The sequence below is a fragment of the Mauremys reevesii genome, linkage group 8 (assembly GCF_016161935.1).
Source record: "Mauremys reevesii isolate NIE-2019 linkage group 8, ASM1616193v1, whole genome shotgun sequence".
In the NCBI taxonomy this organism is placed as follows: Eukaryota; Metazoa; Chordata; order Testudines; family Geoemydidae; genus Mauremys; species Mauremys reevesii.
In genome coordinates, this window is record NC_052630.1 from 84988155 (window position 1) to 85564870 (window position 576716).

A 576716-nucleotide genomic window follows, 5' to 3' on the forward strand; every position below is an offset into this window, starting at 1 on the left:
CTCTCAGCAAGGTGGGATATAATTCTTGGGGTTCCGCTGCGAAGTGTGCATTCTTGGCAAAATTTGTTAAACCTATACGCCAAGTATAAAAAGCAAACGGGCAAAAACCTAGGAGCAGCTTTGAAATTAATATGAACTGTAGCGGCCATGTGGTATCAAACATTGTTGAAACAGGGAAAAAAAGTTAAAAAAAAAAAAAAAGGCAATGTGTACCTGACAGCTAGTAAAAATTAAGCAACTAAAAGTGAAAATTACAAACCAGGTGGCAACCCAAGCCTACGCCCAGGACAAGTTGCTGGCCTTAAGACAGGACTTCCAGGCGCAAAAAGCAAAACGCACCTGCCTGGAAGCACTGGCTAAGTAAGTACCGGTCCTTCAGGGACTCGTCAAAGATTTAACCATTTGTGCCCACATTCTCCACCAAAAATGTGACAGATTGGTAACATAAATCTGCCTGAGGCATCAGGTGATCAGGCTGAGGCCACAGGATTGTTAGGGTAGGAGATGAAGGAGCATACCCAGTGACTAAATTTTAAAGGTTTATTAATAAAATAACAGCGGTGAGTGATGGGTCCGTCCCCATGTCACTCAGAGGAAGGAAGAAAGCATTAGTGCCTGTGCCCTAACCCACTTTTATACTCTCACATGCACAACCCGAGGCTGGCCAAACCTGGGTGTAACATAAGAAGAAGAGGGGGAAGGGTGGACGAGAGTTCTGTCCTGTGCACAGGCCGTCCAGGGTCCGCTATTTATCTCTTCAGCTTTTAGGATGGTTTTAAGTCCTGGGGGCATTTCGTTCAGGGACCTCTGTCCCCCGTGCTCTATGTACCACTCCAAACCAGCTTTTTGTGGCTTCTCCAGCTTTCCCAAAACACACTGGCTTCAGGGACGTGAAACAGTTATTTTCCCCCTCGCTGGCCTTCACCGTCTAACTGGTTTTTGCAATCCCCTGCAGTCTGGTTCAGCTTGCTTCTCTTTTCTTTTTTTACAGCTGGTCAGGGTTGAGATACGAGCTTCCGGCTTTTTGACATCAAAGAGTCTGTTTGTGTGCATTGGCCTTGAGTGGCTGGAGTCGGCTCCTTATCTTCGGACCTAGCTGGAGCGTCAAATTAACTCGTTCCCTTCTCCCTTCCTCCCCCTTTGGCCTCTTGAAACCTGCAAAAGAATCTTTCACTCCATACTCACTCCTTTAACCCTTCCTGAAATACCTTGCAATGCCTATAACAGCATTAGTAACATACAATGCTGATCTGCCTCCCCAAGGGACCCCCTGAGGGAGGGGACCATTGGGGTGTGACACCTGCATGCAATATATATGCTACTTAGGCATCATCTAGAGGCTAGCTGAAGAAAACTGTTGTAGGTTATACTTCTCTTTGCTGAGGTCCTAGAAAGGAGGAGTCAACATGCTTGTCACATCACGGACTGTGTGAAGGTGTTTGTATATCAAATCTAATTCCCTGCCTAAAACCAAAATAGTGCCAGATCCCAAATTAAAGCTCTTCTCTCTAAAGTGAACTCATTTCTAAATGAATCTGGGGACCAGCTGACATGACTGGCAGGTCTTATAGCTTCTGTAAAATATTGCATATTACATCGCACAAGTCACCTGAGCAAAATGTTCCTTAGGAATCATAGATGGTACATAAGTGGATGTTAAAAAGTGATATTTTCTGTTTATCCATGCAATCTATTTCCTCCCAGTTGTTAGAAACAAGCTAAATTTAATTTTCTGACAATTACTATCTAGAGATTTCCTGCTCAAGACTTTGAACTGCATAGGGGGAAAGGTAGAAAACTAAATTTGGACACTGAAATGTAGAAATAAGGTGATATGATTGACTGTGATAATGTTTGTATACGACTAGACTCATTTAAATGATGGGAAAGGTGGTTGGTTGGTAAACTATGAATGGAGGCATTGCTTATGTACAGCATAGTGGGAAAAGGCATTTGATTCTTGCAAGTCATTACTATTTTAGCTGAAAATAGCTGCAGTCATAAAAAGAAAAATTACCAAAACAATTTTTATATCCTTTTCTCCAAAAGAAAATGCAAATTCCTTCATATTGTAATTCCGATTGTGCAATGTTTGCTTTCCCCAGAAATCAACACTTTTTGAGGTGACTAATTTTATTCTGTCTCTTCTATGTACCTTTTTGTAGTGTACATTCTAAAACAAGATGTCCTGGTTGCCATGGTGACACTGACATTTTTCCCACAGCTTTCATTAAAATAGTGAATTTAAAAGAAGAGAGATGTAGCACTGACTGATACTCTATATTCATGTTTCCTTCCACCTAGGGGTAAACCTTCTCCTCAGGACCAACTGTAAGACTTTTTAATTAGATAATCAGTTTTCTTAGCAAAACAAACACTTCCATAGTTGCCCAAATGTAACTGGTTGGTTGCAATTAATTCAGTGGCTTAATTATTAAAAGTTAAACATGTCTAATTAAATTTCTTGTCTAATGCTGTTTATAATTAGACTGATTCTATGATTTAAATACACAAACAATAAATATCAAGACATTTTTTCAGCTGTGATTTCTTCAGAATCTAAAAATCCCTGTACAAATTTAGTAGAGGGCCACATTGTCCCTCACTTTTTTTTCTTTTTGTTTGTAATCTAATTAGTTCACTTCCCTGCCCAAGAACCAAGAAATATAGAATTAAACATAATGTTTATAAGTGACTAACAAACTAATTACCACCAGGTCAAATAAATGCCAAAACAAAGACAAGAGAGGGAACAGATCTGAATCAAATTTATTGTGAGTATAATATGTCACTGTAAATAAATAGTAGTAGTACTGACATCCACGCTGTCACCAGAATCTGAAGATAATTTAGTCCCCTGCAAAAACATAGGCCTTTGTATAGTCACATGCATGAGTGCTTACAGGATTGGAGTCTTAATTTAGTAATAGTTAATGGTTCATCTGTTTACAGTGTTCTGGTTAGAAATAGAAAATGCTTTGGTGCCACAACTACCATATTTCTGGGACTTTTGATGAAGTATCAGGAACCCTAGCTAAGATAAATAATAGATCAGTGCAATTTTTCAGAGTGAATAACTATTAAAGCTTGTTTTTGAAAACAAGGATGTATTAGACCAGGGGTGGGCAAACTTTTTGGCCGGAGGGCCACACTGGGGTGGAGAAATTGCATGCAGGGCCATGAATGTAGGGCTGGGGTAGGGGGTTGGGGTGCGGAGGGAGTGTGGGGTGTGGGAGGCAGTGCAGTGTGCAGGAAGGGGCTCAGAGCAAGGTGTTGGGGCAGAGGAGGAGAGCAGGATGTACGAGGGGGCTCAGGGAAGGGGGTTGGGATGCAGGAGGGGGTGCACTGTGGAAGGGGGCTCAGGGCAGGGAGTTGGGGTGCAGGAGGGTTGCAAGGTGTGGCAGGGGGCTCAGGGCAGGGGGTTGGGGTGCAGGAACGGTGTGGTTGTGGCAGGGGGCTCAGGGCAGGGCGTTGGGGTGCAGGAAGGGTGCCCAGTGCAGCAGGGGGCTCAGGACAGGGGGTTGGGGAGAAGGAGAGGTGTGGCGCGCAGGAGGGGGTTGAGATGCAAGCAGGGGGCTCAGGGCAGGTTCCCCGTTCCCGGCAGTTTCCCGGCAGTTTCCCGGCCAATGGGAGCTTTGGGGGAGGTACCCATAGGCAAGAGCAGTGCACGGAGCCCTCTGTCCCCCCCTCCCCAGAGGCTGCAGGGACATGGTGCCGGCCACTTCCCGGAGCAGAGTGGGGCCTACAGTGCCACAGGGGTGGCAATCCTGTGGGATGAATCCAAAGCACTGAGGGGCTGGATCCAGCCCATGGGCCATAGTTTGCCCACCCCTGTATTAGACTGTCAGATTTCACTGAGATTTGTGAATGGGATTTTTTTTTTCACCAGCTTGCACTGATTGATCATCTTTCCTGAACTAGAAATAATACATTGCATTTCAAATTGTATCACACCCACTACTTATTGAGAAACTGCATGTGAAATGCTCAATTGTAAATGACTGATTTCACTAGGACTCCTACCACATATGTCCTTCAAACAAAGTTGTATTTGGTCCCAGAAAATGTTTCACATCACAACACGGCCATTACTGTGTCAGAGTGAAAAGTATACAGAATTGCAAAATTAAAAACTTCTCTAGGAGCAAAATGAAAACCTTCCCACAAATACAACTGTGACCATAAATAACATGCCTTTTTAGTGTTCCCACAGTCTTGGATGGCAGGCTTCTTTGCAGGAACAGTAAGATTTTTAGACTGGAGCCAGAGCGGGAAAGGGACAGCACCGGAGGAAACCCTGGTAGGAGAGGGTAGGTAGGAACATATCCCAGATCAGGCCCTACAGCTGGCTCATGGCCCTCTTGGCCCTGTTTTCTGAGGATCTGTTCAGGGATGGGCCCAGGGAACAGCCTGGGGAGGGAGTGGCACAGGATCTGGAACAGATCAGCATCTGGGTAAGCAGCAGCCAACATATTTATTATAATTATGGGGAAAATTACAGCATTAAATGGGAGGGATTTCTGGGTTATGGCCAATAAAATAGTTATGGAGGGTTATTGGAATGGGATGGCTTCAGACTTCATTGAAGGTGGAAGTCATGCCATTTCCCTGGCCCTCTTCCTTCCGTTGGACCACCATGTAGCCAAGAGGGCTTCCAAGTGGGCGGAAAAAATTAAACATGCAACTAAGTTTCCACTTAAAAAAGAAAATCGAGATTACAGGTTTAGCAAGCACCAGTGCACATTTCTGCATATATTGCTCTGTTTGTAGCTATGTCACACTGGTAGACTGATACAGTTACACCGTTACTAGCATTAGAGCAGTGTTTTTGATCTGGATACATGGCTACCAGGAGCTTCTGAAGATGCCTGTGTGTAAAAATGGAATAAAAGTATCAAATTATGGTATGACAGATGGGAGATTTTTTTTCTCTATGAACCAAAAATAATTTTAAAAGTTGAAGGCCCTGTTGGATCAAGGCAATCATCCAGGTCTCCTGAGGAGAGGACCCTCAACCAGCATGGAAAAAGGAAAAGGCTCAGATGACCTGTTGCTTGAGATATGGCACAGGTCAGAACAACAAACACCTGGAGGAGCAGGAGGTGGAAAGAGAGAAGGCAGTGAGGGAGACTAGTGATGCAGTTCTTGATCATGTCCACAGGATGAGGGAGCAGTGTGAGTGGCTGCCCATCCTGACGGCTAGCAGCCTCCAGCTCGTGCACCATCATTAATGCCTACAGACTCTCCTTCACTTTACCATACCCTGCACCCATTGAACAATCCAAAGATGGGGTTGGCTATGACCCATTCTATGAACTGGAATGGGCAGATGTTCCCCATTTACTCTACCTGCAGATTTACACATTGTACAGGGATAATGAGAATGGATACACATATAACATCCAGTTAGCAATGAGACTTTAGGTAATGGCACAATTCTGCAAGTTTGCACTTTTACTTACTTGTGTATAGGGAACTAGGATGCTTGCAATGGTTTTCAGAATACTTTTGGTTATGTTAATAAATTGGTTTGCTTGAAAAAAGATAGTCATGAAGTTTTCGAAAGCTTTTAATAAAATATCAAACTCTTACCACATAAAAGCAACAACAAATAAACTCATATGTCTTTTACAGCTCTACAGGGCACATTTCCTCAAGTGTCACTGAAAGGAAATGGGAACACAAGGAATCACTTGTATTTCCTTTGCTTGCCCGGACTAGTCTCAGTAATGACAAAGCACTTTCTGGTTGTCTGTACTAGATCTGCAAACCAATGGTGTCAGGCCTACTCCGTGTGAAAATTCTCGCCCTTATCCTCAGATATGTTGTGGAGAGTAACAATAATACAGATATCAGAGGGGTAGCCGTGTTAGTCTGGATCTGTAAAAGCAGCAAAGAGTCCTGTGGCACCTTATAGACTAAGACGTATTGGATGCATCCGACAAAGTGGGTATTCACCCACGAAAGCTCATGCTCTAATACGTCTGTTAGTCTATAAGGTGCCACAGGACTCTTTGCTGCTTTTAATAATACAGATGGCATTGGTCATAGTGGCATCCAAACAGTTTTGTAGGAAGTTCCATCTTGCTTTCAAATGTACACACTGCCCCATCCTGTAGCTGCTAAGCTGCTTCTGTCAGGTCAGCTCTGTAGCCGGACTATAGTTTCATGAGCTATGGCTGTAAAGGGTAAGCATAGGCACAGACCCTAACCCCCACTGATAACCATGTTATTTGGAGGAACCACCAGATCTCAGCACGCTACTATCATGCAACTTGCTGGTACATGCCTGCATTAGCGTTTATGACTCTGCCTTTTTGATTAACTAAGGCAGGGGCGGGCAAACTTTTTGGCCTGAGGGCCGCATCGGGTTTCAGAAATTGTATGGAGGGACGGTTGGGGAGGCTGTGCCTCCTCAAACAGCCAGGTGTGGCCCAACCCCACCCCTATCTCGCCCCTGACGCCCCCCCGGGACTCCTGCCCCATCCAACCTCCCTCCCGTTCCCTTACGGCCCCTGTGTCTGAACAGCACATAGAACAATGAGTCCCAGTGGATAGGGCACTGGATTGGAAGTGACAAGTCAAGGGCTCTAATTCCTGTCTCTGCTATGGACCAGCTAGGTAACCTTGGATGTATCATTTCAGGGTAAGTGAAACAAACAGGGATAGGGAGGACAAGGTAACAGTAATACAAGCACGTGCTCATGTACATCAGCTGTGCACACAATGTAACTTACTGCCAGTGGAACCATTTTTATGTGAGTGTTCTGTAGGTACAACAGAGCAGAGACTCTTCCAGAGGCACTTGAAGGAGACAAGGTAGTGAGTGGATTTATTATTTTTTGGTAGGAGTTACCATACATAAGGGTCAGTACAGGGGAGAACTCCAGAAGTGAATGAATTGGCAATGAGGGCAAGGAATGTTGTAGGAGCAAAAATCCAACAACAGCGCAATAGGTAATTAGTAATGTAAGTCTCAATCCTGCAATAGATCTGAGTAGTTGAATCCATGTGCCCCCATACCACTTCATTGCAGAATTGGGTATTTATTCAGTTTCCCCTGTGTCTTACTCAGCAACAGGAAGAGGAAAACCATTGTTAAAAATAGTAAAGTATGATTGCAAACCACAAAAGCTGGCAGGTTGACTCAGGAGGCTGAGATGACTTTTAACTGGTTTGGTTTTTTGGGGGGTGGGGTGGAGCCTAGATTAAGTTGACAATGTCCCTCTCAGGAAATGCTTCATTTAACTTTTCAACTCAGATTTCTTCTAGTGCCAAGGCCTACGAATAACTGTAATAACAGATTATGATGTAAATGGTATCAACTGCTATAAGTAAAATTACATAATGGTTTCCATTCCAATCTTACTCAGAACCTTCCTCAATTGTCACTCATCAGTCTGAAATTTTCCAGACCCCAATGGGTGTGTTTCTTTTTTGGAAGTTTAAACCAAAGTTCAAGAATGAGGAAAGTGAAACTCAAAAATAGGTAAAAGTAAATGACAATTATAATACAGTAGTTTCAAATATTTTAAACTGATATTTTAGTTTTATAATGTACAATCCAAGCTCCAACTATAATCTTAAATGACAATGAGTATACTATGGTAAGCTAAACAGAATGTCAGACTGCCTCCTTCTTTGAGTACTGCTTTTGTGGTTTATGAGTCACCAAAAGATCTAGATTAAATCATTTCCTTGTAATTCACTGCATTACAGCCATTATTGTCTAGTCACCTGATTCTGAAACCTTTACTCTTGCAATTTGTGTAATTGATTTAAATGGGAATAGTCTCATGAGTAAGAATTTCAGGCTTGTGACCCTATGCATTTATGAAATGGAGCAAAGTTGTTCTGTGCTGAATTATAACAGACTTATTCTAAATGTTTGTGAAAAAATACATTCAGTCCTTTCTCTTAGTAATAAAAATGTTTTGCTTGTTTCTAAGACTATCTTTTAGATTGCTAACATACATTAAACTTACAGGAGTAAATATGGAATGAAAATGATGACTTACTGCATGTATTTTAGTATAGCAACTTATTTTTGCATAAAACCACTTTGTAGTGGAGACCCACATTAAAGATTTATGTTAAGCAGACAAAGGACCCACTAACTGGATTTATGTAATTTATTTTTAAATTAAAAAGCTATCCCTATAAAACAAAACATCTGGATAGAGAATTACAGATGAGTAAATATCCTTTATCAGACTCATTCCTCCCATTCATGGCACAAAAGGGAGATTCCAGGGATAGCTGGCAGTCATAGTAGCTCCTGGAAGCACAAGTAAGGAAAATGTTCATGCAGTTCAGGGGCAACAGCAAGCATAGCTAGGCAGCAAAGCAGAGGACTTGAAACTAAGATAACATGGAAGGTGAGAATTTGGCTTTTAATAGCACAGGCATTTGTTAAGCATCTTAGAGACCATGAAAGCTTATGCTCAAATAAATTTGTTAGTCTCTAACGTGCCACAAGTACTCCTGTTCTTTCTTCTCAGTGTCTGTTTTCCATGGTTTTAGCTGTTCTAAAGCACACAGTTCTTGCACTTATTTAAGTCTAACAGCTTTTTTAAAATCTTTACACCTTCCCTTACAATAATAAAAGTGATGTCTGCAAAGGATTGTATCTATCATAAAAATTACTGAGTCTTACCTAATCTATAAACATCATCTATAGTGCCTCAGTGACCTCATATGCAAGGGTGTTCTATTGTTGAATTGCTGTTACAATAAGGACATGTTTCTCTCTCATCTCAACTAAACTCTCCCTTCTTTAGTCTGAAGTCATTCTTTCCTGTTTTTCTTCCCAATAATGTCAACCTGTTACATAATTGTTTCATTACACTGTAAAATACATACAAAAGCAAATATTCTTCCCAGAGGGATTTTTTCCCTCCAAAAAATAAACTGCTTAAATTTCAATATTAAGTAGGCAGATGTTCCCTAAAGTTGGCTGATGTGTGGTATTTTGAAAAATCAACTTTTTGGCATTTGATTTTACATTTTGGCACTAATTTTGAAAGTAAGCCACTGAGTTATTAAATTGAGCTGTTGCCCTGCCAATACATTGCATAACATTTTGTTACTAATTATTGTGAAAGGGCAGGCCTCTAAACCACCAAAGGATTCTATAAAGTGATATCTGAATTCTCATGGCAACTTTCTAGCTGCTTCCTGGATACCGTTAGGTCTAAATATAAGAGTTGGAAGGAAAGAGGAAGATTGTTGAGATTTTGCCTTGACCAGAGAAAGGGCTGAAGATCTGCTTTCTGCTCAACAAACCCCAGTGAGGGTAACTGGAGATTGCTGATGCCAAACTCAGACCCCCTATTGAAGTAAATTTAGTACGAAGGGCTATTGGCTGCATAAATACTGCGACCTCAAGTTAATGGAGATACAAACTGTAAGTGTGGTTTAGAAGGATGGTTTGTCTTCAGAGTACATCTAATTAGCATCAGTATTAAATCTGCAGTTGGGGAGGAACTTTGAACTGAAAATTTGGCACGACCTCCATAAAACGTTGAAAAAGGAAGGTTCCGTAGCTGTTGGGAATAATAGTTGGGGATTGGCAGTTAGCTCTTGCTGGCTAAGAGCTTCCCTTAGGAAAAGGGGAGTCTCTTTAGGAAGAACCAGAGTTAGCTAGATGGTTACAAAATCATGAGAAATAGCTTGTTCCCAGTAAAAACGAGGAATCCTGTGGCACTTTAGAGATTAACAAATTTAGAGATGCATCTGATGAAGTGGGTTCTAGCCCACGAAAGCTTATGCCCAAATAAATCTGTTAGTCTTTAAGGTGGCACAAGGACTCCTCGTTGTTTTTGCTGATACAGACTAACACAGCTACCACTCTGAAACCTTGTTCTCAGTGTTCTACATGCCAGAGATTGTATTTTGTGTCTTGTCTTTTCTTTCAATATATGTAACTTTAACAGGAAGGGACCAAAGAACAAGGCAGCTTCAAAATGGTTTCTTTCTGAAAGGAATGAAAGAATATTGATCAGTAACTGAACATTTATAGTAATGAGCATTAGAAGAAAGGCTGGTGATTGTGGACTAGATGGGTTGCCACAATCCTTCCATTCTTCAGGCACCTCCAGAGCATCTATTAAGTAGCAGCCTAGATTACAACTATCTTGATATTGTGCATCTGTGAAAGGGATCATGCACCACCAATAAGGAAAAGACATTTAGGACCCAAATCTGCACTGCTGAAGTCAAATGGAAGTTTTGCAATGGGAATGACAATGGTTCAGCAGCCTCCTCTGATCAGGCACTGGACAGATTTCAACCTAAATACTAGGGAAAGATGTATTCATCACTGTATAATAGCTACTTGTTCACTGTGGAGGTGTTTAGTTTACACCTCTACCCCGATATAACGCTGTCCTCGGGAGCCAAAAAATCTTACCGCGTTATAGGTGAAAATGCATTATATTGAACTTGCTTTGATTCGCTGGAGTGAGCAGCCCAGCCCCCCCAGAGCACTGTTTTACCGCATTATATCCGAATTCATGGTATATCAGGTCGCATTATATTGGGGTAGAGGTGTATTTGGAAATGACTGGTTTAATAGTCAGATATTGTTTTAAATTTTACAGTAAGTGTGGCTTGCAATTGATTCCTTTCGAGATCTGCAAGTTAGAAAAACTGTTAGCTATTTTAAACTTGTCTCATTCTGGCCTCTCCCATTCCTAAATGGGAGACAAGATTACTGTACATTAGTACCAACAGCTGACCAGGAGTGCTCACCATTATGTTTTTGCTACTTTATAATTTTCTGTAGTTTGTTTGTGACATCTAAATTATTTGCTGTGGAAATCCATGTCTAAAACTAGTCTAGATAAAGTGCTAAGAAACCTATTGCAGGAAATGATCCTATAATGCTGGAAGGAAAAGTCTACATCAGTGGTTCTCAACCTTGTCAGACTACTGTACCCCTTTCAGGAGTCTGATTTGTCTTGCGTACTCTAAGTTTCACCTCACTTAAAAACTACTATCTTACAAAATCAGATATAAAAATTAGGGCTGTCAATTAATCGCAGTTAACTCACGTGATTAACTCAAAAAAATTAATCGTGATTAATCGCAGTTAAACAATAGAATACTAATTGAAATTTATTAAATATTTGTGGATGTTTTTCTACATTTTCAAATATATTGATTTCAATTACAACACAGAATACAAAGTATACAGTGCTCACTTTATATTATTTTTAATTTTTTAATCACGTGATTAATCACAATTTTTTTAATTGCTTAACACTCCTAATAAAAATATAACAGTGTCACAGCACACTATTACTGAAAAAATGCTTACTTCCCATTTTTTAGAATATAATTATCAAATAAATCAATTAGAATATAAATAATATACTAACATTTCAGTGTATAGTATATAGCGCAGTATAAACAAGTCATTGTACGAAACTTTAGTTTGTACTGACCGCTAGTACTTTTTATATAACCTGTTGTAAAACTAGGCAAATATCTAGATGAGTCGATGTATCCTCTCGAAGACCTCTGCGTTCTCCCAGGGGTACATGTACCCCCGGTTGAGAACCACTGGTCTAGATGAGCTAAAAGGACCTAAAAGCCACAGTAATGGCCCAGTATGTTATTGGAGACAATGAAGTGAGGTATTTCTTGGCAATACTTGCAAAAGCCCCTACTTGTAACCTCTGTGAATTCTGCCATCAGTGCTGTGGAGGCAACAGAGTTAGGGACGACTCCATCACCCTACTTCAAATCCACATAGAAATACCATGATTATTAATGATGCTCGTCAGAAATCTGCCCCATGCGTCACCCTTCCTCATACAAGCCCCTCTTTGAGAGACTTTATTTTGGATCCAACTACCAGATTGAAAGCTTTGACTTCCTTTCATCCCCCACATTGCTTCCCTCCACTCTGGCTCTCCTGCCCACTTTTCTCTCTACTACCTCAGTATGCCAAGTAATCCACAGCTTCAACTACCTGCCTATCCCTCAATCAGCTCTTCCCCTGTGACACAGCTCCAAACCCTCTACTATCCCCACCCTTACATCCCTGAACCCCCAACTCCTCTCCTTCAGCTGAGTAGCCCCTCTTGCCCCCCCAGGACTCACCGTTGGTGTCATCTGGAGGGTCCAAGGACAAATCCACTCTATCCTCTCCTGTAGTCTTCAGCAGTTGGCTGATGGCTTGCTTATTCCATCTCCTTCTTTGAGGCACCACTGCCTCCCGCATCACATGAAATGCATCTTCAGAGGCCCACTAATCTAAGAAAACACATTTTCAGGGATAGGACCACTGCCCTTCCTCCTGCTTTCTGTAGGAACCCAGCTCATGTTGAGCCCCATCTTCTATTGTTTGGGCATACAGACCAGGGATTTCTTACACTGGAGCATACTCCCATATATGGACTTAAATCTTCCCCAAAGGGAATCCCTGCCACTAGTGGATGGGGCTTCCTCCTAAACCCAGTCTACAGAAAGCCTGACCAGAGCCCAGCACCCTCACTGTAGGCCATGTGGACAGGCCAATGGCCCTGCCCTTGAAGATGCAGCATCTTGGAATTGAAAGGATCATGTCCCCTTTAAGCAAACACTGTGAAGATGCTTTCCTTGACAATGGAGAGACAGGGACGTAACCAGCTGGCAGCAGCAAGTGGTGTAGGGCAGCAAGTGGTGCGGGGCTAGGAATTACTCTCTTTAGGGCCAGAGCTGATAGCTGCTGGGCTCTCTTACCTGCCTAATGACACAGCTTTACTCTCCTTTAAACCTGTCTTTTTTACGTGACCTCTGTACAAAAACATAAGACACTTTCAATTTTAAAAACAGGTATTTTGTTTGGAGAGGTGGTTTGGGCAGTATGTATCACAGGAACCCCTGGAGTGCCTGATCTCTAATTTGCACCATAAACTCTATGCCAGGCCCTGAACTGACATACTAATTTTCAAGATGCTATAATTTCTTATCTGGATTTTGCATTCAACCTGGGATTAACCATGAAGGCCGACTAGAAGCTTCTGGTAGTGCAAAGGACAGCTTTCACAGAGAGGTAGTCTGATATTAGTAATGTTCTACACTTATCTGTATTCTTTACAGGCTAAATTTAAGGTTCTGCTAATCCTTTATAAATCCCTAAATATCTGAAAAGTAATTAATTGCAACTATGGAGGAGAAAGAGACCAATAAAAGATATATCAGATCTGCCTAAAGCCAGACAGCATCCTAGAGTGAAAACAAACAGAACAGTTACTACAGCTTCTGTGGGGAGCTCCCTCACTGACTTCAGTCAGACAGCTGATTGAAAAGGTCTTGGAAAAAAGGTAGGCAGTATCAGTTTTGATAAAACATAAGGGAAGGCGCTGGTGCCTGTGACAGGTCAGGATGCATAGACCCTTGTTCCTGGTGAGCAGTTATAGAGTTAACCTTCTTGCCCTAGAAAAGGCCACAGATAAAGACAATATTGTGGTGCTGGAAAGATGTTTAATGGTTGCCATCAAGTGGATCTTTCATCTACAATCACAAATCTGGTTAAAGCTAAGCACCTGTCTTTCAGGCTCCATGGAAGGCACAATTAAGCTCTTTTATGTTGTGACAAAGTTGAAAATAAAAGCTGCAACTGCCCAAAGCAATGGGCCATATGGCAATGCTTGAGCAGAAGCTAGCCTCTATGGCAGTGGTCCCCAACCTTTTAGTCTGGCAGGTGCCAGATGAAGGACCATGGCGGCGGTCAAGCATTTGCCGAAATGCCGACGAATTTCTGCGGCATTTCGGCGGCGACGCCTCTCGATGACGTCGCTTGTCAGTGGCAAGTGGCATCATCGAGAGGCGTCACCGCCGAAATGCTGCAGAAATTCGGCGGCATTTCAGCGGATGCTCAACCGCTGGCCAAGACGCAGGCGCTTGTAGGGGACCCCTGCTCTGTGGGATGATGTGTTCCCTGATTGCAAATGCAAAAGCTATGGGAGCACAAGCTAAGTGTGTGTAGAGAAGAAAGCCAGCAGACAGTGACAGAAGCATCTGTGGCATGACCGTGGTCCTGAGAAGAAGCAGAAACACAAAATTCCTTGAGAACTGACTGGCTTGGGGATTGGCTCAGCAAGGAAACTGCCTTACACATTACAACATCCAGGGAAACTAGGGTGACCAGAGAGCATGTTTGAAAAATTGGAACAGGGGGTTGGGGGGTAATAGGAGCCTATGTAAGAAAAAGACCCCAAAATCAGGACTGTCCCTATAAAATCAGGACATTGGGTCACCCTAATGGAAACAGGACTCTCTGCACATCCTTTGTAAATCAACAGGATTGTGCCAAAAAATACACCTGACTCACCTCATCAATTTCTCTTCCTAATGGACACAAATGTGAAAGACCCCCAAAGTTGCTTATGTGGGTAAGCCAAACGGGGGTGGGCAACAGTCTAAAACAGGGGTTCTCAAACTGGAGGTTGGGACCCTCCAGGGGGTCATGAGGTTATTGCATGGGGCGGGGGTCATGAGCTGTCAGCCTCCACCCCAAATCCCACTTTGCCTCCAGCGTTTATAACGGTGTTAAATATATAATAAAGTGTTTTTAATTTATAAGAGGGGGTCGCACTCAGAGGTTTGCTATGTGAAAGGGGCCACCAGTACAAAAGTTTGAGAACCACTGGTCTAAATGCCCAGCGCTGCCTGCCTGGTGAGCAGCTGGAACCACTTCCTATGGCTGGGCCTTGCCACCCCAGTGCCGGCATGCTCTGAAGAGGGGGGGTTTTAGGTGGGGGCAGGGAACGCACCAGCTCTGCCCCATCCCTCGCACCTCTTGCTTCCACCAGCCGCATCGCGCAGTGGCCAAGTCGGGCCCAGCCCGGCTCTTGACTCACACGCCCTCTGGCCAGACGCCCGCCGCGTCCCTGTGGGCAGAGCCGGCTCGCACCCAGCTAGGGACCGCCCCCCTGCGACTCGGGGAGAACAGGCACTCGGCGCGTCCAGCGCCGACCCTCACCCCGCGAGCGCAGGCGGCGGCTGGCCGCCTCCCGCAGCTACCAGCAGGCGGAGCTGCAGGGAGCGGGTCCCCGCTGCAGCGGGGGGAGGGGAAGGAAGCGGAAGGAGCCGCCGCGCTGAGGGGGGAGCAGGCGCTGTGTGGAGCCGCCGCCGCCGCCGCCTGGTGCGCGGCACGGAGAGAACGAGCAGGGGAAACGGCTCCTCTGCCGGCGGGCTCCGTGCGCGCGAGAAAGCGGGAGCCAGGTGAGGCCTCGACACAAGGGAAAGGGGGGACCCGGATGATGCCGAATTCGGCGCCTGCGAGGGGGGGCAGACGGAGGGGAAAATTCCCACGTGACCAGCGCGTGGGGGGGAGGAGGCTCGCGCGCCCCGTTCGAATCCCAACTGTCTGGGGCCGGAGCGGCAAGGCAACTCTTGCGCGTGCGCATCGGCTCCGCCCCCCCTCCCGTCGCGTGCGTGTACATGTGCATGTGCGCGCGCCGGGTGCCAGTACGAGGCGTTTGCTGCGGGATCGGGACACGTGCGCGGCGCTACCGCCATGTTGATTCCTAGCGCAGCTGTGTGGGAGGGGACAGTATGAGACAAGGAGGAGGGAAAGAGAGTGAGTTCTCGCGAGGCTGCGTGGTTCCCGTGGGAGCTGGCCGGCAGCAGGATGGCGGCGCGGCGCTGGGCTTGCTGGGTAATGGTACCTGGGGTCTAGGGGGCGGGGACCGTGGGAACAGCCTCCTCGCACCCTCCCTGCCTCAGGGCACACGGGGGGCGGGGTTGAGCACCCTAGGGAATCGGCCCGTGCGGTACCCGTTGCTGCTCCACAGTAGGCGCTGACCTGATCTCCTTTGCTGACCCCCTGTGGCCCACTGGCAGTTTGTGTCCCCCCTGCAGTGCTGTCTGCCCTCAAGTGCCCCCCGCTACCTGTCCCTGCTGTCTGCCTGCCTGCCTGCCCCATAGCCCTGCCCTAGGGTGCCCTTATTTTCTCATACAGCCCTGCCTCTTCCCAGCACCTCCCATTGTCCTCAGGCAAACCAGGCTTCCTGCAGTCTGACCATGCCCTAGCCTGTAGCACCTTGGGCCATCCTCTGGGCAGTGTGCTTAAACACCCCAAGCACATCTCTTATATCTACAATGTGCCTAGCACGCTGTGGTCACTACTGCATATCAGAACAAATAATAATGCTGTTCCCCTGTGTAGACCTGGCTCCCAGCACTGCTTTGTCTGCTCCTTGCATGTTTCTGCTGTGATGCGTCTGAGGGTGCCCTGTAGCACCCTCACCACTTCTGTTTTACAGGCATGCCAATATCATGGTTGTGATGGGTGAGGTAGACAGGTCTAAATAGAATGGACAGCAATGCAAGGTGCTGCAGACATAATCTCCTGTGACTGTACTGTGGTGTGCTGCAACACCCGAAACACACTTTCTCTTATATTTGAAAAGTGCCTTGCACACTGTGGCCACTATTGGAAATTAAAGAAAATAATAATAAACTGTAGCACCCAAGCATTCCAACTCTGCAGGACTCCCTGCATTTCTAATCTTGGTCCCTAACAGGTTTTGCATATGGTCCTACTGCCCTGTAGCATCCCTGTTACATTTCACTTCTGGTTACTCAAGGCACCCTGACAGTTCTCCTATGCTAAAATTGCAACATCCCTTGTTGTTACAGTTCTAGACTGCTACCTAGCTCTGAAATTTCTACACAGTCTACAACATGTGACACTCAATTCTTTAAGCCTGGACTTCTGGAGCATATTATCAGCTATTGAGAAATGTGGTCTATTAATTTTATGATGGGACTACCCATGCACTGGGATCTGTATTGCTATTACCAAGTCCGCTGTACCTTGTAACTTAGTGCATGTAAATGGACTCAAGTTTCCAGAGGTGGAACTCTGGCGTATGATCTATCCCCAATTAAATACTAAGTTGGCAAACCTTTGAGAATACACTTTTTGTTTGTGTTTTTCTAGTTGTAATGTTAGATTAATCTTATTAACTATTATTCATTTTTTGAAGTTTTTGCTTGTGATGTGTTTTAAGACTTGATTATACAAGAACTGATGCTCCAAAATTAGTTTGTAGATTTGTAGCTTTATGATTTAAAAGTTTTTCTTGTAAGTAAATATGTTTCCCAGAAAGTAAGTTGAAGACAATAAAATTGATATTGTTCTGTTTTACATAAAAATAACGTTAAAGTACTTTAAAAATGCTCAGATAATAGAAGCAATAGCTATTATTAAAAAAACTGTTCATGTAGCTCTAGGAGTGAAAAAATAGACAGGAATTTTGCAGATTTTATGAAGTAGAAGAGTATGTGCTAAGATGCTCACTATTTTCGTGAGACAGAGCCTGGAGATTGGGGTCTTCCTGGCTCTGCTGCAGATGTCTGGTGAAATCTGGACCCTGTTGAAGAGAATGGCAAAACTCCAGCTGATTTCAGTGAAGTCAGGATTCTACCCTGTCAGTATGACTTTGAGCCAGTTACTTATAGTCTGATCCAACTGCAGTTGAAGCCTTTTCATTCATTTTGTTGCTCTCAAGACTGAATAAAATAAGTTGTTTTAAGAGGAAATGTCTTAGAGCCCAAGATTGGGCCCAAACTTGCAACTCTTGCACAGTAAATTATCTCTTTTCATTCTATTGAATGGTATAACTATGTGTGGATAAGTAGTAGCAGACTGGACCTTAAATAGAAATATCTTTTTTTAATATGATCCTCCAGGTGTATAGCTATTTTAAGTCGATGTAGTACTAATTTAGTACAATACTGTAATTCTCACCATTCTGAGTTCTCTATGTGATTAAAAACTAAAGTGATTATTTCTTTGTCTCTTTAATTATAAAATGTTTATTTAAGTAATTAACTATTTCAAATAGCATAATTATTAAGGAAAAAAATAAGCTTAATCATATTTTCTGTGTGAAGATATTTAACATTTGCAGAATCTGAAAAATTTACCACTTAGAACATCAAAGATACTACAGAGTTAAGTATGAAAGAAGAGTTGGGTCTATGGCTTTGGCTACACTTGCACTTCAAAGCGCTGCCGCGGCAGTGCTTTGAAGCGCTAAGTGTAGTCAAAGCGCCAGCGCTGGGAGAAAGCTCTCCCAGCACTGTCCGTACTCCACCTCCCTGTGGGGAATAACGTACAGCGCTGGGAGCCGCGCTCCCAGCGCTGGGGCTTTGACCACACTGGCGCTTTGCAGCGCCGCAATTTGCAGCGCTGGAGAGGGTGTGTTTTCACACCCTGCTGCAGCGCTGCAAATTTGCAAGTGTAGCCAAGGCCTCTGTCAGCAAGGCCCAGGGACAAGGCTCTAGTCCATTCCACTTTCTCTGCCACCTCACCAGCTGAGCAATGGGAAGGTGCTTTGATTTCTGCCAGGGTTTCTTCCTACTCTGCTCAGGGATTCTGTTTTGTATTAGCTTCTGGTTAGTAATAGTCTAATAAATTTGAAGCTTTATCATCCTGTTTCATCCTGAAAGGATGAAGGCGCTTTCTCTCTTATTCCTCTCCCAGAACCTTCTGGCTACTGAGTTGGGGGATTCTTCATTATTCTAGCCATTCCCTAGAGCTTTCTGGTGTCTGCAAGGATGGAAAGACTCTGTTACTCTATCCTTCCACCAGCATTCTGGCTAAAATAGATGGAAGAGAGCATCTTTTCCTTCTATACTCCGCACAGTACTCAGGCGGCTGGTTGGAGGTCTCTGCTTCTTCCACAGCCTCCATTTTTGTGGCATTTAATTGGTTTACTTTTTGTTCAAATTTGGCAGGTTATCTTTACAATTATAAGGGCTATAATTTGTTTTAAAGACTTGTATTGTGTAGAAATTAATGCGGTAACTCCCCGCATTTGGTAAGGAAAGTTCACTCATCTGGGATGAGTAGTTTTTTCAAGTTGGCAGCATTTGCTTTAGCACCAATCTTGCATTCTGCTTATGAGAACTTGCTTATAAATCAAGTTTTACAGGTAGTTTTATATAACTATAGCCTTAAGGGCACTATAGACATGGCTTCTCTTTTCAAATGTCACTTTCACAGTAGAGTAGACTTCATAAAAGAGAACTTTTAAGATCAGATTAACTAAAAATATCTCTAGACTTCTGTAATATCCAGGCCCCGATAGCCCAGGTATGCTAACTTCCTTGCACTGCTATATTTTTATTTGCATAAATAATTTGTGTTCTGTTTGAAAAACTTTTTTAAAATTAATTTTGAAATATCTTTATTAGAAGTAGGATTAAACTTGAAGTAACAGTGTTTTTTCTATTGTATAATATACTTTCTAGACTAAAATGATTTTAAACAAATCAGTACAGTACTCTACAGTTAAGAACTCAGTAATTCTTGCTTCTACACCATATCTCTCCAAAATCACTCTTGTCTGTGTTTTGTTGACCCTTGTTCAAGCTGTTCTGGTACTGAAGTCAAACATGTTTTTTAAGGGTACCACCAAGTTTTTAATGGAGAGTGGAGGACAGCCTATCATGTTTGTATGTCCTTCTAGATTGGGAAGAGGTTTGAAGTACAGCAAAATATAACTTATGTTGCATATTTTGGCATCTGTAATCAAAGTAAAGGTGAGGGCAAAACATGGCATATTGACAAAAGTATGCTTCACTCTATTACTGTCTAATCATAATTAGTCTGTTAGGATTGTTTGCATTTGAGCAGTGTCGGTAGTTACCCTATTTTTATATTCTTGCTTGCTTTGACTTAATACTGTGTCATAATTTTGTTTGTTGTAACTGGTAGCAAATTAGTCTTTAATCAGTAAAGCAACAAAATAAAAGAAAAATACTTGATTTTTTACATTGATTCAAATGCTGAGAATGTAAATCCTGTAGTGCTTTTGTATTTGTTTCCTTTCTGTTGATAAGAGGTTTTCTTTTTATATCTGCAACCAAGCCAGGGGCTATCACTGAAAGGAATTTTATGTGTTTCTTAAATTAGAACTTCATTGCATAAATAAAAACATGAATTTGATCTTAAAACTGATAGGAAATAGTGAAGGAAGCCTTTCCCCTTACATTAAAGCAGAATTTGAATGATGTGGAAGAATTCATCATTTCCTTTGTTCATTTTGTTCATTTTAAGAATGTTCCAATTTTGTCCAACTTTTATGTTTTGGGCCATACTTTAATGCAGATATTGCCTTCTCCTGTTCACTGTCTCATAAGCCACCTTCCTTCCTATTTTTAGTATTTTATAATATTCCCAAGGCAGCTATAATGATTGCTTATACTGGAAAATAATATTTAGAAAAGTGTTTGTCCTTTTAGTTGTCTTTAATAAGGTAAAATGACATGCTTCTATCATATGATTAGTGGGTTCTCCCTTATTCACAGCAAGTGTTTTATAGACTATGTATAGTCCACTAGAATATCTGTAGTAGAACAATATTAAGAAAATATTTTGAATGGTAAAGAGATGATCCAACTTTGATGTATTAAGACAGAATCAAAATATTAATTTGAAGTGAGCGGGAATACTTTTTTGTAATAAAAATATATATTCTCATGAAAACTAACGAGAGTTAGTCTACAGTATTTATGAATATAACAGGAAAATTAAAATTCAGACTAAATGAGAAGCAGCTTGCAGGTGGGGAGAAGAGGGAATTGTTTTTCAGATGACTACATTTGGCATGCATATTTCAGAATGAATCTGGACTTATTTTAACTCTGCATTTGTAGGACTCATTATTTTTACAGATACTGAAAATCAGTTTCCTGCAGAATTTTACTGTTTTGTTTGGCTTGCAGTACTTATGGCTGTTTGTTTTTGGTTTTGTTTTATTTTATTTATGTTTACAGTTTTTCATTGTACCTATCTCTGAGAGCCAGAGTAAAACAGCAGTCAGTTTAACTGACCAGAATTTTGGTATTTGATCATGTTGACAGCCATCAGTATTCTATCTAAATTGGCACAATTAAAAAAAATTTTTTTTTCTGAACTCTACTTTGCACCAGTGAAGATCTGTGGATAGCTCCTCTCTCTGTAGATTTCAGGCAGGAAAGAAGCCAATCAGAAGCTCTCATTGTTCATCCCTCTTTGGTCTGCAACTTTCCCCCTTTTTATCTGGTCTTCTTATCTTTTCTGCTTCTCCTCTGTAAAGTATCTTCTGTCATTTGGCAAGTGTATTTTTTTATGGTTTTATATTTTTCAGTATACTCATGGTTTACTGTTTTGGTTTTCTGAAAACACTTTTCTTTTGCGGAGCAAAAGAAAAGTAAAGGCTTCAGGCTCATTGCTTGTAGTGGCTCTGCTCAGGCCACAATAGCGGGATCATTCATCCCTACTTGTGGATGTGAAATTGAGAGGACTGTGGACTGCCAGGATTCAGAAGTTCATTATTACTTTGCAGCCCCCACAGCACCATCCTGCCTTAATTAGAAACATAGGAGCAGCACCAACATAAACAGAAAATTACCCACAGATTAACTTTCCTGTTAAAATGCATTGTTTCCTCATTCACTTCTTTATTTAACATAGAAAATGCTATCCTGGGAGAGTGGTGAAGTATCAGTTATTTTTATCTCATACATTAGTCAGAGTTGGTTTGTCTTTATACTTTAATATATAGTAGGGCTTGATGAATGTAAGACCAACTCCAGTAATTCTTCATGATACCTCACAAGCCAGCCTTCTAAAAGTATGTTGGTTCTACTGCATCTGTATCCAAATACTTGATTTTTTTGGGCTCCTGCCACTATTTATTGGGCACTCATTCATTGATTATTTGCTGTACGTTCCAGATTGGTCTGATGCATGATATTGTTGTTGAGCGAAGTCACGTGCTCAGTACCGTACAAAATATAAAACAGTGTCTTTGCATCAGGGAGATTGCAGTCTTTGGAGCAGTGCACAGCATGCTGTTAGCATATAACACAGTAATTATATGCAATGCAAGAATGGACTAGGAGATCCAGAGAGTAGTGCTAATTTTAGGGAGGGAAATGGTTTTGTTCTAAGAAGTATGTTGACAGAATTTGTTGACGTGGATTCGATATTTGTCAACCTTCTGGAAGAAGGAGATTTTCAGGAAGGATTTGAATGAATAAAGAGTAGGTGACTGGCACGTTAAGATGCAAATTTCATTCCATACATTGAAGGAGGTATGAAGATGAAGTCGTTCTTATTACCCTCTCTTTTCCTATTCATTAGTGATGTGAAAGGAGTGAGGGAGATGAGTTAAGAAGTCAGAAAATGATGTAGGCAGGGGCCAAATTGTTTAGTCTCGAGCATGAAATATGCGTAGGACTGATCCCTCTGAAGCCCATCACTGCCACATCTATCTGGAGGTTGTGGTGGAAGACTGTGAAGCACTTAGCTTCTGTTCTAAACTTTTTGTCATCATTAGGTAAATATGTTGCTATTTGAGGTACTAATTTTTGCTAACCCTGATCCTTGAGATGCTACCGGACAAAGATTCTACAGTGATTGCAAACTCCTATTAATGGTCTTCCAGAATTCTGCTTAATTTAAAAAGAAAACTGTTGGAACTCTAAATGTCAGAATATGCAACAGGAATACAGGAGTGGCATAAACTATTGGTATCCTTGAATTTTGCATTTTAGATTCACCAAACTCAACCATTGATTCTATAGATTTATTTCTTCAGTGGCTATTAAATCTAAATACTGTGCAAAAACAATAGTGAAAATGGTTATATTGTGTGACACAGATACAATAAGTAGATTTTTAGGGTACTTGTTGCCCACCTATCAAAACTGTTTTTCAAAAAGATGCTCAGTAGAAAGAGAAACATAATACACATGTAATCCAAGGTAGACACATACAGACCTCCAAAGGGAAGGTACTCTTAGGCGCACAGGATTTAAGAGTTGTTTTCTCAGTCAGGGATATAAAATTAACCTGTTGCTGAGTGTGTTACAAACACATCAGGTACGCCCCTCGGACAAAGTCCATATACTTCCAAGCAGTCTAAAAGGTTTTAAATTGATGATGATCTTAATTTAAAAAATGTTGTTGAGTGGGAGACTCATTCTGGTCTTAATAAAGTTTAAAGTTGACTGGTTGCATGATGATCAGATGTTTAAATGTGTGCTGAACTTTTTCATTTTATTTTCTCTGTCTTTGGCCCATATAAAGTGTACATCTGTCTGCCCCTGAAAACATTGCAATGGTACTGCTAAGAGTTTATTGTATTAAACAGTCAGCAGTCTTTGCACATCTTGGGATAATTATGTTGTGACTACTGTAGGGTTAGGAACAGCATAGGATATGGATGCAGTAATGTTTCTGTGATGCGAACATACTTTACTAGCTGAGGCTTGTCAGGTGGATTAACTAATTTCATTATTATGTTTTGCAAAAAATTTGATGTAGAGATTTACATTTTGAGAAGTTTGGTGATAGCATGTATGGTTTTCAGGGAAGGTGTGTATGGGGGGAGCTATGGTTTGCTTTGGATAACAATGTGGCTGAGGGTCTGAGGCCCCTGAAAACAAAAGGAGTATTCCTTGCTAGTTTCATTTGTTTCTTTGCTCTTTGGAGTTGCTCTGAAAGGCTATTTTTCATATCATTTGAAAAAAGAGGGGCTGTGTACTCAACATACTAAGTTTTGTAAAATAGAGCAAAGCAAAGAAACAGTAAAAAACATAACAATGAAGCGAATACAATTCATTCATATTAAAAAATCACCGAAAAGCATTGGGAGCATGCATAATGCATATAGTTTTTTATGATGATTCCCAAATACATGTATAAGAAGTATATCCATCCAAGAATACTTCAGTGTTCAGTATGGTAATAAACTAATGAAGTACATGTATTCAGACTTGTTTCATGAGTTAGACTCCATAATAACCAAAGTATGTGTGTTCAGTGGACAGGAGATATTTTGTGACATGCATTCATGGATGTTAAAAATAGTGGCTTTTCTGACTGGTATAATGTAAGTGGATATTTTAAATCAACAACATTTCCAAAGTTTAAGGCTATAATTACATAATATAATTCATGGTTATTTGTATTTGATATATATGAAAACGTTAGAAAAGTTGCTGAATTATCGACTTGCATTTAATGTTTGAAGAGTTTGTCTCTTTGGTTGACAGAAATAAATTTATTCTGTGAATGGCAAAGTGACTAGGCATCTACAGATGTAATCTGTAAATTTTAGATTTGAGAAAAAAGTGACAGATGTTGCTGTTGCCTCATTGTAAAAGCATAGGAGTACCCAGAATCATTTCTCTCAGAGGAGTCAAATGCAGACTACTACTTTGTCTTGCCTCAGTTGAAATATGTTTATATGCTGGGGGCACCTTTCCTCTAGGCTCACAACACAATAATATAATGTGTGTTCAGATAGCCCATTTGAAAAAAAAGGATCTTGAGTTGCTTCCCCCCACCCCTTTTCCAGTGGAATGGGAGAAATACATTTAAGTACAAAATAGTGTTGTCAGATTGTGGGCAGAATTATTTTCTGTGTAATTCCAAGTATTTATTTCAAAGTAATGAATAGAGTTATTTTAATAAAATATTTTAGTGTGCTTAGAGAAGAACTCCACTCTCATATGACCAGCTGTTAATGTTCTTTTCTGCTATTAAGGCTGATTGATTCAATTTCTCTGCCTTAAATAATGTTTTTAACAAAACAACTAAGCACTGTGGTTTGCTTCCTGTTTTTCTAATATTATTGAATGTTGAGCATCTTTTTTTATTTCAAGCTTGTGCTTATTGGCTCTCCTCAGTAGCTGACAAAGAATCTTTGCCATGCTCTTGGGCAGAGGTTTTCTGTACTTTACATTCCTATTCATTGTGCACTTTAAATTTTCTTTATACTATGAATTTTCTATAAAAGTAACAAGCCACTAGTGGAAAATCTCCAGTATTTTTCCATCAAGAAGTATATGGGTGGATAAATAGACTCAAAATATTTTTAAGTAACAAATTAAGAAATATACCTCAAAGTTTCCAAGATTTATTCTTTATTTTTTGAAAACTTAAATATTAAAAAAAATTAAATTAAGGCTGAGAGTCCATGTCAGTGATTGAGGTTAAAAAAAAAAAAGTTACAGGGATAGTGTAATTATCCCAATAACAAATATTACAAATCCAAGAAGTTCAAGGTTAAACTTAAGGATCCAAACGTGTTAAGGTATGAAAGGAAGGATGTTCTACTGCCTAGGATACTAACTGGGGCCATGGAAGACCCTGGTTCAGTTCTCTAATGTGCTACAGACTTCTCGTATGTCCATAGGTAAATCACTTACTCTCTCAGTGCCTCAGTCCCCCATCTGTCAAATGGGGAATATAATACTTCCTTATTTCACAGGTGTGTTGAAAGCATAACTACATTAAATATTGTGATATGCTCAGATACTACCATGATGGGAGCTATATAAGTATCTAATAGTATGTCTACCCTAGAGTCCGAGATGTGATTGCCTCTTAGCCTAGCATGGATATGTCTACCCAGCTTTAATCTAGCTAGTGTGGCTAAAAACAGTGAAGGTACAGCATCATGGGCTTCAGCACAGGCTGTACAAGTGCTCCTGGGATCCTGGGTTTGTACTTGCCTTCCTACCCTGTGCTGAAGCTGACTCCAATGTGTCTTCAGTGCTGTTTTTGGCAATTTAGTTATATTAAAGCTAGAGTAGGTGTGCCTACACATGTTGAAAATCACACCTCCAATTGTAACAGACTTAGGCTTAGCCAAATAGATATCCAAATATCTTAACTGTATATTTCCACAGCTTTAACTCTGCCCTGTAGTAATACTCAACAATAAGCATACATTTATGATTAATGTATTTTAGTGTTTGTGATCCCAGATTAGGTGAAAATGATTTATGAAGACTCATTTGATTTCTCTCCTTCCCCCCCCCCCTCTCCCCCCACATTTGTCTGCATGGTGTCACTACAAGGCAGAGTTAAGGTTGAGTCCATTTCCTTACCTTAACTCTTTGGATTTCTACTCTGGCTATGCACTCCTGGAATAAAACATCTAGCCCAGATATTAATAACTAAGCAACTTCATGTTTTGGAGCTGAACAGATATTTTTTTTTTCCTGGAAGGATCGTAGATGTACTTTCCCAAACTACTCAAATCTCTTCCAACTTCTAAATTTTCACATTTTTTAAAAGGACAGATAGTACAAAAATATAGTTTGTAATGTAATTGATCCATACATTACAAAAATTAATGTTTGAGCGTGAATAAAGCATTGTAAACATATAGAACATTATCAAGTGGTTGTATAATTAGGAACAACTACATAAAATTCTGGCTTTTGGTACCTATATAGCAGTGGTGGGCAACCTGCGGCCAATCAGGGTAATCTGCTGGCAGGCCGCCAGACAGTTTGTTTACATTTGCACGGCTGCCCGCAGCTCCCAGTGGCTGTGGTTTGCTGTTCCCGGCCAATGGGAGCTGTGGAAAATGGCAGCTAGCACGTGCCTGCACCGCTTCCTACAGTTCCCGTTGGCCGGGAACGGCGAACCATGGCCACTGGGAGCTGTGGGCGGCCGTGCACTGATCTACAGTCATGAGCCTTACAATACTGAAGTGTAAGCTCAAAGCTGAGGAGTGGTATGTAAATGAAATCTGTCAGGCTAAGGCTTGCTTGCCTTAATACATGATGCCAGCTCTTCGGAGGAATTAAGAAAGGAAAACCTGAGTTTGGCATAGAAATTTCCAAATATTGTAAGAGAAGTTTAAAAGGACTTGCACTTTAAAATGGTTAAACAAAGCTTCCCCAGATGCTTTTTCTTTTTTATGCCTTGGGCTCAGTTGTAAGTGAACCAGCAAAGAAACATTAGGAACACTGGGCTCTCTAAGCTTTTTACTTGACAGTTTTACTCCATGAATGTTTGACTATAATTTTAGATGTGCATCTAAAATAACATTGTGTTCTTCCTCAATAGAATATGTTATACCAGCCATAGACTAATAAAAGCAAATTAATCCAAAAGAGGTTACAGTGACTTTTTAATTTCTTTAGGAGTTATTCCCAAGTTTATAATGTAAAGGTTTTCAGTAGTAGTTGCTATGCAAACCTCATGAAATTGCTGAAACAAATAATGTCCAGACTAGAAAAAGTAAGCATCTTCCATAATTAATCCTGTACAAATAAAGGATTCAAAAGAGAAAAGTTTTCACAGAATTTGTTCTTCACAATATAATAATAAATGTATTCATCTGTAAGAACTAAGTAAAAAGGGGGCAAACATCAGGGTTTTTTTTTTTTTTTTTGCAGCTTTACAAAATACAACTTGGACCAAAATTTGGCTGACTTCTTTACATTATGAATTTTAAAGAGATATTGCCAAATTAGAAATCTTGAGCCTCTCAGGGGCTGAGTACAGAGCTCATGGGGAGTGAGGGCTATAGTGGCTTTAAGTCTGAATTCCAGGCTGTTATAGCAGACAGAGTAGCCCCTCGGGTAGTTTAGACATCCCAAAGGACCTGTCTGAATTATGGCAGTCTGTCCCCATCTGCCTACAGGCACCTGTGCTGCCCAGAGTGCTTTGACTCTGCCTCTGGCATCCCCCCTGTGCCAGCATTTGTGAGGAGATGCTCAGAAGACATCCTGCAGTTGGAACCCTGCACCCACATGGAGCTCTGCAGGCACAGAGATTTGCATATGTATTGTAAACTGCAGGATCAGAGTTTTAGGGGGACTACACTGTAGCACAATATAATTCATATAGTTAAAATTAAATCTTTAAACACACTGATCAGGAAATCTATGCTTCTGTTCCATCCTTAGTTTGGGCAGGACTTTATGCAGACAGTTCACTTATCTAGACAGTGAAACGAGACTGGTGTCCTTCTAGTCTGTTTTCTCATTCTGGTTCTTGCGCACTAGCGTAATGGTACAGTATATTGTTTCCAAAAACTTGAAGGGAATGTTGAATTATTTATTTCAACAGATTTTTTTTTTACTCCTGAAAATAAATGAATATGTTTTATAAAACTGTCTTTAGGCCCAGAATACTGGTTTTGTTTAAAGCTACTTGGTACGTATTTTATACTCTCTCCTTATGGTGCCTCCAACCCTTCTTGCCTGAGATCAGTTAGGGTGCTGGACTAGCATACTCTGCGTGGCACTTCATTTTGCTGTGAAATATAGCTGGGCTGGCCAATAGTTTTTTCTTTTTTCTTTTTAAACAAATATTTATAAAATACAAACGTACCTGATTCTCTCAGGGCTGCCCAGAGGATTCAGGGGGCCTGGGGCAAAGCGGGGGAGCTGCAGCGCTTGTACTCACCCGGCAGCGGTGCAGGTCTTCGGCAGCATTTAGGCGGCGCGGGGCCCTTCAGTCGCTCCGCATCTTTGGCTGCACTGAAAGGCCCCCTGCTGCCGAAATGCTGCTGAAGACCCAGACTGCCACCAGGCCAGGCCTCGCAGGGCCCTGGAGCAAAGTGCCGCACTTGCCCCCCCTCTGGGCAGCCCTGTATTCCCCTTCTTCCATTTTGTTAAAATTATCATTTAGTGTATCCTTAGAGTAGCCAAGAGCAGAACAAACAAGATAAGTCTTGAAAAATAAAAAAAAAGTGGAAGTGCCTCTTGACGTATGAAAATCTATGTTGCGTACGATTTAGGAACATCTGTGACTTGTAATCCTGGCTGTGAAGTCTGAGTTTTCCAACTTCATTATGTAAAATGTACATGAAAAATGTAAGTGCTTTAATCAGTGATTTGTTAAAACGTGACCATGGTTGGCACTTGGTTATTTTATCAAGGCCAATGAAATTACAAAAAAATTATACCATAGCCAGTGAGTGCTATAATAAGAGATTTATTATTATATATTTATTATTTTAAAGATTAAAACTGGCAGAATTGAGTTGGGCTTCTAAAAGACTGGAGAAAGGAGAAGGTGAGTTGTCATTTAACTCATGAGTTCTGGTGCATTCTTGCAGTTTTGATAGGAGTGCTAAAGTAGAACAGGCTCTGGCTCAGGGGTGGGCAAACTTTTTGGCCCGAGGGCCACAACTGGGTGAGGAAATTGCATGCAGGGCCATGAATATAGGGCTGGGGCAGAGGGTTGGGGTGTTTGAGGGGTGCAGTGTGCAGGAAGGGGCTCAGGACAAGGTTTTGGGGCAGAGGAGTGGTGCGGGCTGTATGAGGGGACTCGGAAGGGGGTTGGGGAGCAGGAGGGGGTGCGGAGTGCGGGGGGGGGCTCAGGGCAGGGGCTTGGGGTGCAGGGTACAGCAGGGAGTTGGGTGTGCAGGAGGGGTGTGGCAGGGAGCTCAGGGCAGGGGGTTGGGGTGCAGCAGGGGTGCGGGGGGCAGGGAGTTGGGGTGGGGGGGCAGGAGGGCTTCAGGGTACGAGCTCCGGCCTGGCGCTGCTTACATGGAGTGGCTCTGGGGTGGCAGTGGCACACACCGGGGCCAGGGCAGGCTCCCTGCCTGTCTGCCCTGGCCCTGCACTGCTCCCGGAAGCGGCCAGCACCATGTCCCTGCAGCCCCTGGGGGAGGCGGAGGGGTAGTGTATACCTCCCTTGAAGCTCCCATTGGCCACAGATCCCTGTTCCCGGCCCATGGGAGCTGCTGGGGGGGAGGTGCCTGTAGGTGTAGCGCATGGAGCTATCTGCCCCCGCCCCCCAGTGGCCACAGGGATGTGGTGCTGGCCGCTTCTGGGAGCAGCATGGGGCCTGTGTTGCCACGGGGGTGGCAATCCCGTGGGCCAGATCTGGCCTGCGGGCTGTAGTTTGCCCACCCCTGTTCTAGTTGCTGGTGTTTTGACAACTGTACCAACTAAAGCTGTCATTGACATGGTAGCTAAAACCCTAGTACCTTGTGTATACTTCAGCTTCCACCGTTGCCAACACTGTGGAAATTTGTTCAGGAAAAAACCTAGCCTAGGTGAGGCTATAGAAAGTAAGGCAGAAGATGGAGATGTTCTGAAACAAAAAAAGAAGAAAAACATTAATATTCCACAGTGTGAGTATATAGAAATGCCAAGTAGTAAGGAAAACAAAATACAAGTTATTAAGAAACTGTCTATGCTGAAAGTCTTCCCTTGCTGTCTCTTAGTTGTCTGGCACGGTTATGGGCCTTGGTGTTCTAACTTATCTTTTGTTTGTTTTGTCACTGTGACAATACAAGTAGATACGGCTTTTGGAAATATGTCAGAGTAAACTGAACAAATAGAGCAAAATTATTAGGCCATTCATAAATGAGGAGACGGGTATGAAATGAATAACTCAAAGTAGTTGAGATAATTAACTTTTTTTCAAAATCTGTATGACAAAAATAAATAAATTTGGATAATTGGGAAACGAAGAGTTTTTGCAAAAATAGTTAATTACGACTAATTTAAGAACAGGTAAGGGAACACATGGAGAATCTGAGTATATGTACAAATCAACAAATACAGCTAATATCTAGTGTGCTAAGTGGACGGAGGGTAGGCGGGCAGTGTTGCAACAGATATCTTCTCAGTAAGGGTCATTGTAATATGATAGAATGCTTACATATAGCATAATGTCTAGGAACTTAGAGAATTTTGTTTAGAAAGTGCTTGATGAGAGAGGATAGTGTATATACGGAGGAAGGAAATGAATGATGACTGTGTCAGTGTCTTGGTGCTCCTTCTTTCTATGCTTGAGCAAACAGTGTTTGATAGTGGTTAGAGAGAGAGAGAGAAAGAGAACCCCACTATTAAAAGATCATGCAGAGAGTAGGGTTTAGTGAGGATGAGGTCCAGTGAGTGGAAGAGTTCATCTAAACTAAAAGTTTAAATAAGGTGAGGGGGAGGAGGCTGATGGTTAAAGGGTCAACATAGAAGATGAAATTGGTGGCGGTAAGGGTGAGAGAATGTACTGAAAAAGAGAGAGAGCCAGGAATCAAAATCAGGCAGGAGGATGAGGAAGTGTTAGGTTGGTGCTAGATGACAGCTATATAGAGAGAGTCTGGGAGTGTAGTTTGAAGGAGTGGTAAGAGAGAGTTAATTTTGGAAGATTTAAACACTGGGCACAAAACAGTAGTAAGGGGCAAATGAAGTCCAATGTCATTTTATGAATGTCCAAGAAATACTCTCATGATAAAGTGATTGCAATAAAAATGCTCAGTAGTGGTCAGATTTGTAAGTTTACTATGACGGGTATTGTTTAAAATTAAAAAAAAATTAAAAAAAATTTTTTTTGTCCTATTGATGGTTTTAATTTTATGTTCTGAGATGAGGGAATGAACTTGCATAATGACTCCGTTACTGAATCTGTCCTGATGTGGATGAGGAGTTCTAAAAATTATTTGTTACCTGTGCAATACTACTTTGTTTTAAGCCCCATGAGTATTGACAGCTTATATACTTCATATTGGCATGCTGAATGTCTTTGTTAATATTTGTCAAAGTTGCTACTTTGAGACTTTTTTAAAGCGATCATTTTTAAAATGCAATTTGCAAAAATAGTAAATTATATATACATCAGTTTTTCCACAAGCAAGCATATTTTTCCTACTAGCAAAAAGATTGTTCACATTCGAAACAAAACAGAAAACAATCATTTCCATTTTGTTTTCTATAAAAGTATCTTTGAAAAAGACCTATCTGTGAAACCGCATTAGAAGCAATCCTGTCACTCCCACTTCGATGTGATTCTTTATGGTCCTTTGAGTGCTGTTGGACTTAAAAGTTATTGGCAGAATTGTCTTGATGGCTGTCATCAGTGTGTAAATTCTGCTGTTTTGTGTGACAGCATAGTAATAAATTTGTCAGGATATTAAATAATTCCATTTAGGGAATGTGAGTGGAGGCCTACCTTATGTCATCATTCATGATTTGAAAATAAATAGTCTTGTTTGAAAATTTTAAATTAAAGCGTTGCTCAGAAGCTACAACAACTCTGTAGAATGCTAATGAAATGCCATCCTACAGGACGTATTGATTATTAGTGCTATCTAGCACCTACACAGTATTGGTTATGTATTTAGAGTTTTACTGCAGGCTTTCTTACTTCTAACTCCTTACTTGACTATGTATGGACTAGGAGCTGTATACCACAGTTCAGACTTCCTAACCTTAGCCAGTATTTTTTGGGGAAAGAGGAACAGTTGAGTTCTTGTTACTCTAAAGTGCCAAGATTTACATGTGACCTAAATGTATTTGAAGGATTGAAAAGCTTAATATGATGACTTTAACTACTGGAAATGATACAAAAATATTGTCAAAGGAAAACAATGGAGCAACAAAATCTGCTAAAACATTAGTAATTAATAGAGATGGAGAAATTTTGATTTTTCAGCAAAAAAATAGAAAACTGAAATACTTCAATTCTGAAATGCCATCATGATGATTATTGGAGTAGTAATTTGCCCATTCTCCTCTATAGGCTCCCTTGTTGGACTGCATCTCTGATGATGCACTACACTCTCATCTCCTGAGGAGAGTGCATAATGGCAGTCACATGTCTGAGGTGTGAATCATGGGAGATTAAATCCTTCTGGGGAGATTCAGTAGAATTAAAGGTGCCCTTTCTGAAGAATATGGGTTTTGTAAACTATTGGGAAAAAGAGTGCCTTGACTCTGAGACAACATCAGCTATACCGCCGAGCTATCTTCTACTCATTGGAGACAGTCCATTTGTTGAAGGAGTATATCACCAAGACCATCTCACAAGCTAAGAAAATAAGTTTCCTCATTGCCCTAGTGTGCAAGAAATTGTATAACTCCTGGACATTCTGTTCTCCTGATAGATCAGGTTGCCTAGGCATGCTGTCACTCCTGACCCCTTTCACTAGGCAACATAAGGGCCAGAGAACAATATCCTAAAAGTCAAGATTGACCTGGAAGAGAGAGTGCAATCACACTTGCTCTGGTAGGAGCCTCATCAGGCAGAGAATGCACTATGTTGTAATCATCATAAATGCCATCAGAAAGGGTGGGGCAAGGGTGACTTTTCACTGAATTCAAGGGACGAGCTGGACAGTCATTTTTGAATCGGTAAGCTCAAGCTAGTGGCACAATAATCTGCCATGTATATAATTAAAATATCAAGTTATTTGCTTAGGGGAAATTTCAGCTGGAACGTTGGCAGGCAGACAATTTCAAGGGAGTGGGGAGTGCAAAAATCCATCCAATGGGAGGATACATTTGCCTGTATGAAGGGGGGACAAAAGAATAACTTATCACTGGGAATTTGGTTGGTGGTGGAATTTAAGTTCTAATTTAAGAAAAATAAGGGCTTGTCTACACTGGCAATATTAAAGTGCTGCCGCGGCATGCTTTAACATTGTAATTATAAAACACCTAGACATATTTTCTTCATAATGCAAAATTAGCCTGTGGAAGTTATTTCCAAAAGGTATTATCGAGGCATGAGCTTTGTAGGATTAAAAAATATTGGACACTTGTATGAGTAATATTTACAGTTACACTTGCTAGGCACAAGGGTTGATTTTACGAATTTCCAGGAATTAGAAAGAAACTTCTATAGGTATGCTATTGCATATTTGTCTAAATGAGTGTGTGGGGTTATTATTGCTTTTCATTATTGTTATAAACACTTTTCTTTTAAATAAATTTATTGGTCACTTTTTGACACATCATCTTGAAAATGATGGACCATTCATCTAATTTGGTTGGATAATTCCTGTATCACAACAGATATTAACAAATTAGAATATTGTTTGTAATAGTATAAGCATGGCACTAAATACAGTTTTGCAAAGAGTAAAGACATACATTTACTTCACTTTTCTAGTATCAGAGGGGTAGCCGTGTTAGTCTGGATCTGTAAAAGCAACAAAGAATCCTGTGGCACCTTATAGACTAACAGACGTTCTGCAGCATGAGCTTTCGTGGGTGAATACCCACTTCTTCAGATGCACTTCTTGCATCTGAAGAAGTGGGTATTCACCCACGAAAGCTCATGCTGCAGAACGTCTGTTAGTCTATAAGGTGCCACAGGATTCTTTGTTGCTTTCACTTTTCTAGTACAAGATGCTCTTCTCGAGGGTCAGGGAATTGAAATGTAGGTTTGGTGTATGAAAAGCCAGTGTGTTAATTCTAGTCGGTCCAATTCAAATACATGGTCCTGAACATTAAAAGAATTAGGGCTTAAAGATATGCAATAGTGCAGGGGCAGGCAAACTTTTTGGCGTGAGGGCCGCATCGGGTTTAGTAAATTGTATGGAGGGATGGTTAGGGGAGGGCGTTTTGGCCTGGCCCCCACCTCCTATCTTCCCCCCCGCCCCAGACTCCTGCCCCATCCAGCCACCCCTTCTCCCTGTCCCCTGACCGCCCCCGGATCCCCGCCACCCCATCCAACCCCCTCTCCTTCCTGACTGCCCCCCTGAAACCCCTGCCTCCATTCAGCCCCCTGTTACCGCCCGACCCCTGTCCACACCCCCCGCCCCCTGACCACCACCTTGAACTCCCCTGCCCTCTAGCCAACCCACCCTGCTCCGTGCCCCCTTACCGCGCTGTCTGGAGCACTGGTGGCTGGCGGTGTTACAGCCGTGCTGCCCGCTGGAGCCGGGCCATGCTGCCGCCACCACCACACAGCACAGAGCACTGGGTCAGGCTGGGCTCTGCAGCTGCACTGCCCCAGGAGCTCACAGCCCCGCCGCCTAGAGCATTGTTCTGGCAGTGAGCTGCAGAGAAGGGGGAACAGCGGGAGAGGGGCTGGGGGCTAGCCTTCTGGGCCAGGAGCTCGGGGGCTGGGCAGGACGGTCCTGCGGGCTGTAGTTTGCCCACCCCTGCATTAGTGCATATAGGTTTTCTGGCCTTCAGCCACTATTCTGAAGATAAATCACTGCTGTCAGCCTGGTAACTGATTATGAAGTAGCTATCAGTGTGTCTTTCTAACAGTGATTCCCATGCTGCCACCTTCTTCCACAATCACGTATTCTCTCTCTCTCTGCACACACACACATATATATATAAAACTGGCTTATCCCAGGGCATTTGAGAGTGAAGGAAGGCACCATCACCTTACTTTTCAGCCACTAATTAATATCAGGGTTGATAAGTACTTGATAACTTTTGACCATTCCAATCCACTCAATGTAACCAAGGAATTAATAAATCTGATAATATTTCTTAAATGACTTTTGAAGTTTGATATCTTCCTTATACTATAATGATAAAATTATTAGGAAATAACAATGTTTCTTGGTGGTTTTACTGATTTAAAATAATATTCTAGCTATGTTTAAGAGTTTATTTTTCATCCTCTATTTTTTGTTAATGAATACATATTGACTTATGGTTGCTGTAATGAAGTTACTGTAATTTTTTAAATTAAGCTTTAATAACTGTATAATTTAAATATTTGAAACACATTATTTCTATAATTGTGCACGAGTGATGCTGGGTAAGAGCAATGCTGTTTAGCAGATGGGTTAGCTGTTTAGCAGATGGGTTATGTTTCACACTGACAATATGTCGTAGTTTAGAGGGCAGACATAAAGCTGTGATGATATGATAAAATGGGTGGGGAGGAGGAGGAGAATATATAGTATGATAGTAAATAGGAGTAAAGGTCTGATTTGTGAGGCAGGACATGAAAACCACTGGAATAAACAAATGATTTTCAAACTTTTTTTCTGGGGACCCAGCTGAAGAAAATTGTTGATGCCTGCGACCCAACAGAGCTGGGGATGGGGGGTTTGGGAGGGGCTCAGGGCTGGGGCAGAGGGTTGGGGTGCAGGGGTGAGGGCTGCAGGTTGGGGCCAGGAATGAGGGGTTCAGGGTGTGGGAGGGGCTCAGGGCACTGGGCTGAGGGTGCAGGCTCTGGGATGGAGCCGGGGATGAGGGGTTTGGGGAGGTCAGGGAATTGGGGCATGGACTTACCTCCAACAGCTCCCAGTCAGCGGCGCAGTCAGGGTGCAAAGGCAGGCTTCCTGCCTGTCCTGGCACTGTGGGCCACGCTGTGACCCAGAAGCGGCCAGCAGCAGGTCCAGCTCCTAGGCGGAGATGCACAAGTGGATCTATGTGGCTCTCTTCCGCAGGCAACGTTGTCGCCCCCACCCCCCCTCCCCCGCTCCCGGCCAATGGGGGTGCAGAGTCAGTGCTTGGGGTGGGGACAGAGTGCGGAGCCCTGTGGCTCCCCTGTGTAGAAGCTGGACCCGCTGCTGGCTGCTTCCAGGGCGCAGTGCGGTGTCGGAACAGGTAGGCATTAGCCTGCCTTAGCTGGGCAACACTGCCGACGGGACATTTAACGTCCCGGTCGGCGGTGCTGACCAGAGCCGCTAGGGTAACGGGGTGCTGAGCCAGGCGACCCATTGCCTTACATGACCCGAACTTTGAAAAACACTGGTTTAGTATGCATCTGGTTATCTTGACAGATTATTATGTATTAATGTATCAAACAACTCTTATTTTTATGTGCATAAAAAGTTAGTTTTAACTGAAATAAATGTTTTAGGTTAAAGTGACCTTTTTAATCTTCCTGCTGAATTCACTGTATTGGGAGTCTTTTTATTGACTTCAATGGATATTGGATACGGTCCTGTGAGCCTTATCCTGAGTGTTGCAACTGACTTTAATTGGAGAAGGGTGGTCCTAATATTCAGATGTGACTTTCTTTGTGCCACCATCAACATAGGGACTAAATATCTAAAACTGAGAACTAGTCCTCTGAATTTCTTCATTTCCTAAAGCTTAATATATCACTTACTGAATTTAAAATTTTCCTGATGTTGGAAGTTACCAAGATCCATAATTGCTAAAGAACATGTGGGTTTCTATGTCAAAGGTCATGTATTAATGATGTATTGAGATTTAGAGCAGCATTAGAATTTATTATGGAATTATAGGCTTTACCAATATTCAGCTGTAGAAAAAATATTATGAATGCAAAGAAAAGAGAACAAAATTTATTTCAAATCTTTAGTCTTCCAGGCAGATATTTAGAAGTTTTTAGAAGTTTTATAAATATTTGAATCAGAATGGAAAGTGTTGGACAACCTTAATATTGGTGTTTCTAGTATTCTATTTAGAATCTAATTCAGTAGGGTTGGGAGAGAGAAAATTATATTTGCGGACTTTTAGTACAAGAGAAAATAGAAAGATTTGTTTGGCGCTTATCTGAAAATGTCCTTTCTATGAGCAAAAAAGTTCCACAGAACTGGCCCATCCTTGACAGATTGTTTTCTATTAAAAGCAGGGACCCATTCTGACTTTTGATTCCATTAACAAATGTTGATGTTTCTGTTAAGTTGTGCAGTACATAATTGTAATATCTGTCTTTCTTGAAAGGAGTTCTGTATTGGTTCATTGACCAGGCATTTAACTTTGACAATGAAGGGATTATCTTAAACTGGGTAGGTCTTCAGGGACTGAGCCACAACCTTTCTTGCTAGTGACTGGGAGGTCTGGTTCTGCTTCCAGAACTTCAAATGGGCTGAAGATCCCCTGTAATTTAGAAATAATTTTAAAAATTGAAAAAATACTATGTGATCATGTAACTGAAGACAATGCGTATTCACAAGGGGCTTAATTAAGGATGCACAGGCAACCTGAATACTGGTGCTTCCTAACTTTTGAGTGTCTTAGTTTACAACCTTGATGTTCTTTTAACATGTTTTTGGGGGGAGTAGGGGAGGTGTGTGTGTGTAGTGTAACTTGGCTCTGTCCCAGTCCTGTCTTTTCTCTACCCCATGGCTCCTCATCCCAGCCCCAATCACCTGACCCAGCCAGCATCAGCTTCACCCATTGCCCCAACTTCTTGTCCACCCAGTCCCAGTTCTCCCTTTCTTCCCTCATCCAGTATGTCTCTCCCTTGCCCCCTGGACTCCAGTCTTTTCCCCAACCCCCATGGGCACCTAGTGCCAGTTTCCTCCATTGCTGTTTCCTTGTCCCAGTCTCTCTGGACAGCCACTCTCAGTTCTCCCTCTTGTTGTCAGATCTGGGTCTCCACTCCCTCCAACGCTTGTCCTTCCCACTGGCTCCCAATCTCCTTGTAAACACAGTCCCAGTCTTCTCTGCTTCTGTAGCTCTTCATTGAGGTTTAGTGGTCTGTCCCTCCTATCCTAATTCCCCCTCCTGCCCCCACCACTGGTTCCCAGTCTCCTTGCCCAATCTTTCCCCTGCCTGAGCCCCTAGTCCCCTTCCCAATAAATCCCAGTTCTCCCTCCCTCAATTGCCAGTCACAGTTTTCCCCCTCCAGTCAGTCTCACCAGGTTCCTTGCCCCAATCTCCTCCTTCTCACCCCCATTCCAGCTCCTGTCTCTATAGCATTCAAGTCAAGGAGCTTCCTCCTTGTTGCTTGTGTGCTGGCAGGAGGATCGTTGAGGACACAGGAGAGACAGGATCCCTGCTCTCAGTTCTGGTGAAACTTTCCAAAAATTTTCTACCTGAGGCAGATACCTGGCAGGGAAAGTTTCAGCCCAAATGGGTAAAGTTTGGCAAAATTATAAGCAATATAAAACAAAGTCTTAGGGCTTGTCTACATGGGGAAATTTACTGGAATAGGTATACCTGTATAATTATACTGGCATAGCTATGTCTGTATAACTCATTATGTGGACACTTCTGCTATAACGGTGCATTTTTCTGTTTAGCTTATCCTGCTTTGAACATGGTATAAGATCAATCAGAAAATGGCACTCCTATTCCTGAATAAAAGTACCACTCATGGAGTTGTACTGGCATAGCTATGCCAGATAATTACACTGGTATAGCTCTGCCAGTAAATTTCCCCATGTAGAAATCCATAATTGAATGTGTCAGGCAACCTGAATAATAGATGGTGCAACCAACTTCACTGATGACCTGCTACTGATTGAAAATACGGAGGGGTTGGAGTCTGGAAGAGGGTATATAAGAGAGGTCTGAAGTAGACCTAAAAGGAGGAGAGAGTCTTGGGAGTTATGGAATGGGATTCAGGGAAGGGAGTGGAGAGGCAGTGTCATTTACAGATGTTAAACATAAATGCTTAATATTTTAAAATAAACTTGGTAAAGTCTGCAAGAGGTAAACCTAATATTGTATCTAATCCTTGTATCTAGCAGTGTAGGACTTCCTTCATCCAGACTTTATATACCAACCAAATTTACACTTTTGGTGTTTGTTTATAAATAATTCAAGTTGGGTAACTCAAAAACAAAACAAAGCTTTCTTCAGAGTTATGCGTTAAATGTGTTTTCATGAATACAAATAATAAATTATTAGACTGTAATAAAATTCTGTTCCCTCACACCATACACCACTCAATCTCAAGTTTGCACTTCCACTCCTTGGCGTTCGTAGCCTACCCCTGCTCCCGCAAGCATTAGGGCTGTTAGACTGGGCAAAGATCTCCATGTATTCTCATCATTCCAGAAACCCCTTCCCCAGAACTCTCCCACCTACTTGTGCAGCAGTCTTCAGGGTAGCTGTAGGGCTGCTGCACCACTGCTATGTCAGCCTGGTGCATTATCTCTGCAGGCGTGCTGGTCTTGGGGTCCAATCTCTGTTTCCTTTGGCTGGAACAGAATCTCTCTCCCCTCCTGCCTCACTTCAGGTGCCTGGGGTGCTCTCAGTTCCATTAGCATACTATATATTTCTCCCCTATTTGACTCTCTGTACTGGGGACTGTTTCTGTTCATTCACAGGGCCACATATTTCTCAGGATAATCACCTACTTCCCCAAGGTCCCAGTTTTCAAAAGGGCACACCTTTATTACGTGTCCCACAATTTCAGGGGCCAGCCATGTGCCCACATTCTCCACCACATGTAGGGATGTGGGCCTGTTTCTATTAATGCCAGGCCCAATGTTTGTTCAAACGATAAAACAGTTCAACATAAGTTGCATATATAAAACCCAGTCTCTGCCCCAATTTAGGGTTTTCTGCAGGGGCCCCTGTATCTCTCCTCACTGCTCCACTGCCTGCCACAGGAGCCCTTCCTGCCTCCCACAGCTGCATTTGAACTCTCAGCTCTTTATAGATAACACCTGGCCCTTTCCCAGCTGGATCTAATCATTGAACAAGACTGACTGGGGATGGGGCTTAAAGGAACTGACAGTCCTGTTACAGTGCTGTCTAATAAGTAATAATGTGGCATTGTACTAGAAACCTGAGTTAATCTTACTTACAAAATTCTTACTATGTTAAAAAATGACTGGTCTGTTGAGCTACTAAGAAATATGTCAATATTTGAGGGGCCTTGTACTTTAACAGAGAAATTTGTCACACAGCTCCAAAATATTTTACCCATATCATTATAAAACAAATTCACTTAACATTGAAAAAATAATTATGAATGTGTAGTCATAAGTGGTTTGTATTCTAATAAAAAAAGTTCTTTATTTTAGCCCATCTTTTGTTTCATGATATTTCAGTCTGATCCACATCACATTCTTGGTAATAGACTGAAAATCAAATGGAAAAACTAGGTATGTTTAAGGGAAAATATACTTTGTTTTAATAAGTATATTTAAAAATTATGAGTGTTATAAATAAATTGCTACAGAAATAAATATTTGTACATTTTGCTTTATTGAATTTGCTGTTTAGTGAAAAAAAATCCTTTTTCATAAGCCCTAGTACAAAAATAGATTTTCAATCCTGAGCCAATTTAATGAATATAAAAAAGATGGTTTCCCTTCCCTAAGAGCATTTTTCCATTAATTTCAACTTTCTTCCTTCCCCTGTTGCATACTTTATTTTCATAACTTTCATTTTTTCTCTTTGGTGGGTTTTATTGCAAAGCGTGCTTTGCTCTCAGAGCTGTTAAATCAAGTGTGAAACAAAACTATTGTGAACAAATGTTGGACGCGATAATATCAAGATACAGCTGTTGAGTTGCAAATAATAATGTGTGATTGTGTTTTATCCATAAAATAACTGCTTGTAAGAAACTCTCTCAGAAATCTTTTGACTTTCTGATTTAGTTTTATGAAAGAGTTTTGCAAAGTTCTTAGTGCTTCTGTTACCAAACTGAAGTAGTGAGAATTGTAGTAATTGCCTCCTGATACGTTGTTGTTCTATACCTGTAAGGGACTAGGACACCAACAGTCTGGTCTAGGGTCACAGCTGGGCTGGGGTCACCAAGACAAGGACAGTCATGAGGTGGTAGTCAGCATGCTGGGATCAATCAAAGTAATTGCTAGAGTCGGGATCAATAGACAAGAGCCAAGGTCGGAGTTAGGTAAGGATCAGAAACCAGAGATCAGAGGTACTTACCAGCCTATAGTCAGGAGGCAAGAGCCAGAGTCAGGCTGGAGTTGGAGGCCAGAAATCAGAGAGAGTTACCAGGCTGGAAGCAGGCTGGGGTCAAAGACTTGAGATCAATAAGCAGGATGAGGTCTAGAGTCACAGCAAACCAGCAGTCTGCATATTTGCTCAGACAACTTCCTGGGCAACCCACCAGGGTTAAATAGTGAGCATGCGCCAACTGGAAAGCCACAGGATGCTGTCACTCCAGACCCTTTGGGCGGTACTTTCTAGGCACCTAATCGCCACAGTTCTCCTTGTTTGTGGTTCTGTGTGCCTCCCTATGACATTGTGGGAAGGCAGTTGTCCCAGGCTCCACAGATCCAGATTTTAGTCCTGTGGATCCTTACAAAACCTTCTTTTATGTATCAGAAATTAGCAAAATATGTTTGGGGCTTTTGCTGAGCAGATATTCTGCATATTGATTTGGAAATAATTGAAAACCAGTTAACTTGAACTAGGTACAAGATACACTACTCTAATAAGTAATCCTGTACCTGTGTAAAATGCGAGTAAAGGCACAGCAGATTATCGTACTATATATTTTTCGTGTTTCAACATTTGGTGTAATGTTGACAAATCTGCCTGATAGCCTTTAATAATCCACAGTAACGGTTTAATACTATTGTTAAGGATTGCTGTACTGTTACCTGCTTGTCATGCCTATGAAACAACCATTATTTTTCTAAGCAATGCATTTAAATAACTCTATATCCTATTAACAGTAGTTTACTAAAGACAAAAACAAAGAAACATCAACAAAACACAGAAACAACAGAAAAAAAATACCTTGTTTTGAGATTGGACCTTCATCTGGTTATCTCACTGGTATATTTTGCCCTGGGCCCTGTGTACAGAGCACTTTAACAGAATGGCTGCATGATGTTTGTTTGTTCCAAGATGCCATATAAATCTCTCTCTGTGCCTCATATATCCACCTAGATTGTCTTTTCCTTTCAGCCTATAGTTAACCCACCAGACATTTAAGGCATTTTGCAGGAAAGAGGATTGTAGAGGATTAGGGGAGTGAGTAATGTGAGAGTTAGAAAGGGCCTCAGAGAGCAAAGAGAAAGATGTAGAAGAAGTCACTTCCGTGTAGGGTACCAGGCATCAGGTTTTTGTCCGGAATGCTCGGTCGAAAAGGGACCCCAGTGGCTCCAGTCAGCACTGCTGACTGGGCTGCTAAAAGTCGAGTTGGCAGCATAGCGAGGCTAAGGCAGGCTTCCTGCCTGCCCTGGTTCTGTTCAGATCCTGGAAGCATGTCCGACTCCTAGGCGCAGGGGTGCCCACGGGGGCTCTCTGTGCTGCTCTGACCTTGAGTGCCAGCTTGGCAGCTCCCATTGGCCGGGAACCATGGCCAGTGGGAGCTACGGGGGTGGCATCTGCGGGCGCAAGCAGCATGCAGAGCTGCCTGGCTGCGCCTCCACCTAGGAGTCAGAATCACATGCCAGCTGCTTCCCGGAGCTGCCTGAGGTATGTGCTGCCTGGAGCCCGCACCCCAAACCCCTTCCTGCACGTCAACCCTCTGCCCCCAGTCAGAACTCCCTCTCGCACCCTAGCTCTCTCCCAGAGCCCACACCCACACCCCCTTCCTCACCCTGAACCCCTCATTTCTGGCTTATTCTGGAGGCTGAACCCCCAGCCGGAGCCCTCATCCCCTCCTGCACCCCTACCCCAGCTTGGAGAAAGTGAGTGAGGGTGGGGGAGAGCAAGTGATGGAGGAAGGGCGGATGGAGTGAGTGGGGGCAGGGCTTCGGAAAAGAGCGGGGCCTCGGGGCAGTGGGTGGGGCAAGGGTGTTCGGTTTTGTGCAATTAGAAAGTTGGCAACCCTACTCCCATCCTGGTGCTTCTTCGAAATTAGGATCTCTGCATGGCATCCACCTTCTACTATTGTGGCTTGCGCTGGCATTTTGCTCTAATCTTATGTGGCTTATGTTCTGAATGGAAACTCCTCCTGTTCCCCTAAAAACATCGCTTTAGCCCTTTTTGTCACCTGCCACCTACTTTCCCCAGTTTAGGATCTGCACAGTTATCATGCGGCTTTGTTATCAATTAACATTTCTACACAATTCTGTGATTCTTAGATGGTTATATTAAGGAACCTTACTGAATGATTTATATCTAATTTGGCTAATCCATATACAGACTTTTTTTTAATCTTGTGAAATAACTATGATATTTTATGTAACATCACTACGCTTTTTTTCTTTTCCTTCACTAATGCATTTTCACTAGAGAAAGATGTGGTAAGTCTGATTCTGCTCTCATTTATGCTAACTTTATACTGGTGCAACTATTGTCTTCAGGAGAGTTATTCCTGACTCTCACCACAGTTTGAGATCACAATCAGGCTCAGAATAAACAAGATGATTTCCAAAATACCCATGACATTTTGTTTTTGCATATAACCCAAATAATGCTTCTGGGGTAAAAATTTGGAAAAACCTGCCAAATTTCAGGCTTGCATAGCAAATTGAGTTGAATTTGGCACATCTGAAAGCATTTCCATGCCCCTCAGTTTTTTCCTGAACTTCAGAAAAGAGCACAGAGATTAATAACCCCTACTCTTTAGTAAGTGACTGCAGTCTTACTGGAAATATGCATTCTGAAATGTAGTGGGATTCTTTGGATTCTCCTTTTTATGTCATTATCTGGTATGCTTTTCCAAATAATAGTTATTGGATTGTAGTGTTGGTGCCTGAACTCTCAGGGCAAATGAAAACGTGTTGCATTTGAATGAGTAGATTTATTTCTGTCTTTGTGCACAAAAATAATTCCTTTTCCCTGAAAACAAGTTAGCATGTGGTGTTTTGATTTTGGGGAAAAAAACAGGTTGGGGACCCACTTGTGGACTCTTGTACCCTTCCCACACACACACACTCTCTGACAAGGAGTAGGGAAGCCAAGGGAATTTGAGCCTCAGGGATATTGAAGTCTTGAGCTCTTCTTATCCGCCTAAAGAGAGGTATGGCACAGGACTGGGTGCCTGAATTAGGGGTTATTGTGGGCTTTGCTCTGATGAAAAGCACAACCTAACTCAAATGTTACGTTAGTTAATGTTTGTAAAGTACTTTGAAGAGTAAAAGTGCTGTAGGTAATACTAAATGCATTTAATTTATTTTCTTTAATAATTCAAGGGTGAGAAGGTAAAAGTGAAAGAGAACAAGTGTACTACAATGTATATATTTGCACTTGTCCTCTCCTATGTTGAATCTTACTTTGGTTTCTCCTCTTCTGTATCCAATACTATTTTGTGAGGAAAAACTGGTACTGTTATAGGTGCTGTATGTCTACTTATGAGCTACTTCCTGGCCATGGTATTGGGAATAGTTTAATCCTGATTTTGCAGTCCTGCGGCTGGATTTGTTTCCAAGCACTATTTATTACTGTTTATGCTCTCTCCACTCTGTATTGTATGAGCTTTGTAAGTAATGCATCCTTATTCAAATATTTTAGTGACATCATTGCCCTTTTTCTTGGTAGTATCATAGAATATAAGGGTTGGAAGGGACCTCAGGAGGTCATCTAGTCAAAGCAGGACCAATCCGCAGACAGATTTTTACCCCAGTTCCCTAAATGGCCCCCTGAAGGATTGAACTCACAACTGGGGGTTTAGCAGGCCAGTGCTCAAACCACTGAGCTATCAAATGTGACAACATAAGCTATTCAAATAAGGGGTCGGAATGGACCATGGACATCCGCAGTGATGACTGGTAGGAGCAGAGCACAGCATGGAAATCTGATAGACCATGAACCAGAAGTTTACATTTTCTCCACTTTTGCAGTAGTTGGAAAGTGTTAAATTTTGTCCCTCCTCCGCCCTCAGAAAAAGACTTCCAGCATTGCTGTTTAAGATTTTATTCTTGTTTATTTCTTTAAAAAGTCATACAGTGATAAATAAGTGATGCTTTTTGTGAGGCAGATACTAAAAATGAGGGATATCTGTTGAATCTAGCAAGAAATATTTGGAAGGGTATATGCAAAACTGGAAATTGGTTTATTTGATTTTTGCTTGCCAACTTGAAATGCCACTTTCTGGTCCTTATGAATAATATGCTAAGTAAAACAACCAAAATAAAATTGACTGTCTAAATGACCTTATTCTAGGAAGACTTCAAGCACCGTCATCAATATTTATTTCCCATTTCAGTTGTTGCTATTTCTTCAACCTACTTCCCAGTAACTGTTACAGTTCAAATTTGTGAAAATTTATCCCAAAATGTAATCGTATTATGGGGGCAGCTGGTAGTGACCCCTATATTTAGCTTACCTGATATTTCCCATTATAAAGGATTATTGCAACTTTTTCTTTGAGAATCTCTGACGCCTCCATTGTTTGCAGCAAGGAGAACTCCCTCAGGCTAGTGAAGTGCTGTTTTTTTTGTTACATGAAATTCTGTTAAGCTTTTGCTGAGATATAAAGTACTAAAAATTGCCATTACTATCACTTGCAGTCTTCAAGAAAATGTGGGCAGCCTGCCAAAATAACAACTAAGCACTGTGCTTGCACTTTTTGAGGCTGGCTGATTCTGTCACCAATGCAGCAGCATCATACTCTGTATGGGGAGTTGCTAGAGCAGCTGTGGGGCGATGAGTTGTGGTTTTTGTTTTTGTTTTTTTTTGCACAGGACAGCCAATCCTGGCACATGGCGCCTAGTGGTTCATGCCCCCTTGGGTGCACTGCATGGGACAAGAACAACCTTCCCACTTCTGGTCACCTCCTAGTGAGCCTGGCATCTAGCCCCAGTGTTCCCTCTTTCTCTCCCTCCTCACATCTTCTCTCTTCCATTCTGGGGATCTGGAACTGCTCCATTTAGAAAAGGGAGGGGAGGGAAGAACTAGGCCAGGCTCCTCTCACTCAGTCTGTTTCTTAGGCACCAGAGGTGAAAGTAATATTAATTTCTTACTAGTTCGAGGGTCGGGCCTCGGGCAGAAGGGGCAAGGTTTGGGTTTAGCCTTCCCCAGCCAGCCCATCCACACTAGCTGGGCCCTGCTACCTGGGGCTCCGGTGGCAATTTAAAAGGGCCCGGGGCTCTGGCCGCTGCCACAGTGCTTTAACATTGCTGCCCCTTTGCCTCTCCCATCTGCAGCCCTGCCAGTAGGGTCCCTTGCAGTCAGGGCTGCAAACAGTAGGGTCCCTACTGGCAGGGCTGCAAACAGGACAGCGACGTTAAAGCGCAGCCGCGGCAGCACTTTAACATGGGCTGTGTACGGGCCAGTACCGGCTGCTTACCAGTATGCTGTATCGGCCCGTACTAGCCCACTTTCACCCCTGTTGGGCATCCTCTTCCCCTCATCACCCAAACCAGCCCTCCAGACCCAGCATGTGGCCCCAGTGGCTCAGTTACACACGCTCACTCACTCTGTTTCTCTGTCTCTTTTGGGGCTATAGGAGCTCAGTGCTCTGTTCCCCTCTGGAATACCAGCCGCTGCCAGCTAATTTAGTTAGTCCTGTATCTTAAAGTGATAGTCTACTCTACTCTATGCTGTGCTGAATTCCAACCCTTCAGGCTTCCAACCCTGATGATAGAACTTACTGGATGGTGTTGTAGTTGCACATAATTCAATTTGTTTTTACCTTTTTTCTTTAAAAAAACCCGAATCCTTAAAAATTATACAAAACCCCCAGTTGAAAGAATATTTGGGTTGCAAAGTCAAGCATATGAAAGTTAGAAAGTGGCATAATTACAGTTGTCAGTGTGCAGTTTTAGTTCTGCCCATTTCTGTTGCTCTTCCATTTGTGCATTAATTAATATAAATTAATTTTTTTGGCAAATAGTTTATGTACCAAAAAATTCAGTTTTGGCTTGACCAAAACTTAATGAATTTGGGTGAATTTGTCAAACTTTTGGCCAAAAAAAAAAAAAAAAGCTGGGGGTGGGGGGAATAGTCTGAAAAAATCTAAATAAAATGTTTTAAAATTTAGCCGGTTTTCAAAATATATATATAAAACCTGCCAAAACAAATGCCAAATTAAATATTTTATTTGACCAAAAACAGAGCATTTTTGTTTTGTTTTTTGGTGAGGGGGGGAAAAAAAGTCACTTTGAGTCCATCAAAAACAAAGGATTTTTTTCCCCCAGATTTTTCAGCCCAGCCACTGAACTGAAAAATCAGTTATTTGCCAGCTCTAATTATGTATATGCTGAGAAAAACTGGGTCTATAAAGGATGGAATGTGTTTAATGAAAGTATTTGCAGATATCATAATAAATCACTAATGTTAGTGAAATAAAGATTTAGGTCAGCATTTTCAGAACTCGATGCCTAAAATTTGACTTTACATTCGTATTTAAAGACCTACATAATTGGGCAGACCTCCCACAGTTCCTACCAAAGTCAATTTGGGTTCCTAAATGTGGATTTAGAGGCCTATCTTTCGGCACCTAATTTTGAAAATTTTGGCCTTCCTAAATAAAATATAAGTTTATATCATAAAAATAAGAAAATCTTTCCAGGTGGTTTTAGGGAAACATGACACTGTTTCAGTATCTCTTTTTGATTTGGGACTGCCACTTTAGTGATGCTTTCTGGCATGCATTTTTCAAAAGAGTATTTGAAGTCAGAAAGTGTCAAAAGTAGCATGGTAAATTGTAGAAAGCTCCTTTTTTCTTTAATAAATTTCAGCCATTTAGTTCTATTGCCAAAGACAACAGAGTCTTAATGTTAGACTTGGAAAGAATGAGCATCTCCTGCACCTGTGTGTTACACTATGTGAGAACTGCAGCTCAGGTTACAAGCATATGTGACATACATAATTTACCTTTTTGCACATGTCTGCATAAGTCTGTTTCTGTGCCACATGCATCTACAGAAATGGCCACTTCTTCTTTAGATATTGCCTGTGTGGATCTCAGCTCTGACTGATGTATATGTCCTCAGAACGTTCAAAATAGTTACATAGTGCACAAACCCCTCAGGTTATAAAGGATGCACAGCCCAACTGCCACTTGGTTCATACTGCACTCCTGAGGAAATTGTGCACCAAAAAATTAAAAATTCTTCAATAAAAATTAAAAATTCTGCGCACAATATTTTCCAATTCTGCATATTTTGTCAAAAAACACAATATAATCACACCAGTTTCAATTATTTTTGGTCATTTATTTCAAAATACCTGTCAGCAAGTATGTCTGTAACAACAGTACAGACAACAAAAAAGATTCAGGAAATATTTTTTGACAAATAGATTCCTTACTAGGCATATTAATACAGAACTCTGAGTAATAATTCATGTAAACTACAATACAGAACAGTATTTCCCATCACCCTCAGAAGCAGTTCAAAGGCTTAGGGGAGTCAGTGGTAACAGAGGAGCTGAGGGAGAGGGAAGTTATTGCTGGGAAGGAGCCTGGGTGTAAACTTGAAGGGTTGCTGGGTATGGGTGGAAGTATGGAACAGGTTTTTTTGAGATGCGGGGAGGGATTGTTGTGGAGCTTCCCACATGCAGACCCTGGCTGACCTCTAGCCTCTCCCATTCAGCCAGGCACATCTGCCCCTGTCCCCATGTGTCCTTCAACCCCTGTCCACATGTGTTCCTCCACCCTCACTCAAACACCCACTCCCCCCATTCCCATGTGGCCCTGCACTCCCTCCCCCTGTTCCCAGGTGTCTCTGTGCCCCCACTCAGCCACCCCCTGTCCCCATGTGGCCCTGCACCCTCTCTCCTGTCCCCATGTGGCCCTGCATCTCCCTCCCCCTGTGGCTCTGTCTCCACTCCCATTCATCCACTGCCCCTGTCCTCCCCCAGTAGCCCTGTCTGATCCCCCGCCCCCAGCAGCCCCATGCTGTCTGTCTCCCCATAGCCCCTGTCTCTTGACCTGGCCCGAGAGGCACTGAGAAGAAGGCAGGCATTTTTTTCTTCCTAGCCGGCCTGGAGCTGCTGCTCTGTTCTAGCACCTGGTGGGCAAAAGATGGAACTGCAGCAACTTTCTGTCAGAAGCTTTTTCTGTGCAAAAAAAAATTAAAACTATGCATGGCTCATTAATTATGCATGTGCACAGTAGCACAGAATTCCCCCAGAAGTAATACTGACAACTGTAGGCAGCAAGTAGAAACTCAGGTCTGGTCTACACAGTGCACAGCAAGCCAGGGTATGAACCTACAGCACATTAGCTTCGCACACGGTACATCAGAGTGCACTGTGGAACCTTTTGTGTGCAGTAGGAAGATCCACACAGCAAGTTAGTGTGCCGCAATCTAGTGCACTGTAGAGTCAGACCAGGGCTTGCTGTACACTAACTCGCTACGTAGACAAGCCCTCAGAATGTCTGTCATCATCATCCTGGCTGTCTCTCTAAGAAAACCACTCTGTTTCTTGTTCTTATGAGTATAAAATTATAATAGTTACAGTAGGGGATAACTTTACAACATGTGCCAAAAAGCTTTGCTCCTGTTTGGCTCTTTCTTTTCTTTAGGTTCCATTCAGCATCTTCCACTTCATGGTAGATTACCTTCCTTGATGTGCTTTGGATGATTGTGGCCAAATCTGCCAACTTCAAGTGTTGTCCTTCTTGCATTGGTACTATGTTTGTGACTGATGAGCACACTCTGCAGCCCAGTCTACTCACAGAAGTTTGACCAGTTTAACTAAATCAGTTTCTAAATGAATTAGTTAAATTGGTGCAGTTTTCAATGTGGGCATTCTTAAATTGGTTTGAGTAGCTAATATCAATTTAGCTTACTTCAGTTTATTACCAAATTAAACTAAATCAATGATAGTTACTCTTTTAACTGATTTAAATTGATGCAGTTTCTGTGTGCAGAAAAAGCCTATGCCTTTTCTGCTTCAGGGACGGACATAATCTTGAAATCTGTTTCATATGCTAACCTTCTCGAGGTGCATGCATCCAGTCTGACTCAAGCACCATCTCTGGGAGGCAGACATATAGGCCTCATCATCTGCTACTGAGCATTCAGGCACACTGGAGGTCCTGGTCTGAATCTAGGACAAGCAGCCTCACATTCAAAAAAAGCTTGATGCCTCGGGACTCAGCAGCTGCTCCGGGCCAATGGGAGCTGCTGGCCAGTGGGAGACGTGATCGGCCGGACCTGCGGACGGGGCAGGTAAACACACCAGCCCGGCCCGCCAGGGGCTTTCCCTACACAAGTGGCGACCCCTGTTTGAGAAACTCTGTGCTAAAGGTTATTCCAAACAACAGTGCAGGAGCTCTCTACAATCTCCAACATCAGATCTAGGAGAGTGGGATAAAGGATGTTGAGAGAGGTTACTTTATGCAGTCACACTCCATGACAGCCCACCCATCCACTTTGCAGTGCCCCACAGGAACTTCAGGCAAAACTGCTATGCATTATCTTTCCTCCAAATGAGAGCCATAGAGGAGGCCCCTCAGCAACAGAATGGGAAGGGAGCCCTGCAGGAAATTTATGTTAAAGAACCACAGTTACTATAACTGTTCTTTTCCTGCCATCTACCAGCTCCTTAGCTTTTTTGCTACCATTTTGCCTTTTTTCTCCATGTCTGTGGTCTTTCTGTGTGTTCCGCATAAGAGGGAATTCAGTGGATTTCTTGCATCTTCACTACTGCCTACCAGAACAGAATGGGAGGCAGTGAGGTAAAAGTTATTTTACCCAGTTCATCAAGGTGGAAAGCAAACTGCTCTTCCATACACTGACATAAAGAGGCAGAAAGATGGATCAGTGGAAAGACTGCAGGACGAGACAGCTAACTGCCATAAAGGGTGCCAAAGCTGCTCAGGAATAGAGCTCAATTTTGGGGAGATCTAGAAGTTCCACATGTTAACTATTTTTCTCTATTGTGCTGCATGAAATCCCTTCACAGTTTAGACACAGTGCAGTAGGCAAAGACAGTTGCTCAGCAGGGCTCCTAAACTCTGTAAGAATGGAGTTTTATGCCAGCACAGTTAAAGATCCCCAGAGGGCATCTCTTTGCCTGCTCCCATTCAGCACCTTCTGCCCCTCATGCTAATGCATGCCTTCAGCTAGTCATCAGTCGAGAGTCTTCCTTCTGCAATTATCTTCATTTAGTAGTTCATTTTTAGAATGATTTCAGTCAAACTGAAAATTGCCAATGATTTTAAATTGTAAGCTCTTTGGGGCATATACTGTGTCTCATTTCTGTGTAAATCACTATGCTGACTTCTGGTGCTGTATATATTGTAAAAAAATTGGCAATTTGTTAACGTTGCTACATAATATCCATTTTGCCACAGAATTTATTCAGCTGAGTAATTTAGGTTTCATGCGCCACATGATACCACCTTGTCCAAAATTCACTAAAATGCACTAAAACTCTACTGCAACCTGTACAGTAACCCAATTTGAAAACATTTTTCTTCCGTTTCCTCTTTTGGCTTAGTACTCCCCCTGTTTCTCTCCTTTACCCCCATAGCTATTCTTCTCTCCTTTCCCTCTCATTACTGATTTCTCTTTCTTTTCACCTAAGTGGAGCTCAGGATTATGCTCAGTGCCAACTGCCTCTTAGTTTCAGATGGAACATTTTGCTGAGCATAGCTGAGAAGTGACTACGGGATGCAGTGCTGAGAGCTGGCCACTTGCACTTAAGTGTATGTCTACGTTGCAATTAAAATCCTATAGCTGCCCATGCCAACTGATTGAGGCTCATGGGGCTTGGGCTAAGGGGCTGTTTAACTGCAGTGTAGAGACTTGGGCTGGAGCCTGGGCTTGAGGAACCTGTGAGGTGGGAGGTTCCCAGAGCTTGGGCTGCAGCCCCTGCTGGAACATCTACACTGCAGTTAACAGCCCCACAGCCCAAGCCACATGAGCCTGAGTCAGCTGGCATGGGCCAGCCACAAATGTCTAATTACAGTGTAGATATACCATTAAGAGACAACCAAGGGTAAGGAGTGATTAAATTTTTGGGAGAGGTGCCTCTATTTTCTAAGTACAGCATCATTACTATATTCTGCTGCTTGCTACCATTGCCAATGCTTGGGTCAGATATTCTAACTCTTATATAGTACCAGCCACATTGGGATCATGGGCAACAAACTGTGTTTCTTTAAATATTTGTAGAAGAGCAAAGATCCTTGAGAATTGATGACAGAATCAGTTCTACTTTCAGTGGTTATTACTATGTTTTTTTCTCTTAATGGGCATAAACCATGTCTAACTGCTTGTGTGTATTCATATTTAAGGCTGCAATGGGGTCAAATCATTTTATCTTGTATTTAGGATCCCTCCAGGTGACAAAATATAGAAACCTGTGTTTTCATCACCTGTTTTTACTTAAGACTTTGTCAGAAAAAGTTAAAATAATGAGATAAATTGGGATGACATCCCATGTGACTTATATGTTGTTGATTTGGTTCTAACCCAGAGGTGGGCAAACCATGGCCCGCGGTACCATCCTGCCCGGTCCTTGAGCTCCTGGCCAGGGAGGCTAGCCCCTGGTCCTGCCCCTGCTGTCCTCCCTCCCCTGCAACTACGCTGCCACGCGGGCAGCGCTCTGTGCAGCGGGGTTGTGTGCTCCTGCAGGGCAGCGCAGCAGCATGTCTGGTTCTGGCCGGGCGGCACGGCAGCCAGACATGCTGCTCTGAGCGGCATGGTAAGGGGGCCGGGGCTGGGAGGTTGGATAAGGGGCAGAGGGTCCTGGGGGACAGGGAGCAGGGGGCGGTTGGATGGGGTGGAGGTTCGGGGGGGGCAGTTAGGGGATGGGGACCAGGGGGAGGGGGTTGGATAAGCGTGGGAGTCCCAGGGTGCCTGTCAGAGGGCAGGGGTATGGATAGGGGTCAGGGGACAGGGATCAGAGGTGGTTGTATAGGGGGTGGGGTCCCAGGGGATAGTTAGGCGCGGAGAGGTCCCTGGAGGAGGCGGTTAGGGGACAAGGAGCAGGGGGGTTGGATGGGTTGGAGGTTCTGAAGGGGGCAGTCAGGGGGTGAGAAGTGGGAGGGGTCGGATAGGGGGCAGGGGCCAGGCTGTTTGAGGAGGCACAGCCTTCCCTACCCGGCCCTCCATACAGTTTTGCAACCCCAATGTGGTCCTTGGGCCAAAAAGTTTGCCCACCCCTGTTCTAACCTATTGCATTAGTGTTTGAATTTGGTTTCTTTCAGTATAGCCAGGGCATCATGTAATATAATATGTGCTTATGCAGCCATGTAAATACCTTATAATTTACCTTTTTCCTAAGATGTCACTTAAATCTGTTTATTATGCAGATCAGCACAAATGAATTTTTTCTGTAATTTTCTGTTCCTCAGCTTATCTGCTTGCCATTTTAGGATCTCCAGGAGAGAGAAACTGTGTAGCCCGACAGAGAAATGGGAAATACAGCAACATGAGGTTCAGAAGGTGCTAGTGCACTATCTTTTGGGAAGCATGGAGAAAGATACAGAAGCATATGGCTGCCATCCTATGGCTTTAAGGAACAGAACTATTTCACCTACAGTGCATCAAGAGTGGAGCGCTGCTTAGGAGTTATGAATGCAGCTGCTGCCTCCTGCAAGCCTGCCCTGCTCCCCACAAGGCTTTGCTTCAGGCCCTTTAGCCACCATCTGTCACCCACTCTCCCAATTTAAAAGTTGTAGTGTTTATCAAATGTCTTTGCAATCAGTCAGTGTTGCTTCATCTGTCTGTACTGCTGTGGTTCATAAAACAGGGACCCTCACTTTAGGATGAATGTACAAGAAAAGGAGGGACCTTGATTTGGCTTAGTTAATACAGTAGAATAGTCTCCTATTTTGAGAAATTAATTTGTCAGGACTCTGAACTTATTTTCTACATAATCTTTAACCTATTTAAATGTATAGCATTGTTTTTCATTTAAATACTCTCAACAATTGTCTTGTTAATTCACTGTCATTATACTGTAAAGATAAGTTTACTTACTCATCTACGAGTGTATGAGAATATCTAGGATGCATTAACCTGCATCTAATAATAGCAAACAATTACTTTAGACTCTGTGCTTTTTATTAACCTTAATAAATAGTAACACTTTTTTCATTGTTTGGTTTTTTTTGTTTATATAAGAATGTAAATCATTCCTAGTTTCATTCTCGTAATATATACCAAGTAATACTGTGCTATTATGCTATCTAGTACTTAATGTAACTAGGAATTTTTAAGTGTATTTGAAATAGCAGTTTTAACATAAGCCCATGTAAACAGGCAGTTTCATTAGTTTCTGTCATTGTCAGTCAGAATCAAACTGTTCTAGAAGAATATTGTCATGCCCTGATTGATACAAATACCAAACCCCCAATTTTTTCTGCTAAAAGACTTTACCCTACTTATACATATGTATATATAACTTTCTGAGAGGTGACACTGTCATTCTTCTTTCTTCTTGCTGAAAATGGGGGGGAAAAAAAACTCTTGAAGTAGTTCCCTTCCATTTGTCAATTCATGCCTTTATCAAAAACATGTGGGTGGCCTGATTTTTATTCATTTATTTATCTATTTTTAAAATAGCTTTTAAGCCATGTGCATCATATATGTCAGTTGGATGGGTTGCTGAAATCTGGAATTCTGACAGGTGGAAAAGAAAAAATATGCAGTAACATTTATGCAAACAAAAAAAGTCTATTAATCATCTTTGATGTAATAACGCTCCAATACTAATGTCCAATATTGCAATAATATGAAGAATGCGAGAAGATAAGGCTGGGATTTAAGATTTCATTGATTGGACCAAACATAGAGAGTCCCACTGTTTCACACTAACATCTCAGATCCATACACAGGGGTTTGAAATCTAGATCTGAACCCAGATTTTCCCAAAATTAGAGATAAAAATGATTCAGTCCATCATTATAGGAATAGGTTCAAACTGCAAGTTTTAATTATGATGTTTTGTTTTGAACCCATTTCTACTGTTAGTGGTTTGACAGGAGTAACATCTTTTGATCATCTGTCAAATTAGAAGTGCAATTGAAAATACTGTTATCAATTTCTTTGATTTATAAAGGCAACAGATTCAGTTAGCAAGATATTGTATTAATATGTTTTCTGTTTCATCTTGTTGTGATTATAATTAATGTATATTGCTATTGATGAATATGGAATTTTAAGGATGAGGTTTGATATTTCTTGTTGTGTGAGTGCAGACATTTAATAATCATGCCTGTACAAAATGATTTTTTGTACAGTATAGTAAAAATAGTGCATTTTAGTAATACTGAAGTGCTCCAGTTATATTTGATATTTAGACTTTAATGATACTCTAATACCTGTCAGAGTATAAAGAGAGAATAAATAGAAATAGTAAGTAAACTATTCTATTTCTTGGGGCCAATATACGTCTCTGTAAAAGTCCTTATTTGTTGAAACAGAGGGAAGAAACATTGTTTCATAAACATATGTAATTTTCACATTAGTGCCTTTGTCACAATGTAGAATATATCCTTCAGAACATTAACATAATTTTTATGATTGCAGATGTTTTTGAATGTTACTTTTTTCTCATTGTTTTGTTTACATTTTTTTGAAGGTTTCCCAATGAGTGGATCATGATGAACATACTTTAGGGACTTGCCATAGTATGGCTGCTTCTCGATCTACTCGTGTTACAAGATCAACAGTGGGGTTAAATGGTTTGGATGAAAACTTTTGTGGTCGAACCTTAAGAAACCGTAGTATCGCTCATCCAGAAGAACTATCTCCTCATTCTCAAGTACGATCAAGATCACCAAAGAAGAGACCAGAGTCTGTGCAAACTCAAAAGGGAAGTAATAGTGGAAGAACTACTGACTTGAAACAGCAAAATGCTCGGGAATCATGGGTGAGCCCTAGAAAGAGAGGACTGTCTACTTCTGAAAAAGATAATGTTGAGAAACAAATTGTGGAAAATTGTGAGAAAAGACAAGCAGAATCTGTATCACCAGTTTTAAAACGAATTAAACGTTGCCTACGTTCAGAAGTAGCAAACAGTTCAGAAGAAGAGTTGCCTACTAAAGCAGAAAAGGAATCATTGGAGTGTAAGAGTTCCATATCAGACAATGATGCAGTCTCTGCAGGGACTAAACGAGCTTGTCGATGTCTTATACTGGATGATTGTGACAAAAGGGAAGTTAAAAAGGTGAATGTCTGTGTGGAAGGGTTTAATAATTCTGCAATAGTTGAAGAGCTCACGGGCTATCAGGCTGTCAATGGGGTTGATGAGAGAGAGTCAGATGCCCTAAACTGTGATGACTGTCAGTCTGATGGGAACACTAAACAGAACAGTGCTGGTTCCTGTATGCCCAAGGAGAAAACTGTAGCAGAAAATGGGAATTCATTTGCCCATTCTTCATTGTTGCTTAATAGCAGCAAGGAGGACAGTGTTATAGACCATTATGTGCCTTGCACAAATTCACCTGAACAGGTAAAGTTAGAGGACCACAAAATAAGTGACTGCTTGCCTGCGGACCCTGTTGATCAGGCAAATGAGCCAGCTACTGGGTCCTTTTCTGAAATCCAGTCATCTTTCTTAAGGGATTCTGAGGAGGAGGTGGATGTGGTGGGAGATAGCAGTGCCTCAAAGGAACAGTGTGCTGAAAACACCAACAGCAACCTGAACGCTGATCATGATAGTACATCAATCTCAGGTGAACCTGAACCACCATCTTCTGTGCTGGAATGTGTTTCAGCTCAAATTACATCAATGTCAGAACTTCAAGAACACAGATATACATTGAGAACTTCACCACGAAGGGCTGCCCCTGCCAAAGGTAGTCCCACTAAAAATAACTCGCCTTGTAGAGAAAATGGGCAGGTTGAGGAAAATAATCTTAGTCTCACTGAAAAGAATATAGCTGCAAGTACTAATAATATCTGTGGCTCTCCCATAAACGCTAAAGAAATTATGCAGAGTGAAAAAGTGAGAGGTTGTGACTCTGGAGATTATGTGAGTGATGGACTAAGTAAGCCACCCTCTGAGGCTCGGCTCATTGCTGGATATATATCATCTGCCAAAGAGAGTGCCAACCTGCACACTGCAGAAGATGATGAGGAAGAGCCTGATGTGTATTACTTTGAATCAGATCATGTGGCATTGAAACACAACAAAGAGTATGTGTAACTATGGTAACCATGAATTCTGCTTTTGTTCCTTAGCCAAAAATCTAATTATCAAAAATTATCCATATATCTTTAAATAATTCCACAATAATTTAAGTATTTTGATTTCTTAATTGTTTAGCTATTATTAGTTTAACCTCAACCCTCATTTCCCATATCCTCTCAAAAAGTAACCTTTCATCTATGTAATATGCAGTGTGGTACAGCAATGTGGTTTATACAGTACTAATAATTTAAGATTCTAGCAAGAAATTGTTTTTGAAACACACTTCTGTTGTTTTCCCCCCCAGGGAACTTACAGAAACCAAACCAAAATATTACAGCCTTTAATTTAACTAGAAACATTTTGATTATTTATCAGCCTGTTTAACATTTACAGTACATTCAGGTTTATTAAATGGTGATACTACTATACATAGCAGAGTATATAAACAAGTTGCTATGGCATCCATTTTCCAAGCATTGTGGAAGAGATTTAGCTATATTTTTTCATGTTAATTAACTTGTCATGTTGCTAAATTCCAATGTAACAATTTGAAAACTTACACCAGTGTTGTCATTGCATCATGTTTTCATTTATGGTGACATTATTTTAGCACAAAAAGTATAGATTGATATTCTAATTACCCTTAGCAAGTATAAGCATCATTTGTTTATTATCTGAATAGCTTTAGTAAAATGGAGTTAGTCACAAATATGTAATGTAATGAAAGTCCTTGTAAAGAAAAGGCACTGATTTTTATATAAATATAGTTTATATGGAAAGTATTTGCCCGAAAATGACAGATCCGACCACAACTTTATACCAAGCAACAATTTCAAGACCTTTTTAAAATTTGTTTGGTTTTATGTTTTCTTGCTATTTAGTATATTGTCTAGATTTTCTTCTGAGTATTGAAATACCAAAAATATTAAGTGCAGATGAGCTTTAGTTTTCTTTCCTCATATGAACAGACAAACAAAGTTATTGCTAGCTATAAGACTTGACAGAAGCTGTGGTTTCCAGAGATAATGGCACCCCTGGGGCATTATGAGGCACAAGACACAGATGATTGTCTCTAATCCTGCAGAAGTTTGACTGTGTTATTATGGCTTTTGGAGTTACATTATTTTTATAATGAAATTTCCTCAGTGTTGGATATAAGTAAATTGCTTTGATTAGAGAGAGCTGCCAATTATAAAGTATACAGTAGTTCAGCTGTGAGGTTTGCATAAATTATCATTAAAAATGATAATGTACATACATTACAGCACTTTCTCAATCCAAGTATTTTTTTGCTGCTTTCCCGTTGACAGACATTGCATATTGTATAAAATTAAATGTATGATAAAAGTCAGATGAAATGGAAATTCGATCACTTTCCCTCTTTTAGTTTTTGTTGTTTTTATTTTAAACAAGATGATCTATTTTAATTTATGTCAGTGCGAGGACAGTTTTTCTCTCAGCTCTGTAATTGCTGATTATTAAGAATAGAATGTGACAGTGGGGCAGATTTTCTGATGTGACCTTGGATTTTGCTCTTCCAAAATTAAGCATACAGAAAATCCACATTATTGTAGGCGAAATCCACATGTGGATGTAAACATTAGATAATAGTGCATTTAATTTCCCTATAGTATGTGCAAATGCGTGTAAACATGTATTCCTATACAGTTTAGAGATTAGTTTGAGGCCACCTGAAAACCTGGATCAATATGTTAACATCTGTATGTGTACAATTGCTCTTTAAATTTAACTAGTTATCGTTGAGCTTGGCAGGCTGCTTGTGACAGCTGCTTGGAATGGTTTTGAAATTACATATATTTATAGGAACAACAAGGAGTCCGATGGCACCTTGTTGTTTTGGTAGATACAGACAAACATGGCTACCTCCTGATACTTGACATATATTTATAGGCTGATAGTCACTGGTGATTGTTAAGAGGTAATGATCTAGATGCAGAATTTTAAGCAAATATTACAGTTTCTGAAATGTGTAACATTCCAGTAGTTATAGCAAGAAAGGGAGACATCTAGTCTTTTATAAATCATGGTATAAATCAGGAAAGGACTGTGCCCACTTTCGAGGTGGAAAGCACAGTTCCACTGAAATACTATTATTTAATCTGCATTCTTCCTTCTGAAAAAGAATGGGCAAGTCTACACTGACCTGCAGTTTGGACTAAGGGGGTATGAATAGCAGTGTGCACCAAAGTGCTGTGCTGTAACTCCCCTGTGTGGAACACGTGAACTTAAAAGTCCCTAGTTCACACTAATGTAGTCCTGTTTAAAGAGTTTCCATTATAGCAGGCAAATGCTGTTAGTTCTGTATCATTTTGGCATTGCAGAGTGTGGTGGTCTTAGGTTTAGTAGCTCTGCAAAGAGCATAAGATCTCTCTATCTTACAGCAATTCATGATTAGCCATGTCTTTTCATTGTGGGTGAGTTTTGCTCTTTGTTCGCCTTTTAATTCTTTCTTACAAGTCAATCCACGCAGCCACTCAAAAGATGACACTTAAATCACTCCACAGATTATCAAAGAGAAATCAGTGTTTTTTGATACCCACCTGTACCCTAGGCCAGCTCCCACGGGGTGGGGAGGGAGCACTCCCAGCTCTGCTTGGCAACCGCCCCCCATCAGGCACGGCCTGGCTCCCGGTGTGGCCCCTAGCTTTGGCTCTGCACCCAGCTCTGGTCCTAGCTCCCGCCCTGCCCCCTGCTGAGGCCCCAGCCTCAGCCCTCTTATACCTGTCTACGTCCTATCCCTCCTGAGACGCAGCCCCAGTCCCAGCCCTCGTGGGCATACAGAAAATCCACGTTATTGTAGGTGAGTAAGGGGCGGGTGACCCTTAAAAGTTTGGGGGCCACTGCCTTAAAACAATGTATCATCTGTAAAACTTGCCCTGTCTGTGTCCCTAGTGTTCTCATAAACCTTAACTGTACAGTTCATAAATCTAAGTTTCACCATGTTTGAGAATGGCTTTGTTTTATGCAATATTATCATGAATTGTCATTTACTGATGAACATTAAACTTGTATTGATTTCCTTGCTAATATAAGGCATTTCCTACAGTTACAAAACTCACAGTAATTACAATAACTTCATTTGTAAAATTCAACAATTACAGTCCTAAATAGAAATATGAAACTGTTAGACTATGCTAAAAAGGCCAATAAAACCCCTTAAGACTTGTTTCCCAGAAAAACAAGGTAATAACACATGTATTGTAGCCTTTTTATGTGAAGTTATGATGTTTTAATTTGACAGTGTCCATAAAACATTTTTATGTGAACACTTCTAAGGAAATATGAAAATACTGTAGGAAAATAAACACCACAAAAGTGGGAGGATAGTGGCATATTATTGTTTAATATTTATATTGGGTAAAACTGTCTCATCCAGATCATGGTAAGTGCTATACAATCTTATAGTAAATGACAGTCCTTCCTTCAAAGAGTGATTCAGAAAACTATAAACAGTAGTTGTACAGCCATACAAATAAACAATAACAGACTGATCTAGGAGTTTATATAACTGTAAAATGTTGGGTTTTTTTTTTGTTTGTTTCATGTATACATTGTTAATTCAATTTTTTATTTTGATTTTCTTTTGTACAATTTCTGCTCTTACAAGTGCCTCGCTGAAAAAATCCATTTTATATGTAATTTAAAGTGTTTATATTTTCCCAGTACAGAATTTTTACATTTTAACACTCTGTTTTCAAAAGTCTTATTTAGTCATCTTCTTATGTCTTAATACTTGCTAACATACCCCCTTGCTGTCTCCTTGTTAACTTTCATCATTCCCATTAATTTACTTGGCCTAAATTCTCTGTCTTCTCAATTCAGGCTTATTGTTTTCAGTATGTGTCTCCCTTTGTCCTGCTTTTCATTTTTCCTTCATTCTCAGTCCTTTTTTTTTTTTTTTGCCTACTTCTCTCCACTTACATTACCTTCCTATGTTTATGTTTTGAAATTCTTTGCATTACAGGGACTATGGGGAGGGGAGCTGGAAGTGTCTGCTCAGAACTTTCTTTTGAGAGATTGGATAGTCCCTGGGCCAAATTTGAGTGAGTTCATAATACCTTTATGTATTGCTATACAGCTGTGGCCTGAATCCTGAAATCAGTTTTTCAGGGGGACACTTACACTTGCATAGAATCCCATTGAAGTCCGTGGGGTTCTGCATGGGCGCACGGACCTGTATATGGCAACTAGATTACAGGATACAGGGACCTATATTTTTCCAATAGACAAGTGCTTCCTTACATCTTTCTGCATACATTTTATTATATTTCATAGTTTAAAAATGACATGAATATGAGTTTAAAACAAAAGAAAAGAGAGTGTAAAACATTTAATTATATTTCTAAAATCCCTATTTATTGTCTGTAATAGATTGGTTTGTCAATGTGGAACCGTAATTGAAGCCAGTGAGCTTTGCACAGATACAAGAGTCCACCTGTGGACAAAGAATTGCAGGGTCAGGCCTAGATATTTTAACTTCTAGCATGTTGTGAGCTCTTATGAACCATGCGTGCGCAAACACGTATTTTGCCTTACCGGTTATTTCAAGACCCTCTTACAGAGAAGCCATTTGAATTATAAATCTATAATGATTTCATGACAAACTTTTAATTTTTTCATTTGAAAAATGTAATTAGTTTTCATTAATCTGTTCACAGATAAAAACCAGAGAATTCAGAGTTAAGATTAAACTTAAAATAAATCCAAACATGTTAAGATAAGGCATCGAAATACCTTTAATTCCACCTTGAAGCGACACCGTGCAGTTATGAGTTGTGCCTAATAGTGCGTCATTCCAGTTTAGATTATACTGATTTTTATAGACACGTTAATTTTTTTCATTATTCCTTTCTTCATGGGGCACACCATCTTTCCTGAGGGAAACTTAACATTACTCTTACTTGGAAAATGGGCGCTGGTGGTCATTTTGAAAGACACCTTTTTTTTTGCTAATAGCAGTCTCGTACCCTCACTGACATTGAGAACAATAGGAGGTGGCAAATACTTTGACACAGGTCAGTTCTTCTTGATAGTCTCTGTAGAAGAATATTATTTGACAGTCGCCGCTGAAGAAGTTGTTTTCACTTTTGAAGAATAATGGGAATAAATTACCATTAATCCTTAATAAGAATATCCAAATGTAGTTTATGCATGTGATTGGAGTGAGTTTTAACTTGAGAAGGGTCTGTGTTGTTCTGTTAATATCACTTGAAACAGAATGGTCTGACAAAGGGTGATACATTTCTTAAATTACCCATTTTTAGTTTATTTTAACTCATAAGACACTTAATGGGTTTACTTGTCAATTCAGGAAATTCATTCTGTGCTCAAGCATGTGTTGTAATTTTGGTGAGGTCTGGCTGTATTTTTTTCATACATAACAAAGTGGCTTAATCCCTGCTTCAAATGAAAATCTGAACTTTAACTGTGGAACCACTATTGGTGCTTCCATAAAGTGGAAGCATAAAGGAGCTGTATAAGAAATCCTTTGTATGAGTTTGAGATGAACTACAGTTTAGTAATACAAATAATTTTTTGTTACTAAACAACATTATACTAATAAAATGTGATTAGTTAAATGTTAGTGAAGTTCTGTTTTTTATAACTGACCCCAAATTTACACAATTTCAAAATTTTAGTATAATTTCTCAGCAGCTTCCATTAGTGTCACATTTATAAGAGATACAACCTTAGAAAGCAATAGGTATCAGTAAATAGAATATTACATTAAATATTAAATTAATAAATAATAAACTAACCCTCCACAGGACTTGAAAAATGGCTTTGGTGAATAACACATAGCTAGTAAAAAGCTTCTCGGGGTGAGTGCTGGCAACTTCTTCTACAGAGTTGAAGCTTTCCTTTAAAAAGAGAGAAAAAAATTGCAAAAATAACCTTCAAATGTGAGTGAAGTCTAAACCAATGCAGATGGACTACAGCACCACTTCCTTTCCAGCTATTCATAGCTTTGCCAAACTGCAGCAGAGTAAAACCAAACAGTTTCATTGCTGTCCCCAGGACTCTGACAATAATAATGACAATTTCGCTCTGTTGCTAGTTGGGAAATCTCTGAGTAGGAACAGGGTTAGGCGCTGCAGTTATTTATTAGGGAAGAAGATTTAATAATTTGCATCTGAAGGGAGGGGTACAGTAATGGAAACATCTCCCTCGCAATAGCCAGAATGCTGTGATAAAGGTGAACTAACAAAAACAAACACACTGTAATCACAGCAGCCATGAGACAGCTAATGGTAGAGAAGTGGAGACCGCTGATTATTTTGATAGGAGCCCTGAAATGACAGAGGAGCAACAGTGTGAAACAGAATATGCATGCTCATTTTTCTTGCAGCAGGCATGGTGGGTTTGCGGAGATGGGGAAGGGAACACTTCAAAATTATTAGACACTTACTAGCCAGAGGCTGATTTTAAAGCTGAATCCACCAAGGATCTAGGGATGACGTCCTTGTATTACTCCCTCCCCTTCCCTTTGGCACCTGGACAGTGGGAGTCCCCTCATCACATCTGTTGGCTTTGTCTAATAGCTTTAATTATCTGTTTCTTAGGCATATGTTAAAGTACTTATGTGATGGGTTGACTTTAGGGAATCTGTGAAGAGTGTTCATGTGTGGGAGCCTGGGCATAGAAGAGAAGGAGGGATTGATACAAGATAGGAAAGATAAGTGTGATGTTGAGGGAGAGGAAGAGAGAAGGAGATTTTGGTGAAAGAAAGAAAATTAAATTTAAGAGAAGATAGCAATCACAAAGAGAGATCAAAGTGTGAAGGAAGCAACGCAGGGTTGTTAAAGTGGAGGGGAAAAGAAAGGAAAAGTCTAGTGAAGCTAGGAATAAGGACAAACTAAAGCAAGAGACGTTAGTAAGTTTGCATTTATTCCTTTAAAATTTCTGGAGTTATTGCCTTGGGGCATGGCTGCATCTGTATTTTTCACCCTGGCTAATCTGCTTTGTCTGTCTTGGGACAATTCTACATTACAAAATTAAGTTGACCTAAGTTATGTCAATGTACAGCCATCCCAGTAATTAAATTGCATTTGCCTGTCCAAACTATGCTCCTTGTGTTGGCGGTGCGTGTTCTCACTACTAGCGCTTGCATCTATGCAGAGAGCAGTGTTCCTTGGGTATCCCATTGTGTAACTTGTCACATCTAGTGCAGAGTGTTTTGGGAGGGGTTTGAAATTCCTCATGGGGACAAATGAGTCACATAGGAGTTAGTGGGAACATGGTTTCAATGTCCCATGATGCATTTTTCTCTTTCCCATAATGTTTCGTGCCTCTTTTTTCAAAAGCATGGGTCCTGCACATCTATGGACTGTAATGAGTGTTGCAAGCATAGTGCGTGCCGTATTTGCAGAGCCGCCAGAGGCGCCACGGGGAACATGAGGATTCATTGGAGGTTAGCTTACTGTAGCATATAGAAACAATTCAAAATTGTTGTTGGCATTCACGGAGCAGCTGCAGATGGTGGAGTGCGGATTCTGGGCCCGAAAAACAAGCATTGACTGACGTGATCAAATTGTTACGCAGGTATTGGATGACGAGAAGTGACTGAAGACCTTTTGAATGCACAAGCCACATTCCTTGAAGTATGTGCAGAGCTCGCCAGCCCTCCGGCAGAGCAACACCAAAAGGAGAGCTGCACTGACAGTGGAGAAGCGAGTGGCGATCACTGTGTGGAAGCTTGTCATGCCAGATTGCTACCATTCTGTCTGGAATCAATTTGGAGTTGGGAAATCCATCATGGGAGCTGCTGTGATGCAAGTGTACAGGGCCTTTAATCACATCCTGCTACAAAGGACTGCGACTCTGGGCAATTTGCAGGACATAGTAGATCACAGGAGCTGACTTTCTAAAGTGCCGGGGAGTGCTTGCCCCCTGGCTCTGCCCCAGGCCCTGCCCCCACTCCACTCCATCTCCAAGGCTCCACCTTGCCCCACCTCTTCTCATCCCCACTCCACCCCTGTCCCGCCTCTTCCTGCCTAGTTCTGCCCTTCCCACAAGCGTGCTGTGTCCTTGCTCTTCCCCCCCCCCCACCTCCCTCCCAGCCTCCTGCTTGCATGCAGTGAAAGAGCTGATTATGGCAGGTGGGAGGCATGGGGAGAGAGGGGGAGGTGCTGATCCACAGGGCTCACCAGCAGGCGGGAGGCACTAAGGGGAGTGGTGTGAGCTGATAGGGGGCTGCCGGTAGGTGCTCAGAACCCACCATTTCTTCCCCGTGGGTGTTCCAACCCCGGAGCACCCATAGAGTCAGCACCAATGTAGTAGATGGTTTTGCAGCAGTGGAGGTCCTGAATTGTGGTAAACAATAGATGGCATGCATATCCCTATTTTGGCACAGGATTACTTTGCCATAGAGTGCAGCAACAGAAATGGCTACTCTTCTACGGTATTGGAAGTGCTGGTGGATCACCGGGGACGTTTTACTGACATTAACGCGGGAAGATCAGGGAAGGTGCATGACATATGCATCTTTAAGAACACTGGCCTATTCAGAAAGCTGCAAGCAGGGACTTTCTTTTCAGGCCAGAGGATTGCCATTAGGGATGTTGAAATGCCAGTTGTGATCCTGGGAGACCCAGTCTACCCCTTACTCCCATGGCTCATGAAGCCTTATACCGGCAACCTCAGTAGTAGCAAGGAGTGCTTCAACTACAGGATCAGCAGGTGCAGAATGACAGTTGAATGTGCCTTTGACTGTTTGAAAGGCCGCCAGTGCTGTCTAGTCACAAGATTAGACCTCAGTGGAAAAAAATATCCCAATGATTATAGCTGCTTGCTGTGTGGTTCATAGTATCTGTGAAGCAAACAAGGAAAAGTTTCCACCGGGGTGGAGGGTAGAGGTGGAATGGCTGTCTGCTGATGTTGAGCAGCCAGATACCAGGGCTATAAGAAGAGCTCAACAGGGAGCTATGTGGCTCAGGGAGACATTGAAAGAAACCTTTTAATAGTGAGCCACAGTAATGTGTGTTGCTATAGTGTGCTCTGCGTGATATTGGTTTTTTGCACCCTGGTATGAACCTTGTAATGGATGCTTTGTGTGTAGTAAATGCAAATGCACCTGTTGTTGTTATCCATGAATGATGTCCGCCCCAACCAGCATATGTTGTGAACTAATAAAGATGAATTAAGTTTTCACAGACTTTTATTTTAAACCTGTGTAAACAAACATATTTGTAACTGAATGAAACTTTATAAATAGAGGGGAAAGAACAGTCATTTTCATTTCACAAACATACGCCAACCGTGACTTTCACAGATCAGTGTATGTGCGGCTCTGATTGTACTCTTCCCCGAGGGTGGAGTGGTAGTGGTAGTGCAGTGGCCCTGGATGCCACATGCAATGTGCAGTAGATCTGTAGGGAGTTCCCAGAATGCAGTTCTGTCTGGGCTGTAGAGGGAGGCGAGTGAGGGTCTGTTGAGCCTGAAGGTCAACAACAATCTCCAGTATGTCTGTTTGCTGCTTGAGAAATGCTAGCATCTCCTGCTCCACGTCTCTCTCCTTTTCTTGTGCTTTTCTCCTCTCTGCTCTATCCCTGTCCGTTCTGTCTGCGAGGGTGATCCTCCAAGCCCTGTGCTCAGTATCCAAAAGCACTAGAGGGTTGCAGGATCTCTTGGAACATGTCACCCTGCATCCTCTTCCTTCTCATCTGGCTGAGTTACTGTGCTGGTGTGGATGGAGAGACCCTCAACCACATTTCAAGTTGCAAAAAAAATGCACAGAAGTACTATTGTGAGTGTACTCCCAAGATAAATGAAAACTTGGTATACTGAACTTATTCCCTTGGACCCACACAAGTTACAACACTGCAGTCTCACTTCCCCCTGGAGATTCATAGAGCACGGCAGCAGTCCCAGCCATGGTGAATATGGCCCGAGGAGGGGGAAGAGGGCTAGTTGGGACAATAAGGCCGGGGGTATCTCCTGGGCATGAGTATATGCTGATAAGGCAATTGAATTGAATACTGGCACCGTTTTCCACAGGTGGTGGTGATTTTAGCCGATTTCTCACTCCTGAGGGTAATGGATGCTGAAAGGGAACAGCTCCTGCATGCATCCAGCTGCAGACCTTATACTGCTAGCCTGTGTGCTGCATTGATGCCGGCTAAAGTAATTGCTGAGTGGCATGGACCAGTGTCTTACCGCAGCAGAAGAAATAAGGCAGCCCTCCCCAGAAACCTTCAGCGGAAGATTGCAGACTACCTCCAGGAAAGTTTCCTCGAGATCGCTATGGAGGATTCATGGAACGTCCCGGTGCACATAAACTTTGCCCCCTCTGCCTAAGTGTACATGGGAAATGAGAAGCAGATAGCAACTCTACCTCTATTGGTTATTTCTTGCCTCTTGTAGTATGATTAAAAAAGAGTAAATTAACAGATATATCCCTGCAATATCAAAGCAAACTGCATACTTACCAGAGGTTTCTTCCCCTGCATCAGACTCACCTGTGCTGAATTGTAGGGTCTGACTCGACTGCTCGGGAATCAAAAACAGGTCCTGGCTCACTGGATCTCTTATTGCCTGTCCATCCTCTTCTTCCTCATCCAACACCACCTCCTCAATGTTCGTTCCAGGGACCTGTGACTCCAGCTCCCCTGAAGTATCCACTGGGCCTTTGGCGGAGGAGTCTCTGCTGAGAATGGCATGCAGCTCTTTGTAAAATTGGCATGTCTGTGCCTCTGCACTAGAGCAACTATTAGCTTCCCTGGCCTTCTGTTACGCCTGCCACAGCTCCTTTGCTTTGCTTTCATGCAGTATTGTTGCAGGTCCCTCTGGTAGCCCTTCTCCCCCATGCCCCTAGTGATCTGTTTGTAGATATCAGCGTTTCTGCAGCTAGATTGGAGCTCTGCCTGCACACCAGCCTCTTCTCTCCACAGAGTCTGGAGATCCAACACCTAGTGTACGCCAGGCAGCGTGGAGACAGCATGGTCAGCTGGTAGTTGCTAGATGAGCTCTTCACTCCGAGCAGACAGGAAATAGGATTTCAAAAATTCATGGAGCTTTAAAAGGGGAGGGCTATGTACCTGGCCACCAGGCTGCGGAGTTCAAAACAGTGACCAGAATAGTCACGATGGGGCATTGTGGGACACCTCCTGGAGGCCGATAAAGTCAACATAAATAACATAGTGTCTACATTGACATTGTGTTGCCGTAACTACGTCAATCTAATTGCTACACCTCTCACAGAGGTGGAGTTAAGTCAGCGTAGCGGGCGAGTTACATTGGCGGGAGTGACACTTTAGTGTAGATGCTTACAGAGTTAGGTCAATGTAAGCTGCCTTGCGTCAACCTAACTGTATATGAGGCCTCAGCTAATAAATATTAAAGTAATTTTTTTCAAGTCCTTAGTTTCATCACCTTCCTAAAAATATAAGTGCATACATATTTACTACAGTGCAGCCTAATTAATAGTCTAAAACAAATTTATTTTAAAGAAATTTTTAAAAAGAAAACAGAGATAACATTTGGCACCTACTGATTTGGAAATGCTTAACCAGTTTTAAAGTACATTAATTATTGTAGAATATCTAAATTAGAAAGTGACAAAAGATTAGACCTATACGCTCTTTTTGGAGGTGTCAGAAATATCAGATTAAAAGAAATGCAACTGCTACAGAACTGCAGTGTTGTTCTTGTAAAGTTATAATTAAAGTAGAACAGGGGCATCTGTAGTTAAGAAAAAACATGAACAGAATATTCTGATACTCTACTAAACAAATATGAGACCTTTCCATGAAATATTCCTTTGGTTTTTGAAATGGCCTAATTTGGTATGTTGTGTCTGACAGTGGTAGCTATTAAATGCTTCAGAGAAGGTGCAAGAAAACACACAATGTACAGTTTTGCAATAATGTGTCTGGAAAGTTTCTTCTTCACCCCAAGTATTTAGGATTTGTCTACACGCAAGTTGTGCCGTATTAACTATACTGGGATCATAGAATCATAGACTTTAAGGTCAGAAGGGACCATTATGATCATCTAGTCTGACCTCCTGCACAACGCAGGCTACAGAATCTCACCCACCCACTTCTGTATCAAACCTGTGTCTGAGCCATTGAAGTCCTCAAATCATGATTTAAAGACTTCAAGGTGCAGAGAATAGTTAAAGTGATACAAACTCCCTAGTGTGGATATACAGTTATGTCAGTATAAAGTGTCTTATGGCAGTACAGTTGTTCCCATATGAGAAGGGGAATCAGCTGTGCTGGTAAAAGGCACCTTTGTACTGGTAAAAAAGTGTCCATATTAGGGGTTGTACCAGTATAACTATTTTGATTTTTTTTTTTTAATCATACCCTAATGACAATAATTATACTGGTACAAAATCTGTGTGTAGTTATTGGTTTATGCCCTGAAACAAGAGGGTTGATACTTCATACATTTTAATCCCAGGCAATGTAAATATAAATTTCTAATCTGCTTTTGAATTCTGTTCTCTTATTATACCATGCCCATCAAGAGCCACTGAGCTTTTTGCTGCATTAATCCCTCTTGGAAGTGATTTCCATCGATCAGTGGTTCCCAAACGGGGGTTCGTGAACCGTTACAGGGAGTTCTTGGGAAAAAATTCCCAGGCAGCACGGGGACAGCAGTCTGGAGCCCCTAGACTTCCAAGAGCTAAGCAGATCAAAGCAAACATATCTATCACACTGAGGAGATTTAAACTTCAAGACTCCTTATAAGAAATGGAAAGGGAGGTGGATATTTTTTGCTGTTTTTAAAATTAAGTAGGCAGCTAGTATTGTTTTTAAAATTATTATGAACAAGTTTAAGCTTTGTTGTAACATGCATTGTTTGCCTAGACTGCTCAAGACCTGAATGCTTGTGTAAGAGGAACTCTTTGAGTTGGCTTCTTAAATACCTTCATGCTGTTTCACATCTGATACTCCTTGATGAAACCTTGTCTTATAAGAGGCTTATTCAAAATGAGACAAGCTATGAAAGTGAGATCTTGGAAGAGTGTTGCTGTTTTCATAATGTAATAAAAATACTGTAATAATTAATAATAAATAGTGTGTAATAAGCATGTCACAAAAACAAATTTTATATTTCCAAGATCAATGCTTTTATAATTTATACTCAGGTAAAGGAGGAAATACTCATTTTTGAGAAGGGGGGTTCGCAAGACTTGACATTTTAGTGAAAGGGGTTCACAGATTGTTAAAGTTTAGGAACCACTGCCATAGGTGATGGTGGTGGTGGTTGATGGTGGTGGTGGTTTGTATTACAATAGTGCCACTAGGCCCCAAACCTGATTGGAGCCTATATTTGCTAGGTGTTAATCATGTGGTGTTTAGATGTGATTTAAAGGAAATAAATACCTTATTAGTTTGTTTCCTTTAAGTTTGTTCTTACTAGGAATAGGATACAGACATAGAATCATGAATGAAGTGTTAAAGTTCAGTTGACTATTATGTCTTCTCCCAGGCCATGTCTCCATTACCACTTATGTCGGCAAAACAGTTGTGTCTCAGAGATGTGAAAAAAACACACACACACCCCCGAGCGACATAAGTTTCACTGGTTTCAGAGTAGCAGCCGTGTTAGTCTGTATCTGCAAAAAAAACAGGAGTACTTGTGGCACCTTAAAGACTAACAAATTTATTTAAGCATGAGCTTTCGTGAGCTACAGCTCACTTCTTCGGATGCATAGAATGGAACACACAGACGGGATATTTATACATACAGAGAACATGAAAAGGTGGAAGTATGCATACCAACAGGCAGAGTCTAATCAATTGAGATGAGCTATCGTTAGCAGGAGGAAAAAAACTTTTTGAAGTGATAATTAAGATGGCCCATAGAAGGAGTGAGGAGAACTTAACATAGGGAAATAGATTCAATTGGTGTAATGACCCAACCATTCCCAGTCTTTGTTTAACCCACAGTTAATAGTATCTAGTTTGCATATTAATTCAAGTTCAGCAGTTTCTCTTTGGAGTCTGTTTTTGAAGTTTTTTTGTTGCAAAATTGCCACCTTCAAGTCTGTCACTGAGTGGTTAGAGAGGTTGAAGTGTTCTCCCACTGGTTTTTGAATGTTATGATTCCTGATGTCAGATTTGTGTCCATTTATTCTTTTGCGTAGAGTCTGTCCGGTTTGGCCAATGTACATGGCAGAGGGGCATTGCTGGCACATGATGGCATATATCACGTTGGTAGATGTGCAGGTGTATGAGCCCCTGATGGCGTGTCTGATGTGATTAGGTCCTATGATGGTGTCACTTGAATGGATATGTGGACAGAGCTGGCATCGGGCTTTGTTGCAAGGATAGGTTCCTGGGTTAGTGTTTATGTTGTATGGTGTGCGGTTGCTGGTGAGTATTTGCTTCAGGTTGGGAGGCTGTCTATAAGCGAGGACTGGCTTGTCTCCCAAGATCTGTGAGAGTGAGGGATCATCTCTAAGGATAGGTTGTAAATCTTTGATGATGCGCTGGAGAGGTTTTAGTTGGGGGCTGTAGGTGATGGCTAGTGGTGTTCTGTTATTTTCTTTTTTAGGCCTGTCCTGTAGTAGGTGGCTTCTGGGTACTCTTCTGGCTCTGTCAATTTGTTTTTTCACTTCAGCAGGTGGGTATTGTAGGTTTAAGAATGCTTGATAGAGATCTTGTAAGTGTTTATCTCTGTCTGAGGGATTGGAGCAAATACGGTTGTATCTTAGAGCTTGGCTGTAGACAATGGATCGTGTGGTGTGTCCGGGATGGAAGCTGGAGGCATGTAAGTAAGTATAGCGGTCAGTGGGTTTCCGGTATAGGGTGGTATTTATGTGACCATCGTTTATTAGCACAGTAGTGTCTAGGAAATGGACCGCTTGTGTGGATTGGTCTAGGCTGAAGTTGATGGTGGGATGGAAATTGTTAAAATCTCGGTGGAATTCCTCGAGGGCTTCTTTTCCATGTAATTGTTTGTGTGCACAGTGCTATGTCGGCAGAAGTTCTCCTGTTGGCATTGAGCAGCTACACGAACAATCAGACAGGAGCGCAGCTGCAAGTTCGCTAATGTGGACATGGCCTCACTCTTTTGTTCTGCAAACACAGTGTTCAAGGTGAGGACATAATACTGATTTATATAATGATTCAGCTGTGCTAAATTGTTGTACGCATTTCCCAGCCTGAGGACAAAATCTGCTTACCTGCCTTTTACCGGTATGATTGATGGTAATAAAAAGAGAAATGTTATCCCCTCCACACCAAAGCACAGCAAAACAGAAAAAGCAAAACAAAACTTCAGTGAATATGTGGAATTTTTCAAGGCCGACTAGTAGTGGTGGTATATTTTCAGTATTATTTTCCATTACTTTCTTAATACAATGTAACATATTTTGCTTTTTTTAAATTATTGGTATACATTTTGGCATCTTTTTATTGAAGACATCAACTGGATCCTATGATAGTTTTGAAAAATGCCAATGCATATTTCAGTCTTTTATTCAGAGATTTTAGAGCCAGAAAAGGACCATTATGATTATCTAGTCTGAGCAGCATAACACAGGCCATAGAATTTCACCCAGCAATTCCCTCATCAAATTCAATAGCTGTGTTTTTTAATACAGCATTTCTTGTTAGAAAGACATCCTGTTTTGATTTAAAGACTGTGATGAAAAATCTACCACATGCCTTAGTAGGCTGTACCAGTGGTTATTTATCCTCGTTTAAAATGTTTACGTTATTTCCAGTTTGAATTTGTTTAGCTTCGTCTTTCTGCCATAGCATCTTACTATGCCTTCTGATTATTGAAGATGTAGTCTAAAGGTTATCCTTAGAGATGATCCCTTGCATCAGGACTCATTAAACTATTCATGACTGCAAGTCATGTCCGGTATAAATAGATTGTAGGTCTATAACATTAACATAATGCAATACCTAAGGGATTAAGCTGTAATTACTCTTAGAACAAGAGTATGTCCTTAAGTACTTTATTCTGCCCCCCTTGCTTTTTTGCTTAGTGAAAATCTATTTAAATGACCTAGGAGAAACCCCTAATTTAACAACAGCATTACCAACTCTTGCAGGCTTTTTTTAGAGCTGTGGTATTTCAGCTGGGTCTGGTGAATTTGAGCCTTGTTTAGGGAAACCCCCCTTTGACTGGCTGCCTTTCTATCCCTCCCCGCACCCTAGGGAGCAGCACCCAATCAGGATTGCTGCAGGAATCAGTCAGAGGTCAGAACCAACACCGTTCTCACAGGAGGGGAGGGAACAGAGACCCCAGCAGCTCAAAGTGGCCTCCTCCACCCTCCCCTTCTTTGAGCTCAGGGTAGCCCTCATTCCCCTTCCCTGCCTCCTTCTCTGCAACACCAGCCCTGGGAAGGGAGAGAGGGGAACCGCTGTAGCTGGTCACCCCGGCCTGGGCAAGGGTGTGTGTATGGGTATGTGTGAAGATAGCCTAGAGCTGCAGGAGGAACAGACATTAAGTGGGGTGGGAGGCGAGGATGGTGCAGACTTAGGCTAAGAATTGATGAGGATGGAAGGCAGAACTAATTTGGAGTAGAACTGATGAGGGGCTGTGGGACAAGATTGATTTGGGGGATGGGAGGGCAACATTAATTGCTGAGCAGGGAGATGAGCAGATGTAGGGGTGAGATCTGCACTGGGACCAAAATCACCTTCCCCAATAAATTTGGGAGAGTTGGCAACGCTAATTGACTCACTCCATGGGGATGGAGCGGGGAGAGTTCAACAATCAAAAGACAGACTGAAATACACACTATAATTTAAAAAAAAATCATTTTTGGGAAGATCTTGTGATATTTTTGAAGGGGTCTGACTCAGGATTTTTGAACTTTTGGTGTTGGAAGTGCTGAAGTAAGTTATACTTTGTGTCATTATTGATGCATATGGAAAACTGGAAAAATAATTGGATACTAAATGCTGTGCAGAAACAGTAAATGAAATTATCAATATGTCTTGGCAGCTTTAAAATATTAAAAATGGTTAGAAATGTGGAACATGTTCCCCCGCCCTAGAATTAAGCATGAAGAAATGTGCCTGAATAACCCTCCTATTTCAGTGCACCTGGTCTCCCACTTTCTTAATTTAAATCCCTCACAGCAACCCACTACTTTTGTGAGGCCTACAGATCCTAACTCATGTCATTATGCACATTATTATTCCCATCTATTTTTTTTTTTTAAGGAGTAAGTTATCCTCTAGGTTTCTTACAGTGTCTTCTGTCTGTCCTTATAGGGTGCCTCTACACAGTGCAGGGGAGGGGAAGGAGGGGGATAAAAAATCTGCAGCAGTGAGACTCAAAGCCCAGGTCAACTGACTGAGGCTCACACTGCAGCACTAAAAACAGCAGTGTTAGACGTTTGGGCTGGAGCCCAGGTTCTGAAACCCAGTCAGAGGGTCTCGGAGCCGGAACTTCTACTCTGCTATTTTTAGCTCTGCAGTGTGAGCCTTGCAAGCCCAAGTCAGTTGAATACTTGCTTCCATGTGGGTGGGTGGGTTGGCTGGTTGGTTTGTTTACTGTGTAGATGTACACTTAGGCCGTACATTCCTTGAGGAACAGAGCATGCCTTTGGCTTACCCACAAATTGGTTACATCAGGGGTAGACAACCTATGGCTCGCGTGCTGAACACGGCACGTGAGCTGATTTTCAGTGGCAATGACACTGCTGGGGTCCTGACCACCGGTCCAGAGGGCTCTGCATTTTAATTTAATTTTAAATGAAGCTCCTTAAACCATTTTAAAAACCTTATTAATTTTACATACAACAATAGTTTTCGTTATATATTATAGACTTATAGAAAGAGACCTTCTAAAACGTTAAAATGTATTATCGGCAGCGAAACCTTAAATTAGAGTGAATAAATGAAGACTCGGCCCACCACTTCTGAAAGGTTGCCGACCCCTGGGTTACATACTCTGGCTTCAGGACTCACTTTAGATGTTTGTAATTTTAGGAATATTATTTAAATACAGTATAACATTTTATATTTCAGTACTATGTTCAGAAGGACTAAGCAGGCAGAATAGAAGGCTGACATAAAATGCCCACAATGACCACAGATATATAATAGATCACAGCTAAGCAATACAGCTATTAAGATAACATTTCAATAATGTTGCTTCCCTGCTTTTGAAGGTTAGATACATTTTTAGCATTTTCGGCATATTTTAAAAAGTAAATTTACGGTAGGTTAGTATTTCTACATTGTGCAACCTCAGTCCAAACAGTTGGGTGTCTCTTTTACCTTAGGATAATTAATTTTGAATCACTGTCAATTTTTATAATGTCCTGGTAAATAATTAATCATTCATTTACTGAAGATTTTATGTCTCATTATTTCTGTATATACACACACACACACACACACACACACATTTCACCTTTTTTCCTAAACTCTGTTTTAATTACATATAACATAACTGACATTTAATTTTAAAAATAGTGATACTTCCATGATGGCTGATGCCAGGGATTGAACTAGAGATCTCCAGAGCTTAAAAGCATGATGCTCTACAGAGTGAACTGAAGAACTAGGCTCTGTAGCTGAGGATTGTAACAAACACTGACCATTGGGATACATGTACTCTTTGAAAAGTATAGTAGTAACAAATTACTATAACCGTTACTAGGGAAGGGCTTGATTCTGCTCTCATGTACATCAAATTAAATAAAAAATAAATCAGTTGAAGGCAGTGAAATTACACCAGTATAAAATTAGTATGTCTGAACCAGCAGAGTTGTGCTCTATGAGAACAGGTGTTGTAAAAACAATTTAAGTAGTAGATGTATTTTTGATGACCTTATAAATTAGAGTATCATGTGATTCAGGCCCAGTCTACACTACATGGTTAGGGCGACATTCACTTAAATTTGTCTCCTACCAACATATGTGCCTCTCTCACTGCATGGGAATCTCTAGTGTTCATGGAATGCCATAACATTAATCAACTGACATGTTTTATCTGAACAATGCCTTTTTAAATCAACCCTGCCTGACTGGAGTGAACCATGTCACTCATTTTTTCAAGCCTCTTGGCCAATACATTTGAAAGTATTTTTATATCAATATTGATTAAAGAGAGAGGTGTATATGTAATACACTTTTATGTACCCTTGCCCGGTTTAAGTAGTACAGTAATTAGGGCTTTCCTCATAGTAGGAGGTAACTTACCTTTCTTTAAGGCATCTTCATAAATGTATAACTGCTTAGAGGCCAGAATTTATTTGAAACTTTGATATCCATCAGGGCTTGTCTTGCCTGAATTCACTTCCTCCCTGGCTTTATTTCCCCTGATTGCAAGGGAGAAGCATCCTGGGTTGTTGCTCCTCTGATATTTGTGGGAAGGTAAAAGCTTTATTAGAATTATTCAATTGTATGGGAACTTTAAATGATCAGTTAGATTATCAGGATTTAGTCCTATTCCTTATTGCACACAGAAGCAGGAGGAAAAATGTTGGAGAAACGGTACTTCTCCGTGTGAGAGATTTTAGCCGCAGAAGAGCTAACACTTAGTCATGGGAATTATATAAAGAACTTGGTTGCCTTGAGTGGAAGTTTTGGTGTTGAGGAACAGAAGATGATGCAGATGCCATCTTATGTGAAGAACAGCAGTCTGAGGCATTTGGGAGGAGTAAAGCCTGTTGGGGAGTTAGACCAGATGCTGTTTGTAAACAGGAGAGACTAGAGAATAATTGGAACATTCAGAAGAGCTGTAAGAAGGATGAAGAGGAATTGGAAGTAGTCAACAACAGGCAGAGGCCATGTCTACCTCTGGTAACATGGAGTGGAGGCCGTATGTGATGCTTGAGGGACATTAGGCCAGCAGCAGAGGAGCAGCAGGTGACAATCTACAAAGGAAGCAAAGCAAAGGCTGCTGTGAGCTTTGTGGTGAACAGGCAGCCTAGAGATGTTGGTAAAAGGGGAGATGTGTAGATATGGAAGATTACATAGTTTTAAATGGGAAGTACTTGCGGGGAGGGATTTATTATGCTTTCACTGGTGTTATGTTGTTAAATTTCCTATTGATGAATATGATGGACAGCTCTCTTTAAGAGGGAGGCGGCAAGAAAATAAACTCTTAAATCTAGTAACTTAGTAAATATTATGGTTCTGGGTCAAGATAGAAATTTAAGACCATTTTTTGAGAGAATCGACAAGCTGACAAATGGGGGGGCGGGAGGGAGCTCTGACATTATTTACAAAGCAGGATTTACCTACCTCATAGGTTTTTGGGAAGATTAACATATGTGCAGCACCCTGAAGATGGAAAGCACTCCATAAGTGTTAAATGTTTCTTTTTTCATTGTCGTATTCAATGTAGTTGTAGCCGTGTCAGTCCCAGGATATTAGAGAGACAAGGTGGGTGAGGTAATATCTTTTATTAGACCAACTTCTGTTGGTGAGAGAGAGAAGCTGTCGCCACACAGTCTGTCTCTGTGTGTGTGTCTCTCTCTCTCTCTCTCCAACATAAGTTGTTCTAGTGAAAGATATTACCTCATCCACCTGGTCTCTCTTTTCATTATATATTGGAAATTAGCAGCAACAGTGAATTATAAGGACTTTCAGAGGACAATAGAGTGCATTCTGTATCACATGAAGTGGATAGTTATAGAACTACTGAACAGTGAGTTTCACAAACAACCAACAGTAGATTTTTAATGTCCCTGGTTGTGGGATTCAAGCATTCTTACCCACCAGATGTCACTTTTTTCAAACCCAGATGTAGGCTTGGCAAGCCAGTCAGTTGACCACCTATTATTTGATTATGGTCAAATATTGTCACATATTTCAGCCTGAATGGCCTGATGTAGGCAGCAACCTACATAGTTCCTTTCTGTCTTTCAGGATTTCATTTAATTGTTCCACATTTTTCTGAGTTAAAATAACTCATCTAAGTAACTTGTTTTTTGTAATTAGGCATAAGTATCTATCCAAGTCTAAGCCTATTAGAAATAATAAAGTCTTACTCTTTTTTGTTACGGTTGTTATTATTCAAATAAATTAGTACTTTAAAGTATTTAACCATTTTTTATATTATTTGACAATATTTGACAAGTCAGTTGACCAATTAGTTTTGGACTGGTCAAGTGTCCAATACTAGGTGCAATAATTTTTAAATCTAAAGGCTTGTCTACATAGGGACACTCAGGAAAGTTAATTCAAATTAACTAAAAGTGTGAATTTAAAGCAGATTAGTTAAACCACATTAAATCCCTATGTGAATGCGCTTTTGCAGAATTAGTGTCCTTAACTCTGTTTAGTTTAAATCACATGAGGTTTGTCATCAGTGCAGTGCCATGTAGACTAAGGGCGTGTGAATTGCAGAGTGCATCAAAGTGTTGTCCTCTAACTGCCCCCTAAGGACACTGCTGACACAAACTAAAAGGTACCCAGTGTGTGTTAATATTATTCCTGTTTGGTGCACTCTCCAGTTGCACCCCACATTGCAACACAGTGTAAACGTAGCCTTGCGAAGTGAATTAAGCTAAACTGAGTTAAGGACACTTTAATTATGAGTGAAGAGCATGCACACAAGGGTGTAATGTAATGCTGTAAATTCACATCTTTAGTTAATCCAGATTAAGTTTTCTGAGTGTCCCTGTGTAGACTAGCCCTAACTCTAGTTGTTGTAAAATTAATAAGCTTTTTTGTTTTGTTTTGTTTTTGTTTCTTTTTAAATGGAGACCAAGAACAAGTCACCCTTTTCATCTTCTCCTTCCCCATTTATATTATCCATCAGTCCCTGACTTGGATCTACATCTATCTCTGACTCCCAGTTTTCTCCCTCCAATATATTATTTGTTTTTAGTCTCAGATGTGCTCAGAATACTTTGTGCCCACTGCCATGGTGTCACATTTGCTGTATCATGACAGTCAATGAAAAAAGATTTCAAGCCTGAAATCTAGCAGTGCAAATTGCATGCATCTGAGCTGAAAAAAATACAGCTGCTCAGGAGAGAAAATATTTGATTAATAGATTTCTGCGGAAAGCCAATCTCATATTATTTGCTGTGGGTTAAATTTTAAATGCATTAAATATTTCTTTTTTTCTACAGTAATTTACAATCTACTAATATAAAGTATGTAGTATACTAATCCTTACTTAGCCCAGCATCTAATGAGATTTCTTGTGAATCACTGTTCTAGCAGGTGCGGGAAAATCCCCCTGACTTTTCTTGAGTTGTTTGAATGCCAGTAGATGGCAGTAAAACAAAGGTTTAGTCTAATGCTTAACAAACTGATACTGCTCTTTCGCTTAACATAATTTATCTAAGTGCACAATAGCAAGAAATGGCATAATTGGTATTTCAAGTCTTGTAAAACTGAAAACTATAATGTTTTTGTTTAGCACCATAGATCCCAGAAATCGATCTATCACCATAATTGCTCTTATATACAAAATACCACTGAAATGCAGTCACTTTTTGTGATGGAAAGTGACAACCAGCAGTGCTCAACATTAGATAGGGAAGAGAAGAAATATTCTTGTTACCAAGGTCAGAAGACAAAAACCTCTGTCTTATGAAAGGTGCCATGGGATGTTCTAAATCAGTGGTGGGCAACCTGTGGCTAGCAGACTGCACGCGGCCCATCAGGGTAATCCGCTGGTGGGCTGCCAGACAGTTTGTTCACATTTGCATGGCTGCACACAGCGCCCAGTGGCTGCGGTTTGCTGATCCAGGCCAATGGGAGCTGCAGGAAGTGCGGGCCGCAGGTTACCCCGTTCTAGATCCACAGACAGCTGACAAGACTGCTCTTATTCTGAAAAGCGCACAAACAATAAATTGCAGCGAATTCAGTACAAAAATTTTTATTAAATAAATATAAAATTCCAGAGCAATGAAAGCATTCTGTAGCAATACCTTCACAACAGCAGTCAGTTTTATTCTTTACTATCCGTATAAATAGGCTAAGAAGGAGTATATTTATTGATAAATGCTGGTAAATGTCAATTTTACTGGACAGACACAAACCAAAGAGAAATATTTCCATAAATAATAATCAACATATATAGATAAGCAAAGTAAGAAAACGCTGCTTGAGAACTTATTAGAATTTGAATTAAGGATATTTACTTTGTATATATTTGGCACAATTTATGTTTTAAAGTTTATAAAGCTTTAACTTTTGGAATCTCAGCATCTGCTGTCATTACATAATTATTGGCTGATCCCCTGTTTTCTGATCCCTTCCATAATTTTCCACCACTGTGAAAATTTAAATTGATATAAATTGAAAAAATACTTTAAAATAAACATCAAAATTATCCATCAAAATTATAAAAAATAAAAACTAATTTCTGCCAAGCCTGCATATAAAGAAAAAGAATTTTATAAACTATCTGCTTATTTCAAAAATTATTGCCTAGAATTAGCCTGAGGAGAAAATTGCATTTGAATAAGGGTTCTGAGACCCGGAGATAATTTCTTCTCTTACCATTTAAATGTGGAGTTATTACCGTCATGGTAATGCAAATGTTTGCAATACATATGCAATTTATGCCAAAGCCAAATAAGTATCATTTGCTTATACATGTGTCTGCTGGATAAATCTTTAAAGACAGAGTTGGCAATATAGTGTGAAATTGTAAGAGTCCAAAGCTCTAGCAACTTCCATTGAGTGATTAAATAAGCAAATACAAGAAGGTTGACTATATTGTGACATTGTAAGCAATTGTGTTGTCACATTGTGTTGACAAAACTCAGTTCATTATCTCCTGTTGGTATCACAAGCCTAATTTGTTTTACTTGAGAGAAGAGCAGAATTGATACTGTTCCCTCTAGATCTCCAACCTAAAACAAGAAATGAAGGTGACATTGGCCTCTCCATTTTATCAGATCCGGGAAAACTGCCAAATTATGGGTTCATAATTGTTTGGGATTTTTTTCCTTACATTTTGTGTGTGTATTTAGTGTACCTGACTGACAACTCTGGTGATGGAAGTTCTCTATCTATTTACGATGGCGACAAGAGCAGTGCAAGTACTTTTCCACAGTCCAGCCACCGTACATAAGCCCAAACCTTGTTGGGGGGATTAATTTTTAAAGAGAAGAGGGTATGGCATCCTTCATTTACATCCAGTGAATTTGACACCTCTGCTAATATTATGAACAAGTAACAAGTCTGCTACTTTTGATGGTTTTTGTGGCATGGACACCTGTCAGAACAAAATTGAAGCACAAACTCATTTAAGAAATTACTGATTAGCTACAGTGGGTGTTTTTTCATCTCCTGCTTTAGAATGGATTTGGACTGGTAACCTATCAGTGAAAAACTTGATGTCCTATCACCAATTCCTTGAAACATTCAGTTACATGGAACTATTAAGTTTTGAAAGCAAAATTTGAGGCCTTGAGAAGCTAGAGGTAAAGTTGTTGTCACTAACTGTGACCCAAGAAATCTAGTGGTAGCACCATATAAGACTGGTGATGAAGAAGAAATCCATTCCTTTAAAGACTCTGAGTGTCATCACGTTATCTGTGAAGAAGGCTGTATGTGGGTATTTTTATTTTTATTTTTGTTTTGTTTTTTAAAAAGAAAAATAAATGCAAGAAACGTGTTCTGTTCCTGAAGCAACTGAAAGTCAGTTTGTCAGAGACCACAGTCCCTGTGATAAGCTGTTGTCATTTCCCAACTCAATTAAGATAAAATATGTGATCCATTACTGGATACCTAAGAACAGAAATATAATTAGCACAGGACCAGTTAAAAAAAAATAATTAACCACTGGAAAAAAATAAATAAATGGATCTTGCATCTCAGAAATAACTAGATGCACTACTTTGAGGATTGGTTGTGCACAAAAAAAGAGAACATGATTTCCCAAAGAAATTTTTCAAAAATTTGTCCAAAAAAAAAGGTAATATCACTAAGCAACCCTGCTCCCCCGCCCCTGTATATGGCAGGATCTCTAGAAATCTAGAGCACAGTGTAATGCTTACATTGTGTGGCAATCTAAAACATTATAGCAGAACACTTGAGTAGGGGATTCTTGCCAATTTATATCTATCTTTTAAAATCTATTTTATTTTTTAAGGTACAGTCTCAGGAAAGCCTTTTATCTCATCTTAAAGATCACAGAGAACCCTACCTATTTAAGTTACTACATTATCTGATAATCACCTTATTTGGAAAGCTTTCTTCAAACATCTATGCATGTTGTCTGTCATTAGTGTTCCAACACTGCATTTGTAGGTTAAAACAAATCTTAGTTTCACAGACTGAAGGAGTTCCTGTGGGAAGCACTGTGCATTAATTTTTTTCAGAAATGCTAATAATGGAGCAATTTTTAGAGATTTGTTGTTTAGATTAAGTTTGTAACTGAAGCTAAGTCAATGTGTAGTATCTAATTGTGTCTGAGTGTGAGTTTAATAAAAGTCCACTTGTTTAATTGTGCAAGATGGTTTTGTTGTTTGGTAAGGGATCATTTTTCCTGGTGGTTCCTCAAAGTCCTAATAAAATGAAATTAAGACTTCAATTGTTAGGAGCTCACTTTAAGAAGTTTTAAGTGTTGTTCTGGTGGGTCATCAAAGTATAAATTTAATTGGAAGTTTTGAAGTGGTTTTTAAAGGCTCTAGGCTCTAACTACATAATTCTCATTTTAGATTAAGCACAATCTTATGCCTTGTCTTCTCTGGGATTTTGCCTCATGTTAGTTAAATTGAGTTAAGAACATACCTTCTTTTCCCAGAGAAGACAAGGCTTTTGTCTTCTGGTGAATTACCACAGGTGCAGAGGCTGACTTGAGTTATAATTCATATTGTTATATTCACAGAGAACCTAGCAGATGTGTAGTAAAAGTCTATGAACCCAATTATTTTGAAAATAGCCACTTAAACTCAGGGGCGGCTCTAGACATTTTGCCGCCCCAAGCACGGAGGGCACGCCTGCGGGAGGTCCACTGAAGCCACGGGACCAGTGGACCCTCCGCAGGCAAGCCGCCGAAGGCACCCTGCCTGTCACCCTCGCGGCAACCGGCAGAGTGCCCCCCGCGGCTTGCCGTCCCAGGCACGCGCTTGGAGCGCTGGTGCCTGGAGCCGCCCCTGCTTAAACTATGCACACACTTTGCTTGTGCCCCTGCAGAAAAGCATCTAATTCTAAACATAGGAGTTGCATGCACATTTTAAGATCCCTGGTTAAAAAATGAAACTTGTCACTTACTGCATTTCTTGAAATATAATCAAAATGTTATGTCACTACTTATAGATAGAGAAGAAGAAGAAAGGTTAGAGGATGTGAAATTTTTATATTCAGCCTGTAATTTCCTTGGATAAATCTCTCTTTCAAAAGGATAGTTGGTTCTCATAGTAAAATAAATGGGAGTCATGCAGCTAAAAATCTGTACGCATCTTTGAAAATTGGAATGGTTAAAAACCTAATAGCCTGGTGGCCAGATGAGTAATTGGATGTATAATTAAGAAGCAGGGTTGAAATAAAAAGGAAGAAAGTATGATGGCTATTAGAGAACCTGGTAGTGAAAGAAACCTGACTGAATTGCTTAAGTGTAACATACAGAAAACATGTGTCTTCTATATAATAAGGAACTTTTTTACAATATTTGCTTACGATACCAGTTAAAGGGATTTTACCTAAAAGGATGAAAACCTATGCCATCTTCTGAAGTCTATGAGTATATACAGTGACACTCCTGAACCACTGGTACAAACACAGGCTGTAAGGGGGGGGGAAAAAGAAAAAGCCGCAATCATTTGTATTGTTCCATTGAATAGAAAATATGCAAATATTTAAGATGGCTGCTTTGCATTCTTTCCAGACTGAATTTATTTAGGGTCACTCAGTGTGTGTTGCATGAACTGATTCTAACCTTCCTGTTTGCTCAAAGGACCCCAGAAGCAGGGCCGGCTCCAGATTTTTTGCTGCCCCAAGCAGCAAAATAAATAAATAAATAAATATCCCACAATTGGCGGCACTTCGGCGGCAGCTCAGCCACACCGCTTAATTCTTCGGCTGCAATTCAACGGCGGGTCCTTCGCTTCGAGAGGGACTGAGGGACCCACTGCCGAATTGCTGCCGAAAACCCCGGACATGCCGCCCCTTTCCATTGGCCGCCCCAAGCACCTGCTTCCTTTGCTGGTGCCTGGAGTTGGCCTTGCCCAGAAGTTCCCCTTTATGATATACTATTGCACAGTCAAGTCTGTAGGTCTGACATGTGCAGGTAACGTTATGCTTTGTGGCAAGATATTGATGTGAATCTGTAGCACCGATATCGTTTTTGCTCGAGAGAGGTTAGATTGCTTTCAGGACAGTTGTCTCATTCACACATGGTGTCACACCCCAGTAGGCTATCTGTTGTGAATGGAGACCAAAGTAGCCAAGAGTTTGATAATTTGAGGTTTACAGTGTAATGTGTTACACCTAGGTGCTTTGCTATTGAAGCAGGATTTTAAGCAGTAGATCGATCAGGAATGCAACACTCTCTTAACTCTTTCTCTTCTTTAACTTGTAGTCAAGGAACTTGAAATACATTCTCTTCTATGAAGACTGTATAGCATCCCCAAGGAACTTTAGAAGGGAAGGAGATGGCAGGGGTGGGGAGGGTGGCGTGTAATTTGGAGCTAGACAGAAGTAATAGAAACAAGATAAGGGGAGACAAAGGCAAGGAAAGACAATGAAAGCCCAGCAGGAAGGTCAGCCCTTGAGAACTGTTTCATATTTCATGCTTTGCGCTCACTCTCTCTGAAGAGTTCCACATAATGGTACGTAAATGTGTCTCAGCATGGTATATACTGTACTGAATAAGCAAGAATCACACATTCTGCATTTCCCCAAAAAGCTGTGGGGGGAATCTAATCCCAGTTTAGTTCTTTTCTAGGAAAAAAGACAATTTCCACTTCTTAATTTTAATTTTATTTATTTAGCATAGGAGATGGGAGGACATTAATTATATGAAATAAAGCACTATCAGAACAAGGATTACATTTTTTTTACTAGAATGCTATTTTTAAAGTACAATTTAATTAATTTCAGGCCTAAAGGACTTGACAATGTTATTTTATATTTAATTTTGAGATCCATAATTAACCTAATAATGCTCATTCTAGATTTAGTCATTTAATCTGTACTGGGCCAAGAATAAAGTGCTTAGTTAATCACTTTTTAATTATAGGAAAATAATACAGTTGATTTAGATTAGGTTCACTTGGCAAGGATGTTAATATTTTGAGAAATTTTTTACTACGTTATTAGAGTATTTGTACTGATCTTCCATTGTGAGTTTCATGCAGTTTTAAATATTAATTTATATCCTGTCTATATTGCTTTAAACAGCTGTAGGGGCTTAAATTTCAGTACACCTGCTATCAATAGGTGTATTGTCAGGTTAAAAAAGTTTTTTTTTTTTTTAAGAGAGACCTGTAGCACTAACACTTGTATTGCTAGCCACAAAAATTAAAAAACATGAGCCAGGCTCCCAAAAACATGATTTAAAAAAAAGAAATATTTTTTTTGTCTCCTACTTTTTGAACTTTTAGTGTTCACATTTTCAAGCTTCCCATTTTTCAACCATGAGACTTATAAACTTATTTATTTTTTTAAATCACAGGTCTGATTTTCATGTATTAACGTGGCCGTAAGAAAAATTCGTATGAAAAGCTGGTTTCTGTATTTTCAAAAATGTAATGAGATACTTGTTTTGTGAATCTTTTCATTTAATTACACAAAACTTAAATTTGGAGGCTAAATTATATGACAGTATCCCTTGATTAATTTTGTAATCTCCAAATAGAAATAAATATCTTTAGCAGAAACTAAAAACATTACTGGTAAATCTATTTATCTGAATAGTTTGCTCAGCAAGCTGATTTTGTCCTGAGGATATAGCTACAATAATTGCAGATAAACATCACATGTAATACTTCTGAATACTTATGTTTCTGATTTTTATCAAGAGCAAAGGGAGATAATTTGTGAACCAATGAACTTGCAATTCCTATAGTGTCTTACTCAGCTGATCAGACCACAAGATGGGGAGAAATAGTTACATAGATCTGAATTTTCTTGTTTTTTCAGGAACATAATTTTCTCTAGGCCTACCCACAACTGTGTATATTAAGGCCATAATAAGCTGATGACCCTTCTGTTTTATATGTGCATGCCCTGTCTTGTAGACTGATATTAGAACAACATTAATCCATGTGAAAAATGATGCACTATTTAAAATCATTTAAATAACTGTTTTTCCTAAAACATTAAACAGTGCCATTGAACTCAGTGATTGTCTTGTCTTGGCTTCTTTTTGAAAAGCAATTGTTTAAACGCAGTCTGGGGAAAAGAGTTTAAGATACCCCAGGTTTTTATTAAGAAATAAGAAGGCAGAAGTTTATTTTAACTCTTACGTAAATAAAACTGTATATTTTTAACCTTGGTTCTGCAAACTTTTGTTGTGTGTATTTGTTATGAAAGCAAAGGATTACTTGTACTGGTTAAAAGAACAGGAATACTTGTGGTACCTTAGAGACTAACAAATTTATTTGAGTGTAAGCTTTCGTGGGCTACCGCCCGCGTAATCAGATGCAAAGAATGGAACATATAGTGAGGAGATATATATACATACAGAGAACATGAAAAGGTGGGAGTTGCCCAACCAACTCTAAGAGGCTAATTAATTAAGATGATGTCAGTAGGACAGAAAAACCTTTTGTAGTGATAATCAGGATAGCCCATTTAAGACAGTTTGACAAGATACTTAACATGGGGGAAATTAAACCTAAATTGATAGTATCTAGTTTGCATATCAATTCAAGTTCAGCAGTTTCTCCTTGGAGTCTTTTTTTGAAGCTTTTCTGGTTTTTTTGGGGTTTTTTTTTTTTTTTTTGGTTTCCCACGTTTATTGGAAAAGTGACAGCGCAGCAATGGTTTCAGATAGCTCCTCTTGGTGTGCGTGACCTGCAGTTTGGACAGACTGCCAAAGTCCAGCAGCTTCAGCATTTCCTTAGTATCTGGGTCAACTTCAATGATCTCCTGGTCAAGGGCAGAGACCTCAGGGACATAGTTATCTCCTCTTCCTTCAGTTTGATGGAGATACCTCTGACAGGCCCCCTCTGAATACGCTTCATCAGATGGGAGACATACCCAGCTATCTTGTTGCGTAGTTTCTTGCTAGGGATGATGGCAATCTCTTCACACACCCATTTGTTTGCAAAATTGCCACCTTTAAATATGTTACTGAATGGCCAGAGAGGTTGAAGTGTTCTCCTACTGGTTTTTGAATGTTATGATTCCTGATGTCAGATTTGTGTCCATTTATTCTTTTGCGTAGAGACTGTCCAGTTTGACCAGTGTGCATGGCAGAGGGGCATTGCTGGCACATGACGGCATATATCACACTGGTAGATGTGCAGGTGAATGAGCCCCTGATGGTGTGGCTGATCTGATTAGGTCCTATGATGGTGTCCCTTGAATAGATTTGTGAACAGAGTTGGCATTGGGCTTTGTCGCAAGGATGTGATATATGCCTATTAATTGCTTGTTTAATTAGTATTTTGGTTTTCAGGATGCATATCACCAGGTGTATACAGACAAATGTCAACACTTTCCCTCCTTCCCCACCCCCCAGTAGAAGACATGTGCCTTATTTTCAGCAAGCCCTGTTTTTTCTTGCAGAGGCTGCACACCTGAACTTATGTTTCTTGTCTTCTTTATTTGTTTTCAGTTACTGCATTTTTTGTTCTTTTTTTAAATAAATAAAAAAAAAATTTACCTTCTGGTATGAGGACCATTTAACATTGGAAAACTCATAACTTTCAAATTAGCAAACACAAGGATCTGGAGGCATGAGGTTCCTGTTTTGTACCTGGCACATGAAGGTCCTGCTTTGATCTATACCTTTAAGGTCTGATCCAATTCCCATTCTAGCCAATGGAGAGACTAAGGCCTTGTTTACACTGCCACTTTACAGCGCTTCAACTTTCTCGCTCAGGGATGTGAAAAAACACCCCCCTGAGCGCAGCAAGTTTCAGTGCTGTAAAGTGGCAGTATAGACCGTCCACCAGCACTGGGCCCTCATGGGGATAGTTTTTAACAGCGCTGGGAGAGAGCTCTACACAGTGGCAGCACTTTAATGTTGCTAGTGAAGACATACCCTCACATTCACTTTAGTTGGAGTTGGATCTGATTGTTCACACTTGTGCTTGATGCTTTATTGTGTTAAACTTGTTTTAAGTAAAAGATCAACAGAAAAAAGGAATTTGTTGAAATAGATGATGATTTTTTGTTTTAAGGTTTTCCGTGTGTTCAATACAAGTCAGGTCACATTGTTGGGCCTAAACCAGCAGTTCCCAAATGGGTTTGTGCCATCTGCAGATGGGGGCGTGGCAATCCCTAGTGCATGCAGATGCCATTTTGCTCTACGCAGCGTGACATCACATATGTGGTACATGCGAGGTCATGATGCATGGAGGATGACATTTTGCTTTACAAAGTGGCATCCTCCATGCTGTCTGGGGTCCCAGCAGGACCTTTTCTTCATTAAAATTGGGTTGTGCCTGCAAAAGGTTTAGGAACCCCTGGCTTAAACGACTATCAAATTATAATATTACAGCCTGGTTTACACTCAAAAATTAGATCAGCGTAGCTCCGTTGCTCATGGTTGCACAGGTTCTGTGCCATAGCTGTGCAGCAGTAATAGCTGTAGTGTAGACGTTGTAGGAGCAGCAGTGATCTGTATGCTATGTATAACCTGTATGCTCAAAAGGTCTGACACACACACCCACCCACCTCTCTTTGTCTCCTCTCCCTCTTTGAAAACCTGTGAAGTGGCTTTCCCCTATTCCTCCCTCCTGGAATGCTTGTGGGATGAATGGGCTGCTTAAACAGCTGGAAGATCAGAAGAGCTCCCAGGTAGACAAGGTGTCTGGGACTCTAATTAGGCAGCACTCACACACGCAATGCATGGTCACTGGCCAAGGTGAAGTGTGACCAGCCAAACGCGGCCAAGTCATCTCTTGTCCCAGGCCATGAGGAGCAGGTCCTTTAAAAGGGGAAGGGGCCATGTGCTCAGCAGTGCACTCACAAGCTTGTACCTCCCATGAAGGCCCTTCGCCCTGTGGTTCGCTGCATTGCATTCCGTTGTGCCTCATTGCACCATCCATCGCTGTGCTGTGGGACACTTACCTTGAAGGATCTTGACATTGCCAGTTCCATGCCTGACCTGGGAGCGTGAGTATGCAAGTGTGAGTGTGACACATACACCCCCTTTTGAGCTTAGCTATCAATATAATAAACGTGCTGCTTTCTGCCAAACTCTAGTGGGTCATTAGTCCTCCCTAAGCTTACTAGCTGGCCCAATTTTGGGTAACAGACATGACTTACATGTATACATATCAGAAATATTTATATGCAAAAGTTACTCAAACTTGTCTGCAGGACTGGAGTCATATATATGTATGTACATCCACCATTACACAACTCAGAAACCTAAATGAAATAAAACAGGCAAGGTTTTTACAGGAACAACAGAAAACAATGTTGTGAGTCCCTCCCTACTGGATTTGTTTTGTTAGTTATTTAACACATTCTTAAAGCATTGTTTACAATATTTGTATTCTGTTTCAGAAATGGTAAATGCGATGCCTGTTAATTTTATCTTTCCTAGAAAAGCTGGAACTAACCTGGTGAATGTGTAAAGGACAAAGTCAGTAGAGAGAAATTTTATTAGCCAGCTCCTATTAGGATATTCTAAACAATGGCAATGTTAATAAAAAGCTACTAAAAAGTAATTTTCTGAATTTTTTAAAGGTTCATGTAACACATAATTTCATCACTAGGTTGTCTTATGGAAGGCAGCTTGTGGGGAAATATGTTAATAGATTCTCTCAAGTAATTTTACATTCTAGAAAAGCAGTATGATTTTGAGTGCAGCTTGACCGATGTTGTGGAGGGGTCTAATTTTTGGTTTGGACTTGTTTATTCTTACATGAGGTGTTTTCTTGCATATGTTCATTTTGAGTCTGTTTAGTTCTCTCTTGGTTGTTCTTTGTAAATAATTGCACTGTAGTGAGGTCAAAACATTATCTTCTATCTGTTCTTTTAATCTAAAGCTGCTATGAAATTCTCTGTTTCTGTAGATGAGTATATCTCAATCATTCTTCTCTGCTTGTGGTAGAGTAACAAGTTAGCACTTACTAATGGAACCCATTTGTCATGGAGTGGGGTGAGGTGGGGGGAAGTTTATTTTGAAGTAGGAAATAAAGAGTCATGACTTTTGTCTTTGTTTTTACTCTTGTGAGCAATTCTGGTTGTCACATGTAGCTATTGGGAAGCTCAGGAGCTTGCCGTATGTCACCATGATTTGTTGCCATTTTTATTGGCAAACGGCTAGAATAAGGATTTAATATTAAAGGAATGCCTGAATTTTCTGTTTTATTGGTGTGCTTTGTATTTAACGACTTAAATATCAGTCAAGACCATTTTTGTTTCAGTAAAATGCTTTGCTAAACTGTTACAGATAAGTGTGCAAGACCTCCTGACTTTTTATTAGTAGATAATCATGGCTGGCATTTAGATTTTTTGTTGTTGTTTTTGCTAGAAAACTTTAGTGAGATGTTTCCCTTTGTCTCTGTAGTTATCAGAGACTGTTACAGACGATTGCTGTACTCGAGGCTCAACGTACTCAAGCAGTTCAAGACCTTGAAAGTTTAGGCAGACACCAGAGAGAAGCACTGAAAAATCCCATTGGATTTGTGGAAAGACTCCAAAAGAAGGTATACAATAGGCATTTCTTAAGTTTTACGAAAAATTATTTATAACAATTAACTCATCACCTATTAAAAACTAGTGTATTATATATACCTGTGTAAATATTAAAAGGTTTAAATTCTTTCTGTAGTGAAAGAAAACTGCCCTCTGTTCAGGTTTGATGATTGGTTAAATGTTGGTTAAACCTATAAAATACAGGTAATTTTGAAAAATTTGTTAAGGACACATTTTTATAGGAGTATAAAACTCATCTTGTCTTCAAGCTTTCAGTGCATATGGGCTTTCTATGATTAGAAAGAAAGCATTTTGCGGTAGGGAATGATATCAAGAAATCATAGCCTTTGTCACCAAAGAGACTTAAATGCTTTCAGTTCAATTTCAGGTTAGGGTACTTTTAAATGGAGATTGTGAGCAGGAAATGTAGTTCGTAAACTGAAAGCAAAATGAGCTTTGAAGGCATACCTCAAACCAGGAGAGTGCCAGTGATTATATCAAGCTAGTGTACATGTGTGGAGGAGGGTGAATTTCAGTAAAGAAACAGATTTCATTTTCAAAAGTTTAAAAGGAAGTTATAACAACAGTAACAGGGAAAACAATTTTTTAAAAGTCTTTTTTAAATGAAAGCAATGACTGACTTATGCTATGATAGCAGCATATCTCTCAATGAAGGAGAGATGTTGGTTCTGGGAGATTCCCTTTCCATAAACTTGGGGCCTGATCCAGAGGCCATTGAAGTCAATGGTCATCTTTCCATTGATTTCTGTGAGTGTTGAATTGATTTCTAAGCAGGTTATAGTTGTGATTCATCTGGCATCCAAGCACTGTGCTCTGGCAACCATATCAGACAGTCCTTGGAAAACATTAATGCCTTTTGCAGAGCATTTCATGTATTTTCCCATCTTGGCCAAAGAAATTATGCCAAATGGGGGTGGGTGGGTGGGTGGGTGTGTGTGTGTGTGTAGCATTGCCAGCAATTGTATTGTGGGCAGAAGGCAACGAAATCAATTTAACAGTAAAAACACTGGATAAGGTGCAGTCATGTCTATCATAGTAAACATTTAAGTTTACATGTGGATGTGATTAATCAGTTCTGATAACTGTATTCCTTTTAGTTCTTGTTAGTCTGCTATGTTTGCTTGCAGGAGTACAGGTCTGGGTATACAGTATGGGTTTTTTTTTAATAGTTAACAAATCAATGAAGATAGTAACAGGATATGAAAATCAGAAATACTTGGCTGCAACTATTCAATGTAATTTTTAAACTCTAAGTCCAATAAACCATCATTGACCGTGCCGCTGCATATTTTATATGCCCTGCTGCGTATCGCTCTTTGAAAATGCTTTCCCCGTATAAAGAATATGTGCTGCATGGCACTTAAATATACAGACTTTGAGTCCTGCTGTTAGCTAAAAACAGATCCAGGATTTCTGTGGTTCCATATCCTTTCATTTGGATGCTCAGTGACTGCATTAAGTATTGCTTCTCATTTTGATTCTTTCAGGTTGATTTAGGGCTTCCATATCCGCAAAGAGTTGTCCAGTTGCCTGAGATTGCCTGGGACCAATATACCACCAGCCTTGGAAACTTTGAGAGAGAATTCAAAAACCGGAAACGTAACAGTAGGAGAGCGAAGCTGATTTTTGATAAAGGTAAGTGGAAAACTAAGTGTATATTGCAGGAAAAAAATAACCTGCTGTGTTGGTTTAATAACACTTTCTTTATGTTGCTTGTAGTAGGTTTGCCTGCAAGACCAAAAAGCCCTTTGGATCCCAAGAAGGATGGAGAGTCCATTTCATACTCGGTGTTGCCTTTAAGTGATGGCCCAGAAGGTTCTACCAACAGCCGCCCACAGGTAAATGTTATAAAAAAGAAAGTAGGTAAAATTTTACAAAATATTAACTTTCAGATGGATTACTTATTAATACTAGATTATGCGGGTAGTGTTAAAATTGTGATAATAAATTTAATGCCTCGGTTTCCAAATGTTCAAAAATCAGTCATCAAAACACTTGGTGGTGTCATCTTTTCTTTTGACCAAGTCAGATAACTTTTTTCTGTCCTCTACCAAAATAATGTTTTCATGTATGTTTTTCTTTTACTTGGGTGGAAAAAGGGTTAAAGTCAAGTTATCCTAACTTTTTTTCTAAAGTCCTATTCCATGTTATATACTGTATTTAAGCAGATGATAAGAGGGCGACTTTGCGATGAGACCAAACCCGAAACTTTTAACCAGCTGTGGACTGTAGAAGAACAGGTAATGGGAAACCCTAGCTAGCTCGTAGACCATTTTGTAACCATACAGTGGTGTTCACAAAAATAAACTCAAATTGTGTAGTAACGTTTAAAGCGCATAACGCTTTGGAGTCAAAGATAACACGTATGTATTTATTCATGTTTTGCACCAGTTAGATTTTTATTTTTATTTTTTAATGACAAGCCATGCCCCTTCTAGATAAGGTGTATTAATGTTTGTGATCTTGTCTTGTGCTTGGTTTAGAAAAAACTTGAACAATTACTCCTGAAGTACCCACCAGAGGAAGTAGAATCACGACGGTGGCAGAAGATAGCTGATGAACTGGGAAATCGAACTGCAAAACAAGTAATGGGGAATTCTCTTGCATAAGTAACCATCTCTCCTTTTGCTCTCTAGACATTCCAGGAATACTAGAGGGGGCAGGTGTCAGGTGGTCTTTTGCATAGTTTCTTCAGTAATGGAATTTTTATGCAAAAGTCATGTCAATTCATAAAGAGACAAGGATTTTTTTAAAACTGTAAAATGTATTTTGGTTGGGAAAGAATTGATTGCTTCTGGGGGAAGAAACCTCACCAAAATATTCTTTGCTTGCGTTAGTGCAGGGTTCCTCAAACAGAGGTCGCCGCTTCTGTAGGGAAAGCCCCTGGCGGGCCAGGCCGGTGTGTTTACCTGCCCTCCCTGCGACCTCTGTTTGAGAAACCCTATGTTAGTGGCTATGCCCTGGGACTACTGACATCAATTACTGCATCCTGAGGATGTTGAAATAGATACAAAGTGGAGTTGCCCACATTCCATTTGGAGATTTTAAAAAACTCATACTAGATTAAAAAAAATCAGAAAAGTTGCCAAGTCCTGAGAGCCAACCTGTTAATCTTAATATTTTGATGAAAAATTTAATCAATCATCCAAAGAAAGGTCTGGAGCACTACTAACATCTCTACTAGGGGATCTGACCATAACAAACCTAGGGCTCTTTGTTAGGACTCTTAAATTTGAAATTGTATTAATTTTTAATAAATGCCTACAAACCATGATTAAGCTGTCAGGTCTAATGGTTGTCCATTAGTCTTTGACAGCGGCCCTGTGCAGGACTGGATTAACTCTCCTGTCAGCCCGGGGCTATTAGGTTTTTGGGGCCCCTGTATACAAGTCTTTTTCCTGGGAGGGAGTTTGGTGCAGGAGGGGGCTCTGGACTGGTGCAGAGTGTTGGGGTGCAGGAGAGGGTGAGGGGTGTGGGCCCTGGGAGGGAGTTTGGTGCAGCAGGGGGCTCTGGGCTGAGGAAGGGAATTGGGGCACAGGAGGGGGTATGAGGTGCAGGCTCCAGCTGGGAGGCACTTATCACAGGCAGCTCCCAGCCAGTGGTGCAACAGGGTTCAGGCAGGCTGCCTGCCTGCCATAGCCCCACGCCACTGCCGGAAGCGGCCAGCTGCTGGCAAGTCTCTGCGCGCCCCTGGAGGGAGAGGGACATCGTGTCTCTGTGCGCTGCCTGCGCCCGCAAACACCACCCCTGCAGCTCCCATTGGCCAAGGGAACTGCAGGGATGGTGCTGGGGGCGGGGGCAGCGCGCAGAGCTGCTTCATTCATACATACACACCCCACACCCTCCCGCCAGGGGCCAGCCGCTTCCGGGAGCGGCGTGGGGCCAGGCCAGGAAGGCAGCCTGAGCGCCCCTTTTAGCGGCCTGGAGGTCGCTGTCTGTGATTTATTTTTGTGGGGCATCCCCTGAGCCCCCAGCTGCAGCCCCTAAAGCCCCTGTCTTAATCCGGCCCTGGCCCTGTGACATTGTTTTCAAAATACAGCAACACCCGTTGCTGACAGATTCATTTACTTTTAACTCCTATTGTGAGTTACTGTGAATGCATAATACTACTGTTGTCTTTCCAGCAGAAAGAGACAGTGTGAGGGACAGGTTCTTCTTCAACACTGTAGAATGCGAAAATATGTCTATGTTCTGAGACACTGTGTCTGATCACATAAATTATCTTTGATGCAATTTCAGAATAAAAAATTTAACTGCTATGCTCAACCCCCAATTTTTTCTTTTACTCTTTGCAGAAGAAGAACCTAGACATTTGCCTCTTATAAATATTACATAAAGTTTAGAATGTCATTTTTCTCTGAAGTTTGTATTTTTCTTTAAGCACTTCAGGCAAACATTAGCTTTTTAGTGGGTATTTGAATTCCTTATTTAAAAGTCACACCGTATTTATTTATTCATCTAACACTTAATTAACTTACCTTGTTTCTTTTAGGTTGCCAGCAGGGTGCAAAAGTATTTCATAAAACTAACTAAAGCTGGGATTCCGGTACCAGGCAGAACTCCAAACTTATATTTATACTCCAAAAAGGTAAGACTACATTCTAGCAGAAGACTTCATATTTGCATGTGCATTTACATGCAAATTAGTTTTGAAAATACTAAGGATCCTACTTTAAAGTGTGGAATGGAACCTTTTTATTAAATAGACTGCTCATCCCAAGTTATATGTATCTATTATTTCACTGACAGAGGTACTTTTTACTGCTGTTAGCACCAGAGAGCAAGCTGGATTCTATTCTGGTTTGCACGTCAACAGTTGTTTTAAGTAAGTAAGTTCCTGTTGTAGCATCTTTATTGGCGATGAAGTGCCAGCCAGAAGCACACATTTGAGTTTGCAGGGCTGGCAGGTTTGTTTACTCCCCCCCCCCCCCCCAAGCACATGCACACATATACTGAACATATTTGAATCATCGAAGACAAAAAATATAGAATCCCAGCAATGGCATTTTCACAGTCACCTTTCAGAGAAGAACAAAACTTTAAATCCATAAAAATTAGAAAACATGGAAGATGAGTTTTCACAAAAATGAGTATATTTAAACTACTACAGCCATAGAGTTAACACTGAAACTGAATGCTTTTCTCAGGCCTGCAACTTCTCTAAGATGTAAGATCATCCACAATTATTGTATATCACATATCATTTTACTTTGTAAGATCTTTGTGAACAAATCTCCACGCCCAGCCCTCCTAATCCCGTCCCCTTGAATGCAGTGTTGATCTTGGAATGGTAGAGAAAAGAATAAGAATAGAAGGATAAATTCAGTGATGTTTCTGAGAATTCTTCCTAGTATTGGGAAGAGAAGAGAAACTCAAATATATATTTAAAATAGTTATATGGATTGATGTATGTATTCAAGCTTACACAGAGCTCATCTTCAGGTCTGGGAAATGGGACATCTCTCACCAACAGAAGTTGGTCCAATAAAAGATAGTATCTCACCCACCTTGTCTCTCTAATATGGATTGATATAATTTTATGTAGCACTCAGATGCTATTATGATGGTTATAGTATATTAACAAAAACAAAAAGGAGTCCGGTGGCACCTTAAAGACTAACAGATTTATTTGGGCATAAGCTGTCGTGGGTAAAAAACCCGCTTCTTCAGATGCATGTAGTGAAAATTACAAATGCAGGCATTATATACTGACACACAAAGAGAAAGGAGTTACCTCACAAGTGGAGAACCAGTGTTGACAGCCCCAATATGATCAGGGTGGATGTAGTCCACTCCCATTAATTGATGAGGAGGTGTCAATTCCAGGAGAGACAAAGCTGCTTTTGTAGTGAGCCAGCCTCTCCCAGTCCCTATTCAAACCCAAATTAATGGTGTTAAATTTGCAAATTAATTTTATTTCTGCAGTTTCTCTTTGAAGTCTGTTTCTGAAGTTTTTTTGTTCAAGTATGGCTACTTTTAAATCTGTTATAGAATGTCCAGGAAGACTTCAGGGTCTTCCAAATTTTCAAAGGTAGGTGCAGTAATGTCCACAAAATATATTCACACCAGATAACTTTTCTAAAACATGTATTTGCAATTGTAGGCCGGAATCCTGTAAAGATTTATGCACATGGTATCAATGTGTAAAGATAAGCACATATATGTCTTAGCAGCATCAGATCCGTAATTAAGAACGTTATTTGTGCAAACAACCTTTCAGAGGAAGCTAACGTTGCTGCCACTTTGAAAACTTAAAAATCAGCATTCTTTTGTCCATTCATATCTAATTACTGTGCTTGAGGACAAGGAGGTGGATTTTTTTTCCCTTCAGTTTAAGTTTTAATAGAAAACAATGGTATTGCTGAATGTGAGCACAAAACAGTACTGCTAAATGTGAGCAGACTGTGGCCCATTGCATCCGCAGTGTAACCATAATATTAATTTCTTCATGGGTAGTTTTGTAATTCTTTTTAAAATATTTATTTAAATTTTTTCCCAAATTTACAGAGATTGTCTAAGTTCCTTAGCATTGTACTACTCTTTAAATATCAAGTATTATACCAGGGCTGAAAACGGAACTGATGTTGAATTTTATATTAACTTATAAAATTGTGATATTTATAATGGAAACCCTACCATGCTGCTTTTCTAAAATACATGAAACATATATTTATGTCTGTTTTCACGGTAGTATTCAGATCCTAGCTCTGAACGCTAGATTCATGCTGGTACAGTGCATTGTTCCTAGGTTCACTCCAACCTGATGTCCTGCAGGGGTGTGGGCTCTCTACGCTCTTAACACTTGTAACCAATAAAAAATGTAATCATTGGAGGGGGAAAAATTAAGTTTTACTGCAGATGGGGGAATTGAACTCTATCTGCTAATAGAGTTGTCTGCTTAGAGCAGTGTTTCTCAAATGTGGCCCCGGTGGCCGCATGTGGCCACCAGGGACACTTCTTGCGGCCACCACCTCCTGGCCAGTGACTGGGGGGGAATCAGCAGTGGTTGGGCCCTGCCCACCTCTGGAGACACAAGAGCTGGAGGAGCAGGCAGTCAGTGAGTTCCCCACCTTCCCAGGGCTGTGGGGTCAGGCTTCAGCCTTGGGTGGAGGGTGGAAGGCTCCAGTCACGGGGCTTCAGGCTCTGTTCCCTAGCCAGACAGTGGCAAGCTCTGGCCCCGTCACTCCCCCCTCTAGTGCACATCTTTTAAAAAAAAAAAAAAGGGGGGTGGGGGTAGGAGGCAACCAAAAAAGCAAAAGACATAAGAAAAAAGACAAGAATGTTCAAAGCATCTTATTTGTGCTTCTATTCTGTTTGGGCCCAGTAAAGAATAGACACAACTGTACATTATTTTTATTACTGAGTCTGGAAAAATAATCCTACATAAATTACAATGACGTGGACATGTATATGTGCATATTTATTTGTTTTTCCTAAAGTTAATTATCATAAGTATTTTAGGAAAACTTGTCAGTGGCCCACCAGCAAGAGATGGTGGCTGCATTCTGAGGCCACCAAAAAATGTTTTGTGAAAACCCCTGATCTAGACAGACTTTTATGTTCAGTGCTGGGTAGGAGCTGGTGGTCATGATACATGTAGGTACTAATGACATAGGGAAGGGTAGGAGACAGGTCCTGAAGGCCAAATTTATGCTGCTAGGAAAGAGGTTAAAGTCCAGGACCTTCACAGTAAGATTATCTGAAACACTTCCTGTTCCATATGTAGGACCAGAAAGACAGGCAGAACTGCAGGGTCTCAATGTGTGGATGAGACAATGGTGTGGGGAAGAGGGTTTTAGATTTATTAGGCACTAGGGAACCTTTTAGGAAAGAGGAACCTATACAGTAAGGATGGGCTCCACCAATACCAAAATAGAACCAGACTGCTGGCATATAAAATTAAAAAGATTGTAGAGGATTTTTTAAACTAAGGGCTAGGGGAAAGCCAACAGAGCCAGGAATAGAACACAGGTCTCTTGACCCCAAGGCCTGTGCGCTTGCCAGTAGGCCAGAACTGCCTCTTTTCAATTTTTGACTCTGCCACAGTGTTTCTGTGTGACCTTGTCACTTCATCTCTTTGTGCTACAGAGCCTAATCTGTAAAATGGGGATAATTCTGCTTCCTCTCTTTTTCTTTTGTCTATCTTATTTATTTAAATTGTAAGCTCTTTAGGGCAGGGACTGTTTATTACTAGGGGTTTATCTAAAATAGGAGTGTGTCACAGTGTTTTCTATTATCTGTTCCATACATAAATAATCTCCAAGGCATAATGTATTAATCTCTCAAATGAATGCTCCCAGAACACTTGTACTAGACTCAGAAGTAGATGCTGTGTGAAAATTTGTGGGAAACGGGCGGCTCCAGGCACCAGCACGCCAAGCGTGTGCCTGGGGCGGCAAGCCATGGGGGGGTGCTCTTCCGGTCACCGCGAGGGCAGCAGGCAGGCTGCCTTCGGCGGCATGCCTGCGGAGGGTCCGCTGGTCCTGCGGCTTCGGCGGACCTCCCGCAGGCGTGCCGCCGAAGGCAGCCTGCCTGCCGTGCTTGGGGTGGCAAAATACCTAGAGCCTCCCCTGGTGGGAAAGATAAGAGATCACATATAAAAATTATAAACATTTTGTCTACAGGTTCTATTGGTAGGAATTTCTTACTACAAAAAGTAGTTTCTGAGGAATCTGATCTGAACATTATATGTCATTTTTCTACTACAGTCATCAAACAGGCGACAGCACCCCCTAAATAAACATCTCTTCAAACCTTCAACTTTCATGACATCCCATGAACCTCCAGTTTATATGGATGAGGATGATGACAGATCCAGTTTTCAGAGCCATATGGATGCTGCAGCAGAGGAGGAAGTATCGGTATGTCATTTAAACACAAAATTGCAAAATGTCTCACGGTGTTTCTTGACTGTTTAAGTAATGATATTTGGAAGGAAAAAGGAAGTAAGGAAAAAGTGTCCTTACTTAAACATTGTCACGTATATATTAAACTGTTGTGAATTCAGTTGCATAAACCAGGAGCAGGAGATTGAATTCTGGCACCTCTTTGATGTGAAGAGTCAAGTACAGAAAATTCAGGGAAAGTCCAAACCATTTTTTTGATACCATGGAAGAATTAGACACTTCCGAAAACTTGTAATTGCACGTTCACATCTTCAAAAACGGTTCAGTCTGAATTATTCTGAACACCATATAAAGTGTGTAGACATATTTCTGCCTAAAGTGTTGCACCAAAAGGACTAAATCCTTTCATCATTCTTTGGTATAATTGCATCCCATGCTATATATATATATATGGCTCTTTGTCTTACCTTAGTGGCTGGACTAATAGAGGTTAGATGCAGAGGTCCACACAGACAACCCAACCAGCAGTGTCACTACGTAATCAGTGGACTAGGTTTGTGGGCTTATAATATAAACATATTTTCATACTTCTGTATACAGTACTGTATGTAGGGAATAAATCCTACTGCTGAAGCTGATAGGTTAGATTCTCCGCTTGTGTAAAATCAGCATAACTCCGCTGAAGTCAAGACAGAAGGATCTGGCCTGCTGAATTTATCTTTGTGTGAATGGAAGGGGGGGTGGGGTGGGGGCTTATCAGTCACAAGCCTCACAGCATAACAAAAGGTAATGAGATGGTCCAGTATAGATCAGTTCAGTTTTTCTCAGTGACTTTGTGACATGTACTGCATTTTCTTCATCTTAAATTGTTAGATACTCCTGGATCCATTGTTCAGTCCCAGCCACATCTCTTGTCTTCAGACGTGCTCTGTCTTCTCCTTGTGACTTAATTTCTGAGCTGTCTGGGACATCTCTCTCCCATCCTCTACCAGCATATCTGATAACTTACTATTTTTCCATATGAATCTTACAAGAAGTGAAACAAGTATTTTTTAAAATTTAATTAAATTAAAAAATTTAAATGTTAACATTTGCCTCTCTTTATCATAGCAAATCTATCTGGAATCAATTGTACTTTTCTTCTGTGTGCACAATTTTTTTTATACTACATTCTACATCTAGATTGTTTGTTTATTTATTTTGCCAAAACTGATTACATTTCACCCCATGATGCCACAATTATAGTAGGTTTAGGGAGCCTATATTTCAACACCAGTATTTGTTTTCAATTTTGCTACTAGTAGCTTTTGGTTTTGGTTTTTGCAAGGGTAATGCTTGACTTGGTCCTGTTTTAGGAAGTGTGGCTTACCCTTTTCTTTCTTCACTAGTGCAGCATTTCAGATGGCTATTTTTCTTATTTGCAGTAATGTAGAAAGAGACAGGTGAGCTCCATTACGAGAAAGATCCCGTTATTAAGGCTAAGTTTTTGTCATGGATGATTTTAGTAAAAGTCACGGACAGGTCACAAGCAATAATGAAAAATTCATGGAAGCCCGTGACCTGTCCTTGACTTTTACTAAAAATACCCATGACAAAATGTGTAGCCTGGGCAGTTGGCTACAGAGGGGCTGGGAGCTCCAGGGTACCCCTCCTCTGGCGGCTCAAAGCTGTTGTGGCCCGGAGCTCTTGGCATCCCCCCACCTCCCACTGGTTGGGAGCTCCAGGGATCCCTGCTGTCACCCACAGTGCATGGGAGCAGTGGGGATCCCTCCCCACACCCCAGCCGGGAGCAGCAGCAACATAACAATGTTTCTCCTTCAGTAGGAGCTAAAAAATATTTTAATACAGAGAATTCAACGAAGAACTGTCCTCTGTGAAAAAAGCTGCCATCTTCCATTGCTGTCAGTGGCTCCGAAGCTATAGCTACCTTCAGTTGGGTGGACATTTTGAGAGAGAGACCTCAGTGGAACTGTCTGTGTTTTCTGACAGCCTGGTGGGCACCATCTTCCCTGAGATAGCTTGGCACTCTCACTAAGAAAAATGGGAGATGGTCGCTATTTTAAAACGAGAGAGCAAATGGTTTTTCATGAGGTTCTCTTAAGATGGTTTTTATGCACCAGCTTTTGGTAGCACATAAACTTTCAGTTATGAAAAATAATGGCAAAAATGACCATTGATCTTAAATATTCATTTTCAAAAGCTACTTGTTGTACCTTGTCTATTCCACAGAGAGGGTAAAAAAGGAGAGGAAAGCTAGGGTGTGTGCATGTGTATGTGCTGTGGACTAAGAGGTGCTGGAGAAAAAGGAAAATAAGGGTGTGTGCACATAGGGTCATTTCTCTGGAACTTCATATTTCCAGTGGCATAGAAGGATGCCTCTTTACCACTCCCACACTCTGGTGAACCAGGAATCAGGACATCAGGAGTTTAAAACTGACATTCAATGAAAAATGTTCAATGAAAATTTGATGCCTGTCTTGGCTCATCGGTATATTTAAATGTGACATTGTCCAAAAACCCTAAACACATAAGTCTTTAGGGATCTATCATTTTTGGCCCACTTTCTCAGCTAGTTAAGGCACTTGAGCAGTCACTGGACAAAACTATCACTCTTCTGTAGAACAATGTTAAAGAGAACAAGGTCTTATTAATTTGATATAGTTTATGCTAAATTTTAATTCTCAATTTCTTAATCTGTTACTAGATATTTGCACATAAAATAACCTAGCTTTGTATTGACAGAAACTAGCTTTTTCCCTCCATGTGTCGGTTCTCACTCAACATGTGCACAAATATATTATGTACAAATTAAATTACATTTCTTAAATGGAATTAAAAATCTAACTCATCTGTAAGCTATCTTCCTTATTAGAAGATATGTACTGTAGCACACTGTTGGTTTAATACAAACAATGGTACTAAAAATATAAATTAACAATAGATTTCTTTCCCCAAATAATTCTTGTACGTCTCTTATGTAGTTTATTCTGTCAATATGTTTCTAAAAGAAATCTGATCACAATTTTATGTTGAAAGAAGCTAGATCTTCTCAGTAATTATATCCTCAAAGCAAAGGTTTTCTTTTTTGAACAGGATGAGGAAAGTATCCCGATATCGTATCGAGAGTTACCTGAATACAAAGAATTGCTAGAGTTAAAAAAGTTGAAGAAGCAAAAACTCCAGCAGATGCATGCAGAAAGTGGATTTGTGCAGCATGTGGGCTTCAAGGTAAGGTATACCAGTGATCTGTTGTTACAGTAAAACCTCAAAGATATGAACCCCAGAGTTACAAACTGACTGGTCAGCCGGACACCATGTGGAACCGGAAGTAAGCAATCAGGCAGCAGCGGAGACCCCCCCAAAAAAACAACAAATACTGTACTGTGTCTGTATTGTATCTTAAAGGTAGGCACATCTGGACTGCCTGTCCCCATCCGCAGGGCAGCCACTTACAGCTAGGAGGTGAAGACACTGAGGTTCACAGGCACAGCTGTGAGCCCCCTCTGTGAGCCCAAGGCAGGCAGAGCAGGAGTAGTGCTGCAGTCCGTGCCGCTTTCCTGTGAGCTGCGGGTGCTGTTTTTACCCCCTTCCCTTGGCCAGAGGAAGACAAACTTGCAAGCTGTCTGAGCCTGGGAAAGAAGCTGTCACAGCCCGATCTGCTTATGCTGCAAGAAAGTTGCCAGTGCTGGGGTGGGAGCTGCTGCTCTTGCAGCCAGTGACTGGCTTGGACTGTTAGCCTGAGCTGCTGCCAGCATGCTGCACTCTGGAGGAGCAGCTCAGTTTTAAAGGGCCACAGCCTGCATGGCACACCCACTGATGCCGCAGTGCTCCAGGTGCCTCACTCATCACCCTTGCAGCCAAGGGGCTAGAACCAGCTGCCTGTCCCCATCCCCATTCATGGGGCAGCCACTTACAGGTAGGAGGTGAAGATGCTGTTCAAAGTTACAAATAATCTCCATTCCCAAGGTTTCTGTAACTCTGAGGTTCTACTGTATTCAATTTAGTGTGAGCATTTTTTTAAAACTAGCAGGAAGTGGATTTTCTTAGAAAAAAGGAAACTTTCCTTTTCCTTTTCAGAGTGATAGATGTATAGGAAAAAATAATTATGGAAATATGTAATATCATAATGCAGGATTTTGTCTTAGAAATTTACAGACAACACAGTAAAACTCTCAGTAAAGAAAAATAAATGACTACAGCTATCTGCACCGGTTAATGAAACCCATCTTGGAATCTAATCTCTTTTGGGGTACTGGGGGTATTAAATCTTAAGGGTGAAATTAATCCCAGTTAATAGCAGCAAAGTTTCCCAGTCACATAAGAATTAGTCCTTCAGGAGATTGTCCTTTTGAAGGAAGAAAAGCCAAAGATGTGGAATGATCACGTTGGTAGATCAATAGGCAGTGTACTGAGGCAGTAGCTGCAGAGAAAAATTGCAGCAGCATTTGGGCCAGCTCCAGGCAATTTTTGAAGAAAGGATTCAAACAAGGACATAAAATAATGTTGGTATGAGATGAAGAAAAATAATGTTTTTACACTTAACATACAGAGACGTGCTATCCACAGCACCATCCGTTTCTAGGCAACATTGAAAAGGGAGGGAATGCCCAAGGATACCTGTTGTTTGAGAGGATTTTCAGTCATTACCAACAACCTTCTTTGTAGCTGTTCCCCATGTATGGAGTCGTGCAGGAATTGCCTTGACTCCTTAGCGATGAGAAGGGGCTTATTGGGATTTTTTTAGTAGTAGCCTTTTCTATGAGACTGCAAGGTCAGTCAGTCCACGGAAACTGACGTACACTTGAAAACTGAGACTATCAGGCTAGTAACATGCTGATACTGACAGATTTATGTCACGGTATTAGAAAGCTGAGGCTTTTTTAAATGAATGCTATTATTGTAGAATATAAAACGTGGACCTTGAGCAGGAATATTGCAATTCTAGCTATGAAATAGAATGGACAAAGTAATTTGAGTTACTAATTTAGTACTTTAATGGACTATATTCAAAATGTTATTAAGGTTGCAAAATCAAGCACTCAAAAGTTAAGAAATCCCAGAATTAAGGTTGTCTTTGCAACTTTAATTTGTCCCCCTGTGTCTATGCATCATGATACAGCTTTTAGTTATATGAACACATACTGTATTTTTCCACCAGACTGCCAGCTCATTCAGTGCACATGATGGACATTGCTCACTTAATGAATAGCTATTCAATAATTTTTTTTCCTGATTATTCAAAGTGTGGCTTCTTGCCTCATTTACATTATTTAAACCCTGGTTAGAATACACAATTGTTTATTTCTTCATGGGCTTTTCTTTGCTGCTCGTCACTGTAGGATCTGAGTGCTTCACAAACATTACTTATTCTTCAGAACAGCCCTGTGAGCTGGGGGCGAGGGGGTATTCTATTTTACAGATGGGGAGCTGAGGCAAAGAGAAATTAAGGTCAAAAGTTGCCACCAGTAGTGAGTGCCCAGTTTGAAATGATTAGAACCTCATTTTTCAGACTATGTAGCATTATATAGCACTTCATATGTTCTAAGTACAGCTCCCATTGATTTCAGTTCCAGCTGTGAGTGCTCAGCATTTCTGCATATCAGATCCCTCAAGTTAGGCACCCAGAAAATGAGGAACACACATTTAGTGACTATGAAGAATTAAAGTGATTTGTCTAGCATCACGTAGGAACTTTGCAGCTAAGGAAGGGATAGAATCCAGTTCTCTAGGACACTATTCAACTGCCTTAGCCATGAGACCATCCTTTCTTTTCCTCCAATCCTCTGCCTCATTCACTACACACCTTCCAACTTCTGCAACAAATGAAACAGAGTCCTGGAGACAACAGTCTCCTTTACTGTACAATCCCTGATTCATCTCCAGAGTGGGTCCACCCTGTGCATTGAATGATAGCCAACATTGGGTGTAATCCTCTCTGTGGGACTCCCAGTAGAGAGGGATGAGACACAGTTTTCCAGAGGGTTTCACGGTTATTTGCTGTCAGCACAAGAATGGTGAGACTCAGGAAGCTTGTGTTCCGGTCCAGGCTATGGCAGGGAGTTTGTTTTAGTCTCCTTGCCTGACCAGTCCTGGCCTGCCATGCCTGCTCCCAATCCCAACCTTGCCAACCCCTCCCAGTCTCCTCTTTTCCCTACTTCCAGTCCCAGTCTCCTCTTTTACTTCCTCCTGATTTAGCTTTTGTCCTCTCTGCATTCAAAATAGGATTCGTCTTCCTCCACACTGCCTGAGTGCCAGTAGGGGGGTCATTGAGAGCACAAAAAAACCTCCTTGCTTTCAGTTGCAGTGCACAGACCCAGAGCAGCTGGAAACATCCATTACAAGGAAAGTCCATCTTCACCCCTGTAGCCTTGGACTGGAGCATGCTCTGTCATGTTGTGGGAAAGGTGAACGTGCAGTGTAGTCAGCATTAGGATCTGTGAGAGGTTTGAGCATGTTCAGTGAGGAAGGAATCTTCAGAGATTTAACTGGAAAACAGAAGAAGTTTCTACTGAGCCTGTGAGAACTGAGATTTCTCCAGTGCTTATAACTTGGACAAATCTGGCTGGATTTTCCCTGGGAATATTAAAAGGCACATCCATGACACAAAGGCTATCCCCTTCAAGTCCCTGCTCCAAAGCACGATGGTGCATGAGGTAGAAAAGTTCTCATGATTTTTTTTTAACATGGGCAGAACTACATATTTTTTCCTTAGCCTTGTTCTTGGAAATGACTGAACAATTTCGGCTGAATTAAAAATAAGTAAGTAAAAATCAGCCATAGGCTGATACCCAGAACGGAAAATCTCAGTCCACATGTTTTTTTGGCAGAGTTATAAGCAACTGAAATTAGGGTCTTATCACGGGAATTGTCAAGCAACCTTAACAATAAGTGGAACTACCAGCCTTGCCTGTAGTATAAGTTATATATGTATTGAACTTGGAAACGCTACTGTGTAATACTGTGTAATAAACCTAAGCTAATGTATGATCTTCTTCAGCTGCTTGTTCATGTCAATTCCAATCAGGTGTGTGCGCACGCACGTGCACAGTAGCCGGAAGATTTTTCCCTAGCAGCAACCGTAGGGTCGGCCTTGGTACCCTCTGGAGTTACGCCTTCATGGTGCTCAATATAGAGCCCTGTCGACCCGCCACCCTTGCAGTTCCTTCTTACTGCCAGTGACGGTAGCTGGAACTTCCCTTGCTCTTGCTCCTGTTGTACTCAACTTGTTTATTCAGTTTGTATAGTTTAGTATAGTTAGTCAGTTGTAAGTTTCATTTACAGGGGTTTACCCCCTGTTTTTCCCCCTTATTTGTTGCCTCCGGAGCATGCCACGATCCCCGGGCTTCAAGACCTGCAAGAACTGTGCGAAGCGCATGCCAAAAAGTGACCCACGCACACACTTCCTGTTTACAGTGTCTGTGCGAGGGTCACCAAAAAGACTTATGTAAAATCTGTCAGGAATTCCGACCAAGAACCCTGAAAGAGAGCAGCCGCTTAAAATCCTCCTCATGGAGGCAGCTCTTCGACCGCAGTCGGACCCCAGTGCCGGGGATCCCTCCAACCACGTCGTCTTCAGTGCAGAGCATGCCGGTGCCCTCTTCGAGAGACCAGGCACTGAAGAAAGATGCGGCCAAGGACTCTAGGCACTGTCATGGAGCATCTTAGGGACACTCCAGCCTTTGGCACCAGTCCCGATTGCTGGTGCAGAAGAAGAGGATTGAAAGGGGCTGATCCCCTTTGCCTAGATGCAGAGACCAGCCATCAGTGGTACTTCAGTCGGGCCATGGCTGCGAGACTCGGGGCGGCCACATTGACTCCTGCCCAAGCAAGGCAGTCATGTCTGGGCATGTCACACTCACCAAATCCCTTGGAGAGCCTGCCTCTTCCGTCCACTCCTGAAGCGTTTGAGGCAGCAGAGCACCTGCTCAGACTCAGGGCGCCATTCTCATCCCTGAGGCAGGAGAAGGCGTTGGCACTGCAGGCTCCATCCGGCACTGTGCAGTCGAAGGGAAAGCTGGCTATGATGTCACGTCGCTCCCCATCGCCTCAGCAACCACAGATGCCAGCACCTCCATCTAGGGGGTGCAGTCAGTCCCCAGGCTTCCAGCGCTCCACGTCGAGAGGTGCAGCGCTGCCCTGGTCTTGTATTCCAAGACCTCGGAGTCGGAGTTGTACCACTTCAACTACAGCAGGAGCAGAAGATCAAGCTCAAGGCACCACAGGGGGTCCCGGTTGATGCAGTGGGCCCCTCAATGACAGAACCCAGCTCAATGGCCCTTCTGGACTCCAGGGGCTTTCCACCAAGCTCAGGGTCTGAGCCAAGGATCTCACTCGGGTGCTGCTTCAGTCACGTCTGCAACCTTTGTCCCACCACGTCCAGCGGCTGAGCAGTTATCTCTGGCATCAGTGCCAGCAACCGTGGCACCGTTGCCGACATCGGCACCAACTGCGGCGCCGCCGCCTTTTAATAACGTCCTCGGCACCGGAGGTGTCAGTGGCTCAGGTTACGGCGCCAACCATGCCTTCGGCACCAGCTCTGGCACCAACGCCGATGCTGTCATCTACACTGCCCGCATCAACGTTGATGACCACGGCACAGACACACCATCAGACAGCGGCACCGGCATGGCGGCCGACATCGACACCTGTACCTGCGCTTTTCATGGTGCCAAGGCCGGAGCATTCCACCACTGTCCCCACCGGCTCAAGAGATCCCTCCAGTGGGGATGGAAGGGAGCAACCACCTCCTTTGGTGGCCTCCTCATCTTCCCCAGATGAGGCGCTTGCAGGCACTGCCATTGCCCAAGCTCTGGAAGACTCCAGGGTGTTGCAGCAGTTGCTGCACTGGGTCGCACAGGGTCTGGGCATTACGGCAGAGGAAGTTGTAGATAATGCAGACCCTGTGGTGGACATCCTGGCCCCTTCAGGCCCTTCCCGTATCACCTTACCACTAATCAAAACTATCACAGACATGACCAAGACCCTATGGCAGACCCCTTCCTCTCTGCCACCTACCGCCAAGTGCAATGAACAGTGGTACTTTGTGCCCTCCAAGGGCTACGAACATCTGTACACTCACCCACAACCTGCCTGTCTGTTGGTGGACACTGCTAACCAGTGAGAGAGGCAGGGTTTCCAGGGCCCTTCCTCCAAAAATAGGGATGCAAAAAAACTGGACCTATTCAGGCAGAATGTATACGCCACAGTGGGACTGCAACTCTGCATTTCCAACCAACAGGCCATCGTCAGCAGGTATGCCTACAATACCTGCTTGGCGATGGCTAAGTTTACAAAGTTACTTCCCACAGGCTTCCGGGTTGAATTCTCGGCTTTGGTCGAGGAGGGGAGATTGATCTCTAGGACATGCCTGCAAACAGCACTTGATGGGGCAGGCACTGCCACTAGAGTCATGGCCACGGGTGAAGCCATGAAATGGGGCTTGTGGCTCCAGGTCTCCCCTTTGAAGTCCAACAAACCATACAGGCTGTTGGCTTTCAAGGGTGAGACTCTGTTTTAGAAAAGACAGACAAAAGGCTAAACAGCCTGAAGGACTCCAGAGCCACCCTCAGGTCCCTGGGCCTCTACACACCTTCCACTCAGCTGAGACACTTCCAGCTGCAGCCCATTTAGAGGTTCAGTCAGCAGAACCACCAAGATGGCTCCAGAAGGCGGAACAGAAGTGGCAGGAGAAGGCCGCGTCAACCTTCTGGCCAGAGCTCGGGACAACCGAAGCCATCTTCGGAACCCAAGCCTGCATTTCGAAGGCATGGTCGAGGAAGATGTACCACACCTGGAAATGGGTCCACCCTGCCATACCTTCTCGTCCCAACTATCTCCTTTCCACCATGCATGGTCCCTTATTACCTCAGACTGATGGGTGCTCCGCACCGTAGAGTGGGGATACTCCATCCAATTCTGTGCCCTTCCACCCCCTTCCCCGTCCCTCTTCAGGGACCCTTCTCACAAGCAACTCCTTTATCCAGGAGGTGCAATCGCTCCTATTTTAGGGGCAGTGGAGGAAGTTCCTTGAGCACAGGAGCGAGGGCTTTTATTCCTGGTATTTCCTAATACCGAAAGCCAAAGGTGACTTCAGGCCCATCCTGGACCTGCAGGAACTCTACAAGTTTGTAAAGAAACTCAAGTTCTGCATGGTCTCTCTGGCCTCCATCATTCCCTCATTGGATCCAGCAGACTGGTATGCTGCCTTCGACTTGAAGGACGCATACTTTCATATCGCGATCACTCAGCCCCACAGGAAGTACCTCAGGTTCGTGGTGAACAGCACCCACTACCAATTCATAGTCCTCCCGTTCAGCCTGTCAGCAGCACCTCACGTTTTCACCAAGTGCATGGCAGTCATCACTGCATTTCTGCACAGGCACCAGGTTCAGGTGTTTTCTTACCTCGACAACGTCTGGCTGATCAAGGGCTGCTCTAAGACCCAAGTGGAGGCTCAGGTCAAGTTTATCAGAGCCACCTTCCTCAACCTGGGTCTCCTTTTAAACGAAGCAAAGTCCACTCTGTCTCCTGTCCAGAGGATAGAGTTTATAGGGGCAGTATTGGACTCGACCCAGGCCAGGGCATACCTGCCGCAAGCGAGGTTTCAGGCCCTGACCGATACCATTCAAGGCCTCAGACAGTTTCCCACCACCATAGCAAGAAACTGCCTGAAGCTTCTGGGACACATGGTGGCTTGTACCTATTTGGTGCAGCATGCCAGGCTCAGACTTCGACCACTTCAGTCGTGGCTGACATGAGTGTACTGCCTGGCCAGAGACAACCTAGACAGAATAGTGACCGTACCTCGCCTGATCCTCGCCTCCCTCCTGTGGTGGCTCGGCCCTCAGGGAGGTATGCTCAGGGGTCCCTTTTGCCGGTCCGCAGGCGTCCCAGTCTCTAATGATGGATGCATCAGATGTGGGCCGGGGAGCACTTTTAGGAGACCACAGGACTCAAAGTCTTTGGTCTCAGGCGGATCTGGTCCTCCACATCAATGTCAGAGAGCCGAGAGTGGTGCGTCTGGCATGCCAGGCCTTCCGGGCATACGTAACGGGACAATGTGTATCAATCACGACAGACAACACCACTGCAACATTCTATATTAACAAACGGGAGGGTGCACAGTCCTCTCCCCTGTGCCAGGAAGCCTTAATGCTGTGCGACTTCTGCGTAGAACATTCAGTACACCTGCAAGCGTCGGACCTTCCCGGGGTACAGAATGAGCGGGTGGACCACCTCAGCAGGTCATTTCATGGCCACAAGTGGTCCCTTCGCTAGGACGTCACAATTTCAATCTTCCAGAGGTGGGGCTTTCCCCAAATAGACCTATTTGCCATGCAACAAAACAGGAAGTTCCAGCAGTTCTTCTTCCAGAACCACAGCCCGTGCTCCACAGCGGATGCGTTCCTCCACAACTGGGGAGGTTGTCTCTTATATATGCCTTTCCTCCCATACTGCTCGTTCACAAGGTGCTCCTCAAGATCCGTAGGGAACGAGCTCAGGTTATATTGATAGCTCCAGCATGGCCCCAACAGCACTGGTACACATCTCTCCTAGACATGTCTGTGGAAGCCCCAGTCACCCTGCCACTCTTCCTGGACCTTCTGACACAAGATCATGGTCGTCTTCAACATCCAAGCCTCGACTCGCTTTACCTCACGGTGTGGAAGCTCCATGGTTGAACCCAATGGAGCTTTCCTGTTCAGACCAGGTTAGACAAGTCCTCCTTAGCAGTAGAAAACCCTCTACGAGAGCCGCTACCTTTCCAAGTGGAAGAAATTTTCAATCTGGTCGGTGCAGTGCCATTCATCTCCAACGCTGGGCCCAGCGTCGGCTTATTCTGAACTACCTCCTCCATCTGAAGCAGCCGGGGCTTCCCTTGTCATCGATAAGGGTGCACAAGCTGTCATCTAGGCCTTTAACACGAGAGAGGAGGGCCACTCTGCATTGGCTAACTGTATGGTCAGCCAGTTTTTAAAAGGGCTCGACAGGCTATATCCTCACATCCAACAGCCTGTCCCAACCTGGGATCTCAACCTGGTCCTTTCTAGACTAATGGGACCACCCTTTGAGCCCTTGGCAACGTGCTCTCTCCTCTGTCTCTCTTACAAGGTGGCGTTCCTCGTGGCGATAACCTCAGCCAGGAGGGTGTCTGAACTCAGGGCCCTAACCTCAGAGCCCCCTTATAGCATGTTCTATAAGGACAAGGTGCAGTTCAGACCTCATTCTGGTGTCCTCCTGAAGGTTGTGTCACAGTTTCATATCAACCAGGACATCTTTCTCCCGGTATTCTACAGGGAGCAGAAACTACATTCTCTGGATGTCTGCAGGATGCTAGCCTTTTACATCGAGAGAACGAAGCTGTTCAGAAAATTGGTCCAGTTATTCGTAGCAGTAGCAGACAGAATGAAAGGTCTGCCTGTGTCATCACAACAAATTTAGTCATGGATTACATCCTGCATCCAGGAATGCTACAACCTGGTGGGAATTCCTGCACCCTCGATCACTGCGCACTCCGCCAGGGTGCAGGCTTTGTCAACAACGTTCCTGGTGCAGGTCCCCACTCAGGAGATCTACAGGGCAGTGACGTGGTCCTCCATCCACACTGTCACCATGCACTATGCGATTACCCTGCAGGCCAGAGACGATGCGGCCTTTGGATGAGCAGTGCTCCAATCAGTGGATGACACCTACCCCTCTGTCCGAGTAGCTGGCAAGAAGGAACTGAGGGGATGGCAGGTCGGCAGGTTGCCATGAAGGCGCAACTCCAGGGGGTGCCCAGGCCGACCCTATGGTTGCTGCTAGGGAAAAATCTTGCAGCTACTGTGCATGTGCGTGCACACACACCTGATTGGAATGGACATGAACGACACATCTCGAAGAACAACAGTTACGAGAAGGTGAGTAACCATTTTTTATCCTTCCGTACAGCTTACCTTAAAAGGTTGTGAATGCAGCTGTCTAGTGATACCATGTTTTGCTTCCATGTAGAGGATCCCAAGTTCAGGCATTTCAGATTGTCGAGTTTGAAGAATTGCAGAGTTGTCCTGCTCATCCCAGAGCTAGAAAGGACTGCCTTGTATCATTTTGCAGCAACTCCTCTGGCCAATTTAGGACTGGCACTGATAGGTTCCAGAGGAAAGCATGTCCATCTGTTGTTGGTCAGAAGGATAATCCCAATGGGGATCCTTGAGGCAGAAAATAGGATGATCATCAGCAGTCTAAGTGGTCTTTCCTAGGATCTGTTAATTTATAAACACTAGAGAGACAAGATGGGTGAGATATCTTTTATTGGACCAACTTCTGTCGGGGAGAGAGACAAACTTTCAAGGTTACACCAAGCTCAACTGCAGGTGGTGATGATTTTGCAAGAAATCATGCTTTTTATTGTCCTTTGAATGCAGTACATTGGTCGAGATGAAACGATATATATTTTTAACATAAATTCTTTCTTTCACTACATTTTTGTTCAATATATTTCACAGTGTGACAACTGTGGAACGGAACCCATTCAAGGCATTCGGTGGCACTGCCAGGATTGCCCGCAAGAAATGTCCTTGGATTTCTGTGATTCTTGTTCTGACTGGTGAGCAGCAAGCATTGATGCTTATTATTTGGAATTATTTGAATATCCCTTTATGGCTTAAACACTGAGTAAATTCTTCGCATATGTGGGATTTATCTGTTCCATGATGCCTCTTGAAAGTTAGATGTAACTAGATTATAACTAATGTGTGTTTCTAATAGTTTTTTTTGGTGTGTTTTCTGGTGGGGTGTGAAAGTCAATCATTCTTTCAGTGCTATGGAGAGAGTAATTAATATTTGGACCATTAAGTATGAGACAGGGAAAGTATGTTCTCTGAAATCCTCAACTGTGAAGTAATGGTGTGTGAAATAGAATTTGACATGCATCTGTCAATTAAAAAATAAAAAGAAAATATATTTTGTTCTTGCAGTGAATATATTATGAAAAATAAGTTCACTTGCCAAATTGTGTTTTCTTTCCTTTGCAGTCTACATGAAACAGAGATTCACAAGGAAGATCACCAGTTACAGCCTATTTACAGAGCAGAGACATTCTTAGATAGAGACTACTGCATGTCCCAAGGCACCAGTTACAATTATCTTGACCCAAACTACTTTCCAGCAAATAGATGACATGGGAAGCAGACGTACAACCTTGGGCTTACCATCCTCTTTGAAAAGTAACAATGGCATCATTGTTAATTCCGTGCACACTTTGGAAAGACTCTGCTTTCCCTGAAATGTCACTCACAGCATGACAGCTTCCTGGGTGTACTCGTCAAACTACAGCTCTGAACTGTCACGGTTCTTGATCGCTGAACAGCAGCTGAACATTCCTAGTGTGCAGAAGGTTTCACTGGGAGACTTTCCTTTTACCACCATAGTCATTTTTAGGTGGTGAATCTAAAACGAAACAAAAAAGAAAGGAAAAAAATACAGAAGGGTGAGCCAGAAATGAGAGCACGCTTTTAAAGATACAGTAAATTCCAAAGGCTTTGAAGAACTTGGTTATGAGATCCAGAGGAGATGAAGTATTTATATAAAAACAGTTTAGTAGCTTGCAGTTTTGTTGTGAAATAGTTTTCAGCACAGAAACTGACTTCTTTAGGCAAGGTTTTAACCAATGACAGTGTTTGCTTCTAGGATATACTCTAAAAAAATACTCACTGTTCCAGTGATGGTTGGTTACAGGTCTTTATTAAATTGGAGCTGCTTAATCACATTGACTTCTAATTTTTTTTTTTTTTTTAACCACAATGAACTCTATTACCAACAGTGAAGCACTACAGGGAGCAACTGTTGCATTGCTTCCTTAACCAGCTCATGGTTTGTGAATGTTATAAAATTGTCACTCAGATATATTTTTTAAATGTAATGTTATATAAGATGATCATGTGATGTGTACAAAATATGGTGAAAAGTGCCAGTGGTAGTAACTGTGTAAAGTCTCTAATACTCAACATTAACTCCTTTAAAATAAAGTACACAGCCTTCTGCCTCTGTATTTGGAGTTGTTAGTGCAACTCATCAAAGAAAACTGCCTAATATAAATCATATATATGGTAATAATTTTCCTCTTTTGTAGTCTGCACAAGATCCATGAAAGATTGTATTTTTATTACTATTTAAACAAGTGATTAAATTTAGCCTGAGCAGTGAGCGAAGGTTCACATGCATTCTTTTATACTGCTGGATTTTGTTGTGCATCATTTAAAACATTTTGTATGTTTCTTCTTATCTGTGTATACAGTATGTTCTTAAATAATGTTCAATTGTCAGGAGAACTGTGAGAAATAAACTATGTGGATACACTCTGTTTATATATAGAATGCTTACTGTGATTTCCTTTCTGGGTAGAAATTAACTTTTTAACCAACATTAACAATAGAAAATAGTACATTTTTGTAGGTCACATGAATACGTAAAGGGCCCATATCCACTTGGCACTACTGTTGACTTCAGTGGGAACTGAATGGACGCTGCACCTAATAGAATGTGCTCAGCCTCTTGCAGGATAAGAGCCTTCATTTTCTCATATCCTGTTCACAAATTGAGTTGGGGTTTTTTCAGACTGAAGAAGAGAGGAATGTTAGCACCTTCGGTAGGCTGTGTTAATCTCAGAAAGTGCTGATGTCTGCAAAGCTTTGTAGTTACTGTGATATTTTTGAACTAATAACTTTTTTATTGAGCTGTATAGCTTGTGATTCAGAAACACGCGTTATTTTAAACTGTATTAGTTTTCCACTTACTTAAACAAAAACTTGAATTTTCAGAGTGATTAGCATGTAAAAGAAACACGTTAGCTTAAAACTATGGCAATAAGAAGGGTAATTGGCTGATTGGATTTGATAGTAACTTTAGCTGTAGCCTGATCACAATGTTAAATTTCACAATTTCATGTAGGTGTAATTACTATTTGTTTCTAAGGAAAATAAGTTTAAGCATATAATATATTGAGTAGATAATATAGTACAATTACTAAAAACATTGAATGATGTAATACATCATCTGTAAGCATATCTCATATACTTTGAGAAATTAATAAACCTAAAGATATATAATACAACAAATATACCAGATGTACTTCACTTTTCTCTTTAATGAAAGACAAAAGCTATTGTGTGATAGAATCTATAATATCATGGGAACATGTTCTCCCACTCAGTTATGCTACTGTTATGGAAGCTGTTTTGGTGAAGAGTGATTACCAAAGAGAGAGATCTGTTGTGGTCTTATTTTCGATGGGCTTTTAAAATGTTTTTAGAGGGAAGTAACCATAATACATAAGTGGGGAAAAATTAAAAACGTGCACAGGGGAAAGGTTAATACGGTTTGAAGGGGAGGGGCGGAATGGGGTGTTGGGGAAGAGGGAATTCAGACCTGAAATCCCTTAGTTAAAATCTCTTGATTAAAGCGCTGTTTCTAATTTGAATAAATATTTGTGTGTATAGATGTGCACACACGCACAATTATCTCTCACACACAGTATATATGTGTATGGAGATATGTGTAAGAGTGATGGATATCAAATATATAATATACTCACACAAAAACATTATTGAAATGGGGGAAATCGTGTGTGTGTGTGTGTGTGTGTGAGAGATACTTGCATATTGATCCATGTAATGTTTGCATTGGTTCTAGATTGGCATCACAGCAGCTATACCTGATGCACTAGGACAGTGATTTTCAACCTTTTTTCATTTGCAGACCCCTACAAAATTTCAAATGGAGGTGCAGACCCCTTTGGAAGTTCAACCTGTTATCCAGAGACCCCTACCATAGAAGTCTTAGAATTAAAACTGACTAAACAGAATTAAACTGTAAATGTTTCAGGGCACAGCATTTGACACAGTGTGAGAAAGGGCACTAAACTGTGGGCTTCACTTCACGAAGCTTCACAACAACACTTCTGGGTTTTGACCTGAAGGTGGGGGTATTCACATACTTTTGATTGATCAGAAAAACAGAATGCCTTTTCTGAGCTCTGAAATTTTATTTTCATAGTCACCATTTGCAGACCCCTTAGACTGAGGCCTGGTCTACACTAGGGGGGAGGATGGACCTAAGATACGCAACTTCAGCTACGAGAATAGTGTAGATGAAGTCGACATATCTTAGGTTGACTTACCTCGTGTCCTCATGGTACGGGGTCAGTTGCCGCCGCACTCCCGTCACTCTGCTTCCGCCTCTCGCCGTGGGGGAGTACAAGAGTCAATGGCAGAGCGATCGGGGATCGATTTATCGCATCTACACTAGATGCGATAAATCGATCCCTGATAGATCCATCACTACCCACCGATCCGTGTAGATGTACCATCGTCTGCAGATATCCAGTGGGTCCGCGGATCGCAGGTTGAAAAACCACTGGACTAGGAAATGTGATAAAAGAAAGAAGGGTGGAATTACGGGTAAAAGGTTTTAAAAAAAAAAAAGGATAAAATTAAAATATTTAAAATATGGAATTGTGTGTTGACTAATATTGTAAATAACTTTTTGAATTAGAAACTGATGATCAGTTTCTGAGGGATGGCACCACAAATCAAAGTTTCACATTTCACTCATTTTAATTGTCATTCTAGTGAGAAATAACTCAAGAAATAAGTAGAAATACCTACATGTGGGTGTCCTTAGGATAATTTACTGGAAAAATAGCATAAGAGTACAGCCAGTAGTGCCACCAGGTTCAGATCTAGGCTAAAAGGATGTTTCTCTTCAAGCCAGAGGAGTCTGGCTGCATTCTGAAGGTAAATTGATTATTTTCAAGAAGTGGTTTGCTAGACATGTTGTATCATGTACTCTTCCAGTTGGTTCACGGCAATGTTCTGGAGTTGGCATAGCACCTCAATTGGTGTCAAAGGTAAAAGTTAACTTATAAAGGAACCCAGGGAAGCAAGAACATCCACGATTAAAGGAGAAGAGCTGGTCTAAAATTGCACTTTAGTGAATAACTGAAGCTATTGCTTACAGGGCAGATGTCAAGGAAGTAGAAGAAAAGCACAAAAAAAAAATCATCTGCCCTGATTTGGGGGGAAGGGAGGAGAGTTTACAGTGCTTTATTTGAGTTATATTTACCAATTATCCATATTTTATGGAGCTTTAGGCAAGATCAAACCCACGAGTACTGCAGCATAAATTACGACTCTTAGCATTTGTCCATACTTTTTATTTGTATTATGTCTTCATTACAAGAAAGATAACTTTAAAAATACAAATCTGCCCCATAAATGCTCATTGAAAGTACAGTTGTTGACAGAAAGATCAATCATGCAAATTTAAACTGTGGACTGGTGCAACAGCATAGTAAGAGGATGGAATTACTTCACAAGAATGTCAAAGAAGGTTTGTTTGTTTTCTGGCTACCACTGTTCCAAAACCCAACATTTTGGCTGAGTAGATGGAAATATGAGATTTTGCATATTTTTGTGCAGATATTTTGGAAAGGTGGATTGTTAAAGATACAAGCAGCAGGAATCAATCCCTGCCTTTTTTTCTTTCTTCTTCTTGACTGTCATTTTCAAAGTTTGGCAGTGCCACTAGAAGACAACAGATGAGGATCCAAAACTGAAATTTACACTTGGAATACTTAGAGAGTATGATTTAATTATCTGCTAATCTTTATACATAATGGCTGTTGAACAACTTCACATGCTAATTTTTGACAGTAAAATATGCTACTATTATTAGCCCGGAGAACTATTTGTTTGCACTTTTAATTGTACCAACATTAGTAGTTCATGTTTTCAGCAAAGAGCAAAGGTATCCCTGCCCAATTAGAAAATTGTTACAAGATACAGCAAACTCTAGCAGCACAGCAAAGATTTCACAGCAGTTTTGTCTGTGCGATGGCAACAGATGGACAGACCTCTACAGTATTTGTTAATTTCTTCATGTTCCGTTCATTTTTGCAATGCATTGACAGTGTTTTGGGGAAGTGTTAAGTCTATTCAACTTCCACAGTTCCACAAATTAGCATTACTAATTCCAGGAATGTTCCATTATAAAGCACAATGGCAGAGAACAGATTTCAAACACTATGAATCAAGAACAAGCTAAGTGTTAGCACAAAAATGAACAGTGTTAATTAATGAAAGGAAAAAAAAATAACCTCATTGCAATCAGACAGCGCAATCCTGAAAGTCTTTGCTATATGGCAGCTGAAGGAACTGACTGCTGATTGTGCAATACATATGATTATATTCAAATGCATGATACTAGAAATATAAACTGGAGCTGCTGTTCACCATGCTGCTTTGAACCTGTGAAGTGCAAACAATTTGATAAACAACATACAGTACTAGTGTGGTTTTAGTGTGGAGACCATTTTGTATTTAGCATACTGTATGGTTATAAATAAAAGATTTATTTTAAAATAACATTTAATACCACATGCACAAATTCCAGATATCTCTCAAGACAGCAGATATTGCTTTGAACAGCAAGTGCACATGAGATGAAACTTTGTATGTAAACCGTTACTGTACTTCTGCTGAAAGAGACAATGCTTCCTCTTCCTTTTTCAGAAAGCTGTCGACTGATGTGCAGACTTGAAGAAAAACCTCTTCTGCTGTTCCTTCTGCATTTATCTATTAAAACAAAACATATGTTAGATAGAAATGATGTTGTGAACACACCAGCCTATGCTGATTAAGTTGTAACAATTTAAATTACCCATGTTTTTAATTGATCCAAAGGGCTCAGAGCAGTACTAATTCTGGGTTATTGGATTTGGGATTGGATTTATAAACATTCTCCTACTGTAGTGTCTGCAGCTTCTGTAAATGCTGAACTGGAAAACAGGGTATTCATTTGTAAGCTTCCACTAGATTACATGTGGAGGTTTTGTAGGTTGCGCAAGTGTACATTGATCCTTCTGCAGAGTCCTTTGAAGTTTAAAAGATAACATCTTTGATATATGGAAAAGACTAAAAATTTTGGGATTCCTATTTTAACGCTATTTTATGTTAAACAAACTCAATAAAATAGCCCCGTTTAATACTGGTAAAAAAAAAATAAGTCACTAGTACTGGCTTGTTTACTGTTTTCTTGTCATTTGAAGTGTCACTGAATATAATCCTATGATCTAAGGGCTGTCAGGCAACAGCTCCCAACCTAGCTAGTCAGTTTTGAGTTTTTTGTATTTCAAGCTTTGTGAATTTGTTCCAGTTTTTTCATGACCTCTGGGCAGTGCATGTTCTGCAGTGGGCACTGCTTTTGTTCTGGTCCATTGCTCACTTTCTTCAAAACAGATGATAAGTTTTTCTCTTTAGCTTGAGTTCTTCACAGATTCTGCTTTGACCAAATTTTCTCCTGGCTGTTAGACTAAAACTGCTTCCTATGCCGTGAAATAATTACCAGTGTTCTGGCTATGGGGAACAGAGTTTACAGATAGTAATTGTTCTGTGTATTATATGGGAAACGTGTAGATCAATACAGCTTATTTCTTTTCATTATGAATCGACTTTCTTCGTTTGTATTTAGTGTCAGATGCTTTATTTTTATTCTGCATTTCATCTTTGGCCTATTAAAACAATTCATACACCTCTCTAAATTTTTATATTTTGTATTCCAGAAATATCTGCAAACTGAATCTGCAATACAATCTATGGGCTTGGCTACACTTGAGAGTTGCAGCGCTGGTGGAGGCTTTCCAGCACTGCAATTAGTAACCGTCCACACCTGCAAGGCACATCCAGCGCTGCAACTCCCTGGCTGCAGCGCTGGCTGAACACCTGGTCTGCTTGGGGTGTAGCGAGTGCAGCGCTGGTGATCCAGCGCTGCTCATCAAGTGTGGATGCACACCAGCGCTGTTATTGGCCTCCAGGGTATTAGCAGATATCCCAGAATGCTTTTAACTAAATTACTCTTTGTGTTGTTATGCAGCCTCTCTTTGTTTTGTAGTGAACTCGGAGCTCCGGTGCTCCGGGAGCTGCTTATCAAACGCCTCCTGTTTGCTGTGATCAATCTGTACCTGACTGTGAACAATCAAATGAGATAACCCCTGTGAATGAGGCAGGCAGGGAGTGAGTGTTTGCTTGACAGAAACAGCGGGGGCAGAGTGGAGAAAGGGAGTCCGTTGGATGCAGGCTGTTTGCAGTTAAGAGTTAAGGGTAAGGGATTGGGAACATTTTCTGATTTTGCAAGACAGGAAGCTAACACACAGTGTTGGCTCCAAAAATCCACTCTCTCTCTCTCCCCCACTCCCTGTCACACTACACCCCACCTGACCCCCCTCTTTTGAAAAGCACGTTGCTGCCACTTGAACGCTGGGATAGCTGCCCATAATGCATCACTCCCAACAGCACTGCAAATGCTGCCAATGTGGCCACACACCAGCGCTGTTCCTACACAGCTGGATGACCAGCGCTGTAAACTCCCAGCGCTGCAACTCTCAAGTGTAGCCAAGCCCATCATGTTTATTACCATGATAAATAATGGCTTCATCTATGCAGTGAAACAGAATTTGATGTCTGAACTAAAGTTTCGATCTCTAATTCAATTGGTTTTTTTCCAAAGTATGAAACTCTACACTGTATGCACATAAAATAGATATTTTAGAGTAGCAGAATTTCAGTGCAAGAAAAATTCCTTGTGGAAATTTTTTTATTTCTCACATTTTTTAAATACACCATTAGCTGCCCATTCAGGGCTCTAGGTGCCTATCCCATAATTTTAAAATCACTAAATAAACAAAGGCCTGTCCATAACTAGAGCCATTTCAGCACATTCCCTCCTCAATCGCCTTAGAGAAGAGGGGGAAAGAATATGTTTTGCAATGTGCCCAAAGTAGGGTGGCCAGATGACCTGATTTTATAGGGACAGTCCCGATTTTGGGGTCTTTTTCTTATATAGGCTCCTATTACCCCCCACCCCCATTCTGATTTTTCACACTTGCTGTCTGGTCACCTTAGCTCAAAGATTAAAAACTCTGGATTTGGGTGGGCTAGGGTGGAGGGTAATTCTAAAAATCAAGGATACCCTGCAGCCTGTCTCCTACTCTCCCTCCTACTTATTGAAACAAGTGAGGTGACAATATCCATCGCTATAGTACCAATGAGCCAGTGCAAGGGATAGCAGAACTATTGCCCACAACTACACTCTGGGTTCTCTTACAAGTATAAGAACAGATACACACGGGAAAGGATCCATCCACCTCTACTTGTGTTCACAAACAAACCAATTAAATCTCATGGTCAACCTTATTGAAGGCTGCAGACAAAGAATCAGCATTAGCGTAGAACCTCAAAGATACGAACCCCAGAGTTACGGACTTACTGGTCAACTGGACACCTTGTGGAACCAGAAATAATCAATCAGGCACCAGCAGAGACAAAAAAAACCCAGCAAGTACTGTACTGCCTTGGGGCTTTAGCCCTGGGGCTCAGGGCTTCGGCGTGGGGGTTGGGCTACAGCTGCAGGGTGGAGGGGTCAGGGCTCTGGGTTGTGGGGGAGGGGGAGCTCGGGGCTTCTGACCCTCAGGAGCACTGGGGCTCAGAGTTTTAGACACGGGGTGAGCGCTGGGACTTGGGGCTTCAGCCCCACAGCTCTGTTCCTGGTTTCTGACACATGGGGGGCCCTGGGACTCAGGGCTTTGCTACAGGAGGAGTGCTGGTTTCAGCCCCAGCACTCCCCTCATGGCTAAAGCCCCGAGCCCCAGTGTGCCTCCACCCCTGGCGGAAACGGGAAGTGGTGAGGGAGGGGTGGAGCTCTAGGGACCCCCGGCACCTCCTGTGGGGCAGAAGCTGGGAATGGAGGTGTGGGGCTGAAGCCCCAACCACAGGTCTAAAGCCCAGAACGCTGGCACCCCAAGGGGCAGAAGCCCCCACCCCCATGGCTGCAGCCCCAATCCCCCAGTGGCTGAAGTCCATAATGTCTTGTTCAGAGTTAGGGAACATTTCAGATTTATGAACAACCTCCATTCCCGAGATGTCTGTAACTCTGAGATTCTACTGTATCTTCATCCATTGCCGGGAGGAGGTTAGCAAATGCATCCAGTGCAGTTGCCTTGCTACTGCCTTCTGGGCGTATGTCTACATTGCAATAAAAGACCCACCGCTGGCCCAGGTCAGTTGACTTGGGTTCGCAGGACTTCGCCATGGGGCTAAAATTTATAGTGCAGATGTTTGGGCTCGGGCTGTAGCCTGGGCTCTGAAAGCTTGTGAGGGGGATGGATCTCAGAGCCCAGGCTCCAGCTTGAGCCCAAAAATCTGCACTGCAGCCTGAACCCCATAAGCCTTTGCCAATTGACCCAAGCTCTGAGACTCAGCGCTGCAGGCTTTTTATTGCAGTGTAGACCTACCCTCAATGACTCTTCCTAATAATGGGAGAGAGAACACAGGCCAATAGCCAGACTGGCAGCATCAAGAGTTGGTTTCCTGAACATGGCGTTTGCAATACTTTATTTAAGAGCGGCTGGAATCTATCCACTCAATGGGAAACACGGACAATTCTGGCCAACAATGGGCCCAGTACCACCACCACCAGCCTTCACCAGACATGAAGGGAAAAGGTTCAACTCGCAGGAAATAGCACAAAGTTACCTCAGCACCTGTATAATCTCAGCGAGCAGCACTGGCTGAAAGAGAAGTTTGTCCCTTCAAGTGTACGATGGACCCTGCAAGCTAAGAATTTACAAATGGTACGGTAAGTTCAAGACTTAGTGTCCTCTGTTGTGAGCTAGATCTAAATACAGTATTAAGGCACCCTGTTTTTTGCGGTGCATCAGATTAGAAATTCCACTGCAGGTTTAGGTAACTTCCAACATGGAGGGTTTTAGTGTGAAGTCTGAAAATCAAAAATACACTCAGCCCTATAGTCCTTGTGTTTATTTTGGTATTATTTTCCGTTTATTTTATACTTCCCCAGATTTTTATTTCATTGCATGACTTTGTATTGAAAATACATAACTCGAAATTGCCACAGAGGAAGCTGGAGCTTTTGACTATAGAAACAAGACCATGTCGGGACACTTAAGGTACCTAGGAAGACAGTTAGCATTGTGGGATAAGCATATTTAGTTAGATGTTTTGTCAAAATGCTCACCAATCAAATTATAGTTAATGTTAACACTTATATTCCCAGGACTGGGGTTGCAGAATTACAATCCCATTGAGAATGATGGTGCAGATCACACTTCTCTGAACTAGTTACTCAGGCTGTCTGCAAACATAGAGGCTTAGCTACATGGGACGTTATCACAGAATGCGCTAGGGTGGGAATTTAAAGCACACTGTGCAGAATAGCTAAACTCCCCACTTATTCCACACTAAAAGTGACTTTTGTGGTTTAGTGGACTAAGCTGCACCACAAAAAGGGTCATTCTTAGGCTTGGTCTACACATAAATGTTTTACTGGCATCTATTGGTCATGCTAACAAAACCCCCAATATAGACACAGCTATGCTGGTGGAAGAGTGCTTCTGTCGTCAGGACTAACATCACTCAGAGATGTGATGTTCCTATGCTGGGAGTTTAGGCTGTCTGTATGCTAGCGGGCTATGCCAGCATAGGCTCTGTAGGGTAGACATGGCCCTAATGTAGAATGTGTCCACATGAGGAGCTACAGCAGAATTGCTATTGCACTCTACACACACACCCTAGCTTATTCCATGCTAACTTCCTGTGTAAACAAGCACAAGTAAACTGTGCTGCACTGCTTTCCATTCATTTCACATTTTAAAGAACTGTCCCCTATGACCACATTATCTATAATTGTCAGTTATTGTTTCTTGCACCTCTCTCTGAAGCAGTTGAGGAACAACAGGGTTTCTACTCCCAGAGGGTCACAAGGTAATCAGGAGGGTTGTGTGGTGTTATATTTTATTACAAGCTAAAGCAAAAAAAAATCTCGCTTCCCCACATATCCTTACCCTTCAAATTCAAGTATTCTCTGCCAACCTTTAGACACACACACTGCTATATGGGAGTATCACTGTTATCACTGATTCAGTCTCTGTAAAAGAGTAACACACGTAGGGATCACAAAAATATGTTACTTCAAACTAGGGCTCATCCACCTGAAAAGATTAATAAACACTCTTCTAAAGCATATAGTGTTGGCTGCTGTCAGAGACTGGACAATCCTACACTCGATGGCAATTTCTATGAATAATTGTGGGGGGGGGGTTGTAATAACTATGCAAAAAGTCTGCAATAAGTAACTAAAAGTTTCTTTTACTGCTCCTTAACCAGCACATGCCTTAACTACTTTTCAGAGCTGTTATTAAAAGTAGAAGGAAAAAAACTGCATCTGGTTTGACATCTTGTAGGCTAAACTTCAGGCTGATGTGATTTGAAATAGGGAAGTTTTATGACTCCCTGAAAATCCACTGGGCCAGGCTGCTTACATTATTTGCTAAGTGTACACTCCTTTTATTTAGCTGTCTATTTGAACATGAAGTTTCCTAGGAATACACCTACTCAGCTACTGTAAACCAGGTTGGGATCTTGCTTGATTGCCTATGCGTTGCTTTTAATATTACTTATTAAACTCCTACGTACTGACAATAAACGAAGCTTTAAAGGATGAGTCAGATATTAAGAATAATCAGAATTTGTCTTTCTCAGTAAAAAGCATAACTAACTACTGAATAAGCCACTATTACATTAGACATTGAGCCTGATTTTTAAAGGTATTTAGGGACCTGAAGATGCAGATAGATGCCTAGTGGGATTTTCAAAAGCACCTATGTGCCTCACTCCCCTGGAAATCAGTGGGGGTGAGGCACATAGGCACTTCTGAAAATCCCACTAGGCTAGGCTGACCAGACAGCAAGTGTAATAGTGAGGCACTGCTTAGGCAAGTAGTAGACTTCACACCAGAACCCCTAGGCTACAGCCCCAGTACACCCTCCAACCCCCAGCAGTGCTTCCCATGTCTACACTGCTATTTTTAGCAATGCAGTGTCCTGCTGCCAGAGACTTTCCCTGCCACAGTGAAAGGCTCCAGCAACAGGGGAAGACTCTAGCAGGGCAGAGGCAGCGGGGAAAGGTTCTGGCAGGGGGGCGGAGGGGGACCTCCAGCAGCTTCCCTGCCTCTGGAGCCTGTCCTCACTGCCTCCCCCCCCCCCGCCAGAGCCTTTCACTGCCATGTGTAACTACACACTACAGTGACAAGCATGGATACAGCCGGCTTTCAATGCAGCAGGTAGCTACACAGGTAGTGACTGTACTGTACACGCTGCCGTAAGGGTAGAATAGCCTGTATCTTTAGGCACCCAAATACAATTAGAAATCTGACCCATACTCTGCTTCACTTAACCATTATGCCATGAAAGACAACTTAAAATTCCTAGCCTCAAAAACTCTGTCCCTGTGGATAACTGTGTTCAATGGCTATAAGAGTAAAATATATTTCAGTTTCATAATTTGATTTTGTACTAGAAAAAGAAATCAGCATTTGCTATAAAATCTTTTAGCCTACAAACCACATATGCTGCAATGCTCCTGAGATGCAGCCTGCCCTAAATTGTGCCTTTGTGCCTTTCTAAAAGAAGCACCTAATTTGTTTTAGTGGAGTTGGATTCACATATGGCTGTCACATATAATAAATATGAGTATGGTTCCATAAGTTTGTTCTTGCACCTGGGATTGATTTTTGCCATGAGTTTTCCCATTTTAACTAAACCTTGACTTTTGCATTTTTTGCTATGAATTTTTTTCACTTTTCTATTTTTCTGCCATAACAAGCAGCTACCGCAAAATGACATAGTTCAATAGTTAATTGCAAATTGAGATAGTCTTTCTGTAAGTAAAATAGTGCAGTGGCTTTGTATTTTTGAAAAACAACACTCAAGAGTATGAATGCTTCTGTAGTAAGGAAGTTACAGTCTTTGTTCCTTTCAAAAGTACTTTCTGACTTACATGTAGGATAGGAATGATCTGTAAAAACAATCGGTAGTAGTTGTTATCAGCTGGTAGATGCAGTGCATCACACATAGTAGGGATCATAGAGAACTGAATTGCCCCCAAACCCAAGATTTTAAATTCCTTAAATGGAAAAACTTCTGTCCCAGCGTTAGTCACTTTGATGCCCAGAATAGGGTTTGGAAGCTCTCTGCTCAAATGGAAAATGTGCAGATTAGAAACAAACAAACCCCAAATCCCTTCAATTCTATCCCCTTTATTCCGTCTGATTAGATTTCCTTTGAAACTGCACACTACCTGTGCCTCTGCTCAGCTGAGCTTTTGCAAGATTCACTATCATTTATTCCTGTCAGGTTCACAGACAGCGGGAAACATTTGCATATTAAGATTCCAATCCTTTTGTTGGGTGTAGCGCCTTAGTTGCTGAATAGAAGCAGTTAGTTATCTTTTGTTCAAAGAGTGACTTCAAATGGAGACCTGACCTGCTGCCCCAGTAATCTGACACTGCCAAATCATAATTTCAAGACTCCTATTGACTTCAGTGGCAATTAGGTCAGACTCCAGAGGTTCATGGGCTCCATAAGGTCCTTAAAGCTCCTTCCATGTATATTCTAACAGTAAATCTCATGCAGTTAATGAGCAAACTAAGGTTTGATATTGGGCTCTTTATAAAACAAGTGCCCTCACTTGATGGTCCACATCCCTACCTTCTCCACCTAACTGACATTTAACTGGCACCCTTGCTAGCCAAAGATTACATGAGCCAGGAGAGTGATCTGTCACCCATTAATAGAAGGCCATTCCCATGTATCATTGTGCTATACAGCAGTAGGGAAAGTGACTCTTCAAAACGACGACTAACAATTCTAGCCCACAAAGAAAACATTTTCAACTTAGACTTAAACCAATAAACAGGGTGAGCAACATTCATATCCTTTGCCAGAGTGACCTAAAGAAGGGCAAAATACAAAGTATTTGGAAAACGTACACGCAGGAGGTAGAGAAAACAGTAAGAAACCATTGCTAGGCTGTGATAATGTGTGTGTCTGTTCCTGTCACCAGGACCCTGTGCAGGTCCATAAGCGCTAATAAAACCAAGTCAAGGGAGAAAGAGAGACTATCAAGGGGAGTGACAAATGATCTAGGCCCTGGTCTACACTACGAGTTTAAGTCTAATTTAGCAGCATTTGATCGATTTAACCCTGTACCTGCCACACGACAAAGCCATTTTTGTTGACTTAAAGGGCTCTTAAAATCGATTTCTGTACTCCTACCCGACAAGGGGATTAGCACCGAAATCGAATTTGGGGTAGTGTGGATGCAATTTGACAGTATTGGCTTCCGGGAGCTATCTCAGAGTGTTCCATTGTGACCGCTCTGGACAGCACTCTCAATTCAGATGCACTGGCCAGGTAGACAGGAAAAGCCCCACGAACTTTTGAATTTCTTTTCCTGTTTGGCCAGCGTGGTGAGCTGATCAGCACAGGTGACCATGCAGAGCTCACCAGCACAGGTGACCATGGAGTCCCAGAATCGCAAAAGAGCTCCAGCATGGACCAGACGGGAGGTACTGCATCTGATCGCTGTATGGGGAGACGAATCCATGCTATCCGAACTCCATTCCAAAAGACAAAATGCTGAAATATTTGAAAAAATCTCCAAGGGTATGAAGGACAGAGGTTATAACAGGGACCCACAGCAGTGCCGCATGAAGCCTACCAAAGAACCAGAGAGGCAAGTGGCCGCTCTGGGTCAGAGCCCCAGACATGCTGCTTCTATGATGAGCTGAATGCCATTCTAGGGGGTGCCCCTACAACTACCCCACCTCTGTGCTTCCCTCCTCCCTAACCCCTCCCAGGCTACCTTGGCAGTTATCCCCCCATTTGTGTGACAAATTAATAAAGAATGCATACATTTGAAACAACAATGACTTTATTGCTTCTGCAAGCGGAGATCAAAGAGGGGCGGGGAGGGCTTACTGGGAACTAGAGTGAACCAAGGGGGCGGATTTTCATCAAGGAGAAACAAACAGAACTTTCACACCGTAGCCTGGCCAGTCATGAAACTGGTTTTCAAAGCTTCTCTGATGCACAGCGTGTCCTGCTGTGCTCTTCTAACCGCCCTGGTGTCTGGCTACGCATAATCAGCATCCAGGCGATTTGCCTCAACCTCCCACCCCACCATAAACATCTCCCCCTTACTCTCACAGATATTGCGGACCACACAGCAAGCAGTAATAACAATGGGAATATTGGTTTCACTGAGGTCTAACCGAGTCAGTAAACAGCGCCAGCGAGCTTTTAAACATCCAAAGGCACATTCTACCACCATTATGCACTTGCTCAGCCTATAGTTGAATTGCTCCTTACTACTGTCCGGGCTTCATGAGCCATGGGAGCAAGGGGTAGGTGCGACCGTGCAGTGCTGCTGACTGAGAGAGCAGCCTGAGGCAGAAGCCTGCAGCTGGCATGATATTCCAGGCAGGACTGAATCTCCATTAGACGAAACTTAAAGAAGAGAATGACCTGGAGTCAGCCGACCAGGAGCACCCATGTCTGCCCAGGCACCCCCCAACCATCCTAACTGAGGTCGTCCAGGAGCACCCATGGGATGATGATGACAGCTAGCAGTCGTATTGTACCATCTGCCATCTGCAAGGCAAGGCAAGGGGAGGCTGCTGTGTAGCACCGCAGTACTGTGTCCACCAGCAGCACCCAGAGACATACAGTGACAGTGAGCTGAACAGGCTCTATGCTTGCCGTGGTATGTCATCTGCACGGGTAACCCAGGAAAAAAGGTGAGAAATGATTTTTTGACGTTGTTTTCACGGGGGTGGGGGGCTGACGCCATGTACCCAGAACCACCTATGACAATGTTTTTGCCCCATCAGGCATTGGGATCTCAACCCAGAATTCCAATGGGCAGCGGAGACTGCAGGAACTGTGGGATAGCTACCACAGTGCAACGCTCTGAAAGTTGATGCTAGCTTGGTACTGTGGACTCACACCAACGACTTAATGTGCTTAGTGGGGACACACACAATCGACTGTATCAAATCGATTTCTAAAAAATCTACTTCTATTAAGTTGACATAATTTCGTAGTGTAGACAAACCCTGAATGCATTTTTGGGTGGAGTGAAAGCTATGGATGCAGTTAATGGCTGAGGCTGGCAAGAATCCTGTTGTTTGTTTATGTTGATTCCCTACCCCCAACAAGTTTGCACCCTCACTGGACAATAACCAGATTGGCAAGGTAGGGATGGAACATAAAGTAGATGACTGAGCAGGCGGTAGTGACTGGCACACAACTTGTTTATTTTTTTTGAATGCCCACCATTACTACATTAAGGGGGCAGAGGGCACTTGGCGTTATTATGTGACTGATACAGTCATCTATGGGCGATATAGAAGACCTCGGGGCCTAACTGTTCAGTGGAAGAGAGGACTTTTTTAAAAACAAAATTAAACACACAAAAATATAGCAAACCGATTCCTGACTCTGTACCAAGTAAACAAGACATTATAACCAGAGACTAGGGAGACAGTACCGAGCAGTCAGTAAGCCATTTCAGAATACAAAAGTGAAGTTTTGAACCTGCTCATGTGTAAACTTCAGGCAGCTGAAATGCACCCATCTCTCCTCTCACTTAGGCTGAAACACATCCCTGGGCCAAGGGGTGAGGCACCAAGTAAGGCCACTCTAGGCCTTGTGTGCCAAGGTGAATTTCTCCCGTGCACATGGAGCCTGACTGAAGAGCTGGTGAGCTGCAAAGGGCAGGGGAGCTTGCACTGCCACTGCCCTGCGCTGTACCTGTTCTGTGGATAAATGAGGGGACTCAGTTGCCAGGGCTGGCAATCTGACCCCTTGTCTCAGCATTAAATTCACTTACAAATGTTGAAATCAAATAAAAATAGAGTCTTCTCTTTGACAAGCCAATTGACAACTCTGTCTTTTTGCTCTATGCCAAAGCAAAGGCTGGCTCTTTTAGAAGTGCTGTATGCTTATGCTCCTGAAAGCTGTGACGTGGAACATTTGGATTTAAGTAAAATTGCTAATCTCCCTGCAGGTAAAAGCACGATCAGTATTTGGTCATGTACTGGGGCAGGCTGCATTTAAAAATAAAGACAACTGTGATTTTCAAAGCAGTCTAAGGGAGCTGGGTGGGATTTGGGCCCCTTAAAAACCTTTTCAAATCCCATCCCATGCCCTTTTAAATCCTTCCCAATCCCTCAAAATAGGGTTTGTCAGATTTAAAGGGGCATAAGCTTTGTGTGGGCCCTCAGCACAACAGTGAATTTTATCTGTTGGGAGCACAGGCCTCAGCAGGAGGGGTTTCCCAGCATTAGTGAGGTGGAGCAGGACTTGCGTCACCTTTAAGTCCCAACACACTGGCCAGAAACCATCCTTCCTTCCCTGAACAGAGCTCCCTTCAGATGGCTCCTCCCCACCTAGGAATGAACTAAATTCCTAAGGGTGAAAACGTGAGTTATGTTTAAAATAAGAAGCACATATACTAAATACGTATTTTGAAATGCTTTTACATAACGACTCTATCCCATACACATAGCTAGATCCATAAAGTAACGAAGCTTGTGTCAAATGCCTTGATTTAGAATACAAGGAAATTGTGGTCAGAAGTAGTATTGGATTTTTCTATTTTTCACCTGACTTCCACTCCACTTCTCTATCACAGAGAGCACAAGAGTGTGCCAGTGATGATATCAATGATGCCGTTTCCACTCAAGACCCCCCCCCCCTCCAGGGCAGAAGACCCTAGCCCCGCCACAGAGCAGCACACAGCAGTCTGAATAATATGTTGTAACTTGCTATAAGTGAGAAAGCAACGCCCCTGCCCTCCAAATTGCAAATTTCTCCTCCATCAGTGATACTCAGACCTCAGTGGTTCAGGAGCAATCAAGATTACCCAAAAGAGCCACAGCAGTGTAAATTCAGTGTTTCATTTACTATATATTATTCTCCCAGCAAAACGACTGACCAAGTATTATTATTTTATCCACTACGATTTGTTGTTCGCATAGTACTGGGGTGGCCAAACCTCCGGTCTTGAGCCGCATGCGGCTCTTTTACAGTTAAAGTGCGGCTCATGGAGCCCCTCACTCCACTCTCTACCTACCAAACTGGGGTGGGGGGAGCTCAGGCTTCTGCCCTGTGGGGATCGGGGGGTCTCAGGAGGAAATGACATCACTGATATCACCACTGGCCCTTTCCTGGGTGCAGAGGCCCAAGGTGGAACTGGACGATGTAACTTACTTCCCAATGCCAGCAAGAATGAATCTGGCTCCAGGTCAAGGCACAAATGAGTGACTGGGGAACCCTGGGTCATGCATGGTTTGGAATTTCTTTCTGTCCTCCTGTAAGGAGATCTGTGAATGGTGGGGTGGGGTGACCATTTTATACAGGATTCCAAGACAGCTTAGTACATCAATCAGTTAAACATATATTTGTTTTCCTCTTGCAGCTCTACAAAGTGCAGCTTATTCATTCTTTTTACTTGAACTAAAGTCATGCTTTGTGTTACTCTATGAGGGTCAGATCCTAAACAAGTGTAAAAAGATGTGGCTCTATTGAAATTAGTGGTCCTATGCCATTTACACCAGCTGAAGATCTGTCCCTAACAGTCTATGTAAACCTGGTGTGGAGGTGTGTGTTTAGTTCTGCACAGGAGGGAGGTTTAGGTGTCACACTAAGGTGTATATGACAGACTTAATTTGCTGCCCTTGGTGACCATGCAGAGAAGTTGTCATAAATAAACAGATCAGGGTTAAGGTCTCTTTTACCTGGAAAGGGTTAACAAGCTCAGTAACCTGAGAAACACCTGACCAGAGGACCAATCAAGGAACAAGATAATTTCAAATCTCTGTGGAGGGAAGCCTTTGTCTGTGTTCTTTGTGTAAGTGTTCTCTCTTTTTGGACCTAAGAGAGGCCAGACATGTCTCCAAGTTCTCCTGGAGTAGTTCCTACTATCCAATAGTGAGTATTAATTAGAAAGGCGGATTAGTCTTATAATTTGATTTCTACATTTGCAATTGTGTGTTTGCTATAGAATTTCTTTACTTCTGTACTGTTATTGCTTTTACTGAGAAAGAAAGGAGGGGGGATTCTCTCCAGAGATGGATAAGTTTAGACCCTGTATTTTTGCATCCTGGTAATACAGAGATAGTTACTTTCTTTTTATTCTTTAATAAATCTTTTCTGTTAAGGACTTGGTTGATCTTTCCTTGGGTAAATTCTCAGGGAAAGGGGAGGAGGGAAAAGGAAGGCATCCCTCTGTAGTTGGATCCCGGTATCTCTCCTAGGAAAAGGGAGGGGGGAGGAAGCAGGGGGGAATGGTTTATTTCTCCTAGGTGTAAGAACTCCCTGGATTTGGGGCTCTTGGGATCCCCAAGGATTTTTGGGGAAGGACTGTGTCCCAATACATGTACATTATTGGGTGGTGGCAGCTTTTACCAGATCTAACTAGGATTTTAGTTTAGGGGAGTCAGTGCAGGTCCCCATTTTGGAACCCAACAGCTCTAAGTGGGGGTGAGACCTATGACAGAAGTATACACAGATTTTTTAAATAAAAGCTTTTAATAGGAGAAGATGCTTTGGTTTGTGGTGCTGCATGGTATTCTAGGTGAATCTGCTTTAAAATTGTTTTCCAGATGTCAGAAATTTGATTGCAGAAATTGCATAATGCAGGCTGCCCCACTGAGTGTTTGAAAGTAACAGTGTATTTTACAGAGACTATTTGAAGTTGCCAATGCCAGCCCTGTGCGCAGGAGAAAATAAGTCAAGCAAGAGAAAGGTGAGATCAGATCAGAATATGAGCAGCTCCGTGGGAGGCTGGCAGGAATTGAGCACAGTTTATAAATGGCCTTTCCATCACTAATCCTGAAACACCATTCACATAATGGAAGAGGAGAACAATCGCTTAATTCAAAAGTTAAGCAATTTACCTTGCATAACTGTGTCTTCTTTTCATAATATGCAATCATGGGCTTGGTTGCTTGGTAGTACGTATCAATTCGTTTCATAACAGCTTCGGCATCATCAGTGCACTGACTCCTCTTCAAAAGGCGACTGCTCATAGTCTCAGTGGAGCAGTCCAGGTAGAGCACAAGTTTTGGCTCCCCAATCTACAGAAGCAGAGAAACAATAATTAGTCCAAATGCTGGGCTGGAAAAATCTGGTTTTGTTTATTAACTCAAGTTTTTTCAGATAACTGTAAAACACAAGCTAGCTGATTAGTCATATAATTAAAACAAGACCAACTCTCTTCAGCAAACAAGTTATTCAATTAATTTAGTCCTTCTTCTATTTGTGATTTGCCGGCAAGCAGATTATTATTAACAAATAGTCATGTTATACAGCAGCATCCAGAGGCCTCAATCAGGACGAGGGCCTCAATCAGGACGAGGGCCTTACTGTGCTAGGCAAACACATACAAAGATACACGCCTTGCCCTAAAGGAATTACAAGCTAAGACCCAGACTTGGGCTTTGAGAATTTGTTTGCTATTTGCAATTATCCGACAAATGCTTTATGCAAACACACTCCAGCTTCTGGCGTGCCCACTGTAAGTATTCAGTATTTGCTGGTCAAGCTTTGTGACTAAGCACATGGTATTGTTTTTAACTCCATGACTGGATAACTATCACTTGGATAGTTTTACGTGCAAATAGGTGGTTTCACATGAATATGTTTAATTGCATGCAAATAAAAGAACTATACACAAACATACATAATCTTGTGCATGAATGTTCCCAAATGTTTATGTAAACAAAACCCTTCCTGAACAGCAATTACACAGTCAATAAAAGGCTTTAGGAATGCCATCCAATGTATTTCACCGCATTTACTCAAACAAATGTTCATAGGTACTTTATCACAGTATTTGCCTGGGTTGACTTGAGATGTAACTCTCCATCTCTATGGCTCTAGTATGAACAGAGAGATGTGTTATATCACTCTGATTTATGCAGAGATGAAGTGTTTCTAACTCATATAAGATGAAACTTAGCATTGCGTGCTTCTCAAACTGTGAGGCTACCTTCCCTGGGGAGGCTTTTACCTTTTCCAAGGGAGGTACAAGTGAATGAAGGCAAAAAAATTTTGTGGGGGTTTTTGTGGGTTTTTTTTTTCATTCTTGGGACATGGCAAAGATAGGTAATTTCTGAATTAAATAGAAGATTATATTATATGCATTTACTTGTTCCCAGCTGAAAAAGAACCTGTAAATATAAGGGGGGGAGAGGGAAACCAGGCAGGTTGCACTGTTCCCATGTTATAAGATATCTTGTGTGTCTGTGTGTGTGTCAGATCCTTACAAAAATTCTGAGGATGATTCACAGTAATTAATTTTAAAGGGCCATCATGGATGTTTCTCTACATGTTGGGTTAAGAAAGCAGCAGTGCACTTTATCCTGCAGCCTGCTCAGCCAAAAATGCCCATTGACACTGAATTTTGTCTGAGAAAGAACTGTAGGACTGAGCCTAGTATGTGATAAGCTGCATGGAGATAATAAAATCATAGAAATGTGCAGCCCATTGCACTGATGCAGGACTAAGTAAACCTAAACCATCCTTGACAGGTGTTTGTCCAACCTGTTTTTAAAAACCTCCAGTGACGGAGATTCTATAAGCTCCCTTGGAAGCCTACTTCAGAACTTAACTGAACTTATAGTTAGAAAGTTTTATCTAATATCTAACCTAAATCTCCTGTGCTAAAAAATAATCACATTACTTCTTGTCCTACCTTCAATGGACATGGAGAACAATTGATCACTGTCCTCTTTATAACAGCCCTTAACATATTTGAAAGCTGGTATCAGGTCACACCGTAGTCTATTTTTTCTCTCTCCAGACTAAACATGCCCAGTTTTTTTAACTTTTCCTAATAGGTCAGATTTTCTAAATCTCTTACCACTACTGGACACGATACTCCAGTTGAGGCCTTCCCAGTGCTGAGCAGAGTGGGACAGTTAACTCCCATGTCTTACGTACAATGCTCCTGTTAATACACCCCAGAATATTACCCTTTTTTGCAACTGCATCACATTGTTCACTCATATTCAGTTGTGATCCACTATAACTGGATCCTTTTCTCTGCAGTACTACTGCCTAGCCAAGTTATTCCCCACTTTGTATGTGTGCCTTTCATTTTCCTTTCTAAGTGTCGTATTTCTATACTGAATTTCATCTTGTTGATTTCAGACCAATTCTCCCATTTGTCAAGGTTGTTATTATCCTCTGGGTACTTACAAATTGATTGTTTAAGAATTTGTTCCAGTATCTTTCAAGGTATTAGGCTGACAGGTCTATAATTCTCTAGCTCCTCTTTGTTCCCCTTTTTAAAGATAGGTACTATGTTTGCTCTTCTCCAGTTCTCTGGGACCTTTCCTTACTCGTCCTCCATGAGTTCCTCAAGATAATTGCTAATGGTTGTGAGATTGCTTCAGCTAGTTCCATAAGTACCCTAGGATGAATTTCCTCAGACCCGCCAACTTGAAAACAGGTAACTTATATACATATCCTTTAAACTACTGTTTCCTAATTTTAGCTTGTATTCCTTTTCTCTTGTAGTTAATATTGTGTTGAGTTTCTGTCACCACTAACCTTTTTAGTGAAGACTGAAGCAAAATAAGCATTAAAAACCTCAACCTTCTTGATGTCATCAGTTATTAGCTCTCTTTCCCCACTAAGTAGAGACCTGAAATCCTACACTTTCCTTTGTCTTTCTCTTGTTCTTAATATGAGAGGAGATGTCTCTCACCTCCTCTTATTTCCTTTTATGTCCCATGCTAGTTGTAACTCATTTTGTGCCTTAGCTTGTTTAATGATCAACACATGTAATGAGAATGTCAGATATGATCTCCATCCATGTGTGTCTGAAGTCCTTTGAAAGGGACAGACAATTAAAGATGCTCTCTATTCTTTTCCATTCCAGCAGGGATTTGGAGAGCTTCTCTCTAGGAAAAGACAAGAAAAAGCCCCAAGAAAAAGTGGCCATTCATTTCATTAGTGACCATGAGCTAGAGAACTTTACCATTGGCTATAAAAGAACCTCCGATGACTGACATGTGGCCCTCCCAGAAAGGAAGATGCTTTCCTGGAGCCCATTCTTTTAAGAGGGCAGTACCTTAAAGGTAAGTTTTTAAATGCAAATATTCACATTAGGTCTACAGTAGCTGGAGAATAAGGGAGGTGGCTTCGACTATGCCTGTTTTTCTGCTTCCTTACATTCTGAATTTCTAAGAGGCAGCTAAGGCTCAGCTGTAACATCTGGTCTTATGCTGTGGGAGCCTCTGTTTCTAACAGTTGGATAGTCTCATGACAGGCTTTCATTCCTAGGGCTTTTCAGCACCATCAAGGAAAGAATAATGGCAGCACTGGCTGCAATGTTGTCCTCTTGGATTTAAAATGAAAGGGTCCAGAAGCAGTTTTAAATATGACAAATTGTTATCAAGAGGTGCAGTAACCACACCAATACTATCTGTGCCTAAAGCAAGTGCCCACAGTGCCCACTTGTGGCTAAGTTACTCATGAGTTCATGTTTCCCTCCAAAGCCACAGCAAGATAAATGGGTCAGAGTCTGCCCACAGTTATGATGGTGTCAATCTGGAGTAATTCCTCTGACTTCAATACAGCCATGCTGTAACTTTTATAAAGAGGATATCAAGGGCTCAGCTGACTGATCGGTAACTATGTTACCCGGTATGATAAACCAGGTATATTTTACTTTTGAAAACCCATGTGATTCTGCTGAGACTGCATATAAACCCACCTACTCTCTGGTGTTATGTTTTTCAGTATATATACAGTAGTCATACTTTCAGTCTGAGTAATTTTTATTCCAAATTAATGGAAACAACAAGAAAGAACAATGTGTGTGTGTGTCCTCACTAATGTGCTGCTTCAACTCTGTCCTGCAAAACAGACCACAGAATCCTAGGGATTTAGAGGTGTGGTACACAGAAAACAAAATCATATTGATTATACAACTACATATGCCACATCTGCAGGCTGTTACAATGAGGTACTGAGTGCCCTTAACTCCCATTGACACTAAATGGATTGAAGGTGCTTAGCACCTGGTAGGAGGTTCTTGGTACCTTCCTGAATTGGGTCTGCAAGGCTTTCTCTTTTAAATTAAAAGGGACCTAATTTCTGAGATTCCTTGGTAAATGCTCTTCTCTCTCTCAGCTTCATCACAGATAAAGGAGAAAACTAAATTGCCAACAGAAGAAAATGATCTTAGGTTCTGTACATTTAGGAATGGCTTCTAAAGTGAAAGTAGCATCTCCATCCCAAAATAAAGACTGCTTTAAGCTTTGTTGTCAAGACAACCAAGGGAGTGTTTGTGAACAGTGAAATGATTCCAACACTGCAAAGACTAAATAATTCCTTGTCATGTTGGGCAACTTTTTTCAAGTATGAGAGCAGCAGCTAGCAAAATGTACATATTGTAAAACAAGCTCTCCACAAAGCTCATCCTTTCCACTCCACTTTTCTTCCAAAACAGTGGAGCGCTCTGCTGTGGATTCAGCAAATTGTATGTTAGCTGGAACTCGTACCACTTGCTAGCTCTGACCCACAAAACTCAATGCTCAAGACACATACCAGAACGAATCCTGAAATTCCGGATTGGAACATGACTACGATGCAAATCTCTCTCTTTCTGCTGATTTGGATTCAACCAGGCTCCTACATTTACAGCACTATGAATTCTGTGATGCATCCACCAAGCAGGGGACTACAACTCCCATTAGCCCCTTCCCCCATGCACATCCCTCTTCCTTCTGGGCAGGTAAGGGAAAAGGTCATGAATCAGGAAGTTGTCACTCCAAATATTGGTTGTATGGAAAGTGAGGAGCTGCAGGAAAATTGAAGCAGCAGCCATATGACAAACAGGGAGCTGCAAAGAAGCTGAATTCAGAGAGTTATCCCCAGGAACTGTATGTAGGGTTGCCAACCCTCCAGGATTGATGTGGAGTCTCCAGGAATTAAAAATTAATCTTTCATGAAAGATTATGTCATGTGATGAAACCTCCAGGAATACGTCCAACTTAAAGTGGCAACTCTAATTGTATGCAGAGCCATGTGTGGAACAGGCTGTAACTACTGGGTGCAGCTCTGTGTGGGACTTATGGAGGAGCAGGCGCGAATACAGAGGAACCCCAGTGAGAGACATTAATTGAGCCTGGCCTAGAAACCTGCAAGCACCGATTTGCTTGGAGCAGAAACTGGATTGTAGAGGGCACCCCAGGCACTAGGCCGGTAGGGCCCTGACTCTCAACTGTACTGCCCCAGGGACCCAAACAGGAACTGATATTGCTCACTTCGAACTGTAACTGTTTAAGCCTCAGTACCTAGGATATTAGTAACTTTTCCCTTTCCTGCCAGCCTTAAAATACCCTTTCACTTAGCCGTATATCTCAGTGGTTACTGGGACCCACCAGGGCTGGCGCCTACTACACCTACAGTGCTTGCCTCTGAGTTGTGGTACTCTTAGCACACTACTGACACCTTAGGGGTTTAGTGTACTGAGTAATTGCAATTCTCCTGGCATCTCAGTGGTTCATTTTTCATGAGAGCATCAGGCTCCTTTTTTACTGTGAGCCAAGAGGGAAAACAGTAGTGAACGTGGGAGCTTGTTAGGAGAGGTTCTTCACCAGAATGTCTTGATATTCTTTAGACAAGCTTCTGCCATCCTTACCCATGTTGGGTGGCATCCTACACCATGTGTAAGTCCCACTGAAATTCCTGAAATAACTTTCATAGTAATATAGGCTGGGCCACTGGTTAGGATAGCACACTGGGACTCAGAAAACACCAATTTAAACCTCTGCTCTGTCACATGCTTTCGGTGTGACATTGAGCAAGTCACTTGGGGTACACCCACATTAGGAAAAAAGGTTTTATAACCACGTTAGCCAACATGCCATAAAATCCCAGTGTGAACAAGACCATTGTAGCTTTAACATGTTAGCACATTGAGGTAAACACTAGGTGGAGCCTAGTACAGTAGAACCTCAGATTTACGAATACCAGAGTTACAAACTGACCGGTCAACCATACACCTCATTTGGAACTGGAAGTATGCAATCAGACATCAGCAGAGACCAAAGAATAAAAATAAAAGCAAATACAATACAATCCTGTGTTAAACATAAACTACTTAAAAAAAAAAAAAGAAAAGGAAAATGTTTTAAAAAAGATTTGACAGGTAAGGAAACTGTTTCTGTGCTTGTTTCATTTAAATTAAGATAGTTAAAAGCAGCATTTTTCTTCTGTGCAGTAACGTTTTAAAGCTGTATTAAGTCAATGTTCAGTTGCAAACTTTTGAAAGAACCACCATAATGTTTTGTTCAGCATTACAAACATTTCAGAGTTATGAACAATCTCCATTCCCGAGGTGTCCATAACTCTGAGGTTCTACTGTATTTATGTTGACCTGTTAATGTGTTAAAAACCACAACTGCCTTGTCCATGCTAGGCTGTTACCATGTATTGATTACCACATGTTAGCTAACATATGATTTAAAAAAAGGTACCTTCTTTCCTTGACAAGGCCTTAGTCTCACTCTGCCTCAGTTCCCCATCTTAAAAATGGGATAATACATTCTTACCACATGGTGGGGTAGGAGGGGCAGTGAGAATAAAATCCATTGACAATTTAAGGTGCTCAGATACTGTGGAAAGGAGCTCGACAGTACTGCTCCATATAAAGGAGGCAAAATCTGTCCCACAATGCTCAATGATACAGGATATGGAACAATTCTAGATGCTTCTGAGTGCCCTCAGCTCTCACTGACTCCAATATATTGGGTCTTCAGAATGTTTCCATAGGACTACTTACAGAGTAAGATACTGCTCAAACTGTCCCTATGTAATTTACTCTTTCATGTTACACTATCTTAGGGGAGCAGCATTCATTTATTGATAAACAGGATTCTCCCCTCTCCTGCCCCACCTCTCACAGCTACAGGAGCATTTAATACTAGTTCCATTTAAAATAAAAAATGTTTCTGAGAGAATACGATGGCTGGGCATTAGTGCTGGGGTGCATGGATTCATGAGGGAATTAGTTTAGGGCCTCTAAGCTTTGTATTTCTATAAGAACAATCCTGAAGCTTTCTAAATAGTATGTATCTTTAATACTTGTAATGATTTTCGCATATGCTGTATATATACAGCCTCACCACATTCCTGATGTCACCTCTTGTCATTCATTCAAACATAATGTGGTGAGGAAATATTTTTTAAGTGCCTTTTAAAAGAAAAAAAATGACATTAGTCATCAGTCATGACTAATTTAAAATGTTTCAAAGATTTACTGAGTTACCTACAACCAAATTTGCCCCTTATGGAACTCAAGTGGCTTCAGTGTTGCTACACCAGGGATGACTTTGGTGACTAGTATTTTTCAGCTAAGTTTTAAATATGTGGATCTTTATATTTTGTTCCAGAAGCTGATAAGGATTTGGTGTTGCACAGTCACCAGTGGGTTCCTGCAGTGCCCATAAAGCAGCGGTTATCAAACTTAGGGCTGCTGCTTTTTCAGGGAAAGCCCCTGGCGGGCTGGTTTGTTTACCTGCCGCATCCGCAGGTTCGGCCGATTGCAGCTCCTACTGGCCATGGTTTGCCGCTCCAGGCCAATGGGGGCTGCAGGAAGGGTGGCCAGCACGTCCCTCAGCCCGCGCTGCTTCCTGCAGCCTTCATTGGCCTGGAGCGGCGAACTGTGGCCAGTGGGACCCGTGATCAGCCAAACCTGCAGATGCAGCAGGCAAACAAACCGGCCCGGCCCACCAGGGACTTTCCCTGAACAAGCAGTGGCCCTAGTTTGAGAACCACTGCCATAGAGCTTAATCCAGGAGACAATATCTGTGGAATTCTGGGAGAGATTCCTTCCCCTGCTCCAGTTCCTACATGCTGCTCTGGCAATGAATAGGGGCTGCAAACAGCCCACAAGGGGCTGAGGGAAAACTCCCCAAGAGCAGGCACTGAGTTGGGTCATGGCACATACTGTTCAGGCCAGGGCCGGCTCCAGACCCCAGCGCGCCAAGTGCGCTTTTGGGGCGGCATTTTGCCAGCAGGGCGGCAGGCAGGTCCGGCGGACCTTCCGCAGTCATGCCTGCGGGAGGTCCACCAGAGCCGCGGGTCCAGCAGACCTCCCGCAGGCATGACTGCGGATGGTTCGCTGGTCCCATGGCTCGGGTGGACCTCCCGCAGGCATGACTGCGGATGCTCCACCGGAGCCGCGGGACCAGCGAACCTTCCACAGCTGCGGGAGGTCCACTGGAGCCGCGGGACCAGCGGACCCTCCGCAGTCATGCCCGCGGGAGATCCGCTGGTCCCGCGGCTCCGGTGCACCTCCCGCAGGCATGACTGCTTGGGGCGGCCAAATTCCTAGAGCCGCCCCTGGTTCAGGCCATTCTGGCTTGTACCTCAAGCAATAGGCACAAAGAGTGGGCAGCAGGTTAGGAGTCTCCAGGGCTGTCTAAGTTACACTGAGGGCCATTTCAGCCCCTGCAGCAGCCCAAAGCCACCTTTGTTCCCCCTTGCCCTGGGCTGTGTCTCTTGGAGACCCAGTACAGAATCTGATCTTCTGTCTGTAGCTGTCATCTCTCACCACTCATATGGATCCTTCAGATGTCCCTCCTGTAGCAGTGCTATGCAGCAGGTGGCCTCTGAGCATGGCCTTCCTTAACTTCCTCTAACACCATCTGGGTGTTAGCTCTCCAAAACTGTCAGTGAGGTGTAGGATGACCACCCATCCCTAATTGGGCATTTGTACATTTCAAGTCCCGGTCCAAATGACACCAGGTCAGCATTTGTCCCAGATTCCCTGTGGTGCCACTCCATGCCTGCCCAAGGCATCAGTATCCTCCTGGTAGGGGGGCTGAGGAGGGCCTTAGTCCCCTCTTGCCATGAGAGCGAGGCCCCACCCCATGTTCCCCTCTTCCCCCCTGAGGCCCCACTCCTGGCCGGGCCAGAAGCTGGGCAGTAGTAAGAGCCACCCAGGGAGTCTGGGCCACTGTGGGGAGCATTGGACCTTCCACCTGCCCTGGGTGGCACAGACATGGGAGGGGGCAGGTACATGGGCTGGGGGCTGTTCTTAGACAACTCAGCACCCAACCCAGGGCAGGTGGAGGGTCAGAGGCTCCCCACAGCAGCCTGGGCTCCCTGGGCGGCTATTACCACTGCCTGGGTCTGGCTTGGCCAGGGGGGCAAGGCATCCAGATGAAGACGGGGGGCGAGGCAGGGCCATGGAAGGAGAGTGAAGCTCCTGCATCCTTCCTGTTTTAACATTTTGAAATGGTGGTCACCCTAGTGAGGTGTGAATTAAATGGTGGCCAGATATGAGAGTGGAACTCACTCAGTTAGGCCACTGAAGGCTCTTCATCAGGTAACTGGACTCTGGCTGTGCATTCTGCACATTAAGAGGGCTGAGATTTGAAGTGGGACCTTGGTGATCTGTTGGCAGCTCAACACTACCAGGCAGCTCCCCTTTGGGCAAGTCTGTAGGAGCTGTGCTAAGCTTGTCTCAGCTGGAAGTTGCCCTTGGCAGCTTTTACACTCAGCTGTGCTGATCAGTGCCATGGGGCGTTAATTGGACTATTCAGTGTTAAAAACTTCCATAAAGTATTTTGAGTTTTCACAGCTGCGTGGGACATCAACAAGGCTAGGGGGTGCAGCGTTCTGGCCTCTGATAACTGAGGTTCTCTGGGTTTGTGAATCAATATTTCAGTTTAAGGAATCGTGATTATTACCTCTGTCTTTCTCCAATAGAACTTTGATGTGCTAGAGATGGCTCTTGGGAACTTTTATTAAAATTTTGCCACCAAACTGAAGGGATGGCTTTCCTGCCTTTGATGGAGTCAGCCCCTCCCACTATTACCGCCAGAGAACTTTACCTCTTGGGATTCTGCTGAAGATTTAAAAAAAAAAAAAAAAAAAAAATCTAAACAAGCAGGCTTTAGAATGAATCTGATTGCACCTCATGTCAGTCTGTTCTAAGTATCTTCCAGGGTAGGATATGTCCCCCATCTCCTGCCACACCATTTCAAGTTACACAGATCAAACACAGCTGAACTATCAATGTACTGAGTAGAAGCCTGAGCCTGAAAACCTTTGCTCAGTTGAATGTTCCTTACTTACACTACTCATTACTCTGTTTGCATGAGAAAGAACTACTCATTTGAGTAAGGGTTTTCATATTGAGATCCTATTTCAGATATAGTCACTTCCAATAAGTGCAATCACTATACGTTTATTTGTCCAGTGGAGCTGCCCCCTGCCCCTTCCCCCTTGGATACAGAGTTTCTCCAGTCCTGCTCCCCCACTCTGCAAAGACATGCAAATACATGTGGTGTTTATCAGAGGCAGAGAGGGAACATTTCTGTGGGAGTCCCTTTGTTAAATTGGTACACGCTATTGGAAAGAGACATGGGAGAATTACTTAATTTTGTGCACAGGGAGGCACTAATGGACCAAAAATGAATCTGTGACCTGGCCAACTTTATTGCTAATTATCTTGACTGGGTGTTGAAGCCATTTCTCCCACCTCCTGTGGCTTTTGTGACTCTTTTGTAGTGAACAGAATCTATATAAAGCAACTAAAGGTCCATTGATAACTCAATAAGTCTTTGCAACATTTTAAATGAGTTACAAGAGAATGTGTAGAGTGAAGGTGCAATATAATGGAATACATAATTATTATTTTCCTCCAGGATATAAACTAATCAGCCACTCCTGTTTTGCTTTTTCATTGTACTAGTGAGCTTGTGCAAATTCAATCCAGGCACTTATTTAGAGAGAATGGAATATTTTCTGCAGGCTGAGAAATCAATAACTGAGACTTCTCTGTAGATCTTTGTGCGTAGTGAAAAAATCAATAGCTTCCTTAATCTTTGTAAACTACCATATAAAAACTTGCAAAATGCTCTTTTATGAGTATTTCAGCATGCTACCTACTACAGTAATTTGGCCTGTGCTTTGCTCAGGCACAATGGTTGCAGGCACTGAGAGCTCTGACTCAACTTAAAGAGAGAGCTTAATGCATCTAACAGTGCTTGAAATTCTGTTATGCCACATTGCCTTTTGATGACAGATGCAGTAGCAGCACAAGCAAACTGAAGGTGTAGCTATAATGAGAAAAGTGACTCTCAAAATGGCAATATCTTACTAAACAGAATTGCTCTCGTCTGTATTTAATGTAACTTAAATGGTTAAAATCAATTTTTATTCCTTCTGTCACTGCAGAGACCATATACTTGAGGGAGTAAGCTGGATTCACTGTATTGCTGGCGTTCCAGATCCCCAGTGATCAGTAGCAACTCTCTATTCTCTTGGCCAACAAGTTGGAACAGTGGCTTATAAAGAGTCATATCTGTCAAAACTAGGGACCTGAGTAGCTGATTTGTGTGTCAGATGCAAGTTGCATTTTAATATCAGCAATAATGGTAAATAACTAGATGTTCACCTTGCATTCAAATTCTTCTCCTTGTTTCACGTCCCAGGGATACCCATCAATCAGAAATCCCTTTGTGTCTCCTAAACTGGCAATCATGGCTTCCTTCAGTAGCGCCAAAACAATATCCTGTATTGAAGAAAAATAATTCTTGGTTACTAATAAATATTGCTTTAAAGGGCTCAGTTTTTACACATGGACTTTAATCTTATGTCTTCAGGAACTACCATAACTCTGCTTTGCTTCGAGAAGGTCCTTTGAAAGCTGGCTTTTTTTTTTTCTCTAGCTGCCCAGGAAGAGGGTAGTTTGCTATAGGGGAGGAATAGCTGTCCCTCAGGAACAGCTATGTCACACAAACCCAGAACTAGGGTGAGAACAAACCTGTTCTGGATTTTCCAGGATCTTTCCTGTTGTGATGCGCTGTTGTTGTGGAACATATCTGAGTCTCAAAATCTATTTGGGGACTGTGACAGACTGATACTATCCTTTAATAGCCTGAACAAACCTTATGGAATTAAGATAAACTTTACTGAAGTAAGTTAAACTGTACTGAATTAATACATTTGGAGTACATTGTATTAAAATGCAGTTGTGTATGTGTTACTATGGCACCCTATCCACCTTCTCAAGTTGGGAGGGGGATGCTAATGTAATTCCTCCATTATCAGCCCTTTGACACCCCCCCCCTCCCCCAAGGGAGTTGAAACCAGATTCTCCAGGAACCAACAAGCAAAGTTTTTTGGATAACTAGCCTGGTTTTAAACTGGCTGATGGCCTTCCTCCTGATCCTGCAAATGGACAGGAGCCCTAGTCCATGAGGACCCCAGTTATTAGCATAGGGTTGAAAGGACTGGACCTACTGAGGTCCCATAAAACTGGGTGCTTGTTCTGAGCTGAAGCTGTGATGAATTGGTAACCACAAAGAATCCCCTTGGTTGGGGAGCGGAAGAACTGCTCGTGTCAGAATCCATTTTAGGGTTAATTCTGGTAAGCTTATTAGCATCTGTGTTGGTTCTTTTATTGTTTTTAATATGTTTTCTCTGTAGTGTTTTTACCTTAAGAATAAAGCAGGCTTGCATAGGAAGTACTGTGTGGTAACTTTTAACTGTAGCAATTACACCTAACCATCTCTGATGAGAAAGCAAGTAGGTGTTGGTGGGCAACCTGTCTGTGATGGAAAGAACACAATGAAGGCAGGAAGCTGTGCAGCCTGGAAATACCCCAGTCAGAAGGGAAAAAGACACTGGTCCCCATCCAGAAAGGCAACAACTGAGGAGCTGGAAACCTGAGAGTGCCCTTGCTCGATCACTGAGGGGAAATACGGGTGCAGCTGTCCTGAACTGTGTGGACCATGAAACTTTATGACATTATAATGACACTTCACAATCTGATTGTATTTTGACACAGCATCACATTGTGTCAATGCAATGTCATGGTATCTTGCTGTAAATGACAAGAGAATTTGCCTCACCAGACAAACTGGGGAAGATAATAACACTAAGCTAGACCCAGTACTCCTTTTAATTTCCTATGGGCGGCATTTCTTGATGCCTTTTATTAACACACACATCTCTTGATCTAACTGTACTTGCTGCACATCATATTGTCCATGATTCTGTCCTGACCCCTTTATGCTGCTCAGATGCTGTAAAGTGGGGGGGACCTCTCCCGCCCCTCCACCCTGCATCTGGAAATTATTGTAGTTATTGTAGGGATTTCCTGGCCAGAGACTGAAATAACAGCCCCTACACCTCTTCACATTCCCCATCAGTTGGCGCTCAGCTATTCTGGGCTGCCAGCCAGTTCCTTAGGGAGCCATTGCAGTTAATGTAAATTAAAAGAGCTGCTAGGGATGCTCCAATTTACACTGAAGGCCATGCCAGCTCTGGGACCAGCCCAGAATCTGGAAGCTGTAAACGTGGCATAAAGTTCCCTATGCTGCTACTTCTGTGTTCCATCTCTTGCAAGGTGTAGCATGCAATCTGGACACGTTCTGTTTAATAATTAATCTAACATAGGGAATTTATGGGTATGGTGTGAGAAGGGATAACTACGTCACCAGGATACAAAAGAAAGAGAAATGCCACGTATCTGGGAATTAGGGATCCGCTCTACCAAGCTGTAGGCTTACTTCCCCTCAGGTGGGAATACATACCAGTGCTGCTTTCCTATTTCCACACTTTTTGAGAGACATCCCCTGCCCCCTTTATTTTGCAAATGAAACTACAGCTTACTCCAGGCACCAGTTCGCCACATTCCATGATGTCTTTGATCAGTTTGCTCCTCTCTGATGATGATGTTAATTCACGTCGGAGGAGGTCACCAGTGGACAGATGTGTAAATCCATATTTCTGTGCTAATTGTTCACACTGGGTTCCTTTGCCAGAGCCAGGGCCACCTTCGTGAGGGGGAAAAAAAATCTAGAGTTAGAAACAGAAATTGCAGGGAGCTGAACAATTGGCCTTTTTATTAATCACTGCAGTTGGGAAAATGTAATGGAAATAACAGGACTTCTTGTACTGACTGGGCGTTCAAGTACATAGTTAGCTAGTTAAAGCATTCTGTGCAGAAACTGCCTGGTAACATATTATCATTAAGTAACACTGCTGAGAAGAGAGCAAGCCCCTTGATTGAGGATTTTTTAATATCTTAAAAAAGGATATTTTTAACTTTAAAATAAGTTGTTCCTTTTTCTCTTCATTATGTGGTAACTATTTGGGGAACAGAAATCAATGTAACTTTCAGTGCCATTAACAAATTCTCCTTTCACACTGGTGTACCAGTGGAGGCCCTTGGAATAAGCAATGTAACTTAATGGCAGTAAATTACCAGGCAGATACTGCATAGAATTTCTTAGCTAATTAACTGTGACCTGAAGGCCCACCCACTACAAGAATTGATGATATTTTCTTGTACAGAGATGCACCAATAGGTAGCAGAAGATTCTGCTCGCCCCTTCCCGAGGGGGAGCCAGTTTCTTTTGTGGTTTGTCCATTCCAGTGGCTGACCGATTAAACTGGAAGCTTTGTTCATTCTCCTCAGTGCTGGGAGATACTGGTTTGTTCTCCAGATGCAAATCATGAGAGTTTAAAGAAAGCCAGAAATAAATTGTGTTTTGTGGTCTGTCTTTTGATTTTTGAACTCTCCCTGCCCATCGCTGATGTATGAGTGACAATTAGTACTGTCCATTAGTACTGTCCACTCCCAGATTTACTGGGAAAGGTGACTTGCTCCTGCTGCAGCAGTTTTCATTCCCACATCAACCAGACCCCTGCCCAGCACTTAATTCCCAGCTTCCCCCTTCCCCTCAGCCTCACCACTGCTCCTTCCCTGGCTGGGCATTGCAGGGAAGGAGGAGGAGCTGATGAACTGGGGCTGTGCTCACAGGAGAGGAAGGCTGCTGGCCTCTTCCTGCTCCTTCCTCCTCCTCTCTTTCTGTGAGAAACTGAGAATAGCTTTGGGAGCTGAGGGTGTGGGGAGGGAGCTCTTTCTGCAGTAACTTTGATTGCTTGTTCTACCTTAGGAGGCAGGGCAGGGGACAGAGGGGGATTTCCCCTGGGCAGATCTCAAGTTTGTTAGAGCACTGGAGCCTCTCAGGCCATCAGGAGAAGGGCTCCAGCCCAGCCAAAATCCCATCACGCATGGAAAAACTATGAGAGTTGGCCACCAGAGTGCAGTGCCAGCCTTGGGGCACCAGGACTTTAGCCCTTCTGGAGTCAGTCTCACTAGACACTCCAGCCTTAAAACAGTTTTCATCCCTGCCTGGGGAAATCCCTATCTGAGCAGTTGGCTCCCCCAGGATGTGCCTCCTGGGAAAGAACAGCCAATCAGGGCTGCTGCAGGAGGTAGGCAGCGCTCCCCCACCCCATCCTTTCAGGAGCTGAGAGACATTTGTGGGTTGGCAAGGTGAGGAGAGGGAGCAGGCACTGCCATTGTCACAAGAGGGGAGGAAAGAGGAAGAAGCAGAAAGGGACGAGTGGCTCAGGACAGCTCTGCTTCCCCCTTCCCACCTGTGAATAATGGGTCACTCTGCTCCTCCCTCACCTCTCCATCCCTGCAACACTAGCCTGAGAAGGGGGCGAAGGGACAAAGAACATTGGGAGCTGCATCCCACCAGCCTGGGAAGGGGGTGAGGGGATGAAGAACCCCTAGAACTGCCCCTCCCTGGCCTGGGCGGTGGGTGAAAAACTGCTGGAGCTGAAGGAGGAGCAGAGGTGTGTTCGCTGGGGGTAGGGGCCTATATGAGGCTAGGAAGGGAGCAGAATTGATGTGCGTGTGTGTGTGTGGGGGGAGCAGGTAGGATGAATTTAATTGCCAGCCTGTGGGATGGGCAGATATGGGTCTGGGGTGGCAGAATTGCTCAATTAGTATATTTGGGTTTGGGGAGAAGCTGGAAACTCAGCAACACCATTACCAGGCAACATTTTATACAAGCCTGTGTAACTGGAGCTCAGCTGGGACTTCCTGGGTGAGAGCATCAGCAGTAGGCACCAAAAAATCGTCTTACTCTGTACATTTGGGAGAGCTAGTAACCCTGTCATTGTTGCACATGGGGGCAAGGGAGAGTTCAAAAATCAAGACAGCCCAAAACCACAGTCTAATCGTTAAAAGTAAACCTCATGATTTGGGTGTCTGACTCACGATTTTTAAATGTTTGAGGTTGGCAATCAACACTGTCAACTCTAATATCCAAATACTATGCATACTACTCCACTATATGACTGAGTCCAAGTTTCATCCATTTTTCTTTCTTGATTGCTTTAGTGAATAAATATGGGCTGACACACTCATGAATTTAGCCATCAATCCCCTTCAGGCACAAAAATATCCATGTTCCAGGACTTTACATTGAGTTGTAAGAAAATGCTGCCCCAAACAGATATCGTTCAGTGGCCTTACAGTGGTGTAACTGAGAACAGAAATTAGGCCATAATATAACAGTGAAAAAAGAATGCATTTGTCTTGTATAAACGCAGTGCCTTTTATTACAGAGTCGCAATGAACACTGTTAACATACAACCAAAGAATCAGGCGCTGCATCTTCACTGGGAATGTTTTTGGGGAAAGGGTTAGTCTTTGGGATAACCTCATTTTCTTCTCTTTAGAAAAATAGGCATCCGGATGCCTTGTGTGAGGTGGCAGTGTGCAGGCCCAGAGGCAGAAATGTAAGCATCTAGGAAATTTTTACTGCAAAAACTTAGGTGCTGAGTGAGTCTAGGCACATACAGGATTAGGCAGCTCATAGGTGCTGACTCTATGGGTGCTCTGGGCAAGGCCATCCCTAGCCATTTTGGTGCCATATGCAGCATCCCCCTCACAAGGGGGTGCTGTGTGGGGCCCCAGGCCTCTGCGGTGGGGGGCTGGCCCCAGGCCTCTGCAGGGAGAGGGTTGGGGGAGGCGGTTTCCCCATTTCCCCCCAGCCCACTCTGCTCTGCTCCCCTGGCTGTGATCGGCTGAACCTGCGGAGGTGGCAGGTAAACAAACAGGCCTGGCCTGCCAGGGGCTTTCCCTGCACAAGCAGCAGAACAAGTTTGGGAACCACTGGTCTAAATCAAACTACAAGACCATCCTTCCAGCTATGTGTATACAATCAGTAAAGATAATACAGGGGAAATCATTATTAGGCTAGAGACACTTAGATTTCTTTAAAACATTGTTAATTACAAACAGGAACATTTTCTCTGGCTCTCCTAGCTAGCTGATGTTCTATTTATCCATTACCCATCTGTGTTGGAAATGAGAATCTCCTTTAGTGAGAGAGCAGATTCACACTGATCAAAATAGAAAATGAATATTCTTAATGGATGGTGCAGCTCAGGACTGATGCTAATAAAACCTTAAGCCATCTCAGTGTTTAGAAAGGAATCATCTGGCTATCAATGCACTTTGAGGCATCAGTGTGTCTGTGTTGCTTCTGCCACTATACTAACCTTTTGTGCATTCAAGCTTTTAATTTTTTATAAAATAAATGGTACTATATGTTTATATTTATATTAGGGCTGTCGATTAATTGCAGTTAACTTATGTGATTAACTAAAAAATGAATTGTGATTAAAAAAATTAACCATGATTAATCACACTGTTAAAAAACAGAATACCAATTGAAATTTATAAAATATTTTTGGATGTTTTTCTACATTTTCATATATATTGATTTCTATTACAACACAGAATATAAAGTGTACAGTGCTCACTTTATATTATTTTTTATTACAAATATTTGCACTGTAAAAATGGTAAACAAAAGAAATAGTATTTTTCAATTCACGTCATACAAGTACTGTAGTGCAATCTCTTTATCCTGAAAGTATAACTTACAAATGTAGATTTTTTTGTTACATTGTTTTGGTTTTGAGTGCAATTACATAAAACTTTAGAGCCTACAAGTCCACTCGGTCCCACTTCTTGTTCAGCCAATCGCTAAGAGAAACAAGTTTGTTTACATTTACGGGAGATAATGCTGCCCGCTTCTTATTTACAATGTCACCTGAAAATAAGAACAGATGTTCACATGGCACTTTTGTAGCCGGCGTTGCAAGGTATTTACGTGCCAGGTATGCTAAACATTTATATGCCCCTTCATGCTTTGGCCCCCATTCCAGAGGACATGCTTTCATGCTGATGATGCTCGTTAAAAAAATAATGTGCTCATTAAATTTGTGACTGAACTCCTTGGGGAGAACTGTATGTCTCCTGTTCTGTTTTACCCACATTCTGTCATATGTTTCATGTTATAGTAGTCTTGGATGATGTCCCAGCACATGTTTGATTTAAGAACACTTTCACAGCAGATTCGACAAAATGCAAAGAAGGTACCAATGTGAGATTCCTAAAAATAGCTACAGCACTCAACCCCAGGTTTAAAAATCTGAAGTGCCTTCCAAAATCTGAGAGGAATGAGATGTGGAAAATGCTTTCAGAAGTCTTAAAAGAGCAACACTCAGATGCAGAAACTACAGAACCTGAACCACCAAAAAAATAAATCAACCTTCTGCTGGTGGCATCTGACTCGGATGATGAAAATGAACATGTGTCAGTTCGTTTTGCTTTGGATTGTTATCGAGCAGAACCTGTCACCAGCATGGACGCATGTCCCCTGGAATGGTGGTTGAAGCATGAAGGGACATATGAATCTTTAGCAAATCTGGCACGTAAATATCTTGCAACATCAGCTACAACAGTGCCATGTGAACACCTGTTCTCACTTTCAGGTGACATTGTAAACAAGATGCGGGCCACATTATCTCCTGCAAATTGTAACCAAACTTGTTTCTCTGAGCGATTGGCTGAAGTAGGACTGAATGGGCTTGTAGGCTATGAAGTTTTACATTGTTTTATTTTTGAATGCAGTTATTTTTTGTGCATAATTCTACATGTGTAAGTTCAACTTTCATGATAAAGAGATTGCACTATAGTACTTGTATTAGGTGAATTGAAAAATGCTATTTCTTTTGTTTTTTACATTGCAAATATTTTTAATGAAAAATAAATATAAAGTAAGCACGGTACACTTTGTATTCTGTGTTGTAATTGAAATCAATATATCCGAAAATGTAGAAAACATCCAAAAATATTTAAATAAATGGTATTCTATTATTAGCAGCGTGATTCATTGTGATTTTTTCTTTTAATCACTTGACAGCCCCCACACACACTGAAATAAAGCCATTGCATCTCTCTGTAAGGTTATTCTTGGGAACAAACATTCTGTGCTCTATCGGGTGTGTGATACAAACAGTGAATCTGTAAATGGAGTCAGACTTCTGTTATGTAGTATACGAGAGCCTCTTAGAGAGAAAGTAATGCATCAGTAAGTGAGATATCTTAAGGACGCTTCAGTGTTGCAAACTCTTATGACTTTATTGAGAGTTTCATGGTATGTGATATTTTATTTAAAGTTCCAGCTCTTGGAGTCAAGTGAGTGTGCGAATCTTGGCTTTCATCTATTTTCCTAGCCCTTCCATTGCGGAGAAAAGCTTGAAAATGTGACCTGAGTGTATCCTAAAGGCTCAGAAACCAGAATGCAAGTTAAAAAAATGTTGTTAAATTCCAGAACTTTTAAGCCACTCGCTGAAATCCTGCGTATTAAAGATCATCTTGGTTGAAAACAGAAAATAATCTTCATGTGCTTTCTGGAAAAGCTAAAGGGATATCCAGTGCTTAATCAGGATGATTGTAGGGGAGTAGTTCCCATGGACCACTGCAGAAAGCAACAACCATCATCTTCTAGCTCTGGCACTTGGAATGGTTTTAGGTATGGCTACTTGGACAGAGTGCTTGCTGTAGCATCCTGGTCACTGAAGTTGCCACCAAGATGGCTATGGGCTGAATTGCAGCTAATCAGTCTGTTGGTAGTGGAGATTACTGACAGTTGGTCATAACTGCTGGGCTAATGAGACTCAGAAACTGGGAGGACATCTCACTGGGAGGAACATGAAGTAGAGGGAAAGCGCTGAAGGTAAGCTGGGTTGAGGAGAGTAGATGTGTGACAGGCTCCTCCTGTGGTACACCTGTGCTATGTTCTACTCTGTTTGGACACAGAGGATTAAAGTAACAGAGGGGTAGCCGTGTTAGTCTGGATCTGTAAAAGCAGCAAAGAATCCTGTGGCACCTTATAGACTAACAGACGTTTTGCAGCATGAGCTTTCGTGGGTGAATACCCACTTCGTCGGTGCATTCGACAAAGTAGGTATTCACCCACGAAAGCTCATGCTGCAAAACGTCTGTTAGTCTATAAGGTGCCACAGGATTCTTTGCTGCTTTTACAGAGGATTAAAGGTACATGTAGTGGGAAAAAGTGTGTGTGTGTGTGTGTGTGTGTGTGTGTGTGTGAGAGAGAGAGAGAGAGAGAGAGAGAGAGAGAGAGAGAGACCATGAAAACAGGTAGCTGAAGAAGGACTACTTAGCCCTGTTGAGCTGATCTGTCAGAAACTAAGGAATTAAAATCCTGAAATATCTGGTATGAATAAAATCTTGCTATTTAGCATTTTCAACACTTTACCATATCATTTTTCTTTGGTAAATGTTGCCAGTACAGCCAAGGCCAATGGGTGCAGCTGAACCATGCGAAGAATGCCTTAAGTGTAAGTGGGACCAACTATTTCCAGTACCAATCAGAAAGCTTCTTGAGCCACTTCTGGTTCTGTTTATGCTTGTAGTTAAACTGTCTTCAGCCCTGCATTCATTGTAGGCACCGATTGTCACAGAGGGGTCAATTTGATAAGATCATTTAAATGGCCAACCCTGCCACACATTAGTCCTGATATAGTTATTTAATATAAACTATTAAGCAACTGTCAGAGGGAAGGGCTATGCAATATATGGGGGAAATGCCTACAAAACAGCATATTCATCTTTAATCTCATTTTAGATCCAGTTTGCCCACAAACACACTTTTAAAATTCTGCTAGCAAGGGAACTAATTAATCTTTAGATTCAGCTGAGTGCCTAGCATCTGATCCAGACTCTAATAAAGCCAATGGACATATATTCTCATTGATTAGAGTGGGGATTGTCTCAGTCACCTATTGTATCAAATTCTGGAAGAAGGTGAGGATGTCTAGTGCATGTGCCCACGAAGCCAGTATGAGTGCTGTTTTTCTTAGATGTGATGATGTTAGGCTATCAAGTAAGTGAAATTGGTTAAAAGCTATCCACTAGATATTCATTGTTCAAAGACTGTGAGGGTGCTCACTACTGTATGCAGCTGAGATATAGTCAATTTGAGACATTGGCAATTATTACAAAAATGTAAAATACTAGCATCCAAAAAAATCTCATGTTTCGCTAATTTATTTGGTTATATCTAATTTCATGATTGTCTCTTCAGCTTGTATTTCTAATTTCAATGAATTGATCTTGTCATAGTCTATTACCCTGCTGTTATGTCTCTCATTTTTCCTTTCTGATTCTACATCTTTGCTTTGGTTGTCTGGATAAAACATTGATGTAGTTGTCTAATTAATTTGACTTGACTGCATTTCCAATTAATTCCTACTCTAACCCACATGTAAATCTTTGCTAATCAGTCCATGTTTTCGTTCTCTTACTAGAGACGTTTGAGAGAAATTAGATTTGTTAGTGATTTTTTTTATCTCATAAACAGTGTCTGAACTTGTCAGCTACAGCAGAGGTGCATATTTATTTCAATTATTATGTAAATGATTAAAACACTATTTTTTTTAAAGTCCTTCTTACAAGTGGCTTGGTTTCCTGTCTCTCTTGAGACAGGAATACAATAGCATGGCAAGTCCAGATTTGTTCACTGAAGGCGATTGGGGTAGTAGGAGTCCTTCTGTCCTTCTCACTGGGAAGAGCAGAATTTTCGCATATGCTGTTACAGCTTCTAGTTCCTTTACAATACTTTTAAGGACTCAGTTGAACTCCCTGTGAAGTCATTCTAAAGACTCCCATTGTCTTCAGCAGGGATTGGACTGGGTTGCTAGGCTGTGATCCTGCAAACACTCACACAGTGACTCTTCCCTGTGTAAGTAGTGATATTGACCTCAGCTGCACTACTCTTGTGAGTGTTTGTAGAACTGAGCCCTCTGTGCATTACTCCAAGGAAATAAATAACAGCAGCCAGAGTTTCTTTGTCTGCAGAGACCAGATATTGTCTTTGAGAAACATCCACTGTGCCCATGAAAGAAGTACTCCTACAGGCAGCCAAGGCAGTTTAAATATCAATACTCCGAGGAAGACAAATAGGACCTATATATTGGAATCTTCTTCTATGACAACATGGTGGCATCACAAGAAGATCACTTACAAATCTCATAGAATAATGCTGTCAAGGCTACGCAGAACTCTTCACTTCTGTTATACTGGCACAAAGCAGCATAGGATGCCAGACATAAGAAATGAGGTGCATAATGGTGATTGCATGGGGAAACTTGAATGGTGCCTGCCTGGTCCTTGATTCTCTAAAAAGCAATTTAGTGAAAAATATACTTATAAAAGAGGATCATGTCTTGTGATTTGGCCAACAGAATAGCAAACAGTAGTAATATCTAGAAAAACATGTCCTTCACCTGCCTGCCTGAACTAAGCCAGCAACTTCTTAGTGGGCTATACCCACAACTTGGTGATCAGCAGTATTGAGCCTATTTAAGTAGATTAGTTCCCTGTTTCATTACATCTTTCTTTTCGCTTCTCTTTAAAAAATGGCACAGGATATGTCAGACAAAAGCTATGCCTTATGAAATCATGCTGGTGAGTGACTTTTTTTCAAATTGATGGGTTTTTCCCAGATGTATTGCAATCCCTATTGCAATCAGTCTCTAGGATCTGTGATAAACTATATTTACTGATCTGTACTTTTCTGTCAGTTATGCTTCTCTTTTTCAGCCTGTCTATCTAGATACTTAACCTCATCGTGTTAGAATCTGGTTCCTTTCTTAAACATTATGCTTACCTGTGTTTTCCTCTAATTTTTGAGCTTCATGGAAAGGAAATTTTGAATTCGTCTAGCCAAGTACAATACCTGATTCTAAGAGCTAGGCTGATACAATAAGGCAAAAGAAACATATCATGTGCCTGTGTGTCTCCTGGAAAAACAGCTATAATTTCAGATATTGAATATTTTAAATAAACTCCTTGCAAATGAGAGAGAGGTCAAGAATTATTCATAAAACAACCAACTAAAGAATAAATGTGAGAAAAACATTGTCTGAGTGCGGACAGCTCACAAACATAACATTTCTTAAATTTGTTACAGATCACTTCACAGTTCCTTGTTTTATACAAGCCCACGTATGAGTTCTCAATGAAATGAGAGAGAGAAAAAGTGTAGCTGTAACTGTATAACATAGGATTGCAGTTTTTCAAAAAGTATGAAGCAAAACATTGTGCATTTTCCCTTTATGAAAGTTCTGGATCACCATAGCAATGGTGTAATAGTCCAACCTCACTTTTTCAAGGGTTTTTATATACATACAGGTTCGTGATGAGCTGGGTCTATTATATTTAGTACAAAAGTGGGGCTTAAAAAACATGTAGTACAGAAATGTGGTCTTCTGATCTTTGCAAAACCTTAATTTGCATGGCTTTATTTCAAATTTCATGGTTTTAATTTACAAGAATTAATATGCAAATAAAGAGGTTACTTACCTGTGCATTAAGAACCAGGTTAAGGTCTCAAGGAGGAGTAGGCTCCTTGATTTATGGAAACAAATTAGACAAACCTTTGAGGTAACCTGACTGGTACAGTGTACAAAAACAATCTGTGGACAGGAGGGTGAAATCCCATAATGATCACTAGATATACTTTAACAGAGCTACACAACAAACTTTGTGATTTCAAGTCCAGCAGGTCATCAACAATGCCTGAGTGGACATTCCATAGGAGTTATTGATCGATGAGCATACCTGACCTGGAAATGCTTCCATTTCTTCAGGTAGGTTTTCTTCATAGCAGGTTTCCTACTGCCCAGAAATACTGTCTTAACCTCGGGGGAACAGTCCAATTCTATGCCCAAGAACCACTGAGGATCCAAGCTCTGAGATACAGAAATGTTGGGCTGTGGTGCCCAAGTTTTGGGTCAGGAGATCCATTATCAGAGTGGCATTCACAGGGAAAAGCAAAGCAGGTTTGAGAGCCAGACTTGTCATGGCCAACAAGGAGTTATGAAAATTTCTACCACTTGTTCCTATTTAGAACCCTAAGGATCATGTGTCGGAGGATAGGCACAGAGGAGGGTGTAATGTCAGGTGACTAAGAGGGTATCCCCATTGAGTTGTGACTCTACCATAAGCACAAGTGTCTGCAGTTTCCATTGGATGGTTTTTCAAAGAGATGCACCTTTGGGAGACTGAGCTATGTGCTAAAGCTTCAGTGCTGACAGGTGGGATGATACCAGGAAGAGATCCCTCTCTGTGCCCCTGAGGAGGAAGAATCTGGTTCCTCTGTGATCAAGAGGTCCTCATGAGAAAGGAACCTAATCGGTACCATGGAGCCTGGGCAGTGTTCCACCATAACTGGGGATGGTACAGAGGTGCAGTCCTTGTGCTCTGTAGGTATGTGAGCTGAGGAGAAAGGTACTGGGGACTGCTGAGGTACAGTCATTATGGTTACAACCTGAAGAGAAGGATTCTGAGGTCAATATAGGGTTCTTAGAGGAGTCCCTTAGAGTTCTTTTTGTGTCTGGAGGGCTCATCTTCCAGTAACAACTTCAGTGCTAACAGCTGTGATTTTCTAAGAGATCCCTTGGTATGGGATGAAATGGGCTTCGTCTTGATGGGTACTGGAGCTCACACAAGCCTCAACAGTACCCATACTGGGACGCAAGGTCTCCCTAAATTCTGGCCATGGAGATGACTTCCCTTCTTATAGGAGTCCCTCTTGGTAATGTGGACTCTTTCTTGGAATATTTGATTCCAGAGCTGCCCCACAATCTTTAACTGAGGCTGAAGGCATTGGAATGACCTGAGTGGCTGAGGCGGATGTACAGGGTGCGCTCCATGAGAAGGCGCTTCTGTCTACCCTGAGGTGCAAGGGTCTGGACAGATCTGCTTTTTAAAGCTTGTTCAGACCTTGCATTTGGATTGTACGTGGGACTCTGAGGCAGCTGGAATGTCTGTTGCTGAGGGAGAAAGAGCTGTGGCTCATCTGACAAGGCTGGAAGCCTGGAATGCTTGGCATAACCTGTTCCATTGAGGGAACAGCCAAAGGCAGAAGGCCCTGACTGCAGAAAGAAGAGTTCAAGTGAGGGGGACCCCTTGGAAAGCACAAAGTGTGCTAATGAAAAGTAACATAAAGAACACAAAGAAGGAACTGCAAAGCTAGCAGCAGACACTGTTATGATCTGTCTTGAGCAAGGGCAGCTGAGCAGGAACTGGAGTGAAAGGAGGTTCACATCTCCCTATATAACCTTGCACCAGAGCACAAGGACGTATGGTGCACAGGTCTGAACCCTCAGACACTGCTAGCTAAAATTTCCAATCACAAGTGCGCAGGTGCATGCACGTCCTATGGTGGAGCAACCAGAGGGACTAACAATCATCTGCATACCGGAATTTGGTTATTGTTGCCGATATTACTTTAGTTCTGGCACAGAGATGAGAAAGGTTGAAGAGGTTGCTATCAATCCGATATTGAATGCTAGTGACCTGTGGTAGACGGTCTTGGGTTAATGTTTTCATAGCTGCTAAGAAAATGGAGAAAAGGGTGGGTGCCAGTACACAGCCTTGTTTTACAGCAGTTCAGATGACAAAGGACTCACAGGTAGAACCACTACACAGAATGGAGGCAGTCAGGACCGGCTCCAGGCACCAGCACAGGAAGCAGATGCTTGGGGCGGCCAATGGAAAGGGGCAGCACATCTGGGTTTTCAGTGGCAATTCGGTGGTGGGTCCCTCTTTCCCTCTCGGAGGGAAGGACTGGCTGCCGAATTGCCGCTGAAGAATGAAGCGGTGCGGTAGAGCTGCCGCCGAAGTGCCGCTGATCGTGGCTTTATCTCCCCCCGCCCCACCCGCTGCTTGGGGAGGCAAAAAAGCTGGAGCCAGTCCTGGAGGCAGTCATCTGGTTGTGGAGGAGTCTTACAATGGTGATAAATTTGCTTGTGCAGCCAAACTTTGTCATGATTTTCCACAGAGCCTCATGGTTGACAGAGTCAAAGGCTTTGGTCAGATCGATAAAGGCTATATACAGCTCCTGGTGGTGTTCTTGACATTTTTCCTGGATCTGCCTGGCTGTGAAAATCATGTCAGTGGTGCCTTGTGTTGGTCTGAAGCCACACTGGGGCTCTGGAAGTACTTCCTCTGCAAGAGGGAGCAGGCGATTCAGTAAGATTCTGGCAAGGATTTTCCCAGCAATGGAGAGGAGGGCAATGCCTCAATAGTTGCCACAGTCGGCTCTGTCTCCCTTTTTGAAAATGGTGATGATGTCAGCATTACGTAAGTCAGCGGGGATTCCTTCGGTGTGCCAGATTTTGAGGAGCACCAAGTGAAGCTTGTCAGTCAGTGTTTCTCCCCACACTTTCAGTCTTTCATCTACATTAACAATCAAAACTGTATGACCCATTGTTAACAGCTGCAAATGGAACAGTTATATTAAGGCTCTTACTTACCAACTACAAAAATGATGTTAGATTTCCTTAAATCTTCTGTAAAATCTAAATAAAAATAAAATCTTTGTTTTATTGGCAGCAACTACTGATTTTAATCTTCTGTTCTTTCTATACACCGTTATATAACACATAGCAAGGTTTTCAAGGTAACTTTTTGATTTAATGTAGCTTTTGTTTTCTACTAGAATGTTCTTTATTCTGAAAGGAACTGTTATTCACAAGCTCACTTATGTCCCAGTTTTGTAGCTGTCACTGCAGAAGTGATAAAAATATATCTTACATGAAAACAATGACAGCCCTTTCATATGCACATCCTAGCAAAAAAAGGCAAAATCATAATAACTAAAAAGAATCAAACTGCTCTTGAGATCAGAATAATATGCATCATGAGCCACTATGTTTCTTTTCTTTTTTTTGCTTTTATTTTAAAAGTATAATTTGATTAAAGTTCATATATAACAATTTCCATATCCTTTTAGGTTTTTGCATTCAGTACTCCACATTAAAAGAAATTTAATTTAAATTCAGCCAGACTAAAAGCAACTCACCTCTGACTTGCACATTTCTAATTACGGGATATCACTAGCTGAAGGTGTTCATTAACCCTCAGGCTGCTCTTAGAATCCGGCCAAGTCACACCTTACATCAGCCCTTAATAACTGTTTGCCAAATTCTGAAAGCTGTTTTTGGCTTAATAGTAAGACTTCTGAATAAGTCTGGGTCCAATGGGTTGAATGGGAATTGAAGTAACTCTCAGACATACTTTCACACAATCAAATGTGCTTTCCACCAGAATCTGAAATGCATACCTCTTTAAAAAAAAAAGAATCTGGATGCAATATAATATACTTATCATGTACTTGATTATACTAAAGGGGGAAATAAAAGTATCATAATGAATACATTAGTCTATACTTAAGAAGAAACTCACCGCCAGCATTCTCATATCCAGAGAAATTTGATGGGTCATCTACCTGTTAATTAAGGAATTGACATTTTTAAAATTGTTATTGCATAATTTGTGTGTTCTTCATGTACCTGTGGATATTAAAACTAACCATGTGAAAGATGATTTTGCAATTTTTGTGCCTATTCAAATATACAGTAACAATGGCTACAAAGGAACTCTATTCATGTAGCTTTATTTCTCCCTGCAGAGCATGCATACAGGAAATCCAAGGTAGCTCACGTTGATTGATATTGGCCCATGCAGTAATTGCTGCAAAGACTGGCCTATTATAGTGTTAAGCCACATAGTGGCTAAGTATTTCAGAGGCTGCTAGTATGCATACTAAATAGCTTCCCACAGTAAATGGTGGAGGTGTTTCCAGGTCAACTATGTGATAAGTAACAATACAGTGAGTTGTAGTGTGCAAAGTATGTGTTAGAAAGATTAAATTAACATATTGCCCCTTGCAACATATTGCACTAACTCTCAGGAAACTGGAGTTCAGGACTTGAACTATGACCCTCTCTCCTGAGATATTAGGAACTGAGCATGCTTTGATGGCACCATGAGGGAGAAGAAAGCTACCTTGCATGACTCTGCAGTGACCTCTCTTGCCCATTTGGGAGTTGTTTGGGCTCTCAGGAGAAGTCTCCTCTGCCAAAATGGTCAGATGAACATGAAGTTTGGCAAGTGTGTGTGTTTTTTGTAAAATATGTGGTTTGTATATGTAGCGGAAACAAGTTCCAAGGTTCTCTGGCAGACTCACTAGACCCAGCCAGATAAAAAGTTGTCCTTAGCTATAGTCCTCAGTTCTGGAGCATGTTACATCCATTTTATGCCAACTTGTGGTAAACCCTCTGGCTGCATGTTCTCAACTCCTGACTAGAGCTGGTCAGGAAACTATTTTTCCAACAAACCATAATAGGAGAGCACTTCCTGTAACCCAGGAGAGTGACGTGACTGTGATTGACCCCTGTATGGAGGGGCATGGAGCAACAAAGAAGGACAGCTTTGTGCTTTCTCTTCCACAGCCCGCACATGTCAGTCACAACTGCTTCCATAGAACGCAGGGTCAGAAAAGATGATGCATACCCTGAACCCAACAAAGATAAGGATGTGAGTGGTAAGGAAATGCCTGGGGGAAAAGGACAGCTAGGGGAGCTTCTGCAAGGATGGTTATGCAAACTGCCTCTGAACCTTCCTGGCCACAATAAAGGCTCTTATGTTCAAAGATATAATGTGGATTTGGAGTGGTTTTGTCTTTGGTCTGAATCTGTTGACCTTCAGGACAAACTGCAAGTGCTGCTGAAGCAGCAAATGTTGTTAGAAGAGAATGTATGGGGGAAGTGAGGAGTGTGGTTAACTACTTATTTTGCACTGCCTGGTTATTTAATAATATTCTGTGTCATGGGGCTACTGTTCCTTATTTGATTTATAGTATTTTTAAGTGTTCAACATAGGCACCTTACAATCAGGAAAGATTTGGACAAATTGGACAAAGTCCAGAGAAGAGCAACAAAAATGATTAAAGGTCTAGAAAACATGACCTATCAGGGAAGGTTGGAAAAAAATTGGGTTTGTTTAGTCTGGAGAAGAGGGGAGACATAACAGTTTTCAAGTACATAAAAGGTTGTTACAAGGAGGAGGGAGAAGAATTATTCTTCTTAACCTCTGAGGATATGACAAGAAGCAATGGGCTTAAATTGCAGCAAGGGTGGGTTAGGTTGGGTATTAGGAAAAACTTCCCAACTGTCAGGGTGGTTAAGCACTGGAATAACTTGCCTAGGGAGGTTGTGGAATCTCTATCACTGGAGATTTTTAAGAGCAGGTTAGACAAACACTTGTCAGGGGTAGTCTAGATAATAGTTCTGCCATGAGTGCAGGTGACTGGACTAGATGACTTCTCGAGGTCCATTCCAGACCTATGACTCTGAGTCTAGGTTCAGATAGGCACCCCTATGTTCTATACATCTCAATATATAAAATAAAAGATGTGCATAAGCTAAGTTACTTAGAATTAATGCATTTAGATCAGCAGCATTTTAATGTATTCTGTAAAATACCTCAATTGGTTTTAAAACTATTCAATGTACATGTGGTATCAGCATATTTTATATTATAGGAAAGATAGTATGCAATTCTAGTTAAAGGTGGTCTGTACAGTATCAGTATGTGGGTATAAGACTTTACTTTTGACTTTTATTTTAGTACTTTAAAATAAATAGCATTGCTACAGTAGTATGGCTAATTGAATAGAATGAGTGAAGTGAACAGCAGTGGGAGAATATATTGTGTAAACTGTTGGCTGTTCAAATTGGCAAGTGTCCTACATACATGTGCAGGTTTCTGATTGTGTTTCAGGAGTCATCACTGAAATTCAAGTATTCTTGATTAGACTGAAGTACCAAAAAATTGATGATAGTTCCTTTTCATTTCTTGATTTATAGTAATGACCATGCTAGTATTCTGCAGCAGTGGGGTTGGCATTTTAAAAAAAAAATCAATAGTGGCCTCAATCATGTTATGATGATACCAAAATTTAAGGATAAAGGAGAGGATCACAACAGCAAGTGTTTGAAGAATAACTTGGTTGAATCTGCCCATGCTCCATACTGATATCTTCATCTAGTATGACTTTTTTTTGAGAGAATAACATAATCAACCTTCCAGCTCTGAAGAAGATAGGCATAAAATATTAAGGGCCCGGTTTTTAGAAGTAGCCTCTCATTTTGCACTGGTAGGTTTGAATGCAAATAATTGCAGGAAAAATTATTTGTAGCAGAAAAATTGTGGGTGCAAAATGGAAGGCTAAGTTTAGGTCTCTTTTAAAAAAAAATCAAACTCTTAGGGAATGTCTGCACTGCCAAAAAAAAGTGTGTTCTTAACTCAGATCAAAACAGCAGTAAGTACATGGTCAACTTGGCTTTTTAAATTCAGTTTGGCAGCTCAAGTTCAACCACAGACTCTCCTATTGGCTTGAACTCAAGCTGCTAACATGCGTTAAAAGCTGAGCTGCCAGTGTCTTTGCTGCTATTTTAACCAGAGTTATCTGATGTAGATTAGCTAACCAAAATTAAGAACAGTCCCCCATCCCACCTCCCTTTTTTTTTGCATACCTTTAGTCACAAGTTTACCTACCATTCGAATGAAAAAGAAGTTACTGCCATCCTTTCAAATAATCAGCTCTGTTTGCTCTCCCCCAATTCCTCAAATGAAATTACATTAAACAGACTGGGACCCTTGTAGGCTGGTGGGATCAGTTGTTGAGACAGTGAAGGAAAGTTTAAGTCAATTGGAGCTATAATTTTTTGCACTGGAAGTTCCTTATATTGTAAATGCATCCCAGGAGGCAGTAGTGAAGCTAAATGAACTTCTCAGTTTCCTGTTTGGCAGGCAATATCTCTTTTAGGATTAGTTATATGCCAGAAAAGATCAATATTTGTGAGTCTTCAGTCCTGGTTCAGGAAAGGAATAAGTGGCATTTATATTCATTAAAATTCAAAAGTCGATAAATAACACACACCAGGAATCATTGATCAAAAAACCATCTCCTCAAAAATATTTACTTGTACTCTTATCTGCATATATGCTGATTTTCCCATGTAGAATTATGCTCATTTTCATTAGACTTTCTTTTATTTTTAAATTTTACCCACAGGATTTCCCTAATGAGACAACACTAGGGATTGTGAGACTGCAATTTGGATTTACAGTCATCCTATGAAAATGTCTCTCATAGAATTAATTCATACTGATTTTGAAATGATGCACTGAGGTCCACAGAACAATACTGGACTACAGGGCAAAGAGGTACTATGAACTCTGAAAGGTAAGAATCCACGCTGACTATGGTCTTCGGGGAGCCGAGAGAGAAAGTCAAGGAGGCTTAAAATAAATTAGAAAATAAGATGACTTTGGATTTGATTTTGGTGCCTTCATTTTCTTGGGTGGTTTCCATTGTTCTAGGTATTAAACCCTACTCACAGATTGATTCTCCTTTGCCCTCTTCCCGCCCCCCCCCCCCCGCTTCCCCCCAAAAGCACAGGAAGCTTGTGTTGATGTGGGTGGAGAGCTAGACTCTTGCTGTATGGAATTCAGTTACAGGATCTGCACACTCTCGAAGCGGTCATGTGATGTGACCATGTCAGACAAGGAGCAGCTGGTGAGCAGATTTCTCTTGTACTGTCCTTTTGTATAGGGGCTTATGTCAGTGATTAAGCCAGTCAACTAAGATTTTAATTTAAATAATAAATAAATAATACCTATTTGTATGTATTAATTTTTAGCAGATGGGTCTTTAAAGTGATTAAGATGTAAAGGATTTGTTGGCCTGCAGTGATGATGGTGGGCTCTGCCTGGATACCAGGGGGCTCTGGAGAAGAACTGAAAGACTTGGCTAATGATCACATAAGGAAAGGAATGAAGAGGCGGTGCCAGGAATATTAGGTTGAAAGTGGTTCAGTGTGAGAGATGACTATCAGGAATATAGTGATTCAGTAGTAGAACTGTCTTTATATTCTTGACCCAGCTGTTTCCATTTAGCTGAGGCTCATGTAACTCATACTGAGGTTAGGGGATATCTATCTTTAATAGAGATATTTGATGGGCAGTTTATAGTCCAGTGTTATTGGTGCAGGTAGGTCAAGGTAAGGTTGTCCATAAGTATAGTCTATCCTTTGGTGGTGGATTATAACAGAGTTTTTGGGTTGGGCAATTGAACTTGAACCCAACTAACAAATGTAGTCGTACTGTCTGAAGGATGATCAGGTACAGGGGATCTAGCTGCCTATAACTGAACAAACACAATACATATTCTACCTTTTCCAAATTGGGAAGACAGATTTTAGACTGAAATGATTATCAGATGTTGGAGGTATAATATCAACAGTACAATAAGTTACCATGTATGTGATCTAATGATAATAGCAGAAATATTTATAAAACAATGTCCCGTCATATAGTTTGGGTTACAATAAGACCTTCTCTTGTCATTTAATTCATTAGAAGGTAGGTAATTTATATTGGATATTGTTATAGTTTAACATGTTTAACTTTCTGAGTGTAATGACTGGGACTTGAAATAACTATTATAATAAAATGGGTTGACAGTAAGTCACAGCATATTAGAGGGAATGGTATAGCACTATTCAGATCTTTGTAGGTGATGATAATGGTCAATTGTGACTCATAAATCACATCCATATATAGAAACTGGAATATTTATATAATGGATGGTGCTTTTAAAGTGTGTGTGAATGTGTTCTGAAAGAAAATAAGGACCAGCACAGAGGATATGAACAGATATGTAGAAAGCTGATGTGTCAGAGGAAAATCATGTTTTACTAGTCTATTATTTATTTCATTTATTATTTGAACGTGTCAAAGTAGTGGATAAAAGAGAAACAATTGTACAATTTAGACTTAAAAGGTCTTTGACATGGTCACCTATAAGCCATTAAAGAAACTAAGTAGTCACGAAGTAAGAAGAAACGTATTGTCATGGATCAGAAATTGGCTAGGAGAGAGAAAATAAATAAGATTAAATGGTCAATTTTTATCATGGCAAAAAGACTTCAAGAATATCCAGAGGTGCCACAAGTACTCCTGTTCTTTTTGTTGTATAGTTGTAGTTCTTAGAGTAGCGTTAAAACAAGATCCAAAATGTTTGCAGCTGGTACCCCTGAAGATCAGCAAAGGGTGCCAAACCTTCTGAGGGATTAATAATAATATGGGGAGACCTGCCTGGTAATCAGAAAGCATCATGAGGCAGGGGAAGTTTTGGATGTATGACTTGCTTGTTTCAAGATGATCCAGTCTCTATCATATTCTGAGTGGTTTTAGAGTTCATCTGATGATCTAAAATGTGTGTGGATGTGATCTAATAAGCATACATCTGCTCATAGTTTACAAAGCATTCAAGCACACTGGAGGTCCTGGTCTGAGTCCAGGACCAGAAGCCTCAGACCCCCCCAAAAGGCTTAATGCCTACGGACTCAACAGTGTTATCCCATAAGGAAAGTTCTGATGCTAAGGGGTATTCCAAACAGCCCTCCAGGAGCTTTGTCCTCTCTGTCCCACTCTCCTCTCCTAAATCTAACATTGGAAATTGTAAAAGATGTTGAGAGAGGTTACTTTATACTAGGGGTAGGCAACCTATGGCACGCGTGCCGAAGGCGGCATGCAAGCTCATTTTCAGTGGCACTCACAGTGCCCAGGTCCTGGCCACTGGTCCGGGGGGCTCTGCATTTTAAATTAATTTTAAATGAAGCTTCTTAAACATTTTAAAAACCTTATTTACTTTACATACAACAATAGTTTAGTTATATATTATAGACTTATAGAAAGAGACCTTCTAAAAACGTTGTGACTGGCACGCAAAACCTTAAATTAGAGTGAATAAATGAAGACTTGGCCCACCACTTCTGAAAGGTTGCCGACCCCTGCTTTATACAGTCACACTCCATGACAGCCCACCCATCTGCTTCACAATTCCCCAAGGGAAATTCATGAGAAACTACTCTGCTTTCTCTCTCCTCCAAATGAGAGCCATAGAGGTAATCCCTCAGCAACAAAATGGGAAGGGATATTATTTGATTCACTTTCTAGTACTAGGAAGAGAGGCTATCTGTTGCATCCAATGATTAATTTTGGATGTCTGAACAAGTAGAGTAGGCAACTGTAGCGTGACACTGGCATCCATAGTTCCTTTTCTGTATCAATAGAATTGCATTAAATCAGAACCAGATGTATTTTCAATGACCAGTATTACAATATGGAACATGCACGCTTCAAATCAAACTTAAGTTCACAACAGCCATTCCTGGCAGTGCATTAAAGCAGTGTTTCTCAATCTCTTTGATACCAGGGACCAGCTTTCTGCCTTTCTATACTGTGCCCCAAGGAAATCTCTGGGACCAATGCTGGTCAATGGACTGGTCATTGAAGAAAAACTGCATTAAAGCCTCTTATCCTGAACACCTCTCTGGTGCATCTCACAGGGAAGGAAGCTCTGTATCAGTCCATATCTGGTACAAAAGTCTATGGTGTACAAGGTGTAAATGACATGGTGTCAGAAGGGAACAGAAACAGAAGGAAGAAGGGGACAGAAGGGGGAAAATATGCAACAAATGTTGCAGGATCTCATCAACATGCTCTTCTTCAATGCCCCAGAGAATGTTATCTTTGATAGACTTTCAGAATGGACAGACTGGAAACAATATTTCACAAAATTTCAAATTGCTACAAAACTCCATAAGAAAACTTGAGATATACAGGTGTAGGTATGTGTGTGTGTGTGTGTGTGTGTATGCTATGTAATTTATGCTATGAGACAGTAGGCAGAGTATATCTTTAAATCTTTTCCCTTTACTGAATGCTGTCATAAAGATCTCAGTGAAAGGGTTCTGGCTATGTTTGACACATACTTTATATCTCTGAGAAATGTGGTTTATGAAAGAGCATGTTTTCACCAAAGAATTCTAGAACCAGGATAAAATGATTAATCTTTTGTAAAAGCTCTGCATGCATTGGCTGAAAACTGTGATATTTGAGACTGCACAACATGAAAATATCAGAGACAGGCAGTCTTTCATAGCAGCTACAATTAAAGGCAGACCTAACACTACACACAGCTATTCAAGCAGTAAAGGAGTCTGAACTTGTGAAGCAGCAAAACAAACTTGCCAGACTTGAAAAAAAAAGAAACTAGTTTATAAGCTATAAACAGCTGCAGCATGACTGCTAAAAGTAATTACCATAAGACTCCTGAGCCTGAGAGGGGGAAAATTCAAGCCAAATTACAAATCCTTTCAGAATAAATGTACAATATGTGGAAGATTTCATAGCTCAAGATATGTGTCCAGCTAAAGGTGAAATATGTAATAATGCATAAAATATGGTCATGTTGCAGCTGTTTGCCATGCTGAGGCACTGAAAGAGTGAACTATGATTAGAGAGAATAAGAGCCATTGTTTCTGGGTTCCATCATGTGACTATACAAGCCTGCCTGGAGATTTAAAATGAGTATTTCTGGAAAGACTGACTAAAATTGACTCAAGAGCAGATGTGACTGTCATTTCAGAAGGAATTTACAATCACCTTCAACCCCTCCCGGAGCTGAAATCACTTGACAAAGCCTTGGTTTGCACTGGAGTTATTCTGAACTGCATGGACCAGTTCACCACAGAAAACTTACACGCTGAATTCACAGCTTTTGTCTTTGTACGTGATCAAAGACTAACAGCCTTCTCAAATGCAGTGTGGCAGCCATGATGGGCCTTGGTGAGAGAGAGGCTGGAGAACTTGATGGAGTATTTGATGATATTGGATTTTTGAAAGGAGATCCAATACAAGTAACATTGGCAGACAATGCTGAACCATACAGCCTACACACATCTTGCAGGATTCCTATCCCATTGCTTCATAGAGTAGAAACTGAATTAAAGAGAATGGAACAGATTAGCACTACGTAGAAAAATTCTGAGCCAACAGCATGGTGTAACACAATGGTACCAGTTATAAAGAAAATGGAAAAATATAAATGTGTTGATCTTTAAATACTGAATGAAGCAGTTGTGAGAAAAATATATCCTGCCAACTCTGAATGATTTCCTCCCTCAAATGAAAGGAGCTACAGTATTCTCCAAGCTGGATGTCTCAAGTGGATTCTGGCAAATTTTGTTTAGACAGAGTTCTAAACTGACTACATTTATCACACACTTTGGGAAATTTTGCTTTTGAAGATTACTGTTTGGGATTACCAGTTCACCTGAAATTTTCCAAAGAAAGATGGCAGAACAGTTCACAAACACAAATGGAGTTGCACTTTTCATAGACAATATGAGTCTTCAATGGAAGAACACAACAAAACCCTCAATGAAGTTTTAAGCCACTAATTAGTCATTCTGAATGGAAGCTAAACAAGGACAAGTGTGTTTGCCACCTATCCCAAATCAAGGTGTTTTTTGGGTGGGGGGGGGACAGACAATAAACAAAGATTAAATCAGTCATAGCCATGAGACAGAAAAAGCAATTCAAGAACTGAATGCATCAACAAATGTACCAGAACTGAGATGTGTTCCGGGTAAGGTGAATTACCTAGGTTTATACCTACAAGACCTTTCTACAATGAGAAAACCACCGGACAAACTATTGAAGTCCAACACATAGTGGGTATGGAGCCAAATAAAGACTAAAAAGGAGTGCCTGGGAAGCATGTGGGCATGTGAAAACTTTTACATGTTTCTATGGATTGGATTCTTTTATACTCACAACAGACCATAAATTGCTTGTAACACTCAGCAGTGCAAAAGACCTGAATCAAGCAGTACTGAAATGCCACATCTATTGATAAGATTAATTAGATTCAGCCCTATTGCAAAGTACATTCCTGGAAAAAAAATCTGGTAGTAGCAGACACTCTGACATGGAGCCCTGCAGCCCACTCAAAGATTACATATAAAGGCACTTGTGAATGCTATGGATGCAAACAGACTAGTGTCAGAAAAGAGACTACTCCAGCTACAAGTAATCTTGACAGACATGCAACTTCAAGAAGTTTTAAGTTATATTTGGGCTGGCTGGTCCAAGTATCTAAAGGACACTAAGGGAGCAATAAGAGACTACTTTGCAGTACATGGACAATTAAGCAAATCAAATGAACTCATAATTAAAGGCAATTGCACTGTAGTTCCAAATGAAATGAGTGGAAAAATCCTAAACCTCATACATGAAGGACTAACGAAATACTGCGAACAGGCCAACTAGTCAGCATGGTGGCCAGGCATCAGCAAGGACGTAAAGAATAAAGTACCTGCATGTGAACATGGCCCCACTTGAGGAACCTGACCTGTTGACTTGAGCAAGTCTATCATCTGTATAATCACAGCAATTAAAGTTATTAACAATTGTACCTTTCTTGAAAGGTAACCTATGCACAAGATTTCAGTTATAGTTAGCTGAAATCTTATGCATTGGCTATATTTCAAGAAAGTTAATATAACTTCTTAACATCATATCCCACCAGCAAGTTCAAGGTGCTGTTTAGCTCCTGTTCTAGCTTGTTAACAAAGATGCTAAATAAACCATCCCTTACACCCCATCATTGGAGAACCTCTCCTATGTCCTACTTTATTACTTTTCTGCTTATGACTACCTTCTATTAATTGCACTTCACTTTTCAGTCTCTTTGGCTTGCAAGTGAGCATTTTCAATCTGAATGAACTTTTAGTAAGACTCTTGTAGGATCCAGTTACATTACATCCCATGCATTCCTTTTATCTATGAATTGGGGGGTGGGTGGGTGCTGGGTTGGTTTTTTTGTTTTTTTGGGGGGGAGAGGTTGGACAGCATTACAATCAAGCTTGTCTTGTATGTTTTCCACATACAGACCAACACTGTTTCTTATGCTAGACTTGGTTCCATTATGCTTTAGGTCTCCACAGATTTATTTTCTTAACATCAATTTTATTGTTTTACAAAGTATCAGAGGGGTAGCCGCTAGTCTGTATCCACAAAAAAGGATAAATGGACACCAATCAGACTTCAGGAATGGTAACATACAAAAGCCAGTAGGAGAACACTTCAATCTCCCTGGACACTCAATAACAGATTTAAAAGTAGCCATTCTTCAACAAAAAAACTTCCAAAACAGACTTCAAAGAGAAACTGCAGAACTATAGTTGATTTGCAAACATAACACCATCAATTTGGGCTTCAATAGGGATTGGGAGCGGCTGGCTCACTACAAAAGCAATTTTCCCTTTCTTGGTATTGACACCTTCTCATCAAGTATTGGGAGTGGACCACGTCCACCTTGACTAAATTGGCCTTCAACATTGGTTCTCCACTTTTAAGATAACTCCCTTCTCTTCATGTGCCAATATATATTTATGCCTGTATCTGTAATTTTCACTCCATGCATCCGATGAAGTGGGTTTTTTACCCACGAACGCTTATGCCCAAATAAATCTGTTAATCTTTAAGGTGCCACCAGACTCCTCATTGTTATTGTTTTGCAAGGGATTGAATTTAGATGATCAAGTAGTAATTGCTATGATTTCTCTTTCTTATTTCTTTTAAAGACTAGTACTAGATTTGGCCTAGGATCATTAATATATCTGGAAAATTAGAAAGCCAGTAGTGATTTTAAAAGATCTGAGCTCCTAAAGGGTGTTTTTAAATTAGCCTTAAAAAAAAAAAGAAAGAAAGAAAAGGAGTATGGACAGTTAGGAAGTAGTAAAGAATGTGCCAGTATTATCCTTACTTGCAATCAATTAGCAGTATCTTTAGAAAAATTAAATAGACTCTGCAAATCAATGTTAAACAGCTAGTTGTAAAGGGATTTTTACTACACATATGTTCCTCACAAAATCTTAAATGACAAACTAATTCAAATTGGCTTGAATTAAAATCACTGTACTGTGGATTCGAAACTCATTAAAGTCTAGAAATAAAGGCTATGCCTGCCCTGTAGAGTCCATGCTGGCAAAATTATGCCGATATAGCTATGCTGGCTCCTAGTGTAGATGTGGTACACACTAACAGGAGGAGTTCTGCCAGTGTAGGAACATCCTCCTTGACATTAACTATGCTGCCAGAAGCCCTCTTCTGTGTTTTTTCACATCCCTGCCTGACATAGCTATGCTGACGAAAACCCCAGTGTTTGACACATCTATGCTGACAGAAGATTACTTCCATCACTACAGCTAATGTCATTCCAGGATGTGGTGTTCCTATGCTGGCAGAAACACTCTTCCTTCTGTGATAAAGAAGAGGGACTACACAGCACATTGGAAATCTGCAGAAGATGATCAACTGGGTGAAGATGCAAATAATAATGTGAATGGAGAACTAAAACAAAGTGGGACAAAGGAGAAATATTGGCAGATACAATGGGATACAATCTGGAAAAAATAAACTAGGGGAAAATAATATGAAAATATTCAGTGGAAAACTGAAATATGAAAAGCACCTAAAAGAGATCTAGGGTGAAAGTGGTCTCTGGCTTCTATGTGTTTGCATATGGGCCTGAGAACTGCATACCACCAGAGTTTTCTTTCAGGAAAGGTCTGTACTGAAAGTTATATAAAGGAGAAAGAGTTCAGGCTAGTGGGGGAAGATTAATTGAGAATTTGAGGTGTTTTTTAAAAAGCTATTACATTCCATATTGCTCTGAGGTTTTTGGTTTTTTGTTTTGTTTTTGTTTGTTTTTAAATAAAATACTATCCTTTGGAGCTGGGGGTGCTTGGCCTATCTGAAAATCAGGCCACAAATTCTTAAACTTAACTCCTATTTTAATGTGACATTATTATCTTAGAAACTTTTATTGATTCAGAAACAGTCCTTCCCAAAAGGAGAAACATGCTTTTGTATATTTTGGGCACAGAGTCGAACTAAAGGAAGCATAAAAATAGCAATCTGCTTTGAAAAATAAGCCCCAAGGGTATGAAGCAAACTAAAAAAGACAGGAAATTCAAAGTGGATGCCTGAACTCATGCAGTTTTGAGAATAAAAAGATCCAAAATCCTGAGTCAAGGACAGAATGTAACCTTCACTTTTAATTTTCTTGGGGGTTTTAATCATTTTAATGTTTGTTTTAAATGTAGCCTCTCTATTCATATCCATGTGTATAATGCAACATTAAAATAGTGGAACTCAAAAGTTAAAATAATACGGGAGCAGGAGTATCCACATACAATGAGACAAAAGCACATTTTAAAATCCAACAATCCCTTAATGCAGCCACATGTTTGCTTCCTACTAGATCATGCTATAAGCAGTACCCAGCCAAAAACACATTTTTGTTCACTTCTAGCTTTTCTCTAACCTCACCCACTTGCAACTCTCCATAACACTATGTATTATTTACCTATGACTCTCCAATAGTACTGTCCAGATACAAACCTCTCTCCCTTTTCCTTTAATTTCTCAATTATAGTTTGGCACTACAGAAAAAGGTTTGGTGGTGGGAGAGTTTGGCTTTCTGACAGCACGTATGCCCAGATGATGAGTAAACACCTCCTGAAACAGAAGATGAGACCTTTAAGATGATGAATATAACTGGCTATTATCACAGAATAGCTGAGCCCAGATTTCACCAGCCATACATAAAAGAGCAGATACACACTCCAAGAGCACCAGACAGACTGCTTTAAAGTGGGGAGAGATGTACTCCCAGGAAATAAATCTGCAGAAAAGAGGGCCCTTGTAATATGTTAATTGTTTACTGCCTGAAGGACACTGGGATACCAGGAAGTGGAGAGCTACTGAAACAGACTGCATCACAGGAAAAGGGGGCTGCATGTAGGGTTGCTGATAAAGGGTATTGGATCCTAGAATTTGTTCTTAGTAAGATGTAAGTTGTTAGTTTTCTCTTCTGAAATTGAGAAAGCCTTATCTAGTAAAAGCAGCAAAGAGTCCTGTGGCACCTTATAGACTAACAGACGTATTGGAGCATGAGCTTTTGTGGGTGAATACCCACTTCATCGGATGCATGTGATCTTTTGGCCAAGTATAAATCTAGATATTGTTGAGACAGCCAGTTATAGTGTATTAAATCCTTTTTCTATCTACTTTTTTATAACTCTTTATAAAACGAGAGTTTCTTTTGAGTGTGATTTTCATGCAGTTCCATCCTGGAGAAGGACCCACTCCACACTTCCCTTGGCCAAAGGGCATGGAAAAGCAAATTTAACCCTACTAAAATGCAAAAGCATGTAACTCACAAAGGAGGAGACACTGAGACCCCAAGCAGGAGGCCGAGCTGGAGGAAGGATGCATTTGATGACAAATGCTGACTCTCAGGCAAATATGCAAAGGATTTTTTAAAACATATACATTGTACCCAAAGGAGCCATTCTATTGCTTTGATACAATATGAATAAATATTTTAAAGAGCAATTTTTGTACCCAATAGAGTAAAATAGCACTTGTGCAGACACTGCAGTTTAAAAAGTAAATGTATAGATTTGCCAATAGGTGTGAGTGTGAATAATGAGCATTAATATTCTTTATACATAGAGCTTGCTCACCAGCCATCTTTACAAAGTTCATAGTCTGTATTGTTTCATTTCTTTTCAAAGAATTGCCCAAAGTGAACTGGTGCCTGCTCTTACTGTACTTGCTATCTTGAAGTCAGTGGGAGCTCTGCATGAGTGAGAACTGGGCACTTGTAGGTTATAAGCTCAAGTATACTTACGTAGAAGCACGCTATGCTAAAGATGGGGAGATGGTACACTGCCCCAGTATTAATACCCGGAGGCATTAGAGTTTTGTAAGCCATTAAGCTTCTAACCTAGAGGCACTAGGGGGACTGGATTCTTTGCCCCGCAAAAGCCACAGAACAAAACTTCACAACATTGCTGCTGACAGAATCTGGGGAGCCTAAAATGCAAGTGGTTTTTGGAAAATGAAGTTGTGGATGTTTAAATCTGCAGTAACTTGCATGGGTTTCCCTCCATGCAATGACATTCCAACTGAGGGGGATTCTAGGAAGCTCCTGATAATATGGCTCCAGTAGGCAATTAGCTTGGGGTAGTAGGCAGTTTCACCTTGTCTCTGGCAGATCCCCACTAAGATCTTTGGGTTTGGGTGTGGAGCCTCGTGTCTTCCACATATGGGGAAGCAAACACCACTTCTATTCCCAACAGAAGAATACCAAGGATAGTCTGCAGGTTTGGCCTGGTGGCATTTCTATTCCCCTATGTGGGAATAACCTGCACAATGGAGAATGGAGCTATAGGATTTGTTTTATGGCATAGAATGTACACTTTTGAAATAACTGAATAATCCTGAGAGATGTACAAAATGAAATAAAAGCACCAAAAAGACATTTAGTTTTGAGCATATTAAAGCAGCGCTTTGTTCAAGGCAAACTACAGTTCTTTTGTTTCTAGAACTGATTTTTTTTAGCCCCTAATAGGACAGTTTCCATGGTAACTCAAAATGAACAGATTGTGCATTGGGTTCAGTAGATTTCTGTTAAGCATGTTTCATCTGCCTAAAGTTAGGACAGATTTTTAGAACCTCTGCTGTGGTTTGAATGTTCATTTTTCCTTATTGACATTCACGTCCTCCAGTTTATAATCTCTCTCCTTCCAAAGGCAGAATCTGGATCTATAATCTGAAGAGATGTCACTGCATATCAATGACGGAGAAAAGCCCATAACAAAAACATTGGAGTAGATAAGCCTGGAGGACTGCGGCCTTCTGGATGCTCATGGTCATATTTTAAAGTCAGATTCCTTATGATTAATGCTGTAGAGCATATGTGAATGCAACTGCCACTTTACGATGTACTTTATGTCCTGGAGTATGATTAAAAAATCATAGTGTATTCTCCTGCAGTCTGACCCAGCCTCTTAAATAATTTAATCACTGTGTATCTTGAAGGACTGATGTAGAAGTCCCAGTGGAAACTAAAAGTTCTTGTATAGCTGATAGAGGTGGGAACCCTGTTCTTTGTCATGTTGTAATTTCAACCCTTGAAGTATCATCTCTGTAGTGCTGGATTATTCCCAGGGGTCTTGCCTTCTAGAAGTGGGGAACTGAGAGACAAAATAATGTGACAAATGAGATAATATGGGTAGAAGCAGAGAGAAGATCTTTGATATCCATAGAGCTTTAGCTAAAAGGGAATTTGAATTCACTGCTGTCTATCCATCTTTTGAAAATTGTTCTGCTACAGTATTGACTAGGATTTTTTTCCCGGGCATTTTGATTCTCTCTTGGACATTTATCGGTTGAGTTTTTACTTATGGCAAAGGATCAGGATGGATATGCTCTACTCCTGGTAGTAACAGAGTCTGTTTTTCATTGGTTGAGTTGATACCTTTCCGTTTATATTTGTGTATCCTAAAACCTAATTTTTTACATACTCTGGGCTGGAAGTGATAGTGTAGCCATGCATCTTGAAGAGTTGTTGCCATATTTTCTAATCAAGAATTTGCTTTCTGGGTTAGTAGAATGTAATTCTGTTTTTGAGAGAGTTTCTTTCCCTCTATTTCCTCTTTCTTTTGTTTGTTGCTTTTTGAGTAATCCTGGGACATTTTCTAATTATAAAACATTTTTCCTTTGCAAAACAGATCAGGTTATGCAATTTGCTTAATACAGGTGATTGCCTGAACTCCTGAACAGAAAACCTTTTTGATATATTTCTGACATTTTTTTCTTTTATCTTAAACATACTTGGCCATCTCCATTTTGTAAATGCTATTTGCACTCATAATCAGGTTTAAATAAGGTAGTTTGCTGTGGGGAAAACAACCTGCATCCGATCTAGCAATTTATTTTGTGTCAAAAAATGTGTGCACAAATTGCGCCCAGAGTCAGGCACTCGGCATTTTTACAATTTTTCCCCAAAGTATTTATGTCCATCTGGATTTTATCCCCTTGACTAAGGCATGTTCTCCTAGGTTATCTGGAGTGTAGGTTTTTTTAAATTTTAACTAATTCTCGCTTTGTTAGCATATATTCAGATTGTAAGCTTCCACCTATTTTCTAGACACAATTCTTTATCTAATGAGGGCATATTCTTACTCTATAGGCTGGTTGAACTTGAAGCAGTCCATAAAAGCTTTGCCTTTCACAAGAAAATAATTTGTTACTTCATTCTGAAGCTCTTTGACGTGATTCACTGGTTCCAATTAATCTATATTCTTGTTTGGCCTGAATGCACTTAAATTTAGACCAAATGGTAGACTTCAAAATAACTATTGAATTTTGAAAGATAAAACGTGTCTGAGTCCTAGCATCAAATGGCACAATAGCGACTAGTTCTCTGGCAAGGCCAAGAAACTCAATAGTAAGCATAAAGGAATAGAGTGAGCAGTAAGACAATATAGCTATGCCAGAAAGCAATTCTGTAATCAGATACTGTACGTGCAGATGCACACACCTGCATTGTCTGTAATGCAAATATTTCTTCATTAAATAAAACAGATAATAGAAATAACAATATTTCTAAAAATGAGTATTAGAAATTGGGAGAATACGATAAAAATATATTTCCATTGCCATAAGCAATCCTGTTACCTCCCAGGGTGAGAAACCAAGGATGGGATCCTGGTCTGAGCAGAAATAGCAGGAGCTCTTCTCCAGCTCTCTATTTTTCAGTTGGGTCATTGGGTGCTGTCATTTTCTTTAATGAAGGAGCTGTAATTGCTTGGCTGCCTAAATAGCAGCTCCTCCCCCCCACGCCTTTAACTGCAGAAAACTTGCAGGAGGCAGGGACATCCAGCCCTAGTTCTTCCATTTGCTAGGAATGCTTCCCATCTGCCCACCTATATTGTGGGGTGGTTTTTTGTTTGTTTGTTTGTTTGTTTTTGTTTTTTAAAGGGAGATATACCAGGTATGATAGTGGACTAACTTCAGTGAAGTAAATGCAGTTTCACTAGATTTGGTTGCCTTAAGTAATGCAACCTTGTATTAGGATTTATTATCAAAGGAGAGTAACATATCCAAGTTAGATTAATTAGTTCACTGCATGGGATATTAAAAGATGTTAATGGAGAAAGAGAGCCCAACAAGGAAGTGAAAGGTTGGTGCTTAGATGAGGAGCAGTGCATAGGCTGGAGCTTTGTTTGATCCAAGGTTTTTTAAATAGAAATTGTGGAGAATGTGCAGTTGAAGAAAGATATCTCTGTGAGAAACCTAGGAATCACAAATCTCATTCTGGAATTATGGTTGCAAATTAGATGGAGAATGAAGATAAGGGTGAATCTGAGATATTTGAGCATTTTAGGTTTAGGGCAAGCAGTTTCGTACTGTTTTAAAAGGTTGTAGATATTGTTTCTCTCAAATGAAGGTAAAATTATTAGCTTGGGAATATTCTTGTTGAGTTTAAATACTCATTACTTCGAAGGTGAGCTTGCAGGTTTAAATGCTGCTGTAAAATGTTACTGAATGAGAAGAACTATGAAGAAATCACTTCTTCCACATTGTTGTAGTATGATCTTTTAACTGTGTGAGTTCTGACTTAATCTAATGAATACATTTGAAAATTTCAGGAGCAATACTTTGGATGTGGAGGATCTGGCTTAACAATAAATGTCTTTTTATTTCTAGTTCATCATGTATAGCATTACAAGGGCATTGTACCCCTCTGGCAGGCCCATTGTTACAGTCCTAATACATGTCAACATGGGGTATTTTATATTTAAACATTTGATTAAACAGAATACATCAACTCCGATGTACGTGCCCATCAGGACACCAGCCTAGATACACTTTTGGCAAAGGAAGGGAATTCAGCTGCTGCAGTTCAGACTTCATGATTTGGCATAGGATGCAGTGCATGACTTCTGTAATTGGATCTATCTTCTGATAGGCTTAGAAATCATGGCTCAGAAGAAGAGGAATGGTCAGATCTGAATGGTCCTAAAAATTGTCTGCATGAGATTTTTTAGGGACAGTGAATCAATAAAAGATGTGGGTAAAGTAACAAAGTGGAATTTGGTTCGTTCTTTCACAAGACATTATGAGCTGAATGCATTGTGTGGTCTTTTTTTCAGAACTGTTCTCTAAACAGTGTTTCTAAAATACCTGTCTACATCATCTCTGACACAGAACCTGTTTGTTAGACCTATTAGTTCCAGATATGAGTAGGAATGGAAATATAATTCTTATCTGAAAATTTGCTTTTGCAAATTTCTTCAGTTTACCTGGCCTCCCTTGTGTTGCCTTACAATGTTTTGGGATCTTACCGAGGTGCAAATATTCAGGCTCCTAATGCATTCACTAATAGCAAGCGGGGAACAGTCAGCTTGTTTATTGAAAATTATAAGCAATTTGTTCTAATTTACATTATAAAGGTGTAAAATATACAGAATCAGTTTAAAACTACAAAAAAGAGAGCCAGATCTTGACCTGCAATTAATGCTGCTTTGCACAGTGGAGCAAAGCAGTGCTGAAGTCAGCAGAGCTGTACACTGAAGGATCTCCTCTATGTGGGAGAATCCTTGGGTGGCATAGTCTTAGAGGTTCCTATACCACTCCACCCTCCTGGCTGCCAGTACCAGTGGGTGTGTGGGTGAGATAATTCTTATCTCCCAGAATGGCCCCTGGTGAGCCATTAGCAAGTGGCATAAAATAATGACGTCCTTAGGCTGCCCTAATTTACTTCAGGGATCATCCTGACACAAAGCACCCCCAAAATTTAGTGTGTGCAAAGGGCATATTTGTGCCTCCATTTCAGCTGCACCAAATGCTGCTCAGTCCCTGCTGAGGATCTGCCCCAATGAAAGCAGCACATGCCTTATAGCAGTAACCCACAAATGCATCTATCTCTAATTGCTCAGTGGCTGCGAAGATGTTCTGCTAAATCTCAACCATTATTTTAGCAGCTCAGCTGCATAAGGTTGCTTGGAAACCAACCCACTTACCCCTCACATTCCTCCTGATAGCTGTTCTTTGCAATAATATCCTCACATGACACACTTGTATCTAGACATGCATCCCTACCTCACTTGAGAGCCCCATTGTAGAGGGTGTTGGTGCTTGAGACAATTACTAAATAATGTGTCATGCAGTAAGTCACTGGGGTATTAAGTCAGTGTCCTAGTCAAAATGTGTTCCAGCTCTGAATACAAACAGTTCCACATAGTCTAGTAATCTACTTCATTTTACTTTATCTTTTATTGAGGATAATTTCTAATTTAGTCTTTCAGATGTGTACGTACACTCTGAGTAACTGGATAATTTTATGATTGTAACCCATATCCTAATCTCTTTCTTCCTTTCTTTCATATATTTCCCTCACTTGTGTCATGCCTAAATTTAGATTGTAAGTGCTTCTGGATAGAACTGGGTTTCTTCTATCCATTTCTGTAAAATGCTCATCACAGATTTAGAGACACAACAATCAATAATAATAGAAATCTGTCCTGTGGGTTTTATTTTTTTACTTGATCTGTTTTCCTGACCTTTGAATCAATGGCCATGTTAGTAATTCCCACTACCTGATGAAGGCAGCCATTATCAATGAGCTGCTTTAAAACTGCACCAGATGTTTCTGGTGCTTATGGCTAGGAGGTTTTCAAATCTGCTTTTTCCCTCTCCTTTTCCTAGTTGACAACAATCTTGCTTCATTGCCAACCTGACAATTTGCTGCTCTGGGCAGCAGTCAACCCCAAGCAGTGGGAGGAAGACTTGCAATTAATGAATTTTATACGGTGCCATATCAACCTTCTTAACAAAACATACGGCTAAAAAACAAATAAGTTTAACCCTCCGCCTCCAAACACAACCATACATGCAATGACTCAATACTATGAAATTAGCAATTTCACATACTTTTTCCTGTTAATCTTGTTTTGTAACTATGAGCTGCACTTTTAAGGACCAGTTAAAATAATTTGGTTTTATGTACACAGATTGTGGAATAAGGTGTGCTGTTTCTCCAGGGACTCATACTTTGCCAAGGGAACACACACATCCGTTGTTTAAAAATTAAAAATACATGATTATTCTTTTATGGATTTGTATAGCACTGCAATGGTACACTCTGCATTACAAAGCTAACAGACCCTCTCCCTGCCCTAAAGAGTTAGACCTAACCAAGACAAGGAGCTCATTGATAAAGAGGCCAACTTAGGAACAACTGGTGGAAGTGTGTGCTTTAAGGAAGGTTTGGAAGGGAGAGCAAGGCTGCTTGATGGACAGAAGTGAGAGAGAGTCAAAAAGCTGGGAATAAGAAGAGCTGTAAAGAACAGTTAAGGGAAAGGACTGGGAGTAAAACTGGAGGAGGAGTAAGCGAGGATAGAATATATTAGACTTTGAAAGTGTTTGCATCAAATTTGGCAAAAGAAAACCGAAGGACAAATATGCAAATGAGGAAATGAAAATGTGAAAAGCAGAATTATAAAAATCTAACTTTAAAATATGCTAGTGCAATAGGGAGATGGCCCTCAGCAGAGATTTTCTGACTTTATTCAATCTTTCAATGATGATATATTTAACAGGACAATATTCAGGACCTTTTCCATTTCTCGAACAGATGTGTGGCATACCGTAACTCTAGTGTGGACCTGTATTGTGACAGGCTGTGACTCTATGCACAGTCCCTTCCAGACTGGTTTTGCCATGGCAGGAGTAACCTGTGAGAGAGGAGGGGAAACTAGGGCAGGGCACATACATACTATAAACAGGCTGAGCCTATCCTTTGACTCTAGGTCCTGCCTTTTCATATCTCCATGGGTTAAGGAGTAGGATGACACACCGTCTGACCATCTCTTTTTCCATGGACTTGGAAAAGGCTGTCTGAATTTGACCCCACAACAGAGATGACATTGCAGTTGATAGGAGGGTTGCTCTTAACACAAACACTTTTTAAAAACTCAATTTCAAGTGGAGAATATGTTTGCTTGGGTTTTAGTTACATTCCTCACCTTTTTCTTTTTAACCCATTCCTCTAAAATATGTTCAATCATTGCTCCTACTCTAAATGGGATACACCTAGAGAGGCAGGGAAATCGAGCATGACAGACTTCTGTTTGTCTGTAACAGAACCACATGTGCCACCATTCTGAATTGCATGGAGAAAACTGCAAAATGTAAGGGATGGAGAATAGGGCTTTGAAGCCAAAGTAATCTTCATTGCTTTCCCATAAGCAGATAGCTACTTCACTATGACATATTTGCTTACATGGCACAACAAAAGCCCTTAAGTGTAACTATTCATTTCAGCCCTCTTGCTCAGGCAAAAAAATAAATAAACATAAACTAGAAAGCAATGAGTGAAGAGACTAAAGTGTGTGTGTGTGTGAAGAGATACTTAGATAAGCAATTACCTGGTCTTCAAAGTCAAATTCGGTATCAGCGATATCTCCAGAATCCATAATCAGACTAAGATCAAGTACATTTGGCCCTAAAATATGAAAGGAAATGAAACTTCAGAAATGGACTAGCAGTTTTCACTTCATATGATGGGACATAATTATATTTCCAATCTCAATCTGGTTCTTTCATTGTCTATATGTTTGGTTGTTTTTTTTAAACAAAACTTGTCCAAGGAGTCATTTGTATGTAAAAGAATACCAATCTGTGTGATTGTTCTTTAGAGATCCCTTTTAAAAGCTACAACAATCCTAATAATGAGTGGTTAATGTGATTAGTATACTGTCTGAATTACAGTGCCTTTCATGTATTCTGCAAAGTGTTGTACACTGTGCAATGCAGTACAAAAATGTTACTGGAATTTTAATTAACTATAAAGTTGGTGAAGAGAAAACATAATTTTATACACAAAAGGATCAATTAATGGTTCTCAATAGATTGAGAAAGACATAATCTACTTTGTGTATACTAGTAAATCAGAAAGGTTGCATTTTACATTTGCTTTGCTCTGATGTAAATGACTGCAGGGCATTGGAAAAATAGGGCTCAATACCTCCAGAGGTGCTTGAGGTGTCCAAGGCTAAACTGGTGTGGCAGGAACATCTATCAATCTCTTAGTCCAGATGTACCAACATACAGGATAAAGCCATGGCCCCTAGCACCTGCATCCCAGAAACATCTATTCTGGGACCACCAGTTCTGCCAGCAACAACTTCCCAGTGCTGGCAGATGGATTATGGCAGTCCCCTGTGTTCTGGGGAAAGGAAGGATTCCCTGTTCCCTCTACTGCAGTAATAATTTAGTTCCTTTCATAGCTCATCACAGCCCACCAGTATCTGGGACTTATGAAAGTTTCAATGGGCACATTGTTACAAGATTATTTGAGTTCCTGATAACATAAACTCAATATATCTTCTACTTTTTGCCATCACTTCAGTAGACTAATTAAAAACAAAAGTTACTACTCTTATTTAACTTTCAACTTGTCTTCACTCCACTGATTTACAGAATTTTAAACCCTAACGTTATAACAAATTCAAATAATGAGAAAATCTAGGACCCAAATGTTGAGTCCATTCTAGACTGCAGCTACAAATTAGCTGTCAAGAAGCTTGCTGGGGGCCTAAGCACCATTTACCAATTTGGGAGCAGTGAAGAACTAGAGCAGCTAATAAATATAATTTTTGTTGTAACCCGTTGTCATCAGTCAGGGTTATGGATGGGGAAGTGGGAATGATGTTCTGCTGGGTTGCATGTGTGATCATTCAGCAAAATATCTTTGGGAGGAACAGGCACTATTGACCACGTAGGACATGGCTATATTTGCAGCTGTAGAGCGCTGAGAGTTAAACCCGCCTTCGTAGAGCACAGTAGGAGAGCCCTGCAATCCGTCCACACTGATGGCTTCAAGCACACTGGCACGGCCACATTTGAGGCATTAGCAGTGGCGCTGAGAGTGGTACATTATGGGCAGCTATCCCAGCATGCAAGTGACTGCAACGTGCTTTTCAAATGTGGGCGGGGTGGGGTGGAGTGTGACAGGGAGTGTGTTGTGTGTATGTGGGGGGAGAGAGTGTGGGTTTTTGGGGTGCTGAGAGTGTGTCAGCATGCTGTCTTGTAAGTTCAGGCCCCCCAAACCCCCACCCGCCTCTCTCTCACTCACTCAAAGCAAACAGTAAATGTTTGCTTTTTTTCTAAGCTGATAAGCAGCCAGCTTCTCCAAAATGGAGCTTTGAAAGGGCATTTCCGCATTCCTGCAGCCGATTTCACAACAATGACAAGAGTGGCCACTCGACTTAAGGGATTATGGGACATTTCCAGAGGCTGATCACAGCACAGTAACGCAACACCTCGTTCACAATGGCGCCGCGGCGCTCCAGCAGGTGCGCAGCAAACATTATTCCACTTGCCAAGGTGGAGTACCAGCAGCGCTGTATCTGCAGAGTCAGAGCACTCTGCATGCCTTGCCAGTGTGGACAGGGAGTGAGCTAGGGCACCTGGGGCTTCTTTATTGCGCCGTAACTCGCAAGTGTAGCCAAGGCCATAGTCTTAACACTGCCACTAATCTTTTGATTAAATGTTTTTTTTTTCACTATTAAATCTAATTCTTATTTTACTGTGTATATGGAGAGCTGTCTGTATCATGCACTGTCCCCAAAGGCTTTACTGTTTCATAGTTCCCAATTCATTTAAGCATCAGCTATTTTTATTTATTTTTCACATTTACATAGTAATCATCTGTGTAGGTGGTGAGATGAACAATAAGAGAGAGAACATGATGAGCAGAACTGGATAGCATGATGAGTAAAACCATAAAGCTTTGTAAAAGGAGATGACTCCAATGCTGTTTAATTTGCAATCTATATTATAATTGGCCAAATTCATCCTTGATGCAGCTTGTTGACTTTATGGGATTTACACCAGGAATGGATTGGCCCACCATCTGTTTGTGTGGGTTTTAAAAAAAATGTTCTTGTATACGTTAACAATTTGTTATATTAATATAGTAGAAAGGGATTACACTTTCCCCATCTTTATAACCGGAGATGCACCTGTGCTACATTCTGTATGTTGGTATAGGTGTTTTGTGAGGTGTTCTAATGAAAATAACTGTTTTTATAGATAGGTGCAAGACGGCAGAATTAAGATTACTATGAGAAGCTTAATTAATTTTCTTGTATTTTATGCAACTGAAGTCTCAATCTTAATATTGCATCAAGGTAGATAACTAAGCCTGAATCTTGATTGAGAATGACCTACCTTGAACTGCCAATTATTTTTAGAGGCACTTTTGTACAATATTTGATTAACTATCGCTAATATTCCTTATCTACTGGGAGCAGTATGTCTCCTCCCTAACACGGAATATTTACATTAAATATTGGATTTAGAAGCTAAGTACTTTTTAGGGAAATAGACTACCACAAACTTTTAATGTAAAGATTGGGCTGAAAGTTAGTGGTCACACACAATATATTTTAAACTAGAAAAGCCATAATAGTTCTGTATTTGTAACATGGCAAATTGTCTAAGGCAGTTTTTCCTTGAACTGTGAGGCTTGTTTTCTTTGCAGAAGTCCCAATTCTTTTGCAAGGTTCAAGAAAAGGTAGGATAAATTGAGAGATTTTTTTTCTTTCTTGTTTTCACTGAGAACTTAGTGAAAGGAAAACCATCTGTCACTCTCTGAATATTCTAGAGAGAGCTATGTTTTTGGCGGGTGAAATAAAAAAAACCTAAAAGAGATGCCCTGCAGTACACTGTAGTAAGAGGCTATTGCGAGAATAAGGAAAAGCAGTAGGGACTTAGCAGAGCTTTTGGATACCATTGCTGCAGTATTGATAGGAGTGGAGAATGGGGTAGGTAGTTTGCCAGTCTAACTGTACTGTTAGGGGGAACACACCTAACTTGCTGGACCCACACTAAAGCCTGCTACTATAGGGATGGTAGGGGAAGACAGCAGGCTTGCTGGACATCCACTAAGGAGAATGAGAGTGGGAACTGCCACTGACACACTAGAAGACCTTGAAAGATGTGGGGGAAGTCAGAGGGCTGGTGGGTGTTCCGAGTCTCAACCTAAGTTTGCTTAAAACTTTCTGTACCAATTTTCAGGAGGCTTATGCTAAACTGGTATTGCTGTCATCAGTATTAATGGGGAAACAAAAATTCTGAACTCAGGACCAGGCAAATAAGTGGATAAAGAAAGAGTTGTCAAATGTTTTCTTTAAAATATCAGTGCATGTTCATGGCTAGTCTATATATAGCAGTGGTCTGGTAATACCCTGCAATCATAAACAAGGTTTAATTAATGTTGTGGGTTTTTTTTGCATCTTTCTTCCTAATGTTAAGCTTGTACACAGATATAGGCTGCAAAGCACTTTAGCACATGGTTAACACCAAGGGGTACATCCTTAGCTGGTGTGGATCATTTTGCATTCCATTGTCCCATTCCATTACAGCATTTAAATGCTTGCTTAACATTAAGCACATGACAATTTACATCAGAGCTACCCATGGATATTTTAGTAATCCCATTGACTTCAGTGGGCTACTCATGTTCTTAAATGTTATGCTGGAATGGAGTCACAGAATGCAAAACCCAAGACCTGATCTGAAAAGGTGCATTTATAACCTGAAATACCTTTCAGTTTTGACATGTATGTGTATATGAGGTTGGGGAGAAGTTAGTTAATTTTCACGTGTACTGTGTTTTCCAAAGGGGAAAGATGGAAAGGATTTTATGACAGTTGAGTACATTTTTTAAAAATTTCCATTGACTTCTTTATTGGAGCTCCCTTAGCTAAATAATCAGCTCCACAAGGAAGAAGGTTATTGAAGGAAGAAAGTACTTCAGACAATTTTATTTACTTTTGTGCTAAACTTTGCATCTTCAACACAGAGGGCAACATTTATGCTATCTTGTAAATTGAGAGTTCATTCTTAGTAAAGATTTGGCTCAGATTTTGACACCTCTTTTGTCGTTATGAAGCTGAATTGCACAGAACTGTTAGTGAAAAACTATTATTGAGGTATAACTCATGGGCGGATATGTATAACAGATGTCTGGATCCTAGCACAGAAATGTACCCCAGTGTTAATTTATTATGTTCATTTATATCGAGTCAAATTATGCTGATCTGTCTAAATTTAGCTGCTGTTAATTTGCCATTAAAAGGTAGCAGAATCACATTGATGCAAGTTAATTAAGCAGCTGGTTGGACAATTTGTATTTCAGTAATGTAGAGTTAATATAGTCCCACACAAATGTAAATATTTTTTTTTATTTGCAGTCCATAAGCCTCAAATATCCTTACACAATATATCTTTTTAAGAACAACTGCATTTGTGCTTTCAACATTTGACATTGTAATAAAAATAATTTAAAAAAAATTCTGTGAAACCTAGGTTTGTCCATATAGTTAAAAAAATGAGGTTTAATACAGTCAAATTGTCCTTTTAGTTTATTAAACTCTCTGAAGAATGGTCTAACTCAGTTAATAAGTCTTACATTTCAGCATTCTAAATACTTAGAAAACCATTTTCCAGGGAAAGATAATTAAAAAAAAAAGATAACTGATTAGTATTAGAATAACAGTTCCATTTTGCTCTCAGTAAGATATTTCTAATACAAAATTTATTGCAATCTTTAGTGGAGGAATTTCATGACAGGTTGTTGCTTTTGGCAACAGTCTTAATATATCTCAGGGAGCCACAATGAAAAAGAATATCATTATCATCTACGAGCACACTGAATAGCTTTCTTTCTCTAAATATTTGTTGCACATGGATCTTGTAAGAGTAGTTCAAGGTATGGCATAGCAAATATGATGATGTGAAGCCATGAATGTGAACAGAAAATAATGTCTGTTTGTTAGCCACTATGAACCAAATTACATCTGCAATTATGCAAACAGTTTAAAGACAAAATGAACGGGGGCTAAATACCTTTACAAACATTATTGAAACAAGCAAAGAGCCTTTAATTGCCTGCTATTTTATTAATCCTCACACGCTTTCTGAAAAAGGGAGGTACCCAACTGACTGTATCCTCTTTGGCCTGATGTTTGATATGGAGAAAAGGCTAATTTACTGAAGTGATAGCTCTTAGCCTGGAGACTGGATTACCTCACTTTTGAACCCTATCCTGACGGAGGACAAAGGCAGGTACAGGGTTCCTGTTCACATGAAAATTCACTCTAAGGCCTGGTCTACACTGGGGGGAGGGGTCGATGTAAGATATGCAAATTCAGCTATGGGAATAGCGTAGCTGAAGTCGACGTATCATATTTCGACTTACCTCCTGTCCTCACAGTGTGGGATCGACGGCCGTGGCTCCCCCCGTTGACTCCGCTACCGCCACTCGCTCTAGTGGAGTTCCGGAGTCGACGGGAGCGCATTCGGGGATTGATATATCACGTCTAGATAAGATGCGCTATATCGATCCCCAATAAATCAATCGCTACCCGCGGATCCGGCAGGTAGTCTGGATGTACCCTAACACAGAAGGGCTGAGGGGGGAAAATCCTCCAACATGTGTCGCGGAGCTCATTAACAGCTAATGTAGGTATTGGTGGAGTAGCAGATGTTGCCTGCTGCTCCTCCTGCAATGGGTTTTTGGCTATGTGGGTCTATGCGATCTGTAGAGCCACTGAATGCAACCTGTTCTGTGGGTGACACACACAATTTGTGCCTTTCTGTGGCCTCCCCTGAGATCTCATATCCAAGCCTTGCTGATTCCTATTATGTCAGTTCTCCAAATATTTGCCCATTCAAATGGTGAAACATACCATTTCCTTCCCAGACCTGAACAAGAGCTCTTTGTGGCTTGAAAGTTTGTCTCTTTCACCAACAGAAGTTGGTCCAATAAAAGATATCATCTCAGCCACCTTCTCTAGCTGACAGCATTAGCAATTTGAGGGGGTGGGGAAGAAGTCAAGAGTTTGTTTCAGTGTTTTCGTCAATATTTGATGGATATGAAAAACAGACATCACTGCTACATTTGATGTTGAAAGTAAACAGTTTCTTATGCTTGTACAGTAACTCACCTGCCACTGCCTCTTTGGGAGAAAATAGCTTATTGTCGAGTGCCATGCTTATGTCATAGAAAACTTCCTCTTCGTCCCTGTCCGCATCAAACTGTTGGAAAGGGAGAAGGCAGTCAGACACTTCTGGACAGGATGAATTATTTAGATGAATGGTATTATATACTATGCAGTCCAATCCTAAACCATTAAAGTCAATGAGAATCTTTCAATTTCCTTCCATGGGCTTTGAATCAAGTCCTTAGCTATGATTCATTCCATTGCCAAACTTGTCCATTTTTCACAGACTGCAGTTAAAAAGCAGTTGAGTTGTTTTAAAAGACTGATATTTCCAAGGTAGAACCTCAGAAAACAATAATACATAGCACTATATTTGACACTTTTTCTGCTATCCAAGGTATCTATGTAGAGACTGTGAAACTACAGATCACATGAATAGTTCTTATCACCTGATTTTTAGGGGGACACTGTAACAAAATTAATTTAATTTGTAAGTCAAAATTGTTGAGCTACTTCTGAACTGTGGCTCAAACTAATCTTTTTAATATGTGAGCCGTTCTTTCAGAACTTCAGTGAGTTACTGGAAAAATGAAATACTTTTGAAAACTCACCTGTAATAAGTGGAGGAAGAAAAAGTTTCCTTTGTATATTGCTATCTGATACCTGTACTATCCTGATTAACATAAGTTTACAAAATCACATGGGGGTAGAAGTCCCTTTAAAATTGTACAATAGCTTCTTGAGTTTGACTTTTTCCCCTCTCTCATTTAGAAAATCCTTTGTCCAAAGTTTGACTTCTGTCTTCCTACATCCTAGTCTCTCATCTGTTTCATGAGCTCTCTGTCCCAATCCATCATTTTACACTGTTTTTCCCTGTTTCTGATATTTATCACTGCACCATTCAACTAGATCATTTTTTATTTATTGTTCCTACTTAATAAATTATGAATGCCTGCTTGAAGATGGTTCATGTTTTTCTTTTATTGATTTGAATATGTTGCCAGCTGATTACCTTCAGTGTTCTTCATGTTAATTGAACATGGAAATAAAGGGAAAAATGTACATTTGGGTACATTAAGCTGCCTTTTCTCCTCAACTGAAGACAGGTATGTTTCCAAGAGAAAACTAAACACTCAGCGTAGACTTAGGGTTAAATCCATTCCCCATCCCCGATCCACCACAAATCATTCTAAGTTTCTGTTAAACCAAACAAGCTTTCAGCTGTCCTTATACATGACCAAAATAAAAACTAGGTTCCAGATTATGAACTGATCTGTTCTGAGTGTTTCTATACATCTTGAGCTCTTTTCTTGTCTATGAGGCTTGGAGCAATTTTAATCATAAACTGGCTTTTTGGCACAATTTTCCACATTATGGGGTCATTTTTCATTTTCAGAATAATGTGCCTTGTGATGCAGAATGAGCCTAAGGGGCAAATAGCTGTCCACTGATGAATGTGAGTTCATGAGCTTTGATGGGCTTGTCCTCTCAAGTCTGAAACTCTGCTGAACAGCATGCTCCAGCTCTATAGTCAATGTCTGCTTGTCTTGTTTTGTTTGGGGATCCAGGAGCATGAGATTTCTTAGAGAGATTATGACACAAATGACTTAGTATTAGTGATGCAAACAGCAATAGGACATCTTGTTAAAAAGAATTAATCTTATTTCTAGACCTTGTGCTAGTACCGTAATTTATTACACTCTGCGTGAGAGAAGCCTGGCTGCTGCTGCAAAGGTGCAAACTCTTTTACAGCCTAGTCTAAATGCTGGTTGGAGCTGGGCTGCAGAAAGCTGGCACTGGTGGAAGTTTAGTTGTTCTTCCAATACTTATCATGTATATTGGTTAAGAATACAGCGTGACACCCAAGGATTTATTCAGAAAGCTGTTAAAGCCTTTAGCTAGCCTCTACTTCTAGAAAATCAGTGTCACCCTGTTTATTAGCCCTCATGGTCCTTCATGACAACTTGTATAGGACTTGCACTATACAAACTGTTTTGTATTTGTTGTTTGTGGAATTTCCTTTCAGTACCTAATAGTGGATTTAGAGGCAAAAAAGAATCCAAAGGAAGAATCTCTGATGGCCATTCATCATAATAGTTATCAACAGACAGAGACAGAATTTGTGCCTTGGAGACCCAGAGAAATAGTCCTGAAAATGGGGAAAAAATAGGAAATTCTGGAGAAAGAATAAATCTAACAAATGAGATTCTGAGAGCAGGGCATGCTGGAGGAAGGCATCTAAAAACTTGAAGAACCAGTGCCAATAAATCAAATCCTACATAGCCACCTGGGTGTCTTCAGCATGCCTAGGATTTCACAGCCCTATTCCTTTTAGTTTCTCCCTCTAAGGCCTCACAGAACGATGACCACTTTTCTTCTAATCCTGTCTTGACTAGGATTTAAAGATTTGACTAACACTCTAGTCAAGACAAGGAAGTTGTACTTCCTCATGCTAAGCTGGTCAAGTCAAAGCCTTAGGCACCCCGCCCCCGCCCTTAGGTTTTAACTTCACCAGTTTAGCATGAGTTAAAGAATACACCTTCCTTGTCTACACTAGACTTTTAGAAGGTGTTAGATTAAGCAAGCTAACATGATCTATATCTATGATCTTTTACAGCCTAGTCGAGACAAGGCCCTAGTGCCTGAAGGTTGGATGTGAAGGTTTGTCTAAAATGTTCCCTGTGTGGAGATACTCTTAAGCCCAGCTGCTCCTGGAATTCAAGATAGGGTTGGTGACAGAGAGCACAATTTTCCCTCTGTGGCTGATTAGGTGTTTGTGATCCTTTAATAATTTTTAATCACTTACATAGGGCATTATTTTTTCATAGGGCTTTACAAACACGAACTAAGTCTGCATCTACACTTGGCGCTGAGGGTGCAATTCCTAGCTCAAATAGATGTACTCAGACTAGCTCCCATTGAGCTAGCATGTGTAAAATAGAAGTGTAGCTGGGGTGGCATGGATAGGGGTGGGCGGTGAGGCAGGCTAGCTGTCCCAAGTACAGTTTTGTACTCAGGGTGGCTGGCCTATGCTGCCATTCATTGCTGACCAGGCTATAGCAGCTACGCTATTTGTGAACACTAGCTCGATGAGAGCTAGCAGAAGTATGTCTCCTCAAGCCAGGAAATCATACTCCAAGTGTAGACATAGCCTAAGCTTCACAACATCGTTGTGAAAGTAGACAACTTAATTATTATCCCCTTTTTATAGATACAAAACCCAAGGCACATTGAAGTTCAATGATTTGTTCAAGACTGCACAGTGAGCCAGTGGCAAAGCCGGAATTAAAACTCAAATTCTTGGCTTCTAGCTCCATTCTCAGGCCACTAGACAATACTACCTTCATGATTCTTTCTTTCACAAGTGGGACGTACCCCACTTACCCATGCCTTTGACTTCTGGATTGGTTACTGCAGTGCACTTTACATGGGACTGACGCTGAACACTGCTCAGAAGCTACCTCTGGGACATAATATGCCTGTCCATCTTTTTTAGACAGAATCATTCACAGGGAACATATCACCTCAGTTCTTCAGGAGTTGCACTAGCTTCCTATTGACCTTTGGGTGAAATTCAAATTGATTTGGATTTAAAGAGCTATGTATTTGGATCCTGACTATCTCAGAGATTGCCTCTTTCCCTGTACACTGTGACAACAACTGAGGCAAGTGTGGTCTTCAGCCTTAAATTTAACAGTCTGTATAGTGGTGGCAGTGCAGTGTCCATGGAGAGTCCTTGACTTTGGAATTTAATAATCTAGCAGTGGTCGAGTGACCTTTAAAATGAATCCCTTCACTCAGGCCTTTTTCTAAGGCAGAATGGTGGACTTTTATATCTTGGGGGGATGTCCTTTATATGTTGTTTCATAGCAAAAAACAGTATATTTTGTTAGACTTTGTATATGCTACTTGAGACATTATAGGGGGCACATTTTATACATCAAAAATAAACACTTATGGCACGTAAATTGGTGAATTGCTGTCAGATAGTCTAATTGCTATCAACCTGGGCCGTGTCACATTTGAACTGATGAAAGGCTCTGTATCCCAGTATTAGCAATCCCTCGAGTAACCCAGTTTGCCGTGGAAAATTGCTAGATCTTTTTGAAACATTCTAAAGGTTTCCCAGAACTCAAAACACAGTTGCAGTCTCTCATTCTGGGGACACCAAATGTGTCTTTGCACTCTGAAAAATCTAAGTTGTACAGTGAAATCCTCTTATTGCAAACCAAAGAAAATCAATTATTTGAACACTTGCACTTAATTCAGTTTCTCCCTTATGTTACGGGATTTGTAATGCCCTGAGCTGTGGGAAGGAAGGTAATTTTGATGGGGAAAATATTTGTGAAAGAAACAGAGATGTAGTTTTGTACTTCAGCGAATTATTACACATTTTTAAATTGCAATTCTTTGATAACTACCAGATACTTGAATAGAACACAAGGGTGCTCAACTGACCCTATTCAGTTTTAAACAATAGCAAAACCCTTATGATTAAATATTTTTGACATTTGATCTCTAAAATTGTTGGATTTTTCTACCTATTGAAAATAGAATGGCTAATCACAGTAAGAACAAAAGTCTCTCCTATGTGTGCAATCCAGTTCTCACTTTATGAAAGAGAATTTCAGAGCCCAAACAGAACAGGAGTACTTGTGGCACCTTAGAGACTAACACATTAATTTGAGCATAAGCTTTCCTTGGCCCATTTCCAAGGAGATGTAAGGAACAGGGGGGCAGGGATAAGCATGGGGAAATAGTTTTACTTTGTGTAATGGCCCATCCACTCCCAGTCTTTATTCAAGCCTAGTTTGATGGTGTCCAATTTGCAAATTAATTCCAATTCAGCAGTCTCTCGTTGAAGTCTGTTTTTGAAGTTTTTTTGTTGTAATATTGTGACTTTTAAGTCTGTAATCGAGTGGCCAGGGAGATTGAAGTGTTCTCCAACTGGTTTTTGAATGTTATAATTCTTGATGTCTGATTTATGTCCATGTATTCTTTTACGTAGAGACTGTCCGGTTTGGCCAATGTACATGGCAGAGAGGCATTGCTGGCACGTGATGGCATATATCACATTGGTAGATGTGCAGGTGAACGAGCCCCTGATGGCGTGGCTGATGTGATTAGGTCCTATGATGGTATCTCCTGAATAGATATGTGGACAGAGTTGGCAACAGGCTTTATTGCAAGGATAGGTTCCTGGGTTAGTGTTTTTGTTGTGTGGTGTGTGGTTGCTGGTGAGTATTTGCTTTAGGTTTGGGAGTTGTCTATAAGCAAAGATACAGACTAACACGGCTGCTACTCAGAGCCCAAACAGGATCTCTAAAAGGGTTGATTACTTGTATGTGCTGCTAAGTTCTCTCCCAACCTCCTTTGGTGGATGCAAAATATCCATAGTCAAAGCATATACTTTTATTTAAAATATATTTATTCCATAGACAATACATTTGCCCAAAAGTGGAGCACTAAAGTGAAGTTCTACTTTGAATAATTACTGTATAAAAATGGCACCTTTTTACTCAAGAGATCTGCATTCAGAATCACATCTGCTTAATTTTGGCCCAGACCCTGCAATAAGCAATGTGTGAGGGCACCCATATGCCTGCACAGTGCTCCATTGATTTTGCTGGGGCTCCATAAGGGTGCATCGGTGTGCCCAATTAGAACTTACTGCAGGGTCAAAGACTATGTGACTAAATACTTTTTAATTGCTTTTTGCTCTTTTTATCCATGGGGGAAAAATACAATTGAGAGAGAGAGAGAGATGGATGCTGTTCCTTTTTGTTTGTTGTCAACAGAACTGCATGCTAAATTTTGACCAGCCACACCTGTGCAATTCCCATTGAATTAGGTTGCACAGATGTGGCTGAGGACAAAATCTGATTTATGCAACCCTTCTCATGGATGATGATACATGAAAAGGAAAGTAGCTAGCTTGATGCTCCCAGGTGCTTGTCTATCCTACAGGTCCTACAGCAGCACAACTATGGTGCTGTTGCACTATAACATAGTTGTTTCCTACAGTGACAGAAGGTTTTTTTTCCAGTTGCTGTAGGTAATCCACTTCCCCAGATGGTGGAAGCACTCTTCCGCTGACCTAGCCACCTCTACACTGGGTGTTAAGTTGGCATAGCTAGGGTGCTTAGGGGTGTAGTGATGTATACCTAAATTTTAATTGTAGACTAGGCCTAAGTTTTAGTTTTCAGGGATGGCAGTGAGGAAAAAACATATTTTAACTTGTAAACTAAGCACATTTGATCCGGAAGGCACTCAGAGAAAAAAACTATAAGACCCCACAATGCCATTGTTAAAAATACATTTCAGATTTGTACTTTAAGAAAAATATGCATCCTCTGAGCAGAATAGTTTAAGACAGTGTTTCTCAAACTTGGGACGCCGCTTGTGTAGGGAAAGCCCCTGGTGGGCTGGGCCAGTTTGTTTACCTGCCGCGTCCACAGGTCTGGCCGATCACGGCTCCCACTGGCCGCAGTTCACTGCTCCAGGCCAATGGGAGCTGCTGGAAGTGGTGCGGGCTGAGGGACGTACTGGCCGCCGCTTCCAGGAGCTCCCATTGGCCTGGAGCAGCGAACCGCAGCCAATGGGAGTCGTGATTGGATAGACCTGCGGACGCAGCAGGTAAGCAAACCGGCCTGGCCCGCCAGGGGCTTTCCCTACACAAGCGGCATCCCAAGTTTGGGAAACACTGGTTTAAGACATCACAATCATTATAATTCAGTAATGATGCTTATCATTTGTAAATTCATAAGTATTTTCCTTGGGGTCTTGATTTGAGTTCTGTGTAGCTCGAAAGCTTGTCTCTTCCACTATCAGATGTTGGTCCAATAAAAGATATTACCTCATTCACCTTGTCACTCTAAAATACATAGCTGGCTTTTGGAGGGAGTGGGGGGTTGGTTGTGGTTTTCAGTTCTTGCATATCTTCTACTAGTGTGGTCCAACAATCATAACAAGCTTTCCTGGGCTAATTTCCTCATCATCTTTCAATTGAGGAAAAACTGCCATGTAATTAATACCACATGGAAGATTTGCAGAGTAGAAATCAGGAAACATGGTAGCAAGTGGTGGAATATATTCTGATTATGCAGACATTTTCAAGTACTGACATAGTCAAAAAGTTAACATATTAAAAATTCTCTTTCTGATCAGGTTTTCCTTTGACAACATTAGAGGGAAAAATAAAAGTACTAATTTCAAAAGTGAAGAAAGCTACAAAGAGCATAGAAGATGAAATAGCAATGTGTCCTTCAGCTTCAATGTTTTTGTGTCTCATTCTGGAAAACAAGTTTCCGTACACATATTTTAATCACTTTTAAATACATAACATGTTGTTTGGGATGCTAACCAGAAAAACTAGGCAATTTAGAGGGTATCTCTATCCTGGCCACATTGAGCGTAGACACTGTATCACATATGCATTCTTCTGAGTATTCCACCAGAAAGCAAAAACCAAGACTAAGAGATATAGGGTCCTATAAGCAAAAGGTGAGGGGAGTGAGAGATGGACTTCATTATAGGGAGGACAGGAAGGATTATACGGGGCCTTAGAAGGTAAAGGAGGAGAAAAATGTCAGAGTTGACTGTCAATCTTAATTCTCTCCCTTAAGGAGACACAAAGACAAAACTGTCTGAGACTCAGAATTATCTTTTGTGTTGAGTTTTTTTTAAATCCAGCACCAAATGGATTAGTTAAACCAACATGTTTAAACTGCATCCTTAATGCTACACATGGGAAAAACCAATATTATCTGGAAAAGTTCATTTGAAAATAAAATGCAGGTGGGGGGTGTGAGGAAATAATCTGGAGCTGTAATGCAAACAGTGACTGCTTAGGTGCTGAAGAGTGCTCCATTTGCATGGCTTCTCCCTTTGTCACTGAAGAAAGTTTTGGAGCTTTTATAGTACCTATTCTGTGATTCCTCTGTTCAGTTAATGAATTCAGTGATGTCATATTTCCACTGCCGCTGCCTCCTCTTCAAACAAAGTTATATATAATATAATGTTGTATAAAGTTCAACACAGAAATACTAGCCAAGGTAATGTCTTCATTTAAGGGCTGATGCTGCCAACCTTTGTAGTGGCATAATCTAGCTGTTACTGCCCATTTCTGCTCCCAATGGACTTAGAGGGACTCGTGCCATTGACTTTGGTAGGAGCAAGTGTAACCCATGCCTGCTTGGTGTGGCACTCTGTCCCCCTCTAGTGGCAGCTAGACCAGCTAGCGATTGATGACCCTGCTACACCCTTGGCTAACAGAGATGTGTCATGCAGTAGAGAGAGGCTCATGTGTTAAGCTCCAGAAGTCCCTGGTTTGATACTGGACGACACACAAGAACAGAGCTCCTCAGAGCTTTTTTTCAATTTGGTTTGCAGATATTTGGACTTTGTTGTTGACATCAATATTTAGGAGAGAAATAGGCTAGTAAGAGACATCCTCTTTACTATTTTCTTTTTGGTAGTACTGGATTAATAGTAACTGGTATTATAATGTATCTGCTTGAAAATTTATGCCATATACTGTGTATTCTGTTGGCTGATTTGATTGTGGTTAGCATACCAGATTTTTGATAAATTGGTGAATGATATTCTGAGGTCCTGTCTGCATATCATAAGTAATCTTTCTAGGGAAAGCAGTTGTGCTGCTAGTCATCAGATGCTCGATGAGGGTTTTAAATATGTTCTCAGAGAATCCTATTCCAAAGAAATGTTTTCATAAAGTTATATGCCACTTCAAAGAAATTATCTGTGCTTCTAAATAAGTGGGTTTAGGTGGCCAGTAATAATAAATGGAAGTTTGGTAGCATCCTGACTTAAAATAGGAAGAGAAAGAGAATATAGTGTAGAGATCCAGGATTCTTTCCCCTATAGCTAGGAGAAAACAAATATATCAAGGAAATTGCATGGTTGTCTATGCTTTTGTTTGAAGGCAAAGTCATCCACTCTCTCTGCTCCCTACAGGCTGATTTACAAAGTAACACTGATGGTCTGTCTCAATGCAGGTAGTTTATCTATGATGACAGCCATGAAACCGTGAGATAATTTTTTTTTTCAAAAGTAGTGTACAAAAGAAGAATACAAAGGAGTCTGAGTACAGCAGACTTCAGGTCAGTGCAAGGCATAACAAGCTTGTGCGACAAAGGATACTTTATGCTGCCCAGAGATCCTACCAGATATACAGAAATGAAAATAAATAAATAAATGAAACATCAAGGAAAGAGATGTATTTGTAATTGCTGAAATCATGATATCATCTATTCTGGAACATGACTGATGAGAATGAAGAGAAAAAGCTGTGGCCCAGTTCATTGATATATGGCAATCTTCCCATCCATCCGAAAGTCTAATCAGATTACAGGGATTGGATGATGAATGCTCTAGTTGTTCATCTGGTAAGTAAGACAAAGGCTGTAACAACAGCTATAATGCATAGATGAGTGTTCTTTCTGTCAGTTCCTGAAACAAACATATGGCATATGGAGAAACAACATGACTAGTATTTATGAACGCTGTACAGAAATGCAAGCAAAAGGAACCTGTTGGAAAATAACGTTAATTATATTCTCTAATTAAAAGATCCACTGTTCAAAATCGCATCAGAGTGGTTTCCGTATTCTAGTAAAATATCAAATCCCCCATAGGTATTTCCTTCAGTCAACAGACTCTGTAGTACTAAGTCTGTCTTGAGTATCAGAATCCAGGTATCTGCATATATCTACAGAATAGGGGGTTTTGTATGGAGAATACTAACTTTTGCTGATTCTAATGTGGAAGAGGAAGTGAACATTGAGCTTTCTTATACCACCTTAATTTTGGGGGAGCTGCATTGTACAGATGTTGTTGTTCTAGGGGAAGAAAAACGATTTTTAAAAATCAAGTTGTTATTACAAAATCTACAGGGACATACAGATGACCTGTAAAGATAAGGTACCAAATTCTAGAACCTTTACATCTCAACAGCCCTCCATTTCCATGTTGTGGTACAGGCAAAGCAAGGTACGCTGAAAAGCATATGTAGTGGAAATACAGGTAAATGCTTCATTAGTAATAATCTGGAAGTGACATACACTGCAATCATTTACAAAGTGGAAAAACCATCATAGGGCAGGTGGTTTTTACTAAGGAAGGGAACAGGTTTGCCTACCCCACCCCCCACCCCAAGTCCAAAAAACAGCATCTGTGTGGACTCTGTTATTATCCCTTTGTCCCCTCCACAATTTAAAAGCCTAATAAACATCCAGATTTTAAAGTCACACTGCATTACAGTCCCCTTATATCCTGGCATTTGTCAGTTTTGAAGCTATTTGGCACATAATGCTCCAAGATAATAAATATAAAGAAATAAACTGCTTAATTTAAAGGTGCAGAATCTTCTCGGCCAATAAATAGGATTATAAAGTGAAACATAAACTGATCACGCAATTAGTTTTAAGAGAGAACTTGACCAATATTAGTGGGATTTTATGACAGGGATGATTGTGGGTGGGGGCAGGGACCCCCTTGGCACATTCCTTTGTATTCATGTTTTATGTTCCTAAAAATCTAATGCTTTAGGGCTTCAGACAGTCAATTGCAGGGGACAGAAAGGGATTCCCTTTGCCCAGCTCCCAAGCATTCTGTTTTGGTTTGTTTTTTTTATTTTTTGTTGGCTGGTGGAGGGTAGTCTCCTTTCTCTGAAGCATCAGAGATTGCCACAGCTGGAGATGGATGTGATGAAAGTGGAAATTTTCTGTAACATTTTTGTGAACAATATTCATGTCAGTCGCCACATTTGGCCTGCATGAACTGTCTTAACCTTTGCTAATCTAAGGACTTCTCAACGCTGTATTCCAGTTGACTATTAAAACCTACTCTGTTTTGAAAAGGATACAGGCTAAAGCTGCAAATATTGACTGACATGCATTGATCCCTGAAGGTGTGAAAAGTCTCTGAATAGGCATTTATCTCAGCTGGACTCTCTGTTCAGAGCTCACAATAAGAGACAAGATATGTTGGAGTCTGAAGGCCTCTGTCTCATAGGTGTTATGGCTCCGTGGCTCACCCTTGTGGAAAAATGTGACTCGTTGTGGGTATGGCATGCTAAAGGGATTACTCTTGGGGAGTACTTGTGGCACCTTAAAGACTAACAAATTTATTTTAGCATGAGCTTTAATGAGCTACAGCTCACTTCTTCAGATGCATAGAATGGAACACACAGACAGGAGATATTTATACATACAGAGAACATGAAAAGGTGGAAGTATGCATAACAGGAAAAGTCTAATCAATTGAGATGAGCTATCATCAGCAAGAGGAAAAAAAACTTTTTGAAGTGATAATTAAGATGGCCCATAGAAGGTGTGAAGAGAACTTAACATAGGGAAATAGATTCATTTAGTGTAATGACCCAACCATTCCCAGTCTCTGTTTAGGCCAGAGTTAATTGTATCTAATTTGCATATTAATTCAAGTTCAGCAGTTTCTCTTTGGAGTCTGTTTTTGAAGTTTTTTTGTTGCAAAATTGCCACCTTCAAATCTGTCACTGAGTGGTTAGAGAGGTTGAAGTGTTCTCCCACTGGTTTTTGAATGTTATGATTCCTGATGTCAGATTTGTGTCCATTTATTATTTTGCGTAGAGACTGTCCGGTTTGGCAAATGTACATGGCAGAGGGGCATTGCTGGCACATGATGGTATATATCACGTTGGTAGATGTGCAGGTGTACGAGCCCCTGATGGCGTGTCTGATGTGATTAGGTCCTATGATGGTGTCACTTGAATGGATATGTGGACAGAACTGGCATCGGGCTTTGTTGCAAGGATAGGTTCCTGGGTTAGTGTTTGTGCTGTATGGAGTGCGGTTGCTGGTGAGTATTTGCTTCATGTTGGGGAGTGTTTAAAGGCTGGGGCATAGCACACGGCCTGTAAATCTGTGACAAAGGGATACTGGATGGGGTGGGCTGGTGCTCTGAGGCAGTACTGAGAATTCTCTCACTCAGGTAGGTGCTTGGCTGGCTGGCTCATGCTCAGGTTATACTGATCATCATCTGTGGGGTCCAGAAGGAATTTCCCCCAAGGTCAGATTGGCAGTGACCTTGTGGTTTTTTTTGTTTTTGTTTTTTGCTTTGTTCTGCTGTGTGGGCATGAGTTACTTGCTAGGCTTATCTGAATTGTCATTTTTCTTTTATTCCTGTCAGTCAGCTCAGCAGCGACAAAGGGGCTGAATGAAGGCTTTCCACCACTTTCTGTCTTGTACCAGCTTCATTCATCTTTATACTTTTTTGGTTCTACGTCATGTACAGAATTTAGTTTTTAAACTAAACAGCCAAATTAAAAAGCCACAAGCCTCCCCGTAACATTAGAGGGATTTAAATTAGGCCCTCACAAAAAGCTAATAGGTGATTATAAATTAAACTGTCACCAACAGGGCCGTGAATGGTCAAACCTAGTGGTTAAACTGAGAGTTTGGCCTACCAGTTAGAGCTGGGTCCAGGGAGGTGAAGAGTCCAGGAACAAGCTGGAGGTCAGTACTGGAGAGACAGAAGCCAGAGGCTAACCAGAAAATGGAGCTGAGGATTGAAGCCGGAAATGAGAAGCCGTAGGGGAACAGGCATTGGAGCTGGAGCTAGAGCTGGCAGTAGGTGGAGCAGGAGGAGGTTTGGAAACAAGACCAGAAAAGGACAGGAACTGGGCAGAAGCAGGGACTGGAAGCAGGCTGGGCAAGGACTGGAAACAGGAGTAGCACAAGCTCAGCTGTGGGTGTGGTGTGCATTCAACTACAAATCTGCGGTGGGAGTTAGGCTTACAAGTCTGCCTGCTAAAGCAGCAGCTAGCTGGCCAACCTCCTCCTGGCCCTGCCTAAACTGGCCATCTATAAAACCAGGGAGAGGAGCTTGGCCGATGGAGACTCCTGTGACTGTGGGGCCTATTTCCGACCCTCTGTCAGCTCACACATCTGGGCAGAGTTCCTCTGGGTGGCGTCTGCTGGCTCCCTTGACGCCTTCGAGGAGCAGTGGGTGCTGTCTGGGATTCTCTGCTCAGTGTCCCCGTCCGGTTCCCTTCATTTGGCCCTCTGACCGCACTCCTGTCCCTGTTATCTCATTAGTTGTGCCCCGGAATCACTTGGCTTCCAGGTCCTGTGGATCCTCCCCTTAGGCTGTGGGGAGGGTCCTTTAGCAGTGGGCGGAATAGGAAAGCAGCAGCCAGTGAGCTGCTGTGGCTACTCTGTCAGTTCCAAGGCAGTGCAGCCGGGCTCAATGGTTGCCTAGCAGCAAATCAAGTCATGGAGCAGGCCAGCAGCTGGTCTAGTTGGTCTGGCCCCTAACAGCACTTCCCCCCTTTCGGGGCTGCCTCCTAGGAACCCTGGGCCAGGTTTCTCTGGGTAGGCCCAGTGGAAGGCACACAGGAGGTCCAGGGTGTGGACATGTTCCATAGGTTTCCATGAGCCCTCCTCCAGGCTGAATCCCTCCTAGTAAGTCAGATATGGGAGTCTTCCCCGGACTCGGCAGGAGTCTAGAATCTGCTGGACCATGTATTCCTCTTGACCCTGATTATTGATGGAAGAGGTGGAGTAGTGCGGTGTGGGAAGGGATTCTTGAAAAAAGGTTTCAACAGGGAGCCATGGAACACGGGGTGAATCTTAAGGGATTCTGGCAGCTGCAATCGAAAAATTACAGGGTTAAGTTGTTCCATGATTGCAAATGGCCTTAAATACTTGTGGTGCAGCTTTGCAGACAGACTGGTGGATCACAGGTTTTGGGCAGACAGCCAAACCTTATCCCCTACTGTGAAGTTGGGGGTCAGCTGATGGTGTTGGTTGGTGTGGCGCCTGTATGCTGTCTTAGCCTCTTCTAACTGGTGCCTGAGTTCTTCATGTAGGTAAATGTGCATAGTGAGGTCCGCAACAGTGGGCACTGGCAAGATGAGGGGAATTTCAGGGTGTTACTAAGGGTGGACCCCATAATTCATGAAGAAAGTTGTCTGCTGGGTCACAGCATGTGTAGAGTTGTAGGTGAATTCGGTGTGGGTAATCATTGCTAGCCAATAATGCTGATAGTAATTTAGCAAGCCATGTACGTACTGCTCCAGGACTCTCTCCCTGACTGTTGGAACTAGGGTGTTAAGCAGCTGAAGTGCAAGTTTGATGCCTCTGAGATGCAGAAATTCCTGCCAAAAGCGGGAAACGAATTGGGACTCCCCAGTCACATACTATGCTTGTAAGCAACCCATGAAGGTGAAAATATACCATCTTTATCAGGAAATCATCTACCACTAGAATTGTAGTGGACACTTGGGAGGGCGATAGTTCCATGATGAAATCCATTGATACGATGGCCCAAGGCTGAGGTGGAGTGGGCAAGGGCTGAAGGAGACTGAGCAGTTTTGCATGGGAGGGGCGGGGTTTGGTCCAGGCACAGAGGTCACAGGACCGAACGTAAGTTGCTACCGAAGGGTGGAGGGAACAGCCACCAGAAACTCCTCAACACCAGGACCTGGGTCTTGAATAGACCAAAGTAACCTGCTAGAGGAGCATTGTGGCAGATTCATAGGACTTAGAGCCTCAGTCGGCCATTGGGTATAGAATTCTATTGCAACAGGTGAGGCAGTCTGGGCATTGGCACTGTCTAGGGCTTGGTGGTTCTGAATTGTGAAGGGATGTTGGTCAGTAGGGAACATATGGAAGGTAGCAGGTCACAGACATTGGTACCCAAAATGAAATTTGTCAATTTGAGGATCCTGGATGGAGCCTCTTCATCAGGTTCACAATATAATGTATCTGCCCTCCCATTCCTGGTCCCAGGTGCAGTAGGTCACCATGAAGTCAAATCATGTAAATAAGAGGGACCAACAGGTCTGTCACTGATTTAGATGCTGAGCTGTCTTCAGGAATTCCAGGTTCTTGTAGTTGGTAAGGACTTGGATTGGGAACCTGTCACCTTCCAGGAGGTGCTGCCATTCCTTGAAGGCTGCTTTGATGGCCAGTAGCTCTTTGTCACGGATGTGATAGTTTTCCTCTGCTGAGGTGAGCTTGTGCAAGTAAAAGTGCAAGGGTAATGTTGACCATTGGAGGCTGCCATTTGGGAGAGAACTGCTCCCAATGCAAAGTTCGAGGCATCTGCTTCTACTGTAAATGGCTGGCCTGGGTCAGGGTAAACCAAAATGGGGGCTGTGATGAATTATTCCCTTAGGCACTTGCCACTTATGCCTCTGAGGACCAAGAATAATGGCTCCCTTCCACAGGAGGACTGTGATTAAGCCCAAGAAACTGGATGAATCTATAGAAGCTGTTGAAGCTCAGAAAAAGTTGCACCCCACAGATGTTCCTGGGTGTCACCCAGTCAGTGATGGTATTTGGATTAGAGGTTTTGGTTGGGCCAATTTCTAATACAAAAATAGGGTAAATTCCAGACAGCTTCTACATATTTGGGGACAGCAGACCGAGAGAGAGAGAGGCAGAGGCCCATGTGCAACTGTGGGAAGGAGTGTTGATCTGGTGAGCTATTCCCCAGACTGACCAGGTGGAGGTGCCATCCTAGCAGTGTGCAGAGCACCCCCATCACAGCTGCCACAGCCATGCTATCAAATTACCATCCCATAATGGTACCAGGAAATGCTCAGGAGTTTGAAATGCTTGCAAGGGTTGGTAATACTGGCTTAAGGTTCAGAAAACAATATATTTTATCTATCTGATAATGTTAAATCTCAGAAGTAGGGAAGGGTACAATCAATCAGAGGTAGCTGCAGTTGTTGCCTAATAAGCTTGGAAGGATGCCAAGTGAGGGCTTTGCAGAGCACTTGAAAGGCAGCTGTGGTTCAAGTGAGGTTTCAGCTACATTAATCATCACTTGGAAATACTGAAATCAAACAATTGTTGACTTCTTACCATGGAGTCAAAAGTTCATACAATGTGAACTTTTACACTTATGATAAAGACCCCCAGTGCCTGTCAGGGTTGGGTGAAACACAATTAACACTGACAAATTAATTTGGAGTGGAAGAGAATAATATTTTTGCACACTCAAAATGAAGTGTAGCAGTAATGCAGTTTCAGTTCTCCAGTAGAATTCTTCACATTCCCTCACTTCTCTGAATCATCAGTTGGTCCTTTCAGAAATTTAGAAAAATACTTAAAGGGCAAGGATTTTTTTTTTTTTTACACAACCCACACACTGTTTTTTCTATACTATGTCTTGCATTCAAACAATTTGAGTTATATAAACATACTCCTAATGCCAAAATGAGAAACCAAAAGACAGAAAACCAAAACATTCAAGCTGGGATCCTGTGTGATAGCACTGGAACTTTGAAATGGCTTGTAAAGGATGGTTTTGTCAGCTTGATAGCTAAAGTTCATGTCCGTGTGCAAGTGAGTGACAATTGGAAGGCTGTGCCATTTAGAAGGGCAAGGGGGTGCGGAGGAAATATTCAAACACAGCAAAAATCCACTTTTTCCATCCAATAAAGAGAAAATCTTATGCACCTAAATTCCATGGGGAGTTTTTCTCTGACAGTTGACAGCCATTAGGCTTGTTTGATGCTAATTAGGTCAGACAACTATATAAGCCATTCCTTTGCTGATAACTATTAAACTTCTAAATCTGTGCACAAGCCCACTTCCAGCTTCTGCTGCTTTTGGTGGGTCCTCTGCAGCTGTAGCTCATCTGAATGTCTTATTTTGAATGGGAAAAGTGAGTTCTTTAAAATGCAAAATAATGAAGATATCAGTGAAATCAACATTGCATGCCACAGCTTGTTGTCCTATCCAATCAGTTTATGAAGGAAGATGCAGTCCCTCCTTTTGATGCTTTATTTAAAAAGAATGTTTCACTGAAGCCAGTCATTTGATTGGATTACTTACAAACTCTAACTCACGGTTGACATGTGAAGCACTGTGCTTATATATAATATATCTAAGGTAAACCAGGTCTGATCGTGGGTCTATATGATGATAGTATGCTGACTTTTTTTTTTTAAATGTACTGAAACAAATAGCCATGCATCAGAAGACAATCAAAACCACTCTTGTTGATTGGACAAGGAAACCATACTTAATTTGGGAATACAAGCACCATCACTAAGCCTTGAATACTAGGAAAAGTTAATAGAATAATATCAGAGGACTTGAGAGTAACACCTGATAGACTAATATGACTGTTAGTAATTGAATACATTGGGAAGGATGATGCCTTTAGACTAGTTGTTGACTGCATAAAAATATTTTGATTCAGAAAGGTTGGCTTATTATAAACAGAAGTAGATATGTTTTGGATTCTTCCCTATCCTCTCCTATGTCATGTCTACTTTTTGATTGTGGAATGTCCTGAAATTCACTTTGTTTTGGATGTAGAAATGCATTGTGATTCACTAAGAACTAGATTGTACAACCTTCACTCACTTGGTGAGTATTTATACAACAGTCCTATGGAAGCTAATGAGACCTCTTACTTGAGTAAGTGCTAATCAAAGTGAGTAAGGATTGTAGAATCTAGCCTTCAATCTCATAACACCCAGTTTATTCTGTACATATAAGAATGAGTTTATAGCTATGTGATTGTTTTACTTTTAAAAAACCAACAGAATGTGCTTTCTTCCCATGGCTATGCTATCAGCTCATCATCTTTTATGTTGTTTTAGTGTTGGCCATCATGACCCAGGTTCCACAATGAGCTCACTGCAGGATTGGGGCCTTATTTGTCTGTGTACCAAAAAAAAAGAGTCTGTACCATAAGTCAATGTGATTAGATATAATTTGACATCCCACAATGCAACGTGACCTTCTTTCAGGGTGTTATGGCAAATCCCACAGAGAAGAGTAGCAGATGTGGTACCATCTAACTTGTAACTAATCATGTAACTTACTGTAATTATATTGAAGGTTTCTGGTTTTCAGTGTGTATTTTTTCTGAGATTCTTTATTATATGAAAATTATTACTGCTTTCCAACTTGTATATTTGTTTTTTGTTTAGAATAAAAATTTTAAAAAAATTCCAAAGCTTCTTAGTACAAGTTTTTCTCCACTTAATTTTCAAATATAAAGACAGCTCTGTCACATAACATTGAAAGTCATAAGCTGATTAATTGCACATTCAGCACCTTCTGTTTATATGTGTTGTTTACCTTCAATAACAAATTGATACAATTTGCAGAAAGGTTAAAATAACCAAAAAAAAAGGACATTTACAAAGAATAGTGCTTACTTCTTCTTTTGAAGAATGAACTGTGAAAAATGACTTCCATGTAGTTTTACAGTTTAAGATTTCTGGTTTTAAAGTTTAATTTCAATATATTGTATAAACTGGCAAAAATAATATTGCTCTTCTCATGTTAAGAGGATATGCATGATTGTCTCTCACCCTCCCCTCCTCCCCCATTTTTTCCATGGTAAAAAATCATCATAAGAACTGCCACACCAGTTCAGACCATCTAGGCCAGTATCCAGTCCCCAACAGTGGCCAGTGCCAGAGTTTCAGGAGGAGTGTATAGAACAGGGCATTTGGAGTGATCCCATCCAATCTTCCCCCGCCGGCTTCTGGCAGCCAGAGCATAAGGTTGCATCCCTGACCATCCTGGCTAACAGCCATTAATGGACCTATCCTCCATGAACTTATCTAGTTCTTTTTTGAACCCAGTTATACTTTTGGCTATCACAACATAGCATGGCAATGAGTTCCACAGGTTAACTGTATGTTGTGTGAAAAAGTACTTCCTCTTGTTTGTATTAAACCTGCTGCCTATTAATTTAATTGGGTAAGCTCTAGTTTTTGTATTGTGGGAGAGGGTAAATAACTTTTTTCCCACATCATTCCTGATTTTACACATCTTTATCATATCCTCCCTTAGTCATCTCTTTGCTGAACAGCCCTAATCTTTTAAATCTCTCCTTGTATGAAAGCTGTTCCATACCCTTGATCATATTTTTTGCCCTTCTCTGAACTTTTTCCAGTTCCACTATATCCTTTTTGAGATGGGGTGACCAGAACTGGACAAAGCATTCAAGGTGTGGGTACACCATGGATTTATATATTGGCATTATGATTTTTTTGGTCATTTTCTATCCCTTTCCAAATAGTGCCTAACATTTAATTGGAAGTGGTGCTGTATACTGAACTTACCTTTTCAGAGAATTATCCATGGTGATTCCAAGATTTTTCATTTGAGAGAGAACTAATTTAGAATTCATTATTATGTATGTGTAGTTGGGATTATTTTTTCCAATGTGTATTATTTTGCCCTTATAAATACTGAATTTCATCTGACATTTGGTTGTCACCAAGTTTTGTGAGGTCCCTCTGTAAGTTTTCGTAGTCAGTTTTGGACTTTGCTATCTTGAATAATTCTGTATCATCTACAGACTTTGGCACTTCACTGTTTACTCCCTTTTCAAGATCATTAATGAATATGTTGAACAGCTTTCTGAAAATGCAAGTACACTACCCAAGAAATTCAAGTAGATTGGAACTGCTAAAAAATTATAAAAATTCATTGTTCACGGAATAAGGCTTGGTCTATACTATCAACCTAAACACCAGAGTACACAGTGCTATGTCGCTAAGACCAATTACCAAGGTATTATCATTGGCTGAATATTAAAAGAATAACTATTTATGAATTCTTGCCATGCTCTCATCAGTACATCAGCATAAAAAGATGCCTAATTAAAAAAAATTATAGGCACTGAATTTCTAGTAACAAAAAGGCATTTTCCTTTAAAGATCCGCACTTTAAAGCGTCTTCACTTTCTGACAGAATCTTTTGATCTTAAAACCATAAACAAAGGAGTCCCTTTATTTTAGTGGAAAACATATAATTGGAGGCTTCATAATGAAACTTAGGCAACAGAATGTTTACAGATCTGTTTTAACAACCAGTTTGAAGATTCACAATCCAGATACTTGAGACAATAATATCTTAACATTCTTTGTCTAATTAAAAGTCATATACTACCCTAGACCATAGCAACCATTCAATTGCTTAATGTTATAAACCATTAACTACATCTCTCCAAATATGAGACTGAGGGCACTAGAATATAACAGTAGTAGAACATGCCTAGAGGAAGTAACTTCTTCCCCCTAAAGTGTATAACCATAAGTTAGGATGGTTATGGGAATCACTAGTTGTAGAGTCTCTGGTGTTTAATAGAGTCAGTGTTCAAAGAAAAGGATGTTCTTTAGTGCCAACAGAGGCAAATCTGTGGCCACTACTATATTAACATTTGAATACACCCTCAGAATATGGCACAATCCCTGTAGATGAGGAATGTTGGACCACGTGAGCTGGAATGGGCCATATCCGCTAGTTTACAAAGCTAGGTTTAATTATAGATGAGGAGCCTCTGCTTTCTTGGGAGGGGGAATGTGTTATTTCTGATACTAGTTTATGATCCAGAGCTAGCGCCATTCAATTTTGGTTAATACAACAACTACGTTATGGTGTAGCCTGCTTGTATTCCCTATGATTTCTATAGACCTGTAAAAGGGCCTGCCTGTCCAGTACCATCACCTTCTGGCCAAGTGTAGCTCTGCTGAGGCCTGCCTCTGTTCCTCTTTAGTGGTCAGCAAAGGGTTCACTTTTAACAGTCCAGGCAGAGCCTGTGCTAGGCATAAGCAGACTTAAACAATTGCTTAGGGCCCCAAGCAAGTCAAGGGGGCCCTCTGTTAATCATTAGTATGTGTTGTGTGGGAAGGCCCCCCAAAATATTCTTGCTTAGGGCCCCCAATGGGCTAGCACCAGCACTGAGTGCAGGAGCCAAATATTATAACATAAGCATGTCTCCTTTCAGTGAAGCCCCCCCAAAAGGGGCACTTTAACAAAAGCTTAAAGTCTGTTACCTCAGAGCCCTGGTTTGGACTACTCAAAATTGAAAGCTCCCAAAACAGGGAGCTGGGCCAGAGATTACTACCCCTTTACCAGCTGTGCAGTTTTTAGTACACACACACACACGCGTGTACACACACACACAAAGAGACTCTTTGATTATATGCAGGTGGTTCTGTTTGCAGCTCCTGGACAGCCTTTAAAAGGTAGTACACTCCATCACAGACAGTACTTAAGACTTTTGTGTGGTGAATTAAGTAAACAAGGATATGTGATGATGACATCCACTAATAAAAATAATTTTGGAATGCAGTATTTTATTCAGAGATTAGTGAATATGATTTCCCTAAGCACTACACTGCAGATCTCTTAGGGATTAGCTAGTCCATTATTTCAGGGCTACCAGATGGCAAAAATACTGATACACTGCTTAGTTTACCTGGTAGAGAAAAATAACACAGTGGAAGGATAGTTCTTCAACTGAAATTTAGGCTTGCTGCCATAAAGAGTTCATGGATGTATAATGCAGAGAAGAGCTCTGTTCATAACACGTTCTCCCTAGACAATAATGAAATTTGTGGGCCAGATTTTCAGCTGATGTAAATCAGTGTAGCTCCAAAGATGAAGCTATGCTTATTTTACAACAGGTGAGGAGCTAGCTCCACTATCTTCACAATTAAACCAGCAGTTTTCACACTTCACTGCACCTTGATCCACTTCTGACAACAAAAATTAGTACATGACCACAGGAGGGGGGACCAAAGCCTGAGACTGCCTGAGCCCTGCTGCCCTGACAGGGGGCCAAAACCTGAGCCCCACTGCCCTGGGCGGGGGTGGGGGAGGAAGCCGAAGCCCAAGGGCTTCAGCCCTGCAGCCCAGACCTGAAGGTCTCGGACTTGGGCTTGGGCCCCAGTAAGTCTAATGCCAGCCCTGCTGATCCCCTTAAAACAGGGTCACAAGCCACTTTGGGGTCCCAACTCAAAGTTTGAGAACAGCTGCATTAAACTATTTACTGAAGATACTCTTGTTAACCTGTGTAGGATTGTCTCTTTTCTCCCTTTTTATTGCATAATGTTAAGTTGAAAACCAAATCTCAAAACAGACTTCTTCATGTAACTAGTTAAGACATCTCTGGTTACACATTTATTTATTTCTTTGTTTTGTTTGACTGTTTTTCTAATTGTACTACAATTTAAAAAAAAATAGAATGAAACCCTCAGAAAGCAGTATAGGTATATTAAATGGTGTCATGTTGTTTGCAACGTTAGAATTTTCATATTAAGGATTATTATAGGCACAGTTTATTAAACATGCAGTAAGGTATAACCTAATAGTTATTTTAGCAGGTAAATGGTATGAGTCAGTTAAGTGTTTGTGATTGAACAACAATTCAACTACACAGACATTTTATTTTGAAGTTATCTATAACATTCTTGGTTTATTTGGCATAACAGTGTGCACAGACAGAATGGTACGTCAGCATTTCAGAGCCAATGTACACCATTCTAAAGTATTCACCTCTAGATGATTACTGGGAAGGAAATAGGTGAGAATAAACTAGGTCAAGAACAAACCATATCTTCAACTTAATGTACTTGTTTCTCCATGTAACAAGGTCCTCGGCCCCCCTCTTCCCAGGGTTCCACTGGCTGCCCCAATAAAGCTCAGAGAGGCCTCTAGTTCTTCAGCACCCGTGGCTTTATTTACACCAGGTTCTCCCACCACCAGTGATATACTATATACAGCTTGCAGGCCTTAAAATCTCCTCTTCCGCACAGAGTCTGCCCTCAGTCTGAAGACTGACCTTCCCCCGGCCATTCCCTTCTTCTAGCTGCCAGCCAGCCTTTATAGCCCTTGAACCCTCAGGCCTGCAGGTGCAGCCTGTTTTAAAGGCCAGGCACCAGGCTTCCACAAATCCCTTCTTTAACCCCACATTATTTCTTTGTCTCTGGCTTAATAAATACTTTTTTTTTTAAAGGTGGGAATGTTTTGTATTTATATTAACTAAAATTTAATCATGTGTAAATTGAAGAAAGTGTTTAAAAATCTGCTTCCCAGGCAGTAAGACACAGTATTCACTATTACGCTGACCACTGCATCACTGTCCTGAACAAACTACCCTCACAAATCTAAATCCTGAAACCTTTACTTAAGAAAAATGGGGGGCTGACATTCTGTGCTGAGCCACCAGGAAGCTTACAGCTGGTGCAAACTGGGTTTTCCCTCCTTCCTCTCACTGAATCTTCTTTCCTTGCTTAGTTTGGTGTCTTGTAAACCATTTAAAAAGCACTAGCATAATTTAGAAAAAGTGTGCTGGTGTAGTAAAGTAAACTGTAAACGCATGTCAACTTCTGCATATCTGTCTGGTTAGGCATCTATCTATAGTCTTATATTATGTCCAAAATGTAGCATCTGTGATCCTGAATAAAATCCTGACCTCACTGAAGTCAATGGCAAGACTCCCATTGACTTCAGTGGGGCCAAGGTTTCACCCCTGAGATTAAATGGCCTACAGTTGGATGTGACTTTGGGGATAGAGTGAGTGTTTATTGAAAATGGCTATTTCTACATGTTTCATTTTTCTTTCCTTATAGCTGGCGTTAATGTCAGGATTTTACATTTGCGGGGCACTGGATCTCTCTTTAGAATAAACACTATTACAGATGGGATAGAACACAACTGAATACAACAATAGAGGTACCATAAAGGCAGAAAAGATAGCAAAGCATGTAGGAGGAGGGTAGGTATATGAAAAATACCCTATGGAAACTAGCAGAGAGGAAGGAAAAAACAATCAAAATAACAATAAGAAAGAAGAATACAAATTAAGCACCAGAACAAATAAGGTCTAAAACAAGAAAAATGTCAAGAAGAACAATTAAGGCAATATATTTGAGCACAAATGCAAGAAGTATGACTAAGAGTGAATTTTTTTTTTTTTAGGTATTTAGCCTTTTTTTCCTGCTCATGCAGTATCAACAAGCAGACTGCAATTTCCTCAAATGTCTGCATATCAATCATATTTAGTTACATTTTTCTGCTGAATTTTTCTTTTCTCTCTTGCTCTGTTGATTGATTGTGATCAATATGTTGTACATAGTTTATACTTGGCATTTGAAAGTTGTGATTGTCCATATGACAAATTGTTTTGTTACTTTTCCCTGAGTGGAATCAGAGCGAGGAATGGAGGAAGTCTTTAAAGCTTTGAGCTCTGAATATCAGTGAGAAGCAGCAGATAAGCAGGATTAGGGAATTTTTGAAAAATTACAAATCTTTTCCACTCTGGTATTGCCTGAGGCATCATTCCTCCAGGAATTAAGCTATTGTAATTCTATTTTATTCTGTTCACATTCTTCACTGTCCTCATCACCATAGAATCTAAGTGCCTTCCAGACTGAATGTCACGACTAGCATCTGTCACATGTGATTCTTTCTTTCTCCCTTCTTCTTCCCACAGGGAGAAGGTGTGGAAAGTTTTAGAACTCAATGTATTATATGTACATTGTTGATATTAGTGAAGTCAAGGTTGAAGTGTACCTTCCCCCTATACTTGGAGGAAAAGTGGTAAGGTTTGTGGTGGTTCTTAGATCCTGGGAGAGTTAGTTCCACAGTCTTGGACTGGATCTCAAGAAGGCTTATATCTTTCACACAGACAAGCTTTACCCTGGTGATGGCAATTAAATTTGCCAGAGGAGCAAAGTTGTCAACCACAATGCTCATCCTGATGATCTTTTAAGTACTCTGGGACCCAGACCACTGAGTGCCTTGAATATAAAGACTAAGTCCTTGAATTGCTGCGTAGGATTGCCAACCCTCCAGGATTGTTCTGGAGTCTCCAGGAATTTAAAGATTACTTTTTAATTAAAGATTATATCATGTGATAAAACCTCCAGGAATATGTCCATCCAAAATTAGTAACCCTCTGTAAGAGTTATTCCTGAGTGCAGTTTAAATTTAAACTTTCTCGTCACATTCCCAGAGTGCAATTTTGAATGTGATCCCAGCTGAAAAGGGTGCAAACAGAATTCTATCTTGTTTAATTGCCTTTGGGCCAGAGCTCCAATGAAGGATTTGCCTTTACTTCAACATAAGGCCCTGGACCCACAATGAACTTCATGTGGATGGACCCTTGCACTCACACAGTCCTCTTGAAGTCAATGGGGCTCTGTGCTGGGATGGGACTTCATGCAGGTGCAGGGGTCTTTCAGTGAGGAGCTCATTCCAGGATGAGGGACTACATTTGTATCAATCAGCATCAGAACAGCTAGGATTAAATTGCTTAAAAGCATGACAAAAGAATAAAGAAGGGAGAGTTAAGAAAAAGGCATATTAAAATAAATCACCAAACAGAAGGGAGATCAGAAATAAGCTAAACTTTTTTTTTTTAAAAAAAGCCAAATATGAGAAATGAAAGATTTCACAGGACTCTAAGAAAATCAGTAAGATTTTTTTGTAGAGTACATAAGAAAACTCAAGTCTGCCAGTGAGAAATATAGCAGGATCTCCAAGCAGCAGCAGAGGCAACTGATGGAAAAGAGGGAGGCATTAATTTTTTTTGAAAAAAAGAATCAATTATTTGCCTTAGTGTTTATACAATGAAGGATAATGGTAAGTTGGCCCAAAGAGAGACAGATTTCCCAGTGGATAGAAGAAATATCATGTGAAATCAGAATCTTAGCAGGTTATAGGGGAACTAGGATGTAAGAGGACTGTTAAGACTCATTAAAAATGGTCATCTATGTCAGAATTTGGAGGAAGGCACAAAAGAGTCAAGGAAAACTTAAGAGTTAGAAGAAAAAGAGCATGTTGACCCAGAGGTGGATTTGAATACGGGCTTCTTTATTGTGATATTTGTTCCCCTTGACCCAATTGTTGAGTAAGCACTGGATTAGTTACAGCATACTCTTTTTATTTGAGTTAGTATGTAAACACCTACATCTGATACAACACCCCAAAAATCCTTATTAATAGAAACTCCCATACTACAATCATACCCACCCCTCTTGACTGATTACAGCATTACACATATTATACACACATTTTTACCTTGAAAATACATTTCTTTGCAGTAATTTGTTGCTACAAGTTCCCTTAATCTGCAGTTCTCAGGGGAGGGAGGAAGGGGCCATGACCCAGGGCATGCTTATGTAGCTGGGAAAGGAAGGGAGGAGGAGATAACACTTCTTTAGCCAAAAGGTATCCTTTAGATCCCCATATTTCTTATGCAGCTGCAACACTTACCAATTCTTACCCCTTTCCCCCCCCTTTATCCTTGTTAACACTTTATCAAGGGAAGGAATAGTGTGTGCCTGTGCCTACTTCCTGACACTATGCCAGCACACCAGCGGTTTTCCATGTCTTTACTTAACCCTTACATATTCCAACATTAAGCAGATATATTTATGTTTAAACACTGTTTGGAAAAAGTAGTGATAAAGAATTGAGAGACTGGAGAAAATCGATTGCAATATCTGTGGTAAGAAAAGATTTAAATTATTAAATTAAATAATCAGTAAACATAAAATCAGTATGTTGGACTTCAACAGTAGTAAAAGAAAAGGCAAATTATGTGAGAAAGGGGGGAATATTTGGAAAGCTCTATTAAGGATAGTCAGCATGAATCTACCCACAAATAAGAACTCCGTACTTGAAACTTGGGACAATAATTTCTAAAATGTTCATGTCAGCTCATTTTCCTGGGCCCCTGTGCTCTCTGGCTCCCTCCTATGTGATATTTAGGGGGACAAAACTGCAGAAAAGATCATGGTGTGGATGAGAGAGCCAGCTAATGTCTGCTTGGGAAAAGGGGAGATGCAAAGCAGCAACCCCATGGGAACTGCAGGAGAAACTGCACTCAGGGGCGGCTCCAGGCACCAGCACACCAAGCGCGTGCTTGGGGCGGCAAGCCACGGGGGGAGCTCTGCCGGTCGCTGCGAGGGCGGCAGGCAGGCTGTCTTCGGTGGCATGCCTGCGGAGGGTCCGCTGGTCCCGCGGCTTCGGCGGACCTCCCGCAGGCGTGCCGCCGAATCTGCGGGACCGGGGACCTCCCGCAGGCAAGCTGCTGAAGGCAGCCTGCCTGCCGTGCTTGGGGCGGCAAAATACCTAGAGCCGCCCCTGACTGCACTATTACTTATGGCAAGTTAATGTGAATTCCCTTGTGTGCTTTCACACCACCACTCCATCTCATTATGGGTCACCGAGTACAAGGTCCAGCCATCAGCTGGTTGTGGGTCTGGGGAGGAGTGTGGCTGACCAGGTGTCTGCAGGGTGACAGCTGTGGACCCCCCGTGTCTGATATGATTACTTGCATCTCACCACCACCCATCCTATGGGAAAACCACCAACTTCCATGGCTCTAGAAGCCAATTTAGTGCTCCTCGGTCTCATGGGCAACATGTCTGTGCTGCACCACTTCAACGATGTACCTTTAAGGAGCTCGTGCAAATTAATATAGAAAAAACATAATGGAATATGTCTGGAGGTAAAAAACAAGAAATAGGGATATATATTCATTGGTAATCTATTATCAAAACACAAGAATGCCCTGGGCTTATTAACTGGGAAAGCTACTCTCAAACTTTACCAGCAAGAAGAATAAAAACAAACAAAATACTGGGCAGCACAACAATAACTACTATAGATAAACCATAGGACAATTTTCTAGCACTGTGTGATAACACCTTGCAGCATCATAGTATCTTTCCTCTTAGAATCTGGAAATTAGTAATATAAGGAACTAGTGGGATGTGTGTAAAGCTTGAACTAAGTAGTAAAGAGTGCAGTACAGCATAACCAAAATAATATAGGCACTGGAGAAACTTTTTATTCAATTAAGGTAAAATTCAACCCTCCTATACCAAGCTTATGCATAGAGCAATAAGCAGAGGTGATTAGTGAAATTCACCCCCTTTAAATATGTGATCAAGCCACGGGATTCCAGTGCAGTCCCTTTGAGGATGGAGTTTTGGTTTGGATGGAGGGAGAATCTACCCAGAGTTCAAGGGAAACTGAAGCTAAGAACATAAGAATGGGTCAGACCAAAGGTCCATCTAGCCCAGTATCTGTCTACCGACAGTGGCCAATGCCAGGTGCCCCAGAGGGAGTGAACCTAACAGGCAATGATCAAGTGATCTCTCTCCTGCCATCCATCTCCATCCTCTGACGAACAGAGGCTAGGGACACCATTCTTACCCATCCTGGCTAATAGCCATTTATGGACTTAGCCACCATGAATTTATCCAGTCCCCTTTTAAACATTGTTATAGTCCTAGCCTTCACAACATCCTCAGGTAAGGAGTTCCACAAGTTGACTGTGCACTGCGTGAAGAAGAACTTCCTTTTATTTGTTTTAAACCTGCTGCCTATTAATTTCATTTGGTGACCCCTAGTTCTTGTATTATGGGAATAAGTAAATAACTTTTCCTTATCCACTTTCTCAATATCACTCATGATTTTATATACCTCTATCATATCCCCCCTTAGTCTTCTCTTTTCCAAGCTGAAGAGTCCTCGCCTCTTTAATCTTTCCTCGTATGGGACCCTCTCCAAACCCCTAATCATTTTAGTTGCCCTTTTCTGAACCTTTTCTAGTGCTAGAATATCTTTTTTGAGGTGAGGAGACCTCATCTGTACACAGTATTCGAGATGTGGGCGTACCATGGATTTATATAAGGGCAATAATATATTTTCAGTCTTATTCTCTATCCCCTTTTTAATGATTCCTAACATCCTATTTGCTTTTTTGACCCCCTCTGCACACTGCGTGGACATCTTCAGAGAACTATCCACGATGACTCCAAGATCTTTTTCCTGACTCGTTGTAGCTAAATGAGTCCCCATCATATTGTATGTATAGTTGGGGTTATTTTTTCCAATGTGCATTACTTTACATTTATCCACATTAAATTTCATTTGCCATTTTGTTGCCCAATCACTTAGTTTTGTGAGATCTTTTTGAAGTTCTTCACAATCTGCTTTGGTCTTAACTATCTTGAGTAGTTTAGTATCATCTGCAAACTTTGCCACCTCACTGTTTACCCCTTTCTCCAGATAATTTATGAATAAATTGAATAGGATTGGTCCTAGGACTGATCCTTGGGGAACACCACTAGTTACCCCTCTCCATTCTGAGAATTTACCATTAATTCCTACCCTTTGTTCTCTGTCTTTTAACCAGTGGCCTCATGCCTATAGTGGACCCAGCAAGCCCCTCTACATCATAAATGAACTTCATTCATGGAGAGGAAATAATATATATAACTTTAATAACAAGTTAGGTACATGATTTGGATCTTCAAATATTTTTACAGGCAATTTGTGAGCACTATAGATCAATGAAAGGACAACCTTGGATGGTCTCATCCTATCTAAAATTTGCTATATTGGACAAGCAATGAGTAGTGATGGGTCAATATAAAATTATTTATAACAGAAATTCTAAAAGGGAAAACTAAAATAATCCCACTGACTTTTCAAATGACAGAATGAAAGATACAAAATCTTGGAAGTGCATTATTAGTGGTAATATCATACCACAGGAGTAGTCAATGGGTGGTCTGCGGGCAAGGGAGCACCAGATACTTTTGAATGGACCCCGAAATCACAGAATCATAGGAATGGAAGTGATCTTGAGAGGTCATCTAATCCAGTTCCCTGCACTCATGGCAGGACTAAGTATTATCTAGACCACTCCTGACAGGTGTTTGGAGATTTTTAAGAGCAGGTTAGACAATGACGGAGATTCCACAACCTCCCTAGGCAATTTATTCCAGTGCTTAACCACCCTGACAGAAAGTTTTTCCTAATGTCCAACCTAAACTGCCCTTGCTGCAATCTAAGCCCATTGCTTCTTGTCCTATCCTCAGAGGTTGAGAGGAATTTTTCTCCCTCCGCCTTGTAACAACCTTTTATGTACTTGAAAACTGTTATCCAGTGGTGCTGGAAATGGGGGATCAGAGGGGGCCATAGCCTTCCCACTTTTTGCCGAGGTGGACCCCATCCCCTTTCCCTTCTCTTCTCCTCAAGGCCCCATTCCCCCGTCCAGGCCACCATGGAGCCCAGCTGAGGAGCCCGGGCAGTTATGGGAGCCACGTGGACCCTACATCTGCCCATGGTGTGGGAGGGGCTGAGAGAAGCCCCCAGCCAGTGTCCCTGTCCCCCAAGCTCCCCACCCAGACCAGGGCAGGTGGAGAGTCCACCACTCCACACCAGCTCACCACATGGCTCTCCCCGACCAGGCTCTGGCCTAGGGGTGGGGTCTCGGAGCCGCAGCCCAGCCGTGATAAGAGCTGTGTGGGCAGCCACAGACTCTTCACCTGCTCTGGGAAGGGGGCTGCTCTCGGCGGGCCCTCCACATCAGGGGCGGCTCCAGGCCCCAGCACGCCAAACACGTGCTTGGGGCGGCATGCTGCGGGGGCGCTCTGCCGGTCGCCGGGAGGGCGGCAGGCAGGCAGCCGGCGCTATGCCTGCGGAGGGTCCGCTGGAGCTGTGGGACCGGCGACTGGCAGAGGGCCCCCCGCGGCATGCCATATCACGGGCAGGTGGATGGTCCGCCGTGGCTCAACACAGCTGTTATGATGTCCCCTCTCAATCTTCTCTTTTTTCAGACTAAACAGACCTTTCATCATTTTTGTTGCTCTTCTCTGGACGTTCTCTAATTTGTCAACATCTTTCCTGAAATGTGGCATCCAGAACTGGACATCATACTCCAGTTGAGGCCTAATCAGTTTGGAGTAGAGCAGAAGAATTACTTCTTGTGTCTTGCTTAGAACATTCCTGCTAATACATCCCAGAATGAAGTTTGCTCTTTTTTTAAACAGTGTTACACTGTTGACTCATATTTAGCTTGTGATCCACTATGACCCCCAGATCCCTTCTGCAGTACTCCTTTCTAGGCAGTCATTTCCCATTTTGTATGTGTGCAATTGATTGTTTCTTCCTAAGTGGATACTTTGCATTTGTCCTTATTGAATTTCATCCTATTTACTTCAGACCATTTCTCCAGTTTGTCCGGATCAATTTGAATTTTGATCCTATCCTCCAAAGCACTTGCAATCCTTCCCAGCTTGGTATCATCCACAAACTTTATAAGTGTACTCTCTATGCCATTATTTAAATCATTCATGAAGATATTGAACAGAACCGGATCCAGAACTGATTCCTCCAGGACCTCACTTGATATGCCCTTCCAGCTTGACGGTGAACCACTGATAACTACTCTCTGGGGATGGTTTTCCAACCAGTTATGCACCCACCTTATAGTCACTCCATCTAGGCTGCATTTCCCTAGTTTATGAGAAGGTCATGTGAGACAGTATCACAAACCTTACTACAAGATATACCACTTCCCCCACTATCCACAGGGCTTATTACTCCATCAAAGAAAGCTATTAGGTTGGTTTGACATGATTTGTTTTTGACAAATCCATGCTGACTGTAACTTATCACCTTATTATATTTTAGGTATTTGCAAACTGCTTAATTATTTGTTCCATTATCTTTACAGGTACAGAAGTTAAGCTGACTGGTCTGTGATTCCCCACGTTGTCCTTTTTTTAGCTTGTTCTTTCTCTATTTAAACCTCTGATCTACCTAATTTTCACTGGCATTCAAGATGTTTGATGTCCAGTTGCTACTAACCTTTTGATGAAAACTGAAAGAAAAAAGTCATTTAGCACTTCTGCCATTTCCATATTTTCTGTTATTGTTTTTCTCCCCTCATTGAGGAATGGGCCTACCCTGTCCTTGGTCTTCCTCTTGTTTTTAATGTTTTTGTAGAATGTTTTCTTGTTACCCTTTATGTCTCTAGCTCATTTAATTTTGTTTTGTGCCTTGTTCTTTTCTAATTTTTCTACATACTTGTATTATTTGTTTATATTCATTCTTTGTAATTTGACCTAGTTTCCACTTTTTGTAGGACTCTTTTGAGTTTCAGATCCATTGAAGATCTCCTGGTTAAGACAGGGTAGTCTCTTGCCATACTTCCTATCTTTCTTACACAGTGGGATTGTTTGCTCTTGTGCTCATAATAATGTCTCTTTGAAAAACTCTCAACTTTCTTGAACTGTTTTCCCCTTAGAGTTGCTTCCCATGTGATCTTATATACCAACTCCCTGAGTTTGCTAAAGACTGCCTTTTTGAAATCCATTATCTTTATTGTGCTGTTTTCCCTCCTACCATGCCTTAGAATCGTGAACTCTACCATTTCATGATCACTTTCACACAAGTGGCCTTCCACTTTCAAATTCTCAACCAGTTCCTCCCTATCTGTCAAAATCAAATCTAGAACAGCTTCTCCCCTAGTAGCTTTCTCCATCTTCTGAAATAAAAAGTGGTCTCCAATACATCTTTTTATTTTTAATCCCATCTTTTTATTTACTTATCATTATTGTTGTTGTTTTATTGTATTCTCTGGAGTCTGAACCTTGACTATAACTTGGTCCAAATTTTTTGGTCCTTGACAAAAAATAATTGACTATCCTTGTCATACCATGTCTAGTTTGCAATTTAAGGACATTTTTGACATTTTTTAATCTGATTAACAAAGACAAGGGGTACCGGGTCCTGGGAAGGACAAGGGGGCTGGTGGCAGTGGGACACCGGCCTGCAGAGGGCGCTCTGTGCTGGAAAGAGCTAATTCCCTGAGACGACCAGCAGGAGGAGCTGCAGTGGTGAGTCCTGCACTGTCACAGTATCCTTTTATAGTGACTAGAGTTATTCATCTTAAAGCTCATCTGTTTTCATACTCAAGATCTGCATTGTTATTCAATTCCTCTGTTAGATCTACTGACATTTCACCAAGCAAAAAATAAATTAATCATCCCCTTGTTAAAGCTGTCATAATCTTACTTGTGGTGATGCAGGTGATAAGCTTGAAATAAGTTTGCAGTACTTTATAACCCTGCTTGCACTAATTAAACCTTCTGGCTGCACTTACGTAACTTGTTTAGCGTGCAAAGATGGATTCTCTTTTCCAGCATATTGCAGAGATCACTATTCATACTGATTTGCAAAAAGTACCAATTTATGCCAGACCTTCCTGGCCTCCAAAGTTTTAAAAATTATCATTTATATAACACCATAAATTTATGTGGTACATTATAAACAGGATGTGACTTGTCTGAAGAGCTTACACTTTAATGGCCAAATCTTCTACTGGTGTAAATTAATATTGCTCATTGAATTCAGAAGATCTATGCTGGTTTACTCCAGCTGAGTAATCCACAATCAATGGAATCAAATATCATTTCTCTGATATTTTCAAGACAAAGAATCCCAAAGGTGTTCACAACACATAACACTGTAACCGTGAAACAGTAATTAAAGCTTTATAATTTTTTGTTTCCTTGGATGAAATTCAAGGCCCTAAGAACAATTTCTGCCCTAATTTTAGCATGCTCACTCTAATAATCAGAGCAGAATTTGACTCAGACTCACTATTATAAAGCACTATTATAAAGCAAAGAGAATGCAGAGTACCAGGTATAAGCTCTTGAGTTCAACTACTGCCATACATTCGTTTATCAGGTGCATATATTGATAGCTAAATGACTTACTGTGATGATTAGCCCCTTTTCCTGGAAATATTTGACCAGTGGAACAGCATTCTGCTTGAAATTAATTAGTCGTCTTTGAGTGGCTTTGAGGTTATCATCAGGTCTCCCTTGCTGTTCAGCACGTTTCAATAACCTTTCTTTCAGCCGCTGATTGGAACAGGCCAGAAACACCACCAAATCTGGAGTGCAGATCTGTAGTGAGGATTATCCAAAAAAACTGTGATTTAGTAAACCATCCAGAACAGCTATAAACAACAGTAACCTTTTCATGTAAGTCTTAAATATGCTATCCTTGCATATATTATTTCTGAGCAGCTTGCTGACTTTGACAAACTCAGTAATTCTCAGTTGACTTTGCAGGCTACTTTATATATAGACATGTTTGTCACGTTTTTATTCCTAAAAGGTTTCAGTACATTGTAACTAAAATTTAGATCTTTAAGAAATCAAAATATAAGTATCCCATATTCCACAAGAAACCCCTGTGTAGTTTCCAAAAGTAAGTAATGTATTCAATAAGATGGCATTTAAAATCCAAATGTCACTATAGAGTTTACTAGGATGCAGAGCCAGAAGACAGGAGACTTGATTTCTGTTCCCAGATCCGCTATAAACTTCCTCTGCAACTTAAGGACAGACTTTTATTTTTCCATGGCTCAGTTTCCTTATAGTAAAATGATGATAGTATCATCCCTTTATTCTTGATTCAGAATGTTCTTTTTTTCTCATCTTTCTTTTGTCTGTACATCAGCATATTTCCATCTCGAGATGTTTCCTAACCCTGACTTGACTATTGCAATCAGTTTTCCATAAATCTTTTCCTGTTCCTTAAGTCCTCATGCACTAAAGTTTACAGAGTGCAGAATTCTATAGCCAGATGATTCAGCTGCAGCTGGATGTGAGACCATATCAACCCCATGGTTCCTCAAATTCTAGCCATCTCACAATTCAATTTAAATTGTCCTTATGATTTTCAAAGCTCTTCATGGACTTTTAGTTACTTCTGTTATCAACCAGAAGTTTCTCAAGTGAGAGAGATGCTCACAGAATAAGTAAGACCAGCAGAGCCATGATAACCATTCATAGAAAAGCTCCTAAAAGTTCTCATGAAACAGAAGTCTTCAGAGCCCACTGTTCATTGCTTTATTCCATACAATAAATACAGTGGGGAAAAATGTCAAAAGCACATAAGTGGCTTAGATGCTGACTCCTACTGAAAGTTGATGGGACTTAGGCTCCTAAACCACTTAGGTGCTTTTGAAAATGTTACCTGATATTCTTGATGTTCCCCCGGCCTACAACACCCATTCTCCTCAGTTTACTGATTCTCATTGGACTGTGAATCCAAAGCATCATGCTCAGCAACCCTACTTAAACTGTGCTATTTCACAAGACTGACTGGATCCCTGCCTTGATTCAAGCCCTTTTTCAGTTGTTCTGCTCCATCTATCTTGAACTTTCTCCTCTTTCTGTAACAAAGCAAGTTGCTTCTCTTTAAATCTTTCTTTTTCTCTTTAGCCTTTCAGAGTGTGTGATGTTTCTGACTGTTAAGGAAGCTGGATAAAAATAAACTCTATTATACAGTGCAGATCTCCATCTGACTACAGATTACAAAAGGGTTGTGTGCATTCCCACATGCATTTATTTCTGATGTCCCTAAAATTCATTGCTAAAATTTAAACTTCTCTGTATTGTGTGCGTAAAATATATGATAATATAATAGTTAATGGTCAACAGTGCAAGGTACACGGATTATTTCCCATAAAGTTACCTATGTATAAATTGACTTTGTCTGCACTATCTAAATAAGGTAATATTAAAGTAACATTAAAGGGGCATCGTTAAGAATTCACATGCATTTTACTTATTAAAATGTGGACAGAGAATGATTTACATACCTAAAGTAACATGTTTATTAGTATAATCATTCTTAAGTAAGCTACTGTAGTCATTAACACTTTATTTATGGTAACACCTTCCATCTCAGAATTGTGAAGTGCTTAGGCTGAGAAACCCATATGAGGTTCAGTTTAGAAGTTCTGTCACTCTTTTACAGGTGGGTTTTGTGGAGAGGTCAAGAAACAAATTTTGAAAAGTGGCCTCTAGTTATGCATGCTTCCGTTTTGTGTGTCCAACTGTAAACATCTTTGATCTGCTTTTTCAGGGATGCTGAGCTCCTGCAACCCCAAATGAAGTCAATGGAAGCAACAGTGGCTCACCATCAAAAAAAATTAAAACATTTCACAATTTGGGCCCAATCAACGGCACAGAACCTAGGAAGTACAAAAGGGGAAACTTTGACTAGATAATAGGAACATATTTAGGACTATTAATAACAGTAAGATAGAAACAAAAATCTCAAGGGAGACTGAGGCATCACCAGCACTACAGTGGATTAAACTAGCTGATGATTGGAAAAGTTTAAAGATAATGAAATCATTCTTTGTGCCATGGGGTTGACTGGTGGGGGATTGGAACTGAATGACTAAATACAGTCAAATCTAATGATTGTTTGGTACAGACTGATCTCTGTTGAAGTGATGAGAGCTATTCTGAATGCAAATCAATTAGCAATATTAGTTTTGGTCATTTTTAACAGCATTTTTCCATTAGCTTATGGAATAATATATATTTATAATTTTAAAACTCTTTGACATAGCTGACTCAGGTAGAAAACTGCCAATCCTCTCCCTACTCCCCAACTCCAACAAAATAAAATAAAATTTCATATTGTTTCAAGCTATTTTAATTGTGTAGTTAACTAGGTTCTTCTGTCCCTTCCACACACCCGATAATCACAAGCCAGATTTAATTGTGACAGCTGAATTCAAAAAACATCATTACTCCCAACACGTCCTATGTAAAGTTAATTTCTGTGTTAGACTTCTGTGCAACAGCATTCTGGTAAAAACAGCTATGTTAAATTCAGGTGGTTGTTGTTAAGCAGGGGTATGAAGAAGAACCAGAAGTTGTGGGGTTTTAATGGACATATAGTAGTAAACAAACCCAATTTACAACATGAGATTTACTCACCATTGGAGTAAAAGTACTATGTATTTCAAAGTGTTCCAAGTCATTGAACCGTATGGCTATAGAATGCATGGTGGAAAGGTAGTTTCACCTAGTGGGGTGAGCATATTAGTGGTACCCAGGACCTCCACTGTTCTAATCCTGGCTCTGCCACCATCTTGTACTTGCTAACCAACCTTATGCAAGTCACCTAAGGCCTGATCCAGTTTCCACTGAGAATAGCAGAGGGCCAGTATGGACAGAGACAATATAGTATTTTGGACAAGTAAATAAAATTGTGGCTAACTTTTAACTTACACAGCATATCTCCTGATGGCCACCTGTCCTGGCAGAAGTGAAGAAAGGTGAGCAGAAGTCAATAGCCTCCCCATATTAGCACCGCTTTTCCCCCTCTTTCGGTACTCCAATCCATAGCATCCTAATGTAGCCGGGGCTTATCAAGGCCTGCAGCTGTTCTAAGGCCTAGCCATGTCCGTAACCCCATGCTGTCCGCTACATGAGGACACCATCAGGGCTGCTCAAGTGCAGTGACTGCAATATTCTGCCCTAACCTCATGTACAGCATAAAATCACACAGAGTGAGCAACAAGAAACAGATTCCCCAGGAAACCAATAGCTCCCAAGGAAAAATGGGGAGAGGGTAGGACTGTGTAGTGGCATAGAGGGCAAAGCAGGAAGATGCCTTCTGCCTGGCACCACCTTTTGTGAACAGCCCCTGTTCTTCCCCCTCCCTCCACACTCACTAGTCAATCTCAGTGCTTAAAAGAAACACTAGATTGACCAATGGCAACTTTCCTAACAAAGGAGAGCTGCCCATGGGCTGGCAAATGCTGTGGCACCACCACACAAACTGGGCTGATTGTGAGGGGCCAGGTCCCTTTAGAGTCAATGGAAAGACACATTCTGGGTCTTAGTTTTCTCTTCCAAGTTTTAAAATTAGGATAAAAAGAGGGTATATCACAGTAAGTGCTGTGAGGAAGAATTAATTGTTTTCACATTGCTTTTTAAAATGTAAAGCACTATAAAAGTGCTAAGTATTGTTATGGTTAATGTTTTTTTTACTAACAACAGTAATAGTGTAGTAAGCTTCATGCTGTTAACACCAGAAACCCAGTAGCTGAAGCTGTTTATCCTGAAGCCTTGGCTTTTATGCTTGGAAACACATATCATCCACCCAGAGAAAATGTCAGTCCAAATAGTAGTTTAAAATTCTTAACACGTGAAGCCTATTGTCAAATCAAGCTATTCTCTAAAAGGTTTCTTAAAAGGAAATAGTGATTCAAGGTTATATTAGATGTTAACATATGTGGTGGGCCTACACAATAGATTCTAATTTTTGTGACGGCTGCGTTAATATCCCTCATCGGTAGAGTACAAATGTTCAGTCAGAAAGCAGTTGAAAAACTGTGCTACAAAATTTATGTTTATTAGCATTTCTCCCTGGTGTTTAGATGCAAAAAGTGTGTTGCTCACAAAAAGATAACCTCTCTCTTACATGCAGATATAATTTGTATGGGAAAAGTGCAAAACACTCCAAATATTAGTGATGACTGCATTTATTTTCTTCATGAAGCCCTGTGTTTCCTGTTTACCACTTAACCTCAGCCACAACTATATTTCAAGAGTATGCATCAGCTATGGCTTCCAGGGTGTGCATACGAAGTAGGGATGTGACAAATTACTGGGGACATAGAGATGTGTGGGAATAACTCACTGGCGATAGATATAGGTCCCTTATATAAAAATTAGTATGGAAAATGTTTTTGCAATAAAGGTTTTTTCAAAAGTGGTTATAATTCAGTTGAAAATCAGCCTGCTGTTAAGATGCATTCAAAAGTACATTGCTTTGAATTTCCTAACTAGGGAACAGATTGTATTCTGAGGATTAGCATGCAGAAGTGATCCTCCACATGCAGATCTCTCCAGCCCTGCACAGAAAGAAAAATCCATCATCTCCATACCAGTGCTTCCCCTAATACTCTTCTTTTGGGACTTAAGCATATGGTTAGTCCTGTATCCCTTGGGGAACTGCAAAAGTTGTGAGTCACACCCCATTGCCCATCATAGGGAGATAAGCCCCACTCTCCATTCCTCTGAGGAATACAAAGGAAATCCCAGAAGAGAACTATGGCTGAAAAGACTAAATACATTTTCTGTTTTCTATTTTAATAGATTCATAGATCCTGAGGCCAGAAGGGGACCATTGTGATCATCTAGTCTGATCTCCTGTATAGCACAAGCCATAGAACTTCCCCAGAATAATTCATAGGGCATATCTTTTAGAAAAACATATCTAAAAATTGTCAATGAGGGAAAATCCAACGTGGCTCTTGGTAAATTGTTCCACTGGTCAATTGGTCTCACTGTTAAAAATTCACACCTTATTTCTAGTTTAGTTTCAGCTTCCAACCATTGGATTGTGTTACATTTTTCTCTGCTAGATTGAAGAGCCCATTATTAAATATTTATTCCACATGTAGGTAATATATAATCACGTCACCCCTTAATCTTCTCTTTTATTAAGTTAAATAGACTGTGCTCCTTGAGTTTATTGCTAAAGCATGTTTTCTAATCCTGTAATCATTGTCATGGCTCTTCTTTGAACTCTCTCCAATTTATCAACGTCCTGCGCCTCTCTCCCATGAAGCTGAAAAAAATATATGAAGTGTCTTGGCTCCCAAAGCAGCTGGCACAGTAAAAAGAAAAACTTAAAAGACTGAAGAAAATGTAGTTAAAAATGGATGTGAAAGTTAAGGTGGGGGGAAGGGGGTTAATTTATTACGAGGAGCATGCGAAGAATTAACCACTTTAACTATTTCCAGAGTTAAACAAATGCTGCTATGTTTGCAAAGCCTTATGTTTCCAGTGGATTAATGCTCCATGATACGTGCCTAGACTGTGCACCAAGGTAGTAAAGACCCAGACTGATTCAGTGCTCACAAATTATCCTTTCTACATTTGTTGTTAAAATTAAGGGCCATCCATGTAGAAAGGACATACATATTTTATGTACACAGATAACTAATGTAAGAGTAATTAAGCATTGGAACAAATTACCTAGGGAGATTGTGGAGTCTCCATCATTGGAGGTTTTTAAATACAGGTTAGACAAGCGCCTGTCAGGAATTGTCTAGATAATATTTGGTCCTGCCTGAGTGCAGAGGACTGGACTAGATGACCTATCTAGGTTCTTTCAGTCCTACATTTCTATGATTATTCATGTTACACACGTATATGAACTGTAGCATATGAAAGAGATCATACTAATTCATACATGACTCAGTACATGAACACTTAGGACCAATATGTAAAACACATGCTACTTGTATAGCTTTCGTACATGTCATATATTTGTATTCCATGCTTTCTCTTATGCAGGTTCGGAAGGGTATGGGGAAAGGCATCTTACTCATATGAGGCCTGATCCAAAGCCTTTTAAAGTTAATGGTAAGACTCCATTGATCTGAATGGCTGCTGGATCAGGCAGGGAGTAACTAGAATCACAATGCTTGAATTCTCTGAACTAAAGGATGGGAGGAATTGTTAAAGGACCAAACTGTGAGAATTTGCATGTATTTTCCTTTGGTAGATTGTAGGAACGAGAAGAGATTGCCTATGTTCATAGTAATTTTGGTATAAATATTACCCAAATCTAAAATCTATAGACCAAATTCTTTACTTGAGATCCAACCCCTTTGCACTGCACCAGAGGGCCATGTTCTGGCCATAAATGTCCAGCAGAGAGGGAGTTCCCCTGCCATCGGGGGAGCTCCCACTAGCATAAAGCTGGTAGAGATTCTTCCTGCATCAGCTGCCCCTGTCCCTGGGGTAGGTGAAGTGTCTGGGAAAGGTGGGGCATGTTGAGATGGGATGTGGCTGTCGTGGGTTTGAATTCCACTACACCTTTCCTCCATTGATGTAGAATCCATTGGAGGCCCCGTGCCAGTGGTGTAAATTAGAACAATCTTACTGGCATAGACTGGCCCTCATGGTCAGGGTGCTGGAATTGGCTCCTCAACTCCCACTGAGTGGAGCTCAGCAGAGGAGAAATTCTCGCCGTGTGTAGGCAGTAAGTATTCTATTATGGATGACTTGCTTGTTGAGCTTTAAATTAGGTAAAGAACATACAGCTTCAACTAGAAACAAGGGGGTGCAGAATGGTGCCAGTCCTCTTATCTTTTATAATAAAAACTTCTGGTGAGCAAATCCAATTCTCGTTTAGTCTGAGTCTCCTCCTACTTAAACCAGTGTAAATTGGAAGTAAATTTATTGAAGGCAATGGTATTACTGGAATAAAGCCAGTGTAAATGACAGAGAGGCTTTGTAATCTCTGGAGGTATTTTTCATGTCTCCTCTTATTAGTCAGATTGCAATAGTTGCTAGCTAGAAAATTAGATGATTAAACTCTCTTTATTCCTCATTAGACCAAAAAAAAAAGAAAGAAAAGAAAGAAAAATTTGCTTCATTTCTTAATTCCTGGTACATTCTACTGGATACTCATGAGAAAACTTAATTGATAGTTCATGCACACTCATCATTAGATTAATAGTGCATTTAACTCTAATTACACTAATAAAGGTTACTCTAAAGTTACTTTATGCCCATTGTGCTGTTACTCCCAATGATAATTACTGATCTGCTGTGTATAATCCCATCTCTGCTGGATTATTAGACTATTTGTATAATTTTTCTTTTTTGTTTTAGGAAAACATAAATGTGTTTCCAATTATGCCAAATGATGCATGCTGCTAATTTACTTCAGTCTTTCATAACGTGGGTGCTACGTGGGTAACACAATTGTTTCCCCAACATTCATATAGGTATTTATTCTGATTAGGTCTAGACTGGGAGTTGGGGCAATTGCCTAGTGGGTTAGATATTCACACCAGCTGGGGGGGTCTCTTCTCTCTCAGATGCATGCGATTTAAGCATGAAATTCAAGCCTGTGCAGAGGGAACTAAAGTGTGATTTAAATGGTATATAAACCGCATGCTGGCCCTCTCTGTGCATATAAATATCATCCTGAATACACTGACTGGGAGCTCTGTTACTTATGACTCTGATGCAGCCATCAGGACCTCAGTAACAAGTGCCAACAGCATTACCTGCTAGTTGGCCTTTCTCCCTGCAGATCAGCATCCCATACATATAGTCAGCAGCTCTGCTTTTTGCTCCTCCCTCAGTCTAACTCTCACTCCAGGGCAGCAGGCACCTCAAGGAGGGTAACTAGAACACACAGGTAGTGTGTTAAAACCCTCCGCCTCAGCATATAGGAGTTAGGAAGCAAGGGTTGCTGATCATGCAGACCAGGAGAGCAGCAGGCAAGCGGAGGAAGATACATAGATTTTTGAGAGGGAAAAGGTAGATTTACTTTCTGGGCAATGGATTTATTTTAGGGGTGACAGATGAGATAGGAAAAGATGGATTTGTTTTGCAGGAGTAGAGAGTCTGGCTCATAGCACTTTGTGGGAGGGGTTGCAGGTAGTGGGGGGTGTCTAGCTGTTGGAATGAACCAAAATGCACCAACCGGCAGGAGGAGTCACTTTCATCTTAGATAAATAACAGCACAGTTGAATTCAAGAGAACTTCAGTTGTTCTGAAGAACAAAATTTTCACCATCTTTCCCCTTTTACTAATTACCTGCCTTTTCTCTATAGGCATTAAGATTGAAATTCACCGATCAGTGGATGGTCATAAAAGATCTGTGATACAGTGGACTTGTAATTGTTCTGCTCTTCAAATCCCAGCACAGAGAACAGGACTAGTGGCCATAAACACCAACGTGGGGCTGTATAAGTGTTCCAGCTACTATTCCCACCCAAGGATTCGAGTAACAGACCTAGAGGATCTGTAGTGCTGCCCTGAGTCTGCTGTTGTATAGGAGGAGAATTCAGTTCTCCCCAAGTTCCTACAGTGTTCTCTGCGCAAAACCTGTTTTACCGTGGACTTCTCCCTGGGGGAACTGTATTTGGGAATTAACAGGTTAACCTAATTCATACAAAATGGTTCTCTATAAATTAAGAAAAACAAACAGGCTTCCAATCTTCCGGTTTGCAAAGCACATGTAGAAATGAATTTACATGTTCTCAGAGACATCTTTAAAAGAACATTGTATATATTTCATTGAAATTTAACGTCCTCAAATTCAACCATATATCTAGCTCACACACAGGGCCAGCTCCAGACCCCAGCGCGCCAAGCGCACGCTTGGGGCGGCGTCCCGCGGGAGGGCGGCAGGCGGCTCCGGTGGACCTCCCACAGGTATGCCTGCGGACAGTCCGCTGGTCCCGCGGCTCCGGTGGACCTCCCGCAGACGTGCCTGCGGGAGGTCCACCGGAGCCGCGGGACCAGCGACCGCCAGAGCGCCCCCCGCGGCGTGCCGCCCTGCTTGGGGCGGCGCAAATCCTAGAGCCGTCCCTGCTCACACAACACAATTAAAAATACTTATTCTTTACAAATTAATCTCTTTAACGTGGAATTAAACTCTACACTCTTCATTAACATATCAATTTATTGCAATATCTACCATACATTTAATTTCATTATTGATATATCTACCTGTTAATACATTCTAGTCAAATTTGGATGTTTTACTCCTGCTGAGATAAAAAAACAAACAAAAAACCTGCTGAACTCAGAAGGGAAGAGTGATATATCAGTGAATGAAAATGGAATAAGAGTAATTGAAATTAACTGAAAAATATTATAATGCTAAGCTATGGTTTTCCTAGGAAGGAAAGACCTACTGTCACCTCAGAGACTGGATGAGAAGGTCACGCTGCAGTTTCTTCTTCATAGGCAATTTGAGTTCAACTCACCAGTCAGAGCCATCACATTATGGTGTCACCGGAGCTGAAGATACTTAACATGCATGAGCATGCTGCTCCTGTAGGTGACTTGCTGGATTTCAAGCTGACAGGTTAATACTAAGTAAATCGCTTTCACCTCAGCATTTTCCATGTGCTTGGAATTTAAATAACTCTCCAATATTTGCCAGCCTAAAGGAAAGTGGAGTGCCTGCTTTTAGGATACTTATTTGTTGAGGCTCAAAGAAGGGACAAACCAGAATTAAATCAGCAGTACTGACAGCCTCAAGCATTCAAAAATAATGAACAGGTCTCTAAAAAAAATCATGAACAAATTTGGGGTTATTTTCATTTGCTTTTTGATTCATGTTTTCAAGCTTTTCTCCATGACCAGAAGGGCTAGAAACTGATGGTGGAAACATAACTGGAAGATACTATAATCTCTAAACTATTCCTATGTTCAGGAATATTAGCATTAATTGGTTTGTTTTGGCTCAACTATATTTTGTCCTAGCGAAAAGGGAGTATGTGAAGTTCAGTGAATCAAGCTTTTGAATTAGCCAAAGTGGCAAGAAGAAATATGTTGAAATTAGTACGAGTAAATACATCAGAAGTTTAACTAGAATTCACTATCAATATAAAAAGTGTATGCAAGGGCAGACATTGTAATTAATGCTCATACTGTAGCATTTTGTAATTTCTTGATTAAGTAAAGAAAAGATTTAAGCCCAAAGCATGCTAACTCTTTATAACTGAGCCATATGAGCTGGAAAACCAAATAACTTTAATTTTTAATTAAATACACATAATTTTAATATCAGTTATTGTGTTAAAGATGCTTCTGATGATACAGGCACTTATTTAACTAATTTCTACATGTGATTGCAAACAAAAATGGTAGAATGCTTTCCCTACTCTTAGCCTTTGTATTTTTTTAGTATGGTGAGCCATTTCTGACAATTAGCCTTTAGCTAATTAGCCATTAGCTTGTCCTTGTAACTACTGGGCATAAGCCCTTCATTAATCACTTTCATAATGGAGTAGAGTGTAAGCCAGTGGTTCCCAAACTTGGTTCGCAGCTTGTTCAGGATAAGGCCCTAGCAGGCCGCAAGATGCTTTGTTTACCTGAGCGTCCGCAGGTACAGCCACTCGCAGCTCCCAGTGACTGTGGTTCACTGTTTCCGGCCAATGGGAGCTGCGGGAAGTGGTGGCCCAGCCCGTGCCGCTTCCTGTAGCTCCCATGGGCCAGGAACAGCGAACCGCGGCCACTGGGAGCTGTGAGCGGCCGTACCTGTGGACGCTCAGGTAAACAAAGCGTCTCGTGGCTCGCCAAGGGCTTACCCTGAACAAGCTGCAAACCAAGTTTGGGAACCACTGGTCTGGGCATATAAAATTTGAGGATGACACCAACTAAAAAGGGGTTCTGTGCATTTTGGAGGACAGCGTTAAAATTCAAAACGACCTTGAGAAATTGGAGAATTGGTCTGAAATCAATAAGATGAAATTCAGTGAAGATGAGTGCAGAGTACTACATTCAGGAAGGAAAAATCAAATGCACAAATACAATTTGGGAAATAACTGGCGAGGAAGCAGTACAGCTGGACTGTGATCAATTGTTCCTTATGTCCATTGAAGGTAGGACAAGATGTAATTGGCTTAATCTGCAGCTAGAGAGGTTTAGGCAGGGGTGAAAGTGGGCTGGTATGGGTCGGTATGGCATACCAGTAAGAAGTGGCCACCAGTACTGGCCCGTATGCAGCCAGTGTTAAAGCGCTGCCATGGCAGCGCTTTAATGTCACTGCTCCTTTTGTCTCCTACCCTCCCTCCCTGCCCCCCCATCAGCGGCCCTGCGGGTAGAGACCCTACCCGCAGGGCCACTGATGGGTGGGTGGGTGGGTGTGTGTGTGTGTAAAAGGGGCAGCTGCCCCGGGGCCTGGCAATTTAAAGGGGCCTGGGGCTCCCAGCGACTGCTACTGCTACCGTGGCAGCAGCCAGAGCCCTGGGCCCTTTTAAATCACCGCTGGAGCCCTGGGCAACGCAGGCCACTTTGAGACCCCCTGGGTTTATTTAATTTTAGCACCCTGTATCCATTCATATGCATGTGCTATTTTGGGCATTTCAGTTTTCACAACATAGGCTCATCCCAGATTTGGAACAAGCTCAAATGCTCAGTTCGTGGAGTATGTACATAAGCTGTACTAAAGACAAACCCACAGTAACCGTCTCCAGTTTGTGAGGGACCCCATTCAGCCAGTCTCTAGGAAACAGATAAATTCATGGAGGTTAAGTCCATTAGTGGCTATTAGCCAGGATGGGTAAGAAATGGTGTCCCTAGCCTCTGTTTGTCAGAGGATGGAGATGGATGGCAGGAGCGAGATCACTTGATCATTGCCTGTTAGGTTCACTCCCTCTGGGGCACCTGGCATTGGCCACTGTCAGTAGACAGGATACTGGGCTGGATGGCCCTTTGGTCTGACCCAGTATGGCCATTCTTATGTTCTAACCTAAATGAACCCAAAGTTATGGAGACAGCTATGAGTCAAGGAAGCCAGCAGAGTATCAGAAACCTGGAGAAATCTCTGACTGGATGGGCTCAGGCATTTGGTCACAAGCTGAGGTGGTTCAAAAGTTTTGGATTTTTTTAAGCAGATTTTTTTTATTGTTTCTTTAAACAATCAAACACAGCAAGCAGCAAATATTTTGCAAAACACTTCTGAAACTCCAAACCATGTTCAGGTTTTGGCAGACTAATTTCAGCTTTTCAATTAAAAAAACCACAACAAATTTTGAAGGAAAGCAGACATTATCCGTGATTTTTTTCTACTTTTAAAAAAACCCTAGTTTTCGATCCAAAAAAAGTTTTGACAGAAAATATTTGTCCAACGCTTTTAATGAGCTGTAGTGCCTTTTAGCACTAGCTGATGCTGAGAACCAGTGATACCTTGTAAAGGTGACTTGAAAAGAAGTTTTCTCAAGTTTTTAAATGTTTATTTTTCCCAGAGCCACCCGGGGGGGAGAGGGGGCAAGTGGGGCAGTTTGCCCCAGGCCCCGCAAGGGCCCCCATGAGAATATAGTATTGTATAGTATTGCAACTTTTTTTTATGGAAGGGGCCCCTGAAATTGCTTTGCCCCTGGCGCCCTGAATCCTCTGGGCGGCCCTGTACGACCGCTCTTCCAGCCCTACATTTCTATGATTCGGTAGTGACATTTATACCCTAATACTGCATAAAGGTTAAGTAAATCTCCTTCATTCAGAGAACTCTGTAGAGTTGGCATGTGTATGGCAGATTTTCCTCTCTATGGTCACTATTCCAGCCCATAGCCTAGCAGCCTATGCCCTTACACACACCGTTTATGGAGGTTTTGGTGCACTGGATCTTGATAAGAATGGAATCTCTCCTGGCCCACCTCCAGCCTGCCACCAACAACGTTCTCCACAGTAGCCTATTCAGAGGCAGTTCAGAGCCTGCCTCTTTGGTGTATCTAGGTACAGAGGCCCCTTATGCGGACACTTTATCCAGACATCTTCCTCAGCCTCACTTCCCCACATCTCACAGGCAGAGCAAATATAGGGTTCAAATGGCACAGAGCACCTATGCATGCCTTCTCCATTTGCCTCTGGTGCCAAAAGAAAAAAGACCCAAAATTGCAAAAATGTTTAATTGAATTAAACAAGGCTGTTTGTTTTTGAAACCTGCCCTGCTTATTGCTCTCTGTATCCCACCCTCTTCATGTCAATTTAATCTCTCTTTCTGCTTTACCCATTCTCCCCAGTTTCCTTTATTACTCATCTCCAATTCCACGTAATTTAACCATTTACCATTTTCAAAGTCTCCTTGTTCATTCTCTCCCATTTGATTTGACGTCATTATGTATGTTCTTGCAATGTGATTTAGCTCTGTGTAAACAGTATCAAAAGGAGGGGACTCCAGTGAAAATGCTGCTTTGCAAGTGAACACTCCTTTGGTAATTACACACTTTCACAGCCACAGGCCAGTACACATCCATCCCCAACACGCTACAGATTATAACAAATGACAAGGGATGAATTTATTACAACACTCTGTCCCCAACGCCCATTGTTGTTCCCCCCCCTCTCCCAATCCACATTTTATCTATTTCAAGGGATCCTAGAGGGTCATCTATACATCCATTCTACTGTGGCATGTTCTGCATATTCCAATACAAACTCACAATATTTATTATTCATTTCACAGCACCCAAAAGTGTGCAAAGTGCCTTATAGGAAAAATAATAAGACAGCCACTGTTCTAAAGAGTTTAGTCTAGAAATTTTAAATTCAGTGTGATGAATGCTGTTGCCAAACTGCAAGGTGGGGATGGGATGAGGAAGAGAAATGGTTGTTAAAAAGATCACCTGTTGTGAGCATGTGAACATCTTGATAGCTCAATTAAATTTAACCTTTTAAAATGTGATTTTAATAACCTAGATTGTGCATCCCTTACTCACACTGGTGGGCACTTACTCCCATATGTAGTCTGTTTGACTTCAGTCCCTCTGAAGTCAACCGTGTGACTAAGTATTCACACGAATACTTACACAAGTAAGTACTCACACAACATAAATAAGGGGTATATATTCCAGGCTAATATGATTTGATTATTTTCATTACTGGTGATTTCAACATTTGCCTTACAAGTTCTACTTCCTAGTAGATCTTCTAATTAAGAAGTATCTTCTTATTTAATCAAAACGCCCTTTGCTGCAGCTTCAGCTCATTATTTCTCATCTTTTCACTTTTGGTTAATGAGAACAATTTTTCCCTTTCCTTATTATAAATTATGAATAGCTTCTACACACAGGCAGTAAGAAAGCTTAAACATTTATAAGTTGTAGAAAACATGACTCATGTTTTTAATTGCAGTCTTAAACAAATTATTGCAAAGTGTTCAGTTATTGTACTTCACAATTCCACTGCACTTTCTACCGAAGGATCTCTAATCACTTTATAAACATTATCAAGTTTAGCCTGAAGGCTATGCTATCCCTTCAGTTATTATCCTCATGCTACAGAAGAAGGGTCTGAGTCACAGAAAGGGTAAGTGGCTTACTACTCAGAAAGTCTATCGTAGAGCTGGGACTAGAACCCAGATCTGGTAACTACCAGCTGCCAACCCAGTACCTTAAGCACAAGACCATCCCTCTTATGGTTGGAGAACTGTTGCTTGCTCTACAGAGATCTTTTAAGAGATAACCAGCATTCTTTGCGTCTATAAAATACAAAACCAGGAGATAACCTGACCCTGTCCCCAGTGATCTTGCCACATAGCAAATTAAAATAGTTCTAGTATATTTTAATTCATATGTCAGCCCTAGGTCTATAGTAATTTCCATGGCCCTTGTGTGGGGAGAGGGAAGGGACAAGAATAGGGAAAACAGTATTTTCTCCCCATTACCCTACCCCAAAAAGCTTCACCAGCTCCACAACTCCAGACTGGAACATGGCCGCATACATAGGATTACGCACAGAGATGCAAATAGCACTGCACTGTATCTTGCAGTCAGAATAGGACTCTGAGGAATATAATTTAGCAAATGGCATTTGATCAGCTTGAAAATGAAGGAAGTGACTGGTAGTATATTCCAGCCTAAAATGACCAAATATATCCCCTCTTTCCTCTGAAAAACATTAGAATAAATCTACAGGAGCCCTGAAGCAATGGGACATATTAAAAAGGAGCCCAAGTTAGCATTTGTCATCATCCCCCTCTGTTTGCCTAGTCTCCTAGGATCAATGAGAGCTAACAATGTTACCAGAAATGTATCTTTAACATATACTGTATTAGAGGAACTTTGATAGGACAACTGAATTTTTAAAAAAGCTAATAAGAGATATTTGAATGCAGCAAAGAAGAGTTCACAAATGAGCCTTTACCTCTTCCTGCTCCCTTTCCGTGCAGATGGATTTACCTTTCAGTGGCTACCCCCATCATACCCTCAGGCTTGACAGAGGCATAGTGGTATTAGTCACAACATCTTTAAGAGTGAAATGCACCCCTGCATAGGGGCTTATGTGGGATTTAAGAGGTTTATAGTCCAAGTGCTGGTCCTATGTACATGGAATAATTTCACCATAGGATAGTTGTTGGGGGTATGAAGAACCCGTGCAGCGTAGTTCCTGCCTATCCCTCCACTTCCATCCCTTTTCATTCTTCCCTTGCCAACAACAGAAGCAAACAACAAAATCTTAGCACCAAGAAGCTTCCTCCGTTTCACCACTAAATCACTGCTTTTAGTTGTATGCCATTCGTCATCATTCATCTGTAAGCTCTTAGACCAAGAGTGGCCAACCTGAGCCTGAGAAGGAGCCAGAATTTACCAATGTACATTGCCAAAGAGCCACAGTAAAACATCAGCAGTGCCCTATCAGCTCCGCCCTACTCCCAGTGACTCCTGCCCACCGGCAGCCTTGCTGATCAGCACCTCCCCTCCCCTCCCTCCCTGTACCTCCCGATCAGCTGTTTTGTGGCATGCAGGAGGCTCGGAGGGGGAGTAGTAAAAGCACAGCAGGCTCAGGGAAGGGGGCAGAAAGGGGTGGAGCGGGGGCAGGGCCTGTGGCAGATCCAAGGGTTGAGCAGTGAGCACCCTCCAGCACATTGGATAGCTGGCGCCTATAACTCCAGCCCCAGAGTCGGTGCCTATACAACTAGCCGCATATTAACTTCTGAAGAGCTGCATGAGGCTCCAGAGCCACAGGCTGGCCACCCCTGTCTCAGACAATAAACTCTTCAGGGAAGGGACTTTGTTTTCATTGGACCCAATACAATAAAGAACCTAAGTGGTCTCTTAAATAGTGATAGATTCCTCTTGCTTAAAGTTAAACATTTGTTTAAATGCTTTGCTGAATCTGGGGCCATGTCTGTAAAATGCCTTATTACTGTTTAATTTTCTCTAATTCTATGTTATTTTTTAAATGTTTAATTGGTTGGTGATAGTGTTTGAGTTTTCCTCTTTGTTCTGCTTATTAGATTTTAATATAGGATTATCTTTTGTTGTTGACAATCATCAGTGTGTTATAAATTTTTTAAATGTTAATTCTGGGTCTACTCCTGCTATCGCTGCACACTCAAGTTTTCCCTTGATGTTTATGAGAGATTTTAGTGCACAAAGACTGCAGGATCAGACCATAGGTTCTTAAAGAAATAAAGACATACATATACTTCGGCAAAAGGCTCATAGTGAGATGAACAAATGTGCTGGGCTTGATTCTCAATTACAGTAAGGCTCTGGCAGTGCAATGGGGCCTTATCCCTTTAAGGCCAAGTTACAATGCTTGAGCAAAAATGTAAAAGGGTCTTAGAGTAAATAAGAATAAGGCCCAATTTTTAATGATGTATGTACTTACACTCTATGATCATTATTCTTATATCTTTAAGTATGTTATGTAATGCATAAACCTTATATATAATGGTCACCTGCCTGGCATAATGCTCTTCAAATAACACCACCTTGCTTACACTAACTGCAATTTTATTATAAAAAGATATTTTAAACGTCTACTGAAAACGAAAACTGAATCAAGGAATGATGATTTGGACTAAATTTCTTTTCTTTCTTCAGTTTTGAATATAATTAACATTAACCACAAACTTCTCCTTTCTTAATTTATAAGCAAATGTAGCTGGCAGTTATCAACTGTTTTCCATATTAACTATTTTGTCAGTTTCTTTTAATTTTCACAATTTGATTTTCTGAACTTCACACAAAATTATACCTTATAAAAGAGCAATAATGAAGAGCCTCATTAGGCTGCTTTCTTTTTGTTACTTCTATTGAGGCAATTCCATTTAGAATTCAAAAGTACAGAAATGATAATTAGTGCTTTTAGTGATTGTGGAGCACTCTGAAATGGTTTGCTTGAAAAGCACTCTAGAAATGCAATATTGAATTGTAACCTTTGCATATGTCTATAAGGAAATATTACATGTTATGGTGTTTAACCAGAAGATTAAATAACATTTTTTCCTCACGACACTGCACCCAAGTGGAAATTAAATTTACATATTTTAAATTAATTTACTTATATACATGTCTACATACACATCTATGTCATCCTGATAGGACTCTGTATTTTACTACGCAATCATTTTATCTGACTAAATTGTTTTCAATAATCAAAACTAGGCAAGCCAACAGACAACTATTTCTAAAATGAGATGACCACTACTGGATTAAGTGAGCTCATAAAAATGAACGCAATTTTATTCTTAGCATTTGTTTCAGTCTTTTCAGCCCCTCAGAATAACCTTGAGACCATTCCTCCTTGATTGTGAAGGAATTAATTGATTGCAATGTGTTTCTCTTAATGAACATTTAAATTGTACAATTAAATATTAAAGGATAACTTGTTTCCCTTCCTAAATGATTAATGTATGAAAATTGTTAGATTTTTAGCTTGAACTTGCGAGGATTTTCTTTACATCAGCAGGAGGTTAGTCATATTTGGTTCCACTATCACATTCTGTCTTTTTACAGAATTTTCTGTCTTCATACTCTCAAGTATATGCCAAGAAAGTGACCTTTTGTCAACTGTAATTATGTATTTGAAAAGATTTAAAGAACAATGCTGAGAATCTGCTCATTAATTTCAAGAAGCTTAACAATGATATGAGACACATAAGTTTTCTTAAGAATAAAGACAGTCTCTTACTTGGTCCTCAAAGGAGAGTGCCTGTGCAACATCTCTTGGAAATCCATCAATAACTATACCTTCTTCATCAGGAATCTGCATTAATCTCTGCTTTATCTCAGTTATGGTTGTTTCCTTTCATGGAGAGAAATAGTTTTAAAAGTTTTTTGGTGATGCACATTAACACAGCATGTAAAAATCTTTACAGAATAAATACCAAAGAGAGGGTATTTCTTAGGTGAGTTGTACCTGAGGGGCCAGTTCGCCCGTAGTAATTATTTTAGCAATTAGACTCCATTTTCTATTGCTGCTCGTATTGTGGATCTTCTTCCTTAACAATTCACCAACTGATATATATTCAAATCCGTAACGTTCTGCTATTTTCAAACTTTGGGTTCCCTTCCCACTTCCTGGGCCACCTATTGTAAAGATAAGCAAAAAATTGTGCTTTCATTTGGAATGTCAAATTCACTATGACATCTCTGTCATCAGCACCAATTTCCCAATGTACTATCAAATCAAATCCTACAGTTGTTTCATGGTTAGCACTCTCATCAAACAGTGGAAGTGGATCTATTGCGGGACTGAACCTAAAGTTAACAATCTAAAATAAAATATCTGCATGAGTCAAAAAAACAGATGAGCTTGTTCTTTCTGGCCCCAATTCTCCATTCACTTACCTCCCTTTACTAACCTCTTTAGTGGAACTTTTCCTGGTTTATACTAGTGTAAGGAAGAAGAGTATCAAGCCCTCTTCTGCATTTCGGTTAAGGAAAGCTATTACTAACAGAATCCAAATGGAGGGACAGATATTCTGATGACCTTATTCACATTAAAAATGTACCTTAGTCTACAGGTGGTCCCACTTAAGTCAATGGAACTACTCATGGGATAGGAGTATCAATGTCTGTTCCTATGTCTGCAGAAAATTCTGGAGTTTGTAAAATTAACATACTTTAAAATGTTAAATGAGTGGAGAAGGTATAAGAGAATTGGTACGTGTAATGATTTCTGTCAAAGCATACACACTTCAGGTACCCCAAGAATTTAAGAACCATTCAGAATTAGTTTTATCCTTCTGTGTACTTTTAAAAATAAAGTAATACAGTGGAAGCAAATATAGTAACTCCCCACTCAATGTCCTCTCGCTTAATGTTGTTTCGATCTTACATCCCTGCTCAATTACAGAACATGCTCCATTTAAAATTGTGCAATGCTTTGCTATAACATCGTTTGGCTGCCTGCTTTGTCCACAGCTGGCAGCCCCCCATCAGCTCCCCTATGCCCCCCTCACAGCGCCTCCCACCTGCCGGCAGACTCCATGAATCAGCCCCTTCCCCCTCTTCCCCTCGCTTCCTGCCCGCGACAGTCAGCTGGCTTGCAGCATTCAGGAGGGAGGGGGGAGGAGCGAGGACTTGGCACGCAGGCTCCCCCTCCCTCCCCTGCCTCCTGAATGCCGCAAGCCAGCTGATTGCTGTGGGCAGGAGGCAGGGGAGGGAGGGGGAGCCTGCGCGCTGAGTCCTTGCTCCTTTCTCCTCCCTCCTGCCTTCTGAACGCTGCAAGCCAGCTGATTGCTTGCAAAGTAGGGGAAGCTGCCGCTGCTGCTGCGCAACGTGCTTCTCTTAGCCTTCAGCACCTTCAGCCTCCTTGCCTGCCTCATTGTCTCCAGTGCCAGTGGGCTGTGCCTGTGTGGGGTAAGGTGGGGGCACGTCCCAACTATAGCACTGTACTGTACTATAGGGCAAAAAAAATTTTCCCTGGAACCTAACCCCCCCATTTACATTCATTCTTATGGGGAAATTAGATTTGCTTAACATCGTTTCATTTAAAGTTGCATTTTTCAGGAACATAACTACAACGTTAAGTGAGGAGTTACTGTACTAATAATTGAGATAATATAACATGAACTGGTTACAAGGAACAACATACCTCTTCCTTATATTACCTATATTAGTCCCATAAACCTTTCTTAAGGATTTATATAATTAACAAATATCTGTGGGAAAGATTACACCCTAGGATATTTCTCCATATGTGCTACAAAATAGTGTGACTTAGGGTTAGATAGTTGTGGCCAGTTTTGAAGGGCCGGATTCTGCCATTGAAGTCAATGAGACCATTGGTGGAGTGAGATACTACTGAGTGAGAATAAGGATGGCAGAATGTAGCCCTATATATATTGCAATGGGTAATTATCAAGTAATTTTAAATATAGTATTATGAATTTGCAAGGCTTTATTTACTGGCAACAGGCTATCTATTTATAAAGCACCTATCAACTGGGAGTCAAAACACTTTACAAGGTTTAAAGGTTGAACAGAGTTGCCAAAGAGGGACAGTCAATTCTGTTCCCTATCCTTCAACCTGGAGATTCAAAATCTTCCTGAAATCACCTAACTGCAATAGAGCAATAATTAACAGGCAGAATAAATATTAGATAATTTTGTCTGTTATAGAAAATTTGGCAATGGAGGAAAAAGTTTGCCTTATTCTATCAGAACTGCACAGGATATTTGATGTGAAGAACTAGGAAAAAGATCACCCATTAATATCCCCTTTACGAATACTTGAAAAATCTCAATCTTTACTCCTAAATTTTCAAAAGAGCTGAAAGAAACCACACAGCCTGCTGAACAGAGGAGGGTTTCACTCTTATTTTCAGGGAAAACTTTCCTTTGCCATGAAACACATAGTCAAAAGGAAGTGCACACAGTCCTGTATTTCTATGCTTTCATCTTAGTTTTGTGCCCAAAAAATAATTAAGCCACAAATTATTGGGTATCAAAGGTTCACAACCTTCTCATATCTGAAGTAAGTTTTTATCAGTCAGAAAATTACCTTTATACCAAACTGATTTATGAAACAATGAGGAAAAGTTCAGAGAATAAAGTGAGGAGGACAAGTATAAAATTATTTCCCATGTCAAATAATTATCCATTTTCCTCTTTTGCAGATTTGATGTTTCTTGGTATGTCTTATGTTGACAAGTGTGTTTACAAAGAGGGAGGAAGTTGAATTTGGTCGCTATTTTTTGGATAATGTAAAGAATTTGAAAGTAGCTGTTATACGCCACATGCGACAGAGTTTCCAACAGAGGATTCTTTTCCTGCTAAGCTGCAGAGCCATTCAATGGGGGCAAGTCAGCCCAATGGCTGAAGTAGCTTTTGTGGACTGCTTACATAGTTCCCCTTTAGATGGGAAACAGAAAGATCTTCATAGCACCATCCCCTACTCCTTACATGCCGTCAGGCAAGAAGCACGCACTGAGTAGAACTCCACCCTGTTCCAGGAGTGCACGCGTACTGAGCATTTCACCTACATCCAGTCTTTACCCACTTTACTTGTGCAATGGAACCACATTGATTCCACTGCATGAGGGCCTTCCATGGCCGCAGAGTAGAGAGGCCTGGATTTGCTCCCTTATGAAAAGGACGGCCATCTATTTGTTAAAATAAGAAAAATTAAAAGGCATTTGTGTTTCTTCTCCATCTGCTGAAGGTCACAGAGCTCAAAGAATATGAAGGCTCTGGAATTTTCCCATGTTTTGATTTCTGCATTAGAATGTAAGAGCAACAGGCTGAGGAAAACACTATTGTCTAGCAGCCCTATGAGGGTATACACCAGTAGCTATGAAAATGTGATGCTTTTTTGTTTTATGTGTATTGCTCTTCACATTTCTAAGAACTCTCCCTGTGTGCAGAGTTCAGCAGACATTTTGTTCTCAGCGCTTCTGCTGTATATCATAGAGGAGACACACACATTATCCTCTCTCATGGAGATTGCATTTGTTCCCTTTAATATAAGTCCTTTTAGATTCAGAATCTGATTCTTGACTGCTTTGCACCTTGTGTAGTCATTTACACATATGCAAAGTAAGTGCAAAATGGGCACAAAACACTACCACCAGAGTAAGTGAGAGGAGAAGTCTGATTTGGCAGCAATTTACACTCATTTTGCACAGGTATAAATGACTAGATATGGTGCAAAGCATTGGAGAATCAGGCCCTGATATGGCATTTGGAAATCAGGCCCTCTTGGCATATGGAAATATAACACCCAGACAACAAAAAACCTAATCCAGACAAGTGAAATGCAAATGCTTCATGTCCACTGGACAAACTATTGACCTGAATTTAAATTATAGGTATACTGAGTGATTAACATATCTTACCTGAGGTTGAAAATTATTAGTTTGCTTGCAAATGCCACTAAGCAACAAGCAATGATGAATTTTATGAAAAGTGTGTAATTAAGTAGTTCATTCTTACTGATGAGCATATCAGAAACAACTGGCTGAGTGTAGCTAGAGATGAATTTATCAAAGCAGTGTGCTGAAGAGGCGTGCTTTCACTCAGGCAGGAAATGCATCGAGGAGTTTTAAGCACAGGTCACATGACACCAGGGATATAGCTTATCTAATTTTACAGGTGTTTCCTTTTCTGTGGACAACTATACTTTCTTATCTGGCAACCAAACCTGAGACATAGTCTGCACTTGGACCATATTCTTTCCCTAACCTAAGTAGAAAGTTTTCATTTAAACACTGTAGGCATCTGATTCATTTACATTATAAATATCAATCCAGAGAGAATAATAATACAGGCTTGTCAAACAACTGACCCTCACTTTGCCTTCCTACCTAAGACAAGGATGATTTTTGGTCGAGGTCTTGTAGGATCAAATACATCATATTCCTCAATTAGCTCAGCAGTTTCAGAAAGATCTGTGTCACTTTCTATGGAGAACTGGTGGATTGGAGGGAGTCGGTCATATCGTCGATAAGGAAAGTTAGGATTGTCAGGCATCACTGCAAAACAATAAAATAAATGGGAAATAGTGGAAATAAATAGCAAAGTCAACATTACTTGCATTTTTTTATTAAATGAGGTTGACACAAAAGACTAGTGTTGTTATATTAAGAAATATAGTGGTAAAAATTTCTTCAATATCTCAAATGCCATTTTACTTACTAGAAGTATTGGATATTGAGTCTCTTCACTCAGCGGGTTTATTCAATTTCAAACAGCTAGTTCTTAGTTTATAAAATATCTTTAGTGTCTTTTGAAATTTACAAACTTGCATTTATGGTAAAGTACTTTTATTCTTCAATGAAAATCTGCCCTCATGGACAGCAGGAAGGCACAAGCCTCTGAGCAGATGGCCCTCCTCATCTCCTGTAGATCCCCTGGGATCCATGATTTTGTGAGTGAAACTCCTTTTATGTTGCATACAGATATTGGATAGGAGGAATAACTATGGCAACTTGAAAAGGAACTAAATTACTGATCATTAATGTTATCAATACATGCTATTCATATGTTAGTATGACAGATTTAGATGTACTGAGAAACACCAGTTCTAAATAATTTCTTCATATACATTATAGTTAGTAAATTAATGTACAGCTCTAATAACTTCTTAGAATACAAAGGGACAAAATTTCAGTTGGTGTAAAGCAGTGTAGGTCCACCGAAGTCAATGAATGTGTGGCTCATGAGGACCAATTAAAGATCTGGCCCAAATACTGTAAAGATCTGAGGCTGGATTATGTCTGTACGTAGATGTGTTACTCTCCCACAATGCAGCGTATCCACACAACAAAAATTCATCGTTTAGCTGCAGAATTATGGTGGTCATTTATGGCATGGTCAAGAGTGCTACCAGCCAGGGAAAGAACATGTGTGTGCATCAGCAGAGCTGCATTTCCTATGTGTCAAGCACCAGGATGCACCTTTGCAAATGTATTGGCAAGGGTTGCATCCCCAAGCACTTCCCCAGACATCAGTTGAGGCATAATGCCTCCAGGACCCATGGCTTTGACAACACACTTCTTCCCTCTCTGCATCGAACTACTTCATCATAGGAGGCATAATTTTGATCAGTTTTCCCCCTACATAACAACCATTATGAGAAAACAAAACAATCCACCCACTATTACAAACCAAAAAAACAACAAACAACCTCTCTTGAAAGTAGTTTAAAAATAATTAAATAAATTACCATTTCAGGTTTAACTGGTCATTAATTACTTGCACATTTGTTTAAAATATTTTGGCGTATATATGTCTGTATTTCTTCATCTTTTCCCCCAAAGACGTGTAACATCTAATTTGTCATAGCAGTACAAGATAACTTGTGTAAGTATACATTTTTTAAATCGTGGATCTGAAACTGCCTATTACACTGATACACAAAATATTCAGCTCTAGGATATACATTACCATTCCTGAAAAAGGATCTTCTTGATTGTCCTCCATTGAGCGGGGGTAATGTCCTCTTTTCTTGACTAACAAATGTGTCCCATTTCACTTTTTCTGACCCTCCCAGTTCCTTCACTTTTTGTAAACAGCCTTCCAAATATTCTATTGGGTCATCAGGTTTGTAACACACTAATCCATTCAACAGACTCTGAAACATAACATCCAAAAATAAGTTATAGTTCCAAGGTTATGAAAATAAACACTAGCTTGTATTTTGAATTTAATTTTGTTGCACCCATTTCTACATTCATTGCACCCCCAAAACCTCTAGTTCAAGTCGATGTTTGGGACATGCAACTAATATAGGACTGGGGCCTACTGAGGTCACCAATATGACTTAGAATATAAGGCTCCTTGGTATGTCTTTATTTACCTGTTTACAAACGGAATGAAAGCAGAAAATAGTAACAGGTTTTCTTTAATCTTTCTTAGAACTACATCTCTGACTTGGCAAACATATATAGTGTTTCTTGTATTAGCTAGATAAGCCCCAAAGCTTATGTTTTCTAGTTTACTTGTTAGTTTAATAAAAATGTATAATTTTCTGAACAACCAATATGATGACAAGCATTTTGCTCATATTAATGTTTGAGAGACAACACTATAATAAAAACTAGACAGTCTTAAAAGCCCTGACAGATGTTCAAACATCATGTTAATGAATGTGGTATAAGAAGCTGAACTGATCACCTGCTACAGTCATTTAGAAAATGTCCATTGTGTAGTATTAATTGTAGTATGCACTAACTGGTGCAGGATAAATGTCTATGTAGGGTAGGGTGGGATGTTATAACCACCTTTGGAGCAGACAGGATTGTTGTTTGTTAGTGAAAGGATAGGATTTGTTAGTGAAAGATGGACCATCAGTTCCAATATAGAAATTCCTACTCTTAGCTTTTAACATATGCTTTAGGACGTAGTCCTTTCCATTGCATTTTTCAGCTTTCCCTGATTCACGTGCATAAAATTGGGTGCTATAGTTGAAATTAGTATAATACATGAAATATCTTACATTCACATTTCAATATTTCTCCAGTGTTATTTCAATAGCTACAGTTTATATAGTTATTTCAATGTTGCTTTTATATGCATTTGCATTTATAATATCGTAAGTAATTTGTTTGCATGAGTACAAACAATGAGTTTGTATAATCAAATAACTGAGCATTGCAACTATACAAATTTCTGTGGAAGAATGCATACCTTTGTCATACCAGAGTCTTGCACCTCTCTAGATGCACAATTGCCTGTATCCATAATTAAACCATTTATTTTTTAAAATTTATGAATAAAACATAAACATAGCCTTTGCCCTATATATGTCTTTTCAGTCATTCATAGGGAAAATCTTGTTTCAAATAGCCTAAAAATAATAATTTCATACAGATCAGACAGGAGATGGTTTACTCGGTGGAAAAATCCACATTGTACTGGAAAAAGCAAATTACTGTTTATGAACAGATACACCAGGTAGCTTGCACTAAACCACTTCAACAATTTTATGTTTAACAAACTCTCATTAAATAGTCTGGGTTATCGATCAGTCCGTGAACAGAGCTCTTCAAAAATGAATGATCATTTATGCCTGAGTTCCTAGACAATCATTTCATTTTCATATAGGAACTCATTGGGCATATGGGTTTTATCTAAGTGGGATGTTTTTTTTAACCTAACCTAATTTTAAAAAAAGGGTTTGGTCACACACGACGTTTTCTACTGTTGGCTGAAGGACAAAATGATCACGGAAGAGATAATAATAGCATGCACATTACGCCTTCCATCCAAGGCTGACACAGCGCCCTGGAGTTACGTGGAATATGTGACTGACACTCTCCTGTTCCCTAGTTCCCGATCGCTCCGCGTTCCCAGTCCCAGCCCACCCAGGGGCGGCTGCCGGCCAGGCTGGGACCCGAGCCCTGAGCGGAAGGGCGGGGGAATGTTTCTGTGCTGCATGAGGCAAACCCAGCCCGGTCCGAGGAGCCAGAAAGCCCGTGTTTGCAGCGGGGTCACCTGCCGGGCGGCCCCTGGCCCGTAGCTGACTGGGCGGGCACGGGAACGCCACACCAGGCCCTTCTCCAGCTGAGGAACAGGGTCGGGCGGCGCGGCGCGGAGCTGGCCGCGGAAGCGGAGCCCAGATGCCTTCCCGGCCCCTCGGGCTACCCGAGCGCGCTCCGTCCCTGTCAGTCTCTCCTGGCTCTGGGACGCGGAGCGGGCTCCAGCCTTCTGCTCCCGCCCAGCCTAGGACCCCGCCGGCCTTTCACCCCTTGGTCCCCTCTCTCCTGCTCGTCCCCTCTCTCCTGCTCATACCCCCCCCCCCCACTCCGGGCACACCTTGGCCCACCTCTCTCCTGCTCATCCCCCCCACTCTGGGCCCCCCCGGAGTCTCCCCACGCTTCCCTCCATCCGGGGGCCCCTTGGCCCCCTTCTCCTGCCCCCCGCCACACTCCGGGCACCCCTTGGCCCCCTCCCTCCCTCCCTCCTACCCATCCTGTCCCCCCTCCGGGCACGCCGTGGCCCCCTCTCTCCTGCCCCCCGCACTTGGCTGGCTCAGTCCCCACTTCCCGCGCTGGGGTCCGGCCCAAGGCGCAGGAAGGGAGCTGGCGGCTCCGGGGTCAGTCAGGCTCTGGGCGCCCCGGGCTGGACCCGGCAGAGTCAGGCAGGTTCGCCCCGGGGAATCCGTCCCCTGGCCGGGCTCGCTCCGCGGGCGGTGACTGGGCTCCGCCCTTACCTCGAAGAGCTGCGGGATCTCCCTCCGGGCCAGGTACTCCTTGGCATCGCAGGGGTTCATGCCGCCGGCTGCCGGGGAGCGGGGCGACGGCTCCTCGGCTGCTGCTCCTCCGCCGGCCCCGGGGCGCCTCCTCTCTCCCGTCTCCACTGCAAGAGCCGAGGGCTGCAGCGCGGCGCCGGCTCAGGCCACTGGCTGGCCGCTCCGGAGCGCAGAGATGAGCGAGAGGAGGCAGAGCCAGCCCCTTCCCCGGCTCCCCGGAGCACCGCTGCGGCCGCCCAGCCGTGTGCCGCGGGAGCCAGGCGCGCTGCACAGCTCAGGCTGGCGGGGTGAGTGGGTGGCTGAGCAGCGCACACCCCCTCCTGCGGGCTGCATAGCGCACGCGGCACGGCCCCTTTCAGGGCTTCCGGGCACCGCCAGGCAGCCAAACGCGGCCACCTTACAGCGGGGTTAACCTGTACGTGCCAGAGGAGATCCCCCTAGCCCCTGCTGCACGGATCTGCCAGGGCACGTACTCTGCAGGCGGGGGGAGGAGGGGCACAGGGTCCGCTGGATCCAAAGCGTTTCCAGCAGACCACAGGCGTCAGGAAAGTTTCATAGGCTGCAATGCTGCAGCCAGTGCAGATTGCAACCCAAGTCCAGGACACACAGCACGGGCACCAGCTGAGCTTCCGACCTCTGGCCGTAGTACTCAGTGCAGTTAATGACACACGTGTGTAGCTGGGACACTGCTGTTACCGGGGGCCTCCGGTGGCATCCCGAAATGCTCCCGACAAGTGGGAAATCATCGCTTAGTTATTGCCGTCATCAGAAAATATATCCGAGCCATCTGCGTGTGAGTGGACGGTTGAGAATGGAGGAAGGGCTGTGAGTGTGTGTGCCTGTGTGTGTCTGTGGATGAGCCAGCGTATGAACGTGTTTGTGAATAGGTGCCTGTGGTACTGAAGAAGATAGGGAGAGGGAGGCTGCAAGGGCAGGTACCTGTAGACATGGTGGTGAAGTCCATGTGCACTTACTAGTGAGTAACTACCTCAGTTCCAGTTAGATCTCCCAGTTCTTCCCCTCCTCTATGTCATCGATGATCCCAGTCAAGCCCGCGGGACTCTTTAGAATAAGATTTCCAGATTGGGTGAGTGCCAAGGTGAGGAAGGGTTGTGTTCATGGGCAATGTTTGCTATTGGGTCAAGGCAGCCTAGATACACTTCTTAGGACTATCAAATGCTGCAGGTCACTGGTTCCTTTTCAAGGACTGTGACTTACCATATCAGAAAGTGCTAAATGTTGTCTGGTCCCTCACTAATCATGTCTAGTCATGAAGTTAGAGAATTAATTTAGCAACTGGTACAGGGTCCTTTGCAAGGCATCCAATCCGAAAAGCTTAATTTTCCTTACAATATCACATTCAAAATGGGGACAGGTGTTAAAGCCTGCTTCCAACACACCTTGCAGAGTGGATATATCTTGGTTCCACCTCCCTGGTAAAAAAGATCCTCACCTTGTGTGATATTGGGGTGTTTCCAAAGGAAATCTCTAGCTACTGGGTCTGGGACAACCATATTCCCACCATGATGCTGTGTAAGAGAATTTGGAAATACAATGCTACAGCATTGCTACTGTGTAGGGAAAACCAACATGTCACCTCTTTTCGTTTCCAGAGGCGGTGTTGACAAATATGCTACTTCCACTTTTAACATGATGTATTTGAATGCAATGGGCATCTGGAACTGTATGGGGGAAGTTGGAAAAAAGCTCTATTTACTCATTCCTAGAACAGTTGACACCTTCATGTATATTCGAGGGATTGAGATGTGTGTCATCAGACACTTCATCCTTAAATACTTGAGTGTGATGGGGTGTTCATCCCATACTAGCTTAAAAAGAGTTAATGAGGATGAGAAGGGGTCAACTAAATGAATAGGCCACAGTTGAGGGGAATTAGATGGCCTAAGTAAGCCCTGAATGATGATGGAGCCCAGCTGAGAAGGAGTAGGCAGGGCTAGTATAAAGCTAGGAAGCTGGCAGCAGAACAGGGCTATAGTGAGGGAGCTTGCAGCTATTCTCTGGATGTTAGAGAGTGAGGGTGCCTGGGAAAAGTAGAGACCTCAGGGATCTGGTCCTGAAGGAATGGTTTATCTAGAAGGATGGTGGAGCAGAAGCCTGGGAGAGGCAGAATAGGAAAAGGTTCAGGGAAATGACAGCAAGGTGGGATGTTGCAGATCTTGGATGCTGATTTGAGGGTCCCTGAGCTGGAACCAGGATTAGAGGTTGGGCCTGAGTTCCCACACCAGCCACTGGGGAAGTGGTACAGACTGGACAGTGGAGCAGAAGACTGCCTGGGACAGTGGTCCCATGAGATGTTGCTAGAGGTTACTAAATCTACAGTTATTCACTTGGAATAACAAACTGTAACAGGTACAGTAAAAGAAACACCAAAATGTAACCCAGAAAGAGACACCATGCAATTTAAATCACATAGAGCACATTGATGTGGCTACTTGCATTGGTGCAAGCTGCTCTAGTGCAAAGTGGGGTTTATGCTAGCATGCTTTACTCAGGTAATTTACTGAATTAAATCTATTCAAATATTTCTAAGGTAGAGGGACCTAATTCTTATTAGATCTGGTAAATATTTTTATGAAATCTTGTACAATTAACAGTTGTCTTTTCTCAATAATTAATCTTTATGAGAAAAATTGTTGACATGATTGAAAATTTTAATTTTTTTCTTGAAATAATCTCACATTATGATCAAAATCACTTGAATTTTTTCATTTACTAAAACCCTGGGTTTCAATAAAAGGAAAATTACAATAATGACTTCAAAAACAAAATAAATATAATTTGTGATCATTTAAATTAAAAATATTGACATTTTTCATGAAAAATAGGTCCATTTTGAATTCCTTTCCTCTCCCCCACAACCCAGCTTCAATGTTTTGAAATTCTTTGTGGAATCATTATCTGTTTGTTTGACCTGCATCAGAGAGAGAAATTCTACCTGCTCCAACTTCTACTGACCTGGCTCAGTAATCATTTTTTATTGGCCATGGATGTCTTACATGCAGCCTGCAGGCATATTTCCCTCACATGGAAAAATATTCGTTACTGACAATAACAGTTGCAGCCAAACTAGTCCTAAACATTGTTTAAATACAAGGACAATTTGTGTTTAGCACCATTTCAGAAGCACTAGTTAAATCCCAGATGTGTAAACACAACTTGGCACTCCAGAAGCCATTTGCTTTTGTTTACTTACAAAAGCTTGAAAAAGTAAAGTTTGTAGCTTACCACTCTTCTTTGAAAAGGGTAAAAATGGGAACTTCCTTTGTCCTAAAAAGATGAAATACAGAATAAAATAGGTTGTTATAGGAATAATTCTATCAGTATTGTTAAGTCTATTTAAGAACTCTTTAGATATCGTATAGTTCACTATTATAGACAATGGCTAATGAACAATGGAGCCAATGGACTAGAGATAAAAAATAATCTTTGCGCTGTAGGAAGCAGCAGTCAGAGTTTTGCAAATAATTTAAACTATGCTGATTGATTTTATTTTGTTAACTAATGTGTGATGACTTTCAGCACAGAAGGCATAGTTTTAGTAAGTTTGAGACACTAGCAGGACAAGGTGTCATGTAGTTCTGTACCAGATATGGATTGGCTACTTGCTTATACACACCAGATGTGTTCATCATAAGGTCCTTGCATGCTCTGCCAGGTATGGCTGAGGTTAATTTAAATACAATAGAACCTCAGAGTTATGAACCCCTTGGGAATGGAGGTTGTTCATAACTCTGAACAAAATGTTATGGTTGTTCTTCCAAAAGTTTACAACTGAGCTTTGACTTAACATAGCTTTGAAACTTTACTATGCAGAAGAAAAATGGTGCTTTCCCTTCATTTTTTAGTAATTTACATTTAACACAGTACTGTACTGTTTCTCTCTCTCTTTTTTTCTCCTTTTTTTCCCCCTCCGCTGCTGCCTGATTGCATACTTCCGGTTCCAAATGAAATGTGTGGTTGATTGGTCAGTTTGTTACTCTGGTGCTCCTAACTCTGAGGTTCTACTGTAAGGTATTTTACACACACTGTCACCTAGTGGCTGTGCAGTATAATACAGCTTAGCATTCCATTATCTCTCTCCATTTAAGTTCTACATTCCTAACCATTTATAATATTTACACTATCACACTCTCTTTGAAGTTCAGTACATATGTCTGTTAAGAACCTCTGAATTGTACTTTTGTTTTTAATTATACCACCTGAATGCAAAGCAACTTGCTAATCTGGCTTTCCATTAGTTGCAACAAATGGCTGGCTGGTTTGGAATCCTTGAGTCATCTTGTTCTGCATCTCCCATCTGTAGAGTTTGCTCTGTTGATGGTTCTTTCTGAGGAAAAAACTGTAGATGTGGACAGTTTCTGTTGAACTCTCCACTGTCTGTCTTGATCACATATGATCTAGAACCAGTTTCCATTGTGGAGGGCCAGTCTGTTGTGGTCCATACCTCCTGCTGCCATTCTGGCATCGCACCTGACCCTCACCCTTCACTTTGTGGGTAGTGACGTCATAGTCCTCTCCCAGAAGAAAGTGGACTGCTCTCTCCAGGTGAGGGAGGAGCAGCTGCTTTTAGTGGAAGAATTGAAGTATCTAGGGGTATGATGGTAAGCGGGAGCATGAGATCGACTGGCGGATTGGTAAGGCGGTGGCAGTTATACGGGTGTTGTACCAATCCATGGGGGTGAACTGGGAGCTGAGTTCTCAGACAAAGCCCTTGATTTACAGGTTGATCAATGTCCCCATCCTCACCTATGAACTTTGGGTAATGACCAAAAGGATGAGATCATGGTTACAAGTGAAGTAAATGAGGTTTCTCCACAGTGTGGCTGGGCTTACTCTCTGAGACAAGGTGAGGAGCTCTGTTATTCAGGAGAGCCACAGAGTAGAGCTGCTACTCCTCTGGATCGAGAGGAGCCAGCTGATGTTCAGGCACCTGATAAGGATGCCCCCTGGAAGGACTTATTTGGAACTCTACCGGGCATGTCCCATTGGGAAGAGGCCCCGAGGCTGACCCAAGACATGCTGGAGGGATTATATCTCCTGGCTAGCCTGGAAATGCTTGGTAATACCCCAGGAGGGGCTGGAACCTGTTGCAGAGGAAAGGGTGGTCTGGTCTTCCCTACTCTCTATGCTGCTGCCATGACCCTCACCAGGAAAAGTGACATAAAGGAAAAGGAAGAAAGAAAATGAACAATATATGATCTGGGTGCTGAATTTTTTTTCTTTATAACCACTGGAGTTGTCTGTCTGTTTTTCTCCATCCAATTTGACATGAACACAGTCAGCAGGTTCTAGATGTGGCAGTTATCTAACCGAGTGATGTCTGTTGTAAAAATGTTCATAAGCTCTTTTAACCTTGTTATCCAATTTGGTTATTCTCTTTGTGTCTGGCCACTTCGGAAACAAGTTATTTTCCAAAGCTGGAACAGTAGTTCTGAGTTGTCTTCCCACCAGAAACTGTGCTAGACTATATCCAGCAGCTGCTGTTGGTGTTGGTCTATAACTCAGAAGAGCAAAGAATGGATCCTCCTGCTGTAGGATTTTCTTGGCTGTCTGTACAGCTCTCTCAGCCTTTTCATTTGCTTGTGGGTGAGTGCTGGTAGTAATATGAGCAAAATCATATTTCATTCAAAATTACTTAAATTCTGCTGCAGTGAATTGTGGTCCATTGTCCATCACTAGTTGTTCTGGAATATCAAAGTGAGCAAAAGTGCACTTCAGCTTCTCAAAATTGCAACGTTATGTCTTTCAAGTATATTATTTCTATATGCCTGGAAAAATAGTTCATGATAACCAGATAATGATGTCCTTTGAATTCCTATAAATTTGTAGCTAGTCTCTTCCAAGATCTCTCTGGTAAAGGTGTTTGTCCACTATATGATCTCGCATTGATCACCTTTCAAAAGTCATATAATCAGATTCTCCAAATTCTTCCACATTTCTCACTAGGCCCATTATGCTTGCCACACTGCAGTTAAGAAGGCTGTTGGTCTTGATCCTTTGATCACATGCACTCTGAATGTATAGCTTTTGTCTTTGTAAATTGTTTGGTGAACTGGCCCATGCAATTGATGATAACTCCAGGACGAGTCAGATGTAATCACTTTCAGCCCTTCCCAGAACTGATGTCATATGACACAAGTCCTTTTTGAGATGACTGTGTCATGTGACATCAGCTCCTGAGTGAATTTTGAAGTTAATAGTCTTGCCAAGAATATTCAGTTTAACTCTCCAGACAGTCTCTGTCGTCACAAGTGATAGATTCCAGAAACAATGGCCCTTGACTGTATCATGTGAATCAACTCCCTGACTGCTTTGGCACAGCTGCAGCAAACAGTTGCAAAATGTTCACATTTCATGCATGTATTATACCATGCACCTCTGGCTGAACATGCATCATCTCTTGGGATATGACTTTTTCCACACATTGTGCATGTAGGCTGGAATTTGTCCCTCTTAGTCTGGGAGTTCTTTCTCCTTGCCTCAGGGGGCTTATGGTAATGACTCTTAGCACTTTGGTAATGACTCTTGGCACTTAGTATCTATTAACAGTTTCTAAGCTAGTTTCTTGTTTTTTCAAGGTTGAGTTGGTCTTGGTTTTGCTGTCTCACCAGCTCAAACCACTTCCCTATCTGAATAGCTATGGTTAAATCCCTCTTCAACTGTAGCTGCTGTGAAAGGTTTCTATCTGTCAACCCAACAACCAGTCTGTCTGAGATTTTCATGTTTTGCATTCCCAAAATCAGTTTTCAGCCAATGCACGCAGAGCTCTTATAAAACATTCCCCTGGTTCTTGAATTCTCTGGTGAAAACATGCCCTTTCATAAACCACACTTCTCTGAGGTATAAGTGGTCATCAAACATAGCCAGAATCCTTTAATAGTAATCTTTGTAACTGTCTTCAGTGAAGTCAAAGGCTTTAAAGATAGGCTCTCCCTGCTTCTCCTATAGCATAAATTAAAGAAAAGACCTATATATCTCCAGTTTCTTTGTGTAGTTTATTTGCCATTCAAAATATTGCTTCCAGTCTATCCATTGTGAAGGTCTACCAAAAGTGAAGTTCTCTGGTGCATTCAGAGCCTGCAACCTTGGTTGGTTTGTTTCTTCTGTTTCTGTTCTTATCCTGCTCCTGGCACAATGTCCTACTTCTATACCAGATATGGCCTGGCTAAGGAGCTTGCTTATAGTGAGTTCATCATAATTTGAATGCACTGCCAGTTGTAGCTGGGGTTCATTTAAATATGTTTTTTGCACACAGTGCCAACTGGTGGCTGAATGGTATAATACAGTTTAGCATTCCATTATGAAAGGTGGATGAGGTAATATCTTTTATTGGACCAAGTTCTGTTGGTGAAAGAGACAAGCTTTCAAAGAACTCCCTTGGCTCAAACTTGTCTCTTTCACCAACAGAAGTTGGTCCAATAAAAGACAATACCGCACTCACCTTGCCTCTCTCATATCCTGGGACCAACAGGGCTACAACACTGCAAACATATAATGCTGTTCTATGCGTTCTCATTATTACTGTTACTTAAAAGCAATCAGAGACCTTTTCCTTAACATACACTTTCAAGCTAGGCACACTGATGAGTTTGACTTATAATTAAGTTTTAGTTTCAAATAATAGCAGCCTCAGCATGAGAACTTTTTGGACTAGCTGACTCCTAATTTAAATACTCTGATGTGTTAATGAGATTTAACCAAGAGACTTTTTAATGAAAACTTAACTGCTTCAATATCTAAGTAAGTGTCAGTGATCTCGCTCCTCGTGTTCTCCCTTACTCCTTGGGAAGATTCTTGTGTCTGGTCCTGCCAGCACTGAAGATCCTAGATTTTAGCTAAGGCAAGAATTTCAGCTATCTTGAAAAGGATTAGTGATATGAGACTTTTACCACGCCACGCCGTCGACGCGGCGGAAGTTCGGAGCTCTCGAGTTCGAACTAACTATCTCTGATCTGACGATACGATTCGTCCGACTCGCGCGCGCTAGTCGAAACTCCCTCTCCCACCGCAGCAGGAGGAGGAGGCGAGTCGACGACCTTGCGCGGCTTCAGCCGCGCGCTGCGTCTGAGCGTTCGAACTAGGGGTAGGGTAATTGTCAGCAGTTTATTCACGTAGCTGAATTCGCGTACCCTAGTTCGAACCAGGGGCTGTGTGTAGACCAGGGCTAATACAGAGAACCCAATAGCTGTAAAAGATTACCAAGGTAATTTGCTGAGTTGGTTGAAAAATGTGAACTTTTGGTCAAATTTGGAACTTGCTATTCAATATTAAGAGTGTCTAGAGGCATAGGCACCGACGTCTCCTCTGCCCTGTGGGTGCTCGATCCTCCCACCTCTGCCCTGCCCCTGCACCCTCCTCAACCTGCCCCCATTCCACCACCTTCCCCCAAGTCCCTGCCCCTGCCCGTCTCTTCTCCACCTCCTCCCCTGGGCATTCCCCACTTCTCCCCCTCCCTCCCAGAAAGTCCTAAGCACTGCCAAACAGCTGTTAGGTGGCGGGGAGCAGGAAGCACTGGGAGGGAGGGGGAAGAGCAGGGATGCAGTGCATTGGGAAGGAAGAAGGAGGTGAGAGCTTGGCTGCCACCGGTGGGTGCAGAGCACCTGCTAATTTTTCCCTGTGGGTGCTCAAGCCCCAGAGCACCCACGGAGTCAGTGCCTATGTCAAGACTGCCTGATTGACTAATAGCGAGATTAAGATTACAGCTGCATCAATAATTCTGATCATGGTGAGGAAACCGGCTATCTATTGTCAACTAAGTCCTTCAACAAGGACTGTTCACCAAGGCCTTGTCTATGCACAAAAGTTGCACCAATTTAATTAAATTGTTGTAACTCCCCTGTCTGGGCACCTTTTAATTGGTTGAAAAGTGCCTTATATCAACTTAACTTAAATCAGTAAAGAATAGACAAGGCTTAAGTATACCTTTCAGAAAAGAGAAAAGAATTATTCTCAGATACCTTAAAGGAAGCTCAGGCAAAAGGAGGATTGATATCAATTAAATGGATATGTTCTTGATCTACTCTAGGGAATGGTGAATTAACTTTGTATTTAGGAAGACAGGCTTCAGCAGTGTTAAATAAGCACTGGGTGTTTTAGAGATTCATATCTTTTAAATTTATACAACGAAGGTACAGTGAAACTATCATTGTCCCCAAAGAACAATGCATTCCAAATTGCATTTATAACCTTTCATGCTGCACTACTGGTGACAGTCAAAAAATGTGGTTTGATTTCTAAGGAAAATCTTTTCACTCACATTCCTTAAATGCTATATCTTCAATAAGTGTCTTTCTCAAAACCCTAACCAAGTTGTGTGCAAAGTCAGAACTGACATTTTCGCTGTTTTGGCTGCCAGCTTCTCGGCATGTCTTGGGGTCAAATTAAAGACTGCCTGGAAAGTCAGAATCAAACATCAGTTATCATGCACTTCTAAATTACTATCAGACAATGAAAGAACTGGGGCTGATTTGGTAAGAATAAACAGACTCTAGTTCTATGCTGTACAATTTACCATCCCAGGAAAATGATTGCCCCTTTGGAAATCCGTCAGGCTCTGAATATGTGAAATTTAACTAGAAATCAGACTGTTAGATCTGACTGACATGACATCTCTCCCTTGATATAATTTTTACTTTTGGCAAGATCCACATTACTGCAATATATAGGGAGGGAAAAATCGGATAAGACTGCATCTGAAGAACAAGAGGCTGAGCATGCATTTATGTACTGACAGTTATACATGTATCTTGAAGATAGCACTCTGCCAATTAACAATATCAGAACATCAGAGAGCAAATGGAAGAGGTACAATCCTGCTGATTGGGAGACAGCACAGGGGTGCACACAAAGTTCCCTATAAGCAATTCAATGAATTTGAATTCTACAGCATTGTGAAATTCTAACTGAGGGCCAGATTCTATAACAGGAAGAAGAGGGTGTGAGGAGTCCCTTTTGTGGTACTCTACAGAAAAGGTGGAAGAACCATTTGGGCATACATGCCCCCAACCCTCTGAAAGTCCCTGGGGATCTCTACTTCTGGCTTGAGCTGCAGCTACACACCCCAAGCCCACCCAAGGGTGTCAAGAGCAGAATTTTGCTCTCAAAAAGGTAATTCAAACACTGATTCATCACTAACCCTGGGAAATTATCTTTAAATTGATTGGTTTATTCCGTACCATGGTCCTCATTCTGATCTTTCATCCGCTTGTCCACTAGACTGGTATAAAATGTGTGAAACCAGCTAAAGGTCCTTAAGGTCCTGCTTCTGCTCCCACTTAAATCAATGACAAAAATCCCGTTGACTTCAATGAAAGCAGGATTAGGCCCTGTGTTTGTACTATCACTTCAGAACCACACCCGCAATGTATAAACATCATCAGGGTTTTAAAAAAATAAAAAAATTACCATAGAATCATAGAATATCAGGGTTGGAAGGAACCTCAGGAGGTCATCTAGTCCAACCCTCTGCTCAAAGCAGGAACAATCCCTAACTAAATTATCCCAGCCAGGGCTTTGATAAGCCTGTCCTTAAAAACCTCTAAGGAAGGAGATTCCACCACCTCCCTAGGTAACCCATTCCACTGCTTCAGCACCCTCCTAGTGAAAGTTTTTCCTAATATCCAATCTAAACTTCCCCCACTGCAGCTTGAGACCATTACTCCTTGTTCTGTCATCTGGAACCACTGAAAACAGTCTAGATCAATCCTCTTTGGAACCCCCTGTCAGGTAGTTGAAAGCAGCTATCAAATCCCACCTCATTCTTCTCTTCTGCAGACTAAACAATCCCAGTTCCCTCAGCCTCTCCTCATAAGTCAAGTGCTCCAGCTCCCTAAGCATTTTTGTTGCCCTCCACTGGACTCTTTTCAATTTTACCATATCCTTCTAGTAGTGTGGGACCCAAAACTGGACACAGTACTCCAGATGAGGCCTCACCAATGTTGAATGGGGGGAATGATCATGTCCCTCGATCTGCTGGCAATGCCCCTACTTATACAGTCCAAAATGCTGTTAGCATTTTTGGCAACAGTGGCACAGTCTTGACTCATATCCAGCTTCTCATCCACTGTAACCCCTAGGTCCTTTTCTGTAGAACTGCTGCCTAGCCATTCGGTCCCTAGTCTGTAGCAGTGCAGACCCGTCCCAAGTGCAGGACTCTGCACTTGTCCTTGTTGAACCTCACTGAGTTTCTTTTGGCTCAATCCTCCAATTAGTCTAGGTCACTCTAGACCCTATCCCTACTCTCCAGCGTATCTACCACTCCTCCCAGTTTTGTGTCATCTGCAAACTTGCTGAGGGTGCAGTCCATGCCATTCTCCAGATCGTTAATGAAAATATTGAACAAAACTGGCCCCAGGACTGACCTTTGGGGCACTCCGCTTGATATCGGCTGCCAACTAGACATGGAGCCGTTGATCACTACCCATTGAGCCTGACGATCTAGCCAGCTTTCTATTCACCTTATAGTCCATTTATCCAGCCCATACTTCTTTAACTTGCTGGCACGAATACTGTGGGAGACCATATCAAAAGCTTTGCTAAAGTCAAGGAATAACACATCCACTGCTTTTCCCTCATCCACAGAGCCAGCTATCTCATCATAGAAGGCAATTAGGTTAGTCAGGCATGACTTGCCCTTGGTGAATCCATGCTGACTGTTCCTGATCACTTTCCTCTCCTCAAAGTGCTTCAGAATTGATTCCTTGAGGACCTGCTCCATGATTTTTCCAGGGACTGAGTTCAGGCTGACTGTCCTGTAGTTCCCCGGATCCTCCTCCTTCTCTTTTTTAAAGATGGGCACTACATTAGCCTTTTTTCAGTCATCCTGGACCTCCCCCAGTTACCATGAGTTTTCAAAGATAATGGCCAATGGCTCTGCAATCATATTCGCCAACACCTTTAGCACCCTCAGATGCAGTGCATCTGGCCTCACAGACTTGTGCTTGTCCAGCTTTTCTAAATAGTTCTGAACCACTTCTTTCTCCACAGAGGGCTGATCACTTCCTCCCCATGCTGTGCTGCCCCATGCAGTAGTCTAAACATTTCTTACAGAAGCTGCTGCTCTGCTAAATAGCTTTACCAAATCAAGGAATCATGCTTTTGGATTGACACATTTATCCAGGCTGATGCAATATACATGGGAAGCCTGAATTTGTAGATTCTGTGAGAAATACAATGATGTGAGACCTTTTCAACAGAACCTGCTGAATTATATACTTCTGTTCCAGAATTAATGTCTTTTAATGTAGATGTACAGCTTGTGCAACTCTACATTGTGCTCAGTCCATTAGCAAGTTGAAAATTCATCAGACAAGGATGACTAACAGGAAATCTTTCTGCCTTGGAGAGGAAATACACTGTTTCTGAACACTTTTTACCATATAGCTATCTAACAAGCTTTTCATAACATTCATAGGTTTCCCCCCTTTCTGTTACACTTAACTAAGAGTTTGTTTTTGTTAATTGTAATGGTATAATTTATTGGTACCTATTCAGAGTATCTGAGTGAAGTGGAATCATGACTCAAGAAGTGGTGAAGATTCTACATTATGGAATCTAACATCTGACTCTAGCATTGATTTAGCTTCAAAATTGCTGTTACATGTCATTTGTGGAGATGCCATCAGCTTTTGTTTAGGTCCCTAAATTAATTCTTTTAAAAACAAAAACAGGTAGTGGTGTGGGGATGGTTACACAGCCCAATAATAGAAATATTTTCATTTAGTTTATAATGTTAATAATCTTATTTTATTTAAATAATCTCTTACAGTATTGTGTTTTTAAATCAGCACTGGGCTAATAAATAAGAACAAGAAAAATGAAACTAACTAGAAATTACAGCAAAACTGACTGACTTGTTTTATTTTTCAAACTCAATAAAATGTACTGCAATGCACTACAAAATAAAAATGAGTAAACAGAAAATCTGGAAAGTAAATTAGATCTCAAGTGTGTGTGTGTGGGGAGGGGGATTTATTTTATTTTATTTATTTTATTGGGAAGAGTGGAGGAAGGGGAGTTGTTAATCCAACATGATATAAGTAATGCAGGCAAGTACGCTCTTTAAATAATGGGGCCAAATCCTGAGGTCCTCTCAGATTTGCTTCAGACCTTACTCTGAAACTGCTAATTCACTTTTGTTTTGTGCAGACTCCTAGAGTCCTGAGTCCACCAGGAATGGGCATTAGCCCTGAGCCCACAGAGGGGTAGAACATTGAGCCCATGGGGGGTAAAATTGTGTCCCTTATGCCCTGAGTACCCACAAGGATGGGTAGAGGTGGGAGACCTATAGTATGGTCCTGGGTATCCACAAGGGGGGTAAGGGTGGAGCCTGTGCAAGTAACAGGGCTATGCCCCCAAACAGAAGGAACACGTAAGAACATAAGAATGGCCATATTGGGTCAGACCAAAGGTCCATCCAGCCCAGTGTCCTGTCTACTGACAGTGGCCAATGCCAGGTGTCCCAGAGGGAGTGAACCTAACAGGTAATGATCAAGCGATCTCTCTCCTGCCATCCATCTCCCACCTTCTGAACTTTTTCTAATGCCAGTATATCTTTTTTGAGATGAGGAGACCACATCTTTATGCAGTATTCAAGATGTGGGCGTACCATGGATTTATATAAGGGCAATAAGATATTCTCTATCCCCTTTTTAATGATTCCTAACATCCTGTTTGCTTTTTTGAATGCCACTGCATAGACATCTTCAGAGAACTATCCATGATGGTTCCAAGATCTTTTTCTGATTAGTTGTAGCTAAATTAGCCTCCATCATATTGTATGTATAGTTGGGGTTATTTCTTCCAATGTGCATTACTTTACATTTATCCACATTACATTTCATTTGCCATTTTGTTGCCCAGTCACTTAGGTTTGTGAGATCTTTTTGAAGTTCTTCACAGTCTGCTTTGGCCTTAACTATCTTGAGCTGTTTAGTATCATCTGCAAACTTTGACACCTCACTTTTTACCTCTTTCTCCAGATCATTTATGAATAAGTTGAATAGGATTGGTCCTAGAACTGACCCTTGGGGAACACCCCTCTCCATTCTGAAAATTTACCATTTATTCCTACTCTTTGTTCTCTGTCTTTTAACCAGTTCTCAATCCATGAAAGGATCTTCCCTCTTATCCCACGATAACTTAATTTACGTAACAGCCTTTGGTGAGGGACCTTGTCAAAGGCTTTTTGGAAATCTAAGTACACTATGTCCACTGGATCCCCCTTGTCCACATGTTTTTTGACCCTTTCACAAGATCTCTAATAGATTAGTAAGACATGATTTCCCTTTACAGAAACCATGTTGACTTTTGCCCAACAATTTATGTTCTTCTATGTGTCTGACAATTTTATTGTTTACTATTGTTTCAACTAATTTGTCTGGTTCTGACATTAGACTTACCGGTCTGTAATTGCCGGGATCACCTCTGGAGCCCTTTTTAATATTGGTGTTACATTAGCTATTTTCCAGTCATTGGGTACAGAAGCTGATTTAAAGGATAGGTTACAAACCATAGTTAATGGTTCTGCAAGGTAGGAAGTAGCCCAGGGTGTCAGATTTAGACTCTGTGCAGGAGGACCCTACCACTGTTATTCCCACAGGGCCCTGGGCTGGGACCTGGTGGACAGGAAGGACCTGGGTCTCCCCTGTGACTTCCCACTTAAGGGCAAAGGCCCAGACCCAAGTGCACACCCAGACATTCCTGGCCTGGGGTCAGGAAACCAGATATCTCTACTGTCGCCCAACAGAGACAAGGGGCTGGTGGTCAGATGTTCTAACTGCTGGGCTATCTGGCCCTCTGAGCAGAGAATGCAGGCACTCATAGTATCCCAGGCCTGAAAGTAGGCCAGAGAAGGAGAAGAAGCAACAAAGAAAAGAAGCAGAGATGGATTTTTGAGAAGCTTCTGAAGTGGGTCCCGAAGAACCAGCAAAATAACCAACAACTCCAACAGCTTTCTGCCCAACAACAAGTGATTAAAGAAATGGCTCATCCAGCAGATGGCAATGTTCCTACAACCTCTGAGGCAGCAGCGAGTCTCACCAGAGGAAGGCAAATACCACCCTGATATCATCCATCCTGGTGGAAACTGACAAATGGGGCCCATGGATGGCCCAGAGGTGTTCTATATCATGTTTGTGAGGGTTGCTGCTGTGACCCAATGGCCCATGGAAAGCTGGGCCACCTTATTTGCCCCCTCCTTGATAGGCCTGGCCCATGCAGCGTACTGGGGCCTTGATGTGGTGGCCACCAAGGATTATATCCAAGGCTAGGCAGCCACCCAAGAGGGCCTGAACATCTTGCATGACACCTACTGGCAGTGGTTTCACCACAAGAAATTCCCATTTGGGGCAGGGGGTACAGCCCTCAGCCATTGCCCAGGATCTGAAAGAACATTGCTGGCAGTAGCTCCAGCCAGAGGACTCCCTGGGTGTTCAGGTGGCTGAGAAGTTAGTCATGAAGCAGTTTGCAGATCCTCCTGGAACTTTTGGCAGAGGCAGTCACCCTGGCAGAGAACTATCTGATGTTCATTGGGTCTGAAGCAGATATGCCAACAGCTGTTCTGGTGCACCCCCAGGACCCATGCACCACTGATCCCTGAACCCAACTGAAGGTGTCTGGGGCACTTGAACACAGAACCTCAGTGTAGGGAGGTACAAAGGCTATGAGAAGAGCCCAGAAGCCCACCCTCAGTCAACTAGGAGGGCTCCAGCCCTGGTGGAGCAACCTTACTTGAAGGAGCTATTGCCTTGGTGAATTAACAATGGAATTGCCTTTTACTATGAGGGCCTGTTTTGCATATTGGCAACAAGCCCATTCATGGATCGTAATTATGGGCAAGCCTGGACAGCAGATAACCAGACTCAGAAAAAGGGCCCAGGGAAAATACTAGTCCCCATACAAGTGGACTGAGTAATGGTGGAGTGGGAGCTGGGGGTGGGGGAAGGGAGGCATGATCTACTTCCAGTGGAGACATACAACCCTACCCAATGAGAGAGTTGAAACTAACTCTGCAAAACCACACCTAGACAATGCAGGCTGGAGTGGCCAAAGACATGGCCTCTTTGGTCATCTTGTGGTAGGACTTGGAAGGTTTTTGTTTCTTTTAAGAGATTGCCCAGAGATAGGATGGCACATCCTGATGGAGACACAGCTGAGGCCAAAAGACAGGAAATGTATGCGGTGGCTGAGAAAGAACATCATAAGGAGAAGACTGCAAGGAAAGATGAAGACCCAGGAGAAGAACCATCCTTGTGGACGAATGACTATTCACTGAAGCCTAATCAGAGCAGTAAGGCCCCACTGCTGCCTCTCAATGTGGTCCTGCTGGCTGGTGAAGCAGACTCCGTAGAAGAACAAAGGAATGACCCAACTTTGGGTCAGGTTTGTGAACAGCTTGCCCACGTGGTCAGCATAGTACTAGATCCCCAGTAGTTAAAATAGTAGCCCCATCTTAAGCTGGTTGAGGAAAGGGCATGTTGGGCCATGAATGATTCTGTTACCTGAAATTGGGCCAGCTAGTAAGCTTAGGGAGGACTAATGACTCACCAGAGTTTGGCAGAAAGCAGCATGTTTATTATACTGATAGCTAAGCTCAAAAGAAGGGCATGGGGGGTCACACTCACACTCCCAGGAAAGGCATGGCACTGGAGATGTCAGGATCCTTCAAGGTAAGTGTTCCACAGCACAGCGATGGATGGTGCGATGAAGGTAAGTCTTCCCAAGGCACGATGGAATGCAATGCAGTGAACCACTGGCCAGGTGGTCTGGGTGAAGGGCCTTCACAGGAGGTACACACTTGTGAGTGCACTGCTGAGCACATGGCCCCTTCCCCTTTTAAGGATCTGCTCCTCATGGCCTGCGACTAGAGATGACTTGGCCGCATCTGATTGGTCACACTCCACCTCGGCCAGTGTCCATGCATTGGGTGTGTGAGTGCTGCCTAATTAGAGTCCCAGGTACCTTGTCTACCTGGGAGCTCTTCTGATCTTCCAGCTGTTCAACCAGCCCATTCATCTCACAAGCATTCCGAGGGGGAGAGGGAAAGCCACTTCACAGGTATTCAAAGAGGGAGAGGAGACAAAAGGGGGGCGGGAAAATGTAACAGATCTTTTGAGCATACAGGTTATAGATTCAAGGACAGGGGAGGTGAGAATGCAGCTGCTAGTACCAAGAAAGTTCTGAAGGGGTGTGTGTTCTCCAATTGGCCTATCCAATACAGTGAGGGACCCTCTAGGGAGAGAAGACACTCACTGACAAGGTTCTACTGGCCAGGTATCCACTCAGAGGTGTGGGAATATTGCATGTCATGCCCCAAGTGCTCGTGGACAGATCATAAAAAGGTCCCAAAGGTGCCCCCCTGGTACCGCTGTCCATTGTAGGGGTGCCCTTCGAAAGGATAAGCATGGACCTGGTGGGCCCATTAGAAAAGTAAAACTGGTGATCTTGGACTATGCCACCAGACACCCTGAGGCTGTCCTCCAGTCAGCTACAGTGGCTATCGTTGTCAATGAGTTTCTGAAGGTGTTTGTCCGGGGTGGCGGATGGGGGAGTCCCCAAAGAGATGTGATTAGATCAGGCGACAAATTTCACCTCCCAATTAATGAAGGAGATGTGCGATCTGCTAAGAGTCAAGTCCTTGAGAACATCGATATACCATCCCCATTCTGACAGACTGGTGGAACAGTTTAACATGACATTGAGGCAGTTCATAGCCATTGATCTCTGACACTGGGAGAGCTTGCTCCCACTTCTCCTGTTTGTCATCTGTGGGATGCCCCCGGCATCCACAGGCTTCTCCCCATTTGAATTATTGTATGGGAGGCAGCCAAGGAGAATTCTGGACTGCCTCCATGAAACATAGGAAGAGCAGGACTCCAGGACAACCAGTGTAGTGTGATAGGTTATACAGCTCAGAGAAGTTGAAGATGGGATGGGGGGGATTGCAAGGGGAAAACCTGCAAAGGGCACACCACAACTCGGAGCCTCCTCCAATCACTCCCTTTGAGAACCAGCAGGTCCTGCAGGACCCTGTGCATTTGGACTTTTTGTTAAACTATTGACTGTTTGGATTACAGGGGCCATGTCCTAAACTGAAGGAGCACATGGATGGCAGTAGCCCAGGGTGGCAGACTTAAACATTCTCTACAGGGAGGACCCTGCTAGTTTTACTTCCCACAGGGACCTGGGGTGGGACCTGGTGGAGAGGGAGGGCCTGGTTTCCCCCCATCACTTCCCACTTTAGGGCAAAACTCCAGATGCAGGTGGAGGCCCAAATGCTCCTGGTTTGGAGTTAGAAATCAGGCACCTCTACTGCCCCTCCCCTTAATGGAGAGACAAGGGGCTGCAGGTCAGGTGCACTAACCATTAGGCTTTCTGTCCCTCTGAGTGCCCTATCACAAGCTTTAAAATGGTTTAATCAATTGAACCATTTAGAAAAGATTAAACTGTTTGACTTGTAGGGAGTCAGTTTAGACTTTAGGAAAGTTGAATTAACTGAATTAAGTGAAGCTTGTTTGTTTTTTAAATAGCAGCTGGGTTTGGGAGGCCTTAGAGTTGATTGGATTTAGGCATCCTGGCATAAGTAAGGGCCCAGGTAAGGAAGGACAGATATTTTCAAGAGGAACTCCATTTGGGGTTTGATTCTGTATGAATGTATCAGTTGTGCCTGCTACATACAATGTACTTTGAGTGGGTGTATGAACCACACACTGGGCCTGCGGGGTTAATGATTGCCTGTGGGTGCAATCAGCCTCAACCCACTACATCTGCAGTACGTGTCAAAGCTGGTGGGGCTGATCCTGACTCTGTTAGATGCTGTCCAGGAAGGCAAGCTGATCTCTGGCTCTCTCTCAGTAAGAGAAGCCAGGCTGGAGTCAGGGAGCTGAGTGGGACTGCTGGAAGACAGAGCCTTCCTGAAGGAGGCAGTTGGGATGAAGTGGCAGAAAGTAAGTCCTCCCAGTCCCAGGTGTGGTGCAGGGAGCAGGAAGACCACCCTGTGATGAGAGTGGAGAAAACTCTCCTCCAGCAGAACCAGCTGGGTGCTAGATGGTGCTAAGAAGCTCTGCCAGGAGCCAGTGGAAGAGGGTTAACGGGAGCAGAGCTGACATGGGGAGCCTGGTAAGAGACTGAGGCAAAGACCCAAGGCAACATAGGACTTGGTCTAGGGAGGCAGCAAGGGGTGTCTGTAGTCAAGCCTTGACTCCCTATTCAATGGTCCCTGGACCAGAACCCAGTGGAGAGGTAGGCTCTAGTATCCCCAGCCTGCTGAGGCACAAACTCCACTGTCAAGGGGTAAGAACTATGGAAACCCCCTGATACCCGGGGTAAAGACTAGTGAGTCCAGTCTTGGACTGAGGGTCCAGTGTGAAGTTGAAGGACTACTATTTGGTGGGCTAGTGGTTTATCCTGGCAGGGGTCAACCTATATGACTTTGCGAGAGGGCACAGGGGGAGCAGGCATTGGTGTGAAGGGGAACAGTGCAGGGGTTGGGGGGAAGGGAGGGTGGGGCAACTAAGGCGTTCTTAAATGATTCCCAATCATCATTCACATTTTTCTGAATAAATTCTTCCTCCCAGCTATTTGGCTTATAACTGATTTTAGCTTTCAATAACCACCTTCTTAGTCCTTAATCTTCTGTTTTATTAACCATACAATACAGCTATGCTCACAAAAATAGTAAGATGAAATCTGCTGTAAAGAAAAAAATGCCATTATGGCTCCATAAACTGAACTAATGCCAAGAGGCCAAAGTCTGCAGTATTTATACCAATACAATCCCATTAAAATCATTGGTTAAAAATTACTCCTATGAAGAGAACCAGTACAAGGTCAACTCACCATTAAAGTCCCACTGGTTAAATTAAGACAGCTAGTTCATAGATCTTTTGCTGATCTGTGCAAGATAGAATTTCACCCAAAGGAATTACATGGGATGTCAACAGTCAGAGAATCTGGATTAAATTGAACAATAGATGTAGCAACAAAGGTCACTGGTGACTATGCAATTTGAAAAATATTTTCTCCCATGGCAGCCAACTAGACAAACTGGTGGTGGTTGTGTGAATGCTGTCCAGTTACAGAACTCTTATTATGTAAGCTAAGACAAATATAGCCAGTGAAGCTGTATTGAGTACTATGGGACATTATCATGAAAGTTCTCCCATATTGTTCTGCAACCCTATCATGAGTAAAATATCCAGAAACCCCCTTCCTCTTACAATTGTCTTTCTGAGAAAGGATGTGTCTCAACGAGGCTGTTCTGTGATAGGAACTGAATGAGAATCAAGAAATATACACATTCATACCAAGGATTACTCACACACTAAAGTTGGTTCTTTATATCTCTTTCCTGTTCTTGACCTGAATTAATGTGTTTTACTGATAAATATATCTGCTACATGAAAAAGCAGCTAGTGACCTTTTACAGTTGTAATAGACTTAGTTTACTTTCTCATTTGGGATATTGATGTCAGTCAATGCCAGCTACTCAGAGTTTTCATGGACACTTTTGGAGGAATATTACCTCAATTAAAGTCAGCTACGTACAATTTCAACCTTTGGCACTTTAATGGGAGCTTTTTTTTTTTTAAAAAAAGGCTTTATAAAGTAATGCAATCTCTGAAAAAGCAGAGAGGCAAACAATTTATATTGAACTTGCAGAAAAACAGTAAGCACAACTTTTAAAGAACAGCTCATACACATGTAGACGTTTAAGATTTAAAAACTCAGGGCCAGATCCTCTTGTGTATCTCAGTTATTTATTCCTTTGTGTAGGGAGTTCTGCATATTCCTACCTCCCACCCTCAAACAAAAAGGGATATATCCAGGGCCAAGAGAATGGCCAACCAGTCCTGACATGCCAGTGGTCCTTTGTGCAAGACAGACATAAATCAAAGCAAGCCTGAGATTGCTTTAAATGTATGCTACTCCCGGAATCGAGGGAACAAAAAGGCAATTTCAATCTCCCTCCATTGTTGAGCTGAGCACAGCTTGGCTGGACTGGAGGACTTCAGATTGGAAGTATAATATGTTGGGTGGCATAGACAATTAGTGGAGATACATGTGGTGCCACAAGTCTTCCATGTAAAACTCTTGTTTTGCAAGCAAAACCTCTGCTACATGAGCTAGATGCAGATATATGCTATATTTTCTTAGCTGCATGTCAATTTTACATACATCTTATGAAGTAAATTTGTAGTGTGTTTCAGTTTCAGAATTGTACATCTCATTTCTAGAGTGCAAATAATTTCAGATTCAGGCTGCAAAATCATAACTAGAATACAGTTTTTTTCAGATTCATATTGTCAGTCTCTAAATACAGATATTCAAGGTTATATCACACTGAAGATACAGAAGTTCACTTGCTGTGTGTGTTTGAAATAAAGATGAGATGTCACAATCTCTGATCCAGTCTACTATAGTAAATACAAAAGTAAGTTCTTTGCACTTGTAGAGTGACTTTTCTGTCTCCTTCACTTTGCTTTTTAATCCTTTTCTATAACCAGCTCCAATGATCTAAAATAGCCCTATTGGTTTTCAAATCCCTTCATGAAATAGCTCCACTTCACCGCTCTAACTTAACATTTATCCACAGAACTGTTCTATCTGCTCAGAACTTGCAGAAACCATACTTAGTGCCGTCCATAAAGGAAAAGAACATACAGGTCTAAGTGTGTTTTGGAAAGGGGATAATTAGTGTTTTCTATTAAATTATTACTTGAGTGATAAATCCAGGGTATTTCCAGAAACTAGTATTGTCTATCAAAGATGTCAGATATAGTAAGCTGTACAGTCTAGCTCTGTCACTCACTCACTTTTTCTTCCTTTCCACTAATCTAGAAACTAATTAAATTTAACGTTTTAGAAGAAAGTTTCCTGGGCTTACATTAACTGTAGCTCAATATATACAGGAAATCAGGACCAGCCTTAGGGAAAATGGCACCCCAGGTGAACTTGCATTTTGGTGCCCCTGGCCTCTGTGGGTGTGGCACTCCCTCATTGCTCCTGGCCCCCCTGAACTTCAAAAAGATCTCACAAAACTAAGTGATGGGGCAACAAAATGGCAAATGAAATGTAATGTGGATAAATGTAAAGTAATGCACATTGGGGAAAAATAACCCCAACTATACATACAATATGATTAGCTACAACTAATCAGAAAAAGATCTTGGAACCATCGTGGATAGTTCTCTGAAGATGTCTATGTAGTGTGCAGCGGCAGTCAAAAAAGCAAACAGGATGTTGGGAATTATTAAAATCTTTTTTTCCTGATTCGTTGTAGCTAAATTAGCCTCCATCATATTGTATGTATAGTTGGGGTTATTTCTTCCAATGTGCATTACTTTACATTTATCCACATTACATTTCATTTGCCATTTTGTTGCCCCATCACTTAGTTTTGTGAAAGCTTTTTGAAGTTCTTCACGGTCTGCTTTGGTCTTAACTATCTTGAGCAGTTTAGTATCATCTGCAAACTTTGCTACCTCACTTTTTACCCCTTTCTCCAGATCATTTATGAATAAGTTTGGTCCTAGAGCTGACCCTTGGGGAACACCCCTCTCCATTCTGAAAATTTACCATTTATTCCTACCCTTTGTTCCCTGTCTTTTTAACCAGTTCTCAATCCATAAAAGGATCTTCCTTCTTATCCCATGACAACTTAATTTGCTCGTTACTGACATTAGACTTACCGGTCTGTAATTGCTGGGATCACCTGTAGAGCCTTTTTAAAATATTGGCATTACATTAGCTATCTTCCAGCCATTGGAAGGATTTAAGGACAGGTTACAAACCATAGTTAATAGTTTCGCAACTTCGCATTTGAGTTCTTTCAGAACTCTTGGGTGAATGCCACCTGGTCCCGGTGACTTGTTACTGTTAAGTTTATCAATTAATTCCAAAAGCTCCTCTTGTGACACCTCAATCTGTGACAATTCCTCTGATTTGTCACCTACAAAAGCTGGCTCAAGTTTGGGAATCTCCCTAACATCCTCAGCCATGAAGACCGAAGCAAAGCATTCATTGAGTTTCTCCGCAATAACTTTATAGTCTTTAAGCGCTCCTTTTGTATCTTGATTGTCCAGGGGCCCCACTGGTTGTTTAGCAGGCTTCCTGCTTCTGGTGTACTTAAAAAACATTTTATTACCTTTTGAGTTTTTGGCTAGCTGTTCTTCAAACTCCTCTTTGACTTTTCTTATTACATTTTTACACTTAATTAGGCAGTGTTTATGTTCCTTTCTATTTACCTCACTAGGATTTGACTTCCACTTTTAAAAGATGCCTTTTTATCTCACTGCTTTTTTTACATGGTCGTTAAGCTACAGTGGCTCTTTTTTAGTTCTTTTACTGGGTTTTTTAATTTGGGTTATACATTTAAGTTGGGCCTCTATTGTGGTGTCTTTCAAAAGCGTCCATGCAGCTTGCAGGGATTTCACTTTAGTCACTGTATCTTTTTAATTTCTGTTTAACTAACCCCCTCGTTTTTGTATAGTTCCCCTTTCTGAAATTAAATGTCACAGTGATGGGCGATTGAGGTGTTCTTCCCACCACAGGGATGTTAAATTATGGTCACTATTTCCAAGCGGTCCTGTTATAGTTACCTCTTGGACCAGCTCCTGCGCTCCACTCAGGACTAAATTGAGAGTTGCCTCTCCCCTGGTGGGTTCCTGTACCAGCTGCTCCAAGAAGCAGTCATTTAAAATATTGAGAAATTTTGTCTCTGCATTTCATCCTGAGGTGACATGTTCCCAGTCAATATGGGGATAATTGAAATCCCCCACTATTATTGGGTTCTTAATTTTGATAGCCTCTCTAATTTCCCTTAGCATTTCATCACTATCACTGTCCTGGTCAGGTGGCCAATAATAGATCCCTAATGTTATATTCTTATTAGAGCATGAAATTACTATCCATAGAGATTCTATGGAAAATGTGGATTCACTTAAGATTTTTACTTCATTTGATTCTACATTTTCTTTCACATATATTGCCACTCCCCATCCCCACACAACCTGTTCTGTCCTTCTGATATATTTTGTACCCTGGAATCACCTCAGTGCACCAGGTTTCTGTGATGCCTATTATATCAATATCCTCCTTTATCATGAGGCACTCTAGTTCACCCAGCTTATTATTTAGACTTCTAGCATTTATATAAAAGCACTTAAAAATTGTCACTGTTTATTTGTCTGCCCTTTTTGATGTGTCCAATTCTTCTTTTATGTGACTGTTTCTTGTCTGAGCTGGCACCTAGATTATCCTCTTCTATCCTCTCCTCCTGACTAAAACCGAGTGATGTGGAGAAAGTGAATAAGGAAAAGTTATTTACTTGTTCCCGTAATATAAGAACTAGGTCCACCAAATGAAATTAATGGGCAGCAGGTTTAAAACAAATAAAAGGAAGTTCTTCTTCACACAGCACACAGTCAACTTGTGGAACTCCTTGCCTGAGGAGGTTGTGAAGGCTATAGGGTGATCAAATGTCCCAGTTTTATAGGCACAGTCATGATATTTGGGGCTTTTTTAAAATATGGACTCCTATTATCCCCCCACCACCTATCCTGATTTTTCACACTTGCTATCTGGTCACCCTAGAAGGCTAGGACTATAACAGGGTTTAAAAGAGAACTGGATAAATTCATGGAGGTTAAGTCCATTAATGGCTATTAGCCAAGATGGGTAAGGAATGGTGTCCCTAGCCTCTGTTTGTCAGAGGGTGGTGATGGACAGCAGGAGAGAGATCACTTGATCATTACCTGTTAGGGTCACTCCCTCTGGGGCACCTGGCATTGGCCACTGTTGGTAGACAGGATACAGGGCTGGATGGACCTCTGGCTGTACTGAGTCAGACCATTCTTATGTTATGTTCTTAATGTTGCATTGTGGGTAGCTATCCCACTGTGCAACTCACCATGCTCTGCCACTGGGAACAGAGTGCAGTGCATCGAGGGGCGGTGCTCACCATTTTATGATGCAGTTCTTCCCATCCCATCATTCCATGGGCTTCCAATTTCATTTTGTGCTGTTTTTGAACATCCCTTGTAAACTGTGTGCCTGCCATCTCTGCCTGAAAGCATAGATCCTGAACTGCTGACCAGTCTGGCAATGAGTGTTATGAACACAATGTGGCTGGTCCTGCAGTATTTAATTAGTTGCAATACAACATGAATCGGTGGTGCCTGTCATGCTGTGTGCCATGGAAAGAAATAATTAAAGATTGCCACTGGCATTCATGGAGGGGCTGCACACAGTGGACCATCAGTACTGGGTTTGTAAAACAAGCACTGAGGGGTGGGATTGCATCATGATGCATATATGGAATGATGAGCAGTGGCTGCAGAACTTTTGGATGCGCAAATTCACCTTCCTGGAACTGTGTGTGGAGCTTGCCCCAGCACTGTGGCACAAGGATAGCAGAATGAGAACTACCCTCACTGTGGAAAATCGAGTGGCAGTCACTGTTTGTACTCTGGCAACTCTGGACTGTTGCCAGTCAGTCATTAATCAGTTTGGAGTTGGAAAGTCTACCTGTAGGGGTTGCAGTGATGCAAGTGGGCAGGGCCATTAATTGCCTCCTGCTACAGAGGACTGTGACTGTGGGCAATGTGCGGAAAATAGTGGATGGCTTTGTGGCAATGGGATTCCTTAACTGCGGCAGGGCAATAGATGGAATGCATATCCCAATCTTGGCCCCAAACCATCTAGCGATGGAGTACATCAACCAAAAGGTTTACTTCTCCATGATCTTGCAGGTGCTGGTGGATCACCGGGGCTGTTTCACTGACCTCAATGAGGGGTGGTCAGGGAAGGTGCATGATGCTTACATCTTTAGGAGCACCAGACTGTATAGAAAGTTGCATGCTGGGACTTTTTTCCCAGACCAGAAGATTCTCTTGGGGAATGAGGAAATGTCCATAGTGATCCTGGGAGACCCTGCCTAGCCCTTGCTCCTGTGGCTTATGAGGCCTTATACCGGGAACCTTGACAGCAGCAAGGAGTGCTTCAACAATAGGCTCAGCAGGTGCCAAATAACCACTGAATGTGCCTTTGGCTTTGGTAAGATCACTGGCACTGCCTTTTTGGCAGGTTAGATCTCAATGAGGAAAATATTCCGATGGTCATTGTAGCCTGCCGTACTCTGCATAACATTTGTGAAGAGAAGGGGGAGAAGTTTCCCTAGGGGGGGTGAACACTGAGGTTGATCGTCTGGCTGCTGATTTTAAGCAGCCAGATACCAGGGCAATTAGAAGGGCAGAATGGGAGGCTATTCAAATCAGGGAAGCTTTGAAGGAACATTTTGAAAATGATTCCCAGTAATGTCTTTGTGATGCATTCGGACAGGCGATGTTTACTTGCCACCCTGTACGACTCCTGTAGTACTGGCTTACTGAGCTGCCTATAGCCACTGTTTGAATTTTAGCACCAACTAATGTGTGTGACACACAGACTCATTTTATTTCAAATACTAAAGTTTAATGACAGGACAAAACTCATTTTATTTTTGGCAAACAGGGCACATGGCAATGATGAACAGTCTCTCAGTTATGGCTCTCAGAGCTGTGTGTAACTCCAGCTTTCATTGTGAAACCAGTCCCTAGGGGTGGAGGATAAGAGGTACTGTGAGGGACCAGGAAGATGTGAGGAACATGGTGGGGGAGTTTGGGGAGGGCATGGAATGGAATTCTGTATGGCTGTGGGGGGAGTCGTGCACAGATGTGCTCAGACTGCAGCATAGTAAGGGACTTGAACATCTCTGTCTGGCCCTCCAGTAGCTTTAGCATCTGCTCCAGCTCCGTCTCCTCTCCAGGCAATCTAACCTCACTTTTTCGTTGTCTCCCTCCATGCTCGTATTTCACTATCTGTTGACTGCAGCAGTTCGTGAAACATATCTTCCTTACTTGCCCTGGTTTGCCACCTTACTGACAGAGGCACTCCACCAGTGTGGAGCAGTTGGTCCTCAAGGGCACATCTGCAGAAGCCAAAGAAACAATGAACAGAGACAGCATTGTGAGTGCACTCACAGCCGTGAATCACAAAAGTTACACATGCCTCTTTCTCACTGTCCCTTGGCTAGCACACAGCTCGGCATGAGTCGCAAATATGGTGCGTTTGCTTCAGACGGGCTCCGTATGCTCCTCACCTGTGTGCTGCTCTGCTCCCTGCAGAAATAATTGCTGGTTGGTGCAGCAAAGTTTCATACAGCGCGGTGAGAAAAAGGCAGCTCTGCCAAGGAACCTTCGGCAGAGGATTTTAGAATACCTGTAGAAAAGTTTCCTAGAGACCTCTATGGAGGATCCCTGGGCCATCCTGGTGTACATTAACAAACTTTTCCGCCGGGCTTCCACTGCATAGCTGTATAGGCTCTTGTTAATTTCTGTCCCTTATCCCTCTTCTACCATATAACAAAGCACATGAAAGCTCAATCTCCTCTGACTGTGTGGCATCAAAGCAAAATGTGTGCTTACCAGAGCTCAGGTCCACTGCTTCATGAGCAGTGGAGCCAGAGTGCTGGGACTGGCTACACCTCTCCAGCATCAAAGAGATCCTGACTCGCCATGCCCCGGATGACCCTGTTATGTGTTCCACATCGTCCAACTCCATTTCCTTGTCTACCACTTCATCCTCAGGGTTGACTCTGCTGGCCACTGCCTTCAGTTCCCCCCCGAAGTATCCACGAGGCTCTTGGCAGTGGAGGTGGGGTTGTCACTGAGGATGGCATGCAGCTCCTTGTAGAAGCAGCATGACTTTGGCATGCCTGAGCGTGACAGTTGGCCTCCCTTGCCTTCTAGTATGTCTGTCACAGCTCCTTGATCTTATCACAGCACTGCTGCATGTCTCTTTCGTGCCCCTTCTCCTGCATGCCACTAGCAATCAGCCATATATATCAAAGTTCCTACGGCTGGATCCTCTCCCAACAGATCCAACAGCTCTGGTGTACTCCACGCAGGAGCGGGTCTGCTGCAGAAAGGCAGCATGGTCAGCTGGGAAGAGGCTATGTGAACTGTCCACAGATGCCAACTTTCCAAAGTGCTGGGGGGTGCTTGACCCCCAGCTCTGCCCCAGGCCTCACCCCCACTCCCCTCCACCCCCAAGGCCCCATCCCTGCCCCACCTCTTCCCGCCTCCACTCCACCTCCACCCTGCCTCTCCCTGCCCAGTTCTGCAGCGTACCGCATTCTTGCTGCTCCTCCGTCCCCCTCAGAGCCTCGTGCATGCTGTGAAACAGCTGATTGTGGCAAGCAGGAGGCCTGGGGAGGGAGAGGGAGGCACTGATCCGTGGGGCCTGCCGGCGGGCGGGAGCCACTGAGAGGGGTAGGAGGAGCTGATGCGGGGGCTGATGGTGGGTCGGCACCTATGGAACTATCCATGCTAAAAAAACAGGAAGAGGAACTTCAAAAATTCCCAGGCCTTTAAACAGAGGAGGGGTGCATACCTGTGTACCTTCAGGGCAGCCGAGTTCAAACTGGTGACCAGAGTGGTCATCATGAGCATTGCGGGACACCTCCTGGAGGCCAATTAGGGTGACATAAGCAAGTGCAGTGTCTACATTGATGCTGTGTTGTTCTAACTATGTCTCAAAAAGCACTCTGGCTCTTGTCGGAGTGGTTTTATTATGTTGGCATAGCAGGGGAGTTACGTTGGTGGGAGGAGCATTTCAGTGTATACACCTCCAATGTTTTGTTGACAAAACTGCGTAGTGTAGATGAGGCCTTAGAGACACATACCTTCAACACCAGTGTCCTGCTCTGAAACTATTATGACCTCCTTCTGAATGATAGCAAAATGTCAGGACCTTGTCGGTTGGCTTCTGTTGGAGGAGAAATCAGTGACGCAGAATCTGGGCATATTCTAAGCATAATTTGCTTTATTTATATGGCCAGGGAGTTACTCTGCATCAAGAACTGACTCTCATAAAGAGTTTAAGGCAAAGAGCAAACTTTCCTCCTGCTTGCTCTGCTTCCACTCTCCCAAAGCAGCCTTTACACAAATATTCTTGCACAACCAAAAGTAACAATACAAGCATTTTTTCCAAGACCAAAAACTTGCTTGCATGCTAAAAACTTGAAGACGAGCTGTAACAGCACCACATGGTGACACCTGCTATCACAATATTATGCTGTAATTAGTAGTAATAAAGGCCTTGATGTGGCAGTTTCTTAAGGTGATCAGAGTAGTCTAAAGAAAAGATGGGCTAAGAATTACCTTTCTAACTGACTTGAAGCAGGCATGAGAGCTTTATAGGAATTTTAAAAGGAAATTATATGATTCTTACATGTTTGTATTTAAAGAACACAGTGAAGTTCCTTTTCAAGGAAGAATTGGACAGGACCTCATGAGGTTATCTAGTCCAAACCCCTGCTTAAAGTAGGGCTAATCTCCAGACAGATTTTTGCCCCACATCCCTAAATAGCCCCCTTAAAGATTGAACTCACAACCCTGACTTTAGCAAGCCAATGCACAAACCAGTGAGCTCTCTCTCACCCTGAAGCAGTTTACTTTAGTAAGGAAGGACACACCAACAAACAAGTACTTTTTTTTTTAAGGGAAAACTATTTTTGAGCTATTATTCGTTTCATGTATTTTTGTTTCAGTCAATGTTTAGATGAAGGTTCCAAGTGCTAAATGTGACCTTATATCTAGAAAACCAAAAAAAGGATATTAATAACTAACCCATTGGTCCACATAAAAACAAGTATGATACACATTCACCTCTGATCTATGGTTCTGACATTACCTACTCAGAGAATATAAACAAGTTGACATTTTTCCCCCCATATTTCATCCTCTCACAATAGAATGAGCTTTATATGATATTAAAATGACTTCTAACCTCATGTCGTCTGAAAATGAAATATTGGATTGTTCCATGATACAGCATCAGGAAATCTATATTCTCTTGTTGATCTGCTGGGGATTTGAATGCATAATTACAGAAGAGAACTGATAGCAGGATAGAGCTCTGAATATATACTAAAAATAAATGTCAGCTGAATTTCATTTTCCTTCTCATTGCTTTATTCTATAGTTTACTGCTGACTCCAAACCTCACTGAAAATGAGATCAATATCATTTCATTTTGCAAATACCAGTTGAGACATTATTGTTTCATCTGGTTCCCAAGAATAAAGAGGGACCTTCAATTTATGGATGAACAACATGGTTCTTGTGTTTAAACCATTGTTCAAATCTTTAAAAATCTATTAAAAGGTACAGTTCAATAACTTTACTATAGAAGCAAGCTCTATTTAGGAGTTATTTTCCTTTTTCTGTGGGGGTTCTGAAGCATATAGACATGGGGAGTTGATCACTCTGTCCAATTTATTGGCTATTACCTAACCACCAATCTCTTTCCACCCAACAGAGGAATATGTGAAACATTCCACTATAATTAAAGAGGACACAGCTTATTACTTTAAGTGTAACATTATATTTTTAGGACTAAACACACAACTCCTAACTCACAAAATATATGTGCATGTGATCTTTTAGCTTGGAAGGTTTTCACCTTGGTCTGTTTTAGGTATTTGAGGAACTATTCTATAGGCACCATTTTCAAATTATCTGGTTTCTAGCTGCATACACACACATGCTCACTTCGAGCTGTCTGTTGCAGTAAAATACATATATTAGAATGCTGAGGTAGTGGCATCTGTCCACTAATAAAAATTTGAAAAAATATAAAGAACTGGACTTTAACAACTGAATACAGGTAGTAGCAAGCTTTCTATACCAATATCCCTCCAGTCTGAACTGGAGGAAGAGTCTCAGGGTGGGATAATTCAGGTCTCACTCTCTTTGCTGAGCTATTAACCAGAGTGTTTGGTTTATGCCAGTTGTGGTAGTGGTTTGTGTGATATGGTTACTTATCCATGGGGAGCTGAAGTGAATTAATCAAATAGCCATCAACTGGTATTAATTCTGATCACTACTAACCTGGTCTGGATTTGAACCAGAAATGGTAGCAGTCTCTACATTTCATTAACAATTCTTAACCCAACTATTAGCCCCCCCGACTCCACTCCCATGTTTTTTACTAAGCTGGGCCAACAGAAAGTAGGTTCTTCCTACAAATTCTTTATAAAATCTTATTTATAGTTGATAAAGTACTTGGCAATTGCAAAGGCATCTGGAAGCTTAAATGATTGATGGTTATAATTAAAAAAAACAAAAAACCATAAGCAGCTGTGGCAGAGAAACTACTGTAGCAAAGACAATAGTCATTATATGGCTGGGTACCCACATACATGTTGACATAATTGCACTCCAACGCCTAAGTTCTCATTTTAAAAAGATTGAGGGAATGCTCTACCATTTGGTTTCAAGTAAGGCAGTTAATGCTTATGCAAAAGATAAGGAGTTATTACAAAAATTTTTGGATATGGATAATTTTGTAGAAAAATAACATGCCTAGCCTAGCAGAAAAAACAACAAATCTAAGGGCTTTCCTCTGTAAAAATAATCAAGGGAGATGGGACTGTCAAAATCAATAAGAATTTAAGCATCTTAAGCAACTAACAAAAAGAGCTCCAGTACTAAAATGATTTGATAGTAACACAGACTTACAAAATTGTCTTCAGATGCATCCCAACGCTGCCTAGGAGTAGTTCTATTACAAAAGTATGGTGATCTTCGGAAACCAATTGCTTATGCATCTAGAGCAGTGGTGGGCAACCTGCAGCCTGTGGGATGCAGGCTGCCCACCACTGATCTAGAGCCACGTCAGTAATGGAATGTCAGAATGCTCAAATAGAAAAAGGATAGTTTGGCATTAGTGTTTGCATGCAAACTATTTCACATATTTATATATAGTAGAGAGAGATCATAAACCATTAGCTAATATTTCAAAAAGGAAAATGACAGGCATACTGCCTCAGTTACAAGGATTGGTTTTTTTAATTGTATCTGTATGATTTAAAATTAGAATATCAGCCATGCAAATCATTAACGGTTGCTGATACATTGGTTACATCATAAGCTCTAGAAAGAGTACCTGAAGAAGATGATGTGGTATATGTAGATATACTTAAAAATAATTCCTATATCAGCCTATAGGAGGAAATTTGACAAGCAACTAGGCAGGATGAGAATTTACAATAGATTATTACAGGCACTGAAAAGGATATAATAAAAAATGCTACCAAAAGCCATATAATCATTTTATTCAAGATGTACCAGTAATTGAAGGAATTCCATTTAAAGGTAATATAGTAGCAATTCCTCTAGGACTAACAGCAGAGATGTTGAAATACATACATGAGGGACATTTTAGACATAGAAAAATATAAATGTAGAGCAAGGGAGGTTCTATATTGGCCACAAACAGTGGTGAGCTGAAGCAGGTTCCCACAGGTTCTCAAGAACCGGTTGCTAAAATTAGACCTCTGTGGAGAACTGGTTGTTAAAGGGCCAGGGGGTGGGCAAAGAACTCCAGTCCGTGGGCCGGACCATCCTGTTGCTCCCAGGATTCCCAGCTGGGGAGGCTGAGGCTCCCCCGGCCCTTCCCCCGCTTCCCCCCAGCTGCAGCGTGGCCAGCCGCCGGCACCAGCTGGGCACCTCAGCTGAGCTCTGGAATCGTCCTGCTGCCACTTTTTGAATGGCCCAGCAGGGTGGGGGTGGGGGCTGCTGCAAGCTCCAGGGCTGGCCAGAGGGAAAGGGAGGGGGCAAGTGGGGCAATTGGCCCAGGCCCTGCAGGGGCCCCGGCCCCACGAGAATCTTTCCCCTGGCCCGTCCCCCGCTCACCTCCCCCTTAAATCAGAACTTTTTATAGGGAACCGGTTGTTAAGATTTTGGCAGCTCATCACTGGCCACAAATGAACCAAAACATAAAGGACTATATAAAAATGTGACATAGGTTTTCTGAATAAGTACCAAATTGTTTAGACTGAGCATTTCTATGTTGAAATTATAAGACCTTGGTCTAAAATAAGTTTAGATCTATTTGAATATAAAGAACTAGGGCTGATTAAAAAAATTAATCGCAATTATTCATGTGATTAAACAAATTAATCATGTGATTAATAGCACTGTTTAACAATAATAGAATACCATTTATTTAAATATTTTGGGATGTTTTCTACATCTTCAAATATATTGATTTCAATTACAACACAACACAAAGTGTACAGTGCTCACTTTATATTTTTTATTACAAATATTTGCACTGTAAAAAACAAAAGAAATCGTATTTTTCAATTCACCTAATTCAAGTACAGTAGTGCAATCTCTTTATCATGAAAGTTGAACTTACAAGTGTAGAATTAAAAAAATTGCACTAAAAAATAAAACAATGTAAAACTTTAGAGCCTAAAAGTCCACTCAGTTGTACTTCTTGTTCAGCCAATCATTCAGATAAACAAGTTTATTTACATTTGCAGGAGATAATGCTGCCCGCTTCTTGTTCACATCAGAAAGTGAGAACACGCGTTTGCATGGCACTATTGTAGGTGGCATTGCAAGATATTTACATGCTAGATGTGCTAAAGGTTCATATGTACCTTCATGCTTCAACCACCATTCCAGAGAACATGCGTCCATGCTGATGACGAGTTCTGCTCGATAACAATCCAAAGCAGTGTGGACCGACACATGTTCATTTTAATCATCTGAGTCAGATACCACCAGTGGAAGGTTGTTTTTCTTTTTTGGTGGTTCAGGTTCTGTAGTTTCTGCATTGTAGTGTTGCTCTTTTAAGACTTAGGAAAGTATGCTCCACACCTCGTCCCTCTTAGATTTTGGACGGCACTTTAGATTCTTAAATCTTGGGTTCAGTACTGTAGCTATTTTTAGGAATCTCACATCTACAGCAAAAGTGTTCTTAAAACGAACAACGTGCTGAATCATCATCTGAGACTACTATAATATGAGGGTTGGAGCAGTTAAGTTACCTCGACCCACAGTTATGTTGAGTCAGTTAGGCTTCCTGTGCCGAAGGTAAGGGCTGGTGTCAGTAGGGTACCCTGATTTGGGCTTAGGGCTGAGGCTAGTACCCCTGCCTAGCCTAAGGTTAGGGCTGGGGCAATTAGACTAAACCAACCTAGGGTTAGGGTTGGGACAGGTAGGGCTCTCTAGATGAAGTTTAAGATGGAGTTGTTACAGTTCCCTGACCTAGGTTCAGGGCTGGGGCTGGTACCCCTCATCGCAGAGTTACTGAGTCTAGTATATACCCCAGCTTGTAACCAGCCTAGTCTATATCCAGCCACGCCAGTCTACTGCAGGAAGCTTGTACTTTCTCCAATGCTCTCAGCAGATATATGCAGAAACACCTGGCAGGCTTTTATTAGTTACCTGGCAAACAGAATCTGAAAGTTCTTATGTTACCTTAGAGAAGAAAAGGCTAAGACAGTTCAGGCTGTCAGAGCTCCATGAGTCATATTGCAGATTCCTTTATTCCCAGGTATGTGCACTGAACTGTAAGTGTGTCTACCCAGCATTCTGAAGCCCCCAGCCTGGGTCAACAGACTTGGGCTAGCAGGGCTCATGCTAGTTCTCTAAATATAGCTGTATGGACAGTACTTCAAAGTTGTAGCTTAGGCTGGAGCTCTGCCTCTGAGGCCCACCCCCAGTTCACCCCACCTAGGCTTCATAGCCAAAACTCCAGCCTGAGCCACAACTTTGAAGCAGTCTGTATAGCTGTGGTGTTTAGATGTTGCTTTTGATTATTAGAACTGGGAGCACTGGCTGTTGGGAGTCTGAAAGGAGAGGGGAGGAGTTGAGGAGGCAAAGTGAGAGTTACAGAGGGTGCAGCAGCAGCTTAGTAAAGAAGTTTCCATTTTAAAAATAAAGTCCTGTTGAAGTTTGTTAGTACCTTGCCTGGCTGATACAACAATAGCTGTTTTTAGAGCAGTAGACCCACTGTGGGCTCCAAAACACTGGCTGGACAGCCTCTGTGAGCTCATCTCTTAATAGAGCCATCTGACACTCTTTTGTTTTTGTTCTCTGGACACAATCATGCTGTGTTCTCACGTTCAGCTGCCTCTGCAGATAGCCATTGTCCCCGTAGTCTTCCTTTCAAAGGTGTTGATTCCTGCCCAGGCAGTCCTAGCAGCTATGTCTCAAATATTTAGCCTAATTTCCCATGTTTTAGGAAGAAAATTATTTCCCCCCCTCAATGGGTAGTGATGCCGAAATGATAGGAGGAGAATCATACAGATAGCTCATAACTGTGGGAAATTTTCTGCAATAATGTTAACACATCCCAGCCCAGCCTAGGCTCAGGGCTGGGGTACTTTGCCCCAACTCTAACCTTTGGTGGGGGAGGGCTTCTAGGTTATCATGGCCTATGGTTAGGCCTCACTCGGAGATTAGGGCTGGAGTTGGTAGGGTTCCTTCCCTGACCTAGTTTTAGGGATGGGGCTGGTACCCCTCCCCAGCCTAGGATTAGGGTTGAGGTTGGTAGGGCTCTCCTTTATAGGGTTGGGGTAGTTAGAGCTCTCCAACCTAGGGTTATAGTACCTGGGGTTCCCTGGCCTAGGAGTAGGGTTGGGGTAGTTAGGCCTCCTTTGCCCAGGGTTAGAGATGGAACAGGTAGAGCTCCCTGAGCCCCCACCTGAATCCTATGCCAGAGTGCAGCCTATGGTTAGTGTTGGAGGCAGTTAGGCCTCCCTAGCCTAGGGGCAGGCTTTGGGGTGACAATGCTTCCTAGTTTAGGGTGAGGGGAGGGGCAGTTAGTCCACTTCAGCCTGGGGTTAAGGTAGGGGCAGCTAAGGCTCTGCAGCCTAGGGTTGGGCTGGAATCAGTAAGGCTCGCCGAACTATTATTATAGTTGGGGCAGTCAGGCCATCCTGACACAGAGTTAGGGTTTGGGGTTATTAGATCTCCACAGACTAGGACTGGGGTTAGTAGGGCTCCCTGGTGTATGGGTTAGTTTGGGCAGTTAGGGTTGGAGTTACATTTAGGATTGGGTCAGTTATGGGGGGCAGTTAAGCTCCCCAGCCTAGATTTAGGGCTTGGTCCAGTAGGGCTCCCTAGTTTATGATTAGGGCCTGTAAGGGTAGGTCTACTCTGCAGCTGGGAATGCGTCTCCCAGCCCAGGAAGACAGGCTCATGCTAGCGGGGCTCAACCCCTTAGGCTTGAGAGTCCAAACTGCAGCCTGAGCTGCAAAGTCCACACTGCTAGTGTGAGTCTGTCTACCCAGGATGAGAGGGTTACTCCCAGCTGCAGTGTAGATATACCCTAGGGCTCCCCAGCCCAGGGTTAGGGATGGGGCAGTTAGTGCTCCTCAGCCTTGGTTAGTACTGGGAGCCAGTAAGGCTCTCTATCCTAGCTTAGGACAGTTAGGGCACCGTGGCCTTTGATTAGAGTTGGGAGCATTTATGGTTCCTTGGACTAGTGTTAAGATTGGGCAGTTAAAACTTCCTGCCTAATATTGTCCACTGAGCCCAATCTGTCAGGTGTGATCTAAAGCTACACAAAATGGGCAGCAGGTGTGTGCGGAAGGGGTTTGAATTTGGGTCTCCTACCTCTCAGGCACTAAATGCTGCAATATTGGTTATGTTTTGGGGGATGTGTCTCAATCTGTCCTTCTGAAGCTGTTCCACTGTGTATAAATCATTAAATATTGTTGGAGCCAGCTGAAATCTGGATCTCCCACCTTTGTGCCCTACCCACTGGGTACAGAGTTATTCCGGTTCTCTCACTGACTACTTAAATATTTAAAGAGAGTGTAACAAATTCAAGAGGAGAGATTGAGGGAGTCAGGCCCTAGATTAACTCCTATCCTTGCGGTTATGGCACTCATCTAGGAGATGGGAGACCTTAAATTCAGATCTCTTCTCCACCTCTGGCAGAAGGGGGAAGTGAACTTAGGTTTCTTACACTGTGGGTGACTGCGCTGACCAGAAGGCTGTTAGAGTGGCACTTTCTCCCTTTTTCCTGAAAAAGGACTGACCTGGTTTAACTCCAGAAGAGAGTGGTTGGGGATCCCAAATGAATATAGGCACCTAACTCCCTTTGAAGGGAGGAAGTGAGGCAGCCCCCTTTTCTTCAGCATTTCCTACTGGCTAATTTAGGCAGCTCTCTGCTCAGTTTGCTGGCTTTTGTGAATCCTATGTTTAGGCACCTCACTCTCTTCCCATGCATTGAATAGGGAGCTTAGGTGCCTACAACTTAGGGCTGTAAATTTCACTAGGTGGGTGCCAGGGCACCTAAACGTTAAGTGTAGCAACACTGATAATTGCAGTGCTTAAATCCCCCTTGTGAATCCCACCCCACAAATATGGCATTTCCTAATTCTTGAGTGCTTCACTCTGCAATCACGTTGTTTGTAGCGTGTGTGTAACACACCACACATACAGTGAGTGTTTAAAGGAGCTTTCCATTATATTCTTGTTTCGCTCTCTTGGGTCTCTAAATGAGTGTTCATTCCTCCACCAGGAACCATTTATTTCGTGTTACCTAGTGGCTAGGAGCCCTGATCTTAGACGGGGTCCCCAGTGCTACTATCTGTATTTACCCTGGATAAGTTTTTCCCGCCATGGCTGCCCGGGCGGGAGAGCCAAGCAGCCGGGAGAAGCGGACCCCACCGCGGTACCTCAGCGCGCCCAGGCACAGGGCGAGGCAGCGAGCGGCTCTGCCGCAGCAAGCGCAGCCGCGGGGAGGCGGGGCGATGGGAGCAGGGAGGCTCGCCCAGGCGGCCCGGAGCTGCTTTACGGCGGGGTTGGGGACGCGTCCTCCCCGCCTCTTCCTGTTGTGAAGCCGGGTGCTATGGCCGCTGCCCTGCCTGCTCCCCGCTGGCTCCCGGCAGCCGCCGCCGCCCTGCTCTGGGCGTGCTGCGGGTCGGCAGCTCCTGATGGGATCCAGGTAGGGGAGCGCGTTGGGCTGTCCAGCACCGCCCCTGGCCCCATGGGGGTGACTCGAGCGCCAGGCCCGTGGGCTGCGTCGATGGACCTGCCCCTGCACTGACTCCACGCACGGGGGCGGCTGCCGTGCTGGGGAGGGATAAGCCTCTGCAGCCCCCACTGCAGCGTTGCAGAGAGGCCATAACCCTGCCCACCCCTTCCTCTCCTCCGTGCGTGTAAAGTTCTGCCGAACCCCGTCAGATCTGCCGCCTGCTTTCTGCGAGCCCGGAGCGTCCGATTTATTTGAGAGTCTCTGTTTCTTGCTCTAAAATTCCTTTTAAACCTCTAGATACCTCGAGCTGCCCTCAACCCCTTCTAGCCCAAGCACTGAAGGATAATCCCTGGTTGTTTTGTTTTTCAGTACACCGCTACCCCAATATAAAATGGGTTCACATACAAGGTGGTAAAGCTCTGACATGTTGCTCTGAGCGGTATGTTAAGGGTGCTAGGCCGGGGCCAAGCAGTTTGATAAGGGGCAGAGGGTCTCGGGGGCAGTCAGGGGCTCCCTCCCAGGGTCCCAGAGGGGCCTGGGGGATTAGCGGGGGGCCAGGAGCAGCCTGCTCTGTTTCCCTTGCCCGGGTCCCAGCCGAGTCGCTCGGGGGACAGGGCTTGGGGGAAGTGATCCCCCTGCACTCACTAGCAGTGGTGGAAGCGGAGCAGCCCAGCCCCAGCCCCAGCCCACTCCACTCCGCCAGCTCCCAGCCGCAGCGCTCCGTTTCCTGCCGTAGGTGAGTACGGGGGCTGTCCTTTCCCCAACCTCCCCACACTCACGTGCGGCGGGAAGCGGAGCGCTGCGGCTGGGAGATGGCGGAGTGGAGCGGGTTGGGGCTGCGTTGCTCTGCTTCCCGCCGCAGGTGAGTGCGGAGGGCGTCGTTTCCCCAACCTCTCCGCACTCACTGGTGGTGGGAAGCGGAGCAGCCCGGCCCCAGCCAGCTCCACTCCGCCAGCTCCCAGCCGTGGCGCTCCACTTCCCGCCAGGCAGGACCTTCCCCAGCTGCCTCCCAGCGACACAGCTGGGGCTGGGGAAAGGAAAGTGGAGTGGACTGGGGCCGCGTCGCTCCACTTCCTGCTGCAGGTGAGTGTGAGGGGGGCATCCTTTCCCCAATCTCCACGCAGATAACCGGGGGCAAGAAGCGGAGCGCCATGGCTGGGAGGTGGTGGAGTGGAGTGGGCTGGGGCCGGGCTGCTCTGCTTCCCGCTGCTGCCTGTGAGTGCCTGTGTGTGTGTGGGGTGTGTGTGTGTGTGGATAGGGGTCGGAGCAGTCAGGGGACAGGGAGCAGGGGGGTTGGGTGGGGTCCCGGGGTGATTAGGGATGGGGGTCACTGGAGAGGGTGGTCAGGGAACAAGGAACGGGGGGGGCAAAGCAAGTTTGATATAACGCAGTCTCACCTATAACGCGGTGAGATTTTGTGTCTCCCGAGGGCCGCATTATATTGGGGTAGAGGTGTATTTGCTTTCTTCTCCTATACCTGAGCTTGGAAATCCTCCCGGTTGACCAACTCTCACAGTATAAATACACATATTTATGTAAATGTACATGTTAAGCTTATAAAAAATGGAAATAACTGATTCTAAAGAACTAGAGGGCACCAAATGAAATTAATAGGCAGCAGGTTTAAAACAAACAAAAGGAAGTATTTCTTCACGCAACGCACAGTCAACTTGTGGAACTCTTTGCCAGAGGATGTGGTGAAGGCCAAACCCTATAACAGGGTTCAAAATGGAACTAGATAAATTTATGGCAGATAGGTCCATCAATGGCTATTAGTCAGAATGGGCAGGGATGGTGTCCCTAGCCTCTGTTTGCCAGAAGCTGAGACTGAGTGACAGGTGTTGAAGAAAAACTAAGTTTTTGCTTTTTGTTTGGGTGCAGCAAAATCAAAATACTTTATTAATTACTCTAGTGAACACAAGAGGGAGAGAGTGTCAGGAACTGGGTTACCCCTTGTCCTGGACGGATCTCTCTCAATTAGTAAACAATTCATAACAATCTTTATACCTTTCTAGCAGACAATGGTTAGTAATCTTGGAGACATTGAAGATAAACATTTGCATTTGTTTATACATAAGCCTATTCGCTATCTTATTTGTCTGCAATACTAGAACAGAAAACAAGACTGCAATTCACAAGGTCGTAATGACTCTTTACACAATTCTTTTTGTACCACATACCTTACAGCATGCACTCACACAGGTATACACACACACACACACCAAGGCCTCTCTTTTTTTTTTTAATTTTTTTTTAATTTTTTTAATTTTTTTTTTTTTTTTTAACCAAGATGCATTGTTACCTGGTTTGGACCAATACTATGAGGCGGTATGACAACCCCTCTTGAGGCGGTAAAAAAACCCCTCAGCACCGGTGCATTTTAATGCATTTACTTATGCATTACCTTATGCATGTACTTGTTGGCCAACTCAGTAGTTCCCAGTACTGCTACAAACTAACCTTATTGGGGCCTCTCCCCAATACCACTTTGCATTTGATTCTGCTGCACAGTTAATAAGTTTAGATGGCGTGAGCCCAGCAGAAACAGACGTCCTCCACAGACAGTCCTTCTTCGACACCCCAATAGAGATTTTAAAAGGTCTCTTACCTTTATTGTGGCGCCATGGGAAATTGTCGAAGAAAAACTAAGTTCTCGCTTTTTGTTTGGGTGCAGCAAAATCAAAATACTTTATTAATTACTCTAGTGAACACAAGAGGGAGAGTGTGTCAGAAACTGGGTTACCCCTTGTCCCGGACGGATCTCTCTCAATTAGTAAACAATTCATAACAATCTTTATACCTTTCTAGCAGACAATGGTTAGTAATCTTGGAGACATTGAAGATAAACATTTGCATTTGTTTATACATAAGCCTATTCGCTATCTTATTTGTCTGCAATACTAGAACAGAAAACAAGACTGCAATTCACAAGGTCGTAATGACTCTTCACACAATTCTCTTTGTACCACATACCTTACAGCATGCAGGGTCACGTTAACTTCTAACATACATTAAGATCCCTTCAAACCTATATTAATTAATTCTTGGCCTCCACACAGGGGATGGATCACTTGATAATAACCTGTCTGTTCATTCCCTCTGGGGCAGCCTGGCATTGGCCACTGTCTGAAGAAAGGATACTGGGCTAGATAGACCTTTTGTCTGACCCAGTATGGCTGTTCTTATATGCACTATGTCTTGTTTAAACTGTGTAATAATTCTAAACAACTAATTAAGCTGCATCAAAATTAATTTTCATATTCGTTCGCATGCACCAATTCTCTTTGAATAGGAATATAATATCGGGAGGTGGTGGGTTGTTTTTGGTTTTGTTTTTTTTTAATCCTTTTGAGTTATTTGCCAGTTGGGGTTCTCAGTTTCCAGTAAACTGTTCTTGTTTGGTTAAACATACAGGAATAATATTGTTCACTTTTGTGATCAATCCAGATATATTATGATTAATTTGTGTATTTCTTGCATGTGAATTTTTCAGAGCTTCATGTTTTTATAAACTGAAGGAGTTAATCAAATATTGTCCCTTGATCAGGAATCATTACAGTTTTGCCTTTTTCATATTTCAGTAATTATACCTTTTTACATACTGCTCACTTTAAATCCAGATATGATGTTTATAGTCCAACATGAATCCCATATTAACATTTTGATAAAGCAGTAAACTTCACTGTCAAATGATTTCTATAATGCACGGTTAACAAGATTAATAAAATGTGACAAAATAGCTAATGGAAATAAGATCAAGTACTTTAAATACACAAATTTTAGAACCTTATAAAAGTTACCATTCAGAGCTGCAAAGAAGAGCTCCGTGTAGCTCAAAAGTTTGTCTCGTTCAGCTACAGAAGTTCATTCACCCACCTTGTCGCTCTAATATTCTGGGACCAACAGAGCTATAACAACACTGCATAAAGCTATTTTCATTGTTTATTAATCATTGTACTTGTGCTTCTATGTTAGAAGGTCCAACATAATCTGGTCTTTACTTTAAAACTGATTTAAATGTGTGGGGTCTTTTATTTTCCTATCTGGTATTCTTTAAGGGAGTGGGGATAGTGAAAGGAAAAACTTCACCAAGGCTCTTCACTTTAAGGAAGCATTTCATCTGTTCCTGTTTAACACCTGATTAGAGGCTTGTAAATGGAAAGATTCTGGGATTTTAATCTTTCCTAGATATTGCCCTCTTGGACAGAGTGCAATGTTTCTTTTTCATTTCATTTCTCCCTATCCTAGTTTGCTGCTTCTCTCTTTCCATCACCACCACCACTCTGAAGTTCACTGGTTTTGTTTTCATTGCCAGCCAAGTGTTTCTTGATGTGATACCAAGCTTTGATACGGAGTTTGTGAGAGAACCAGATTACTTGTCTGATTTTAATGTAGACAGAATAGCCCAAACAGAATATAGAATGCAACCTTTTCTCAGGCATCAGGAGGGGTATTATAAACCAGAAAAAGTCATGTTTTCTATTTAGCTGGTTTAAGGTTTTAATTGCATATGACATTAACATTTTATATTTTGTAGAACCAACCAACCCTCCTCTCCCCCAAAAAAGTGCTGTATTGTAGTTTTTTTCCTAAGTTTTTTTTCTACACACATGTTCCAATATTGTTTGTCTCTTTCAGGACCAAGCAGAACAGTTTTTTAGAAGTGGGCATACAAATAACTGGGCAGTTTTGGTAAGCATTTTGTATTCGATCTTAAATAAAACACTGATCCTGCAGTTGTTGCATGCTGGTGCCATGGCAGTCTGCCCATATGCATCAAGTTGCAAGATCAAGACCTGGAAGTAAGTAGTATGACTTTGAGTTATCCCTGCCGGTTTGCTATACTACATTACCATTATCTCTTCTGCATAACTTAATTGCAAGTATCCAGAACATTAATGCACATTTGAAGTATTTATAAAATTAAAGTTACAATTAGAATGAAAACAAATGATTATGCTGTATATTATTACAGTTATGTTCTTGTTTTTAAACATTTGCTTGGTTAGGAAGGTACAACATCTTCCTAATTTTTGTTTGTTTGTTATGAAACTTGCTAACTTCTGACAACAAACTTTCTTCTTTTTTTTATTCTAATCTCCTAAAATACTTAGGATAAGAAATACTAGTCTTAATTTTTTTATCTGGGTAACTTCAGATTGTATTACTCCATCAGTTTTTAATCAGGCTTTCTGAGCATAATGACTAATGATCAGTTCTAAAATATTATGTGAGCAGTCAGACATGACACAGTGTTTTTTCTAAGTATTAAAATTTAGCAAAATGAAAGAATTCAAGAAAAGACAATTGGATAATTGAAATAATAGTAATCATTCTCTTATTCCCTAATGCACAAACTTAAAATTATTAACATTAAATACCTGTTTCTATTTTAATGTTAAAAGCAAGCAGAGAGTGAAAATACAATTTTCTTTGGTCAGAGCAATACACTTGATACAAACTGGTAATAATAAGGGAAGTAGAAAGTTCTTGGTGCTGAAGGTAAAGAGAGACCTGCTTTCTATCCTGGTCTTTGCTGCTGATTTCCTGTGTGACCCTGAGGAAGTTACTTGTGGCCAGACTGTATTCCTTGCTCTCCCAAATTGCCCAGAAATTTAGGTTCTGGCCTCATGCCATCTGTGCCTCATTTTCTCCATTTATAAAATAGGAGTGATAACAGCACTTGTGAGGTATAAAATAAATGAATTAAAGTACTTGGAGGTTCACAGAAGAAAAATGCCATAGAAGTCAAAACTATTATTATTTTTTTTTAATCTAAGTCTTTGTACTGTGCTTGTCACTGATAACTATATAAACAAAACTCACGGGCTTAATATTCAAAAGCCTATTTAACAGTCTGCTCTCTCTCTCTCTCTCTATTTTGCCTAAATAGAAAAGCAACTTAAAATCATGTCTTCAAAAGATGCTCCTTTAATTGATCATCTCCTATCTCAAATACTTCTTTTTAAAGATGTTTTTTAAGCTAAATATTTTGCCTCCTGGCTAGTGTATTTTGTTAATCTGTACTTATTGCAGGATCTTATTCAATTGAGGCTTGGCAGTTTTTTTCTATCTGATCATAGAATATTTTGAATATTAGGGTTGGAAGAGATCTCAGGAGGTCATCTAGCCCAATCCCCTGCTTAAAGCAGGACCAACACCAACTAAATCATCCCAGCCAAGGCTTTCTGAGAGCTGTTCTAGTAGTTTTAACCTAACAAATGTCTCCTGTGTTGGTCAGCCTTCCAAGGACACTTACTGCTGTGCTAAACAGCAGCTACTCTCATGGCTCTCACTGGTTGTTCTGGAGGCAGCTTGAGCCTGGTTAGAAGCTACAGCCTTAGTTCACAGTTCAGAAAGGGCCTGGGGTCATAATTCAACAAAGCAATTAAATATGCTTAACTTTAAGTAGGTTTGGTAAAATGTTGCATGACCTGGTCCTCTCTTGTGGGTTGGCACAAGCAGGCAAAGTCCTGAAATGGTGACACAGGCATGAGCTAGGTAAATAACAGAACATGTGTTTTATTACTGGAACAGGTTACAGAAGCAGCTCTCCTGTTGGTGATAGTGCCCACACTCAAAACCCTGCACCTTCCCCTCCCCCTCCTCTCAGTATTATGTCCTGGGTCCTCCTCTGGGAGGAACCACACCCTTTCGGGGCTGTTGTCGGATGTGTAATGCACACAGACCCAGCCAGCATAGTAACTCTATTATAATGCTAAAAGCTTTTAAGTGACTTAGGAGCCTAACTCGCAGTCAAGGGGAATTGCCTGCCTAACTCCAATAGGCCTCTATAAAAAGCCTCGCTTTAAAAACCAGCTAGGCAGGACAGGAATCTCCCAGGAAGCTGAGGAAGGCAAGAGGTAGGAGTCTTACGATTCTCACTGAAAATTAAGTTGTTTAATTTTTCATAAGCCAGGTTCAGAGTGAAAAGTATACAAAGCAAAACTTTTAAATTGGTGTCTACATCTAGTCAACTTTTAAAAACGAATCATAGGTACTATATCTGCCCCCCAGATCCTCCCCTGCTCCTTCTGTGTGGCTGTACAGTCCTGTTTTCTTTTATTTTAAAATTTTATCTTTCCTCTTCTGGTCAAAACAAAACAAACCTGGCTATAAAGGCAACGAGGAGTCTGGTGGCATGGCTCCATGCATCTGAAAAAGTGGGTTTATACCCACGAAAGCTTAAGCCCAAATAAATGTAGTGTTTAAAGTGCCACCAGACTCCTCATTGTTTTTGTGGATACAGATTAACATGGCTTCCCCTCTGATACTGGGCTATAAAGGGAAAACTGCCAGTGACTGTACAGACAATGCTATGTGATGCACAGCGGAAGTATAGTTCTTTTTTTCTAATCTGAGTTGTGCTAAATTTAGGTGTAATTTGTAAAAATGGTAAGTGAAATATCTTCAGACAAATGATTTTTTTAAAGTTTTAAGCCTGTGATTTATGATTTTTGATTCGGTTCTCATGCCTCTGTTACAGAGGATTGGAGGATTGAGCTCGCTTACAGGTTTTAATATTGCTCTGTACATCTGAAAGATTCTTTCCATCTATCATAGTATCCAGGCCATGAGTATTCATATTTAGTCATTGTCTGTTTGAAGGCTATATAATACAATTATTGCTTCTTAATCAGTTTCTGACAGTTACTTCTGCCACTCTCCTTGTAGTTACTTGCTTACTTGTATTTAAACAAACTGACACATTGGTTGGAAATGGGGCCCCCGTACTGGAATCTGAACATTCCTACATTGTTTGAGAGTTTGTAGTCAAACTCTGTGGGTGGGGCCCAACTCTAATGTTGTTATAGTTGACTCCCTAAAAACCAGACATCCCTAGCAAAAGTTCCCTTCTTTCTACATGTGGACCTTGTGTTCATTTGCTTACACTTTACCACAACAGGGCAATCATAGAAATTAGAAATGGATAAGACATTAAATAATCTAGCTAATCCACTTGCAGTACTGGATTATTCCCTACGGTACTTTTTTTTTTTATTAGTACTTTATCCAGTTTTAAATGAAAGTTTTCTCCATTGCTCAATACGTTAACATTTATTTTCAAAATATGAAAAAGCTTTCTCTGTAGAGAAGGTGTGTATTACTTATGGCATTGATTTCTTGCAGTTGCTAGGCACTGATTGCCGGGTGACAATTTTTTTGCCATCTCAGCAATCAATATCCATTGATGCATATACTAATTCAGAATGCATTTCTTACATCTTCTAATATGCATTTATTTCTTTTTAACTCTTAAAGGTATGTACATCTCGCTTCTGGTTTAACTACCGTCATGTGGCAAATACGCTTTCAGTTTACAGAAGCGTCAAGAGACTAGGCATTCCTGATAGGTAAGAGAATCTTGAAGAGAACAATTGTTTAAACTTGGATATTAAAGGAAAAGTTCAGTCTCATCTTCTGAAACAAGACTAAAATGCTGGTCTCTTCCTTTCATAAGCAAGTAAAAGGTAGAGAGCACAGACTTAATTATGTTAATTTACTGAAAATTGGAACAATATTATTTCAAAGGAGAATGAAAAAAATATGTACCATGATGCTTCCAAACAAAAACGGAGAATTAGATGAAATGATGTGATACTCACCAATCACTAAATTGCTCTGCTAATTAATTTGGTGAATGCACAATGTGAGAAAATTGGTAAAATGTATTCAGAATTGAGAGTGCAACTCTTTGACATGTACCTGTTACTGTATTGCAACTTCATGTCTAACATAACTAATGTCTTTTTAATATGCCTTTTGATTAGAGAACACTTCATTTAATGAGCAAGACTAAATACAGCATGAGTACAGTGCTTCAGCTAAATCAAGGGCGCACAATTAGAATAAGGACCTCTAAATAACTGGTGTCTAACAAAGAAGCTCCTGCATGTCACAAGCTATATTAAACAAAAGACATTTTGTCTGGGAGTTTCAAAGGAGCCAGGAGCCTTTTCTGCATGCACAAATTGTACTGCTTTAACTACACCAGGATAGTGAAAAATGGCACAAACTCCATAGTATGGATGCAATTATATCAGTATGAAGGTTTCGTATGGGAAGGGGAATAAGCAATAAGCCATCTTTATTCTGGTATAACTGCATCCACGCCCGGCTCGTACTGGTATAACTGTTTTGGTAAATAGTTACCTTTGTACAAAAACTGTGCAGACCCATCCTAAGAGTGAGCTGCCCAAATACCATTGGATGTCAGTAGGAACTAGGTACCTAACTCCTTTGGCAATTCCAGTCTCATTTTTATGTTATGTCAGAATGAAAAAACTAGGAGGATCTTTACCATGGCAGATGCTGAAAAGGAAGTAGTTGTTTCATCATGAAAAAGCCAATATCACATTAAGTTAATAGCTCCCTATCTCATTAAAGTAATATCATGGTGAGACTATAATGCTGAGATCTATATTCCCTTTATAACACCGACAGCTGTAGTGTTCTCTAAGAGCTCAGCCCAGGGTATCACGGGAATTGCTAATGTGTGAGGTGTGGAGGGATGTCTTCAGTGAGTATTCAGTAATGCCTTCTCATACTTTTTGGCCTTGTTTTTGTTTTGAATTTTAACCTGCTGATTGCTCTGTGATCTGTGGGCTACTGTTAAAATGCTGAAAGCTTAATCTTTCATTTGTGAGCATTCTTTTTTCACTCGACTTTCCAAGTAGGAGCTCTCTATGTTTAAAAATTGTGTTATGTTTTTATTTGCGTTGTCATGTGTCCAAACTGTGTTTGTGTTAATAAGCTCAAATTAGCCAAGGCCCACAGCATTGATGAGAGCTATTGGGGACTTGACAATACACACTTCTTTGAGGTAGCTAGGAGCATTGAAAGACTGAGCAAACCAGTCTTTCCTGTTTTGGTTGGATTTATATACAAAGGTCTTTGATTGTTTTGTTTTAAAAAGCTCTTACTTTATATTGGCTCCTACCAGAACTTTTGTTCCCAAGGGACAGTGAGGACCAGATCCCCAGATGGTGTAAGGTGCCGTAGCTCCAGATCTGACCCTATCTTATTAAACTACACAATCTAGATAAAATAACATGCATGCAATAACTGTTCTGGATGGGGTAGAATCAGGGCACTAATGTCATTAGAGACTAATGTCTTGCTCATCTAAGACTGTCTTCACTGACAAAAAAAAACAAAAACGGTATTAGAAATGGCAAGATAACTAACAGGCATTAGCTGTCCTGCTGTAAAAACCTAATGAAAACGGAACACTGTATTTTCACAGGTGTGTGTGTGTGTGTGTGTGTGAGAGAGGCGGAGGAGTATAGCACTGACCTTGCCTGGTAACCTCATGGTAACAATGGCATGTGTCTTGTCTTTGCTTAGGATTTTACAGTGATATAACTATTGCGTGTTAGTGATCTCACTTTAAAACAGCTTTGTGTCAGTAAAGAGACAGCCTAAGTTTGGGGTTTTAATTGTGGAAAGGAGGTGAACTGGGACCTTGCTCAAGTGGTGATATGTTGTCATTTGCCTCAAGTGTCCCTAATAAGTCTGCTCAAGCTCTGTCCTGTACCTGCGTGACTGTGCACATTTTGGGTTAGTATGTAAGTTAGGGGTAAATCCATGCTATTTATGCACTATTTATATTTCCAGGACTAAATCTTTCATGCCCTGCCTATTAACTATGTGTAATTTTTCCCAGCTTATGGGTAGGATTCTGCTGTCACTGACTCAACTGCTGTCAGTGACAAAACGCTCATTGACTTGTATGGGTACAGGACTGATCACTAGACACACAACCTCACTGAAAGGAAAATACGTTTCTGCTTGTCAAAACTATGTCAAGGGAGCTTGGGATTAATTGCTTTGCTGTTTCAGTTTGGCAAGACGAAGGTCAAGACTACACTACAGACATCTGCCAGCACAGCTGACGTCGGGGGTGTGAGGAGGTCTGATCCTTAATCAACATAGCTGTAACATCAGAAGACCCTAGCATAGATGCAGCTAGACCAACAGAGCTCAGCATTTTTAACAGCATAGCTTGTTTTGCTCCCTGGAGTATTTTAACTGCATTGATATAGCTGAGTCTACACTAGGCACACATTGGGGGTACAGTACACTGGGATTCCTATACTGGTAAAGTGCTCTTAGTGTAGCCACAGACAAGAGCTAACCTGGCTTGAGTGAACAAACATTTTCAGTACATCAGAGGAAGCCAGCATTCTTAGTGTCAGTTGAAAGTCACAGCTGGGAAAAGAAGAGAGAATCCCAGGTGTGTGACTGCCCACAGCCTGACTGTTTGAGAAACATTTTTATACCTTGCCTGTATTTTGTATCAAGACAGGCTGTTTGAGTACAGTTATAGTAGGAGTATGTCTCATGCTGGATAGAGCTGTCTAGGTACCCTTAACTTCTTGCCATGTGCATGTCTGGTATTCAGGCTCACCTGTGCCTGTTTTAGTTTAAGTGCACTTAAACCTGACAGTGTTTTGACACTTGGAGTCACTGCTCTAAGCTTGCAATGTTTATATATTTGGTTCCCAACAGAATGGTGGATAAGGTATTCTCCTTTTTGAGTGAGAGCTGAGGGGTGTTTAAGCTGCTGACTGAACTGACCTTGGAGGCATGGATTTCCCCTTCCTTGTGTTCCTTACATCTCTTGTTTAATTTTTTGTTTTTTTAATGTAGGTTTCTGTTTTCTCTTCAGGCTGCAACAGACCCAGTGGACTGTTTAGTTTAAAAATATTATTCTTGTTTTTAGTTTTAAATAATAGTCACAGAGTTCCATACTTCATTTTGCGTAGGAGTGCGGATGTGGGTTCTCCTTGTGGAATATCTGTGGCCCTAAGTGAATTTCAGAGGTTATTATTGATACACACTGTGAGTGAATTTGCAATCCTGCGTTGTGCTTTTCAACAATGTCTTTGTCCCCACAGCCCCCATTAAAGCTCACATCTGTGGAAAGCAGAAGATCTCTTCCCTTTTTATTGTCTTACTTTGCAAAAGCTTTGTGAGGGGAGAATAATTCTTGTTTTACTGTTGCCTTGTCCTCTCGCCTTCCTGTTGTTTCACCCAGTTGTCTTCTCATAAACCTAAAATGTCAGCTGTCTAGGTCAGGTTCTCTGTAGTTCTTGTTTACCCAATGCCAACTACAATGGAGATCATGGCTGAGGATCCCAGACACTACTGTAATACATATAACACGGCAAAGGAGTACTGATTTGTTAAGCCCCTCTGAGAAGTAGAGGGGAAGAAACTGAAGTGAAATGGGATGAAAAAGCCCCAAAGGCAGCAAAGGGCAAAGTAGAACCAAGCAGCTTTATGCAGAATGATCTTCTTAGAAGCAGGAGAAAACGCCATAAGTAAAAACAATGGAAATGATGCTCCTTCTAGCATTAACTCCTACTGCATGTTTTCCCTTCCCAACAGAGGTACAGGTGGGCCTGGAATGGTTGATGGTAACATGGGCTGTTGGGAAGCTGTTCAGCCAGGTAAAAGGATGGCTCCCAAGATGAGCATAGAGGTTGTGTCTCTTTGCGGGACTGGAGCTTGTTTTCCCATGGACACTGTAGGGTTTGGAAGGTGCCATGTCAGCAGCCCCTCAGATCTCTCCTTTCGCTATGCCCATAGGAAGTTTCTTAGGCCTGCTGTCCCTTGTGTAGATTTTGCTGTAGGATGACATGTTACGCCCCAGACTGTTTTATTTGGGTAGAATAGCTTTGTTTTATCCTGAGTTGAGTTGTATTAATATTTAATCAAGTCTAATAATAATAGGGGAAAATGTTCACCAGGGCAGTATTTGTGCTAGTAGGAGGAAAGCTTCTTTATGGAGTGATACTACCTCCTGGAATACTTGTCCTCATTCTTCTTCTTATTCTGAGGAGAAATTGCTGTGGCCAAGGGGTTGTGCATGAAGAGAAAAAAAAAAGTAGTCTGCTGCTGCTCAGAACAATCCTTAGGTGTTAATAACAGTGAGTGTATTAATAGCCTCATAGGGCTTAACAGTTGGGTCTTGAGTACTTGGAACTAGACACTGAGGACTCCCCCTACCCTCACCCCCCAAGAGCTTTCCAGTGGATAGGGCACTGAGCTGGGAGTCAGGAGACCTGGGCTCTGTTTTGAGCTTTGCTGGGTGACCTCGCACAAGTTACTTTGCTTCCTTGGGCTTCAGTTTCCGCATCTCTAAAACGGGGATAATGTGATTTCCTTTCAGATAGATAGATGAAAAGCTATATGAGAGCTAAGTGTTATTAGTACACTTTCTCTTTCACAAATGTTCAACAGGAATTAATTTCATTCCTGCCAATGTATAGCTTAAACAATTGGGATTTGTGTGGGGAACTAAATAGTGGTTTTACTCTCACTCTCTCAACCTAGTACCCTTTTTGCTAGGCAGCCAGGCCCTGCTCCCTCTCAGACCAGAGAAAGCCTCTGAACTTCTGGCTGCCCTGACCTTTATAGGTCCAGCTGGGTCTGTTTGGGGTGTGGCCACAGCTGAGGCTGTTTCCCCAATCAGCCCAGCTTTTCTCCTCCCACTGCCCTCCTCCAGGGCTGTTTTAAACCCCTCAGGGCAGCAACAGGTGTCCACCCCGCTACAGAATGTAATTATTCATTTTGTCTGTCTTGGTGATGGAGCATCATGCTGTCTTCAAGAACATTGCACAAGGTGGTGGAGCTAATGGGTTCATAACAGCCTCAACTCAGAATTCCCTTGCTCTTGAGGCTGAGGCCTTGTGTACTTGCAGTTTTGTGGACTGATTTTTAACTAAATCTGTCATGTGCAAGGCCCACACTCTCTTTATATCAGTGCCGTTTAAAACCCACTTCTTCAAGGCCTGCACAAAGGCTTTTTAACAGGGGTTGGAAAAAACACCAGTGAGCCATCTTCATCTTTTTTCCAGTGTGACCCACCTTCTGTTTGAGTTTTTAAGCTCTTTGGAGCAGCAGCCATCCATTTTTGTGAAGTACTGTATGACATTGAGCATGTTGTTAGTGCTAAACAAATAATACCGTTACTGTAACAAACAAAAAGCTTTATGTGGTAGTGTTGTGATGGTGACAGAGTTCCCTGGGGAAATAAGATATTACCAAAGTAACTCTTACTTATACTCCAGGCAATTTTCTAAATGCTATAGATTCTTGTTTTAATAATGAATAGAGCCCTGCATGGATACAAAATTTGTATCTTCAGCCGATCTGCGATCAGGAAGCATAGTCTGCAGATATAAAGCGGATATCCGCAAATTTGCAGGGCTCTCATAATGGGTCATGTTTGTTGGCTCCATTATTTGCAACTTTCCTTTTGTTTATTCTATTAAAATAGAATATATGAAATTGTGTTATTTTGTTTTTCCCAGTCACATTGTCCTGATGCTGGCAGATGATATGGCATGTAATCCCAGGAATCCCAAGCCAGCAACTGTGTTTAGTCACAAAAACATGGAGTTAAATGTTTACGGAGATGATGTGGAAGTGGACTATAGAAGCTATGAGGTAACAATGCTTTGTTTATCTAACCAGATTTTTCTGTAGTGTTGTTTTAAAGCCTGATCCAAAGTCCATTGAAGTCAGTGCTAGCCTTTCCGTACACTTCCCTGGATTATGGATCAGCCCCTTATTCTCAATTGATATATATAATAAAAAGAAAATTCTTACTGAATTTCAGAACTTGTTACAACTTTGTACGTCTTTCTAACTAATTAGAATTCATTATTATACATTGTTATTGGCTATTGTAAAGAAAATGTTAATTCCTATGACTTGTTGCTGCTGTTGTTATTATTAGTTGTGGTTAGGAGATTGTGAGGATCTCCAACTATATTAACAATATAAAAATGTTACTGGGTTTTCCAGTAGTATAGATTGTATGATTGGTTAAACTGCTAACACGTTCATAAGCTCTGACGCTAAGCAGGTGTGTGTTTGCACATTGCAGGTTCAACATCTTTTCTTAAATATTTGGTTTTATTTTTTCCAAATAAAACACGTCTTTTCTGTAAGTAACCCATTTCTAACCACTTTATAACAGCTAGTAAAAGGAAATATCTGCAGCACTTTACCATGTTCTTGTTTTCAGAAAACACTTCTTGGTGCAAATTCTTTTTCTAAGTCTTTACTGGACTGACTTTAATTAGACTTCAATTACAGTTTTTAATTAGTACCACAGAGTAAAATGATTTATAAAACAAATACGTATATTTTACAGGAACAAATTAAACCCTGTACCATATTTTTCTATTAGAGTATACAGAAGATGTCGTGTTCTCTGATTTTTAATGTCCTGAGGACATAAAGTGCATGTTGAAAGATTATAGTAACAAAAAAAAAAAACCTAGCTGTCATGAGTCTGAATTTTGTTGGTAACGGTTTTGAGTGTTGTAAATCTGCATTCAGAACAAGTAGTTCTAATGTTTAATCAAATCTTTTATAGTCGCTGTCCATATGGACTACATCTGATGTTCGTGCCACAGGAATCTTTTCCTTGCCTGAGTTGCACAGAGAATTTAAGCCTTAGAGTATTTATTAACATTTTTCCATGGTGTAACATACTAATGTTGCAGCGTTTTGTGAATGCATAAGTAGTATTAACTGAGTAAAGATATACACTACAGTGTGACAGGTGTTCAAATCAATGAAGATGTATTAAAAGACTAGAATGGTCATAGAAGTGTGTTTGATGAAATAGTTTTCAAATATAGTAAACCAACAGGTTGATTTTAATGGGGTGATTAAAAAAACAGTGATTGGTGAGCAGTAGCACAGTAAAACCTTGAATAGAAGAAATCTGGTAGTGCAATTTATACCATCTATTGGTGGACCTATTTATATATAGTACATAGTTTGTGTCATTATTTTGTGGAACCCTGTCTAGTAGTGGTCAATAGATATCCCTTATGATAGTTAGAAATTACTTAATTTCCATGTTTGTAGGTTACTGTGGAGAATTTCTTGCGTGTGTTAACAGGAAGAATCCCACCAAGCACACCTCGATCCAAGCGCCTACTTTCTGATGACAGAAGCAATATTCTAATATACATGACAGGTAATTACAGGAATTTATTGGTTTTGTTGCACAGTAGCAGAGTGAAATCTCATGAGGATACCAAATAACACTGAAAAATTAGCAAAACAAATACACAGTAATCATGGATTCACATTAGTTTGCGCAAAACATCCATTATTATTAGTATTAAAAACAATCCATGCAAAAAGTTCTGATAACAAAGATTGCTACTCCACTTAAAAATCTGGGTCTCACACTTGTATTCCCCAACCCTGGGCATATGGTCTAGAGAGCCTAATTTGTAATGACTCTGAAAGTTATAAAAATCATTACTATGTGAAGAGGTTTTGCATAAATAGTAATCAAGGAAGCATCTTTAAAGCAGTGTCCATTAATTTATGAATGAATAGATGTATTCCAGGTTAAACCATACATGTATACACTTACACAAGGTGTTCCGGAACACTTGCGTAAGTTGGGGAGCGTCTGTACGGTTCTCATTACCCTGGTATCATGTCTTGTCGTCCCACACCAACGAGGGGAGAGATTGCATTTAAGCTGTTTCTGTTGGCTTTTTGGCAACCATGTTTTGTCTATATTGTTCTTCTATCTTTAACGTACATGCTTATTTACCTTTTCTACAAGGTCATGGTGGAAATGGTTTCTTGAAGTTTCAGGATTCTGAAGAAATCACTAATGTAGAACTTGCTGATGCCTTTGAACAAATGTGGCAGAAAAGAAGGTAAAAATTTATTACTTAGCTATTAAATACAGTATGTCACCAAGAGGTGTAAAACTTGGATTGTAACCTTTCATTCCTCCATTTAATTCTTGTCAAAATAGCACACTCTTCTAGTGAAGGATGGCAGAATTAATTATTTTTATTCTGAATGTGGTTTAAAAATGGAAAAAATTACCGCTACTGCAGCAGTGATATTAAATAGCTGTTGTCCTTGAGGTTGTGTGAAGCTCTCCTTTCCAGAGGAGAAGGAAATCTATTATAATCTTCAGCCACTCAAATGAGTTACCTTGGCTCAACAGCTGTATGTGCTTCTTATTAATTATAAGGTGTCTGAAATGTTCAGCCAGTTGGAGCTCTATTAAATATCTTGGTAACTATGCAGTGAAATGAATGAATGAAAACATAGTCTACAGAATGCCAGATGTGAAAGCTGTTTTATTTCTTTCAGATACAACGAATTGCTGTTTATTATTGATACCTGTCAAGGAGCATCCATGTATGAACGATTTTATTCTCCAAATATAATGGCCTTGGCTAGTAGCCAAGTAGGAGAAGATTCACTTTCAGTAAGTATGAGTTTGGTTGGGTACTTGGAGCTAAGGTTAGGGTTCCTATGGGTAGAGCTCTCCACCCTTGAGTCAGGGTTTCTATGGGTAAGATACTTGGAGCTATGGGTAGGGCTCCCTGCCCTAAGGGTTAGGGTTTCTATAGGTGCAGCTCCCCACCAGAGGCTTAGGGTTCCTATGGGTAGGGTAGTTGGAGGTAGGGCAAAGGGGGTATTTCCAGAAGTGCTGAAAGGATTTGGCTCACACATCCCATTAACTTTCAGTGGCACTTCTGAAAATCTCCCCCTTAACTGCTTAACAACATAAAGGGTGTTTAGCTTCTAAAGCAGGGGCGAGCAAACTTTTTGGCCTGAGGGTCACATCGGGTTTCCGAAATTGTAAAATAATGAATTAAAAAAACGTAATGATAAATACCTTCTTTTCTGCAATGTAACAATAGAAATAGAAGATGTGATTTATAGTACAGTGGGTAGCGCACTTGAAGAGAAGGACATTAGTCATCTTCTCCCTACGCCTGCAAGTGGCTTACGCTTCCTCTTTCTGACTTTAGGCTATGGCCTTGAGGAAAGATTAAAGAGGCTAGGACTCTTCAGTTTGAGATCATTTGATCATTGCCTGTATGTTCTTATGTCTCATATGACAGCCACAGTTTGGGAAACCATCCTATTCTGTAGTTGTTTGATTTTTAAAGGTAGTGAGCACCATAGCCCCGGTAGGTGTTCAACATCTCTGAAAATCAGGCTCTACTCATGTGCTTACTGAAACTGGTCATGACCTCCTGGAGCCACACAGGATTATCCCCCCCCTTCTCATGCTCAAGAGGCCATAGTGGGAGAATCCTACCGGAGCTCTGCACAGGTGAATAATGGAGAAGGAGGCTTCCTGCAACCAGGCAAAGACAGGGCTAGTCAGAAATGAGTCTAAAAAGAGGAAGATAATAACATGCAATATACAGATTCATTTACACAGTCTATTGGGTTTTTTGATGGTTAGTAATCTTTTCTTGCATACTTCTGATAATTTGACTAATAGTAAAAATAATTCATAGGTTTGACACTTGCATGGTCCTGTTTGGCTCTGTTCCCATCAGGTTTTTGCTATGGAACACTCTTAAGTATGTATATTTTGTATTTAAGCATCAGCCTGATCTTGGGATTGGAGTTCACCTTATGGATAGATACACATTTTATGTCTTGGAGTTCTTGGAAGAAATTCACCCAGCCAGCCAGACCAATATGAATGACCTAGTAAGTAGTATACTGTATTCATTAGTTTGCTAACTACTCCTGTGTTCTCACAACTGGTCCATTTTGGCAATGGGAACTTCACAAAGTTTTTTGTTCTCCTGCATATCAAGAAAGTATTTTTGAAAATGTTTTTGTTGTTTTTATTTAGTAAAATCATTATATATTGACATTTTGGAGACTTGAGTCCACAGTTTTAAAATTGTTTTTTTTTTGCTTGATTAGGAAAAACTTAAATTAAAACAACCTGGGTATTTTACTGAAAAATGTCACTTGTGTGTGTTATCTCTGCATCCTGTGGAACCGATCCATTTGCCTGGTACCTAGAATCATGGACTGCAATCACTTTGCACATATGGAAAGGCAATCGTTGGCATTTGCTTTGCAGAGGAAATTTGTGTGTTGGAATCCTGATCCTACACTTGGAAACACATGAGCAGAGCCCCATTGACTACAGTGCTTCGCCACATAGGTGCAGGGGTCAGCCTGTGCAAATCCAGTTACAAGTCTGGGGCTTTATTTGTTCTTGGGCAAATATTATAATTGCCATTTATGATCCAACAAAAAATTTCTTGGTGAAGTTTAATGACAATGGCTTTTGAACAGTTACGTATGTTCCATCTTGGATACCATAAATTGAAAAAGCAACTACATTTCAGTAGCATTCTTAGCCTGTTGGCCTTGAACAGGTCAAACGTTCCTTTTTTTTTTTCATCGCAATGCATTATGCTTTTGTAGCTTGTTGCCGTAAATTATGTCATGCTGTTGTCAGAGACTTAAGAGCCACCATTGACCACACACATTAAATCTCCATTTCAGTAAAAGGAGCAGCTGTTCAAACATTTTATGTCAGTGTCTGTGGAGGCCGGTGTCAGCCTTGCTGCTAGATGAGGTGTAGTAGATTTCACACAAAGCAGCCCACACTGACAGATTTTGTGTTGACATAGAATTGATTCAGTGACTAATATGCTGACATTTTACTACCAAGAGTATGAAAATTCATTTCATTACATCATATTCTAATTTATGATGGGATTTGGAGAATTTTAGAACAAAACTTATGTCACAAGGATTAAGTAGCTTTTCTGTTGATTATGTACGTATTTAAAAAAAACATTTGAGTGAATTTGGCTGGAACACTCAATCTGTAGTCAAGGGAATTAATTGTCTTATAAAAAGAAACAGTACCAGAAATTCAGCAGCAGTTTGAAGTGTATAAATAGCCATCTGGAAAATGGTGTGAACTGGTTCAGCTAGTTAGAAATGTTAATGCAGATCTTGTTGATGACATAGCAAATCTGTAAATCCTCTATCCTTTCCATCGCTTTAATGACTTGTAAAAATGTTGACAACCACAAAATAACAGAAAAGTCCTGTGTGTTCCTTATTTTTAATTATAATTGTATTGGTTTTTCAGTGGCCAAATTCAAAGTATTCGGCAATACATTGAAATAGTACAGCAAACTCTGTAGTAGCATACTATACCCAAATACTATTTGAGGGATAAGGAGACTTGCATCACTGACACTCCCCCCGCGCCCCCCCCCCCCAAAAAAAAAAAGGAAAGAAAGAAAACACAAATGTATGTCACAATTTGCAATCAGAATACACTGTATTATCTTGAGACAGTGTGTGAATGAACTTCAGGGAATCTGACTTCCAGTTGCAGAAGTCAAATTCCACCATGCCTTCATCCTGAGGGATCCCTAAGAGCCATAACTCTAAACCCTGATAAAATAATCAGCTCATGTTTTGTGAGAAATTAAAGGGAATACTTTGGTCAGTGACTGAATTGCACTGCAGGGAACCTGCTTAAAAAAGAACAAATTCCTTGTCCAGGCCTGATTTTAAAAATTGGCACTATATAAATTTAGTGTAGCACATATTAAATAGATTAAAAACTGGTTAACAGACAGATCTCTGTAAGTCAAAAGTAACTGTAGATGGGGAATCATCATCCAAATGGTGTGATGTTAGTGAGGTCCCCAGGAATCTAGTCTTGGCCCAGTGTAATTCAGTATTTTTGTCTAATCTGGAAGAAAACATAAAATCATTGCTAGTAAAGTTTAGATGATGATCAAATTGCTGGAGTGACAAATGACAGGTTCATTTTACCAGATCAAGGTAAGGTAATAAGTGGAGATATACCAATCTCCTAGAACTGGAAGGGACCTTGAAAGGTCATTGAGTCCAGCCCCCTGCCTTCACTAGCAGGACCAATTTTTGCCCCAGATTCCTAAGTGGCCCCCTCAAGGATTGAACTCACAACCCTGGGTTTAGGCAGGCCAATGCTCAAACCACTGAGCTATCCCTCCCCCGCAATCTGTATGTATCTAAGTGATTTGTGTTTACATATGTGTTTTTAATACTGCCAAATATAAGGTCAAATACCTAGAAGCAAGACATTTAGGTCACTTACAGGATAGAGGACTGTACACTGGAAAGCTGGTGACTCTGCAAAAGACTTGGGGTCATGATGGTTAATCAACTGAATGAGAGCGCCCAATGCAATGCTGTGATTAGATATATTTTTGGCTATATAATCAAGAAACTATCCAGTAGAAATAGTGAGGCAGCATAGGTGAGACAATTACTAGAATAATGTGTCTAGGTCTGGTCTCACACTTCTAAAAGGATGCTGAAAAATTGAAGAGAGTCAGAAAAGAGCTTTACAAAGATGATGATGTGAGGTCTGGAAAACTTGCTTGCAGTGAAAGGCTTAGGAAGCTCAATCTGTTTATCTTATTAGGTTCAGAAGTGACTTGATTACAGTCCATAAGTACCTAAGTGGTGAGAAGATTTCTGATGGTAACGGACTTTAATCTATATAGGAGTAGACCTTGGCAGCATAATAACCAGGGCTTGCCTCCCAGAGAAGGTTTCAGTCTGTAACCTTTTTCTTAAAAAGCCTCAAGTCCACTCCCACAACATCAGTGTGTGCCTGCTTCAGCTTCTGGGCCATATGGCCTAATAGCACATATGAAGCTCTGCATGCCAAATTTCATCTTTGCTCTCTGCAGGCCTGGCTCCAATAGGTATATTGTCTTCCCAGGCACCTTCTGGACAGACATACGGATTTGTGTAGCAGCATAAGTGCTTTGGTCTCTTGGTTGGTGGTTGGATCTCCACAATGTGTGCAAAGGAATTCTGTTTTTATCCCCAGAACTGATTGACTCTGGTAACAGATGCATCTCTTAAAGTTTGGGGAGCCCATCTTGGTCAACTCCAGAGGCAAGCTCTTTAGTCATCTCTGGAAATTTCACTCCACATAAATGTTTGTGCTCCAGACTATTCTTTGGGCCTGTGAGATATTTGTCCACCATCAAGAATCAAGTGATAGCAATTCTTACAGACAAAACCACTGCCATGTTATATCTGAACAAGCAGGGGAAGTGCAAGATTGCCTCGATTGTGCCCGGAGGGGATCCTCCTGTGGAATTTATGCATTCATCACAATGCTTCCCTGAAGGCTTTTCACCTTCCAGGAACGAGAGTGGTCAGTCAGTCAGGAAGGACGCTCTCCATCAGATCTTTCGCTGCTGGCGGTACACAGCAATAGACTTTTTCATGACCAACCTGAACAAGAAGTGCACGAGCTTTTGCTCCAAGGTGGGCTTCAGTCTGGGTTCCATCACAGATGCTTTTCTTCTTCCGTGATCCAGTCATCTCCTATATGCATTCCCTCCAGTTCTTCTCATTCAGAGGGTACTCAGGAATCTGAAAAGAGACAAAGCAACATTAATCCTTATTGCATCAGCATGTGCAAGACAGTATTGGTTCATGGACCTACATCAGCTTTCCGTCTGGGCACCGATAACTCTACCACTAGTTGAGGTCTTCTGTCCCAGAATGAAGGCAAGTCTCTGTATTCCAACCTCCAATCTCTTTACCTTTCAGCATGGATGATCTCTGTTTGAATTTTCATGAGAAATTGTGCTCCTCAGCGGTTCAAACCTTTTTGGTGAGCAGCTGAAAAGAATTCACTAGACCCACAAATGCAGCAAAAGATTTTCAATTTGGGCACCATCTCAACATTTATGGCCCTCACACACCAGTTACACATGTGCTGGACTATCTGTTGCGCCTGAAATCAACAGGCCTTTCCGTTATTTCCACGAGAGTTTGCCTGGCTTCCTTTTCTGCACGACATCCACCAGTAGGTGGGTTTTACACTTTTTCTCACCTGCTCATTTCCTGGTTCTTGAAATACCTACTTACCATTTATCTTCCTGTGCCTGATCCTGTACTGGTCTGGGATCTCAATCTAGTCCTCTCCAAAGTCATAGCACCACCCTATTTGAGTCTCTGGCCACAACCTCACTTTTGTTATTGTCTCTGGTGGCAATCACTTCTGCTAGAACCATTTCAGAACTTCAAGCTCTCCTGGCTCATCCTTCTTTCATGGTTTTTCTATAAAGACAAGGTTTCCCTTAGGCAACCTCACAAGGTTGTGTCCACTTTCCACCTAAATCAGACTATTTATTTGCCAGTGATTTTTCTGAAACCTCATGCTTCTAAAGCTGGCAAACTACTTTATACATTGGATGTTCATTGAGCTTTGGCCTGGATCTCCCAGGCTTTGATAGCCTGTGATGAGAGAGTTAAGGGTCAATCAATGTCAACTCAGCAAATCTCACATTGGATTTTTACTATATTAAGCTCTGCTATGATCATACTAAAATCTCTCCTCCATTGAGAATAGTGGCTCACTCCACCAGGGCTCAGCCCACTTCATCAGTCTTTCTGAGCAATGTTGCAGTAGCTGGTATCTGTAAGGCAGCAACATGGTCATCTGCATATACTCTGTCCTCTTCTTATGCCATTACTCAAGTCTCTTGTAATGATGCCAACTTTTGCAAGCTGGGGTTATAGCCTCTATTCAGTTTATCTGAAGTCCCTCTGCTTGTAAGGGAACTGCTGATGAGTTTCTTGGAGTGGAATATATACATGCACAGTCACTCAAAGGAGAAAAAATGGTTACTTACCTGTAGAATACCTATTGTTCTTTGAGGTGTGTTGTGGACATACACATTCCACAACTCTCCCACCTTCCCTGCTACTTTGGAAATTATATACAGCAGTGTTAAGGAACAGAGGGGAAGATGGTGGCACGAGGCAAGCGGGGCGTATGTGCTGCTTAGTGGTACTAGTGACAAAAGTCTCTGACTCGAGTACATTGTGTGCACAGGTACCTGCAGCAGAATGTATATGTGCACAATGCATCTCAGAGAACAATGGTTGCTGTACAAGTAAGTAATCCTTTTTGTTTTCCTCCTTCAAGTTCTCTGGTTCCAGTAACCTCCTAGGCAGACCATCAAAATGAACCCCTTGCCTTGACAGGATGGATATGCTCCAACCTCAAAGTGCAAGAGGCAATGGTTGTCATTTTGTGCTTTATGTAGTTTTCCTTTTAGTTTCTATTACCTTTATAAAGATAATAATTGGAGAGGTGTATATAGTACCTAATTTTATGATAGGGCAAATATGCGTTACTTACATACAATAGGTGAGCATATTAGTAGTTTGTTCCTGTCTCCTCCAATAAGATATTTTTTTAAAACTAGCTATACAAACAATCTATATAGAAGAGAAAGCTAAATGCTCTCCATTTTAAGGTATCGGATATTCTGGTATGTATCATTGCTTAATAGTGTAATTGTTTTCTTTCTGAAATTGAATATTCTAGACTTTAAAGTATTTTTATCATGTTTCCTCTCAGAAGGATTAAATCCTATTAGTTTTTGTTCTGAAAATGGCCAAAATTGCTTGCTGAAAGCCATATACTATACATAATGGATCTGAACTGTCAAATAGGTACTTGGCTTCTATTAACAAATCTAAGGAATCTGATATATATATGATCCATCATAAGTAGTAACTCACTTCTACAGCATCTGCAGATAGTTGCTCCTTAATCATTTTCCTTGTAGTAATAAATGTTGCTGTTGTGATAGTAAAGGTCTTTTTAAAACCTTTAACTGATGATAACATCTTTCTCTACAAAGGCTGAATATAAAATGGGAAAGAGGAAAAACTAGGTCATATGTCTATATTTAATTTCATTCTTAGTCTCTGGATTCTTCTTATTTAGAAGAAAAAAATCCAAATTAAATGGCATTTATTCAAGAGCATTTATGTTATTTACAATTTTTAAGGAATAGGTGACTTTATCAGTTTGAACTTAGGAGGAAAACACAGTGGCAGCAATCTGTTGGAAAAGCTTTCTGCTTATACCAGAAGAACTTCAGGTTATGAGTACTTTGTTTATAGCATAGTTCTGTGTGATTATAGAACATCTAAAATTTATTAGGCAAGATCATTTCAAAATAGTGACTAAACAAACAGTCTCCTGGTCTTGGGTGTGGGTATGGGTATGGTATTTGGATGGAGATATTCTTGCCTTGGGAAGACTCCAGTTTTGATTGTCAGATTAATTGCTGTTGTGTTGGCCTGTCTCATCTGAGCTGGTAGACTGTTGGTGGCTCTGACTTCCATGTGCTGTTTTTCAAAGGAATTGTATCCTGTTATTCCTAGTGTGTAATCTTTTAGGAAGCAGTACAGCAACTTCTAGGTGTTCCTATACCCTATGATATTCAGAGCAGCCATTTTTCTTAAACCATCTCTCTCTCAGACCCACCTGAGCTCTTGGCACCATAGTGTTGCAGAGAATAAGGTCCTCCTGCTTGCTGTGCTCTACTCCACCCATTTCCCAACCCTCCTGCCCACCTGCATGGCTTGGGGATGTAGTGGCTCTGCAGACTCTGCCCTCTGACACTGCTACCCGTGCTGCATGGTACTGGAGCAGAAAGGGGAACCTTGTGGCCTTTTATGTCCCAGTGCCACTCTGTAGCCCAGGCAACAGTTTGGCCCGTAATCTACTCTTGGGGGTATTTCAGTATACACTATTTATGGTATAGTTATGCTTATTCTTCCTTTTCTTTTTTTTCCCCTTAACTATTTGTTTATTTAGGAAGTTTTAACAGGATTACAAATCCTTACCATGTAAATATCAGAGTCAAAACAGTAATCATTATAGCAATGAGCTTTTGTTTAGAGAAACGTACAGTAATATAGTCATTATATCTCTCTCTACTTAACAGGATGTTACCATATTACAGAGTGAAGCATCTTTACTCTGTCCATGTGATTTTTATTAAATTGAGCGAAATCTCAGGTTACGCATATCTACCAAATGTTACCACATTTTTCTCTTTCAAATTTTTAAAAGTAATTTTATCTTCTATTACTTTGCTTAGTTATGTCCCTAGTGCTATCCCCTGTCAATTATAAATATTTTTTTGATTAGGAAAAGTTTGCCCCTACTGCCATCCATACTCTGTATTAAACTGTAAATAATTTATTCTTCCTGACCCCCCCTTTTTTTATCGTTTAGTAAAGTTCATGTATTAATAGATACTGTAAAAACAATAGTACTCTTGAGATTTTTTTTAACTAAGTAATTGTTATTGGTATACTCTGATGTTTTAAATTCTTAAAAACTTAGTATCTAGTCTTAATTATTTTTCTTAGCCAAGAAGCATGTATTTGCTTATAGAGTGACTTTATGTTGTGTAGAAGTGGATGTTTGCAGTCTTGGAGAACGTAAAGACTTATGAATATAAACTAATTCTGGGCTGCATTTGGCTGTGTTGCTTCTTAAGTGTCTACAGCAGGAGCACTTTATGGAATGACTGACATACCACCAGGTGCCAGATGACTGAGGAGCATCTCCCCAGGTAGTGTTCAATCCATACAGCCTAGAGCTGCAATAGACAGCATTTATTGTGGGTAAAGATTAAGCCCATTGCTAACCCACAAAAGGGGCCATTTTTCTGGTTTTAATCTCTGACCTATTTGAGTAAATTTTATAAACTAAACTCATGTTCTCTAGGTTAGAGGAAAAATCTGCATCTATTTCTATACCTTGTCATCCAAAAGAAAATCTGCTGGGTAGAAGTGCATCCAGGGGCAAAGCTCTGGGAAGGCAGTGTTCAGTTTAAGGAGCACAGAACTCCTCAGGGGTCGAGAGTAGGGATGAAGAGAAAAGTCCAAAAGGAGCAGAAGACTCATTTGTCTGGATGTTTCAGTTGGACTTTTGTTATCTCGACTGAACTGAAAGGTGACCTGGCTGGAGGGCTAGGTCATGGAAGGTATAGACAGAAACAAGCCATCACATGGCCAAAGAAGAGGTCAACAGAGGATGCTAGAGATGAAGACCTTCTGCAATGCCACATTGTTACATCAGGGAGTGCTGCAGGGTGAGTTGAACCATTGGAAAGGAAGAACCTGGGGCTGAAATTGAGCAAGAGTCAGTCTAGCTGCCTCCACTAGGGGCTGCTGCAAAAGACAGAGGGTGGAACTGGGAGCACTTGAATTTTGTTGGCATCTGGCTTGTGTTTTGCCTTTCTTCTCTAGATTAAAGAGCTCTGCAGTGCCTGATATTTTCTTCACATGAATGTATTTATATGCTGCAATCATTTCATCCCTCAATCTAATTTTTGATAAACAAAACAGATTGAGCTCTGTTTTGATAAACAAAACAGATTGTCTCTCACTGTAACACTTTTTTTTCTAGCCCTCTAATCTTTTTTGTGCATCTTCTTTGCAACATGTCCAGTTTTTCAACATCCTATTTAAAATGTGGACGCCAGAGCTGGATACAGTATTGGTCTCACCAGTACTCTGTACAGTGCCTTCCTTACTCCTACTTACCACTCCTTCTTTGTATATCCAAAGATCACATAAGTCCCTTTTGCCACGCCCACCCCTGGTTAGCTGAACTAATTAATAAGATCACTTTGAAATGTAATTTAAAGTTGATGGCATGATTTTTAGCATGATGACGTATAACAGGATTAGGCCGAAGTGAAGTTCTGACATTGCCTGGCAGCTAATGAGTATGGCAAAGTGAGCTATCCATACACCTAACATGTTGTTATTATTTATTTGTATTTTTCAACCAGATTATTTCTTTTAGCACTCCTGACACTTCCAACTTGATATTCGACTGATATCAAGCCTAAAAAGGCAGAGTAGTTTTGCTATCTATGTGTAGCAAAGCAAAACTCTTCTCATGAATTTAAAACTGAACTTTATCGTAACAGATAGAGGTGAATGTTGGCACAATGGATTGAAATAAAATCTGTACTTCTGGAAGCAAAATATGCCCTTCAGGTGAGCAGATCAATGAAATAATTGAATTGGTAATTACTTATCCTCTGCAGTTACCTTAACTTTCCAGAGCAAACTGGTTATTTTCTGTTAGACAGTATATAGTTCTCATGGTTTTATTTTTATTGGTGCCTCAGGTAGTTTAGCATGATGGAGGAAGATACACTGAGCTAGGCAGAGAAGGGATGCACTCAGGGTTGCAGACTGGTTCCTGAGAAATTCCTGGGGCAGCACAGCTAACACAGCTCCCTTTCTTCTGGGCTTGTGATAAAAGCACAATTGACCCCAAAGTAGGATGGTCTTGGGTTTTTAAAGATGTCTTTTAAATCCCTTTCATATACAGTTTATCACAGATTTCATTCACTCTTAGAATGTACTCATTGAAAGAAGGAGGATTTTTTAAATTGGCAGTTTTATAGGAATAAAATAGAAGAATTTGTCACGACTATTTCACCAATAAGAGAGCAGATCAATGGGCTTTCAGATAAAAGAACTGTTGTCGTCGTGTGCCTTCAGTAGTTAACATAAAGAAGAATTAGTAAGCAGCTTTTGCTCTGAGGTCTTTGAAGCTATTTGCAACGGAGTCAACTTCAATCAAAAACCTTTGGTGCTAGGTTTGAAATTCTGTTGGGAACTGATAGATAAAAGTTATGGGTGATGTGCTTTGAAAAGTCATTCGTAGTTTGTTGAATCATTTATACACCTCCACTTGTGGTGGTGTTGACATTACAGAAATATAAAATTGTTACAGTTACTCAATGTTTTATAACATTCCTTGCCAGTGCAGTGGCTTGATGGCATAGCTACAGTGTAGAAGACTTATATTTTCAATAATTTGTGAATTAAAAAATACAAATATTATGGATATTCATGGGCTTTAAAGATTTAGATTTTTAAGGTTGTGCACTTTGAGAAGCTAAGAGTGAAGGGAAAATGGCTGATCTTTCTCTTCAAGAAGTGATTTGCAAGATGGCCAGAGAGGAAGTCTCTTTTCTACTCACTTATCTGAAGATGTACAGCCAAACTCATCCATGTGCCCAGCTCTTGGGCCAGTGTGTGTCTCTCCAATTCCAGAGCTGCTAATGCTGGTTAAGAATAACCATAGAAAACTAGACTTCTCTCTTGCTTCTGATCACTTTCCTGTGCCAGTATACAATGAAGTTGGAACAGTAAACTAAGGGGTTGCTTGCAGGAGAAGGCAAAATGCTTTGAAGAATGGGTAGGACATGGGTGGGATCCAGAGTTGGTGAGTTAACAAAGAGCTGGAGAGTGTAAGTGCCATGCCTAAAAACACAGATGTAATCCTCCAAGATGACACTAGCTGTGCAACGAGTGTGCACCCCAAGTGTAAATGGGATGGAACAAACATGGTTATTGGCAGCTATGTGGAAGTGAAGGTTCTGTTTTCTCTGATATCTTTCATGAATAGATCTCATCAAATGGACCACTCTGATTTTATTGCTACCTAAGACTAACTGTTCTATTTTCTATACTACTACATCATGCTGCATAAGCTGTGTTACGGTGAGCCCCAGGAGACCTGCCTGGTGACATAGTTGTCTGGCTTCTTGCATATTTTCTGCCAGGTACATAGGAAATACTATTGAGATGTTCCTCCTATTTTTTTTTTTAAAGCAGATATTTGGCAACACATTTTGGTTCAAACACTGTTTTTTTTTTTCAATGGTAATAAAAGCACCTGATAATAGCCAGCACCATCCAGTTACTAGTCTAGTACATCGTGTGTTCTAATGGGAAGAGAAAATACTAGTCTAGCTGCCTGGTAGTTTCTTGCCATCCTTAAACGGGGTTGGAGGAATCTTTGCTCTTTCTCTTCCTGTCACTAAAGAACTGTTCCCACATTCCAATCCTCCATTTGGTTTTGTATTTCCTATGTCCTATCAGAGGCAGCAATATCTACTGGGGAGCTGAAGACTGAGAATCAGGAGAGTGGGGTCATATTCACAAATCTGCTACTGACTCACTGTGTGGTCATGAACAAGTAATTTCTCTTTTCTCAGTCTTTTCATTTTATAGTTGGGAGAGTAATGATTCTTAACCTTGAGGTCCTTGGATAGAAGGTGCTATATAAATCAAAGTCTTATTCCAAGACTGCTCCACGCTATATCCAGGGATTGGAGTCCACAGTGGTTGTAAACGTGCTGTAAAGACTACTAGTGTTCATTTTAGATTGTAGATGTGTGCTTTCCCTAAGCGATGGCAGGGAAATCTTGGATTGCATTTGTTGGGTTTTGGAGGATTGTAATTTGGATACCTGGTCCTAGCAGTAAGAACTATAGCCAGAGTCCTCCCCAGCCCTAATAATGTTGTGTGTTTAATTTATGGTCAAGTGGCTTCTCATGGATTGGCAGTAACCCACCATCCCTTGCCAGCAGAGGTTAGAAAGATGGGGTGTTCCCTCATACCTAAGTGAGATTTGGAGATACCCTAGTGCAGGGGTAAGCAACCTATGGCACACGTGCCAAAGGCAGCACGCAAGCTGATTTTCAGTGGCACTCACACTGCCCAGGTCCTAGCCACCGGTCCGGGGGGCTCTGTATTTTAATTTAATTTTAAATGAAGCTTCTTAAACATTTTAAAAACATTATTTACTTTATATACAACAATAGTTTAGTTATATATTACAGACTTATAGAAAGAGACCTTCTAAAAACGTTAAAATGTATTACTGGCATGTGAAACCTTAAATTAGAGTGAATAAATGAAGACTCGGCACACCACTTCTGAAAGTTTGCCGACCCCGACCTAGTGCAATACTTTGAATGGGAATACAGACCTGGTTAGACCATGGGTTTAGGAGAGTTTGTTATGGTTTTGGAAAGAAGATACATGTCTAGATCTGAAAAGCCATGTTTACAGAATTACAGAAATGGAAGGGTTGTGGGAGGAGAGGAGGATGGACAGCAACGATGCATAGAGTAATGATGCTATCATCCCCTTTTGTGCCCCTGCTTTCAGAAGTTGATAGAACCATATGTCTTGTTGTATTACTTATTTAATAAACGTTTACAATCACTTGAAATAGTAACTTGAGTTTGTCTTCTCTGATGCCTACTTAGTCTGAGTAAAGTCTTTGGTATCTCGAATTTCTTGGGATCTAAGGAGAACCTAGATAAGTTTGTTACTGCCTCCTTCACTTGATGGCTGTGCCTTTACAGCAGTGTCAGTGCTGCATTTTGGAATTTAGCATAGCAGTGGAACTGATCTGTGGATAATATGCTGCGTGAGCATATTACTCTACACTAAGGCCTGGTCTACACTAGGGTGGGGGGTCGAACTAAGGTACGCGACTTCAGCTATGCGAATAGCGTAGCTGAAGTCGAACTACTTTAGTTCGAACTTCTTACCTGTCCAGACGCTGCGGGATCGAAGTGTAGGGATATTAAAGAAGGTTTATATTAAACATGGTTTATATGAGAAATGATTTATTGATTTATTGTTAATTGATACTTTATAACTTAAGGTTTATGTTAGAAGTAAATTTGTGATTCCCAACATTTAGCCTCTAACCTGCAAGCCACCAGCTGTGTCTGTGTGAAGCCTGCTCAAAGAAATACTTTGTATAAAACTTGTTAAACATTAATTAACTCTAAGTAAGCCAAAACTGTAGCTGTTATAGTGTATAGATAGAAACCCCCACCCTCTGTAAGTTTTCATCTCACTTTATCTTGGTAAAGAGACAGTGAAATAGATGTGATTAAGATAGAGAATGTATGTGACTGAATGGTTAGGGAGTCACCAGCCTGAAGAATTCAGTGTCGGCTGAAGAAGGTGTCAAGTGGGATCAAAATCCACCCACCACACCTCAAAGGAAGGAAAAACAAAACACCTAATAACATGGAGCCAGCCATCTGCTGATTGATTTAGCAACAGCAGAATGAAGCAACTCTCATGAACTGACATAGGAATAAATTCCTATAAAACTGGACTCTAAAGACTGAGGACTTTGAGTCTATGGTTCTGCTGCCAGCCTCCAAGAGCATCAGATGCATCTGACACAGACTCGGCTCCATCCTCATGACCAAGATACCTGGCCAGTAACTTGGCATGAGCAACATCTAGGCTGGTAACTATAACATCTATACAGAACCTGAATGAATGATTGTGTGAATGAATATATGTGTGTGTGTGTATGTATGTATGTATAAGGAATAAGTAGTAATAGAAACAAGTAGAAAAACATTGTTTTTTGTTTTGTTATGGTATTTACAATAAATGTGGCATCTTTGCCTTATCCCTCTTAATAAGATCCTGCTGGTTTTTATTATATTGGTATAACAGAAGTCCGCGGCTCCCCCGTCGACTCCGCCACCGCCGTTCGCGGTGGTGGAGTTCCGGAGTCGAACTATCGCGTCTAGATTAGACGCGATAGTTCGAACTCCGAGAAGTCGAACGCTACGCGTCGACCCGGCAGGTAAGTATAGACCTACCCTAACTTAAAATAAGTCTAAATTATTTTTAATATATGATGATTCTAATTCATAGTTAATTTTCAGGCTGTAGAAGGGAAACAACTATTGGGATTTTGGCTCCTCTGGACCTATGTCAAGAATCCAAATTCTTGCTTCATTTTTGCAACCTTTTTAATTAGCTACTCAGTAGACTTTCCAAGGCTGTGCAAGCACTTATCCAGCCTCACTTGCCTCCCGTTGATCAACCTATAGGATTCCCACCTAGTTTTATTTTTCAGAAGTTGCCACATGTACATTGAAAAACAGCTTGTTCTGATGAACGGCTTGTTTTCTCTCAGAGTTGCATATAACTCCCCTTTAATATTAATTTGCCATTAGAGTTAATGGGAGTTACATTCATATCAGGAGCAAAAGTGGTTTCTAAATGCATAATCATGACAAAACAGCACTTCTTAGTTCTTTAGTTAAATCATCTTTTCTAAGTGTGGAAAACCATTGCATGTGTTACTGATACCAGTGAAATCAATGCTGATTTTGTTTAGCGTTTGTCTCTCCTTTCCCAACAATATTCTGACAGACACCAACAGAGACTAATTTAAAGAGTAAATGTGAGAGGGGAAAATGTAACTCTCCTTTTTTGTTCAGTTTCAGGTGTGCCCTCGAAGTTTGTGTGTTTCTACACCTGGACACCGGACTGATCTTTTTCAGAGAGATCCTCAGAATGTTCTGATAACGGATTTCTTTGGCAGTGTACGAAAGGTGGAAATTACAACACAGACCATTTCTCTGGATCCTAACTTAGTTGGCTTGGAAACCAGGTATGTGTATATATATATTTTCAGTTTTGGTTCATATACTTTAATATAGTATAAATAGAGAACATATACTGTTGCTGTACCCATCTGTTTTGTACTCAATATGAAGTCTGTGAACATGCAGTATATTTTAATGAGTAAGGCTTTGATTCTCCACTCCATCTGACATGGGGGGCTGCAGCTCTCTGATTCAGGGCAGCCCAGCTCCAGCGCAAGTTCAGGGTGCATAGGAGCACTTCTAACTTGCATCATTGGAGGGTCAAGCAGGGTGACACTCTGCTCTGCCATACCCCCCTTCCTGTACCACTCCAACCCATCCTCCTCCTTCCCCTTATGCAATGGGGGGAGGGGGAAGGAGGGGAAGGGGAGGGCAGGGCAGCATCACGCTGGGTCCAATAGGCAGCTGAGCCTCATTCTTCCATCCAGCCACTGGTGGAGAGAACACCTGGGCAAGAGGAATTCTCCCTATGGCTGTCTGAGTGGTTTAGGGCTACATAGCACAAAGTGGTTTTAGACTAGAGAATCCAGCCATAAGGAATTTTATGGCTGATATAATACTGCTGCATTTTGACACCCAACAGCAGCTGTTCAACGTGAAAGCCCTGTATGCACTGGGCATGTTTATTTTTAGAAAATTGTGGTGGATTTAGGATTCTCATGAAAGGTGCAAAATCCTCTTCATACCAGCCTGTACCAAAAATATCTCAGCCCCTTCTCTGGGGGAATGTGATTGTCCCTTTTATTTTTAGATTAATTTTCCATTGAAAATCCAGAGGATTGCCTTCTGTGTCTTCTAATATGGTATTTTATTTGAAAATAAAGCTTTTAAATCTTGAGAAGTAGCCACAGAGAAGTGTTCCTCAGAGAAGCAACTCTGCAATAACTCTTGGGATTTTGAGCTCCATGTAGTAATGTATACATGATGTTATTCAAGATTGAGTGAGGGGATACAGGCAGTGTCAGCCAATTGACGAAGTGTATACTCTCTTCAGTGCTGTACGATAAAAACAGGACTTCTGGTTTTCATTTTAAATTGATACTTTGAGATAAATATTTCTGAAATCTAAGGCTCTAGAGAATTCTTACAGTTGTGCCTAAACTCAATCACTGTACTTTCAGACATCACTTTGGCCTAATTCCTAGCCAGTTTCACACAGCAAAATGATGTATGGCTCATAATTCTGTCTTAAGTAAGCTGAAAAGTGCCTGGAAAATGGGAATTTGGGGGCTAAATACTTATTCGTTGAAAAATTCTCCCTTCTCTAAACTACGTTGCAAAAATATAGTCAAAGATCAAGATATGGCCACCAACAAAAACTTTTTAACAAACCAGTTTTTACTTTCCTTATTAGAAGCTCTTGTTAAGTAGGCCACAAAGATTTTTCTACTTCATATCACTGCTAGTAAACTATATACGTCTTCATCTTTCCTCTTAGATTGTCTGTCAGGTAGCTTGCTATTCACACACAAAAAAACCTCTGCCAGGTTTCTTAATAGATGCTTTGATCCTGCATAAACACTTGTGCCCTTGGGTAGCTTTACTTGTGGGAATAGTTCCATGGGCTTGAGTGAGGCTACTCATGTGAGTAAAGTTAGTTAGGCATAAGTATTTTTTGATTGGGCTCACTGATAACCATTTGATGGCTTCTTGTTTCAATAATAGTTAAGCAAGGCCTTAGGTTCATTGTATTTCTAGTACTCTGTTGCCATCTGTTGGGAGCGTGTATAAGGTGACTGATTTGTATTATTGAGATTCTTTCATGTTGTATTTGCCTTTCTGTTACAGCCCTTTGTAAAATGACCTGAGAACATTGTGTTGCCATCTGCCAGAAAGAAATATGAATCCGGTTATAGACTGTTTTTATGTATATAGATAGATATAGATATGGATATACATATTTTGTGATTCATCATTTTTCTTAGAACACTGTACAGAATTGCTCGTGGTTTCCTTCTGGCCTGAAAAATCTGATTTTTGGTGTTGGCTTGTAGGTAAGTTAAGGGACAAACTATTAGTAGTAACAGGGAGGTGAGTTCTTTAGCATAAGTGGGAGATACCTGCTTCTAGTCTAGTATGTTCGATTTATAGCATAACTATCTCGTGTATGCGCATATGGATCTAGTGTGTGCTGGTCTTTTGTAAAATAATATTATGTTCTTATGTGTTCTACAATATTCAAATATTGTTTTTTCAAGCAATAATATATTTTATAGTGCTTCAGATCTCCGTTTTCAGTAGCTCTGTTGTTATGGTTTAAAACATAACCTTTTTTTTTAATAGAAAAAGCCTTTTGGAGCAGTGTAGAAAGTTCTATGGCTTTCTGGAATTACCTTCAAAGACAGCTGCGCACAATGTTTAATAAATTCCTCAAAGGAATTAGCTCTAAGTAAGGCAGGGTCTTCAAAGCTATATTTCGCTACAGTGAGCAGCGAGGAAATGTAACTTTAAGTGCAAAAAAACTTAGGAATATATTTATCTGCCAGTTACCATTTCCCAGTATTGTCCTCTTTAAATGTCTGGCAGATCATTCTCCTTCTCAACGCACCCTTGTCACAACCCTCAGTAGCTGGCTTGAATGGGGACTGAGATGTGAGGCAAAGATGAGGAGGTGCTAGACACGTAAAAGGACAATAGCGTGAAATGGTAATTAGTAGATATCAGAGTTTGTCAAACTGTGGACATCTGTGCTACACAGATCACTTGGTGGTTGGCCCTGGGTAGGTTGGCTGGTCTTATACCGGCTCTTCTTTCCAGCTTCTATATTACATTAAACTATGACTGAAATTTGGCAAGTGCTGTCCTAATCGTACTTTTGGATGTAAGTGATTGTTGTGGTTGCATTTGAACATTAGGCAGTGGGGACAGAAAAAAAGGTGGGGAAGGCAGTTCATGCAGTATACATTTGCATGGGTGGCTGTCCGCAACTTTTGTATTCATGAGTTGGCTGTGCTGTGATTGAGTTGGAGAGTTTTTCTAAAACTTTTTTTTTTTAAATCAATGCAGTACCGAAATACAACTTTGCAGGGCCTGCTATACTAAAAAAGTGTAGTATGTGAGATTTTGTCTGAGGAATCTATTGAACCTTCTGTACAGCTGTTCTGAAGGTGATGTTAGAAAGCCACAGCGCTTTTCTATGACATTAACTTGTAATGAGACACGTCGAACATTTATAGTACAGATTAACTATTTAATTTTCCCTAGCTGAACATAAACATAGTTTCTGAATTTAAAAATATGGGTCAATGATCTTCCCAGTGCTAATCCTACAAACTTTCTGCATATTGATAATGGGACTTAAGATACTAAATCACTTAAGAACTCTTGAATATTTGACCACTGTTTAATCTATTAAAATTAATACCAATGTCCTAGAACTGGAAGGGACCTTGAAAGGTCTTCTAGTCCAGCCCCCTGCCTTCACTAGCAGGACCAAGTACTGATTTTTGCCCCAGATCCCTAAGTGGCCGCCTCAAGGATTGAACTCACAACCCTGGGTTTAGCAGGCCAATGCTTAAACCACTGAGCCTGGATAATAAACACATACCTTCAATAAACTTCATTAAGTAATATAGCTATAGCATGACAGAGTATCACCCTTTCCCATGATTGCACCAATATACAGGAGACACGTCTGAAAAATTGGTGTGATGGAAACTTTTGAAATCTTTTAATGTAAGGATTTTAGGTATTCCAAGGTCTCTAGAATTGGAAGAGCTGTTTCATAGATAATTCCTCTGTCTTGAATTACCTTTCTGAGTTGGGGCCCTCACTTTATATTCTGAAGATAATGGGCATATTTTTAAAATCTCCTATTTAATATTTGTCTTCTTATCTCTATCCTCTAGACTGACTGTAGTAAATTTAGCTGTGCAGTTTTATAGGGATTGTATCATGGGCAAACTTTGAGCCTAAAGGGTATTTCTAAATAAGATTTTTATTTTTCCTGGTATGTGGATATGAGATTTTGAGAAGAAAATCACTGGCATATACCCTTTATGAATGTCTTCCGGCTTTCAACCCTCTGTGTTTACTTTCAGTGAAACTGACAGTAAAGTCTAAAAAATACACATTTTTTTTTCAAACATGATGCCAAAGTCATCTTACTAACACCATTTAGGCAGAAAGGAAGCTTATTTAAATATACATTTGGCCCTTCATGAGGTTATTTTGGCTAATGCTGTGGTTATTCAATGGTTTAAAAAAATTGTTTTAATGGTAAATTAAGTTGTTGAACTCATTACTTTATATACCACAACATTAACTCTGAGCCTTTCAAATGTTTACTTGAGCTGCTAAGGGTTCTCTCTTGATATTTTTCCCTACTGCTTCTGTCGCGTGTTAATAGCTTTTTAGGAATAGGATTTGTTTTAGTATCTTAAAAATTCTGTAATGAAAAATTTCTTTTCATTTTCCTTTAATTGTATAACAAATAAAGTTATTCAAAAGGTTTTTTTTTTAAAGAACAGAAGGACTAAAATTATATTAATTTTATTAAGCAAACATAATATTTTCCTCAATATTAATGAGGAAAAAGCTTTGCAAAGAAAATATAAGAAAGTAACTCAGTATTGAGTTAGTGCCCCCTGTAGTGTTTATATATAGATGTTTATAAATGTGTAATACATATTTTAATAAAAATATAAATATTTTAATCTATACATATTTATACATTTGATTTCTGGGTATAATACATATTTTAAAATCTTAACTGAAAATTAAAGATTGAGTTAAGTCGCAAATTTGCTCACATCTCCTTAATGGATATTTAGATCTACATATTTTGTTTCAGGCCCATTGTCACTAAAACTCACATTTTCACCCTTGTCTATACTACTTTCCCTCTCTCTTTTTTAAAGGTGGCCTAAAAAATATTTTTTAATCGGGTTTATGCCTTTTTTGGTGATGCTTTTCCTTTTTCAAAATCACTCCCTCTTGTTCCAGGTGGGGTTTGTTTTGCTAGTTCTACGGTCACCACGGAGATTTCTGCCTAGGCCAAATCTGAATTTTTAATATGAAATACAAAATAAATAAAAAATAAAAATTATAGGATGAGGAGAGAAGGGGCACATCTTTAGGCACCATATGATAACATAATTAAAAAATAATAATGAAGCAAAAAGGGAAATCAAGGCCCCTTATGTGGTTTCTCCCATTTCTGGGTCACTATAATAATGTCAGCACATGCCTCTCACAAGCACTTCTCTCTGGCCAATACATGTCTGCGATCTCTGTACTTTGGAATGTGACAGCACCCGTGTCTCACGAACGTCCCCTTCTAGTCAGGTGTGAGCCTTCTTTTCTTTCAGTTCTGAATGGGCTAGCACCCATCTTTCGCAGGCACTCTCCCTGGCTGATGATTCTTTCAGCAAGTCTTCAGTGGCTCAGCCCTCTGGTCGAGTCTCACCCACTGTCCCCCTTTCTGGGTATATGGTCTCTAGTTTTTTCTCACAGCCCTGGTATGGGGCTGTAGCACCAAGGCTCCGTCCTGGAGACACTGTCTTCTTTACCAGCCCCACAGGGGCCCATTTTGGTACCCTCAGTTGGTGTCCTTTTGGCAGCCCTCCCTAGGCTCAGTCTTTAACCAGACCATCAGGGCCCATCATGGGACCCTCGCCCAATCTGCTAGGTTCTGGGCTCAGCCTGCCCGCACTGAGCTGTCCATGGTCCTGCTGCACTTCCAGCCAGCCAGGCACCCAGTCTTTGGCAGCCTTTCCTGGGCTCAGTCCTGTCTGCAGTGAGCTGTCTGCGGTCCTGCTCCTCTTCTAGCCAGCCAGGTACCCAGGGTGCCCTCTTTGAGTTCCGGGCAGCAAGGAACTGCTCTGCCTCTGCTGCTTCCTTTTATATGGCCCTTCTGATCCCTGATTGGTCACTCCAGCAGCCCCTCTGATTGGCTGCTCCCCTGCAGCCACTCTAGGCTGCTTGGAGTACTTCTCCTCTGTTCTTTTCTGTGGCGGGGTGAGGGAGGGCCCTGAGGCCTCTAGCATAGGGCCTCCAGACCTAGTCCCTTTTACCTTTCAGCAGCATTATTTAACTCTGTAAACATTTTCTGGCTTACAGGGTTTTGCTCTACCAGAGAGAGAGAGAGAGAGAATTGTGGGAAAACCTGTCTCTGCTTCTGTGCATATGAGGGGAAGGCATTAGAGGACTAATAGCACTCATGTGATTTAGCCTGTCTCCTCACTACAAAGTTGGAGAGTTATGAGCCCAAATAAAAACAGAACCCAGGCTCTAACCCACACCCTCAGTTGTGCCAGCTAGCCTGGTTTGAAAGCACCACTTAACTCAGGTGGGAGGTATGTACTGGAGGGGGGTTGGGATGACACTTGAGTAAGAGCCTGGGCTAACTCTGTAGCAAAGATATACTCATAGGTTATGTCATTTCATTCAAAGTTAGCATGATGTTATCAGAATCCCTGATGCAATGTGTCTCCCCTTCTGGCTCACAGATGTCCATAGGTAGTGAAAATCCCACTTGTATAGAATCACATTTCTGGCATACCTGCTGAGCACTGGACAAATTAAAAAGTCTACTGGATTCTCCGTCCTTTACTCAACTTAGCTTCTACCTCTGCAATAAATATTTGACTAAAGTTACCCCAGATAGCATAGTGGGGTCAAACTGTGCCGGTGGAAGCAGTTGTCACCCTAGTGGGTTTCATCCTCAGGAGTACAAGCTGTGTTTATGATGCTAACTTCCCAAGGGGTTCTGCCAGGCAAGGGCAACTTTTAATTTGTAGCTGGGGTGCCATAGGAATCAGCACACCCTCATCACCTAGGCTAGAAGCTGCCTGTAGGCCCTTTTTGTGCATTTGCCCAAGCTGTGTGTTTATCCTACTGGCAGTGTCTTCCTCCAAAGCCCATTCCATTTTCTCAGCCTTTAGCTTTGTTCAGGAAATGGAGGCCCTTGAGGAAGATGTGACTCCAATTCAGTCTTTAGTAGTCAGCATTAAAAAGGGCTCTTGCTTGTATTTAAACTTGCTAGAGTCTAATGCACATAATTAATTCAAACAGATAAGGACTGTTTTTTAAAAATGCTGGTTACTCCTGACAGGTAATAAATAATAAAAATGCAGCCCTGTATTACAAGGAAATTCAATTTTGGGATCATACAGATGGCAAACCACTCAAGGTTCCTTTTCCCTCTCTGCTTTGACTTTGCCAGAACTCTTCAGTGAAACTTTGTCCTTGTTTTATGTGATTGCTTAGCTGTTACTCTTATTACACAGTCACACAACAGCTCGTTAACTATAGCTGTGCTACCAGATTACAGCTGGCAATTTCACTTTGAGCATCAGCTATGATGTCTGTTGTGTATAACTTTTGAAGTTTCACTTGGGCCTGGTCTACACTGAGGGGGTGGGGTGGGGGAAGGGTGTCGATGTAAGATATGCAACTTCAGCTACGGGAATAGCATAGCTGAAGTTGACATATCTTATTTTGACTTACCTCCCATCCTCACGGCGCGGGATCGATGGCCGCGACTCCCCCGTTGACTCCACTACTGCTGCTTGCCCTGGTGGAGTTCCGGAGTTGACGGGAGCGCGTTTGGGGATCGAGATATCGCGTCTCGTCTAGATGCGATATATCGATCCCCAATAGATCGATTGCTACCCGCTGATGCGGCGGATAGTCTGGACGTACCTTTTGGGTTGAGACTTCTTTGAAGTAAAACCAGCAATTACCCAAAAGAAAAAGCTTCCTTTCTAGCCCTATCCAAGTAGTGAAATATTTGTGAGTAGAATAAAAGTTTCATTAAAAAAAATACTAGTTTCTTCCTTCAGAGCACTTTCAATCTGAGCTATTGTAACTTCATAGGCTTCACTTCACAAAGACCTCAGCACTGACTGAACCTAGAGTTGCCAGTTTCAGCACAGAAATGAAAGGTCTTGGGATCCAGAGTTCTCAGTTGCTTTTTTTTAAAATCCCTTTTTAAGCAAACTAAAATGATCTAATAGAAACAGTAAGGGATGAAAGGAATCGTGTATTTTAGAGCAGTGGGATTTGCAGAGTTTAAGATGTTTATCAAGTTTTGAGCCTTCAGTCTGTCAGACTCAGGTAGGAGCTCTCACTAACCAGGTTGATCACTTCCTCCTTTTCAGCTCGTCATGAGGAGGAGATCCCTAACCATGGAGGTGACAGTACATGTTAGCGATGTCCTTTCCACATGCGAGTGATAGTGTAAAGTGAATTCAAGATAAAATAAGGTCATTTTTAGTTTTGTTGTCCTTGATAATTAAGCTTCATTGTTTAATACTTTCTTAAAACAAATGGTGGAAGTTCATATCGATAATTGAGCTAAATCCCTGGAAGTTAAGGTTCAGACACAACTAATGGAATGGGCAATATCTCTAAAAGATATTCCTTTGCAGGAAATAACTCTTTCTACTTTTCACACGTAAGTGTAGGCTTGGTGTTTTTATTTATATTTTTATGATTTTGATGGGTAATATGTTTATTTTTAAGCATTTTTTAGCATTTTCACCTGTTAACATATTCATAGTTTCAGGAAATTGTGTGTGTTGAACAGTGTAATTATTTAGTGACAGACAATGAGATTCAAAGAGTTAAAGCTTTATAACTGTTAAAACACAAATTGGCAGCACATCCCATGTCAAAATACACATAGTAAATATTCTTAAATCAAACTCTAAGTTCTCTGGCAGCAGTGCCCTTCCTTTGCCTAGCTAAAAATATTTTTTGTCTTGTATGTGTATGATGAATTCGAACCTTACCAATAAAAATCTAATCCTTCCAATCCTAAATAAAGAGAACTCATTTAGGTAACTGAAGGTCCATTCTTACTATATGTCAGTGGCTAATATTCCTCTTACTCTTGTCAGTGTTTCCTGGTTTGAAGACCACCAGGGTAGTCTGTGCCCAGAAGTTGGAGGGTTTATATTTATTCAAAACTTTTTTTATCCTTACTTCTGTAGTTCTGCATGTAGTTCTCAGTAGAAATGCCCAATTATTTTTTGAACCCTATGATGCTCTTAGCACCAGTAATTGCTTTATCATTGCCACGAGATACCTCAGTATTTGTAGTATTCTCTGGCTGCCTTTATACTAGGGCAATTAAAAGCTTTTAAGAAAAACCTCTGTCATTTGCCTGTCATTTGGTGGCATTGCCTGTGCTCCATTTAGACTAAGTATCTCAAATATTTTCTTATTATATAATGTATTCCACAGACTTCTTAGACCAATTTTTTTTACAATATAAGCCAATAACACTAAAATATTGAAAGTTTATTTTTGTATGGGAAATCTGATTTTGGGTATTCTGTCTCTCCAGTAGGATACATTGAAATGGTTTATGTAACTTTATTAGTTCCAGCAGTAATTGTGTGTTAGAACTGGGTAGTATTTTGAACCACAAGATGGCAGTACTGTTAAGCATGAAACTGTGTCATCGCTGTCTTATTTCGAAAACTAGCTTAGAAACATTGCAGGTTATTAGGTAGTGCCCTTAGGTAATATGCAGGATTAACTCAATGCTACTGAATGTGGAATCAGTTTTTGTATAATCAATTTGTGATTGCTTTGGGTCAGGAGAAGGAAAGGAGGACTTGGGTTTTTATTACATCTGTCGATTAATCGCAGTTCACTCAAAAATTAACTGTGATTAACACAATTAATCGCACTGTTAAACAATAGAATACCAATTGAAATGTATTAAATATTTTTGGATGTGTTTCTACATTTTCAAATATATTGATTTCTATTTCAACACAGAATACAAAGTGTACAATGCTCACTTTATATTATATTTTTTATTACAAATATTTGCACTGTAAAAATGATAATCAAAAGAAATAGTATTTTTTCAATTCAACTCATACAAGTACTGTAGTGCAATCTCTTTATCATGAAAGTGTAAGTTATGAATGTAGATTTGTTATTACGTAACAGCACTCAAAAACAAAACAATGTAAAACTTGAGAGGCTACAAGTCTACTCAGTCCTACTTCTTGTTCAGCCAATTGCTAAGACAAACAAGTTTGTTTACATTTACAGGAGATACTGCTGACTGCTTCTTACTTACAATGTCATCTGAAAGTGAGAGCAGGCATTCTCATGGCACTTTTGTAGCCAGCGTTACAAAGTATTTGTGTGCCAGATATACTAAACATTCATATGCTCTTTCATGCTTCGGCCACCATTCCAGAAGATGCTCGTTAAAAAAATAATGTGTTGATTAAACTTGTGACTGAACTCCTTGGGGGAGAATTGTATGTCTCCTGTTCTGTTTTACCACATTCTGCCATATATTTCATGTTATAGCAGTCTCGGATGATGACCCAGCACATGTTTGTTTTAAGAACACTTTCACGGCAGATTTGACAAAACTCAAAGAAGGTAATGTGAAATTCTAAGGATAGATACAGCACTGGACCCAAGGTTTAAGAATCTGAAGTGCCTTCCAAAATCTGAGAGGGACGAGGTGTGGCGAATGCTTTCAGATGTCTTAAAAGAGCAACACTCCGATGCAGAAACTACAGAACCTGAACCACCAAATAAGAAAATCAACCTTCTGCTGGTGGCCTCTGACTCAGATGATGAAAATGAATATGTGTTGGTCCGCTCTGCTTTGAATTGTTATCAAGCAGAACTCGTCATCAGTGTGGACGCATGTATTCTGGAATGGTGGTTGAAGCATGAAGGGATGTATGAATCTTTAGGGCATCTGGCACATAAATATCTTGTGATGCCGGCTACAACAGTGCCATGAGAATGCCTGTTCTCACTTTCATGTGACATTGTAAACAAGATGCGGGCAGCATTATTTCCTGCAAATTGTAACCAAACTTGTTTGTCTGAGTGATTGGCTGAAGTAGGACTGAGTGGACTTGTAGGTTCAAAAGTTTTACATTGTTTTATTTTTGAATGCAATTATTTTTTGTACATAATTCTGCATTTGTAAATTCAACTATCATGATAAAGAGATTGCACTACTGTACTTATATTAGGTATATTGAAATATACTATTTCTTTTGTTTTTTACAGTGCAAATACTTGTAATAAAAATAAATATAAAGTGAGCACTGTACACATTGTATTCTGTGTTGTAATTGAAATCAATATATTTGAAAATGTAGAAAACATCAAAAAAATGTAAATAAATGGTATTCTATTATTGTTTAACAGTGCAATTAATCACACGAATAACTTTTTTAATCACTTGACAGCCCTAGTTTTTATATAAAAATCTTTAAGTAAAATTTATCATTAAAAGTAATGTATACATATAAGTTCTGAAATGGGATCAGAACTTCATCTATAGGGTTGTGAATCTATCCGTAGGAGTGCTGTAAATTGCCAAGCAATTCTGTTTATCTGAAACCTTTTAGGATAAGTTCCACATCCTGTTTATGAAACAAACTGGTAATTACATAGCTACTGCATTTATGTTTAACATCTTCAAGTTGCTGCAATGCAAAAATGTAATTGTTGTTTTACCAAATGTTTTGCTGATGTTCATGAAGAGATTTTAAAAGTTTAATAAATGAAGTGCTATTGGTACTATTGCTAAATTTCCTCTAGTTGTAAATATATTTGTCTTTTCTGTTTGCCTATGTGACATTAGTTGACCCTATAAAATTATATATATACGGCTATATTTATTAGTGGAAAATAAAGAGAAATTCACATGGGAAGAGTGGACCTCTATCATTAGAACAAATACCGTGGCAGAATTAATACAGTAGAGTACAATTTACATAGTGAAAAGTCAAGGGAAAATAAATAAGAATGACAGGATCATTGGGCACTCTAACAGGCATAAAAGGAGATGGCTAGATTTAAAATACATTACGATAGAAAATGATGCTGTAGATAATCATATTCCCCATTTAGTAATGGATAAAAAATTTCATTAGAATAGTATATTTTTAAAAAAAGGAAAAGAGCAATATTAGAGTTGTCTAACTGCAAGTAATAAGTCATGTAAAACTGTTTAAGCCTTTCTCTATAGGTTTCTTCACTTAACAGCTCACACCTTCACTCCTTCCTTATGTCAGTATATCCTCCCCCTCCCCCCCCACTCCAAAGAATTGGAATTCCTCCTAATGCTCTACCTTCCACGGGTTGGATCACAGAAACCCTCTTGGGAGCTGCCACCCGATGTGCCAAGACTACTTCTATCCCTGCTTTCCCTGCCAGCTCAGGACTCCAGCACCCTGTCTTGCTGAGCCAGACACTCCCGTCTGCTCCAACAAAGGCCCAGGGTCTGAGTTGTTTGCCCCAAAGCTGCAGGTTTACCTGAAAGCAGCTCACAGGAGTGTGCTTGTCTTTAAAACTCAGATGCCCAACTCCCAGTGGGGTCTATACCCAAATAAATCCATTTTACCCTGTATAAAGCTTATGCAGGGTAAACTCATAAATTGTTCGCCCTTTATAACACTGATAGAGAGGTATGCACTGCTGTTTACTCCCCCAGATATTAATACATACTCTGGGTCATTTAATAAGTAAAAAGTGATTTTATTAAATACAGAAAGTAGGATTTAAGTGGTTCCAAGTAGTAACAGACAGAACAAAGTAAGTCACCGAGCAAAATAAAATAAAATGCACAAATCTATATCTAATCAAACTGAATACAGATAATCTCACCTTTAGAGAGGCTTCAGTAAGTTTTTTCCTCAGACTGGATACCTTCCAGGCCTGGGCACAATTCTTTCCCCTGGTACAGCTCTTGTTCCAGCTCAAGTGGTAGCTAGGGCCGGGGATTCTTCATGATGGCTTCTCTCTCCTCTTTGTTCTGTTCCACCCCTTTATATATCTTTTGCATAAGGCAGGAATCCTTTGTCCCTCCCCCTTTGTTTCCACCCCTTTCTTCTCAATGGAAAGACATCAGGTTAAAGATGGATTCCAGTTCAGGTGACATGATCACATGTCACTGCAAGACTTCATTGCCCACTTGCCAGCACACATGTATACAGGAAGACTTACAGGTAAAACACACCCATCTGCAAACAATTGTCCTGGTTAATGGGAGTCATCAAGATTCCAAACCACCATTAATGACCCACACTTTGCATAATTACAATAGGCCCTCAGTTATATTTCATATTTCTAGTTTCAGATACAAGAGTGGTACATTTATACAAATAGGATGATCACACTCAGTAGATTATAAAGCTTTGTAATGATACCTTACAAGAGACCTTTTGCATGAAGCATATTCCAGTTACATTATATTCACTCATTATCAAATTTTTATAAAATCATATCGACTGCAACGTCACACACACCCCTTCCACAGAAGAGGAATTCCTCCTAATGCTTTACCTTCCAAAATTGTAATGACTTCCCCATACCTACTTGCTTCCATTGACACCCCTATACTCCTTCTCATGCTTCAAATCGTGTTCTCCCATTGGTCTTAATCAGTAGTTCACTTCATAGTTTCATAGATTTTTAAGGCCAGAATGGACTATTAGATCATCTAGCTCAGGGGTTCTCAAACTGGGGGTCTGGACCCCTCAGGGGGTCATGAGGTTATTACATGGGGGGTCGCGAGCTGTCAGCCTCCACTCCAAACCCCGCTTTGCATCCAGCATTTATAATGGTGTTAAATATATTAAAAAGTGTTTTTAATTTATAAGGAGGGGTCGCACTCAGAGGCTTTCTATGTGAAAGGGGTCACCAGTACAAAAGTTTGAGAACCACTGATCTAGCTTTACCTCCATTAAATTTCACCCAGATACCCTCATCAATACTTTATTTAGATGAAAGCATTTCAGTCATCAGAAGATTTAACTGTTTGTCATAGGCAGAGAACAGGAGAGACTGAGGCACCACCAATGCTAACGTCCCTGCAGTGTCAAGGAATTGATTAGTTGAGATATCAGTAGATGATCCTAGCAGATAATTCATGCCCTCCATCTGCCTTTCCGCAATATCAAATCCAAGTTCTTCTCTCATGCTTATCCTCTAACCTTCCCAAATATTCTCTTTTATTGTAAAGGAGTGTGTCTAGGCTTAGGTGCTGGAATGTCCTGGCTTGAAGTGGATTCCATTATATTCAGGGTTTACATTTTGATTCAATGTCTCTTAGTACCCCCACTATATAAGTTGTTCCAGCACCACTGTGTCTAGTGGGCTAATGGGCTTTGTAGGGAGTGAACTCCCTGATTTCCCTGTATAGCTAGCTACTCTTTCTACACTGTGCTACTCAGTGGCTCAGTCTTCCCTTTGTTTTCAGAAGAAGCAGCACTTCTGCCTAGGAGGGGAGAAAGTCTGTCCTTTAGAAAGCCCAAGAGCTATTCTCCCCTTTTCTTATCGCTACCTGAGACTGGCTGTGGGAGGGATCTGGTGAAGAAGGTAATTCTCCCCAGAGAGTGAGCCGGTGCAGGGCTGAAGGCTCCCTGCTCACTCCATGTGGAGTTGCTGAAGGAAGTGTAGTTCCAGATCTCCACGTGGGGGATCAATATGTGGGTGAAGAGCTGCAGAGGGGACTCAGAGTGGCGGGCTAGGCTGAAAATTATATATTTCCTACAAATGTGCACAGGACTCAATGCCCTGCACACAGACTCCAGTTATTTCAGTGGGGATTACAAAACAGCTGCTGGATCAGTTCCTCAAAACAATAATTATGTCAGAGTCCAAAAATATGTGCGTGCCACATCATGTAAGTATATTGAGTGCAGTGACTTTTGTGTCAACGGTAACGCTCGGTGTATTGTGTGGGGAAACATGCACCTGCAGCCTTCTCCACTAAGAGCCCTCTCTGCACTCTGGCACGTAATGAAGCATATCATTATAGTTTCAAAATGTCACACTCTGCTCTTTCTAGGTTAACTCCATCTTATTTCTCTGAGTCGATTTCTCAGAGATCAGGCAAATAAGTTCCAATTCCTGCCGGTGTGCTGGGTTCGTGTGTGCTGTGGAGTTGTTAGCGTATCAAAGAGGAATGTTGCTAGACATGGGGAATTCCTATTAGACTATCCAGTGCATCTCCCAGATAAGCAGGCTGTAGCTCCCCCTTTGCTTTCCCTAAAAGAGGGCATGTCATATTAACTGATTTGATGCAGCCCAAAAGGCCACTGGCATTTTATAAGCCGAATTGCAGTTTGTGGTTACTAAACTAATGCTATCAACTTTTCAGTTTTAAACCCACTTTTTACTTTACAAGTTTTCCATAGGAAAAAATATATATTTACAAGATTGTAGCTGTTGATTCAGAGTCCTTTTTCAGCTAGATTTTTGCAGAAATGTTGTTAGGGTTTGTCTGGCTTTGAGGACTCCTGCTGCTACATGTTTTTTATTTTTGGTGAAAGAAATGATACCCCTGATACCTTGTATGTTTTCAGTATACATTACTTTGCTGTACACATGAATGTAGCTTTTGAATAAGCTTTGACATCAGAGAAAACTGTTAGTAATGCAAAAAATCAATTAAAATCAATTAAAAATCTGACCCAAAGCCCACTGAAGTTAATTTTTATAGGCTTTGCATCAGGCCCTAAGTCAGGGTGCATTCTCTGTTAGCACTTCTATCTGCTCATTGGCATGTACATCATAATGGCAATAGAGCTAGTTAACACAAATGGATAACCTCGGAGATAGTTAATTGCCAGATTTGGAAAGGGCTTGTAAGTAAATTTTACAGCAGATTTTGACCGTTCTTAACACGTGAGAATATCTAGGAATTTGCTTGATGGGCAGACAAATGACAACTTGCTCAATCTTTGTTCGTCTTTGTCCCTCACCCGCCCACTCTTACTTAAGAACTCTCTCTTCTCCCTTCCTTTGTAGCATTTTTCTCTCTCTCTCCTCTTCTGTCTCACCGTGCCTCCTGTACCTTTTCTGTGTGATCTTACACTCAAGTGGTCTGTTCTAAAATTCTGGTCTCTGATGTACTCTGTACAGACACCTCGGATAGCATGATTTTGGTACATTTTTATTTCCTGCCAGCATGCTAAAATATAAATCCAGTTTTCTTTTCAGGGTGCACTTCTGCAGTTATGCTCAGTTTGCTGCCACTCACGTAAAATATATTAAATCCTGATCTATGTTGTACTGGTGTTTTACACTTTGCCACCAGGATGTTGATGCCAGATGGTTTTATGGATTTCTTTAGCCCTTTGGGACAGCATGATGTATTATCCCAATAAGGATTAGTAGTAGTGATGCTTGTTAAATGTTTGCAATTGGAAGCACTAAATGGCTGTTAATGGTTAGAATTCCTCTTTGGTGTTTGTGGCTTAGAGGATGAAGGCAATAATAAGATAATTTTGAGGGGGTAGAGCTGAGAGGAGAAGAACCAGCAGGTTGAAATACTAATTACTGGGCTATTAGATCTCTGGCTTTTTGGTAAGCAGTTTATTTACCATCCCTTTATGCCCTTGAAAATGGACCTGAAAACATAACTATAAATTCTAGAGGGCTCCAGGGCTCAAGCAACCTTAATATTTTTGTGTTTGGCATTAAACCACATACAAGCGGTCTCAGTCCTTGCCCGCCTCAATATCATCATAAAGTTTACACTAGTTTTTTCAGTGCCTGAGAGATTATCTTACAGATGGTCAGAAATCTCTGCCACTGAAAATTCATATCTTGTCCAAAAGCTTGGAGCAGGGTGCGGGGAGGAAGGGGCATTTTGCCTCTCCTGTTCACATATTGAAGTGACAGCTAAAAGACTATAAGATGGTCTTTTTCTCTCTCTCCTCCCTCTCCCCCAACTTTAATTCTTCCTTTGTGTTTCATATACTAAGAGATCAGACTTGTTGTGATGACCAAGACTGTTACTTAAATTCCAGTGATTGCACTTCATGCCGTATGGGAATCTTTGTATTGATTTAGTGAGAGTCTGTTCAGGTCTTATGCTGGAGGAGGATCTAGAAGGTGGAACCAGTATATTTTTCCTTTATTGTGCATTTCTGAAGTCTTCCTTATCCTCAGATGAGAGAGAGAAAGTGATGCTCCATGGTGAGGGGGAAAAACTGAAAGAAAAGGAGCACAATTGTATGGCCTTCTTGCTGCTGATATTGTCCTGCTTAGTTCAAAACATTGCTTAATGGAAGAAGAGACCCAGTTATTGGCAGATACAGAAAAACAAATTGGTTTGTTCGTCAATAAAGGGAAGACAAAATATACAGTTATCTGTGTCGCAAAAGTAACTATTTTAGTGGATGAAGAAACACTAGAAGAATTCAGTCATTTTACCTATCCAGCGAGTGAGATGTGCAATGATAATGAAACCATAGCATATGTTAAGCAATGGATATCAAAATCAGCAATCAGCTTTCATAAACTTGAAAAAATTTGGAAAAGTAGCATGATTGACACTGATGAAAAAATATGAAATTTTAACACCGGCATCATGTCTGTACTCCTTTGTGGAGCACAGTGATAGAAATCTACAACAGAAATTGATAAGAAGATCATCTCATTCCAAACTAAATGACTGAGAAAGATCTTCAGAATCATTGGGAAGATTTTCTTGGATCATCAGAAATCCTAAATCGAGCAAATCAGTGTAAAGCATCAAATATAGTAAGAAGATGATGCACATATTTCGGACACTGCTTTAAGATGCCACCAACATGGCTTTCATGGCAAGTGTTAATATGGATACCACCTAGAAAGAGGAGAAGAGGGTGACCTGGAGAAACATTATGCAGAACAATAGAGAAAGAAGCCAGATCCATCAGCATGACACTCAGAAACTTGACCAAGGAGTGGGATGAAGAAAAGAAATACAGTGTAGTGAAATGCAATGTATTAAGCATGATTGCACCAAAGACTGGTACTGGTAAGTACCTGAACAAAAATGAAGGCCAACCAGGCATGGTATGGAAGAGTTTGCATTCCCTACAGCAGGACGAAAATGAGAGGATAGGAGAAATGTCCTTGCATATACTTCCTTCATCAGACAGTTGGATGTGTGTCCGCTTTGGGTACAGAACCCACAGTATCATTTGTATCATAACAAACTTAGTTGTCATCTACAATCTGCCAAGACTATGATATGGACATTCCTAGGGCAATCCGTGACCATGCTGAGGACTATGGACGTACAGTTTGAACTTCATAGATCAGCAGCTAGATTGCCAACATTCATGCAAAATGCTGGCTATCCATCTCTTCTGGGGCAAGCAGAGCTTGAAAAGATATGGCTAAATTGGCCACAAATTTACATAATGGGGAGAGCAAACTGAGTTAAATGCAAAAACCTTTAAAGCTAATCATTAAACCAGCCCAGCAGAGAGGGATAGTACTACACACCAACAGCCCAAAGCTCAAATCCTTTTTGGAACACAAAGACAGCAGTTCTTCCACCTGTTTCATATAGTGAATGAGCAATGCCTGTTGTGTGTAGACACATTCATATTTTAAAATTCACCATTGGAATTTGTGGTGGTTTTCAGTGGTAACAAGTTCAGTGGCCTGAGCAGAAAAATACCCACATCCACTGATTGAAGACTTCTGCAAGCCTAGCAAAACCGAGCCATTCCAAACTTGCTTATGTCTACAAGAGGAGGAAGAATCACTGGAATTGTTAACAATAGTGATGTGTATTGCTACCATCATTTATTTTGGGTATTAGGTTGGCCCAAGTCTTGACAGGTATTGGAGTGGATTGACAGGATCACAGCACTGCTTGGATGACATTCTAGTAACTGGTAAGAATGAAATTGAGCAACCTAGAGAATCTAGATCCAGCCTTGGAGTATGATAGTCTGTCTGTAAGGTCAAATGCAAAGTTTTCCAATACTCCCTAGCATATTTGGACTATGTGATTGATTCCAGTGGCCTTCACAGGGCACCAGTAGAATTCAAGACCATAGTGGTCACCCTAGTTCCTGAAAATGGGAGTTAACTTTGTTTATGGGTGCGTCACTCTTCGTCTGACTTTTCCAATGTTTAACAGAACATCCTTGTTGGAGGAGGAATATAATATATGTTCGTATTCTGTGTTGCTTTGGAATAAATACCTTAATAGTATGGGATGCCAGCAGTCATTTTAGGGTTTTGTCTCTTTGTAGGAAAACAAAACAAGCAAGCAGCTTGTTTTTGAACTCTAACCACTGTCCCTTACTTGAGCCTGTTCCAAAATTAAAGGGACAGACAACTAGTAATCTAGTCAATTTAAAAAAAATGACTTTCAGATGTTATACCTTCTCCTTCTCCAGTGCCAGGTATTTGGTTTTTAAAATTCTATTTTTAAAGTGTTTTCTCTCCCTATGGCTGTGTGCAGGGATGGGGCGGAGGCAGTGCAACTGATTACACACAGTGTTGTCAAATACACAAACTGAAAAAATAGTGGAACACCTTTTTCTCTAATCTTTCAGTTACAATATTATTCATAATAGCAGCAGGTGGTAAATTTTCTGACAGGGATGTGCTTTTTCAAATTGAGTGTCCTGTTAACTTTTCTGATTACTCCTGCCTCCGTGGTGGCTTGTTTGCTTACCCATGGCAGACTCGGGATACATCATAACTTCAAGAGACTGTAGTACATTTGAAGGTATTTTGATTGCCAAAATTGGTTAACCTGGGTCTTGATCCCAGTACAAGCATTTAAATTCAGGTTTAACTTTAAGCATCCATGTAGTCATAGTTCAGTATGAATTTGAGTGGTTGTGCTGGATCGGGGCCATGAAGTCACACATGCTGTGAAGTAGAAAAGCCAAATTAGCTAGCAAGATGAGCCATTCTAATAAAATGCATAATTTCTGTGGGCCAGCTGGTACAGAGTAGTTCATTAGGCAGTGTAACTTACACTAGCAAAACCTGCTGTCCTCACAGGGAAGGGATTCACTGCTGGAGGAGAGCAGATGGTCTTTCCACTCCCGTCCTTGGAGGTTACACTCAGGATAGGGCAGCCTTAATTTGTGACTAGGGCTTGGTAGCTTTGCTGGCAGATGCTGCTGAGGGCAGGCACTGAATGTTCCCTGGTGGCTAGCACTTCAGCTTTTCATGTTGTGCTGGCCCCATAAGGACCCTCAGAAGGACCAAAGGGTTATGGCTGCTTTGTGCCAACCTATTTTATTTTCCCCATGACTGGCTTTCTGCTGCTGAGGACCTAGTGCCCTGGCTTATGCTGGCAAACCTAGCTAGTAATTTATACCTGTGAGTTTCTTCATCAATAGCAGAATGCTATGAAAAAAATGAAAGCGGTCATTTGCTATGTGCTAGGAAAGAGAACAGCTAAATGTAAACCGCATGAAAGGGGGAAAAATATGAGTTTCAGTAATTCCACAGTATATTTCTACCCCATCAGCCAATTTCATCTAAGTTAATAAAGATAACTGTATATTAACAACCTGAGTGGAAGATAGAAAAGATCGAGATAGGGTTGCCAGGTATTGTCAGCTGATTTCCTTGTCCTGCATTGTTCACAAATGGGTTGTGGTGCCATTGACATATTTCAACTCTTTATTTTTAAATTTTAGAGATTTTCCTTTTGAAGTTGTTGGAGGAATGTATTATCTTCACATACCTAGCAATTTATGGATAGTTTTAGTTTGTGGGAATTCAGTAATAATCCACTATAGTTGCTATAGGAGGCTCTCTCAGTTTAACTGTAACATAATATTTAAGCTTCATAGCTCCCAACTGAGTTTTTCCGTTGGTTACTTAAGAAACTAAACCATGACTACCCCACTAGAATAGAATAGGAATGAAGACCACTTGCTGTAGGTCAAAATTTTATCTGGGGAATTGGAGCAGAACAGCCACTAACTGAAACTGCTTTGAATCTCAGCCATAAAGGACATAACCTCTGTTTCTTCCTTTGCTGTCAGATAGTGCTCTGGTTCCTTTTTCCTTTGTATATCTTTCCCTCTGTTAGAGCTTTCACTAATAGATAATTTATTATGAAATATTCTGAACTGCCTTCTTTCTTATTAAATGCATAAAAGCTTTATAAAGTCCCCATAAAAATATATGATGCACCTGTATAATGGATAAAACTGCTATATATTGTAGTGTTCTAGAAATGAAAATGCATGCCTGTGCGCAACAAAAAACAACCTCACCAACCTTTGAGAGGCTAGACAGAACAGTTTCAGTTAAACAGTGCTTTTGCATAATTGCTCATGAATTCATTGTTACGAATACATTAACAAATATTGGCACTGTCCAGCCCTACTGTATGCAAGTCTGAAAAGTAGTTTAGGAAGGAGATGTGTGGGGGACATTGCCTTGACTGTAAGCGGTAAGATTTTTCAGATCACTGATTGAAATGTGGTTCAACTCAAGAGTGGCTCCAAGTGTGTTCTCATAATGTTTTTTCAGTGGCCTACAGTATGTGAAAAGTGTTGGTGGTCTCAGTCCAGTTGCTAGTGGACAGATAGGTGGGCCATATCATAAAAACAGTACCCACGGTTTGTTGTTCTTGCTGATGCTTTCAGCAGAGTAGCCAAGAACTGAATGTGCATGGAGACTGGAACTACGCTTTCAACCTTAGAAGTCTTCCCTCCAGAATGATGGAACATGTTTGCGAGACATTGTAGAGAAACTTTTACTGATGCTCTGTGTGCTCTGTAGATAGACAACTTCAGTTTCCGGTTATATCAGTCTATCACCGTTCAGTATTAAATTTATATATACATGCTGTATTGACAACAGCTGCTTAACATGTAACAGTTGACTTTTTCAAAGCAGTATACAGATTTGGACTCTGGAAAGCTGTCAGCAAAAGGCCAGATAGTCCCCTCTGCTGCCATGAGCAGAAGAGGTGAAGTCTGGAGTAGACTGAAGTGGAGAGTAGATCTTCTATGTGGGCCAAGATCTGTTTGTAGGGAGGGACTGAGTGTCAGCCTGTCACCTCAGAATTGCAGTCATGCCCCCTATTCTTTACATACACCCTTTGGAAAATCCCCATTTAAGATAATGCTGCCAATGGATGGGTGTGATGGCAGCAAATCCCACCAGGTGCTGTTGCTACTCAGTAAGGCATTCTGAGAGACAACCCAGAATAGTGAGTAGAGGGGGCACAGTGGTCCCATAGCTCCAGGTTGCACCCCAGGAATCCCGTCCCAGTGGGTTTAGGAATGTTGCTATAGAAATGGGAGTGTGTTGCCAACGGATCTCTGTGAGGTTCCTCTCCATGCAACTTCCTGTCCCTTATTCAGCTATTTTTTGTTAGAGGAGAATCTGATTCAAAGTTAGTGCGTTTTCCATTGAATGTGTTTGTAGTGCCTGACATTCTTGAAAGCAAACACAACCAGCATTGTGGCAATGATTATCGAAGCTCAGCTTAGATGGACAGATCATGTTATCAGACTGGGTGCTGATAGACTCCTGCAAAAAGTCCTCTATGGTGAGCTGAAACTCAGAAAGGGTAGTCAGCATACGTGCTCCAGAGACGTGCATAAGCAGAATCTCAACTCCTGCAGCTTAATATTGATAACTCCGAAGACACAACCAAAGACAGACTTGAACGGAGAGCAACTATCAGTAAAGGTTGTAAGCACTTAGAAAAAAGCAGTTGTGGAAAAACTGATTGGAAAAGGGGGCCAAACATCTTGCCAAATCTTCAGTGGGAGTTTATTCCTGTGTGACATCATTGTTAGATACAAAGGACAGCCCTACCATCTGTATTCTAAGGGTACGTCTACACTACGGGATTATTCCGATTTTACATAAACCGGTTTAGTAAAACAGATTGTATAAAATCGAGTGCACGCAGCCACACTAAGCACATTAATTCGGTGGTGTGCGTCCACGGTCCGAGGCTAGCATCAATTTCTGGAGCGTTGCACTGTGGGTAGCTATTCCGTAGCTATCCCATAGTTCCCGCAGTCTCCCCTGCCCCTTGGAATTCTGGGTTGAGATCCCAGTGCCTGATGGGGCAAAAATCATTGTCGCGGGTGCTTCTGGGTAAATGTCGTCAATCACTCCTTCCTCTGGGAAAGCAACGGCAGAGAATCATTTCGCGCCCTTTTTCTCTGGATTGCCCTGGCAGACGCCATTAGCATGGCAACCACGGAGCCTGTTTTGCCTTTTGTCACTGTCACCGTATGTGTACTAGATGCTGTTGACAGAGGCGATTCAGCAGCGCTACACAGCAGCATTCATTTGCTTTTGCATGATAGCAGAGATGGTTATCAGCCGTTCTGTACCATCTACCATGCCATTGTAAATTGGCAATGAGATGACAGTTACCAGTCCTTCTGTGCTGTACCATCTGCTGCTGTCATAGGTGCCCCTGGCTGAGATCGGCCGGGGGCAAAAGACAAAAATGGGAATGACTCCCTGAGTCAATCCCTCCTTTATGGTATCTAAAAATAGAATCAGTCCTGCCTAGAATATGGGGCAAGTGTACTAGAGAACCAGTGTATCAGAGAACCAGAGAGCACAGCCGCTCCGTGTCAGATCCCGCAGAAATGATGAGCTGTATGCCATTCACAGGGGGTTCCCCTGCAACAACCCCACCTGTTGATTCCCTCCCCCCCCAGCCTTCCTGGGCTACCGTTGCAGTGTCCCCCCATTTGTGTGATGAAGTAATAAAGAATGCAGGAATAAGACACAGTGACTTGTTAGTGAGATAAAATGAGCGGAAGGCAGCCTCCAGCTGCTATGATAGTCCAGACAGGACATTAAGCAGTGTGGGGGAGAGGAGCCCAGCATCCCGCTGCTATGATAGTCCAGGCAGAACAGAATCTTTTCTTTACACATGAAGGGTGGGGGCTGATGGAGCTCAGCCCCCTGTTGCTATGATGAAGACGGTTACCAGCCGTTCTGTACCATCTACTGAGAAGTAGTAGCACTCATGGGCTGATGATGAGGACAGATACCAGTCCTTCTGTACTATACCATCTGCCACAAGGCTGATGATGACGATGGATATCAGTCATATTGTACCATCAGCCACCAAGGAGGGGGGGTGAGGATGCTACAGTTCAGTGCCGCAGCATCGCGTCTACCAGCAGCATTCAGTAGACATAGGGTGACATTTAAAAGAGTCAAGAGACGATTTTTTTCCCTTTTCCTTCTGCGAGGGAGGGCGGGGGGTAAATTGACAAGCTATGCCCTGAACCACCCTGGACATTGTGTTTGACCCTACAGGCATTGGGAGTTCAGCCAAGAATGCAAATGCTTTTCGGAGACTGCTGGAACTGTGGGATAGCTTGAGTCCTCAGTCCCCCCTCCCTCCCTCCATGAGCGTCCATTTGATTCTTTGGCTTTCCGTAACGCTTATCACGCAGCAGTGTGCTGAGTCCCTGCTGTGCCCTCTGTCTGGAGATTTTTTTAAAATGCTTTGGAATTTCGTCTTCTGTAACAGAGCTCTGATAGAACAGATTTGTCTGCCCATACAGCAATCACATCCGTACGGTCCATGCTGGAGCTCTTTTTGGATTTGGGACTGCATCGCCACCCGTGCAGATCAGAGCTCCACGCTGGGTAAGCAGGAAATGATATTCAAAAGTTCGCGGGGCTTTTCCTGTCTATCTGGCCACTGCATCCGAGTTCTGATTGCTGTCCAGAGCGGTCAGTGGTACACTGTGGGATACCGCCCGGAGGCCAATACCGTCGATTTGCGGCCACTCTAACCCTAATCTGATATGGTAATGCCGATATTAGCACTACTCCTCTCGTTGGGGAGGAGTACAGAAACCGGTTTAAAGAGCCCTTTATATCGATATAAAGGGCCTCTTAGTGTGGACGGATGTGGTGTTAAATCGGTTTAACGCTCCTAAAACCGGTTTAAACGCGTAGTGTAGACCAGGCCTAAGAAATGCGGTGTACAGCATCCTTAAACTAGAGGTCATCTGCAATAGCTTTTCCATAAATTGATTATGCATGCTTAAGTAAGGGTGTTATTCATAACCTCTTTTCCATTGACCATTCAGACACAGACTTAACAGTTGTAGGCTGGTTGTTTGCTATACCATCCTTTTAAATCTTGTCTTAAACTATGATTGGCTATCTTGTAAAATCTGTCTGTACAGCACCTAGCACCATGGGGCCTTTAACTTGTTGGGACTTCTAAGTGCTACTCTAATACAAATACATAATACATTGTGGGTATTAAGAGGTGTGTTCAACAGTGCTTTTGATGCTTTTTGATTCTCAGCACTGACCCCTGTATAGCTGGTTAAATATCATGTTATCTGGCTCATAAGGGAAGTATACCTAAGTTTGCATCAGCCAGAAAGATGGCAGTTACATTGTGGAGTCATGAGGATGGGGAAAGGGTGAATGTCTTCACAGAACTGACTGTGTGAAGGATGTGTATGACTCTCCTCACCCCCAAACTAAATTTAAAAATAATTTTTCACAGCAGACCTGAACTGCACCAGAAAACAATTTATTCTTGATTAACAGTGTGACAGAATCTGCGTTCTGATTAATGTGGTAGTGTTGCTGTCAAGTTATGACTGTCCTTACATTTGTTATGAGAAGAAATTAATAGTGTGCTTTTAAAAATGATTATCGTTAACGCTGTATTGAACTTTGTGTAGGTGTACAATGGTTTTATTGCTCATAATAAATGCAAGGGATCTGTTAAAGTAATATTGATTTATAAAGTGGTGTGGCTTGGAATTTATGCATGGAAATTCATCTCTGTTGATGTACTTAGTTCTGTGTTTATATACAGTATGCAATTTTTGGGAGGTGTGGGGAGAAGATACTGTGGTTCTTCTGCTGAGGATGCAGAATGAGGCCTAGTTTAAAATAGAATTCCTTCAAAAGACAGTTCAATTAAACAAAAATAAAACAAACAAAACAAAAAAAAGCAAACTATAAGTCATTAATTATAAATAAACCCGTCATAGTATATACTTTAAAAAAATGCAACTGGTGACTGAGAATTAGTGTCAGGAAACTGGGCACTAGGCTGTTGTTTCTGTAGGCAGAAAGCAGATTGTTTTAGTGGTTTGTTTACAGTAAGTCAACATCATATATGATGAAACAGTATACTTGTCATGTACACTGTATGTATCCCATTTTTAATCCGAAATCACAACAAAGCTAACATAATTGAACTTGAGACAGTGGTTAATTTGTATATTAATACACTTCTATAGAATTTTTCTAAAGGTGCATCTAAATTTGCTACCGCAGTCTGTTTGCAAATCAAGTAGCTTCCCTGTTCATATTGTACTGGTACAAATGCATGTTTTTCATGCACAGAAACTGCAAGAACAGTTTTAGAGATGAATTTATGACTACATGGCAGAGTTGGTTCTCCAGTTCAATGCTGTGAAAAAGCTTTGTACCTACTGTGTGTTCTCCTACTCTATTTATTTTGCTAAATATCATCAGAATTGTGGGAAAGGATAATTATATAGTAAGTCAACATCACGAGAAATATCAAGAGAAAATAAAACTGAAATCAAGTGAAGCAGATTTTATGACATTTCTTTAAATTCACCCTAATTGTCTTTTTAAAGAGGGAGTATAGATTTAAGGTGCACGTCTGCTCAAACTAACTAAACTAAAACAAAAATGAAAGTGAAGAGGAGAAAAATTTGCACGTCTGTATAATATTTGAAAAAAAATGAGCCATCAATGTCAAGCTAAATAGAAATTAAATGCAAAAGAAGTGCTAATGCAGATGGCAAAATCAAATCCTCAGAAGTCAGAAGACTCCAAAAGTTAAGGTTTACTCTCCCAACGTAGCACTTTATGTTGTGTGCCCTTTACTGTGGAACATAAAATAAATAAAAACGAGGAGTCCTTGTGGCACCTTAGAGACTAACAAATTTATTTGGGATAAGCTTTCGTGGGCTAGAACCCACTTCATCAGATGCATAGAGTGGAAAATACAGGAGCAGGTATAAATACATGAAAGGATGGTAGTTGCCTTACCAAGAGTGAGGTCAGTCTAACGAGACAGGCTCTCTCCTCAGGCCCTACGCTACCAACACTCCCAGCTATCTTCAAGACACCACTGGCTTCCTGAGGTAACTACAGTCCTTTGTAAAAGCAACAAAGAATCCTGTGGCACCTTATAGACTAACAGACGTTCTGCAGCATGAGCTTTCGTGGGTGAATACCCACTTCTTCAGATGCAAGAGACAGATATAGTCCTTTGGTGATCTTCCAGAAAATACCATCCTAGCCACTATGGATGTAGAAGCTCTTTACACGAACATTCCACACAAAGATGGACTACAAGCCATCAGGAATAGCATCCCTGATACCATCACAGCAAACCTGGTGACTAAACTTTGTGAAATTTTTCTCCTCTTCACTTTCATTTTGTGACTTTGTCCTCACCCACAACTATTTCAGATTTGGGGACAATTTATACCTTCAGGCCAGCGGGACTGCTATGGGTACCCATAAGAACGGCCATACTGGATCAGACCAAAGGTCCATCTAGCCCAGTATCCTGTCTACCAACAGTGGCCAATGCCAGGTGCCCCAGAGGGAGTGAACCTAACAGGTAATGATCAAGTGATCTCTCTCCTGCCATCCATCTCCACCCTCTGACAAACAGAGTCTAGGGACACCATTCCTTACCCATCCTGGCTAATAGCCATTAATGGACTTAACCTCCATGAATTCATCCAGTTCTCTTTTAAACGCTGTTATAGTCCTAGCCTTCGCAACCTCCTCAGGCAAGGAGTTCCACAAGTTGACTGTGCGCTGTGTGAAGAAGAACTTCCTTTTATTTGTTTTAAATCTGCTGCCTATTACCCACATGGCCCCACAGTATGCCAACATTTTTATGGCTGACTTAGAACAACGCTTCCTCAGCTCTCATCCCCTAACGCCCCTAGTCTACTTGCGCTACATTGATGACATCTTCATCATCTGGACCCATGAGAAGGAGGCCCTTGAGGAATTCCACCATGATTTCAACAATTTCCACCCCACCATCAACCTCAGCCTGGACCAGTCCACACAAGAGGTCCAGTTCCTAGACACTACAGTTCTAATAAGCGATGGTCACATAAACACCACCCTATACCGGAAACCTACTGACCGCTATACTTACCTACATGCCTCCAGCTTTCATCCAGACCACGTCACGTGATCCATTGTCTACAGCCAAGCTCTAAGATACAACCGCATTTGTTCCAATCCCTCAGACAGAGACAAACACCTACAGGATCTCTATCAAGCATTCTTAAAACTACAGTACCCACCTGCTGAAGTGAAGAAACAGATTGACAGAGCCAGAAGAGTTCCCAGAAGTCACCTACTACCGGACAGGCCCAACAAAGATAGTACTTAGAACGCCACTAGTCGTCACCTACAGCCCCCAACTAAAACCTCTCCAGAGCATCATCAAGGATCTACAAACTATCCTGAAGGACGATCCCTCACTCTCACAAACCTTGGGAGACAGGCCAGTCTTCGCTTACAGACAGCCCCCCAACCTGAAGCAAATACTCACCAGCAACTACACACCACACAACAAAAACATCAACCCGGAACCAAACCCTGCACCAACCCTGTTGCCAATTCTGCCCACATATCTATTCAAGGGACACCATCGTAGGACCTAACCACATCAGTCACACCATCAGGGGCTCGTTCACCTGCACATCTACCAATGTGATATATGTCATCATATGCCAGCAGTGCCCCTCTGCCATGTACATTGGCCAAACTGGACAGTCTCTACTCAAAAGAGTAAATGGACACAAATCTGATATCAGGAATCATAACATTTAAAAACCAGTAGACGAACACTTCAGTCTTTCTGGTCACTCAATAACAGACCTAAAAGTGGCAATTCCTCAACAAAAAAACTTCAAAAACAGACTGCAACGTGAAACTGCAGAACTGGAATTAATTTGCAAACCAGACACCATCAGATTAGGCCTGAATAAAGACTGGGAGTGGTTGGTTCATTACAAAACCTAAACCTAAATTCCCCAATACTAATTTCCCCCTACTGTTACTCACACCTTCTTGTCAACTGTCTGAAACGGGCCACTCTCATTACCACTTCAAAAGTTATTTTTCCTCCCTTGGTATCCTGCTGTTAATTGAATTGTCTCGTTAGACTGACCTCACACTTGGTAAGGCAACTACCATCCTTTCATGTATTTATACCTGCTCCTGTATTTTCCACTCCGTGCATCTTATGAAGTGGGCTGTAGCTCACGAAAGCTTATGCCCAAATAAATTTGTTAGTCTCTAAGGTGCCACAAGGACTTCTCGTTGTTTTTGCTGATACAGACTAACACGGCTACCACTCTGAAATAAAATAAATGTCTGTTGCTCTTTTGCCGAAGAGTTAGGTGATCAGGGTCCCTTAGGTCAGTTTCCCATTGAAGGAGAAATCAGTGACACACCATCTGGGTACTGTCTTAATGTAACTGTTCACACTATGTACACCAGTCTTGAACAGAGGTGTACACAAGTAGGATACACGCAATTTCCTTTTTCGGAAATCTCAGGCTAAGGCAGAGAAGATACTTTCTTATTGTTTACAACAGACCTACCAATAAGAATCAACATCACAAAACTAACAGTACAGCATTTCCTCACAGCCACTGCTTACATGCTAAGAGAAAAAACTCATCCTTCCAGGGCTCTGGATCCTGTAACCTGAGAGTAAGGGAGCAGGCAAGGATCGAAGATGCCTTCCCTCAGCATCATGGGCTGAGACAGAGCAGTAGTTTGCAGGGGCAGGGCATGCCTTCGTGGGAGGCAGCAGGATTTCTGACGCATCATCAGAGTCCCAGGGCCCTACTGACATCACAGCTTAGTTTACATGATTGTACTTTGGACGTTTTCCTCCATGTATCATCCTGACTAGGGAGAGGTAGCTGGAACTGCTGTGATTTGGGGCCTGGGTAGGAGGGACCCCTGTGTGGACAGTGTGACCTCCACAGGCTTTGGAGCCTGGACCCCTGTTGAGGTGTTCTGATGGTTTCAGTTCTTTCTTTTTCTATCAGTTCAAGGTACAAATTAGGGGCAAGGGAGCAGGTGGGACTGGGAAGGCAAGGGACAAGAAATGCTGAAGCATCCTGGTTTAGTTACTGAGATCAGGCTGACTGGGGACAAAAGGGGAGTTTTAGAATGGCAGACTAGTATTGGTTATGGATTTTTAAAACAGAAAAGTATGAATCAGGTTACATAAGGAGGGTGCAGCTAGGGAGAATTTTATATTTTTGAAAATACCTATAGAGGCCCCAGTATGTGAAGTGGTGTGGTGTGTTCCTTACCCTCACTCTTCATCTTTTTTTTTTTTTTTTGTCTTCAGCTTGCAAGCCCTTTGCAGGCAGGGACCATGTTTTCCTATGAGTTTGTACAGCATCTAGCAAAATTGGATCCTGATCGGAGTGGGTCCTCTGCATGCTGCAGTAATACAAATAATAAGTGATTAATGTAAGTTCCTTGATCCGTAGCTCTGTGATTTTCACAGTTTATAAGCACTGCAGCCTTCACCGGTTGAGTTTGAAAAGTTCCTTGCTTTGGAAAGCATAGGCTAGTGCTGCTGGAATGACACTATAAGCTTCTTTGGTAAGGGACTGACTGCACACGTTCACTGCTTTCCAGTTAAAACTTTTGAAGGCCCAGTTGTCTTCACTCCACAGGTCTGTGTTTGGGGGTAGTTTTTAGAGCTGCAGTAGCTAAGCATGGAGCATATATGCTGTGCTTTTTTTTTTTTTAATTATTTTTTTATTTTTTTTACAGCTTCACTTGGTGATCTTGCAAATTCATCTAGCCAAATAATTGGACATGAACTAATTGCATGAGGCTTATATCCATGGCTAAGGCTAGATTTTGATTCCCTTACTCATGTTGGGTAGTTCCTTGAGTGAGATACCCTTGTTCATGTTGGGCTATGAATAATCCTCCTGGAGTCACTGGGACTGCTTTGTGGAATAAGGCACTACTTGGTCTGAGTAAGGGTATTGGAATCTGCTCCCAAGAGTGCAGATAATAGCTTTGTGTGGATTTGTGTTCCTCATGCTCAGTCCCACCATTTTAGCTGCTTCATATTTAATCTTAAATAAGCTTTTATCCAGCTTAGAATTTCAGTGGTGACCCATGTTTGTGTAACACTCCCCCCCCTCCCCAAAAAAAGATAATTTTTTACTGAGGGTGGATTCCTTTGGAGGTGAGAGAAGGAGCGTTGACCTCTTGTAATGTCAAAAGAGCAGAAAGGATTTTCTTATTTTTTAATTTTATTTTTAAGCTAAAAAAAAATTACCTTCAAGAAAAAACCCATCATGAAGTATTTTAATCTAAAAGCTAAGTATTCTGGGAAATTGAGGTGAGAAACCCGGATTATAGTGGAAGGCAGTTGCAGTTGGCTCAATTATTATGGGACACCAGTTGTCATATAATGAATAAATTATAGTCATGTATGCCTCACTGACCTTTTTTTTTTTAAGAATGCAGCCCACTACTGTGCTCTATATTCCAATCCTTATGAAATATTTTATAAGGCTGAACAAGGATATTTTTCCCAAAGTAGGGAAACCATGAACATAAGGTATGATCTGCAATTATACCTGAAGGATTAAAAATTTACTTTTATTAGTTACAATTAAACAGTTAATTCTCACTGGACTTGTCTCCTCGCATATTCGTGATCCACACAAAACCGGGGTGGCAAGGTTTGTTTTTCTCTCCACAAAACTGCCATAGTAAGATGCTATAGGAAGGTCTCTTATTATTAAGCATCATCATCACTTGTACAAATCTTACCATCATATGTTTACTGCTGTTATGAATTATGGGCATATTTTTAATGAGCAGTGGTCAAATAAATGAACAAAGTACATATTGTCAGACGCTACCCGTGGCTTTTTTAAATTTTTACTTGCTAATTCAAACATTCAGCTATTGTTGATGTTGATGATACTCCCAATCAGTAGTGTTTATTTAATAAAGGTCTGCTGTAGTGCAATGTATTCGCCTTTCTCAAGGAACTATTGTTCTGGAGCAGATCACATTAAAAAAATAGTTATTGGGTTTGATGAAAACCTGTATGAACAGTGGAAAAAGAGAGCCAAAGTTACCATAGCAACTACTAGTACTGAAGACAGAAGCTAGGTAAAAAGGTTTGAAAGCAGGAGAAATGTAACTAGAAAATATAAGTGAACACATTGATATATTATTAAAAAAAACCAAATCCAAAATGAACTTTAAACATCTTCATGTAGGGTTAATATTCACCCTGTATCAATTAGAAATCCTTTAAAGTGCTATTTTCCTCCAAAATTAAAAAAGAGGGGAGGGAGTTGCTTAAATTATATACGTAATTTCAGCAATAGTGGTCAAATAAGCCCTTTATTAAAGGAAATGCTTTTTTATAATATGGTGAAAATTGTACTGAAAGTGGCTCGATATCTCTTGTTCTAATGTACATGCTTCAGAGTAGTTTCAAGTATTGTTGTGAATTGATCACATAAAACTACCCTTGGATACCAGCGAGAGGAAGGTGGCTTTGTAGCTTCAGGTTAAATAATTAAAGCTAACCCTAACCCTAACCCTAGTCACTAGTGTGTGCACACATGGTCAGTTGTCTGTGTCTTTGTTTGTTCTGAAGTTCTAATCACACCGCCGTCTTTAATTTAAAGGCTTTATTTTGATTTTTCTCTTTTGTACACACACCAGTGTCCCACAGTGATTTGCTGTTAGGTATTAACTTTGACTCGGGTTTTGCCCTTCCATTGCTAATCATGCACTGACCTCTTGGAGGCAGTTTAAGATTTAATCTATGTGAACACTAAATTCATATGTAGTCATAAAGCAAACACATCTTTCCATACATTTTTCTTGTACACCTACCAGATCCAGATTTGATCTCAGTCCACATTGGTGAAAATGGTCCCTTGGCCTTAAAAAAAAATAAAAATAAATAAAAATCTGTGAAAATAAGAAATGCACAGGAGTTTTCATTCTTAAGGGAATTCTGTATTTAAATATTGAAGATAAGATTTCAGATCTCTGTTTGACTTATAGGAATAGATTCCCCCTCCCTGGAAAATTTTTACCCTCCCCCCCCCCCCGCCCCGGGGAAAAAATTGCCCAATAATTACTGACTCTCTGTCCACATGGCAAACAGCTGTCAGATTACTTGGTTGCAACACACATACCCCTGACAGTATTAAAATATGATTCTATCTTGAAGTCTAGATGGTACATAACCACCATAGATTATACCAGCGCCTGAGGCTTCTCGTACACATCAGTGCAGTTCTAGTGCTATTGTCTGTTTCTTCAATTTTGCTGAAGAAGACATTGTATATGAAGAATCAGGGACTAATTTACATTTTATATAGAAATATGAAATAAATACTTCTCTCTCAAAATTATGTGAAAGAGAAAAGTTTTGCATTTTTTTCATAGTGTGCCTATGTGCATACCAAACCCAATACTTTTGCTCAGTCTTTTGTCAGAAAGATGATGTAGTAACCTTTCCTCTCTAGTGTTCAATTCACATGGGAAAAAATGCATTAGCTTGAGACTCAGTGTATTTTAGGTGAGAATATTACTATGATACTGGATTGCAGTTTTCAGAATGCATAATTTCTGTAAATTATTTAGGGCCCCCTTTTTGCAGCCTTACATGTGTAAATCTCCTATAGATTTCAATAGGAGTTAGAACAAGGGCTGCAGGAATGGGCTCTTTAGTCATTTTAGTCGTTTAGTCGTTTTAAGTGTAGAGCCAGAGCCTATTAGAAAATGCCCATCTCTCTATATCATGCATTATGCAGCAGAGGAAATGCACATATGTTACCTTTTCATCCATTTTCTTAATCCCTGAATGAAAAATTAAGACACCACCATCACAGTGTGATCCTTTATATACAGAAAAACTATGTATACACAAGTCATTATAGTGTGGATATTTTCTGGATTCCTTTCTTTATCAACCTGTTAACATTAGGCACCATATCAAACTGGATGTAGTGTAGTAGCGCTTTAAACTCAGAAATCTACATTGTGTGATAGCTTTTTCGACAACATTTTTACTCTGATGCTATCAGTTTTGTAAAACTGGAATTGTTTCTTACAATTTTGGTTTATATTGATGACGTGCCTCTTTTCATAGATGCAATGAAACTTTTGTTTGTAGACTATACAGATTGCATCATGCAGCCTTCATTAAGAGATTCTGTATTGGGCACGCTGCAAGAAAATATGGTGTGACAAAACAGGAACGTCAGACTATTTCTACAGTTAGAGTTAACATCCAGTAGGTGGCAGAAACAAATAAATCACAGTGCAACATGTATCTTTCTAGACTATTTCTTTTATTGAATTAAAACATCATTTATGGATTTTCTTCAGACTGTGGATGGTGTATCTAAGGAAATGAATTACTGCACTTTGTGTTTGGTCATGTGCTTTAGGTCACCCTCCTCACATGCTGCAAAAGAATGTATCCTGTACTTTGTATCGTCTTGGATATCTACTCCTTCAAACATTTAAGATGGTGTAATGTGGTCATACACATCAGAAGAAGAGGAAGCAGAAGAAAGCTGCCACTGTGCTTCATTGTGGCACCACAAGTGGCTGCTATTAAAATCCACATATAGTTCCTAAAGGCTCAAGAAGGCATTTTCAGACTTTGCGTCCACATGGAGAATTATCTTTCAGGAGCCATGCTGTCATGTTTTGTCATTGGCTTTTTTATTTTAGGCTTGCTTTACAGTACTGAAGTATGGTGTATGTGCAGTCAACTTTGTGTAGTTGTAAATTTGCGACCCAGAGAGCTTTCAAACAATTAATTGCAATATTCCACAATATGTCTATTGTCCTGATGGAGGGAGAGTGATGAAACAAGGTGTCCAGGTGCTGCAGTGGATTTCTTTTTAAACTCTGCTGTATAAAATTTGATATATAATTATAGTATGTGTAATGTAAGATAGGTATAACAGATCAATTATTCTATAGGGTTTTAGTAGAAAAATGTGAAAACACTTAATTCCTGGGTTTGGCAGTATCCCAGGATTGCCTGTTTCCACTGCCGAGGCTATGCTATAATGATTTCTTCTGGGATTTGGTCAGATTATTAGTGTTCCACTGGCAGGTGTTCTCACCTTTTAATAGTGATTATTTTTTCTAAAGAGCCTTTGAAGGAAAGCCATGATTTTATTAAAGATGCTCAGGTCTGCAGTTGCTGTGTGTGTTCAGCTTCTTTTTGGTCACAAAAGCATATCAGCGAAAACATTTAAAAGAAGAAAAGTCCCTTCTATAGTAAGTGGAAGCCACACAGGATGAAATTCCCATGGTTTCAGTTTACTCTTCTGATAAGGAGCCACCGTCACTGTCTGCTACCTCTCATGAATCATGTTCTACCAGATAAACACAGAGTATCTGTTGTTCCCTAATGGCCCCCATCACATCAGTTCTCCCAAGGGTGATGGGAGCTTACCACCGCCATAATAGGAAGATGGCCCCAGTGTGTTATGAAGGGTGAGAGCTGCAGTAGGAATTTTGTAGGCTACTCGGCATTACAGCAAGAGTTGGCAGGTGCCCCAGTTGCTGTTTTCGCTATATCTTCTTTTTTTCCAGGCTTTGTCTCCCAGGGAATATGATTCACCAATAAATACCACGTTTATCAGGGTTCAGTCCAGCTTTCTGTAACAAGACAATAACCGCAGTCACTAAGCAACCCTCTAGTGAAAGTTCAGTACTTTACAATGCAGCATATTTACTTAAATGGAAAATTTTCATTTCAAAGTGATGGGTCATATATTTATTGGTGAGGATGAGTGTCTTTACTGCACTCATCCTTGTCTCAGTAAATGCAGCAGCAGCAGTGTTCTTAGGAACATAGGTCAGAGGACGCTACGGTATGAAAAGTAAACCCAGTGGTAGTTAACATAAAACGCTCTGCGTACACTCTGTCTATACTTATGAAATCTCATTTGACCAACAAAAGTAAAAAAAAAAAATATTAAAAAAAAGTACTAATCACAGATAGACAATGAATATTCAGCTTGTTGTTATGTGATTTGGAACAATGCGTAGTCCCTGATACACAGGAAAGGCAGTGACAAACTGCTGCAGAAGTACTGTATTTATAATGCGGAAGGAACACATTTTCATTATTTTTTCTGGTATGGGACCCATATAGTCTAGTGCTGCTGCTCAGTACTAAGCATGCTAGCTATTCTACAACAAGAATAGGACTAGAAGCCAGCACTCCGGAAGTATATATTTTGTAGTATATACATAAAAGCAACTTGGTAGTACCATTGATGATGAAAATGGTGCTTATGTCCATTATTTATGTGTATTACCATAGCGCCCAAGAGCTCTAGTCATGTACCAAGGACAGTATAAGTAGCCGAAATACCAGGGGGATGGGCACATTAGACATGCAAAGGTAGATGAGAGAGAGATTTCTAATTCAGAAATCAAGGCTATTTTGTAACATAACATAAAAAAAAAATGCCAATAGGGTGTGAATTTTCTACTTAGCTTCATAAATGCTAAGTTAAACCCTGCAAAAAAAATAAATACATCAATTTTTAGACATTGTTTCCTTTTTTTGTGGCTGGTCACTTCGGATTTTTTCTTGAACCTATGTGCTGGGTGATTCCAATTGTTCCGGTATTTGTGTATGAGTTAGTTCTTCCATATGCAGCTGAGAGCAAGAAATCTGTACTCATTATCTGACTGAAATTATTGTTTCCAGTCTGAGGAAGATATCATTGCATCAGATCCACACCCCTAGACTTCAAACATAATATTGATAAAATGAGAGCTCTGATTTTGCAGCATCCAATACTTATGTATTTATATTTTATGTATGTCAGTAAACATTGAAATACAGGTAGAAACAGTTATACCTAACTGTTAATAAATAAAAATAAATACATTAATTATTTTACCCAGATTTGGTTAAAATAGAAACACCAGATTTCATATCTCAAAATTCAGTAAATAATTTTTTAGAGGAAAAAGGTACTTAGTAAAACAAATATCTCTCTTAAAAGAGTCTCTGATTTTTAAATGGACTCAGATTTGTTTGAAAATTCACAGGCAATTCATTCCATATAAAAAGAGTAAGAGCAAGAGCTGTATACACCTCTACCCCGATATAACGTGACCCGATATAACACGAATTTGGATATAACGCGGTAAAGCAGTGCTCCGGTGGGGTGCGGGGTGTGGGCGGGCTGCGCACTTCGGTGGATCAAAGCAAGTTCGATATAACACAGTTTCACCTATAACGCAGTAAGATTTTTTGGCTCCCGAGGACAGCGTTATATCAAAGTAGAGGTGTATTTGGGAAAGCATTTTGTACGGTGTTCATAAAACTCAAAGCTTTAAGTATAAATCTCAGTGTTACTTTAATTATGGAACCATTGTAGCATCCCTACTAGGGAGAGGAGAAAACAGATCATGCAACTAATCTGTCAGTTAAATGGCGGAATGCTGGATCTTTATGATGGTGAAGAAAATTAGAAGATGGTAACCATTTGTGCCGTAGAAATTTTTTTGGGCAAAGAGTATGTGATCATGTAATACACTAGAAACTGTTGCTGGTATAGTAATGACACTTAGGAGGGGGAATTTTTTACAACATTTCTATACCAGCAAAAGCCCTTGAGTAGACTCAGGCCTAGTCTACACTAGGGGGCGGGGTCGATGTAAGATACGCAACTTCAGCTACGTGAATAGCGTAGCTGAAGTCAAAGTATCTTATTTCGACTTACCTCCCGTCCTCACGGCGCGGGATCGATGGCCGCGGCTCCCCCTGTCTACTCCGCTACCGTCGCTCACTCTGGTGGAGTTCCGGAGTCGACAGGAGTGCGTTCGGGGATCGATATATCGCGTCTAGATGAGACATGATATATCGATCCCCGATAAACCGATCGCTACCCGCCGATCCGGCGGGTAGTGTAGACATACCCTCAGTTATACCAGCAAAAGGGTTCTTTTGTTGGGATACTTTATTTCATTCGGGGAACTGGTATAAGGCAAAAGCACTCTTTTTTTTGCCCCTGTAAACTGCATCTCCACTTAGTAGGCTTTCCTGGGGTGACTATACTGGCAATCTCTTTCCCATGTTGACACGGGCTAAGGCTCTTAGGTGCTTCAAAAACTTTTACCCTTAATCTTGCAAAAACATAACATTGCAGAAAAGTGGCTTTTTGCATTTATTAATTTATAATGAAAATCACAAGGGTTTTAAAAATTGCTTCGTATTTAAAATGTTAATGATTAAGATGTCGCCACATTGCAGGATTTGAACATAATGGACTTTGTACTAATTTAGGGCTGGAAATAAACAGAGATTTCAAAAAAAAATCTCCTTAGCATTGTGTTTTAATTTCTTTACTTTTACATTGAGCCATATAAAATGCTGCATAGAAGTGGAGCTAACTGTGAATAACCATGTGAATGAGTAGGCATATCTGCTTAGGGAGTTTAAGGAGGTGGATTCCGTTATCCTCAGAAAGAAAAAATCTTGGCTGTGGGGGAATCCATTCAGTATGTCATGGGGAACTTGAATACAGATCATTTTATATTCCATTTCCATTCATATTACCTTAAGCGGAGAGCAGTAGAATTGCAATGAAACTGACTCATTGTAATTCATATTTTGAAATACTGAATAAATAAAGATAGCAAAGCAAACTGTAAAATGGCAATATTGAGAGGAAGGCTGACTGTTCTTTAGGATCACATATTAATTAATCCATGGTCCAATAGCCTGAAGTCTCTTGGCTTGAGTGAATATATTATAACAATGAGTTTGGATTTTTCAGTTTGGTCTGTTATTAAAAATACAAACAAAAACCAAGCAAATAAATACAGAACTCCTCCATAAATTACTGAAAATCACAGTCTGGGAGGTAAGACTGACAGAACCTTAAAAAGATAGATGCACTTCCTGTGCAGCGGCAGGACCAAAATAAAAAAAAAAGCCCCTCCTAACATTCTCAGCAGTATAGCACTGAATATTGAGGTGAATTGGAGAAAGTCACTTAGGCCTTCTGAAGCATCCCATATTGGCCATTGGTGGAGACAGGATACTGTCCTAAATTCTTTTTGGCATGGCAGTATGTGGTGTACTTAGTGTAGATTATAGAAAGGAACCATTATAAACAAAATCCTCTTTAAAAAGGAAAAACATGGTTAGCTATAGTATACTGTATTCTATAGTATACTGCCTCTGAATCCTCTCTGTGTCTGTGTTCTTTTCTCTGTATATATACAACTGCTAGTGTTTTATCCAAGAGGATCAAATGCTGCATTTATTTTTCAGGGCAGACCTACCTGTACACTTACAATACAGGAAGCCACATTTTAGAATACAGCTGTTCATTTTCAAAATGCCCAAAATGCTCTGGGGTATTTAGGACTTACTGGCTTACCCATTATTTGTACTGGAATGAAGTCTTGTGAATATTTATAGGAATGTAAAAGTATATTTGACATCGCTAACCTTTTTCTCTCATTCCTGTAGTTTAACACTGCTTATCAGAGAGCGTTTTTTTCTCCCACTGTTGGGTAAAGGAAAAAGTATTTGTATGCTAAATTTCAACCTTGACTGCCATTCTATAGGCAACTTATATGCCCTAGAAAAATGAGATAGATAGCAGAAATACTGACAAACTAATATTGTGTCAGCACTACAACAGAGTTGCTATTGTCAGTAAAAGCACAGAGACCAATGGTCTACATTTACAACGTTTTTCTCACAGGGCCATAAGTAGTAGGAGGTCTAAAATTCCAAAGGGAGACATAAAACTGGATCTGATGAAGTTGCCACCACTACTCTGACACCAAAGTAGGGAGCTGACTCTTGTGATGGAGCCAACAGTCCCGTGAGAAATTACAGCTGAGCTAGTACATTGCATGATTCATGAACTGGGAAAATAGAACTATATACTGTAGGTGAAGAAAATGTGAGAACTTAAGATCTGTTGTGAAAAACTTACTATGTAAATCTAAGCAAAACGAGAATCTAATTTAAAAAAAATTAAAAATGCTTCTGGTTGCAAAGTAAGCCTTGACAGTATAAACTAATGCACAACAGTTCTCTTGAATCTGAAGCAAGCCAGGCAGAAACAGTGGGATGAAAGGATGATCTTAATGGATTGATAAGTGTAAATCCTAGTTATAACCACTTAATGGTCAGTATTCACCTCCTGGCACAGCCTGCTGTTAGTTTTTAAGAGCAGGCTCACTGTTGATTTTGGTGACTCTCCATGTTCTGATAGATTATGGTGTTTGGTCCCATGTAATTATTAACCACTGCTCTGCTGATAATTGTTCCCAAAACTTTTAGCTAACAGGCTTATTTAGGTGCAGCAGGGTGTACCATGTTGTTTATAGCACTATTGTTATCTAAATAGTATTAGAACCTTCTGACTGATAGTTGTGACTCTCTGTGTTTTTTTGTTTTGTTTTGGGTTTTTTCTTATTTTTGTTAAGATTTCATTGAAATTCAGTCAGAGGTTTCTGGGTGGTGTTGACTTTTGTTTTCATCACTTTTTTGCTTTTGCTACAAGGAGCAAAGGTGAAGAATGAAGTGTTGCTCTTGATGGATTGTCTTGAGTATTGTCATGAGTGGCAGAAGCAAAGCTCAGGATGTATCCCAACTGTAATGGGATGTGCAAGATGCAATGAGCAGTCAAGCAGCGAAGTGCCCCAGGGCTGGGTGGATAGACTTTGGTCTTTATGCTATTAAAAAGAAACAGTGTTTCAAACTCAGAACATGCTAATTTTTTTCTCAATAGAAATAGTTTCCTCCGGTGTTCTCATTTCTTATCCCTGTTTTGTATCTTGCTTCGATTAATTAAAAAAGAGATTGTGAATTAAATAGTGAGTATTTCCAAAACAATTTGTGACCTTAAGTATTATTTTAAATCTCAGATTATTCTAATTATAAAGTGATACCAAATTTAAAGTAAAACCGTAGCTGGTTGTGGATTTATTCTCACCTGGGATTATTTGTTTTGCTAGTGGGAGTAGAAGCACCAAGGAGTTCTGCAATTTTTTCCTCCTCCGCACAACTAAACAGGCTGTTCTGTGCTGCATCCGGAGTCCGTCAGCAGCATTACTGAGTTTGCTGGAGAATTTGGCAGAGAGTGAGAGTGAGTTAGGGCACTCCTTGCCTTCTGTTTCTCCCAAACCCTGCCGGTTTAGTAATAAAGGGACCTAACCCAAGTATTAAACACAGACCACTGGTTTGTTAGCTGAGGCACCAACTAACTATTATCTTACATTAGAGAGGCAAGGTGAGTGAGGCATTTTATCTTTTCATTGGACCAACTTGTGTTGGTGAGAGAGAGACAAGCTTTCAAGCTTACACAGAGCTCTTCTTCAGGTCACGGAAATGCACTCAGAGTGGCACAGAATACAAAGTGGAACAGATTGTTTAGCATAAGTAATAAACACCCATTTCAGGGGATGATTCAAGGTGAAGTGGCCCATAACACCTCTCCAGTCATTGGAGGCTTAGGAGAGAAGGAAGCTAAAGGGAGGGGTAAGTGAGTTATAAATTATTGTAATAAGTGTCTCTATTCAGTCCATGATTTTTAGTATTTAATAAAGTTATGAATTTACGCTCCCAGGCTCGTCTTTTGAAGGTGTTGTGCAGGTTTCCTTTGAATAGGAGGACTGAGGCCAAATATACAGTGATTGCTTTGTGAAAAGTGTTCACTCACAAGTGATGTGGTGTTTTTGTCTTTTATCATTTTTCTGTGGGAATTCATTTGAGAGCATAGTGATTATCTAGTTTCACCCGCATAGAATCATACAATCGTAGGACTGGAAGGGACCTTGAGAGGTCATCTAGTCCAGTTCCCTGCACTCATGGCAGGACTAAGTATTATCTAGACTATCCGTGTGTTTGTCTAACCTGCTCTTAAAAAATCTCCAATGATGGAGATTCCACAACCTCCCTAGGCAATTTATTCCAGTGCTTAACCACCCCGATAGAAAGTTTTTCCAAGTGTACAACCTAAACTGACCTTGCTGCAATATAAGCCCATTGCTTCTTGTCCTATCCTCAGAGGTTAAGGAAAGCAATCTCTTCCCTCCCACCCCGTAACAACCTTTTATGTCCTTAAAAACTGTTATTGTGTCCCCTCTCAGTCTTCTCTTCTCCAGACTAAACAAATCCAGTTTTTTCAATGTTCCTTCATGTTATGTTTTCTAGACCTTTAATCATTTTTGTTGCTCTTCTCTGGACTTTCTCTATTTTGTCCACATCTTTCCTGAGATGAGATGCTCAGAACTGAGCACAATACTCCAATTGTGGCCTAATCAGTGTGGAGCAGAGTGGAAGAATTACCTTTTGTGTCTTGCTTATAACACCCCTGCTAGTACTCCCAGAATGTGGGTTTTTTTGTTTTTTGTTTGTTTTTTGCAATAGTGTTACGCTGTTGACTCATATTTAGCTTGTGATCCACTGTGATCCCCAGTAACATAGCTGATACTGAAGCATTCAGTGCACTGGATGAGGTATAACACATGTTGTGATAGACATGTGTAGGACCCATGGATCTTGAAAGATGTGTTGGATGGGGGGTGTTGATCATCGTTGCAGTGGAGATATGTCTACAGGTTTTGCATCTGTTATTCTGGCAGAGTCTGGTTCTGCTTTGAGTTGGTATGTCCTGCTCTGTCAGAGCTTGCTTCTGATGATGAGATTAGGGGTTTTTTTGAGGGCCAGAAGAAGAGGATTAGGAAAGATTTCTTTCAGGATGTGGTCCCCATTGAATATGGGTTGTAGTTGTTCGATGATACCCCATATGGGTTCCAGTGTGGGGTGGTGACAACTAGGGGTGTGCGGTTGGAGAGGATCTTATTTCCATATTGAAGCAGGTTTTCTCAGGGTATTTGGGTGGCCTGTTTCATGATGTGATCTATTTCTCTGGTGGAATGTCCTTGCTTAACAAAGGCAGTTTAAGTGTGTGAAGATGTATATTTTGAACTTTCTCCTCAGAGCAGTGGTTCTCAACCTATTTACCATTGTGGGCTGCATCCAATAATATCTGTATGGCCCTGAGGCTGTCACATGGGCTGCAGGTTGAGAACCACTGCCTCAGAGCATATTATGTGGTATCTGAGTCCCTGGCTGTAGATAAACAGATTTCTTGGTGTGTTACTGGGTTTATGAAGATAAGTGTGGTGACCCATAGGTTTCTTGTAAATAGTATCTGTAGGGTTCCATTATTGAAGCTGATTGGGGTGTCCAGGAAGTCGATGCTAGTGTGGGAGTGTTCTAGAGAGAGTTTAATGGAGGGTGGTGGTGGTTGAAGTTGTGGTGGAAATCTGTGAGGGAATTTAGGTTGGCTGTGTAGAAGATAAAAAATATCATTGAGGTATCTCAGGTATATCATTGATTTTGTGGTGCATTTGTCCAGAAACTCTTCTTCAAGGTGGTCCATGAGGAGGTTGACATATTGGGGAGCCATCCGAGTCCCCGTAGCTGTTTCCAAACACTTGGACAAAGTGTGTGTTGTTAAATGTGAAATTGTTATGGGTGAGGATTTAAATGGATGATTTTGGCGATGTGTTTGGGGTGGATATCTGAATGTTGTCCATTATCTTGTAAACATTTGAGGCAGGCAGAATGCCTTTGTTGTGAAGGATATTGGTGTATAGGGAGGTGACATCCCTCTGATTACCTGTACAGCATTCAGAGTACTTTTTCATGATTTCAAAGATCATTTCTGCCTCAGGTATACATTTTCATTATTGTCTAGATAAGATGCATGTATTGTTTACATATTGCTTTGTGGATTATCTTCTTTTTAAAACACCTCTAATGCCATGCCACTACTGGAGGAGGTCCTATAAACACCATGGAGCAAATTCCCCTATTAACAGATCTTGGCACGCCTGGCAGTATTCATGAATCATGAGATGTCTGCATATTTCCATTGTAGCCATAGCTCCCTCCTTGCGTCATCCTTGAATATGCACTAATCGCTTGCCCATTAGAAGACGTGTCTTTGAGGGCTCCACAGTAATGATCTGCAAAAGATACACATTAGCGTTCTGCTAGACAGTCATGCAAGGTCACCCAAGGTAAGCTGCCAGCTGTCCAGTTTACCAAGGTACAGTGAAATGGACATGACTGAAATTGTGTTGAGTACTAGGCGCACCACATAGTTAAAACTGAAGCGTTTAGTGCATTGGATGAGGTACACCACATGTTCTGGTAGGCATGTGTATGTGATATTTGCACTACCTAAGACAAAATATGTCAGCACAAAGTGTTTTGTGCTGAAATATATTCTTAGATCACTTGAATATTCATCTATCTAACTGAGAAAATGGATTGGGGTAAAGGAGAAGTTCTGTAAGGATCTCTTTGAAACACTTACTTTACTTTTTAATATTCCCCCATTTTAGTAAAAGAATATAGTTGAGCATATCTGTAGGGGAAACATTCACATGCTGGAAAGGTAAGAAGAGTTTGAGTAGCACCCATTGTGGAGTTTAATTGTACTACCTCCAGGGAGGAGTAATGCTTTCCATGGTTTGGTGCTTTGCATGATGGTTGGTGCTGAGTGATACTCTTACCATCTAAACCTATTCTGTTTAAGAACATGGAAAGCTAGGACTTAGCAGGTGGAACAGGTAGATGGCATTAAACTAAGGTTTAATTCTTAATCTTCTCTAGTCTTGATATAGTACATAAATTTCTCAATGGTCAATTTTAAAAACTATTCATTCAGACCAGATATAGCCCATTTCAGCCTCTCTTTAATGGGGAACCTAATAACTTTCTCTGATGTGGTGCATAAAGTACTGTTATTTTGTGTTGTTTTTATTGCCAGATGCAAACTTGTTCATGTATTTATAGACAGTAAAGCTATTGGTGCCAGACAAAATTTTAAATTAATATTTTCACCCCCACTGTTTTCTCTTTCGCTTTGGATATCTGTCTCAGGCCATTGCTACACTCTTTGCATCCTGCTACCACATAGTGACTTTGTTGTCACTTGCAGCATTTCTTCTGTTGTGCTGCTCTTATGCCTGGAACAGCTACTCAGTCAGTGTAGACCGGCAAAGGAACAAATGTATACCCTTGCAGCCCACAATCTCCTAGACAACTATTCAGTGTTTTGCAGTCTCAAAGCAACTACATATTCTGGCATGTCCTGTTTACCAAGTCCCATGCTTTCCAACACTTAAAAAATTCCTGAAAGCCCTCTTTTTCTGGGGTGAATCATATGAGTTATAGTGACCACATGTTGTTCTTAGTGTTATACCAGACTCTAGCCATACTCATGAGTATTAAAATGTGCCTGTCCCATATTGTAATATGCCATCTCTGGGTGATAGGGATTTAGTTCTTTCTTTAGCACTTGCTGCCTATTGTGAAACAGAATGTGCCCACACGACACTATATAAATAACAAATCTGCTTCCTCACTAAAAATCTTGACACATTTTAGTAGAATTACCTTCACTTTCTGTGGCTTCTGCTTGCTTCCCCTTGTCTAAGAGCAGTCACAGCAGCAATACAGAAATTGCTTTCAAATTGATTTTTTTTTAAGATATTCTTTTGATATCTCTTGCTGTTTCCTAATTCTCCTCTGATTTCATGTCTCTCTCCCCTTTCCTTCATGAGAATCAAAATCTCCTTATGCTCTAAATTACCAGATGTCGGGCATACTGGAATACTGTTTTTATACGCTAGTGTGCTAGCTCGTATTGACACTGTTGGCAGTAGTCTGCTGTCATGCTCAATTGGGACAGAAAGGCCTATTGCTGGTTGGAAAATTAATTAATTCAAAGTGTCTGTGTGTTTATAATAGAATTATTTTAAAAGCACAAAGAAGCTTGCATTAAAGTAAATTAGCTTTTAATTGTATAAAGAGCCAAGTGTGAAATATAAATGAACTAAATGGTGAAGCTAGTGGATTTTGTGAAATTATAGTCCAAAAAATACATCATCTGTGATCAAGCACACTTCCATCAACTGACAGATCCCTGAGGGGCTCAATAAGATAAGTAGTTTTTCACAGCAGAGTCCAGTTATTTTTTCCCTGATGTCCATCTTCTCTCAGAATAGATGCATACCTCCAGGCTCTGCTTTAGGGGGTTCTTCGGAGGAGGTACTAGTGCTAGCTTCCTTTGATCTCGCTGTGAAGGGGACAAGCAGAATCAGGATGACCTTGGTGGGAGGTGCCATTTCTTCTAACCTGGTCTTTTTTTCCACTCTGATATGGAGAAGAGGAAGCAGGGCAGCCCTTGACCTTTCTCCCCTCTCCAGTGAAGAAAAGCAGAAAAGAGCCAGCCTCTCCTATCATGCTTCTCCCATCCTCTGTGCCTCCCCCCCACCCCCAAAAAAAGGAAAACCCTGCAGCTACGAAAGTGAAATAAGCTCTAATAGTGTAAGGCACATTTACAATGGTATAACTCCGTCTGCACTAGGACTTATACTCTTATAACTGTATAAATAAAAAATTACTCCCCCAACTGACATAGTTATAGTGGTACAACTTTTCTAGTGTACATCAGCTCATAGGTCTTTGAAACCTGTTCTGAATTTAACCTGGATAAAGACATGGTATGAATGTTAAGTGAAGACACTAAATAAGGAAATACTTTCCCATGGTGGTGGTGGTGGTTATTAATTATTTTACTATTTATATGTATTACCATAGAGCCTAGGAGCTTGTCAGAAGGTTGCACACTTTTTGAGTTAAGGGGAATGACACCCATAATAGACATGCTTAATATCACAACATATACACAGCTCTCAACTGAGAGCATAACAGTAGCTCTGTCTTGGCTCCCTCAGAGCAGAGCCAAGGATGCAGGTGTTATAATAAATGCATCAGAATGCTATTAGAAAAATAGGACAGTTCTGTAACAAACTATTTATCATTTTGAACAGCTCGAAGGTTGATCAAAAGGGAAGGAAGCTGAGAGTAAAATGTCTAGAGAGGCTTTTGTAAAACATACATACCAGCCCCCCCGCCCCTCCTGTCCTCAAAAAGTGAGAGAGAAATCCATCCATCCGTGGACCCATAACTTAGTTACTTCACTAACCTGCGTGTTCCATAATTCACAGTTTATAAAAACAAGCCCTCCTCCCCCACCCCCTCATTCTTGTCAGGAAAGATCTGTGAGTATGGAGCCATAAGGAGCTCTCATCTTAGTAAGACCTCATGCATTTTACAAAATATTATACAGTAGGTTTACTGGTACAGTGTAGTATCATAAATAATGAAAATTGGACTGCACATTCCAAATGAACAAAGTAAATTTGTCATGAACTATCCTTTCTAAATTGTTTTATTCACTAACTTGCTAATTCTCAAAATTTGTTGATTCACAGTGGTTATTCACAGATCAGTTATTAGCACAAGTTAGTGAAGTTCTGCTTTACTTAAATATGTCTTTGGAGATTTTTTCAAACAAGAGTATCAACATTTTGGTTGCTGCAACTTCCTTCAAGAACAGAGAACCTTTACTTTTATCCAGTTTGTATAAAATTATGAAAACCATAGAGGCTCACATGGTTAAAAAGTCTCATGTCTAGGAGAGAAATAGCAATGTTCTTGTGTAGTCCTGATGGCTAGGTATAGCATGGTACGGCGTATGCATGTACTAAAAAGCCCAAAGAGGGGCACACATACCTGATTTGGTTTCCTGAGGACTGCACTTAGGCCTGTCTCGTCAGACAAATCAGTGTTCCACCACAGCCTACCCCTCTGTTGCCCTGTGGACGCGAGAGAGTAAGGGATTGGATGCACAAGTAGTTTGAGATTTTCACTTTGTGGATTTGGTTCTCCATGCCATAGAGGACTCTTGGCTATATGCCCACCCATAGTCTCTACTGAGACTTGATCTGGACTATGACAGCATCTCACTTCCTGCTGCACACCTTGCAAGAACTTGCAGGATCAAAGCCATAGTTGGTGTAAATGACCCTATCCCCGTTGAGGTATAAAGAACATAAGTGCCATAAAGTATATCCACAGTGCATAAAGTATATCCACAGTTGTCCGAGGGTATGAAAAGCAGGGATTCCAGGGCAGTTACCTTAGTTTGTAGCAGAGATACTAACAGTTTCTTTGCAGTTCCAATCAAATGGTATTGTCTCAACCAGGCAGAGTGCATGGATGCTGTAACAGCTGCTGATGGATAACAATTCTCTGCACTCTGGTTGTGGATATCAGATTTGCATAATCACTGTATGGTTATTTCTTAATAACTATACCGGATGCAGATCCTTATGTCCTAGTGGGCTAATAATGACAGCTAGCCAATCAGAGTACAGGGATTTGCATAATCAGCGGAGTTATTTCTCAAAAATCACACAGTGATTATGCATATTACTCTGACTACTCTAATTCTTCTGCCCTGATTGGCTTTTGTACTAAGAATTTGTTGCAGCAAACAGCCCCCAAAAGAGACGACCTCAATCTTTCCCTCCAGCTGAAACAGGAAAATTCCAAAATGTACATTGGGGCAAAAAGAGGAAGGGGGCTGGGCAGGGGGTGGAGGCAGAAAAGGATGGTGTGGTCCACACTGCTGGATAGAGAGATGTTCAAAAAACACCTTTAAAATTTGTTTCCCTTTTCTTATCCCTTTCTGTCCTCCTCCTTCCCTGCCTACAGGTTAACTTGTCTCCAGAATAATTGTCATAATTATGTTTACATAGGACCATGGAAGAATAAGGCCATATTTTTGGTACTAATGTTTAATACAACGATATAGTGATACTCCTCTCCTAGAAGCATACCTAACTCAATCTTAAACTGAGTGTTCTGTTCAAAGGGAAGGTTAAAACGAGGAACAGTTCTATATTGAACCATGGGGTGAGCTGTTCATTGTGGCTCCCAAAAGACAACCAGCACCTTGAGTTTTGTTGGTAGCCATAGGTGCCAACTCTGTGGGTGCTCTGGGGCTGGAGCACCCACAGGGAAAAATTAGTGGGTGCTCTGCATCCCCTGGCCACCAAGCTCCCCTTACCCCCCCCCCCCGCCCCATCTCCTCCTCCTCCCGTGAGCGTGCCGCGCCCCCGCTCCTCTGCCTACTTCCCAGCACTTCCCGCCTGGCTGCTGCCAAACAGCTGTTTGGCAGCTTTAGCACGCTCCGGGAGGGAGGGGGAGAGGCGGGAACGTGGCACGCTCAGTGGAGGAGGTGGGAAAGAGGTGGGGCTGGGGCCGGGATTTGGGGAAGGAGTTGGAATAGGGGCAGGGAGGGGGCAGAGTTGGGGCGGGGACTTTGTGGAAGGGTTGGAAGGCAGAATGGGGGTCAGGCACCCACAGGAAAGATGGGAAGTCGGCATCTATACTGGTAGCCAACCAGTAATATGCTTTCACAATTCTTCCCTACTGAGAGGGGTTGGCAGCTGCATTCTGCACTAGATGAAGAGACTGAGCAGCCTAGGTGGTTAGTCCCAGACACACCATGTTTCCAACCAAAGCATTGGTGACCTGAAGCAGGTGCTGTACAGGAGAGGAAAGAGCTCAATTCTCTGGTCAGCTGAAGATGAGAGAGAGAGTATTTCTGGCCATCGTTGGTAGTTGGGGATCCAGGAGCAGAGAGCTGTCTAGTGAGGCTCCAAGACTGAAATCCACTTTGAAAGTGTACATGAGTGTACACATTGGAGCAGGTTTAGACTCAATGAGTTCCTCAGAATGGTTTTTCCTACTAATTAGCTTCCCCTTTTTCTTTCCTAGAGAGATCTTACACTAACTGGATTTCTTTCTGGGCCATCTCTCTCTCTCATAGTGACAGAGAGAGAGAGAGCAAGGAAACTGCTCTATCTGGGTTTAATGACAAGGAAACCTAGTGTACAGTTTCAGCAGCATATCAACGGGGTAGCCAGCTGAAGGTCTTACTCCAGTTCAAAGCGGACAAGTGGTTGCATTGTTAAACTCGCCACCGCAGCTGGTACTGAATGGCATTTTTGGCAGAGAAAGGATGGAGAATGATTTATCCTCTTGCCCGTGGTGGTGTCACATTTGAGTTACCTTAGTGGGACCATATGGAGAAGCTTGCACTGTCATTGCCAGTGCTGCACCTGTTCTGTAAACAAACAACTTCATTCTCCAGGGAGATCAGGGAAGCATCTTTCACCAGCTGAATTCACTTAAAACAAAATTAAAAGGTTTTCTCAGGTTTCCGCCTGCTGGTTTTAAACGTTCTACATATTTGAATTATTCCAGTGAAAAACAGCAGCCATGAGTAACACTAGTTTTATTTACACTAACTTGTCTTATTATTTTCTCTCGGTTTTAAAAACTATTTTAAGGTGGGGATTTACTTTTCTGATTAAAATGAAGCAAAACATTGTTCCCTCTAGATCAGTGGTTCTCAAACTACGGCCGCCGCTTGTTCAGGGAAAGCCCCTGGCGGGCCGGGTCGGTTCGGTTTGTTTACCTGCCGTGTCTGCGTGGCTCCCACTGGCTGTGGTTCGCCGCTCCAGGCCAATGGGGCTGCAGGAAGGGCAGCCAGCATGTCCCTCGGCCCGCATCGCTTCCCACAGCCCCTATTGGCCTGGAGTGGCTAACCATGGCCAGTGGGCACCGCGATCGGCCGAACCTGCGGACATGGCAGGTACATAAACCAGCCTGGCCTGCCAGGAGCTTTCCCTGAACAAGCGGCGGCCCTAGTTTGAGAACCACTGCTCTAGATGTAACATTTCAAACAGTATTTGGTAGTAATGTAGGTTTTTTTGTTTTTAATTCCAGGAGTTTGTTTTTTGTAATAATTGTAAGAACATTTATTAATATGAACTTCATTTATTTTCAGGGCTCCAAATGATGAGATGGCAACAGAACCACTAAAATATGCTGAACAGCTTCCTGTAGCTCAGATAATACACCAGGTATGCCTTTCCATTACAAGTATTTGCTTTCAGAGTAGGCAAGATTCATAATCTTTAAAATGTAATACTTTTGTTAGGTTTTACAGAATCAATGTGCTTATGCTAGAGGCACTCACAAACTTTAGATGACAGCTGTTAAATCATGAAGGTCTTATTCAAAGCACAGCAATGAAAGGATACTTGCAGGACGACACAAGAATTCTGATTTCACCCATGGCACAGGGTGCAGTTAAAATTTTTGTATTTTTTCTCCTAAAAAACAGAACTAGATTTCTTCCAACTTGCATCTTGACCCGAATCACAACATGCCTGCTCTCTTTGAAAAACAGCTAAATTACAATACCATTATCGCAATGTATTTGTAATGAAGAGTTGAACAGGGAAAACAATTTCCCTTCCCAATATAATTCTGAACGAGGTCTGAGTAACATTTCCATTTCCAACTACAGTAGTGCCATCATACTTTCTGTTCCTTGCGCCACATAGCTGGTATCACAACAAAAAGCACTGTTGGTAAAGTTTTGCCTTAGGTATTTCATTCTAATTGTGGCTGTAATTAACTGCTGGCTCATTGGGCCAGATGTTAATATTGTCTAGATGGCAGATTATCTACAGCTCTGGCCTTCAGACACAATTGACTTTGAACCATGATAGATCAACAGGAGAAAATGGAAATCCACCAAATGTTAAAGTTGCTGAGAATATCCTATGAGTATTTATTAATTGTTGTTGTTGTAGATCTTTCCAAATATCTTTGTCAATCAGAGTGTTTCTTTGCAGTTGAATTGCTTGCTGCAGGCAATGCCAGTTTTAGCTTAAAGGAAACATGGGCTTTATTTTAAAACTTTCAAGTGTACAGGCCTTTTCTGCAAGATGTAAACACACGGGATTTTAATAATTTTTTGGCTGAAATCTGCACCTCTGGGAAGAATATCTGATGTGTTCAGAACATTGGAGATTGGAAATCAGGACCTGTTTGTATGTCAGGAATTCCCTGGTGTTGTCAGAGCTTGAGATGACCCAACAGCCTGCAAATGTCACATTTAAAATTCTGTCTTCATGCCTGACTCTCAGCATAAATGAATTAAACAACAGAGCAGGCAGCAAGTCAATATGTTCTTAACAGCGAGAGTGAGCAGTGAAACAGTTTGTGGGTTGTTTGGAATAGGTAAATAGGAACTGCACAGATTGGTTCACCTAGAGGAAAATCTGAAACAGGAAAGAGAATTAACCTTTAAGATGGCTGGCCAGATTAAATGTCACAGTAATATTTTTACAGCTTAAAGAAATTAATAACCATGGATAGTTCATTTGGTTATTGTATGATGTCTTGCAATGGAATACTGCATTGTGGGAAGGCAGAAATATGATTTTCATATACTTTATCTCGTTGCTATAACAGAAGCTTACCAATAGTATAGGACTAGATCCTCCCTGTCATCTGGTGCAAAGCCGCTACACAGACCTAGTTACCTAGGGATTTCCCTGGCATAGGATGATGTAAAGCTCTATGCCACCCCCTTGGAGGCCCTTATCTACGGAGTATGTGAGGGGGCAGAATGCCCTGGCAATCCCTGCTCCTGGAGTAGGCACTCTTTTTGAAGAAAAGGACAAGCAGCATATACTCTATGTGAATGACTGGGGATGTTTCACATTTACTTTCTTTTGCCTGATAATGTGATGACCTGTATCTTAATTACTTGGAATAGCCTAATAGATAGCTGGCAACTCTATTCAAATGGTACCATAAGTTTGTTGGTATTCTAGGTATCACCAAATGTCCGTCACTGTTTCTTGAGGTCATTAAACCTTATCTCTAATATTTTCTCCAGTTTTTAAACGACTGTAATATGGTAGCCATTAAAAGCCTTCTCTTTGATTTCTTATTTGTTTGCTCTCTGAGAAAAATTCAGGTACAGTACATCTTGAATTGTTTATTACATATGAATTGCATAAAAAGAAACACTGCACCCAATTTTGACTTCAACATAGCACTTCTCTTGTATTAGTAGTAATCTGTTACCATATTAGTATAAAAATAGGACAACAACAACAGAGTTTAGCAATTCTAAATTGAATAATTGTATCAAACTCAATACATTAGCTCAATACATTAGCGCACAATTAATTTAAATATACAGACACACAAGAAATGAAAGGATAAAAACCAAAGGGCGTATTAATATTAAAACGTAAACCACCAATTTTCTGAATATAGAGCAAATCAGACATACACAAAAAAGGGAGATAATTGCTTTACCAGTCTAAAACAAAAAGCACAAACATAAAATTTACAAATATTTTAAGTAATTGGAAAAGGAAGAGCCTGGACTGCCATTAATGTAAAATCTAAATCAGCTATAAAACAAGCATTCACATGAAATGAACACACAACCTGGTTTTAAAATATTACATTACTATGTAGAAGGAGCTGTGGCAGCCAACTGGTTGACAGCCTGTACAGAATGAATTGCCAAGACATTAGAAATCAACATGATGGCTCTTTGATTCTTAAAATATCCTGTAAGTAGCATGAAGTAATCACGTACTCTTGAACAAAAATATTTAAATTAAGTTTTAAAATAGCTTAGTCAAGCTTAACAAGAGTACTACAAAAGACATCCTAAAAATTTATGAGGTTTTTTTTTACGCTAATATATGCAGACAAATTTGGATTGAGTTTGTGTATAAAAAGGCAAAAAAGTTAGGAAGTATTTCAGTTCTGTTTTTTTGTTTCGTTTTTTAAATTCTGCTTTTATTTTGTTCTAGTGAGAGGGTAGAGAAAAATGTTAACTTAAGTCAAATTTGGAAGAAAAATAAGTAGTATGTTCAAAGATTCTGGTTTTGTTCATCATATACAAAACATTCATTAGTAGGGCCTTAGTTCAGCAAGGTATTTAAACATGTGCCTAACTTCAGTGGAGCTTCTCATGCACTTAAATTTAGGCACATGCTTATACACCTTGCTTAATCAGGGCTTGACATTTGAACTTTCCTCCTATGATGTCGCCCAGTAACATTACAGATATTTTATTGATGAAAGGGATGTTTCAATGATAAGTGTCCAATCTCTTAATTTTGTTATAATTGAAAACTTAATTAAACGGCAACTTGAGGCCAGAATCAAATTGGATACTTATTTCTTCCAGTCCTTTGTTAAATACTGATCATATTAAGCAAAAACACATTAGCATTATGGAACAGTACAATAGTTTAGATTTTTGTTTGTAATAGTAACTTTAAGGTTCACTGTAGCTCGTCAATCTGCTCTAAGGTGGGGGTGGGAGGCCCACAGTAGGGGTGCGACCTAGAATGCTCTTCATTTACTTCTGAAGGGTTCAGCATTCCTATATGTACTCTACTTGTCTGGTGAAAACACACATTGCTATAGAAACTAGTAAATGAATATCCTAATGTATCTAGTATCCCTTTGTTGCTTTTTTTACTATTGAAACTTAGCAAATAAATTACTGTTTCATTTCCCCAGAGAACTATTTGATCCTAATTTGAGAACAGAAACCTTCAAAATTAGCAACTAAAAAAATTGCTTTTCTAGAAGTAACTGTTAAGGGGAAAGAATTATGACTGTAGCCCCAAGGGATTACTATATTAAATTAATCCTGTAAGGTAAGTGTACCTTTGCATTGCTCAACAAGAACTTGTTTTTGCCACTGAGGTTCCAGTTCAGCAAAGCTCTTAAGCACTTGATTCATTTTAAGCATATGAGTAGTTGGGACTACTTACATGAGTTAAATGTTTTGTTGTATTAGGGTCTTAATGCACAGTTTTGACTGTCCCATCCAATCTATAGCTGGAAGGGTGAGGATGCAACATGGGGCATCAAATGAAAAATTAAAGGAAGAAAATGGATAAGGGGTCTTCAGAGCTGTAGAAGACCAAGGTTGCGGTTGGAGCAGTTAGTGATTGTCAAAGGTAATTACGGAACTGCTCAGGACAGTAGTTCCATAGTTAACCTTGCAACCAAGGTTTCATTTTCATCTCTGGTTTCAGCCCGTATCTCACTTTGGCCTCAAAACTCTCTCCATCTCTCGTTTGTTTATTCTTGGGACCTGATTCCGATCTCTCTAGTTTTACAGTGCTATGTAAATTCATTCATTTTCAGTGAAATTATTCCTGTTTTTTGTTGATTTAGCTGGGAGAAGAATCATGCCCACAAGTATAGAGGAGAGAGGTTTTTTGCAAAATTTGAAGGAAAACATTGAAACCGTGTTCGTATGTCAAGAAAGTAAAATGTACAGTGTTCAGGTTTCCAAAATGCTTTGTTTTTGCTGTTCTTTGTGAGGGCCTATAACACAGAAATACTCAGTAAAAACAACAATCCAGTGCACAGAAGCCAGTACTGATCCTGGTAATGTAGTCCAGTAACTATAATGAAAGTCGACCATGAGGATGGTTCCTTGCACCTCCAGAGCATACTACTTTGGCAGAGCTCCAACAATAAGAGCCTGTTCCTGACAGCAGGGATCTTCACTCTCACCTGTCTTGGCTCAGAATGGAATCTTTTCCCGCTGCACCTACCCCAAGACATTTCCTTCTTGAATCTAGTATTTTACAAACAGCACTTCTGGGAGAAGCTGTCAGCACCCAAGGATTTAAACTGTTGTCTCTCCTGGCTTCCTCCATGAGGAAGGGATGCATGTCTCCTGTAGGCATCCATAAAAGGAGGATCTACGGAGATATTCCTTCCCTGCTTTTTTCACCCAGATGAGAGGTTGGGGAAGTGGCTATCACAATGCCTGTGGGTTCAAGGCAGTGAGTACAAGCTGCCACTTCCATATGAAACAATCTTGGTGTGGCTCCCTTACCAACATATGGAGCTGACATTTATGTTCCACTTCACTGGTGAAATCTTCACACTAACCCAGCCCATAGGCAGAATATTGTTACACACACACATACACACCATCTCACTTGCAAGGGAGACAGGTGGTGCCATTTCTCCTTAAGACGATGGCACATCAGCTCCAAGCAACACAAGAACTACACATCATCTCTAGCATACAGGTCTGTTGCATCAGCGATTTCAGCTTTACGTGGTCGGCAAAAACAAAAAAAAGAGACAAAAATAACCATTTTAATACTGTACCTGTAGTGCGAATGATTCCACCCGCCATTCAACTCAATGTAATTTTGACTATACACGGTTTTTGATTTACGCACTAACCACAGAATGGAACCCCCGCATAAGATGAGACTCACCTGTATTTATAATACAATCTTTTTTCATGAGTTGCTTTTAATAACTTATTTAAAACTGTCCTTTGCTGAGAAACATCTGATTTCATTGCTCTTTGGATTGGTTAACTCCTAGGGAAGTAGTGGATGATGGGAGTCATCTTTGGATGAATGAACTAATACTTGCCAGTATAACCTTGTTAAAATTTGCTGAACTTATTTGTTGGGAAACCTGTGCGAGCAATGCAGTCTAGTGAAGGGATACTCCCTTGGAGAAATAATGCAGAAGAAACAGATGATTTCCAATATAATTGCATTTTACAGTTACTTAGCAGACATTAATTTGCAATTAAACTATTCCTTTTTTCTTTCATAGTCTAAATTTGAAATTAAGATTTTAAGTTTAACTTAAAAAATGGTACTTTCTGTGGAAAATACTTCCTGCTTTGTTAAACAGTGACAAACAGATGGGTCAGAATTCATTTGTTTACATGTTATTAGGTTCATTTCACTTTAATCGGTTGAAAATAAAATGGTGATTAGCACTGTGTAAATTTTATTCATCTTTTATAAAATGAGTTAAGGGTTTTTTAAATTTTAATCAGGCACATAAAATGCTTAGTAAGAGAACAAAGGCAATACAGGTTTTAGTTTAGATGCAGACATTGATATTCTTGGATTAGAACAATTTATCTGGAGATAAAAATACATTCATGAATGAAACTCATATTGAAGATTTTACTTCATTTTCAAATGTATAGGACACAATTTTCAAAAGCAACCAGTAATTTTTTTTTGAGTGCTCAACTTGAGATGTAAAAGTATGTTTAGGAATTGCTACACACCTCCTCTCTGAAAAATCAAGCCCCTTTAAGGTGGGTATCCTTAATTACTGTGTGTTTGTATACAAGATACACATATTCTATGTATAGAATGTATTCCCTCTGCCTAGTGATGCCATGAGTCAGAATCACCAAGCAAGTAGTCAAGAAGAAAAGTCCATCCATCTCTCACTAGGGGTATGTCTTCATTACCGGCCGGATCGGCAGGCAGTGATTGTTCCAGCAGGGATCGATTTATTGCGTCTAGTCTAGACATGATAAATCCATCCCTGAGCGCTCTCCTGTCAACTCCTGTACTCCAGCTCGGCGAGAGGCCCAGGCACAGTTGACGGTGGAGCTGCAACAGTCAACTCACCGCAGTGAAGACACCACAGTAAGTCGATCGAAGTACGTCGACTTCAGCTATATTATTCACATAGCTAAAGTTGCGTAACTTAGATCGATTCCCCCTCACCCCCCCACAGTGTAGACCAGGCCACAGTGGAGCTCCTCCTCCTCTTCTGCAGGTTTGATCAACAGCAGCTGTGTGTTTGTTCAGCTATCTCCTTTAGTGCTGCCATCTCCTGTGACTGCAAGAGAGTAGATGGAAGGGACTCAGTGGCCATGTCAGTGCTTCTGTACACCTTGGACTAGACGTGGAAAACCATGATGCTTGGTGATGGTCATCAAAATGTGTGGGTTCCCTCTCCTCCAGTGATTGAACATTCTCAAGGTTAGGGATGCTGGTTACTTTTGTACGCTGTGATAAAATGCAATATATTGCACTCATTGTTCTACCTTTTCAGTCTCTACGATTTGCGGGGTCTGTTAATGCTGAAGAAAGTTAGAAATGGACACACTGTGTGTCATTTTTATTGTGTGTTTGTGTGTGTGTGTGCGTGCGCACGCCCACATGCTGGGTTCCATCTCCTTTTCACTTTGTAAGTACAAATACTTATAATTGAGCACAGTTTAAACTTGTGTTTTGTTTGCCTGTACTTGTAAACTGGACAAAAGGAGGCAAATGGAATTGTGTATGGATGTTACCCAGTAAACGACAGTTCTGAGTCCCCTTCCTAAGATCTAGCTGCTGTGCTGTGAATCTAGTTTCTTTCACTACTAGGCTTATGTGGGAATTATTGGGCTTTCTGTAGCTTCTGCTTTTCATGCCTTGCAGCCTCACAATACCGCAAGAGCAAGGATAGCTACTTCTGTACCCAAGAGAAGTAAAACAAATATTCTGTCAATAGGACCAAATGCTGGTGTAGGTTATTGCCAACTTCCACAATGTGAATGGGCATAGAGCACTGAATAGAGATGCTGCCAAGATTGTATCCATGCAAGAGCAAGTTCCTGGCTGCTGTTTGCTCATCTGGCCACTCCAAAAGAAATGTGGATGAACTCCAAGGTTAAGGAGGATCAAAAAATTACAATGGGAATACTGTCTTACTGCCCCAAAACTGAAAGATGTTCACATGCTCATGCTTGCTTTATAAAGTCAAGCGAATGACTGATTGCCATGATAACTTCCACTAAGTTATACAAAGCTAGCTGAGACAAACAGTGCCATCATCTATTTCTCTGGCTTTCACTTCAAGAAGTCATTTAAAAAAACAACAACCCCAAATGCTGATTTGCTTTTAGTTGAATTACAGAACCTATAATGCCGGACAGAACATTTCAATTAATTTTCATCTTTTCAATTACCATGGAATCTCACTGGCTTGCACTTTTCTAATATGTAAAAATGAGGTTGGCCCTTGCCATTTCTCATGCAAAGGCTAAATAGCAGAATGCTCTAACAAGACCTCAGTCTAATCAAAGTTGTAACATTAATGTACGACAGTATTTCCCAGAATGCTGTGAAGTATTATAATAAAGAATTAAAATTCTTTGGTCTAATAAACATTTTGATATGTTATCCTTTCGGATACTCACTAATTCACAACATTAGTGATGTTCTAATCTACTCTATTATAGTGCATAGCTGACTTTTTTCAAAATGATCTTTCTTTCTAAGGAATAAATGAAACTACAGAAACCTTTGGATAATATTAATCAGTACTTTATAATTTTGACCCATCTCATACATTCAGAAGAAATTTAAGACACAAAATAAGTGCATCACTTCCATAACAGTTATCTAGCAGACTTTTGGCCACAGCCAGCAGTGTGGTGGAACTGCTTTGCATTGTACTGCTAGTGGATTCTGTCTGTAAAGTTGGCATAAATGGGCATGAGAGGATTACACCAGTATAAGGGGAATCCTCCAGTGGCATAGAACAGGTATAGTCGTTCCTATACCCCTCCCTTCCTTTCTTCTTTAGCAAAGGAGGTGTTAGGGGGCGTTTTAGCCATGACCCCTCCCCCCTCGGATCTGTGCTGTGTGATCTTCAACCACAGTCAAGGATCTAGTTCTTCATCTCTATTTCATCAAGTCAGAAGACCATGGAGAATTTCTGTTCCTAATCTTCAAGATGTAGGATAAGTAGACATCTGGAATCTTCATTGACATAAGTTTTTTCTTTTTAAACACTGCTTCCTGAATCCTAGAAATTTAGCAGTCATTATGGGGAACTTTATTTTTAGGGCATAGATTACCAACATATTCATGCTATGGAAATTCCTTCTGTCTGTACATCCCACATTCTCTGCTAGAGCCACAAAGCCAGAATTAGCACTTTTTGTTAATCTCTGAACTTCAGGAAGACACTGAATGTAATATTACAAGCTTTGTAGTGTGGTAGAATGTACCGAATAACTAAATGCATTGCAGGGCAGCTTGCATAAGGCACCCAAGCAGTCATTATTTTTCAGTTTCCCTGCTTGAGGTTCTGTTTTTGGTACCAAGAAATGCCTTGGTCACTGGTCTTCAAGTCTTGGTTTTTTATCCAAGTCGATGCCTGTGAGCAACTTGCACTCCGGCTGTTTAAAGTGTCTGGGCGAATCTCACATATCAAATTTGTAAGGACTTCAAGCCTAGGACCAAAAAAAAATAGAGAGGTCAGGCTGAAGTTTCTTTTAACGGAAGCTGTGCTGAGACGACCAGCAGAGCCTTCCCACACAGAGAGAACAACCACTTCATCAACAGTGAGAAGTGCTCTGCCAATGTTGGCGGAAGGCGGCATCTCCTCACAATCTCCGGTGCAGAGGAAGAAGCATAAGGCTTCTAAGGAAAAGACCGGAAAAGGAAGATCTCTAGGTCCTAAACCACACCAGGAAGGGGGATAGAGAATTGAGTAGAGTACATCCTAAATCTGAGCACTCATCCAGGTTAACAGCTAAGGAGGGCACTGTTGACTCCAGTGCTGGGACAGGCACTATCAAGTCTGATGCCTGAAACAGCACCTGTAACTTCTATGGTGCTGTTGTTTTCAGTTACTCACCAAAGAACAGCAATTCCATTACCAACAATGGCAGAGGTGTTTGCGGCAACAAAGGACTTGTTGTCTTTGTCAGTGCTGGTTTCCCCAGCAGTGCAGGAAATCGCTCCCATGGTATCATCAGCACTCACTGAATCAGTTCAATCACTGCAGTGCCCAGTTCTGCGTCAGCCTCTTGTTTCTCAGAGCTCTCATCCTACAGTTCTGTCAAGGGGAAAACTGGTAATGATGGCCAGGAGGGGTCCATTCATCCCAGCTCTGCCGAGAGGCAGCCTGACTCTGGGATTTCTGCATTGCCAATTCAAACAACCTCACAGCCTCATGGGCTATGTCTATACTAGAGACCTTACAGCGGCTGCACCACTGTAAGATCTCTTGTGTAGCTGCTGTGTGTGGACAGGTGAGCTCTCCCATTGACATAATTAAATCACCCCCAAAGAGTGGCGGTAGCTTGGCTTTGGCTGCACTGGTTCTCCACTCTCCTCTCCCTTTCATAAAAGCTCCAATTTTGTTTCTGTTGGACTCAGACCTAATTTCCCAAGATCCTATTTGCCTACTTCACTCAAACCTGCAGGCGCTTCATTTAACAGCCTGGATGGATGCTCCATGGCTAGACCCTGGGGAAGAATCTTGTTCAAAAGAGGTTCAGGGTGTCCTTTTAAATAGTAGGAAGCCATATACTAGATCTACTTACTTGGTGAAGTGCAAACAATTCTCTATCTGTTCTCAATAATCTGAAGTTTTACCGAGACATTTTTCAATCCATTTTATCTTGGACTCTCTCTTAACCAACCCTTGTTGTTCTAGGTATATCATCTGCTAGGAGGACTTTGCTAGAACTATCTTAGCTTTCTACCCTCAGGTCGATAATCGCTCTGTATTTTCTAATAAGATGTCAATTATATTTTTGAAAGGCCTGGAGTGGTTATATTCTCACATACAAGATTATTTTCCCCTGTGGGACTTGAACTTGACATTGTCAGAGCTTGGGCCTTCCTTTGAGCTTTTAGCTACCTGCTCCTTACTACATATGTCAATGAAGGTGGCATTTTTGGTGGCCATCACTTCTGTTAGGAGAGTAGGTGAACTACATGCACTAATGTCTGGCCCCACTCTATATAACTTTCTTTAAACATAAGGTTTACCTACATCCTCATCCAGTTTGTTTCAAAAGTGCTGGCCAACTTCAATATTAACTAAGTGATTTACTTATTGTCATTCTTCCCAAAGTCTAACTCAAATAAAGATGAGGAAAGACTGCATACAGTAGACATCAGAAGAACATTGGCTTTCTATTTCAACAGGTCCAAGCAGCTCCGCTTGTCTTCCCAGCTGTTTGTGGAAATCGCAGGCAGGATGAAAGGGCTCCCAGTCTCTTCTCAGAGGATTTCATCATGGATAGTCTCCTTTATTCACTTGTGCAAAGATTTGGCTAGTATTAGTCCCCCAAGCAGAGTGACAGTACATCCGACAAGATGGCAAGTGGCTTCTGTGGCCTTTCTAGCTCAAGTGCCTATCATAGATATTTGTAGAGCAGGAACCTGGTCTTCGACGCACACATTTCCATCCATTGTGCCATCACTCCATATTGTAAAAATGATATCAGATTTGGGAGAGCTGTTCTTCAGTCCTAGTTCAGATAGACTCCTATCCCACCTCCTGATTTCATGGCTTGTGAGTCACCAAGAGTGGAATGCGCATGTGCAATCACTCTAAGAAGAAAAAAAGTTACTAGCTTGTTCTGTAACTGTTGTGGTTTGAGATGTGCTGTACACATTCATTCCATGACCTGCCCTCCTACCGCTCTGCATCTGAGTTTCCGGCAAGAAGAAACAGAGGGGATCAGTGGTGCTGATCCCTTTATGTTAACCAGAATGCACGGCAGTAGAGGGTGCTCAATCCGATCTCATGGGCACCTCTAAGGGAAAAAGTTTCTGATAACTGTGAGCAGGGTGCGCACGCAGTAAGAGTGCAATGGATGTGGAGCAAAGGACATGGATAACAGTGAGAGAAGCTTTCATAGATTTTAAGGCCAGAAAGGACCATTATGATAATCTAGTCTGACCTACTGCCTAACACAGGTCATGAATCTGTTTTAATATTCTCCCCTTTTTGGTTAATACATTAAAATTCGGGAGCAAGGTCAGGAAGAGTGTTGGGATGTAGGTAAATGATAAAATAGTAAGTTTTGTAGGAGGGATTTGAAGGAGGGGAGAGTACTGTCACATGGGACATGCTGAGGAAGACGTTCCAGGCATCCCAGGTGGCAAGAGAAAAGTTGATCATTCCTTGAGGTAGAAAACCAGAACAGAAGCAAGAGGAGTTGCTGAGTGTATGTTGCAAGCAAGCAGTTGGGGCTTTATAGATAAAAATAAAATGCCAGCCTTTAAAATAGCTTATTTTTTTCTAAGCAGTTTTACAGGCAGTTAGTTACTTCCACTGGTTTCTCACATGATTGTGTGAAAAATTTGTGTTCAATATGTTTTAAATATAGAGCATTCACTTTGGAAGGAGAGAACTTGGACTAGTAGAGACTTGGACTAGTAGAGACATCCCCATTTGATGTGATTAACACATGGAAGAAGATGTTTTAAATGAAAAAATACTGTGATTACTGCAATGCCATGCAATTTCATAAATGTGTTTATGGTGCTGCTACAGTAAGTGATCAGTTGATCTGTCTATGAATTTATATAGTGTCATTGTTTTATAAGCGAGCACTAAATATTCTGATTATCATTGCATAATGTTATCCATCGAGGAGCTCCTAGTGCAGAGGTTTCCAAACTTCCCTTATTGTGTACACCTTCCAGATCTACTAGTTGCTCGTACAAATTATAATATACATTAACACATAATATATAAGACTATAATGATCATACATATCATTTACAGTTTTAATTTTAATGTACGCTTACGTTTGATCAACTTAAACAATGGTTTAATAGTACTACTCACCATTAATGTAATGGAGGAGGTTGTTCGAGCACAGGCGCATAATGTTTGGAGTGATAGTTTGAGTTGTAAGTTGTTTTCAACACAAAGACACTGTCAATACTCTGATTTCATTCCAGTGAGTGATGAAGATCTACTTTCAAACAGGTAAGTTGTAATAAAAGGCATCAAAACCTTGACAGCTCTGTCTGACAATTCAGGGAACTCTGCTCGCATTTCCCAAACTCAGCAAACAGCTTTTGTTGGAACTCAGTCTTAAGTCCACCATCAGCTGAGATGTCCAGGAGATTCTCTTGTTCTTTTATTGACAAGTCATGCGGTATGGGCAGTACAGAAAAATTTGTGAAAGGGTAGTGGACCCATCTGTTTGCGTTGAGGGAAGGTACTCATGTAATTGTCTCACCAGTTCAGTGAGATGTTGCTTGATGTCACTTTTAACACTGTCCTGCAACTGTAGTTCCTTCGTTGTCAGGAATTCATGCATGTATGGGAAAATTTCAGTGTTGTTTTCCTCCGCAGAGCGAGTCCTTTTTATCACTGACTCAGTTTTGTTCTGGACATTGAAGATGGTTGTATTCAGCTCAGGAAGTCCTATACTCAGCTCATTCAGGCGAGAGAATATATTTGACAAGTAGCCCAGATTGTGTCCTGCAGACAGTGAGAGAGTGGGAATGGGTAGTCTGTAAAGAATACCTTGACTTTGGAGTGAAGTTCAAAGAAACGTGCCAAGAGCTAGCCCCTTGATAGCCATTGAACATCTGTGTGGAGCAATAGATTGACATGCTCATTTCCCATCTCATTACATAGAGCGGAAAAGATTCTGGGATTCAAGGGTCGAGCTTTTATCAAGTCCAGCACCTTCTTCAAGGTGCTAGGCATAATTTTGGCAGCAAGTACTTCCTGTGTATACTTCAGTGGCCCCACATCGCATTGGGAGTGACCTCTGTGATATGTGTCACTACTCCACTATGCCTACCAGTCATTGGCTTTGCTCCACTGGTGCAGATACCAATACATTGTGACCAGATGATATCATATTTAATGTGACACTGTGTTGTTTGACAATGGCACTAACTGAATTAATTTTTGGGCCTTCTCTCCAAGCTTACCATGTCTGCAGCCACAGGTAGTATTAGTTACTCTGCTGTGGTGTGAGGTTTTCCTGACTTCAGAACTCTGTAACTCATTAAGTATGATGCTTCAAGAGCCTTAATATTTTCATCGGTGGCAGCAGCAGAGTACAAAACTTTCTTGCTCGCCATTAGCTCTGCCCATGTCCAGTGAAAAATTCTGATGGTTTGTCCTAGTTCGTGTTTTGTTTCCAACTGTTTGCGTAGAGGAGATCGTTTTAGGCTGTTATTTGACAAGACTTCACCACATAACACACACTGCAGCTGAGGGTATTCACTGACTGTAGTCCAAGTAAATACCATGTTGATGTACTTTTCCTCATATTTATGTCTCTTTGATATAGATCCTGTTTCGTCCCTTGTGTCAGTGTTTCTCTTCACAGGCTCAGATCCACGTGTTGAGTCAGTAGTCATCTCCCCAGCAGTTTCAGCAAGCTTCTCATCACTGATACTTTGGGTGTTCTGCTTTAGCCGTGTCTTTAGCCATCTTTCCATATTTCACTCCTATATACAGATATAGTGCGACGTATACAATCAGAACCTTCTCCCTCTCCCCCTCCCCCGCCCCGCTCAGTTAGACTGAACAGTTGCTGAACCTGCGCTGTACAGCATCTCTTTGTATCTTTGTTCTCATTGTATATCTTGAAGTAAATTAACTATCATATTTTATATAACAAATTCCCCTAGAGTTTTAAAGCTTTGTCTGAGTAGCCTGTTATGAAAATGCAAAAAATTAAATAATAAACAAAATCCTCCATTTCACAATTTCTCTCACGTACCTCCCAGAGATGTCTAGCATACTCTTGGGGTACACACATCACAGTTTGGGAACCCCTGTTCTAGGGGATTGTGCTCCATTCCTTTCCCAGGTTCTAGGCTGTGATGTTACAGTGCACAGATTTCTGTATGTTATGTTCTGAAGGGTCAATGCCAAGGGACCAGTCTTTGTTGTAATCTCATTGTTACAAATTCCAATTTGATATTCTCAAAGGTTTTAACCAAACACAATCCCTATTGTGCTCTCTAAGGGTCTTCAAATGCTGGTGATATATGAAGCGTTGCAGTGTCTAGACCGAGTGATACGCAGCTAATGCTGCTATGGCTGTCTGAATTCCTTTGCCTCTATCAACTGATGTCAGAAGAACCTTTTCTCTACTTAGAGCTGCAAACAAGGGCAGGTTGTGTCTAATACTGTGTTCCTTCAGCAGTGCAGTTGAGCATCTTCTTTGCCCCCATCCTGACAGCAGCACATTTGACTGAGGCTTGAGGCTTTTGGGTGTAATAACTCACAGATTTCTTTCTTCTCCGTGCGATAGCCCTTTTCCATTAAGCATATAATTTATTTTTTCATTATTCTTTGCTCCTGTGGGATTCATTATGCTACATTTGTCTGCATTCATCTGCATTTGTCATTTATTAGCCCAGGTTCTTATTTAAATGTTCTAAATCTTTGTGCCTATGTCTGCCTCATTCTTTGTTTATTTGCTGTTCCTTCAAATTTTGAGTCAGAGGAGTGAATACTATTTAGGTCATTCTGGTGAGTTGTCTGCTGTGGGAATAACTGAATAGGTTTCCAGTGCATAATGATATGCAAATAATGTACTTCTGTCTTGCATGGGAATAGACTAAATATATATGCAAGCTCTGTATGACTTTAATAGGGATGACAGCATCATAATATACCATGTGCTGTTGTATGGTATCTGATATAGGTGTACACGTGTGTGTGTGCGTGTGTGCATGTGTGCTCACTGTAGCTGAGGGCACAGGAATCTATTTTAAATATTTCTCTGTGAGAATTTAATATGTGAGCAACATACTGTACTCTGTATGGGAAGTGTTAAAGCCAGTGGTAGGTCTGATTTACTTTGCTTGCATAAGCCACAGGAATTACTTTAAGCACCAAAAATAAAACTGAAGATGCCTATCAGGTTATCACTCTGGTTGATTTCACTAGTAGAGCTTCTCCATGTGTGGAGAAGAAGAATCTTGCCAGCAATGTGTGTGTGGTGGGGGGTGGGGAGTAAGGCTTGTGAGGAAAAGTACTTTTTAAAATGAAACTTCTTTTTAGCTACCTTTATACTAGTTCCTAGAGCATTTCACAAAAGAGGTGCTTTCTTTAAAAAGCCTTGCTTTAGTGAGCCTTTCTGTGTAAGAGAGTACATTCTTCCTAAAACTTCATTTCAGTGAAATTAACTTATATTTCCACTGAGAATGGCTTACATAAGCACAAAGGGAGGCTTAGTGGTTTAGACGTCCATCAAATAAACTGCATAACTAAAAAGAGAGGATGCCAAGCCTCACGCTCTTGTACTTGAAAGTATTGTGTTCCCTCTCATGGGAACTCAAGATTAGAGAAATTATAAAGGCTTTGCACAAAAACAGAGAGTTAGAATTAATTTTTGCCTAAGCAGGGAAGTGTCAAAAGCCTATTATGGTAATTTTTCAATTTTGTCTTAACTATTCACACATTTTAAAATAGTTGTACAATTGAGAACAGGCATAATTGATGTGGGTTTTCTTTTTCCAGTCCAGCATAAAATGTAGTTTAGATGCACTTGGGGGTTTCAGGCAAAGTAGGTGTGCTAATTAAGTAGTTGACATTTTTCATATCATAGTGAGAAAATTTGCTTAATGGGTTGAAAATCATATTCCATAGAACAGTTTGCCCTATTGTTAATTACATCTTATGTACAGACATCACTCTGAGATGGAAACAAATTAAATACCAAAACACTAGTCAAAACAAAAGTGTATTTCATAGTGCTGGAATTTTCAGCTGCAGAACCTGAGTTATCATTGTTGTTCTTTCTTAACTAAACAACAGTGTTGAAAGTCAACATGGAAACAAAACTTTTTTAATCTAGCAATTTTTCTACTAGAAAATGTTGACTTTTAGAAGTTGAAAACATCAAGGAGTGAAGAGGTTCTAACAGATTTTCTAATAAATTATTTTACCCATTAATGGCCTAATACAATTAAAATGTTTAAAAGTGTGTCTACATCTCAGCAACCCACACAATGCTGGGGAAGAGTTAATGTAGTTAAAAAAAACAAAACTTGATCCAAGCAAAAGTTGGAGGGATTTTTCTAAGTAAGGGAAAACCTTCTGTTTTATCAAAACTTCTAAATTATGTAATGGAATTGGCTTTTTATTTTGGTGAACAGGGTATTTAGCAATAGAAAAGGTGAAATATACATATTCCTTCAAAGCTACTCTTATCCTGTGATCCGTTTAACTGTGCTGGATCAAACTCTTTCCCATCACTTTCAATGGGACAAACATATTTGGTCTTGACCTCTTCCCCATAGGCTTAGTTCTCTTATTAGCAGTGGTATCGGATGTCACATTTATTTAAATGCAGCCGCAGAATTAAAAAAATGAGCAGCTTTGTGAAGTACTTGAAATCCTCAGATGAAGGGTGATGTATATGCACAGAACATCAGTAGTCTTTATTACTAACTTTATTGCATAAATACTACTACTACTCACATGGGGCCTTAGGACCCAGTCCTGCAAGCTTATGCACTGGCTTACCTTCAGACGTGATTGGTCCCACTGATTTCAGTGGGGAGCACTTGTGTGACTAAAGTTACACACATGCAGGACTAGGACCTTTGTTAATAAAACATGATTATTCAAGCAATGTGCAGAAGACTGTCCAAGAAATAAGATGTAATTTCAGTTTCTGACTATAATTTAGTATTCTTGCACATTTTCATTACTTTATGTAATAAATAACTTTGGCATTTATTAAACATGCATTTGACTTTATTCTAATTGTTTCCTTCTGTATGGCAGCTTCTGTGATCGGCAATATTTACTCAAATAGGATTTCAGTGAACAGTAAAATTAACAATTCTGGTTTTGCTAATTTAATGTGCTGTGCACAGCATTTCTTCTTCTGAGTACGAACAGATACAACAGAAATTGTTACCTGTAAGCCCACATTGATAAAGTAATGCTGCTGTTACTGTTACCATGTTTTGATGTAAATCTCATCAATTTAATCTTGGTATATTTAGCACTGTTGTGATGGCAATTATCTTTTTTGACACTCTCAGGTGTAGACATTCCTATCTCCAAATATATTTACATATTTATCTCACTTAATTGTCATGTAATTTTAATGAGAGTTATATTGGTGGGTTTTGTGTTAAATTAATTATATTTTGTTTACCCTTCAGTAGCACCTTGTGAGAATTGTGGCAGTGTAATGCACAAGCCCATCTTGACAGAATTGATGAATAGCTAGAGATAGAGGTATTGGCAGGCTGCTCACCAGTGCCATGTCTAGAATTTTGTTTTCCTTAATAATTCAGAAAGGCTGGAATTCGATAAAATCATTTCCATTTTCAGAGTGAATGGAAAGGGTAAATGAATAAAGACTCCAGTAATGGAACCACTTGTGTTTGTGTTGTTGAACAGGCAGGGCAGCGTCACATTTTATTGTTCCCTGTGAAAATTATTTGTGCATGTGGTTTCTTTGTGGAATCAGTTTCTGCTCTGTTGGCTAGATTTCTCTTTGCTGGGTGTCACTTTTACCTAGCCCAACTCTACTTGTGTAATCCACAGCTCAGTGCCCCAGGAGCAGTTCAAGTCCATTGGCTCTACAGTGTCATTTTGTTAGTGGGGGTGCTTTTCAGGAGGTTCATACAGAGAATGCTCCCAGTACCAGCAGAGCACACGCACATTCAAGGATAAAAATGGGCTTAGGGATATGGGTGATATGGGAGTGTCTGGAGGAAGTGGCTGTTTATTAACTGCTAGAGTTTAACATGGACAGGCAAGTGGGATGGGAAGCACTTTTGTTTAAATTAATAAAAGTGAGGTTTTAAAATGGTGCCCGAGGATGAGTGGAGGCTTTGGAGGAGTGAGCTGTTGTGATGGAGCAGAGCAAGCTCCATTTTTTTTTGTTTAATACAAATTATCTTATTTTGTAGCATTCATAAAACTAATTTTTAGTCAATTTGCTGCTCATATCTGTAAGGGGACTAATAGTATTGAAGCTTGGATCAGACATAGTGTAAACAGACAATGCACACAGAGAACTAAATCCTGACCTGCTACGCTGCTGTGCTTTTCAAGCTGAGGAACTAATATAGTTGTTGCAATTCCAAACTCCTCCGTATCCCTGGGTTACAGTATCCCCAGTCTAACACTGAGAGGGATGTAGTTTCACCCTCACTCTGTCCTGGTCCTTAGAGAGAGGGTGAGTGTGTGTGTGTGTGTGTGTGTGTACGTACATATGATTGGTAAAATTAAATGAATTTATATTATGGTGTACAGTATATCCTATCAGTCTAGATGATGATGATATTGTAATGAGTTTTTATGTTGGTTACTTTACGGTTAAGTATAATAAAAATAAATATACAAAACATAAATGGTTGTTTATCCCTTTGTATTTAAAAAATGGATATTGATTGTTAGTTTGTGACGTGTTGTTTTTTCTTGTCTTTCTGTTCCTTTTAAACGGCTATAACTTGTTCCTCGATAATATTCCTTGCGCCTGTAGAATACCTACCTTGATCTAGTCAGAGATCTTTAGTGCATTTTACTCTGAAGGGCTTGGTGTTCTACTCTGAATACTTTGAAAAAGAGAAATATTTCCTGCCTCTCTCCTCAAGAAATCTGGTCATGAAGGGTGGCAGTTGTTTTTTGAGGGCTGTTTTTGTGCTAGAGCTACCCTCTTGGATTGTGCCTGCTGCTGTTCTTGGGGTGAACATGTAACCTATGCTGTTGAAGAGACAGGGCCTGGCCATCACTATAGATAGTCATAGATCAGTATATAGAGTTGTGAATGATGTGTAGAGTTCCTAAACTGAGTGATTTCAGAAAGCAGCTGGATTTTTTTTTTTGCCAGACTTGCATACACTAAGTTGAGTGAGTGAATGCAAAAATCACATAGTTTGGGGTTGGGTGGGATGGTAGGAGAGTCTATTCTTCTGCATTGCTCTTGCCATTCCAATCTCTATATTCCTCCTATTCTTTATTTTGACAGCTCCCTGTGCTTTCTCTGCCAAATATGCCTAGTGCCTAAGGGGGTGTATGTAGTTCACAAGTTCCTTGGTCTGGCTGTGGCAAGCACACAGTTCCAGGCTCTTCCACCACAACTTAGTTTACTGCAGTCAGGTGAGGTGAGGTCACAGGCAGGTGAAGTGCAGCCAGGTTATCACCATTAATTTATAAGAGCTGTAGTCTGTGTTTTCTTAAAAGCCTTACTACAGTGGAGGTAAATTGGTATTTACTCAGCTTATGAGCTCTCCTTCTACAAAGAAGTGCTCTGTATTCCTAACCAGGTAGCATAAAACACTGAATTAGATGGAAAAAGTATCAGGTGAATATTCATGGCACTAGGATGCACTGATACTTTCTCAGGTCCTCCCTGACAGGGGCCTGGCCTTTGGGCCTCATTGTCTTTTGATGCTGCAGGCATGGCAAACATGCCTGGCTCAGTATGTACAATACATACCTGGCTAGTTTTGCTGTAACAGACTGAGCCCAGGTCTCATGACATATTGGCAATACTTAGGTTCTGTAGGTGCTAAAATACCTAGCAGCAGTGAGTTGATTTAAGAATAGTTTGCTCTTTTTTGTTGTTGTTTCTTTACACACACAAACTGTTGCTATCATTCTGCCCTGTCTGTATAAACTTTGTAAAAATCCTGGCTGACCTGTTAGTGGAAAGCAGCTGAATACAATAGCGGGGTGGGGCTTTGAGAAGAAACTAACCATTCTTTTAAAAAGAGAAACTACAGTTTTGCCAGTTCTAAGTTGCCTATCCTGCCTTTTCACTGAGAAACGTATGCTTTGCGAGAGGAGAATGGCCATACTTTAACATGCTCAGATAAATGAGGCAGATCCTTCTTACCTGCTTTCCGCTCCTCCCTGAGGTGTGTGCTCACTTCTCTCCTCAGCGTAATGTAGTTTGAGAAATGCAAGCTAATCCTGATGCTAGAACAGTGAACTCATCTGGTTACATGCACAACACAGGGCAGAGGAGGACTTCTCTAATTCTAGCTGTAGAGATTCTGGGGACATTTTAAAAAACATCTCATACTAACAATGAAGTTTCCAAGAAGAGGGAATATTTATTTGGATTCTAATGCCTTAAAATGTAGCCACTGAGATGTTTGATTAGATCTTGTACTCAGTATAGCATGTTGAGTAGAAAATCTAATGTTGTCTAACATCTGCTGTTAATATAGCCTGTCACCTGGAAATAAATGGATACTCATGGGATATCCAGGGGAAAATAACTGGGTAGAAACGTCCCTAATCATTTATGAATATCAGTGTTTCTCCACGTAAATAAACAAATCGTTATTTGTTTTTGAGTGAATAAGTTTACATTTGGTAGTGGATGTTTTGGGACATACAATTAGTTTTTATAAGATTAAAGAAAAAGTATGCATTAAAGAATCTCAGTTTAAAAATAACTGCATGGGCTGGCCCAGTGATTCAAAGTGGCTCTATATTGTACTGCCATATATGGTGGATCAGAGGTGGGCTTCTGAGCAGGAAGGAGAGTTCTGCTTCTTAAAATGACATGTGGCTGGTACCTGGTGTAGCCATGACAAGCTGATATGGAAGATGTAATATACTAGCCAAGTGTGTGTGGTCATGGCTCTCTGTAATTGCTGTCACCCACAGAAGGTAACATACTACTAATATAGTTACTCCTTCAGCTCATGTGGCTTGAACAATTTGTTTCTGGAGTCTATCCCTACTGGCAACCAGTTGTTATAAAGCGGTGGCCTTTATAAGAGTAAGCTCCTCTGTATGTCAGACCATTGGGATGAGCTTTCCCAGATGGAGTGTGGCTAACATGGTGTCACACACCATGTGTAGGTGGTGAGATATAGAGGTCAGAGCAGAGCCAGAAGTCACGGGGTTTGGGGAAAGGTGTCACGGGGTTTGGGCTGGAGTGGGAGCAGGCGCAGATTGGTGCAAGGACTTGTACAGGAGGCAGGTCTGGTGAAGCTGTAGGCATAGAACTCATTGAGCAGCTGCTGTTGCTACAAGGCTTAAATGATGATCTGCTAGCTCTTCTATATAAGAACGACCATACTGGCTCAGACCAATGGTATGTCTAGCCTGGTATCCTATCTTCCAACAGTGCCCAATGACCAGAACAGGGCAACCATCAAGTGATCCATCCCCTGTCATGCCGTCCCAGCATCTGACAGTCAGAGGGCTAGGACACCCAAGTATGGGGTTGCATCCCTGACCATCATGGCTAATAGCCATCGATTGACCTATTCCCCATTAATTTATCTAATTCCAGTCATAGTTTGGGCCTTCACAACATCCCTTGGCAGAGAGTTCCACAGGTTGGCTGTGGGTTGTGTGAAGTAGTACTTTTTTTGTTTGTTTTAAAGCGGCTGCCTATTAATTTCATTGGGTGACTAATTTCATTAGTTTCTTGTGTTATGCGAATGAGTAAATAACACTTCCTTATTCACTTTCTCCACATCATTGATGATTTTATAGACCTCTGTCATATCCCCCCGTAGTCATCTCTTTTCCAAGATGAATAGTCCCAATCTTTTTAATCTCTCTTCATATGGAAGCTGTTCCTTACCCTTCGTGATTTTTGTTGCCTTACTTTTTCCAATTCTAATATATGTTTTTTTGAGATGGGGTGACCAGAACTGCACACAGTATTCGAGATATGAGCATACTGTGGATTTAAACAGTGGCATTATGATTTTTCAGTCTTACTATCTATCCCCATCCTAATAGTTCCTAACATTGTTAGCTTTTTTGACTGCTGCTGCACATTGAGTGGATGTTTTCGGAGAACTATCCACAGTGACTCCAAGATCTCTCTCTTGAATGGTAGACCCCATAATTTTGAATATATAGTTGTGCTTGTGTTTTTCAATGTGCATTACTTTGCATTTATCAACACTGAATTTCATCCGCCATTTTGTTGTCCAGTCATCCAGTTTTGTGATGTCACTTTGTAAATATCTTGAGTAGTTTTGTATGATCTGTAAACTTTGCCATCTCCGTGTTCACCCCCTTTTCTAGATCATCTATGTTGAACAGCACTGGTCCCAGAACAGATCCCTCTCTGTTTACCTCTCTCCATGCTGAAAACTAAGCATGTATTCCTACCCTTTGTTTCGTATCTTTTAACCAGTTACTGATCCATGAGAGGGTCTTCCCTCTTATTCCATGACGGCTTAGTTTGCTTAAGAGCTTTAGTGAATGGACCTTGTTAAAGGCTTTCTGAAAGTCCAAGTACACTATATCTATTGGATCACCCTTGTCCACATGTTTGTTTGACATCCTCACAGAATTATAATAGATTGGTGAGGCATTATTTTACTTTACAAAAGCCATGTTGACTCTTCCCCAACAAATTGTGTTAATCTATGTGTCTGATAATTCTGTTCTTTATTATAGTTTCAACCAATTTGTCTGGTACTGAAGTTAAACTTATTGGTCTGTAATTGCCAGAATCACCTCTGGATCCATTTAAAAAAAATTGGCATCACATTAGCTATCCTCCAGTCATCTGGTACAGAAGCTGATTTAAGTGAGAGGTTACAAACCACATTGATACAGCTGTGCCACTGTAAGCTCGCTAGTGTAGACGTGGCCTTAGTCCTTTAGCTCAAGTGACAGAGGCCTGTGCTCTTGCTGCCTAAGGTCCTTGGTTTTATCCCTGGTGTGGATTCTCTTTTGATTCATTAGAATTACAGTGGGAAGAAAATGTTAAGATTTGTCTCAAGCAAAATAACTGTGAGCAAGATGTTCAAATATAAGCATTTTAAATCCCTCATTTAACTGGACACTTAGACTATATATATATATATATATATATATATATATATATATATATATATATATATATATATGCATATAAGTGAGATTCATGTACCTGAATATGGGCATTTTTCAATCACCCATGTCTGAAAGCTCTGTGGGTCTTGAATAAATTGGGGAAATGTATTGAATAATAGGTGCATTCTACAGAAGACTTCCATTCTTTTATCTCCTAAACATACACACAATTGTTTAGCGTCACTTCCCTGTATCACGGGTGTGAAGATTAATGCTGAATTGTAAAGCACTTTAAAATCCTTACAAGATACCATAGAATTTTGGAGAAATACCTGATTAATAACTTGGGTAAAAGTAAGGAATGAAATTGTCAACAGTGTATTGAACAATCTTTTTGGAACAGAAATTAATTTCATAAAATGGCTTATTGAATGAAAAATTTAGACACAGGAAATGACAAGCAAAGCCATCATGGCATAATTATCATATTTCTATAGTGATCTTTCAAATTTGAAAGCAAATATGTTTGTTTGTTGGCGTTAACATATTTGTTAAGTGTAGCTAGCATTCTCTCCAGTATGTTGTCTGGGTTTTTGTTGTTCTTTCATAATTATTTTACTCAAAATGTGGGTCGTCAGTAATCATTACATTATTGTTAATAAGTAAAAACTGAGGGATAAGATGAAAATGCTCTAAATTGTTTTACAGATTAACAGGAATCCTTTATGTTGGAATTCCGTTATGAATTTAATCTTACTGTGGGCACCAAAGAGGATTAAGTTATTACCAGATGGCTAGAATTATTATTTTCCTTAGCCCCCAAAATCAAGAATATAACTGACAAATGAGAAGTTCATACTTTCATTAGATGCACTGGGCATGTATATTATGATTATATATTATATGTATATTTCATTTTGAGTGTGAATTCTGTGCTTTCTTTTGAGAATTATAATGATTACCTGATTTGCAATGTAAAATTGCAACTAAATCTGAATTGCCATTAGAATGTCCTTAAAAATATGTAATATGCATGCTGCTTACATGGAGTTCTGTGTAGTAAATTCTGATTGGCCTTTCCAATGCGAATGTTTAATTTCTTGTTCCTCCTGTTGGATGGTGTCTTTTTTTTCTCAGGGCATGGGACATTTCGTTTTCACTCTCTGATCTGAGGAAGCCTTGCATTTTAAAGATCTCTTTTGAAACATGGACCTGTTTTGTTTCTGACTTGAGAATGAAATTTGAAATGTCAGCTCTTTAGTGCAGATTACAAAATGTAAGAATGGCAAAGAAGAACAGAAGCCTTTCGTCCATCAGTGGGGGAGAGGAGAAGATGACAAAGAGGAAAATTTCAGAAAGGAAAATTACTGGGAAGAAAATAAATAAATGTACCCAAAATATTACATAAAGCCCATCCTAGTGCTGCAGTAACACAGTTCTACAGTACCGAACAGGAAGCTTGTTTCCATTCTCTCATCTGATTGCTGACCCCCTAAGCTGTCAGAGGCCACTGAGGCGGCATGTCTCTCATGTAATGGACCCCTTGGAACACAATGCTATTTTGTTTCTGTAACAGTAGATATGGATATTCAGCCCTTAGGTTTTGTGACATAAGCAAATACTATAGGCTAGATTCACAAAGGGACTTAAGCACCTAGTTGCCACTTCAGATGACAAGTTCAACACTGAGGCGCCATTGCTCAGTTCCCACTTAACCCTGTAGATGCCTAAATTTTGACAACTGGGCATGTACACAGTCTCCTCAGTTCAGACACCACCCAGCAGCTCAGTGGCTGAATCATGCCTGTGCCCCAGTAGAATTCTCAAACTAGACATTCCCCTACCTATCTTGCCTCTGGAGCCTGATCTGGTAGGTGGGAGGATGCGGAAGTGGTGGTGCCCCCCCTCTCCTTAACCCAGTGGTAGGGCACACAGCTGGGATGTGGGAGTCCCAGGTGCCATTCCCCTCCCCCACTCCCAATCTAGAGCAGAGACTTGAAGTTGGGTCTTTCACCTCCCAGGAGAGTGCCCTAGCGAGTGAGCTGTGGGGTATTCTGGGGCAGGTCTCCCTCAGTCTCTGCTGTTGAAGCTGTTCCTACCTGCTTTTGAAGGGTGGGTTACAGGCCATGATCCTCTCCTCAGCATTTCCTACTTCCTAACTTAGGCAGCTCTCTGGGTGGCTTTTGTGAATCCTATTCTAAGGCATCTAACTCTCCCCATGCATTAGGGAGCCTGCAAGCCTAATTCAGGGTTATGAATTCCACTAGGTGGCAGGGAATCCCCTTTGTGAATCTAGTCCATCTGGTTAGGACTCGGAAGAAACTTTCTCTGTAAGCATGTTATTGCATAAGTGCAGGGGTGAAAGTAACTTACAGGACTTACCGGTACTGCCGGAGTCCTGAGGGGGGCATGGCCTCATCCGGAAGAGGAGTGGCCTCAAGATTTAAAGGCCGTGGGGCACTGGCTGTGGCTTGGGAGTCCCAGGGCCTTTAAATCAACCTGGGGCTCCCAGCTGCAGAGGTGGCTGGGAGCCCCCGGGGCTCAGGGGAAAATTAAAGGGCTCGGGGCTTCGGGAACCCCGAGCCTTGCTGGGCTGGGGCCAGGATTTAAAGGGCCCGGAGCTCCTGCCGCTGCAGGGAGCTCTGAGCCCTTTAAATCCCGGCCCCAGCCCAGCCGCTGGAGCCGCGGGTGGGATTTAAAGGGCTCTGGGCTGCCCGCAGCCGCGGGAGCTCTGAGCCCTTTAAACCCATCCCCAGCCCAGCCTCCGGAGCCGCGGGCGGGATTCAAAGGGCTCTGGGCTCCCCGCAGCCGCGGGAGCTCTGAGCCCTTTAAATCCATCCCTAGCCCAGCCGCTGGAGCCGCGGGCAGGATTTAAACGGCTCTGGGCTGCCAGCAGCGGCAAGGAGCCCAGAGCCCTTTAAATCCCACCAGCGGAAGCCAGTGCGGTCCGGCACAGTGTACTGGCTCTTGCCGGTACGCCGTGCCATACCGTACCGGCTTACTTTCACCTCTGCGTAAGTGAGGTCACTTTTGAGGTTTGCTCCTTTTCTTTGACGCGTATGCCACAAGTCACTGTTGGGAATAGGCTACTGTTCTGATCCAGTATGGGAATTCTTGAGTTCCTGACCAAATACTGCTGTAGTTACATTCTGTGAATTGCAGTGCCTACAATCACCATCAAAATGTGGACACACAAGTTTAAGTCAGTCTTCTGGCCAAATAGTTGTTGTTTTTCAAGCAACCTCCACATTGAAATCAGTGGGAAGTTTTGGCTGGGTAACGACTAAAGGATTGAGACCTTAATGACACCTTAAAATAATTTTTTCTTTGCATGTGAAATATAGATGCACACTTTTAAATTTGAACTTTTATTCTGAAACCATTTTCTAACCTAATTGCTTCTGTAGCTTTAGTCCATTTTCTTTATCATTCTTTTCCATAAAATGCATTTTAACGGCAATAACATGTACTGTATGTTTTATGAAAAGTCCTCATTGAAAATCTTGGATGCTTTCCATTAGGATCCCTACAGACCCATCCAATTTGAAAATACACTGTTTTATTCTCTCCTTAATTACAATACTTGGAGCAGCTCTCTGTTAACTGTTTTGAAGTTCCATAGAATAATGATTCTATCAGAACTATAAAGAGTATGACAGAAAATATTCACAGTAGGAAGCTCACTGTTGCTTAGCTACCTACCTTTTTAATTCGGACTCTCTAGCAATTTGATAATGACTAGCCCTTAAGCTACTAAATGTATTTGTTCATGACACATTGTGACATTTGATGTGTGCATTTCACCTTTGTGTTACAGTTATTATTGTAGGAATAAAGAGGGCGTTTATAATGGGGTTATATGTAGTGTAAATCAAAAATCTTAAGTACATCAATTATACAAGCCACTCTTAGTAAAGTTCTCATCTGGGTACTACTCAGGTGAAATTGCTAGATAGAGAAACAGTCTGAACTAAAATAATTATGGGCCTGATCCTCCAAATATTTACCACTACTGTGAATAGTCCCACTGAAAGCGATAAAACTACCCTTATTAGTAAGTATTATACCCAGGGTAAATATATGCAGGGTCAGGCTCCAAATCTTTAAGTGCATGCACACGCACACACACGTACACACACACATGTCTACATAATTTATAATGGTATTTAATTAATTGCAAGTGACGAGATCACAGCATCCTAATATTTTGTCCATCCAGACTTTTACAAGGAGTGTGACGTGGTTGGGTTTAGAAGGAGCTTTGTTTGAATAAGGACTGCAAGTTAGGATCCATGTCAATTGGTGTGCAACTTGAATGAATGCAAAATACTGGATTTTTAAAGAATTCAGGAGGCAAGATTTGTGTGTTGGCAATTACTTTTTAATCCGCCCTCTTACTAATATCTATACAGGGCCAGATTTGTCAGAGAGATCTCTTAACGTGTATGCACTTGTGTACCACTGCTCTACAGCCAAAATGCTTCTGAAATAAATGTAGGCCAACTTTACTAATTCTGGGTCACTGAGAACGAAAATGATGCTTAAAATTGTTGATTGGATCTAGTTTTCAAGTTATGCTATTGGGTCAGTATATATGACCCTTGACTTGGGAATAGCGGAGGATAAGTGAGTTATAAAGGGAAGGGATCTCAATTTAAACCAGAAATGACTAAAATACATCTTTGACTGGATCTATGAATAAATCTATGACTGGGTTTGGACAGTACTTGCTTTTTAGGCAAAACAATGAATGATGCAATCTGAAGCTGGTATTGCGTCATACATGATATGAATTGCATCATGTTATTCCTAGAAGTCATGATGACGCAATCATAACGAAGCTTACATCACTCTGCTGAACAAATTGCCCTATATCAGCTCTAGAAATCATACAGTGTCGTGCTCTCTTATTTGTCAGTGTTTGATTTTGCAAAGGGACACATTTCTGTTTAGCCAAAGTGAGCAGAGATGCCTCGTACTTGTGTGAACAGTGCAGATAACTTCTGCTATGTTTGTGGTGAAGTGACTTTTGCATCACAAAAGCGCAGTATAACCACTATGGTTAAGAGAGCCTATCACCTTTATTTTGGCTGCAAAACTGGAGATCAGGACAAGAGGTGGGCCCCACACATATGCTGCAACACTTGTGCAACAAATCTTTGCCAGTGGTTGAACAGGAAAAGGAAATCTATGCCTTTTGCGGTGCCAATGTTTTGGAGAGAGCCAACGGATCATACCAGCAATTGTTACTTCTGCATGGTGCCTCCAGTTGGGAAAGGTGTGTCAAAGAAGAAAAAGTGGACTGTGCATTATCCAAACATTCCATCAGCTATACGCCCAGTACCCCATGGAGAAGGACTGCCGGTTCCTGATGCACCAGTATCATTCTCACTTGAGTCGGAAGAGGAAGAGGATGAAACTTCTGGTCCTGAACCATCAATGTCACAGGACCCACATTTTCTCCCATCCTCCTCCACTGAACCACACCTCATAACACAAGGTGAACTGAATGACCTTGTCAGGGATTTGGAACTACCCAAGAGTAAGGCAGAGCTGTTGGGCTCCAGACTACAGCAGTGGAATCTCCTGGCAGGTGATGTTAGGGTTTCCATGTTCCGTGACCGTCAAAAGGATCTTGTCCCATTCTTCTTCATGGAAGGTGATCTTGTAGCCTGCAACAACATCGATGGTGTGATGGCAGCCCTCAACATCGTTCACGATCCAGATGAGTGGAGACTGTTCATTGATTCATCGAAGACGAGTCTTAAAGCTGTTTTACTGCATAATGGCAATGTTTTGCCATCAATTCCAGTTGGTCATGCAGTCCATATGAAGGAAACCTATGACAACATGAAACAACTTTTGAAATGCATAAACTATGACCAACATCAGTGGCAGCTTTGTGGCGATTTGAAGGTTGTTGCTCTCTTGCTTGGTCTGCAGACTGGATACACAAAGTACTGCTGTTTTCTCTGCGAATGGGATAGTCGTGCAAGAGATTCCCACTACATCAAGAAAGATTGGCCACTCCGACAGTCATTGGAGCCTGGGAGGAAAAGTGTTCAGCATCCACCACTTGTTGAATCAAGGAAGATTTTGTTACCACCCATACACATCAAGCTGGATCTGATGAAGGCCATTGACAAAACACAAGCAGCTTTCAAGTACCTCCGTGGAAAATTTCCAAGGTTAAGTGAAGCTAAGATAAAGGAAGGTGTCTTTGTTGGTCCTCAGATTCGTGAACTTCTTCGAGATGATGCATTTGACCATGCACTGCGTGGCAAGGAAAAGACGGCATGGAAAGCCTTCCAGTTAGTAGCAATAATTTTTCTTGGAAACAACAAGGCAGACAACTACAGGTTGTTGGTGGAAAACCTCCTCAAGGCATACAAAAGCCTTGGTTGCAACATGTCACTAAAGATACATTTTTTGCACTCTCATCTAGATTTTTTTCCACCAAACTGCGGAGCAGTGAGCGACGAGCATGGCGAGCGATCTCACCAGGACATTGCAACAATGGAGAAACGCTATCAGGGCAAATGGAGCCCATCAATGCTTGCAGACTATTGCTGGACAGTGACAAGAGATGCTCCATTTAATGAATACAAGAGACAAGCCAAGAAGCGCTGAGTAGACACTGAATAGGACTAAACTATGTACATAATAGTTTTTTGCCTTTTGTTTCATAATAAATTTTATTTATATAACCCTTTTGCTGATTTTTAAAGTGTTACATAAACAGGACAGGTGAAATATTATCATGTAAAGCAACCATAAACACATGAAAAGACCTAGGTTTACAATTTATGATTAAAACTCTACTATCTACACAATATACATAGACATAAAATGTAAAAACTTAAATATCTTAGAAACAGTAGCCAATCAGTTGTTTTAATTGTCATATTTGAATTCAGCACATCAAAATACATAATAAATAGCACATTTTATCTCTGAAGCAGACAACTTCTCAAAAATTTTAGACCAGTGTACTCAAAAAAGGTACATTTGCACATAAGTACTGGTATTGCACAAACACATGCTCCCATTATGTGGATACAAATAGGTATATGAAACTTTTGCTCCTGAAGCAGTCCCTTTGATCTAATATATTCTTAAGGCCAGAAAGGACCATTACAATATTCTAGCCTGACCATAGAATTTTACCCAGTAATCCTTTCAGCAAGCTCAGAACTACTGGTTGAGCTAGAATGTAAATCCAGTTATGATTTAAAGATTTAAAATTTGGCCCTTAGCTGTGGGGCACTTTATAAATGCCCCCTTCTCTGTGTGCACCTATTTGCATTCTGAAAACATCTTCTAATACCTCCTTCCCACTTCATTGAAAAAACAGCAGCGTTTGTGACTGAAAAGAAACAGAAATGTGTAGACCAGAATGTTAGTTACTGTAAAATTCAAATAATTATTCTAATCACTGACATATGAAAATTATTTTGCTTACCTACATCTCTGAAATTCTTGATGTTTTGAGTTTGAAAAAAAACAAACCAACCCTCTTGTCTATAAGCTATAGCCTGTTAGTCTCTGTCTTAGTACTTTCAGTACATATGAAGATTACTTATAAGATTGTTTAGGCAATTTTTAGCCATCCTATTCTGTTTTTTTACACAGACTGGGAAATATGGCTCCATGTAAATACATCAAGTTGAGGAGCATGCTCACTTTCTCTGAATAATAATGTGTTTTGTTTCATGAGTAAGCATTAGTGAATAAAGCGAGTGCTTATAACAGAATTTGATTTGACTAACATTTGCCTATGTGGGTTTTTTTCATTGTTTCTATTTGAAATTTGTGTGTGTTGTGGTGGTGGGGTTATTTTTTCTTTTTTTTTTCTTGTGGTTGCCTTTTTAACTTTTAAAACTGTAGTACAAAGAAAATAATTTTAAAGTCAAAGTGATTTAAAACACACACCTGATAATGTTTGGGCAGTGGAAGTCAAGCAATAGAAGAGGTTTTAAATAAATCATTTTTACTGTATTTAAAATGCTAAAATATCATCTAAGTACCTGATTACATTAAACCAAAATTTAAATTATTTAAAAATCCATCCCAGTATTGTTTCCTTGTACTCCTCCATCTGTCTGCCTGTATCCATCTGTTGTCTCTTGTCTTACACTTAGATTGTAAGCTCCTTTGGGCAGGGACTGTCTTTTTGTTCTGTTTGTACAGCACCTAGCACAATGGGATCCTGCTCCATGACTAGCTTTCTTAGGTGCTCGGGTAACTCAAATAGTTAATAATAATAAACCTCATTCCTTCTCTTATGTCTCCGGTATTTGTGTTATCTCACTCTCTGGCATAGAAAGGAAGGGTGAACTCCTGACCGGGTTGAAATTAATGGCACAGCCCCCCTTGACTTCAATACCGGCTGTAATTCATTATTTCTCAGGATCTTAGGCAGGTAAATGTGTTAAAGTAGAGCACTAATTATATTGTTTTAAGACGGTCATAAAATCTTTTGGGAATCTTACATACAAGTTTTGAGAGTTTCAGAAAACTGTTTCAGGTCATCTCACCCATTTATTTCTATGCTCTCATTGTATGTGCTCAGTAGTTGTGGGATGTCTATGTGACACCATAGTTGAAAATGTTGGTGCATTTAAATATAATTATGTACTCAGCAGCATTATTGACAGTTTTAGGCGTGCAACAGAGGCACCTCTTGGACTTGAACAAAGCAGTGGTTTAATATTCACATATAGTTTTTAGTCTCTAAATCTGTAATCCTATTTCTCAAGATATATTTATGTTTAAGATAACTGAGCATGCAGTTTCACTACTCCCAACTATTTTCCTTTATGTTGCTTTAGTCTTTGTATCAGTAATATATCTAGTACATTTGAAAGTTGTGCTGCATGGCTTTGAACAGATTATTTTGTGTCCTTGAATTCAAATGTAAAAGCATTACTGTACCAGACTCCATTTTCTCTTGGAATTTCATGGGGAAAGCTTCAGTACATGGCATGACAAAACGTAAAACCATACTCCTAGGTCACCTTATAAATATTTATTCATATAAATTCTTTAAAGAAATTAAATTATGTGTTCTGTACAAAATAGAAGAGAGGCTTTTAGTGTCACTGACTGCAAATTGAAGTCATTTGTCTAGAAGGGTCAGGTGCCACTTTGTGGTAAGGATTTGTCTCAGTTCCAAGAAGAGAAAGATTGATAGTACAAAGAGATTGATGAAATGAGCAATGCAATATGCATACGAAGTTGTGGGTTAATTAGAAGAATTTAAACAAGAAAGTTCCTTTGTGTGGAGAAGTGTTTGGGAGCTGTTACTCTCGGAACTGAGGTACATTGGCAGCTTGCACATTTAGAGTTGATTTTCCTGAGATATTTACATGGAGCTGTGTGGTTGTGAATACCAATGAAGGGGTATCAACAGCAGATACGTTTTATAGTTAACGATAGTTCTTTAGCAAATGTAAGGATGTATATTTTTATTTTCTTTTAAATCGTCTGCTTTGTTATTATTAATGTAAATTATAATCTGAGTTTCTTGGTTCATTCAGCAGGGAAAATAAATTCGATGATACTTCATGGGCCTGTTTTTCTGGTTTGTGTCTCAGGCCCTCCTGCTTCCATTTGTTTTGTTTATGCATAACAAATATTATACGTAAAGAGAAATTTTCTCATGATTTAAAAAAAAAAAAGAACTATACAGATCTATCCAGCTTTAGAAAATGGAGGCAGAGAAATCCAAAGGCTTTTGTTGTTGTTGATTGAAAAGCTGTTTTGAAAGAACAGACGCTGCAAACTGCACCTATGGCTTTAAAGTTCCCAGCCACCTGGTGCATTTAGTGGGAAACAGCAAGCTTCCTACAACCAGTTTCATGCAGAAATTGGAACTGTGGAGTATTTTCTATTTGTAATAATTTACCTGAGTGAAATATGACTGTTTTAATTTGACTTCATGCTACAAAAGCAGAACAGCTTTGAATGCTCATGGTATAAAAGGAGAATATGGTTCAGGGTTTAGGTAGGAAATGTATATATTCTATGCATGACAGATGGCTTTTCTAATAACAAGAAGCCAAATCACTCCTCAGAAAATGAACAAAAACTAAGCAAGAACTTCATTACAATATTTGTGCTATTTAGACATGACCTATTCCTTTAGCAATTCTATTTTAGCAGCATGTGTTTATTTTTCTTTTAGCAACTCCACCCCCTGCATACGCCTAGGATTGTGCATTACTGTTTATGGTGTTAGATGTCTACTGTGTGCAGAAGGTGTTGAGTTATGCTTCTCATAAGAATTGCAACTCTGATATCTCTGATTTCAGCATGTTTAAATTCTCAGCCAAAATGTTGCATGTATGTAGCATGAATTACACAGATCTTAGACAGATTTTGGGCAGTCTCGGTCTCTCCCTGGCAGAGTTCATTTCCCACCACATACCATACAAGATCTGAAATTTTCATGGTGCTGAGGAGAGAGCAGAAGTGATACGAATCTTACCATTCAGTTTGTATCAGAAGGGGCGTAGCTGTCTGGATGTAGTTCACTTGTCTGCAGATAAGAGGATTGTTCAAGGGAGGAATACTGGTTGAGGACCAGGCAAGCACAGGCTTTTGGGCTTCCTGAGGTGCAAATCCTTGGGGAAACTACTGCGTTCAAATCAATCAAACTGTGTATTATAGTCATTTAACTATTTATAATTATTGATATATTTAAATAACTATTAATTTATTAAATAACTCAGCACAGAAGGAACATCTCACCATTTCTTAGATGATGAAAAACCACACTTTCACACTTAAGAATGTATATTTTTAATACCCAACAATGTTTTACCAAATTCTCCCATAAAATTTCACAGTTCGCTTGAGTCCAAGCATGAGAGATTTCACTCCAAACAAATGTGTGAGGGATTTTTCTTCTGGAAAGTTATGTGCACCTGCAAACAGTGTACAACTAAAGTGGTGTCTGACTTATAGCTATAGTGTCACTCCCAGGATGCAGATATAACAGGCTGTCAACTCACTTCACGCCAGTTACTTTTAACTTCATTAAAAGGACAGATGTTTGGCACTGGATATCAGCTTTGTAAAGGATGTGCATATTGTCAATATTTTGCTCAAGTGCAAAGATTTTTTTTCCAGTTGATAAATCCAATAAGTATTTAGCATGAAGAACTAACAGTGATACCGTTTTTATTTTACAGAAACCAAAACAGAAAGACTGGCATCCTCCAGGAGGTTTTATTCTAGGACTCTGGGCATTGATTATCATGGTTTTCTTTAAAACATATGGAATCAAGCACATGAAATACATCTTCTAGGTTTTCTGAGCAACCAAGATGATTGCACTGACTGCAACATGGGATGAAAATTGGTGTTATCAAAGGTTCTTTATTTGTGTATTATGTCTGTTTGTAGTGACAAATAATGCTGAAACCTCACATCTAGATGCTCTTTTGATGTTGTGTCATCTGTCCTCCTTTCTGTAAAAAGCCTAACTAATGGTTATACTATTAGATAAAATGTATTTAAATGAGAAAGTATAAAATTAATGCTGTTTCTGAGCAATTTTTCATCCTGTGTTTTCAGAGAGAGCAGGAAAACTGAAGATCTCAGCTGAATCTTTAAAATGTTAAGGCTGTTTATGAATTGTAAAACGGAGAATTCTTTCCCTTCCACCTCTAAATAAATCTTTTTAAAAGTTATCCCATCACTGGAACAAAGGTCTAGACAGTATGCAGAACCTTATTTAAGTAAGATGTCATTTTATCAATAAAAACTTAAGTCACTCTACAGACTTCAGGCATGACATATTGAAAACTTGCTCAACAGAAACAAAAATATTGTAGAAAATATTGATTTTTTTTTGGTGTTAAATACAATCCTTTAGATCAGTACTTTTACCTGGGGCAATTTTGGGTTTAGGATTTTATGAGCCATTAGAATTGAAAACAAAAATATGGCTAAACAATGACCTCATTGAATCTAGTTGAATAAAAAGCTGCCAAAATGTGTGAAAATGTTATTTCATCTTGTCCATTAGAAATCAGTAAATATCTAATAAGAACAAACCAGTAGATATGTCAAAACAGAATTTACAAGACTTAAAACAATGCAGCTCAGAAACTCTTGAGTATAATAGTACAGTTTACAACTATTTTAAATACCTGATACCAGAGTCAATTTTCCTCTCTGCAAAGAAGATCCAGTGTATTTAAAGCACTGGAAACCCTCTAATCCAGATTGCATAACCTTAAAAAGACAGTGTTGCAAGGTCTATGAATGGTTCTATGAATGAATGGTTAATGTATGCTTATTTGGGCTTTGTTCTTAGATTTTACCAATATTAGGTGACAGGAGGACCAAATCTGTTCATATACAGGAACAACAAATGCCAGAAGAGAGATTTCTGAAAATGTTTTTCCTGAATGCCTAAGGGTTCTGCTCTGTATGCCAGATATAAAGATTAGATGTACAGGAAGGGAATAGTCTATCCAGCATAAATCTCTAAAAATCATTAGGTACTGTTTGTATTTGTATTACTAATGTATAGATGCCTGGATCATTTTGTTGGAGAGAATACAGCATTAAACATTGCCACATTGCATAGAACATGTACATTAGATGTTTTTATCATTGTTTTTTTTAGGCTTGATTGTAGCATCTTGCTACAGCCTCATGTTAGGTGTGGTGTTGAGGTGCGCTGTCCTACAGGCACAATCCCACCCCGAGCTCTGGTGAGCGCAAACTTAGTGCTACTTCTGGAAAGGGTCTGGTGTCTGACCAGGTACTTCTAATGCAGGGGTGGGGAAGCTTTTTTCTATCAAGGGCCATTGACCCACAGAAAAAATCAGTCGAGGGCCACACACAAGTAAAAAGCAAGGGTCTGATCCAAAGCCCATGCTGTTGACTACCCCGGTCTTTGGATCAGATGCTGTGATGAGATTCTCGCCGTAAATCAGGCCTGCCATCCCCTGGTGGTGGTGTGTGGGCAATGATGTGGGAGGGTGGGAGCAGGAGAAATTGGGGCCATCTCCCCCTCCCACGGGCCTTGTGGGGGGTGATGGACACTCTGGCCAGGGGTTGCCTGGGGCTCCAGGCTCGCATCCAGCTCTGAGAGGAGACGCTGGTCTCCAGCTCCCACTTCCACACACTGGGCCTGGCTCCCGAAGCAGCAGGCCTTTCTTTTTTGAGTATTCCTCTGCTGCCACTGGGCTGCCCGCTCGCTCGCCTGCCACCCTCCTCCCAGTGCCGGATTAGCCACTGGGCCAAGGGGGCATGTCCAGGAACCCCAACCAATTGGGGGGCCCCAGAAAAATCGGAGCCCACCCGCTCTGACCCAGCGATCTTGCCAGGGAACATGGTTGGGGCACGGGGGCTTTCCCTGCTCTGCCCACCCGGCGCTCCAGCTGGGGAGCGGGGTCTGGGCATGGGGGGTTGCTGGAGCGCCAGGCGGAGCAGGGTGAGCCCCGGACCCCGCTCCCTGGCTGGAGCGTCAGGTGGGCAGGTGGAATGGGGTGAGCCCCCAACCCTGCTCCGTGGCTTGGATGAAATTAAGCAACGGGCCGGGCCGTAGGTTCCCCACCTCTGTTCCACTGGTTGGTGCTAGAGACTAGCAGCATCTGCACTAGTCCCACAGAGTCGTCCTGCTCCATAAGCACAATGTTGTGCTCAGCGCCTGTGACGGGCACAATGTGGGGAGAGGGAGCTGTAGACTTTTTCTTGCGTATTTGCACATGCATCTCCCCTATCTTGGCACTGCCATGAATGAGAGAAATGGGCAAATAGAGGCAGACTGTACCTTTGTATTCCTTTAAAAAAAATAAGGGATTTTTAAGGGTAAGTGAATGGCCTGAGGGGTTTGTACTGGGATATAGAATCTTTCACCTCTAGAACCCTAGTTCAAATCTAGCTGTGGGTCATAGCACTTGAAACTTTCTTTTTCTGAGCACCAGCCATGTGGTTTGATGTTAAATTGGAAACAAAGAGATTCCCTGCACGAAGCACCTTACTGGCTAACAACAGGGTAGACTGTGAGAAATAAGATTAAGATTGGAACTTGCTCTCGTTACATCATCCAAATGCCCCACACACATGCCACCAAGTGAATGATTGAGCTTGGAAAACACAGTCCTCTCTTTGCTAGAGGAGGCCTCTTCAAGTCAGAGTGGGACACAGTGGCAGGACAGCAGTAAGAAGCTAGCATTCCATGCTGAACCTGTTCTGCGGCCAAAGAGAAGGTGCATTTCTCTCTGGCGTTCAGTCCAGCAGCTTTCACAAGCAGTAGATTCACTCACAATATATAACACTTGTAAGGAATAGGATTTTTTGTTCTAAAAATGAAATGGCATGAGACTGACAAGAATTTAAAATGAAAAGTGCAATGTATCTCTGCTATTTCTAATGCACCTATCAATATAGTATCTATTGTAGACACCCATTAGAAAATTGAGTCAATTAAATTTGTCCTTAAAGGTCCTCTGTCAACCTATTGTTCCTCAATTCAGCTGCTGATACATTTTTTTTCTTTTTTCTCTCAAATAATTATTTTTATCCAATGATAAATCGGCTTTAGAGGCCGATTTGGTCACATTTTAAAAGACAGCTGAAGTGACATTAATAGAGCTTTCAGACCCTGTTTCAACTGCAATTAAATTTTCTTATTCAGATTCCTTAGGCCTTATTCATCCCCCCCCTCCCCCCCGCTTTGACTGTCTTCGTCTGAGTGAAATGAGAGGCAGGAGAATCAACAGAGCTGGGCTGAATTTTGAGGGGCAGAGAAGAAATCAGTGATGTACTTTTGAAAAGAGAATCTGCTTGGGGAAAAGGAGGCAGTTAGGTGGGTTATTAAAACATAATTTACGGAAGGGAAAACTCAGTAAGTAAACCCACACAGCTGATTAAAATGAAGTAAGAAAAACAATTAGAATGGAATGCAACAATCAATGCTTATTGCATTTATGGTTGAGATATTTAAAATCAGAGACTAAAAATGTAAGGCTGCAAGGGGCCTCGAGAGGTCATAAAGTTCAACCCTCTCTGCTGAGGCAGGACTCAATTAAACCTAGACTAGGGGTTCTCAACTTTTTCTTTCTGAGCCCCTCCCCCCTTCCCCCAACATGCTATAAAAACTCCAAGGCCCACCTGTGTCACAAAGACTGGTTTTCTGCATATAAAAGCCAGGGCCGGCATTAGGGGGTAGCAAGCCGGGCAATTGCCTGGGACCCCACAAAGCTACATTGCTCAGGCTTCCGCTTCAGCATCGGGTGGCAGGGCTCAGGGCCCCGGCTTCAACCCCACGCAGCAGGGCTTTGGCTTTCTGCCCTAGGCCTCAGGGATTCTAATGCTGGCCCTGCTTGGTGGCCCCCCCTGAAACTTGCTTGCGGCTCCCCTGGGGGCCTCAGACCAATGGTTGAGAACCACTGAGCTAGACGGTCCCTGGCCCCTGACAGGTGTTTGTCCAACATGTTCTTAACTTCCAGTGATGGGGATTCCACAACTTCCCTTGGAAGCCAATTCCAGAGCTTAACAACCCTGATAGTTATCAAGTTTTTCCTAATATCTAACATAAAGCTCCCTTGCTGCAGATTAAGCCCATTATTTCTTGTCCTACCTTCTGTGGACATAGAGAACAACTGATCGCCATCATCTTTATAACAGCCCTTAATGTCTTTGAAGACTGTTACTAGGTCCCCCCCTGAATTCCCCCTTATCTCAAGATTAACCATGCCCAGTTTTTTAACCTTTCCTCATAGGTCAGGTTTTCTAAACCTTTTATCATTTTCGTTGCTCTGCTCCAGACTCTCTCCACATCTTTCTTAAAGCGTGCTGCCCAGAATTGAACACACTACTCCAGCTGAGGCCTCACCAGTCACAAGTAGACTCAGAGACTTTAAGGCCAGAAAAGACGATCATAATCATCTAGTCCGACCTCCTGCACACCACAGGCCACAGAACCTCACCCACCCACTCCTGTAACAGACCCCCTAACCTCTGGTTGAGTTACTGAAGTCCTTAAATCATGATTTAAAGACTTCAAGTTACAGAGAATCCACCCTTTACACTAGTTTAAACTGCAATTGACCTGTGTCCCATGTTGCAGAGGAAGGCAAAAAGCCCCAGGGTCTCTGCCAATCTGACTTGGGGTGAAATTCCTTGCTGACCCCAAATATGGTGATCAGTTGGACCCTGAGCATTTTGGCAAGACCCACCAGCCAGACAGCTGGAAAAGAATTCTCTCTAGTAACTCAGAGCCTTCCCCATCTAGTGTCCTATCACTGATCATTGGGGATATTTGCTACTAGCAGTCACAGATGGGCTACATGCCATTGTAGGCAGTTTCATCATCATCCTCTCCCTAAACTTATCATATTCAGTCTTGAAGCCAGTTCGGGTTTTTTTGCCCATACTGCTCCCTTTGGAAGGCTATTCCAGACCTTTACTCCTCTAATAGTTAGAAACCTTTGTCTAATTTCAAGCCTAAACTAGAGTAAACTAGTCCTAAAGTAGAGCAAGACCATTACCTCCTGTGTCTTACGTATAACATTCCTGTTAATGCACCCCAGAATGATACTAGTCTTTTTTTGCAGCTGCATCACATTGTTGACTCATATTCAATTTGTGATCCACAATAACCCCCAGATCCTTTTCAGCTGTACTACTGCCTAGCCAGTTATTCCCATTTTGTAGTTGAGCATTTGATTCCCCCTCCAAATATAATACTTTGTACTTGTCTTTATTGAATTTCATCTTCTTGATTTCAGACCAATTCTTCAATTTATCAAAGTCATTTGGAATTCTAATCCTGTCCTCTAAAGTGCTTGCAACCCCTCCCAGTCTGGTGTCATCTGCAAATTTGACAAGCATATTCTCTATCATCCAAGTCATTAATAGAGAATATTGAAGAGTATTGGACGGGACCCCACTAGATACATCCTCTCAGTTTGACAGCAGAACTGTGGTCTTTCAACAAGTTGTGCACCCACCTTATGGTAACTTCATCTAGACCATATTTCCCTAGTTGGCTTATGAGAAGGTCATGTGGGATGGTGTCAAAAGCCTTACTAAAATTAAGATGTATCATGTCTGCAGCTTCCCCTTCCATCCACTAGGCCAAACTTGTTCTGCCGCTTGTGCAGGGAAAGCCCCTGGCAGGCCGGGCTAGTTTGTGTACCTGCTGCATCCGCAGGTTCGGCCAATGGCAGCTCCCAGTGGCCTCAGTTTGCTGCTCCGGGCCAATGGGAGCTGCTGGAAGTACGTCCCTCGGCTCGTGCCACTTCCAGCAGCTCCCATTGGCCCGGAGCAGCAAACCGTGGGCACTGGGAGCCACGATCGGCTGAATCTGTGAACACGGCAGGTACACAAACCGGCCCGCCAGGGGCTTTCCCTGAACAAGCAGCGGAACAAGTTTAGGAACCACTGGACTTGGCCAATAAACCTGTCAAAGAAGAAAATTAGGTTGGTTTGGCATGATTTGTTCATGACAAATCCATGCTAGCTATATCTTATATAGGTGCTCATGATTTGATTAATAATTTGTTTCAGCATCTTTCCAGGTATTTAAGTTCGGCTGATTGGTCTATAATTTCCTGGCTCCTCTTTGTTCTTCTTTTTAAAGATAGGTACTATGTTTACCCTTCTCCAGTCCTCTGGGATCTCACCTATCCCCCATGAGTTCTCGGAGATAATTGCTAATGTTTCTGAGATCGCTTCAGTTAGTTCCTTAAGTACTCTAGGAATTTCATCAGGTCCTGCCAACTTGAATACATCTAACTTATCTTTAACCTGTTCTTGCCCTGTTTTGGCTTGTGTTCCTTCTCTCTTGTTAATGTTAATTGAGTTGAGTATCTGTTCAGTTTTAACGTTTTTAGTGAAGACTGAAGTAACACAGGCATTAAACACCTCAGCCTTCTTGATGTCATAAGTTATTAGCTCTCCTTCCCCACTAAGCAGAGGACCTACACTTTTCTTCATCTTTCTTTGCTCCTAATGTATTTATGGAACCTCTTCTTGCTTTTTACATCCCTTGATAGGTGTAACTAATTTTATGCCTTAGCCTATCTAATTTTGTCCTTACATTCTTGTACTATACTTTTGTACTCCTCCTTAGCAATTTGTCCATGTTTCCACTTTTTGTAGAATTCCTTTTTTATTTTCAGGTAATTAAAGAGCTCTTGATAGAGCCAGAGTGGCCTGTTACTAGTCCTATGTTTCTTTCACATCAGGATAATTTGCTGTTGTGCCTTTAATGTTGTCTCTTTGAGAAACTGCCAGCCGTCTTGAACAAATGTATCCCTTACATTTTTTTCCCGTGGGATCTTACTTACCAGTGCTCTGACATTATTAAAGTCTGCTTTTTTCAAAGTCCGTTGTTCTTATTTTGCTGCTCTTTCTCCTTCCTTTCCTTAGAATCTATCATGTCATGATCATTTTTACCCAAATTGCCTTTAACCTTTAAATTTACAACCAATTCCTCCCTGTTGGTCAGAATCAAGTTTAAAATGGCTGTCTCCCTGGTTACTTCATTTCTGAAACAATGTTGTCCTCAGAACATTCCAAGGACTTATTGGAAATTTTGTGTTTTGCCATATTACTTTTCTAATAGCTGTATGGGTAGTGAAAGTCCCCCATTACTACCAGTTCCTGTGTTTGGATTTTTTTTTAATTTGTTCTAGAAATGCGTCCTTTACCACTTTTTAACCCTATTTTCCCCCTTTTACCTTTACCCAGAGATTTTCAACTGATCTGCCTCTCACCGCTTTCTGGAACATGTGTATGTATTCTTGATGTGTAATGCAACACTGCCTCCTTTTTTCCCTGCCTGTCCTTCCTGAACAAGCTATACCCCTTTATAGCAATTTTTTAGTCATGTATTTTATCCCACCAAGTCTTTGTGATGCTAGTTAAGTCATAATTTAGCTTATCTACTAACACTTCCAGTTCTTTTTTATTCCACATATTCCTTCCATTTCTGTATAGATATCTAAGATCTTGAGCAGATTCCCCCACTGATATCCCTCTTGATGCTCCTTGCTGACCCTATTGTAATTTTCTACTGCCACCCACCCCCCCATCTAGTCCTGTGTTAAGGTTGCCTTTGTTAATGTGTACCTCTAGTTTAAAGCCCTCCTCACTATGTTGTTGAGTTGGTGTTCTTCCCCTTCTTGGGCAGGTGCACTCCATCTCTTCTCAGCTGTTGTCCTTCCCAGAAAAACATTCCATGGTTAAGGAAGCTGAATCCCAGAACCCCCATAAGTCAGCCATCTTGCTCATATGAGTCTTTTCTTTCAGGTATTCGATTATAATTTTTGTCCCTAAGTACAGTACCACTCAGAAAAGTGACTCTAGAAACGCATCTCAGTAAGATTCTGAGTAAATGTGCTGTTTACAAGTGAAATTCCCCCTGCCCTCCCCCAACTTCCAGCCCTGTGAACTCAACCTAGGATCTAAGAGTCAAACTGAGTACTTTCCATCTGTCACATCATATATGTTTTGCAGGGCAAATTATACCCTTTGTGCAATCTCAGTGCTTTCTCTGAGGTTGCATATTTTAGCCCTGCATTTGGAATTTAATAAACAATTTTGATGATAATGCTCACAGAATGGAATCCAGCTTTTTCTCCCTCTTGGGAATATAAAACAGTAAAATCTTTTTTCAGTCACTAAAGTATGCAGCTATGAATGACTATAGATAGGAGTAGAACTGTTGTATAAAAATAACTTTTTCAATAGACACTTTTCAGAGCAGAATTACACATTGTATGTATACTGTATGTGTGTACACCCATGCCTACCGTGTGGCCGAGATTGCATTGCTGACCTTCTTGTCTGTAAATCCTTGACCATATAACTGCACTGATGTATTGTATTGTTTTACTGTATAGTACCTAGGACAAATTACGATACTATAGGAATGGTAAAAACTTTTTTTAAAAACCTAAATAATCATCACTCTAAAATCAGCATCTTTATTTCAACATTTTCACTTCTTTAGGATCACTTATTCAAGCGTATTGCCATCATTTGACTAAAGGTATGGTAGCTTTTCCATATGTACGTAGCCAGATATGCTTGCCTAAATGTCTGTGTACCTTGATTCATGGCTGTGGCTTTAAGGAAAAATGATATCCTGTATGTACGTGCAGTACTTGGTTTTCGCAGGCATGCCCAAATGATTACACAAATGCATGACTCCAGACTGGCAGAAAAGGCTGCAAAATAGAGATAAACAAGCAAACCTACCTAAGCCCCAGGGCAGAAAGTCCTGGCAGCTATGAAAATAAGAGGGTTCAATTCACCATACAAGCCAATCCTTGTTTTCCTAGGTTATCTTAATGCCTACCAGGAAGCTCTGTCTTCCTGACATGATGAAGGAATATAGGTAAACCAAAGCTGCTGCTATCCCTACTATCACCAGTAATGCCACCCACTTTTGTTCAGAGAGCTGCCCCTCTGAGTAAAGATCAACCTCCATCAGATTATGGTAACGGTGGTGTTGACACCTGTTCTGCAGGGAGGACATATGCCCCCGTCTCTAAACTGCAGTGAAGTTGAGAGACCATTCCTACCCTTACGTAAACAGCCTTACCTGGATCTTTGCTCTTCGGGACCAGAGACTACAGGTGGTGCTAAACTCTAAGCTTAGCTGGCATCCTCCATTTTATCACTTGCTCTTCAGCCAGGTCTGCAGCCTAAAACTAAAGATAACAGAGCTTACATCACAAAATTGCATGCAATTGGGCAAAGCAGGCCAGGACACTTGTAAGAAAAACTCTTATTCCTAATGGTCGGTGGACAGTGCAGCAAATAAAACTACTTCCATCATTGTTGACCCCTTTCCTAGCCCTGTTTGCCGTGAGGTGTTTGATGGCACCCTCTTGAAACGTTTAGGGTCAGCAGCTCCAACCTGGCTAATTGAGTGGCCAGGACTATTGGACTGATTTTTGTCTTGTTTCACCCACTGCAATAGCCTGATAACAGCCGAGGAACCAAATCATTTCCACCGTGCTGGATAATTGCATCTAAGCTACCGGCGTTTTCCCTCAACTTGTATATTTGGACTGAGCGGATCACATCTCATGCCCTGATGCCTCTTCAAGTAAGGATCCACAGGGGATAAAACAAAGCTGAATTGGAAACAGTATTGCCGGCTTATGGACCCAGTAGGTGATGCTAGGACTGAGGATTCAAATACTGTAAGGAAGAGTGAACTCCAGACATGGTTCTAGACCAGGGGTCAGCAGCCTTTCAGAAGTGGCGTGCCGAGTCTTCATTTATTCACTCTAATTTAAAGTTTCACATGCCAGTAATACATTTTAATGTTTTTAGAAGGTCTGTTTCTATAACTAAACTATTGTTGTATGTAAAGTAAATAAGGTTTTTAAAATGTTTAAGAAGCTTCATGTAAAATTAAATTAAAATGCAGAGCCCCCTGGATCAGTGGCCAGAACCTGGGCAGTGTGAGTGCCATTGAAAATCAGCCAGTAGGAACATCCCCTTTCTTCCTGCGGAAGCAGAAGAGGTTCATTCACTGAAGCTACTCTAGAGCCACAGGGTCTTCTACACTAACACCCTGTATTGCCACAGCAGCACCACGTCCCACTTTCTCTGCATGTTGGCTTCCAGCTGTGCCTGTGTCACACAGCTATGACTTAATAAAATTGTATCCGACTTTCCAAATGAATTCACTTTTGAGGACAAGCATGAGAAGTTTCATCCGAAAGGGTAATTGCTCCAGAAAGTTACAAGCTACAGAAAATAGGAGTGTATACAATGAAAGTGTCTCCTCAACCATAATTTTAGCACTGCTGTGCAATACAGAGCATAATAGCGGGTTTTTTACTGTGGTGAAAGACAAAGTAAAAAAGAACAGGTAGATGTTTGTCTTAAAAGATAATATCCTCTGCTATTTGCACCTAATTAGCTCTGGTTTGCATTTGTCTGCAAACTTTTAAAAATAGCACACTGTAAGTCAGACATCTTGAAAGCCTTTGTGCTTAAATATGAAAATCTTTTATATCCTAAATAATATGCTACCAAAGTAACAGTGTTTCATAGCACCTGTTTCACTTGCAAATTCTTCAAAATTAGAGTTTGGGGTCTTTTGCTTTTGTTTTTTCCTAAAGTGGATTTCTGCCACATCTAAATGGTTAAACTGGCATGTGCCTTTCAAGTTTTTTTTTTAACACAGGTACATGTATATATTAAATTTCTCTCCACTCCATCTCTCCCTATACTATTATATATACACCTCTACTCCGATATAACGTGACTGGTATAACACGAATTCAGATATAACACGGTAAAGCGGTGCTCTAGGGGGGCGGGGCTGCACACTCTGGCGGATCAAAGCAAGTTTGATACAACGTGGTTTCACCTATAACATGGTAAGATTTTTTGGCTCCCAAGGACAGCGTTATATCGGGGTGTCCCTCATATACAAATTTTTAAATATTTGTATATGAGGGACACACTTGTCTATGCTAGAAAGGGTTTGTTGATATAGCCTAGTGGAGATGCAGTTTGCATCAGCAAAGAAATGTTCTTTTGCCAATATAGCTTATACCAGTTCCCTGGACTCTAAATAACCTATGCTTCCAAAAGGATTATTTTGGCTGGTATAACTATGTCTACAGTAGGGCTGTTTCTGGCATAGCTGGGGTGGGGGTGGGGGGGAAGGGGTGATATTTTTTTCATATTCCTAACTGACTTTGCTATGCCAGCAAAACTTTTCAGGGTAGATCAGTCAACTGAGCTTTATATTCTGTTGGGAAGATACATTTTCTCTCTGACATGTCATCTTATTTCCTTTTTCTAAAACTGTATGAAAATAGCAACTGTTTCTTCTCCTGTCACCAAATGGTTACTGGAATAATACTGCCATGTATTTACTGTTTGATCAGGCCCATAGCACTGGTGGGTGGGCAGGGCTATAAAGAAGATAGTTATAATGTACACAGCCACCATTTCAGGGTGCTTGGGAAGAAGAGGGACTCACGTAGTAACATCAAACAGTTTTATTTTTGAATTAAAAGTATAAAACCAAAGCCAGATTGTCCCCTGCTCCAGAAAGGGGCTGGTGGGAACAAGCCTTTTGCTCCATTCGGCTTCCCTGCAGAAGCAGCAGAGGTTCATTCACCTAAGCTGCATTAGAGGCACAGGTTCCTCTACCTTAACATCCTGTACTGCCACAGCAGCACCAAATTCCCAGCTACTCAGTAACCTGTCTCTGTTAGGCCTCCCTTGCTCCCAGTCACCCCTTGGATTCTCCTTAAATGAGGGTTCCGGGCATGAACTTTCCTGCATGACCTACTTAGCAAGATAGGAATTGTTCCGGGCTCCTGTCTCTGAGAATGACCACTACTAGCTGATTCAGAGAAGGGGCTCGAAAAAGAGACCCTAATTCTGCAGTGGACAGTTGTGGAATAACCAACCCCTGTGGAATGTGTTGTGCTCATGTTAATTAAGGTGACTTTCCTTTGTAGGGAGATGAGGTTGCAAAGCATAGTGAGCAGAGTGCTAGACTGGGACTTGAAAGACCCAGTTTCTATTCCCAGCTTGGGCAAATTACTTCATCTCTCTGTGTTTCCCCATTTTTACAATGGGGAAAATGATACTGTCCTCCTTTGTAAAGCATTTTGAGATCTACAGCTGACAACGTGCTCTATGATTATTAGTTATTCTTGTAGGAAGCGTTGTTATCTGATTTAATGTAGCTGTAGGAGGGCTTATTAACCATCTTATTACTTGTTAGTTTGTAATTTTTGTGGTAAGGAGTTGTACAGGTTACAGTTGTATCATGTAATAAAGTACTTCCTTTAATGGTTTAGATTGTATTGTCTTCAGGTTCCACTGAGTATCCCCATGCTCTTGTACTGCAAGGAAAAGGTAAATAGGAGCATCCAATTTATCTTTGCTATACAATTTCTTATTTTGTATTTTTATTGTCACCTCCCCTCTGCCGTGGGTAGCTGCGTTAGTCTGTATCCACAAAAACAACAAGGAGTCCGGTGGCACCTTAAAGACTCCTTGTTTTTGTTTTAAACTAAGTAGTCCTGATCTTTGCATTCTTTCTTCATACAGAAGCCTTTCTGTGCCTGTATTTTTGTAGCCTATCTATGTAGCCCTCCTGTTTTCTGCATTATCACTGTTATGATGGAATAACTAGGAATTAGAAGATTCCAGGTGAGGGCATAGCACCGATTTACATAAAAGATGGTCATAAAGGAGATACAGTAATGAGACTGAAAAATAAATACAGCAATTCTCTGAATGCTGGTAACCATATATACCAGTTATCTCAGTAGCTACATTTAAGAAGGTGACATTTCTGTCCTGTAACATGCTATCACACATATTAGATAGGTTCCAAACCATGGGTGCAACACTGGGAGGTGAGGAAAATATTTCCCTTTGACTTTTTCTTTATTACCCCCTGTTGGGGGTTTGCCTTTATAACAACAGCAAAACCTAAAACAACTCAGCCTTTTGGTTCTCCTGCACTGGGCAGCGCCTAGTGTTTTCCCTACAGAACTTGCAGTTGTCAGCAGGATCTCAGGCTGTACTCTCCTAAGGGATATGGCGCACAGCTGCACTACAGATGTGGTCAGAGGCACTGTCATCCAGAGCTTCCCCTGGAGCACTGAGACTCCACTTTGCAAGCACTGCCTGGCCCTTTAGAGTCACTTTTCTCTGTTACTTTACATGTGTTAAAGCAACATTTTTAAAGAACCCTGGGATGGGAACCAATATTTTGTGCTGTAAGTGGGGCCATTTCCCAACCACATCATGTTTATATTGTTCTGCCCCAGCTCAGTGGAGATCTCCCCATCGTATTGACTTTTCCAGTTGTTCTTTTATATTTCCTACACATTTTTAAAGGAGTCTGTTACTCCAGAATATTTTCCCTGGACAGTATTACATTTGACATATATGTTAGCTGCACTGCTCTGCTCTGTAACAGATAGCTGTTAATTCAAAGCTATTTGAATGTCACTTCCTTTCAGTAAAGATTCAGATGCCGATTCCTGGAATATCTCATTTTTGTAGTTACAATTTGCTGATCGTACAAATATGCTCTACTTCTGTTTAACTGTGTTTTTACCTGTTACAGTTTCTTGTCCTTCAGCTATGATGTTTAATTGAAATAGAAATAGGACTCATTATAGCCAATTAAATATTTAATTTCCATCAGTTGGGGTGATAATCATATTTTTCCCTAAGTATCGTTGATGAAGGGTGCTGTATGCAATATGCAGCATTACTGAATTCAAAATGCAAGAGAGGTGTGAAATATTCACATAGTAACCCTCTATAGTACCACACGGTTGCCATTATGCCACCACTGTGTTCCACTCTTTTGGGGACAGATTACCTTAGCTGCTCAGATTCTATGGTGATGAGTGCCATATACATGCCTAGACAGCTATAATCAACTTATGTCCGGGAGCCAAAGAAACAGAACAAACATTATTTAGAAAACTTCCCTAACTTACTACTGTTTCCTCCAGAACTGCAGGAATAACTATCCTTAGAGTTAGGTCAGGATCTAGAGGCACAGTTCTCATTTGCTTGTTCATCTTCTGTACGTCATTCTGAACTTTTTACTGGAGCTCTAAGCCTCACCGTCCTCATACTTTACTTGAGTAAAATGCTCACTGAAGCCCATGGAAAGATTGCCTGAGAAAGTACTGCAGGGTTGGACCCAAATTATTATTTTAATTTAATTGTTCTTGGGTGAATATTTACTGTATGTAGTATATTGTGAAATGAGGGATCTTTTTTGTGGTGACTGGTGCTGTTTGTGAAGTGATGGTTCCTGACACGAATGCTTAAGCGCATCAACTAGTTAACAGGCGTTCTATTCTCAAGTGTGGTGCTAACTTGTCACATGACTTTAAGCCAGGTTACCTAGATGAAACCCATGGGAACTAGGTGCCTAAATACCTTTGAGAATCTGGACCTTAACCGCTATACCTCAATTTCTGCATCTGTAACAATGGGCATAAAAAGTACTTATCTATCTTTATAAAGTGCTCTAAAAATCCCTGGATGAAAGGTTCTTTGAAGTGCACACGATTATTATTTTGTATCATAATGCTTTTAGCTGGACATCTTTGTGCTAAAAAAACAGAAACCAAAAGCAGTATTTTTCTAGAGTTGCAGAGATATTTCCTTTGTCATTTTCAATTCCAGTTGCACATCACACTAGAGTTATAGTTCTTAAAGCTGAAAAACAACCTCTGTAGTGAAGCTGGCCAGAGAAGAAAAGGTATGTTAGACATTCGAGTTTAAAATTAAGTAGATCTTAAAATTACTGGTCTGTAAACACTGTTTTACAATGGTTTTTTTAATATCAGAGGTGATGCACATTGAAGCTACTGAGTCAATACAATCATAGTGACAGGTCTAGAATGACAGTACAAAGCAGATAAGGACAGTGGTGCCTAGTAGCACTACATCTCAAGCCTGGCAGCTTTTACCATTACCAATCCTTAGTTTAAGATATGTTTTTAACTATACTCTAAAACCCCACGCCAGGCTGGAAGGTAATATACAGTTACAACTTTTCAAACTGTAGAAAAAAAGCAGTTTGGTCATTTGTAAATATAAATAGTACTAAAGCATTTTTAAAAATTAATGAATTCACTAGGTTTTATTTTATATTCCAGTAATTTTTGCTGTGCGGACTAGAGGAGAAAAATTAAAAATGATTTCCCTATAAATATCCAATCCCTTTTGCTAAGGTCTTGGCCTCATCCCCATCCTGTGGCAGTGAGTTCTAATTACACACTGTCTGAAAAAGTATTTCCTTAGAAAGTTTTGGCTTACATGCTGAAGCATCCTTAAGAAACACTTCTATATTCTGCTTAATTAGATGGGGGAACTCAGACCCAGATCCTTAAAGCTGCTGATCAGCGTTCCAATACCTAAGCCTTAGTTGCCCTGCCACCCACAGGAATTTTCAGCCCCAAGGTTGGCACTTAGGCTCCTCATACAATATAGGGGGAGAGTTAGGGGCTTGATCTACAAAGGTACTGTGCCATCTAAGTCCAACATTTAGGCACCACTGACAGGCTCAAAACCACCACTCAGCTGCCATCTCACCCTAAGTGTGGGCACCTAAATTTCACCAGTCAGGTATGTGCAAAGTTGCCTAAGTGCTGATGCTGTTCCAGAGCTGCTGAGTTACCCAGAGCCCTAGGTCACAGATAGGTCCTGTCCTTGGCATTTCCTATTGGCTCAGCTTGCTTCCTGCTGTGAATCCTACTTTTAAGTGCCCAACTCTCCCTATACAGTGCATAGGGAGTCTGGATGCCTAACTCAAGGCTAAGGCTTTTATTAGGCAGCACGGTGACTAAAATTAGGCATGGCAGTGTTGAGCTAAAACCTCCTTTGTGGATCTAATGCCTCGTAGGCACATACGTCTCTATTGGTAAAGTTTGAGATGCTGATGTGGTGGGCATGCACACAGCTGCCTCAGTCCTGACACCACCAAGTGACTTGCTGCCTAACTCGTGGGCCTTGGTGGGATTCACAGCCCCAACCAATCTCACCTGTGGGGCCCAACCCAATAGTTAGGCTGAGAGGATGCTTTTTGGCAGTGGTGTATAAACTGGGGTGGGGGGTGCTTATGGGATGGGGAGAAACGCAACAGTGTCTATAGTGTGGGATGGGAGTGGGATTAAACAAATAGGCTGCAAGCACTATAAATGCGCCCCCCTCCCCCCAGCCATCAGCTACCACTCTCCAGCACCTAGCTCTGAAGGCAGCACCACTGGAGCAGCAGTAAGTAGTGACAATGCCTCCCTTACTGCTCCTCCCAGCCCACTTGCTCCTGCATTGTTTGTTGAATTTTTAGCCCACTATTATGGCAGGGGCTCCCAGTCCTGCCGCAGGGTAGAGCCCTTGCCAAAAAAAAAAAAAAAGGAAAGGTTTCAGCTTACATGTAATGCGGGGGCAGGGGAGGGAGGCATGACAAATTCTGTGACTAGTAAGGCCTATGGGCTTGCCCCTTCGTCTCTCCCCCCCAGCCCCTAGGAGGTGGGGAAGCAGAGCATGCCCTACCCACTGGCCTAGTCATTCATATTTTTTTTCCTCTATCTCTCGCTTTCTCCCCCCACCCCACAGTGGAAGAGCAGCAACAGGCGAGATCAAGACACACACACACCCATACTTCCCAAGTACCCCAGTGCTTAGGGCACTCTCCTGGGGAGGGTGGCTGGTCCACAAGGGGGTGGGATTTGGCTCTCACATCCTGGGTAAAGGCTCTTGCCCCTAGGATTTCAGTTAAAAGCAGACCCACCGCCACCGCCTCTGAGGTTTTTCTTGAGAAAGGGCCGACTGGCTTAGGCACCTAACGGCAGGAGTGGGTTCATGGCTGTGAATGCCACGTGCAGGGAGGCACTGGTCCAGCCTGGTGCCTAACTCCCCAAACCTCATGCTGCCAGGGAGGTGGAGGGGGGTGAGGTGGGATAGCTCTGGGGCTGTGGGTCCCCCTGAAAAAAAAAATCCCCTGCCACGGCCCCAGGCCTGAAGGCATTCTTGCGCCCGGCTGCAGCTATGGCAGGGGCACAGAGCTTTTCTGGCCTCAGGAGATGGGGGAGTGGAGGGCTGGAATAGGGCGGGGGAGGGGAGCCATGCTTCAGCCAGGGCCAAGCTCTCAACACCCCCCCCACCCATAACTCCAACCAAGCTCTCAGTCTCCCCCCACCCCCCACCCCCCCGGCCTGGCCAGGGTCATTGGGGCTGGGGGTGGAGCTGCTCACGTGCTCAGCCCTGTGGCCCTGACAAGGCTCTCAGTGCTCCTCCCCCACCCAGTGGCCCTGGCTGGGCTCTCATGGGGAGCAGCGGAGAGCACAGCGTGTGGAGGGGCCCTCGGCTAGAAAAGGCAGACAGGGGCTAGCCTCCCCAAGGGGACGCTTCACCCGCTGCCTATGGGCAGAGCTAAGGGTACACCCCTCACCTCAGCATTTCCTACGGGCCTGGCTAGCTGGGTGGCATCCGAGACGCTCATTTTTTAGGGTAAGTCTACACTGCAATTAGCATGTGTGTGATGGCGCAGGGATGTACATAGCTGCGCTAGCTTGTTTGGTGAAGCTGCAGCAACACAGACGTCAGTGTGGGCGAGCTCGGGGGCCCGGCTGCACGTCTGCAGCCTGAGCTGCCACGGCTTCGCTGCTGTTGCACCTCAAGCCAGCTTGGGTAAAGGTGGTTCAGGTCTGGCTACATGCGCTGTGGTCAGACACCCTGACTCCGCCATAGCCAGTCCCTTACGTGTTTAACTCTGCCCACGCAGCGTGTGAAGGAGCCTGGGTGCCTCACTTGGACCTGAGGATGCCACTTGCTCCACCTAAGGCCCTTTGTAGTGCTAGTCCCAGGCACCCATTTCTTGTCTTTGCCTCAGTACATAAGTGGCTGACCTGGTACACTTGGCTACTGACCAGAGCCAGGCACACACTCCACTCTGGCTCCTCAGCTCTGAACCCTCCACTGGCATGAGGCACCTAAGCCAGGCCATCTGTTTGGCTGACCCAGTGGCCAAAACTGCATTACCTGCTCTCTCTGGGTCCTGCTCATGCTTGAGCTCTGTCACATTTACCCTGTTTCTCTGGCTGTCTCCCGTGTGGGTGCTGCTCCTGGGCCTACAAGTAGGGTTGCCAGGCATCCAGTTTTTGACCGGAAAACCCAGTCGAAAAGGGACCCTGGTGGCTCTGGTTGGCATCACCAATCCGGCTGCTAAAAGTCTCATCGGCAGCGCAGTGAGGGCCCGGGGCTAAGGCAGGCTCCCTGCCCACCTTAATACTGTCCGGCTCCCCCCCCCCCCCCGCCCCGAGTGCAGGCTCTACAACTCCCATTGGCCAGGGCTGCAGGGCCCTAGCAGCTGCCTCCTGGGAGGCGCGGTAAGTGCCCCTGGGACCCCTGTCCCAGCTTCTCCTGGACCCTGAAACCTTCATTTCTGGCCCCATGCAGAGCCCATACCCCCCCCCCCATGCCCCAACCTCCTGCCCTGGCCGGAGCCCTCTCCCACACCCCCGGTGAAAGTGAGTGAGGGTGGGGGCGAGCAAGTGATGGAGGAAGGGGGGGATGGAGACAGTGGAGGTGGGGGCCTCAGAGAAGGGTCAGGGCAGGGGCGGGGCCTTGGGGCAGGGTGTTCAGTTTTGTGCCATTAGCAACTTGACAACCCTACCTACGAGTGGCCTGCATCCAGTCCCCCCGCCCTCCCAGCTGCATGGTCAGTGCATGCCTATGGGAGCAGGCCCCACTGACAAGATCGATGGTATCCTGCTGGGGGCGGGCACCCAGCCTAAACTGCATGTTAGCTGTGGGGGGTGGCCTGTTTACTGAGGTGGCTTTGTGAATGTTGACTGGCGGACTCATAGGCACCTAGAGGACTTAGGGTTAGATAGCAGCAGAGTGGCACTTTTGAAAAAAGTCAGTGGCACCTAACTGGAGATGTTAGGTATCTAATGAGGCAGCAAGGCATGTAAACATCTTAGAGGTGTCATTGGCCATTTCATGGGTAACAGCAGCCACAAGATTATAGAATAGTTACTGGTAACAATATTAAACCTCCTGCTTCAGGGCTAAATCCAAGCTCTAACTTTGAGATTATCCCACAACTGCCTCCTGCAGGGTTCTCGTTCCCCTCCCCTATTGCACCCCAAAGTATTAGTACTGGCCATTATTGGTGATTGAGCTGGTCCGTGCCTCTAATCCAGGCTGACAATTCCTAGTTAATATAGAAAAGGGACCAGTACACAGTTTAACAACAATTTCTTAGGGATTTTTACATGTCACATGCAAGCCTGACAGCCACACAGTGATAGAAGACCTCAGGCTACATTGGCACTGCAGCGCTTTCATTGCAGCACAGCTGCGGCTGGCCTGGGTCCGCTGACTTGAGCTCACGCTGTGGGGCTAAAAATAACAGTTTAACTGATCAGCCTTGGGCTGGAGCCTGGGCGCTGAAACCCAGCGAGGGTGGAGGGGCTCACAGCCTGGGCGCCAACCCAAGCCTGAGCGTCTCTACTGCTATTTTTAGTCCCACAGCCTGAGTCGCAGCCAATGGCCCGGGCTCTGAGCCTGTGTGCTGCCAGTTTCTTTTTTGCAGTGTAGACGTTCCCTAACAGCGCTATATTTTACCATGTCCAAAATCCTTTTAGCGTTAAACCAATAATAAAGTAACTAAAAGACAGGTCACTGTGGCAGCCTAGGAGCCATTGTAATCTATAACAAAATCTTTTACAGTGACAGTTAACATGCGCTGTAAATCAATTTGACTAAAGTTCACCAATTTTAGCACTATGTGCTGGATATGCCACCAGTAGCCAGGGTGAAATGGCACTTCACATAGGCATTAGTTTAAAATCCTTTCTTTTCTTTCTAAGGTGCCATGACATAACATGGGAGGAATAAAACACAGTCACTAAGGATATGTCTTCATGGCAGCTGGGACCATGCTACCTCCGCTCAAGCTACTGTGCTGAAAATAGCGGTGTGGACATTATGACACAGGCTAGTCACCTGCTTAGGGATCCGGGGTCTGTGTGAGTATCAAGAGGGCTTGTACTCAGGTGGTTATCCCATGGCACTGTTTGTGCCACAACAGCCTCGGTGCTCATTGTTAGCGGGGTACCTCAACTTGAGCTAGTGTGTGGCTGTCTACCAGGGTTGGGAAGCTCATGCTAAATCCACAGTTCTCAAATTGGGAGTCAGAACCCCAAAGTGGGTCACGACCCCGTTTTAATGGGGTTATGAGGGCTGGCTTAGCCTTGCTGGGGCCCAGGGCCAAAGCTGAAGTCTGAGCCCCATCACCCCGAGCCGCATGGCCTAGGACAGAAGCTGAAGCCTGAGAGCTTCAGCCCTGGGTGGCAGGGCTCAGGTTACAGCCCCTTGCCTTGGCTTTGACCCCACTCCCACCTCAGGTGATGGGGCTCGGGCTTTGGCCCCCACATCCGGGGCAGCAGGGCTCAAGCTTATGGGGTTGTGTAGTAATTTTTGTTGTCAGAAGAGGGTCATGGTGCAATGAAGTTTGAGAACTCCTTCCCTAAATGGTGGCCATTAAACATCAGCTGGAAATTGGCCAGCGCATGGGGTTAAATAATTGGCCAAGTAGTGTAACTTGTACTAGTTTTGCATTCAGGGGGTTGCAGATGGAAGGGGTACATAGCAGGGGGGAAAATACCAACTGAGACCAAGTAGAAGGACTGCTCTATCCTACTTGCTGCATCCCTTCCACCTCTTTGCAGTTACAGTTTAGATTCTCACAGAATCTTAAATTGGTGCAAATTATGCTATATGACCCATTACACCCATTTTCTAACCAAACGCCACCACTGGTTATGTCCTGGCTGAGTACAATGCAGATACTTCCACAGGAGGTGCAGCTACTCTCATCAGGTGTGAATTTGGGCAAATTGTGTACCACTGCCGCGGTGTATTGCACCTCACTTTTGAGCTTCCTGACTTTTGACATTTTAAGATCAACCATTAACAATAGCTTTGGTTTCACTCTTTGTACAATGAAGTAGCTTTATAGCCTGAATTATAGCATTCATGTAATAAATAAATTACTCCCTGCAATTACTTTGAAGAAGTGATTGAGTTTTAGTAGTTGCAAGGTGAAAGGACAAAACACTGGAAATGAAATCCATCTTTATGCACAAGCCATTATAATTGAATAAGACCCACTGTGAATTTCCATATAATCGAACTATTAGTGTCCACCCCTGTAATTCACAGGAACTAGCCACATGTGCATCATGAAGAACCTGCCATGTTCTGCTACTTTTTGTCCTTAAGGGGACAGTCCCAGAACCACTGAACTCAATCCACTCAGGCTCCTAACCTCTCTGTGATCCAGGATCTATGAGAAGAAAGTTACTGGGGGAATGGATGGGAGAGAGTTTGGAATGGCAACGTTGTATCTCATGTGACTGATGCCATACAATTTCTATTCTGCTGGTTGGTGTAGACTTAGGAACATCACATAAGTACCTATCGTAGGAGAAGGCATCAGTTCATATACTCTTAATCCATTGTAGGCTGTCTGCAGATTGCAGCTGGAAATGGGAGGATTACAGAGTTAGTGGGAAGTATAAAAGGCCAAACAGAATAATGGAGTTACTGAGAGTCCTCTGACCTCCTGAAGTGGCCCCTCTCATTTCTCAGTTTTAATTATATGCACAGTGCCACAGACGGTGGCAATATCCCAGGATGCAATCTAGTAAACCTTGCCCTGCCCTCTACCCCATCTCCATTAAGAAAGAGCAGCCTGACATCATAGCTGCAAGTGCACATTTACATCAAAAGGAATTTTCTTTGCCATTTTCATATTAATGTGAAATGTCAGACGGTAGCATCTCACACACGATCTTCACATGGGAATTTTCTTGCCATTAAAGACGCTACCTTGGAGTGGAGCCCAGCCATTTAAAAAGAAACACAACATTTCCAGATCAAATATTAATTACATGCTCAATAGAATCATATTTTTCAAAGGGAAAACTTATAAACAAGAAGCTAGGCCTTTCTATACGACCAGCAATACATTTTGGATTTGAAGGCTTATGAAAGATAATCACATAATTGTGAATTAGAAAAATACTGGCCTAGCCTGCATAAAAACCCCCATTAAATAAGTATTTTAAGTTTTCACTATGAAAATTCAGTGGCAACGTGCTTTAAAAAACTATAATGAATTAAACATCCCACTAATGATAGTCAAGTTGCTTTTTACAGATCACATACTTATACAGGAGGTGAGCTGGCTGGACAACGTTAATTATTGGATTATAATACAGTTGGATACAAAATGTCCTTTTATGTATTCCTTCGCAAGAACTTCCTGAATACTGTAGCGGTTTCCACCCACAAAGCCTGTTAACCTTGCTTTTTTAGATTGCCTTGCTCTTCTGCGAGGTTCAATACCCTGAAGCCTGATACAGTAGGTGATTGTGATTGCAGTCTTGTGCATTCATTCCTCAGAACACGGGTTTAATCTCCAGGTGATTTATCGTAAGTGATTCTGGTTTCCAGTCTGGTTGAAAAAAGTGAATATTGAATGTCCGTGCCCAGTTCTCAAACACTCGTTTCTCTGTGATAAAACGATGATGGCTGCCCTTTCGTCCCCGCTCGTGTGAAATGTACATTGTACATTCATCAGGTCCCAAAGGTTCATAATAATGATAAGGTACTGAAGAATGATTAGGATCCCTGTGGAAAAAAGAAAATAGATGGAAGCCCAAGATGTTCTTTGTACTGATTGAAAAAAGATGATATCTTAAATAAGCTTGTGGGTGCAAATCATTTTTTGTCCCAGTTAAACTGAATTTCCTGCCGCTGGTATTTTTCTAGCATAGTTAAGCTGTATCTGAATGAAGCAAAGGTGGTTTTCTTTTCCCTTCCTGTTAAAAGAGTGACTCCCCTGGCTCAAAAACAAGGGAGGGTATGCGCACTGCAGTGCCACAGTGCTGCACTGAAATTTGAAGCATGGTGCTTAAAAGAGATTTATATTCAGTTTGTAACCTGAGAGGAGAGGTGCACACTGTATTGAACTGGGGGAAAGGATCCCAGTCACTTCATTCTCTCACACCTGCTTGTGTGAATATTCTCCCAGCATGGTGCCAGGGATATAACCACACAATTTCATTAGCACTTCCCACGCATATCAGGTTGATGATGCAACCCCCTCTTGCTGATTTTTTAATCAAATGGAACCAATGCACAAATGAGTTCCTTCTATTATAGTATCAACTTTCATATACGTAGGGGGCAAAAATTAAAGCCATTCACACAGGGCAGCTTTTAGACCTTGTAACCCCATGCACATCAACCTGCAGGGATGCCACAGAGCACAACATTGTAAGTAGAGAGAGATTTATGTGAGACATGGATCATTTTAACAATTTTCAACTCACTGATGGTCCCTGCTACAGAAAAGGTGTTTGGTTTTAATTCTCACACCACACTTTGGTTGCCCTGTTTGATTTTCTATATCAGCCAGTATGTTGTTTTGAAAAATACACATATTACCCTTCCAAATGCCTTTAATACGGGCAAGGCTAATTTGATCTCACAAGAAAACATCCAAGCCAGTGTTATTACTGGAGTTTCAATGGAGCATATATGGCCAATGCAAAACAAACTCTAGTGTAGGGCTGTTTTCTGGCTGATGCAGAGCCCCCATAATTCCTCTGTGCCTCACTCCTTCCTGCCCCCAGGCTTGGCCAGAATGCACGACTCTGACTATTGTGCACTGGCATAATGGTCCACACAAGGTTGTTCCAAGTTGTTGCAACTCGGAGGAGCTCTGAAGTTGCTCTAAGCTGTGCGCTGAGCTGGCCCCGATATGGCACATGAAGAGACCAATGCAGAATCAGCGCTGGTAGCTGTAATACCAAGCTTATTACTTTCCGTTTTAAAAAAGAACTATTTAATGTTTGTTCTCAATTTCAATCAAATATACAAAAAAAAATCTAAAGTATTTTGGTATTGCCCATTATTTCTATTGTATAGCATCTGTCACCTGCACAATTCTCTGGCTAATTTTCCTTATTTCACCATTCTCCATATTGTATGTGTAGCAGTAATGAAAAAAATTGCTGCTGCTTTCATTTATCCCTTAGATTAACATTTTAATTCAATCAGTCTAGCTTTCTAATAACACAATACAATACTGAGATCAATCCTCCAGCACCACACTAACAATAAAATTACATTTCTAAAAATAAGATTGATTCTGTTCTTATTGTACGTAGCCTCACTGGAATATGTATGAGAACAAAAAAACAAAAAACAACCACCAACCATTAGTACTTCATCTACAGACCCCGATTTTTTTTTATTTTAAAAATCTGTGTTTATATATGTATTTAATATAGATGGTTTCATCTATCACCAAAGTAGATTTCTAGATCTCTATTTCAAATGAATGTCACACTAAGTTTATTATAAAAGTTCCAATGTATTAAAAAGAAAAATAAATCTCCTAGCTGAGTGGTTTATACTGTTGTCATAAATCTAACAGGGTATATTTTAAATGTGGTATTCAAAAAGAAAATCAGAACTACTATGTACATAGGCATGTGCATATAATTTAGATTATTGCTCCTTTACATGTAATCCCCCTCTCTCTTACCTCCCCTCCCAACACACACTTTCTCTACTGTAAATCTCCCCACACACAATTTCTCTACTGTTTAAATCACTGGAAATATTCTGGTGTAAAATCAGTGTGTGTGAGAGATCAGAATCAGGTTCATGTTATCCATCTAGCTAATACTTTTACTGTGATAACAAATTAACTGCTTAGGGTCCATGCCTGATAAAACTTCCAGGCTTACTGGCTCTGGCACTTCCTAGGCTTTTAAACAGCATCTTGGAGGCTGCATCATATTAAAAAGGGTGGGTATCCAGCATCTCGTATTAGACAGGAATTCCTTCTTCTCATCATATGGAAAGATAAAAGCCTATTAGAAAGATACTCCCTATTTAAAGAGGTTAGTTCAAAGCTACAGTTCTAGAAACAAATGTAGACTTCAGGGTCTGGAGTTGGGACCTGGATGGTCCCGAGAATTTGGAACAGAAGAGCAAATGAAGCAAATAATGTATTTGTATTATGTCTCTTCCCTCTCTCTCCTTGTGCCTGTACCTTGAGTTTAACGCCCATGGATCTTATTCTTTGCTTTGTTTGACGGCTTCCATAGCAGGCCAAACTTTCCTATGTAGGAAGGTCTATATCTTGTGCTGGATGGGGCCCACAGTTACCTCATAACAATGTGTTATTTTAGACCCAGATCCTGTGAATAACTCCACACTGGCTTCAGTGGGACTCTGTACGGGTACAGAGGTCTACTCATGAGCAGTCACTTCCAGGATCGGGTTCCAGAAATTCCAGGTTATTCCATTTAATACAATAGTGACTACTAGAAATGGGTCTGAACCAAAACCAGTTATAGGAACGTACCAAACTCAGGGGAAGGGAGCATCCAGATTTGTATCATAACAACTTTGGCCCAGATCTTCAAAGGGATCCCCAACGAGAGTTAGGTGTCTAAATACATTTGAGCACCTGGGCCTTTGTGTTTAGTCACTTCTTCTCTCATATAAGCCAAACCTAAATCCCAGTTCCAAAGACCCCTGAACTTCAGGAGAGCTGGGTTTGGAGCTGAACTCGGTCACCCAACTTAACTGTACCATGTTCTCTCCTAACTGCAATTAACGTGTGTCACCAGCAAATGAAATGCATGAGTAATCTCTATCAGGAAATTGCTAGTCATCTCATTTATTAATATTAAAACAGATGCTATTTTACCACTGCCTGATACTGGACATTAATCAGTATTTTGTCAGTTAGCATGCATATTAATATCACAGCTGGGAGGGAGCTGTTGGATGGCAGTTTGTAAAATATACTATACTTTCCCACTCATAGCATGCCAGCGCTGACACACAATAAGCACTTGTATCTGGCGTCAATCATTTACTTTTTGCCACTTCAGTGCACATGTTTCCACAGATGGTATCCACCCACACTGGTACCTGAAAATACAGCAAACACTGTTTGCATTGAAAGGAATGAAGCAGAAAAACAAGGCCATCCCATCTCCCGCTCCAGTCAATCTCTTCCTTTACAAATTAAAAGTGGCTGTAAATCAGCCTTGCAGAATTATACTTGCTCACTTGGGGTGAGTACTATATATATGTTGAAGGGTGAATAAAATGTCATTATTCTCTATCATCGTCAATCACCATGTTGAAGTATGGACAAGCAGATTTTGTGCTTCGGCTGTTAAGTTTTCTGGACAATTTTGCCTCCTATCTCCAGTGCCCTGCCCCCTTTGGAATCTAATTTCTAGTCCATTAAAATTGTTCCAAAGACCTTTATACATTTTGCTCCGGATTACATGGGACGGAAGTGTGCAGCCCTTACTGAGGCAGTGATCTCACTGAGGGAAATGAGTAAGGACTGAAGGAGATAGCCCACCATGAATAGTGGTCAGACAACTGGGAATAAAATGCCTAACGCCAGACAACATAACTAGGAACAACAGCTATTTGATTTAAAGCAGTTGGGGGTGGGACAGAGTAAGAAGCCAGAGTCAGAGGTGGTGGCCAAAGGAATAAATTACAGAACTTTAAACACCAATTTGCCTAAATTCTCACAAATGAGAAATGACTTGCTAGCCAAACAAGAGAATTCTTGATAGGAAAATATCATTTTTTTACCTGACTAAATCACCTCTATGTATATGCCTCTGGTGTCAAAAGAGTTAGTCATGTTGGGCAATTAAAACCGTGGTCAGAATAAGCTCTAGTGTGGAAGATCTCCACAGATCCATGCTGGGGCTCTCCTCAGGCAGAGCTCCTCCCCAAATGCGGAAAGCAGCAATATGTATGGTGCCAGCCTCCCTCACCCGGCAGCTGTTAAGTGCAGAAAAGGTTTGGTAGGGTTGCAAGTGGAGCAGGAGCCTGGCAGCTCTCTATGGCACCATTCCGAGATTGTCTCAGATTTCCTATCAGGAGTTAATGCTGCCAGAAATAACAACAACTGCTTTTATCAACCCTCTTGTGTCCTTCCAGCAGATGCTACTGGGCAGCCAGATGTTTGGGTATATCTGTCTGCACTGCAGACTACGACCAGGCTAAGACTCAGGTTTGAGCCCAAGCCCCTCTGTGTCCACACACAAATCAGTCTGACTTGCATCAGCAAGCACTCAGGAGCCAAGGCCTAGGACCCTGCTAGGAGGGTTCTCAGAGTCTGAATCCCACTGTGACTTGGGATAAACCCTGTCATTTTGCAGACTGGACGCAGGTCAAATCACCACCTGAGGTGTAAGGTCTGTGTAGTGCAGAAGAGATGCATTAGCACAGCTGTGAAACCCGGATCCAGCAACTGTAAGAACAGGTTTACAATGCAGTGCGGATGCTCAAGCATGGGCTAGGAAACACTAGTCCACTTGTGAGTCCACAAGTTTGGGTCCCACAGACCCGGGCTTAGCGTGCAGTGTAGACATACCCAAGGGGACCCAGCAAATGGCAGTGCAACTCCTGGAAAATCACAGTAGGTGATCTTCCTCAATTTTCTTTTGGGGCAACTTTGCTATGGGGACTTAAGCAGGTTATCATCTTACTACCAGAATGCTCAATAACTTCAGCACATCCCTATCCAAGTAGCACTTCGTAAGTCAGATACTTACACAGAGTGGCATAAGAGCAACATCAGGGCACCTTAGGGGGTATGTCTACACTGCAATTAAAATCCCACAGCTGGCCCCTGTCAGCTGACTCAGGCTCGTGGCAGTCGGGTTAAGGGGATGTTTAACTGTGATGTAGACTTTCGGGCTTGGGCTGGTGCCTAGGCTCTTGGACTGCACAAGAGTGGAGGATCTCAGAGCTCGGGCTCCAGCCCAAGCATCTACATCACAGTTAAACATCCCCTTATCATGAGCCCCTTTGTCCAAGTCAGCTGACATGAGCTAGCTGCAGGTGTTTAATTGCAGTGTAGACAATTCCTTTGCTGTTGATAAAATCCAGTAATATTATGACCAAGGTGAACTATTCTATCTTACATATGGATCTATTGCATAACACCAGAAAATCACAATACTCAGATCAACCATTCCACTTTCAATTGCAACTACCAACACACGTAAATATTAAATTTAGTAAATGTACAAAATTATTTATACACCTAAGGGTTGTTCGTGTTGACAATGAAAATCTTCTCATTCTGTAGGAAAAATTCCTTCAAACAGAATTTGTTTCCCCCTGTCCTGGTAGAAAGAAGTTTGGTTAATGATCTAAAGCTAATAATTTTAACAGAACCAACTGTGTAATATTTATGATTCCTCTGAAATGTCCTTCACATTACAGATGTGATATTAATTTAGTTCCATGACAGTGATCACCCAGACTCATTACTCTGCTAATTAATACTTAAAAAAATGGGTAAGAGGAATAGTAAATTTGGTTTTATTTTAATTCTGAATATAAATATGAATATTAGACATTAATTTTTAATATATTTGTATTTGCTATTCAACTAAATAATCAGCAATACATTTGGAGGATTTTAATCTGGAAAATAATGAAAACATATTTTAATGCAAATTTTTACTGTGTTGGACCTAAAACACATTGTTCCTAATGTACCGCAGGAAACACAACTCCGAAGTCCAGCCTTTTGTGCACATTTCTAGTAGTAGACAATAGTTAATGGCACTATACTGTATTTTGTAACCATATATTTGAAAAAAGTATCATGCTTTATTTGCTACAATATTTTATAATTTAATGAGCAGACCAAGGACAAACTAGACAGTTCAGGTTGTATTTATGGGAGCACTGGGTTCTTCTCAAGGGCCTTTGTAGATGACCTTCCCCAGAGTTAGTCTCTACAGCACAGATGTAGGCTGTGCCCTTTAATAAGGATAGATTAAATTCTACTGCTTATTACACTGATTTTTCCCATCTTTATGAGCAGGTAAATGAACCGTTGTACTATAATTTGTTCACTGAACTATAAATATTAGCCATGTATATAAAAGAGGCTAAAACTATATGTATACCCTAAATTAAAAAAAATTAAAAAGAGGAAGAAGACCAAAAAATGGCACTGTGGCTAAACAGAGTAAAAGAGGCGGTTAGAGACAAAAAGACATTTTAAAAATTGGAAGTCAAATCCTACTGAGGAAAATAGAAAAGAGCATAAACGCAGGCAAGTCAAGTGTAAAAGTATAATTTGGCAGCCAAAAAAAGGATTTGAAGAGCAATTAGCAAAAGAGACAAAAACTAAACAGCGAACGTTTTTAAAGCACATCAGAAGCAGGAAGCCTGCCAAACTATCAGTGGGGCCACTGAGTGATCGAGGTGCTAAAGGAGCAGTCAAGGACAATAAGGCCATTGCAGAGAAGCGAAATGAATTCTTTGTATTGCTCTTCACTGTAGAGTATGTGAGCAAGAGTCCCACACCTGAATCATTGTTTTTAGGTGACAAAACTGAGGAACTATCCCAGCTTAAGGTGTCAATAGAGGAGTTTTTGGAACAAACTGATACATTAAACAGTTATAAGTCACCAAGACCGGATGGTATTCACCCCAAGAGTTCCAAAGGAACTCAGATACACCATTGCAGAACTACTATCTTTGGCATGTAATCTGTCACTTAAATCAGCCTCTGTACCAGATAACTAGCTAATGTAACACCAATTTTGTAAAAAAAACAAAAAACAAAACAAAACTATAGTAAAGAACAGAATTAACAGACACAGATGAACATGATAAATTGGGGAAGAGTCAACATGGCTTTTGTAAAGGGAAATCATGCCTCACCAATCTATTAGAATTCTTTGAGGGGGTCAACACACATGCAGACAAGGAGAACAGGAGTACTTGTGGCACTTTAGAGACTAACAAATTTATTTGAGCATAAGCTTTCATGGGCTACAGCCCATCATCGGATGCACAGAATGGAACATACAGTAAGGAGATATATATACACATACAGAGAACATGAAAAGGTGGGAGTTGCCCTGATGGTGTGGTGGGCTCATTCACCTGCACATCTACCAATGTGATATATGCCATCATGTGCCAGCAATGCCCCTCTGCCATGTGCATTGGCCAAACCGGACAGTCTCTACGCAAAAGAATAAATGGACACAAATCTGACATCAGGAATCATAACATTCAAAAACCAGTAGGAGAACACTTCAACCTCTCTGGTCACTCAGTAACAGGTTAAAGGTTGCCAGGGGATGTTGTGAAGTCCAAAAGTATAACTGGGTTCAAAGAAGAATTAGATAAATTCATGGACGATAGGTCTATCAATGGCTATTAGCCATGATGGTCAGGGACATAACCCCATACTCTTGGTGTGCCTATTACCTCTGACTGTCAGAAGTTGGGACTGGATCATTTAATGATTGCCCTGTTCTGTTTATTCCCTTTGAAGCATCTGGCACCAGCCACTGCCAGAAGACCGGATACTGGATAGATGGGCCATTGGTCTGACCCAATATGGCCGTTCTTATATAAACAGTAGAGAATCATAGAATATCAAGGTTGGAAGGGACCTCAGGAGGTCATCTAGTCCAACCCCCTGCTCAAAGCAGGACCGATCCCCAACTAAATCAAATATAAATATTATAGTATCTTATAATTTAATATTTTGCCACTTTGTCACAGTACATTAATTCTTATGAACATTTTACACACCGTCACAGTGAAGACGTTAAGCTCTCTGGAGCAGTGATTGCCCTTTTAAAAAAAGGTACCTCAACAAAGCAGACAATCTTTCCCGCAAAGGGGTTGCCTTGCTTTATACTGAATTAAAGTGGTACACAGATTTATGACTTATAAATTCATAAGGATCGCTTCACTTACTGCCAGAATGCAACCACTTCTGGGATAGGACATGGCAGTCATTATAATGGTGCCAGGAACTTTACAGTTTTAGAGTAGGAAGTGAAGAAGGTCTTATCCAATTGAATTGGAGGAAAGCTCAAGTAGGTGGAGTGTAATGGAAGTTGTTTATGATATCCATAGTATCTGATCTCGTCTGATGCTTTCCTTGAAGAGCTCTTTGTGAAATTTAGGAGCTCTGGTAGGGACAACCCAAGTTACAGTCACTAATGTTCTATTAGAAATACATAAAGATTCTCACCATGTACAATTGGGTGTTGAAATTGCCTATGGTAAAGATCCTGTCAATAAGCTGCTACTTCTTCATGGTCAGCACAACTGCAGGGTCTTGAATGGTCATTTTTAATGCTCAAAAGAATTAAAACAAAAGAAACTCCACCTCCATGATACAATGAGCCAACCCATCTCTGTAATCTTGCTTTCCTTGCCACTGAAAGTTATTTTACTGATAAACCTGACTTCAGTGAAGTCAGTGAGTTTGCAGCAAAAAATTCAATGACATACCCACTAGTTCAAATGGGGAGTGAGCGATGAAAAGTTGTACTGAATCCCTGCCCCTTGTTGCATATGAGCACTGAATGTGGCCCAAGATAAACTGTAGTTGTGAAATGGCTCAATATCAATTTTTGTAGCAAGTTACCTCTCACTGAACTTATACCTGTTACCAAATTTTCTAACACTAGCCAGTTTCACTGGCAAAAATCTGAGTGCTGCCTCTTTCACCTGCAAACCACATTTGCATGCACAAGATAGCTAATAGCAAGATTAATCATCCATTTTACATGTGCAAATTCAGATTTTGTGGGGGCAATGTAGATGGCCAGTCTTCCAGATGTGTAGGGCTTACATGTCAGGGGAACCGGGATCTTAATTTTGGTTTCATAAATCGTTCAGTTTAGAAACTAGTCAATTTGTCAGAGCTTCCCTGCTTCTATAATGAAAAATCCCTTCAGAGGAGGATTGAAACTAATATTTTCCAGATTAATTTCATGCCAATTATTGCATTAGTTTTAGCTGATAAATATTCAAAGGCTAAAAGACACCAACAAGATGGATTAATTCTCCCACTGCACGAACAAAAACATTTAATATTTTATATACCAGAATTAAATGCTGTTTGTTGTTTCTTGAACCAGATCCTAGGACATGTTAATTAATTGCTTCAAGAGGACTGTAGACATATTTCTTGGAAACAAAATGAAAGATTTCAATATTTATCTCCAATGTTCAACCTGGCTAGCAAATAATGCTTCCGAAATACATCTTACCTGCAGAAATCTGGTGGCACCATGCCATAAACATTTATCCTGTCACAGAGTTCTAATGCGATAGTCATTGTGAACCATCCTGTGCTAAGCCAAGTGTTGGATATCTTCCTAAAAGTAAAAACATAATTAAGTTTCCAGGGTGACAAATCATTCTTGAAATATCTAAAGTAATTTCTGGGCAGTTTTCTCCATTCTTGTGAAAGGTTATGAAAACTGGGCAACCAACACCTCTTCTGCTGTCATTAATTTTGGGCACAGAAACATTAATATTTTTGTGACATTTACCTTAAGCAACTGTAGCCTCCAAACCTGTGTTTATATTCTGATACTAGTTAACTACCAGAAAAATACCCTGCATCGATAATTGCTTAATGGAAACCATCACCCAAATGCATGGTGACACAGGATGCCATTTAGAGCCTAATGCTGGTTCCATTGTGTATGTCTACACAGCCTGTGGCAGCAAGCCTCTCAGCTCGGGGCTTGCACTAGTGCTCTAAAAATAGCTGTGTAGACAGTGCTTTGAAGTTGTGGCTGTGGGACCCGAGCACGTCCCCACCCAAGCAACTTCAAAGCATTTTCTGCACAGCTATTTTTAGCACTAGCCCAGATCTGTTGATCCCAGAGGCTCACTGCCAAGAGCTGTGTAGACATGCACAGAATTTCAGTGGGACCAGGATTTGGCCCCAAGAGCTCAATTCAGCCAAAATGAGCTTTCGCAAGTGCTGGTCTGTGGACATGCCTCAACCACTCTGTGTTCCATGCCTGAGAATTCTACTTGTGATTCTTAGCAGGGAATCTCCTTTCTTGAGTGACTAAAGCCATTGCCATCCGTTAGCCATAACATGACACCTCTTGCACAAGATCAGAGACTCTGTCTCCACCTAGCTTGAGTGTCATTAATGGCATCTGGGATCTTTGAACAACAATGTGGGATTCCATTTGAGGAGTAACCCAGATATCCTAATGTGGCTGGCTCCGCCCTGGCTAACTGAACATCTGTAAACTGGGGACAGTCTTTAAAAGGGGCATGTCTGATTCCACTCTTGAGTGTTTATGTGACTTACAGATTCATTACTGAGTCTTCCAAGGAACCATTTATGCCATCTATTAGCCACAACCCCTTACTATTGATGAGGAGGCCAATGGCTCCTTAAATTAGTCTACTTGACTCACCTCAGGAATGGACCTGTCCACTATGAGAGAACAGTAAAGACAGCAGCCCTTCCTTCCATCCATATATGCTCCCATCATCATGGTATTTAGGGAGAGAATTTTCAAGCCATGAAAAGTCAATCTCTCTCCAGCTAAACTCCACAGCTATCAGGACCCACTTTCTAGCATTCTATGGCTTCTGGCATAGGGGGAGTGTTTTAAACAACACTTTGCCACCCCTGATGTGTAGGAGGTTGGGACTGCTGGAGTCCATCCGTGCCATCCCACACCTCACACCACCAGCAGTTGATCATGAAGATTATCGCAGAAGGAGGACAGTCTTCTAGTTAAGGCACTGGCTGGGGACTCAGGAGATTGAGGTCAAATTCCTGGCTCTACCAATGACTTCTTGTGTCTCATTGGGCAAGTCACTTAAGGCAAGATTCCAAGTCCCTTACTCATATTGGTAGGCCAATTTACATTAAAGTTTACTGGTGCAAAAATCAATGGGACTGCTCATGTAAGGAACTGTTCCTCAATCTGACCTTTTATTTCTCTGTGCCTTGGGTCTTCATCTGTAAAATGGGGATAGTAATACCTCCTTTCTCCTACCCTATGTTCTGCCATGTCTATTTACAGTGTAAGCTCTTTGGGGCAGGGAGTGGTTTCTCACTATGTGTATAGGCAGCATCTAGCACAATGGGGCGCTAATCTCAGTTGCGGCCTGTAGGCACTATTACAATACAAATAATAATTTTCCAGCTCAGAGATGGAGGGGGGAGGGATAAGGACTCAAGGAGGAGAATTTGTTTACATGGCACAGAAGTGAGAGATTTGAGGGGAATAGATTGTTCTCAACAGAGGAGGTTCCCCCAACGTCTAGGGTTTGCACAGCTCAGAAAACCCAGGGCATTTGTCAGAAGGGTCTGCCCCTTTTAGGTTAGACAATTATTATGTTAGTTACTGTAACTCTCAAGGTTTCAATAAATAGGAAATATAAAGGAATTTAAACAAACTTTAAATAAAAGACAATCAATGAGCATAAAGAATTTAAATCTGAAAACCTGTTCAAGTACCACTGTTAATGCTTCCATCTCTCTAAATGCCACCTCTGCAGTATTACAGTATAGAAACGGGGTTACATTGTCTTCCCTTTTCATAAAAGATTTTAACAAGAGTCCAACAAAAGAATATCTACTGTTTTTACTTCTAATCAGCTGTAATGAAAGAATACGAAGAGCTGTCATGTGCTTATTAGGGGGAATTATCAGATATTCTTTTATATGATGAACTAACACACTGTGCTGATAATTCTGTAGTGCACACTAAATTACAATTAAAGGCCTTTCTGCTCCACCAAAATCTCATTTATAATCTCTATGGAAATACTCTTCCTGAAGTTATTTCATTTACGCTTCCTTTATCTAATTACTGTAATATTGGTTCTGAATCATATTTTCTTAATGTACCCTTATTCAATTACAAAGTTATTTTCAAGTACAGTTACTTTGTAATATCAAAGTATATTGCTCTGCAGCCTCTGTCATTTGCCATACTATTTCATTGGTGACATTTTCTGAAGGTTCTCCTTCAGTTTTAAAAATCAGTCCTTTTTTTATAAAGCACAATACATCCAATTATCCTTTTTCTCATAATACTAAAGACAGAAATGGATGGCTTGATTATTGCTTCCTTGCAATCAGATTTCTCTCCCTTTGTTTTTTTGCAGTCCATAACTCAGTAGTACTCAATCGAAAAAAAAAAGTACACTGAGTAGAGAACATTCTGGGTTAACACAATGTTCTGTTCCTGCACCCACAGATCTGTAATTGTCTTTTTTCCCTACAAATTCCTTCCTGCCCATGTTTCCTTTCATCTTCCTTCCTCCTACTTTTGTGCTGCCTTTTCATTTATTTTCATCTCTTGTTTTAATCTTCTTAGTCCTTCAAGTAGGTCAGAGGTGTCCTCTAAAGGAGCATTTCTTGTACAGTGGCGTGTGCACTTTCTTATTACCAACAGAACCTGTTTGTAACACCAAATGCTACAAGGATCCCAGTGCCCTTGGTTCCCACTGGGAGCTGAGGGTGCCCAGAACTGGGCTCACAATAAACTCAGCTATAGGGTAATTAAAGGACAAAATTCCTTCAGGAGGTTTTCACTTCTCCTGCAGGACAAGACGGAGCTCTGAGCAGATGTGACTGCAGAGGCATAAAAAGCCCTCACTCTGTGCACACAAAGAGCCTGCTCAGATCCCTGCTGCTGCAGGATATCCCCACTGCAAGTGAGGAGGCAGGATTCCACCCTCCCCCATGTGTAGCCAGCAGAGCTGGCCAGACAGCAGGGCAGGAAGTATCCTGCATCTCAAAAAGGGGTGGCTACATCTTACTTCCTCTAGAGTAAGAGGGGGTCAGGGGAGGTATTGTGACTGGGAGGATACAGCACTGCACTGCCCGATAGGCAGAGCCTGAGCCGAAATGCCCCATCTAGCCCAGAGTGACGCTTCATTACACTTGCTGTTAACGTTTCACTCCCCTGTACGCTGGGGATGCAGCTAATTCCATACATCCTCCAAAAAAAGTGTTAAATGCACAATTCCCTGGGGATTGTCAGCTTCCCCTTCTTCTCTGCTCTGGCTGAGCAAGCTAGGAGAGGGAAGAGTTTTTTCTGTGCTGGGAGAGGCCCCTCCCCCCCAGCTGTCATTTCCCACTGCAATTACAGTGAATGAAGAGAGGCCCTGCCACCACTTCTAAGGGGAACGTGAAAGGATCTTTAACAAGTAGGCCTAGACATAGTTACATGATGCTTCTACTGGCAATACCAGTCCACACCTCCAGAGCCACTGAGGATTTCCTGACAGCGGAGCCAGTGTAGGAGGGGCAAGATTTAGGGGGCAGTACTGCATGCCCTGTGCAGAGGTCTAGCCTCTGGGGGACTCTTAGGTAGCAATGCACAAGACAGGCTGGGGCCAGAGGATACATTGTCTCTTGGTTGCAGTGGTCCTTTACTTTACAATGTGGGCTTGTAAAGGGCATGGACAGCTACCAATCATTATTATTTATTATCTGTATTGCGGTAATGCCTAGGTTCCCCAGTCATGGACCATGCCCTCATCATGCTAGGTGCTGTACAAACAGAACCAAAAGACAATAGGGTGTAATAGTCTGCCATGGAGTGGCTCTGCCTCTGCCCCTGCCCTGCAGCCTGGAAGACAGGACACATGCCCCACATCCCCTGTGGTTGCCTAGTACTAAAACCTGCTGCATGGGCTGGACTTTGCAGTAAGTTTCTAGGTGAGGAAAACTGTTCACAATGACTTACTGCACTGTGTACTCACCTCTTTGTATCAAAGTGGGGACCCTGTACCATGTTTACTGCTGCATATTTAATGTGTACAAATATGAGTTCATAAAAATCAAAATAAAAACAAATGAATTTTTCTTGAGAAAGTCCCTGGCTTAAAAGCCCATTTACCTACATTATGCATATAAATATTCCAGTCCTGCAGTAGGTCACTTATTAAAAATCTCATTTGAAGATCAGTCTATAACTTACAGATACATCTTTATGAGACTAACTATCATAACAATTCCTTTTTTTCCCAGCTGTAAATGGAAGATGAACTGTTCAAAAGCAAGTAATATATGAAAAATATGTGTATTTGTTCTACAGGAAGCTTTACAGCAGCAATGTTCAAGAATGCTTAAATTATATAAAAAATACTATGGAGATATACCTATCTCCTAGAACTGGAAGGGACCCCAAAAGGTCATTGAGTCCAGCCCCCTGCCTTCACTAGCAGGACCAAGTATAAATTTTGCCCCAAACAGGCCCCTTAAGGATTGAACTCACAACCCTGGGTTTAACAGGCCAAAGCTCAAACCACTGAGCTATCCCGCCTCCCCTTCTATAAGTAGCCATTATAATTCACAGAATAGTAGGTTTTACTTTCTTATGGAGGGTATGCTATCAATTCCGATTTTTTCAAAACCAGTAAAAAACTGCTTTCAGGTTTATTAGCCCAACGTGAGATTTAAAACACCGTGTCTATCTCCTGGCTGTTTCTCTCTGCAATTCCCTTGCTTGATTGTATACAACACACACTGTTTTTAGTGTTATACGCTAATGGACAAATATTCAATACAAATGATTTTGATACACATTTTGGATTTAAGTTACAAAGGCTAAGTGTTATTTAGCATGTAAAATCATATTACAACCACAAGCACATTTAACGGGCATGATGTTCCGTCTGAGTTAATCTGAAGTTGATGAGTGTAAACGCCATAATTCTGCAGCTATGGAAATTTCCCCAAATGTACCCTCATAAATTTCCTCACCTGTCTTTGCCAGTTTCCCGTTTGAAGAGGTCGTCAAATTGAAGCATCTTGTGCCGAGAAACCATATATACTTTTAATTGAGGTAGTATCTGATTCATCAATTGCAGATTATTATAAACCAAACCTTTTCCATCTCGTCTCATATAGCTGCTGGGACCCCAGAAGATAAACACAGTACCTTGACTCATATTTAACAGTTCATTGCGGTTTCGCAGAATTCTCTGGATACTAGAATGTGCAATGACTCGAAGGCTAGTTTTGTTTCCAACATCTTTTCCATAACCTCGAGTGGGTGCATCGTTCATTCGTATTACACACTCAGTCTGGTCGATTCTGTTGCCTTGTTTGCTTCCCAAAAGGTGTCCAGAACTGGTTACCAGTGCACAACTCTTGCAGTGCATTTTCAAAGGCTGCAAAGAAATAAACACTTCAAAATTAACTGCAATCACTTTTTCATCCACTAGGCAATAAAATAATTATTACTAATTAGTTTACTCATATATTGCACCTTTTAGTACAAGGATCTCAGAGTGCTTTCCAAACATCCTCTTGGGTAGGTAAATGTTTTCTGTTAACATTTTTATATGTTATAACAGATTCTGTTACTTAAAACATTGCTTTGGTGAATGGAAATAATATTTTAATCAGGTTTCTCTGGTGCCAAATGTCAGCAAATTGTCTCCTTTGGGTTGTCGTCTGCAGCATTAATGCTATACAGGTTCAGCATGTAACTACACTCATTTTAAACAAAATCACTGTCAAGATTATCATAGTGCTTTATTAATAAATTTCTTTGTCTTTAATGCATACACATATTTTAAAATCGCACTGATAACTAGTGTTTTGCACTTTTTCTAGATTGTCTTTCAAGTCATCTTCAAAAGATACACAGTAACAGGAGATGGAGTACATCCATACAATGTGTGTTTACGAGGTAATGGAAGAGAGAGGAAAACCACAAATAAACCAGGTTAAATAAGCCAGGTTATTAAAAGATGTATAAACCATCATTATCAATCTGTAAATACATCTTATCCCATTGTTTAACAGGAGAATTAAGAAAAAGAAAGGAAAGCTAAAGATAATCAAATATGCAGTATGCAACAAGGTATAGTGATAATATACTGGACTAAGAAGACAGGACTGTTTCATGATGCGGCCCTTAAATAGGCTCCTGTGGAATGATGATATCTTTCAGCATCATTCACGATTTGTTGAACAGGTCTAGATGATCTCTCCTCGATTAAGGAGAATGCAGTAGCCTAGATGTCTCCTTCCATTTCCTGTGCTGTTACAAGTGCAGTGACATTAGAAATGTCTCAGAAAATGAAGACATTTTGAATTATGATAGCAAAATTTCCTATAGTAAGTGGTGCCAATAAAATAATAACTTTGTTAAATGTAATGTTACATTTTACAGCTGTACATGAGAAGATGTACCAACCACTGAATCATTAACAGAGTGACAGCAGTTGTATCATAGTTAAGAGAGAAACTGAGTTTCTGTTATAAACCTGATTTCAGCCCCACCTTTTATGTAAATTGTTCTCAAAACATGTAAATTAGCTTTTTTTCTATAAAATCTGAAGCAAGTCTGACAACCTGTTCCTTGAACTATGAGACCCTAAACTAGAGCTGCTAAGCACAAGTCCAGACGTATTCTAATGATATTTGTCTGTTTCCCACTTTATAGCAAAAAAGGCAAGTTAACCGACTTGCATGGATTCCCTTAGCTGAGATCTAGTGCCCCGGAGCAAAATGTAGACGATTCAATTCAAATTACCAGAGCAATTAACATGGTCTTTAGTAACACTGCTAAGGAATATCAGTTCTGGTGACCTTAGTGCACAGCTCATCACACAAATGCTGAGACCTAAGCTGGCCATGTTTAACAAACTAGTCTCTAGCCCCTTTCCTTATGCAGACAGAGCTCACACTGTGTAACTCCATGACTTGGAAGGCTTGTCAATGGAAATGAGACTTTGTCCTTACAAAAAACCTACAGAGGGGCTGAGGACCTCATACAGGTTTGTGCAGGCAAGGGGGAGAACTCAAAGAACCTGGTCAGCTTCCTGAGCTGGGGCTGAGGAGACTCAATGGGGGCTTCTCCCTTCCTGCAGGAAGTGGGAAATGCCCCCACTGATCTCCTCCCTCTGCCCCTCAAGCTCCACTCCCATCCATCTCCTACCTCGTGGACCTCAAGAGGTGCTCTGATCATGCTCTGTGGTTCCTCTCTGATGAACAACAGGAGATTCTCACGGAAAGCTGGCAGTAAAGATGCTAGTACACCCCACAATGACTCTTACATGCAAGCTGCTCATGCGCACCTTCCATACCTGGACTCCTCCTTCAACTGGCAGGCTGCGCCCCCAAGTCATAAGGTTTCTAGGGGGTGGAGTGCAGGAAAGAGGACACAGGAGCATGAAGACCTGAGAGGCAACAGGTCTCTGGCTGGAGCTAATGAGGGGGAGAACAGGGCCTTGGGGAGAAATGAGGATTAGGTGAGGCGTGGATGTTTGGGGGAGGGGGTGCTGCCAGGAGCACAGGATCCAGCTGAGGAGAGGGATACCCAGGAGTAGGAGGAGAAGTCAAGCAGGAAGCATTAGAATTAGCACTTCACTGCCTTTTTCAACAAGCCACCTGTGGTTCATCAGCAGGGAATCCCATTGCTGTAAACAACAGGAGATCCATCTGTTGCATAAGCCAGGGAAGAAGGTACTTTCCCCTTCCTTCCTTCTGCAGTGCTAAGCTCTCCTGCCTTGCCCTCACTGCTCCTTGCAGCCCCCTCCCTAAAAGCCATGAGCACAAATCCACTCTCCCCAGAACTCCCTGTAGCCCTGCTCCCTGACTTACAGTCACCACATAGGTCTTAAGGCTCATGAGGGACCCACAAACCTCAAGGCCTGTGAGGAAGTTTGAGGACCCTAACAATCATAAGGATTATAAATGCTTGTGAGATTCCTCACCAGACCACTTGGCTCTCCCAGCAGTTGATTCCCATACTCTTGGGCACCTTATAAGACCTACAAGAGAGAGGCTTCCCTCCCAGAAGGTGTAGATTAGTGAGTCCCTTCCTGCAGGCTTCAGGAAGCCAGGGTGACAAAGCTCCCCACCCCCTTACCTAGCCTCTTCCATTCCCCAGTCCAATGACCAAACTAAGGAAATCCCCCTCAAAACCCTTATTAAGATGGAGTTACGGTTGCAGGCACATATCAGTGGTCTGACATAATAGTGCTTTTCAAAAATGGTAAAGTGAAAAAACAAAATAACCCACCACCATCCGCACAAACTGCCCCAAGATTAGAATGCCAGGAACTGCAAAGTCAAAGTTGCACTTCTCAAGCCAGGGACCCAAACTACCTGCACCCCCAGCAGTGTCCTAATAGATAGCCTTAGCTATCCAGGTCTACCATAGCCAGCCAGTTACTTTTGATCACAGACCATAAAAGCTAGATTGTTTTAATTGTAACTGTACAGAGCCAGATTCTGCCACCCTTACTCACAATGAGTAGCCTCATTGATATCAATGGGTCTACAGTATATCCCCATTTATCTGAAATCCTATTATTTGAAACTCTGCATCATCCGAATCCCTTACTTGTCCCTCAGCAAATGACACATGCTGCAGAGGGCAGCTCTCTCATGGTGGGGGACAAGAAAGGGACTCAGATAATGTGGAAACTTGGATAACAGAGCAGAGACCCCTGAGAGGCATTACTAGGAGGAGGACAACATCAAGCTCCCAGAGGCAGGGGAGGAAATCCTGCTGCTGAATGGCTCCTGCCTCTCCATTATCCTGCCCTCTGATTATCCGAATAAAATCCATGTCCATCTCCCCCACGCTATTTGGATAATTAGGAATATACTGTATTTGTGAAGCAACATACTACCAATGTAAGTAAAGGTGGCTGGGCTAATTCACAGCTTCCTTTTATGGACACCTACAATGTGCACAAACAAACACACACAGACACTTGTATTATTATTTACAAATTCTGACATAACATGCTAAAGGGCCTGAAGTAAGGGCCTGATCCTGCAAACCACTAAGGGAATTCAGGCCCAGACACTGAAAGGTGTTTGCAGCCAACTCGCCTAAATACCTTTGAGGATCTAGGCCTCAGTGCCTCACAGGAGTGCTCAGCACCTATGAAATTTGGCTCTGTGGTAGCCAATTATCCATGTCACTACACACGTCTCCATACATAAATCTCATATTCCTATTAATGTACTTGCACAAAAAGAGCAGAAGTTAGTGTGGTGACATTATTATTACACTTAATACAGAGACATGTACATATAAAAAACATTATAAAAGCGATGTTCTGTGGTGCACATCTTTGACATGGTACAGGCTAGGAAGGAAGACGGAGGTTGGCATCAATATGGAGCAGAGTTAGGCCTGGTCTACACTGGCAGGGGCGATCAATCTAAGTTACACAACTTACACAATTAATAACGTAGCTGAAGTCGATGTACTATTTACCGTGGTGTCTTCGTTACAGTAAGTCGACGGCAGTCGCTCTCCCGTCAACTCCGCCTGTGCCTCTCGCCCTGGTGGAGTACCAGAGTCGAGGGGCAAATGCTCGATGGTCGATTTATCGTGTCTAGACTAGCCGCAATAAATCGACCCCCGCTGGATCGATCACTGCCCGTCGATCCAGTGGGTAATGTAGACAAGCCTTTAGGATAGTTTGAGCCATCCTAGGTTTCTAACAATTGAGGGTTTATTTATTCACTTATTTCCTCTTCCATTCTTGGAAGGTAATATCCACTGAAACCACATATAACTGACTGCAATCTCAGCTTCATCTTAATGAAGATTTGTGTGTGGAAACAGCCACTGAAGAATGATTTTTTTTATTAAGATAATCTTAACAAAAAAACAAAACAATCTTTTCAACGGAATTACTAAAAAAATTAAACAATTTGTGTAGTGGTATTTCCAATGGGTGTTACAGTCTCATTTTTCACACAGAGCTAAGTCCATTTTCATTCACACACATGCATTACTATAATCCTGAGGGACCTAATGATATGGGTAGAATATTCATGCCTTTGTGAATCAGGTTCCTAATGAGTATTTACATGCATTTTCCTTCAAGCACTCATCTGCCACTTTGATGAATTACGTACCAGAAGGCACTAAGGTGAACTAGTTGCTCCAGCGTCATGCATGCGAAAGCAAGATGAACTGCTAATGAGGTTAAAGGAAATGTAGTCAGCACCAATGTTAACTCACATACTTTTAAATATCCACATAGCAAGGCATTTTCACCTAAAACAATTTCTGCTGGTTTCTTGCCTACTGAGCCACAACTTATTTGTTTCTTTAGAAAGCCTGCCAAAGAACCCATCAATTGCAAGGAAACAAGGACAACCATCATTGGAACCATGAAAACCTTTAAAAAAAAACAAACACAAAAACAAAAAACAAAACAGATATTTTCATGAATGTTGACATATCTGTTAACATGCCCTCTCACTCCTGCTCCCACCCAACTATTTCCTTTGTGAAAAACGTGTCAGTGATTTCTCACTTACTTCCTGAGCAATACTTGGAACCTGATTTTTTGCAGCTGCTCCTTGCAAGCGACTCCCGCTGACTTTACTGGGAGTTTCATTTACTCTCAAAACTACAGCTATAGACTGGGGCCCAGAACCTCCAAGGTACTGAGGCATTGCTCCATTCGGTGTTATGATGTTTAATTCCTAGGTGGTCTCCCGCCCAGTGGAATCCTCAGAGCCCAGCAAAGCACTCGGGCTCCCCATACAATGCATGGTGAGAGTTAGGTGCCTATGGAAGGGATTTTCAGAAGCCAATAAGGTGAATGGGGTGACTCCTAAGCTAACCAGGAGTGAAACACCAAGAAGAGTCACAGGGAGAGGGGCTTAGGTGCCTAAGCAGCTGACCTGGTCTCCCTCCTTGTGCCTGAGATAAGTGCCTCTCTCTAATTGGAAACCTCAGCAGTGAACACTCTCCTGAAGGCAGGCACCGAAGCCAGGTCAACTGCTTAGGTAGCCTGTGCCCTAGCAGTTGAAACCATCGTTCTTTCTCTCCAGGCCCTGCTCATGTTCGACAGCTCTCTAATTATTATAGCTGCTTAGTGCTGGAGTACACCAAACCCCTACGGTGCCAGGAGCGTGCCAGCAGTACCATGACTTGGAGGCGAGCACTGAAAGCTCTTCAGCAGGTCGGCCTTGTAGGCTCTAGCCCTAGTGGGTTCAAATAACCACTCAGACTCATGGCTAAGTGAAAGGGTATTTTACTAGGGTTGGCAAGAAAGGCAAAGGTTGCAGATACGCTAAGTACAGAAGCTTAACAGTTACAATTCAAAGTGAGCGACAGTGGTAATTGTTTGGGTTCCTGGGGCGGGAGAGTCGAGAGACAAGGCTCTACGGGCCTAGTGCCTCTCCAGTCCAGTCAGTATTCCAAGCAAATTGATGCTTTCAGGCTTCCAGGCCAAGCTCAGTTAACGTCTCTCACTGGCACCCCTCTGCGCTGATTTCCTGCCCTGACACTGCTGCTTGCGTCTCTCACGCTAACCCTACATGTCCCTGGGCCCTGGCTAACTCTTGTGTGGGTGTTGTGTTGTCCATTCACCTGGCCTGCATCTGGCCCTACTGCTGCAGGATCTGACATGTATCAGTTCTTAATCAGAACTGCCCCTGCCTTGCAACACTCGGCCACCTCCCACTCCCCAATATAACCCAGCCAATGGCCGCCACCCCCCACCCCAATATAATCCAGCCACTGGCCGCCACCCCCCACCCCAATATAACCCAGCCACTGGCCGCCACCCCCACATCCAATATAACCCAGCCACTGGCCGCCACCCTCCACCCCAATATCATCCAGCCACTGGCCGCCACCCCCCACCCCAATATAACCCACCCACTGGCCGCCACCCTCCACCCCAATATAATCCAGCCACTGGCCGCCACCCCCCACCCCAATATAACCCAGCCACTGGCCGCCACCCCTCACCCCAATATAACCCAACCACTGGCCGCCACCCTCCACCCCAATATAATCCAGCCACTGGCCGCCACCCCCCACCCCAATATAACCCAACCACTGGCCACCACCCCACACCTCCAATATAATCCAGCCACTGGCCGCCACCCCCGCCCTCCCAATATAACCCAGCCACTGGCTCCGCCCCACCCCCCACTAACAAATAGCAGCCACCATTGGCCTTCCATCCCCAACCAGCTGAAAGGACCCAGTGCCGATTAATTATTACTAAACTAGATAATTACAATTTTTTTTTTAGTAATAGAGAACCATTTACAAAAAAACCCAACAAAATACATACACACCAGACACAACCTCTCCCACCCAACACCACAACCCACCCACAATACGTCAGGTGTGGCCAAACCGTGGCTCATGAGCCACGTGTGGCTCTTTCAGTTAAAGTGTGGCTCCCGGAGGCCCCCACGCATGCTCCCCCAACCATTCTCCATCTACTGGGCAGGGGGGAGCTCGGGGCTTCTGCCCTGCAGCAGGGTCGTGTGACTAGGAGCTTCTACTCTTCAGGGAGGCAGGGTCTAAGGGTTTTAGCCCAGTGGGGGGAAAGGAGGGGGCATCAGGACAGAAGCCACAAACCCAGTAGGAGCTGCCCCATGGGGCAGGTTGTGTGTCTCTTGTGGGTCTTGAATGTCTGAAGATTATTGTATGTGGCTCAGAGGTTTGGTAAGTTTGGCCACTCCTGATTATGTATTTTTAATATTATTTCATCTTTTTTTGTATCTTATCTTAAAATGACACCACCATTTGGACTACCGGGGGTGCGAACTGCAAAGCACTCTACCATGTCCCAAGTTTGTTTTCTGTTTTGTTTTTTTAAAAGGAGCAAGGCAGTACAAAACCAGCCAGGTGGCAACCCTGTCTTAGGCGCGCTCAGAGCACACCTATAGGATAGGATCAGGCCTTGCTGGAGAGGCAGATGATCCCTGTCTAGGGCTTTGTCTACACTACCACTTTTGTCGGTAAAACTTGTTGGTCAGGGGTGTGAAAAATAAACACTCCCCTGACTGACATAAATTTCACTGGTAAAAGTGCTGGTGTGGACAGCACTATGTTCCTGCCAACATAGCTACGGCCCCTCATTGCGGTCATTTAATTATGCCAGCAGGAGAGCGGCTACACTGGAGACCTTACAGAATTGAGAATTCTGCAGAGAATTCTGCTTTGAGGCCTCTGAGGCTTTGGCTTGAGCTGCTCATTAGTTGCGGAGTAGCATCAGGCTTAGGCAGCTTTGCAAATGCTGGTGGGAATTAGGCACCTACAGGATTAGGTGGCACTGGTGCCTAAATGGTGAACTCGGGTGCCTAAAGAAGCAGATAGGTGCCTAAATACCTTTGAGGAGCTGGGTCTTGGACCCTGAAGGTGTAGTCCTAGGCAAATCTACAGCCAACAGCCTCATCATTTGGGGTACCAGTTGTGAAAAGTGTCTTGGTAATACTGCAGATAACTAAAGTGAGAAGAAAGAAAGTATTAGCTGTAAAATTCTCTCATTGGAAGAAATAAGGCATTGGTTGCAGCAGAACTGTCATCTACCTAAGCAATAATAGTGGAGGTGCAGGGCATTTCCATGGTATGGATGGCCAGATGGGAAAAGCTGATGGCCTGAGACATAACCAAGGGCCATTAAACCTAGGCTGTCATTAATTCCACGCAATGCTCTCTGTTAAGGTAATTATCGCTGTTATAAATGGAAGATCCTAAAAACCTAAGCAAACTCTGACATATGGATTTTTTTTTTTTTAGGAGGGCCATTACCCTCATCTCAAGACTCACTTCTGAGAAGCCCACAAAAAAGGGCAGACAGTTGGGATAGAAGAGATATTTGTATTCATTATTTTGAAAGAATATATATAATGCATAATTATATATTTAGTTGTATTTAATTTAATTGTATCCCTCTCCCTCAACTGTCTTCTTAGAAAGTAGGCTGTTTCAGTCATGTTTCATGGCTTCCGATGTGCATATGCAGACGCAGCACAATGTGGTTGGGGCATTTGAGCACTTCCACAACACAAACAAACATCATACAGGACATTTTTAGACTATGTATGACTCACAGATCAGTCATACCAGATAAAGAAACAGATCTAAAGATGGTTAAAGAAAACTTAGTTTGATAGCATCCTGTCTGTCCAGAAACCACTTATCAATAGTTGTAGTTGTGAAATCCTCATTTCTTTATTGTTTTGTCAGTATGGTCCCCACTTCCCTATTGTTTATCTGTATGATCTCTGTCTGGTTCTTTAATTGTTTCTGTCTGCTATACAATTAATTTTTCTAGGTGTAAATTAATGAAGGTGGTGGGATAGGATTGGTTAGAGAATTTTGTTACACTATGTTAGGATTGGTTAGTAAAATTTTAGAATACTGATTGGTTAAGGTATAGCTAAAAAGGACTCAAATATCACTATATAAACTGGGGTCCAAAAGGGGGGGAACTTCTTTGGGTACCAACTCCAAGACACAGCCCCAAAGATCAAAGCTGCCAGACCTCAACACTCTGCCAATGACACCGTGCAGAAACTGGAGTCCCCCAGATGGACCTGATCCTGATTGGCCATCAAAAAAAGTTCATCTGTCTTATGGGAGGTGGTGAGCACTGTATGTGTAGCGTGTGTAGTCTGTTTTTGGTGATTGTTAATAAATAGAGGTTATGTAGTATATTACCGGGTAAGGCTCTTTCACTGGTAAAAGACCCCGTAAACCCTCAAAAGATTAAGCCCAGAGTCCACAGGGAAAGGGTGTTTGGCCGGAGCCCACAGAGTAGAGCCTGGAGCCCACGGAGGAGTAAAGTTAGGTGCTTTTCACCTGGAGCCCTAGGAACTGGGAAAGGGTGGGGGTGCCTAAATTAAGAGGGTTCTGCCTTGAGCCTGGAGTCCTGGGTAAAGTTTCAAAGTTTTTGACTTTTATATGTAATTAGTTACCTTGTGATAAAAATATCTAATAACGCTGATATCCATAAGGTCTCACATTCAACAACATAGGAGGCAAGCAAACAAACTAAGATTGGAATTATACTTAGCTAGGAAATACTAGTTATTTACTGAGCACCTAAGGTCAGTGTTCAGTAAGTAACTGTACCCAATGGCATAGGAAGAGCCATAGGTGTTTGAATCTGCTTGTTAAGCCTGGGTGCAGATCACAGTGCTACTAGCTCTGTGAACATTTTCTTCCTACAGGGAAAAATTAATTTCTGTATATTGACAATGGTGACCTGTAAAAAAAGACTGAAACATATTCTGGAGTCAAGGGTAGCTTATTACTGAGTTCACTAGAGGGAGTATGTCAGTTTAGAATCATTAGCATCCCTAATAGATATCAACTTCTGACATATTGGGGCCATTTAGCGAGGCAGAGAAAGGTTAAACAAAGTTTCCCAAAACCTTTTCGACAAATCATCTTCAGCTAAAAATTTGAGATTGTAAGGGCAAAATATCAACAGATTGCTCAAGTGACTCTGCGGTGTGATCTCTGCTAGAAGCCCATTGTCAAAGCTGGAATTCTTGACAGACAGTATTCCCTTTTGCACGGCAATATTTCCACATATGTGGTATTTCTCAGTGCTGGCAGTGTTTGTTTAAAACAAACAAAAAAAAATGAGGCTCAGATCTGAACTGGAATGAAAACCATAAGAATCCTCAACCCCAAAGATTGACCTTTTTTGCTTACGAACCATACCACATCAGCTGCCTGCTCTCCATAAGCACCCAAATCAAGGTGGAAAGTAAGAGCAATATAAAAAATAAGAGCTATTATTTAAAAGAAGCCAAAAAATGCCTACCTTTTAAATTGGGGCATCATAATTTCCCAGTCTCCCTCTGTACAGAATGTTGGAGATATGCATATTATTTTTATGAATATCGATATTTCCATCTATTTCATTACTCTCATAATGAGAGTACTACATTGGTGCAAAGGATTAGTCCTTGGGGGTTTACATGTCTGCAGAAAGGCAGACAATGGGTGTAGATAGCCCAATCACTGATACTCAAACAAAAAATACAGGTGTCAAGAGCTTTTGTTGATTTGTCCAAGGGGAGAGGACTGGCTGAAGAAAATTGACACTAATGACTCTAATTCACTGTTACAAGAACAAGGTTTGGATAATGGAAAAACCCCAATGGAGATACAGGAAGAAACATGGGTTTTAGAGTCTGCTGTTAACTAAGCTGCTAGCAAGGAAGAGCAGATCAGAACCAGAAGATAAGACTAGACAGGAGGCATGGGAAGAGGGGTCGGCTAAGGAAACCGAGGCAGGGTCTTGCATGCAGATGTTTGTTATTTTTCTGCAAATATGTACATCTCTCATGCTTTGTCTGAGTAAAGCATGATTGGTTTAGAAATTCCTTTGCAAATTGGTGTGTCCCTTGCTTTGTCATGGAGTCTCTGAAGGCTGGAACTGTAATCCAGTGTAACCATGAGGCTGGAGCTCTGGAGAGGCCATGCATAATATACTGGGGAGATGCGGGGGGTTAGCACTGAGCATGGAGGCTAGTGAAGCTGAACCACAATTTTTGTAAATGTTTATACATTTTATTTTTTTTAAACAGATAACTGGGGGTTGGCTAATGTCTGCTTTCCTAGAAATTTTGAATTAGTTCATCAGAAAAAAGAAAGCACACAACTTGAAAATTGCTGGACAAAAATCGCAAAGTTTTGGGACAAGTTCTCAATCTAAAATTTTCAGCCGTTATCTGCCAAATATATATATATATATTCAGGTAAAACAGTGCTGGAAAATGCCCAGCCCCATTGGTTTTCAGGTGAAAAAAAATAAAAAAATTTCTTCAGGGAAAAAAAGGGAACCAAAACCATTTTCTAATCTGTTCTATTGTAGATGTACTCTCCTCAGCTCCTGCTCCTCAGGTCTCATCTCCCTTCTTAGCCATTTCAGACCATTTTAAATTCTATTTTACTGGCATGAATCTTGTTGTAGCATTCCAAAATATATCCCAGCTAGTTCCCTCTTTTCCCACTGTGAACATCCTAAGCATTACTGAATATTAGATAGTTTTCTATAACTCACTGCACATTACTTCAACGTCTACTTGTCTAATGTGCAGTATTTTTTAATCACTGCCCTTTCCACAGAACCTCATCAGCATTTCACGCTTGATGACAGTAGCTCCTAAGTTCTCTCCAAGTTCAGTGTAGTTTATTATGCCTGCTTTACTCTCAGCTGTTAGGTCTAAAATAACCTCTGTCATTATTCGCTGTTCAATGATTGTATAAGGACATAATCCCAGACTGCTCCTAAAAATATGTCTCTGACCTTCGTTTTCCTGGCTGATTAATCAATTAACTCTAGAGCCAAGTTCTGCTCTGTTACATGGCTAAAACTCCCACAGAGTCATGTAACAGAGCAGAATTTGGCCCTCGAAGCTTTATTTTTCTAAAGTTCATTTTCTTCTGCTCTATGAGTCAATGTAGCAAGTCATGTTGCTCAACTTGTTCTACCACTCTAGAATTTATTTCCAAAATACGCAATTATGTGCCCAAAAATGCTTACAAGAATAACCTGGAAACCTCCATTTGTTTATTTGGGTTTGCAATACAAGGATGCTGCTTCAGTCCTCTCAATAACATGGAAAGAGGGAGTAGGTGGGGAAAGAGAGAGAAACTCTGCCTTAAAATTCTCAGCCTCCATCCACCTGAATATTTATTAAAACATGCACCAGATCTAAGCAGCTCTGAGTGGTGAGAAAGTTCAGATCCTGATTTGAATTTTTTACCCAACCTTTTTTCATATAACAAGCTGCAACCCAAACTCCAGATTGGAACACTTACAAATTTCTGTGGAAGTCTAGATCCAGGTCCAAGTTCAACCTTTTGAGATATATGCCCATCTCTCTCCAATCTTAGGTATATGACGGAATTGCTTTCCGGTTGTGAGTTCTGATCTCAGCAATATGAGGTTGTTTCACACTGGTACATGGCTTCGCTTTGACAACACAGTTGTTATGCTTTGCACAACTCTCCGTGAGGATGTTAATTCCAGGGAGGGGATATAGCTTAATTTATAGGCTGTGCACACTAACTCAGACTATCCCTTGAACTTTCATTCTGTAACTACTATGCCTATAAGTATTGTGAGGTCCACTGTGTAAAAGCAGAGAAGAGCAAATATAATTTTATTTTTTGTTGAACTAGATTTTGGAACCTCAGAAAGTCTGCCATAAAAAGCTGTGTATTGTTTATCCAGTAAACGGTGAGCAGTGATTGACACCAAAACAGAGACCCAATGACAGACATTGAGCAAAGAGACAAAGGTTAGGAGTTGCCACTTCTCTTGATAGTGTTAATCCTTATGCACAGCCAAACAAAAAGTATTTGCAGCAAAACTTTGCAATTCAAAAAAGGTCTGGCAGGCCTATTTTTAAAGATACACGGGTCTGTTTATAAAGATAAAAGCTAAAACAAACCAACTGCTTATTATTTGTCTTTGTTTCTTGTGCTGCATAGCTTAAACATGCAAATGTTAAAGAAACACAGGTATCTTCAATTTCCATTGAGTAATCTTTGAGTTCATTACATAGCTGGACTCTGTCTTCATTTTTCTAATGATAAATATGACAAGCAGTGAAAATAAAAATGTAGTGAATAAACTCACCCACAGCAGTGACTATTCTCTTCGTTTTTAATACTGAGTTGATTTCTCAAAGTCTCTATCAACCTAATGTCACAGTGATGGGCAGACCCAAGCTAGTTCTGAATGGTCTTTACACAAATATAATTCAATTTCAAAACATGAGCCTACGTCAAGAGAAAATAAAACCATATGCACTCCATATAGCTTTCAATGGGATCATTTTCTTATAGAAAGTACTGTTAAGCACTTTAGTCAATGATGAGTCCTTTGCTTGTCCAAAGCGTTTTCCGCCACATTAACTTTTTTCAAGGGACTGCCTGCTAGTTAAAGCTTGCGTTAGAATAATTAAAATATGGCTCCTCTCACTGGAGAGAAAAATGCATGAGTTTGGTTCCTGGGAATTGACCAGCTGTACAAAAGTGGCCCTTACTAGTCACTTAAAATATAAGCCAGCACAGCACATGATCCTGAGTGAAATAGTATATGAAACAAATTTCTGTTCTTATTAGGAAGTATGATTACAAGGTGTGGATGCTTTCCCCTAAGCCACCTGAAGTGAATATAAGGTGCACCCTTGTAAATTGTCCGCATATAAAGCTAAGATTTAGAGAATAGTTTCCATCCTGTATCCTATAAATGTGTCCCAGGAGGAAGATTAGTATCAATCATAGGCTTATTGGAGAGGGAGATAGGATACAATGATAACCTGAAGCTATCAACTAGAGTAATGGTCTAAAAAGAAAAAGCAATCAAAGAAGAAAAAAGGATATCCGCAATGAAAGACAGAACTGGAAAATCAGGGAGAAATGTATCATGTTGATGAACATGAGCTGTTATACAAGAGAGAGAGAGAATCACATGAACAATATATAGGCTCTAAAGAAATGGTTATTGCCTAATGTTTATCTTAAAAGGAGTGCAAATAGACATCCCTATTACATCAGACTGCTTTACTTTTGTTCTTTAGCTTGAACACTTGCATTGAAATGCAATAAAGCCATAAATGCAGTGTCTTAACCATGCAAATTGTTATTGCTGAAGTCTCAGGAAAACAGAGGTTATTCCAAGGGTTTCTAGACAAGGTGCTTGAAGAGTTTGGTATTTTTCTTCATAAACCCATTGAAGCCAGCCAATTCCCGCTCTGTAAAAGTTGGAAATGCTTCAGGATTCTATTCTGCCCTCAAATACCCCCTGTGCAGTGTGTTTGAAGGGAAGAGCGACATTACAGCTTAAGTTTTTATTTAAATAATTCCAAATTTCACTCCTAGAATTTGGTGTAAAACCTGTGAGCTAGGAGAGGACAAGGGGAAGAAAGCAGAATGAGTTGGAGAATTTTTCACAATGAGAAAGATGTTCTACATTACAAATGTCTGTGGGGGGAGGGGAAATCTTTAACCCCTTCTTGTTTTGGTTGCCATTTAAGAGGCAGTTTGGTTTATTTTTTTTTAAATGGGAAAAGCTGGATGTCTAACTTAAATCTGTCATCAGAAAGCTTTAAATTATATAACCAGCACTTCCTCATCAGATCCCCATACAGTAGCTCTCCCTGATTCTGGCAGCAGTCCAGAACCAGTTTCACATGGATGGACTTTTATTGAACAGTTTCTTCAGTGCAGTAGGCATACCGGAAAGTAGCTTTCCTGCATCAGGCACGTAGGTCATCTTTCCAGCTTTATTGCTCCAAATAAAAGGGATGATTTAGTCATCTAAACAGGAGCTTTGACAAACCTAGACTCTAGAACCACAACTTCAAACCCAAGCAGGGCTAGTGCAGACTTTCATTCTTCTGAGGGAGACAAAGTGAGACGCATAGCGCTTACTTTATGTGGATCTTTCAGCCAAGAACTTAAAAATGAGAGGCCAGGTCCTCAACTGGTATAAATTGACTTACTTCCATTGAAGAAAGATCTGACATTTGAGATCCTGTGCAGGCTTTTAAAATCACTTCATCCCTCATACTGCAGGAACAGGAATGGCTCCTGCTTACTACTGCACCAATTCCACTGACTACCTGGTGCTGAGAGACATCTACAGTCCTTACTGGGAGCTTGTCGTTTCCCTGTGGTCTGTTGGCTATTTCTAAGGGGTGTGCATATAGGCCATGGTTAGAAAGAGTGGTGCATATTTCTAGGATACTTTCCTATTGCTAAGGAATAGCCAGGGGAAGTCTCTCCCCACACCCCCCAATCAACATTTGAACTCCACATTCAAACATGCCGCCAGCCAAACTCTGCTCAGAGCCTAGTGTTTAATGTTAGGGATGTTATTTAGACAGAACTTGTCACTGCTGCCATATCTCTTCTGTCTCCCAGAAGATCTAGAATAAGAAAAATGTAGGTGTTCCTAGAAAAACAAGTCAGATGACTTCCTCTAGCATAATTAAAAGCAATTAAGTTGTATTCCAGAGACTGGCAAAGTACTGTGCCAGTAGGTTTATCTTACATTTCATTTTAAATTATTACATGTCATTTTGGAACAGAAGACACATCTACCTTTTCTAAGCTAACTACGCTGAACGCATGAGGGAGGGGGGAAGGAGGGGAAAGAGATTACAATGGGTACACTGTTTTCATCCAATTAAAAAACATTGAACAAGTGGCTGAAGCAGCTAATTTTAGTGCAACATGCATTTGGTTTGCATGCTGGTTTTTTATTTTTTTTTAAATGTTTGGAAATCAGGTTTGTTTAAACAGAATCCTGAATTAAGCACTGGATGTCTGGCAAAACAATAGCAGGTTGATATATTTTCAAAAGGCACTGAAATAGTAGTGTACATCATAGAAGTTTGTTAACGCAAAACCACCCAATAATGTGTATTTTAGCCACCAATGGATATTTTTGAAGTGTTCACTATTCCCAGAGCAATGGACCAAATGGCCAGTGTAATCAGAGAAACAATACCAAAACTTTTCTAAATAATAAATGACCTTTCTCACATGTCAGAAATAAATGCATCAGAGAAAGTTACTCCTCATGCATAAACAGCCATGCTTCAGGGCATAAACCAACCTGTAACTGATGGGAGTTAGGAAGTAACATTAGTAAGGGTACGTCCACACTACCCGCCGGATCAGCGGGTAGCAATCCCCGAATGCTCTGCCGTCGACTCCGGAACTCCACCAGGGCAAGAGGCGGAAGCGGAGTCGACGGGGAGCCGCAGCCGTCGATCCCACACCGTGAGGACGGGAGGTAAGTTGATCTAAGGGGGTAGTTTATTCCTTAACTGCCTATTTCAGGATTTCTTGCACCTTCCTCAGATGCATCTGGTGCTGGTCCCTGCCATACACAGGATGCTGAACTAGACAGAGCACTGGCCTGAGTTGGTACGGTAATTCCTATCCATAGCAATCTCTGGAATCATTATAGGAAACATTGTTTTAATCATTCTTTGAAAGATTGTAATAAATCTATCATGAACACCTATTAATTGCTAGTACATCAGCAAAGTTGCGAGTGTCACAAGCCTATCCAAAAGGAATCAAGGTGAACAGCCTAACATATTAAAGAGCTCTGAGGGCAAAATCCTGTCATCTTCCAGATGAGCTTGTAGTCTATGTGACAGTAAACGATGCATAACGATCACCATATCTGAAATCAAGCCTTCATGTGGGGACAATCTGACAAGGTTAGGCAATTTGGGGACTATGCAGCAGCAATTATGGAATGGACAATGGTCCTCTTTCCCTTAAAGACTGCAATAATTCTGTATTGCTTCATTCACTAATATCAAAGGACACTTGCTTTCACTGATTAGTCTTGGGGGGTCTCAACAAAAAGAAGGGAGGTGACTTGCAATGATCCTAACTTACCATTCCAGACACCATTTGGCCTGACAGTTGATGTGAAATGAAGTGTGATCGATTTCAGTCCATTGTACATGGTTTCCCTTTGACTGACCTGCCAAATCCTTGATTGAATAATTAGTTAAGATATGAGTATCAGACATTTTGCACAGTGATCTCAAGACAAAATCCTAATGTCATGACAAAAATGGACAATCACCACAGAGCTGTGATTCTGATTATTTTTCTTTCGCTTATATGACTTGATGACATAGAGGCTTAAAATATAGAAAAAACAATGTAATTGTACATGACTTGAGAAAGTAAAACACCCAAGCATGAAAATCTAGAGGTCAATGCAACTTCTAAGTAATAGAACACATGGATTTCATCTTATGGATGGATGGATAACCTCATTAGAAAGAAGTAACACAGCTAGTTCCTACTCTGGGTATCAAGGATACAGTGGTATCCCAAATATTGTGTGGTAACTGACAGCAATGACGACATTTTAATAGCAGCCACTGTTTAAAACTAAAAAGCAAATCACTGGGATTGACAGAGGAAGCCAAACCCTAGTGGTGTTTTGGGATGGGCAAGCATTATGGCTCAGGTCTTCTGTTGTGAGGGTGGAAAGGTGGTTACCTAAGCTCACCCAATCCCTAATCGGATATGCACCAAGTTATTCCACTGGCATATCAGAGCAGCCTGGGGACTGCTCTAAATTACACCGGAGCCAATAGTCCCTTTGATATACCAGCTAGAGATTGCTATGGAACAGGAAAACTACATGACCCTTCTACATTTTCTCAGGCCATCTGCCCTACAGTCACTGTAGGGACACTTGTGTGTGGGGAGAAGAGATGTAGGAGCAGCTACACCAGCTGAATACCACCACAGGACCCTCCTACACTAAGGTGATGATGGCATGGTATGTTCTGCTGGATTTGCTGAGCCAATGTGGCCCTAAAGGAGGGACATATCTGGGCCAGTCTCTCCAGAAAGTGTTTGCCAATTGTAATTTTACCAGAGAAATATAATGAATGTTCACTCTTTGTTCTTCAGTCAGTACATATGATATGTACGGACCCAAAAAGGAATTGTAATAATTTGTGGAATATTGACATAGCTGTGTGTGAAAATGGTGGTTTTTTTGTCCTCTCTTCTTCCCTCATCCCCAAATATTTTCAAGGTTTAACGTGTGTTCATGTCTTTTTAATGTGTTTATATACAAAAAGTAATGCTTTGAAAGGCACAGTTCAGACATGATCAATGAACTACTGATTAACCAGTGCTCACAGCAATATCATTCAACTGCCAGGCAAAGCTGTCCTAAATCTTCTCTCTGGGCCAGATTTCTAAACAAGAGTCTCTATTTTCAAGGTACAAATAACTGCAAGCAGGGCCATCCCTAGCCATTTTGGTGCCCTATGCAGCCCCCCCCCATGGGGGGGAGGGTGGCCAGGCCTCCATGGGGGGCAGTAGCAGGCTTGGGGGGCGGGGGAACTGTCCCCCAGCACTCACCGGCGGTGCGGAGCAGGCTGGGTCCAGGTCACTCCACTTCCCACCACCCGGTGAGTGCAGGGCAGGCCCAATCCCTGCTGCAGTTCTCAGGGGAGGTGGAGTGGGGATGGGGATGGGGTCATGGGGAAGGGGTGGAGTGAGGTGGGGCTGGGGCAGAGCAGAGGTGGAAAGAGGCGGGGCTGGAGCAGACTAAGAGTAGGGGCTGGAACAGCATGCAGCTGCGTAGGGCAGTTTCCTGGTGCCCAATGCAGCTGCGTGCTTTGCATATAGGTAAGGATGGCCCTGACTGCAAGTAACATTTAGGTCACTTAGATATTGAGTGTCCCCTCCCCGCAATCTGTGAGTGTACTCACAGACTAGGACATGGAAGTGGCTTAAATTCTAAGCACAGTAATTTTTTTGGTGCAAAAAATGGAAGCCTGGTTAAGCTGGAGCTGAAAATTTGGCCCTTTGTGTTGCAAATAAAATTTAAATGCTGAGTCCATATGCCTGGATTTCATACGTCTTTCATTGCCAAGTACCCTGGCAGGGTGGAGGAATCTAAAAAGGCCATCTATCCTACAAGTACTCCCTCACTGTCGCCATGGAGTCCTGCCTATCGCGCCCCACCTCGACCCCTCCCTTAACAGCCAGTGAAGAGCAAACATAAAAGAGAAAAATAAGATTAAAAACTTCAGCAAGCAAATGTCCACTAATCTGTAGGAAAATGCCAATGTTTTACAGAGCAGCAATGAAGAAGCCATCTTATTCCACCTATCAGTCATGTGTGCCTCATTCCTTTACATTTTGTATGTTGTAACAAATCGTAGCCTTTGCCAGCACAAAGAACAGTGAAGGTCTTTTAGACTTAATAAGATAAGCCCTGCTTAGTACTAACTTCAGTATGCTAAACTGGATCAGAACTCTATCTTGTAAGCGAACAGCACCTGAGATAATCCAAAGAAAACAGGTTTATTTGTCTGATGTGTTGATAACAGATTAAAGTAGATGATATAGCTTTGGACCCACAGACAGAAAGTGTCATTCTGGACAATTATGCCATTCCTGCCTCAACTCATTGTTTTTAAATTGTCAGGAAATATTGTTCCATTGAGTTCCAAGCGAAAGTGCTTGCTGGCTGATTGTCCTTTGATTCCTGCACTTGGCAGATGTGTGTAACAGCCACTACATGCCACAATGTATTTCCATGGTTGCTGCTGTAATTCGCATAACACTTTGAAGTGAATGTTCCTTAAGAAAGGAAATCTGTATGACAGAGGCAGAACTTGTAAACTATATGTTCAAGTTCAATGCATATTTTTTCATGTAGAATCAGCCTCCTTTTGGAACTGTGCACCAAAGGGAGATTGTTATATTCATGAACTGCAAATAAGGAATGTGAAAGAAGTTGGATGGATAGCCATCCTGCACTGTTTAAGTAAAAATGCTGAATTACACACGAGTTATATGCACTATAAAAAACTTGAATATGGGAATTAGATACATATTTACTATGTACAGGTGAACATAGCAGGAATCTGGTTCTGTGTATTTTAGTTTAAATACTAAAATAGCTTTTCCTTACATATTTTAAGTGGTACCCCTTTACCCTAGATGCGCATCTGGTCCTCTGTTATTAACAATTCATTACAACACTTATCACAGCTGAGTTATATACTACAGGACTACCAATGCTAACCCATGCCTATTTAAAATAAATACAAAAACAAAAAAATGCAGCCCTCTTTGCTAACCTTCCTCTGATTATCCAGTGCAATGTGTCTATACAGCATAATCTATACATCTGTCTCTAAGAGCACTAAACTCTTTCTCCATGTTGTGTTCAGGGCTGATCACACTGCTGATGTACTTATTATTTAATAAACTATAGTTACTGTGACTTTGTGCAGTCTATATGGTTTTATAAAAATTTAATAATAAGTGAATATAATGTAACTGGAATATGCTTCATGCAAAAGGTCTCTTGTAAGCTATTACAAAGCTTATAATCTACTGAGTGTATTCATTCTATTTGTATAAATGTACCACTCTTATATCTGAAACTAGAAATATGAAATATAACTCTGAAGGCCTGTTGTAATTATGTAAAGTGTGGGCCATTAATGAGTGGCGTAGCCAGGTTCTAAGTGCAGGGGGAGCAAACATCATAAAGGGACGCCCCCCTCCCAGACACCCCGCTCATTGGGTCCGCGCTTACCTGGCTGCCCAGGTGCCTCTGACGAGCTACCTCCTCCTCCCGCCACAGCGCCAGGGCGCCCAGCTCCTGCTGGTTCCCGCTGAGTCCGGCGCGACCTAGGAGCCGGCTCCCCATGGGGAACGGAGACCAGGGGCAGAATGCAGCGCCCCGCATGCCGCCCGTTTACAAGGGCGGCAAACAACACCGAAGCGCGTCTTTACCTTGAGGTGCCCGCGCTCCGGCCGTCCAGCGCTGGTGGGAGAACGGGAACGGGGAGCAGAGGGAGGCAGCTGCAGCTAAGCCCCTGTTTGTGGCCAGGCTTCCCGCAGCAGCCGTGCGGGGCGCATTTGCCCCATGTGGCAGCACGCAGCCCTCCTGGCCAGGCACGGGTGGCTGCACTGGAGTCCTGCAACGCTTGGCTCTGGCTGCGCCCGTGGAGAGGAGCTAGGAGGGAGACTCGCCGCTCGCACATCCCCACCTGTGTGTGCACGTTAGTGCTGCTGCGGAGAGGGGGAGAAAGCTGGAGCCCCGCGCTCCCTCGCCCACCCACCACAGCAGTCGCTGCAGCCAGTACATCCCTCTACAGGCGGCGCTGCTCAGGGGGCACTTTGCACCCCACCGTCCAGAGAGCTGGAGCAGTAGCAGCACCTGTGCCTGGGCAGCAGCAGCGCCTCCTCCCGTCCCTCACTTTCTTCTCCCGTGCTCCGAGCCAGGCACCCCGCTGCAGCCCCTCCACGCCGCGAAGCTGCCGGCACTCTGCCCAGTGCTGGAATGTCTTGAGCTGCCGCCACAGCAGCTTCCCCCCTCCCGCCACCAAGCCGCGCTGCGCAGGGACCCAGAGCTCCGGCAGCTCCCAGACACCCTGCTCAGGCGCCGCTTTTGAAAAATGTGCTGAGGGGAAGCGGCTGGTTCCCCTGCACCTCGCTAGCTATGCTGCGCCATTAATGGTGGTTTGGAATCAGGGGTGGCTCTAGGCACCAGCAAAGCAAGCAGCTGCTTGGGGCAGCCCATTTGCAGGGGCTGCAGCTGGCAGGGATCCAGCCTAGGAGCTGAGAACCAACAGGGGGCCCTGGGAGCTGTAGTTCTGTGGTTAGCACCCTGCTTATAGAGCCAGCCCTGGAGCAGGGAAAGAACTACATTTCCCAGCATTCCCTTGGCTGCAATCAACAGGAAAGGGAGGGGGGAGAGTATGGTAGTTAAAACCTCATGCTGCAGCTTGCTGTGAATGGAGAGCTCACTGCTAGAGCAGGGTGGCACTGTGAATGAGGAACAAGTGTGCCCAAGGAGTAGAAGGCTTTGGCCCAGAACACATCCCCAGACTGGATTAGGGATACTGGTGTGACCTCACCTTGCAGCCCCCAAAGAAGGAATTGGGTGGACTAAATGGACAGTCCCCCTCTCTAGCTGAAGCCTAGCAAGGGAGGTATGTGGATCCCACTAGAATTTAAAATGAAAAGTAAGGGAGGGGAGGCTCTGGACCTGGGCAGCTTTAGATACAGTACCAGGCACTTAGGAGGCTTTCCACTTCTGAGCCATGGAAGCAGAAATTGACTTTTCCTTTCCAGATTTAGCTAATATTCAGAAAGGGAATCTAGCACCTGCCTTTCAGATCTGAACACCTCAAAATTCAGGAGTGCTCAAGCTCAGTTTGGGCAGCTGTTACTTCATTTCTCCCAAATCAAATATACTGATCCACTGTAATTTGCTGTAGAAAAAGTAGGATAAAATTGAGCAAGAAATGCCTCCCAGTGGTTTTTAGGGCTGGAATTGCTATTTTCAACAGCCATTGCTTTATTTTTTTTAAGTTTTATTTGTTTAAAAGGAAGACAGTGATATTGCATTGGCAAATTCCCCATAGAAACAAAGAGTGGAACAAAAGAATAATAAAGGCACCTCAACTTTTCTTCATTTATGGAGGACAGTCTTATAATATGCATCCAGGTATCCTCCAATCACACAAGCTGAAAATTGTTCCACTTTACTGCAGTTCTGTAACCATATGGGAACCAATCCTGTCTGTGTTCTGTGCACATCCAAAATTCCTGCTGAATGACTCGCCCTGGGAGTAAGTTACCCAGGGCTGAGGCAGAAGGAGGGTGTGGGTGGTGGGGGGAGAGCCCAGGGCTGGGGCGGCAGGGATGCGGGTGGAGGGGGCAGAGCCCAGGGCTGGGGCGGCAGGGGGGTGCCCAGAGTTGGTGCAGCACAGGGTGTGTGTGAGCCCAGGGCTGGGGTGCCGGAGGTGTGTGCGGGGGCCAGAGCCCCGGGCGGGGGTGGCAGGTGGGCGTGGGTGGGGGGAGGCCCAGAGCTGGGGCAGCAGAGGGTGCAGGTGGGGAGGGAGAGCCCAGAGCTGGGGCAGCACGGGGTGTGTGGGGGAGAGCCCAAGGCTGGGGTGGCAGGGGGTGTGTGCGGGGAGGAGAACCCAGGGCTGGGATGGCAGGGGGGTGCGGGTTGGGGGAGGCCCAGAGCTAGGGCGGCAGGGGGTGCAGGTGTGTGGGGGGAGAGCCCAGGGCTGGGGCAGCAGGGAGGTGGGTGGGGGAGCCCAGGGCTGGGGTGGGGGCAGGCAAATTTTTTTCCGCTTGGGGCGGCAAAAAACCTAGAGCCAGCCCTGTTTGGAATCTTGATGACTCCCATTAACTAGGACCATTGTCTGCAAATGGCTGTGTTTACCTTTAAGTCTTCCTGTATAGTGTGTGCTGGCAAGTGGGCAATGAAGTCTTGCAGTGACATGTGATCATGTCACCTGAACTGGAATCCATCTTTAACCTGGTGTCTTTCCATTGAGAAGGAGGGGGTGGGAGCTCAGAGAGGGACAAAAGGATTCCTGCCTTATGCAAAAGATATATAAAGGGGTGGAAGAGAACAAAAAGAGGAGAGGAGCCATCATGAAGAATCCCCTAAACCTGAGCTGGAACAAGAGCTGTACCAGGGGAAAGAATTGTGCCCAGGCCTGGAAGGTATCCAGTCTGAGGAAAAAACTTACTGAAGTATCTCTAAAGGTGAGATTATCTGTATTCAGTTTGATTAGACATAGATTTGTGCATTTTATTTTATTTTGCTTGGTGACTTACTTTGTTCTGTCTGTTACTACTTGGAACCACTTAAATCCTACTTTCTGTATTTAATAAAATCACTTCTTACTTATTAATTAACTCAGAGTATGTATTAATACCTGGGGGAGCAAACAACTGTGCATCTCTCTCTATCAATGTTATAAAGGGTGAACAATTTATGAGACAGGGTGCTGGAGTCCTGAGCTGGCAGGGAAAACAGGAGCAGAGGTAGTCTTGGCACATCAGTTGGCAGCTCCCGGGGGGGTTCTGTGATCCAACCCGTCACAGCTACATCTTTAGAAAAATGCCTTTTTAAGGAGAGAGTTGTAACCAACTGATGGGGTTTGTAAACATTCAACCCCTCCTGGATTAGCCCAACACAACAATGATTGCCAGAATTCTATTTGTTGTTCTTAGCCAGAGCAAATGCTACATAAGGCTCACATAAAAAAGCTCCATCTTTAGCAAAATTGGTTCTAGGAATCAATCAACTTATCTTCTCTCAGAAGAGCTAGGCTGTCTAGAATTTTACACCGTGAAAATGGTTACTAGGCATTCAGTAATATAGACTAAATGATGAGCTGACAAGACTTCAAAATAATTTTTTTCTGACATGTTAAAATTCTGATTCTGCTCAGTAACAAATGTAAATTATTTACAACGTAAAGACATGGTAGATATTGTACAGTATAATGCAAATAGGTACATAATTCTTATATACATGTACAGTAATGATATAGTATATATGCATAGATAAAATACAAAGTAGGCAGAATATTTCTTGAATAGTTTTCCACATGTTACCAGTAACCATTCAAAACTAATAACATGGCTTCTCTTATTTGATGGTGTTATTAACTATTGACAGTTTTTCATTCAACTAAAGCTTCTCAAATGAAGAAAAATGATAAGTGTTTAGCAGGTCAGATAAAACGGACACAGTGGGTAAAGAAAATCCCAGTATTTCACAAGAAATCTGCAACCTCAGAAATAACATTTACTAGATGGATTTTCTCAAGCAGCAATTTCCATTTGCCGAGACGTAGGTAAGTGTAGAATTATAAAGTCCAAGCAAAGGTAGTGTGTGTTCTCTGCAAAAATTAATACTACAATGGAAGAGAAAGTTCCTCTTTAACCAGCACCAACTATATTTTGCAGTCTCCTCAGCCAGGAGGAAATCAGATTTCTTCTCTATGGCCACTATTTCCCACTGTCTAACCCACTTCATCAGGCATTCAAAGCCAGGCTGACTGAACTATTGTCTCCTGATTCTTGGCTGACAGTCTGCATTGACTTTACCCTCACCTCACCTGGGTCCAAGTTTTACTGGGTCCATGGTTGCTAACTTCCCAATGTAAGTTTCCTTTAGGGGGCAAAATCTCTCTGCCACAGATTCTGCCTCAGAAGTGATGCAAATAAGGATGCACATCTAATAAATGTGAAATTCATTTAAATATTCTTGAAAGTCATTTTGTAGGACACAAGACAGTTACAAATCCATGAAAATCCAGGCTCTCTCTTAAATTTCAGGATGGTAGTGAAGGCAGGCGGGCATACTGTTCACAGTGTGCAACTTATCCAGTGAACTTCAGTCTTTCTCCTGTTCCCAAATTATTAATCAACAGTTCATTACAAACGCGCTTGCTATTTGCAATGAGCTGCCAAATGCCTTATATGAACAATTTCAGCGTATGGATTGTTTGAATTGTGTTTCCCACAGATATGAACCATTTGTTAGGTGACCGTCATGCAGTTGTCTTATCTGCTCCTTGTTTGGAGGAGTATAACTTTAATAAATAACAGGAGGGCATGATCCAGCCAGGGTGCCCTGATTCTCTCAGAAAGAGGATGGAAGCAATTCCTGGAATAAGACCTGAAAATTCAGAGACTTTTTGGACCTTTTTCTTTCTGGGTATTTGCATGAGGCCTTCCTTGCCCGAGGCAGCACTGCTAGAGAATCTAGGTTACTGTAACACTATAGTCAAGGATTGGCTCTAAATGTTGCCAGCTCTTGTAGATTTTACCACAAGTCTCACGATATTTGTTTTTTTTTTTAAATCCCCAACCCCCAGAGTTGTAGATGTATGTGGGAATCTCAGCTCTCATTTAAAAAAAAAAAAAAGTACATTTCTATCCCTTTTGCAAAGAAAATCTGGAAAATGTGACCCCAGTGCACCCTAAACACTCAAATTATTTTTAAAATGTAATGATTTTTAGCCAATCTCATGATTTTTGAGCACCTGGGTTGGAAATGTTATCACAGTTGTAGTAAGGCATTTTGCATAATCCTAGCTGTGATACTGGAGTCACATACCCTCATGGAACTGTTTGGTGCCAGGACTTTTGTCCGGGGTTTTGGAAAAAACAGTCCCTCACCACTGACTCTCTCTCACCAATTAATTAAATCTAGGCTCTTCCTCTACCCCAGGGGCGGCTCTAGGAATTCCGCTGTCCCAAGCAGGGCGGCGTGTCGTGCAGTGCGCTCTGGCAGTCGCCGGTCCCGCGGCTCCGGGGGACCTCTTGCAGTCATGCCTGCGGGAGGTCCGCCGGAGCCGCCTGCCGCCCTCCCGGCAAAATGCCGCCCCCAAGCGCGCGCTGGGGTCTGGAGCCGGCCCTGCTTTACCCTAAATTAATAAAGTTTGGGCTCCCATCTCCCCAAACTGAATTAAGTCTGCCCCCTGGTAAATGAATGCTCCCCATATACACACCTCTTTGCAAGGCTTGTCTGGAGCTGCTGGGCTCTGGAGGACACAGTAAATCCTCAGCAACTCATCTCCTCATGACCACTCTGCTTTCCTTGATTCTCCCCCCACCCCACACTGCTGGAATAGCTGCAAGGGCTCCAGACCCTCTCCCCCATTATAGAGAAGCAGTGCACCTGAGCCTATGTGCCTGCTTAACTCCTCCCCATCAAACATCTCTGCAGCTCTGCCCTGAAACAGAGCAAGGAATGCAGGGGCCTGTCTCTCTGCTTCCAGCCTTCCCCTCACCTCCTGTTACAGAAGCAACTCTGCTCCTTTCTTCCTTCCTCCTGCCTTCCCCCTGCAGGGAAGAAGCCAGTGGCTCCCAGTCCAACTCAGCTCATTCCCTCCAGCACAATTTCTGCTCAGCGTGGGTGAGAGGATTTTTTGAGTCCTGGCCTCTGTTCAGTTCCTCGAGCTCACTTGGGGCAGTCAGGTAGTGACAATTTGAAAGAGGGGATTTTTTTTAAAAAAAATTGAATGAGATTTTAAGTGTCTTATTGAAATACTCCCCCTTCATGCCAAATGTCAGATATTACAAGCTGCCTTAAAAATTGATCCCAAATGAGTGAGTCACCTTCTTCTCAGTCACTGAGACTTGGCAAGACTGCACAAAGCCCCACTGCCTTCTGGCATCACTCATGGCAGCCTCAGTGGTGAGGCTAAGGACTGAATGGATTTGGATGCTAATTAAAATCTCTCATTGCTAGGATATGTCTTCAGTGCACAGTTATCCCAAGGCCTAACCCACGTGTTGCCCAACACCCCTTGCTGTCCAAACAGAAAAAAACCCTCACCTAGGCCTGAGGTAGCTGAGATTACAGCCTTGAGCCCAGGTTTTGCCTCCTACTTTGCAATGAGGACACTGGTTAATCAAGCCTGTCTGCTGAGGGTCCTCCACCACCTTCCCACACCTGGGCTGTATTTTCTTGCCCTCTACCTCTCTGGCACGGGTAAGGCTTTGCAATGGGGACTCTAGACAAACCTGAGCTCATTCAGCAATTATATACTTGTAGAGGAGCGAGCAGAATAGAAGCCCATTGGCAGGCATGGGTGCCAGGTTTGTATAATTTTTGGTGGTGCCCAGAACGGGTCCAAGCAGAGTCGTCCCATCTCTACCGACAGCTCTGAAAATATAAGCCCAAACATCTGTGGAGCCAGGCCCACATTCCTGAATATTGGTGGAGCATGGGCACCACAGGCCCACGTAACTCACCGCCTATGTTGGCGCGATAGTGTGGGGAAGCTTCCTTGCCTCTCTCGGTGCTGTTAACAAGTAGAGAACCCCAAGTCTCAGTCTCACACCCATCAAAAGAACTAACTTCATTTTGGCATAAAAGAAAGGTTATCCTCCAGGGAGCAAGATTTGCTTTACTTTGCTAGTCAGTAAATACATGATAGTATTAGCACCAACAATTCCTTTCTTACACAAGCCATTTAACCCCACTGCAGTAACTTCCAATCTTTCAAGGATTTAAGGCAATTCCCAGTAAATTTCTATGTCTGGATGTGCCTTTGTCAATAAACTTGGTCTGTTAAGTATCAAAGGAAGATTAGAGAAATAATCCTCCTTAAAAATAATATCGCATTCATTTTTGTATGTGAATATATTGACCGTATAATACAAACATCAATGTAATAGGGGAAAGATATATATTTTTAGTCTGTGTGTTACATGTGGTTTTGCCTTTTCCTTCATATAAGCCAGCGGTTCTCAAACTGTGGGTCGGGACCCCAAAGTGGGTCATGACCCCATTTTAATGCGGTCACCAGGACCAGCATTAGACTTGTTGGGACCCAGGGCTGAAGCTGAAGCCTGAGCTCCACCCCCATCTGGGGCAATGGGGCTTTGACTGAAGCCCCCTCTCCCCTCACCTGGGGTGGCAGGGCTTGGCCTGCAGCCCCCACCCTCCCCCAGGGCAGCAGGGCTCCAACTCAGGCTCCAAACCACCCTCTTCCCCCTCACTCCCCCCCGCCCCCTCATGTAGTAACTTTATTGTCAGAAGGGGGGTCACGGTGCAATGAAGTTTGAGAACCCCTAATATAGGCCTACAGCAAGGCACACAAGTATGATTCATTTTGAAACCAATAATACTGGTGAGCTTCACCTTTTACTCTTAGTGGCTTATGAAATTCATGCAAGCTTCCAAGTGTGACAGGTGTTCAATGATATACTCTTCATGATGGGCACTCATGATATCATTTGAGTTGACCCAGCTGCGAAAGTAGCGCAGATTTCGGGCTAGAACAAAACAGACCACTAAATAAATCTGTAAGGATTACCCCTTTATTACATTAAAGTCTTTACTCACCCCTGACCAGAGAAAGAGGAAGACAGACTATTCCCATATCTTCAGCCTTTGACATTCTTAGATTCCCTCCCTCCAGATAATAATGTTATTTCAGTCAGCCATGTACTAAGGGAGCCTGAAATTTCCATTGCCATTTCAACAGTGCAGACTGGATCAACCACTCTGAGCTGAACAAAACTTCCAGCTTCTTAAGTCTCCCTGTTCCACAAATGAGAAATCATGTCTGGTGTTGTACGATCCCTTTGATTTGCAAACACTAATTATAAAATAATTTTATATTGGCCAGTGATATTTTTAAATTCTCTTTTAATTCTTTCTTTGTTTACACTTTATGCTGGCATAATTCTGCCTGATTAGTATTGATGTAAATTCTACCCTGTCAGTTACAGCTCTACTCCCAAGTACTTTCTATGAGAATGATAACTGTAATATTTCATCACACATATTGGCCCAAAAGTCCATACTTGTCTGGCACATTTTCAACTTCTGAACTCCCAGGTCTCTTATCTGTCATCTCTCCCTGCCAGAGAAGATACATACAATCACAGCCCACAATAATACATAAACTAAATACAATAAGGTTTTTCAAGGATATTGCAGGAAATTGCCTTATCTGTCACAATACATATTAAACAAAGCCAAGGAAATCAAAATCAAGAGGTAAAGAGCAGGGAGGAGAAGGGACAAGGAGGGAGCATATGGATTTATCTCCTTTCAGCCAGGCCTCCTGCAAGGATCTTTAGTTGACCAGTTTTAGGAAACTGTCCCAAATTAACTCCAGTTTTTCCAGGGTTAGCTATCTATTGCATGGGATCCTTTCCTTTGCAGCCATGTCTGCCATTGTGCATTGGGAAGGGGGTTTACTTTTCCAACTGTCTTGCACCCAGTAAAGCTTTAAGTAGTCATCTCCTTCGGTATTGCAATAGCCTACATTTGCTGGGTATATGACACAAAAGTTGAGTGAAGTCTCTAGGATCATGTTCATTCTGGTTTTAATATGATCTCAGAAGCTTGAAACAAGAGGGAATTATCGAAACATACGTGCAGGCATGGCTCTTTCACCTTCACCCTTTCAACATCAATCATGGAGTAGTTTTAATTCTGTAAAGTCTTTGTAGTGACCAGTGCAAGTTAAATATGATTTTTGGTTGAAAGAGATATAATCAGAGGTCCACAGTCAATTCCTTAATTTCTCGTATTGCTCTACTCCGTTGCAGGGGTGAGATATTTATTGCCAATTCTTTGTTTCATTTTTGTCAGCATTACATCTGTATTAACTCTCCAGTGGGTCATTAAGAACTCATACAGTGTAGCTGTCAGTCTGGGGAAACTGTAAAACCTTCTATGAAAATCAAGCTGTTTTGGCACTTCAGACAGTGCAAGTGCTTTCACACCAAATCCTGAGTTGAGCAGGTGACAGATTTGAATAGGCTGACATATTGCAGTAATTGGTGGGTTGTATTTAGAGAGAAGTAAATGTATGATCTGGTTCTCACTATCCTTAACTGGGATATATATAATATGCTGTATTCCACCCAAATTTTAGGATGGGATTTCCCCAGACTGGAGCCTCTACATGAGATGACAGGTGGAATTTATGTTGGTGTGCTATACTGGCCCATCTCTGATGGTCAATATAGATGATGGGGTTTCGACCATTTTGGTATCTACAGTATCCAGAGCTTAGTATAGCCACCGGTGGCAAAGGATGGGACAGCACCTTCTTGATACTCATCCATATAGATTTTTTTTACAGCATTTCTCCATTGCATGGCCTGGTTTATTCCCCAGTGGGTCTGGGAATCCACACTGGGGACAAGATCCAGACAAGGGGAGGAGCTGAAAAGCTAAAGACAATGCTGGACGAAGTATGCATCATCTCTCTAATGGACCTGCCACGGATCAGCAGGAAAACTAATAAAGGGTATGTTACTTTTGCTCTTAAATTCACCATTGTAGCTGGGAGAAAGTCCAGGGTATAGCTGCGGCCAGAGGAAGTTCTGGAGCCACGCTGGCAGGAAGTGGGAAAGAGCACCACCAGCACAAAGGTACAGGACCTCCATATGGATGACCCTTGTAGATGTTTGGAGCTGTCCCTGAGTCCTTGTTAGAGCCCGCAGGGCTGGAACCTTGGCCCATGGGTGTTTGAGGATGCTGATACCTTCACATAGCCATGGGAGGCTTAGGTTGGGCTCCCAGGAGGGCACCCTGTAAGGTTGGGCTCGACAGGAAGTACCGCACAGCAGGACCTGAGACGTGACCCCTCACAGCCTCCGACTGGTGAAGGACCAGTACTTAAACTGGGAGCTACAAAGGGGAATTGTCTGAGCAACAATACAGACTACCTCCCTGTCTCTGCTCCAGACCCTGCTTGTGATAGACCCTAGACTACCTCCCGACCCTGGTTTGTCCTCAACTTCGCTATTTGATTGCTATCTGTAACCTGGTGCCCAACCTTGATCTCCTGGTAACCTGACCCTGCCTGCCTCCTGATGTCTGACTCTCGATTCATCCTCTGGCTTGTCTCAGACTCTGACCTCCCAGTACTTGACTCAGCCTGACTGCCGACTCCTGCTCCGACCACTAGGTCTGACCACCCTCATCCTGGTCATGACAGGCTTCTTCCATGGATAAGGCAGCTTGGAGATTGAGGCATTAGCTCTCTTTCACAGCAGGGCGAGATCAGCACCACAGTTACTAACCTAATCACCAGGGTATTACAATTTCCATAAAAGGTTCTTTCTTTACAGTTTTGCCTTTTTTCATTTTTGTATTATATATAATTATATTGTTTGTAATATAGGTTTAGAAGGATTAGATTTTTAACTGTAAATTTTGATTTCAGTGTACACACACAACCCCCCCGCCCAACAAAAATATTTCCATAGATGATGATAGAAACTTACAGATAGGTAAACTAAGAAAAATGTTGCTGGAGAACTTATTAGAGTTTGATTTAAAGATTTTTACTTTGTATATTTTGACATGTAATGTGGACAATTTGTGTTTTAACAGTTATAAAGCTTAACTATTTGAATCCCTGAGTCCCCATACTTTCTTGCAACTGTGAAAATCTCAGAATTGATAAAAACTGGGGAAAAAAAGCTTAAATCCCATAATTTTGCACAACTGTGAAAATGTAAATTGATAAAAATTGGAAAAAAATGCTTAAAGACAAACACTGATATTATAAAAACTGAATTCTGCCAAGCCTAAATATATATAAGGACAAATCTCCATGGTTTAAGCTATATTAATATATTATATTTTATATCAATGTATTATATATTGCTGAAGCCATGGCAATTTGTCATTAAATAATATTTTCAATGCCCAATCTCCATGTACTAAGCAATATTCGGTAAAATGTTTGGGACATCCAAAAATATTTTTATCATGAACGAGAGTAATGGAAGTGTTATGAAAATATTTGGTTCACACACATAGCTGAATGTATCATAAATTCTTCTTCAACAAAGAACTAACATTGTTGACTACTGTGGAGGCCTCGTGAACATCATGGGTGAAATTATAGAATATTTTGTATATATTGCTTGCATTAAATCCACCTCATCCTTATTTCCATCACTAATTCTGTAATTTCAAGTAAGTCCAAGAGCCCATCTCCAGTGAAGATATGAAATTCAGTATTCCACTCACATCTACAGGGCAGCCCTGATATGTCCCTGTTTTCTTGAATCTACATTTGAATGCACTGCTCTCAGAGAAGTACCCACTGTATTGATCCAAGCAGTATCTGAAAGGCAACACTTCAGCAATAGTTTAGCTCTTAATAGGAGTCACAAACACTGACTCGGCACATTTGAAACTGAGCTCTTACGACCCTGCACACAGATACATAACTAATTTCATAATTTAAGAGCAAAATCACTTCAAAGCAGTGACCTAAAATTACCTGCTATGTATGAGTCTCATATTCTTTCCTAATTACTTATAAAATGCACCCTAAACACTATTTCACAAGGAGGAAAAATCTATGTGGTAGAAAATAGGATAAATAACCTTATTGGACACATGCATTCCAAGATGTTAATTCTACTTCAATTCCTGTTTAGCAGAAGTTCATTAAACTTCTTCATCACGAGCCTGACCTAGAAAAGTAAATAAGTACTGTGTTATTCCCCTTCGAATCCTGAGCTGCTAATAAGGAATTATAAATCTCCAGTCACTTTGAAAAACAACCAAATATATCACAAAGTGAAACACAACAGCAGAAGTTCTGTATCTTTCATGAAAATGAGACTGAAATGGAAGACTAAAAGCATGATTTAGTTTTACAGACCGTGAATTAATACCATATTGCTTCAGCTTTTCTAAAGTGCATACATCTCCTTTAGTATGGCAAGAGAAGTGATTAGCAATGTTCAAATAACCGAGTCCAGATTAGTGCAATGTTATTCACCTTGAGAACTCCTGAAAGATAATCAAGAGGGCAAGACTATAACCTTCATGTGGTGCTCCTGTTACATGCTATTGATTAACACAACAAATGTCATCAAAAGGCTACTGGACATCGATTTGTTGATATGCCAGTATGATTAGCAACTATAAATATACACAACTGGGAATGAAGAGCAGGCAATTTCATTCACCAAGCCCAGCCTGCTCCTTCAGGTGCTTGTACTTCATTTTTTTCTAAAAATAGCTAATCACTGCACCTACAAAGCACCTTTCATACACAGATTTTACAGCACTTTATACAGATGGATAGGGAGAATTAGCCCCATTTTACAGGTGGGGAGAATGAGGAACAGAGAGGAAAAGAGAAGCATAAATGGTTAACACGTGACTTAGCAAAAGTCATACTGCAAGCCAGTGGGAGATTTGGTAAACATCCTGCTTCCCTGCCCCCTGCTCTAGCAGCTAGAACATACTGACTTGATCTTGATCCAGCAAAGCATTTAAATGCATGCATAACTTTAAGTACATGATTAATCCCATTGGAGACATTTGTTGGATCAGAGCCTTGGCTTCTATACACATAGGATGAAATCAACCTCTAGTGAAGCCAGTGATAAAACTTCCATTAACTTTAATGGGGCTAGGATTACTTCATGCTTTCTAAAGCATGCTCTGGATTTGCTGGACTTTAATTTGATGACCTCAGTTATATCATCCAGAATATTTCAAAAATAGTAGCATGAATTGTCATTAACTACAGCGATTAATACAGTGTCTTATAATTAGATCCCCTTCAATGTCCTCTTGACTTGCAAATGTGTGTTTCTGACTTTCCTTTATGCTGCTTACCATTTGATACTAGGATTTCTCTGGTCGCCCTTCCTGGTTCAAGAGCTACAATGTGTTTCCTGCAGGTAATGTGACCAAAATTGAACACCACACTTAGCAGGCATTGTTTATAATCATGTTTCCTCTCTCTTGCTATAAAACACCTTCTTAAACACCCAAGCCCCATTTCCAAACCTTCCTACTTTAGCTTCTTCCCACTGATTTTGCAGCTGTCACTTGGAGCACTGCTTTGCAGTTCAAGTATTCTGTATATTGAGATTTCAGAATATTTATTCCATCCATGTAAACATGTCATTTGGAAGGATTTTGCCCACATTATGAATACTATTTAAATAGGTGTTTATGTTCTGGCACTCAGATACTACAGTAATGAGTATAGTATAAATGCCTAAATAGACATAGAGAATGTAGCCATTACTATCAGAATTAAGATAATTTTCAATAGATGAGATTTGTGCACAAACTCTGACCTGCAAGGACCCTGTCATTGTTAGACATAGCCTCTCTCCTTCACTTTCCTCAGATGTAAAATGGGTATAATAATATCTACCTACGTGAAAAGCATTCTGATATCCTTGGAAGACAGAGGGAATAGTTTAGAAGTGTAACTTGGAGGGAATGGTTTAGAAGTGTAAACATCCATTATAAAGTACCAAGAATCCCTGGAACAAAAAGGTCAGACCTGGTAAGGTAAAATTCAGCCTTTCATCATTCTGAATTTCACATGGTGTACTATATGGGGTTCTTTCAGATGAGGTCTTAAAATCCCAGCTCCTGTCTGTTGTGGACAACAAAGGTCCCACGCCACTTTTCACAAGAGCAGGAATTTGACCTGTACCCTTGGTCAAACTCTCCACTCTCCCCACTTCTCGGTAGTGTGCTAGCTGGTTGCTGCGCTCCCATTACAGAGGTGGCTGTGGTGGATGGATGTTTATAATGCAGTTTGGGATCCTTCAAGATGAAAAGTGCTTGAGAAGTCATAACATAACAGTCCAATTTTAATTTTATCTGATGTACTTGTAGTGCTGATTTTTAATTCTCTATTCATCTTTAGACCTCAGACTGCACTGTTAACTGCATGGCTGGGATGCTATACCTGTGTGAAACTGCTAAACTGAGATTGCTTTCAAGAAGTGAGGCCTAGCCTCATTAGCAATACAAAAGGGCTGGTAATTGAAATACATGCAAGAAGCTATTAATTCAGCTGGTCAAGTAACCTGACAGTTGCTAAAAGCAATCTTTACCTAGACAAAGAGAGGGTTAATTAGAGATATGCAAATAATTTGATTTCTAGTGTTTCAAGTCTGGAAGGTCTAACTGTTCTGTTTCAATAGGTGATCAAACCACAATGGATGAGCCCCATGTAAAATGAGAAATAAATTATAATGGAGGATGTAAAATAATCATGTCAATACACTATGTGCCAGGGAGATGCAAATAAACCGAATCTGAATACTTCTCATGCTGCCAGACCTCACTTCAGGCACAAACAAGGCTCTGTCATTTCTGTCTTTCCTGGGCTGCTCTGTGCATGTCTCCTATGTTAAGTCAGTAATGTTCAACAGAGGGAGTTTTCCGGTCATGTTCCTCCAGCTGCCCAATGGCACGCCTGCCCTGGCAGACTCTCGCTTCATTCTTAACATGGAAGTTATAATATGTTATATTTGGTCCAACTCCCAAAGAAGGAATGTCTTGCTCAAAAGTCAGTACATATTTTGGCACACTGGGGAAATAAACCTGTTTTGTTACTACTGACACTTCCACATCAAAGTCAGAAGGCCCAGCCACTGGTATTGGGGGTTTCCTGGGCACATACACAGCCTTTCTAAGAAGGCATGTCACACTCCTCACAGCTCTGACAGAAAAAGACAGCTATGGCTTTGGGCTGTGGGAGAGCCAAGATTTTACTGCTATGTAGTAAACCAGCTAAAATCTACCAATTATTCTGTAAACCGGAGAGTAATGCTAGCTAGTAATACTGGACATTCCGTGTTTCCACTTCAGGTGGTTTAATATCACCTATTTTTTATTTTCTGTTTTCTCGCATCCTGTAAAACACTAATAAATCCGTCTTTTCTTTAATCTAAGCTTAATTAGGTTTTTGGCTGTTATCAGAGGAAATTACTTGCTGGCATTCCTGAGGGAAGCAAAATGCTGTCCTCAGGAAGGCTGAAGATAACAGTCAGTGCATTGGTCAAGGGCAGGAGAAAAGCTGTTATGTCTTTCAAATCAGTGCCTCGGCGGGGACAATGGTACCATTATGAATACAAGGAGGGCCAAATTACTAGAGGATACAATGCACCATCAGAGACTGCTATGCATGTAACATAGTACTATTAGGGCATGGTATCATTATGCAGGAGCAGAAAAGAAATGAGATGGGTATCTTTTAAAACAATTTAAAAGCAATGTGTTGTCCTAAAATGTAGCTAAGGACTTATCTGCACACAAATGTCATAGTGCATTACCAGTACGGTTAAAGTAATACCAGTCTCCCAGAGTGAACCCAGTCAGTCACACCAGCATAAAGGTACTTCTACCGGGATACCTTATTCTCATAAGGGAAGGATAATAAGTTCTACTGGTATAAGGCACCTTTACACCAGTTTGTCTGCACCTACACTAGGAGGTTGCACCAATTTAACTCAGAATTTAAAATCCAGAGGGATCTTGATCAATTGGAGAACTGGGCTCTAGACAACAAAATGAAATTCAACAAAGACACATGTGAGGTGCTACCCTTAGGGAAGAAAAATCAAATGCACAGCTACAGAATGGGGGAAAACTGGCATGGCAGCAGCACTTCTGAGAAGGATCTGGGAGTTGTGGTGGATCACAACCTCAACATGAGTCAGCAATGCGATGCTGTTGCAAAAAAAGCAAATGCATTAACAGAGGCATAGCATGCAAGTCACGGGAGGTGATAGCACTGCTCTACTCGGCACTAGTTAGGCCTCAGCTGGAGTACTATTTCCACTTCTGGTCACCAATGTATAGAAAGGACATAGAGAAACTGGAAAGGATCCAAAGATGAGCAACAAAGATGATCAAAGGGATGGAATGCAAGTCCCATGAGCAAAGGCTGAAGGAACTGTTAGTCTGGAAAAGAGTAATACTTGAAAGGCTGCCATAAAAAAGATGGAGGAAAGTTGTTCTCTCTTGCCACAGAGGGTAGGGCATTGGGTTCAAACTACAGCATAGTAGATTTAGATTAAATCTCAGGAAAAACTTCCTAACTGTAAGAACAGTAGGACACTGGAACAGAATGTCTCGGGAGGTTGTGGAAGCTCCTTCACTGGAGATTTCAAAGGAGGCTGGAAAGTCATCTGTTTTAGATGGTTTAGACACAACAAATCCTGCATCTTGGCCGGGGGTTAGAATAAATGACCCTTGCAATCCCTTCTAACCTATGGTTCTATGATTCTAACTATTTCAGTAGAAAAATCACATCTCTAACCAACATAGTTAAATTGGTACAGAAATTGTGTACAGGCCAATCCTCACTGAGGAGGCATTACACCACAAGTGTATCAAGAATCAAGTTCTCAATCCAAAATAAAGACTGGCACCTTTTGTTTGCACATGCAGGACTAGAACAACCACTACAAACACACCGGGAACATTTCTTCTTGGTAAGGGCCTTCTGCATCCGCACACCTATGACATTCAACTAATGGTTCTCCACATGTTATTACAGAACACCAGAGGCGGGTCCAATCTGGTGAGGTGCTGAGAGTTTCCCAGGAGGTGCTGAGGACCCCCTGTTCCACCGGAGTTCAGCACCTGGCAGGTCTGAGTTTGAAATTTGTATTTTTGCCTCGTGTCACTGTGCTGTTTAGAATATTTATTCAGAATGTGTGTATTCCAAATACTTCCATTTTTAGAATACAGTTTACAGTATAGACAGAGTAGCAGCCTGTTCCCTTCCCAACAGCACTAATAAGAGCTAAAATGTTTACAATGTAAAACTATGTGAGAAGCAAAGCAGCAGATCTCTATAGGGCAGGCTTTCAGACAAGGGTATCTGGTAGTCAATCTGAAAGAGGCTTAAACCAAGTTATCTTACATGCCCAGAAGTGCTCCTGAAACACCAGATTTATTCTGGAGTACATCAAAAACTGTAATGTTTAATGTAAAAAAATACTGGATGTTTCCACTCCATGGCTTCCGAACACCCCATACCAAACTCTATCAAAGTAATTTGTCCTGACACTGATGTATAGTTAAGATCTTTTCCTCCAAGATCTCCTAGCAGGAGCACATTTCCAGCCAGAGTGTGTGGGATCAACACACTCACTGTATAATCTGATTGGATTGTTTTCAAAAAGAAGACTGCACAAACACTGGAAATTTACCTTTGCTTTTGTGCTGTCCCTAGCGTTGAGTATTGTTATCCCTAGCTGTACCCTTAGCACTGACTCCTGCAATGCAAACCCCCGAGCCACAGTTCCTCTCTTCTGCTCTAAACCAGGCAACTTGGAAAAAGACTGTAATATCCATAATTCTATTACTGCTATTTTGGAAGAGGGCTTGTGGGCAAATAAACAGCCCTGAACTAAATTGTGTTCTATGAATTATTCTGATGCATAATTTGTGTTTAAAACACTTTTTGTGTGCTAAAAAAAAGGAATGTAAATAACAATGGATATATTTTGATATTTGGATTCACTGAGTCTATCATGAAAAAACTGATTAACCATAACCCACATCCAAACAAACACTAATTTAAAGAGACAGCTCAGAACTAAAGAGGTGGTGAACAGCTCACCAATATGTTTCCTTTAGGTACAGAGGGTAAGGGTTTATGGGTGTTAATTTCCAGTATTTTTATTGAATGTAGTGGATTTTAACGTATTTTGTGCTTCTCCAAGTGGTTGCCTCCCAGCCACCATATCACGTTGTCATTCCAATTGTCAGTATTTAGATATGAAATACAGTACTTAAATTCAATTACAATATTCACTAATAGAGCTCACTAGGAAATTCCTCATAACAGAAATAATTTGGTTTAGAACTTGTTATTAAAAATGATAAACATTTCCAAAACAGTGGCATATTAATTTTTGAACAACTAATATGTACTCCTAGGGTCTGATTCTGAGCTGTTTTACATTAGTTTTCTAGTGGTGTGACTCTGACCTCAGTTATTTCTTATTTTGCACCAGTGTAAATCAGATTAGAATTGGGCACCCAATTATCATTTTTCTTTTTCAACACTCTGATGGGTTTGATAACACACCAGAATTATAAATCTGATGTCTTGTTTACCGATCACTGGTTTATAATAACACCAACTGAAGGACCTTAAATCTTTAATTCTCAGGAACTTATATACGAGATATCAGGTTCAAGTGCCCAAGCTGTCATCTGGATCAACTTGAGATACCTTTGATAATTCAACATATGAAGGGTTAATTCCAATTTAAGCCCTTTAACATCTTCTAAAAACAACTCATGACCTATCTTGCAAAAAAGTCACTTTGCAATTTGCGTTGAAGGATTTTTTTTTCCTTCATCTCTTTCAAATGCAGCTTTGCATTAGCATGTTCAATAAAGCAAGTAGCACTCCAGATCTATTAGTCAGAACCAGTCTTGACCCTCATTTCGACCTAACTGGAGATAATTACTTGATACTAATGTCAAGTGTCAAAGCCATTCTTGAATTTCATTGAGTTATCATTAGACAGAGTTTGGTTCAAATCACTCCAAATACTTCAGTTTACTTTTAATACTCTTTCTCTTTTGCTGACAGGTCATCATGGCCCTTCTTTGCACATTTGAGCAAAACTCCCAAAAGACTTCAGGACCAAGTCCATAATCTGGTACAGTCAATATACATATTGATCAGTTTGTACAAATTCTTCCAATATAAGATGTACACCTGTTAAACTGAAACATTTTAAAAACTACATTTCTCATAGGTGGAATGTATGGCATATTGTGTTCTGAGTGCACTACTATATCTGACATATCTCAGCTATGTAGAAAGCAGCGAGTGCTTCTTATTTGGGTATGTCCTATGTGCTGTCAACAGGGAGCTTTGTCAAGCAGTAAGAGCAAATATCTTGAAATTCAGTTCCATCTCAGTGGATGACTGATTCATTTTATGGAGCCTGGGTTAGAAGTCTGAAAATTAACATGCATACATTTAAATGAATCATTTCTGTGCATTAAGTAGTCACTACATTACTAATATCTATGGTAAGAGGACCAGAGTTATTCTTTGAGGCTCTTGAAATATCAATAAAAAGAAAGGCACAAAAGTCTACCTTTCAGTGAATATCTAAGTGGCTCTACAGCCATTACTCCACAAAGAGTGAAAGGGATACATTCTTATCTTTTTATATGGGGGAGTCACACACTCAACTCCCATTAGTATAAGTGGTGGTGACGGGGGTAAAGCTCCAGGAACCAAGATTAGAATGTGCACCACAGTGCTAGCATTCCACATGTTCCAGAGACTGGCTAGATTTTTACTAATCAGTTTTGAGTGCGCCCAAGGCTCAATGATTGTTTCATCAACTCAGGTTTGTTCCAAGTATAGCTCATCAGATTACAACAATCTGACAGATGTTAAAGTACTTTACAGTGTTAGTTGATGAGCACAATGTCACAACAATAGAGCAAAACGGATAGACAAGCAGGATCTTTCGTCTCTAAATATATACTATTAACTATCGGGATTATTCCTATGTGCTTTAAAAAAATAATACCACCATGTAGGTTTGCATTAATGTTCTGAGACAGAATCTGTATATATTGAAAGATGACAAATATGACTTTTTGTATTCTTAATATATAAGAACCAACACGAGAACTGACACTTGATCTGAGACAGAGAAAGGCACATACCTACGAACTACCTGGGTGCTGAATAATGTACCTGAGATATGGGGCAAAATCCCCATTAAGTGCTTCCCCAGACCTCAGGTATGTATGTCACTTTGACAATGGTGCTTCACAGAAACATTGTTCCATTCTCCTACAGCACAGTAACTGGTTCATCTCTGAAAGCATTAATATCACTTGTTTCTTAATTTTTTTATTATGCTTTTACATCTTATAAAACATTTCATTTTCTGTCACATTTCCAAGACATACTTGACACAACAAGGACTGACACAGGAGAGCACTGACATGCACACGTAATGCACTGTTAATTAAAACCTCAGTTTTACTGGCACAGAAGTCACTCTGGGAAATTAGAGTTTACAACCACTGAAATAGCATATGGTCAGTGATTTCCTCTGCAGATGCACTTGTAAGAAGCACTGAATATTTCAGTAATTCAGTTACCTAGTCTATCCTGTGATGCTCTACCTTTCTCCTTGACTTTTTGCTGGTATATGATATAATCAAATTATCTGCTTTTCCCATTATTTGAACATACAAGTATCAGGTTGGAATTAATTATAACAGTCTCCTCTGCATGATGTTTCCAAAAAACTCAACTCATTGATTGCAAGTGTCCTTTTTATCTTGTGCTCCCCCTGTCTGTTTGATCTATCCACTTCTCTCTCATATTACACTTAAGCTGCAACTCTTTGAGGCAGGGACAGCCTATAATGTTATATGTTTGTACAAGGCCTAGCAAAAGGTAAAATAAATAAATGATAATAATAGACAATATACATTTCTTATTGATTTGACTCATCTACAATGCAGCAGCTCCTTTTTGTGTTTCTGATTCTCTGGCTGGAACAATTAAAACTTTTCCTTTTCATCCATAATCAAAATACTAATTCTATCAAGGACAAAAGATAGCAGTGAGACTACATTCATGTAACTGAAACGTAATAACCAGAATTAAATTACTCTTCCAAAAATCTCTATAATCTACAGTTTACAGGATCAATACTTCACTTGGTGGACACAGATTTACTCAGTAAAAGGACAGCAGACTCCCAACACCCAAGACAGTAAAGACTGTATTCCTCCTCTCTGAGCTAAAAAAGGTATTTTCAAACAAATGGATTCTGATCATTACTGCACAAAAAATGCAAATGTTTCTACATGCTGGAAAATTACCTTCTTACTGTATGAAATGAGAAAAGCAGGGGGGAAAAGAGCTTTTTATGTCAAGGGGTTTCATCTTGTCACAGGCTCCATCACTAGCTTTATGGATTTCACCATAGTGATAATAACTAATAAAGGTCCACATATGCACAAATCTCAATAGCTGCTTATTCCCAGAGGAAACTGAATCACTTCTTGAAAGACCCATATTCTCTTCTACAGTGGTTCAAGGTACCAGGAAGTTAAAACCATTCAGGCATTGGACTGGGACAACAAACAGCTCATTACTCATCATGTCACCAATTCAGCAAGATTCTTAACCATGTGTCTAACTTTAAGCACATAAATATTCTCACTGAAGTCAACTGGAGTACTCACGTGCTTAAAATTAGGCATGTGCTTAAATACCTTTATGAACTGTAGACTACAGCTGTAATTATAGGTCCATTCTTTCTGCCAGTGACTTTTGGTGCATCTGATGGTGGTGTTGCTAGTTTCAGGTCCACAAAGTGCCTGGTCTGCTCATGCTATAAAGCCCAGAAAAAGGGAGAATCACCCAATAACTTATCAAAGATAGCCCTTGTGTCAGTATTCCCCAAATCAGGCAGATTCCTGCCCAGGTTTACTCAGATGAATGGAGAAGCACTGCACACCTACTGAAGGCCTGGTTTCCAAAGCACAGTAGCACACATTCCTTGGCTGAGGTGTATATGTGCACAGTGAAGGGGGCACTAGAAAACCAAACTGGGGCATTACAACCATTCTGATGAAGGCCATTTCTTCAAGTTTCCAACTGTGGAATCCAATAAGGTTTGCTCTTCAATAAATATTTCATGATAAACACAATCTTTGGAACTTGAATACATAGTTAAGTATGGTAGTTATTAAACATATACAGAGTTTGAAAAGTTCAGCATAGTTAAAAATACCAAATATTTTACATGCAGAGTAATCTGACTTTCCCTGATTACCCACTGAACCCTCTTGAATCTCTTACAGTGCTACCCAAACTCCTGGATCACTAGTTATTGTTCTTAGTCTTTTGGGAAATGTATTAGTGCATTTCAGGGATAATTGCTTAAAAACAGTTTTGGGGGACTAGATGGTTTCTGGAAATGATCATTATACCATCCAGATGTCGGTGACTGATGTGATTCCAGGTCTTACTGGTAGTGACCCAGAGTTGTGACCATTTGCCAGCAGTTAGACAGGCAACGTAAGATCAGTGGCAGAGTAAGTTGAGTTCTCAATCTTTACACCACACATTAACTCTCCATCATAATTTTTACCAATTAGTCCTCGTCTGCACTCTAAACAGAAAAGCCAGACTAGAGCTGCTCAACATTTTTTCAACAAAAAGTCTTTTAATAGAAAAATGGCCTTTTTAATAAAACACATTTCTGTAAAACATTATCAACATTATAGAAAGTTTTTATTTTTTCAAAAAGAGTGTGGCCTTTCAATATTTTACAATGTTTTCATTGAAAACATTCTCAGAATGGTCATCAACACTTTTATTTATCGAAAACTGTGGTTTTGGTACTTGAAAAATGTTGATAACCATTTTATGTTTTTAGTACAAAATTTGTGAAAACGTTCAAAAAATGAGAGAGGGGTTTGTTTCCAATCCCTTGAAATGAAAATAACTTTGTAATTTTGACATTTTTTACAAAAAAGTTTTCAACCAGTTCTGTCAAAGGATGAAAATATATTCACGGACATGGAAACTGATTTATGTTCTGAGCCCTTCTGGCTAGTCCCTCCCCAGTCAGGATTGAAGCAGAGAGCCAGAAGAGAGAGGGAAGCTTACGCTCTCTCTACCTATGCTACAGCTGTCTTGCGGACGCACAAAGAACTTCAGCCTCCAAGGCTATCCAGACAGCATCTTGCACACACGCTCCATTCGCTTCATTTCAAACAGAAATAGATGATTCACTCTTAGCATGCAAATTACTTCATATTAAATTGCTAATTAAACAATGCTGAATTTAATTTGGGGATCATTTTATCTCAGAGTGAAATAAGCAAATAGGACCCCATTTGTTTTCCTGATTATGGGCTCTTTGATCTACAAAATACAAGGAATATATTACACTTCTGAAAAACATTTTGCATATTCAGCACCATTATTTCTTACTAACAAAGTCCCTTAACCACAATTTCAATTGAGGAACATACAGTGATTGTTCAAAAAGAGGGATTGACCCCTTTCCGGTATATTATTTATAAATCCCCATGAAAAACTGCAAAAATGCAGACTGCACATTTATCCTGTTAATAGCAAAAACAATATTCCCTGACCTTCACTACTTTTCATATCATCAATTTTTAGAATGCAAGTCTTATTCTCCATGCAATTACCTCTATATGAAGCAGGAATCTTTCCAGCTGTCACAAAATATCTACAACTTTCTACAAACAAACATATTTATATTAGTACCAATAACCAAAAACCTCACACTTAATATCAAACAATATTTATTCCTGCACATTACTGACAAAGGCTGGGTTTGAGTGTCTGATGTCAAATATAATTCCAGTTTTATTATAGTGCAGATGTCAGAGGGATGCCATTATTAATTGGTAATTTGTTCATCATTCAAATTCAAACCATCCTTTTTTAGAATTAAAGTTTTCTAAGCCAAAAGAAATTCAACTGTAGCTGCACTTGCATTAAGAACATAGGCCTAAATGTTCAAAAGTGACTAGAGATTTTGCAAGCCTCACTTTTTGGGTGCCCGACATGAGACATGCAGAAGGGGCCTGCTCTCTGAGAATCAGGCCCCTTTAAGGGGCTCCATGTTGGGCACCCAGAAATTGAGGCATCCCAAATGATTAGCCACTTTTGAAAATTTAGGCCATAAGCAGTATTTTAATTACAGATGTGGTGAGTATTCTCTAAAGTTACTGAACGTCAAGCTCTATTTCCCAGTTGAAGATATTAGCCTAAATCTGAATCTTATCCAAATATTTGCACCCTCATTATCAGTGATGGGTAAAAGTGAATTATTACAGGCCATGAATACTAATCCTAAGCAGCACATAACCTCCAAAATCGGACTTAGGATAGAAGTAAGGATGGGGTTTAGAAAGATGAAAACACCGAGACTGGAATAATAATGTAAGATGATTATTGACAGACCAAGGAAGTAAGTAGCAAGAAAGGGCATCAGGCAAGAAAACATGGAATTTACTTAAAGCCCGGCAATTAAATTGCAACGTGACAGAAGCAAATGACAAAAGACTTCAAGGTAGGCCAGTCTCTAAGAAAAGTATCACAGAGGACATCAGAAAGTACAGTCCATGGAGAATGATTCAGACTAGTTTTGAAAGGAAAAGTTGTCTATAAGGGGGCTCATGTGCTTCTTTCAAACGTGATTCGATGCGTGACCGGTAGAGAGGATCAGAAAAAGAGATGTAAAAGCAGCAAAGAGTTACAGATCCAGACTAACACGGCTACCCCTCTGATAGAAAAAGAGATGACACTCATTAACTTTTTTTCCTGACATCAAAAACGGGTTAAGAAACATAGGGGATCAAAGGCACACCCCACATATCAATAGACCAGCTAAAGCAAGCAGTGAAAGATGATTATTGGAGAGAAAATGCCTGAGGAAGGGAGAATGGATCAACATTAATCCCACAAAGGATGACTCCAGAGAGTAAAACTGAAATAGTAAACTGCAAAGCTAACAGCCTCCAATCTGATGAGCACAAAGCTTTTCTTAAGAGGCTGACCTGCTGCACTGGCAGGGGCGGCTCTAGACATTTCGCCGCCCCAAGCACGGCGGCATGCTCTGCCGGTCGCCGGGAGGGCGGCAGGCAGCTCCGGTGGACCTCCTGCAGACGTGCCTGCGGGAGGTCCACCGGAGCCGCCTGCCGCCCTCCCGGTGACCAGAAGAGGGCCCCCTGCGGCATGCTGCCCCAAGCACATGCTTGGCATGCTGGGGCCTGGAGCCACCCCGGTGCACTGGATTTCAACCTATAGATAGAACAAGAAAACTTTTGATTAAGATCCTCTATAACAAAAGACCATCAGGCGGTAAATGAGTTACTAGAGATGATGAATGCATGCAATCTATCATTCTATAGAGACAGTTTTTGATTCAAGAGTACTAAGGACAGACAAAAGTTACATTTTGTTCCTGGAAAATGCACATAAAAATTAGACCTCCAACACATTTCTGTACAAAGAAAGTAAAAATATCAAATAACAACAAGTATGAGAAACAGAGGGCAACAACAGAAGATCTTGCATAAACTAGGTAGGAAATTTAACAAGGACTTTTCATACACAAAAAGCAGATGACCCAACAACTCATGCAAATGAATGGGAGCTACATTAACTCCACTGATAGGCAGAAAACAAAAAACACCTCAACAAAGAACATCAGTGGGAAGACAGTATAATATATTTGCCTGAACTGTGCTCAGATCATCTATGAACTGAAATGGTCACCATGCAATTAGGAATAGTCTACTGCAGGAGTATGTGTGTGTAAATATATATGTATGTATATGTAACCGGCTGGTGAATATGTATTACAGATCCCCCTCTGTGCCTGATCTGCTGAGGATTTGAGTCTATTGTAATTCCAGCGAGAGAAATTTGGCTCAAGCTGCACAAGCATGTGCTTTTAGCACTGGAAGTTCCTGCTTCAGTTCCTAGTGTTGGCCAAGACAGCAGTCATCACATATACATATGTTCACACACACAACTAAATAAAACACAGTCACGTATTAGAATCAAGCAACCTTTAAACTCGAATGGGGCTACAAATATTCAGCATATCTGTATGTGTTTGCAAGGTAGAAACCTGAATTTCTAACTCTAGAAGGTCGAGTTCGAGGGGAAGAAGGGGTATCTGCTCATTTTCAGGGACAGGGAAAGGGCCAAACAGGAGGGAATATGGAGAAACTCTGCAAGGGAAACTTACAAAATTGTCCTCATCTCTGATAACCTCCTGCCATTTTTTCTGAAAGAAAGGAGCCCTCTGCCCCCAAGTAAATATATGCAAAAATTGTTTGTGAGTGATGGAGAGAGTAAACAACTAACATATTACATATTTCAGCATTTATTATATATCCCAGACAAATCTAAACAATTATGGTGAAAACTTGGTCCTATCAAAATTAATAGGAGTCATGTCATTGACTTCAATAAGGTCAGGATTTCACTCTTGACATTTTACTTCCCAACACGAGTTGTCTTTGTTTAATAAATTCTGGTTGTGCATGAGATGAATATGTACATTTTAATTTGTTTGATACTACGTTCTACACATTAGGCTATCTGACAATCCGCCAAAAAACAGAGCTCACCCCAAGGGAGAATTTGACATTCCAAGAGGCAATCCTGCCAAGGGAACATGTTTCCTCAGACACCACAATTCCAGCCAATAATGTTTGCAAGGCACCAGTGTTTTAGAGGAGCACCACAAAGGGGGCTGGATATGGTTGTGTGTTTTTTTGCCATGAGTGGTGAACAACTAAAGTACCAACAGTCTCTGAGAGGGTCTGAAGGTAAAGATCATACAGAAGGGCCAGGAGAAGCAGTGGATTTAATCCTACTCCCATTGGAGTCAATGACATATTTCTCCTTGACCAAATAAGTATGTTAGTAGTACTTCATCCTTATGAAAATCATAATGTGTCTAGTCAATCCTGGCTATTTAAATTCAAGTTGACTAGGCTCTAACCATAGGACTACCGATTCTCCTCACTTCTCCTCTCATCTATTAATTTGACTCCTCCCCAACCATAAACACAAAGGACAAGAGGTAGTAACCTTGCCTTAGATAAGTAAATTATGCTACTTTAGTAAGATTTCCAATGATTTCAGAGGGCTTGGGATCAGACGTATGCTGAGGGAAATACAGTATATCCATATACCTAATGCAAAACTGGCAAGGCTTTAAGGGTGACTGCTGCCCATCTCAAAAATGCATATCAAGTAATCAACAAAGCCCTCACCAGCTCTAAATAACCAAAAACATTACAGCAAATGAGCATGTTGAATAGTCATATACCCATTTCTCATTGGTTTCAATGGGACTCAATGTTCCATACCTGATAAATTATATTATATAGCTGATGAAGTATTACATAAATACAGCATTACGTGAATAATAATGGATATTTTTGTTTGTTTTTAAGTTCATAATTCCATAAATACTATTTTATATGTTGTATCGATTTTAGGATACAGAGAATACATCACATCCTATTACAATCAATGAGGGTGACCATACAATTATTGAAAATAAAATTCAGATAAAGACAAAGATGGTGTCCTTTCAGTATTTCTTCACAATTTTCAATAGAAAAGGAAGACAAGGAAATTTATGAGAATACAGTTAAAGATAGGAGGAAAAAGAAATGACAAAATGTATGACATTGTCCAAAAGTACAAGATGGATTTAGAAATCTAATAGCATAAATTATTCTTGGATATTTTCAAACAAATAAAAGGATACAAGAAGGTAGCTGGCACTTATTTCTTACTGTTTACTTCTTGATTGTTCCCTATCAAGCTTAATTTTCTATCTATAAATCAAACACTGAAATCAACACCACTTTCCATTCAAAAACTGAAATCAAGGGTCTATAAAATATGGTTAATCTTCTGGAAAACAGCATTAATACTGGCAAGCACAATTATATCAGAATCACAAATAAACAAATTTAATAGACTTCTGTAAGACCTGCATAGATAAACTCATCAATCAAATGTAAATGCTTGAATAAAGCAATAATGCTACATATTAAACATGTCTTCAGAGAGCAGGTAGATACTACAGTTGCCAAAACCAGCAAAATGAAGTTGAGTATAATTGCAGTTCTCAAAAGAAAAGAGAGGCTGTGCAATACACAGAAAGGAGGAGGAAAACAATCGTTATGAAGAAAATTAATATAAATGAGAAAAAGGCAGATTACACTGGTCTACAATTTTTGAGGTCGTCTGCTTCAGAGATAAAATGTGCTATTTATTATGTATTTTGATGTGCTGAATTCAAATATGACAATTAAAACAACTGATTGGCTGCTGTTTCTAAGTTATGTAAGTTTTTACATTTTATGTCTATGTATATTGTATAGATAGTAGAGTTTTAATCATAAATTGTAAACCTAGATTTTTTCATGTGTTTATGGTTGCTTTACATGATAATATTTCACCTGTCCTGTTTATGTCACACTTTAAAAATCAGCAAAAGGGTTATCTAACTAAAATTTATTATGAAACAAAAGGCAAAAAACTATTATGTACATAGTTTAGTCCTATTCAGTGTCTACTCGGCGTTTCTTGGCTTGTCTCTTGTATTCATTAAATGGAGCATCTCTTGTCACTGTCCAGCAATAGTCTGCAAGCATTGATGGGCTCCATTTGCCCTGATAGCATTTCTCCATTGTTGCAATGTCCTGGTGAAATCGCTGCACGTGCTCGCTCACTGCTCCGCAGTTCGGTGGAAAAAAATCTAGATGAGAGTGCAAAAAAATGTATCTTTAGTGACATGTTGCAACCAAGGCTTTTGTATGCCTTGAGGAGGTTTTCCACCAACAACCTGTAGTTGTCTGCCTTGTTGTTTCCGAGAAAATTTATTGCCACTAACTGGAAGGCTTTCCATGCCGTCTTTTCCTTGCCACGCAGTGCATGGTCAAATGCATCATCTCGAAGAAGTTCACGAATCTGAGGACCAACAAAGACACCTTCCTTTATCTTCGCTTCACTTAACCTTGGAAATTTTCCACAGAGGTACTTGAAAGCTGCTTGTGTTTTGTCAATGCCCTTGACAAAGTTCTTCATCAGACCCAGCTTGATGTGTAAAGGTGGTAACAAAATCTTCCTTGTTTCAACAAGTGGTGGATGCTGAACACTTTTCCTCCCAGGCTCCAATGACTGTCGGAGTGGCCAATCTTTCTTGATGTAGTGGGAATCTCTTGCACGACTATCCCATTCGCAGAGAAAACAGCAGTACTTTGTGTATCCAGTCTGCAGACCAAGCAAGAGAGCAACAACCTTCAAATCGCCACAAAGCTGCCACTGATGTTGGTCATAGTTTATGCACCTCAAAAGTTGTTTCATGTTGTCATAGGTTTCCTTCATATGGACTGCATGACCAACTGGAATTGATGGCAAAACATTGCCATTATGCAGTAAAACAGCTTTAAGACTCGTCTTCGATGAATCAATGAACAGTCTCCACTCATCTGGATCGTGAACGATGTTGAGGGCTGCCATCACACCATCGATGTTGTTGCAGGCTACAAGATCACCTTCCATGAAGAAGAATGAGACAAGATCCTTTTGATGGTCACGGAACATGGAAACCCTAACATCATCTGCCAGGAGATTCCACTGCTGTAGTCTGGAGCCCAACAGCTCTGCCTTACTCTTGGGTAGTTCCAAATCCCTGACAAGGTCATTCAGTTCACCTTGTGTTATGAGGTGTGGTTCAGAGGAGGAGGATGGGAGAAAATGTGGGTCCTGTGACATTGATGGTTCAGGACCAGAAGTTTCATCCTCTTCCTCTTTCTCGTCTGACTCAAGTGAGAATGATTCTGGTGCATCAGGAACCGGCAGTCCTTCTCCGTGGGGTACTGGGCGTATAGCTGATGGAATGTTTGGATAATGCACAGTCCACTTTTTCTTCTTTGACACACCTTTCCCAACTGGAGGCACCATGCAGAAGTAACAATTGCTGGTATGATCTGTTGGCTCTCTCCAAATCATTGGCACTGCAAAAGGCATAGATTTCCTTTTCCTGTTCAACCACTGGTGAAGATTTGTTGCACAAGTGTTGCAGCATATGTGTGGGGCCCACCTCTTGTCCTGATCTCCAGTTTTGCAGCCAAAATAAAGGTGATAGGCTTTCTTAACCATAGTGGTTATACTGCACTTTTGTGATGCAAAAGTCACTTCACCACAAACGTAGCAGAAGTTATCTGCACTGTTCACACAAGTACGAGGCATCTCTGCTCACTTTGGCTAAACAGAAATGTGTTCCTTTGCAAAATCAAACACTGACAAATAAGAGAGCACGACACTGTATGATTTCTAGAGCTGATATAGGGCAATTTGTTCAGCAGAGTGATGTAAGCTTCGTTATGATTGCATCATCCATGACTTCTAGGAATAACATGATGCAATTCATATCATGTATGACGCAATACCAGCTTCAGTTTGCATCATTCATTGTTTTGCCTAAAAAGCAAGTACTGTCCAAACCCAGTCATAGATTTATTCATAGATCCAGTCAAAGATGTATTTTAGTCATTTCTGGTTTAAATTGAGATCCCTTCCCTTTATAACTCACTTATCCTCCGCTATTCCCAAGTCAAGGGTCGTATATGCTGACCCAACAGCATAACTTGAAAACTAGAGCCAATCAACAATTTTAAGCATCATTTTCGTTCTCAGTGACCCAGAATTAGTAAAGTTTGACTACATTTATTTCAGAAGCATTCTGGCTGTAGAGCAGTGTTATAAGGAGTGAAACATATCAGTATGCTCTATGGTGAGTTATAGTCTGAATGTACTAGTACAAAATAGTAGTTTGAGTTTTGCCCAGCTTTCATGTGCTCTACAGAGGCTTAAGATTTGTCTTAATTTAAAAATCTGAGTTCTTCCCATGGTCTTCCACAACAGTAATATTGAGCCAACATAAATCTATTGTTGCTTCTAAAGAAACATTTTTCCTTATTAGTCCCATATACTTAATCATGTCTCTTCTGCTTCTGGCTTTTTTAGAGCACCTAAATGATACCGGTGGTTCTTCGAGTCGATGAGTTTAGAGTAGAGCTGTGTGAATAACTGGGGTTTTTTGGGGTTCCCTGTGCAGTTTAAAAATTTTTTTAAAAAAGAAAACCTGTTTGCTTTTAACCAATTCTGAAACTTGTTGGGATTTTAAGCAAATTTTAAAAAGTCTTTTTCAGGTCACACAAAATGGTTAGTTTTGTTTCTAGGCATTTTTAAAAGGCAACATTCACAAAACAGCCTGAGAAGGAGTTGCTGCCGCCAGCCCCCTTATAACTGTTAGCCTGGTGGTTAGGGCACTCATGTGGGATGTGCCAGTCTGGAGCAGGGACTTGAACTCACATCTTCCTCCTCAGGGGAGTGCCCTACCCAACAGACTAGGGGTTATTCTAGAGCAGGGGTCAGCAACCTTTCAGAAGTGGGGTGCCGAGTCTTCATTTATTCACTCTAATTTAAGGTTTCACGTGCCAGTAATACATTTTAACATTTTTAGATGGTCTCTCTCTATAAGTCTATGACATATAATTAAACTATCGTTGTATGTAAAGTAAATAAGGTTTTTAAAAAGTTTAAGAAGCTTCATTTAAAATTAAATTAAAATGCAGAGCCCCCCAGACCAGTGGCCAGGACCCAGGTAGTGTGAGTGCCACTGAAAATCAGCTTGCGAGCCACCTTCGGCACCCGTGCCATAGGTTGCCTACCCCTGTTCTAGGGGTAGGTCTTTCTCAGGCTCTCAAAGCCAGTCCAAAGTTCCCTAGGGAATCTAGCCTTTTTTTTTTCTTTTTGGTCTGAAACTATTTGGGCAAATTCATGACAAATTCACAAACAGTTCCATGTTGACCAAAACTGCATTTTTTGGCAAATATAACTATTAATTCACAAAATGTTGCCCTGCTCTAGTTTAAAGGCTATCATCACAATCTACAAGTTAAAGGAGGAATGTTTTGCACTGAATTTTGGAGTACAGGTTTCCAGTATTACATGGTGTAGTGCAATATTGGTGTAGTCCAACTGAATATTGCACTGAACATGCACTAAAATGAGGAAATGAGGACCTTATCACAAAAATATACCATCACTCAGATTTTAGAAGCGCACTTACACCTTTATAATACTTTATACCCTCTTTATGTACTCTTTTTATATCTCAGTAAAAGGCTTCATTAAAGAGGAGACGAGGTACCATAGAGCGAAGAGGGATAGCCTCTGTAGATTTAGGGTAGGATTAGGTTGTGGGTGTGGCGGTCCTGGTTGTCTGGACTGACAGCAGTCTGCACTGCACATGCAGTGTCTGAAAGGCCATGGCCATCTGATTTCGGATGCATAGGTTTGCTTTTGCGGAAGCTTCGACACTTTTGATGTGAGCCAAAAGAAATCAAGCATGCTCCAAAAAAAAAATACAAAATAAAATCCCAGCATGGAGCATACCAATGGGATGCGCGCAGGGGCAGGCAATCCGTTCTATCAGAATAGAAAAAGCATCAGAAAAAGCAAGCAATTTTAAAAATCACAAGACAGACAGACATAGCAGGGAAAAGCAGCCAGCACAGTGAGAGAAAAGAAGAGGAGAGAATCAAAAAATGAGCAAAGGGGAGGGAGGGAGAGAGGGAGCAAACAATCAACAAAACACCACAGTCCCTCAGCTCAAAAAAAAGGATTTGCATTCCACATGCCCAAAGGGTCAAAGGGGCAAACACACAGTGTCCACAGTGTGGTTCAGGCACCAGCACCCCCCCCCCCCCCCCCCCCCACCCCAAAAAAAAAACTCTTAAAAGAAAAAATCTTTTCTTGTCAATGCTGCAGCACTCTGAATGCTGCAGCATGCCGCTGATGCTGCAGCAGTCAACACCAACCTCCTCTCCCTCCTCCCATGCATGGGTGTGCCATGGTTGATGGCATCTGCTCAGCAATCCATATGGCATTTGGCAAATTTGGCATGGCAAATGCTGGACTGTCCTCCATGCCCATCAGGCAGTGCAGCCCCCGAGGCCTCCTGGCTGGCCGCCCTGGGGGGGCTCCTGGCCTGACTGATGATGGAGTAACCATGGGTAACCTGCCTAACACATCATGGGCCCACCAGCTTCATGAGCCAGCCCAGCCCCCAAAGAAAAATTCAATTGAAAAAGGATGCTGTCCTGGATGCTGGGCTCCTCTCCCCCCAGCTCCCCACATGTCCTGTCTGGACTGTCTGGACTATTAGAGCAGCTCTCCCTTGCTGCTTCTCTCTTCTCTCTAACATATTCACTGCTTTCTATTTTTCATCACTGTTACTCACACAAGTGGGGACACTGCAGGGGGGGAGGCAGGAACGGGGGGGGGAGGGGGGGTGGGGGGTGGGGGCAGGCAGGAGCATAGCATTGCATACATCTCACTGCTCATCACACATGTCATCTCTGCTGTGCTCTCTGGTTCTCTTCTACTTCTGATTCACTGATACACTATTTTTCTTTCCTTTCTGCATCTTCTTTTTGATGATTAAAAGGAGAAGAGAGGATTGGGAGAGATTCCATTTTCATTCCCTATTTTTGGCTGAGCTCCTTTTGGGGGCAAGCTTGGCCAGCAGCAGTGCAAAGCAGCAGGCAAAAGCATCTTACATCCATAACCAATCTATCATATTTATCAGTTAGACATAGTGGCTGATAACCATCTCTCCATCTCTGCACAAATGCATGCTGGCTGCATGCTGCTGCTGCTGCTGCTGCTCTGCTCTGGCATACGCATCTACACACAGTACACATACAAAACACAAAACCAAACCAAAATCCATGCATGCCATGCTATGGCCAGGGCAATCCAGGGAAAAAAAAAAGAAAAAAAAATGCCTGTGTTTTTTCCAGAGGAAGGAGTGAGGAGATGATACAACCACCCCCAACCCCGTGTGACAATTTTTTTTTTGCCCCATCAGGCATCTCATCTCGGAAATTCAGGGGGGGGGGAGGAGGGGGGGGAACTGGGATAGCTATGGAATAGCTACATAGCAGCAAACGCCCAGAAATCGAATCGACGCCTTGGACCGTGACGCACACCACCCATTTTTTGTTGTGTGTGTGTGGCGCGCCTCTTTTTTTATACAATCTGTTTTACTAAACCGGTTTATGTAAATTCGGAATAATCCCATAGTGTAGACGTACCCTCAGTAACGGTATGCGTCCATTTAAGGATGGATTGAGTTGATACATGGTGTTACAGTATACTGGCACTCATTGAGAGCATGAGTTTCTTCAGAATTTAACCTTTACTGAAAGAAGATTACGTCTCTAGGCTTTCTGACTTCAAAGACAAACTTCCAAATATGACCCAGTGACACACTGGACTCCTGAAACCCTGAAACAGTAATCTCTGAGAGGTATCTATGGCCCCATTTACCTAAACAGGGTTCTCTCTAAAGCCCAACAGCTAAAGTACTGAGCAGAGCCAAAGGCAACATGCAAAGAATCATCACCACTGAATGGTGTCACAGATATATGAGATAATATGTGATAGCCTGACACAGTGCAGCAATGCTTGCACTGTACCATTCATCATCCATAACTGATGAGAATGCTTTGCCCTGATTCAGCAGCCTCACAAAGTTATACAACTTCACAATGCAAATGTTGCAAAGGAGTGGTAGGATGAGAAAGAAACACTTTCCCACCTCCATCTCATGGTGGCTGGGATGAAAGAGTTGTTTTCTTCCCCCACCCTATACCCCCCTATCAGGTCTAGATAGTGGTTTTTTTTGTTGTGTCTGTTTACTTTCCTTTGCCCCCTCCTTCTGTCTGTTAGCCTAAAAGGGGTTTGGGGCTTCTCCAAGAAGCACACAGGGAAGGGAGGATCCAGGATTTGCCAGACAGTTGGTCTTTCTTTGACGCTTTCATCTCCCACAAAACAAAAAAGGAAAGATTTAAGGTGAATCTTGCAGAAATGTGATGTTGATTTCATTCTTTTAGCTGTGATATGAGGGTAATAAAACTGAACCTCTTGTAAAAGGCTTCGAGAATCTCAGATAAAAAGTGCTGTGTAAGTGCCAAGTACTATTTTATACAATTAATAGAATATGAAATATGTACTTGAGATGTGTTCATATGTGTCTCAAAGCCAACTAGTTCATTGCTAGTTCAATAGCAAAGTTTGCTAACAGGAACCTGCCTGCTTTTTATGGTCCCTAAGTACAGAAGCTGGTACTTGGAAACTGTCATGCTATTTGTTTACAAACTGCCTGTAAATTTAAAAAAATCCTTGCCACTAAAGACAAATTAAAACAGGTCTTCTTTAAATGCTTGGTTTTAATATGTGGTAAGTGGCGTTTGATGGAGATGTGTCCTGCGCTAAACATCAGTCCTACAAGTACATGTCCCCAGTGAGAGTTTAGAGAAATGCTTGAACAAATTGCTTAAGACAGGAAAATGAGTATTCGGCTCTCGGGTTATTACATTTCTGGTTAGATGTAGGTGCTGATAGTATTTGTTCTATTTCCTGACTCTTTCTCAATAGTCCCTGTAGGGATGAGAATTAAGTGCTGAAAAGTGAAGCAAAGATTAGAGGATACCACACTCACAACACCTATTCTGGCACATACATGAAAAGGTTCCATGTGCCTATATTTTTAGAAAGTTTTCACATCTTGTTCTCCTTGGGAACAGCTTGTAAGGAGTGGAACACTACAAACTCTTACCGCTGTCTCTCTCTAAAGCAGGTGGCTATGTCTTGGAACAAATGCACTGGGTTTGAAATTTTTCTCTTTTAATATTTAAAGATAATTTCAAGCTAAAAACAGATTCAATAAACTTGGTTGTCATTTATGCTCAGGCCCTTTCACACTGCTCCAGCAGCGTAACAGCCTGAAAATGGGTAGAAACTGCCTGCTGAGAAAGCTCCTGTACAGAGGACCTGGCAGTAAGAATTCTTCACAGCGACCATTCTCTCAGCTCCTGGTGTTGGGCAAGGTCGGAAAGGACAGCACAGCATGGTGGCTTTTCTCTGCTTCCCAAGGACCACAGGAGGCTACAGGAAGCAAAGTATAAATGAGAACAGCCCTGAGGCAGCTTTAACCCACACCTGGGGCCAAGCAAGGCTCCGCATGGTCCAAGAATACTTAGCTCCTTGCCCGCCTCCATCTCTGTCCCAGCCCAGGAATGGATAGAATCATTCCCAGTGTAGCCATATTTACTAGTAGGGGTTGTATTTACTGAAATATTAAAATCTCAGAAAACTAAACATGTGTAATATATGATCCCACATGTTTGCATTTATAGAGGGAAGGTTTTTGTACTAATGTCTCAGGTTTCAAGGTGAGTGACACATCTTTCCACCTTATTCAACAAATGTATTCTTTTCTGTTCCCTCCACTTTTATTAATATATCCCTGAATGTGAGCACTCTTCTCCCTTCGGCGGATCTATAATAACACATTTAAAAGATGTTCAGGACTCACATTAACATCTAACTGGCAGCAAAATTGTCGCTTCCACTTCAGCCCTCTTGGCTCCTTGATTACAAAGTTCTATTAACTGAAAGACAGCACCAGTTCACCAAGATAATCAAGAAGAAAGGTCAGTGGCTTATGAAAGAAAGTTCTGGCCTTTTAGTGAACCTCTGGGACTTCAGCTCAGCACTAACCTGAGTATTAAAAGGCAGGGTTTCAGTGGTCCCTTAGCACTGGACTATAATCCTGACACCACTCATAACATGGTACTGCTGTCACTGCTGTTAAATAAAGGCCAGAACTGAGAACTAATGATGCATCAACTCTTAACCAGGCAAACCTCACAGGTGAAGGCTGGGAAGACATTATGAGGGGCATGTGGGTTAGCCGGCAATGCAGAGCTTGTATCTTTCCTTAAATATGGAATGTTTATAAAAGCAGGCATCATATTCGAACAATCTCAGCCCCTTATCTCAGGGACCATAAAATGCTTCAAAATTAATAACAACATAATGATTTCCTTCATTCCAATTATGCATTAGCATAGCAATCCCCTTTTCTGTTATAGCACACTAGGTTTCCCCTTCTATTTTAACAATGAGACCCCTTGAAGGAAGCTGAGAGCTCTCAGCATGTGGCAGAAAGTGCTCAGTATCTCACAGGACTGGACCCTCTTACAGTGGTTCTCAACCTTTTCATCAAGCTATATGCATTTAGCAGAGAGAGGACCTGCTCTCCTATTGATCTCAATGTAGGTCGGGAAATGATCAACACGCTCATGTAGGAGTGGAGAGTGCTCAGCACTTTACAGACAGGGTTGAATGTCTCACAGAATTGAGATCTCAGCATTGAGAACCCTTCCTAATGGCATTTAATCAAATCAGGCTGCAAACTCAGGTTGTGCTTCTGCTCCCACTGAAGTCCAGGGGAGATGTGCCACTGGCTATGGCAGAACCAGGATTTGGTCATTTGGTAAGAGTGATTTTTTTTCAGGCTAAGGAGGGCTTCCACATCATCTGTGCATCTCTAGCTGTAAAAAGGCAATATGTGTGAATGATATTATTCTTCCAATGCTATGCTTCTGTTCTCCTAAGATAAACAAAAAGAGAGAAGGTTATAAGAGTCTTTGCCAATATAAGACTGTTAGACGATGCACAACAAGTGATGGATCATAATATAAGAGAAAAAAACACAGCTGTGGGAGGCAGGCTCTCATGACAGAGTCTCAGCATCACCTGATGGATTATTTGTCAGGGTTCACCATTTGTGAATCATGTATCTAGCTTAAGCCACAAACACTTGCAGCAGATCTAAAAGATGTGTTTTCCAGGGTGTAATCAGAATGGTCTGTTTTGCTGCAGAGGGGGAATGCACCCTTAATTCTAAAAGCTTGGCAATGCAGCAAAGCCATTGACAGTATTACAGAGTTTACAGCTTTGCTATTTGTGATAACCAGAGTTCGCTATTTCTCATTTCTTCCCTTTAACTATCTGGGTTTAAATGAAACAATTTCAATTTTATCTTAGCTTCATTTCCATTCCCTACAATGGAAAGAAGGTATGAGAAAGGTACCTGCTCCTCATCCACAGGAAATAAAACTGAAATCAGTCCTTAAATTTCAGTTTCATCATTTACAGACTGGAAGAAGACCTTAGTTTCCTCAATGCGGATTACTGCATAAACCCTGGTTTTCCAAAAAAAGAACTGTTCCTATTGAATTCTTGCTGTGCACCACATCTGGTAGTCTTTTGGAATGAAACACATACAGTATGTAACAACTAATTAAGCAAATTCTTACAGATGTTTATTTGCTCACTGTGTTTCCAAGTTTCAGTCAATGGAAGTTCGGGTTACACACAAATATTAACCCATTAGTGGGGCACTGAGTGCCCTAAGAATTTTAAGGACTGCAGGAGCTTGCCACTTTCCAGTGCAGTCCATCTTAGTACTGACTGAAAGTTGTTAGCATGTAATGGCTGGTAAAGTATGTGAAATTAATGTGGTGGTTTAAATCCTAAAACAGCTCCCATTAAACAATGGCGGCCACAACTGAATGACAATTAAATCTTTGGGACTTTGCACTGAGATCAAGAATTGAACTGGCATGAAAAATAAGCTACCCTTTCACACTCTTTAAGGTGGTCCCTCCAGGAAAATGCTGGCACATCTTGGCAACAAAGCTTGCACTGCCACTCCCCATGCTGTCCCTGTCCTATGGCAAGATGTTGGACTTCAATCTCCAGGGCTGTGAACGCCAATATCTTTCACTATCACACATTCATATTTATTTTGCATGCTCATTTTCAGTATTTTCCTTCTGGAGTAGTGTATAGTTTTTATTTTTAAAGATAAATTATAAAGGGGTTAGTTAAGTCTGCAAGGCAAAAGGGGAAATAATTCAATAATCTGCCATGCAAGATCATATTCTTCCTCCTTCCACATGAGTCCACTTATTTGCTTCTCCAAATACATAAAAAAAGACTTCTATTACCATGTAAGGGGCTGGTGAATGTCTGACAAGAATAGGTAGTTGGTCTGTAAAAGGGTGACTTGCCCCTTTCAGGGCTAGAGGCCTGGGGTCAGCCAACCCCGATTCCTGAAGAGGCACACCTGAGTGAGGTCAGATGATCCCGCTATAAGAGCAGTAGGATTCTGCAGAGAGGGGAGGGGGACCTCAGGAAACTACAGAGAGTAAGAACGCTCTTGCAAGGAAGATCCTGACACTAAGGGAGTTTTGGCATCTGCAAACAGTAAAGGAACTATAATCCAGCTGCAGGAAGGAGGGCTGGGGACTCCCTACCCAAAAGGAAAAGAGACACTGAGCTGGGGCGGGGACGTGGAAGGCCAGTGAGTGTCAGGATTAAATAAACTGGATCCCGGAGGGGGAGTGTTTCATTTATCTTTGGACTGTGCTCTGGAGTTTCAAGGAGTCCAAGAAGGGGAAATGAAGGGACTGCAGAGTGCCCTCTGGCCATGAGGAGGAGCTAGGGTGGTAATCACCCTGCTACATGGTCCTAATACAGTGAAGTGATCCAAAGCCCGCTCAAATCAACAGGAGTCTTCCCATTGATGTTACTGGGTTTTGGATCAGGACCTATTTCCTTTTTGGTTGTCTGCACTTGCTTACTTTAAGCCTGTGAGTACCTGTGTTCGCAAGCTTCATTTATTAGAATGCCGTAAATTATGTGGCCCTTGAGTGCACACCAAATGCCAGTGTTCAAGCCTTCCCTAGGCCACTTTAGTCATTGGGAACTGCATGTGCTTAACACCTCCAAGAATCAGGCCACTTATTTAAGTGCCTGGATATGGGTTTAGAGTGGGATATTCAAAAGTGCCTAAGTTACGGAGGAGCACAAGCGCCATTGCCTCTCCATGGGACTTGTGCTCCTAAATCATTTCAGCGCATCAGAAAATCCTGCCCTTAGATGCCAAACGAGGCATCTAAGTCTGAAAAATTTGGCCTGACCCTTTTTGTGCTTCAGTTTCCTACTATGTAATATGGAGATAATAATACCTCCCTGTGTTACCAAGATGCTGTGAGGCTCAATTTTTAATATCTGTAAAACACTTTGAGATCCTCAGAAGCACAGTGATATGTAAGTGCAAACTATTATTATTTAATGAGCTGTGGAGGAAGATGGATTATTTTATAGACTGTGGTGGTTGCGTGCGCAACATTTCTAAAACATACATCCTTTGTTAGTCTCTAAGGTGCCACAAGGATTCCTCGTTGTTTATACATCCTTTGATTATACTTGAAGAAGAGCAAAAGAGAGAATTTATGATTCTTCAGTGGCTTTCTCTGTTCCTGTTAACTCAAAAATCATAGACTGATTGGTTTTGACATTTTAGAAAAATAATATTTTTAGACAGCTAAGCTACTGCACCTAATATCCTCTGCTTCGCAGGTGCATTGCATTTTTCGTCAATCGTAAAAAGTATACATCATTAAACATTTAAATGGTATCATCACATTTGACAATTACTTCTTTCAATTCTGTGATTACACATATTTACACAAATTGCATAATTACACTAATTGTACATTAGCAGACCACAACTGATTAAAAGACACCTATGGAAGTTTCCATTAAGACAACATTAAAATCATTAAACAGACCCATACAAGTAAGGACATTCACAGATGAGATCTAAACCTCTAATACTTACAAGCATAACACAGCTGCCCCTTAATATTATTGTATTATGCCCTGTTGTGTCTAGAAATTGAGCTTTAATCCCTTAACTGTGGATTTGACTTTGCCTCCCATCCTCACCATTTTTTTCATGCAGTTTCTGTTGTAAGAATACTTAATGTCTTGCCTTGTCTAAATATGCTGTAACTACAGTACATTCTTTCTTGGTGACTTAATGTTGTAATTTGAAAGGAAAATGTAAGGGTAATTACTGATGCAATAAAACATGAACATACTGTAGACAACTCTATGGAATTTTAATTAGGAAAAGTAGGCTGTGTTATGATTTCCCTGTCCTCTTTTCAATAAGCTGTCTCCAAGTGTAGATCTCATTTTCATGGATTTAAAATTTTGAACATTTTTGTCAACTTCAGCCTCATCTTTTAGAAGCATAAACATAAAGCAAGTTATCATGTAGCTAAATATGGGCTCCGAATGCAATCTTCTTATAGGGGAATGTATGTATAACACAACTTCTCTTTTTATTCCTTGCTCTGTGCAAATAAGCTAAGGCATAAATATAGGAAAGGTTGATTCTTTAATTTCTTTGCACACAGATTCTGCTTAAACCAAGGCCATATCTAACGAGGCTCTGACAGCAGAAGATTAACACCCCTGCCAGACCAACACGCTTGACAAAGGAGCTTAACTTTATCCTTACGGCAGTATAAGACGTTGTATGTGTATTACTATATAGAAACACAACTTTAATAAATACAGAAATGTAATTTTCAGTACTCTTATTGATGACAAAATATGGGCTATGAAATTTAAAAAGCACAGATCTCTATTTGTATAAAAGAAACAAAGAAATTACAATGTTCATGTCTTCAAAGCATTACTTTATATTTTGAAGTCCAAAGATGCAGTGCTTTGCACAGACTGCTACACAAAAAGCACTTCCGGTAACAGAAAAGAAAGACACATACAATCCTTGTCATCCACACTTGACAGGATATGGAAACACAATTTAAGCTACAGTAGATGACGAAAGTCTTACCTGATAATAAAGATATTGCCCAGTTAGCAGTCACAAGGTTTTCATGCATTTTCTGTCATCACTACATTGAACAATTTTACAAAGTCTTTGTCGAGGGCTTGCATGACCATATTTAATGTGGCCTTGTTTAACTCTGCTGCTTTCAAGTGGCATTAATCCTCTTTTCCTATCTGGGTAGACTCTCCAACATAATCGTATCAGAAAGTTCTGAAGTTAGGATATTGTCTTTTTAAAACAATATTTTCCCTTTGTGCAATACAAATGAGATATGGCATCGTCACATACACTGAAAAAATACCCAGGAAGAGGCATAATTATAACAAATCAGTTATGAGAAACTTTAATGAGAGCTGAGTCTCCTTATCATCCATCACTTTATTCTAGAAGTGTCTGGGAGTACCACTCTAGGTATTAGGGCTTTGTCAGTGTTCTGTCATAAATCCCATTTCTAAGATGCTTTTAAGTCAGCACTTTTACTGTACTCCACGACGGTATAAAGATAGGTTTTCAGCTCAGGTGTGAATTTTCTTTCCAGATTTTGATGTAAAGAGATATGGCCCTTTTTTTCCCCCTATTAAAAACAGATGGTGGAAGGAAAAAACCAGTATTTTAGTGGCCTGTAGTTTAATTTTTGTATAATACACAGCTTTGTCTGCATAGTTTCTTTTATACAAACTGGATTTCAAAATCCTTAGGAATGTTAAGAGGTTACATTTGCTCCAAACACATTTTGTAATTCTCCAGCGGGAACAAAAAAGGGCCAGGAGACATATCATGTTTTCAGGGCCGGCTCCAGGCCCCAGCATTCCAAGCAGGTGCTTGGGGCGGCAATCTGCAAGGGGCGGCACTCCGTGTGTTTTTGCAGCCCCAAGCAGCGCTCCGAATTGCCGCCGCGGACGGCAGGGGCAGTCCGTGTGCCGTTAGGGCGGCACGTGTGTTTCCGCAGCGGCGGCAATTCGGCGGCAGCTTCTGTCTTCAGCTGCCCGCGGCAGCAATTTGGCGTGCTGCTTGGGGCGGCAAAAACAGTAGAGCTGGCCCTGCATGTTATCATTCCACACTGAAGTCAACGGGAGCGTTGTGAGCATATTGATGGAAAGATTCAGGGCCTGCTCCTACTGAAGTCCAAGGATGTTGTGCCGTTGTCTTCAATGAGAACAGGAGCAGGATTTAGACACTGAGAGCTGGATTCCCAGCTGTGATGAGTTTAGACTCAGATGAGTTGGAAGTGAAAGGTGCTTCTGAGGCATCTTTCCACTCCCTTGGGGCCAAAGTAGTCCCCGGCATAATTCAGAACCAGGCTATTACAAACTGCACCAACTGCAGCAGTCCCACTGGGTCATCCACTGGCTGGGTATCAGGCACAGCAGCAGCCACTCCAGGCCCCAACCCTCTTCATCAATGCCATGCCTGCCCCCAGTGCTACAAGTTGAAGGAACCTGAGCTGCTTTGTGCTGCTGCAGAAGTGCAATGCAGACACAGGTGAGGCCAAGAATCTGGCTCTAATTTTTTTTTTAAACAAACTGTGGCTATTGGGTGTTCATACAGATTGAAAGAAAAGAGGTATTTAAAGGGGTTAATTACGCATGTGAATATGTATGTTTCCTAATAGTATTTAACATATTTCTTAGCAGACCTCGATTAGATGGACTGAAAGGTTACTACCAAAACGTCTATTGTTTTTTGGGGGACTTTGTGAACTAAGACTTACATGTTGTTGTCAACCTTTTAAAAGAATTTTACGTAGTAAGAACACCATAAGGTGTATCGCAAACTTCAGCAAAGGAAGTGACACGTCAATACGTAGAATAATAACCTAGCTATACTGACAATACTCAGCCAGAATTTCAAACTTGGGTGTTTCAAGGAAGACACCTAAAAAGCTGTTTTAGACACAAATATGCAGACGTAGGTGTCTAAATCAGGATGTCACTGTCTCTAACAGTGATTTAAATGCCTAAATTCTGATCTAGATGCCTATCTCTAGGTATTCAGGTTTGAAAATGTGGCCATCAATGCCATTTGTCAGTCTCAATCCATGTCATTAGGTGTTACAGAAATGCAAAAGTTAGACAGACGGTATTTTAAGTAAGTCTATCAAACATTTGACACACTGTTCTCATTACCAAGATTTGTTTAATAAGACTACTCCGAGACAAGTAACATTTGGAATATGTAAAATCCTAGCTAACGGAATAATGTATTGCTGCACGGTTTGCATGCTGCATGGAGCTAGAGCATTGCATCATGTTCTCCTACCGCTACATACATGGAACTCCCAGTGGCATGGAGGAGGAAGAGCCTTACCAACACTCTTTCAGGCTGACACTGGGTCAGACTGCAAGACCCTTATTCATACCTGGCAGTATCCTACTCCACAATCAGTCCCGTTGACTTCAATGGGACTTCGTAGTCAATGTCTACTATTCAATGTAACTAAGGTTACAACAAACTGGCCAACTATTTGTAAGAGTTGCAAAGTAAACATTACAGTGCTGAAAGGCAAAACTGGACAGTCTCATTCAAAGGCAGAGCAAGTGAGGCAATATCAGAAAGAATGTGCGTGTGGATGGGGAACTAGCAGGGCAGGGAGTTATGACACGTTTTTAATTTTTAAAACGTATTTTGGATCAGTATCAATTAAAAAATGACTAACAAAATGATCTGAACACTGGAAGAGGGATTTTTCCTAAGAAGGATCCCAACAAATAGCCGAGCACAAGCAGATGAGTTGAGAAAAGAGTGGCAGTTTTAATTCAGCATTTGAGTTTTTATTTTCCTATTTTAGAGACAACCAATATGCCGACGCAGCTGGAACCAACCCTTTTACAGCAGCCTTAGGAATAAAATGGACAGCCATATTTAAAAGTACAGGTGTAATTGTTATAATCTCTGAGGGTGAGTTCAACCAAATGTGGATGGCTCACACAAGGACCCCCTGTGCCCCTCAAACTCCGCAGTGAAGCTCGGATGAGAAGTCATAGGTTCTATAGCTGCACCTGGTGCCTATGATCCTCTGTGTTCTGTGGAATGGGGATAAGCTAGCAAATACGGGGCTGCTGCAGGATGGGAACAGGTCGTGAGATCTGTGCTTATGTATAATAAGCGGCCCAAAGCCCTCACCTAAGGAATGTGGAGGGGCTATGGTGACTACCACAGTCCATTTTCCTGGCACTGGGCTGGAGAAGTGCGTTCTGTGCCTCTATATTCCTCTTATGTTTTTGTGCAGGGTTAGAGGGCAAATTTCATCATTACGGAATAGGTGTCTGTCCATAGAGACTGTAATGCAAGGAAAAGAAAACACAAGTTCAGAAGAGTAATGAGCCTGAGTGTAACCCATGTCACTATAGAGGAGGCATATCCCGGAGCCTCCAAACCAGAAGGAAAGGTTTTATCACTATGTGGGGAGAAACACATTCTTGGTGATGAACGCAGTCCCAGAAGGACCTGGTCCTTTTATTCCTGATTATTTCTCAGTGAACAGTTTCCCAAGAAGAGCAGTTTCCCTTAAGCTTCCTATATGCTGTGCCTGAAGTGTATGTACATGTTTGCACAGACCTTCACTGCTGAATTTTTCTTTTCCTTAGAGAAAACTACTGGGACGGATGCTCTGCTGACTATTACTATAACTGTTCTCTCTACTCTTGACCTCCCACAGCTGAGGGCAAAACATATTCTACATTAACTTTGGCTAACAATAGGAACTTTATAGAATATTTTGTTCTTGAGTATTAAAGCCATGGCAATATCTAAGGATGCTAATAATGTAATAAACTACAAACATGATATTATTTGGTATGACACTGTGAAGTGTTGGCAAAGCAAAACATTAAATACTGGAATTAAAAAGGAAAGCCAATTCAGAGTTCAGAGACTACTAATTGAGAGTCATTATCCTTTGAATATTCCACACTATTTCTTATCAAAGTATCTCTTCTGTGATGCTATTTTTGACTATAACTGGAATGGTATTTTAAAGGGGCACATGTAAGTATAAATCGTGGGGTTTTTTTTAGAAATTTCTAACCTGTGTTATTAACAACACTCTAGATGATTAAAACTGAAATTAACCTATGCCGCTTGTTTACCATTTATGCCGTGGATTTACTTTTTACACTCCCCTTTTCTTAAACAGTGATGCTACAATGCCTAGTTCTTATGGACAAGCACAATACTGTTGTGTTTGGGTTCAAAACACACCAGTGGAATGTTTAAGTTTACTAATTATATATAATTGATTTGCAGCTCACTTAGAAAATAATTTAATTTTGTCCTACGTTATAACTGACAATGTTTCTTTGAGAATCCAATATTTATGAAAAAACAACAAGGAGTACTTGTAGCACCTGAGAGACTAACAAATTTATTTGTGCATACACGTACTCCTCATTGGTTTTGCTGATACAGACTAACACGTCTACCACGCTGAAACCTGTCAATATTTATGATTGTACTTAATACACACATACCTAAAACACAGAATGCACTTCTCTTATGTATTTAGGGGCCAACCCTCTCCTCCAGAGTACACTCCAAGCAGTAGCAGGTTCCCATCCCAGCTCCACCTTCACTCATTCCCATCCCCTGTGCTAACATGTAGGTTTTCCCGAAAGAACGGAACTCCACAATGCACATATCCGCTGTGTGGCCCCTACCCCACCATTAGCACCAAGGAGCTCCACTAGTTCTGCTGCACGGAGGCTCTGAGGACATGGGGCAAGGGTAAGATTGCCCTTAGGGTTTTATGGAGGTCAGGGGAGAATCTGACTCTTATCTACAATTAAATTACACAGGCATTTGGAAATTTCCAAAAGTGAGAATTTGAGAACTGTTAGCAGGAGTCTGTGAATTTAAAGTATTTGCTTTTCTAGCTGACAGGAAGCTTCACTAATTAACCTGGTCTTAAAGCACTTAGTGTTAACTGTTAGAACAAAATAGCACTGACTAATGGAGGCACATTACTTAGGGATGAGGTGAGACACTATGATGTTTAATCTCACCTTGAAAGTGACCTTTGGGCTGTCGCGTCAGTTTATATCAGCACCAAAGCTCTGCTGATTTGATCATAATTGCATTAATTAGAACTGAAATTAATACACTGAATTCCTTACTATCAATGCCACCTCTGCATCAAGAGCTCGGCACATCGTGCTGTGCTGAGCAATGCAGGTTGGATTAATGTAGAAGGTCAGTAACAAAAGGAAAGCGCCACCTGTAATCAGATGTTTTACAGATTTATAGACATCCCTGTAAATTCTGACTTCCAATTTCCACTTAAGTTCCAGTACAGGTTAAAGGGGAAAACATACGGTGCCCTATGGAAAGTCATCAAGCAGAGGTGGGCAAACATTACAGTTTCCTTCATGGCAAGTCTCCTTTGGCTCAGCCTTGCTACCACTGTAGTCAACAGAAGCAGAATTGGGTCTGTTAAGAGGACAGTTTGCCTCTGCAGAAAGACATGAAATAGCCTAAAATGCCCACAAGTAAAACTCAACATGTGAGAACTGTACAACACGGCAAATTTTAAAGGATATCCAATATAATAGTACAGTACAGTGCATACTACAGGTACATATAAGAAGACTGAAAGTAATGATGAAAAACAAAGCATTTTGTGAACCTTCTGGTGTGTGTGTGTGTGTGTGTGTGTGTGTGTGTGTGTGTGTGTGTGTGTGTGAGAGAGAGAGAGAGAGAGAGAGAGAGATGCTATTATTTATTAATATACGATTATCTTAATATTCACAGTGGAGAGATATTTACTGTAGCTTTACTGTTCACAAGTCAGAGTGAGGGTCATAACTAGGATCAATGGAGAAACCACAGACAAAAAATGGATCCTGCATTTTTAGAGTCCTTCTATGAATTCTGCTATTTTCCACAAAGCCCGTAAAGAAAAAGAACTTTCTACGTTAATCTGTTGTAAAGAAGGGATCAGTGCACTATGGTACATTTCATGGCTGTCACATAATACACATGAAATGTGACATTTTGAAAGTGTGAGAAAAAGCCTAGATACTTTTACAGCGTTTCAAACCAAAAAGGACTGCAATATGCAAATTAACCACTTTTAGCTGAATTAGCCTGAGTTAGCTCTGTCTCAATCCGACCACCTCTCCCATTGTTCATAACTGTACTGAAATCAATCTGTAGGACTAAAAAAAAAGTCTCCAAAGTAGTTTCGTGTTGTTTGGGTTTCTATGAAAGAACACAGTGCAAAGAGATGAGTTTAATAAAAACTAGTTTTAGTTGTTAAAATTCTTCAAATATATTAAATCCATCAAGCAAAAAAAAGTGAATGAAGCTACACACACATTTCTGAGTTCTGATGACATCCAAACTACTTGGGGACAGATCCTCAGATGCTGTAAATTGTCATAGCTTCATTGACTTCACTGAAGCTATGACAATTTTCTCCAGTTTAGGATCTGCCTTTGATATTTATGATCACAGTAACCGGGCATGTTATCAGAATCCCATTATTTGTGTGTGTGTTAGTACAAGCTTTTACACCGGGGTGGGCAAAGTATGGCCTGCGGGAACAGAGAAGCGCAGCCAATGGGAGCTTCAGGGGAGGTACTTGCAGGTGAGGGCAGAGCGTAGAGCTCTCTGCCCCACTCTCTCCCCAGGGGCCACAGGGGAATGTTGCTGGCCACTTCCGGGAGCAGCAGGGGCCAGGGCAAGCAGGGAGCCTGTCTTAGCCCCGTTGTGTGCTGCTGCCACCCCAGAACCTGCACCCTGAACCCCTCCTACACCCCACACCTCCAGCCCTGAGCCCCCTGCCACATCCCTCCTGCACCCCTACCCCCTGCCCTAAGCCCCATGCCGCACTGCACACCTCTCCTGCACCCCAACCCCCTGCCCCGAGCCCCCTGCCGCACCCCGCAACCCTCCTGCTCCCCAACCCTCTGCCCAGAGCCCCCTGCTGCACCCTTCCTGTACCTCAACCCCTGCCCTGAGCCCCTGCCACATCCCTCCTGCACTCCTACCCCCGGCCTGAGACCCCTGCCACACCCCACATCCCTCCTGCACCCCAACCCCCTGCCCTGAGCCCCCTGCCGCACCCCACACCTCTCCTGCACCCCAACACCCTGCCCTGAGCCCCCTGCCGCACCCTGCACCCCTCCTACTCCCCAACCCTCTGCCCTGAGCCCCCTGCCACACCCCGCATCCCTCCTGCTCCCCAACCCTCTGCCCTGAGCCCCCTGCTGCACCCTTCCTGTACCTCAACCCCCTGCCCTGAGCCCCCAACCCCTGCCCTGAGCCCCTGCCACATCCCTCCTGCACTCCCTCAACCCCTGCCCTGAGCCCCTTGCCACATCCCGCACCCCTCCTGCACCCCAACCCGCTGCCCTGAGCTCCCATCCCTATATTCATGGCCTTTCATACAATTTCCCCAACCAGATGTGTCCCTCAGGCCAAGAAGTTTGCCCACCCCTGTTTTACACATTGCATGGTGTGAGTTTATGTATAACAACTTCATACCTTAGGTGCATAATGAAATAAGAGACCAGAGACCAAGTTTCTTCAGCTACACTAGATACTCAGGCTTATCAGGTAGCTACATTTCTTTAAATATGTTTCTGCTTTGATAAAAATGTTCTGCTAACGTATTTTATCAATCAACTAAATTCCTGGCCTGTGTAATTATACCACATATCCATAGTCAGTATCTCCATTAGCCAGATTCCACCTTAGATAACTCTTATTTTATGAAGACTTATACTTCACACAGCTATCTGTGCTGCATTCCCCTCTCTATCTTTTACTTTCTATTGCCAAATTCTGCTGTCCATACATTCAAGCAAAACTACCAATAAAGTCAATGGAAAGTTTGCTCAATTAAGGACAACACAAATCTGACCCTGTATTTTTAAGTCAAAACCGTAAATGCATAACATGCTGAGCTGTCTGATACATAATCAGCAACAGTAATGTGTACAGTACTTTGGGAGATTACAGATGGTAACAGTGCCAAGCCAGAACTGCTGGCTGTGTGCAAAGGTGCCTGCAATCTGGAATACAGCAAAAGGTACCATTTTCTATCTCTGTTGCATGCTCTGTAATGCAAATTGAATGTTATCACTTACTGCACACAGAAGCTGCTAAAAACTTTAAACAAGGATAATCAAAATGCAATGAACCAGTATTATGATTTGCTAAGATGAGAAAAATAGAGATCACTGCTGGTGGCACAAAAGCAACAAAATATAAACACAAGATAGTCAGCATCCAATTAATTATAACACTTTCAAACAGCTCCAAATGTAAGCCTGGTAAAACACATTTCTCTACTATGTGTATATATTTTTTCACCCAATTAAATCTTTTCCAAGTCTTGTTAAAAATCAAACACTCTATCCGATTGTACTCTTTCTTCTCCCTCAAAGTTTGATGGAAACGTTAAAGACTTTTTCCATTTTTTTAATCTATTAACTGTATTAGTGTTCAATAACTATATGTGCTATATGTATAGACTAATTCCACTATCTCAAAACACTGGGGCAGTGCGATGGAAAGAAGCCAAACCCCCTCTCTCATACATAAGTACATACTGCTGAGATTTATGTCACGACAAACTCTCTCATGACAAGGTTATTCCAAAATAAAGTCTCCCCCTGGTGGACCTGTTACATCATAATGGCTCCATCAAGATGCTTATTGCATAATAAAGCCTCCATTCCTCATTGGAACTTTTACGGGTAGAGGACTTCATTGACGTTGCCAGTAACATGCCTCGAAAGTCTCCACTACAGCTCAACTTCAATATTTGATCCCCCTCTCACCAGGAGCAACTCTCCTTGATCTCCTCAGGAGCAACTAACTACTCTGTTCCAAAATGCTGTATGATTTTGTGATATAACAAAATGGAATAGACTGAACCCTCAGACTCATTTTCCTTATTCCCATAATTTTCCAGATAAGAATGGTTAATGTCATGACGCTATAAGCCATTCACCCCAAACATGTCAAAGTTGTTGCCTGTTTAGGTGGACTGAGTAAAGAAGAAAGCAAAATAATTTTTTCCATGTAGGAGTAAAGTCCCAGCACTAAGGTCTGAGAGATTATGGAGCTATAAAACTATTTGCAGAATGACTCTTCTTCAAACACTTGATTAACTGTACTACTCTCTGATCTGTTTACACGTGATCCATATAAATTAGTGGGTTGGTCATCAAGTTCTCTGAGTGCTTCAACAAAGGCTTAAGAACTCATACATTTTGTTTGCAAGATTGGTCTTGTTATGGTACTTTTTTGGGGGGAGGGGAGGGGGAATGCAAAATCTTTGGTGGTCTGAAATGTTTTCCAGTTACATCTGTGGCAGGACGCTCACATGTTATTGGTAGTAACCACTGTTGCGTCAATACTGGGTAAAAAGCTTTTTAATTATCCAGAGTCATGTTCTCATGTTCACTTCAGAATAATCGGATGGTTAAATACTTATTTCTTGCAAGATTTAGAATACTGCTAGCCTTTCTGTTTTCATAAATTCTGTCCTAATCACATGCAGTAATTGTTCATAAAATATTAGCACTGCCATTTATTGCTAATATTATGACAATCGTTTTGATAAACTAACAAAAAATTACATCCCCTATTTGATGACTAGGCAGGAAGAGCCTGATCCTGGTTCTGTGGAAGTCAATATGAAAATTCCGATCGACTACAGAAGTCATGAAAGGTGCTGCTTTGATAGTCTGTGAGACCAGTGTCCTCTCTGTAGTCATGGAACAAGTACAGCACAGACAGAAGCAGTGAAAGCTTCTCCAGGCTGGTCTGCCAATGTGCCGCAGTCTTGCCGTGAAGTAAGAGCTTCTAAGAGTAGCAAGGTGGTTGCTATTTGCTTCAGTCTTTGACCTCTCAGCAGCAGCTATCAACAGTGATTCTGTGCCACTCCTGATAGTTTTTATAATATAAACACCTGGCTACTAGGAACTAAAGGGAGATGTCCCATTCATTTCAGTCATCAGGTGGCAATGATTTTCAATCACTGTTGGCCTGAGATGCTAAAGGTGAAATGCTGAGAACCAGATCCAGATCCATCCAGTCTTTTTCACTATTTTTAAGAGCTCAGTTCAACAAAAAATATTATACCGCTTCTAAAGTGCAAAAGGCTGATGAAGCCAAGAACATTGGCTGTGATGCAGAATAAAGGTAAAATGCACGAAAACAAAGACTAATAAGAAAAAAGTTTCAAATCTCACAAGGTGCTGAGAGGCTCATGCAAAGCATTCTTCAAGAGTGACTAGGAAATTAGATATGTTAGCCCTATTCTCAGAAGATGTGTGGCCATCACGTCTGAGTGGACCTGGAACTACTATTCTGACTGTATATGAAATGAAAGAAGAATGTAGTAGGTAATCTGAGCATAGTAGATGAGAATTGAAATGTAGGGTATGTTTATGCTGGAATTGGAGGTGTGACTGAAGCTCAGATAGGCATACCTGACTAACTTTAACCTAGCTAGCACAGTATCAGAGGCTTAGTCTCTGGATCTGCAACAAAGAGCAAAATTCTTATAGACTAACCTTAGATTAACAAGCTTCAGCAGATGCTTCGTTGGTGACTTCTTTACTCTTTTTCTTTCTTTTTCTTTCTTTGTATTCATATTCAAGCTCATCATGCAGAACGTCTGTTAGTCTATAAAATCTACACAGATTTTTGTTTTACTATGCCTGATTAACAAGACCAATGCAGAGATGGTGGCAGGGGTTTCAGTACAGGCAAGCAATATGAGTACGTACCCAGGGTTCCAGGCAGGCATCTACATCCCATGCTGATGCTTCTACCACCACATCTTTACTGCCATTTGTAGCTGTGTTAGCTAGCTTGAAGCTAGGGCAGGTATGCCTACCTAAGCTGCAACCACACCTTGAACTGCAGTGTAGACATTCCCTACGTGATACTTTGCTCAACAAGGCCCAATGCCTTGATTGTCAGGCAAATATTCTCCTCAAGCATAAGGTGATTTACTTCGATAGTAAACTAGTACTGGCCCACTGTTGCCAGTAGCCATACATACTGTAGCCTGTGACATTTCAGTACTGTGAATAATTGTTAAATTTTATCCCTGAAGGGAAATGCCACTACAACCACAAAATACAACCTTTATATGTGCCAATATATTTCTTTTGTATATTTCTTCTCCAGAATCTAGATACCACATAAGAGAGCCCTGATTCCACTTGAGTCCATCCACCTCCCTGCCCTCTGTGAGGGACTCCAGGATCCACCCACACCAAACAACGGGCACTAAGGTCTGTCCTACGTGAGGGGCAGCCAAGATTGCACACCACTGGTGATGATACCAGAATCTGTTCACCTTAGGCAAAGGATACGGAAGTCTGAGATCCCAGGTGCAAGTGTTACCAGTCAGCCCACTCTGGGGTTTTGAGCACCACAGTCGGCGCAGCGTGAGGGAAGGGATACCACAGTTTACCCAGAATGGGTGAAGAGCACCAGAGTTTGTTCACCTGAGACCAAAGGGCAGCAATGTACACAATCAGAGAGATGCACCACCGTCAGCATGCCTCCAAGATGAAGACCGTGATCGACAACTTCACTCCTCTGGCACAATGGACCTTTCTACAATAAAGGTGAAGCTATCTATGCTTTCTTGGGGGCCAGTCCAAGGCTGTGGCATTAACTCTTACAAGAACTAAGGACCATTGCAAGCCGCACCACCTTCCACTCTAAGTCAAGACCTAGTTCTTTGACCTTGCCATGTTTAACATAAACATATAGCAAGGGGTATGTACATTATTTTTTAAAAATCCAAAATAAAACACTGGCTGGGGAGAGGAGAGAACAAACACATAACAGATGTGCAGCCACACTGCTTTCTGCACTACTGGAAGGTGCTCAGATACTCCAGTAATGAGTGCAGTATACAACCGTGAGCAGAGAGGAGTAGAATAGGGTCCAGAAGCAATGAAAACACTGGTGTACCACCAGAAGTAAATGGCTAAGGGTGCCAGTCATTGCCCACCTCCCACATACACATAGAACAAGCAGAAAACAATGACATTCCTGCCACCAGAAGTCACAGCACTGCCTCCCATTAAGCAAAGGGTACTAGAGTCACACCAGGGCAAGGGGCGCAGGAGTCACAGCTACCCCATGGACAAGGAGTACCACGGCCCCAGTCCCACCCCTCTCCAAGGGGAATGGTGCCATGTCTGAGCCAAGCATTCAGGACCTGCCAAAGCTTCTGCTGGGTCTTTGAGAGCAGGCCCTGAGCTGGGAGGAACCATGTGGGAGCCACCCACAGATCCCCAAAGGGCATTGCACCTGCCTGGGTGCTCCACCCCCCCGCCCTTGTGTCCAGGCCAGGGTCCCATCGCCTCACCTTGTGGTCCAGGACACTGATGTAGCCTTCTAGGAGCCCAGCCCCTACAGGGAGCCTCTGGCTGCTGCCCAGCTGCTTGGTCTCCGGCTTCCCACTGGCCGCCACCGCCACCTGCTGCTGCTGCTGCTGGCTCGGCTCCTTCTGGCCCCCGCCGCCGATGCTGCTGTACATGAGCAACAAGCTGGTGCACATGGTGGTGAGCACTAAACACACCGCCAGCCCATGGCGCTGCAAAGGGACAAAGAGACACTGAGCCCCCCTGCGAACAGCCACGGTCAGGGGGATGGGGCTGATCCTAGCGGGGGAGGGCGCAGGTCCCCCCAGGGTGGGAGAGGACTGGACATCCTGGGGGGAGGCGAGCGGAGGGGGGGTGGCCCAAATCCTGAGCGGGGGAGACGGGCTGAAGTCTGGGTCTCCTGCTCTGCACCCCCGCCCCACGCAGCGCGACCCCTCTCTCTTCCTGCCCTCACATTCCCGGGGGCTACCCCAGGCCCGGGGCGGCGGCGAAGGTGGGGCTCCCAGTTTGTTTCACTTTCGGGGCAGCGTCCTTGCGGGCGGGCTGGCGGGAGGGGGCAGCTGCTCGGCTTAGGTGTCTATTTTGGCAGCAATCGCTGCGCCTTTCCCTTTGCAGCTCCTGCAAGTTTGACACCAATTAAGACCAGGCAAAAGTGCGGCTAGAGAACTCCAATAATCCTCCCTCCCCTTCCCCCCCGCCACCTCCCTCTCTTCTCCACCCCTTCATCTCTCATCCCTTTCTTCCTCTTCTCCTCCCGCCTCTGCCCCCCCTTTCCCTGTCCCCTTCTCCTTCCTTCCCTTTGCCAGGCTTCCCCTTCTCCCTCCGCTCTCTTCCCCATGCATTCAGTCCCCTTCAGCCAGTCCACCCGTGCATTTTAATGACTGTTAGGAATTGTTGCACTAGCCAAGTTACAGGCAGACTCATTCTTTAAGCCGATCTCTTTTCTACACGCTCTGAACAATAACCCTGCACACGAATAAAAGAAAAGCAGGTGGAAAGTTCTCCTCCTCCTCCGTTTTGTTCCCCTTAGTAAAATATAACAAAAGAGAAGATACCAGCCCTGGAAAGGCTGGAGCATATGTCTGATGCCCTGGCCAGCCCCGCTCCACTACCCTCGTCCTCTTCCCTACCCGGGCTGCTTTCGTTTGGTCCCCGGGTGACCTGGGATAATTAGGTCCAACAATTGACTTACCATCAGGGTCTTCATTTTGTGCACCTCTTTGTACCGAATCCTCAGGCTTGCGCATCTGGGGCCACTTTTCCCTCTAGGGTTTCCATTGTGAGGAAGCCAGTGACATGTTTTTGCCGGGGATCAGGCTGGAGAGAGACAGGGAGAGGCGCCCGAGCCCGAGCTGGGGCTGTGGGGGAAAGCACTGCTGTGGCAGAGATTAGAGACAGAATTAAAACCGGACTGGACCCTCTTAGTCTCTCAGTGATCTACACAACTGCCGCCTGCCACTGTCTGCTGGGTCCTAAACTACTCCGGGTCTTTCCTCGTCTCCAACACAGAGGCAGTTTCAGGATAAGTAGAAGTTAAAGGAAGACATAAGTTAGGTCGCATTATTCCTCAGAAAGAAACCTCATCTCAGCACACACAGCAGAAACAGAACAGCAGAGAGGGACAGAAACACACTCTACAATTCTACAGTCTTCGGCACAATGGCATATTTAATCAGTGGGTGGGATTCTGATCAACATAAATGAAACGCTTTCGAAATACAACAGCATTATATCCCTGCAGGCTGACACTAGCTTTGCCTTTTTTTAAATCCTGCTTTTAACACTAGGACACAATCTTCAATTTATGTTATTTCCATTTTGCCTAGAGGAAGATTCACCACTCTCTAAGCATTAACTGGGTTTTCTGAGCCTTGTGGTTCTGAGGCAACAATTTTTCATCTAAATAATTTTCATTTTTCTTTGCAAATATTTTAACACCCTCCATTTCTAGTATAGTATTAACTAAACTTTTAGAGTTTCCTGCTTTCTTCTTATCTAACAACCCTTCATAATAAGTTTTAAAAAATTTAAACACACGCTGTTCTCACTAATAAGTGGAGCTGTAATTTCTTGTACTCTTGCTCCTAATGCCATCTTTCTGGTTTCTGGAAATAAAAGTCATTCTATTCTCATTTTATAAGCAGTCCTCTGGCGTCCTTTACTGTTTCCTTCTCTGATTTTGCCGTATTAATGATGCATAGTTCAATTGTGAAAACTTTAATAAAGCAACTTAAATTACATGAATTTCTTGCTCTAGGAATTCCATATTTATCTATGCACCCCTTCAAAACAACCCATTTTCAGGTTGGTTTCTTATGAAGATATTAAAATGACAGTATAGCATTTTGAAAAAAATATATCTTAATTATGAACATATTTCTCTTGAAATTATTCATCAAAAATAATAGTTCTAATATGATTTCACATCTAACCTATAGCAATATAACATTAAAGACTACATTAAGGAGAAAATGATCATCAGGCTAACTCAACCATGTTCACAATAATATCTTTCTCAAGGCTGGAATTGTCACTGAAATCCATTTTTCATCTTTACTAATTCATTGGTAGACTAACAGTGGAACAAATGTCATCTCTAGCTATGGCACAGCATTCAGCATTTAATGCTTTTTAAGAAAGTAGAAATTATTAGCAGAAACAAAAATGTATGCTACATCAGTGGAGATGGCAGTAAACATGCTTTGTCATTTCAAAGAAGATTGCTGGCATTGCAAGTATACTTGCTATTTATTCCATTTGTGGTCTAGGTTAGAATAGTGCCAGTTATTAAGACAGGAGCAGCAGTATAAGAATAATCTTATCAGGTCTTGGTAATTCTTTATTATGTGGTTGCACTTGACACTCAAATTAGTGAAACAAAGGGCCAACTTGATGAATCATTGAAAGCAAATTATCTGCGGCTCTCCAAGGCTTCCTGCAAAAAACTACAAAAGGCAGCTCATGCATTTTACAGTGCTGTTTCTCAACCATCAGCAAGCAGGTTGTTGGTAACTGACAAAGCTCCTCTAATATATTTTGCCATGCCCAACTGAAGCATCTTATTTATGATGATTTAGGTTCATGGCTGTATGTTAGACATCTGTGACAGAGTATGCTGACCAAATTCATTAAACTTATCGTTCGGGATAGTAGCTGGGCTGGTAGCTGACTATATTGATAGAGTAGCCAGGCTAAATTTTCTAATTTAATGCTGAGTTGGCCTTGAATATTGTCCAGTTTTCTGATTCTTAGATATTTAATTAGATTGCCATCCAGGTCATAAACACTAATCTTGGCAGTTAAATGAGCAACGACACAACTAGTGTAGTGTAAAGTAAATTCTGCAGTAGTTTTTATGTGTAAGCATGGTTTGTCCAGGGAAAATTATAAATCAACTGGAAAACTGCCCAGATACTTAATTTAATTTTAAGTTCCCATAAATTAATCGTTTTAGCTTTGTGGGGTTTTATATTTAAGAGCATGTATTTGTGTCTACATAAATGCATAGATATATAGTTATATGCACACACACATTACATTTAATAATTAGGCTAGCAAGAAGTAGAAGAATATGAGCTGAGTTCATAAACACTTAATCAACTTGGAATAAAACATTTTAAAGTTCATCTGACTCGCCTGATTCAATATCAAGTGAATCATCTGGTCATAATTTCTTTTTTAAATGAAAGGGATACTGAAATGGATTTCTGATTATTCTGAATTCTGCCACAGTCCCCTGTTTACACCAAGCATTACAGGAACTGTGTTTTATCAATCAACAATTTTGTTTGCTGCTTTCAGAGGGCATGTTTCACCATGGTTGGGTCAGTAATGCTCAGTCTGAAGTGCCAGACCAGTGTCACACATACCACTTGTCATCACCCTGCACGTCGCTTTCTATGAGTTTCTATTTCTGTACTTATATGACCCCCATCACTCTGAGATCAAGGGGTTAATGTAGATTGAAACAGAAGAGGGTGCTCTCCCCACACTACAAGAAAGAGGGAGGGCAAATGCTGCTCAGTCAGGCCTGGGAGAGGAAGGGGAGCTTTCCCCACCCCTCACCACACACACCCTCTTTACTTTAAATTTTGGTATTATCTGTGAGCATGTCCTGACCTGCATGTAGTGGTTACAAGCCAGGCAGAAAAGGAAAATGGCACATGAAAACAGACAGACTGAGAAACACGTGTAGGTAGCAGAGACACAGACAAGCAAACTTCTAAAAACCAGTAACAGACTTGGAAATGCCAGAGATTTCTCACTGACAGCTAAAAAAACTCTGCTCATATTGTAACCTTTACTTAGCTTTTTAGACGAATGCATTAACTATTGCCTATACATTTGTTACACAGCAAATGCCACATTATGGTTGCCCGGGGGTGGGTGCTGTCGAGGGAGAACCTCTTTTCCTTCCTCCCCCAAGAGCACCCCAGTAGGAGACATCCAAAATGCCAATGTTCACACATGCACCTTGAGTGCAAGCTGGGGGGTACGACAATGGCTAGCATTGCTGCTGGTGCCCAAAAGGATGCCTCATGGACTGAGGACATGGCATTGCCAGTATGCACGCTGCCTAGTATCTGGAGGCCAGCACTGGCAAGGGCACCTGCTACTCCCATTGTGTAGCTATAGCAAATGCCACTTCTGATCATGCAGCTCCTCCATCCCTCTCACAATACCCTGGAGGCATTCTGTCTGTGTCTGCCCTCTGTAAGGAGAATGCCTCCAAGCCATTGCCACACAGCTGCTCCAGCTGCTCACATGTGCCTCAATCTCATCAAAGGCAGAACCTAGCCTTAAATCTTTAATTATTTTGTGGCTCTCTGCGATGTTCTTTTGATGCCAGTGTGGGTCTTTTGCTGTAAAAGAGTAAGTGTTATGATGAAGTAGTAATTTTGCTTGCTGTGCGCCCAGTTTAAGGGGCAGTAAGAAAATAAAGTTCTTGTTTGTCTAGCATCATGTGCAAAGGAGAGAAAGGGAATGAGAGAGGGAGAGAATACATCATCAGTGGGAAAGCTCTAGGGGAGCTCTGCAGGTCATCCAAAATGGATGCTGAAAACACCTTTATACCACACCATCATGCATTCTGTAAGTGCCATGTATTCTACAGAAAAATGAGTCACAAAAATGATTTAGATACAAAACCAGTCCCAATAGTTTTAAAAAATTGTATCTTTATGCCCCTAAAGCCAGGTGCCTTAGTCCTAAATTCCCATATGGTGCTGAGAATAAGAGAAAATTTTTTGCTCAACATGCAAAATACCTTTAAAAATTACCTAAAATTGTGTTTTCTTTAAAGTTTCATATTTTGGTTCTATGAAAGCTGGGATTTTTCCCTCTACAGGTATAAAATCCTGGCCCCTTTGAAGTCAATGGTAAAACTCCCATTCACTTCATTAAGGGCAGCATTTCACCCAAAGAGAGTAAAACTCCTATATCCAGTTCTGCAGGCTCTTGAGATATCATGTTTTAAAGAGCTTGTCACTGGTGCAGGACAGAATATTGCCTGCCCTGGACATCAGGCCAGTGTGATTTGGGGGGATGATTGGGAATTCCACATTTCAGGGGGAAGAAGAAAATCTTTTTCTGAGGAGTTGATTAAATATTATGGCTGTATGAAGGTGTTCTGAGTGTTGGAAGTTGGTCAGAGAAGTGGATTAATGAGCACAGGGGTAGTCAAAGCTGCATGATAAATGTAATCCATCACATTGATTTCACCTCCCATATGTTTTATTATGTATGTATATATTAGTTTTTAACATTTTTTCCCCATAGAGAAAAAGAGCCTGGTGAAACCAGTTTTGCATTGCAAACACTACCAATGGAAAACACTCAACAGCCAACATGGTAATGAGCTCATGATATAGATTTTTCAAACTGCCCAGTGAGTCATGAAATGCTTTTCAAAATTGGAGATGTGCATCAAGGATTGGTCAAAACAAAACAAAACAAAAAAGGTAGAAACAATATTATGGATCAGTCAATACTATCTCCTTTTATGAAATCAGGCTGCCTTTGAACTTCTGACAGAAGCAAACAGTGACAGATGCATACAAAATGAAATATTGCATGGAAATAGAAGTGCATATGAAAACAAGGGAAAAATACTGAGGTAAGATCTGCTGAGTCTGCTGTTTTATTCATATCTATTTCTTGGTTCTCTCCCCAATCTGGGAAGCATAAATAAAGGTAATGGATATTTCAGAACCAATCTTTCTAGCACTACAAAAGCTACTTACTGGTCATAAGGCCATATATGAAATACTGTGCTTAGTTCTGATCACCTTTGAAAAAAAAAATAAAAATGTAGAAATAGACAAGGCTTAACAAATAGACAAGAATGAACAAAAAATGATATAGGAACATACCATAGCTTCAAGTATACATCTGTTAGTCTATAAGGTGCCACAGGACTTTGTCGCTTATGACAGAGCTTATACATGTACATTGTTAGAGGTTGATATTCTTCTTATATTCTTCAGACATGACGAAATTAAGAGGGGAAATCACTAAGGTATGGTATACAGTACCAGCTGTGGCAGAGAATAGACACTCCAAGGCTTGGACACCCCAAGGTCTTTTTGAGCTACTGTCTGCTACAAAAGCAAGAGAAGGGAGAAATACGTAATTTTCTATACACAGCACAAATTTTAACATATGGAATAAAGTAATTGGGGGAATTAGTTTCATTACTAGAGTTTTGTAAGAGATTGGATAAATCTTTACTGAATATTGTGGGTGTGCTTTTTGATCTAATAGAGAAGTGGCAATATCAGTAAGATTTTTAGCCTTCTTCCGGTAGATTGTGACATCCAATGTTCGTATATTTTGTCTTCCTTTGCTTAGAAACAGTGCACAGAACTTTCTGTACCAGTATGAAGGCTAAGCATTAAGCTGGGAGGAAATATTAAACTTTTTTTTTTAAATTGCCAGTTAAAAAAATAAGATGCCCTAACGCATAACCAGGCATGAAGCATTAATAAAGAATGCAAAAGGACTCATCATGGTCTGGTTTTCAGTGCATGGTGTATTATTAGACAGTCAGCTGGGAACCCTCCTGCTGTTACTTACAAAAACACAAACGGTACTTATGATGACAGGCTGAACAACTATGACAAGTGGATCTGTTACTATGAAATTGAAACAGGGACATGTCAGTGAATTGACAGAAGTCCTTGAATTTTGGATTTCTCTGTCTTGTGTTTTGGCAGAACACTAGTATTCTTAACTAAGGGTTTAGCCAAGCTGTCCTTAGTATTCGTAGATAATAGCCTTAGTATAACTTACGTCCCTGCTATGTTTGTTTGTTTGCCCAGAGCTGAAGAACAGCCCTGTGTAAGCTCTAAAGCTTGTCTCTTTCACCAACAGAAGTTGGTCCAATAAAAGATATTACCTCAGCCACCTTGTCTCTCTGGTTAAAGACAGTACTGCTGAGAGTCTAGGCTACGCTGTAATTTAATGTTTCATATTTCAGCTTTATAAGATAAAGTAGACAATACATTTAATTCAGCGTGTTAGGCTGAAATTATTTAGTGGTCTTTTCCATATGTTCATAAATCTCAAATGGTATTTCCCCAGCATACACCAAATACAGTTATCCCAATGGATGCGGCTGTACTTGGGGATATTGTCTTGATCCTGCAAGGTGCTGAGCACTGGGGTTCAGGGGGGTCAACAGGAGTTGACAGTACTCAGCACCTTTTCAGGATTGGGCTTTTTATGCATTAAAGCAGGGTGCTCGTTAGAGATACAGTGTTGGGTGCCACAGTCCAGAGCCAATCACCAGGGTAGCTTTGTCCTAGGAAACATTATAGGGAAATGAGCAATGTAGTGTGATAATACAAAGATATAGAGAAAGAAGCCGTTTTTATATATTTTTATTTGACCCACATTTGGGAGTAGATTGTGGCCTTAAGAATGCCATGTTAGAGGGGTTACAGAATCACATTAACACCTTACCACTTTCCTTCTTCCTGGCCTGATTCTGTAAACCCTAACTTCTTACTCACCTGACCAGATCTATGAAGACATTAACACTAGTTAGATGAGTAAGGATCAGGCCCCACACTGGTAGAAGAGTTTCTTCTTTGCAATGCAAATCTAAGCAAACCCCCTCAAACCAGCTATCAAGGTAGATGGATTGTCTTCTTTCTGTGTAGTATAATTCTTTTGTCAATTACCATGAGCCTATTGAATCATTTCTGCCTGATTATTGTTATTCATCACTTTCAAATCAACATGCAATTAGATAGCCTCCTCTGCCTGATGTGGAATGTATATCACTGGGCACCTTTCTTTCTTTGAATTGCAGTTGTCCTATTTGGCGTCTCTGCCCTCATCCCCTTTTCCCCCCAGCCATGCTTTTCATTCAGCTATGGGAACCTTTTCAAAATCCTGGTCTTTTTCCTGTTCACTGTTAAATACTTTATTCAAGTTGACCATTACTTATCTATTGTATGCATAGTACAACAGAAGCATTTTGCCTGGAATGCACCAACACTAATTTTGCTACAGAATTTAAATTTCCTTCTCTTCTGATAATCTCCTTTGTGAGAATTCTCTTTGTCCCTTTGCTTGGAGAGTCATAATCTCTCCTCAGTCTAAAGTAGTGATGTCTATGTAATTGTTTTATTTTGTCCTCTTTTCTTATGGTTGTTTGTTTCAGTTTAGAAGGGCCAGTTTGGAAGCCTTTGTTTTCTCTGGAATATTTTACATTTGTGTTGTAATCTATGCCTTATTTACCAGTAGTCACAAACAAAGTTCTGTGGAGCCTGTTCAATTTTCCTTTGATTAGTACTTGAAGTAGGACAGTATAAACTCAAATGAATGGGGTCCTAGACCACACATTCAGATGAGAGAGAAATGATGCTAGTGTGACAACTTGTTGCTCGTTTTATATGTTTCCTTTGCTCAATCTCCCACTGAGTCATCTCTGTTACAACCCCAAATCACACTGGACCAACCATCACATGTATATGTTGGATTTTGATTGGTTTCAGTTTTTGTCTGCTTGTAAACAAGAGCTCCTCTGAAGCCTGGTAATGTCAGTTTGAGAGAGTGCAGAGCTTGGAGTCTGAGTGCCTGGCTGGTTAACAAAGTTGCTGGTGTGATGTGGGGCTAGAAGCACATATTTGAAGGATTTACAAACACTGGGAAAGGAATAAGGGCTGGCCAGGAGAGTGAGGTTTCCAGCATTTAAACTAGCCTTTAACCTTGTCATGAAGCATTAGTATAAAATGGCTTCTGAGTCATGCAATGTTTGATCAGCCACTGAGCTTGTTCTGAAGATATCATATTTATAACTTGCTATCTGGCCAGTGAGGGTGTTTTCTCCTCAAGCAGGGAGATGGAACCAGCTGCCACTCCTGTTTGTGTGTCTTAATCAATCTCACTTAATCAAAGAAACCGCTATATTTTCTAATTTGCCTTAAGACTCTTAAATAATTTTACTCCAAAGACTTGTAATCTTCAAAGTCTTGTCTAAACATTAACTAATCCTCACAGCACCCCTGTGAGAGAAGTTGTGTGTTTTGATCCCAACTTTACAGAGCGGAAACTTGGGCAGAGAAGGTAAGGCCCACATTTTCAGAAAACCCTGATCACTCACAACTCTAGCTGACATCTCTTAGGCTTTGTCTACACTGGAACTTTGGCGGCAAACCTTTTGTCGTTCAGGGGTGTTAAAAACACACCCCCCCCCCGAACAACAAAAGTTTTACATACAAAAAGTGCCAGTGTGAACAGCTGACAAATCTGCTGCCACTCGTTGGGGGTGGAAGTTTTTTGTTGGCAGGAGAGCTCTCTCCTGCTGACAAACAGCAGCTACACTGCAATATTTTAGTGGCACGGCTGTAGCAGCAGAGCTGTGTCGCTAACAGGTGTGTAGTGTAGACAAAGCCTTAGAGCTGTGACCACTTAGTAACTCTGACAATCAAGCCCTCAGAGACTAAAGTTGGGCCCCCAAAACAAGAGACCTGGTTTGAAAATCAGGCCCCAACTCACTTTTAGAGAAGGAGTTACTGGCTCTCAGTCTTGTGTTCAGTCTGATAGACTAGAGGCAGAAAACCTTTCAAGTTAAATTAGAGCTTCAATGAATGGACAATGAAACACTACCTCTTACAACTAGAGCAGCATCAGATATCCCAATAAGCTCCAGGGCAAATATTTTTGTAACAGCTGCACATTTTCAGGTACAATGAGTCTCAAAACTTCCCAGCCTCTACTGACTTACCATCAAATCCCGCTGAACACAGCCAAATGCATTTGAGACCAAGAGGCCACCAGAAGAAAATATTTGGGGCCCTCATCTCCATCCCCACCAAACACACAACACAGAGCCAATTAGTGGGAAAGTTTGTCAGCTGCTGCAAGAATCTCCTACCTCTTTGCTAGCTCCACTGTCTCCTCCTCAATTCTCCATCTCCATACACCACCTACCACTTCAGGTTCATTTTCTCACGGAAATCACCTCCTTTGCCAGAGCCAGGTGGGAAGCGGGCTTGCACAACCTCAGCTGCTACCCCTAAAATTGCTATAATGCTCCCCATACAGTTTTGCTACAGCAGTTGCTTTTGCTGAACCCCAGTAACACATTGTGCTATCCAAAACAACTGGCTTCTCAAATACATTTACACAATCCACCAGCCATGGGAGAGTCAGCGTAGAGCTATCCTTTTCCTACCCTTATAGGCCATGGTTCTTAAGCCATCTATGACTTGAAAGGCTGTTTCATTTCCCCTTGTTATTGTTCACTCCCTGCAATTGCTCAGGGAAAGATTAAGTAGGACCACTGCCTTATTTCTGACCCTTCAGATACTTCCATCCTGAGCAAGCTGTCATGCTAAATCGGCATATGTAATACTCTGTGTGTGTGTCTGTATATGCATGCGAGTGAGATTGCAAGGCTCCTGGATTAATAGGAAATGTAGCACCAGAAGTTCTACTTCCACAGCCAGGGTATTAGTCACTGAAGAAGAAAGAGTGCCCCCATTTGTGCTTCTCTATTTTAGGATGGGATAGCAAAGGAAAGGATTAGGAGATGGAGAGAGCATGTGAAGCAAGTGAGGATATAGCACATGATGATAAGCACTTTGAGGGGTATGCCAGGGATAAACAAGGTCTTAGACATCATCCCAGAGGGCCACGAGGCCAAAAATGGTATTTATAGAAGTATTACGTCTGAGTTGCACAATTTCACTCCGGCAGGCAGAAAAGAAAAGCTCTGGGGTCTAAAGCCTGCCCGGGGTTGCTGAAATCTCAAACCAGCTAATAGGGACTTAGTAAGAAAGTAGAGGGCTGCATGCAGAGAAGCCCTGGTATCCTGTGCACACTCACTGACAGTACTGGGCGTGGGAAATTCTGGGACCAGCAGGAATTTCACATCTACAACTTTAAAAATATAGATAGTTTAAAGGGAGATGACTTGGTGCCCTGCAACCTAGCTTGGAGTCCAGGGGCCCACAGACCCACAAGATGGAGACTAAAGAGTCAAACCTTGGTGCCTAAATTTCTGTCCCTAAATACATAGTTAGGATTAATCACTAAATATAAGTGATTTAATTCTCAAAGTTACTGAGCACTCACACCTCCCACTGACTTCAAGGAAATTCAGATTTGGATCCAAAATGTGTCTTGGACCTACTTCTAATTTTAGATGAAGCAGATAACTCTTTTTTCAATGTGTGGGCTGGCCTTCCCCTGTTCCAGGCTATTGCCATTGAGCTGTTCATAAATCTTACAAGCCTTAGGCAAGCCTTGTCCTCCCAGTTCAAAAAGAGAACATCATTTCTGCAAGCTAATGTTTGCTGTTTTCATGCCTTTGTGTCACTAAATTATGCAAACGAAGTGCGGACCAACGGATAGTTTCCAAACCACATTGTGCTGATTGTAGCAACACTGAAACTAGACCAATGTGTATAGGAATGTGGGTCATATAGATCTATTTTGTTCCTAAATGTAGGTATTAACAAATTGCCAAAGTTATTGGCCAATTGACTCAAAGCACAAGCATTAAAATAATTCATCCTGAACGTGTGGTTTTATTTTATGTTTAGTACAGTAGGTTCACCTGCACGAATTTGCTGTGCTTATTTAATATCCTCTTTAAGATGAAAAATGATGCCAGTCCTGTAGTAATAGCATCTTTTGACACTGAGAAAGCATTTCACTGGATTGAATGGCAGTTTCTCTTTACTATGATGGAAATTTTAAAATTTACCATGAATGTATTTAATCAGTTACAGTGTTCTGAGCAAGGATACATGCTAATGTCACAATATTATCTTCATTTTGACTTTGGAGGGGGACTAGTCAAGGATGCCCCCTTTCAGTCCTATTTGCGTAATTGTAAGCAAGCCAATTCTTAAAAGAATAAGTGGGGGAGGCTACAGCAGTATGTGTTAGAGCTGAGAGCTCATGTTCTCACAGCTGTCCTTACACAGTGTGAAATAATATTTTATTATAGATTATTAATCCTTTGGAGTGTCTAAACCAAATCCTGGAGATAATGGTTGGTTTGAGGCAACTCTCTAGATTTAAGATGAATTACTGCTCAAAGATCTTTGAGCAGGAAAGAAGAGACTGGTGGAGCTATTCTGAGGGTTTCACTGACTCCTACACAGGACAGCTCATGATTCTCAGCACCCCCAGCCTCTCCAATACACAATCTTGTTACTGGAACCCTTTTCTTTCTCACCCCATCCCTGCCTATTTCCTGTTACTTGCCCAGGCTGGGTAGGCAGGCTATGTTCTGGAGAGCTCCCTGGGGCTCTGGGCAGGGATCCTTCTGTCCCTAGGTCACTCTCAGCAGCAAAATACTCTGTGACTTCTAGGCAGCTTCCATATTGAAATAGCCTCTCCAGGATTGGAAAGTTGGGAGTAGTCCCACCAGAAACAGATTAGAGGGCAGAGCACAGATGGAATAGTGAAAGGTGTATGATTAAACAAACCAACCACTGAGTCCACAGTTTGTCACATGGGTCCACAATTTAGCACATGGTCCAGCAATTTAGCATATTCATATCACCACAACATACATGGAAGATTGTCTATGTCATACGGCATTTCCACCACCACCGAAACACAGCCACTTTTGGGGTGAAACACAACAGCTCTTTAACAGTTACAATGCTATTTGTCATTATTCTCTTTAATACATTGCAGCTGAGTAGTGGTTTCCAAGACAAAAAGCCTCAACATTGGAATTTGGAGAAAAATTCAAGGGGAAATTTCCAAAGCCCAAAGGGCAGTTACATACCTCTCTTCTATTGAAAGTCAATGGGCTCCTAACTGCCATTTGTGCCTGTAGAAATCTTACCCCTAATTAAACATTTCAGAGATATGATAAACTAAGGTGGGCATGGGGGAGGAAAAACAAACATTGTAAAACCAGCCCTTTTAAAGATCTGGGGTGGGATCCATGAAGGGACTTAGGCATTGCAACACTGCACATCAAAGCACCTAACTTGTAGATGTCTAGAAAAATCACAGGAACAAAACTGTGATCCACAAATCCAAGTTAGGCACTTAAACTCCCCATACAGTGAATAGGTAGAGAAAAGCTCCTAAGAATGCAATCCACAAAAGCCAGCACACTAGGTGTGGAGCCACCTAAGTTAGCCAATGGGAGATGTCAAAAAAGGGGTGTGTCCTAAGCCCTACCTCTCTCCCAGAGATAGATGCCTAAGCCCAGAATGTAGGAAGGCACCTATCTCTGCTAGAGATCCATGAATGGGAACCAGCCACTTGGAGACAGGTGGCTCAGGGCCCTAAAGTGTTTCTTGAGATAATGAGCTAGGCGCCTGGCTCACTCCACACAAAAAATCATTGACATCACTAGTAGTCCCCACCTTTATAACGTTTAGCCTAGTGGTTAGAGCACTCACCTGGGATGTGCAAGACCCAGGTTCAATTCCCCCCTCTCTACCAACGAAGGTTAGGAAGGATTTCCATAGGGGGTCTCCACTGATGTGGATTCCCTCAATCTCTCCTGTTGAAACTGGTCCACTGTAGATAAATAGAAAAAAAGTGATTGAAGCAGGGGGACAGGTCCTGGGGTTGTCCACCTCCCAGGTAGGTGCCCTAACCACTGAACTACATGGTCATTCCCATTCTCTCTCTCTCTCTCTCTGGCCCAATGATTATTCCACTGTGGATAAATATTAAAAATAGTCACTCCTGTTAATTGTTGGCATTCATGGTCTCATAACAGGTTCTAGCTCTATTCTGATGTAATTTAAATGTACATTATTTGAAATGCTTGGAAATAAAGCCCTCTAGTTAGGAAAATCATGTTTTCACTAAGTGCTTAGACGTTAAATACAAAACCACTAAATAAAGTTTAACAAGGGTAAACTGAAAAGGCAAGATGAACTTACTCTGATGTGTTAATGTAATTCCCTTATGTAATGCTAGTTTCCCTGCAATAATTAATTTTAAACACTAAGTCAGTATGTCTGGTTTTTGATAATTATAAAAATGTATTCATCCATGTCACTGCAAATTATTAATATTTATTATAAGGAATATTCTGTAGACATTAAGAATCAAGGGAGATAGAGTTTGGAGTCATTTCAATCACAGGTTCACCAAAATAGCACTCGGGTTTTATCTGAGTTTCTCTGACTCCAAATCAAATACAATTATAGGGTCAAATCCTCATGCCTTTTCTTGGTTCTTCCTCACGTCCATTCAAGCAAAACGCTCACTGACTTCAAAAATCAAGTAAGGATTTGAGGATTGCAACAGTCTGTGATACTGCCAAGAATCCTGTGTGCTCACTCCATTACGGTTCCATTCCTGGACGCCAAGAGTTCTGAGTGTTATAAAGGGATGATGCTATAATGATGTTATAAAAAGATTATGAGGGCCCCTGTAGTTCTGCACCACTTCAGGGATAACGTTAGTGATAAGAAGGCTGCATCCAGACATGGTTGAGTTACTTCTTTGACATTTCTCCAATACTGATAATCAGCAGTTCTGTTCAAAGATATTTTTAAGCCTCTCAGCATTCTTGGACATAAAGCTTCACACTTGTAGGAGCTGAAACCCATCATACTATGCAGGAAAGCTCCCATTAAGTCTGTTGAAGTCAATGCGGGGGGAGAGTGGGGTTGCTTGCATAGGGATTGTAGGCTCAGATGCATAGACTGTCATTATATATAGACTTTCTGGTTGTGATAAAATAAGAACTTGTGTGGAAAATTGGAGCCAAACCTGAAGCAAAGCATTTTTCTGGTTCAAAAAAAGTTTGGTTCCCACTCGAAAACTATTTTTAATTTTCATGCATCTCTGTGTTTTCCACACTAGAATTCGGCATGAAATAGTGTGACAGTGTTTTCAAAGTATTTCTGGGACAATCAGAAGCAGGAAGCAGTAGCAATCACATGGGAAAGCTGCTTCTTGCACACTATTGCTGCCTCAACGAGTTCAGATCCCATCTTTTGGGATGCTTATCTTCAGTGAGCAATGCAGACTCAGGCACAGTGGCGGGGGAAATGCAACGGCCATGCCCAACAGTAATCCAGCCATCCCCACCAAAATTATAGACATCAATTAATTTATGTTTTGGGGAGTTGGCAAAAAGCCAGTTGCAGTTCTCTAATTCTGGGCCCAGCTGGGGAGATATGGGGTCTTTGCAGTGAACTGAAGAAAGGAGTCAGGTGTCCAGGAGAATAACTGGCCAGAGTGTTTATTTTATTTCATTTTGCTGGCGCAGAGAAGGGAAGTTCAGACGACAGGTATGGGAAAAGAGCAAAGCAGCAGCAGGTGAGCGAGGTAAAAAGGGGAGGAGGAGAGTGCACTACCTCCTACCGCAAAGTAGTAGTAGCCTTCTCTGAAACTACAGGGGGGCAGAGCCACAGTATGAGCAGATGCTCCATTATTTCCTCTATCCAGCGATGGAAGCAGCAACCTGAGCTCGTACACCAGTTAAGGGCTTCACTCTGGGCATGTCCTTAGGGTTTACCATTGTTCCATATAATGATCCAAGGATCTAAATCCTTCAGTTTACATCAAATGCTAAACATTGCTACAGACTGGGCAAACAATGACGTACTGGAGGTATTTAAGATAACAGACATTTTGTTTAAAAGAGAGAGAGCTGCTAGCAGGGACTTCAGGCCAAAGGGTCACTAACTCTGAAACCCACTTTCCCCTCTTGATCTGACAGAGTCTAGATCTGTTGACCTTTATGGCATGCTGTTGATAAATGCAAAGTAAATGCACATTGGAAAACATAATCCCAACTGTACATATAAAATGATGGGGTCTAAATTAGCTGTTACCACTCAAGAAAGAGATCTTGGAGTCATTGGGGATAGTTCTCTGAAAACATCCACTGAATGTGCAGTGGCAGTCCAAAAAGAAAACAGAATGCTGGGAGTCATTAAGAAAGGAATAGATAATAAGACAGAAAATATCATATTGCCTCTATATAAATCCATGGTATGCCCACATCTTGAATACTGCATGCAGATGTGGTCACCCCATCTCAAAAAAGATATATTAGAATTGGAAAAAGTTCAGAAAAATGCAACAAAAATGATTAGGGGTATAGAACGGCTGCCATATGAGGAAAGATTTAATAAGATGGGGACTTTTCAGCTTAGAAAAAAGATGACTAAGGGGGGGATATGACAGAGGTCTATAAAATCATGACTGGTGTGGAGAAAATAAATAAGGACGTGTTATTTACTTCTCATAACACAAGAACTAGAGGGCACCAAATGAAATTAATAGGCAGCAGGTTTAAAACAAACAAAAGGGAGTATTTCTTTACACAACACACAGTCAACCTGTGGAACTCTTTGCCAGAGGAAGTTGTGAAGGACAAGACTACAACAGGGTTCAAAAAAGAACTAGATAAATTAATGGACGATAGGTCCATCAATGGCTATTAGTCAGAATGGGCAGGGATGGTGTCCCTAGCCTCTGTTTGTTAGAAGCTGGGAATGAGCGACAGGGAATGGATCACTTGATGATTACCTGTTCATTCCCTCTGGGGCACCTGGCATTAGCCACTGTCAGAAGACAGGATACTAGACTAGGTGGACCTTTGGTCTGACCCAGTATGGCCATTCTTATATTATCATGAATTTGTTCTGGGAGAGGAGGAGTGAAGGGTTTTTGAGTGAATGATTGTGAGTCACTATTTTTATGTCAACTTGGTTATTTATGCTGCTGATGGTTTATGTTGTGAAGCAGATTAGTGTGGTAAAAACTTTTCTGCTAAGGGTATTATCTATCCTATGTTGTACTTTTGATAATTTTACAGGCACTTTAGGACTTGGAAAGGTGCCTATGATAACCCAAAATAAAATAAACTCCAGTAGGAACTGCAGGGCTCATGCTGCCGTTGCAGAAGGACAGAGTGGGCTAATTAATAGTTATTGCATCAAGTTGAGGCTGCAGTTGCAGTAATGACACTGATGATATTGATGGCATTGGAGACTGGGTTTAGTTTAGAATGGAAATGAGCAGAAGATTCATCTATCAACTGCATATTGCTGTAGGCAGTGGGAGACAGCACAGCTTTTTGTTTTGCTGTTCTCTTATTCAGCTGGTTTGTTTCAGTGGTTCAGTACTAAGAGATTAATATATCCATTTACACAAGACAAACCATGGTCATTTCAGAGGAGCTCCATGGCTGACACCGGACCATATCTCTGGAACAAGCTATTATTTGTTTTTATTCCTGCTGTTTGACTTTCAGTAACAGCCGCATGTGGGTGGGTGCGTGGGTTGAACCCCCTTGGCAGACATCATCCTCACATCAAGGGATAGCCGAAGAAAAAGACAAGATCTTTTATAAAACCATGTGTGTGTTGGCAGTAGGGGATGTCAACTCCTGGATCCTGCGATAAGTTTTTGTTCTCATCACTATCTGGTTTCAATTCAGCCATCTCTTTTGACATCTCTCTCCTCTCTTTCATTCTATTAATATATTTATTTGGCTTATGTCAGAGAGAGCAAATGAGCTCATCACAAAATCTTGCAATCACAAAGCTGTCTCATATATGCTGGTGATGTCACCATCAGACTCCAGTATCAACCACATTGTCTGTTCAATGCCAGAATCATTGTGTTCATTTTCACAAAAGTTCCACTTACTGTGAACTGACAGCACCTAGGATTGGAACAGAAGTAGTTGAACAGGACCCAACACCAATGGACTCTGTGTGTGTGTGTGTGTGTGTGTGTGTGTGTGTGTGTGTGTGTGTGTGTGTGTGTGTGTGTGTGTGTGTGTGTGTGTGTGTGTGTGTGTGTGTAGCCTGGAATACACATGAGGGAAGGCAATAATATAATTGCTACCCAGAATGTTGATCCTTTGCACGTCACTTCACTTCTGAAAGCATCATGTTATATAACTAAGATCAGGATGATTGAAGGTAGAAGAAGACACTGGTGGAGACTGTGGCTCACCCTTCTATACAATGGGTGAAATCCTGACCCCACTGAAGTCAATGACTTCAGCCGAGGCATGTCATGTACTGTGTCCAAATCTGTTCTGGTTTGTGCTGCTCCTGTAGTACAAAGCAGCTGTAAAGCTGGCTTAGCGGGTTCCCTGCAGGTCCTCCTATGTAAGGGCAATCCTCAGGTGGCAAAGTCTAAGACCTGGCATAACAGCACTGCACTACCCTCTCCAAACCCCCAGGAGGCGCGGTATTTTCCAGAAAAAGGGGATGTGACCAGAACATTCTTGTCTGCAAGAATGACCTTTGGGGCTGTAGACAGCAGGCTGTAACTTTGAAGACCCTGGGTTCTGTATGTTGGACCAGGCTAGTCCCTCTCCTACCGCAGGAGCAGCAGAATGCTAATGTTGTTTATAGCTCAATTCCTCACTCCCCAAGCTGCCCTGAGCTATCTAATTATTGCTTCAGGGGTGGGGACTTTGCTTCCTTCTGCTTTACTTTCCCAAAGTATCAACACAGTGAGCCAGTAATGAATGCTCTCTACGCTCCCATATTCCCCCATCTAAACACCTGCTCATCCACATATAAAAACTGACTGCGTGTGTGTGAAGGTGGAAATACATACCTCCAGTTTTTGCTATTAATTTGCATTGCTCCCATTTACAAAATGACTGCAGGTGTCACTAATTCCTGTCCAACTCCTGAAATCCAGTTATCCAAAGCTCTTGTTATACATCTTCATTTTCCTTAATGCCACCCATCATACAACCTTCACAAGCTTTTAGTCCAGAGCTCTCAATAACCCAGCTAACTGCTCCATTTCACCAGGTGTACATGCAATAGACCCTGTAAATTCATCTTGGCTAGGACATTCCTCTGGATTTTATCATGAAGGATTTTTCATGCATTTGCAAGGAATGCCCAATCGTTTATGCAGGAGAGAAAAGCAGATAAGACTGATGCAGCAGAAAACACATCAAAACAGTTAGAAGCAGAGACATTGATAAACCTATTGTGTTTTCTGTCATTTCCAAACAACCATGATTTCCATGGTCTCTTGGCTTGTAACCTTCAGCAAGCCTTCCAAATTACTAACTACAGAAGAACCTTTTGGCCAGATTCTCAGATGCTGTAAATCAGCATAGCTTCACTGATTTCAGTAGGGCTACACTGATTTACACCAGCTGGCAATCTGACTCTCTGGCTTCCAAGAAACAACACTTATTTTTTTATTAACTTTCCCTCTCAGCTCCTCACTGTAGTGCATAGTTTGTCATAAGTTCGTACATCAGTCTGAAGTAGTTTGTAAACTCATTGGGTTAGGGATGATGGGCCAGGCTCGGGTCTGAATTCCATCAGTGCCAATCCTGAAATACTCACTGACTTTAGTGTAGTTACCCTGGATTTGTACAGTTGCAGCTGAAATCAGAAACTGGTTGCAGGTATGTTAATCATCTGTGTAAAGAGCCATAAACTAACTAATAGCGATGATAATACTATACCATTTACACATTTTGGGCCCAATTTTCAAACACTGGCACCTAAGCCAAGCCGGGAAGAAGGACAGTTTAATGGAGAGGCTGCTGAACCGGGATTTGAAAAACTTTGCTGTATGACCTTGGGCAAGTCACTTAATCTACCCGGTGTAAAACAGGGACAATACTTCCATTCCTTCCAGGGATCTTGTGAGGATAAAATCCATTAATGACAGAGATATTGGTAACGAGGGCCATATAAGGACGTAGGGTAGATAAAGCTACACCTTTTAGAGCCTCATCCTACAGTTGACTCTGGCGCCTTTGCACACTCAGCTGTTCTCTGCATGGAGAAACTCCATTGAGATTTGGACTTGTTCTGCACAGAGGCACAAATCTTACACCTCTGCATTCCCATGAAGTGATGTGAGGGAGTCTCATGAGTGCTCCTCCCCAGGACCACCTATTGTGGGTTCCTCTGCAGGAGGGTGAGGTTCCCCCCTCCCTTTTTTTCCACTATACAGCCACACCATGCATCCAGACAGGGGCGGCTCTAGGCACCAGCAAACCAAGCTGTTGCCTAGGGCGGCCAAATCTAGGGGGCGGCAGGCTGGGCCGGTGGACCTGCCGCAGTCATGCCTGCGGGAGGTCCACCGGAGCCGCGGACGACTGGACCTGCCGCAGGCATGACTGCGGAGGGGGGCTCGTCCCGCGGCTCGGCTGGACCTCCCGCAGGCATGACTGCGGCAGCTCAATCGGAGCCGCCAGACCGTTCGCTGTTCCCGCGGCTCCGGTGGAGCTCCCGCAGTCATGCCTGCGGCAGGTCCGCTCGTCCCGGGGCTCCGGTGGACCTGCCGCGGGAGCTCAACCGGAGCCGCGGGAAGAGGGGACCCGCCGCGGGACCGAGGAAGGGCGGCGCAGCACACCGCGCTGCCTGGGGCAGCCTAATTTCTAGAGCCGCCCCTGCATCCAGACCCATTCTTTTAGTTGATTACCAACTGCTTTACCTTAAACCTTTATATAAAGCCCCTCTCTGCCCTTGCCTACAGTAATTTTCTAATCTTTTAGTCAGTATTTACTTCCTATTACTATTCTTTTAACGTATCTGTACCAACTCAGGCTATCTTGCTTTCTATCTAAATAGCCCTGCTTCACTGATTTTTTTTTAACCTCTCCACAGACGATAGTATGTTTGTATTTAGTGAAAGCTTCGTGGGTGAATCGTGGCCTTTAACAACATTTTTTTCTGTCTTGAGCTCTCACATGGACGGTAGTTATCCCAGCTGGGCAAATGAAAGAGCCAAGATTGCCAGCTAGCAATGTGTGTTTCATTTGGCATCACTGCAAATGGTGAGATGGCAGGCAGCATGTTTGTTAACTGGCCACGTTAAGAGGATCAAAAGGTTGCCTTTGAAAAGTGAGGAAGAAAAAGAATACCCCAAAGTCAAATGCTTGATAAACCACATCAGCATTAATAGGAAATGGCAGCTCCAGGCTCCACACACATCTCTTTATGCCACTGTCAAGCACAAAAGCACAGAAATGTGTAGTCTACGATTAGCAAGGGGGCAAACCAGATCTGCCAAGATATTTGAGCACCCTGCCAAACAAGTGCCAATCAGAAAAGGGAGACTACATAGCCATTGACTTTGGCCTTGCAATCTTTGACAGTAGAGATCTGCCCTGGTAACTATATGGCAAAGGAGAACTATAATTTGCTTTATCAAGGTCTAATAAAGAGCATCCAATTCTTGTCAACACTTGAAATCAAATCTCTCTCTTCTTTCATCTCCCCCTTTCCTCCCCCACTACTGCTCTGAGATTTTAAAAAAAGTGATTTTATGTTTCTCCTTCCTACCAAACTAGTAGCACGCTCCTCTGTTACCAGTCATCAGCAATATTCTGTGCACTGGAGTGCATGACCTGCTTTAATGAGCTTTGGCAGAACATCAGATCATTCCCCCGCCCTTGTCTAATTATAGTATGCCATTTGTGCCACTATGGTTCAGGGCCTATCAGCAGCTCCATTAGAAATACCTATTTCTAGGGATTTATAACTAAGCATTAACAACGTGCTTAAAAAATGATTGAAGATGGCCATGCAGATGCAGAATTTGTGTGTGTTTTTAATCTGTTGCCCAGTTTGTTTCAGATGCTTTTTGAGCTCCTACAGCTCTGTTTAAAACAGAAAAGTTTCCTGCAATTAGCATATGCTGTGAGTTAATTGCTCTTGGTACTTAAAGGTGGATTGCAAAGCTCTTGTAAAACAATTACATAATAAAAAAAACTGCTGATGCTCCAAAATTATTAATGGAATGTATGGGCAGACTTAGGACCTGTTCCTCTGCCTTAGGCCTGGTGTAGCCATTTACACCTCTGCTGAGAGAGGAAAATGTTACCATTCTGATTATTTAGTATTTTATCAGGTGACTGCATAAACTGCAAGGGAGTGGGGATTCTTGTCCTTAGAAAGCAAACATTAAAAAAACAACCTAGAAAACTGTGAACTTAATGTTGTATGCTCACACTTTTGCACATACAATTTTAACAGCCAAGAACTTGGATGTCCAGAAGTTGTTTTGTGAAAATGTGCATGTCCAACATCTTCAAAGTCATCTTCAAAATGTCATCCCCGGTTTGCAAGGTCAGGGACTTAAAGACTAATGTACAAGCTTAATTTTACACATGTGACCAGCCCCATTTCCATCCATGGAGCTACTTGTCTTCATGAAGTTACACACATGTAAATTTTATAGGACTAGAATCCTAGTGAATAGGTTGAATCCCCTTTTAATAATTTGGCCAAGAAATATAAATACATTTACAATAAAGCAAAATATTTGTAAAAATCAGTTTTTCTTTACTTATTTGCCAAACCCTGAATTCTCAGGACACAGGTCTTGGCAAAGAAATAAAGGATAAAAATGAACCTAGTCTAGTTAAGGACATAATAAATAATTAACAATGCAGGCTGTATAATTTTAGGAGGTTTAAGACAAAATCCTACTATCCTAACGTAGTCAGCACCACATAGGCAAGCAAACTGGATTTTTTCAGAGTAAAATCTTTGTAAGGGCTGCAGACATTAGCCCCTTAAAGACTTGACTTTGAACTTTCTTCATTTTGTGAGTAAGGGTATGTCTACACTATAACAACTACAGCAGCATGTGATGGGGTATGACTTCCCACAATGGCGCCCTCTGCTGGCTGTCTTGGGGATTAGTTCCGCAGGACAGTATGCCCTCTGCCACTGGTGCCTGGCTCATAGTCATGTTTGCTCTTGGACTCACATCACTCCAAGGACCGTGGTGTCCTCTTTGTGACATAGCCCTCCAGCCATATCACCATCTGTGCCTCCCCCACTTCCAGTGATAGTACTGCAGTCCAACTATCCAGCCACTTCCCCAATGCGAGTGGGGTGGGGGACCCAGACCCACCTACTGCTTGGGGTCCGGCCCAGGGACCCGCTGAACTGTAGTCACTTACCGCTTTCCTTTGCCTTGACTACCACTGCATTTCCCTGGGCCACTTCCCTGCAGCCACAGTGCCCTACTCAGTCTCAGCAGCCTGTCTGGAGTGTCTGCGCTACTCCCCAGGTCCCTGCCTGCACTGCTCTGTCCAAGGTGCTACACGGTTGCAGCCTACTCAGGACACAGTCTTCTCGCCTCAAGCTTCCAGCAGTGACTGACTGACTCTAGCCCTGCAGCTCCTCCTAGTCAGGGCCCAGTGGGCTCACATGACTGCTCCTTGCAGCCTCAGTCCTGTTGGCTGCTTCCTGTGCAGCCTCCCTAGGGCTCTATTAACCCCTTACCTGACAGTATGGTGTGAACACCCCATCACACATATTTGTTAATATAACAAATACCATTACAATTATGCTTCAAGTTTAACCTTAACAGCTATGACACTGGAGCTGTGCTGCTCTAGTGGAGACATTTCCTACATCAATGGAAGGGGTTTTTCCGTCAATGTAGTTAATCCACCTCTCTGAGAGCTGGTAGCTAGGTCAATGGAAGAATTCTTCCGTCAACCTAGCTGCATCTACACCAGGGGTTAGGTTGACCTAACTATTGTGCTTAGAGCTTGGCATTTTTCACAGCCCTAAGCAACACAGCTCTGTTGATCTAATTTTTAAGTGTAGACGAGGCCTTAGTAACTTATTGTAAAAGTATTGGGGGGTTGTAAAAAATGTCCTATTCTTCTGAGCTACCAACGGATCTTCAGCAGTTTCAGAATGTGATCTAAGGCAAAGTGAGAAAGTCCTCTTTCTTGTACTCCAGTACCCCAGAGATGTTCAGGGTTGTAAAGGCATCATTTTATACCTTGATCAGATATTGTAATATTTCTTGCCTTTTCTGCATGATTGTCATGGTGTCCATTTCAGCAGGTTAGCAAAATAAAGGCAAATTGCAACCGATTAACACAATTCTACTGCAATGCAGCCATGAGTCATTTGTTGTGCTCACTCTAGCTAGAGCTCCCCTAGTTGAATTTCCCTACAAATCACTGTCCCATCTCCACCTAGTGACTAAGCAAGCAATTGCAGGGCATTATTTATTAAGAATGCCTACGGGCCAAATTTTCCCTGCCATTTCTCCAAATAGAGCACAAATCTGTGGCTCCGAGCAGGGGTGATGTGAAAGGAAGGAGAGCCAGCTCTGCAGCATGATGATCACTCTCTACAGGCTTCGTGGAAGCTGTTCACTGGGTGATCTGCAGAGTTCAGGGTCTCCAGATCTACAAGGGGCACATTAAAGGCAGAAGTGGGGAGGAAGTGGGGACAGCATCTCTCCCCAGCATCAATCCCTGTTCCCCAAATTCATAGCCCAACCTGCTGTAGGTTAATGCTCTATCAAAAAAACATTTACTTGCACAGGTTCTCCTTCTACTGTGCTGAATTGCCTCAGGGTGGGGTGTGCGTGCCAAAAAGCCATGATCAGAACGGGTGGTCAAGGCAGCATGCTGCCAGGAAGCCAGAGGGATAAGGGACTAGGAGCAGTGTGAAAGCACAGGGTCTCCACAGGAGTGGATCTGCAGGTTTTGGGAGCCAAACCCCCGACACTTTCCCAGAGGGGGCAAACCACACACCAGGAGGAGGAGGGAGGAATTCCATGAATCCAAACTCACTGAGTTTCCCAGCTCCTGGACTGAAGTAACCTGCATAGGGCTCTATGGCATCCTTCATAAGCTACATTCAGTGTCTGGAACTGGGTCACCTCATGGCTCTACATCCCACGACCATTCGAATGTGAAACGGAGTGGGCCCTGCAAGCAGGCACTTTACATCACCATAGAAAGTTAATATAACAAATCATTCATTCATTCATTCATTCATGCCCGTCACCCCAACCGGGGTATGGGCCGCCAACCACAGATCTCCATAGTCTTCTATCCTGGGCCATTCGCTCTAGCTGGTTCCAGGTATAGCCCATTTTTTTGCTATCAACCTGAAGGTCGCGTCGCCAGGTATTTCTTGGGCGGCCTCCTTTCCTCTTGCCTTGGGGGTTCCACTGCAGTGCCTGTCTGGTGATGTTGGTTGGCTGCTTGCGTAGTGTATGTCCTATCCAGCCCCACCTTCTCCTTCTAATTTCTTCCTCTGCTGGGAGTTGATGGGTCCTCTCCAAGAGGTGGATGTTACTGATGGTGTCTGGCCAGCGGATCTGGAGAATCCTTCTGAGGCAGCTATTAATGAAGGTCTGGATCTTCCTGGTGGTTGTTTTGGTTGTCCTCCAGGTTTCAGCTCCATACAGTAAGACTGATTTCACGTTGGAGTTGAACAGTCGAATCTTTATTGCCAAAGACAGCTCTCTGGAGCTCCAGATGTTCTTGAGCTGTAAGAAGGCTGCTCTTGCCTTACCAATCCTTACTTTGATGTCTGTGCCACCCTGCTGGTCGATGATGCTACCTAGGTAGGTGAAGGACTGCACTTCTTCCAGGGGGCTTCCATTCAGTGTGACTGGGTCGTTGCTGATGGAATTGATCCTAAGGATCTTGGTCTTGTCCTTGTGGATGTTGAGGCCAACCTGTGATGACGTGGCTGCCACTACGTTGATCTTCTCTTGCATCTGCTGTTTACTGTGCGAAAGGAGTGCAAGGTCATCGGCAAAGTCCAGGTCATCAAGCTGGGTCCACAATGACCATTGGATTCCATTCCTACGCTTGTAAGTGGATGTCTTCATAATCCAATCGATGACGAGGAGAAAGAGAAGTGGTGACAACAAGCATCCTTGTCTGACTCCGGTTCGCACCTGGAAGCTGTTTGTGAGCTGCCCTCCATGGATCACTCTACAGTGTATGCCGTCGTATGAATTCTTGATCAGGTTGACCACCTTTGCTGGGATGCCATAATGCCGAAGGAGCTTCCAGAGGGTCTCTCGATCCACGCTATTGAATGCTTTCTCATAGTCAACAAAGTTGATGTACAACGAGGAGTTCCACTCCATAGACTGCTCGACTATGATGCGGAGAGTTGCTATCTGGTCCGTGCATGATCTGTTCTGCCGGAAACCTGCCTGTTCATCTCGTAGCTGTGGATCGACGGCATCCTTCATTCTCTCTAAGAGGACTCGGTTGAAGACCTTCCCTGGCACCGACAGGAGTGTGATTCCTCTATAGTTGGCACAGTTGCTGAGGTCTCCTTTCTTAGGGATTTTGATGAGATATCCCTCTTTCCAGTCAGCCGGAATCACTTCTTCTTCCCATATTTTCTCAAAGAGGGGGTACAGCATTTCCACTGAAGCATCCAGGTCTGCTTTCAGGGCCTCTGCTGGGATATCGTCAGGTCCAGCCGCCTTCCTGTTCTTCATCATGGTGATGGCTTTTCTGATCTCGTCTCTGGTTGGTTTATCGCAATTGATTGGGAGGTCCTCGTTGGCTGAGTCGATGTCTGGTGGATTTGGTGGTGCTGGTCTGTTCAGGAGTTCCTCAAAGTGCTCCGCCCATCTGTTCATCTGTAGTTCTATTCCTGTTATAGACTTTCCCTGCTTGTCTTTAACGGGGCGTTCTGGCTTGCTGAACTTTCCAGACAGTCGCTTGGTAGTATCGTACAGCTGTTTCATGTTACCGCTGTATGCTGCCTGCTCTGCTTCTGCTGCCAGTCCATCCACATAATCTCTCTTGTCCTTCCTAATATTCCTCTTCACTGCTCTGTGGGCTTCAGCATACTCTTTTTGAGCTTTGGCCTTTGCTGCTCTAGTCCTGCTGTTGTTGACTGCTGCCTTCTTCTTCTTTCTGTCTTCTATCTTTGTCAAGGACTCTGCTGTGATCCACTCTTTCTGCTGGTTTTTCTTAATTCCAAGCACTTCCTGGCATGCTGACCTAAGTGTGTCTCTCACTTTCTGCCATCTGTTGAGTACACTGTCTTCCTCTTCAGACCGATCCTTTAGTACTGAAAACTTATTCTTCAGCGTCAATCCAAAATCTTCCTTGGTCTTATGGTCCTTCAGAAGGTTGACGTTGTACTTCGCTCTTCTGTCTGACGTGTCTATCCAGTTCTTCTTCAGCTTCAGCTTCAATCTGGCCACCACTAAGTGATGGTCGGACGCCATGTCTGCTCCTCTTCTAACTCTAACGTCCTGCAAGGATCTTCTGAACTTCTTGCTAATGCAGACATGGTCGATCTGGTTTTCTGTCATGCCTGCTGGCGATACCCAGGTACTCTTGTGGATCCGCTTGTGAGGAAAGATGCTGTCTCCTATGACCAGGTTGTTAAGTGCACACAGATCCACAAATCTCTCTCCATTCTCACTCATCTCTCCCAGAGCATGGGTCCCCATGACTTGTTCGTATCCTGTGTTATCAGGTCCAATTTTGGCATTAAAGTCTCCCATAAGGATGGTAATGTCTTTGTCTGGGAGAGTCTCTAATATTTTCTGGCCTCTTCACTGTCATTGGTTGGAGCGTAGCACTGAACAACATTCATCTTAATCCTCTTCATTTTAGTTCTGAAGGATGCTGTGATGATCCTGGGACCATGTGCCTCCCAACCAATCAGTGCTCTCTGTGCCTGCTTGGACAACATGAAGCCTACTCACTGTGTGTGGTGTGCGTCGCTCTCTTCATGTCCTGAATACAGCAACAGCTCTCCTGTCAACAGTCGTCTCTGTCCAGCTTGCGTCCATCTTGTCTCGCTAATGCCTAGTAGGGTCAGGTTGTTGCTCCTCATCTCTGCTGCAACCTGCGCCGTCTTTCCTGACTCGTACATGGTCCTCACGTTCCATGTGCCGATGGTAATCCTCCTGGCTGCAAGAAGGGTGATCGGCTTAGTGGCTTCCTCGCGGCTTTCACCACCCAGCGTCATGCATCTTCGAGTTGAAGACCCTTCTTTTTCTAGGCTAAAAGTCTCTGTTAACTCTATTGTTGGCGTTTCTGTAGCAAGCTGATTTTTACAGGGTGGAGTTGCTAGCCCCACGCCCAACCCTCCTCCTTTACCCTGACTTGGGACAGGCAGATGGCCCCAAAGGACCTCTCTGGTGGAGTTAATATAACAAATACCATTACAATTATGCTTCAAGTTTAACCTTAACAGCAATTCTGAATATACAATATACAAAGAATCACTTCCCATCTCCAGGCACATGATGTGTCTGTGACTGAAAAGACCTAACATGAAAAGCCGTTTGCTTATTGTACTATTATCAGTCTACTTTCTAATGCCTAGCACAACGACATTCCGATCAATGACAGGGACTTCTACGTGCTACTCTAATACAAATAATAAATGAATTAATTAATTAATGTCAGAGCTTCTTCTATGTGCCACCAAGAACATATAATACAGGTATTTCTCTCTCTCTTACACACTCACACACACAGACTGTTATCAGTTGCCTGCTAAAGTGACACAATCTGGGGAAGGAGGAGGTGATTTTACGGGATCACAAACTCTCAGCACTATTGAGTGTTGCAAATACACCTCCCATCTCTCTGTCTGGTTCTTTAACGTGCTCTTTCCCTTTGTTGTCTTCCCCAACTGTCTGATTGTATTTTCCATCCTCAGCTTTGTTCTCTGAACACTGGATGTCATGGCTTATGAACCGAATTTGTCAGCTTTTGCTCACTGTCTTCCTATCTACATAGCCTCTCTGGCTGAATTATCTGCAACATGTTTCTCGAGAGGCTGGTTTAAAAAGGGGATGACAGGAGTACTACAGTGTCTGTTTCCCTCCTCCATCCCCACCACATAGAGCACTATAAATCCTCCTAGGCATTTGTTCAGTCTTTTTTTTTCTTATGTTTAAAAATCTTCATAGTTCCTCCCACCCCTTATTTACATTTTTATCGCTTAGTGTGAAACTTCCATAAATCAAAGAGCGGAAGGGACTTTTTCAAGGTTGACAGTCTCAAAAATTGGCTCCTCTCTTAAAAAGGATGTTTTCTGTTTGAAAATATTCCTTTATAATAAAAACATTGCATCATGAGGGCTGTGACAGCGCTAAAAACCCAGCGCCGAGCAGCATTAAGTTTGCTGGGCCTGCAGACACACACCTGTGCATCCCACTTCCTTCTCTGCCCTCTGTCTTCTTGTGAATCTCCAGGGCACTAAAACAAGAACTTTGCTCTCTGAAGTTTGCTCAGTTGCTCACCCGTACGGCTACAGTCCCTACAGACTCCAGAGATTAGCATGTGGGATTGTTACACTACTATAGCCCTTCTCTTGCAGAGCTGATGGATGTTCCTTTAAAGGAGCCATATGGGTGGAATTTTCACAATAAAGGTGGGCAGAGGAGATGCACGTTGAGCCTGTCAACTTTGACAGTTGTCTTTCAATTTTCAGTTTTGTTCTGACAGTTATAAGAAGCAGTGGGGGAGAAGCACGGGCAAGAGCTGACACACTCACTTCACAAGTGAGTCTGCCGTACACGGTAGTAACAAATCCGATTCTGACTCCATAGAGTTGGGACTCTGAGCAGTTTGGAAGTAAAGTCAGACGTGGTCAGGAAGATGACAGTTGCAGAGGAAGGACAGTGGCTTAGGTGCTAGTCTAGGACTCAGAAGCCCCACATTTGATTCCCTGCTCTGCCATAGACTTCCTGTATGACCTTGGGCAAGTCACTTAGTCTCAATGTGCCTCAATTTCCCATCTGTAAAATGTGGATAATAGCACTTCCCTGCCTCACTGGGATAAATCCACTAAAGGCTGTGAGGAACTCAGATACTACAGTGATGGGCACCATATAAATGTGTAAGAAAGATAGGTGGAATTCACAATACTGACGCAGGCTGCAGTGACCAAAAGCATATGACACAATAGGAACTGTACATACAAGAGCTCTAACTAGCCCAAAATCTTGTGGGGGGTGACAGATACAAATATAAACATGAACCCCCAGTTCTCCACTCAGGCCAGGTGCTGCTCATTGCAGAAACAGAGTGGGAGGTGTGAAAGTGGGTTTGCAGTTCCCCTACTCTGGGGGCAGCCAGAGACTATTTCCTCAGGTTGCTCTAACTTGAACCCAATTCCCTATGTCCCCATAGGGCTGGGCAGCCAGGCAGGGCCAGCTCCAGGTTTTTTGCTGCCCCAAGCAAAAAAAAAAGGGGCCAAAGTGCTGCTGCCGAAGCAAAAAAAAAAACCAACCAACCAACCAACCAACCAGAATGCCACCCCTTGAAAAGTGCCGCCCCAAGCACATGCTTGGAACGCTGGTGCCTAGAGCCGGCCCTGCAGCCAGGAATACCTGCAGTGCATTTAGAAATCTGTCACTGAGGGACTCCCTCTCTGTAGAGGGGAATTCCTGTAGGGCTGGTTCCGCCAGGATTATGGGCCCTTTGTACTGGCACCGTGGCACAAATGAGGAATTGAGCTCATGGAGCTTAACTTTGAATCAAAAAATTAAATTCTGTAGAGGACAATTTAATGAGCTAGAAAGTATGGATTTCAGTCAAAGAAAGGTCATCCCAGAGCTAATTTTCGTTACTTGTGAACAACTGATTAAGAATAATAGGGGCGCTCTCTGGTAGCAGCCTGGAGTACTTTGAAGAATGCTACACCATGAGGTCATAAAACACAGCATTGGAATTCAAGGATGCTAATCTGAGGGGTTATGAAACTCAGATAGTTGGGTTCTATGGCAGGAGGTATTAAAATCCATGAGTTATGGAAGAAGCCTGGAGAATTTTGAAAGACGCCAGAATTAAGATACAACCAACTGTAATTTTGCTGAAAATGGAAAAAAAAGTGCCAAGGAAAAGAAGCAAACAATTTAGCTTCCCAAGTGATTGCTCAAAGATTGAAAGCAAAAATAATATGTTCTGGAAATGGAGACGAGAATACCAGATAGAAATGTGCAGAGTGAAGAAAAGATAAGGGCCACCAAAAAGTGAAATGCATTAATTCTAGTCAAAGAAATTAGGGGAATAATAAGAATGATCACAAATATCTTAAGAGAAAGAGATACACTAATGAGAAACTAGACCTCCTAATAAATGAGAAAGGATATTAACTTACTAATGACTCAAAAATGGTTGAGTTACCTGCATTTTTTTAATCTAGTTGTAACAAGAGAAAAAAAGACAAGTGATATGGACAGTTAAATAGTAATGAAGACTGTCAAATACGTCTGCTGATAAAATAAAGAGATGGGAAGTCTTTAAAACCTTATTAAATACTAGTCAGTCAGTCCAGATGTTATTAATTTTAGGATCTTCTGGGAGCAAGCTGATGAACTGACTGAACGCTGACAATTATTTCTGAAAAGATACAGAGAACTGGAGAGGCTCCAGACGACAAAGAGCAAACAAATCTGACCAGTCATTTGTGTTTGGTTTTTGTTTCAAAAAACAGGAAAAATCTTGGCAAATACCATCCAACTTCAGCCCCTTGTGAAATATTGGGACAAATTTTAAGGAAAAAAAAATCTATGAACATATCAGGGATAAAAAAAACTGAGTAACTAACACACACTCTGGATTTAAGAGAGGAAGGATGGATTTTGGATTAAAGCAATAGGCTGGCACTTTGGATTAAGCTGGGTCCCAGCTCTGAATTAAGTTGCTTGTGTGACTGCGGGCAAATCACTTCATCTTGTCCAGCTCCTTGGAGATATTTAGGCACTTCACTCCCACATAAATCAGTGGGAGTTAGGCATATAAATACCTTTGAGAATCTGGGCCTCTGTGCTTCAGTTCTCCATCTGTGAAACGGAGGTGGTAATGATACTATCCTATGTAGCTCTTTAGGGCACGTGTCTATAGAGCACAAGGGGGCTCTGATGTCAGTGGGGGTCTAGGCACTAGTGTAATACAGGTAAAATAATAAGAGAGAAGGGTTAATATCGTGTCAAACAAATTTAATAATTTTTATTGATTCAATTCTAAAAGTAGCAGCTGATGGGAATGCAGTACATCGTAGATATATTAGCTGGGCTTTAGCAAAGCATCTCTTACAAGCAAGTCAAAAAAATCTTACTTGAAAAATTAATACAAATTAGCTTACATATGAGCACTTCCACTGAGACTGGAAACTGGTTGAAGGACAATAAACGGCAATGTATCACATTGGGGGGGTTGTCCAGGCCCAGTTCTATCTACAATTTTAATCATCTGAATGAAGAACTAAACAGCACAACAATTGGCACTTATTTGGGAGGTGCTGCAAGCTCCAGGGATGGACAGAGAAATCATACAAAGGACTCAACATTGAGGTTCAAAATAAAAGCAAGCAGTAACAAAATGCTATTCTTCCTTGAAAATCAAATTAATAGGAATTTAGAATCGTAGAAATGTAGGGCTGGAAGGCAACTCGGGAGGTCATCTAGTCCAGCCCCCTATGCTGAGGCAGGATAACCCCCCCCTGACAGGTGTTTGTCTTACCTGTTCTTAAAAACCTCCAATGTCAGGGATTCTACAACCTCCCTTGGAAGCCTATTCCAGTGCTTAGCTTTCCTCATAGTTAGAAAGGTATTCCCAATATCTAGTCTAAACCTCCCTTGCTACAGATTAAGCCCATTGTCTTCTTGTCCTACCTTCAGTGGACATGCATAGCAGTTGATCACTGTCCTTTTTATAACATATTTGAAAACTCGTCAGGTCCCCCTTCAATCTTCTTCTCTTAAAATTTTGTCTCCTGCCCTCTTTGAATCTAGTGTAAATCCCTCCTCATCAGATTGACAAATTGGAGTCCAAAGATGCTCTTTCATTTCTTGGTCAGGTGGACCCCATCTCTCCCCAGCATTCCTCCTTCCCAGAATGGCATCCCACTGTTGAGGAAGCCAAAGCCCTCCCATTGATACCAACTATGCAGCCATGCATTCATCTCCAGGATATGTGCCTCTTCCTGGGCTCTGATCCTCAACAGAGAGGACGGATGAGAACACCACTTGTGCCCCTGACTCCTTCATCCTCACTCTCAGAGCCACTGATGATCTATCTGCTCAGGGTCATATCTGGCAATATCATTAGTGTCCAGGTGGATAACCAGCATGGGGTAATGGTCAGAGGGATGGAACAGCCTCCATGATGTTTGGGGTGTGGCCTCTGGCAACCAGCACACCTCCTGGGATGCCACATCAGGTTGGCAGATGGATTCCTCCATCTCCCTCGAAAGGGAGGCACCCTGACCACCACTACCCTACATCTGTTTCTCTTGGGTGTGGTGGCTGTGAGCCTCTCAGTCACGGGGCAGGTAGCTCCTCCTTCCTCAGACCTTAGGGTTTGCTCTTCTCCTCCTTGTTGCCAGTACCACATACAAGTTCTTGACCTTCAGGGACGACAGACCTGGGTGTCAGGGGGTGGAGCATTGTCAACTGCCCCAGGTGGCCAGCAGCCAGTCTCCTCAGAGAGCAGCCAGTTCTCCTTCCTCCTCTGGGGTCGATGTACTCTGTTTAACTGGCTAGCATCCTCCATCCCGGACATCCTTGTACCCCTCTATGCTATTTAGATGAGCCACCTCCTCCTGCAGCTCTCTTACCTGTTTTCTGAGGGACTCCACCAACAGACACCTCTCATATGAGGTGGTTCCCCCTTGCCTGGCTTTCTTGGCAGGGACATGCAGGCCTCATTTGCAGCATGTCAAGACAAGGACCTGAATAGATGCATTCAGGGTCAGGATGCCTGTTGGGACAGGGCCCCCATAGATGAAGGCAGATGAAGAGCTAGCAGTGATGTTGGTGACATGCCATTTTCCTCCCATTGTGTGTTCTTCTTTGTAGAGTACCTGCAAGTTAAGGAAATAAACCCCACTTTCCTGCCTTCCTCTACTGGCTAACTCCCTAAGTCTTCTAGCTGCTTTCATCTCACCAACCACGTGTCTACTAAGTCATGCTACATTATAATTTGAAAACACAGCTATTCAAGAGGAAGGAGATATTGAAAATTTCAATAAACTCATAGCAAGCTAGGGACAGTCAAAATAGCTAGTGTGATATGGAGACACTGAAGTGTTAGTCCTTCTCCATATGGCTCTGGTGATACTGCACCTAAAATACTGCATTCAGCTTTGGGCACTGCAATACCAGAAAGATATCAACAAACCAAAGGTAAATCAGAGAAAAGCATAAAAATAATAAATGGATTAGAGGTGTGATTTATGAGGAAGGATTAAAATAGCTAAATATATCTAGATTGGGTAAGGAGGGATTTTATAACCATCTACAAATATTTGATTCATGGAAGAATCAAAATTGTTTAGAATTGTACAATGGTTTATAACTAGTGATAATAGAACAAAAGTAAGAAAAGGAAAATGTAATCAGGCTATCAGGGGAAGTTTCCTAGCTTTGCGGTCAAGGTTAGACTTTAGAAAATGTTTCCTGGGAACTAATGAAAGCCCTTTTGTCAGCATCGGCCCTAGACACACAATTGCTTGGGTACCCCTGTGGGAGCCAGGAAGTGGAAGTGTTTCATGAACTTTTGGAAGGTGTTAGAAGTTTCTATATGGCTTTCAACTAGTCCTGCCAATTGCTTATCATATTTAAAACTAGGCACGGGACCTCAACTAGAGTCTGGTAGAATGGGGTCTCCCAGTAGATCTAAAGGAGGTCCAGGGAGGCAGTGAAAGGTGGATAAGGTGACCTTAAGAGCACCCCAATGGCAGAGGGCAAGGGGCTCCCTGGTATGCAGCTGTGAGTCTCAGCTGACCTGATCAACTCAGTGCCCCACCCCCACGCCCTTGTCATGATATTTATTTAAAAGGTATCTTGTAAAGTAACATTGGAAAACTAGTAACTCTGTGATGATTAATAGCCCTGTGTGAAGTATATATAGTTAACATGCAAAAAACAATACAGATGTGCTGAAAATACGGGACTAAAATGAGTTTAAGCCAGGGAGGTCAGAAAAAGTTGATAAAAGGGGCGGGGGATAGACAAAATTTATCTTGAGAGCCATGGACAATGGGGATCTATCAGCAGTGAACAAAGCAATGAGCTCAGAGGCAGGGGAGAAGACTTCATTTGCATTGTAAAATTAGAGCAAGAAACATCACATGGGAACTCAGCAGGAGGGGACACTTTGATCAAGATAGCATCACTCCCCTGGAGGAGACAGGAGACTGAATCCCCCAGCAGACCTCCCTGGCTCTTGACACCAGGACAATGAACTTGGGGAAATGTACTGAATTGGAAAAGTGTTTCGGGTTGTCCTTTATCCTTCACCTGAGGAGACAAAGAAACCAACCATGTGGGGCTCCATGTTGGATTCTGAATAAATACTGGCCAGGCATGCTGGAAGAGTGACAGTGGTGAGAAAAGACTCTGGTTCTGATGTTAGATTTTAGTATTAGAAGTGCACATTTACTTTTGTCTGTAACCATTCCTATCCCTTTTCCCTCGCTGTGATGTCACTTAAATCTAGGTTCTGTGAATAAACTTGTCTTACTTTAATAGACAGCCCTGAGATGGTTTGGTAAAGTAAAGGGGTAAAATCCTCAGCTAATCTAGCAGGCTGGTGTGTACATGGTCTCTTTGGAGGCAGCAAACTCCACTCCTGTGATAGAGGGGCTGGACAGTGCAGGGGACGTGGTTTGGCGGAAGCTCGGAACTGGAAGGGCTGTTGGTGTCACCCAGCAAGGAATAAGCAGGCTGGTGGAAGCCAGGATGAGGTCATCATGCCAGAGAGCAGGCTGCTGGTGTCAGGGCTCTGAGCCAAAGCTGCACAGCACAGAAGCACTCAGGGTTACAGGGTAGGTGGGACACAACCCCTTACTGGTCTGGGTGAATCCCCGAAGTGTCACACTAGGCTTTTGTAAAGGTGACTTCTGAGCTAAACAATAGCAAGGAATAATAATACGGTAAGCAATAAATGAGACATTACTTTCACTCTTGGATGAACAGCTGATTGGCAAGGGAAGGAGCTACTAAGACACAGATGCACGGCTAGTGTCCTGAGCAGAGAGTAGGTAGGTAGATTAGACATATAATAGATTAGAGAACTGGGAATTCTGGGGAGACCAAGCTCCTTCACCTGATAGGTGCCCCCCAGGCTGGGTCCAGAGTATTGCTTGGTTCTCACTGACAGCAGCCCGTTAGAGTCAACATATTACTAAAAAATAGACTGTAGAAAGCAACCCTGCCCTGTCTGGAAGATGCCACAGAAGTTAGTGATGAAAAAGGCCAATTAGTCTATGGATCTACAATTTATACCTCACTAAACGGCACCCCGTGTTAACAGAAATTAAAACCACATGGACTTTCACATATAATATTATACAGTTTGCACTTGAAACATTCACTTGAACTGAAAGCTGCAATTGGTACATTTCAGCTGAAGCAAAATAAACAATAGGGTTCTCATTCCAGACAATTCCAGTGTGACTGTTGGCCATCCCAGGGCCATGCTGGTACCAAGGACGTTTGCTACTGCTACAGCTTGAAACAAATAAAAGGAAAACCTCATAGAAATAAGCAAGCCAGTTTTGAGGCTATGCCCTGCTTCCTCTCCCCATCCTTAAAATGATTCATTCTTATTATTATTGGGCTAGATCCTCGGCTGGGGTAAGGCTATGCTTCTCCATTGATGTCCAGTATGCTTTAAATTATTTTCAGCATATAGTGCCCAAAGTGTGCTAGGGCCTTTACAAACAAGGAGACAAGCCCTGAAAAACTGACAATCCAAATAAGTTACAAGTGTTAACAAGACCCCTGGTGAAACAGCCTGTGGTGCTAACACTAAGTTAATGGGAAGAGAAGTGATGCAGCTAATGTAATACTGCAGAGCCAATTCAGCCCAGTTCCTGCTCCAATAACAGTGTAGGCAGGAGGGGAAATGCTGTTAACACCAAATACATTCATTTACATGTTTTTGCTAATGGTGGCACTGGTACAACTTCTTCTCACCAGCCTCAATCCTAATGGACTGAGCATTTGTAGTTCCCACGGAAATCATGGGACTTGCAGATGTACAGCACCTCTGAAGATTTGGCCCGTAACTAGTGAATGAACCAATCACTGAAGAAACTGAGGGAGCACTCAGAAACTGAGGTTCAGAGAGCATGTGTGCAATGGAACACAAAACATAAGCCAAATTAGCAATAGAAGAAGGTCATCTAGCCCAACATCCCTGCCGTGTTTCAAATGTATCTTAACCCCACTTTCCTGCTTTTTCCCAGTGCACCTGAAGTCTCCCTTCTACAAAAATTCTAATAATTGTCTGTGGAAATTTTTCCATATCTTCTTTACTGTATTCCCTTTTTACTGTGCCATTTAGAGACAGTAATTCTGCCTGAATCCACTTTTAGCCTCCAATTAGGAAAAGTACTAAATGGAGCTTATATTTTGTAATTTTGAGAAGAGATTCCCTAGATTTTTTTTTAACCACCTTTATCCAACTCTAGTTCTATGGAAGTTCACATACCACAGTGATGGACAACTTTATAAAAGCCTAGATAGAGAGAAAAATTAAATATATTTTAGTTCATGGACTTAGTCAATCACTGCAAAGATATAAAAGAGCTGAGAAGATCAGAGATACAGAATAGGAATTGTATATTTGGCAGACAGATTAGCTTTGCCTTGTATACTATTACTATTATTTATATAGTGCCATTGAGATAGTCACAGAGAGCATCAAGAAATCTTTAAAAGATGTAATTTAAAGACATTTAATCTGTTTAAGAGATTTCATTCAGTTATACTACATTGGCAATGTCAAAAGCCAGAGAATGCTACCTATCTCTGACTACGCTATCAAAATCAGATGAAAGAATGGTGTGCAAACACTTGTTAGGCAGGAAACCTGGCCAGGTTTTCTGCCATACTTGCTGATGAAACACACAATATAGCTTGTAGAGAACAATGAATATTTTCCTGTGTTATGCCAATAGCTTTCCCTGTAGAGAAGTGTCTATTGCTTCCAGCAAGCAGAAAAGCTAGATACCCAAAATCTGACAAATGGACTGTGCTCAACGCTGGCTAATTGGAATCCCAGTTATGTGGAGATGACTTGTGTAGCTCAAACATGTGAAAGTTCATCTGTTCTCAGCAGTAATTTAAATGGAAACAAGAGACTATTGTTTTGTCATCCACATACTAGATACAAGATATTATCAATACCTTGGAAATTGAGTTATTGTGGACATAAGTTCTATCCTTTCCCAAAGATTGGAATTGTATTTAAAATGGTCTCTCAAACATATGCATTTATTACATTACTGCAGACTCATAATAGGGTTCTTAAATTTTTAAAGAAAGTTTGGGCTGAATCCACTTCTTGAGGTTTCAAGCTTATACTTCACTAGGGGGGCTTATCAGAGGCGTGCAATAATTGAAACCTCGCTTGCACTCTTAAAATAAATATCAGCATGTGAACTTGGATACAGAGGCAGATCTGGAGGACCTCACAGTTAACTATTGAATTCAATAATATATTTCCCTCTAAATATTCAACCAACTCTTGTCAGTAACTGATTAATAATTTATTTCTGACACTAGTTTCAGAGATTGGATGTACTTTCACTCCTTTATCTGGTCTCACATATAAACATTTAGAATTGATAAGTAGGGTGACCAGATGTCCCGATTTTATAGGGACAGTCCCAATATTTGGGGCTTTTTCGTATATAGGGTCCTATTACCCTCCACCCACAGTCCCGATTTTTCACACTTGCTGTCTGGTCACCCTATTGGTAAGTGACTTAGCAGACAGACATGCTGCTCACATACCTAGTGATAGCAATTATAAAATGACAAAGGACATTATTTAGCTTTTGGCAAACATGTGCCCCCATATTCTTCTGGAGCAAGACTCATGAACCCTGAAGAATCAGTGGGCTTTATTCTGCTCCCCCTAAGTACCCAATTCAGCAAGATACTTAAGTGGTGCCTATTTTAAGCATGTGAGTAATGCCATTGAAGGGAATGGGACTACTCAAGTGCATTTAAATCTGGGCCTTACAGCAGTGTTTGGCCTCCATCCTCCAAACACTTAGGCACATGCTTAACTTCAAGCATGCAGGTAGCCCTAGTGACTTTAAGCATTTTACTGAACAGCAATGAACTGCTGGATTAGGGCCTATGTACATAAATTATTTCAGTATCAGGATTAACTCCATTGACATCCAAGGAGTTAAACCAATGTACGTGAAAATGTTATCAGTTATTTTTGATCTGTAACTGACAAGTGATTTTTCTAACAAGACCTGGATATCAAGAGGAGCCATTAAAACTACAGCTGATTAGAAAAGGGGAAAAAATGTCTACATTTCATTTAATCTAAGTTTTCCAGTGAGCTCTAGTTAATATTCTGATAATAAAATCTAGCAATTTTACCAAATTTCTGGAAGAAAAACTGATATAATCCTGGCAAGAAACTTCACTGTCTACCCAAATTGAATACCCACAGAACAGCAGTCCTTACAAAACCTTTCCATCAGTGACAAATCTAACCAACACTATGCAAGTCATTGCTGAGTGTAATTAACAATTCCAGCAACTACTTATGCACAGAAGTGCTTTTTCATATGAGTCATCACCATCAAAACATCTTAAAAATGAAAGAGAATAAAACACTGAGTTAACTAGTAATTCACAACATTCAGCTGGAAGTTTTTAAAAAGTGGCCTACATGGTGAAATGGATGAATTTTCCATCATCTAAAACAAAAACCCATCAGCAACTTCTATAAAGAGCTGCTCCAAAATGAAAAGAGGGGGGGAAAAACTGTCTTGAGAAGATGCTCTTATTCTTATAACAGCTTTAAATGCTGTAAGATAACTTTTTGAAACAAAGAGAAAAGTGAATGAGTTCCACTGAAACACTCCAACTAGTCACACATTAGAGTTCTCATGTTCTCTGTAGTAGAGCAGATTAAAAATAAATTAATATTTAATTTACTTAGGTAAAATCTAAAAGTCTTTTGACAAACAGATCACATTTTGTATTTCGTATAGTATTTATGAGTATTTTGGCAAACAGTGATTGGACAAAATAGCCCTATTCCATTCAATCTTTCCTGATTGCTAGACAGCACTTTCAACTATGGGGAGCATGGATCAGCGTTCACATCACACTCCCCGTCAGTACCTGGCCCAAGCCAGGGAAGCTAGTGATCCAACCAGCAGGTCAAATTCAGTGATGAATCCTGATCACGTGCCACCTGAGGCACATTGCGCATACGCTAAGAAGACGACGACTTCAACTATATCATCAGCCATTTCTTATGTAGAAATAGTTAAAATAAATAAAAGAGGTGGGATCACACCAATATTTTCTTGCTGTTTTCCTAGCACAAGGCAAGGCAGATAAACATTGCCTGTGCAGGGCTCATTTCTTGATTAGTAAACCAAATGTTTGCTACACCTCCAGCTTAGACGAGACCACAGTAAATTAAAACTAAGGGCTTGATTCAGCCTTAGGACAGGTTAGCTTCTATCAGCATCTCTCAGGGTACTTTTCTTGGGGGTGTGTGTGTGGAAAGTCTACCTGGAGTGTGCTCTCCATCTAATGCTCTGGTGGGGTAGGGGAGGAGGGAGGAGCAAGAGTCAACCAGCATCACTCCAAAAGTGCATGGTGCTGGTTGTTGAGTGGACCTGGCAAAGGTGGATATGCATCTGCTGTGCAGTCCCGTAGCCAGGATTCCTATGGAACCATGGCTAGTGATTAAAGCTACCCCCTTCATAGACCCACGGAGGGCAGTGGTCTGGGGTATGCATATCATTCAAGTCCTTAAACCTATGTCCATAGAAAGTACAAGTTTTATATATATATTCTCCACTGCCTTGCCGTTTATGTAGTCATTTATATCTGCAGTGCTGCCAACTCATGCTATTTAAGACCTAAAACTTCATATAAATTACAAGAAATGGGCCGGGTTCTCATTTACACTAAACCACTTTACACTGCTCTGACAGTGGGAATAAGGGGTGTAAATTATATTTATACCCAGTTTAAAGCCTCTTTACTCTGCCAGACTGCTGTCAAGGGGCCTCAGTATAAATGAGAATCGGGCCCAATAATAATAATGGATGGAGATTAATATCAGATCATTTTAATTCAGAAACAGAATGCCACCACACATTTTGATGTAAGAATTCTGGTGTTTTGAATGCATGCAAACATACAAAGAGGATACATGTTGATAAAACAACGAAAACAGCCCAGAAGTCTTTTAAACATGCAAATGTTATAAGATAGTTGCCATTTGGTATCACAGAAAGCCAAATCTGTAGGCTATTTTTGTAGTCTGAGAGAAAACATTAAATACAAAGATTTTGCTTTGCTTTTCAAGTAGTACCGATACAGGCAGATTTCTTATGGAATGAGGAAAATAACAGAAAATAAAGGCTATTTATTATGATGTGAACCTGCAAACACTCACAAGTAGTTCTTACTTACACAAATAGTTCAACTGACCTCAGTGAAAATACTCACATGCTCAGAACCATTCCATAATAGTTTGTAGGCTCAAGCACTTAGTTAACATATTATCAACAAAACCTATCTATTTTCCTTAAAGAGAACTCTGTGTAGCTTGAAATCTTGTCTCTTTTACCAACAGAACATAGTCCAATAAAACATATTACCTCACCTATCTGGTCTCTCTGTTTTGCTTCAGTTAGTGAAATTGTACTATGGTTGAATTTGGCAACTGGTTACAAATTATAAGCTATAAACATAATATAAATTAAAAGGAGCTAATTCTCCTTTCCAACTAGTTTTACATTGGAGTAACTCGTTGATTGCAAAGGATCTTCTCTTAATTTACACACAGAGATGAAAATACAATGTTTTCATTAAATTAAAAACTGCTAATATGCAAAAAGAAGTCGGTTTTAGAACAATAAGAACCAGTATGTTCATGTAACATGTAACTACAGTGTTTTGATGAATCAGGTGAAAAACAAATGCTTGTATTTGGAAAGAATGGGGTGCTGCAGATTTGTATTTAAAATTTTTCCATTCTGATTGGGAAGTTCATGATGCAAACAACTATTTCTTTTCTAAGGTCTTGCTTCCTAAAGTTGCATCTTTCCCTCAGAAGCACCATCTCACTGAAAAACGCAGACCTGTGTGCATAACTCACAGCACTTTGGTTGTTTTTTCTCTAGCTAATATTAACACAGAAACTTTTTAGCTTTCAGTGAAGAATCACATTTAGGTGCCTTCACCAAATGTCAAGAACTGTTAGGTTAACATGACTGATTTTTAGTTGCCTGCTTTTATTCTCCTATGTGTAGCTCTCACCACCCGTTTTCTTTCACTTGATCATAACACCAGTAATAAAACTTCACTTCACCTTAATAAAACAGAGTCAAGGAAGCTCATTCCATCTATTCCTCTATTGCTTTAAACAGACACTGATAACTGATCTGAAAACATGCCATCCCTTACTACTGTACCTTTCCGCTTCATTTTTTCTCTTTCCTTTACATCCATTGTTGATTGTGATGGAATTATACTAGCAAAACAATAAGATCCTAGCCTTGAAAAGAAATCTCTTCTGGGTCAAGCAATTTGCCGTAATGAAAATTGCAAAAAGAAAATAAGTGCACTCAGCAAACGTCAGGAACACTGGCCTTTCTCCTCTGTGCCTCACGCTAACAGATTGGCCTTGCCAACTTCCATCACAAAAACATTTTCCTCTCTAGAAGATCTTATAATTCTTGTTTTGAATGATTGCTTTTAGATGACATGTAGCAATAAACATGAACTTGATTTTATTAGTGACTACTGCTTCTGAAAGAGTGCAAGCCAAGTAGAGCAGCTGAATATTGAATACATAAAACTGCTATTAAAGGAGGTTAAGGCTGTGTCATAAACCATCTAAAACCTTATTCTTATTTCAAGCTTAAGCTGATACATTGGTGCACTGTGGGGAGAAAAAAAAGGATACAAAAGCAGCATTGAAAGCACATTCACAGTCAGAAAAGTCACTGTAGTGACAGTGGTGTGACTTCAATACAAACAGGCGCACACCCACGGTGGGGTTATATATTCTACTCCACTGATACCAGATCAAAGTCATTCAGTTTACAAGCCACAAGAGGATTTTTTTTCCTCTGACAGACTTGAAAACTCAGGGACCAATCTTTCTCCCACTGAACACAGTGGAAACAGGACCCATAAATAGTTAAGCTGTGTTCTTTCCGTCTCTTCCATCATCCTCATCTCCACCACCACTAATGAAGATTTTGCAACTGGAACATAGTAGAGAGTGTTGCTGCATTTTCAGGACAGAATCTATCCTATTGTTCCATTGCTGGATTGGCTCTGCAGTGTTGACAAGCCAAAGCGTATTTTTGACAGTGAACAAATAACTAACACTTAGACAGGGAATAGATTATATGTTGAAGGAAGTGAATGCAGGGAGAGCATACCAGCTGCTACACCCTTCATCTTTCACAGCCATAGCCCTGCCTTCTCCTGGTCCTTCCTCATCCCTTTTAGATTGGCTAGTACATTAGCCAGGAACAGTCCATGCTCTCAGAAAAGCATAAAGACTGTCAGCCTCTCTGTAGGGGGCATGAAGGAAAAGGCTTGTTGTCTACACAGAAGTCCCCAGCCACTTGCACAGAGGCCAGCCACAATAAAACCCTTACATAGTCACTTTTCTAGCACATGTCCAGGGTACTGATATTTCAACCCATGTATTTAGGGCTTGATCCTGCAACATGCTGAGCAAAGTGCTTAAGCTTGTGCTTAACTTTAAGCTTAGGAGTGGTGCCATTCCCTTCAGCAGAATGTGCTTAAGTGCTTTGCTGGATCAGGATTAGACTAGTCACCACTTTACAGGAGTGAGCCCTTCATTATGAACAGCATGTTAAAAAACACTGTAAAAGCCCAGCTACGCTTTCCAGATTATGCTGGAAGTAAAAATTAAAATTAAAAAAATAGCATCTTACCCAGAGCATCTTGCCGTCTCTAGTAAAAGCATATAATTTAATATTTTGCATAGAGATTTTTATAAAGGGACAACCTTACTACCCAGTAGATTGTACAGTATACCTCTTTCTGCTGCATTGCCAGTCTGATCACATGGAAAATTTGTTAACCTTTAGAATACTAGCAAGTGTTAACTGCTTCAGGACTAGACAGTTTCTTGGAGCTAGAGGAAGTCTGTAGTGAGCATTATGCCAGGCCGGTTTGTTTACCTGCCCTGTCTGCAGGTTTGGCCAATCGCGACTCCCACTGGCCGCGGTTTGCTGCTCCAGGCCAATGGCAGCAAACTGCGGCCAGTGGGAGCCACAATCGGACAGACCTGCGGACGTGGCAGGTAAACAACCGGCCCGGCCCGCCAGGGGCTTTCTCTACACAAGCAGTGGTCCTCAATTTGGGAAACACTGAGCTAGAGGAAAGAGGGGCCAAGCTGTGACTTTTATGTAGAGAGACAAGGTGAGTGAGGTAATATCTTGTACTGGACCAACTTCTGTTGGTAAGAGAGACAAGCTTTTGAGACATGAAGACAACATTGTTTAAGCTCATCTCTCTCACCAACAGAAGCTGATCCAGTACAAGATATTACCTCATCCACCTTGTCTCTCTAATATCCTGAGACCAACACAGCTACAACATTACTGCATACTTTAGAGCCAGTCCAAGCTAGATCCACCTTTCTTGACCAGGAACCGCCCTACCCTCACCTTTATTGTTTCCTGCTTTGTCCCAGCTTCCTCTGATTTCTGGCCCATCCCTCACCTCTTGCAAGAAAGTAACCAGGGTGGTTTAGAAAACTGTTCTGTGGCTTGGACATGGTGGAACAAACCTGTGAAAATAGTCTTCATGCTCAGAGGCCTGCTGGCAAGGTGGATGAAGAACAACAGGCTCTCTAACCACTTGATGACAGTTGTTTTTCAAGGGAGTTAAATCTTGGTAAGGATGTGAGAGTGCTGAGTCCTACCCAGGTGAGGAGCACAGCATGGAAATCCTAATGTGGCGGGTGTTGACAACAGGGGGACAAAAATGTGCTGTAGGCTTCAATTCTAAAGTAGGTACCTATATAAATAATCCAGGACACAGGTGGGTAGTGCCTTATGGTACTGCACATTCGTGAGCAGTAAGGTTTGCCAGATGTTTGGGTTTCAACTGGAAAGTCCAATCGAAAAGGGGACCTGACAGTGTCCAGTCAGATCTACTGACTGAACACCCAAAATCCAGTTACTGCAGGGAGGGGGTGCTGCGCCATCACCTGCACCAGCCCCTAATGAGCTGAGGTTGCCTCCTACATGAGTCAGGTGGTTGCAGCTCCCTGCCCTAACTCTGCAGGTGAATCCTTCCTGACCTAGGCAGGGGAGAGGGGAAAAGAACTGAGTGATGGGGAAAGAGGGAAAGAGGAGTGAATGGGGGAGCGGGGCCTCGGGGGAAGGGGCAGGGTAGGATCGGGGCCTCAAAGGGAAGAGGCGAGGCAGGGACGAGGCCAGGGGCGGGGAGAGGAGAGGTGGGGCAGGGAAGGTTCCAACACTCCTGCTGGAGCATCTGGTTTTTAAACATTACAAAGTTGGCAACGCTAGTGAGCAGCAAGATATTGTTTATGGGGAAACCAATGAAGCTCCCTCAAAACAGGATATGTGTTAACGTTTTAGCCCCAGAGAAAACCTCATGAGCATCTCCGTTTTGTGTGGGGGCCAGGAATGGCCAAGTGTGAGCCAAATAAGCAACTAGGGCAGGGGTTCTCATTCTTTTATGGCCCATCTTACAGCAGAAAAAAAATGTTGGGACCTCCTCTTCTTATCCCCTCCCATCTCGCCATAAAGAAAGACAGTGTGGTTGCAACCCTCCCTGGACCTTTTTGTGACCCAGGTCTCATAAAAGACAGGGAGAACATGGAGAAAGCTGAAAACCCCTGTGTAAACTGCAGGAAGACCAGAGGGAGGTTACTGCAGTAATACAAATGAGAGGTAATGAGCACAAGTGTATGACAGAGCATAGGATGCAATCAGAGACACTGCTACAAGAGTTGTTTCACATACCAGGGGCTGGATAACAACATATAAGGGTTATAAAACTAACCTGGCTTTTTATTAAGAGAACTATTTACAGAGGGGCTGTAACTGCATCTGGCAGTCTAGCCATATGCATACACTACAGACTGACTTCCGGTTGCCACCTTCACACTCTTCCCCCTGCTGCAACAAATGTGCTTTTCCCTCCAAGTTCCATGTTGGTTGCTACAATTGCAATGCAGTTAAACCTGCACGCAGGGACACCTCCAGTATGCAGCCTCCAACCCTCAATGACAACTTGAGAGTGATATTAAGCTTTCCAGAACAATTCTGTTTGCCCTGTAAAGACTCTCTTTTCTAGGTGAACAATATCTGTGGTCCTTTGGGTGGTGACTTATGAATATTTTATAATATATATCTATTGTATGTACTTTAGAAGGAAGAACTGGGTCAAATACAAGTCTGCAGTTGTAAGTCCTAAGTGCAAGTGGGACAGGGAGGGGACTGTTCCTAGTCACAACCTAGAAACAAAATCTGTTATCTGAATTTCAGGTTATTTGAAATTCATACATGTGCCCTGGATCTGATATGTATAAAAAGAAATTTCATTTGTCCAAACCAACGTCACTTATCCAAATTCTGCTCTAAACATTAAGATAATCAGTGCATTTGTTACTGCTGCATTCCCCTTGGAAAGAGACAGACATTTAATGTCTATACCTTGAAATGCTCTTAGTTATGACAGCATAGTGAACAACTTGTCATCTGAATTAAGGTCCTGACCCTGAAGCCCTCATTCACATGGGCTACTTATCTGGGAAAAGGCTGCAAGATGAATAACCAAAATAAATAGAAGTCTGAAAACATGATATTCCCTGTACTGTAATTTTGCCTGATCTTTCTTTCTTCTGTTAACCCTTATTTGGCAAATTTTGGGTTAAAAGACAGAAGCATAAAATTCACACCTGTTTACCACCTGGCTGAGCACCACGTAACCACTTGATACTAACCAAATGTGTCCCCACTGCATGGAATTGGTGGTAACCGCCCCAATTAAGCAGCAGTCACAACTCACTATCATTAGGTTAAACAGGTTCCGAGGGAGACTTCCCAATAAAACAGCCACCTCAATTTAGTGGCATAAGCTATATTTTGTATTTATGGGTATTGATGTCCCTTTTAAATCCTTCAGCTACTTTGTGTCCAGTCATTGGGTTAAAAACAAGGGCTTTTTTAACATATAAAACAGCACAGAAAATGAGTAAAGTTATCTCAGTGACTACTGCCCCAGTGTGATTCTGTGATCTACCAAGTCAACTATCTCACCTAGCTTACGGAACAGGTTTCCTACTGAATCTAACACTTGGCATTCTGCAGATAAACAAAATTGTGTAATTATCTTTGGAGAGGCTGCTTTTTGTAAGGAAACACTTGTTTCTGGAGTGGTTCACAGCAGTTCTGCTGTATCTCATCCAAAGCCTTAGAAAGCTAATGGAAGACATAAAGGCTTTTAAGTGGGTTAGATTCTCCTCTTTCTTTACAATCCAGATATAACCACCAAAAGTTAAACCAGGAGTTTAATCTATAGGGTCAAAGTAAAATGTCTCTATCATGGGGGAGGGGAAAGGAATAAAGCACATTGTGATTGTGTGTGATTCGAATGTCTTCCGAGCAGTTACAAGATAGATTTGACCTCCTAGAAACGCTTCTTTCTTGGCTTTCAGCTGAGACAGTACGTTAACACCTGGATCTTCTTTCTTTTCTCCCCACTCAGCAGAGTCCTCCTTATATAACGTTCTAAGATTTTCTTAATGCCTAAGCTCTTCTATATTTTATAGCACTTAGCAGTCCTGCGATGAGAGTCTAATAAAAATATTGCAGTAAGGAAGTGGGGGGAAGGTTTAAGTAACACACCCTTTACTGAGGAGCAAAGGAAGGACATGCTCTGTCCTCTAGGAAATCTTTCAGTAAGTAATGACATTCAAGAGGCTTGGTGTAACAGCTTCCCAGAATCCTTGTTACTGTAGCCAAAAATCAGGGATTTGACAAGGGCTTGCTGTCTTTTGTACGTAATAAATATTTTATGTGGGCATGCCCTCACTTTCCTTCTCACTGGAACAGGAGCTGACTAGAAATGGAACTGCAAATGTATTGTTCCCATTAGCTCATTCATTAGACTCTATATTGAAGGCATACAACAGTGTTAGGCTCATATTTATCATTCTTTCACTAAGTCCAAATAATAATAATAATAATCAGAGCTGAGTGAATGGGGAGGATGGGGAAGGAGAAATGTTCCATATATACTTGCTTGAATGGGGAAACAAATATTTTCTTTAACATTTTTTCCTTATTTTAAATTACTTATTAACAGTAATTCCTCCACCCCCACTTTACATATAACTCTATGTTAATATTATATAGGCAATGGTATTAATCAGGTAAGCAAAATACAACATGGGCTCAATCTGTGGTTTTATCGAGGAATGCACAGCACAACTCAGGAGTGGGTTAGGTACAAAAGTGATTTTAAACCTGCTTTGTGTCCCCCCAGTCCTGAGCTGGCTTTGTGCCAGGCCAGTGCCCTAGCATAATTTACAGCAGCTTTATGATTGCTCTAATTTACACTTTTCAATAATGGCCCCAAGGGAGAAGGGACTAACCTGACTTTATGCCACGAGAATATTCCCCCCCAAACTAGGCTTTCTATACTTGTTTGGTACTGCTATAGAGCAGTAGGGTAGTGCAAAGCAGCTGGAATGCAGCCAAGGATTGGGGCCACTATCTCTAAGCATGTTGCATAAAGTCTTTGAATCTTAATATATGGGGCCTGGTAGGAATTTTACCACCGAGTTCACTGAGCTTTGAACCAAGCCCATAACCACCTTCTCTCTTTTTTCTATACTGCTACATGTAACACATTTTCAGTCTTGTTCACCTAGGGCTGCAGTTGTCATCCTTATAATTAACTTTATCCAAATATTATTTACACATTTAAATAATTTAAAAAAATTGTGCAAGTGCTTTGCTTTTGCTTCAGCAAAGTGTTTTCTCTATTATATACCCAAATTGAAACCACATCTAATATTGTTTTATCTTCTGTTGTCCTAGTGCCTTTATTTGACAAGTCTTTTTTCCCATGACTACACTCTCTCAGGTCTTATTGTACCACGCTATGAAGAGAAGTTTTATTTAGTTTAGCTTTGGTTTTTTAATGCCGATAGCAGACTAACAAAATTTTGGCCACCACTAGAAGGAAATTAATTATTGACAGTGAATTTTGATTCAGTCGTGTTTGCAATAGAGCTGTGGAAATAACTGTTTTGGTTCAGTTGAACCAAAAATGATTTGATTTGATTTTTTTTGCAATTTTCAGTGAATCAAAAATCAAAAATTATTTTGGGGCAAATGAAACAGTTTGTTCAACCCACAACTAATTTTTTTGTTCCATTTTAGAGCACTTTAATGTTCTTAATTTTTTTATAATAAATTTAAAGGATATTTCAAAACAAAGTAATTTTGAATGAAAACTCAAAATGTTTCATTTGGAAAATGTCAAAACAAAAAGTTTCAATTTTTTCAGCATATTTGGGGTTTTTTGTTTTTTGGTTTTTTTACACAAAAAATTGGCAAAACCCACATGAATTCACAAAATATTTCACCGAATCTGCATTTTTTTATTAAAATAGTTTCAGCAGAAAAAATTTGCTCACCTTTAGTGTGCAAACATTTCCTGCTCACTCTCTCAAATGTTCAAGTGCTCAATTTTTACTGGTGCAAATACTGCCCCAAATGAGATTTTTAGCTAAAACTAATGAATATTTGCTGAGGCCTTGATCCAAAGCCCAGTAGATGGGAAGACTTCCATTGACTGCATTAAGTTTAGACTGAAACCCTAAAGCATCTTTTGTTTTTTAAAAATTGTAAAATTAACCACTCTCCATTAATGCTATATTGATTAATCACATAACTAGACTGGATGATTTCTGTAACCAATGTTCTGTGAATTCCAAATGGCAGATATTACAACTGAGCTTCAAATCAGAGCTCTGTTTGTTAGTTAATTATTTGACTAATAGAATGACTCGTGCATTGTATGCGAATAGTATATCTTAGTGTGAAATTTGCAATGCACAACTGGATTGATCTGCAGACTGACAATTATTCAGTAAAAAAATTTGGGACAGATTTTGAATAAAGAGTAATTTTGAGCATTTTGCAGTCTGTTTATGGTGAATCTTAAAAGAAGGTGAAATTCACTATAGGAGTTATTGCTAATTATTTTCTTGATACTAATAATAATCACTTTGTAAATGGGCAAGGACTCTTCCAACTATATATTTACAGTGGGGGTTTTCCCCCTCTGCATTTGGGTGTGTGTGAATTTAGTGAATATGAAAGGTGCTGGATTAACAGCCCTGCAAAATGTAAACCAGGCACTGGAAATCTGCCCACACTATCCCATCAACAATTCAACAATTTCCACTCCACCATCAACCTCAGCCTGGACCAGTCCACACAAGAGATCCACTTCCTGGACATTACAGTGCAAATAAGCAATGGTCACATAAACACCCACCCTATACCGGAAATCTACTGACTGCTATACTTACCTCCAGCTTTCATGCAGACCACATCACATGATCCATTGTCTACAGCCAAGCTCTACGATACAACTGCATTTACTCCAATCCCTCAGACAGAGACAAACACCTACAGGATCTCTATCAAGGATTCTTATAACTACAATACCCACCTGCTGAAGTGAAGAAACAGATTGACAGAGCCAAAAGGGTACCCAGAAGTCACCTACTACAGGACAGGCCCAACAAAAAAAATAACAGAATGCCACTAGCCAACTAAAACCTCTCCGGCGCATAATCAAGGATCTACAACCTATCCTGAAGGACGATCCCTTACTCTCTCAGACCTTGGGAGACAGGCCAGTCCTTGCTTACAGACAGCCCCCCAACTTGAAGCAAATACTCACCAGCAACTACACACCACACAACAAAAACACTAACCTAGGAACCTATCCCTGCAACAAACCCCGTTGCCAACTCTGTCCACATATCTATTCAAGGGACACCATCATAGGACCTAATCACATCAGCCATGCCATCAGGGGCTCATTCACCTGCACATCTACCAATGTGATATATGCCATCATGTGCCAGCAAAGCCCCTCTGCCATGGGACAGTCTCTACTCAAAAGAATAAATGGACACAAATCAGATGTCAAGAATTATAACATTCAAAAACTAGTCGGAGAACACTTCAACCCCCCCTGGACACTCAGTAAAAGACTTCATCAATTCTTTAAAAAAAAACCTTCAAAAACAGATTCCAACAAGAAACTGCAGAACTGGAATTAATTTGCAAACTGGACACCATCAAATTAGGCCTGAATAAAGACTGGAAGTGGATGGGTCACTACAAGAACTAAAAAAAAACTAATTTCCCCCTACTGTTACTCACACCTTCTTGTCAACTGTTTGAAATGAGCCACCCTGATTATTACTACAAAAGTGATTTTCCATCCTGTTGATAATAGCGCACTTGAACTGATTTGTCTCGACCCGCACTGTGTAAGGCAACTCCCATCTTTTCATGTACTGCTATATATATTTTCCTACTGTATTTTCCACTCTATGCATCTGATGAAGTGGGTTTTAGCCCATGAAAGCTTATGCCCAAATAAATTTGTTAGTCTATAAGGTGCCACTAGGGCCGGCTCCAGGCACCAGCTAAAGAAGCAGATGCTTGGGGCGGCCAATACCAAGGGGCGGCCCTCCGGACACTACCGGGGTAGCACGTCCAGGTTTTCAGCGGCGGGTCCCTCAGTCCCTCTCGGAGCGAAGGACCTGCTGCTGAATTGCTGCCGAAGAGTGGACCAGCACGATCGCGCTGACACGGCTTTTTTTTTTTTTTTTTGGCCACTTGGGGCAGCAGAAAACCTGGAGCCGGCCCTGGATGCCACAAGGACTCCTCGCTGTTTTCGCTGATACAGACTAACATGGCTACCACTCTGAAACCCATCCCATCTACATGTCTCTATCTTGAACTGAAGGATCTACCTCTAGCGGGCAATGGAACACGTAGTCCTTTAAATGATTCCTAAAACTACCATCAGGCCACCAATTGAAGCCAAATGTTGCAGTCATTTCTAAGAGATAGACACCTGTGCTCTGGAAACAGGACTGAGACCAGCAAATTCATTTTATACAGTTAACCAAAGGAAAAACAGTAATAACCATCTGCTTTCTACTGACCAGGAGTTGAACTTGTGACCTAGTGGTGAAAGGCTACCCAGACTCCTCTTGTTTTCTATAGAAAGACAATCAGCACAGTGCAACAACTAGGAAACCAATTTTTCTATACCTGCGCCTTCCTCTTTCCAGTTCTGTCTTTTCTATGTTTTTTATATGTGAAGCAACTTGGACCTCAGAAAATAAATTTATTATAATTTGTTTAAAACATATTTTAACAAAAAAAGATTTATTTTCTGCAAATCAAATTGCTTCCCTACCACTAGATCATATACATTGTTGTCCCATTTTATTGTCTTTGTCATTATGCATGATATAGAAAATATTAAATGCTGATTCGTTATTTTTAAAGTGTGATCTGCAAGGCTAGTTTAACTACTCAAATATTTATAACATAATGAGGACATGAATTTAACTGTTGCATATAAAAATCTTAAGTGATATAAATTTCAAATGTAATTTTAATCTAACATTTATAGCAAATCGGGGAACCTAAGTAATAGGAATTAAATCCTGTAAATCAGAATTTTAAAATGACATGAAGCTACACACCAAACTTATAAAAGGGTTAGATGACCTCCTAAGGAAAGTTATTGAGCCAGAGGTTCCATCTACACTAGGAATGAGCTCTGTGTTGATAATGCTTGGTAGCAATGATTCTCCAGCACCTCACCACAATCTCTTATCTGGTGTTGAAACTGATTTTAAGTGCTAATGTAGATAGGCCAAACCCAATTTTAGTGTCATTACAGCAAAAATAATTGAGACCAGGTAGGACAAGCAGACTGTAGATCTGGAGTCTCTTATGAAACAAGAAGATGTGGTAATGACTATAAACAAAGTGATAATCCTAGGGGCCTCTATTCATTTTAATAAAAATATTTACATTATATTTATGTTCACATAAACTATTTTAAAATCTACAATCTTCAGTAGCACCAGAAAAGGAAAATCCTGGCATATTTATTTAACTTTTTTAGAACTGTCAAATAACAAAGTATGGGGCATTTAATGGATAATTGTATTACCATCACTGTAACTAACACCCAGGCTAGACTTCTTTTACAACAAGGAAAAAGCCCTCCAAATTTAACATGACAAAAGATAAATCACAGTCCTCGAAAAGCCATTAAGCCATAAGTGTTAATTTCTTTAGTTAAATCTTTGCTCTATCACCTTGTTATATATGAATCATTACATAAAAGTGAGAAAGTGGTGCTCTAGAAATATTAAAGTTACAGCTTTATGTCTTCCTGAATAAGTCAGGTTCTTAAGCTTTCAGCAAAAGCTACCTAAATGCAGCTGCTATCTTTGGAGGGCTAAAAAAGGGAGACACACGTAGGGGGCTGGAGAGATTGTGTGGAAATCAAAAATACAGACATATTTCAAATGAATCTCATTGACTTTTAGAAACACTTTGAACAACAGCCATGCCACTGGGGTGCCGTAATGATCTACCCCATTATATAATGTAACACTAAGTAAATGTAGGAGTGGAAATTTCACAATTGGACGTTTAATGGCTGCAATTATGGCAAAAGAATAATGAACCTATTAGACAGGAGAACTGGCAATTACTCTAAGGCTTATTGCAATACAGCTGTGAAAAAGTAATACAGAAGCATACTTAAAAATGGTTATTAAAGGGGGATAATGCATTCTGTTTACCCTGACAGAAGCGATTTTTCTTCTGAAATGAAATGGGGCTTTCTGGTTATCAGACATGGGAGCTCAGATGTGATGGATCCTACTATTTAAAGGTAATGTATTTTCAGATATGCCTTTCTAACTATAAATGATGCCTACACTAAGACTATAAGAACTAGATTTACAAGCATACACACAGACAGCCAAAGGAAGATGTCTAAGCAGAGACATAAATGCAAAACAAATAGCATGAAGAAATTTAAGGTAACTTCCAAGTGGCTGCTCATTGCAAATGGAAATTAGTGTTAGTTGTCTCAGATCAGGAAAAATTAGCTTCCAGAACCATTACACAGCCTACAAAATCTCGACAGTAGGAATCCAAATACGATTTATTTGGCCTACTAAATTTTTCAGATGTACATATCCAAATGAGGTTTTAAGAGACTGGATGAAGTGAAACACAAGACATCTACAGCAAGGACAGCTAGAAAAGAAAGCCACCGCGTACTCTAAAGAAAGTATCATACATGGCTACACTATTTCCCATGGATAAACAGTCAATCCCCCAGGGTGCAAAGTCCAGGAAAAAGTTAGTGCATGATGAACAATGTGTCCATTGTCCACAGGGATGTACAGAATATAATTAGCAAATAAAGGGAAGATTAAGAAAATCCATTGGTCTCAACCATGCTCAGCTCTAGGATCTGAATCTTTGCCTAGGTTAAACACCATGCCACAATATAATTGCAGTATTACTAAAATGTATGCCATTAGCCTTGTCACGCTGTCTGGAGTGGCTCACGACCTCAGGGCAGTCTGTCAAAAACAGGGCAGACACCCCAAACTGGTGATATGTTCTATAATTCTATAATTAGATTTCACCAACACAGTCACAAATGTGAACTCCTGGATCACTATAACAGTCTTACCATGGACAGATCCCATAGGCTCTCCAGTCTATATTGCCACCTAGGCAAGCTGGACATAGTGAAAATTGGTCACCTATATCAAAGATCACAAAATATTCAGGATACTTCCAGTCCCAAGGGACCAGTCACATACCTCAGATCAATTTGTATCTCAGCTCTCACACCAAAGACAACATTTGTAGCCAATCCTGTAATAAACTACTTAAATGTTTATTAACTAGAAAAGAAACAGAGAGTTTCAGAGAGCTATTTACAGGTTAAAGCAAGCATATACACACAAATAAGTTATCATCTCTTGTTCCTAAAAATGCTAGAGATGTAGTAATCTGTCAATTCAAAATGTCTTTCAGGGTGCGCCCAGGGACAACCCCTGAGGATCTCTGCTTTAGTTTAGTGTCTCTGTCCTGTCAGAGTTCAAACAGAAAAGAGATGAAAAAGTTTTCTTGTCACCCCGTTTTATCTTTTACATTCAGTCTTCCAGTCCGTGAGATGAGCTCCCTTGCATGCAGCATTTCCAAGGTGTGATAGGGCCATCCACCAATCCTTTGTATTGTGATGTTCCTTAGAGGCCCTGAATGGGCCGAGGGGTGGGGGAGATGAATCCCATGCCTAGGTTCACAAGTTCAGAGCTAACATTTTCAAAGTTATGAAGCAAAACTTACATATTTCCCTACAGCATGGAATACAGACAGTACAAGTGAAATTAATGCATGTAGCAATTTATAGGCATTTAATGGAGTCTAAACACTAAATACATTCTTATAAGACTAATACCTATTTTGAACACAACAAACATACAGGTGAGCTGGTTTGATTTCCAGCGATGAGTTTATCAGTCCTTATCTAATGCCTATGGCCTTGTCCAGCACTGGCACTTGGTTTACCAGCATCACAAGCCTCACTAATAATCAACGTGCCTAGGCCTTCCAGTTCAGTTACTGTTTCATAAGAGACATATTAGACACACGACTCATAGTTGCAACTCATTAGTGCAAGAAAGAGAGGATTCAACCATTAACCCTGATCTCAATGTGGATGGCAGAGCAGCCAGTGGAGAGGGCCCTCGGACTGCATACCTCATTGATGCAATTCATCCTGATGCTTCCCCTAAAAAGAGCAAATCTCAGGAGTTATGGGCGATACCAAACAGAGTCAAGATTTATAGAGGCCAGAAACCAAAGTAATTAAGAGGTTGTTATGCAGCAAACTCCTCAACCATCAAGGCCTGACTCTGATCTTACCTAAACAGTAAAACCAGTATGTCCTTCAATGGAGTCACTCCTGACTTATTTTGGCCTAAATGAGAACAATATCGGGTGCATTAGGATCAGTCCTTGGCCTCATTCCAACTTTAGCTTCACAAAGTGGTCAGAAAACTGCAGTCAATGAGTCCCCCTAACAGAGGAGACAGGTTGTAAGTTGCTCTAAGTTACCCTGTGGGCCAGTCTGGCGCTTGGCCCAGGAAGAAAGGTGCAGAAAGGCTTACGGCTACATTCTGCTCTCCTTAGCTGGGCTGAGTACACATTTTCTCCTGCTGAGGATTTGGCTCATTAACTTAGTTATTCCTGTTTCACACCAACATCAGATCAGAATCAGGCTCTCCATAATATTTAACAGAGGGGCCACTACACGTAAGTCTTTATTGCCACATATCTACTTTGTTTGTGCTGTGTAAATACAATTGTATAATTATTCCACCGAAAAGGATAGACTTTTTTCCACTCACTACTTTAATTTGGAGACTGAGGTTAGTGATGCTTATACCACCATTGCTTTAGTGTGACTGCCAAAAAGGGAGGACAGGATACTTACTACAAAAACTGCCTCTTTCTCTGCAAGTACTCCACCCCTCTGTCCTGACTACAAGGACCAGCTGTGGGGATTTGGACTATAGTTACAATAACAAAAAATTACACCAGCATGCAAATTGCACTTACATCTCACTTGCACCATTTTGCGTGCACCTAGATCATTATACCGTTCTTTGCATTGCCAATTAATCAAGTTCTTTTGGTTTTTCTGGCTGGATACAGGACCTTATTATACACTCAGCCCAGAGAGGACTGTTTGAAAATGTAACCCTACGTGTTCTTTAGCGGCATAACCTATTTGATTAGTAATGATGCGTGCAATAGAAACTAGTAACAAACAGAAAATCCAAGAAGGTGAATAATAAGGCAATGTGAAAAGACGCTATGCCATGAAAAATTGCAGTTAAGGCAAGATGTTATCCTCAGTTGTCATCATCTGGGAATATATTTATTCTCAAAGCAGTAAATAAACATACCCTCAGGTTTTCTCCTTTGAAATGATATCT

The 576716-nt window shown here is 41.5% G+C and overlaps 4 protein-coding genes and 1 long non-coding RNA gene across 19 annotated transcripts; 3 read left to right on the forward strand and 2 right to left on the reverse strand.

Moving 5' to 3' along the window:
• Positions 1 to 15091: 15091 nt before the first annotated feature.
• On the forward strand, positions 15092 to 114973 carry ZZZ3 (zinc finger ZZ-type containing 3). Of its 9 annotated transcripts, none has more exons than XM_039485915.1 (13): positions 15143 to 15216; positions 53309 to 53378; positions 55519 to 57077; positions 90631 to 90769; positions 92267 to 92414; positions 92499 to 92617; positions 92945 to 93019; positions 93263 to 93364; positions 95272 to 95367; positions 99488 to 99640; positions 102719 to 102853; positions 113110 to 113210; positions 113638 to 114973. In XM_039485915.1, the coding sequence occupies exons 3-13, from the start codon at positions 55570 to 55572 to the stop codon at positions 113780 to 113782; spliced, it is 2721 nt and encodes a 906-aa protein (XP_039341849.1). In that variant the 5' UTR covers positions 15143 to 15216; positions 53309 to 53378; positions 55519 to 55569; the 3' UTR covers positions 113783 to 114973. The 9 variants fall into 9 exon arrangements, with proteins under 9 accessions (XP_039341846.1, XP_039341853.1, XP_039341854.1 ...); XM_039485914.1 differs by lacking the exon at positions 15143 to 15216 and adding an exon at positions 15605 to 15652; XM_039485912.1 differs by lacking the exon at positions 53309 to 53378 and having other exon boundaries at positions 15092 to 15216.
• Positions 114974 to 117799: 2826 nt separating this feature from the next.
• AK5 (adenylate kinase 5) lies at positions 117800 to 250718 on the reverse strand. Of its 2 annotated transcripts, XR_005583957.1 has the most exons (15): positions 250213 to 250718; positions 247446 to 247632; positions 245864 to 246031; positions 241474 to 241643; positions 241246 to 241359; positions 222739 to 222930; positions 189378 to 189468; positions 182790 to 182866; positions 160987 to 161029; positions 160056 to 160100; positions 147225 to 147388; positions 145003 to 145119; positions 133475 to 133654; positions 119010 to 119235; positions 117800 to 118961 (listed from the first exon to the last, which is right to left on the reverse strand). XR_005583957.1 is itself a non-coding variant. In XM_039486021.1 (14 exons), exons 1-14 carry the CDS (start codon positions 250270 to 250272, stop codon positions 119125 to 119127), a joined length of 1719 nt encoding a protein of 572 aa, XP_039341955.1. In that variant the 5' UTR covers positions 250273 to 250718; the 3' UTR covers positions 117800 to 119124. The 2 variants fall into 2 exon arrangements, 1 of the variants encoding a protein (XP_039341955.1); XM_039486021.1 differs by having other exon boundaries at positions 117800 to 119235.
• On the forward strand, positions 156167 to 176184 carry LOC120370814. The gene is made up of 3 exons (XR_005583958.1): positions 156167 to 156201; positions 164663 to 164833; positions 176106 to 176184. It is a non-coding gene; the product is annotated as an uncharacterized LOC120370814 (long non-coding RNA).
• Positions 250719 to 269087: 18369 nt separating the features above from the next.
• Positions 269088 to 406974, forward strand: PIGK (phosphatidylinositol glycan anchor biosynthesis class K). 3 transcript variants are annotated; one of them, XM_039486704.1, is made up of 11 exons: positions 269088 to 269216; positions 292735 to 292788; positions 296359 to 296450; positions 302418 to 302553; positions 303991 to 304102; positions 304709 to 304805; positions 305254 to 305371; positions 306508 to 306618; positions 320865 to 321037; positions 371612 to 371687; positions 406167 to 406974. In XM_039486704.1, the coding sequence occupies exons 1-11, from the start codon at positions 269202 to 269204 to the stop codon at positions 406281 to 406283; spliced, it is 1101 nt and encodes a 366-aa protein (XP_039342638.1). In that variant the 5' UTR covers positions 269088 to 269201; the 3' UTR covers positions 406284 to 406974. The 3 variants fall into 3 exon arrangements, with proteins under 3 accessions (XP_039342638.1, XP_039342639.1, XP_039342636.1); XM_039486702.1 differs by lacking the exon at positions 269088 to 269216 and adding an exon at positions 287899 to 288066; XM_039486705.1 differs by lacking the exons at positions 269088 to 269216; positions 371612 to 371687; positions 406167 to 406974 and adding exons at positions 287887 to 288066; positions 355265 to 356017.
• A 19083-nt stretch (positions 406975 to 426057) lies between these two features.
• Positions 426058 to 533365, reverse strand: ST6GALNAC5 (ST6 N-acetylgalactosaminide alpha-2,6-sialyltransferase 5). 4 transcript variants are annotated; one of them, XM_039486322.1, is made up of 6 exons: positions 533245 to 533365; positions 520551 to 520734; positions 519343 to 519570; positions 444149 to 444558; positions 438657 to 438764; positions 426058 to 429177 (listed from the first exon to the last, which is right to left on the reverse strand). In XM_039486322.1, the coding sequence occupies exons 2-6, from the start codon at positions 520563 to 520565 to the stop codon at positions 428946 to 428948; spliced, it is 993 nt and encodes a 330-aa protein (XP_039342256.1). In that variant the 5' UTR covers positions 520566 to 520734; positions 533245 to 533365; the 3' UTR covers positions 426058 to 428945. The 4 variants fall into 4 exon arrangements, with proteins under 4 accessions (XP_039342256.1, XP_039342259.1, XP_039342258.1 ...); XM_039486325.1 differs by lacking the exons at positions 520551 to 520734; positions 533245 to 533365 and adding an exon at positions 520489 to 520524; XM_039486324.1 differs by lacking the exons at positions 520551 to 520734; positions 533245 to 533365 and adding an exon at positions 520414 to 520502.
• Between the last annotated feature and the right edge of the window lie 43351 nt (positions 533366 to 576716).

Coding starts and splice junctions, on each gene's coding strand:
- ZZZ3 (XM_039485912.1), top strand. CDS start 55,570: ATGGCTGCTTCTCGATCTACTCGTGTTACAAGATCAACAGTGGGGTTA. Junction 90,770..92,266: donor TGGAAAGACTCCAAAAGAAG/GTATACAATAGG, acceptor TGATTCTTTCAG/GTTGATTTAGGGCTTCCATA. Junction 95,368..99,487: donor TATATTTATACTCCAAAAAG/GTAAGACTACAT, acceptor TTTCTACTACAG/TCATCAAACAGGCGACAGCA.
- AK5 (XM_039486021.1), bottom strand. CDS start 250,272: ATGAACCCCTGCGATGCCAAGGAGTACCTGGCCCGGAGGGAGATCCCG. Junction 182,867..189,377: donor TCCCAAAGAGGCAGTGGCAG/GTGAGTTACTGT, acceptor TTCATATTTTAG/GGCCAAATGTACTTGATCTT. Junction 147,389..160,055: donor TAACATCATTTTTGTAGTTG/GTAAGTAAGAGC, acceptor CCCCTCACGAAG/GTGGCCCTGGCTCTGGCAAA.
- PIGK (XM_039486702.1), top strand. CDS start 287,971: ATGGCCGCTGCCCTGCCTGCTCCCCGCTGGCTCCCGGCAGCCGCCGCC. Junction 288,067..292,734: donor CAGCTCCTGATGGGATCCAG/GTAGGGGAGCGC, acceptor TGTCTCTTTCAG/GACCAAGCAGAACAGTTTTT. Junction 321,038..371,611: donor TTAGTTGGCTTGGAAACCAG/GTATGTGTATAT, acceptor ATTTATTTTCAG/GGCTCCAAATGATGAGATGG.
- ST6GALNAC5 (XM_039486322.1), bottom strand. Junction 444,559..519,342: donor TCAGTGTCCTGGACCACAAG/GTGAGGCGATGG, acceptor ATTTCTTTGCAG/CCTTTGAAAATGCACTGCAA. Junction 438,765..444,148: donor CGGGAAACTGGCAAAGACAG/GTGAGGAAATTT, acceptor TTTTACTTTTAG/GAAGATATCCAACACTTGGC.